The 576,716-nt window shown below is 41.1% G+C and overlaps 5 protein-coding genes across 10 annotated transcripts; 3 read left to right on the forward strand and 2 right to left on the reverse strand.

Moving 5' to 3' along the window:
- The first annotated feature begins 4,121 nt into the window (after positions 1-4,121).
- On the forward strand, positions 4,122-69,545 carry Rell1 (RELT like 1). The gene is made up of 7 exons (XM_048414936.3): positions 4,122-4,351; positions 36,772-36,996; positions 38,691-38,762; positions 45,044-45,101; positions 47,215-47,451; positions 49,515-49,653; positions 67,559-69,545. The coding sequence occupies exons 1-6, from the start codon at positions 4,264-4,266 to the stop codon at positions 49,648-49,650; spliced, it is 816 nt and encodes a 271-aa protein (XP_048270893.3). The 5' UTR covers positions 4,122-4,263; the 3' UTR covers positions 49,651-49,653; positions 67,559-69,545.
- A 12,716-nt stretch (positions 69,546-82,261) lies between these two features.
- On the reverse strand, positions 82,262-171,042 carry Pgcka1 (PDCD10 and GCKIII kinases associated 1). Of its 5 annotated transcripts, none has more exons than XM_085691872.2 (4): positions 171,020-171,042; positions 105,138-105,186; positions 85,281-85,334; positions 82,262-83,947 (listed from the first exon to the last, which is right to left on the reverse strand). In XM_085691872.2, exons 3-4 carry the CDS (start codon positions 85,310-85,312, stop codon positions 83,047-83,049), a joined length of 933 nt encoding a protein of 310 aa, XP_085547998.1. In that variant the 5' UTR covers positions 85,313-85,334; positions 105,138-105,186; positions 171,020-171,042; the 3' UTR covers positions 82,262-83,046. The 5 variants fall into 5 exon arrangements, with proteins under 5 accessions (XP_085547998.1, XP_048271026.2, XP_085547999.1 ...); XM_048415069.3 differs by lacking the exon at positions 171,020-171,042 and adding an exon at positions 170,532-170,677; XM_085691873.2 differs by lacking the exon at positions 171,020-171,042 and adding an exon at positions 106,681-106,704.
- Positions 171,043-172,706: 1,664 nt separating this feature from the next.
- Positions 172,707-328,375, reverse strand: Nwd2 (NACHT and WD repeat domain containing 2). Of its 2 annotated transcripts, XM_048415085.3 has the most exons (7): positions 327,425-328,375; positions 267,372-267,460; positions 240,878-240,994; positions 190,932-191,135; positions 188,751-188,895; positions 182,683-183,272; positions 172,707-178,896 (listed from the first exon to the last, which is right to left on the reverse strand). In XM_048415085.3, the coding sequence occupies exons 1-7, from the start codon at positions 327,573-327,575 to the stop codon at positions 174,961-174,963; spliced, it is 5,232 nt and encodes a 1,743-aa protein (XP_048271042.3). In that variant the 5' UTR covers positions 327,576-328,375; the 3' UTR covers positions 172,707-174,960. The 2 variants fall into 2 exon arrangements, with proteins under 2 accessions (XP_048271042.3, XP_085548002.2); XM_085691876.2 differs by lacking the exons at positions 267,372-267,460; positions 327,425-328,375 and having other exon boundaries at positions 240,892-240,988.
- LOC148121161 (mediator of RNA polymerase II transcription subunit 28) lies at positions 199,769-202,094 on the forward strand. The gene has a single exon (XM_087909028.1). It carries the CDS (start codon positions 199,790-199,792, stop codon positions 200,324-200,326), a length of 537 nt encoding a protein of 178 aa, XP_087765154.1. The 5' UTR covers positions 199,769-199,789; the 3' UTR covers positions 200,327-202,094.
- Positions 328,376-413,796: 85,421 nt separating the features above from the next.
- LOC146893847 (uncharacterized) lies at positions 413,797-446,340 on the forward strand. Its single transcript, XM_087909029.1, has 5 exons — positions 413,797-414,026; positions 415,323-415,724; positions 434,769-434,900; positions 439,574-439,650; positions 444,028-446,340. The coding sequence occupies exons 2-5, from the start codon at positions 415,648-415,650 to the stop codon at positions 444,075-444,077; spliced, it is 336 nt and encodes a 111-aa protein (XP_087765155.1). The 5' UTR covers positions 413,797-414,026; positions 415,323-415,647; the 3' UTR covers positions 444,078-446,340.
- Positions 446,341-576,716: the final 130,376 nt, after the last annotated feature.

Here is a 576,716-nt window from a genome sequence, read left to right on the forward strand (position 1 = left end):
AGGTGAAAGCATGTGGCTGGTTATCTTATATGAACAACAGCCTCCAGCATTTTAGAAAGTTATCGGTCCTTGGGCAAGTTGGGCTCATAGATTAGAGGCATGTTTGTTTTCTAACTCTCTTAGACACAGTAATTTTAACCTAAAACCTAACTCCAGCCCTCAAGCCAGCAGTGGGGATCTTCTGTAAGCAAGCACAACTGAATTTATGAAGATGGCAGCTGTTTGGTTTGGAGGATAGTGCTGTAGAACGCCTGGAAAAAAAGTTCAAAAAGCCCGTTTAGACATGCAGTGACAAATTCAGAGGAAACGCTTTCTATTGGAAAAGGAAGCGCTAAGAGACCAGTGTCCTGCATTTCAGAGGCAGAACTGTGTGTGTGCAGGTTGCAAGCCCAGGCATGGGTGAGTGGATTTGTATCCTGGTTAGGCCAGACGGCAGCTATGTTCCTTAGGTAGATGCCAAGCTACTTTTTAAATTTAAATTTAATTTTTTAAAAAAGAAAACAAAGTATCTTTTTTTCATTTTACATACCAATCCCAGTTCCCACTCCTTCCATTCCTCCCATTCCCTCTACCTTCCTCCCCATCCCACCCCTCATCCATGATGTCAAGCTTCTTTAATTCGAAATTTCTACAGCTTCGAAGTGAGGCTCTCTAATGCCACTTCTCCTAATCAATCATTGCTGCGAGGATTTGGTGAAGTGAATCTAGGAAAAGGTGCTCTCCGCACGTCCAGGAGATGAACAAATGAAGGCTATCGTGACATCTATTTCTACATTCTATTTTGTTGAAAAACAACTTGGTTACCTCGTTTTGCAATGCCAAACGATTTTATATAAGACTGATGGGACCTGCAAGTCCTCTCTCCTTTAAAATAAAACAGTAAGCTTTTAGAATTGCTTTTAAGAAAGTTTTTTCCTCCAGTAAAGGTTAGGTACTTGGGGGCTGGGGAAGATAAGGCTCAGCAGCCACGCCCATGCCCACTTGTTGCTCTTGCAGAGGAACGGGGTTGGATTTCCAGCACCCACCTCCAGCTCACAACCATTTTCAGAAGATCTGATTACTTCTTCTGACAGTCACGGTCACCGGCCACACATGTGATCATGTTTTAAGAAGGCTAGAGAAGTGGTTTGATGCTGTGCTCTTGGAATTCTTGGTGATGTTTGTATGAACAACCCTGCATGTATTTTTACTGACATATATCAATAATACAAAATAATGGCTTTTAAAATATGACATTTGTCCTTTGGTTACAGTCATCCCCCACCAGCCTGGTCCCTTTCTACTTTCATGTTCTATTTTTCTTTAAATATTGATTCCACATGAGAGAAAAATGCAATGTTTGGTTTTTCCCAATCTGTTATTTTGCTTTATAGGATGGTCTCCAGTTCCATCTACAGTTTCTGCAAACAACAAAAAACTTTTTCTTCATTATTTGGGAAATGCAATAGAAATGCACGTCTTTTCTCCCCAAGGGTTAAGGGTTAAGACAAATCTTCACTTAAAAAAATTGTAAAGAAGCTCCAGGGTCAGCAGTTCTTGAAACCAAAGCAAGCTCTCAGGGTTGTGCTTCCTGCTGGAAACTGCTTCCTGCTGGAAACTGCTTCCTGCTGGAAACTGCTTCCTGCTTATCGGCTTTGCCACTTCAAACTAGCCAATCACAGAATAACGTGAAGCTGCACTCTGACCATCCAGAGTGAGGCACAGGACCCCTTTTGTTTAGGAATAAAAAACGCTGCAGGACACCCACTGGGTGTGGCTACACACCTTTTTGTAGAGGCAAAACTTTTTGCCTTGCCAAAATACTTTGGATTACGTGCATTTTTTTCCTGGGATCCCAGACACATTTTTAACGGTTAGCCCTGTATTTTCAATGTGCATTGGGGTCCAGCAAATGACACAGCTAGCTTGGTGACGTTGACAATTTACAATTTTAATTTCCAAGCTGGGAATTGCCTCCTTAATAGCTAGATATCCATATGAATGTTTGTTCTCTTGCTTATTTTTTTTAGGGTTACTATTGCTGTGATGTAACACCATGGCCCAAATAACTTGGGGTGTATCTTAGTTAAGGTTTTATTTTAGCACAGCAATAAAATGACCACAGCAACTCTTGTAAAGGAAAACGTCTAATTGGGGCTGGCTTACAGTTCAGAGGTTTAGTCTATTATCATGATCATGGTGGGAAGCATGGTAGCAAGCAGGCAGACATGGAGCTAGGGAGGTAGCAGAGAGTTTTCCATCTGATGCTCAGGCAGCAGGAAGAGACAATGAGCCACTAGGCCTGGTTTTAGCTTCTGAAACCTCAAAGCCCACCCCACAGTGACACACTTCCTCCAACAAGGCCACACCTATTCCAATTAGGCCACACCTCCTAATAGTGTCAAGCTCTGGTGAACAAACATTCAAACAATGAGTCTTTGGGCGCCATTCCTATTTTAAGCGACCACAAGGAATAAAAGATTTGTTTGACCTACGCTTCCACACTGCTGTTCCTCACTGGAGGAAGTCAGACCAGGAACTCAAGGAGAGCAGAAACCTGGAGGCAGGAGCTGACGGAGAGGCCATGGAGGGGTGTTGCTTACTTACTGATTTGCTCCTCATGGCTCACTGAGCTTGCTTATAGAAGCCGTCAGCCCAGTGGTGGCCCCACCCATAATGGGCTAGATCGTCCCCCATCAATCAATAATTAAGAAAAATGCCCTACAACTGGATCTTATGGCCGCATTTTCTCAATGCGGTTCTAAGACGACTCCAGCTTGTGTCAAGTTGACATAAAACTAGTCAGCCCAGTGTCTTTCCTTTGCATTCATTTCCCTTTGATATACAAGTAGAAAAGGCTTTTTTTCTAAGTTGCTAGACTACAGGATGCGCCACAAACTGGGCACAGGAGCCATAGCACCTGCCTTTGCCTTCAAAGGGCAGGGCCTCACACCTTCAGGCTCAACTGCTGTCTCTAGCAATTCTCACACCAGTGCTATTTGTAACAACCAAGCAGAACCACAGGAAGGATGTTAGGAGAAAAAAACTCAGAGGCCATCAGTCAGCTTACAGAAGAGGCTGAAGATCCAGCCTACATTCAGGCCTTTGTTCTTGCTCAGAGCTTGCTCAACTCAACCGGTGAAGCCTAGCCTTAAGGACCTTGGTGTGAAGTCTCCAAGGGTTAGTTAAAATGAGAAGTAGCTATTCAGAAAAACGCCCATTCCCCTTTAAAAACTCCTCTGACCTCTTAAGCCTGCTGTCCTTGAACCAGGTGCTGAGATTACAGCAGTGAGCAAACACTGGAGTTAATGACAATAAGCACAGTGGCTTAAACGTCGTGGGCTCACTTCCTGGACTGTGAAATGGGGTTAATACTGGCCTTCCGAGCCGACGTGAGTCTATAAAGACCTAAGAAGCGCTGTTTCAGGAGAGTGTTTGCAAGATGCAATGTAGGCATAGGCTTAAAACACAACCCAATCCAACTCAAACAACCAACCAATCAAACAAAAGCCCTCTGAGGTTTTTCTGGAAATGTGTGGAGAAACCTTCCTCAACAGAAGTAGCTTAGACAGAAACAGCAAATGGGAACAATGAAAAGATTTTGTCTTTCTCCCTTAATTTCCAACCAGACGTGACTTTGAACGCAGCATTCCTTCAAAGACCACTAACCCAGATTAATTGGCTAGAGACGCTAATAGAGAAAAAAACATCGCTTCGTTCCACTGACGGCTCAGTCTGGGGTCCATCCTGGGCTTCTTGGCCCAACCTCGGTCTTCCTCTTCCCACGCCTGACTTGCCCCAAGATCGAGGAGAAGGATCAACTAGCCCCCGCCCGAGGCTCCCGCGCTGCCGTTGCCCCGCCACCTTGCTGGGCAGGGTTTTGAAAGGAAGCCCGCCCAAGCAGGGGAGGCGGAGCTGGACAGCGCAGGGCCGGACTTGGGGGCGGGGCCCGGCTTACCCGTGCGCCTGACGCAGCCTAAGAGTTCCGAAGGGGAAGGGAGAGTGGCAGGGAGAGGCGCGAGGGTGGGGCGGGGGCGGGGTCATGCATGTGGGGGCGGCGGGATCATGCATATGGGGGCGGGGCCAGGCCACTTGGGATTCGGGCGCGGCGGGTAGAGGCGGGGCTTCCGTGTGGTGGGCGGGGCCTCAGCGGCTCCAGGCCGGCGAGTAGGGGCTAAAGGAGGCCGAGCTCCGCGGCTCAATCTGCGGGGCGTCTCTGGAGATTCACCATCTTCTTGGACCTGGACGCGGCAGCCGGGGAGAGGAGGGTGCAGGGACGCGGCGATGGCTCCGTGGGGACTCCCGGGGTCCGCTGTGCTCTCTGCTGCGGTGTTCGTGGGAGGCGCCCTGAGTTCGCTGCTGGTGGCCTCGGGTGAGTGCGTGGTCCCGGCGGGGACGCCAGGTGCTGCTGAGTCGGGTCTGCACGCGGAAGGGAGCGAGGGGCATGGGGGTTCCGGGCTGATTGAGCCCGCAGCCCAGCCGCGCCTTGAGTTGCTCGCGTCCCGCTCGGCTACGGAATCCGGCTCTGAACATCTGGGTGTCCCGGGGTGGCCCGGGCAGGGTGCGGCGCGCGGCGCCGCTCGGATCCTTCCCCACCCTCCTGCCGGGCTCCCGCCTTCCTTCCCCCGCCTCTTCTGGACCGCGGGATCCCAACCCGGAGTCTTTAGAGTGTCTCCTTGCTGGGGCGTCATCTCCCCAGCTGCGTGCCCTGGGTGCCCGGCTGTGGACCCCTTCCTACCGTACTGATTCTCAAAGGCCTCGCCAGTTGAAGATCTTGATACTCGGAAATGGGTGCTGCCCTGCCGCTGCTTTCCTCGCTCTCCTATTTTCTTTTTCATTATAGTAAATCCTTGAAAGTTCGGGCTTTGCAGGTGGTTATGAATTCTTGCAGTAACTCAGTAATTTCGCGCTCCTTGCCATATATCCTGGACAAATTAGGTCGGGAAAGAGGACAGCCACTTCTGTAATGTACACTGCTTTTTCTTTGTATCAAATCCTGTCATCACAAAAGGAACCCTCTGTGGTCAGGGTGGAAGCCACCAGCTGAGACGCTGAGTGCAATCCTCAACTAGGAACCACCAGCGGGAGTTTCTAACTGAAATTTCCTAAGAGGTCTGCCCACCTTTTACTTAAGGAAGCGCTGCCACACACTCCTGTTTTTATAAGACACACACCAGGGATTCTCAAGCATTGTTTCCCCCTCTTAATTGCCACCTCATTGCAGTAGTTAAAAAAAAAATAGACTTCAGCCTTCCTGGCCATTTGGGGTTACCACAGGCTGATTCTTACGTCAGCAGGCTCTGCCAAGCTGTCTTCAGGGGTGGCTCCTCTTCAGGCCCAAATAATAAGCAGCTGGAAGGCTTCCAACAGCGTCTGTCGCTGTTATGAAGTACACGCGCTGCTCTTCTGTCCTGAACATTCCAGTCACTTGGAGCTTTGAAACCGGCGTTATCACTTGGCCTTCACTTTTTCATAGGAATCCTAGCATGTTAGGAAGCGACCAGGAGAGATAGATCATGGGTCTCTTGAGAATTGATTAGCAGGTTCACATTTCCTTCAGTGGTTCACCCAGGGGAAAGAGAAGCTGGTGATAGGTTTTATTGGATGGCAGATTTTCGTGCGCATCCCACGTCTTTGCTGAGACTTGTAAATACAAAATAGGTTCAAATTAGATTGGAGATTGCAGATAGTATCCGTCTGAATCACTTGTTGCAGAGTTTGGAAAATAAAAAAAGCTTAACCTGGGAGTCAGATGGTTAAAATTTAGTACAGGAGACACGCAGTCGGCCTTCATCAGGAGAAACCCATTCCTGGAGTAGGTTTATGTTTTGCTGGGTTTCTGAACAACATCCAGGTATCAGGCCTGCAATGTGACGGAAGAAAGCCTCACCTTTTTGGTGAAAGTCAATGCCTAAGAAGAATGAATGAAGTATCTGAGATGGCAAGGATTCAGGTTCAGATTTGCTAGCAGGCTTTGAGGCCTGTATCAAGAGATGAGCCCCGAACAGCTGGCATCTGATCTCTTTGGAATCAAAGCTGAGAAGTAGGAAGAAAGAGGTGGGAACTCATAGCCAGCCTGCTGTGTGCTTTGGTTGGGCACTTTGTGTGTATTTTAAAACTGAGATATATTTATTTTCAGTGGAGCAACTGAGGCCTGTCATCATGTAATTACTGTATCAGTAAGCATTACATATGTTTTGTGTGTGTGTGTGTGCTAATACAACCTGCTTGATTTTAAAGTCATTTTCTTTCTATTGCCCTCCTCCCAGCTTCCTAGAGAAAACAAGAGCATAAGTCACCCTCAGCAACATGACTTAGTCATTGTAAGATCGTTTTAAGATACCCAAACACTATGTCATGAGCATGTAGTTATGTGCAGCCGTGCAATGGAGAAAGGACAGATAGCTTCACAGTGGGTGGTGACAGTCTCTCTCACTTCCTTTTTTTGTCAACTGTCTAAAAAGTGGCATTAGAAACACTCTACCAGCTGCAGAGATGCTTTTCCACGTCTTGCCTTATTTATGTACCTAAGTTCTCTGGTTCCCAGCCTCCGGGCCTACTGATTTCTCAATTTTCCTATCAGACAGTGGGTGCAGCCCTTGAGTGGAGAGGTGCGTGAGACAGACCCAGGCCGGTGCTGTGAGAGGCGCACGCTCCCTGGGCTCCGTGGGCCTCCATCCAGCCTCAGATTCCTCATTTAGATGCTGAAGATATGTTTGATTAAATTCCGGGTTCTCCTTTGGCTGGGTAGCTGCCCAGCTGAAGAGCCACATGAGACACAGACATTGGGAGCAGTGTTTTGAAAAAAACAAAAACAAAACTGTTTGGAGCTGGCTTTTTCATGCTTACTCCGAATTTAAAGAGGCAATGAGAAATGTTACCAGTGACTGTCATTTCTTTTTCTTCTCTGTGTACTTCCTAGCCCTGCGGGAAAGAATGGGGTGGGCAAACCATGGGAGGACTTGGATTTGACTCAGTCCAGGTGATTCAGACGGAAAACTTTCATTTTTACTTTTTTAAAGCATAGTTTGGCTTTGATATTGAAGTCTTATTACATGTTGGGTCATTTTAATTACGTTACTTAAAATTGACACACATTAACAAATGATATTATTTAAAAAAATCTGGTGTAGGTTTGAAGGACAAAAATTGGGCATCGGGGCACTGTGGTTTCTGGGCTTTGGGTGTAGCTCCTGGGTAGAGTGTCTGCCTGTCATGGATAGGCGTCCCTGGGTTCAGTGCCTAGCTCTGCGAAAAGCCCCGCCCCCCCAAGAAAAAGAAACAAAAACAAAAGAATAATCCAAACTGTTATTAGTTAAAGCTATCATTCTTAGTGTTATCCAGTAATCTTTGTGGGTTTTTTTTCTCCGCCTCTTTGATGGCAGGTCGTGGGCTTTGTACTCAGGTCATTTAATCCTTATAATTCCAAGACTGATTCTGTTCCTGTGTTTATGGTGGAGAAACAGAGTGTCTGAAAGCTGGCAAAGTCACTCGGTTTATCCAGGCTTTGCCATTCTGTCAGATCCGTTCAGTACAAAGTGCATTCTAACCCCCCCCCCCGAAAATTCTTTTCATCCTAAAATGTTTAGGGAGAGTCACAAGAGTGTGACTCCCTCTGCAGTGTCCTAGGTAGTCTTCAAAAGTCCCTCCCACAGTTTGTGTGGGAAGAGGGAGAGAATTACCCTTGATCTCTGACCTAGAGGCCTTGCCTCAGTTAGCATTCCATTCTTGTCTTCAGACATCTTGACCTCGGACAGGATCTTAACTCGGTGCGGTGTGGCTTAGCCGCAGTCCCCTTTACCTTTGTTTCCTGCAGTCTTCTTGCTCACACACTGAAAGGTGTCTTGCAGGGTTCAGTCATGTTGCTTCCCGTGTTTTGTGTTTTACCTCACCGTGCCTCCTTTCAGGAGGTTGTTGTCAGTAGTAATTGTTTTAAAATGTGATTTAAAACTGCATTGTTTCAGCGAACACCTTTGTCCGCATGCTCGGTCTAATAGTTGATAACTCACGTTGGAAAATAGGTTGTTGGAAAAGCAGCTTGCAGGTCAGTGGTGTTCCCATTGTTCGGCCGCTGAGAACTGACTGCCCCTGCCCCGTTGGTCTGCAGGTTGGCCTGGTTTGCACTTTTATAGAAGCCGTCCGAAACACTCATCTCTCGCTCTTAGTACCTTTTCCCCTGAAAATAAAAACGTACTTGCTAATTTGTTAGGCAAGTGTTGGCATCTTATTTAATTTGTTTTAATATTGGGTTTTTATAAGATTGGCTATTTTTCTAATATCCTTTGTCAGGTTGGGCTTTTACCCCTCGTATCCGAGGCGTTTGCCCATTGCTGTAATCTTTTCTGGAGATTTTTCCAATGTAGAATGCTGTGGAAATGGAGAACTTTTGTTATACTCTGGCGGTGGCAACACACAGCCTGCCCCAGCGTGAGATGTCCAAGTGTGTGTTTGATCTCACATAGGTTGAATATCCGTATGCTTTGCTGCAGTAATCCAGCACACTTAATTTCTGAGTGAGACACAGTGTGCATTAAATGCTCACTGGCACCTTTCTGGAGTCACGCTGCCTAGAGGTTTTCAGTTAAAGGACTCACGGTCCTGCCTTTGCTTTTCCTGCTTCATCTGTTCGTGTTTTCTCACATCTATTGGGAACCAAGTTGAAGTATTCTGTGTATATATCTGAAACGTGCCCTGGAGAAATAGCAGGACTCTTCCAGAGAGTGGCAGAAGAGAAGGCTCAGTGGTTAAGAGTGGTGACTGTTCTTGCAGATGGCCTGGCCTTCATTCCCAGCACCTCGTAGCTCATAAACTCTAGGTCTAGGGATGTGATGCTCTGTTCTGTCCTCCACGGGCACCAGGCATGAACACAGCACATATGTACAAGTAAAATAAAATAAATACATACATATAAAATCAAAATCCATCTTAAAATCTTCCACAGTGATTTGAAAAAAAACCCGACAAATTGCTGGTAAAGAGTTTTAAAAACAGCCTAATAGCCATGAATAACCCCTCTGGTACACAGCGCTTCAGGAGAAGAAAGGCTGCCCTGCCACTCTGGAGTGGAATCTGATAAAGACCCCTGGAGGCGGCCGGGGTTTTGTCTGTTCGGTAGCTTTCTGGGTGAGTGCTCCCTGTAATGGAACCTTGATGGGTAAGTCGAGAGGCTAGGCTGGCTTTCCTTGCTGCGCTTCTCTGCCAGTTAGTGACACGGCTCTCTTTGTAAGGGAAAGAAATTGAATCCACCAGGGGATGTTTTGGATGGTGGTGCCTACCCCAGGCAATCTGAGTTCATGGGGCCAGTCATCTTATCTTGGGGCTCCTTTGGCCAGCCTGCTTGAACTCAGGAGACCCAGTTTCCATTCCCACTTGCAATACCCCAAGGCCTTCTTGTCTTTCCTCCTTTGGCACTGTCCTGGGATCCCAGAAAGAGACAATTCCCCAGCCTGGGTTCTCCTGTTTCCTGTGCCAGCCGCTAACCCTCCCGAGGAGCCTCCCCATAAACTTCCTCCCTCATTTGGTTTGCAAAACTCCTGGGTATAACAACATTCCAACCACTAATAAAAAGTGCATGTTGTACAGAGAAAACAAATCTTTAAGCCACTTTTCTTAGCTGTATTATGGAGGAAATGTGGCCAAGCTGCCTCATGTGATTATTGTAACGGTTATGTGAGATAAAGTACGTGAGCGTTTGGTGCAGTGTTTGCTGTGCAGGTATGCTTAAAGGGTTTGTCCTCTTAGCCTTTGTTCCTAGTCTGACACTAATATTTCACATCGAAAGGATGAAACAAAGTTCTCAGCCACTCCAAAGCTAGGCCTTTGACCCCAACACTAAGAGTCTGAGGCAAGGGATTACGGTTAGTTCAAGGTCAGCCTGAACTGCTTAGTGAGTTCCAAGTTAACCTGGGCTACAGTATGAAATTTGGCTTGAGCAAGACAACAACCAAAACAAATCCAACCAACACTAAGCACACCAGAAATGTCATTTGTGTTTCTTTGCCATTCCCAAGCATCCGTGTCCTGTACCGCAGGGCTTTGGGTTCTGGCGCCGATGATGGAAGGGCCAAGAGGGGGCTTTGGGGTAGCAGGATTGGGCAGCACTTCCACCCTAGGGCAGGAGGACTAGGAGACAATGCTGGACGGTGTGGGTTCTCTTGGGAGGTGGCGGCAAAGCCATTGGCAGTCACACCAATACAAGGAAGAAAAGAGGAGGCAAAGAAACCATTCATTACCTTTGTAAAGGTAGACCACGAAGATTTCTTTTGGAGGAACTTTGGGGGATTGATTTATTAATCCGGTCAGCCAATCTAGTTGTAGGCACAAAAATGTGTCTGTGTTTCCTTAGGACTTGCAGTAAAGACCATGTTATATGCTTTGGCTATTGAGAGTCTAATTGGCTGTTGGCTTCTCTTTACTCCCAGGGATGTTTGGATGAGATAGAGTTCACGGCAGGAGAGCAGAGTCTGTAGTATTAGGGTCTGGAATGTCCCTGGCCATGTCCTCAGAGTTGGTGTAGTGGAGAGAAAACTGAGCTGGCACCACCAAGATTTCAATGCACCTTTGCTCCCTCGGGGACCCTCCTGTCCTGTTGGAGTATCCTTGCACTGAAGTGGGCCCAGCAGTTGGCTCTGTTCCTGGCAGGCAGGTTTCCTTGGTCCACACCTGCACCTGGGGCTCACTTTCAAAGGTCTGCTTCCCCAGACCTCAGCAGAATGACTACCTATTACTGGGGTCACTGTTCATAGTCAAATGCATTTAGAGATACTCATCTTGTTTTTAATCCTTGTGCTGTGCATATGGGGAAACTGAGCCCGGACAGATTCTGTGTCCTGCAGGAGTCAGGGACAGCTCATCCCTAGCAGCCGCTAGGGTGACATCATGTGTAGATCTTGTTAACTGCTGAGGACCAGGTCCAAATCCAAACCTGGACTAAAATAGGCTTTTAAAATGTGAATGAAGAAAGAACGCTAGAACTGGAATCCAGGCCATTTCTTTAAAGAAAGAAAGGAACCTCATCTTCATTACCTCGTCTAACCCCAATTACCTCTCAAAGGCCCCACCTCGTTACACCACAAACATGAATTTCGGAATTAAGTCTCAACACAGTCGAACCATAGCAATAGGTTCTTCTGATTGATTTCATCTTTGGCCAGATATTAACAAAGCACCTTACTGCACACAAGGCACAGAGGGCAAAGTGATGTGAAGGGCCTATGGAATCCTTGCCCGTGGAGCTGTCAGGGAAGGTGAGCTATTAGCACCTCTGTCAGCAAAGAGAGGCCCTGAGCCAGGGCGCCTAACCTGGGGTTAGGGGTGGGGAGCGTGGAGAATTGAGAATCCAGGCCAGGTTGGGCAAGCTTTCCGGAGCAAACAAGGCTTGAATTTTCACTGCGCAGCTGTAGGCAGTAGCTGGGTGAAAGGAGCCAGTGGTTGCCGAAGAGGGGTGTGTGTGATGGTTTGGATATGGCTTGAGCCTGTTCCCTAAGGGTTTATGTGTTCACATTTATTTCACACTGTCAGGCTTTCGGAGGGTGGAAACTTACTGCATGCCGTGTTTAGAAGCGATTAGGTTTAGATACAGCCATTAGTGTGGCATCCTTGTGATTGAATCCTCAGAGTTTTATAGCTACAGAGAGGCCAGAGGATGTAGACATGGAGAGTCTCGGTGTGTTTCTTATTCATACACACGTGTGTACATGGCTCCTATGTCTCCGTGTGAGTCCCTGAACCACCCTGAGTATCTGCCAGGGAAAAGACCACCATCTGATGGGGTCTTGAGCCTCAAGAACTGTGAGCTAAGTCAACTTGTCCTTGAAAAAGTTAGCCAGCCCAGTTGTGTTGCTGGCAGCTGAAATGGGTTAATACAGGAGGGAAGAAAGCAACCTAGGCTGCAGCGGTGTTTCTCAAACCTGGGCCTCACTGGAGGCTGGTTGTGGCCCGTGTGGCCAGCTCCACCCCAGAATAGCAGAGACAGTACAGTAGGCTTGGGGTGAAGAGGGAGTTTGCTTTTCTGTCACAAGTCCTGGTGACATTGACTAAGTATCAGATGTGAGCAGGGGAGCGTGGGGGAGAGACGCTGGGCTTACCCCTCTTCATTCTCCCACCCGTTGTCTTGGGCTGCTCTGTCCTGTCTGGTATCCATGCTTCCAGGAACCCTTTCCTGTGACTTCTCTCAGACCAAATTCTTGTGATGACCCGAATGTAGGTCAGGTGTACACTAGCCCTTTCATGTTATTGGTCCCTGTTATATGCACTTGTTCCCACTGTATGTTTCCTCTTAACTAGAACTCTTTGTACTGGCCAAGTATGTGAGATGTGTTAAATGTTAGATTGCTTGTTCAGATTTAACTTCTGCAATCACTGTGAGGAGTAGGTCACCATAGTCTGTACTGTTCGTACTACTACGTGTATTACGGTACTGCGCCTGTAGTGTGCAGCCTGCACTACAGGACCATTCGCCAGCTGGGCAAGGGCCTGGAGATTTGAACACACAAAGACACACACACACACAGAGAGACACGGGTCATCCTTGAAACAAAAATGCTCCTTTATTGTGTTCTAGAGCCGCTTACATAGGGATCCTTAACTGGTCGTGATAGCCACGCCCCAGCCAAATCCACCAGAAACCACTCCCCTGCCATCAGGAACTCCTGAGGGTCTCCTGCTCAGAGCAGCTGCAAACACAGGAAAACAAGTTGTCTTGCTCAGAGCAGCTGCAGGCGGAACAAGTTGTTTACAGGAAATTCAGGGTCTGGGTCCACAGCCCCCAACAATAGTCTGTTTTGTGGCACGAAGGAAAGTGAGACGCAACCGGGAATAATCAGGTCAAGAAGCAAGATTTCTTCATCACAGAAGGGGGAAGCCGAAGAGGGTGAATGTCTCTGGTCCCGATGGTCCTTCTCTGATATGAAATGACACGCGCTCTCTGGTGAATGTCCCTGACCCCAGATGTTCCTTCTCTGATGTGAAATGACACGTACTCTCTGCTGTCAACAGTTGGAGGGAAGCTTTGTATTGTATTGGCCTTTTTTATTCGTGCTCCATCTACTGAAAGAGGAGACCAAGGCGTCTTACCAAGTGAACGTAGATTTCTGTTGTTAGTCAAAAATAGATAATTAACTTAGGAAGTCTTCAGATATTGCCTGCCCTCCCTCCCTCCCTCCCTCCCTCCCTCCCTCCCTCCCTCCCTCCCTCCCTCCCTCCCTCCCTCCCTCCTTCCCTCTCTTTCTCCCTCCCTCCCTCCCTCCCAAGACAAGGTCTCACTGTGTAGTTCATGCTGACCTTGAACTCACTCTGTAGTGTGCGGGGTGTGTGTTTGTGTGTGTGTGTGTGTGGGGTGTGTGTGTAAATGTGCGATCCTTTAAATGATGGCTCACACGTTAAGAGTATTTGCTGCTTTTGCAGAGGACCCAGGTTTGTTCCCAGCACCCACATTGTGACTCACAACTGTCTCTAACTCCAGTTTCAGGGAATCTCCTGGCTTCCACAGGGTTGGGCATGCAAATGATGTGTATCCAAAAGTGAAAAAAATAAATTGTATATTTGTGGTCCTCCTGCTTCAGGCTCATGAGTGCTGGAGTTACAGGCGTGTGCCACCGTCTGAAGGTGGTAATGCAATCAACACGTGATTAGATTTAGAAATGTTTTCCTGTCTGGGTGTGGTAGCGGTTACCTTTAATCTCAACACTCGGGAGACAAAGGCAGGTCATTCTGGGCTAGCCTGCTCTACATAGTGAGCTCTAGGCTAGCCAAGACTACAAAGCGAGACACCTGTTCTTCCTCTATAAGTTAGGTTTTCTAAAGTTTTGGCATGATAGAGATATGAGGAAAGAAATATTGCATTTAACTCACCAAAGGACACCAGGTAGATAACCCTTCCCGGCCGGCTGGTTAAGTTAGTGTGAGTGGTAGACGAAGAACCTGTGTGTCACATGCCACACGGGGCCAAGGAGGAAGAGCTGCTTTCAGTACTGGTGACTTGCCAAGACTCCTCCTCTTTGCATACACACAGGCATAACGTGGCTTTCTGAGATTCCTCCAAGGAGTGGAAGCTTGAAGCACTCCCTGGACTTTCTGTCTCACAGTGTTCCCTATTCTCATGGCCCTCCGGAGCTGGAAGTTCCCGACACGGTCATGCTGTATTAGCCACATTATAGGAAGCAGCAGCCGTGACTTCCTGGTGGTGGCAAGGTGGCAGGTGGCTAGCCTTGGTTTTATTTTGCACGTATGTAGTCTCTGCTAGCATGGCCTGCATGTTTCTCACTGCTTCCCTGGATCTTTCCACCTTCTCGCCTCTGCTAAAGGCAAAATACAAAACAGCCACCAGGCCAGAAGCCAAGGCCTTGGCCATGCTTAAGTTTGAGTGGTTGGGCTTTTCAGGGGTAACGTATTTCACACGTGTATTTGCCAAGTAGGAGTCTGATGGTAGTTGTTGCAGCTGGAGCTTGTGGATAACTTTGTACTCACAGCCCACAGTTAATTGAAACATGGGGCTTTCTTTATTGGAGAAATACTGCGGGGTACCTATTGTATATGTGGAACCAGTGAACAGTCATTTTAGTTTTTGTCCTGTGAAACTTGGAGAAGTGTCGGTAAGCCATGAATGGGAGTCCTTGTGATGTAATGGAAACAGGAGTTTGGTGTAATCAGGATCACAGGCTTCAGTATTGTCTGGGATTACAAGAGTAGACTTCCTGTTTGAAGTGAAGGACGAAAAGGACTCCATAGCCCAGAACTGGACATTTAAGTGACTCCACAAAGGGGACTGTAGTACACAGCACCCAGCAACCCCATGGAACAGCCTGGGCAGAGGCACGGGAGCTAGAAGCAGAAGTTATTAGAGCTCGTGTAGAACAGAGCTTCTCCACGGGGGAGGCAAACGTGAGGCCCCTGAGCGCTGTGCAAGCAGTGGACGTCCAGTCAGGCTGGGGAGTGGAGAATGGAGGACCAGAGGAGCGCTGGGCATGGGCGTATGATGGAAGAGCCCCAAGCATTGATATGAATGGGACTTGAGTTTGTAGCAGGTCCCGTATTGTCAGCGAGGTGGCTGGGCTCCTTTTCCTGTATCTTTGTTGGGTGGAGGTAGGGAGGAGAGCTCAAGGGAGCCCAAGTGCAAAATAATGCTTGTTTTGTTGTTTATACATCTTGGAGTCTTCTGCAGGATCGAGGGAATAATGCCCTCCTTTGTAAGGGACACAAATACAAGCTCTAGAATGCACTCGTAATGTGTGGCTAGGAAGAATCTTTCACCTTAAGGAATGAAGGGAACGAGAATCATGAAGTCAGTGCAGTGGGTGGAGTCCTGGTCATGGTACCCACTTGTCTCCAGTTGGCCACTCCTTGGAAACCATACGAATCCGCTCACATGCAGGATCATTAGATGTTGAACACTATTTTTGGAATACGTTAGACATTTGTATTTCCGAACCCTGCTGTTCTCCAAGTGCATGTTGTTGACTTCTCCTTCCGGGTTGGAGTGCTCTCTCCTTTAGGGCAGTGTCTGTACATAAAGCACAAGGCAGCACAGGGTGACTTAAAGCCCTAGCTTGGCCAGGGGCTCCATCTCTGTCACTTCCTGCAGTCCTGTGTCTCTGCTCTTTGGTGCCTTGTGATGTCTCTGGACGGACTGGGAGAAGGGCAGCCTCAGAGTGGGCTAACATCATCTGGTGTCTCTGTGCTGTGTCGGTCTTTACACAGACTGTGGACTCCATCTCTGGTATGGAGGGGAGAGGACTTGATGAGGGAGGGGCAACTGTTTGGTTGCAGAGTGACTGGAGAGTTGGTTTTCTCCATGCTGAGGCAGTGCTGAACCTGGAAATATTGTTGAGTAGGAATCTTGATGTTGGTCAGTGCAATTGGCCTGCGCCTCCCATCTCTGGTGCGGATGTCTTTTAGAACCCCCTGAATTTCCTAACCTATGAAAGGGAGTCTAGCTGTGTGAGCCTCTCTTGTTCATAAAAGAGCCCCTTTGGCCACACTTGAGATTTCGATAATGAAGTGACTGTGGGTGGGGCCTATATAGCATCAGTGTGGAGCTGGTGCAGAGAGGAACCAGTCATTTTGGGGAGGGGCCACAACTTTCTGTCCTTTCCTTGATCTCTGGGGTTCAGTGGACATCAGCTAATGATTGAGTCACTCTTCCTAAAAGCTCTGTGCCAGGGCAGTGAGGGGGCTTCTAGGGATGGTGTCAGGGCTGTGCTGGAAGGTGGTACCCTGGAGAGGGTGTGGACGCTGGCCTCTCTGCCTTATGCGGCCCTTCCGATTGGATATGGAGCCTTATATCTTCTTCATAGTAAATCTATGGTCACAGACACTGCTTTCTGAGTTCTCTAAGTTGCTCCAGTGAAACTGAGGGGACCTGTGGAAACCCCCAAATTTGTAACCAGACAGAAAAGCAGTTGGCCAAGAGACTTCTTGGAGTCTGGCCTCTGAAGTGGGGGCCATCCAGCGGGGATAGCTATTAACCAGTGGGTGGGCACTAACTCCAGGCTGTTAGTGGCAGAATTTAACTGAACCCTAGGACACCCAGTGGATGTTAGAAAACAGAATTAGTTAAATCTCACTGGGAAGCCATATGTCTGTCTCACCATTAAAACATGCCTGGAATCATCTCTGTAATTACACTTATATTCTACTTAGAGGAAGACTCAAAGGAATTTGCAAAATAACAGGAAAGCAAAAGTTACCAGGCCATTGCCATCCAGTTCGTACACTGGCATCACACTTTATTGTACACAAAAGTCCAAGGCACATGTTTGGTTTTCTTTGACGGCTGATTCCTGTGACGTGTATGGGAGGTCTTAGCACTGTCTCTGCTCCCAGCCTGTGGAAATATCTGTGATGTCACTGTAGAAGGGCAGTCGTTGGTGAGGGTTCTGTTCTATAGTCTGGGGTGCCTCTGCAGAATGAATACTACTGCTAGTATTGGACTATGTGAAAAAGCCAGGAGCCAACTATTTCCCCTATGGTTCCAGCAGTTTCGTGTTTGAAATTAAGACTCCCTGCTGATTTCATTATCTGTAGTGAAAAAATCCAACTCTTCTGATTATCACTTTTTTAGAAAATGTAAGGAAATAGAGAAAAAATGTTAATGTTCTACAAATCAAAAGTAAATATTGACTAAATTGAGAAAGTATTGTCTAACATTTTACTTTTTTCTATGCATAAATTACTGCCTTTATTTTTCTATTAAAATTTTTTGTTACATGTGTGTGTTCATGTGCATGCACTTGGGAGTTCACATGTCATAGCATAGATGTGGCGATCCGAGGACAGCTTCCCAGAGCCCGTTCTCCGCTTGTCTGCTTATGGCTCTACCTTAACTCTGTGTGTCATATTACCCGCAGCGGGAAGCGCTGTGGCTAATCTCGTTCTGTGGAATTGTACTGGACGCCAGAAGCACCTCAGACAGCAAAGCACCGGGGTCCAGTGCCTACTGCCTCACCTCGACTTCCTGCTAGATTTGCCCTCTCTGTGGTGTAGTGTTTATGTCTGTAAAATGGCGCTTAAAATAGTATCTGCCTCACTGGATTGTTGTCAAGGTTGGATATGTTAATAAATCTGTAACGTGCTTGGTATAGTGACGGTGCAAATACATATATATGTGAGTAGAGTGTTTTTTCCTATGTATACATTTTTATATTTAATTTTTAAAAATTGGCTTTGTAGCTCAGGCAGTCCTTGAACTCATAATCCTCCTGCCTCAGCGTCTGTGCTCTGATATTCAAGTCCTGTGCCAGGTTTTCAGAGCTCCCATTTGGGCATCATGCTAATAATGCCTTTTATACTTTTCCCCATCTGGGGTTTTCCTGATTGCCTGTTTCATCTTCCCAGCATTCTTTTCCCTAGTTGATCTTCTCCCCTCCTTGCCCCTCTTCCCTTGGCTCTTTCTCCAGAAGTGGTTGAGGGGATTTCACATCAGGTGACTTCAATGAGCTCAGACTTTTGAAGTTTCCTGGCTGCCCCTCTTTACTTCCCAGTTCCCAGGTACCCACGAGCCTGGCGTGTGGGAACTGCCTGACTGAACCTGTGACTAATCACAATGCCCTCTGTTTAGGACTTTTGTAGTGTTCTGTTTAATCATTTCCCCCTTCCTGTTCCTGGAAGGAAGAGAAGCTTGGCTGTGTGTGACTGATGTGAGAGAGCATGGGAGCCTGCCTGCTGTGGCTCTGCCCTGCGTGGGAGCCTGCTATAGCTCTGGCGTGGGAGCCTGCCTGCTGTGGCTCTGCCTTGTGTGGGAGTCTGCTATAGCTCTGGTGTGGTAGTCTGCTATAGCTCTGGCGTGGGAGCCTGCCTGCTGTGGCTCTGTCCTGCGTGGGAGCCTGCTATAGCTCTGGCGTGGGAGTCTGTCTGCTGTGGCTCTGTCCTGCGTGGGAGCCTGCTATAGCTCTGGCGTGGGAGCCTGCCTGCTGTGGCTCTGCCCTGTGTGGGAGTCTGTCTGCTGTACCTCTGCCTTGTATGGGAGCCTGCTTACTATGGCTCTGCCCTGTGTGGAAGCCTGCTGTGGCTCTGCCTTGCATGGAAGCCTGCCTGCTGTAGCTCTGCCCTGCGTGGGAGTCTGTCTGCTGTACCTCTGCCTTGTGTGGGAGCCTGCTTACTATGGCTCTGCCTTGTGTGGGAGCCTGCTGTGGCTCTGCCTTGCGTGGGAGTCTGCCAGCTGTGGCTGTGACTCTACCTTGCATGGGAACCCTCCTGCTGTGGCTCTGCCCTGCGTGGGAGTCTGTCTGCTGTACCTCTGCCTTGTGTGGGAGCCTGCTTACTATGACTCTGCCTTGCGTGGGAGCCTGCTGTGGCTCTGCCTTGCGTGGGAGTCTGCTGTGGCTCTCTGCCTTGCGTGGGAGTCTGCCAGCTGTGGCTGTGACTCTACCTTGCGTGGGAACCCTCCTGCTGTGGCTCTGTCTTGCGTGGGAGCTTGCCTGCTGATGCTGTGGCTCTGTGCACCGTGCTCCTGAGTGGCCACCATGGCTCATGGCTCTCTACTGCTTATTGTGAATCTGCTTAGCCTGCTATGTTGCACGGCAGCGCTCATGGCTGCTGTTCCCTCACATCAAGGACTTGTGTTTTCTGTACCTCACGTGGAACAATGCCCCCTCCAGTCAGGCTTCTGGGCTTCATTATCTTTCTGTGTCTGGCTTTGTATGTCTGTAACTGCTGCTAATAGCCACCAACAATGATGGGATAAAGCCAGATTAATCTTAGAGAATAAGCAGCAACATTTCAACTTTAGTCCACATTTTATGGCTGAGGAAACTGAGGCACAGAGACGTTTATCAGCTTGCCCTGGAGTCTCGTAGCAATTTGAATAATGCAAACAAAGAATTGATTTCTGCTTTGCCTTCTTACCCTGCTGAGGAGCAGCTTTGGCGCAGAATCTCTGTCTTGCCTGCAGCGATCCTGGGTTCAAGTCTCTACCCAACCTTTCTCCAGAGGAGCCATTGACTCCAATGCTTTATTCTTTATTGTGTCCCTTTCTAGATGGGTTTAATAATAGCAGCTATTGACTGGCCATCTATTGGCTAGTAAGGGGTAGAGTTCTAGGAAGCCCCTGGGTTCTTTGCCTGCTACAACAGAACAAAACACACACATACACATACTCACCAGGCAGATAAATAAAAGACCCCACACTAAATAATAACCTTGGCCCAGGAAGATAAAGTGCTCGCTGTGTGAGCATGAGGACCCAAGTTTGGATCCCTAGCACCCACCTGTATAAACAGCCTTGCACTGCATAACTGGAGTTCCATTTTGTGTGCATGGGTGTGTGTGTGTGCGCGCGTGCGTGAGTGTGCATGTCACAGAGAAGATGGAGACAGGAGAATCTGCTGGGTGTGCTGGCTAGTCATTCTAGCCAGTCAGTGAGCTTCCTTTCAGTGAGAGATCCTGTCTCAGAACACAGGGAGAGCGCAATTGGAGAAGACATGCGATACTTACTGATCTCTGGCTCCCATAGACACACGCATGCTCGTGCACATGTGCAACACATACATTCAATACTAACATCTGTCTCAGAGCTGTGGGCATTAAAGAAAACTAACGCAAGTAAAAACACTGAAGTTGTCACTGAAGTTGGGTTGCTTTTAGCAGTTGGTAGCAAAGTAGCTGAGCATCCCAGAAGCTCGGAACATGGCAACTGCAGCTCCTAGAACATCCTGGGGACGAGAATCTCCCTGTCCCACTGATGGAGCTGGGCCAGCAGCTTTGGGAAACCTTACTTCCCTGTGTGGTTAGTTCCTGCTCTTTTCTGTGCTTGCTGGAAAGATTTGGCTGACCTCTCAACCCTGGCAGGGATGTTGTACACAGAAGCCAGGTATCCAGCTCCCCAAGGACTGGTCCTCTGGGTCAGCTCCCCTCTTTCAGTCTCAGGGGAGTCACTGATTTGTTCAGGAATCCCTAATGCCCCCCTCCTGAGGAAATGGGCCGTCTGGACCTGTCTTCTGCTTCCTGTTTGATTGCTTTCTTCTGGCTTGTACTACTTGGCCTTCCTGCTGTAGTTTAAGTAATTTCTAGCCTAGTCTTGCCTGACTTCTTGAAAGGAACATGAGCTGTTGGTTAGGATGGTAGCCTTCTGAAATGTGGGCACTGGCCATTGGCGAGGTTACATAAGCTTGGATTTAGTGTCCCTGTAGGGACCTGGCGAGATGCAGAGAGCCGGAGTCCTGTGACCGTCAAGTTGAGCGCCAGTTCCCGAAGCTGGCTTAGAAATGTGCTACTATTTGTAGCCTTCTTTTGCATCCTTGCAGACTGGAACTCTCTGTTGGTGTGGATGAGGCCAGAGCATCCTTTGTTCTGCTGTCTTTCAGGAAAGGCTGCTGGACCGGTGTGCGCTGCTTCAGGTTTAACAGTTGTTCAGTTTTGAACACAACCTGCCTATTTATGTCTTTGGGAACCACTGGCATTTGACAACTGGAACCTAATTATACCAGACCCAAATAAGACGGAAACAAAAGTACCTGTCAAAGTAGAGTGTGTCGATGTGTACCGTGGCTGATCTGGGAGCCCTTTTCAAGGAACGGCTATGCTGTCACAGACTGCATGCGGCTGGGGTTCAGGGTGTCCTCATTGTATCCCAGAAGCCGTGACTGGCACCTGCCCTCCACCTGGCACTCAGAAGCGTGAGGCTTGAGATGAAGGGTTCTTTTGATTTCTGTGCCCCATTTGTGTTTGGTACCTTTGACCAGTGTCTCTGCGGGGCATCTCTGTGGGGTGTGCTGAGTGGGTGAGGAAGGGGACAAACTGTCTGACCTTTGCTGTTTCTGCTGCACTTGTCTTTCTGTCATTACCACTGTGATGCAGGGAAGGCTATGATTTACTTACCAAATGAGGGGACTGGCTGGCTCCTTTCCGCTGTCAAGTCTAGGTCCAGTTTCGAATGTGGAAGTGCACTGGACAGCACCATGTGAATTGGGTGGGATCATTCATATCTTACACAATGTGTTTCTAGCTATTGTGTGTGACTGTGTTTTACGGCTGTCTTTTCCACCCTTCCTGCTTGTCTTCCCTCCTAAAAGAGTTTTAAATGTCATGCCGTCTGTAGCAACCAGTGCATACAATCCAAGTGTAGTAGTTTGTGACTAATATGAACACACATGTAGGGACGGGACGTGTGTCAGTAGATGTGATAAGCTCCTCTGTGCTCTTTGCCTTTGTAAGGATGTGAAGAAGTGCATGAGATTTGTGCTTCTGAGTGACCTTTGGCTTTTCACAGTTAATGTTGGAGGTTTTGATGATGCTGAGTTGTTAAGGGTGTTTTCTGTTTTGGAATGGTGTCAGTATAGTCCCGTATCCTCATAGCTAACTTGTCATTAAGAGGATTTTTTACATGGAAGGAAGATGCATGTATGTGTGGATAATACATGTTAAGGTCATTTGGAGGGAGGCACCTCTCAGCCACCTGGAGAGGTACGGGGCAGCATGTGCTGTTTTAGGCTACAGGCCGTCTTTGGGTCAGCAGGTAAAGGTGTAGCCCACCTGTTTTTTTTTTTGAAGGTTTATTTTTATTTTATGTGTATAGTAGTGTTTTGCCAGCGTACTGTGTGTGTTTGGCGCTCACGAAGGGCAGAAGAGGGCACTGGATCTCCTGGAACTGAAGTTTCAGATGGTTGTGAGCTGCCGTGATGTTGTTGGGAACCAAACCTGGGTCTTCTGAAAGGGTAGCAAGTGTTCTTAGCCACGGAGCCACCTCCACACGCAAACCATGCAGTTTTTGAAAGGCACTGTGAGAAATAAACTCAGAGACCAGCTCTGCTGTGCAGGTATGTAATTCATTACTTGAAATGCTCAGGCATTTTGCAATAAAAGTCTCTCTCCACCTCTACTCTGGCCTCCCAGGCCTGTCCTGGAAGACAGGCGGTACTGCCAAGAACTAAAGACATACATACAAACATGCTCCTCTGCACAGCATTGAAAACAGCTAAAGGTGGATGCACAGGCAAGCAGACATGGGGACAGGAAGAAAGAAAGGTGCCATCCCCAGCCCTGATGTCATTCTGGCCACTTGGGGGTGCCTCTGGGTCTCCTCAGCCTTCTCTGCCTTAGAGGCATGGTAATGGCTTCCTGGCTTGAGTGCCAGAGCGGAAGTGTGGTAAGTTGGCCATGCCCCATTTCAGGTGATGCCCTGTGTGATCCGCTTCTGTTGTGTCCTGAATGCTGGCCATTGTTTGAGGCAGGCTTGAAGATTCCAGAGGAGTCCAGAACTTAAGCAAGTGACCTCTCCAGATCTTCTGGGATCCTGGAGTTGATCCTTTCCCAAGGAGTAGCAGGGGTAGGGTCAACCGCTATTGTCTGTTACTTTAAGGGACTTGTTTGGTCAGGTAGTTCTGTGGCATTAAGATATGACCTCCAGTGTTAGAGAATGCTGGGGACTTTCTTAGACTCTAAAATCACACCCCTAACCTTAGTTTAAATTGAAACCAGGGATGGCAAATATTTAGGTTACTTTTTCTTTTTTTTAAATTGACGTCACCTCAGTTTCGGTCCTTTGATCTGGGAGTGATCTGTGGTTGGAAGTGATTCTGCTTTGTTCTCAGCCTCCCTCCCGTAGGGAGTGTTTGTTCCTCCTTTGCCCATCAGTTCAGATTTTCTACGGAGGTCTCCTATAAGCTGTGCTTCCTTTCTGGGTCCTCGGTACTTCCCTTCCCAACCAGTGGTGCTGTGCTTCCAGGGGTGCAGGTGTGCATCAGTGGTCCAGACCCTGAAGCGCTGGTCCCCACGTGGTTCACTGCCTCCACCTGATTCCACAGCGGTCTTTGCTGCCAAGGCAGACGGATGCTCGCGAGTTACATCACCTCTCAGAGGTTTGGACACAGTAAGGGCAGGTAAGGGGCTGTATGCGGTGGGGTGGAGGATTCTGCATGTAGGTGGGTGCCACACTGTGCAGAGGGTGGGGCTCCAGCAGCTGCGCCTCTGCGCAGGAGCCGAGCTACAGTTTAAGTGCATTGATATCCAGACTCACGCTCTTCAGTGCTCACACGGACTCACTTGTTCTCGCCATCCGTTTTTCACTTCACCCATTTTTAAACATAACGAATTTGAGTGAAGGCTGCCTCTCAGTGCTCGCCCTGAGGCCATGACACAGTTGTACAGTCTCTGTGGCTTTAGCTGTCTCCAGAGACACACAGAAATTTGGGGGGATGGTTTTATTTTGTAGAATTTGCATTAAGTTCCTGTTATAGTATAGGTAATTGATTTTGATTGTACTTGAACTATAACCTCACCAAAGCCAGTGGAGTCTACTAGTTCGCGGCTTCTCCCACTATGGGTAGCGACCCCATGAGGAGTTCCACGTGAACGTGGGTCATGAAAACCACAGCAGCGGTAAAGCGCGGCTCTCCAGGTAGTACTGAGGAGTGCCACCTGGGACCCTGGCTCAGATGGAGACTGTTGTATGTTATGGAACTTTGTGCATATACGAGCGTTCCTGCTCGGCAGAAGCTCAGTTATGGGAGAGACGTCAGCCATCCTTCAGCATGTTAATATTAAATTAGTATATCTTTGGATTGCAGCATTAGAATTATTTGTTTTAAAAATTTCTGTTTGAGTTGCTGACTTGAGTTTCAGAAAAGAAAATCGAGTGAATTTTGCTTTGAAATTGGGACGGAATTTCCCACAACGTCTGAAATGACTTAATATACTTCAGTCATTTGATACTATGTATTCATGCAAATCGGAATTATCAGCAATAATGATTACAAAAACCAAAGTATGTAGTAAACTTTGAAAAGTGTTGAAGTTGGTCTTTGTCGTGTCAGATATTAAGACAAGATTGAATTCTTCTGTACAAACAAACACGAGCAGTCATGTCATTAGTATGCAGATTTGTTCCCCTTTCACTAAATGGAAGGGCGGTGTGTTTCCTTATGATTTACCCTATTATAAAGTGAGTGGCTCGTGTCCTCTTTTTATAGATCTACATACCTACGGTTGCAGGTAAAAAGGGTTTGCAGATGAGGAAAATTTAAGAGATCATGAGGTTCTGCCTGGTTAGTGTTGGACTTAGCTAATGAATTCTGGAACTAAGGAGACTTGTGAGGGACAGAATGGATTGTTACATTTGTGGTTCTGATTCAGGGTTTCAGAACTTGGGGTGTTGTGTGTTTGTTTGTTTTTGCCTTCTTTTTTCGAGACAGGGTCCTGGCTAGCCTGGCACTTGCTTGTAGAGCAGGCTGATCTCCAACTTCTAGTGATGCTTCAGCTTCCCACGTGCTGGGATTAAAGGTGGTGTACTCCCAAACCAGGCTGCTTGCCAGTGTTTTGTTTTAAACTATGAGAGTTCAAGCAAGTATCCTCCCTTATCTGAACCTCTATTTCTTCTCCTGTGAAGTAGCACTGTTGAGTCCGGGCATTGTGCAAAGATGGAGGACAGACCACCAAAGTCTATTAGACCAGAAGCAAGCTTTATTCCAGAAAAAGAAAGAAAAAAGAATCCGTGGGGCAGATAATGCATATCAGCTGTCTATAGCTGTGACCACAGCCAGAGATCGGGCTTCTGTAGCTGTGGCCATGGGGGCTGGTTTGGGCCTCCTCTTATAGTAAAATCAAGCACTAGGTGTGGGTTAAAGACCTTTTATAGCTTTGCGCTCAGGTTTAAAGTCACATTACATTTTTAGTTTTATAACTTTTGGTTATAGGACATTATGATGTTAGCTTAGGATGTTTGCGGAAGCCTGTGACTGCCACAGCCGCTTTCCACCGTCCCTGAAAGAATGCAAGGCAGGGAGTAGAGTCACATAGGGGACTGTTAAAAATTAAGGGACTATAAGCAGAGGTCCCATAGAGGCAACAGTTAGAAGCTGACCTTTGTCCCCAGTACCTGCCTAGCTGGGAAGCTGGGAGGCAGGAGACAGTTGTTACACGTTTACCTCTGTCCACATGGCTGCTGGGATGTCTGCTCTTAAGGCAGACAGTGTTTGTTAAATGTTAAAAGTGGCCCCCAGCTTTATTTATTTTTCCCCAAATGTGTTTGGGCTTACAACTTTATATTTCTATATTCCTAGACCGATCCTTCTTTTCTACATTTTATTTCTGGACTCTGGCACTTGCCTCAGATCTGACATTATGCTTGAAGGCCGTTGGAGATGCGCTTTAAACTCTGAATGGTGTGGCTCTCCCTATCCAAGGTCTAATCACGTCTGTTAATATTTGTGCAGCCAAGTGAATGGGGTAGAAATTGTCAGCTACACGTCAGGTCAGTACTGCCTTTCCCACGGGATGCTTTTGTAAGATTGCACTGTGCTATGAAGGGAGATGTAAAGAATTGGTGTTTGAGGGCCCTGGCTTGGCCTTGTGGACATGGAGGACAGGCTTGTGTCTCTGATAACAGGAACCCAGAGAATCATGGGTGGATGGGGGTGGAGAGTTGTCAAGTTGTGAGATTCTGAGACACAGAAAGAACACAGGCTCCTGTTGAGGATTTTCCAGATAAGCAAGCTGAGGCTGAGACAGAAGTATCTTGTTGATTGTCACAGAGGTGGCTGGTGTCAAAGGTGCATGAAGAAAATCCTCTTCAGTCCGTTTTCTATAAATAATTGTTCTTGGGCACTGTGTTTGGAGGGCTAGCTGACAGAATGTGTGTTGGGGAGGGGTCTTCTTCCCATCTCCTGTTGATGGCTATGCGGGACTGAACTTCAGAATGCATACCAGTGCAGGACAAGCCAGATGCTGTTGGAGGCCTTGGAGCGCAGGCTTCCTCCTTGCCTTGATTAGCCAGAGTTGGGCTGGAACTGGTTACAGGGGCCACTTGTCTGGCATCTCTGGTTTCTGCTATTTCTTCCCCATTATTTTTGAAGCCCTTTGGCTATGCTTGATCGCCTCTGGGAGGGCCACTTCTGTCCCATTCTGTCTCAACTTCCCCGGCCAGCTGGAAATACAAGTATACTTTGGAGACAGTAGATTTTATGGTGACGTAAGCCCTCGCCCTTTCTCACTTCCACATGTCCTCAGTCATTCTCCCTTCCCGTCTCCTTTTGTAATCTGCTCAGCAGGCTTTGGGCCAAACAGGGAGACACAGTGAGCCCTTAGAGGACCATGAATTAGCTAAAGCTGGCCAGGCCTAGGGGGAAAACCCAAACAGTATTGATATACGCTGGTCTTTGTTGGACAGTATTTGTTGTGGAAGGGATTACGTTCGAAGTCAGGGCAGAGAAGGCCTGTTTGGCTTGTTCCGGGCACTACAGGTTCTTAAGGTGAGGTGGTGGTCTATTCTTGGACATAGCAAGGCTGTGAGGTCCCCAGACTATGGGTTGGGTGGGATGGGCCATGATTGGAGTCAGGAGAATGGAGATTGGGGACAGAGTGGCAGTCCTTCATTTGAAAAACTGCTTTATCGTTGACAAAATGGGTTACGGTTCTCCAACACACCCTCTTTCTTGCTGTCCTAACTGGAACCCAAGCTTTGAGAACCTTTGAGCTGTGAATAGCATAATGTGATGAAGCAGGATAGCATTCAACATGTTAGCATAAAAATGGCTAAAACTGAAATATTATTGAGATTATTAAAACTTAAGGAAGTTGGCCTTTGCTGAGGCTTTCTGAGCCTTTTGTTGATGCAGACACTGAAGGATAACAAGAAGCCTGAAGGAACAGGTAGGATCTGACTGGTTCAATCCAGGCACTGCCACTTCCTCAATAGCTCTGTGCCTCGCTTTCCTGTGCCTCAGTTTCCCAATCTGGAACTTGAGGATCATAGCCTTCTGCATGATGTTAATAAGCTAGGCTTATTGCGCAGAGTCACTCAGTGCTTAGTATGATGCTGGCTCGGATTGTCCGGCATTGAAGTGGTAGCGATTGTCTGTAGGGAGAGTGGTAAGATGGTCAGCCCTTCTGCACCCTTCCCTGGAGCCGCCTCACCTCAGCTCTTCTGTCCCTTGCCTTAGCTCCACCGCCTTTCCATTTCCACTCCAATTGCTTGTCCTCCTCCTCCTGGACCTTGCAGCCTGTGCTGTATGCCTTTGGTGAGTCTGCGTACACACAAAGACAGACAGTGCTTGCCCAGCATGTGTGCCCTTATGCCTGCGCTCTGTCTGAGTTCCTCTGCTCCGCCCCTGCTCCGCCCCTGCTCCTTACATGCTGTTGCTTCTTATGTAATAGAAAATTTGAGGATGTTATCCACCTGTTGCCTTGGCTTCTTCCACCTACCTTAGGGTCCCTCAGGAAGAAATAGCTCTTCCTGTTTAAGTGTTTGATCATTTTCTCTGCCTGGCAATCATTCATCAAGTTCAACACTTCATATCCCTCCCACCCCCTTCCTTTAATATACTAAGAAATGCTGCTGTGTTTTGAGTAGGTCCCAGATGCTCCTGTGTTGGGAAGGTGGACCTCATGGTGTTAGAGTGGAGCCCTTGTGAGTAGGAGGAAGGCTAGCCTGAGCGATTTCCTGCTGCCACAAGATCCATTAATTATGGTAGAGCATCGGTTAATGTCATGAGGTGGGGCTGCCTCAATGCTCCCTTCCCCCTACCTCCCACCGGAGTCACAGGAGACTTGCACCACCAAGTGCCAGTTCTGGGATTTGCTGCCTCCAAGAACCTTGAGCCAAAGTAAATGTATTTTTCCTACAAATAACCAAATTTTAGGTTCTTTTGTGCTTCAGTGACACACGCAAAGGACCCTCACTTTGGTTTCTTCTACTGAAAACTGAAAATCTCCAGGGAAAAGTTTCCCACCTTTACCCACAGTGCGTGTGACTCCTCTCCCACTGCGCTTGCTCACGTTGTACTCCGGAAAGAGCAAACCATGCTCACTCTTCCATGTCCTCCCTCATCCTGGGCACTGTGGTCCCCGTCCACCACAAAGACCTCCTGGGCTTTGCTCTGTCTTCTTTTGGCTTATCTTTCCTCAGTCAATTTTAGTTTAGGTTTTGTTTCGTTTATTTACATGTTTATTTACTTTAGTTTTTCACAGAAGGGTTTTTCTGTGTATCTCGGGTTGTCCTAGAACTCACTCTGAGACCCATCTGTCTTTGCATCCTGAGTGCTGGGGTTAAAGGCATGCACCGCCATGCTTGACTTTGCTTTAAAAAGAATGTTTTACTTCAAGAAACTGCTAAGAAATAGGGAGTAAAATCCAGCAAAAGAGAATTTTTCACACCAATTCCAAATTAGAAATGAAAAGTTTCTCATGTGTTCAGGGAAATTTATGTGATCTGATTTGCCTGTGGTCCTCAAAGATCTCTTCCTAAACTTTTTTCCTTTTTTTAGGTGTCCTCCCTCCCTCCCTCCCTCCCTCCCTCCCTCCCTCCCTCCCTCCCTCCCTCCCTCCCTCCTCTCCTCCGTCCTCTGTAAGAATGCTTAACATGTGTTCTTCCTCTCAACAAATGAATTACACAGTGTAGTACTGTCAGACTTATTTATCTTGTATAATCGGCACTATACCCTCTGCACAACAACCATTCCTATCCCCTTCCCCAAGCCCTGTCTGCTTTCTCTTTCTAGGACTCTGACCACAGCAGTCCCTGCATAGCCACGGTTTTGCTCTTTGTGGTTTTAGTTGTGGTTTTAGTTACCCAGGATCAGCTGTGGTTCAAAAATATTAAATAGAAAATTACAGAAATGAAACTTTTGTACCCGTTTAGTTGTGCATGGAGGCTTAGTGCCATAAAACCCGGAGCCATCCTGCTCCTTTCTGCTCTTTCCAGCTTGGGACATGAATCATCCCTTTGTGCAGGGTTCCATGCTGCTGGCTGCCAACCTGTCAGCAGCCATCTCGGTCATCAGCCTGACTGGGTATAATGTCCCCAAAGTGCAAGGACACTGGCAATTTTGATATGTTAAGGAGAAGCCATAAAAGGGCTTCTTCTATGTGAAAGTATGGTAAGAGAAGATTGAGGGCGTGTCTTGGTCACAGGACGGGGGTCTTAGAGTGAATCCCCTCCCGATAAGTGGGGACTGCATATTTTAGACATTTCATATAAGTGATGCCATATAATATTTGTCCTTCTGCAGCTGACTTAGTGCAGCATCCCAAGGCCCGTCTATGTTATAAAGAAGGGTCATTTCCCTCTTACAGAGCCGAGTGGTAGTCCATTGTGTGTATATATATACACTGCAGCTTCTTTGTCCCCCTGTCCATCAAGAGGCATTTCTGTCACTTCCCTACCGGGACTTTTGTGAATATTGCTTCAGTGACCATGGAAAGCAGATGGTCCTCAAGGTGCTTAGTTAATTCTTTTGGATATAAACGAGTTGTAAGAGTTTTTGAGTCAAATGATGTAGTGAGGGGCTGCGGGCAGGCCTGCTTTTCGCCTCACCCGGCTCCCACACGGCTAGCTTAGTCCCAGAAATAACAACACACAAATTGTCTTCATTTAAACACTGCCTGGCCCATTATCTCGAGAGAGTTAGTTACTGGCTAACTCTCACATCTTGATTAACCCATTTCTAATAATCTGTGTAACACCACGAGGTGGTGGCTTACCAGGAAAGATTCAGCATGTCTGACCTGGTGGCTGGCTCCATGGCTTCTGCCTCATAGCCCTCTTCCCAGCATTCTTCTCTGTTTTTTCCGCCTACCTAATTTTCTGTCCTATCAAGGGGCCAAGGCAGTCTCTTTATTGACCAATGAAAATAACACAATAGACAGATAACCCTCCTCCATCAAAATGACAGTTTTATTTTTCGTTTTAATTTTTTTTTTTTGTAGGAACCTCTGTAGTGTTTATTTTTTTTTTTTTCTTTTCACTTTCCTTCTTTAGTTTCTCTTGCGGCACATGCCACTCACGGCAGCTAGAAAGTACTTCCACTGCATCCTAGCATGGGACCGTGGTTTCTTTTGCCCAGCTCTTTACGGAGCAGACTCAGTGTTGTCTCCTTCCCACAACTTCTAGGTCTGTGTTTTCCTTAGCCCATTTTGTGCCAGTATGACTGTACCACGGGTTAGGTAATTTGCAAACCATATGCGTTTATTTTGTTTACAGAAATTGACATCTGGTGAAAGCCTTCATGAAAGAGCATGCTTGGGACAGAGAAGGAGGTTGGAGGCCAAACTTAGCCTCTCATCAGGAACCCGTGATAACTGACCCACTCCTGGATAACTAACCTGCTCTTGGATAACTAACTCATGATACCTAACCCATTCCTGGATAACTAACCTGCTCTTGGATAACTAACTCATGATAACTAATTCACTCCTGGATAAGTAACCTCCATTGGGATAACTAACTCTCGTGATAACCAGCCCATTTCCAAGATAAGGGTATTCATATATCAGACTGGAACCCTTCTGGCCTAATCCTTTTCTAAAGCATCTACTTCTTCATATTGTTAGGTGGCAATTAGTATCAGGGTGACACTCAAGCCAATAGCACTATTCAGAATTCAACATATGAATTTGAGAAGTGCCATAACAAGACTTCATGTCTGACACTAAGCAGAATCACCTTTCTCCAATAATTCCCAGTCTCCGGTGCCATCTGTATCTTGTTCATGCCCTTCTGTCACCCTAGAGCCCAAGAACAGAAACTACATATAAGATTTGACATTAGAATCATCTGTCAGAGATTCATTATTACTGTTATTATTACTTTGACAATTACCACTTTGGAAGGACTTCCTGGAAGTGATGAGTGGTAGGTCCTGAAAGAGAAAAATTGAAATGGAAGGAAAGGGAAATGAAAAATGGGGGAAAAAAACCATTATAGAAGTTCCAAAAAACAAAAAAGGCAATTTATATTTTAGGAAATTGCAATAAAACATGGAGAATAAAATTTAATCTCTAGATTAAGTTTTCCACTAGAATAATTTAATCTCTGGTCTTTATATATTTTGATGCTTTAATATATATATATATTAATTTTACTAATTAGATTGTAGTGCAACTAAGACATCGACCCCAGCTTTGGGCATTCAGCATTGGACTGTTTGAGTTTTGCTGTGTCTTCTCAGAACTTTTATGAATGCTTTAGAATGTGTACACTGTTCCATCAGATATCTGATGTGTGACTGTGAGCTCTTCCTGTCAAACATGTAGGTGTTGCTGCTATTTGATCTAGAGCAATAAAACTCTGGCAATCAGTAAGTGATTTATTCATAATTCTGACATGATTCAGCTGAAAGCATTAGAAAGTTTTTAACAATAACATTTTAAACTTATGTTTTGAAAATTTCATATATTCATACAATGTGTTTCTGATCATACCCATCCACCACTACCTCTCCAGACAATGAATTTATTAGTTAATTGAAAGAAAGGTAACCCTATACCAATTAAATGGTGCTTTCAGCACCATACACTCTTACTCACTGTTAATTAATAGTTATTGTAGCACAAGTTATGCTTCACAGGTAGGTCACAGCAGTTTCTCTCCAACCAATACTTTTTTTGTTGTTAACACTTCCTTGTAAGTCTGAAATGTTGATGAGCAAACAGAACTTTCTGCGGTGATGGGAACGCTCATTATCTGAGCTGCACCGGAGACAGCAAACAGCCCCGTGACGGGTGCACACTTGAGGTGCAGCTAATACAATCAAGGAACCGGATGTTCATTGCCTTCAGTTCACTTTTAAGTAGCTTCACGTGGCTGGTGGCTACGTTTCCAGGTACTGCCAGCCAGTAATGGCCAGGACACTTCAACAGTGCTTACCTTCTGAGTTTTTTTACATGTTAATGTAGCTAATCCTCTCAGTGACTTCATGGGGTAGAGCTTCTGCTTGTTGTTGCTACATAACAAATTCCCTCCAAGCTTAGTGTCTTGGCACACACTAGTGTAAGGATCTCTAGTCTGGGCAGCGTTCATGTGGACAGCTCGTCTTTGCTCCGTGCAGCATCTCTGCAGCCCCTGGCTACAGGACCCACTTTCAAGCCAGCTTGTTTACTGGGGGCAAGTTGATGCCTGCTGCTGGTCTCTCCACGCAGACAGGTTGGACTCTGTACAGCGTGAGTGCCAAGAGCAGATGTCTAAAGATACAGGAAGCAGGAAGTCAGTTCCTTAAGTCTAGACACAGACAGGGTGCCAACTCCAACAAATTCTGAATCAAAGGTGAGAATTTTAAGGAGAGGAGATGGTGGCCGCACCTGTCAGCAAGGGTAGCATCTAAAGATGGGCTGTGTTTTAAGATCATGGAGGGCACAAGCAGCGCTTTGCTTGTTTTGAGACGGACTCTTGTCTGTCTCAGTTCTTCTCAGTGCTGACATTATAGGTGTGTGCTACCGTGCCCCGGCTTAGCTTCAGTCAGTAATTGCATTTTACAGATGAGGAAACCAAGTGTTGAAGGTTTACATTTTACTCATTGAAGATGAGATTTCTCTTAAGTGGCTGAACCGTTCCATCTCCCAGACAGCCTGGATTTTAACTTCAGTGTTTTATTGCATCTCTAGGATGGCATGGCTCTTCCCATCTGCAGCTTTCGTGAATGATTCTTGCTTGCGACTCACCCATCTCTGTACATACAATGAGAGTTTACAGGTGCCCAGTGCACAGTGAAGACACATTCTCAGCCACAGCTCAGGAGTCAGAGATGCTGTTTGACACCGGGTCTGAGCCCCACCGCTCTTTCCTGCTTCCCAACGCTAGTTGACCTTCACCTTCTGACTGAAACAGACAGTGACTGAGGAAGCTGTTTGGTCTTCAGATGTTCCTGTGTCCTGAAATGTGTGGTAGGGGAAGGAAGGAAGCAAGCAGCCAACCAGGCTTACTCAGAACTGTAAAGAAGTTAAATAAATGTTTCTGGTCTAGTACATATCTATGCATCATATATAGATACATACATACTTTCTGTATATAGATCCGCATTGCTTAGTGATAGGATACCTCATCAGACAGCAGTATACTTACATAACTTAAATGGTGCAGCCTTCTGTCACTTACATGATATAGTCTAGGCCCCAGGCTATAAACTTATACAACATATTACCCTAATGAATCCTTCAGACAGTAGTATTTGTGTATCTAACTGCAAAAAGATCAGCTTAACAGAAAAGGGAATTTTAAAATTGTATTATAATCTGTGAGGTCTTTGTTATATGTTTAGTGTATTGGTATGAAAAGTCAGGTGCAGTGTGTGTGTGTGTGTTCGAATGAGAAATAAGAAAAAATATGCTATTTCAAATTTTGGAGGTTGCCTGATAAAGTAATAAATGCAACCATTTATAGCCTGAAGAAACCAGCAATTTCCTTTACTGCTCAAAGATAATGGATATTTCCCTGTGAGAAAGAAGTAGCCCTTTGTTTCATGGACTCCGGTTTGCAAAATGATGCACTTTGAAACTGTTGACTGCAGTCATGACCTGTGCCCCTGGTCACACCAGGAGTGAGTACAGTAACACAACACTTGTTCTTCTCACGGGCATGTTCTTGAGAATGCTGCCTTTCTGATTTTGGAGTTTCTTTTGCAGGGTAGGTAATGCTTTCTCTGCAGGAAGCTTTATTTTTATCACATCAGAGTCTGAGCCGAGACTTCATTTCAGCCAAATGCTGCATTCTCCTTTACTTTGCACCCACCTGACCGCCTTCTTTCATTTGCTATTTGTTTTCCTGGGGCAGTGTTCAGCCAGAGGTAGCAGGGACAAAGCCCCATCTATACTGGCAACATCCTGATCCTGTTGGGGAATATTATTTTAAGGTCTGTGACTTTTTGTTTATGCTACATTTGTTTAACTCTGTGAAGCCGTGGTTCTTTGCCTGCTTAAAACACCTGATGGTCCTAATTAAGAGCTGAATGGCCAATAGTGAGCCAGTTGCAAGGACAGGTGGGGCAGGCAGGCAGATAGTATAAATTGGAGAAATTTGGAAGGAGACAGAAAGAGGAGCAAGAGAACAGGGAGAGGAGGATATTAGGGTCAGCCAGTTAGCCATGGAGTAAGAAGGAAAGTAAGATAGACAGAAATAAGAAAGAAAAAAGCCCAGAGGGAAAAGGTAGTTAGGGTAATTTAAGGTGAAGCTGGCTAGATACGAGCCAAGGCCAGGCATTCATAACTAAGAACAAGCCTCTGTATGTGATTTATTTGGAAGCTGGGTAGTAGGGTCCTCCAAAAGCCAAAAGAATAAAACATCACACAACAAATTCCCCTAATCTTTTAGGCACCCCAAATTGATTGATCTTGGCTTTTACACAGAAAAGAATTTCAGGACGAGCTGGAATGAAGCAGAGGCAGAGTTTATTAAAACTTTTAAGCAGGAGAGATACTCAGAAGAAAGTAACATACAGCAGAGTCCGGGTGTGGGCTTCTTTGTCTTTACAAGAGACACATAGGCCACCTGTGTGGGTTTTGAAACTATTTTCTTCAACGGGTTGCATAGGAGGTTCCTGGGGAGAAGTGGTATGGACAGGATTACAATTAACAAGGTAAGGTTACAATTAACACTGGATACGGGAGTTAGGAGGGCTCACTCTATAGAGTTCCCCTGAAAATAGGAGGGGACATGAGTACTAGGTTGTATATCTTCAGGCCCCCAAGTCTGGTTCTTTGTTATTTCAAAATAAAATTATTCATCCGTCTATCTACCCATCTGCTTATCTATTCTCCCCACCCTGCTCATTCATCCATCCACCCATCATATCTGTATTCTGTCAATCATATTTTAATAAAACGCTGATTGGCCAGGCAGGCAGTATAGGCAGGAAAGCCAGACAGGAAGTAGGGGTGGAGAAAAGAGACTGGGAGTATTCTGGGAAGCAGGAAGCTCCCTCCACACTCCTGCGCAGACCACCAAAGAGGCAGCATGTAACTTGTCCAGCTGAAAAAGGTACTAAGCCATTATGGCTAACATAGATAAGAATAATAGGTTAAGATAAGTCATAAGAACTAATAAGTAGCCTGACCTAATGGACCAATCAGTTTTATAACTTATAGAGTTCTCTGTGTGATTGATTTTCCTTGGGGCTTGCCGGTTGTGTGGTACTGGTCGGGACAGAAGCCCCAACAAGCTGGCCCCTCATACTACACCATCACTCATCAATCACCCATCCATCTGTCCACCCTCCCACCCACCCATCCCTCCATCGTCCATCCACCTACCCATCCATCATCAACTACCCACCCTTCCATCTATCCTCCCTCTCACTTGCCCATCCATCTACCCATTATCCATCCATCCGTTTATCCAACCTTCCATCCACCCATCCATCTGCCCACCTATTCACCAGCCCATCCACCCATCCACCCATCATCCACCCGTGTATCAGCAGCTTACACAGCAATTGTTAGCTGTGCTGCGGTTCTTTCTTCTCGTCTATGGAGAGACTTCAGTCAGCCTTTGGAGTGGAGAGGCTCCTTTCCTCTCCATGTTCTCATTGTTCCCTCATCCATCCCACAGGTTTTCTCTGCAGTCTGTTTTTTTTTTTTTCGCTTTCCTGGCCGCTTGCCATGATGGTGCCCAGGATTTCTCTGTCTTACTTTCCATAGGCCACATGGCTCTTAGACTGTCCGCCTTTTCAGGCTGCCTCTGGGATAAGTCAATTTGATAGATCTAAAAGTGAACATCATTTTTCCAAACCACACCTTCTCTACAGCTTCCTTTTCCTTGTGGACAGGTCCCTAGTATTGTCATTTCTCAGTGCACACGAAGTCCTTCCGTGTGCCCTGATCTGGATGCTACCCTGGTGCTGCCTTCCTAGCTCCCGGATGGGAATGGACTAGTGTCCTTATCTCTCTTGTCCCGGCTCTCAACTGCAGCTCTCCACACAGCAGACACACAGTACATGTTATTTAGATCAACGAATGAACACATGCACGAGCTTCTATTTTTATATTTGGCCAGAAATCTGAGGTCATCCCTGGTCCCCGCCCCCCATCTTTGTGCTCCTCAGTAAATCCATCTAGAACATAATGCAAACGAGGACAAGATGTCTGGCTGGCTGGCTTGGTGTGATGCACTTACATCCCTGGGATGTGCTTGACAGGAGGGTACACATTTGCCTCTGCAGAAATACTTGAGTGTGTTTGACCCACAATAATTGATTCCATCTTTGTAGAAAGATGTGCAGGTAGTGGTAGGGTGCTGCTTTCCTAAGAGGCAGAGAAATTTGGTTGTTAGATCCTTGTTCCTTGTCGGAGTGCTGCTGAAAGGTGGAGTTGGGCATTCGCCCCCTAACTACTAAGTGCTAAGCTGTACTACATGCTTAGTCTGTGGGGGCACTCTACTAGAATCCTGTGCCTCCTACACCCTCTGTCATAGAGACCTCATAGTTCAGGAGGTGGTTTTGGATTTGTTCCTCTCTAGCCTGTGATCTCATCCTTTGTCCCCTGCCTCAGGACACCCAGACCTGTGTATAGCTTGCAGCTTTTGGAGCACACAGCATTTAATGGACATGTCTCCCGAGGGTTGTCACAAGCTAACATCGCTGTGCATTTCCCTTTCTGTAGACAACACTGGCAGCCGGACGTTACACTCCCGAGCAGAGACGACACCATCACCTGCCAGCAATGCTGGGAACGGACACCCAGAGTACATCGCGTATGTGCTCGTCCCTGTTTTCTTCATCATGGGTCTCCTCGGTGTCCTCATCTGCCACTTGCTTAAGAAGAAAGGCTATCGGTGTACGACGGAGGCTGAGCAGGAAGTAGAAGAGGAAAAGGTGGAAAAGATAGGTAAATAACCTTTACTTTTTTTTTTCCTAAATGGGTCGATGAACAGGCACTAGATAAAAATTTCATATATAGTTCATTGTTTTAAATGAGGAAACTGTATTGTCTGTAGCAATTGGAGTTTGAACCCTTGCCTACATTTGCTGAATACTTGTTGAGTATTTACTTCAGCGCCTGGTAGCCTTGGGCCTCTTATTCTCACCAGGTATATTTCTTTCTAATTTTATTGACCTTGACTTTAATGAGGACAGTCTCCACCTTGAAGGGTTATTGTGAAATTTTGAGGCAAGGTGTTTTGGTGACTGGCACCTCTAGCCACTCATAAACCTTAATCCTTGCTGCTACTTACTGAGTAAGATTCTAATAAGAATGGTAGGAACATGAAACGAATCTACCAGGTCTGTGGTGTTTGTGTTACGGGAGGAGGGGTCCTAGCTAAAATCTGTATGAGTGGATGTAGGCCAGTAGGAGGTGCGGCCAGGACGTTTCCATGTGAGTGTCAGGGCGGCTCACCTTTCCCTCTGCGCATGCACTGATAGGTAGTGTTGGGGTAAGCCCCACAGAGGCTGTTTTCCTGGCTGATATTCCTTTCCAGGCACGCCGTGGGGAGGTTTGTTGATGGGCCTGAGGGTCTAGCGGATCACTCTCTAGTCCGCTCAGCCACTCTGTGGCATCTTTGTGGAGAGGTGATATTTGGAGCTGGTCACCTGTAGAGCATACCCGCAGGGCCCATGGGGGAAGGTTTCTCAGTCCTTGCCAGCCTGCCGGACTGTTGATTTTTCCGCCCTCGATGACCTTTGAGGCTGAGGCACACTGGTGACCATGATGAGTCACCAGCAGCAGCGAGTGAGCAAGCCAGCTGAGTGTTTGTCAACAGAGCAGAACCGGTGGAGGCTGGCTCAGCCAGCAGCTTCCACTTTGACTGTCCAAACATCAGTGGGCGTGGGAGAGAAGCTGCCCTTGGGGTGCAGAGGGCATTCCTGCAGGTCCAGGGGTGAGCCATTGCCCTGCTCCATGCGTCTTCCTTAGGAGGATGTGGCGTCTCAGTCCAGTCTCTTTCTTCTGTCATGCTAAATAAATTATACAGATCGATTTCCAAGTGATCTTTGTTCCTCCTCCTGCTGACTGTCACGTGTACTATTGGTACTGTACTGGGTTCTCAAAGTAAACTGAATTTGTAAACAAATAACTAGTACCCAAATTTAGGTATCTTGTTTAAGGGGAAAAATTGTGTTTTATAAACATGGGTTAATACTTACTAATTCAATTGAAAACAAGTCAGTAGACCAGCTTTAGATAGTAAGTCTGCAATTAGGTCAAAGTCAAGGAAACGGTATTTTTTTCGTGAGCCTTCTTCTTGTTTCCCCTGAGGGTTATTAGGTGAACATGAACAGTGGGGCCAGATATAAATGCATTATGGTATTATCATACAAGACGAGTGGATGTTTGAGTTTCAGGAGAGATTGATGGACAGCCCTGAGCCTTTTTCTTTTAATTTATAAATGTGCTTTTCCCAAGGAACTCAAACTGTGATATTGAGAAGGTGGGGGCTGAAGGACCAAAGCCAGAGTCTCAGCACTGGGTGAGGGTGCTTGGACTTTCTGAACGTTGTTCAGTGATGTCTTGGGCTCTAAGACGATGTCTACCTGACTTGGTGGTGACATTTGTAACATTGTCCTATTCTTTTTCTCTTTTAGAGTTGAATGACAGCATAAATGAAAACAGTGACACTGTTGGACAAATTGTCCACTACATCATGAAAAACGAAGGTAGGAATATGTTCATGTTTGGGGGTGTTTCACTCTTATTACAAATCTCCCCGCTGCTTTTATCTGAGCTCTGTAATACCTCAGCTTTTAGCACTGTACCGGGGCGTTTCCTTGGTGAGCCTTTGGTGGCCTCAGCATCACACAGAGCCAGCCCTCAGGTTCATAGCTTCTGGTCACACTGCCTCACCATGGCTCGGCTGTGTGACTACATGACTTTGTAAAGTCTCAGTGTCCTCCTATAGAGTGAGAATCACACTCGCTACGCAGTGCTGTGGAATAGCACACACGAAGTGCTCGATGTCATGAGGGTTTACATTTTACCTGCTTTCTGTTGGCCACACTTAAAAATCGTAATAAGTATAAAACATAAAATTTACTGTTTCAAGGAACTGGGGAGATGGTTCAGTGGGTAAATGCTTGTTTCACGAACATGAGGTGTGAACTTGATCCCCAGCACCCGCGTAAGAACTGGGGAGTGGCAGCAAGTTCCTGTAACTCCAGTGCTGGGCAAATGGATACAGCAGGGTTGAGTGTACTGACCAGCCTCTTTAGCCAGTTGGTGAGGCTCAGTGAGGGAACCAAGAAGAGGGGAGTGACTGAGGATGATGCCCACTTTGACTTCTGGCCCCCATGCATGCATGTGAGGACATACGCTCTCACACATCACACACACAAACACACATCTCACACACACACACACACACACACACACACACACACACACACTCTTTCACTAGTTCAACCATTTGGAAGCAGAGAATTCCATAGCATCCATGTCCATTCTAAGTGCTACACAAGCATCACCACTGTTCCAGAACTTCCTCAATATCCCACACTGAAATATGCACGCTTTCCTCCCCGTTCCTCCCTCCCCAGCTGCTTACAAACACTGCTGTACTTCCTTCCTCTATGGTTTGATTCTTCTAGGAAGGACTTCAGCATTAGAACTTAAGCATGTTTTGTTTTGTTTTGTTTTGTTTTTTTCCCATATTTTTTCTTGAGATAGGGTCTCCTGTCGTCCAGGCTGGCTCTGAACTCAGTGTCTAACTAAGGATGGCCCTGAATCCCAGGTCACCCTTCCCCTGCCTCCTAAGTGCTGGAATCATAGACCATGCTCAGACTTAGGAAATTTGTTTTAAGCCAACTTCTAAAGTGAAGAATTCAATTGTTATTAAATAAGTTAGGGTCATTGTTCTGAACCATGTTATCTTCAAGGTTATCTTAATAGGATAATGTTTTCTGTTGGTATAACAGTACCACAAGCTTGATAATTTCTAAAAAACAAGTTTATTTAGGTTACCATTCTAAAGGCTAGTGAATCTAAGCATGGGGCCAGCTTCTGCTTGGCATCTGGAGAGGACCTTCGTCACTGCATTCTGACCTGGGAACATGACAAGACATAGCAATCTTGTCAAAAAGAACTTGCTTTCATGACAAAACTACTCTCTCAGTAATCCAGGAATCCAAGAGCCCATGAGTGGCCGGTGTGTTCATTAGGGCAGAGCCTGCCTGGCCCAGTCACCTCGAGGCCACACCTCCAAATGCCATCAGTATGACTTTGGGGGATAATGTTCCCATCACATGAGTAAACTTTACGACACACCCAAACCAGAGGAGATTCTTTGCTCTTAGTAATTTTTAAGGTCTGTGGCACTCCTTGTCCCTTTGCTACGGTATGTGCTTCCGGCAGCAAGTACCACCTTTCTGCCGTCAGCCTTTTTCTGGGACCTCCCACCCCCCTTATATACTCTTCAGCAAGAGTGCCCACCTGGTCCAGCCTAAGGTTTTCACCTGTTTTCCAGCAGTGCTTTATGTCTTTGACTTAGATCTGGTAGTTTGCTGTGTGATCTCTTCTAACTCTGAATGCATCCGTGTAAAGTTGGCATGTACTCAGTTTACAGGTGAAGGAAGGGAGGCTCCGAGGTTCAATCTCACATGGCTAGTGCCTTCCGCCTGGTTCCAACTACAGTATCCCTTTCAACCGGACGATACTATTTCTCTCTTTCAATTTTGATAGTTTGCAAAAAAAAAAAAATAGCAGATAAACAAACTTAGAAATATTTTTAGAGTAAGATCAGAAAACAAGAATACTTGGATTTGGGTCTGTCTTTCCGAGGCTTCCCTTCAGGGCATAGGGTTTGGCAATGCTGAATTCAAGCACACTAGTTTATAACCTAGGATTTTTTCATATTGACTCTGAGGCTAAATTTCTCCACTGTGTGGAACAAGCACATTGTTATCCCAGCTTGTTTTCTGTTAGCACAACTTTACACTTTATTCCAACTTAGTTAGACTTCAGTGTTATTTTCCAAAACAGATACCCTCTATGTTTGTAAATTATAACTATACTTCAAACTTTCATAAGAAATTTAAAAGGAATAAAAGGAAGCACACTCTGTCCATTAACATTTTCCCACGTTGATTTGCTCCTATATCATACAGTTTCAGATATTTCCTGTGTTGACCTGGGAGCAGTTTTCTGCACTGCATTTTTAATTTGTCAGACGGGTAAATTTAATCTGTAGTCCAGAGAAGGGAATGAAATGAGATGGAAGGTGTATACACTTAGAGGCCAGAGTCCCAAGGTGGCATCCTTGCTTAGGGTTTAAGCATGTGCCTTTAGTTTAGAAGTCAGTTTTAGGTTAGGTCACTGCCCCTCGGGGGTCGGCTCCAGCGCTGGCCTGTCGCTGCCCCTGCCCCTCGGGGGTTGGCTCTAGCGCTGGCCTGCCCCTGCCCCTCGGGGGTCGGCTCCAGTGCTGACCTGTCGCTGCCCCTGCTCCTCAGGGGTTGTCTCTAGCGCTGACCTGTCGCTGCCCCTCGGGGGTCGGCTCCAGCGCTGACCTGTCGCTGCCCCTCGGGGGTCGGCTCCAGCGCTGGCCTGTCGCTGCCCCTCGGGGGTCGGCTCCAGCGCTGACCTGTCGCTGCCCCTACCCCTTGGGGGTCGTCTCTAGTGCTGACCTGTCGCTGCCCCTCGGGGGTCAGCTCCAGCACTGACCTGTTGACCAGGCACACTTGGGGGTCGGCTCCAGCGCTGGCCTGTCGCTGCCCCTCGGGGGTCGGCTCCAGCGCTGCCCTGTTGACCATTGACCAGGCACACTCGGGGGTCGGCTCCAGCGCTGACCTGTTGACCAGGCACACTCTCTGTTGTGCTGTCTCTGTCACACTGAGTATTTCTTAAAAACTGATTTTAAATTGTGTGTGTGTTTGAGTATATATGTGAGTTTGTCTGTGTGTGTGTTTGGTATTTGTATATCACTGTAGATTCCTGGAGAGACTAGAGGTGTTAGATCTCTGAGGAATTCTAGTAGGTGAGCTGATCACGGGTGCTGGAACTCTAAGCTGGAGTTCTCTCCTAGAGCAGTGTGTACTTACTCCCTGAGTCATCTCTCCAAACCACACGACGTAGGGTGTGTGGAGTCTTCCACACCAAGCAGTTCTTCACCTCTGAATGCCTGCTCCGTGTATGTTTAGTTCACATCTGACTCGGCCGGGGAGTGAGTGTGGTTTCCCACAGGTTAAGAGCCTAGTTCCACAAGGCTGCCCTGCTTTACATGTACTTTACATGCCAGTTCTGTCCCTCTAACTTACACGCTAAGAAACCTAAGAATTTCCACAGTCCCCAACCCAGGCTTGCTGATTTGCTAGTATGGCTCACAGAACTCAGGGGTATACGGTTAGCATTTAGCAGTTTGTTTGAAAGGATGTAACATGGGAGCAAACAATGGCAGAGAGGCATGGGGCCAGGTATTGGGAGCCAGGGGCTGGGGCTGAAAGTTACCTTCCTCTAATCATGGGCATTTCTGATTACCGGCCCCACCTTGACTCATCTCATCAGTGTAGACTCAGATATGATGGGGAGCGCATTATGAATAACAAAAGACGATCCTGTTTGACTCATGATGTTCACTCAGTAAATTCTCAGGGTGTTGAGCTCTCTGACACACCCACACACTGATCATTTTCTCCCCAGTGCCGAGTATTTGAGTAACCCTAGTGCTGCTATCTCTTAACTTATCCTGCCCTATAGAGCCCAGCTGAGCAGTGTTTGTGTGGTCATGTGGTTTTCGTGCATTGTATAGAAGTTTCGAAAGCATTAAGAACTAATAAATAATTTGGCATTTTACTTACTCATCATTTGTATGGAACTGTTTTCTCAGGTAAATTTAAACAACTCTCTTGAATGCTTACCATTATAAATTCTATTGCAGCCAGCACTGGCATCATTCCCTTTCTTGTTATTTTTTCTCCTCTGTCAAAGTGCTGGAGAGATGGCTCAGTGTTTAAGAGCACTGCCTGCTCTTCCAGAGGACCTAGGTTTAATTCCCAGCGTCCACATGACAGCTAATAATTGTCTGTATGTAATTCCAGTTCTAGGGACTCATGGCAAAACACCAATGCACACTTAAAAAAAAAAAGTTAACATTCTCTTCTGTCAAGTTTGGTAACCGATGACAGAGTGCAAACTGGCCATTTACCGTGTATTTTATATAAGCCACATACGAGACTACGTACCTCTGTTAGTTCGAAACATACAGAGCTGGTGCTTCTCAAAGGAAGAGGGGTTGCTGTAGCTTGCAGTTTGGAGGATGGAAGTCCAAGATCAGCAGCCTCATTGATCTGACTCTGAGGGTCCACTTGGCTGGGTCACGTCTTAGTGGATGACAGCATGTTGGAAGCATGGGTGAAAGGAAGAGAGCACACGTTAGCCAGGAAGCCAGAGAGAGTCTCCCTCCTTGTGCAGGTCAAGCACACGCTCTGCTGCTGAGCTACACCCCCAGCCCTCTCGTTTTTGTACCAACCCCTTCTTGAGGACTGAGGGAGAGCGCCTGACTTCTGAGGGTGGTGTCCCAGTAACCTACTCACCTTCACTCACTGTTCAAAGGTTGGACCACGTCCCCTAGTGCCACCCCCCACATGATCAGTTTGTGCCATCATGCACCAAACTGGAGGGAGAATAGCATCAAAGGGTATGTTGCCAAGGATAGCAATAATAGTACTTACAGAAGCCCTATTGGAGACCAAGCTCTCAACACAGGAATCTTTGGGAGATGCACCACATCCAAACCAAAGCAAACTCCAACCTATTACTTGAAAAAAAAAAATATTTCCCTGGATCCTCATTAACAGTCAGAAGGGAAGATGACATACGTCACAGGATTATGAAGTGTGTTTTGCATAGTCAGTGTGTCTTTTCCGTTGTATGGGTGGAGATATTATGGTCTAATTTTAGTGCTTTTTAAAAAAAAATAGCAAGCGCTTTTGGTTTTACATCAAAACTTGTGTTTCGCAGTGCTTTTACACAGCTTCACAGTTGTGAAGGGCAAAAGTACTTTTTTTAGGAAAGGGTGACATGTGTGAGGATTTCTATAAAACACGCTCCTCCCCCATGGGTTTCTAAAAGGGGCAGTGAGTTGGTTTTGCTTCCCAAGGTAGTGAAAGTCGGGGCTCATGGAGCAGCCCCAAATGAAATAAATCAGAACAAGACCTTCACTCTCTCTGATATGTAAGGCAACAGATATGCTATAGGTCATAAGTGGGTATGAATCTCTGGCCTTGTATTGTCATGAGAGGATGGGGAGGGAACAGAAACGGGGCAGGGCTCAACGGAAGTCAGACTGTGAAGCACACAGATCATGTGCATCCTCACCTCAACAGTCCCAACATCAGCTGGAACTAGAGTTAGTTGTCCTCTGGGAATGTGTAAAATGTTACATTGGCTCACATGGTAAATAGTAATTTCTTTTTATTCCTTCCTCTCTGGAGAATTTATTGCGGTAAGTTGTGAGAACAGTGCTTTAGAAATCCATGGAAAGGTTAGGAGTTGGTAACAGCTTTTGGCCCTGGCAGTTAAAGAGCTGAAAGACACTTGACACTCTCAGGGACTTTGGCTGACCACCGTGTAAGAAGTAGGAATGTAGGGCGTGGGTGTGGGTCAGGCCTAAGCGCTTCAGCTCAATTTGCCTTTGTTGACAACTCACGTACTTGGGATTTTAAAGAGTGAATATTGTAAGTCAAAATTAAGTCCTCCTATGTCACATGAATTTGAATTATTTGTCCTGACTTAGGGGCTTTTGTAGTCCAAGAGGAAAGCAAAGGCAGTTGGCCAAATGGAAAGTAAACCTTCCCCTTTCTTCATCAGGGACCCTGGAATGTCCTCGGGGCCCTGGGAACGCCTCTGTGAACTGGAGGAAGGCCTGAGGTGTTTTCACCGACAACTTTCCTAACATGGTGACTGTGGTTACTCACTCACCTCGGTTAATTGTCCTTCATTTTCTCCTCAGCGAATGCAGATATTTTGAAAGCCATGGTAGCTGACAACAGCGTGGGTGATATTGAAAGGTGAGTCTCTCTTCCTACAGATGGAGACAGTTTTCCCTTATCCAGATTGATGTCATTGACAGTCCGCTCAGCTCGAGCTGGCCTCTAGCCTTGAGTGCTATTGACATTGGAGGTCAAACAAGTCTTGGCTGAGAGTAATGGGTGGTACAAGGTGGAGTGTTAGACAGAATCCCCAGTCTCTGCTCACTTGGTGACTCAGCTCTACTTACCCTTCAAAGTGTGACGACCTAAATGTCTCCACACACTGTCAGTATTTCTTGGGAGGCCATGGCCCTGTGACTGGAGTTCGCAGGAGTAGGGTCAAGAACCACTGGGTGTTGAGGGCGAGAGCCAGGGATTAGAATAGAAAGGAGACAGGAAACGGGGACCAGAAGTTCTTTTGTAAGCTGATGGCTTATGCTAAGTAAGTGTATTAAGAAGCATGGCATCTTCTATGCAGTTTTCATGGGGAAGATGGGGTACAGTCAGTGGAAAGCTATCATACTCCGGGGTGAAGTCAGCAGAAAGCCAGTAAAGCAGTGTTGCACAGGGGAACACAGGCCATCCCAAGTGTTCCACAGACTGATAACCGTAGCCCCCTAGGTGGGAAGAGTTGAACTCTCAGGAGGAAGTTGAAGCTCCTCCAAGACATTGTCCCCAGACTTTTGCTGCCTCTAACAAGCACAGTCCTGTTTTTAGACGAGGAGCCATGTTCTTTCTCCATACATCAGGGCCTCAGAGAAAGCCTTGGATCAGCCTGGCTCCTGACAACCCTGGTTGAGAACTCCCGTGTTAAACAGTAGTTCTGGAGAGAGTGAAGTGAGTGGTTAAGAGCAGAAGCAGAGGTTCCGAGCTGGAGAGTGGGTGTGTCCTGCCTCCAGTGTGCAGTGACTGCCTATTGATAAGTAAGTTAACTAAGCCTACTGAGCTCCAGATTCAGTGTCTACAAACCAATTTCATGGATTATTATCAGGAACACAGAGCACTTCAGGTCACGCTACCATTGTTCTTCCAGGGAAGTCCTACTTTGTGTTTGTATTTGAACAACTTGAGGGGCATTGCTAAAGAGCACCTGGGGACTTCTCGTTGTCTGGACTGTTTTGGCTCCCCTCAGCTGGAGCAGGAGCTGGATGGTGGTGGTCCACTGGCTGCCTGCAGCCCAGAGGCTGGTTTATGCCAGCAGCTGTGTGGCTTTGGGGCTCTTGCTGCACACTGCAGGTTTTAGGTATTGGTCTCAGGTGTGGCAGGGGCTGATTCCTGGTCCGTTTGTCCCTGCCCGGTTTGGATCTCTCACTTTCTGGCAGAGGATTCGTATGTGTCTTCTCAATGTAACTGACATCTTGCATCTGCAGTTCTCCTTTGTCTGGCCAGATGCCTTCCAGGTTACTCAGGTGGTCACCATTGTCTGTGGCCGTGGACATGAGTGTGGGGGCTCTGCAATTTGACTTTGTAGGTCTGGATCTCTCTTAGGTGCTATTATACTAGGTAAGGTATTGGACTGCTTTGAGCTCCAATGTCCTCATCTTTATGATGAGAAAATTAATGCATACACTGTAAAGATCTATGCAAATTTATTAAATTAACACATAAGGCATTCTTACAAGACAATTGGCTGCTCTTCTTATTGTCAGTGACATCTGCATCTATCTTGAGCACCACTTTCTATGTCTTGACCTAAAAGTTTTTCCTTTGATGTAATAGACTGATTGAATGTTAGCTGACAGTCTTAAGCCCCCTGATAATTGTGCCTCTCCCCTTGGCACATTCATGGCATCTTGCTTGGCATTCCAGGAAGATGACTGCATGTGTGTAAGAAATCAGTGTGATTGCATGGGAAGGAGGATGCGGGTTTTGGAAAAGAATCTGATATTGTGAAGTCAAATTGTGTGTCGTCCTTGGAAACAGTGGCATATTCCCCAGCCTGTACGCTATCATCCGAAATGAGCGGTTGGTCACATGAGAGTTGAATGCTGCTGCCCAGGGCGAGTTCACAAAGTTCGTTAGTACAATTGAAGGGTTTGCTTACAATTGAAGGGATGCCTTCCTGCATCTCAGGGAGCAACTGCCTTCACTGGGATTTCTTCTAAGTAGCCATTTTTACCTTTTTCCTTCTCTTTTTCCTCCTCACCTTTAGCCCTGTGACCCCTAGCACTCCAGGGAGCCCACCTGTGAGTCCTGGACCCATGTCACCAGGGGGCACCCCAGGGAAGCATGTCTGTGGCCACCATCTGCACACCGTGGGAGGTGTCGTTGAGCGGGACGTGTGCCAGCGCTGTAGGCACAAGCGATGGCACTTCATAAGACCCACCACCAAGTCCAAAGAGGGCCGGCCACGGCGACAAGGGGAGGTCACTGTCCTCTCTGTCGGCAGGTAACGTAACCTGATGCTGCTTCTGTGGACCCTGGTTGCTATGGTTACAGGTTTATACTTAGCTCTTTATTTGAGGCTAAGTTCTCATGAACCTGACTTCTTAGATGTGCCCTGGTCTGAATCATGAATGTTCCTGACAGACTGGACAGTTATTGATAGCTCATATAGAACATGTGTTAATTAAAGTGAGTAATTAATTACTCTCTGTAATAGCTGGAGCCCAGACTCTCACCTGTGTCCAGAACGAGTGTCTCTGTTTCTCTTGTCAGTGTGTGGCTCTTTACACAGCTGTGCAGGGCTCCAGCCCCTTCCACTCCTGAGTCTGCAGGTTCGTAGAGAGAGTAGCAGCTGTGAAGGGGTTCTGAGTGAAACCAGCCTGAGGGTGGTAGATGCCGTTTGACTCACATGCCACTGCCTCCAGTTGGTCACTTGTCTGCACCAAAGTGCCAGGCAATCAGGAAATGTCATGCTGCCGTGCGTCAAGACTAGACAAAGACAGATTTGGTCCAGAACTTTCCAGTTTCTGCCACTAAAGAGCCACACCAGTAGCAGTGGCTGCTTTCTTTGAGGTCACCCCTGCTGTGTCTTGGGGGCCTCGGTTTTAGAGCATAATTTCCTTGTGATCCACATGTGCTGTGACAGTGCTGCTAGGTGATGGACGGCTTAGTGTGACTTGACATGAGCAGGCCTGTAGGGGACACTTGTGCAGTTTAAGAGCTTATACCTGGGAATGTGTCACATGAGAAAGGTCACCTGTGCAGGAGTCAGACAAGGTAAGTGCCGAGTTTAAATTAGGACAAATCTCTAGGAAGACATGCCTGGACTCATTGCATGTACCCTGATCCAGTCCTGGCATGCCCGTTTATAGACTGTTATATTACAGCATTCCTCAGTTTCCCCCTGCACAAAGTGGTATGGCAATCCCACCCTCACCTCTCAGGGCTTCTGTCAAAGCTAAAAATGGTGACTGAGGTAAAGATTTTAGAGTGGTTTGGGGCTCATAAACATCCAAGGAACATTGGCAGTTTTAGAAACTGTTATTGTCATTTTGATTGATTGAGTCTTGTCCTGTGTTAACAGTAACCACAAGGCTGAGAGCTGTTTGCCACTCAGAGCAGGGCAGTCCAGCTCATGACCAGACATCATAAAAGTTCATGCTAAGAGACAGAGCCATGGCATTTTTTTGAATGCAGTGAACGAGAACCTGAAGCTTTTTGGACAAAGCACTTTCTGTCTTCTCTTTGAAAATGTGCTGCAAATTCTCAGCTCAGGTCCACTATGCATTTTTTCCAGGGCTCAGAATTCATCCCCCTTTTAGCTGTTGGCTATGCTGGGTATTTAATCATTAAAGCTGGTTTTCAGCGTGTTTGCTTAAGACTCAGTTTGACAGGGCAGAGTCTCTACTTCCCAGACGCCTCCTCTTGGTGGCTGGTGATCTCATGTTACACAAAGAAGGAAATTTTTATTTTAGATCATTTTAAAGGTGATTAGGACCATAACTATATAAATGTTGTTATTGGAAACTGGGGATTTGACAGTACCATTCTAGAAAAACACATAGAGTAGATTGCCCCAACTTTTCTCCATGAAATTCTCTTCTTTAACTTCTTTGTCTTCTTCAATCTTGAGTGAAAGGTAACCCAAATTTGGCTTTGAAAAGCAGAAGCAACTTAGTGAAGCCACCGCTGGGCTCCTCTGCCTGGCAGGTGTGTGTCTGCTGGGAGTGGTTATGCAGTGACCATCTTGGTTATGTTCATCTGTGCTGTAAGCCGCTTTTCCTGTTCCCCAGGGTTCTGTGGTTAATACCCATGTCACTTTGGGAAACCACAGCTCGCAAGCTAAGTGTTTTCTAATGTGCTTCCCATGCTCCGTGAACTATCAGAGGTGGCTGCACAGGCGTCTGTGGGAGAGTGTGCCCCTCTTGGCCGGCAGGTGTTTTGTTGCTGTTCTCCCTTTAGGCTGTATATTTGGTGTCCTCCACGCAAGTGATTTTTTTTTTTAAGTTATAATCCTTGTTTAATGGAAAAGCAAAGCCCCACTGCATCTCCCCTTTCCCTCCCTAGGTTTAGAGTTACAAAAGTGGAACACAAGGCAAACCAGAAGGAGCGGAGAAGTTTGATGTCTGTCAGTGGGACTGAGAGTGTCAACGGGGATGTGCCTGTGACACCTGTGAAGAGGGACCGAAGCGGCACGGAGTAGAAGGTGAGCTGTGGGTTTGGGACATTGGGGCTGGAGTGTGGGGGAGTAGGGAGGGGGCATGGTGAGCCCTTCTGGGGTCTGTGGCCACAGAGGAATGACATTTGGGAGGGGAATTGTTACAAGGGGAGAGGCTCCTTGGTCATTCCTGGCTGCTCAGCTCTGAAATAATCACACAGAAACTATTAATTAAATCACCGTTTGGCCCACTAGCTCTAGCTTCTTCTTGGCTAACTTTTACATATTAATTTAACTCATTTCTATTAATCTGTTCATCACCACAAGGTTGTGGTCTACCAGCAAAGTTTCAGCATGTCTGTCTCCAGCAGCTCCATGGCTTTTCTCTCTCTGCCTTCCTTCTCCCAGCATTCAGTCCAGTTTTCCCTACCTACCTAAGTACTGCCCTATTAACAGGCCAAGGCAGTTTCTTTATTCATTAACCAATAAAAGCAACACATAGACAAAAGGACTTCCTACACCATTTCCCCTTTTCTGTTTAAACAAAAAGGCAGGCTTTAACTTTAACATAGTAAAATTACATATAACAAAACAGTTATCAAGCAAAAGTTACAGTTATAATATTCATATCACATTATCTTTTATCATAACCAAGGAAAACTATATTATTACTATCTATTCTTCAAGTCCATCAAAGACTCCAGAAGGCTATAATATTACCTAAGTAAACAGTAAGTGCATTGTGAGCAACTTCCAAAACTCTAGAATTGACAGAGATATCTCACTGCCTGGACAGTCACCCAGATTTTTTCTGTACCATTGGGGCATCCGTCTTCAGCCTACAGGCCCATAGTATCCAGCAGACTTTTCCATGAAGCAGGAAATTTCAAAGACAGATAATGCTTTATTGGCAGTTTGCCAATCACTTTCTTCTATATCCTGTAGAATGTCTCACAGACTCTTCATGAAGCAGAATCCCCGAAGGATCTTCTCACCTTTAGGCAAGCTCGGCAATCATTTCTCTGTGGTCCTGCATGTCCAGTTAAGCAGTCCAGGCAAGAGCAATTTCTTGCCCAAATGGCTAACCAACTCATAAGGAGTCTCTTCGAGGCCCATCTTCCTCTTGAAGTAGCTTGTGCTGCCAGGAGCAGATGTGTCTCATTGTCATGAAAACTTCTAAGTTATTAAAACATTTTAAATGCCATATTCTGAAGGTCTCTGAAAGATTTGAAGATTACCTATCTAAAATATATCTCTATACATCTAGAAAATCTAACGTGGCTACAAGCTTGACTATTATAGATGAGTATCTATTAACTTGTATTTTTTAATTATACATTACATATTTAAATGAGCTACACAAATACATTACCTTAATCAGGTCAGAAATACATATACATATAACAAAATTGACCTTAAATTTGTATCAATAAAGCAAGATACATACCAATGCAAGTTATTCATCTCTATAGTATATTTCCCTTTAAATGTAAAAGAATATGGATGTAGTTCTGTCCATACTGCTTCCTGGGTTTGGTGGCACTGTTAATCAGGTCTTTCATGGTGTATTCTGTGTGCTAGGCTCATCTCAGTCAGAAGTTGGGCAAAATAATTTTTTGAGGGTGTTCAAGGTGACCTTTCAGGGGGACTTGTTCCATCAAACCATACCAGTCTGGAAGCAATCCATAAGTTCTCATCCTCTGTGGAAACAAGAGAAGAACCTCTTTTCCAAAGCAACATATCCTTAGACCCAAATTTTGAAGTCATGATATCTTTATAATATACATGCTTGTTTAGCTTAGCAGCCCATACAATGAAATGTCTCTCTGTACTTAGCTCCTTCACTGTCAAAAAATTAAAAGAAAACACAGTAATATACATAATCCAGATTGTCTGTGAATTTTCCATTTTTATGTGGCTTATTTTTCTTTACTTCTTTTAATCTATGACTATCTTTATTCTTTCTTTAAAGACTTTCCCCCCCTCCTTTTTTTTTAAAAAAAGAAACATTAACTTTATTTTATGGCTCTCTATTCTCTCTTTCAAACCTATATACATTTATCCAACACTATGACTCATCTCAATTTGTCTTTATTGCATATCTGTAATTCTTTTGTAAAGCTTTTTAAAATACTAAGCACTTTTTAAAACTTAAGCTTCCGTTACTATTTTAAATATGGTACTTCCTGCTTGCCCTGCCCAATCAAGCATGGCAGAGCCGCTTGTGCCTCTGAGCCACGCACACTGCCCCATTCTCAGGCACACAGCCAGTCCATGTCACCATTAAGCAACCTGCAGAAGTCTGCTCTCACAAACCTCATCCAAATGCTCTGTAGCTACACTTCCTGCCTGAAAGAGTCAGAGTTCACACTGGCAGGGCCCAGAAAGCTGGCATTTTAAAATGGTGTAGCTTTTTTTTTTTCAACAGCTGAGTCAGGAAAACCTCTCTTAAAGGAGATTCGGCAGGCCACCAAACAACGAGAAGTCTGCATTTTTGTGTCTAGATTTAAGCTCTCTAATTTTTAAGTGGATTTTAGTTTGCCACATTGGTGCCAATTTGTTGGAAGAGAGGCCGCTTGTTCTTATATATATATAAGATATATTTATCTATATATAATAATAATTGTTCTTCTTATATATATAATAAGAGGGCTTCCCTGAAACTGGTGTGACTGTGGGTACCAAGTCCTCACAATTACTTGTCTCACCAGGGCCCCTTGTAAAGAAACTTGGAACATTGCAGGGTGGGGGAGACTGGTGAGCCAGGAATCACACAGCATGCTGCGAAGTGCATCACCTCAAGGCAAGAAGTCCATAATGTCACTGCAACATCTTTGCATTCAAACAGGCTAGAATCAAGAATTTTAGAAAGTACAACACATAAGCTTTTAAGGTTTGGGAGCTTATTAAACTTTCTGTATAAAAGGAAAAAATAAACAAAACCCAGGTTGGAATGGTAGTATAGGACCATTATAGCACTTGGGAGGCTGAGGCAGGAGGATTGTGACTTTGATATTGGCCAGTGAGACCCTATGTCAGAAAAACAAGCAAAAGATACAGGGCAAAGGTTGTGCATTCTTACCATGTGTAAGTAAACTGTTTTGAGAAAGATTGAGCAAGCATGCTAATGTTTTGAATTGGAAAACAGGTCTCCCTCAATTATTGTAACAAAGAGAATACCCAGTTGTAATATTACCCTGCAGTAATATCCGAGGTGTCATGTCCCCCTACCTGACAGCAATTCTCTTCACACCAGCTATCCTGAAGCACTCAGAACTCCGGGTGACCACTTCTCTTCTTTGTTTAGAAGTTTTAAGAGCTCTAAAATCAGCCATTTCCCTGTAATGACTTCCTGTTGGCTTAGCTTTCATCCAACTCCTTCCTTTCTGGCTGAGGAGCATTTGTTGTCTTTATGCTTATTATATGTAAAAGGGCAAGGCCTGAACTTGAGGATGGAAGGGTTGGTGCATGTAAAGGAAGTGAGGGCAGATGAGGTCAGGCACGTCCTCGACAGGACAGCGAGGTGGTGGAGCTGAACTGGAGTCCGGGATCTGGCTGCCAGATTCAGATCTCTCTTTGCTACTCTAACATAGGCTTGGGCCAGGCATGGCAGCCTTCTGTGTCTCATGGCACATGGAGAAGTCACTGCCTGCCTTGGGGTGACCCTGAGAGTTCTCTGAAGTAGCAGTGAAGCCCAGGGCCTGGCGTGCTGGGCATTCTAGACACTGCTTCTGGTGTCCTAGTTAATTCACATTTAGTGGGTAAATGGAGGGATGCAGGGCATTTTGGTTGAAGCTTCTCTAATAGTCTGCAGATTCAAAGGCTAAAGACATTCTGGAAGCCATCTGGAGGAGCTGTGCTCCCTAACTCTCTAGCACAGAGGTACTGGCTCCTCTTTAGCTCATGTCGGCTTGTGTTGGGAGAGATCTGGCTCCTCTGTAGTTCATGTAGGCTTGTGTTGGGAGAGATCTGGCTCCTCTGTAGTTCATGTAGGCTTGTGTTGGGAGAGATCTGGCTCCTCTGTAGTTCATGTAGGCTTGTGTTGGGAGAGATCTGGCTCCTCTTTAGCTCATGTCAGCTTGTGTTGGGAGAGATCTGGCCCTTTATTTGAGGAGCTAAACGGGGACTTTTTTGATGATCGGTTTTGGTTTTGGTTTGTTTTGTTGTTGTTTGTTTTTGAGGTACAGTCTCTTAACTATATTCATGCTGGCCTGGAATTTACCATATAGCCTGGGCTGGCCTTGAATTCACAACAGTCCCTTCTGAGCCTCCTACTGTAATTACTGGTGTGACCCACCTTACCTGGCTTAGGAATTTTCTTTAAAGAGGAAACGCAAGGCAAAAAGTTTGACTTCTCAGCTGAGAGGAAACTAGGGAAAGAGGGTAATGAAATGGCTCGCGGCAGGGGATGGAGTTGACGTGGTATTCTGGTTTTCTGGACATAGTGCTGATATCCAGCATGTCGTCATCATAAACATTTCCTAACGGGGTGCACATCATCACCCAGATGAAGAAACTGGTACACAGGTGCATAGATTAAGTATCAGTGGTCATGTCGCCAGAGAGAAGATCCAAGCTTCATACCCAGGTCTCTGACTGTAAGATAGAACGGTGGGCCAGATCAGTCAGCCTTAGGTGCTCCTGGGGAGGAAGCCTAGACCCTAGGCCCTGGCTGAGGGAATGTTACTATAGATCATTCTAGAACTTTGTCTGTTAGAGTAGCTTGTAGTCAGGCAGGCTACTGTCTTAGTTTGGGTTTCTATTGCTGTGAAGAGACACCATGACCATGGCAACTCTTAGAAAGAATACATTTAATTGAGGTGGCTCCCTTATAATTTTAGAGGTTCAGTCCTTTATCATCATGGTGGGACACACGGGAGCATGCAGACAGGCATGGTGCCGGAGCTGAGAGTGCAGACAACAGGAAGTCAACTGGCAGTCACACTGAGGGAAGCTTGAGCAAAAGAGACTGCAGAACCCTCCCCCACAGTGACACACTTCCTCCAGCAAGGCCACACCACCTAATAGTGCCACTCCCTTTGGGGGCCATTTTCTTTCAAAGAACCACAGCTACTTACGTGTAAATTAATTCAGAGTAAACATTTAGATTTTGTATCAGTCATATTTCAAATGATCAGTAGCCGTCAAGGCTGGAGTCTGCCCTGTTGGGCTTTGTAGACGTAGGACATGGCCATCATCCGGAGAGCGGTACTGAGCAGAGGTGGTGGGACCTCTGATGTTAGACTGGACTGCTGAGTGAGCTGGGTAAATCGGAGAAGCTGATTACAGTTCGCTGTCTGGGACGGGACAAGCCTGCTATTAAAGGCTAAGGTGATGAAAGCCCAGCGAGAATGTGGGGTCACACTGACAGCGTGTATGTGACTCCCCCCATCCCCTCACCCCCAGCAGCAGTTGATGGCCTTAGAAGCACAGCCCAGTGGAGGCAGGAACTAACTGCAATGCTGTCCTCTTGCAACACTCCGCCCTGGTCACAGCCACACCACGATTTAGAAAGGCTAAAGGAATTAAGATTGCTCAGCTGGGTTTCGTGGCCCCAGTTCTGTCTGTATCAGACTTCACAACATCATCTTATTACCTGAAGCCCTGACCACAGGTGACCAATCTACAGTTTGATGTTCTCTACAATGTACACGGACATCTGTCAGGATTACACAATTGGGTTCTACCAGAAGGCTCCATCATGAGTCCATTTGGAAATAAATAGTTCTTAACTGCTCATACCTCCTTTTTATATGAAATAAAGATATTAATGCATTGATTCAAAGCAAGTGCCAAGAGAGTGTCTGGGATGGAGCTGGCTCTCAGAGGAGGGTAGCTTCCACTGTCCAAATGTGGTGTACTGTCCAAGTCAGTGAAATTCACCTCGTGGTCTTAAGAAGGGAACATATTCTCTGACACTCCAATTCACTATAATTAATTTTGAAATTAAAAGAAAACATTTTTATTGTAGAAATTAAAAAATTCAAAAGCAGAGAGAACAATAGCTAAGTATTTACACTCTGCAGAATCAAATCTTTAGCACATGGTTAAAACAACTCATTTGGAATTGGTGGGGTTCAGGATGGACCCAGGTAGCCAGACTTCAGTTGTCACAGATGTTAACCTGGTCCAAGAAAAACGGGTAGGTTGTGTCCGTGCTCATTTATGCAGAATATGGACTAAGAAAAAGACATGAGCAATAGTCATTAGTATTTAAAATATTAGATATTCGTTAAAATTTTCCTATGTTTCTGAAGAAGGTATGCTTGAGACAGTTAATTGGTCTTGACTTTTCAACTAAGAAAACCTGAAAGTTTTCATTTTTGCTAAAATTTCTGGTTGTGGACTGAATGAGAAGATTTGCCATAAAATGTAGCAACAGCTGGATGTAATGATAAAGACATCTTTATTCCTAGCACTCGGGAGGCAGAGGCAGGCAGAACTAGAATACTCCATAGAACCAGAACAACACTACACAGACCCAGAACACTACACAGACCCAGAACACTACACAGACCCAGAACACCACACAGACCCAGAACACCACACAGACCCAGAACACCACACAGACCCAGAACACTACACAGACCCAGAACACTACACAGACCCAGAACACCACACAGACCCAGAACACCACACAGACCCAGAACACCACACAGACCCAGAACACTACACAGACCCAGAACACCACACAGACCCAGAACACCACACAGACCCAGAACACCACACAGACTCAGAACACCACACAGACCCAGAACACCACACAGACCCAGAACACCACACAGACCCAGAACACTACACAGACCCAGAACACTACACAGACCCAGAACACTACACAGACCCAGAACACTACACAGAACCTGAACACTCCATAAAACCAGAACACTACACAGAACCAGAACACTCCGTAGAACCAGAATGCTACACAGAACCAGAACGCTCCATAGAACCAGAACGCTACACAGAACCAGAACACTACATAGTATGCTCTAGTCCTGCCGGGACTAAGCAGTGAGATCCTCTCTTGGGGAAGAAAACATAGCTGGTAAAGCAGTAAAAGACTGACCTAGTTTTATATAGTTGAATTAGTCTTTGAAGTTGTGGTTTTTTCCTCCAAGGTGTTTTGGATTTTCCCAGCTGTTTTAGTGCAGTACCGTAATTTACCATACATTCACTTACAGGATTCTTCCTCCCTGCTCACTAACCGCCCCCCCCCCCACTTCATTCTTGTTTTTAACAGAATCTGTGCTTGGTGAAGTCAGTTTCCCATAGCCACAGATTCTGCATTGTTGGATCCAGTAGCCAACGCTGTCTGTCTCGAAGTCTTGTCTGTACTGCACATGTGTGCCTCTCTTTCCGTGATCCCTAAAGAACGCCGCACGATAGCCATTTACATAGCCTTTACTTGCATTTGGTATGGTAAGTAACCCAGAACTGGTCTAGAATCTACAGGAGGGCATGTGCGGCTGGCATGCAAATCCTATGCCTTCTTATCCAGGGGACTGGACACCCACAGCTCTTGGTGTCCATGGAGGTCCTTGAGCTGACCCTTCTAGCTACTGAGAGACCGTGGCGTGTTCTAGATAGAACACATCCTGTAGAGTAGGATTCCTTCTTCCTTCTCTCCTTCTCTCTTTTAAAAACAAAGTCTGTTTGTCCTCTCCTGCTTGTCCCCTCCCTGCCCCTGTGGCTTGAACTCGTTTTTGTAGCTCGTTCTGACTTACATTCTGCCTGGTTTATTTTGGCATTGCCGTCAAAATGTTTTTTTTTTTTTTTTCCACAGAAAATGTGTTTTGATTTTTCCCTTAGAAGAATAAGCTTTTGTTCTTGAAAGTTAAATAAATCGAATTGCTTTCAGTCTCCAGATGCCACAGCCTTGTCTTCATTGTCACTGGCTCTGGCTTTTTATAAAAATGGTGTTGCAGCTCACATTCTCTGGTGCATGTCTCTGAGGTGCGTTCTCTCTGATTGCACTTACTGAAAACACCGACGTGGAAAGTTGCACAACATTTCACACATTTTTAATTTTAACTGCTTTGCAACTTTCATCCTATTTTAAAATTGAACTGAGGTTGTTTTCTTTTATTTTGAATTTTTGCTGTTGAGTTGTTGGGATTTATAGATTCTGCATATTATCTACCTGTCATACACACACACATATATGCATACGTGTGTGTATATATATACATATATATATATGTATATACACATATCTATCTGTCTGTCTGTCTGTCTATCTATCTACTTAGATATAGAAAGCATTTTCCTCCCCTGTAAATTGCGTCTTCACTCTGCTGTTCTCTTGCTCTGTGGAAGCTTCAGTGTTATATAATATAACTTCGTTTGTCTGTTCTTGCTTCCTCGAGTATGATTCTTGAGGTCCCTACCTAGACCATGTTATGGTGGTTTGTTCCTCTGTTTTCCTCAGGTAGTTTTACAGTAGAATTTTAAAATTAAGGTAAGTAAATTGTGAGGCATTTCTATTTTTATTGAGCTTGTTCTCTGAGATCTTCACATGTATATGATGTATTTGACTACTCCCACCCCACCTCTGTCCCCCTCTCACCCCTGGAGAGACCTCCTTTTTATTATTGTTGTTATTGTTATTATTATTATTAGAAGTACTCTATTTTTAGTTATTTACTTTGATGATTCACAGCTGGATTTTAACCTGTATATATTTACTTTAAACTGTGTCACTTAACTGGTCTTGCTCTGCAGTCCTGGCTGCAGTCCCGGTGCTTACTATATAGCCCATGCTGTATATTGAAATCCCAGTGACCCCGTCCCCCACCCCCACCTCAGCCTCTGTGGAGCTGGGATTGCAGGTGTGCATCACCATACTCACACAACTGTGTCATTCTCATAACCCAGGCTAACTTCAAATGTGTAGCCCAGGCTAGCCTCAAACTTCTGTGTAGCTAAGGCTGGCCTTATTAATCTTAATCTTTTGCTTCTATGGCCAGGGTGCTGGGATTACAGGCGTCCCTAACCTTCTCAAGCCTCAGTGTTCTCCTCATGAAGGAAGGTGGTTTTTAGTCTTAACTGGCAGCATTATGTGTAGTTCTTAAATCAGTCCTTGGCATCGTTAGTATTACTAGTCAGCACTGTCAGAACCTGTCCTGGCGTTCCCAGTGGCCTTTGTCGTTTATTACCTGCTTCTTGAGTAAAAGATCCTCTTTTACTTCTTAAGAACAAAACAACTTTGGACTCAGGACACCCAGATGTAGACAAGTCCCTCAGGAATTTGAGCCAATTTTGTCTGTGCTGAGGAGGCCTTAGAAATCGCCACGCCTTGTAGGGAATCAAAACCAAGAAGGAGAGGATGGGAGGGCTTTGCTGACCCAGGCTCTTTTGACTGGGTGTGCACTGTTCTTTTGGGGAGAGTCTGCTTTCCCAAGCATCCAACCAATCACAGGTCAGCATTCCTGACCTTCAGCTGACCTATCTCAGTGAGGGAGGCCAGCTTTCTTCCCCTTCAGCTTGGCTGCCAAATGCCTGGTAGAATACTTGGGGGGCGGTCTTCAAAGCTTCTTGTCCCGCCTTACATTCTTGGCATTGTTTTTCCTACTGACATATTTACTTATTTTATTCATTCATTCATTCAGATTCCACAGAGAAAGATGGTGGGAAGTGCCAGCTGCAACCCGTAGCTTGTTGCTAGCTTCTAAAGTTTTTGTGGAAAAGGCGTTTGTTTGTTTGTTTATTTATTTATTAAATAAAGAAGTTTCAGGTAGAATAAAGACCTTTAGTTTAGTTGACTGGCCTTATGGGTCATTGGACACACATTATGAAAGGAAACTGCTTGGATAAGGCCACCTGGTTTGCTTTCCAGGATAAGGCTGTCTCTTGTGTGGTGCCTGGCGTGCTCTGTGGGGAGGTGCGACCATGGTTGTGCGTGAGGAGTTGGGAGGCAGAGTCTGTCCAGGCCCACTCTGTGGAGGATATACAGGGACTAGTCAGAAGGACAAACAGTCCAGGGAAGCCTGAGACAGCAGGGTGATCTGGGGGGTTGTGAGAAATACTGCCACCCCTGTTTTGCAGATTGGGAGCCAGGCTTAGGACTTACTTTTTCTATATCTTCGGGTGGGAAGAAATCTCCACTCTGGAGCTCATGTGCTCAGTGGCCGTGGAATGTGAGGGAATGCTGCTCTCCTTGCAAAGGAGAGGACAGAATTATGCCTATGACCTCACCGTAGTGAGCATTTCAGACTTCTGGCTTTGAATATGGGGCAGTGTCTTAGTTACTGTGATGAAACACAGTGATCAAGACAACTTACAGAAGAACAATTTTACAGGTCAGAGGGTTCGAGTCCATGACCATGGGCAGCAGGCGTGGCGCTAAAGAGCTTACAGCCCCCATCCACAAACATGAAGCAGAGAGGGGGAGGGAGGAAGGGAGGAAAAGAGAGAAGTGAGGCCATACATCTTAGTTTTTCCCATAGTTCTTTGTACCGGGAACCATGTATTCAAACATATGAGTCTGTGGGGGCTGTTCTCATCCAAATCATCTATGGTCCCCCATAGAGTCGTCTGATGTCATTAACTTTTAAATTAATGTTAATTTAATTTCTGCCTGGACAAAGTGGGTGTTGGTTTGTGTGATCACCTGACTCAGTCCTCGCCCCAGGACAAAGAGGTCACAGACCTTGAGATCTCAAAGGATCAGCATCGCTGACACAGTTCAACTCAGGCAGTTTTTTCTTTCAGAAGAGTCTGTTGAGCCCTTGCATGGTGCCAGGCTCTGTGCTGGGCTGGATCATAGGAGCAGCAGTGTGGAAGACTACACATGCCGTTCTGCTCCTGGAGTTCGGTTCTGGCTTTGTAGTCAATTTCACTCCCTTCATGTGTTAGTCCATTGGGTTCAGAGTTGAGAGACTGGACAACTGGTTCCCACTGTTTTATTTAAGGCATGATGATAGGAGGCCACATGTGGCTCTGATGACTCAGTCCCTTAGCTGTCTCTAATGCAGATTATAAGCATTTAAGATGCAGTCACTGTAATGGTTTTCTGTCTCTTTAAGAGACAAGTCACGCCCACTCCCTCCCCCATCCACTGAGGCAGGCTGATCTTCAACTTCCGGCTTGAACTCACTCTCTTTTCTGTCTTCCTCTTGGAGAGGCAGCTTTGCTTCTGCCTCTCTCCCCACTTCTCTACTTCCCCTCTTCTCTCTCTCTCTCTCTCTCTCTCTCTCTTTCTCTCTCTCTGTCCCTTCTCCCTTCCCCCTCCATAACCCCCTGAATAAATATTCAGCATCACTCTGCATGTCCTGTCTATCCATGTCTCTGTCTCCTGCTCACCCGCCATGTGTCTCCCTGCCTAGGTCCAGCCACCGCTCGGGGACGTGCAGCCGTCTCTGCCTGTGACTGGCTGCTCCCAGGGCCCGCTGTCTGCCGCCACATGGCCCGCTACCACCATTTGGGACCTACAGCATTTCTGCTGCCTACTGCTGCCGGGGATCTTGCAACATTTTTAAAAAATCATAAAAGTCACTTTTTGTTGTTTCTTCTTTTTATATTATATCCCAACTGCATTTTCCCATCCTCCTCTCCTCCTCCCCATCCTCCCCCCATCCACTCCTCCTCTGTTTCCCTTCAGAAAACGGCAGGCACACCAGGCATTTCAGCCACACATGGCACATCATGCTGCAGTAAGACTGGGCACATCCCCTCATATTAAGGCTGGACAAGGAAACCCAGTAGGAGGAAAAGGGTCCCCAAAACAGGTGAAAGAGTCAGAGACTGCCCCTGTTCCCACTGTTAGTAGCTCCACAAGAAGACCAAGTTACACAACCATAACATATATGCATAGGGCTGAAGTCGGTCCCATGCAAGCCTCCTGATTGTCGGGTCCATCTCTGTGAGCCCAGGTTAGTTGATTCTGTGAGTTTCCTTGTGGTGTCCTTTACTCCTCTGGTTCCTATAATCCTTTCTCCCCCCTTCCACAGAATTCTCCAAGCTCTGCATAACATTTGGTTGTGGGTCTCTGTATCCGCCTTCATCAGTTGCTGGATGAAGCCTCTCTGATGATGGCTATGCTAGGCTCTCTGGTCTACAGATTCAGTCATTTTCTAAGCAATAGAAATTGTAAATAGTAAGCATACCCATGGTAAAGTAGTCAAGCAGTAGACCAAGCTACAGGATTAGAAGGAAAACGTCTTAAAAACAAACAAAAGCCTTCCTTCCATCTTCATCAGTAGCCCTGAATCATCCTCGTCCTGGGACTGTAGTTCTGAGTGTCTGTGTGGCCCTTCAGCATGTGCATGCTTGGGCAGCGTGTCTGCGGATGGAGCTCCCTCCCTCCTTTTGCCCAGCTAAGAGCCCGTATGCTCCCTGGCAGTTGGCTTCTGTGGAAGCTGATGGCTCTGTGGTCCCAGGTGTTGAGCTTCCCCTCTGCCCCCAGGTGAGGAGCCAGTCTTTACCCTTCACTTCGACAGAGCCGTGACTGTGCTCATACTTCCTAGGTGCCTTTCACTGTTAGAGAGAGATAGATCTTTCCAGTAATTTCGGCCTTCATCTTCGAGTTTGGGCTTCTCCTTTTCAGCACTCTTCCTAAGCCTTTCTTCTACTGTTTGGTTCTGTTCACGGAAGATCCCAGACACATTGACTAGTGTTGTTTGGGTCAGAGGATCTGAGAGACCAGTGGTTTTTTGTTTTGTTGTCCACAAAGCAAGCCATCTCCTGGTTAGGCCTGTGTTAGGCCCTTCCCAGTAGCTGACCATGAATTACCACAGAGAGAGCTCATCTGTCCTTCCCTTTAGCCCTGACAGTCCCTTGGCAAGACGTAGAAAAGAGGGGCTATAATATCTGCTCTGTTCATCCTAAACTCTGGAGCATTGCAGGCTTAGGGACTCTAGGGGCCCTAAAGACAGACCTTGGGGAGCCTAAGGGTAGCTCAGTGGAGTCTGAGGTCAGAGGTGAGCTGTTCAGTCTTCATTCCTCCAGGTCCAGAGCCACGCTGGACATCAGTGGCATTTCATGTAGTATAAGTTCCTCCAGAGTTTCACGTTCCTCAAGGCTGGTAAATCTTAAGTGTCCAATTCTCATCACTTGAATTAACTCTATGCTGCTAAGTACAGGAGTTGATACTGGCGTATAACCCAGTTTAGAGCAGCCTGCTGACTTCCCAGAAGCCGAGGCTCTGTGAAGGCCTGGTTTCTCATGGACATTGTTCAGAAAAGAAGGCAATAGAATTTGCAGGAATATTCACTGATGTCCATGTCAGGTTTTGTTTGTTTGATTGTCTTACTTTCAATTTTGAATGGAAAAAAAAAAATCTATAAATGCTTTTTAGTTTTTCACCATGAACTGATCCAAATATGGAAACACTTGCTCATTATTGGTATTTAAAAGTTAAGGTTTTAACTATTTAAACCACTCATCAAAATATGAGTGTTGTGTGTTACTGAAGATACCGTGATCAGTAAACATGACAAATGCCCTATTTAGTCTGGGCATGACGATATATGACAGTACTTAGAAGGCAGAAGCAGATGAATCTCTGCGATTCTGAAGCCAACCTGGTTTACATAGTGAGTTCCAGGCCAGCCAGGGCCACACAGCGAGACCCTGTCTGAGAGAGGGGGAGAGAGAGAGACAGAGAGAGACAGAGACAGATAGAAACACACACACACACACACACACACACACACACACACACACACACAGAGACACACACACACAGAGCCCAACTTTATTGATAATGAAATTTAAAAGGCTTCAGTTTTGCCTTTCTGTTAACAGACGATGTGAACGTGAGCCTGCCCATGTAACTCACATAAGAGTCTTCTGAGGTCCAGGCGGACACTGAATGAATAATTCATCTGGATGAATTATTATAGAGAATGAGACATCCCAGTCAAGCTTATGGGTTTTGTTTGTTCCATTTTATGTTTTTTGTTTTTATTGAGACATTCTTATTCTATAGTCCAGACTGGCTTTGAATTTGTAGCAATCCTCCTGACTCTGAGTAGTCCCTAGTGTTGGGATTTTGTGTCGCTGTGTCTGGCTGTCAACCAGTTTACATGACCGCCGGTTCAGAGGTTGAAGGGAACTGGAGGTAATCACACAAGGCACTTCACTGATAGAGATCTTTGGCAGTGATCTAGAAATGGCAGGAATTTAAAGGCGGACTCTGACCAAACAATCTCAACTATAGATAGCGTGCAGGGGTGTGAAGACACGGTTGGAAGCTGTTTCCTCTTAGCTTCCTTTATGTCCAGCCATTAGAGAGAATTTAACCTTTCATCAATGGGGCTTAATTAGGTGAGCTATGCCTTCCCTTCAATACTGGCATTATGCTCTCATCTTGGTAGCTAAGATATCTATATAAGCTACAAGCTTCAGAGGAGTTGGTGACCTTTCCTTCACTTCCGGGGAGTCTTCAGAGTGGAGTCCTCCGTTCTTCCCACCAGCCTTGTTTTGTGAGGGAAGTGGTTATTCTTGGGATTGCTGACTTGTTTTCAATGCAGCAACGTCTTGCTTAATCTCTTCCAGGTTTGAGCATCCTTTTGTCTAAGTCTGTCATCACATTTCCCCCAAAGAGAGAGGCAGCTTCTAAACTACAGTGCACATGTGTCCTTCCTGTGTCCATTCCTGTTGGGCTCCTCCAGCCACATGAGGCTCCGTTAAACAATGTGGAAGGCACCCCTTAACCTTTTCTTTCATTTATAGTGGTAAAGACGTGCCAGTTTAGAGTGGGTTTGATTGTCAATAAGGATCCAGTCCCTCCAGATAAAATATGGAAAGAATTTGGTGTTGTTAAAACACACCGAATGCAATCTCCACTTTTTAGGTTCCTCATGTCCCCCACGGTTGGACATTTGCAAGCTATACCAGGCGTGTCCAGTCTTTTGTCATTGATGGTGTTGTTGACACAGTTTGTAAATGAAAATGGCACAACTGAGTTACCCAGAACAAGACAAAATGTTGATGTTTAAGGAGGTTTATGATTTGATATTGAACCATCCGTAGCTGTCCTTGGATGGAGCCACATGTGGCTTCGGGGCCAGAGACCAGACACATCTGTTGAGTGTGTGATGCTTTCCTTCCCTCTAAATTGTCATCCTGATGAGACAGGTACTTACCTGGAAACTCAAAGCGGCCGTTCAGTGAGCAAAGATCAGACTGCATGGCTTTTGTAGAGGTATCTTCCCTTTTCTGTGTAGTCTCTCTGTGATCCCTAAGCAGCAGCTTGGATTTCCCACATCCTTGTTCTGCACAGGGCAGTTTTAATCAACTGTGGAGGCAGCTGTTGAATGCTACCAAGACGGTTTAGAGCAGGGAACTGGACGGCAAAGGACATGATGCTGATCTGACTGCTGGGCGCCATGATAAACACTGAGTGTCAGGACCCTGCTGGAGATGCGAGTACTGTGCATCTTCAGCAGCTTGGACTAAGGATCTAGGTTTGAATCTAGGCTCTGGCTCTTAACTCTTGTTGGCCCACCCTTGGAGGTCAGAGGAATCTACTATACAGTTCCTTAAGTGACAAATTCTGGGTTGGAATGATTTTTCTTTTTCTTTTTTTTCCCCCTCTGAGACAAGATCTCTGTAGCCCAGGTTGACCTCGAATTTGGCAATCCTCCTGCCTCAGCTTTTTAACTGCTGTAATTATAAACATGAGTTACCCTCCTGCTCTGGTGAAATCTTGCACTCCAGGCCTGACCTTCTTGCCTTGAACTTTGTTATTTTTCTGGATATAAAAATGTCACTTAAAGAGGAGACACAATAGCAGCCAATATATAGTTTCTAAGTAATGTCCTAAAATTCTAACAGTTTATCCTTTTTTCCCATTTATTTGGGAACATCTTTACATTTTTCCACCACACATCCTTGCAGCTTTTTCTGTGCTAGAATGTTGTGTTTCCTGTCTCCCTTCTGAAAGCAACCCCAGCCTTGTCTTTGCTCATCCTCACGTACAAACCCACTCTTCAGCACCGTAAAGGACCACTTGTGTTTAGAATTGAAAACTTGACTTATGCCATTTTAGGGGATAGTATTTCCTTTCCATTTTAGCTAAGAAGATGATCCTTGATCCAGTTCATCTCTTTGGAAAATCAGTTTCCTCTCTCATCTCCATCATAAGTCACTATGAATAGTATGAATGGTCCAGAAAATATAAAATGATAATCTTGGAGCCTGGAGAGCTGGTTCAGTGGGGAAGAGCACTTGCTGCTCTTGGAGATGACCTGGTTCAGTTCTCATCATGGCTCACGTCCTTACTTAACTTCAGTTTCAGGGTATCTGATACTCTTCCGGCCTCCATGGGCACCAGCTATGCGCTCTGTATATAAACATGTATTCAGGCAAACACTCATGCATATAAAGTAAATATATCTTTAAAATAGTGGATAATCTTAGAGGATATATCTTAAATGTAGTGAAGAGGTGAGCAGGCCTGCTTTTCATCCCGCCCAGTTCCCACACGGGTAGCTTTACACCGGAAATAACAACACACAAATTGTATTCATTTAAACACTGCCTGGCCTGTTATATCTAGCCTCTTATTGGCTAACTCTTGATTCTAGCCCATGTCCATCTCAGAGAGGAGAGCCATGGTGTCTGCCTGACTCCGCTTCTTTCTCCCAGCATTCTGTTTTGTCTACTCCGCCTATCTAAGCTGCTGTCCTATCAAAAGCCAAGTCAGTTTCCTTATTAACCAATGAAAGTAACACATAGACAGATGACCCTCCTACATCACTTAAAGGGTAAATTTTTGTTCTCGTTCTCCTTTTTCTTTTTTCTTTCTCCCCCCTCCCTTTCTCTCTCTCTCTCCCCCTCTCCCTCTTCCTTTTTCCCTCCCTTCTTTCCCCTCCCATATGTTAGTGATTGAGGATTGAACCCAGGACCTTACCCATGCTAGGCAAATGCTTCCCCCGAGTCCTCTTTTTACCTTTCACTGGATCTCATTAAGCAACCTGACTTAGTCACTGTGTAGCCCACCCTGGCCCTGAGCTTGGGGATCCCCCTTACTCAGCCTCTAGCTAGGATTATAGGTCTGAGGCACAGACTTATAATAAATAGTATGTTTTCGTTGTTTGTTTTTAGAGACAGGGTTTTTCTCTAAAAAGGCTGTCCTGGAGTTCTCTCTGTAGACCAGGCTGGCCTGCCTCTGCCTCTCCAGTGCTGGGATTAAAGGTGTGTGCCACCAACACCGACAGCAATAGTATGTTCTTAAACTAAGACTTGGCAGCTAATTATTGTTAGTCTTTCATATTTCTGCAAGCTAGACCCTTCTCTTTTTTGCTCAGTGATTATAGAGAAACGTGTGCTAGATTAGAGAATGCTTTGCTCCTTAACCTTACATAGGTTTCTTGCACAGTATGCATGTTTCAGTATACAATGACATCTTTAGAATTTCAGTTCTGTGCTGGGCTATCTCAGTCTTCGGAATAAAAAGCTATAAATCTCTTAATTAGAGGAGATATTTGGAACATAGAAAGCGATTTGTAAGGTCATCTGAGGTCATCACTCTGCAGCTAATGATGTGACAGCACAGGGTTGAGAAAGATCCCTGTGAAGCAGGGATCACAGGGGGAGCTTGTGTGAAAACAGACAGCCTTGTTCCCTTGGTTCTCAGACTCCAGAGCAGTGGTCCTCAACCACCCTAATGCCTTGGCCCTTTACTACAGTTCGCCATGTTGTGGCGACCCCCCTACCATAAAATTATTTCGTTGCTACTTCATAACTGTAATTTTGCTACTGTTAGGAACTGTAATGTAGATGTCTGTGTTTTCCGATTGTCTTAGGTGACCTGTCCTTTGAATGGGCGGTAGTTAAATGTTCTTGGACGAAATTCTGGAAGGAAGGTGTAGTGGGGAAGGGAGAAGCGGGATGTGGTCTGCTGGGGTGAAGGGGACCACAGCTCTCCTGCCGTTTAAAATACTCGGGCCGATAGGCATGGGGTGTGTTTCCCTTTTGCTACAGCTGTTTGTGTTCTTTTCTCTTGCAGCACGGACTTCCTTGAAGAGCTCTAAGAGACTCCAGACTTGCAAGATATGAAGTTGACTAGCGGATATTTTTATATATTTTATATAGTTTCTATCATGAAGTCAATGGGCGTGTGGCTCAAACCCAAAAGGGAATATTTTTGTTATGCTGAACACAGAATTCAGTTTGCTTTGAAAGAAGTTTTGGGATTAAAAGTCTAATGGAAATTTAGTTCAATTTCCCAGAGGAAAAGAGCTCATTTTTTTTGTACTGTGGACCGTCCCTAGTCATCCACCGTGGTTCCCAGTTGCTCATTCCTGCTGCTCTGTACACAAGCGGCTCCTCCCTGGGAATCACAACCTTGTGAACAATGGAGCCGTTCACAGCCTGGGCTTATGCTGGAGTGTTCACATCTGTTACCCAAGCCGGACTCCATTTTGATACTGGTTGTAAGATCTTCATATACACGGGGCGGTTACAGAAGACTCCCTGGAAAACGTCCTTGGAAGCATCTGGTGAGTGCTCAGGACGGGCACTGCACACTCGTGATCCCTGGACCAAGACTTCAGCATCGTCTGCTGGGCTATCAGGATACTCCCGCCACTCTTCCTCACTTAGAAAGTACAGAGACTATTACTGTTTTTATTTAACTTAAACAATTCTCATTTAGCCTATTTGAGTAAAAGGGAAAATGGTTTAAAGTCACTCTAAAAAAAGTTTTGACCACCGGAAGCCAAACCAAAACACTCCTTATACAAACAAGCCCCTGCTGAGACCTCCAGGGTTTTACTCTGGGTCCCACAGTTCATCTTGTAACAGACACTCAGAGGAAGACTGCAAGTTCAAGGCCTGCATAGGTCATAGAGAGAGTTCAGGGGTAGCCTGGGTGACGGAGCCAGATGAAGAGGACTGGGGTCTAGCTGAGTGGTAGAGCACCTTCCCAGCATGCTCATCGGCTTTAGTGGCTCGCTGCCGTGTTGCTCTCTCTCTCTTAGCTTTGTTTTATAAAACACCTAAAAGTGCTAGTAATTGTGTAGGTGGGGGCTGGGGGCGAGGCAGCTTTATGCCCTGCTTCCATTGGTGGGAAGCATTGAGTACGTCATTTCAAAGAAAAAGGGCTTGTTTTTCTTTGGCACCACAAAAATAGAAAAGGAAAAAAAAAGATATACCACAGGGTATTTCTGTAGATAGACTTACTTGATTCTGTTTCTGGAAACTAACTTTTTTTCTAACATTTTATGGGAGTGGTAGATGCACTTTGATGCGATCTCACACTGGCATCTGTGTGTTGTGTCTACAAAGCAGAGAAGCCAGTGTGGATGCTGGATTCGCTGTGGTCCAGGAAGTGGAGTGTGTGTTAGTGAGAATAATGTTTGTGCAGCTACGCCAATATTTTTACTTAAACAAACAAACAAAAAACCCATACACTTTGCATTTAAAAAAAACCCCATAATGTCCTTTAAATGGTGATGGGCTAATATGTAAGATATTCTTCAGCTTTAATTATTTTTTTAATTTTATTCAACCTAGAGAGCACTTTCTATAGCAATAAAAACCAAAAAGAATGCTCAAAGATATTTAAAATTGTATTTATATACTGAGAGTACATTTTAAACATTTTTAAATATTTGAGCAGTTAGTTGGATGACTGGCTTCCAGAGATGCCAAAAATTCAGCATTCGATACGTTGAACACATAAGCTTTATACTGGTTTATACTGTTAGGTGAGAATCCTGAGTGTTCCCAGTGCAGCTGATGTGTATGCCCCACCCCCCTTCTCTTCCTTAGAAGGAGGGGGATCCGGGACGAGCTCACTGTCCACAACACTAATGATGGATAGCTCCTTGGTGTGACGAATGAGTCAGTTGCCACCTCAGTGTAAAAAAAAAAAATTGTAAAGAGAAATTTTCACTGTTTCCAGTGTCAAATGTATTTTTAACTGTCTGGTTTGTACTTTTTATGAATTTTGTACTACCAAAGCAGAGTTAAAAATAAAAGCCTTAAACCAGTGTGACTGAATGAGCTCCATCTTGAGTATTGGCTGTTGAGAGATCACTGGGCTGGTCCTCATTGGATTTCCCCTTACATAGAACTCCTTCCTCTCAACTGGTTTTCTTTCCTTTCTTAACTTGAGGGTGATTTTGGACAGGGGGAAGTAAATATAGTGCAGAATTTGTGTGCACCCCTCAGTCTGTTACCCTTAATGTTCATCAATATTTTGTATCTCCATAGGAGTGTGATCAGGACTAAGAAATCATCGTAGACTCAAGATTGCTAAATAAACCAGGTTTGGGGGCCCTCTCCACTTCGCCCTACTATTCCCCGTTGCGCTGAGTTACTGCTCACCTTAGACGGTTCTCTAGTTTCATGATCATGACACTTACCGTCAGCTGCTTAGCTCTGTCCAGTGTCCATCGACTTGGACATGGGTAGGCTGAGCTTTTGCGTCGGGAAGGATGCCTCCTGGGTGATGTTTTCCTCAGTGCTTCATGTCTGGGACCACGTATTTGACATGTCCCATTCCGTGATTTTGGTCATTTAGTTGACGTGTCCAGCAGGTTTTTTTTATGATAAAGTGTGTGATATTTTGATTGCATTCTGACACTCCCAAGACTGACAGTAAAGTTTGTTTTGACGAAGGGAGGAGCTAGCTACTAGCTGACCAGATTAACCATAGAGGTTTTGGAGGATTGAGAACAGATAGACGCAGGAAGTAGTAGGGCGGGGCTGAGAGAGTGGCTCTGCCCCTTTGAATGGAAGACCAGAAAGAGGTAGGAGGTCAGCGGCGCTTCGCCACGGCTTCTCTGATCATTCAGGTTCTCATCCCACTATCTGACTCTTTATTGATAAAGAATAATTAGATAAACACATCAGCAGAGTTACTGTTTTTTGTTTTTTTTGTTTTTTTTTTTAACCTCTGTAATGAAGAGAAGTGAATCTTGGAGATTAGACCAGTGACTTCCCTGTGCTTACAGTTTCCTCCGAGTTTTACCATGCATGGGAGTTGGTTTCCCCAGGACTCCGGTCAACAAGCTGCCAAGAGCTTGTGACTCAAGCAGCAGAAGGCTGTTTCAAGTCAGGAGGCTAGAGCCTAAAACCAAGCTTTGCCAGGGTTGTTGTGGTTCATGCCTCCTTCCTAACTGGAAGTGGTTGCTTGAAAGTTCTTAGCATTTCTTGGTTTGAGCCTGGGTCACTGAAGGGCAGTGTCTTGACATGTCTTTCTCTGTGTGTCTGTCTGGCCTCTCCCTCCTTATGAGGCCATCTGCCCTTGGGCTTAGGGCCCACTGCAGTCCTTATAAGAACTCTTCTTAACTTGATTACATTTGCAAAGATCCTGGTTCCAAGTAGGGTCACATGAGTTCTGCTCCAGAAATTGGGATTTCAGTGTCAACATGGGTTTTTTTGGGCACTGGGGTGGGGCAGGGGTACAGCTTCCTTCCATAGGGAATGGTGCCTGTAATGAAAGCTCTTAAGGTTGGTGTCTTTACCCCTTAAGACAGCTCCCTCTTTTTCCTTTCCCACCATGTCCACACACCTCTGTCCCTCATTTTCTGATTCTTTGTTACCTTCTGGCCCTGGAAGATGCTCCAGGCTCTTGTATTTTCATGTTTCCTTGCCCCAGTCTCAGGACCAACTGCATCTCCAGGGAACCTTAAATCATTTACTGGAGAATGATGTTTTATTTTAGAACGAAAATAAGGCCTCAGAATACACTCACTGATGTTGGGTATTCCAGCCTAGACTCTGGTAACACACGTCTGTGTACAAATCTCTGTGTGTCTGTGCGTTCAGGGCCCAAGTCCCTGTGAAACCCCTGACTCCAGGCTTGCTCTGCAGCGTTCATGCTAACCTGTTTTCAACTTTGTCGGACGCACAGCTCTTACTCTCAATACTGGGATGTACATGCTCAGTGCGGGCATACACATAGTTGGAAACTACCCCAGGAGAGCCACGCTAACTAACAGAATGCTCCCAGTACTAGGCTCGGCTCTTTCTCCTTCTGGACTTCGGGTGTCCACAAAGCTGGCTACGTGGATCAGCTCCCTCAGTGCCTGTCCCTGCGGTGTTGTAGGATTCATTTGGAACACAGAGAGGCACCTGTCACTCATGGTCCACCCTCCAGCTCTCCTTTCTATGCAGGCAAAAAGTTCCAAATGCCTATCCAGTAACCTTCCCTCTTTGTGGAGTGGAGTGATTTTGATTTCGAGTGTGTGAAGATATACTACTATCTTGTAGGCTGGAGAAATAGAAAGGCTGACAATTTCTGTCCATGAAAACCCAGAACCTGGACTGCACCAGAGAAGACACTGGAAAGTCCCTAGATTTCTCGTTTCATAGTCAAAGGGGGTTATCAGAGTGGCATATTTTGTGTTTAATCAGCCTTTTCGGGAATGCATGTGATATAGATTAGAGATGCCAAGACATTGTTTAGCGTTTACGTTTGTCAGTGTTGGGAATGTGCCAAATCCTGGCCAGCTTTGACGCCCTGGTCAGTGCTCTTCGCCTGGGCTCCTGGAACATCTGTGGTTTCAGAGACTGTTGTTTCTTCATGTTTGTGCCTTCCCTTCTCAAGCCTGTCTTTGAACCACGATTAATAAAAACTCAGGATCAGAAATTGGGATTCAACCTGAAGATCTGAAAAGCAAAACAGCCAGCCACTGACTCTTACCTTGACCTCAGTCTGAAATGGCGATTTTGCCTCCCAGAATCTCAGAATGAGACTGTGTGTGAGTGGTGTCTCCGTCTGTCTTATGTTCCTCTCTAGGGCTGGGATTAAAGGCATGCACCACCCAGATTTTATGGCAACTAGTGTGGGTACTGGGATTAAAGGTATGGTAAGTGTTACCATAACCTGGTCTGTAAGGCTGACCAGTGAGACTGTTTTAGTCTCAGATCTTCAGGCAGTCTTTATTTATTAAAATACAATTGAAATGTCACTACATGTCTTGCTGACCAGCATTGCTCTGTCTAAAAACTACAGTCCAAACTGGAAGTTTGCTTGCTTGGAAGTGGGATCCTTCACAACTTGAAGGTTTGTTGCAAAGTTTTGACTCCACCTTGCACAGGGCTGGCACTTTGCCTCCCTCTTCTGGTTGGATGTAGGAACTGCAGGGAGGATGATATGGCCATTTGTGGATGCATCTTTAAGGCACTGGTGTGCAGAGAGAGCCCCCACAATGTGTTTGCGGAACGAATAAACCTTTAAAAATCAAGGCTATCGCTAGCTATCTAATAAAAGACTACATTTGGGTTTTTTTTCCTGATCTATTTTTCTGATCCTGTGAGTCTTGTTTTCCCCATCAACATGCTTCCTTACACGGCACCCATGTTCCTGAAGGCGCCCTATTGGATGAAGGCAGGAGTGACTGGGTGAAGGAAACCCCAGGTCTTAAGCCTGTAATGGAGATGTTGTGACTATTGTAACTAACTGGGACTCAGAGTGGCAGCCTTGCATTTGCTGTAGAGTTGACCTTGGGCTCCAGGACTCATGATGCGCATTAGGAACCGGGCTCAGCATTTTCCTGAGCCACTTCTCATGGTGGATTTACTTATTTATTTACTTTTCCATGTGTATGTGTGGTGTGGATGCACGTGTGCATGCATGCGTGTATGTGTGTGTGTTATGCCTGTGTGTTGTGCATCCCCATGTGCATGTATGTACATGCATATGTTAATGTCGAGAGTCTTTAATTTGCTCTTCGCCTCACTGACTGAGGCAGGGTCTTTTGCTAAACCCAGAGATCACTGACTCAACTAGTCTAGCTAGCTAACTTGCTGCAGGGATCCCCTCATGGGTTTTTAAGGGGTAGGGAATGCATGCAGAATCACAGTCTCCCCATCGACGTCCAGAGGGCACTGCTCTTCTAGTGACTATTGGTGCATTTCGTGTGGCTATAAATAAATTCCATGGGGTTGAATACTTTCAAAGGAGAAAAGGCTTTACTTGGCCCCAAGTGTCGGGTGGTGATGGTGACAGGTACTCTGTATATCTTTGTCCTGGAATAACTCTGTAGACCAGGCTGTCCTTGCACTCACAGATATCCGTCCCTCTCTGCCTCCCCCCCCCCCCCAGTGCTGGGATTAAAGGTGTGTGCAACCACACCTTGAACTCACAGAGATCTGTCTGTCTCTGCCTCCCAGGCATTGGGATTAAAGGCGGCTGCCTTGAAGTCACAGAGGTCAATCTACCTCTGCCTCCCAAGTGTTGGTATTAAAGGTGTGTACCACCACACCCAACTACTCTTTTTCTTTCTTCTTTAAGAACTTTAACCTTTTTTTCTTTTAAGCCTGCATATATTTTTTAACACACTGTAAACCATTTAGTGGTTTTCTTTGTCTTTGAATCTCTCTTTACTGTATATCTCTCTTTTTCTGACCACATGAGTCTTTATGGAGAGGATTAAAGTCGTGGCTTTGACTGCTGGATCCAGTCCATTTCTTTGCTTTCTAAGATTTCAACCTCATGGCCAAGGTACTGGCCAGAGCCTTGTTCACTGCCACAACTCTATGGCATTTCAAGGTCCCTGCCAGCAAGCAAGCTTTACCAGTGTGCTTAACCACACGGACCACCTGCCTGAAAGAGTCAGAGTTTGCCCTGACAGGATGGCCCAGAAAGCTGGCATTTTACAACGGCACAGCTTTTTTCCTGCTATGGCTGAAAACCGAAAAGCATGCAGTTAGCTTTTTATCAATACAATTTAAGTGTTTCGTGGCAGGACCTCTTAAAGAGCTGCAGGGTTTTGCAGCTAAAGCTGAGTCAGGAATCCTCTCTTAGATGAAGAGAAGAAGGAAGCAGAGCAGACCCGGGAAATTGCTGCTACCAAGAAACCATGCACAATGCTGTCATTTTGTTCTAGAATTACTTCCCAAACTGTCTCAAGCTTTATGTGGATGCAGCCATCCATGTGGGCACCATTCTGTAACATGAGGGCCGGCTTGTTGGGGTTTCTGTCCCACTTAGTACCCCACAGCTGGCAAGCCCCAAAGAAAATCACACGGAGATCTCCATAAGTTATAAAACTGGTTGACCAATTAGCTCAGGCTACTTATTAGCTCTTGTAGTTTATATTAACCCATGTTCTTATCTATGCTAGCCACATGGCTCGATACGTTTCACAGCTGGGCAGATTACATCCTGCCTCTTTGGTGGTCTGTGAAGGAGTGTGGAGGGAGCTTCTTGCTTCCCAGAATACCCCTGTTCTCCTTGCTCCACCTCTACTTCCTGTCTGGTTTTCCTGCCTATACTTCCTGCCTGGCCAATCAGCATTTATTTAAAATATGATTGGCAGAATACAGACAATTCTCCCGTACCAATAATGTGCTCTTTGGGTAACATTTTTGAGCATTACCTGAGCTTGGATGTGTCATGTATAGGGCCAGATTGAGTTGGCACTCAACTCGCTTAATACCAAAACTATACAAAATTAAACTCTCAGCTTCTTTTTTGAGAGGAAATTCTGAGAGTGTGGCCAGTTGATGTTTCTTTCCCAATGACAATGCTTTGCCTTTGAAGAGGGACTGAGGACCTAAGGGGAAAGCTAGGTTAAGACAAGACTCCAGCCCTACTGGGTCTGACTGAGTCTTTAGGAGCAGATCACACACCTTATTTGAGTGAATCATTGTTTTTCCTTGAAGATGAATGGACTCATAAGTATGACAGAAGGGACCAGCTGTAATTTTATTTTATCATTAAAAAGATTGCCTGTTACATATGATTATCTTTTTTCCTTTCTTTCTTTCTTTATATCTTTCTTTCTTTCTTCCTTTCTTTCTTTCTTTTCTTTTCTTTTCTTTTCTTTTCTTTTCTTTTCTTTTTTTTTTGTTCTCCGAGACAGAGTTTCTCTGTAGCTTTGGAGCCTGTCCTTGAACTTGCTCTATAGACCAGGCTGGCCTTGAACTCCACCTGTCTCTGCCTCCCCAGTGCTGGGATTAAAGATGTGCACCACCACAGCCTGGCACATGTATTTTAACATTGGCAATATCAAACATAAACCACACTAAATAAGAACAAAACCAAACGTAACCTCTCAGAGTAACCATCCAGCCCTGTTGGCCCTCTCAAGGTTTCTATTGTGTAGCAAATGTGCATTCTATTGTATAAAATTTTATTTGGGCACAAGGAAGGATAAAATAAAAATCTATTTTAATAAGGTGCTCACTTCAACCTAAAAGTGTAAGTGGGCGTACCTGCATGTACCTCCACGTGTGCTTTAGCCAGCAAGGGATGAAACAGAGATTAAAGCCTGTCTCAGAATAGTGCCTCTCTGTATTGTATTTCTAATGCTAAGTGATAATTGGTGATGTGGGTGGGAAAGGGTTCATCACGTTAGAGAGTACTGTCATCAGAAGTGACTCAGAGAGCTTTGCTGTTTGGCAACTAAGATTTAGTTACTCAAAAGATGTTGAATGCGACTCACGAAAGTGATCCAGTGGCCTTAGCTGAGTGACCAAGTGATGTTTTCCCTGGATCTGGGCAGGTGGTAAGTGCTTCGTGTCTCAGTGTGGGCTTGTGGTGCAGAGGGAGGCCTGGCCATCACCTCTGCTTTACAGGTGATGAGACTGGGGGAGTGGATCTCAGCATGCACGGGCAGCATCTGCTCACAGATACTACTGATGAAGAGGATTCGAGTCAATAATCAACCAATAAGCATCCAATTCAGCGAGGTATTTTGAAACAGTGTTGGTGTAGTTGTTTCATCTTGCTATAAATTAATAAGCTTAGTTTATTTGTGACATAGTTTAAATGTGACACCCGTGTTTGCTAGATTGTCACCTGCCTTATGGCCGATGTCATGAAACTTTGAGTTCAAGTCTCATGGATTTGCAAATTTGTAATGTAAACCTTTTGTTGCTCTTCAGGCATCAACATTTTAGACAGGGAGAGCATCTCAGCCGCACCCAGAAACCACGGCTGGCTCTCTTGAACCTGGGAAACCCTCTCTACATATATGTCTGAGGGCCTCATCATCCTTTTCTAGAGCTTTAGGAATGTTTCAAAAGATGGGAAAGATGACGATAACCTGGAGACCAGGCTTGTTTTCCTGAGATTTTCTCTCCTCCCTCCTTTTCTTCCTTCCTTCCTTCCTTCCTTCCTTCCTTCCTTCCTTCCTTCCTTCCTTCCTTCCTTCCTTTCTTCCTTCCTCCTCCCTCCCTCCTCCTCCTTTCTTCCTTCCTCCTTTACTTCCTTCCTCCTCCCTCCCTCCTTCCTTCCATTTTCCTTCCTTCTTTCCTTCCTTCCTTCCTTCCTTCCTCCCTCCCTCCCTCCCTCCCTCCCTCCCTCCCTCCCTCCCTTCCTTCCTTCCTTCCTTCCTTCCTCTTCCCTCCCTCCCTCCCTCCCTCCTTCCTTCCTTTCTCTCTTCCTTTCTTTATCTCCCTTTCTTTTTTGTTTTCTCTCTCTTCTTTTCTTTTTTTCTCTCTCCCTTCCTTCCTTTCTTTTTCTCAGAAAGGATACCCTAAATGTTCAGGTTGGCCTCAAACCAATGATGTAGTTGAAGATGATCTTCAATTTTTTACATATTTACTTTACTATTTGTATATACGTGCGTCTGTATGTGGGGATGCGCTCGTGAGTGCAGTTTCCTGCTGAGGCATCAGATCCCTTGGACCTGCAGGTACCAAGAGTTGCGAGTTGCCTCGTGTTTATGCTGAGAACCAAACTTGGGTCCCATAGAAGATCTGATGTGTTTTTAACCACTGACCCACCTCTACAGACCTGACCTTGAACTTTTGACTTTTCCTGCCTCAGCCTCTTGAGGGCTGGATCACAAGTGTGCACTACAGGCTGGTTTTATTAGGTTCCAATTATATGGAATCCAGTTCTTTGTGCACACTTGGCAAGCGCTCTACCAACTAAACTACATTCCACCTGAACTACATTCCCTCATGTCCATCTGTCTGACCTTTTTTCCTGGCTTACTTCCTTCCATTTTGAGATACCATCTCCTTATATAACCCAAGTTGGATTTGAACTCACCATCCTCCAGCTTCATCCTCTTGATGATGATTTCGGATGTGTGCCATCATGCCCAGGTGGTAAGTTATTATTTATTTGTTTGTTTTTCAAGACAGTTTCTCTGTGTAGCCCTGGCTGTCCTGGAACTCGCTCTGTAGACCAGGCTAGCCTCGAACTCAGAGATCCGAATGTATCTGCATCCAGAGTACTGAGATTGAAGGCGTGCACCACCACTGTCTGGCAGCTATTATTTTATAATGAGATATTCATTGTGTTGTATTGCTTTCAAAGTGTCAAGATTCTCCTTTCTCTTTCCAGATTTTTTTTTATGTCTGTGTCTATATTGTGTACACGTGTGCCTGTGGAAGCCGGAAGTCAGAAAGCACAAAGTTGCAGGGTTCTAACTAAGTACTCTAATTAGGCTAGCCCACCCCTTCCCCATCCTAGTTTGGAATGTGCAGTTTTGATAAGGGAAATTCTTTGCCTGTTTTCTGGCCTTTAGGTCACATTTCAATCTAGTTTCCTATTAACTATTCCCAAATTCCTCAAAGTGCTCCCCAGCAGTCTCAGTAAGGGAACAGTGGCAGGCAGCTGGCGTTGGGTGTGTGTTTTCAAGTGTGCATGTGTTCAAGCTGAGGCTCAAACACATGGATATTTTATGTTCTGTCAGTATTGGCCTCGTTTTGTTTATTCACAGAGAGCTTTTATAAGTGTGGGTTCATTTGGTCTTCTAAACCAGTGGTTTCTGAGGTAGGTTTCACAGGTCCGGGTGGTATGAGAAAGAAATTTTCAACTCTGATATTTTAATTATTTCTTTTTTTTTACTATTGCTCTGTGAGGTGGAATTCATACCAGAAGAAGACAGGGCATTTATTTAGGGATGAGTGTACCGTATTTGTTATTGATGACCAGTGTGAGGCCAACACGGTGTCTGCCATCGGTGCCACTGCCTCAGTGTTGCTAGACAAGGCTAGGAACCTGCCCACGCCAACAGTGTGGACGCCAGGGACCCCCTCAAGCTCTAGCAAGTCTCTCCATTCTGAGGTCTAGAAATCTGCTTTCTTCTTCCTCTTTCTTTTCAAAGGCAGTGTGTGCTTCGCTTCCAGTGCACAGGGAAGCTGGACAGTCTGTTTTCAGGCTAGGAAACAGGAGTGTCTCCACATTAGAGACATGAAAAAGGAAGAAAGAGGAAGAAATTTAAACCACTGGTTCTTAGCAAGAGACGCAGGGGACTCCAGGGGCAGCGTGACTAAAGCCTGTGTGTGTGTGAGGTGCTGAGCAAGTGTCCTGGGGTTGGAACTTCTGGACACCTGGACACATGACTCTCGGCTGTAACTGTGTAAAAAGCCGAGGTACTTTCTCCGCCATTTGGAATCAAGAGAAAGAATGGTGGGGGGCTCTTCACAAGGACATGACCTGTGCTTTTCCTGCTTTGGGATTTTAGAGATTAAATTCAAGATGACTGAAAACTGAGGTCACCAACATCTTTGCCTAAACATTGGCTTTCTTAAGGTCTCTGACTGAGTTGGGGATTCCCACCGTCAGGTGAATAAGGACTCAATGTTCTAGTCTGTGTCTACCCCTCGCCAGCTCACTAGAAAGCCTGATTCGAACAGAGCAAACAGTGTAGGGTGAAATGCCTGCAGGAAACCTGATTCGTGTGAGCCTGAGTTCTGCCAGGTTGCAAACACATGTGCACGTCACCGGGACATGAGGCCACTGTCGTCATTCAGCAATCTTGACTGACCTCTTCTCAGGCCATGTGCAGGGTGTTTATTCATTCATTCAACAAAGAGGGAACTTAGTTACCACTTGTGCCATATGTGATTGTAGAGCGTCGACGACACCTGTTCGGTAGTTGGTCTTGTGGGAAGGACAGCAGGTAGTTCACTTCAAGAGGCAGGTGAGTCAACTTCAATCAACATCCTGACTGACAACCAATGCGAGGTTTTTTTTTCTTCAGAAGCAGGTGAGCTTCAGCAGTCTGCTCCCTAAGTCTTCTGGAACTTGACCCATGCGAGAGCCTAACACACTCAGTACATAAATCCACGGGTGACACACACCCAATTCCTTGCACTCAGGAGGTAAAGAATTAGCAGTTCAAAGCCAGCCTTGGCTACACAGTCAATTTAAGGGCAGCCTGGGCTGCATTGAAACTCTGTCTCAAAAAGCCAAAAGTAAAACTAAAGGCTTACTTTTCCATCTTCAGGGAAAGCACTTACCATAAATCAATGTCAGCTTTTGAGTATCTGTCACCATCTCTGTCACCAAACTCAGGTGGGTGAGTTTAATCTAGAGGAAAAGTAAAATGAAACCAGAGAGGGAGAATTCTCTTTTCCTTCATAAAGGTGTGTGTGATCTTTATAGACCTGGATGGAGGCGGGGGGGGGGGGGGACCTTGGACTTCCCCCGGGGCAGGGAACCCTGACTGCTCTTAGGACTAGAGAGGAGGGAGGGGGAGGTGGGGAGGGGGAGGGAAAACCGAGGTGGAAATTTTTAATTAATAAATAAATAAATAATAAAAAAAAGGTGTGTGTGAGATAAAGCCTGTCAGTATTTCAGCATGCACAGGAGCGAGCTCATGGAACTCCATCCCTGGCCAAGGAACTATTGGCAATTTATGGCACTGGGAGAGTCATATTTCTTTTGGGATGTGGCCACTTGGAAGTTGCCCATTCACCAATGGATGTCTCCACACCTATGGCTGTGTAGGCGGCATTAACTGAACTAATGGGCTGTTTAATTAAAAGAGAGAGAGAGAGAGAGAGAGAGAGAGAGAGAGAGAGAGAGAAAGGAAAAAGTAAAGGATGTGAAGGTGGGAGGGGGATGATGGTGGGGTCTGAGTGAGTGGGTTGGAGGCTTGGTTGGACTATGTTCAGTATTTACTGCAAGCAAACAAGCTGGTGTATGGTGCATGCCTTTAATCCCAGCACTCAGAAGTCAGAGGCAGGTGGATCTGTAAGTTCAAGGGTAAGTTCCCTGACAGCAAGGGCTACGTAGGGAGACCCTGTCTCAAAAAACAAAAACACCAACCAACCAAACAAACAAAAACCCCCAAAAAACAAAAAACCCAAAACAAGAAAAAAAATATATGCATGTATATCAAACATGTATGAATTGTCAAAAACTAAATAAACGTTACTCTTTAAAAAAAAGACTTGTTCAAATGAGAGTGCCTTTGGTGAGAAGAGACCTCAAGTCCAGGCTACCGTAGGGGCTGTCCTGTCTGCTATGGGGGCCAATGGTGACTAAGCAGGCAAGTCTAGAGATATTTGCTCATGTTCCTGCATCTGGTGCGTCCTTCTGCACAGAAAGTTAGACGTAGGCACTGCTGCTGAGTTCCCCGGGACTGAGAGCTCTCTCAGACTGCAAGGACATACTGACGAGAGAGACCCGAAGGGAGATGGGAGATGGCAGGTGACATCATTCACTGAGCATTGACAAGTAGCTGTGTGCCAGGCACGACACCTACATTCTCATTCTTTTGAGGACCTGCCTTGACAATTATAACAGTCTGCAACTTTGGCAACCAAGAAGCGACAATTTCGTTTCTAGGATAGTTCAGTTCTACCAGTGAAAAGTTAAATGTAAGTCTTAACTCAAAAAAGCAATCAGTGTGTAATAATAAATAAAATAATCTTGGGCTAGCAAGATGGCTTAGCCAGTAAAGGTGCCTGCTGCCACTCCTGATGATCTGAGCTCCATTCCTGGGCTCCGTACAGCTGAAGGAGAGAACTGAGATCCATGAGTTGTTCTCTGATCTCCATGTGCAACGCACACACACACACACAAACACACACACACACACGGATCGTAGAGACCCGTGATGTCTGGGCTTGACCTTGGTTGGTCCCTCGTCGTGGGTGTGCCTGTGCTTTCAAGATGCTCAGATCTTCCAAAGGGCACCGTCTTCACCTCACTCTTCTGATTAAGCGCCCCTGAGAACACACTCCACACACAAGATGCTGGTGGCTATAGGGCCAACCCACAGAAGAAGCCAGAATGGGGAGTTGTTCAGTCTTTGGGTTCTGAGTCCCAGCTGAGGTCCTTTGGTGAGTCCTGTATGTGGGGGTAAAGGTGACTAGGGCCAAGACTGCTTCATAAAAAAAGTTGGAACTCTTGGCTCTCTGTTAACCTTCTCAAGGCAACTTTTTGCAAAGAATGAAGGCCCAAGACTTGTAAGAGCTGACTGTGCTGGGGAACTTAGCGGACATGCCAAGTAGCTACTGCACAAGCTCAGTGCGGTGTTTCAGGGACAGACAGCCTTGTCTGCATCAGTTCCTTCTTGACCCTGTCCGAATTTCCTTTTTGTGTCCATTTTGGGGGTGTGACTGAAGCTGGCGTAGTGGTAACTGCCAAGACTTCCTTCTCCTGGACCAAAGGCTTAAGGATGTTCTGGGCCACAATCAATGTGAGAAGCATCCTCAGACCTCTTGCAAACCAAGCCTGTGGGGTTGGCAGTTCTGACATGGCAGAGACTGTAGGCTGCTCACCTCAAAATCAACGTCCATTCTCTCCCATCCTCAGGGATTATATCTCAGATTGATTATGTTTGCTATTCTCTTTTCTCTCCAGCTAGATGTGGCCAAGTGGTCAGATGCTAACCAACCTGGTGTGAGCAGAAAGCGGGACTATACCACCTTAACACAGAGGGTGCCACGTCTGGCCCTTCCCTTTTCATTCTAGCAAACGAATGGCTACCCTGGGTAAACTAGAGACACCAATGGTTGCTAACGGTGTTTGAGACGAGATAGAGAGGCATGGATGCGGTGATGCTTTTACCAGACATTTAATGACACAAACCCCTCCATAAATGACTTTGCTGTTCCAAAACACTCATGAACTTGAAACTAAAATATGACACTTGTTTTTAAGAAATATTTTGGCCATACCCAGCATCCTAAAGGAGATTAAAAAGTAATAGTGTAAAAATAGTTAAGGTGAAGGTGTTTTCATAGCACAGCTAAGGACTAACCATTTGTTCACTGGTCACATCTGGCTCACCCTGAAGGCTGCAGAGCTTAACCTGATGCCCAACAAGTGGTTAGTGAGTAGTTCCCTGGGTACCTGTTCCTGAAGTTAACCTCTGGTATACAGTAGGCACTTTAAGTGGATAGTTACCCTATCTAGGTCGGGTGATATATTTGGCTCTCGAAAAACAAGGTAAAGAAATACATTCAAATAGCACGGCCCATGTCTGTGTGCCCCTGGGATCGGGTGCGGGGATATATATCAGGGCGTTCTCATGCACATCTGGACAGATGTTCTAGGGGAGCTTCCAGGGCCAGCAAGCAAGCTGCCTAACTTCTGCATTTGTTGTGGACCTGTTCGTGACGGCCCACACTTACTCTGATTCTAGCATTCTGAGTCAGAGTCCAGCTGCACAGAGGGGTGCCGTAGACAGTCGGCAGCCTGACACAGGTACTGGCGACGGGGAGAGAGCAGATGTAAACAAGTGGCGCAGCTGGTAAGGCTGCCTGGGTATGCCCGCAGATTCTCTAGATCTGCTCAGTGTGACCGCAGTTCACTTTATTGGGGCCCTTCACCTAGCTCCTCCCCTAATCCGCATCTTCTCCCGCAGTCGCAGCTTCTAATGCTGCAAGGGCTTCAGCCACCTCAGCATCCTCATCTACCATAACCCCGTCCCTGTCCCCATTGTAGGTGTGGGAGATTTCCCGCTCACTTCTAGAATCCACCACTGACGGAGGGTGAGTGGGACTCTCCTCTTTAAAGTAGACATTCAGAACTTCTGTTGGCCCTGCCTCATTCAGTGAGTCCCAGCTTCTCTTCCGGGAGAAGGGCAGGCTCAAACCCTGCTCACTCACGCTGGGGTGAATTGCCGGCAGGGGCTCCACCTCAGAGTGGTTCTCAAAAAGATAATCCTTTTCTTCGGGGTCTTCACGGTCTACTGGGTCTACTGTGGGGCTCCAGAGCTGGGGGTAATCCGGGGCTGGTATGTGTAGGATGTGGTCTGCCACCGCCAAGACCTCAGCAGGGGCTCTGCAGTCTCCGTGTCCCACCGTCTGGGTCTCTTCCGAGGTGGGCACCGTGTGGCTTTGTTTCTTGCAGTCCTCTCCTTCGAGGAAGGGTTGAGCTGGGTGAGCACTGTCTATGGTGCCTGCCCAGGGGCTGCTGGGCCAGGAGCCACCGTCATCTTGATGGGTCCTGACCAAGTGCAGACTGGCAGTGGGGCTGATGCCATTGACAATACCACGCTTCTCTGCACAGTGTCTCTCTTCTGAGTCCTCCTGAGCGAGTGGTCCTTGGTGAGGTAGACCAGATATATTATCTCTGTTCTCTGTCTTGGTCAGGCTCCCAGCATGCAGCGCGTTCCTGGGCACCTCAAACTCACCGTTTTGGGTGCCTTTTAATCTGACAGTGTCCTCCTCCTCCAACTTGCAGCTGTTTACTTCATTGACAAAGCCAGGGGAGGGCACTTGAACCGGGTCAAAGAGATAGCTGGGGGTGAGAGGAACAGCCATCAGCTAAGTTGACATCAGGACGGAGGAGAATAAATATACTTGGCAAACAAATCTTTGGCTAATGAAAAGAGCTGAGGGGACCCAAAATTATAAATTATAAAGTAGTTCATGGAATTTAAAAATAAAAATGAATTTAAAAAATGTCCTCTAACAGGGAAATAAGGGGTTAAGTACCAAGTACCAACAGTATAGTTCTCCAATGGAATATTATGCAATCACGAAAATGATAAATATGAAGCTTGTGGTAAGGTTAAAAAAAAAAGCAGTCACTGGGGGTTTAGTTCCAGGACTCTCATAGATAACAATATCTGTAGATGCTCAAATTTTCTATATAGAATTATGGTACATCTTCACACACCTCATTCCACTTCAAGTCATTTCTAGATTCTCTGTGCTACCCAAGGCAAGATAAATGTCATACGGGTTGTCGTCAACCTGTACTGTTTAGGAACAGCAAGAAGAAAGTCCAAATGTTCAGCACAGACTTGGTTTCTTTTCTGAATATTTGAATCTTGGGTTGGGAGACCCTGGCTGTAGAGTCCATGGATGTAGAGAACCAATACTGGAGATAATAAATTTGTTTGAATGAAGCCCAACGTCACATGGCTCCAACAGAGGGAAGCTTATGTGTGTGTTTGGAATCAAATGAAGTCAGAGCTTCCCGCTGCCTTGCCTTTCCCACCCCATCCCGGGAAGTCATTTCATTATCAGTTAATTTGTTTTCCTTATGACTCACGTCACTCAAGGCTTTATGAAATGTCACAAGAAAGGTGACTGGACTCTTTATTGTTGGTGATGTCCTTCAGGAGTCCTTTATAACCTGAGCTTTTTTTTTTCTTTTTTCTTTTTGTATCGAAGGAGGGATGATATGTCTAACAGTTTTAAGCAATGAGAAACAAAATTTTAAAAAATCCTAAATAATGCTAAATGGAGCCAAGCCTTTGTGTGTTGGCAATGCAGGCCAAGCCTGAGCTTCCTAAGTGCGCTGATGGTGGCACACATGCACTGGTTACTTTTAGAGCTGCTGTCACATGCACTGTCTTTAGGGATTTATTTATTTCTGTACTCTTGCTATTGCTTCAGCATTTGCCATTGGGCAAAACAATGGGTTTCCATATGACAGTTTCATCCCTGTATATAATTGACTTTGGTTACCCCTCCCATCCTCTAGTGTGTCCTTCCCTCCCACACCGTCCCGTTCTCTCCCTAGAGTCCCTCTTCTACTTCCATGTCTTATTTTATAGGCACAGTCTTAACAAGACTCCACAGTGGCTACAGATCCCTCGCAATGCGATCTCTGCTCTCTTTACCTGTGGATCATCTTACAGCACCTGCACCCCATCTGGATTATTTTTTGTTAGCATCTGGAAAAGAAAGAGCAAGAAACAGAGAATGTCGTTAGTCATATTATTGAGAATCAAGTTTACTTTTCTATTTTAGACAATCAAAATTAAGAGCTGAGAGTCCTGGTCAAAGGATAGCACGTGAGTCAGGAAGACAGACCCTCCTCGCGTGTCTAAAGTCATGGATTCAGAGTTCTCGAACATTCTTTACAATTGCCTCACACAAACCCCTCTTCGGTCAGCTAAGTTTTATATCCCACCCCCATCTGCAGATGAGAAAAGCATGATGGAATAATGCCAGGGAGCAAAGGGACCCATGATGCTTAGCGGCCTGTGGTCTTCCCCAGGGACCCAGGAATCCTGGACACAGCATGGCTCAGCAGCAGTAGGTATAAACACCCCTAGAGAACCCCTTGTCACTTCCTCAGGTATTAAAATGGCAGTAGTTTGGATCCTGAATGTCCATCAAAGGCCCATGTGTTGGAGGGTTGGTCACCAGTCTGTGGTACTACTGTGAGGTGGTGGGCTTTCTTGAAGGTAGTATTTAGTGGACAGAAGTTAGATCATTAGGAGGCATACCTTTAAAGAGAATATTTGGACCCAGCCCTCTCTTTTATTTTCTTTTTCTTATTTCTCAACTGCCATGAGGTGATCAAGTATCTTCTGTCACATGGTCCTACCATGATGTACTATATTGACACAGCCTCAAATAACAGGGCCAAAGGACCATGGACTGAAACTTCCAAAACTGTGAACCAAAATGAACCATCTCTTCTGGGAACCAAAATAAGCCATAGACAGTGAGTATTAAAGATGGATGACCCCATGTTTCCTGATTCAGCCCGCTGGAGTGGTGCTGCCTGAGCAAGATGCCAGTGTTGGCCTAGCTGGAACCAGTGTGCTTCTGATTTGCCATTTCCACAGTCAGGACAATCCCTGTCATCATTCATGAGTTCCATTGGCTCACAGGTCAATAGTATGCCTCCTGGGGCTTTTTAGGGAAGGGAAGGTGGTGGAGTTCTTTCCCATCTGCCCACTGTGCCCTGCTCCTTCCCAGGCTGGATTCTCTCCATCACTTTCTTTTGAACAAAAATCTTTCTTTCATGTAAAGTTGGCCACCCTGGCCTGCTGGATTCCTCAGTGAATCCCAAATGTTGATATGGGAGGATCTCTTAGTGGCTTTCCTGTTTCTTATATGTATAGATTTTCAGAAGATAAATGAATTATTATTTGGGACCTTCAGCCTAGTGCCTTTGTCTGTGAAGTTCATTTGGAGGAGAGATGATTTGCCTCTGGTCTCCTTCCTCCCTTCCTCCTTTCAATCATAGACTCCTGGGATGATACTCTCTATAAGCTTCAGTCAATGGGGAAAATGTCTGCAGCCGCTAGGGACTACAGGTTGGTTGGTTGGTTGGTTGGTTATGGGGGTTCGATTTATCATGGTGATAAAATAAAATCTAACACCTATGTTGTAAGTAGAAAAATTGTTTCCTAAAAGATACACCCACTTGAATCCTTGGGATCTGTGACTGTTACCACGGCCAAAGCAAGCAATTAAACAAATATGGAAGTGATCAAATTAAGGACCTCAATATGGGGAGGTTCCAAAGTTCAGTTAAGTTTGTGCTCCGAAGACAAAGCCAGAAGAGAGGGAGAAAAGAAGCAAGGGGGTGGGGGTGGGGAAGTTGGGGGTAGGCACAGCGTTGGTCCCTCCCAGCTTCTTAGTTGGTCCCAGACAGAAAAGGGAAAGAGACAATGCGACTATAGTACAGAAGTGAGGTTGCCACATACCCCTGAGGAACAGGGACTACATTCAATCCTGGGAGCTTGGAAGAAATAGGACCCTGGTAATGCTTAGTGTCCTTTAGTGCAACCCACTGATGCCAATTCTAAAAGCTCTGACTACTTGTCTGAAAACCCTGTTTGTAGCAATTTTTCCAGCAGCACCGGAAGTGATTACATACCCCCACCCTTTTCCCAAGCACCAAATCTCTTAGTGAATTTGCAGGTCCACTCGGCCACCCAGCCATCTCTCAGCTTCCCTCCTGATTATCTTTATTTATCTTCCTAGCATGTGCTACAACTGGATACGTCGTAGATTCATTTCTGATCCATTTTCATGATGCAGTCAGCTCTCCAAGTCATATTTGCATTTTAAAAAGACACACACCTTATACTCACAAAACATGCAATCTAGTTGCCATAACACAGGCATTAGCAACACCAAGAAGTAACTGTTTCCTGAATAAAGACCAATGGTACAGGTCTGTCAATCATGACATCAAGTGAAAAACACATACAGACCAAAGTACAACAGCCCTGCAGAGAAAGAAGGGACGGGATGCTTAAACAGCAGCACATAAAGACATGTGTACATGTACACACGCACATGTGCACACACGCACATGTGCACACACACACACGTGCACACACACACACACACACAAACACACACAGTGGCTTTTAGGATTATGCTCCTAGCTCTACCTCCCTACTGCCTCACTTTCTGCTCATAACTCCTAGATCAGATGGAAATATAGGTTATAACTGACAGTACCTGCAATACCGTAATACCTAGGTCTTGTTTTTTAAATCCAGGTAAGAAGGTAACTAGTTAAGACAAAGTTGAAGAAAGGGAAAAGGGGGCTCAACAGTATTTGAGAGACTGCAGATAGTCCTATAACTGAGTATTAGCAATGAGTAGGCCAGTTTTTGGAGTTCTAGTTTAGCAGCCAGAAGAGAGGGAGAAAAGAAACAAGGGGGTGGAGGCTGGGGAGGGGGGCAGGTGCAGCGTTGGTCCCTCCCAGCTTCTTAGCAGCTGCTTGGATCCTGGGGACCTCTTACTTGGTGAAGCTTAAAGCCTTTCTGCACTTTCTGCTGGGCTAGAGTCACAGAGTAAATTGCTCAGAAATGCAGGAATGGCTGGGATTTAACGTTCCTCCTACAAAACCACCCGTTTCCCAAGGGGGAATGGACAGACAGAGGCAGGCAAGCTAGAGATTGAGCCCGAGGCCTTCGACTGCTTGTGTGTTCCCTGCGGTCTTCAGACTCCCCCATCTGTCCTAGCGAGAGACAGATCCACACTGCTCTCCTAAACCCTGCAATTACAGGCTATTTGAGAAGCATTTACCTCTTTCGTGTCCAAACCGCCTCCCTTAGGGCTCACCTCTTGGCTTTCCTTCAGGTCCCGTCTCATACGGGAGCCGTGTTTTTGAGTCAGGTACCAGCCTGAGCTGTGGGACACTCTTCCTGGTTCTGGTCCTGCCCTTTCTTTCCACTCTGTGATTTCCTTTCCTGGTGACATTCCTTCTCTCAAATGGCTCTAATGTTCAAGGTTCTATGACCCACAGGTGAAGAGGGTGGGACCAATGTACTCATCCCCCCCCCCCGCCCCACCCCGCACACACTCATATCTGCAATTATTCTTCCTTATATACATCAGATCAAGTTCAGTCCATTCCCAGTGCCTATATCCAAGATCCAAGATGTCATCCACAAATTGCCCGGAACAAGGAACTCTCTGAGCAAAAGGGAAACATCTCTTCTCCAGCATAATATATGAAATTAGAAAACTAGCAGCCCCTCAGGGAAGACTGAGTTCCGAAGGAGCAATCTACCTGCCTTCTTCCTGCTTGTCTTTTGGAAGCAGTTACCTAACTTACAGTGGAAGCCCTTGATGGCTAAGACGAATCCAAATTTGCTTTGTCTTTGGAGTGATATAAACAGCAACAGGGAAGCAAAGGGCTTAGCTTTTGCAGCCAGGGGTTGGTTTACACAGGGGAAAAGCAAATACCATTAGGATGGCTGAGTCTACCGAGAGCAGGCGCCACCTGCTCCCAGGCTCCCACATACTGCTTGACTCTGTCCATGTTTCGTGTTGAAGTTAAACAGCCCTGTGTTTGAAGATGGTCAGGGCTGCATTAGTTAGTGGCGAAATCTTCAGGCAGGAAAATCCTGTTTCACAATGGGGATGGGGGTAGGGGAAGCAGGATGCGGGAAGCCTTGGAGTTTTCTAATAGAGAAATTGACAGCATTCATAAAAGAGTGCCAAGGGGTCAGGGTTGGTGTAGAGAGTGATTGCTTAGGCAGGTTAGAGGGGTTCTGCTGGCCAAGTCTGGAGTCATCAGACCACCAAAACGATCAGGACTATCAGGAACTCTAGCTCACTGACGAAAACAGGAGCAACAAGACCTCAGTGAAATGAGTGCAGAAGGGACAGGGCCAGCTCTGTGGTGCAAGCAGGAAGGCAGCTAACAAACACACACGGAGTATGGGAAGTAGAAACATTACTGCTTGTTACCCCTCATAGCAATAATGGTTCCAAGTGAGAGTCACTGAGGGAGGCCCAGGGAACAAGATGGGTGAGAAGAATGAAAGGACCAGATGACGGGGAGCAGGGCTGAGAAGCGTTCTCTTCTGGCCATGCCCTAGCCACTGTCCTCATAAACTTACAGCAGTGGCTGCCTGCATTGGGCCTACAAAGACAGAGGCACCAAACAGTCATAGATGGGACCCTGTCCTCAGGCCGACCTTCCCCTCAGAGGAAGCCGCTCCTGCTTCGGCGCCCATAATCTAACTCAAATACTGCACACACACACACACACACACACACACACACACACACACACACACAACACTTCACCCTCACTAGTCAAATGTAGGAATGGCGGGTGAGGGAAGGGGGGAAATGGGTTTGGGTATCTTGTGGGTTGTTGTTTGGTTGTGATTTGAAACAGCCATGATTTGCTATGTAATCCAGTCTGGTCTGGACTCACTATTGTCCTTCCTCAGCCTCCTGAGGGCTGGGGTTTCAGGTGTGTACTACCTTGGGATGTCAGGTTGGATCAGCCATTTCAGCTGAGGGTCTTTTCATTCCCATGTTCAGATCATGCACATTCCCTAACCACTGGCCCCGAATCACAAGTCATGACCTGAGAGGAATGGCAAACAGTCACTTTTCTCCCCTGTGGTCTTCGACCAAGCACCAAGGACATGTTGCTTCATGGGCCTCCTGAAATGAGACTTTAAAGTGGATTGAGGCTTTAAGAGACTGCTGGTGTATTTGCAATAGAGCTGTAGTAAAATGAAACACATTTTAACTCTGTTTTGAAAACTTGCTACTATTTAGAAAACAGAATCCGTTTTCTAAATCTGATTTCCCAGAACCTGGCCAGAGGGCAAAGTAGCCAAATATTTACGGAGCTACTGCTGGGTACTGAGCGCCTGTCTCATGGAGGAAACCTCAGCAGGTGTAGACTGTTTACGGAGGGACACAAGAGAAGCCAGCCCAACCTGAGAGCGCGCTGACTCCACAGGTGAAGAGGGAATAGAAGATGAGCTTCGAACCACGGAATCTCACGTAGGTGACTTTTTCCTACCTAACGGCATCACGCTTCTGTTACATTTGAGATGTTAAAAGATGACAGGACAATTCCTATTATCCAGACCTTTAAATACTTCACTCACCTTCAATCGATGGCGTGCTTTAGATATAAGTAAGTATTGCCAAGAATTGGTGGAACATTTGTATAGAGAGTCATACTTATAGGTCTTCCCTGCCACCTTCAGAAGTTCCCTGGTCAAACAAGGCTTGGGGAGAGCAGAGATTAAAGTTGAACACGTTCACAGTTATATCAAGGGATGGTTTTCTTTAGTTAATCTAGTATTTCCCTAAAATACTAGCTCACACAACTTACTTTTGTAGTAAACTTATCAAACTGTTAGAACCCATGCTGTGGGATGCTCTGGAAAAAAATATGATGGAGAAGACAGCCCTTCTCATCGGGAGTCTGACACGTGAATGCTATACTGTGGGGTTTTAATACACTTAGCCAGGTGTAGCCCATGCCTGGGTGCCAGGAGTCTGCACCCTAGCCGCAACTCTATTTCCAGCGTCACAGACGCAGGGGGGCTGCTTCTCTTGAGTCCTTAATGTCTTTGTCTGCCATCAGGAGTCTCTTGAGTCTCTTCCAGATCGCACCATCCAGACACGACAGTGGCAAACAAGACCCGCCACACACCACCATCTAGCTACCTGGGATTTGCTTCGGCTTACACGCTTGTGGATGCTGGAGGAGTCCTGAAGGCCTTCATGCTACCCTGAACTGGGAAGCTTGCTCAGTGGTTGCAAAGGAGCCCATATGCTCGTGGAGAGGTCACTGAGGGCCACTGGTCACAAGTCATGATCCTGACCCAGGAGAGAAAGGTTTGGCTCCAGTGTCCTCTCCTCCAGCCCCACGTCTCCATCTCATTCCCTAGAGTTAGGTACCTTGGCTCAGGTCTCTTCTACCAGGGCCCTAGCCTAGGACTCTGAGAGAGAGACACAGGTACAGAAAGCAGAGTCACTGGAAGGAGTGAGGGTCTCAGATTAAGGGTGGGGGACATCTGATGAACCCTCTTCTTCATGTGGTGGGCCTTGGGGAAGGTGTTGAGTACTGGGGAGCTCATAGCAAGTCCAGGGCCTTATGAAAAACCCTGTGTTAGTTAGGGCTTCTACTGCTGAGAAGTGATACCACGACCATGGCAATTCTTATAAAGAAAAACATTTATTTGGGGATGGCTTACAGTTTCGGAGGGTCGGTCCATTATCATCATGGTGGGACATGGCAGTGCAGGCAGACACGGTGCTGGGGAAGGAGTTGAGAATTCTGCATCTGAATTGGCAGGCAGCAGAGAGAGAGCCACTGGGCCTGGCTGTCACACTATACCTGGTTTAAGTTTCTGAGACCTCAAAGCTCACCACTAATGACACACTTCCTCTGACAAAGCCACACCTACTCTAGCAAGGCCACGCGGCCAACCAGTGCCACTCCCTGTGAGTCTGTGGGGGCCATTTTATTCAAACCACCACACATCTGGAGTAAGAAACTGAGAAGCCAATGTCATCACCTCCTCAGGAGACACAGCTGGGTTTTCATGGGCACCTCTCAGTGAAAGGCTGCCTTGGGCCTGTTGGAACTGTGTCCTTCAGAAGACTGTCTCCACGGTGTTGCCCCAGCTGGCCTTGGCCGTGACGTTCCCGTGCGGAGGTGTCTACACCACCACTGTGATGCTTCCACTTTCAGAGCTCAAGAGGAACTGGCCAGGTCCTGATCCCCGACTTCAGTGCTGTGGACCCCAGCAAGGGTCCACAGCACCCTTGCTGTTTCTGTTGCATGTGGAGACACATTCTTTCCGTGTACTCAGATAACACCACTGTTTGTCTTGCTCTGGCCTTTACTGTAGAAGCCGTTTTGTCAGATCTTAAAGATGTTTCACTTGGCCTTCTGTTTCAAATCTGATGGCACCCTCCTTTCTGATTTAGTAATTAGCCCACTGTCCTTAAGACAGATGCTTGGCTGGGCCTGGGGAGAAGGTTCCTGGTTAAGAGCCCTTGCTGTTTATGCAGAGAGCCTAAACTCAGTACACAGCGGCCACACTGGGAGGCTGACATTTGCCTACTGTAGTTTCACTTTTCCACGCTCGGATGCCTGTGGGTTCTGTGGGCACATGACATATACTAACATAGACACATATACATAAATAAAAATAAAATGAGGGATGTTTGAGGAGCCACTGGCTGATAAGCATTGTGAAGCATCTTCATTTCTTCTGCGGTGCACACCAAACCTCTGGTATGCACCAGGCACTGTGCTAGGGTCTGGGGATACAATGGTATTGTGAGTGCTCCCCGGGAAAGCCTACAGTTTCTCAGGCTCTCCCCCTCCCCTCCCCTGTGTGTGTTGGGAGGGGGTAAAAAGCATGGAATGGTATCAAATTTCTATAAGCGCCGAGAAGATACAACCCATCACGCTGGTGGTTTAGTATACAGATAAGTGAACAGGTTTAGACCAGAGATGAGCGGCCATGATGCCTGTCTCACACAGGAGTCCTGCAACTTCCAGCAACACTCTTTACCTCTGAGTGTCACTTGTCTCATCAGCCACCCGGGAAGAGTAATGGTTCTCGCTTGTCAGGGTTGCTATGGACAACGAGATTACATCATGGTGTGCAGTAGTTCTTAACCTTCCTGAGGCCACAACCCTTTACTACAGTTTCTCATGTTGTGGTGACCCCCAACTGTAAGGTTATTTTCATTGCTACTTCATAACTACTACTATTCTGAATTGTATTGTAAATATATGTGTTTTCCAATGGTCCTAGGAGACCCCTGTGAAAGGGTCGTTTGATACCCCAAGGGGTCATGACCCATAGGTTGAGAACCACTGATGCAGAACATCTTCTATCATGCCTGAGAACCACCAGTACTTATGAATAAACACTCAGTGCATGGAGGGGTGGTTCCAGGTGGTGGAGAGAGCTTGCTGCTCTTCCAGAAAACCTAAATTCGGTTCCTACCACCCACATCAGGTAGCTCACAGCTACTTGTAGCTCTAGCTTAAGGGAATCTGGTGCCATTTTCTGGCCTCTGCAGGTATCTACACACACGAACACATAACCACATACATTTCCATACATGTAATTAAAAATAAGAGTAATAAACACGCACTTAACATGTGAGTGATCACTATGCATCCAGTACTGGCTTAGGGACTTCCTTTTTTAAATTCTTTCCCACTTTATAACAAACTTTTCAAGGGGGATATAAAGGTTGGTGAGATAGTGTAGTTGCTATTAATGAAGTAGTTATTGTTTTATACATGACCACTTCCTATTATCTATCTTGATACGTTCAGGCCTGCCTACACATTCTCCTTAGCTTGTGTTCAGTAGTTTTTGCAAAATGGAATCTGCTTTTCTCTTGACTTGGACTTTCCAGTCATCATTTCCTCTGCCTACCACCAGATGGCAGTACAGAGTAGTTATTAATATTTTCATTTCAAGGCAGGCACACACTTGGTATCAGAACACTCAGAAACACAAGAATCAGGTTACAAGCAGTACAGGTGCTTGTCATGGTAAAGTTTGCCAGGAAAGGACATGGTAAATATTCCAGGCACATTTGCCACGCTAGTTCTAGTGGCCATGGTATAATGGCCCCTGTGGCTCTGGCCAGGCAAAGCTTTATTCCTTAGTCTATCAAGACCACAGTAGGGGTGGAAAGGGCTTAAAATCCTATGTAGGCCCCCCTTCACAAGAAACTACTCAGGAAACCCTTAAGTGGGAGAGTGTGGGTTTTTCCCTTCCATCTACTTCTATGGCTGAGCGAAGAAGGAACTTGTTGGGTATGGAGACTTCTAGACCCTCTGGGATTCTGTGACTCTCCATCAGGGCTGTTCATAATCAGAGTCTCTCCTGAGGCTGTGTACGAGCTGGCCTGGGGTCCCACCTTCCAGCTGAGGGGTCATGGCTATGGACTGGGAGGTGAAGATCTACCCTAAAGTTAACAGGACCCAACTGGAAGGGTTTGGAGGAGAAGCCTCTTCAGTAGAATCTAGAACATTATGGGGGAAAGACACAATGAGGGAATAAAATGGAACAAAAGGCACCCAGAACCGCCCAGCTCTGAGAAAGACCAGCAACCTCTCAGGTGCCCTGTGGGGCTGAAGCCATTGAGAAGCTGTGTCTGTTCCCTGGATTGTAACCAACTCCTGAGAGTTGGTGCAGTCTGGAGTAGATGAAACACAATTTCTCATAAAGATATTCTCTCTCTCTCCCCCTCCTCTTCCATCCCTTCCTTCCCGGGTGCTGCTGTCTGGGGTCACAGGTTGGTGACCGTTGCTCCACGGCTTCAAAGATGGTGAGGCAGCTTTAGTAGCTTGTGTTGCTTTGTCTCTGATTGGAGCAGGCCACCTTTATTTCAGTGGGGGAGGTCAGTATCTTAACACGATAATCTGGTGGGTCCCTAGGAAACAATGAGGCTACTACATGGTGCTGAATCCTTTTAGGGATCAATGATATGACCCAAACCCAGTTAGCCAATATAATAACTTGGTCAGAAACCAATTCGTCATCACCACGCTCAATCCCAACACAAAGTCAGGCAATTATCTTAAGACTTTAAACTTTTTGTTCATTTTCAAAAATAAGTTTTATAAACACGCTATTTTAACTTTCCTTTGCTTTCTTTATTTTGACATAGTCTTACTATGTAGCCCAGGCTGATCTTGAACTTGCAATTCTCCTACCTCTGTCTTCTTCTTTTTTAAGAAGGATTTTATTTATTTATTTTATGGATATTAGGGCTCTACCTGCATGTGCACCTTTATGGCAGAAGAGGGCATCAGATCCCATTATAGATGGTTGTGAGCCACCATGTGGTTGCCGGGAATCAAACTCAGGACCTCTGGAAGAGCAGCCAGTGCTCTTAACCACTGAGCCATCTCTCCAGTCCTACCTTTGTCTTCTAAGAAGTGAGGTTACACGTATGTTTTACCATACCTGGCCATACTTTGTAAGCTTTTCTCGTTTTTTTGTTTTGTTTTGTTTTGTTTTGAGGGGACCCGGAGAGGACAGGGTCCCATGTATTTCAGACTGGCCTCAACTGAACTGAGGATGACTTTGAACTTCTGGTCCTTCTGCCTCCATTTCCTGAGTGCTGGGATTATAGGCATGGACTGCCATGCCTAGTTTCATGTGGTGGTAAGGACTAACTCAGAGCTTTGTGTCTCCTAGACGGCACTTCACCAACCGAGGAACAACCCCTGGACATTTTCTAATTCCTGTTTGGCCTATTATCCCCGACTGTAGCATGTAACAGGAACATATTAGGAAAAATCAAGTGCCTAAAATATGGAATTCATTTGAAGAACATACTCTATAGGATAGGATCGCTCTTGAATTCATTTCCTCCCTTTGCCCAGCTATTTTTCAGGGAACTCTACCCCTGCAGATCCTCTGCTGAACTGGACTGAAGGACAAAGAGGGGAGACATCAGGGATCCATCTCCCCTCTCTGCATCTCAGACAGGCTGCTCTCCATTCTGGGAACAACTCTATGTTCTCTGTAGCTTCTGGTGCCCAGCAGGGTCCCCTGGAGCCCCTCATATCTGCCTCCATCTCTCATTAGAGACTGAAGTCTTGGTATATGTGTTGTTGGCAAAGCATGATACCAGGCTGTAATTTATAAAGAAAAGCAATTATTTTTCAGAATTTAGAGGCTGCAAAGATCTAATGGCTACATCTGGTGAGGGCCTTCTTACTACATCAGCCAAGTTTTACCTGGTAAACATTAGGGAGAAAATAGGGGTGGGACACGGACGGGTGTGAATAAGAGAGGAGAGGACGCCCCTTCTCATCGGGAACCCACTCCCGTGATAGCCATAGTACTCCACTATTCCTGGCAGCGCCTCTCTAGAACCCACAACCCCTAGCGCTGTTGCACTGGGGTTAAAGGTCAACACAAATTGGAGAGGGGAGAAATAGTCAAATCACAGCAGGTGGAAAGATCGACCTGCTTTGACGATCTGCGTCACCTCATCATCTCATTTGCGTCTCAGTTTTTCTCATAGCTGCATAACCAAATGACCACATACCATGTAGGCTTTCCTTGGTTTGAAAGGAGGTGTTCCCGTTCCCTTCAGGGCCTTACCTATTACAGATCGCATCCTTGTCTAAGGAAGATGGGCTACATGAGCAAAGAATAGCCTTTTGACACTTGCTGGTCTTGGGTTTTGAAAGAACGGGAGTCATGTGATATGCAGGGCACACTTGCTGAGGGCCTTGTGTGGGGCAGGTCACAGGGGTGGAGCCAGGGGTGGAGCCAGGGGTGGTTATAGAGGGATTTACTGTTGTACTCATCTCTACTGAGTTCTCTTTCCTTTCCCAACCCAGGCTGCTTGTCCTGTAATGTCACTTCAGGACAGGTTCCCTCAATTCCTTCCAACCTCCTCCAATCTCCTTTAGTAGATACCCCAAACTTTCCCCCAGAGAAAGTGTAAGGGCCATAGGACCTTCATACCAAGCTTAGTGATCTTAGGGAATCCTCAATATCACCAACAGATGTGAGTGACATTAATGAAAAAGTTTAGGGGCCCCTTCCATCTGCCGGGGTGAGGAAGGCATTCTGCTGCTGGTCCAGGTGTTTGGCCCCATTATCAGTGAGAATGGTTTTCACTAGGCACAGGAAGGCCTCTGTGAGGTTCCAACTCAACTGCTTAAGATAAATACCTACAACTCTTAGTGGGTCATACCAATTTCCCACTGGCCTTGATGGAAGAGCTGTCCCTTGGTATCCATGGGGAATGGTTCTCAAATCCCTGCTTGCTCCAGCCCTTTCCATGAAATGGTGTAGTATTTACATATACCCACACACATCCTCCCGTATCCTTTATTCTTTAGGTGGTGGCCTTGCTTCCAGCATTTCCAGTCATCTCTTGATGATCTATAACATCTATCACAATATGAATGCTTTGTACAGTTATTACTCTGTATTGTTTAGGGAAGGATGAACACATTTCCTCACGTTCACTCCAGATGCAGCCATTAGAGGTGTGACTACACAGTCTGTATTAACAGCCACGTAACAGCTTACAGTCTGTGTCAACGGCCACGTAACAACTTACAGCCTGTGTCAACAGCCACATAATAGCTTTTCCTAAATGCTTTTCAGCAGCAGCAGGTGGCAGAATCCATAGCTGCAAACCCTACAGACCCAAAGAGTCAACTGCATCTGTTGGAAGTGATACAGAGGGCTCTGATAGACAGTGTAGCTAATCACCACATAGCCTCATATACCACCAGGAACTTTCTTCAGTGACATTAGATGCTTCCCCAAATTTCTGCTACTTGGATAGAACCTGTTGCTTAGAAGAACATCCAAACTAAGTGTGTTTAGAGGGAATCACGGTGGCATAGCGCTAACAGCACAGCTTAGGAGGACCCAGGCTATGACGTCTCAATGATATTACATCTTTGGGACCACAGACTGGTGCATCTTGAAGAGTTCTCAGAAAACACTTTTCTTGAGGTGATTTTTAAAATCTTAAAGAAGATCCCCCCAACATGTATAGTTCAAATAGGATTCTGTATTATATTATACTATATTATTTACTTTTAGAGGCATGGTTCATGTAGCCGAGACTGGTCTTGAACTCAGGACATTCTTGTTTTAGACTCCAAAGTGCTAGTTTATAGGCAAATGGCACATACTGGCTTTGGTCTCAGGCACAGAAGAAGCCCAGCACGACCAGTCTTTGCAGCATGTCTGCTTGGTTTGATTTATCTGGGATCCCCTTTTATTTTTTTTTATGACCAGTTTTCCTTCTAAGGCTGTTTCACCAGAAGGGCTGGTCAAAGTGCACATAAAATCATATAGGGAGTTACGGCAAAAACAAATAGATTTGATCATTGTCTCTGGTTCCTGGCACAGAGCTCCAAAAGCTCCTGGAACTTTCTGAGTCCAAGGGGCCTCTTGATAAAAGGAACCCTGCTGTCCACACTTGAATTTATGATACGGAGTTTACCCTACTGAGACTGGGTTCCCTGGATAGCCTCAGGGTGTTATCACCACAGCACCAAGTAGAGGTTTTGGTTAGTTCAGTATCATCCATTGATCTCTCTCTGTTTCTCTGTTCCTTCTCTCTCTTGCTCTTCTCTGTCTGTCTCTCTCTCTGTCTGACTCTCTGTCTGACTCTCTCTCTCTCTCTCTCTCTCTCTCTCTCTCTCTCGTGTGTGTGTGTGTGTGCATATGTTGGTGCTGATGGTAGATACTGAAAATAAGATAGAGACTGAACTCTACAAACCCCACAGGGAGTAGGTTTGCCGCAAAGTGTATAAATGCCCCTGTGTGCTGGGAGGATGGTGCTCCTCAACTCCATAGGGCAGATGTCTCTGCTCTTGTGACCATCTTAAACCTTGTCTTTGTTCTGCATCACCTGACTTCTCATCCAATTCTCTAAAATATTCTTTGTTACAAGCCAGTAAATATATCCTAATAATTACTCTCAGTTCTGTGAGCCATTCAAACAAACTTTTGAGTCCCTTGAAAACCCTGGTTTATGACTGCTTGGCCACATGTTCAGGGTCCAGGTCTGTAACCAGCATGTGAAGTGGCAGGGATGGGGGAACAGCCTTGTGGCCTTGGTCCTTAATTTCTGGCATCTGGTGCTATCTCAGGGCAGTTAGGACAAAAAGTTGGTTGGATTGTGTTACACCCGGCTGGCATGCAGAGGTGGAGAACTGCTTGATGTGCAAAACTTGCACAATTACTTCAGAAGTGAGCGCAGAGGAAGGAAAGCAGTGGCTGCTTCTTAGTGGGGCTTAGAAGAGGAGGAGGGGCTATAAGCTGGAGCCCAGAAGACGGCTGTCACAGTTGAGGAAGTGGGCTCTCGGTGGGTGGCTAGAAGCTGGGTGGCCTTCAGCTCACCACACTTCTTCCCTCCATCTCAGTTTTGCCAACATCAAGATGGGGGAGAGAGTAACATCCAGCCTTATAGGGACGTTCTGAAGATGGCACCATGCAAACACACGATAAGCCTGCTGTGGTGGTTTGCGGAGGGAAGGCCCCACAGGCTCATCTATTTAAATGCATGGTCATTAGGGAATGGTGCTACTTGCAAGGGATTAGGAGGTGTGGCCTTGCTGGAGGAAGTGTGTCCCTGGGGGTGGGTTTTGGGGTTTCAAAAACTCAAGCCAGAGTGTCTCACTCTTCCTGCTGCCTGCAGATCAAGATGTAAGCACTTTTGGCTCCTCCAGCACCGTGTCTCCCTGCATGCTACTATGCTTCCGGCTACATTGACTAAACCTCTGAAACTGTAGGCTAACTCAGGTTAAATGATTTCTTTTATAAAAGTTGCCATGGCCATGGTGTCTCTTTACAGCAATAGAACACTGATTAAGACACCTGGCAAAGTATGTTTGGCCGGTTAATTCTTGATGTACACTAGCTCTTGCCATGTTGGTGGTCATTGCGAGGACACCCTCAACTGCTGGGTGCTTAGTCATTTAAACACTGCATAGAAACAGGTGCTGCTTCCACCACATCCACCCCCAAACCACATGGACATAGGGGTGCGTCCCCAACACAGGGTCTGTCTCATTTTGGTAATCAGCTTTATCTGGGAGACAGATGGAGGAGTCCTGGAGCATTTGTAAAAAGCCAAGTCTTACAGATGATGAGGACATTTTAGATGAAGTTGCATGGAGAGAAGCCCAGGTAACAGTCATAAAGGCTACAAAGATGCAATGATATATAGCCACATGCTTGGGATGAATGAAGCGTGATTTTCAGAGTCCTTAACAACTAATGTGGACCACAGTGTGTCCCTGACTTGCTGAAGCTCTTATTCTGTGTGATTGCCTTTGGAGTTAAGATTTTCAGAGACTGGATGAGGTCATATAGGTCTGGGAAGACTGGGGGACATGCGGGTGTTAAGGGGAGGGAGAGAGACAGTGAGTCCCCACCCTCCATTAGCCACTGCGTGAGGTCAGGATGAGGCTGCCAGCCACAAGTTAAGAACAGAATAGGGTTAATACCTCTGCACCTCCATTGGGAGCTATGGAAGACCACATTTCTGTTGTTTGAGCTACCCACCCAATGGAATTTTGTTGTGTCAATTCAGTATCTAAGAGAATGTTTGAGATGAGACACCCCACCCACACTTAATTTTATAAATTTGTTTCATGGACTCAAGTAGAAAGCATAATAAAAGGCCAAGAAAAAATATTGTACTTCTAGGATGACCCTAGGTGTTCAATGTTTCTAAATTATAGTAAAATCACTTTTGAATGGAAAATAATGGACATGGTTCAGAGGCCCGAGCATCTTCTGGGTGGAAGACACTTTATCCATGACCAGGACATGGAGGGAGACCTCTGCCGCCTATGAAAGAGCTTACGACCTATCTATGTAATCGCTACTTCCTGAGCACCCAAGTCCTCAACTTGATACCAGGGACCTAAGGAGAGTTTATAGTCCAATAAGAGAGAAAAGTACAAAAATTGATACCAGCTAGGTATGGTGGTTCACGCCCACAATTCCAGGATGCTGGAGGCTGAGCTAGGAGGTTCAACCTATGAGTTTGAGGCTAACCTGAGCTTCATTTTAATTTCAAGGCTAACTTGCAGTAAGACTCTCTCTCTCTCTCTCTCTCTCTCTCTCTCTCTCTCTCTCTCTCTCTCACACACACACACATACACACACACACACCAAACAAAAACCCTGAACAACAACAACAAAAACCCTTAGATGACCACTAAAGTGTTATAAACACTAGACTTAAAGATGTCAGAGAATAGTCTGGTGTGGGAGAATTGTCTGTATTCTGTCAATCATGTATTTTAATAAAACGCTGATTGGCCAGGAAGTAGAGGTGGGGCAATGAGAGTAGGAGAAGGCTAGGGAGGAGGAAGCTCCCTCTGCCATTCCTGCCCAGATCACCGAAGATGCAACATGTGAGCTGACAGCTGAAAAAGGTACCAAGCCATATGGCTAACATAGATGAGAATAATGGGTTAATATAAGCTATAAGAGTTAACAAGAAACCTGAGCTAATGGGCCAATCAGTTTATAATCTTATGGAGTCCTGTGTATGATTTTGATTGGGACTTGCCGGTTGTGGGGTACTGGGCAAGGACAGATACCCCAACAAGCCGGCCCTCATGTTACAATAGTCTAAATAGGCAAAGGACTCCTTAGATTGCTCAGACTTGGTAGCAGGTGGTACTGGTGACTTTTCAGAGCGGGGAATGCAATAGAAAGGAAGCCGTATGTTCATCCTTCCTTCCATCCAATCCTCCTTCCTATTTCTCTCCCTCCCTCCCTCTCATCTTTTGAGACAAAGCCTTGTTAAATATCCCTGTTTAGACTCAAGTTCATGTCAAATTTCCTGCCTTAGCCTCTCAAGTGCTGGGATTAAAGACACGTGCTACCAGGCCTGGCTGTCTCTTAGGCCCATTCCTTCCAGCCATGGTTATTTCTTATGCCCTGTTCTAAGGCAATATCATGTTTCTGTCAATACCCAGATTGTAGTACTATTTCCTAGTCTGTCTCCACATCTGTTCATGTCCCCTTCCAACACATTAGCCACACAGAGTCATAAGATCTTTTTAGACCACAGACCTGAACAGTTACCATCACTGCTCCGCCTAAAACCTTCCCAGAGATGCCCAATGCCTCAGGATTTTTTTAAAAAAAGATTTATTTATTTATTTATTAGGCATACAGTGTTCTATATACAGAAGAGGGCACCAGATCTCATTACAGATGGCTGTGAGCTACTATGTGGTTGCTGGGAATTGAACTCAGGACCTCTGGAAGAGCAGCCGAGTGCTCTTAACTGCTGAGCCATCTCTGCAGCCTCCACCTCAGAATATTTAATATTATGCAATAGTGAAGATGACAGTAGAAATAGCAAGTTTACATAGCACTTCTTACACACCAGCTGCTAACTGACATTTTATAGCTATCGTTGATCCTCATTTCTCGTAGTCCACATTTTTGAATGCTGCTCCCTTGACAGAATTTATTAGTAACTCAAACACCAGTCCTCAGAGGCTGCTGTGTGGCAGCCACACATGGGCTCATGCAGAGCGGCAAAAAGGAGACTCATCTGGCCTCTGTGTCTCTAGTGGAACTCACACAGGGTAGTTTTCTGTCCCCTTGGTTGACTTATTTTTCTGCGTAAGCGCATTCTCTGCAGTCCATTTTTTTTTTAAGATTTATTTATTTATTATATACACAACATTCCTTCCATGTATGCTTGCAGGCCAGAAGAGGGCACCAGATCTCATTACAGATGGTTGTGAGCCACCATGTGGTTGCTGGGAATTGAACTCAGGACCTCTGGAAGAGCAGTCAGTGCTCTTAACCTCTGAGTCATCTCTCCAGCCCCCTCTGCAGTCCATTTTGTGTCCCATTTTTGTTTGTTTTGCTGTTCAAAGGCCCTAAGCACAGCATCAAGGTGCTGTCCTGTGGTGCTAAGTTAAAGAAGGCTGTGGTGTGCTTCACAGAAGAAACAGACACAACAGGTAAGTCTCATCCTGGAGTGAGCTACAGTGCTGCTAGTCTCAAATCAACTTAAAAGGTGAATTAGCAATGCTTTCAAATGAAAGAAAAACATTAAATAAGGCCCTGTGTACTGATGAGTCGCTGAAAATGGGATGGGATGGGACAGCGAGCTGCTAGTGGTGGTTTGGAATCCACCAAGGTCCTGCTTACATCAACTTACAGAGAAATCTCACAATTGTAGTGAGCTGTAAGCGCTGACTGTAATGACTCACTTCAAGCTAAGAGCCTTGTAGAGTAAAGGACACTCACAGACACTTATGATCCTTTAGGGCAACACTGCCTGTCTCTTTACCTGGCCACACAACTTCCTTCATGTCTTTCCTAATTTCGACATTGGCTGTTTGCTTTTTCATCTCACCCCCACCCCCCAGTTTATAAATCTATTACCACATTTGCATATGACCTTCCCAGTGCATTTTTTTTCAGCCTAAATTTAAATAGATTTATTTTATTGGTTATTAAATGAGAGTTCTGGGGCTGGAGAGCCTAATACAGCTAGAAATAAACAGAACCAATTATATGACACCCTTGAGCTTGAGAAATCTGCTGTACTAAGAGATGGTGGCCTTAGTATTTAGAACCCAAAGTTGATGGAAAGGTCCAGGATGTAGCCATGAAAGGAGATTGAGATGTAGAGGAAATGAGGTCCCTGGGCCCGCAGTATTGAGTGGTGCAGAGTGGTTACAGGGTCAGGTCCTCACACTGTCAGACTGGGGGGCAGTAAGAATAGACGGGCAGACGGCATGATGGTCTAGAACTTTCCAGAAGGAGCAAGGATAATGGCTACACTGTGGCTGAGATACATGGAGTAGGCTGTAACAGGCTGGGTGTCTAGAGCTGAAGTGGAGGAGATGGTCCCGCAAGTTAGCTGGTACAGGGAGGAGAGTCAGAAATAAATGGAAAGAAAATGCAATTGGTTGGGGATTATTTAAAAGGAGGAAGGATTTACTGTGATTTAGTTTTCAAGCCTCAGTCCAGGGTTTGCTGATCTACTGTTCTGGGCAGGAGGTCTGGCAGAAGATCATGGTTGTGGGAACATATGCCAAAAAGCAGCCAAGACACAGAGAGAGTCAGGAAGACGCCACTGCAAGATAGAGTCCCCAAGGACACGCCCCGAGTGAGCTACTTCCTCCTGCTAGGTGTTTCCTCCTAAAATGTCCAGCACCTCCCCAAATACCTCGACCCAGCTGGGTGGGTACCAAGCCTTCCACACGTAAGCCTTAGCATTTCATATTTAAACCATAACAGAGGGTGTAACCCAGGACCTGGTTCCTCACCTGACGGATACACGGGAGTCTCCTGAGGGCTGGGCATTGTGGGTAGCTTCTGATGCCCTAAATAGGATGCATTCCTAACAAATGGGGGCTGAGGCTACCGTCCTGTGAAGACACTTAGGGCCAGTGTGCTGGGGGGAGGGGAGTGAATGGCACTATAGATGTCCCAACCTCTTTGGGCAAGTGGGACTCTCTCACTGTGAAGATCTGGTTGGTTTGCTGTCTCATCACACACATTTTTATTTCTCTTCCCAACAATAAAAGTAGAAAATCATCACAAGGAGCTGCAGAGGAGCCGGCAAGATGGCTTAGCAGGGCAGTGCCATCGCCAAGACTGAGGTCCTGAGTTCAAGGCCCCGGTCAAGCCTCTTGTAGCAGAAGAGAGCCGATTCCTATGAGCTGTCTTTTGATTTCCACACAGGCACATGTGCACACACATACATATAAAATCAAATGAAAATTTAAAGATGTTCAAACAACAAAATAGCAACAAAAAGCTTTAAATCACATAATCGAACTGAAATCTGAATGAGCCAAAAAGAAACAGACTTGGGGACCCGCTCTGTCCACTGACTTCAATGTTACACGGAACAAAAGAGAATTAATGAAAAATATCCATTATTTTTCTGCCCCACAGCGAATGAAATGGAAAATGCCGGCTTACCTGCTGGGGAGCTTGTCCATTGGGCTTCTGCGGTGTTTAGCTTCTCTTCCTGCAATAACAACAAAGCAGAAAACTGAGGGATACTTGTTGCCTCATTTTCACAGCAGAAGGTGACAGAAGATGGCTTTTCCCCGTGGGGCGAAGGGCAGTGATGTTGCCCTGGGGTTTCTGTCCTGGAATGGCCCAGGCAGGCAAGAGGTCTGGGGTTTGTTAGGCCTGACTTGGCAGCCCAGCTCCGGGCACTTAGCAATCAATCAACAATTAACTAACATCTCAGTGTTCCCATTCATAAAATGAGATTGTAATGAGACTTAAATGGCGTAGCATGCAAGCTGTTCACCGCACACTGGGCATGTTGGACTTGTTCACGCTATGGACTACATCTGAACATCTGAAGGCTTGTGTTCCCTTCAGAATTCAGATGCTGAAACAATTCCCAGTATCAAAAAAGGTGGGGCCTTTGGGAAGTGAGGGGACCTGAGGGCAAGGTCCTGACAAAGAGGCCCTAGGGAGTCTTCACCAAGCAAGATCACCATAAAAAAAAAGCTATCTAAGAAATAGGAACTCAGTAGAAACCAGTCTACTAGAGTCTTGATCTTAGACTTCCCGGTCTCCAGAACTGTGAGAAAGATATTTCTGTTGTTTACAAACTGCCCAGTCCAGGGTGTTTTGTTATAGTAGCTTAGACATATTAACATACTTATGGGTAGTGCTCATAAACACCGCTTAGCAATACGCCTCTACTCTGATGGACATAGTGTCAACTAAGGAAGGAAGGAGGAAGGAAGGAGAGAGAAAGATGAGAGAGAGAGAGAGAGAAAGAGAGAGAGAAAGACACACACACAGAGATAGAGAGAAAAAAGAGACACACACACACAGAAACACACACACACAGAAACACACACACAGAGAAACACACATACACACAGAGAAAGAGATAGATAGAGAGAAAGATACAGAGAGAAAGAAAGAGAGAGAGAGAGAGAGAGAGAGAGAGAGATGAATTAAATTAAATGAATTTGCTTCTTGGGGATATTTCAAGCAATGCTTCAACTAGTAAAAGTATAAATATTCAATAAAATACATAATTTAGAAAATATCTTTACTTATAGTGAAAATGGTGTATAGAATTTAGAGGGCAAAGAAACGTTCAGATTTTCACTTCTCTATTTAGTAAAATACTTCACTATATTCAGATACAGTTTAGGACTTGCTTTTATTCTACTTTTAAGTAACCAACAAGATAATGAATTCTAACCTACCATCTAACACCAGATGATTACACACATTCAGTGATTCGATTTCATATTCTGTTAGCCATGTCTTTTTTGTCAGTATCTATTTTTGTTATATAGTAGTTTCCTAAAAATTAAAAACATTAATTGAATATCCCTCATCCGATTGTTCTTAACTTTTACTACACTTTTGCTTTTAATTATTTATCACGAGCATTCTGAGTACATTCTGTCCTCTTTGGAAAGGACAGCATGAGTAAGGTCAAGTGTATGCCTTCAGGGAGTAATCCATCGGCAGGAAAGCTTACCCACAACTTCAACGGTCTGCAGTGCATAAATAACACCGGCCATATCCCGGAGACTCAGCCCTGAGAGACTGTACCACTGGGCAGCTCTGAGATGCTGATGTTCTGAGTCAGGAAGACAGGCAACTGGTGATGGCCAGTTAGGACAGGAAGGCCTGTAGGCAGACCAGGCAGGACAAAGAGGAAGCAAGGGGTGCTGTTTACTTAGCTAAAAAGAATTCTGAATTCCTGCTTTGTGTCAAGGTACCAGGAAGCTGTGGTCAATGCTGTGTGGCTTGCGCTATAGAGTGACAACCTCCTGGGAGGGGGAATGAGTCTTCTGGATTCTTGATGGTTATTTATTTATTTTTTGATTTTTTAAAATTTCATTTTACATTCCATCCACAGTTCTCCACCCATCCTTTTCCTTTTCCCCTACCCCAGCCTCTCCCCCAGCCTTCCCCATCCACTCCTCCCAAGGGGAGTCCACAATGTCTGGCACATTAAGGTGGGGCAGGACCCAGCCTCTCCTCCCTGCATTAAGGCTGAGCATGGCTTCCCACCAAAGGGAATGGGCTCCAGCAAGCTAGCTCCTGCACCAGGGATAGATCCTGGTCCTACTGCCAGGGACCTCTCAGATAGTCCAAGCTTCATCACAGTCTCCCACATATGGAGGGCCCAGTTTGGTTCCATAGAGGCTCCACAGCTGTTGGTCTAGAGTTCTGGAGTTTAGCAGATTTCTCCATCATGATCTTGACCTCCCTTGCTCATATATTCCATCCTCCCTGAATTCCCGAAGCTCGGCCTGGTGCTTGGTTGTGGATCTCTGTATCTGGTTCTGACAGTTGTTGGATGAAGGCTCTGTGATGATAGTTGGGGTATTCACTAACATGATACAGGAGATGGTCATTTCGGGCTCTCTCTCCACTATTGCCAGGAGTCTTAGTTGGGGTCATCTTTGTGTATTCTTGGGAATTTCCTTAGCACCAGGTTTCGTTCCCTAACCTCATCCATCCTCTCCTCTCTCTCTATCAAGATCTCTCTTTCATTGCTCTCCCATTCCATCCTTCTCCCAAAGAGCCAATCAGTGAGGAGCCTGGAGGGGTCAAGGGTTTTCACTTGGCAGGTCTGCAGCACTCCATGGAGAAAGACTAGAAGAAGGAAGGCAGTTCTACGTGGATGGAATGAAAAGTTTGGGGCCAAAGACGCAGAAGGAGCAGTGGGGATGTTTGAGAAACGAGGCCCAGCAAGGGCTCAGTGCTGAGGCCCCAGTCTTATTTCCTGGTGTGGCATCTCAGAGGAACTGATGATGTCATGCTTCTGCTTTGAAAAAAGATATTGAGCTATCTGTTGGAGGCTACTCTTCAACGTCCACAGCTTTGCAGGGAGACATTACTGAGTCAAGCAGGTGCTAAGGACTAAAACCATGAAACATCAATAGGTCACTCTCCTCGACCCACCATTGGGCATGTCATATGGTGGGTAGACAGATATTACAACCAGAGAGAGAGCTTCATGGGAAACAGCTGGAAGCAGGCAATTAGAGTGACAGGTACATGTCCAGCTGAGCCAAGGATAGGCCCCTTGAGAGAGCAGCTTTTAAACTACAAGGGCTGGAGAGACGGCTCAGCAGTTGGAAAACTTGCTGCTCTTCCAGAAGACCAGAGCTGGATTCCCTGCACCCACATTGGTCAACTTACTATGGCCTAGACTCCGGCTCTAGGTGATCCGTCTGATGCCCTCTTTGGGCTTCCAGGATCCAATACATGGGTGGTATCTGTCTTGTCCAGCATAGTTTTCATCAAGTCCCTCCTGGGCAGGGGTCCTTGAGTGACTAGGTGCTGCCTGTCAAGTTGTTATAACCTCAGTTACGCCTCCAAGGCCTCTGCTATGCAACACTCATGGATTTCCCCAATAATCTCTGAAACTCTGCCTAATTCTATTTCGAAGGCTTTCAAGCCTTTTCACATATTTGTAGTGAGGGCTGCAGGCAGGCCTGCTTTTCGTCCCGCCCGGCTCCCGCACAGCTAGCTTAGTCCCAGAAATAACAACACACAAATTGTATTCATTTAAGCACTGCCTGGCCCATTATCTCTAGAGAGTTAGTTACTGACTAACACTCATATCTTGATATTAACTCATATCTAATAATCTGTGTAGCACCACGAGGTGGTGGCTTACCGGAAAAGATTCAGCATGTCTGACCTGGTGGCTGGCTCCATGGCGTCTGCCTCATAGCCCTCTTCCCAGCATTCTGTTCTGTTTACTCCGCCTACCTAATTTTCTGTCCTATCAAGGGGCCAAGGCAGTTTCTTTATTGACCAACGAAAATAACACAATAGACAGATAACCCTCTTCCATCACATATTATCTCCTTTGGGGCCTCCTTGCCCATCAAAACTGAAAAATTCCCTTTATGCTTCATGACATAAAGCTTACAATCAAAACATAAATCAGTAAGTGTGAGACCTGGGATGTAATACAGATGATTGGCAAAGTGCTGTTCACTTGTCGGAATGTTCCAGAGCTGTACAGTCCCGTAATGGTAAATGCTGGCCATGTGTAGCTCTTTTAATTTAAATTACTGAGAATTAGATACAGTCAGATGCTTGGTTCCCCAGAGCACTACCCAGCCACACTGCATGTGCTGCATGAGGGTAGATGCTAACATATCGGTCACTGGGGAAAAAGCACATTGAGCGTTCTACTGGCTAGAGCTCTTTAGTGATCTCTTCCCCAGCACATTCAAGGACATTAAACCCAAGAGGCAGCATGTCCCTTGTCTGTTGGTAAACAGTCTTGTATTGCCTGGTATTTCCCCAGTCACTGCCCACAGAATAGACTCTGTACTCTGCTGTTTAGTTCTTAGGTGGAGCCACGCCTGAGCTGAGAACTCAGTCCACTGCTGGACTCCCGGCGGACGTCAGGCAAATGTGGCTAGTGGCTCAGTTTGCACGTTTCATTCAGAAAGACGGGGTTAGCCCTACAGCCAGAAAGTTCTGAACTGGAATCTTAGCATCACCACTTATGAGCTGTGTTGCCTGGAGCAGATCTCTCGACCTCTCTATGCCTCTGCTCCTTCAGTTGAGGTCTGCATGTCATGGCAACACAACATTGGCAGGTGATAGGTACAGATATGGCAGCCGCCATTCCCGTTGCCGCTTCTTGCCCGCATGCAATGAGGAGGCTGGTCTCCAGGAGGCCCCCTTATGGAAGCGGGGTGGCACTTCTTACCTCTCTTGTTCATCACTACTGATTTTTTTGGCTTTTTCTTCAAGGGTTTGTCATTACCAGAGAGCTCAAGTACCTGTCACAGGAAGGGGAATTTCTGCTCCAAGAAGGGTGAAGGAGACGGGCAGTTGGTGGCCCACGCCTTTCGTTCCAGCACTCGGGAGGCAGAGGCAGGTGGATCTCTGTGAGCTTGAGGATAGCCAGGTCTATCTACAGATTGAGTTCCAGGACAGCCAGAGATGTTACATAGAGAAACCCTGTCTCTAAAAAACCACCTCCCCTAAAAAGTGTGTGTGTGTGTGTGTGTGTGTGTGTGTGAGAGAGAGAGAGAGAGAGGGGGGGGGCGGAAAGAAGAGTGAAGGAAGAGGTGCTAATATTTACTAGAGGACACATTTACATGTCCGGAATCATGACAGGCTCACGCATAGGTAGTTTACAGTCATTCCACAGACCCTCCCCGTGAGGCCTGGGGAGAGTGGAAGGCCGTGAGGACGGTATGTGGAGAAGGTTTGTGGGTGGTGTCAAGGAAGCGGGGTAGGATTCAAAGATAGAAGATGGGCTCAGGTTAGATCAGGACGGCCTTGAATGCCGGGCCTCGAGACTGGCAGTCTATAACTGGTGTCCCCACGCTGGCTTCCCTGGTGGGCATGACAGAGGGGAACTGAGCCAGCCGTGACTTAATTGTACATTGGTTTTGGCCTCAGTTTTTATCACAGCCTTTTTTTTCTATAACCTTCTGTTCTCTTCACAAGAGGGAAACCGATTTCTTTCCAAAAGGCATTACATTCTGAACCTGATAAGCCTGGGCTGGCACCCGGCGCTTTCCCTTGTAATTGGCAAACACATTCAGGTTGGGCCCTCTGATTTTCTTTGATGGCCTCCCACCCCCAACCCTAAGCGAGGCCAGAATCTGAACAGAAAGAAAAGATCTCACGCAGGGCTCCTTTCTCCCAACTAGCCTTGCAAGCTTTGCAACATCTTCTTTGGATACGGTTCAGCTGGGGGCCTTCCCTGTATTCCAAGAGGAATTCCTGGTCCTCACAGAGGGGTCTTTGTTGTCAGGGGTTATGAGAAGCTAACCACTTGCTTCGCACAAGGAAGTATCTTTTCCTTGTGTGAAGTCATGATCAAAGAGGCCCGTGAGTGAAAGCCGGGAACAAAGCAGTCATTTACATCTAGACTAGCTGCAGTGAAAAGGGCCTCCCTGCTCGAGCAGAGCCCCATCTGCACAGTGTGGAGTCTGACTTTTACTCAACTCCTGGTGGAGTTCATTTGCTAAGGTGTATTTATTTTTAACTTGTGTGCAGGAGTGTTTGCCTGTGTGCGTGTTTGCACGCCACGTGCGCACGATGCCTAAAGAAGCTAGAAGTCGAGCCAGCTATTCTGGAGCTGGTGGTGTGGATGCTTCTGAGCGGCCATGTGGGTGAGAACCAAATCTCCGTCCTCTACAAAAGCAGCAAGTACTCTTAACTGCTAAGCCGGCCCTGATGGATATTAAAATTTAGTACTTAGCATTTTGTACTTGGATTTTCTGTCTTGTTTTCCTGCGTCCATATGTGTGGTGTGAGTGTATGATGCGGGAGAATTGTCTGTATTCTGTCAATCATATTTTAATAAAACGCTGATTGGCCAGGCAGGCAGTATAGGCGGGAAAACCAGACAGGCAGTAGAGGTGATGCAATGAGAACAGGAGAATTCTGGGAAGCAGGGAGGTTCCCCTGCCATTCCTGCGCAGACCACCGAAGAGGCAACATGTAAGCTGTCACACTGAGAAAGGTACTGAGCCCATGTGGCTAACGTAGATAAGGATAGTGGGGTAATATATGTTATAAGAGTTAACAAGAAGCCTAACCTAATGGGCCAATCAGAGCCTAACCTAATGGGCCAATCAGTTTATAACCTTATGGAGTCCTGTGTGTGATTTCTCTTTGGGATTTGCCAGCTGTGGGGTACCAGGTGGGACGGAAACCCCAACAAGCAGGCCCTCATGTTACATATGGCGCCCAGACGTGGATAATTGAATCTACAGAAAGCTTGAGAAAGCTTGAAAAAGAATAGAGTACAGCATGTTTTCTTGGTAGCAGCAATTTCGCCGGTCTGTTCTGCCTGCTAGAGGAAAGCAAGCACTCTCATCTAAGAGAGGCTTCCTGACTCAGCTTTAGCTGCAAAACTTTGCAGCTCTTTTAAGAGGTCCTGCCGCGAAGCACTTAAACGGTGTTGGTGAAAAGCTGAACGCATGCTTTTCGGTTTTCAGCCGTAGCAGGAAAAAAGTTGCACTGTTTTAAAATGCCGGCTGTCCTGCCAGGGCAATCTCTGACTCTTTCAGGCAGGCAGTCCGACTGAGTGTGGTCTGTGAGCAGAATGCTGCAGCTTTCTTGTTAGCAAGGACCTTGAAACGCCATAGAGTTGTGGCAGTGAACACAGCTCTGGCTGGTACCTCTGCCACGAGGCTGGAAAGCTAAGGAATGGGTTAATTCCAGCCATAAAAGCCACAGTTTTAGTCCTCTCCTTAAGGACTCAAGTGGTCAGAAAAAGAGAGATATACAGTAAAGAGAGATTCAAAGACGAAGAAAACCTCTAAATGGTTTACAGTGTGTTAAAAATATATGCAGGCTGAAGGTTAAAGTTCTTAAAAATAAAAAAGAAAGGGAGAAATAGGGTGTGGTGGTACACACCTTTAATCCCAATGCCTGGGAGGCAGAGGCATATTGACCTCTGTGACTTCAAGGGGCAGAGGTAGATTGACCTCTGCGACCTCAAGGTGTGGTAGTACATGCCTTTAATCCCAATACCTGGGAGGCAGAGACAGATCTCTGTGAGTTCAAGGTGTGGTAGCACACACCTTTAATCCCAGTGCTGGGGAGGCTGAGACAGTGGGATCTCTGAGTTCAAGGACAGCCTGGTCTACAGTTATTCCAGGACAAAGATATACAGAGAACCAGTCTCAAAAAGTAAAAGTAAAAATAGAAGAAATAGAGGTTAAAATAAAGATGGAAAATATACAGAAAATCTTGATACTGTATGTTATTATGCTCTCTTTGAATTGTTTGAATGCTGAGGAAGGAGCAACAGTCGCCAAAAGACATTTGCTTATAAATGCTGCAGAATTAATCCAAGATAGGTATTTTGAAAATACCTTGGCTTCAAAATTGAAGTCAAAAGGTATGTTACTTTGGAGAAGAGATTTTGCTTTTGTTTCCACAGAAAATGAGAGACTCTGGATTTATTCAGAGTTAAGAAAAATCACCTTTGACCAAGGGAGGCCACCTGAAAAATCTCCGACAGGAATAGATGGCCCAGATGTCTGAGTTCTCCATCCAGAACAGATTCAAGACTGCTGCCTAAGATGATCAAGACTCACAGGATACTCCAGTCAGGACTTGATGATAATTCTAAATTTTCTTTAGGTCCCCATAAGATTATCAGCGTCCCCAACCAGCAGGAAGTAGCCTGAAATACTACGCCCACATTCCCAACAAATGGACTATGGGTATTTTCCTTTGTTTTAAAAAAAAAGATGGAAATGATGCGGGAGAATTGTCTGTAGTCTGTCAATCATATTTTAATAAAACGCTGATTGGCCAGGCAGGCGGTATAGGTGGGAAAACCAGACAGGCAGTAGAGGTGATGCAATGAGAACAGGAGAATTCTGGGAAGCAGGGAGGTTCCCCTGCCATTCCTGCACAGACCACCGAAGAGGCAACATGCAAGCTGTCACACTGAGAAAGGTACTGAGCCCATGTGGCTAACATAGATAAGGATAATGGGGTAATATATGTTATAAGAGTTAACAAGAAGCCTAACCTAATGGGCCAATCAATTTATAACCTTATGGAGTCCTGTGTGTGATTTCTCTTTGGGATTTGCCAGCTGTGGGGTCCCAGGTGGGACAGAAACCCCAACAAGTAGGCCCTCATGTTACAAGTGTATGTGTTTATGTATGCACGTGTGTGAATGTACGTGTGTGTACGCATGAATGTGGAAGCTAGAGGTTTATATCAGCGTTCTCTCCTACCACCCTCCACTTCTCCGTGTAGCAGAGCTTCCTGATTAGCTAGGCTGGCGAGCTCCAGAGCACCTGGGATTTTTGCCTCCTTATTTCTTTAGCTTCCTGTGGCACACACATATACATACACTCACATATACATACACACATATATACATACATACATATATTTTTAAGGACAAAATCCTCTGTTCACAAACATCTCAGATCTTGTTAAAAGTCTTAAAGAACTTGTTTGAGTTACATGGCAAAACCTGCTTTAAAAAACAAAAACAATATATGTATATATTTATAGATATAACCAATATACATGTAAAATAGACACATACACACACACATACACTCTATGTATAATAAACACAGAGAGTTTGGGGAAAAGCAGGAAAAGAAACGTTAGCCTTAGTCATAGCAAGCTAAACTTGTGTTTTGCGCTTGATTTTCTCTCTATGGTGTATCAGCTAATTTTTATGAAGCTATGACCGAAATCCCCAAGAGAACAAGTGTAGAGAAGAAGGCTGTATTTTGCCTAGTAATTTCAGGCGCTTCAGTTTCTGGGGGCTTGGTCAGAGCATCATGTTGGTAGATGCATATGGTAGAGGCTGATCAACTCATAATAGACAGAGAGTGAGAAAGGGAGCAAGAATAACCTTAAAAGACACCCCCCTGCCTCCTCTCTTCCCAGTGTGACCTACTTCTTTCAACTAGACCCTACCTCCTAAAGTTCCCAGAATCTCTCAAATATTGCCACCACCTTGGGACCAAACATTTAGCACATGAGCCTGTGAGGGAAAATTTCATGTTCAAATCATAACATATGATTTTTATGTCCAATTGAATGTCAATTTTATACAACATATAAGCAACTTAGTGTCCTACCCTCCTCATGCAACATGGCACATCTGTCTTCTTCCATGACAATCTATGATGGCTGTAATGAATATTATAAGCAGCTACAAACTATTCCAAGGGTGACCCCCAACCAGTTCACTAACCATTCTTCTCTAGAGCCTTGTCTTTTGGACACTTTCTATTGTCGGTAACATTCTTGCGCCTTTCAACTTCAAAGTCTTTAGGGCTATCAATATTATATGTATTTGATGTGTGCCGGTTCTCCACTCTGCCCCCGAAGACATGAAAGTCAAAGAACAATTTAGGAAGAAGAATCTTGGGAATGGGAGAGGGACAAGGAAGCGTAAGGCTGTGTCTATGCAAATATGATCAAAGTACATTATGTATATGTATGAAAATGTCATAATAAAACCCACTATACATAATTAGTATATGTTAACAAAACATAAAAAGTTTTCCATTTCCGTATGGATCAGCTATCCCATCTTAGATGCTCCCTTAGGGGAGTGCATAAACAAACAAAAGTCCCACATTGCACACCCTCGAGAAGCAAAATCTTAAGAGATCGAAACTTCGCTAAGGTTGCCCTTTTAGCATCATTTGTGATGAGTTAGGTAAAAATGGCTGTCCCAATAAAGACCCTGACATCATCTCAATATTTAAAACCTGAAAACAAAACCCTCCTGCCTGCCCACCAGTAGGAAAATGTGCACTGTAAGAACTCTGTCTGGCAAGCTAGCTACTTTCCGAAGGGAACAAGAGCTTCGCATGCAAGGTTTGTCTCCGTCAGAAGCCTGCTCATCCTTGAATCAAATACGACTTGCTCAGGTATTATTTTTATCCCATCCTCTTAAGAATTCAACTCCCAGGGAAGGAAAGCGGTTTCCCAGAAAATACTGCATGCATTCCTGGCTGGTTATCTCTCCACTCGTCTCTTCTCCTGCCCTCTCCTCTCTTTTCTTTCCTCCCCCTCCACTCCACTCCCCACTTTCATTTAATAACAAATGCTAGATTTTCATGCGTACAAACTGGGAAGGAGGGAAATTCTCAAAATTCTGCTGCTCAAAGAGCATTTGCCTATTTCTACGATTTCTACAGGAGAAGCAACCAACAGCCCCACCTTCTTCAGTGTGGAATGTGACACGGAAAAGGCTTGTGGGAACCGTTTAAAATGAATTAAAGTAGACAAATAACTCAGCCTATAAAAACAAGCCCTGCAACCCGCAGATCACAAGGGCACCTCCAGAAAGTGGCTCAGGGTGTAAGCAAACCAAACCTAAGAACCGATAAGATCGTCCTTTTAATTCACTCTAAGTAAACATAGGGACACTAACATGACTACATTTTAATCCTTACATTTTTCTTAGCAGAGCACACTGTTTTGTGACGTGTATCCATTTACTGTTCTTCATGGGCAAATCTTATTCTATAAGTCAGAGATGGCTGGAAATGGATTGTCTTTTCTTTGTGTTAGGGGTGCCTGTGCAGCATAGCAGAATACTTCGCTACAACCTGCTTTTGGGTTGTGTGTAGCTATCTTGATAGTATTTGCTCTGAATAGAGGAAACATATAGAAAATCCCATAACAGACACAGCCAACACATTTTTTCCATTTGTTTGTTTGTTTATTTGTTGTTGTTTTTAACCACGTTGCTATTTCCAAGTGATATTATTGGAAGGGTTTCCACTCTGTGGTTCAGGCATGAGTAAAGTTTGCAAAGCAATTCTATCTTACAGGCAGTGGTGTGCTGGCAAATGTTTAACAACTGGTTTGACAGAAAAACAAAGATATTGACTATAAATAAGAAGTACAAAGCCTATGGCACACAAATAGAAACACGTGTCTACAGAGTAAACTGGGACTGGGAGATGCACAGGGAGAGAGCACTTACGATGCAAATATGAAGACCTGAGTCTAGATCCCCAGCACACACATGTAAAGCCAGGCACGGCCATGACACACACCTAAAAACCTTGTCTCTTTCGTGAGAGGCAGTGGCTGCCCAACTGACCCCTGTGTGACCAGCATTGGAATCTGACATTTCACGTTACCCCTATATGTGTATGTGCATACACACACACACACACACACACACACACACACACACACACACACACACTGATTTAGTCTTTTTAGAATGATTGGAAGGGGTTTTGTCACAACGGATAGAACAGGTGTAGTTCTGACATGAATGCAGGTTGGTGTTTCCAGTTAATAGTTTAGAATAAAGAGAAAGAATGGCCATGTGTAAAAACTCACTCATTTGTTGATAACCTGAGCAAATTTCGCCAAGTCAGATCATTTTTAAAAAATTAGGAAAAAAGTTCCTCATGTAGGTGATTTTTGTTTGTGTGTGTGTGTGTGTTTTGGCGTTTTCCTCATGAGATGGCAATAGATTCAATAGATTCAATCTACTTTCAAGTTTAATTTAAAATAATGTTTTCTTCATTACATTCCTAATCATAGGCAACAAAATAAAACAAAAGTCAAGTCCTAATTCACAACATTTGCCAGTTTTCGTGGTGTAAATGTTCTTGGGGTGGCTGATTGGAAGCTTACGTTGAGGCCCCGAACATAAAGTTCAAAGGCAACATAGAGCACCCCACTCTAAAAGCCTGCCCCCAACAGGCTCAGCAGATACAAAACCCTTGGTAGAAATGTTAAAACATTTTAGAAATAACTAGGTTTGGGGATTTACTGACTTCATTTTTAATATAATTTATTTAATTCTACCTTTAAATACTTCAAATGTAAATGTTATTGGAATCTCAACAAGTTGTTGAAATTCCAGAGCCCAACAGCCAGCCAGTCCTGGCTAGTTGTGGCACAAGCTTGCCAGGTTTTGTGATTGAAGGGCAAAAGAACTTCCCAGGCAATTTTCCCTCAGCCACAACTAACCTCCCTGTTAATAGTCACCTTAAGGTCCGACGTCCCCTGCTGTGAGTTAATCAGTCTCAGGAGGGTAGGGTGTTCCCAGGGGAAAGCTAACAGCGAAAAGAACCTGGGGAAACCAACTCTAGGTCCTGCAGCCTTGAGAGCTCGACTGCCCTTTCTGGAGACGGGAGAATGGCGAGAATTAACTTCCTGGGCAACCATAGATGGGAGGAGACATATACAAAGATGCAGGGATAGTGACCCAGAGGTAGCCCGCCCTCAGTAACATGTGAAATGTGTTAGATTCCAATGCTGGTCACACAGAGGTCAGTTGGGCAGCCGCTGCCTCTCCCGAAAGAGACAAGGTTTTCAGGTGTGTGTCATTGATTGATGGCTCTGAGGAAAGCCTGGCACATGGAGTTTGCACACCTGGCTGACAGGGTCACTGATTTTATCTCGGTCTTTCCCCGAAAGTGAGCATACATGGGTGAGTTTCAGCACAGATCCGAAGAGTAACTTCCCAGGATCAGTATTTTATGTAGGGACCAAGCAGAGTCCATTAGAAACTGGAAGTTGAGAAGATTCAGTTGCAGGATTGGAGACACGGTTCAGAGGTCAACAGCGCACTCTAGAATATCCCCTTTGACCATACGGTGAACACACATAACACCCAGGCACACAGGAATAAACATAGTTTATGTTTTTTAATCTTAAAAACAAAAAAAGATTCGGTTGCTTTCTGTGTAGTCAGCACAGAGAACAGAATCCAAACTATATTCAACAACAACAACAAAAACTAACCCTGAAAAAACAAAACTAAAGAGTTTCTGAAACTTTCAAAAGATATCCTGTGCTACATAAATCATTAATGTGTATGGATTGCAGACTTTTTTTTGGATCTTTTCTTATTTCAATGTTTGTTTTTGTTGCCCAGGTTTAAGGAACAAAGGAAAACAATGTGGAACACAAACAAACAAGCTTACATTAATATGTGAAGTCAAGGCAATAGGCTTGCTGTGTCAAGGAAAATGTCTGGGGTAAACTTCCAACAGGCCTGCTGTAGGCAGCACATGCATTCTTTCTCCTTTAAATCAACTCAAGGTTAACCAGAGGTTACTGACTAAACCCCAATTGTGAAGATGCCAGCCTCTCTTACCACCTCATGCGCTTGAGGTGGTAAGATAGCCCACCTACGATCATCATTAACCAAACTAAAGCTCAAGGAAAGGAGAGTGTCTAAGACTTCATTTTATATACATTTATGGATTTTGTTCAGGGACGTCCAGGATTCACTGATAAGCCAGACAGTTTCAGCAAACAAGCACAAAAGGAATAAAAGAGCCACCAGGAATCTACCTATTTTTTCAAACAAAATAAATAAATAAGTCTATTTTATGTAGGGCATCAATTGTGTACAATCATATTGTTAGGAAGAAAATACAAAAGAAGAAACCATGTGACTTTCAAAGCTAGAAATATTTAAAACTTGTTAATGGGAAGAATTCACTGTATCTAGATCTAAAATGTTCCCACAACACATTATCAGAGACAATTCACTATGTGTTTGCAGACTTTAGCTCAAAAGCATTTAAGTGTGTAGGAACATGCAGTGCTGCTAAATTTAGCTCCAGTCAATTTAGAGATTTCACGTTCTAGCTGCTTTGATGTGGGATTCCCCTCTGTATACTGTGAATATGTTTTATTACCATTGGCTAATAAAGAAGCTGTTTTGGCCAGTGGATTAGTATAGTAAAACCAGGCTGGAAACACACACACACACACACACACACACACACACACACACACACACACCACACACACATACACACACACACACACACACATATATATATATATAGAGAGAGAGAGAGAGAGAGAGAGTAGAAATGAGTTAATTTAAGAAGTAAGAGCTAGCTAGGAATACACTAGAGTCATTGACCAAACATGTTATAATTAATATAGTGTCTGTGTGATTATTTGGGTCTGAGCAGTCGGGAAATGAGCAGTCTCCACCTACATAACGAACGGTGTGCCAATGAAGGGCAACTCATATACATAAAACCTGAGAGAGTTTGGGAAGAAATTCTAGACACAAAAGAATAGAGTCAAGCACAACTTCTTGGTAGCTGCATTTATTTTCAGAAAGACTGTTTGCTGGCAGTGAGCAGAGGCGTGTCTCCTCTAAGAGAAGGTTTCCCGATTCAGCATTAGCAATAAAAGCTGTGTGACTCCTTTAAAAACCAGCAACTTCCTGGTTCATGCTACCAACAGAGTAAAGCTGGACGGGAGGTCTTGCACCTAAATGGGGTCTATGAGCAGAATGTTACAAACTGCTTAATGGTGATATAGATGGGCTGTGTGCCTGGAGCTGGGGCAGAGAGCTTGACTTGCAGAGCTGGTTTTGGTGATGAACATACGTCTGCCATTTTGGACTGGGCAGAGCCAAAAGGCAAGGCAGTCTTGTCCTAGCCACACCCACTTAGCATTAAAAAAAAAAAAAGGTGCTCCTGGTCAGAAAATGATTATGGATAGGCAATAAAGACAGATTCAGACAAAAATAAACCTCTGAATGGGTCACAGTGTGTTTAAAAAGATATGTGTAGGATTAGGAGAGAGAGAAAATGACTACAAACAGTTAGGAAAAGAAATAGTTTTAAAAAATAAAACAAGTCTTTAAAGAGACAGTAAAAGTAATATAAAAGAGTACAGACAGTCATAGATTAAAGAAAAACAAGATATATAAAGATTCAAAATACACATAGAGTCTGGATTATGTATATTATTGTTTTACTTGAAGTTTTTGGCTGCAGAGAGACATTTGATTCTGGGGCTGCTAAGCTAAACCTATATATATATATATATATATATATATATATATATATATATATATATATATGTAACTTGACTTCAAAATTTGGGCCTAAGTATATGTTGTCTTGGAAAAGAGGTTCTGTTTTTGTTTCCACAGAAGATTAGAATCTATGGATTTCTTCTAGGCTAATGTGGTTTGATGGAATAAGACCCCACGAACCCTAAGAGTACTTCACCCAACAATCAGTAGGAAGTAGTCTCAAGAACTATGCCCAAATTCCAAAATATTATTTATAAATGTTTTTTTTCATTTAAAGGAGGTTGATTATAAATTGTTAATGGTCATAATCAAGACCTCTCTTAAGAATAAAAGCTATGATATGATATAGAGATGAATACCAATACAAATTCAAAGTCAATTTTGTCACACTGTATATATATACATATATATGCATATATGTATATGTGTATAGATATATATTTCTACTCCTGTTTAAGGTATTATGTTTATAAGCTTATTTTAAAATGTAATGTATAATTAAAAATTACAGATTTAATAGATAGTCATTTATAATAATCAAACCTGTAGTCATGTTAGTTAGATTTTCTAGATATACAGAGATATATTTCAGTTAGAGAATCTTCAAAACTTCCAAGACCTACAGAATATGGCATTTAGAATGTTTTAATAACTTAGACTTTTCTTGACAGTGAGACATGTCTGCTTCTGGCAGCACCAATTACTTCAGAGAGGTTGATGGGTATTGAAAAACTCGTTATGGAATTTGCCTTCCATGTGATAAGTCTAGCAGTTTGGGCAAGGAACTGCTCTTGCCTGGACTGCTTAATGGAATGCTGTCTGAACTGGATAAACAGGACCCACAGAAAAATAATTGTTGAACTTTCCAAAAGATGGGTTGGTCTTTCAGGTTTCCTGTTTCACAGAAGAAACTGCCAGACATTCTGCAGGACACAGAAGAAAGCAACTGATGAACTTTGCCATTATAAGGCAGAACAGATCTTCAAATTTCCTGCTTCATGGAAAAGTCTGCCAGATACTATGGGCCTATATGTTGAAGATGGATACCCCAACATTGCAGAAGAACTTTGGATGACTCTCCAGGCAACAAGATGTTTCTGTTAATTTTGGAGTTTTAGAAGTTGCTTGCAATGCACTTCTTGTTTACTTAGGTAATAGTATATTCTTCTGGGGTCTTTGAAGAGTTGAAGACTAATAGTTATAGTTATAGTTTTCCTTAGTTATGGTAAAAGATACATTAGATATAAAATTTTAGACTCACAAAGATAGGATAGATGATAGAATATTTTCCTTAATTTGACAAATGAAAATGGACTAAATATTGTAACTATAATTCTTGATTGATAACTGTTTTGTGCATGCAATTTTACTGTTAAAATTAAAACATTCCTTTTATTTAGACAGAATGGCTCCTAAGCAGCTTCCACCAGGTACACTCTCTGGAGTTCATTCATGGGCCTCCTTTGTTTACCCTATAATTTTGTGGCCGTTTGGTGTATGTACAAATATGGGGTTTTGTTTATTAAACCTCAGGGATTGCAAGAAATGTACACTTCCTTCATCAAGATGGTCACACTAGAAGTGGTTGATTAAGTGATAACTCAGATATCCATTGATTAAGTTATGAACTAATGAATGGCAGAAATGGCTTTCTATTTATGAGATTAAAGTCCTACTAATCAGAAAACTCAGTTTAGGAAATAGGTACTACTTGTGGGATTCAGGGATGCAAGCCGCTTTTTTGGCTTTGTAAGGAAATGGACCACAAATCTAGTAGAGCCACACCAGAACCCACAGGCGTGGCCTGGAAGCTTCATTCTGGGTCCTGTGACTGGCCAGTGGATGACAGGGTCTGGTATCACCAGATGCTGCCTGCAGAGGAGTATAACAGAATCCTCTGTCTGGAATATTGTCAGGCTGACTTAAATAAAGAGTCCATATCTATATCTGTGGATTCAACTAAGTGGGAACCACAGTGCCCTGCTCCAGCTGTGCCTGAACTAAACAGGGTAGATTTGTTTTTCTTGGCCCCCTCTAAATAACACATTTCTAACAATTACTCATATTGCACGAGCACTGTATCAGGAATTGCAAGGGAACTAGAGATGATGTCTTAGTATATGGGAAGGTGCTCATAGGTTACATGCAAGTGCCATTTTATATAAAGGACTTAAATACCATTTTTTTTATTTTTGGCATGCATAGGGCTTATAACACGAACCCTGTGCACATATTAAGGATGGCTGCATCAAAGATTTGAGACTTCCCGTTTACTCGACAAAGTCAAGTGTCAACAGCTACTTCGCTATTCGATCAAAGCCAAGATTGTTGTGAACATTACAACCGGTCTTCAGAGCATTGAAAAATCAAAGTAAGTTGCATAAACCACAGAGAGCTGCAGTCACGGGGAAGCAGAGGTCAGCGGGAGGCTGTTATACTTCAGCAGAGTCCCAACTGGGGTGTGGTGAAAGTCGATCTCAGAGCAGTTTTCCCTTATGCGTATTTTCAACCTGTGTTGTCAACAAGCAAACCTAAGCCCTTCACTCTGTTGTGTAAACTAGAAGTCTCAAATCTTTATTATTCTCAATTGTCTCCGAGTTCAAATCTAAGTGCAGGATTCACTTGGAAGTCATTTCAGATTAAAACAAACCTTCAACAAAATGGTGACTCTAAAACCTTTATTTCTTGTATAAAATGTATCATTATATTTTATGTCCATAATTTACTATTTGACACTTATTCATATCAAAATCAGGATGTTTTCAAGAACACAGAGGCATTGCATTCAACTGGAGATGTGTCAGGTTTAGAATTGGCATCAAATTCTGCTTTGCAACAAACTCTCAAGAGATCCCCCCCCCCGCCAGCCCAATGCAATTGGTTCAGAGGAGATTTAGATTACAGTGTTCTCAACCTTCCTAATGCTGTGACCCTTTGTGTTGTGGTGACCCCCAATCATAAGATTGTTTTCATTGCTACTTCATAACTACAATTTTCTACTGTTCTGAATCATAATACAAACATTTGATATGCAGGATGCTCTTAGGTGACCCCTGTGAAAAGGCCAGTTGGCCACACAGCTGCTAAGACCCACATGTTGAGAGTCAGCACTGGCTTAGAAGATGTTTTAGCACTAGGTGCTTGCTTAGCGCTCTGGTCACAAGGAACTAACTGTCCATAGTCAAAATACTTTCTCCATATGAACAAGCACAAAACAAATACAATTACAATGTGTTGTTTTTGCTATTTCTTAGTTATTTACACAGATATTAGTAACTTGAAACAAACCTTTTTTCTTTTCTCTCTCTCCCCTCTCTTTCTTTTTTTCTTTCTTTCTTTCTTTCTTTCTTTCTTTCTTTCTTTCTTTCTTTCTTTCTTTCTTTCTCATCTTTCTTTCTTTCTTTCTTTCTTTCTTTCTTTCTTTCTTTCTTTCTTTCTTTCTTTCTTTCTTTTTGTCTTTTGGCTTTCAAGACAGGGTTTCTCTTTGTAACTCTGGCTTTCCTGGAACTAACTCTTACCCAGGATGGCTTCAAACTCAGAGATCCCCCTGCTTCATCCTCCAAAGTGCTAGGATTAAAGGCATGTGCCCCCATGTCCAACAAAAAGACATTTGTTTTTGTCCTGTTAAAATGTTGGAGGAATCCTAGTCTATATTAAAGGTTTCATTTTGGTCTTAAGCACTGGTATAAGGTTTTGACACAGTTGAACATGAGCTCAGTGAAGATCACCAAATCTTGCTCAAAAGAACACTTAGCAGCAAACAAAAGCTCACAGTTCATTTTCAAGAGTGCTTTTGCTTGAACCTTTGTTACATTTCAGTAAGACTCATGGTTATTATTTTTAAAGATTTATTTATTTATTATGTATAGTGTTCTGTCTGTATGTATGTTAACATGCCAGAAGTGGGCACCCAGTTCTCATTACAGATGGCTATGAACCTCCATGTTGTTGCTGGGGATTGAACTCAGGTCCTCTGGAAGAGAAGCTGCTGCTCTTAATCCCTGAGCCATCTCTTCAGCCCAAGACGCAAGGTTATTATTAAAGTACTTTATAAATGCACAAAATACTTTTGACCATTCTTTCTGTTTTACAGAATAGTATTTTTCAAGCTGAGGCTGGTGAACCTGTGTGGATTTTACTCACAGTCTTAGTGACAACAATCAGCATTAAAAACATCAAGTAACTGAGGACCTATGGGACTCTCACTGCCTAGGCTGCATTATGCTCTGAGGATGGTCTTTGTCTTCTTCCACTGACCTAGGCGGAATGTTGGGGCTGTGTCCATGAGGGACTCTTCCTGACTGGGTGGCTCTGAAGCAGCAGAGACTTCTCCCTCACAGCTCTGGAGATTGGAAGAAGGAAGACAGGTGGAGTTAAGGGACATTTCCCAGATTTCAGATGGCTGTGTCCTCATACAGGTGCAGGGAGAAGAAAGGGAGAGAGCACAGAAAACAGGCAAACGCTCGCTCCGAAACCACTGTTAGTACGGGCACTAAGAGCATCTCAGAGGGTTCCACACCCATGACATAACCACCTCTCAGAGGCCCTGCTTCCTAGTACCTCATCACACAGAGTTATGAGCTCGGCCATTATGGAGGGGAGATCAAGTCCACAGCACTGGCAAAGGAGACAGGAAGTGCTTTCTGAAGTCAGGTGATAAAAACGCCTTGTGTTTCTACCTTCCTTCCTGGAAAGCATGTGACCCACAGCCCTAACTGACTCCACAGAAGGCTAGCATGAGCCCACCACCAGTGTGGCAGACCCACAGAAAGCCCTCTACTCCCTCGTAGGGCTCCCCAGTCCTACTGAGATTGTAGATTGATACTTGAGCAATTTTTTTTCCTAAAGCAAACAACTTTAAAAGTAGTTTGTTTTAGAGCAACTGAACTCAGCGCATTTGGTGTGCGTGTGGTTTGTATGCACAAGCCATAGCCTGCATGTGGAGGTCGGGGGACAGTTAGAGGGAGTCAGTTCTCTCTTGCCACCACGTGGGTTCCAGGTGCCGAAGTCAGGTCATCGGGGTGTGCCGGCAAAGGACCTTAATCCTCTGAGCTGTCTTGCCAGTCCATAGCACTTTCACCAAAAAAGAACGTTTCAGGTTTAGACACGGGTGTGTGCCTACGGTGTTGATGTGAATGTGTTTTCTAACTTGCGGGTGGGGGTCTCAGTGAGAGTCACAGGATTCGTGGGAAGACCACAGGTGAGATGATTGAAAAGCCATCTATGTCCAGTGGAAAGAGCAGTAAAATAAAATCTGATCCCTAAGTCATACAATTTTGCGGTTGTGTGTTTTCCCCCTAATGCTATCTGAAACTGAACTGCCACCGTGGTGACATTAGGGGCGGGACCTGGTTTGTGGGTGGGACAGGTGCTGTCATGAAAGTTCAGTCCTCGTCTTGTTCTGTCTTGCCCCTTCGCCTGTTTGCCACGGGATGTTTTACCCAGAAGGCTCTGCTAGATGCCCCTCTCTTGATCTCGAACTTCCCAGTTCTAAGAACAGTATCTTAGCAACTTTCTGCTCATGCTAAGCTACCCGATCCACAGAATCTGCTATAGCAGCGCACAACAGAGCAAGCCCGGAAACTGAAGCAGAGAGTGAGGCTGGTACAGCAAACATATGGAAATGAAAACACGAAAGAAGCTTTGGACCGGGTGATGAGTAAAGGCTGGAAGGAGGGAGAGGATCCGGCCTGGAAAAGCCTCACTTGCTGTAAACGGAGTGTGAGGGGTGATGCTGGCGAGGGCTTGGGAAAGAAGGGCAGGGAAGGCCTGGGAATATTTAAGGTGGCTCGAGAGACTGCGCTTAGAATGTTGGCAGAGATGTGAATGGAAAAGGCCACTCGGATGAGATCTCAGATGGAAATGAGGAAGGCCCTGGAAACTGGAGCATCCTTGTTAACCGGTGGCAAAGAATCCGGCGGGATTGTGTCAGGCCCCGGGGCTCTGCGGAAGCAGAACTCAGCGTGATGATGGCACAAGCCAGCAGGGTTCTTTTAACTGAACACAGTAAAATGTGAGAAGAGGCTGTTTTGAGATGGAATTTATCATTAGAAGGAAACCAGAACATTGAGATTTAAGGGGTTATTGGGCTGGCCCTGTGGAGAAAATGAAAATGCTTGTCCAGGAGAGGAAAACCGAGGACGTGGCCTTACCACCGTCTGAGAAGGAAATTACTGTTGGCAGAAAAAAAAAAAAAAGCCTGTTCCTCCAGAGTGGCATGAATGAGCCTGAAAGGACATCAGAGACATCTGTGCTACCCTCCCCATCACGGGCCTAGAGAAAGGAAACAGAAAGAGAAGCCTTGAGCGCCATGCACACAAGGCCTCACGTCTCCGCTCCCTGCCTTCAGATGCAGCTCTCTTCGGCGGCCCTAGCCGCGGCTCCAGCCAGCCCATCCAAAGCCTCACATCCTGCTCCGGGGGACTCAGGGCTGTGTATTCGGGTGGCTTCCACACGGTGCGCAGACTGCAGTGCTTTCAGGGCATGGTTTCCCTTGTTTTCTTTTCAAAGGGTGTACTGAACGGCCCGAGGACCCTGGCAGAAGTTTGCTGTGGCGATGGAGCTTCCCCCAGGGTTGGGGTGAGGTCTCCCGGGCACAAGGCTTTAGTTACCAGAACACCACAGCTATAGGTAGGAACCTCTAAGCCACAAATGTACCTGTCGGTAGAGCCCAGTAAAGCCATGGAGGTGGAGCTGCAGGGCTTGGGGAGGGGCAATCTCTGCTCTCTGGGTCTGGCAGGTGAGTCATGGAATTAAAGGATGTTCTCAAAACTTTAAATTCAGCATTGTTTCCTATTCCTCTCTCCTACTATCCGCTCCCCCCACTCCGGACTTGTTATTTCATTATCTGTCTAGACTTCTCTCTTCTGAAATGGCCAAGTCTGCCGCAACTGTGCCAAGTCTGCCGCAACTGCGCCATCTCTGTAGCTGGAAGGCACAGACCTGTTGATTACACAGACTCACAGCTTTCGGGATTTGCCTCAGGGTGAAGTACCAGGAGATTCACCCACATCTGGTTCAGAGGGGACTCGGAACTTTTGAGTTGAAGCTGGAATAGTTAAGACTGCCTGAGAAGGAATGAGGATATTTTACAGAAGAGAAGAATGCACACGACATAAAGGGTCAGAGGTAGAACCCCATTGCCTGGATTGGTGTCTCCTTTAATATCTATATTGAAACTTAACTGTTGTTCTTCTAATTCTGAGTTGCAACATTAGAGATGTGGTTGAGCGCTCTGTCCTGAGGAGATGGATTTCAGTGTTAAAGGGTGATCACTCTACACAGTTCCACATCTTCTTTGCCTTTCTGCCGTCTGCCAATAGATGGGAGGAAAGGTCCCTTCCCATAGGAGCCAGATACAGGCTTCTTCATATTAGACCTCCCACATTCCAAAACTGTAAGTCTGAATTAATTCTAAGTTACCCTCTCTTGGGTGTTCTCTTACAGCACAGAACAAACGGAAACAGAAACATTCCATCTAGTAGGATGTGTTGACTCCTGTCTGCTCTACCACCATTATTTGATCAGTACGTTCTCAGCTCTGAAGGACTGCGCTATGGTCTTCCATCTCTCTAACCTTCCTTGTCAGTACTTACAGGTCAGCACCACACGTCTGCAAGAATCTAGCTTTCTATTGTTTTCATGTTTTCTGGCCCTCCCACCATAATAAAACTGCATGAAATTAAGCTGTGCTCCTAGTATCTAAATCTAACAGTCTATTCTTAATTCATTCTGAATTATTATGCATTGAATATTTGTGACCCCGTCATGCATATACTGCAACACTAACCGCCCCACACGTGTGACCGTACTTAGAGATGTACCATCATTACTCAAGATAACTAAGGTTAAACGAGATTGTAAGGATGAGACCCTGATGTAATAGGATTAGTGTCTTATAAACCCAAAATTCCAGCACCAAGGAAAGGCCATATGAAGATATAGCAAAGATGGGCCATCTGGATGTTAGGCAGAAAAGACTTCCTCAGAGACCCAAACCTTCTAGAACTGTGATCTTGGGCTTCCCAGCTTCTGGAAAACAGTTTTCTGTCTTTTAAGTCACACAATTTGTGGTTTTCAATTACAGCAGACCAAGCAGACTCCTTGATGTATTCAGCAACTGAGAGCAGCAAAGCGAGGGTGGAATTGAAGTTTTGCTCAGTTTTGAAATCACGTGTTAGCATCAACAAGTAAACTGCAAGCCAAAGGAGTTTGATCTGGTAGGTCTCTGTGCAAACCAGGCAAAAGGTCCCCACTAAGTTCTCTGGGCTCATCAACATCTCTAAGACCATAGCAGAGCACCCCAATAGAGCATCCTGGGGGAGACTGCCCACACTGCTTCCCAGCATGTAGGCTTTCGCTTCCTCATCTAACTCTGCTTCCTCTTCTAAATAAAGCTTCGGCGTGCTGCCCTGCTGCGTGTGTCTATCAGTACTTTAGTGAGACCAAGGACCTGAAGAGAGAAGGTTAACTCCTACGAAAGGAGAGGACTTGAGTTTTAGTGTCTTATTGACAGGAAAACATGAGCGGCATTTAATGCTATGTTCTGATCAAACTATTATAACGACTGTGTCTGCCTAGCACTACATAGAATTCTCTTCCTCAGAATGTCACTTGCACCCTCCTGAGAAAAAAAGAAGAAAAAAGTGTTTGTGCAACAGATAGCAAATGTCGTAGTTACTTTACACCCCAAGTGAATTAGTATTTTCTGACAATAATTCTTGAAGTAACACTGAAGCCTGAAAGTTACCACTCACTGGAACAAATAGTTATGCATTCTTGGACCCCTGCACTGATGTATGCTCATAAATATCATCCTTATTTACTTATTTTTCTTATTTTCATGTGTGTTGGTAGAACACTAAGTAAATGTGGTGGATCGAACATGTTAATCGACGTTAACTTTCTCCTAAATCTTAGTTGTTAGTATATGAGATCTGTGTGTGTGTGTGTGTGTGTGTGTGTGTGTGTGTGAGAGAGAGAGAGAGAGAGAGAGCATTTATATGTATATATGGACATACTCTGTTGATCAATTTTTTTTCCCTTTTACAATAAATAGTTTAGGGGAACCATTTAAAAGAAGCAAAACCACCTTTTCACTCATGGTCTCAGAGATTTCCAGTCAGTGCTGCTTGGTTCCTCTGTTTTGCACTTGTAGAGAGGTAGATTTTGGAGGACCAAGCTGTTCCTGAGGTGGCAGATAAGAAGCAAAAGAACTAAGAAGGGGTAGGAACAGTCAGGTTTCTGGGATGTGACAGTGACTTACTTCCTTCAACTGTGGCCCCAATTTTCTGGTTTTCCACTGCTGCCTGATAACATCCTACAATTAATCTACCACAGTACCCGTTCATTCCTTAGGTCCTCTCAGGATGCAGACACAGCTCTATTATCTTATCCAGTCAAACTTGACCAGTCAAACTGGGGTCAAACCTCGGTGAGGGATTACTTCATATCTGAACAACAACTCTCTCTGTCTCTCTCTTTTTCAATAGAACTGGGGGAGGTGACAATCGTATATTTGGAACATGGAAGGTAGGGAAGTGGTCACTCACTCAGTGGGCCTTCAGCAACTGAACTGGATCTAGGAGGGGTGCCAAAGAGATGCTTACAGGGTCTGCAGTTAGGTCTTGCCTCAGGTGGGGGCGGGACCCAAATGGGCAGGGTTGAACTGTGTGTGTTTAAAAGGAGTAGACATGCTCACACTTCTGTTTCCCTCCTTGTACGCCACTGGTAACTACACTTCCTCCATCCCAACAGATGTCTGGAAGTTTATCTACAGTAAGAGCAAGTTCAGAAGGCCTCTGAAGTGGGGGCTTTATTGGCAGTATTAAAGGCTGGATATTGTCTTGTTACTATGACAAAATAACTAGAAGAACTTTTATTTATTGATTTTTTGGGGGGTGGGGTGGGGAGTGAAGATTGAACTTAGAGCTTTGTGCATGCCAGGTTATCAGTTACCCTTGGACTTTATCCCTAGATTCCCTTTTACTTAATTTTTTTTTAAAGATAGGTTGTCACGAAGTTGCCCAAGGTTGTCCTTGAACTCATTGTCTAAGCTAAAGAGAGTAATTGAGAGAGTGCATGGTTCTGCTGCCTCAGATTTGGTAGAGAAACAATCTAAGGCAGGAAAGGTTTGCTTTGGCTCTTGGTTTAAGTCCATAGTAGGCTCGCTCTACTGATTTGGGCTTAAGATGAGGCCGAATCTAACATCACCAGGAATGTGTGATGGAGGGAATGGTTGCTCCTCTCATAGCAGCCAGAAAGTCAAGACAGGTGGAGAGAAAAGGTCTGGGGACAAGATATACTCTGAAGGTATACCTTCCTGAACATCTTCTGATTGCCCCTCCTCCCCCGCCATAGCCCACTTAGAATCAAGTCCCTCAATGGATTCATCTACCCTGGAAGTCAGTACCTTCAGAAGCCCATCTCCTCACAACAGCACCACGGGCTGGAGAGCAAGGCTTTAATGGAAGAGTCTTCGGGATATTTTATATCTGACTAGCAGGAGGACTAAGCCAACAACACCACGCAGCACACTGCATCCAGTCAGGCCTGCATCTTCCAGGCAAAAGTGCGGAAGAGCTTTCTGAGGGGATCTGATTGAAGAGGAAGAGAGCTCTAGAAATGCCGACCAGTGCCTGACAGCCAGCTTAGCCATGTCATTAGAGACAGAGTCACTCACCGTGGATGAGCGCTCTGAGCAAACAACACTCTCTCGTAGTTGCTAACACAAGTTCAAATCTTGTACCCGCTACTTACAGCCACTCTTTAAGGTAAGTGGAAAGGCAGGATACAGTCATCTTCAGATGCCTAGACTCTTTTTTAGTTTTTTAATTAAAATGTTTTTAAAAGATTTATTTTTATTTTATGTGTATGGCTGTTTGGCTTATATGTATGTCTGTGTACCATACACATGCCCGACTCTTGCAAATGCTAGAAAATCCCCAGGAACTGGGGTTACACATGACTGTGAGACACTATGTGGGTGTGGGGAGTTGAGGCCAGGTCCTCTGAAAGAGCGACAAGTACTCTTAACCAATGAGTCATCTCTCCAGCTCCTAGGATCTTAATTTCTACCTCCATAAACTTTTTTTTAGCTAGTAGCAGATAAAGTCTTCCAAAAAAAAAAAAAATGGAAGGAAAATCCAAGCAAGAGGAAGTGAGGATGTGGAACTGTCCCTTGGAAAACTCCCGCCGAAGTGTAATTCCCATTGTGAAGGTAGTAAGTAGAATTGTCTAGAGGCTCTGTCCTTTTGAAGAAAAATAATGTTTAGGATATTCCCCCATCTCACAATATCACCTACACTCATATGCCAATAGTGTAAACTGAAACCAAATTGTACCTGCAAGGTGAGACCCACAGTAGATTTCACATGGCATGGACAGAGAACAGGACATCCTTACCTTCCCCAGGGGACAGTGAGTGTACAGTGCCCCCAGGTCAAACAACCAGCAGGCAGAAGTCCATACTGCACAGTAAAGTTTGGGGAAGGGAATAGGCATCAGGTGAGCTGGAGGCTTTCTTAAGAACTTTACAGCCTATGAGATGGATCAGCAGGGCAAGGTACTTGCCTCCAAGCCTGATATCCTGAGTTCAATCAGGTCTAATGCTTGGTGGGAAGAACTCTGATTCCCTTGAGTTGATTGGTACAGGTACATCACAGTACACTTGTGCACACACAAATCAACACATAAATGTCATTAATGTGTTAAAAGAAGCACTGCAGAATTCATTATATTCTAGTATGTAATTGGTTAGATTTAATAGAAATGATTTCAAGCGTAATAGTATTGAGATGGGTCAAAATCAATGCCTTGGGGACCAGGGAGATATCTCAATCGGTAAAATGCTTGCTTTACAAGCAAAAGAACTTGAGTTTGATCACTGGAACCCTTGTGAAAAAAGCCATGAGTGGTTTACACTTGCAATTCTAGCTCCAGGAGGCTGAGGAAGGTAGACCTCTGGTGCTCTTTGACCAGCCAGCCCAGCCTACTTGGTGACTCTCAGTCCAATGAGAGACCAACAGTAACAACAGTAACACTGAAAAGCACATGGTGCTTGGGGAATACATTAGAGGCTGTCCTCTGGCTTCCGCATATACACATAAACATACAAGTTCATGTGTACCATACACAGACACACACATATGAACACATACAAAAATAAGTCTCATTGAAGTATAATCTGTGATTTCAGCAAATAATTTTTGGGAAGTTCGTTGTCCCTTTTCATAAATTAATAGACATGAAATAGGTAGTTCCTCACGTCCCTTGACCTTCACCTGTCTGTTTCTGTGCCTTGTTTGTGTGCCTTTCCTTTTGAACATGGACACCCAGAAATCTGGTAATGGAGAGAATTCCTTACTTACTTTGATGGTTAGAACTGAGTTTCCACTAAAGACACAATCCAAATCTACCACCTCCTGATTTATAGCTGAACAATCTGAGCCGATGTTTCTGGCCGCCTCTGTCCACAGGAGAGGAGATGCAGGAGGAGACCAAAGTTCTTTGCTGCCTAGACTCTGGCCTGTGACGTAAGCAGTGTTGACCGGAAAGTTAATAATTACCCATCTCCTAAGTTAAAGTCTGATTGAGAACCCAGTAGGGAGATGAAGAAAATAATGTACCACAAATGCTGGTGGGGGTCTTCAGCTGTGATTCTTGGTAGCACAAACCAGAACCTCACAGTGCAGTTCTATCTAGGACACACCAAAGAGGAGCTCAAACTGTTCTTATTATCTCCAGTGCTGGAGTGGGCTAGGCAGGAGTGGGGCAGGAGCTCTGAATTAAAGGATGAAAGTGGGAACTTTTCCCAGATCAGACCAATATTTACAACTTTGTGATTTGGGTGGGTCAGTTAGCCAGTCTATTAATAGGGCTCCTTATCCAATAACTGACGATAATTCAGTCCGGATGTTTATGAGAATAATGTGTTAATGTCTGCAGAACACTGAAATGGGAGCTTTGCTATAAATTTCCTTAAAACAGAAGCAAAGCACCCAGCTTGATGCGCAGGGACCTTGAGTTGCCTCATGGCATGGCCATGCTGTCTTTTCTTTTGTAAATTACGTAACTCAGGGTTAAGACTCATAGGACAAGTACAAGTAGATAATTCCCATGGCAAATTTGGTTCTGCCCATCTCAAAAAGATAAAGGGACACATTGTGCTGAATATTATGATCCCATTGGTTGTGATTTCAAGCTGCATTTGTTTGTACTGATGCTTTGGATCTGTTCTAACACTTTTCCTTGCACGCCAGCTTTAATTGGCACTCTGGACTTAGTGGAAAAATCATGATGGTGCCAAGTCAAGGAGTCCAACTTGGAGACACGCTTTCATTCACAGGAGTTCAGCAATGTCTAGTACCCTGAGAAGGTGCCAACAAAAGTTCAAATGCAGATGCAAAAGAAATTAATGTGTCACTTCTACAAATTCTATACCCTTGTCTCACATGACCCAAGAATGCAGCTTGCCTCCCACATTCCTTTTTCATTTCTATTAAATGATTTATAAATCATAAATAAAACACCATATCACATGTGTAATTATTTTTCAAATGTAATCTACATTTGAAAAATAATAAAACAATAAGGACTATTATCTTGGGAATTCAGTATTCTGAAGGGGTCAGCTCCTTCCCCCTAAAAATGTCTCAAAATCTAGGACAGAGATATAACAATAACAGCAAACAAACATTTCTGATTTCCAACCAAAATAAGGTCATTATATATGTAGGAATCTAATGTAGAAGATAGATAACTTTTATTTCATTATGATGAGAACATATACATAAGATCTAACCTCTTAGCAAACTTTATGTGTTCAACACAGTATTGTCAGTATAGTCACAATGCATTTACTTATATTTAAAAAAAATTATTTCACTTTTATGTATATGCATGTTTGTATGTCCGTGTATATCAGGTGTGGGAAGTCCTTCTGTATATGTGCTGCTTTTATTGGTTAATGAATAAAAAAAAACCTCCTTGGGCTGTGATAGGGCAAAGTAGAGCAAGGTGGGGGAAAACTAAACTGAATGCTGGGAGAAAGAAGGCAGAGTAGAGAGACGCCATGCAGCCGCCAGAGGAGAAAGACACAAGCCATAAGCCAGAACCTGGCCAATAGGCCACGAGCCTCTTGGTAAAATGTAAAATAATGGAAATGGGTTAATTTAAGAAATAAGAGCTAGCTAGAAACACGCTTAAGCTATTGGCCAAACAATATTGTAAATAATATAGTTTCTGAGTGATTATTTTGGTTCTGGGCAATCGGAAACAAACAAGCCTCCTACAACATGTATCTTTGTACATTCATGAGTGCAGATACCCACAGAGGTCAGAAGAAGGTGTTAGACTCTCCTGGGAAGTTGTCAACTGCCAGACATGGGTGCTGGGAACTGAACTCAGGTCTGAAGAGGAGCATGTGTTCTCAATGGCTAAACCATCTCACCAGCTCTGCACATACTTACTTTCATAACTAAGAACTATTTGGTTCTTACCATTCTTCCTGGATCTGTGACTTTGTGGTTTCTGCTGTCTTGTGTAAGAGGAAACAAGTAACACTTGGTTTTCCTAAATTTACTTCACACATTGTCTGTGTCCATTCCCACCATCACAAGCCCCAGGACCCTCTTCTTTCCCAGGCTGCACTTGCCGTGTCTTCCTTATCTGTTCCTCCATTTGATGAGCACTCCTGCTGTGCCCTCATGTTGTTCCCTCACTCCTGAGACTGTGAATGCAGAGAACACAGGAGTGCAGGTGTGCCACCAGATCTAGACTCTAGTTCTTTTGGATATACCCTTCTAAGGACTTCTTGGGTCATGTAATGGTTCTGTGTCTACTTTTTGTGGCACCTCCATATTGTAGGCCATCAGTAACTACTCAAAAGCTCTGATTTCCATGTTAGTGACTTTGTGTAGCAGTGACCAAAATTCCTGATATGAAATACTGAAAAGAGAGTGTGCTAGTTACGTTCCTCCTCACTGTGATGTAATACTGAAGAGATGTTAGGGATGAGAGACTGATTTGGGTTCAGTTTGAATGGTATAGACCATCACAGTAAAGGAGGCATGACATTGGAAACTAACGTGGCAAAACTGTTTCCCAGCTCCTCATGACATGGTGCTGACCAAGGCACAGTGCTTGGGTGGAGGTGTGTCTGTTGTATAACTTTCAAACCCTGCTGCTGCAACCCCGTATTTGTGAGCTAGACTTCACATCCAAATGGTATAAAGTTTCCGAGATAGCAGCACCAGCTGGAAAGCAGATATTCAGACAGTTAGGCCTTTGGAGGACATTTTGCATTCAAATGCTAACAGAGAGCCAAGGTTTACCTTGGCTCCTGGTTTCAAAGGTGTCAGCTTACTGTGGCAGGAAGGATGTGACAAAGAAGAGCTGCTTGTATTGTGGCAGACAGGAAGCAGAGAAAGAATGAGGACAAGGATGATAGGGGAGTTCAGCCAATCACATTCTGTTCGTGGGGCGTGTCGCCCTTAGGCAAAAGTTTACCTCTAAGCCTGGCGAGTGTGCTCCCCCCCCTCTCGCCTGGCTCCTGCATCTGGACGGACAGTTGGGATTCTGGTGTAAGTCTGCCTTCTGTTTATTAAAGCTGTGTATTTTATATTAAGCTAGTCTGTTGGATCTTTTATTACTGATCACACTGCGCCCCTTCACAAGATATAGCCCCAAAAAACATACCCAGTGATTTAGTTCTTCCAAAAAATTTTAAAACCTCCCAAAATAACGCCAATAGCATTCAAGATTAGAACCTTTGGGAGATATTTCACATTCAAGCAATGACATTTCACATCCTCACCAACACTTATTATTGCTTGTATTTTTGAAAATCATCACCTGTAGTGGTTTGAAAGAAAAAGGCCCCAAAGGGAGTGGGCACTATTAAGAGGTGTAGCCTTGTTGGAGGAAGTGTGTCACTGTGGAGGTGGACTTTGAGGTCTTTTTCTCAAGCTTCACTCAGTGTAACAGTTAGTTGACTTCCTGTTGCCTGCATGATGTAGCACACTCAGCCCCAGTACCATGTCTCCCTGCATTTTGCCATGCTCCCCTTCATGATCATAATGGACTGAACCTTTGAAACTATAAGTAAGCCACCCTCAATTAAATGCTTTTTCTTGTAAGCATTGACATGGTCATGGTATCTTTTCACAGCAATTAAAAACCCAAACTAAGATACCATCTTAAAAGTAAGAGGTGATATCTTATTGAAAAATTTATTTATTGATTGGTTGGCTTTGACACAGGGTCATGCTATGCAATATTGGCTGGCCTGGCATTTGTATGTCATCTGGGCCAATCTCAAACTTGTGGTTATCCTCCTGCCTCAGCCTCCTGAGTGGTAGCATTACAGGCATGTGGTACTATGCTCACTTTATTCTGGCCTTGATTAGATTTTATCTGATTATTACTGGTGTTGAGAACCTTTCCATATACTTGTTTCTCTTTGAATATATTCTTTGGAAAAAATGTCTACCCAAATCCTTCACTCATTTAAAAATCAGCTTATTTGTTCTTTGTTGTTGAATGATCCCTGTGTATTTTGGATATTACCCTCTGATCACACAGATGTCAGATGTGGGATTCCCCTCTGTATGCTGTGAATATGTTTAGTTATCATTGGTAATAAAAAAAAGCTGCTTTGGTCTGTGACAGGGCAGAATAGAGCTAGAGGGGAAAACTGAATGCTGGGAGAAAGAAGGTGGAGTCAGAGAGATGCCATGTAGCTGCTGAAGGAGACAGATGCTGGAACCTTACCAGTAAACTAAGAGCCTTGTGGCAATACATAGGAAAATAGAAAAGGGTTAATTTAAGATGTAAGAGTTAGCTAGAAATTTGCATAAGCTATTGGCCAAAAAGTGTTGTAATTAATACAGTTTCTGTGTTATTATCCGGATCTGGGAGACTGGGAAACAAATGAGTGGCCTCTGTCTACAAATTGTCATGCAAATATGGGAGAGCTTAAAAAGGAAATCTAGACACATAAAAAAGCAGAGTTTAACACAGCTTCTTGGTTGCCACTTTTTTTTTTGTGGGGGATGGGCTCTGTTTGCTGGTGGAGAGTAGGGTCACTGTAGCTCCTTTAAGAGAGGTCTTCCTTGTTCAGCATTAGCAGCAAAAAAAAAAAACATACCATTTTAAAAAGATGACTTCCTGGTTCATACTAGTTGCATGAATAGTTCTGGCTCTTTCGGGAGGCCAAGTACTCAAATGGGGTCTGTGAGCAGCATGCTGCAAATTGCTTAATGGAGACATAAACCTGCTGTGTCCCTGGAGCTAGAGCGGGGAGAATGGCTCACAGAGTTGGCAGTAAACATACCTCTGCCATATTGGACTGGGTGGAGCAAGCAGGCAGGGCTGTGGAGTTGGTTCTAGATCCAACTACTTAGCATTTAAAAGAAAAAAAGCACTGCTGCTGGTCAAAAAACAATTACAGATATGCACACAATACAAACAAATTCAGATGGAAAAGACCTCTAAATGGGTCACAGTGTTGGATAAATGTACATAGGCTTGAGACAGAGAGGAAAAAGAATATAGACAGTTATAATATAGAAGAGTACAGACAGTCATAGATCAAAGGAGTAAAGATAATAAAATAAATATTAAACTTGTAGAAAAAGTAATAGAGTACAAAATAAGCCATGTAAGGACAGAATATACACACTGAGTCTGGGTTATGTATATTATTGTGTTTTCTCTGAAGTTTTGACTGTGCATGAGCTAAGTACAGAGAGATAGTTCATTGTACAACTGCTAAGCTAAACCAACATATATACTTTAAAAGAATCTTGACTTCAAAATTTGGGTCTAAGGATATGTTACTTTGGAAAAGAGATTCTGCTTTTGTTTTCACAGATGAGAACCTATGGATTCCTTCTAGAATAATGTGGTTTCATGGACCAAGACCTCCCGCCCCCTGCAAGGTCTCCATAAACCCTCCAAAATACTTTGCCTAACAAAGAGCAGAAAGTAGTTTGGAGAAAACTACACCCAAATTCCCAAAAAATGATTGTTTATAAATGTTTGTTTACATTTAAAGGAGGATATGATATAGAGATGAATACTTTGCATTGGTATGGATCTTGGTCTATTGATACAAATTTAAAGTCAGTTTTGTTATACGTATATTTCTGCTCTTGATTAAGGTACTATGTTTGTGCAGCTCATTTAAAAATGTAATGTATAATTAAAAAATACAGATTAGTAGTAGTCACGTTAGTTAGGTTTTCTAGATGAACAGAGATATATGTCAGATGGATAGGCATTTTTCTATCCTTTTAAAGACCTACAGAATATGGTATTTAAAAAGTTTTAAAAACTTAGAACTTTTCATGACAATGAGACTCATCTCCTCATCGCAGTACCAATCTACTTCAAGAGTATGATGGGCATTGAAGAGGTTCCTTATGGAGTTGGTAAGCCATTTGGGCAAGAAATTTCTCTTTTTTATGGTTTAATAAGATAGCATTTAATGAACATCTTTTTAAAAAATTAGAATGTCACTTTATTTCTAAATTATGTCCACTGGTAAGAAAACACATTTCTTATTTTTAACATATTATAATTTTAATTAAAAACCAAATTGGAGGACTTTTGAATATATACTATAAAAGGCATAATAATATTTTCTTTATTCATTAGAACTCTTTTTAAAATTGTTTTTATTGAACTACATATTTTTATTCACTCCATTTCCTTCCTCACCTCTCCCATTCTACCATCTCCCATGATCCTCATGTTCCCAATTTACTCAAGAGATCTCGTCTTTTTCTACTTCCCATGTAGATTAGATACACATATGTCTCTCTTAGGGTCCTCTTTGTTGTCTAGATTCTCTAGGATTTTGAATTGTAGACTGGTTTTTCTTTGTTTTATGTCTAAAAGCCACTTATGAGTGAGTACATATGATATTTGTCTTTCTGGGTCTGGGCTACCACACTCAACATGATGTTTTCTAGATCCATCCATTTGCCCATGAATTTCAAGATATCACTATATTTTTCTGCTGTGTAGTACTCCATTGTGTAAATGTATCACATTTTGTTTATCCATTCTTTGGTAAAAGAGCATTTAGGTTGTTTCCCAGTTCTGGCTATGACAAATAATGCTGCTATGAACATAGTTGAGCACATATCCTTATGGTATGATTGAGTATCTTTTGGGTATATACCCAAAAGTGGTCTTGAGGTGGGCTATTTCCTAATTTTCTGACAAATCACCATACTGAGATTCAAAGCAGCTGTACTAGTTTGTACTCCCACCAGCAATGTAGGAGTGTTCCCTTTACCTCACATGCTCTCCAGTATAAGTTGTCATCAGTGAAGAAACTGCTCTTGCTTAGACTGCTTGATGATATCTGGACATGTAGGACCCACAGAAAAATGACTGCTAAAGTTGCCTAAAGAAGGTGAGACAGTCCTTCAGGGTTCCTGCTTCATGAAAGAGTTTGCCAGACATTCTGCAGGACACAGAAGAAAGTGACTGACAAACTGCCAATATAGTTGGAACTATCTTTGAAATTTTCTGCTTCATGGAAAAGTCTGCTGGATACTATGGGCTAGTAGGCTGAAGATGGATGTCCCAATGTTACAGAAGAACTTTGGGTGACTGTCCAGATAGTTAGATGTCTCTGTTAATTCTAGAGTTTTGGAAGTTGCTTACAAAACAATTGCTGTTAATTTAGGTAACATATCTTTCTAGAGTTTTTGATGGAGTTGAAGAAAGATAGTTATAATAATAAATGATAGATTAGATATAAAACTTTAGACTCACAAAGATAGGATAGATGATAGACTATTTTCTGTAATTTGCCAAATGTAAATTGACTAAATATTTTAACTATAATTCTTGCTTGATAACTGTTCTGTGTATGTAATTTTACTATGTTAAAGTTAAAACCTTCCTTTTTATTTATACAGAAAAGGGGAGGTGATGTAGGATTCCCCTTTGTATGCTGTGAATATTTTTTTTTAACCATTGGTTAATAAAGAAGCCTCTTTGGCCTGTGGCAGGGCAGAATAGAGCTAGGCTGGAAAGCTAAACTGAATGCTGAGAGAAAGAAGGCAGAGTCAGAGAGAAGCCATGTAGCTGCTGAGGGAGACAGACAGAACCTTAGTGGTGGCAATACATAGAATAATATTAATGGGTTAATTTAAGATGTAAGAGTTAGTTAGAAATGTGCATAAGCTATTGGCCAAACAGTGTTGTAATTAATGCTGCTTCTGTGTTATTATTCAGGTGTGGGTGACTGAGAAACAAGCGAGTGGCCTCCATCTACATATGTTTGCAAGTGTATACTCCCATTCCATAGGTTCTCTTTGCACTCTGCTGTTTGCTTTACTGTGAAGAAACTTAAGACTGATGTAGCCCCACTGTCTTTGTTTTTGTTGTTTGTCTTCAGATTGTTTGGTTGTGTTGATGGACTGGTGATAGCTAGAAGAAAGGGAGGAGCTCAAGAAAAGTGAAAGAGATAAAATTATCACGAGGGCAAAGTCTGCTGTCAGGCAGAAGAGTACAGAGAAGGGCTGGTGGACCTTATACAGGACATGAGTGAGGAACAGCATCCAGTTCCATGTCCTCATCTACTTCTCCCAGCATGATAGGGTTCTCACCCCTACTCTGGCCCAGAACATTGCATGCAAAATAATAATTGTGGGGGTGAGGAGGAAGATACTTTGCTGTTTCTTCTGGCAAGTTCTGTGAAGACATACTGGTTTTTTGTTTTGTGGATGTCAAGAAACCCGAAGCAAGGCATTGCTCTGCATTTATAATTCCATCAAGCATGGTTTGATCATGGGTCGTCATTTGGCAACCCCAGCTCTGACAATGCTCATAGAACTAAGAGCACCAAGGATGGTTCTAGCACCCTTCTCTTCTGACAAAAGGAGGCCCTTCCTTTAGAGAGTCAGCTTTGTGGGTGTTTTCAGTGTTAGCAAACTTGCTATTTCAGTCCTCCTAAGGATGCTACAAACATTTTGTTCTCTGTATTTAATTTCATTAATTAAGTTTCATTTTGTTTGAAATAGTTGAAATACTTTTTTTCCTGTTAACTATACCTTGAAAGTGAAGGGCATATATTCTTTCTTTTGTGTGTGTTTATATGCATATGCCACAGGATGGGTATAGAGGTCAGAGAACAATCTCAGGTGTTGGTCATTGCCATTCACTTTGTCTAGAGCAGGGTCTCTTGTTTGCTGCTTCTTATACCAAACTAGCTGGCCCTAGAGCTTCTAGGGATTCTCTTGTCTCCACCCCCTTTGCCCATAGGAATGATGGGATTACAGACATGTGGGCTGTGGGGATTTGAGCTCAGATCTTCATGCTTGCATGGCAAGCACTTTACACACTGAATCTTCTCCTCATCTCCAAGGTCATATATTCTTGGAGTCAGAGTTTAAAAGGAAGAAATATTAGCTACATCTATGAATACTGTTACTAACAACAATAATAGTTGTCATTAATGTTGATATTTTCTCAGACATATAAGTTTTTATTTGGAATTATAACAGTGTCCAAAAAATTCATGTGCAGAATTTAGAGTCACTGTACTGAAATAGGAAAAAGCCATTATCTCCATTTTTTGTAACTGCTAACTAAATTTAGCATTTTCTTCCTGTTTGAAAGTCAGTATAAAAAGTACATCATCAACAAAAGTTCCTGTGACTTCTTGCAGTAGAAATAATATATTTCAAAAGACACTAGAGCTGTGTTGTAGCACATCTCAAATATTGTTTGTGATCATAAAGACTATTCTGAACGTGAATAGATTTCAAGTTGATTCTACAAGAAAATCTGAGCTGAACAGGGCAGAGGATGGAAGATACAGAGCAATGCTATGAGCCAGCAATTTGGCTTCTAGACATTTCCACAAGAAGGGATGAAGGCATATCCACATAAAGACTTGCACTGGGTTATTAGACGCAAACTGATTCATAATGGCCCCAAACTGGAAGTATACCAAATGTCCATCAACGGTATCAAACACTGCATCATAATACATTCACACCATGAAAGGAGATGGAAGGCTAAAACAACCATTACTGGTCCATGTAGCAACGTGATGAAAGTCTAAAGGACGCCGAGGGGGAAAAAACCTCATACAAGCAAGAACACATCCCATGATTCATTTCTATAAAGTTTCCAGTAGGATAAACTTAAAACATCAGAAAAGTGTCTGACTTCATGAGGCTGGAGACAAGAATAGTCTAGGAGGGGGCACAGGGGGCTTAGGGGGTCTCAAGTCGGGACCACATTCTCCATGTATCGGAGAGAAATAAGCCGTCCGCAGCTGCGTGCAATTGTCAGAGTTCACTAAATGTACTAAACATACATCTCGCTGTCTGTAGATTATGCCCCAGGAGAAGGGAAAGGGGTGGGAAGAGGAGAAGGGGAAAGAAGACAACAAGAAGAAGATAATCATAAAACACAAACTGAACTTGTAAATGCAATACATATTGAAGTGTTTAAGGGTGGAGTTAAACGAGCTGGCACGGTCCTCCCTAATGTGTATAGATTTTAAAAAGATGTAGAAATGGATGATTATGAGTAGGCTTGCTTCCAAGAAAACGTGTGAAGTGTTCATTAAGCAGTCTAGCTGGAGGGCCTGGAGAACAGCCCAATCAATAAAGCCCTTGCTTTGCAAGCATGAGGACCTGAGTTCAAACCCCGTAATCCACATAAAATAGTTTTGAATGTTGATGTAATCCCAGACCTGGAAGAAGTAAATCCTTGGGGTTTATCAGTCAGTCAGCCTAGTCTATGTGAAGGGTATCGGGTCTGTGAGAGACTGCCTCCAAAATAGACAGCTGCTGACTGAAGAAGGACACTTGTGATTGTCCTCTGACCTTCACATGAACAGGCACCCACATACACATTAACACACACACACACACACACACACACACACACACACACACACAGAGGCTCAAAGCTTAGCTGGCAGGTATGAGTCATATATAATTCTTTCAACTGTTCTATAGTTTGTAATGAGAAACAGTGTAGTAAGTTAGTCTCTCTTTTTTTCCCTTTTGAAGCATTTCAATAATCGATATACAAAGAAGGCTACTTCAAACCATTCACAGTATTACTCAAGGACCTTGCGCTGCTTTAGACACAGGTCTCAGTGTCATAGCTCAGTGGTGACTATCGTTCACCCCCACTGCAGACGACACCATTTCTCAGGCTCTGCCAGGTACCACGCTGGTGGCTTCGTGAAAGCTGTCACACAATGAAAACAAGGCCTCTGACTTTTCTTAACAAAATCTCAGACTGTGCTGCAGCTGCCGAGCTTGTGTTCCAGCCAAGAACCAGAACGAACTGGTGTCCAGGAGGAAGATCACGCTTCTGGGGATATTTTTAGGAGACTGAATCACTCACATATTCAATGAAGGAATGTGAGTCTCTGTTTGCGTGTCTGTGTGCAGACAAGTATCTATATGTATCTACACATGTATGTATGTGCATATTTGTGTTTTATGTGTGTATAAATGTATGTAAACATATATGTGGGTGTCTGTGTTAATATGTGTGTTTGTATGTGTATGTGAGCTTGTCTCTCTGTGTATATGTCTCTGTGATTACATGTGCGCATGTATATTTGTGCATGTCTGTCTATGTGCATGTATATATCTGTGTGTGTTTACACAAATGTGTGTGTCTGTGATTGTGTGTGTGTGTTTTAGGGAGAACAAAGTGAAGCTGGAGAAGGAAAATACATTTTAAAAAGAGGACATACACACTATATAAGTTACAAAAGGTCCAGTAGCTTCATACAAGTTCCACAGAGAAGCTTGCTCCTTTTCCCTTCTCAATCTCGTAAGATCGTGTTTGCTGCAATATGATACTGTCCCCTGGCACAGGGGTGTGACAAAGACTGCCCAAGTTTGGCACCTTCTGCTCTTTTGTGGCTTTCCTTTCTCAATAAACCTTTGACAAAGCGTAGGTGTCAGAGAGGCTGGGCTGTTCTTGTTGGCCTAGGTGTTCCTTCCTCAGTGGAATGATTAAACATCTCTGAATGTCACTAAATAAGGGGTTTCAGTGCAGCCCTCTGCACTCTGGTTCCCTGAAGGCTGCTTGGTGGCATGCCTGGGATTAGTTTGGCTTTGTGTGAAGCTGACGAGTAAACAATGTAATTAGGAAAGAGGTAGGGGAGGCCATGGCTGTGGATATCTCCAGCTAAAAGCAGGCCCTAGAAGTTCTGAATGTCAACTGAATACTGATACTGATAAATACTGACAAACAAAACAGGCGAAAGCAGCAGACATTCAACTCTTCTATAGTCTGTAATGAGAAACAGTGTATTGGGATAATCTAGCTCTTTTTTTCATATATATATAAAATCTATATACTAAAAAAGGCTACTTCAAAACCTGCAGAAAATTTCTTAAACTGGGGATCTCGGGAGTTCTGAGGGCAGTACCAGGAAGAATGACTGCTGTAAACACTCTCTTTCCTGTCCCTTAGTATCTGTGGGGATGGTCCCAGGCCATCTTGTGGCGCTTCAATCTACGGATGCTCCAAACCCTGATACAAAAAATATTTGCATAGAATACATGTACATCCTCCTATACAATTAAACACACACACACACACACACACACACACACACACACACACACACACGCACACACTGCTATGCTAGGACTCACACTCAGGACCATGAATTAGGTAAGCATTATATAGTTTCTTATACTACATTGCTTAGAATAATGACAAGAAAAAAAAGTGACACTCTGTTTTTGAATATTCTGAATCCTGTGTTGATTAACAATATGAATGTGTATAATCACAGTTGTGGAGAGTTGATGAAATCAGAGAAAAATGTTCTGAGCTCTTCCCAAATATTATCTTCTCCACTCTTAACCCTACCTTTGCTATAGCCAGGTGTGGGGTTGAGAAAAATGCTGTCGGTTCTTTTTATTCCTTATTTTTATTTTTATTTATTTTTTAAAAAGAAAACAAACTATCTTTTTTTCATTATACATACCAATCCAAGTTCCTACTCTCTCCCCTCCTCCCATTTCCTCCACATACCTTCCCACTCCACCCCATCCAATCCAGAGAAGGTAAGGCACATTGCTTTGGGGAAGGTCTAAGGCCCTCCCTACTATATATAGGATGAGCAAGGTATACATCCAAAGAGAATAGGTTCTTAAAAAGCCAGTACATGCAGTAGGGATAAATTCTGGTGCCACTGTCAGTGGCCCCCCAGTCTGTCCCAGCCATACAACTTCCATCCACATTCAGAGGACTAGTTTGGTTCTATGCTTGTTCCTTTCCAGTCTGTCTGGAGTTGGTGAGCTCCCATTTGCTCAGGTAAACTGTTTCAATGGGTGTACCCATTATGATCTTGACCCCTTTGCTCATATTCTCATTCCTCCCACTCTTCAACTGGACTTTGGGAGGTTCTTTTTATTCTTATCCTTGTAGGCAGTAGTCACTAAGGATAGAGACATTGTCCTTGTACAGGACATCAGACTTTGACTGAAGGATGAAGTGAGGACTGTCAGTAATAGTATCTATTGTAAGTGGACTTCTACCTCTGGGGTTCTTATAGGCTGAATTCTGTCCCCTCAAGACTCCTACAAGTCTAATCAAATCCCTTGGGACTATGGCTTATTCTCCCTGCTAGTGTAGTTCACTCTCCTGCTGAGCAGTTAGGAGGTGGAAACTTAATCCACTATGGTGTTTACACCTTTGGGAGGTGGCTAGGTCTAGATAATGTCACTGTGTGGAGTCCCACGATGAATACAATTGATATTGTAAGAAGAGGGAGAAAGATCAGAGACCCCAGATCAGTGGTTTGCAAGCTTCCTAATGCTGCAATCCATTAATACAATTCTTCACCTTGTGGTGACGCCTCTCTCCTGGCCAACATAAAATTATTTTCATTGCTACTTCATAACTATAATTTTGCTACTGTTCTGAACTGTAATGTAAATATCTGTGTTTTCCTGTGGGCATAGGCACCCCTGTGAAAGGATTGTTTGACCCCAAAAGGGGTCGTGATCCACAGGTTGAGAACCCCTGACCTGATGGACCCCCACCCCACCCCATGTATGCTTTCTGCCTCTCATTGTGTGCCATGTGATGTCTTGTATCTCTGCTTACAAAAAAAAAAATGCCAGATATAGACCCTCACCGTCAGCTGTGGGCCAAAATAAACTTTTTTGATAGCTTATTAAATGTGTGTCGCTGTGTTCTCAGCGGCAGAAAACTGGTCAATACACTTAGCATGTGACTACATTTTGAGACAGGGCCTTTATAGAGATGAGGATGGCAAAACTAGAAGGTTAGGGTATCTAATCTGTATGTCCTATGTAAGGAGAGCAAATAACACCCAGGGTCAGGGGCAGCCATGTGAAAAGCAGTGAGAGGGTGGCTGTCTGCAAGCCTAAGGAGGAGGCCTCAAGAGAAGCAGACCCACTGTCCCCTGTCTCGGACTTCTAGACTCTGACTCTGCAAGAGCAGAAGTTATCTTGCTTGAAATTGTGTCATTATCCTTTGGCAGCTTTTGGAGATGAACATGAGGTTTAAAGAATGTGAGCAATGTTGGCATTGCTCATAAAAAGCTTAGGCTGACCCTGACTTGCCTCAGGTGTGTCTCTGGGAAGTGAGTCTCTGTTATCACAAAAATAAAGGGGGGTAGTTATGGTTTCAAGTAAGCTTGAGCAATGCTGGATTAGAGAGTGAGTCTGAGCTCTGCTTTGAGATTTTCCAGTGTCCTTAACACGTGCATGCAGATCTCATAAGGAAGGTCCATCCGACCAGTTGCCATTTGCTGCACCCCCTCGGTCCTTATCATGCATCTGTAATCAACTGAAAACTTCTTTTCTAATATTTAAGAGAAAATTACCTTTATTTTATTTGTGTGTGTGGGCGGGGGGTGAGGAGGTCAGAGGACAACTTCTGAGAGGTGGCGCTCTCCTTCTACCCTGTGGGTCCAGAGTATTCAAGTGACCTCAAGTCATCAGTGCCTTTACCTGCTACGTCAGCTCTAGCCTTTCTAAATATGTTTTGGGTGTGCTCACTTCTATCCATCCCTCTTTGGAAAGCTGGAAGACACTAAGAATGATCGACATTTTTATTTTTGAGATCTGTCCTGAATGAGTTCACTGCTTTCTAACGAGCCACCATGACATCCTCAACACACGGCCCTTGCTTAGATCTCAGCACAGCCTTTCTGAAGGACCTGCTTTCCATCCACGCTGGGTGTTATTCAATCAATTACCCCCAGTACAGATGTAGTGATCTCTTTTCCAAGCACAAGTGTGGTTATGTCAGATTCCCTGCTTGAAGAAAATATCTCAGTAGCCTCCCATTGCCCCTGGTAGGAGAAGAGACAATCGCTACCCTTCTCTCCACTCCTACCTTGAACTGTCTTTCCACTGGGCTCCAGCTGCCTGCATCTTCTTTTAGAACCACACTGTTTCCGTCCTGCCTACCACGGGGCCTTTGAATCAAGCTGTACTTTCTTACTGGTTAACTCCCACTGGCTTCCTCAGGGATGTCTTACTTTATTTCCCTAGTAGGTCAAATTCTGACTCACACTGTATTGAAAAATGTACTTTTTTTTGCATTATTATTCGGTTAAACTGAGGCAAGCTTTCCAGTCAACCTAGACACAATCCCTCCAAGTTTGTAGGCCACCTTTTGAGAGACAATCTAGGCTATTAATCCATCACTTCGGGTTAGTGAAGACATACCTGCAGCACAGTGTAAATATTTTTTTTTCTAACAAAGTAAGAATGTGAACAGGATCAAACAGGAAAGGTTAGAAGTCTTTAGAGACAACTGTTTGTTATAGTTACCCTATGAAACAATCCACCTCCCAGAGTAAATACAGAAAGAATATGCTGTCAGGTCTAAGCTCTAGAAATATTCTTGGACATTTGACTCTTTTGAAAAAAGACAAATGGTTTTGAAAATTTTCACCCTCTAGAGGATTTGAAAGACAGTGAAAAGCTGTCCATCTTTAACGAGATGTTTGATGATCTCGTGCTCCGAGGTAGCGGCCACGGGGCCAGCTTCTCTGCTCTGCCTTTGCTGTGGATGGTACAGCTCCGACTGCACCATTTAGAAAGGCTGGGGATGAAATAATGAGGTCTCCGATGCCCAGATTTCAGGAAGGAAGTCCGGCCGTATGTGTTGGCAAACAACAAACCTAGATGCTTGTGGGGCTCAGCCTTAAGTCAGGTGCTGTGTGGGACAGAGGCATCTGGAGAATGTGCTTTGAGAGATCTGTAAGCACAGATGAAAGGTTATTCTTCCGAATGAAGGAATAACCAGTGATAACAATAAGTGATCCAGTTTGGACTGGGGAAGACAGAATGAGCTGAGGCGTGACATGATGAGATTGTGTCTTATTCTTTGCTATACACACGGGCTATACTACTGATAGATAACAGTGGATGTTCCCGATTAACTTCCTTGACAAAAGGACCACCTGGAGAAATGAACTGCAAGCAACAAATTAGAATCAGCCTTTCTCTTTTTAACAAACAGAAGTGGAAAGGGTTCTCATTCCTTATCTAAGTTACAGTTACAATTATTTGTCCCTTACCGGGACAGTCCAAAGCCAGGGAATGCGTCTGTTTTTTCCCAGGTCAGTCTTAGTTTGGCCAAGTAACAATCCATTTATTTTTGCTTAACAAAGGGAAGGCTCCTCTTCCCCGACTCAGCAGGACAGAAACTTTCGAAGTGTGAGTCCCAGTGAGCTAGTTTCAAACTAGAGAAATTGGAACTAGATAATAATAAGAAAAAGCCATGCCAGAGTAGGTGAGGGAGACCACTTAGGGGGGGTGTAAAGAAAATGTGTGTGTGTGTGTGTGTGTGTGTCTGTGTGTCTGTGTCTGTGTCTGTGTCTGCTTTTAAGGGAGAAATGGGTTGAAGATGGGGCACAGGACTTTAATCCCAGCACTTCGGAGGCAGAGGCCAGCCTAGTCTATATAGCAAATTCCAGGCAAACCTGGGCTAGACCCTGTCTCAAAAATAAAAACAACAATAACAATAACAAAAAACTTAAAAGAAAAAAATTTACTCGGGTTGGAGATGATCAAACCTACATAAAAAAAGGATTTGAATAAAGGTAAAGTCGTCAGGTAATAGGGTTCATTTCAGAGACAGTTCTGGAAGGAAGCAGTTCATATGTGTAGCTGGCACAAGAACATAGCTCCCTAAGCTCCCAGTTCCAGATGAGTCTTTCTACCTTGGAATGAGCCAGGGAGGGATATTCTTTCAGATCAGAGGATTATTTGTGCTTCAGATATTATTTTTCCTTGATGTGTACATATTAGTTTTGTGATGGGGAGAGAGCGCCCCCCCCCCCCAAAAAAATAAAACCCTAAAAATCAAAGTTGCTGTCTTTGTTTTCACGCTTGGTGAAACTGCTTCTGTAGGCCAGGGAGGTCCTTCCGTGAAAGCTTCTGAGAGGGCCCAGTCCGGGGGCTGGGGCCTGACTGGAGTGAGTATGTTTAAGCTGATGAGAAGTTACGGGCCTGACTGAAAGAGAATCAAGCATAGAATGTGACTGGAGTTACCCAAACACCTATTGCTTGGTGTTTAAAAGGTTACATTGGGATGTAGCTTGCATGCTGCTATGGTATTTGTATATTCACTTTTGTAACTATTGTATGTTCAGTTACACAGCCACCACCATAATCAACATCACAACCCAATATTTCCTTTCTTTCCCCTTCCTCCCTTCCATTTTTTCTTTCTTTCTTTGTCTTTTTTTCTTATTTTAAATATGAGGTTCAATGTAATTCAAAGTGGCTTTGAATTCCTTATGTAGTTGAGGAGGATCTTGAACTTCAGATCCTCCTGCCTCTACCTCTGAGGGCTGGCATCACAGGTGTGCCTCACTGTGCTCAGTGAATGTGCCGTGGGTTGAAGCCAGGGCCCCTAGGGCCTCTTGCATGCTGGACAAGCACTCAGCCAACTGCAAACCCAGCCCTCGAACATTTTCATTGCCTTCCAAAGAATTTCCATATCTACCAAATTCAACCATCAACTCCCAAACCCTCTACTTTCTACTCTTAGGTAATCCCTAGTCTAAAACGGAATCACACTATATGGCTTTTTGAGTCTGATTTCTTTCACTTAGCGTGATGTTTCCAAGGCTTGTCCGTGGTGTCACATTTACCAATATTTTGTCTCTTTCCATGACTTATAATCTACAATAGAGCTGTGTCTATTTTTGATTTATCTAGTTGTCAGTCAGTGAATAATGTGCTGTGAATATTTGCCTACAACGTCTGTATGTGTGTGTGTGTGTTTGTGTGTGTGTGTGTTTGTGTGTGTGTGTGTGTGTGTGTGTGTGTGTGTGTCTGTGGACATAGGTTCTTATTTTTCCTAGGTATGCATCTGGACATAGAATTACAAGATAATATAATAATTCTATATTTAAATGACTGTATGACTATTCCCCATAGTTAGTAAACCTTTCTGTACTCCCATCAGCTGAGCAGGAAGACTCCCATTCTCCCCCGTGTGTACCAACCCCCGTGATTGCCGTCACTTTGTTTAAAGCCATCCTAATTGGTAGCTCTCATGAGGTAGTCTATACCATTATTTTTAAAATTGGTTTTTAATTATAGAAGCCAGAGACATGTGCTGATTCCTGCTTTCTAGGTTAACAGCCACCCTTTCTACGTGTCGGCACAGCCCAATTCTTTTCTTTTCCAGCGTCCTCACCCTCCCTTGTTGAGAAAAGCTCTCACTGTATATCCCTGACTGACGGTGTCGACCAGGCTGGCCTTCAACTCACAGAGACCAACTTGTCTCTGCCTGCAGAGGGCTGGGATGAAGGACAGAGGCTGCCATGCTCAGGTTTCAGTACAATTCGTCTTCCCACTTCACAGACTAAGAGATGGACATTCAAAGGTTAGGAAGCTACAGAGCTGAGATTTGGGAAGGGCTGAGAGCCCTGTTTCAGTGACCTGTGCATACATATACACATAAGAGACAGTGAAAGGAACCAGTTAGGAGCTTCTCGTGTGTTTGTGTGTTCATGTGTGTGGGTGCACATATGCATGGAGACCAGAAGACAACCTCAGATAATACATCTCCAGAGCTGGATGTAAATCTTGTTTCTTGAGATAGGGGTCTCTCACTGACCTGGTGTTTACCAATTAGGCTTGGTTTGATGACTAGCAACCCTCAGGGATCAACCGGTTTTTGCCTGCCCACATTTTAAGGGTGCACCACCATGCCTGGCATTTTATGTGGGTTCTGAGATTGAATTCGGCTCTATTTGCTTGCAGAAAAAGCACTTCACCGACTGAGCTACTCCCACCCTACCCCCCACCAAATTGTAAATTTAACGTATCAGACAATGATGCCTAACATGCTGGTGGGATATGGCTTTTGTGTGATATCATCCGGCACATGTTATCTGTTGAGAGACGAAGAAACAGAAGCAATGTCTGTGACCATGGAGCAGCTGAAAGGGAGACAGGCGGTGAAGCAGGCCGCCTCTGCTTTGTTGGTTCCGGTAAATGGTTTCCATTCCCTGTCGGAAATGCAAACATTTACTGTCCTGGGTTTCTGGTGACAAGCTGAATGGGAGTATGCTAAATTTCTTTGCCATTTGGTCCCAGCACTTGCAAGAGCAAAGCGAGTTCCTCTTGAGAACACTCACTTTATTTGCTTTGGGGGTGATTTTCCATCTCATGCAAAACGGTGCCTTTCTTTTTGGCCCTGTAGTTAAGGAAAGACTATTTTGCAATAATAAAGCCATTTTGAATTTTGGCAACCATCATGGGCAATTCTGGAAATCCCGCATGCACTAGTTAAAGCGTAGTAAAAATCTCTACCCTCCCCTTAAAAAAGGGACCCCTTTTTAGAAACCTAATCACAGCAATGTATCTACTCTAAGGTCCTAGACCTTTTAGGTTCATTCCAATTTGCCACTTGGATGCAAGACCAAATTAAATAAAGGAGTGCCAATGACTGCCCTTTTAAGTAACTAATTCATGGGGGGAATGGTAGACTTTTATAGGTAATCTCCTGAATACAAAAATTCCTCCCACATAAAGACTCTAAGACATAAGTGAATTTTAAGGGGGGCATGATTAATTCAGAAAAGAGATGCACACATGATCATTATTCTAAAGTATTTATTTTGAGCAAAGGATTCTTGCTACTTCGATCTTTAGCTTGAACTTGGCAGCCTACATCGAAAGGGCCCTTGCTCCACTGCCTGGGGTGGGTGGAGATGTGGGTGCGTGGACCCCGATAAGATAGCAGCTCTAGTTTTACTACTTTTATGAATTTTGAGCTGAATTGGTTGTACTCAGCAGGGGAAAAAGGGACCATTGTTCCTATGAACTGTACAAAGGAGCCGGAAGGAGGAAATACTACAATGATTTCCCAACTCCTTCTTGAAAGACGCTCTTGTGGTCAGACTTCCTTGAAGTTCGCATGTCTGTGTCCAGTTTGACTGAGACATGGCCCTCGTGGGTTAGCAGTTTGTGGTGTGGTAGAGGAGGAGCCTTCCCTAGACATCAGGAAAGTCATGACTGACTCTGCCAACAACTGATGGTACTGGTTTCTAAACGGATTTATTTATTTTATGTGCATTGTTGTTTTGCTCGTATATATGACCGTGTGAGGGTGTTGGATTCCCTGGGACTGGAGTTACAGACAGTTGTGATCTGCCACATGTGTGGGTGCTGGGAATTGAACCCAGGTCCTCTGGAAGAGAAGCTGGTGCTCTTAACCCTTGAGTCATCTGTGCAGTCCCTAGTATTGATTTTTTAATGATGGAGCCTTGGATTTTTGCTTTGTGCAATGATGCGAAGTAAGGTCTTCTATATCAGGAAATGAAAAAAATCGACTAAATGTTTTATTTCTGAGTTTCTAAATATAGCTTGCTCTTCAGAGGGGCATCTGCAGTACCTCTGCCAGAAGATAGTCACCAGTCAGAGGAAACCTGACCTAACGGGACAGCAGCCCCACTCGAGGTGAGGTCAGGACACAGAACAGACCAAGGATGCTTGAGGCATCACATAGACCTTGACTTTGTCCCATCATGAGTTTGGTCTTGAACAACTAGCTTGGCCTCCCATGAAAGTAATGTGCAAATGCCTATTCCTGCCCAAGCATCTGGCACTTCATAGCTTTCATATATTACCTATTTCTGCTCTCTAGACAAAGACAACTTTAGCCACCTCCAACGTGGGAGTTCTACTTATTCCAAAACACACATTCATGTCCTCTCCTGCTTTATTTGAGTTTCATTTTCATCCCCTGAGTTTTTGAGTGCTGTCATTAGGTAATGAGAACTGAGGAGTGAAAGCTATGGAATCCTGCCCTTGACCTCTAGTCAAAACAAAACAAAACAAAAACATAAAAACAAACAAAGCTGGATGAGGTCATTCATAGAAACAGGAACAAGAAGGAGAACACAGCAGCCTCAATGGATTCAATTTCCGGTGAGTCCAGTTTGATAGGGTTTGGAGTCTGTAGGTTTATAGTCTTGAACAGGAAAATTACATCAACATTTTCATGTTGGGCTGAACCTCTGAAACTATAAGTGAGCTACCCAATTAAATGTTTTCTTTATAAGAAAATAATTAAAGTCTAAGTAAGTCATTTGATGATATTTTAAATTATAATTCACAAGACTAGACTAAATCATTAATTAATGCAATGTCTTAATCACGAATGTTTAAAATATTAAAAGAATTTCCCATGAACTTTTCTAAAATCATACTTTGTATTTCAGTCAGTTCACCAAATTTATACTTAATGGCAAAAATTATCTTGTAGGGAAAAATTTTTGCTTTTTCAAGAACATTGTTGGTACTTTCTTAAGTACATCATTTCAGAGTAATCAGGGAGTTGGGGTTCAGTATCCCTCACATGTACACGTACTTGGTCAAACAGGGGCTCTGGCGCCCACTCTTTGCATCTGTGTCTCCAAGGTGACCTTGTCCTCTTCAGTTCTTCAGGCTTCCACAAGCGACCCAACCAACTGACCCAAATTAATGACTCTATTCACTGTCAACATCACACTAGAGTCTTGTACGCCTTATCTTGTCCACAGTGATAGTTTATACTTGTGCCCAGAACCCATGCACTCGTCTCTATGATGAAAACCTCAGGGTGTAATTGGCTAGTGGGTGGTTGAGAAATAGAGTCTGGTCATGGAAGGGCCAAGGATGTGACCTAAAATAGCACACATAACAGGAGTCCAAGAAAAGAGAGCTGCCATTAAGATTTGTGATTGAGATCGAGAGGAGAAGTTTATGAGGTGTGGGCTGAAGTATGATCATTAGAAATGGCCAGTGGAGTTTCTAGGGCACAGTGTGGAGGGCTGAGTGAGTGGACATCCAGATATGAAGAGCGAATAAGGAGTGTGGAGCTGGGAAGAGCAGTTTCCCAACTTAGCCAAACTTGGGGCTCATACATAAGGAGTGTGGAGCTGGGAAGAGCAGTTTCCCAACTTAGCCAAACTTGGGGCTCATACATGACAGGCAAATGCTCTACCACTGAGTCACAGCTTCTGCCTCTGATTTTGATTTCTAATAAGGATACCAAATCTGTCTGGGCCCAAGTCAGACCAGATCTCACCATGGAGAGAGGAGCTTGGTAAATAACTCCACACCTGGCTGTGGAGCTACTGGCAACTGTTAGCTACTGGGAGAGGGAGAGGAAGGGGAGGGGGGAGAGGAAGAGAGAGAATAGGGAGAGGGGAGAGGAAAGGGGGAGAGGGAAAGGCAGTTTTCTCTAAGAATTTGCCCCCTGGTTAGTCTACCACACTCCAGTAAAGAGCTACACATCTAGGATATTGGGGTATCACAAATTGCTCTTGAAAGAAAAAAACAGGACATAAAGTTTGCGTGGGAACTGGGGAAGAATTGGGGGGGGGATATGATCAAAACATTGAAATTCTCAAAGAACTAATAAAACAAAAACATTAAAAAAAAATAAGAGAAACTAGTGAAGAGACAGCCAAAACATTCCAAGTCAGAGACCGTGGTCATTCTGTATCTTATTTTCATTTTTAAAAAGATGTGTGTTTATTGAGTGTCGATTCCTGCTTGTGTTCTGCTGTTAGTTGCTAGAGTTTAAAAACTCTGGAGAGAGCAGGTGATGCTTTAGCTCAGAGAACGGGGGATGAAAGAATCCACACATAGACGACTGACCTGGAATAAGGGAGGCCTCCCCCTGACAGAGTGAAGGGAAGGCGGGACCCTGGTACAGGAGTGGATGAGCTTGGCCCTGTGAAGCGTAGGAGTTTGTGGCTGCTCAGCCTAGAGGCTCAAATGTGGCTGCACTCAAGAGGACAGATGTGAGGGAGGATGCTAATGCCTCCTGAGAGAGTGCCCTCAGCCTGGGCAAGGGGCCAGTTCATAGAAATTCATCACTGACCAGAGAAGATACCCTGATTCTCAGGGAAAGAAATCAGGCCGAAGACTACAGTAAGGACCAGAACAGTCACTGGCATCTCTTACTAGAAACAGGGTTCTTGGTCTTGCCTGCTTTTTGAAATATAAATATTTATAATGAATTTTCTCCAACTCTTCCCTTGCTCACCATTTCCTCATTCTTCTGCATTGAGCACATTGAGCACCTGCTTCTCTTGAGAAGCCCCGCCCCCTTCCTTCCCGGCATCCAGTGACCCCTAAGGGCTCTAAGAATCGCTTTTATCTCTCACTCCTTGCAGCAGAATTTGCATTCCATTTTGAGGGTGACTCAAAGTTCTCTATCCCAGGGGACTGTATTAGCCCAATGAGGAATACAAAGGCTGTTTGCTTCTGTATCCGGGTCAGCAGAGCACAAGGCCTAGGTAGCTGCTGCTCAGGAAATGGGAAGTCTATGTTCCTGTACTGTTAACTCAAAATAACCAGGAGGCCAGCGGCTCCAGGCTGTGTTTACACTTTCAGTTCCTACAGAGCGACCTACGGCACAAGTACGGAAACAAAGGAAACAATTCTTCGGAGGATGTGTTTCCTAATAAATACTTGCATTTCATCCAGTCGGGGAAAGCCAACTAATAAATGCATGCCCTAGTAACAGCTGGCTGTCACCGATCACATTATCTCTGTTCTTGGTTTTTGATGTCAGCCAATGAATCCTCAGGGCCAGACTGGGGGATGCAGCTCAGTTGGCAGAGGGCTTGCTAGTCCTAGCTACATTGTGAGCTGGTGCAGCCTGACGTACATCAGATCCTGACTCAAAACCAAAACCAAACCACCGCCAAGACCAACACCTTCACTGTTCATCTTCTGGTTCGAGGTGTAGCTAAATTCATGACTTCTTGGCTACCAATAGATTTTGCTGAAATGATATCTTCTAAAATTTTACTTTTAAGAGTGTTGGGAACAAAGCATTCAAGAACTTTATATGCAAATTGGAATTCTGCATTTGAAATCCACTGTGGGGATCCAGGAGGGCTGAATATACAGAGAAAAAGAATTGTTTAATACTTATGTTGAGGAAATATGAATTTCTCACAGACTGGAATTTTAATTTCTTTAGGAAAAAGAAACACACTATGGCTCACCCACTCTGAACAATTTAGAGATATTGCCTAAATGTTAAAATGCCTGTTTAGACAATCAAGTGCAGATTTTCCAAACAACGTTATTGAAACGGAATACAGGGTTCATGCCGACTTTGATGACTGCTTTCTAAGGAAGGCGGCAGCAGCTTGAATTCTGTAGCTCCGGAATGACCACAGAACCCAGCATTGGGCTCCTACAGTCTCATGCTATGAAAGGTTCCCAGGTGCATCTTAGACCTGATCCTCAGGTACAGACTGTGCTGCCAATTTCGAAGCAAAACCTTCTTCATTTGCAAGCATTTAAAGCAAATGCACAGCACCAACGAATTAGCTGCCACCTTTTTCGAGAGAGTCATTTGTGAGCCCATGACGATTCGTATCACCCAGTAGGCAAATATTTTTCCATGTGCCACCCAATGCAAACAAATGAAAAGAGAAGCGTCAAGGACAATTATAAAGTCTCTTCAGACTTAAAGGTGCAGGGCACTCTTACTCCTTCCTCGCCCTCTGCACTTTTCTTTTTCCCTCTGATAATCTTTTTATTACTTTAGAATCAAAATTTCCACTTCCTCTCCTCCTTCCACTTCCTTCCTGCTCCCCCTCCCCCTTCAGTCCTAAGAGAGGGCAAGGTATCCTGCCCTGTGGGAAGTCCAAGTTCCTCCCCACTCCATCCAGGCTTAGGAAGGTGAGCATCCAAATAGACTAGGATCCCAAAAAGTCAGTACATGCGGTAGAGACAAATCCCCGTGCCATTATCATTTGCTTCTCAGTCTGGCCCAATTGTCAGTCACATTCAGAGGGCCCAGTTTGATCCCATGCTCGTTCACTCCCAGTCCAGCTGGATTTGGTGAGCTCCCGTGAGATCAGGCACACTGTCTCAGTGGGTGGAGCAACCCCTCGTGGTCCTGGCTTCCTTGCTTATCTTCTCCCTCCTTCTGCTCTTCAACTGGACCTTGGGAGATCAGTCCAGTGCTACGAAGTGGGTCTCTGTCTCTATCTCCATCTGTCGTTAGATGAAAGTGCTATAATACCCTCTGCACTTTTCATCAGAAAGATCTATCTCTTGATCTGTCCCAGCTGAGACAAGAGAGCAGCGCTTTCCTCTAAGTCATGAGGTCACTGTCTCCTCAGCCCCACCCATTTCTTTACTTGTAACCCTTTACACAACAACAAAGTGGACAGAAAACGCTTGCTTGTTTGTTGACTGTGGATATTAAGAAATGCAAGGAAGTCCACCTGGTCCATGTAAAGACATGTTCTCTTTCATGGATTTTCAATCTTTGTATGCTTCTTGTGTGCGTGGTGTATGTGCGTGTGTGTACATGTGTACTTGTGTGTGCACATGTGGAGGTCAGAGGTCAGTGCTGGGGGGGTCTCCTCTATCACTTTCCACCTTATCTGAGGTAGGCTCTTTCAGTAATCCTACAGCTTGATATTCCGGCTAGATTCGAGGACCAGTAAGGTCCTGGGGGCTTATTGCACACCCCAGCACCCCATCTATGCACACTGCAGTACCCATACCTGTGTCTGCACACCCTAGTATCCCCTGTGTCTTCAGTCTGGGGGTAACAGGTGTGTATTGCTGTACCAGCTTTCACAAGAGTGCTGGGGACCAAATCCCACATCCTCATGCTTGTGAAGCGAGCACTTCGCTCACTGAGTCATCCCTTCAGTCCTGGAGATGCCAATTTCTAATGGAATAGCCTTGTTAACAGGTAAACCATTGCAGTGATGGCTAGCCATAGGCAATTGATCTCCTAAAGTGGCACAGCCCTGCAAAGCACAGCACGGCACAGCGCAGCACAGCACAGCACAGCACAGCATAGCACAGCGGTGTCGGCGAAAGTCTTGTAGGAGTGAATGTGATCACTGCTCCTACGGTTAGTCAGGTGATGGGTCTAAGACGACATGGAACGGCGAGCTACAGCTACTGGCTTAAACTCATAGGGCATGCTGACTCAGAAAGTGCATCCTGTTTCCCATCTGACATGGTTTTCATTTTATGAGAAAATTCAGTAATCATATCAAGATTCGTCATAGTCTGACAGTCCACTGCTCTGTGTGGGCATAGCTAAAAAGAACAGTGGGAAACATCAGCTCTTCCAAGTGCTTTTACAGGTGCCCACACTGAGGATACGTGGCCTGGGTGGTATGTATGTATGTATGTATGTATGTATGTATCCATCTATCTATCATCTATCTGTCTGTCTGTCTTTCTACCTACCTACACACATATATGAATGTGTGTGTGTGTGTGTGTGTGTGTGTGTGTGTATGTTTATACCAACTCTCCCTCTGGGCCCAACAATCTTGTGTTCTTGGAATTGTGTTAACCAGAATTTTCTTACTCTAAGAGGTGCTGAGTTATGGTTCAACCCACTCCTCCCTGTTCTCTTTGTGAGGAAGGGCTGGACTCTCCTGTTCCCTTGACCATACTCAGCCTGAATGTGAGGTTATTCAAGAAACATTCGGTAACTTTACTGAGAACAAAGTGTTGCATTTGTGAAAAAAAAATCAGCTTTTTAAAAAGGCAAACCTGCAACTGACCGGGAAGAAAGTATGTCAACTTGGTGGTCTATCAACTATACACCTTGTTTTGTATTCCCCCAACTTTGTGGTGCATTATGTGGGTTTACATATTAAGTACCGAAAGCATTGCAGCCCACAGCTCACACAAGGTCAACAACAGCAGAAACAAAAAAGGGTCTGAAAGTGTTTATATTAAAATCCATACACGCATACAAACATGAGCGGGTAATTCAGTCTAAAGACTCCAGCAGATGGCAACATTTACAAAATGGAAATGTTTAGGATATGGAAAACATTCACTTGAAATAAATGAATACAACACTGGAAAGAAGCTCAGCACATTTGTAAAGCGGGGGCAGCGGGCACGGGAGTTTCCGAAAGACGGTGGCTCATTTAGGTGATGAGCGCCAGATGCCAGGTGGAACTCAACAGAGACAAAGTGCTCCGATTAGCTTCAGGGGAGGAGGAGAAAAGAGCTGGGCCCTGGAGGTGAGAGAGCAAACACAGTCCTTGCAGACCTGGCAAAGCCCCCCAACTCATCCTCCCTCAGCAAACTGTGCTGTCTAAAGAGGTGGCCAGAGCTGCGTTCGGGGAGGAGCTCTGTATCTGAGGATGGTGACCCAGCAGCATCCGCTTGCCTGAGCTCCTCGGTATGAGGGTTGGTGCTCTGACACAGCTGTGGACCACAGACAGAACAGCTGGGCTGTGCTTCTGTGAGTAAAACACCAAATCCTGAATCGCACAGTCAAAAAGGGCCCTGAAAGTCAGAGGAGATCAGCATTCAGCTGTAAGGAGACCCCTCCGACTACCAACAAATTGCAAGTGTGTCTTAAACAGCAATGTCATTTCCTTTAGGGAGAACAGAGAATTTTATATGCTGCAGGGGAGTATACCTACCTATGGATGGACACACCTTTTCCTCCAAAGTCCATTTCCCCTTTTCCCGGGGTAACTAACAAGGAGAGTGTCTCTAACTTTTTATTGTGTTCAACACACACACACACACACACACACACACACACACACACACACACACACGAGAGAGAGAGAGAGAGAGAGAGAGAGAGAGAGAGAGAGAGAGAGAATTTGACCTTTACTGGGAGCCATATGTAAAGCACAAAACAGGTGGAATCTTGGTTGTTCCTGAACTGTAGTCTTGCTTCTTGGCTGTGAAGCCTCTTTGGTTCCATGAGCATCTTACACCGTGTTAAGTAGTATACCCACTCTGAGCTGAGCTCATCCCTTTCTGGAGGAGAAAATAAGTTAATTTACTTGACAGTCGAATAAAAGCCAAGTTATTCCCAGACACTGGGGATTCTGAGAGGAGCCTGAGCTCACAGCAGAAAGAACTAGACTCCAGGTCAATGTACCTGGGTTTTGGTACTGAGTCTGGGCTTACATACAGTTAGCCAAACCATCAATTCTAGTGAGCCTGTTTCTTTGTCTTTGAGTTGGGGATATTGAACCAAAGGTACTCTAAAGCCCTGCTGGGACTGAACATTCTAGAATGAGATCTGGGTTCAGAAGAGAGCACAGTCGTTTGGGGAGAGAGTGAAGAAGTTTCCACGGCAGAAGTGGGAGAGTAGGTTTATTTTCTGATGAATCTATTTTCTGATTACCAAACGACAGGTAAGAACTGCAGAGTCCAGAGTGCAGAAATGGCTCGTGTAGACTTTGAACGCTCCTATGACCCCCATTCTTATCTGTTGGAATTTATTCTTCCTGATATTTTCTGTTAAGTGATCCCATAATCATTAATTTATTAAAAGAAAACTATTTATCTTCAGCAAAAGTTCTATAATTCAAGACTATATCCTGGACCTTCCACCATGCTATTGCATGGGTATCTGTTTTCAGTCAGTAAAGAGCATCACATGGCACCTAAATTTTTTTTTTTAATCTAACTGTTACTTACTGATGTGATTGCTTGTTTCTGAATTCAACAAAGCTCCCTGTATACGCAGGTCGTAGTGCTCAACTGTGACAGCTCCTCTTTCGCTTTTCAATCAACGACCGCACCCTGTAATCTCACCTGGCATCACAGGAGCCCACTAGAAAGCCAACAATGTCGTGTGTGTGTGTGTGTGTGTGTGTGTGTGTGTGTGTGTGCATGGAGGTCAGAGGACAACCCCAAGTGTCATTCCTCAGGTGCCATCGATCTAGTTTTTGAGACAAGGTCTCTCAGCGGTCTGGAAGTCACCAAGTATGCTATAGGCTGGCTGATCAGTGAGTCCCAGGGATCTGTCCGTCTCTACCTCCTCACCACTGGGATTGCAAATGCTCGGCACCACATCCTACCTTTTTGTTTTTTTAAGTGGGCTATGGGACTTGAACTCGTGTCCTTGTGATTGTTAAGCAGGCACCTGGGCCATCAATCACCTCAATCTCCTCAGTGTCGCACCAGATCTCTTCTCTCCCTAAGTGCTGCCTTCTTCTTCCTTACACTCCAGCCTTTTGCATATCTTACTGCACCCCAGTTTAAAATCTTCACGGTGTCTCACTGACTAATGCCTCACTGTCTCATTACCCAGAATGTGTTTCGTGAGAAGCAGGCACAGGCAGTCTGGGATCTTGGGGTGTGTTTGTAACCTACACTTTAGGATGGAGATTAAATTACACCCTCTGGAGATGGCTAGGAAGAATGGTATCAGAGGGCTGTGCCCCAGAGGTGGCTTGGACGGCTTGTTCGCCGCTTATCTCCAATCAGCACAAAGGACTTTATGAATTAGAAGTGGATGTGAGAAGTTGTTTTGCTTTGGTGAAATGAGCACGGCCCCCGGCTGGCAGCAGTGTGGGGCTGTTCCCACATCTTCTTTGTGCTGGCTTACCAGCTGTGTCTCTCAGTACTTATTTCTGAAGAAGGCCCTGGTGAGAGTGAGTCTCTAGTTCTAAGGACTCTTGCTGCTGCTTAAACTCTTGGATAAGCTCAACCCCCTCATCAAGAGGGGTCCCATTTGTCCCCAAATGAACCTTCCACATGCCCTGATAGTGGAGAAATCAAAAAGGCGGGAGGGAGTTCATGAGTGCTCAGAACACAATGCATGTCTGTATTCATTCCTACTCACATACTCTACGTTAGAATAAGGCTGAACAGAACCTAAGACCAAGTGCTGAGGCCAGAAGAAGAAGGTTTTCCCCACCACACAACCCCAAAGACCAGAACATCCACCACCACCAACCAAGAACTCTGGAAGCTTGGATGACTGCAGAGGTCAGTACCTGTTTTACAAGGCCAGGCTCCCAGGGTGCTGTCATGTTTCCTGGACATATCTGCCAGGAGCCTTCTGAAGGCATTCTTTGCGCTCCCACCTCTAGTGCTCGTCCCTAGTGAGAATCTGTTTATTCTTCTACTTTCTGCTCAACAGCCCTCTCCTCTGCTCCTGCCTCTCCTCAGAGACCTGACTCTGCTCCTCTCAGGCCCTGTGGCTTTCTTCCTCAGGTCATCATCCCAGCATGTGGTACCATAGGTGTGCAAGGTTATGGCCTGCTTCTGGAGACTGTCTGGGCCCATGGTAATCACCGTTATATTCCTAACCCTTGGCATAGGCTTGCTCAATGAAAACCAATCAACCAACCAACCAACCCACCCACCAACCAACCAACCAAACAAACAAAATATTTAGTTTTATTCAGTAATTCTAGCAAAATAACCAACAGTCAAGCAAAGAAGCAAAACCAAAAACGCAAACTGCTTTTTATAGTACTAGGTTTACCAACTTGGAATGCACCCTCCACAGCAAGAATACAATGATATTCTTCTTAAAAACCCATCCAAACTAAAATATGAAAAAATATATAAACACCAAAAGTGAGACCATGTCCATCTCTTTTAAGTGTTATAAATGCCCTTTGGTTGTGACAGCCCTTTATGGAAACGAGGATCAGAGGAGGTCACTTTCTTATCCTCCTGAGTTGCCCCACGTGACCATTTTCTTCAGTCTTCACACTTGGCGCAGATCACACAGCAGTGAAATCGGGCCGGCTTTCTCAAGAAACTTCTTCACTTCCTCACACTAGAACCTTGGCACCCACACGCAAACACGGCGTCATTACTAGAAGCATTTAAAAACTATCCCCGGACAGGTATTTGAGTAGGAAATTTCATGATAAGGAAATATACGTCGTTAGAAACACAGGGAAGTCCCTTGGGTTCGACCTTGAAAGTTCCTGCTCTTTCACGGTGTGGCTTTACCAAGAGGTGAAAGAGAGGTGAACTGAGACACATCCAGCTCGCCCGCTCTCCCGTTCTCCCCTTCCATCCTGGACTCAAAATGTGGTGATGGTCTAAAGGGCTCATAGGATTCCAGGAAACCGAGGCCCCTGAAGCTAAGGGTCAGATACATCAAGCATGGCCTTGTGCACACCTTGCTAGGAAGTAGTCACCGCCTTGGTGTTATATAGCTTGGGAGACAAGACCAGGACAATCGGGCGAGATTCCTGAAGCCCCATAACAAACAGCAGGCAGGAGTCTTCCTTCAGTGTGGTCTCTTCTGGGACAGCCAGTCACGGATCCTCTTCTGAGACTCAAGCAAGAACTGAGGTGGAAGAAATGCTTAGCAATAGGAGAAAGTGCAACCCAACTCCCCCCATTTTCTTTCCAAGGGCTCGCAGAAGGGAGGGGACAGGAGTGAGCAGAGGGAGGTAGAGGGGATCACACATTCATCATGCACAACACAGCGTCCTGTGTGGTGTGACTGAGATGGTTCCTGATTGGAGGGTGATGTGTGTTCTGCACAGACACATCAGTCCTTGGTGGTCCTGCGAAGTGGTAAACCCACCACCGGCTCACACTGTGGTTTAGGCATGGTATCCACCAATACCATGTCTTAATTTGGTAATGTCACCCTCCAAAGCTACTTGCCTTTTTTTTTCTTTTATCACATAAAACCAACTCCCCCCCGCCTTGCCTCCATTAAATCCTGGAATGATTACAACAACCATGTAGCTCGCTCCACCCCAGTGAACTGTGACTTTGCTGCCTTCCGGTTTGCAGGTGCACTGCCCCAGAGCCACCGCCTAGGCCTTGGCTTTGGCAGCAAGAGTCCCTGACCTTTCCCCTCTGGAGACAGCAAGCATCTCACAAGGCAAAACCTGCCCTCAGAGTGGGCCTGAGAATCAGGCCTCCACTGGTGGCCTGGAGTGGGTTGGCCTGGGCTGTGACAGATCCCTGAAGCTCTTATTCTCTCTACACTAAGAACACTTGGCTTCCTTCACCAAAACCAAATCTTAGTGCCGACCGTAAAACCTGCCCTGTCAAGTTTCAAGGAGAACAGAGATAAATTGTATTCCGTGAACCAAATCTTGGCTGTCTGGTCAATTATTTCTGTTTTATGATTCTCTTTAGAAGTGAGTAGAGCATTAGATGCGTCTTGTGACATGCCAGGTGGTTAGCAAACCAGGATTCAAACTGAGGTCACCTTAGTTTTAAAGGTGAATTCTCTCAGGTACCCCACCTTGCCCAATCAGAGGTGGAAAACAACCAGGAAGTCATTCTGGGAAGGGTCTGCTCTGATGCACCAGTCAGAACACGATGGTTTGGGGTTAGTGACCTGAATTCTAGCCCCAGGCTTGTGTTTGTCCTTGAATCTTTCCCTTACCTGTTTTGGGGGTTTTGCCTTCAGTTTCTAAAGTGAGAAGGGTTGGGGCCCTGAATACCCCTTCTAGTCTTGATTCTGTCACCTGTGGGTGTTCTTGAAGCCTTGGCATAGCCACTTAAGAAAGACTTCAGGATCAGGGGTCTGACCACACAGTTTGTCATGCTTTTAATTCCAGCGTTCAGGAGACAGAGGCAAGTGGACCTCTGTGAGTTCCAGGCCACCCTGATCTACACAGCAAGTTTCAGATCAGCCAGGGATATCCAGTGAGACCTTCTCTCAAGTACAAAAATAAATAAATACATAATAGAAAGAAACAAGACCTGAAAGCAAAGATGATGTGAGGAAATTTGAGGTAATAATAGAAGCGATTCTTTTCAACTTTGTACTTCTCCTGGCTCCCCATCCTCTTTCTCTCCTAAGCTTCCTTGCTAATGTGAGCGTCTGATTTCTCCCAAGTCCTCGTCTTAGCTGCCTTTGTAGTGTGTATGGACACACATATAAACCAAAGCATATATGTCTGCCATATGTATACAGTCCTATCTGATCTTTTCTTTAAACCCATAACCCTTCTTAAGGATTTTTAGCATGATACTGTGAGCGATGAGATACTGTGGGGCCTCCCACTGGGGCAGAAAACAGAGGTAGTGTTGCCTGGTGGTTTCCAGTTAGGCCTAGGACCCAAGGCCTCTTCACCACACAGCAGCTCTGTCCTTTGCCTGACCCTGATTGACGTGCCTGGCTCTTGGCTTCCTAACCTGTAAAGAAGGAATTCTACCTTAGCTGCAGGCATTGGAAGTTGGTGGGTTATGAATAGTGTGGGGTTGCTAAGGCAGGCTTTAAAAAGGGCCACAAGGGTCCACCTGTCCTTGAATCCAAGGATTTTTCTTTTAAATGTGGCTTTGTAGCTTCTCCCATTAAGAAGTGAGGTCTATTTCTCCATCCCCTGAATTAGAACTGGCCCCCTGACTTGTTAAAAGCACATGCATGGAAAAAAAGGAGTTGGTTCAACTGAGCCTAGGCCTCAAAGGGCCTTGCTTCCCTCTTCCTCCTAAAACCACGGAGAGACACAGGTGGGCAGTCTATGAACCACTGAGCTCAGCCTTAGGTGCTCCCCAGGTGATTCAGTGGACAGTCACCTCAAACCCAGAGGCAGTACTGTCTGGTGAGTACAGGACATGCAAGAGCTTGGACAAGACTCACCCCGCTGAAGTCAGCCCAAACTGCTGACCTCCAGGGTCATAAACTCAACAAGCAGTGGTTATTTTATGTTTGTTACCAATATGTGTTAATCATCCTGGGGCCATTTGTTACACAGCATCAGATAACAAATGCTGTAGATACAAGCAGTTTTTCAATAAACAGAGGCTAATTATACTTTAGGGCAAAGATGAATTGAACATGGGATTTTGGTACCCTAAAATTTATGCTGATTAGTCAGAAGCAAAAAAAACTAAGAACCAAGACTCAAATTCTGGACTTAGCGGGCAGTTGTCTGAATGTCTATAACATCGTTAGACAAACTCTTGTTCTCCTTTCGTTTTTCCTCAACTATAAATTATTTGGAACAAGTGACTCTTTGAGTTTCTTTTTTCAAAAACACTTATTTACTAAAAGGCAGTTCTGAAATCTGACAATAACAACAGCAACAATCTTATTATTTGATAGTTTAATCACAGACAAACTTCCCCAAATTCTTTGCTGGTTCACAGTGGGCTGTGACTAAAATATCTCACTGTTATCACAGTGGCCACACACTGAACCCCCGGGGTGGAGTCTCTCTCTGGACTGTGAACCCAAGTAGCTAAGCTCAGCCGAGATGGGCGAGGAGCCAGCCTCGTAGCACGCCAATGATTTACAGGTGGAAGGCAGCGTTTGTTCGTTCATTTCTGGGTTGCTGCGCATGTTTGGGAGAAGTGATAATTGCTGGCCATGTAGTCATTAAACAAAAAGGATACTGTTTCATAGCTCTAGCCAAAGTTTTGCCTTTACTGCACATGAATGGCCAGTTTAGGCACTCAGTGGTTAGATGGGGTAGGGGTGGCGTGGAGAACAAGTACAAGAAAAGAAATTTCAGAGTTCTTTTCCGTCGCTGTCTTCTCTGTGTCTAGTGAACAGCGGATGTCACGAAAAAAAAGCATACCAGTACATATTGTGTGCAGCTGGGCGTCAGCTACGAAGAGGACTCCCCTCTCCAGGACGGGATGCTTTTTCATAGACTATTAATACTCTTCCAAACACAGGCTGTTTTCTTCGTGACACAGAGCAGGCCATGTTCAGGCCAACTTGGGCATTAAACAAGTCAAAGTCAGGAGACGTTCATCCCAGCAGAAGTTTGAGGTACACGAGAGAGGGTCTGTGTGAGGCAACAGTTTATCTTCACTTCTGCCTTAACACTTCAAAGGCTACATAAGGAAGCAATAAGTTGCTAAAAATATGAACACCATAATCTCATTAACCCTCTTTCTGCGATGGGAAACAAGCTATGTGAAGTGCTGGGTACCTGTGCTTGACAGGAGGAGCACTGTATTGAAGCAGGGCCTATGTTTCCCAGCCTGGGGTGGGGGGACTCATTTGGAAATGGCGTGCAAGCTAGCATCGAAGACCAGAGTCATTGAAACTTTCTTATAGTTGAGATTGTAGACGCCTAAATTGTAGCTTCTCAATTGCGTCCCTTCTCTGCTCTTCTGTGAATTCGGGTAGCGGCTGCCACCGGCCACATTTGTAGATTCCCTCATTCCATCCTTCTCGCTGCAGCCAGAGTAAACTTTCAAGAACAGATACGTGCCCTGCTTCAAACTCTTCAAAGGTTTGTCCCGAGACGAGATTCTTGAGGCAGCATCTGTCTGCGTCCCTAGCACCCTGCCAACTGCCTGGAGTCAGTGGGGTCACACATGTGTCGTCTCCAAGGGCATGCCAGAGTTCATTGGATTTGAGAGCGACACCTGCATGCTGACTAATACTCATTGCTCATGGTAAAGTTTCAGAAACCATATTAACTAAGCTGTAACCATGTAACTAAGGGTCAACCATATCTGATCTTGGTTAGCATTCACTGCAACTCAGTAATGTCTAGGGCTTCCGACAACACTGAATCATAGGTTAAGCTATTTAATTATCTGCTTCAGAATGCATATTCGCAGCTCATAGCTTTAAGTATGTTTTAAGACAGGGTCATTTTGATGGTCTACAATCTTTCTGAAGATTCCAATCTCTGTGGGCCCATGACATTTATGGGGGCGTTGGGGGAAGCACGAGAAGACGAACGATTTGTTTTTCAGTTTGCTTTCTTTAATAGTATTAGGAAATAGCCAGAGCAAGAAAGGTTTTGGCTAGGGGCCAGCATGACTCTGAGGTCAAGAGCAGGCACTAAAAAGACCATGACTGGGCCCCTAGCCCCATCTGACCTGCAGACAGGGATTTCTTCATGCCTGTCCTCCCCCTAGAATAACCCAGTCAGCTCTTGACAGTTCTTCTTTTCTGAATTATCTAGGGAGACGATCTAACTAGACAACCACCCTAGAGATGAAATTAGAAACAAAATAGGGTCTTTAGGCATGAACCCGAAAAAGCCCAAAGATTGATGTTCCCTGGAAACGGTAGAATTTGGAACATGTGAGACACTGTTTAGGGAGAGGAAGCTAGCTCCGAGGTTAGCATAGACTTATTAGAAAACCGGGGTCATTTCTAAGAAACCCAGGCAATGGGCTCCTGGGGCACCTCTCCACCAGGCAGTTCTGAGTGGAAAGGGGTGGGCCCCTGCTTTGCGCCTGTGCTGAGGACTGGTTCCTGACTACAACTTAGGTTCTGAGAAGTGCTGGGTCAGAAGTGAGGAGCTCCTTCCATTTTTAGGAAATAGTACATGCTCAGGCGATAAGCAAGTTTTTGTTTCGTTTTAAATTCCAGGTGCGTAAAATCTCTTTGGAATGTAGTGAACAGGGGCTGCATTCAAATTTAGACATTATTAGATACCAAAACCTTTACTGATAATGAAGTTCTGGGGATGCAAAAAGTTTTATTTATAGAGTAAGTGAAGGAACAGGATCACAAGGTGGGCAGAATGGGTGAGCATCAGAAATGAACCACAAGGCACTGTCCTGGATCTGTCACCCATTTCTCCTCAGTGAGCCTCGGAGCTGGCTGTTTACTGAGTTTTCACACTCTGGAGAAACACAAACAACCCAGCCCTCTCCTAAAAGACCGGAGCCCCTTATTGTTGTTTATAGAGATTTTTGGATTTTTACCCAAGCGGCTTGCACGGTGTATCGGGGACACTAGTGCTTACATGTATCCTTCTTAAAATAGTATTAACTGGGAAGTTGTGTGGGAGGGAAAAACTTCATCAAATATAGAACGTACCACCTCTAAAAACAACTACTCTCCTTTTTTCATCTACTTTACAGGTTTTTCTTTTCTTCAGCAATTATTCGTTACAACCACCGAAAGCATCCATCCCCAAGGTACCACCACCACAACGTTCGCATTACACAGTGTCAGGGGGACACAAACACCCTTTCTTTAATCTAAAGTGTCTCCCCAAACACCTACTTCCTCTACATTCATCGCGCAAGTGTCTATACCCCGATGGAAAAGAAAACGTTCTGAGTCACTGGAGATGGGGTTATTTTGTTTTGCTTTTAAGGTTAATTACGGTCCTGGGAGGGATAAAAGCCCCGCTCATATCTGCCCGGTATCCCTGGGAAATCCTTCATTGACTATTTTTATGAAAATGGCACTTCATCAGGACTCTCCAGGCCACGGAGACCCAGGTGACCGACCCGGGAGACGCTTGCCTATTAAACATTTACAGCGTGCGACCATTTAACCGTTTGCATCTGGCGCCCACTCTCCTAGACCCAGGCTCTTGCGGAGCATCGCAGCGTCGCCGTCCCTCCAAGCACCCTCGCCATCTCCTGAGACCCAATCCTAGAACCCAAGGGCACTTCAAAGAAAGGGCGCGCGGGGAGGGGTGGGTGGGGGACAGTCAAATGTTCTTTCCCGATTTATTTCTTAGAAGTCCCACATGTTTATATTATATATGGTGAACCCCCAACACAGGCAGATGGGAAAATCTCTTGCAATCTGTCCAGTTTAAGTTCCCAGGCACGGCTAAGAGTTCATGAATTGGGAGTTTAAAAATAAATCATTTAACACAACCAGCACGGGTGCCTTTATTTTGGGGACTGAACCGTGTCGTCCGCCAGGTTGCCTCTCTTCCCTATCCTTGGTTGAATTCCGTGACTTTTCCCGAACTCATCAAACCCTGGCTTGCCTCGCCTCGTTTCTCTCCGCGTCCCTCCAGGAGAAGGGGAACCGAGAAGTAACAGCCACCGAGGAACGAAGCGGGGATTCCCGCCCAGGACCAAACCTCCTCCCGCGACGCAGAGCCCGGTGCTGACCCGGGTGCTGCTTACCTGCCGCGTGGCAGCGTCTTCAGAATCGGGGCGCCCATGGCTTTGCGGGCCTCCGGCGTCCGCGCTGGGACACGCGAGTGGGTCAGTGCCTCCCGGAGCCCTCCGCGCTGCTGCAGCCGGGCCGCGGTCATTGGGCCGGTGCGTCACGTGGGCGGGCAGCGGGCGAGCTCCCAGTCCCGGGTAACCCTTTACCTGTGCCCGGCCGGCAGCGCAGGCTGCAGGGACAAGGGGTCGACCTGTGATCCAGGCTTGAGTGAGGGGTCGACGAAGCAACCCGCATTAGCTGCCAGATCGAGTGCGCATTGCTTGTCGCCTGCCTAATGGCTAGACAAACAGCCCAGACGCCGCTGCGACGGTCGTTCCCAGGGGCTACCCGCTTGCCTGCGTCCTAAAGGCTATCCAGGGAGGAGTGGAGGAACCCCAATTCCAGATCCCTTCCCTTGGGATATCAGGTTGTGTGACGCTCCATCAAACGCGAGGAGCTTTACCTGTGATGGGTGGAGAATCGGTGGCTTAATCCTGAAATTCGGTTTAAGTTTTGGGTCTTCTTTCCACCTGGCCCAGAGGTTGTGGAGTTTGCCAGAAAAATGAGTTGAGCAACTGCGCCATCTAGCTTACTCGATAAAACAGAATGCTGGAGAAGGACCTGGGCAGACTCCCCAAAGACCCAAGACCCTTGGTTTCTCAGTGTTTGCATTCGAGATGCCCGCTGCATTCACAGGCAATTTCTACTCTCCGTGGGAGAACATTTAATGGTTTTTTTTCTTTCGGCCCATTTCCGTACTAAAATAGTTGTGCACTTTTAAATGGTAGATGGATGAGGAAATTTATAAATGTTATTTATTTGATTTAAAGAAAAATATTCTTGTGTCAGTAAGTGACTCTCAGGTTAAATTTCCAATCTTGTCAGAAATTTTGATGGGATACTGGTCCACTTATAAATGTATTAGACTATTCTAATAAAAACTTTGGAATTTGTCTTGAGTTTTTGAGTCAGTGGGGAAAAACTTTGAGATTCATCTCAACCAGAAAGAAATGAGGATAGGGAACTTGATAAAGTCTTTAGTTTTCTTTAAACGTTGGATTTTGAGGTTTTGAAAGTATTTATTGTTGAGAACTACATACAAGGCTTCATCTAATTATAGTATACAATGCAGAGGATTTCTGATACTGCCATGTTTAAATATATCCTTTTTTGTTGCTGTGTATAGGAATTCTCAGACCAGTCTCTCTCTCTCTCTCTCTCTCTCTCTCTCTCTCTCTCTCTCTCTCTGTGTGTGTGTGCGTGTGTGTGTAAAACGGTATCTCAGAAGGTTCTCTTAAGTCTTTGTAATTCACCTGGGAACTTATGAGGGGGTTCTAGTCCTTGACAACCATCTTTCCATGTTCCAGCCACAAGAAGTTGTGTGTCCTTTCACATGTACGCAAGAAACTTATTTTCTCCCTGTTTATATATATATATATATATATATATATTTATTACATATACAGTGTTCTGCTTGCATGTATACTTGCAGGCCAGAAGAGGGCGCCAGATCTCATTACAGATGGCTGTGAGCCACCATGTGGTTGCTGGGAATTGAACTCAGGACCTCTGGAACAACAGCCAGTGCTCTTAACCTCTGAGCCATCTCTCCAGCCCATCCCTGTTTTTTTTTTTTTTTTGTTGTTGTTGTTGTTGTTGAGTCTGAAATTCTACCAGGCAAGAGCTATTTTTATTTACCGTTCTTGATGAAATTTGTGATTAGGTAAATATTTGCTGATGGAATTCATCAACTATCTCCGTCTACTGGAGAAAAGGAAAAAAAAAACCCACAAAACAAACTGAGGCATTTCTGGTAACTTCCAGTGACCTTTAACAAACTAACTGAATCTCATACCGGCAAATTAGTAAATATCTTAGAAGTTACTGTCAAGTGACTACTGGGTATCGAGTTCTTTATTTTAATGTGCTTTGAAAAAGTTAACAAAGATGTGGGTGATCCACTGGAGTCACATCCACAGTCCTTTATGTGTAAACACATATATAATATAATATATATTATGTAATATATAATATATTACTACTCCTATAAATGTGAGGTGTAGATGACATGGCTTTGTGCCTGGAAACTCCCGGAAGAGTCCTAGTGTCTGGCCAACCTCGGAGGTGAAAAACTAAACAGCACTCAAACCTAAGTAGCTCATCTTTTATTCATACAAACGATACATACACAAGACTGTATATTGTTTGAACACTGAAATAATTTTCTAGTGTAACAACTCTGTAACAAAATTTGACTAAATGTAACATTTATGAAAATATAAATCTCTGATTGGGTAGTTCATCCCAACGATACAAAGTTTACATAAAAACATTCAATATGAGCTATCAGTTGCAAACATGTTAGGAAAAAAAAATCATTCAGGCCACTTGATATACTCTATTGACTTTTACACAGAACACTCACACACTACATTTAATCCATCTAGGCATTTAATTCTTAGAAATGTATGGCATGGAGGGTCAACCGATAATGGCAGGAATAAGAATGTGTTGACTGAGGAGCTAATAGTATGGACTCCAGATGATGGGTATATGGATCTTAGCCCTCCCTGGGCTTCCACCTACTGACTGGTAGCTACGCTAGGAGGAACACACTGAAGCAAGTGTTTTCCACATGGGTAGGCTGTTGATGTCCGAGTGACGCCTTCAAACGCTTGCATGTTAAATCCTTTCACCGGGGGAAAAGCAATTGACTTGGTTTCTCGATGGGTTTAGATACTTTTCGTTTTCCTGTTGTGTCGGCAATCGATAGGTCACAGCTGTGACATGCTTCTCCTATTACTCCCAGAATCGCCACCAGGCTTAAAGGCTGTAGCAGAACCCATTACCTCCTTTATGTTGCAGTCCACAGAAACAATTCACTGGTGAGGTGAAAGGTCAGGCTACAGGTGCACGATGAGTTCGCAGCAGAGCCGGGACGAAAATGAGCTGGTTCCTTGTTCGCTGTTCTGATTTAAGCAGCTTCCACTTTCAAAGAAAAACAAACCAGCCACTGCTGGTGACTCCCTTCAAAGTTCTTCTACAACATGCCATGTGGAGGACATGGAAGGAAGAACATCACTTTCACTTTCTGAGACACATTTTCCTTCAGATTGGTAAAGTTGTTTTTCTTTTCTTTTCTTTTCTTTTCTTTTTTAATATACCATTTCAGGGTTTCTGCTTTGAAATGGCAAGACTAGGAAAGTCCTCAGGTCTGGAAGTGGAGCGGATAAAGAAGCATACATACAGTGTGTAGAAGTAAGAAAGTAATTACAAACAGCGCTGATAAGAACCTTTGGACACCCTTACGATGTACAGACTGTTTTAGCACAGAGACAGGCATATTCAGTGTATCGCAGAGTACTTGGTCACGTCACACAGGAGAGGATGAATGAGAGTAAGGCAATGTCATCAGTGGTTCAGAAATGGCGTGTTTCAAAAGCTCGCTTTCTATGAAGAGATACTGCAGGGGTCTGGGAAGTAACTTGGGTTTCCCAACAGCCGACTGAAGAGCACAGACTCTTGCCAGTACAATGAAAGGAAGGAGCAGTGTTTCAGCCAAGTTTGTGATGCCCTTTCTGTAATTCTTTACGCTCAGCACAAAGACGCATCTCAAGAAAAGGTGTGAAAAGATTGCAGTTTCTTATCAAGTGGGTTCTCTTGCAATCCAAGACAGAAACAGTTTAAAAATGATATATTCCATTACACAGAAACCTGGGCATGCAGTCGTTGTGAGTGTGTTTTAGTAAAGACTGACTCCCCATGTTCAATAGCCCTATAATAGTGGTAGTTAGATATTGTCCCAGTCTGTTCGCCATCTCACATTTTTATGTGGCGTCTTGGGAAACTGGAACACATCTGGACGTCTTTCTTACACATGTTTGCACCGTTAGACCTCTTGTGTGCAGACTAGGGTTACACAGTTGTCAGGAGTGAGACACGTAAAGAGAGATTAAGGCCGCAGTTTGCTATGACACCACCATGCAGGGCCAGAGAGCTCCCTGCTCTCATGACTCCAACTGGCTTCGGTGGAACTGATTCCAGTCCAACAGCTCTACCTACAGATCTAGTTTCTCTCCTCTGCATCAGTGTAGTGAATTGTGCTAATTCTTGTTACACAGCAAATTTAAAAGACTTGATTCTCTCTCTTCTAGGCGAAATGGCCATTTACTATCCCATAGAGAAGTTCTCTATTTGCCTAATACATCTGGACTGAAAGATGGCACCCGAGTTGAGTCTCATTGTTCTGTTCTTCTCATGAGGGTATTGGTAATTGAGAGTTTCAGATCTTCCCTGCTTTTAAGAAATAAGCAGCTTATCATTTATGATGCAGAAGACGCACTTTGCTTTTTTTTTCTATTGTATGTGGATTATGTATTTCACTTGAACAGGATACGCATCACATCAGTTATCTGGCGTATAACTGTGGCCTCGGGATTCTAGGGCAGCACACACCCGGTCATAACACGAGTTGTGTTTCTTGGAGGGTGTTGCCTCGTTGGACTCTGAGGAGTCACTCACCGTGATAGGGCTGTCTCTTGCAAAGACCTCAGTGGACTCTCTCCAGAGGCAGTCCACAGACAGTTTGAAGGAGTAGCTGCTCGACTTTGGCCTGGATGTCTGTGTTGCATTGTTGAAAATCTGCCTGCTGTTGGAGGTGGCAATTTTGATTTTCAGCGCAGCATCTACGCGGTCCACAACTGTGTATATTCCTATACTCCCGTCGTCAAAGCCGACAATGATGTTCAGGTGTCTCTGGGAGAGTGCCAGGAAAGTTGGCGTTTTGTAAAGGGAGCAAGCACCGATGTTTTTGCCATCAGCCAGTCTCATTACGATTAAGCTAGATACTGCATCATTTTCCTCCTCCTCCTCTTCCCCGTTCCGGAAACAAATATATACCAGGTAGCGACCATCTCGAGAGAGTTTCTGCCTCCAGATGACCCCAGAGGCGTGAACCACCCTCAATTTTCCACTGTGTAAATCTAGCACATTGATATTCTCATCTCCCCGGGATATGATGCCTAGCTTCCCATTGGGAGAAATTTCAAAATCCTCCAGGTTTTTCAAGAAGTTGCTTGGAAGCTGCACACGCCGGCAGATCACTTCCTCGGTCAGACTCCAGATGTTTACCGTCTCAGCGGATGTGATAAACACGACAATGTCAGGGCAGTCGGGGATCAACTTAAAATTCACGATGGTGATCCCATCCTCGCAGCAAAATTTCTTGGTGATGCTCCCTGTCCAAAGACTGACTGCCAGCACTTTGCTTTTCGTCATTCCTACCACGAAGGTGTTTGCAGAGGTGATAAAGGCGTTTTGCAACGTGGTCAAGATGTTGCAGACCCTGTGGCCCGTGGCCAGTCTCCAAACCCTGGAGGCATTTTCCTCACACAGAGAGACCACAAACTGGTCATTATGCGTGATCAGAAGCTGAGATATCCTCTGCCCGTTGATTCGGAAGAGGTTTTCCCCGCTGCTGGTATGCCAGACGTATTGGCTGCTTTTGTCGTCCGATGTCACCATTATGTCTCCAGCGGATGTTAATACACAGTGTTCAACTATCCCTTCATGCTTAAATACTGCTTCAATGAACCCACTGCTGAAGTTCCACTTATGGACGCAGTCCGAGCCATCGAGAGAGTAGATGATTTCCCCTCTGGTTGGCAACACCAGACTCTGGATGGGCTTTCCAGTTTTATCTATGTTGGACATAGCTGTGATTATGTCTATATCCCAAATGGAAAGAACACCACTGGTTGACAAGGACAGCAGCATATTGTGGTGACTAGATTTTACCAACTTAACTATGGTACCTGAGATTTCCTGCAGGCTTGCCATGCACTGGCCTGTGTCCCGCCTCCAGAAGAACACTGCTGGCGTACTCTCCATGGTGGCAATGATGCAGTCTCCATTTTTGGAGAGCACGGCGGATATAAATCGCTCGTTGTGTCTGGCCCTGAACTTCTCAGCTACCTTCCACATGCCAGTGTCCAAGAGTTCAATGCTCAGAGCTTTGCAGATGAGAATTGCACTCTGGTCTTCCGAAAGTTCGATGCTCACCACCTCACTGTCTTCTTTTCGGCAGTCAAAGTCTTCCGTCAGCTGGGGGTTGGATATGTCCTCTGTATTCCAGACAGAGAGGCTTCCCTCACTGTCCACCATGACCATCTCTTGAGCTGTGTCCAAGATGAGGAGAAACTTTACAAAGCCACCTGAAAATTCTGACGTCACGGTGCATAACTTTTCTCCACTCCCTAAGTGGAAAATGGTGGTATTGTTGAGGTACTGGCCACAGAAAGCGTACACCCCATCCAGAGAGCACTGGACACAGGTCACTTCATACCAGCAGTGGAACTGGTAAAGGGGCCATCCGTAGAGCAGATCGATGACGGTGACATCTTTGCTGGCCTCCAGCCACGCGAGGGCATGCTTGACAGAGAGTGTGAATCCGTTGATGTAGGTGGAGCCACTCCCGTGCTTGGTCCCTTTGATTTCCACCTCAGACAGAAGACAGGAATTGACGTTGTCATAAATCAGCAAGGTGTTATTTGTCGTAGCAACTACGAGGTACTTCTCGTCACCGGTGAGCTTCATGCCCAAGATAACAGACTGGGCTGTGGTGATTTGCCTGAGTAGCTGGCGAGTTTCTACATCCCATGTGCTGATGGAGCCATTTTCTAACGCTGTGAGAACCGTGCTGGGGTTACAGGTGGGCAGAATCTCTGTGACGTGCAGGTGACTGGCTGCTAAGGGGAGACGCTCGGGGCTGTATGTCACGTCCATGGAGGAATGAAGAGGAACAATGGAGCAGTATTTGGGTCCATCTTTGTCACATTCTAAAAGAAGATGTCTAAGCTTGGGTAGGGAACTCACCACAGGCAGCAGCCTTTGCTGAAGCTCCGCCGAAAGGGAGCCTGGGAAGGTGATGACCTTATTTCTGATGCCGCGGAGCGTGCTGGCGAGGAACTTCAGCTCTTTCTCTTGCGAGTAGTTGTAGGCCAGCTCTATGTCCGCAAGCACTTTGTCAAACTGGCCAATCTTGATCATGGTGTAAAGCCAACTGAAGTTCATAATGATTCCATAAAGCAGGTCATCGGTTTTCCCACACCTTGTCAGATGATACAGGAGCTCAGACATTTTCCGGTGATTGACGAAAAAGATGTCAGGCTCTAGCGGGTTACACTGGAAAACCCAGGGCTGCTCCGGGGCCTGCCTGTCAAAGGATGCTTGCTCCATGAAGTGTTTTTCTTCCTCCAGCAGGCTTCTGTTCTCTAAGTCGAGGCAGCCGTTCACATAGGGGTCTTCCAGGCAGAACGCTTTCCTCCTGCCTCCCGACCACACGCCTAGGAAGTAATCAGCCAGGATCGTGTGCATCTCACGAAGGTTTCTGTCCTCCTGCAGATACAGCTTCTGAGCTATGAGCTGCAGGTGTCTGTTGGCCCAGACTAAGAGTGTGACATTCTTCACGTGCCTCTCTATCAAGTATCCATTGAGACCCCCCTTGAGCCTTGCGATGTACAGGTAAGGTACTCTCAGGGGATTGCTGGGTCTGGAGTTCTCATTGAGTTCATTCATAACGCTGTTGTCTAGAGCTAACACATCCTCCAGCTCCATTTCGCTCAAACCCATTTTGGCCATGGTGATGTAACCCAGAGCTCTGGAGACCAGCTTTTGACCACACTTCTTCTCCAAGGACCAGAATAACTGCTCTATACTTTCATGGACAGTCACACAGAGGGAGGATTCATCTACATCCTTGTGAGATCGCCAATGTCTCACCTCCCTGAAAGTCAGGTTCACGAACATAGGCAGAGTGCACTTGGAGAATGCGTTGTTGACATAAATCTGCTGGCCTGAGGTGACCTTCCTTTTGACCCTCAGCAGCTGGTGTTTGAGGACCTGGCTGCACATCTTTCTGTCCCGGGGAACCAGCTCAATGTAGTTGTCTTCTTCATGGATAAGGCACCTTAGTTTCTGCAGGATTCCATGTTTATTGGGCAGGGTGGAGAGGACGATCCGCACGAACCGGGGAAGGTGAGCAGGTAGCCACCAGAGCTTCCTCGCGTCGTCGCTCTCCGAGAGCTGCTCTAGGGCATCAAATATTATCACCAGAGGTCTCTGCAGTGAGGACTCATTCAACAGGTTGATAAATAAGTCACGGAGGTCATGGATCTTCTTAGGATAGTTTTGAACCAGACACCTGTAGTTGACTGCCAGCTGTTCACAAACACTTAGAAGGAGTGTCCTCAGATCAATACTCATGTCTGTTGTCCCGAGAAATCTCACGATGACAACCGGGTCAGCGTCTGGCCCTGTGTCTTCATGTAGCCAGCCATAAGCCTAAAACATATAAGCAAAGTTTAGAATAGGGCTGTGCCCTTACACCACAGTAATCAAAGTGGATCCCCCCTAGAGCTCAGACTAAAAGCAGCCCTGATCCAAGAAAGGCACACACCACCTGGGAAGGCCAAATGCTGCTACAAAGCTCATGTGCAGATCTGCAGGTGGGACTCACAGGCAGTAAAATCGTAATTCTTATCCGTAAGGAAATGTTTGTTCGAATTCTAATAGCTACAGAGTATTTAATAATCATGAATCTGGATACACCGTCTGATCATTTTTCCATCTAAATCCCTAACTTTGAATAGCTGTTAGCACACAGTATATACTTAGTGTTTGTTTTAATGGCTGACTTAAGTAATGATTTATAAATTACATTGAGTAAATGTTTTCATTAATTGAGAAAATATGATTCCATACGTGGATGACCAATTTCTAGTTAATTACAGTGTAATAAAATATTGACCATCAATATATTATGCTAAATAGAATCTTTTGTCACTGATGGGTGCTTATCATAAAAGTCTGTACAATTTGAGACTAGTGAGGTGGCTCACAGTTAAGAGTGCCTGCTCTTAATATCATATTAGCATCCATAGCAATGGGCTCACAACCACCTGTAACTTCAGCTCCAGGAGTCTGACACTCTTTTCTGGCCTATGAGGGTACTTGTGCTCAAGTTCACATGCCCCCACCCCCCCCAGACTCATACACAATACACATAATTAAAAATAAAAATAAATCTTTACAAACATCCACAGAATTCTGGTTCTATGAGGTTAGTTAATGACTGTGCTTTCTGGTGTTCCACTATGTAGACAGGTAGCCGTTGCTGCACTTGTTGTCTCTGAAGGGCATGAGGATGAACAGAGATAATTTATCGGTCTATAATTTTATAGACAGAGATTTAATAGGAGGGGAAACTGAAGCTAAGGCTAAATCACTGAGTTGCTTCACGTTGAATAGTCATTAGAAGCACAATCAAAGTAGAAGCCCCTTCGGCTTCCATCCTATAGGCTCTCCTATCTTCTCCTCTCTCCCTCCCCTCCTTCCTTCTAGAACTGGGGAGAAAAGTATATAGAGACCACAGACATTTAGTATTTTTTTTGTGGCTGGAAAGTCAAAGCTGAGAAGGAATCTGATCAAGTACAAACCATCCCTCCAGACAGCAGTTTTAGAGACATAAAGCTTTCCAGCCATTCTATTATCACGAAGACTTTTTAGGAAAAAAGGGACATTAGTCTATAAATTCTATGACTTATTATAGATGTATTTTTCCTATAAATGAGGAAACTTTAGATCTTTGAGATGGTTCAGATTAAGAAAAGAGCAAAATTTCAGATCCATGGATGCCTGTTTGGTAAGTGGCAGAGTATGAGGAGCGTTTGGCTACTTAGTTTTGTTGTTGGAAGCTGGTTTTAGTGAGGACAGAAATGGCACGCACCAACTGTCCACTGGTGGCCGATCAGAACCCCAACAGTGTCTGTTTGACCTGACATTGGTTGCTCACTTCCCGAGGCTGCTGTTCATGTGGAGACTGCCCTGTAATTATGGTCTGGGCTTGGAAGAAACAAGTATAAGATGCCGGTTGGAAACAGGGGCACAAGACAGTGACAGTTGTTGCTGACAGGCAGCTCGTCACTCCACCGAGAGAGACAGGTGGTGAGAAGGAAAGCAGAACCCTGCACTGTGAGTCTCCAGATACACACAACGGAACCAGGTCCCCGGAAGGCCGAGAGCCCAGCTGTCACTCATGGTCACTGCATGAGTAGAACACTGCAGAGCAGAGCTGCTTCCCTGCACGGGCACGCCAGCCTGTCTCATACAATCTGCGACCTCTCATGCCCATGTAGGCACAGCACATGAACCTTCAACTCAGCCAGTTCAAGCGTAGTTGTTCCTTCTCTTTGTCCTTACACAGGAAGAAAGCCCCCCGTCAGACGTCTTAGGTGCCTCTCACAGGGCCATCGGTGTGATTGTGAGAAATAAGCCTGAAGTTGGAAGATGACCCACACGAACTCGTCAAACCAGAGCTTGAAGTCTCTCAACTTAATTAGATAGGACATGGCACCTAAGGTCAGCTCTCGACCTCACCTGGCACTCAACTAAGAAATGGTTGCATCTTCTAGCAAAAGAATGAAGGCAACTGAACGTGCTCCCACTAAAGGATGGCCAGTTAGGGTAAGGATTATATACCCGATGCTCACCTGGAAACTTGATTTGGCACCAAATCTCCACAACAGGTGCGAAGCAGACAACCTGTGTTTGTATTCAGGATGATCAATTTGACATCGTGTGGCACCTGACAGACTACAGCGATATTCCAAGAGTTAGAGAAGGCTCTGCTTGGCAGTGTACGGAAGAATGATGTGACGGTTCCCAGTGTTCATGAGACTTCTAGGAGCTGTTCCTCTTTAATGCCAAGTGTAATGGAAATGAAAATGGAGATATTACATTTTAAGATGACGTCACAGATCCTCACGTAGGGAGAGAAAGGGGAATTTGGAAGTCTCTTTAGTGACAACACACATTTAGTCTACTAAAAGGGCTGGGGTGGAGGGCTCAAGAAAAAGTTGAGGATGAAGTTGTCATGGCTCTGATCTCTCATCCCATCACCCTCAGAGGTGAAGGTCAAAGATGCTCATTCTTCACCGCTATCCAGAGAAAGGGACTTCAGTAGAGGCTTCCAAGTACCCTATGAAGTCAGTGGACATGGTCATCTGGGGCCTGGTGACATCTGAGAGACATGAGGCTATGTGACAGGCTAGCTAACAACTCTGACAGAGAAGTGAAACAGAGCCATTATTCGGGGCTGGATCTGTGAGTCGAGAGTTCTGAGGGCCAAAGAGTACCAGGGTATTTCCCATGAGCCCAACGTGAAGCCCTGAGAAGTGGGAGGTGGTAAGACTGGATACTTTCCTCATTCCAGGCCTTGCCTGAGGGGTTTGCTGGGTCGCGGAGAGGGTCTTACCTAAAGACTCTGGAAGTTTGTTATCGGAAGTCTAGGAAGTGATAAAGCAATAAGCAAGAGAAGGATGCGCTGCCCTGCTCTTAGCTGCAGTGTGAGGTGATCAGTGGGTCCGGGGTTGGGGTGCAGGAGGAGAAGAAGCTTCAGAAAACGATGGGCAGGACGAGAACAGACGGCAGGCGGCTTTTCACGCTTATTCAGAGAAAACTTCAGCGCTCACTTACAGCAGCATGGGGGTCATGTAGGAACTCCCCAGGTTCTTACCTTCCTATATCCACTACACTACAGTTCAGTAGGGATTATATATGTGGTTGAAGCGAAGAAAGGAGGCAGAAAAAGTGCTAGGTCTACAAAGACACCTGTGTTCCCATGCCCACAGTGAGGGTCTTGACTGTGGCAGGCCTCAGATGAAGGAGAAAAATAAGGACCAAAGTGTTGATGAGACTGGATGTCCTTACTGTTGAACTAACACTGACTTAGTGTCTACAGAAATGAGAAGGCTAGTTTTTGCCTGACAGGGATGAGAAGTGTTTTGAAGAATTGGTTCCCCTTTTCATTCAAGTAAGGTAGAAGAGTTGGCATACTGAGTGACAAAAGAAAGTGGTTTTATAGTTATATCCCGTGCATCTTGTTCTCACAGCACAGCTTTTACCAGCAAAAAAAGAAACACAGACATACCCATCCCAAAGGCCTAGTTTTAATTCCGATAGCAAACACGGAAAAAATGAAAGTGGAATTTGATCGTTGTTATTTTCCTCCCAACGAATAATATCTCTACAAAAGTAGGGAGGAAAGAGTAGATTGTTTATTTATTTTACCTTTTTTGCTACTTCAGCTAGCAGGAGAGTCTTCCCCGTGCATGGTCCACCATACACAACCAGGGGGTTGATGGGCCCGGTCTTGCTCGGCAGGACGTATTTATGCAAGATGTTTAGCGATTCACATTTGTATTCATAGAAGGAGGCGTATGTTTTACATAGTGAAGAGTGCTGAAGAATTTCATCATACAGCGTATCAGTCTCTGTGTCGAAATTCTGCTGCACTGTGGCCTGAATTATGTCAATCATGTCCTCATAAAATTGCTTACCAAGCCCTTCTATGTAATGATTCTCTATCTCCTGGGAATAGCCCAGTTTCATGTCACAGTGAGTGACAGATGTGTATACTCTCAGGTTGGAGGACGCAACGATGGTAGGAATAAATTCATCCCGGAGTTTTATCAGCTTCTCCTGAGCTTCCGGGTCACGAATGATTCTGGGCTCCGTTCCAGTTATGTCCATGTATTTCCCCATCTCCGGGATTTTCACAAAGCGCTCGATGTTCGCGATCTTCCTGATGTAGCACACACACTTCTTCAGGAACGCTGGAGTTTGCTTGCCCAGGGCAAAGTCAAACTCATCCTCGATAGCTGGAAGAAGTTAAGATGAGGATTATTGCCTTGGACAAAGGAGCCGTGTGCGTGCCCTAATTCCTAACATGCAGCTGTTAGTCACTCTGGGGAGGTTATTTTGCTTATAGTTTGTAGAGATGCAGCCTGTGGAATGATTTCCAAGTTCACGTTAGTCTTTTCCTAAGCAGGTAAGACCCAGAAGAATCGATTTTTCCATTAAATATTTTATTTCCCTCCCAATCGGAAGAAGTTGAACACAGTTTAATAAAGCAAGCATGCTGGGTTCATAGTGATGACTTTACATTTTAAGTTTAATTTCCCTCTCCAACTTTAGCCCTTCTAAATATAGAAACAACAGGGTCCCTGTAGGGCCAGGAAACATGGAGATATTGAGTGAGCTATAACTAGACTCCTGGTTCCTTGTCAGGCCTTCCTTTACAGTATGGTACCATCATTTAGTTTGAGGTGTATTATACCCTAGGTAGATGTGCTGAAATCAAAACAAAAAAGTACATCTTAAAATAAAATATAGCCGTGTTCTGAATATTGATCAATGTTAATGACCCATGCTATAGCTCAGTTCTATGGTCTCAGAAAGGTATAGAAAGTGACCTCGTATAAGACATCATTTCTTCTCTGAGCTAAACCACATGTGGCCTATAGTACAAAGAGGTGCACAGAAATAAGTATGCTTCTTAAGTCCCATTTTCCCTCCCTCCCTCGCTCCCACCTTCAGTCCTCTCTCCCTCCCTTCCATACTTTCTTTCCTCCGGTCCTGGTTAAACTTTCATCAGCTAGAAACAAGCCACAGGTCATCTGGGAAGAGGGCACTTCAATGAAGAAAACGCCTCCTTCCCCTCAGCTGGCCTGTAGATAAGTCTGTTGTTATAAAATTTTAGTTGAAGATGGGTTACATTTGCTTATGCTGTGAAACATTTGTTTAGCGATGAAAAGATGTGTTGCATTCTTTTATGTTGCATTTGGTTAACTCCATGAAGTTGTGATTCTTTGTCTAAAAACACCTGATTGGTCTAATAAGGAGCTGAATGGCCCATAGCTAGGCAAGAGAAAGGATAGGTGGGGCTGGCAGGCAGGAAGAATCAATAGGAGAAGAAGTCTGCGAAGAAGAGATCAAGGAGTGAAAGCGGAAGGAGAGGAAAACTCCAGGATCCAAGCACCCAGCTACACAGAGTCGCAGAGTAAGAAGAAAAGAAAGGGGTATGGAAAGGTAAAAGCCCAGGCATAAAAGATAGATGGGTTACTTTAAGAGAAGCTGGCAAAAAACAAGTCAACCTAAGGCTGAGCACTTATAAGTAAGAATAAACCTCTGTGGATTTATTTGGGATCTGGGAGGCAGGCCACCCAAAAGAGTAAAGAGTAAACAAACAAAAACAAAACAAAACAAAAAATCCTCCAGTCTGTGAAGGCATATTCTATTTAACTCTTGATGTGTTAGGACACAGCCTACTGTGGATGGTGCAACTCTTGGGCCAGTAGTTCCTGGGTGGTATAAGAAAGCAGGCTGAGAAAGTCATAATGAGCAAGCGAGTAAGCACCCCTCCATGGCTTCTATATCAGTTCCTGCCTCCAGGCTCCTGCCTTGAGCTCCTCACCCAACTTCCCTCTGTGATGAACCAGGAAGTTTAAGATAAAATAAATCCGTTGCTCCCCAAGTTGCCTTTGGTCATGGTCTTTATCATAGCAATAGAAACCAAACAGAAACACCCCCTTTTCTACTTTCCATCCTCCCTCTGTCTCTCATTTGTTGTGGAATATTTATTTAAGATGTGTTACATTCATTTAAGCTGTGAAATATTTGTTTAATGATGCAAAGATGTATTTCATTCTTTTATATTGCATTTAACTCCATGAAGCTGTATTATTTTGCTTGCCTAAAGCACTTTATTAGTCTAATAAAGAACTGAATGACCAATAGCCAGACAGGGGAGGAATAGATGGGGCTGCCAGGCAGAGAGAATAGAGAAAGAAGAAGCAGGATTAAGGAACAAGAAAAGGAGGAGAGGAGGCCTCCAGGGGCCAGCAATCCAACTACACAACCAGCAATGGAGTAAAAAGTAAAGAAAGGTATATAGAATAAAGAAAGATAAAAGCCTAGAGGCAAAATGTAGATGAAATAATTTAATTTATAAAAACTGACTAGAAACAAGCCAAGCTAAGGCCAGACATTCATAAGAAAGAATAAGTCTATTTATTTGGCAGCTGGACTCCTAAAGATAAAGAACCAAAGAGTTAAAAAAACAAAACAAACAACCCCCCAAACTAATAAAAAATCAAAACCAACTACACTCCTTTTTTCCCTTCCTTCCTTCCTTCCTTCCTTCCTTCCTTCCTTCCTTCCTTCCTTCCTTCCTTCCTTCCTTCCTTCCTTCCAGAAATCCTTCCTCCTTCTTCATAAACTGACCTTTCTTGAGCAACTGCTATGTGCCATACATCCTGCTGGTTGTGTGCAGTATAGGTTGAGAGGAAGCAGGCGATACTAAGAAAAAGCCAGCAATGCCTGCAATGGTATAAATGAACCTGAACAAATGAACAGCGTGACACCAAGTGCATTCTCTTGATTTTGGAGGTAGCGTACACCTTCATGGTTTAGGGGGAGCTCGTGTTTATAATTCCTGCTGTAGTTTAGATCTGGAATACCCGCAGGTGCTGTGTGTTAAAGGGTTGTTCCCTGGAGTCTGTTATTGAGAGGTGACTGAACTTTGAAGAGGTAGGTGTGGTCCAAGGAAGTTCTCAGGTTGATGGGGTGTGTCTTTGAAGGGTTTTACTGTTTCTCATTTTCATCACTTGCCATGAGGTGAATGGTTTTGCCACAAGCTAGTGCTGTGTGGTGTGTGACCTTACCACAGGCCCCCAAACAACAGAGCATTTAATTGATTGATTGTGGCCTGAAGGCTCCAATAATTTTCTCACCTCAGCATTTGTGATAGAAACAGAAAGCTACACAGTAGAGTTCCTGATATTTATATACACATATTCCAAACTTTCATCTCTCCTCCCTGGACACTGTTTTCACTTTTTGTCTTCGCACTTGCTTAAGTGGACTTCACCAGAATGACTCATAGCTTCAAAAAGCTGTTTGCGTCTGTGTATTCAGTGGTTGAGGGCCAAGTGCCTTTTGAGTTTTAACAAATGGCTTTCGCTCTGTGACTATGAAAGCTTCCTGATACAGTTACCATGTTGGACCATGGTATTGGGAATCTGTGTTTCCAGGTCACAGCATTCAAAACTGTGATCCGAAAGTGCAATTACTATTGCTTTTCCACAACAGCGCCTTATCATGAATTGCAAAAGGAAGTCCTGTTCTGCATATCTGATGACCTTTACCCAACAGTGTTTGTTTTCTCGAAACCATGACTGCCTTATTCTTTCAGGTCTGGTCTTTCCTTCAGCATCTGACAATGAGGCTTCTTCTACCTGTCTGTGGAAGGCTACAAACTGCTCTGTAATGAGGAGATTGTGTGCGTGTGTTTGTGTGTTTGACTGTGTTCTCCCTAATAGATAACTAAATAAGAAAATGTCTTACTGCTGAATCTCAAGAAGGCATTTCCTCAGCTGAGGCTCCTTCCTCTGAGGACTCTAGCTTGTGTCGAGTGGACACACAAAACCACCCAGTACAAAGCCCCAGATACTGTCTGACAGCATCCTTAACCTGTAAATCAGTGGAAGCTAAGGGCCTGCTTGTGTGTATATTCCCAAAAAGATTCTCCTTGATAGTTGAAAAGATATTTGGTCAATGTGAGTGAGTGAGTGTATGTCTGCATGTGAGTGTGTGCTATTTTAAAAATAAAACTGAGTCCTGGCACATTTTCTCCATACCTTCCTCCCCCGCTTCCCATGTCACCTACTGTCTAGTGTAAAGTCCCTCAGATGGCCACATTCAGACCTCTTGTTGTCCTCCCCAAACCTGACTTTCTTGCTGTTCACGAGAGTTCCTAGAATAAAGCCTTGCCACTGTTAAACATTCTATGAAGCTGCTTGATGACTTAGAATGTTGTGATTCAGAGCCAAATTACCTTCGATCACCTTTAGCCTATTTTTCCCTATCTCTGCATTGACTGGACAGTTTTTCAAGTATCAAGGAGAATCTTTTTGGGTATATACACACAAACAGGCCCTTAGCTCCACTGATTTACTGGTTAAGGATGTTGTCAGTCAGCAAATGAGGCTTTGTACTGGATGGTTTGTGTGTCTACTTGACACAAGCTAGAGTCCTCAGAGGAAGGAGTCTCAGTTGAGGAAATGCCTTCTTGAGATCCAGCTGTAAGACATTTTTCTCATTTAGTGATGAATGGTGGGACCCAACCCATGGTGGGTGGTGCCATCCCTGGTCTGCTGGTCCTGAGGTTCTATAAGAAGGTGTACTGGGCAAGCCAGGGGAAGCAAGTCAGTAAGCGGTGCCCCTCAATTGCCTCTTCATCTTCTTTCTCTGGGATCCTAGCCTGCTTGAGTTCCTCTCCTGACTTCCTTCAGTGACAAACAGCCACGCTGAAAAATAAGCCTAACAAACCCTCCCTCAACTTGCCTTGGTCATGGTGTTTCATTGCAGCAATAGAAACCCTAACTAAGACATGCCTATAGCAGGGAATTTCCTGCTGGACTGGAATCTACCTGATGTTTCTACCAATGAATTTGAAAATGCCTTGATTTATTACCTCCTTTTGATCTGTAACTACAAAAGCTTCAGGAAATTGCTACCATGTTATGCAGGGTATGTGGAGTAACCTGAACATGTTCCAAGGCCATGGTCATTCATTTTTGATTCCAGAATAAACAAACCCCTTCTTCCATTGACTGAGAACTGGGCTTGTACACTGATGCCCAGTCCACCCCCTCCGAGGGATTCTAACCAGCTGCTCCCACCACCTGGGATGCTCCTCTTAGACATGATACTGCGAGCTCTGACTCCTTCCATCTTCTATCTCAGACATCAGCTTCTCAGCCCACCCTTTCCACTCCAGGGCCCCAGCATCCCTCCTCTGCTACTTCCTTTCATAACTATGTTTTACTCAAGTTACAGATTATTTAATGTCTATAAAGATCTTGTTCACTTATTACTTGACAATCATTTCTTCGCCTCACTGTGGTTTATTTTCAGGGGAACAGTGACTTTCCTCATCCAAGGCTGTCTCCCCATAACACGCCTCAGCGTTGATCAAGATAGGTCCCCACACACGTGCTGGGAGACTAAGAGGCACGGGAAGGCCCCCCTTCCCACACTGAGAAACAAAGACAGGGTCTTGACTGTTATACCCAGCCACCTCTGAACTTCTTTCAAAATCACATTTGCTAGAGAAGCCGACAAGCAAAGCAAAGGGTTTTCTGAGAGTTAACGCATCTTTCTGGGATGTGGAAACAGTTACCAAACTAACTTTGTTTGGTACCGGATGGGATTAAATTTAAAGGACCCCGAGAGGGAAGCTGCGGATGCTTCCATGTTTCCTGTTTTTGAATGTACTGAAGACGCGTGGAAATTACCTGAGAACAGGTACCTCTTAGCCTGGCTGTGCTTCATTTTACCCTGCTCATGCAGCAGCTTCACGGCAGCTTTAAAGATTGTTTTGATTTCGTCTGATATCTCTTGCCATGGCCTCTCGTTTTCAGGACCGGCGGAAGACTGCGTCTAGGAAACGTTAGAAGTGAGAGGTTAGTCGCGAAATCACACACACACACACACACAAAACCAGTGTTTTAAGGGCGAGACTGGATACGCCGGTGCCAGGAGAGCTGGTCTCTCAAGTCCTCGCTTCCTCCTCCTCTGGCCAATAATCCTGGAGTAAGAAATCCTTTTCCTGTTACATGGGAACTCGCCCTGGTTACATGAAGGCAGGACCCAGACAGTGTTTGTATGCTGGCCTTGCTATGGTTCCTATAGGTTATGTGCCCAGAGTTTGACCCTCATTGCTCCTGGTAATACTGGGAGGTGAGATGTGATAGAAGATGGTTAGGTCCCCGAAAATGCCGTTCTCGGAAGATGTTAGGATCATTCTTACTGGGCTCCAGGTAGCTCTGGAGAGACTGCGTTATTGTAAAAAGGGTCAGCCCAGCCTCCGAGTCTCTTTGGCTTCTTGTCTCACCACGTGGTTCCTTCTGCATGAGCTCACACTGTGATGATGTAGTCAGGAGGGCCCTCATCGGAGCTCAGGAGATGGAGGTGCCCGCCTTAGACTTTCAAAGCCCCAAACTACAAGTTAAAGGAAATTCCTTTTCTTAGAGAGCAGTCAGACTTTTATATTTTCATTATAGTAACAGTAAATGGGAATAAGACAGGTTTTATTGTTTTGCTGTAGCTTTCCTTCTTGTGTTTTGACTTTAAATGTCATAAGAATATAATCTTTATAATGTCCTCTGAAGAGAGAAGAAGAGTTAGGGGATTTGTTGGCCACCATATGTCTTTTATGTATTTTTTTCTACATTGGTTTTTTTTTTTTATAATCGGCTAAGAAAGTGGGAGGAGAGTTTAACAAGAAAAAATATTTATGCGGTCTCAGAGCATTTAAAAGTCTCATTCACACATTTATTTCTTCAACAATAATTATGAATGATTTATGCATAAATCGCTTTGGACATTATGAGATTGATTTACATTTCTCTGGAGGGTCAGAGAAATAAATGGAGACAAAGCAAACAATTAATAGTCACATAGCAGCAATTGTCCCCAGTCACCAAGTGAAACAGCTCCTTGGGGTTTCACCTTCCATGCTCTCCACATTTGCTCCTGTATTCAACCCTGGGACGTTCTGAGCTCACTCTACTAGCTCTATCTAGAACAGCATTGTTGCTATAGACGTAAGTAAAGGCAGTGTGTATATGAGGAAATCGGTAATGTCGACGTGATTTCCCCAGCACAAAGAAGAGATCAAAAGGACAAACACCAGAATGAAGATTCCTGGATGACCGCTCGCTCTTCTCCTCCTGAAGCTGTCTGGGTACCAGCTATATCACCGCTGCTTGCTTTGGAAGACAGATGGATATCAGTCTTTTTAAAATTCCTCTAAACGTTCAAAGGAACAAGCAGACTTACTGTGTCCTTCTTGGGCCTTTGCTTAGTTTTAAAGACATGTAATAGATACAGTTCAAAGCCAAGTTGGACAGGAGAAGATATTGAGGCATAAACCAATTTACTCTATGATTCTACACAAGTCACAAGAACATATACCATTAGAAATGGTATAGCAAGGACTACAGAGGGAGCCCTGGAGGAATGCTGCTCCCTGGCTTATGCTCAGCTAGCTTTCTTATAGAACCTAGGGTCACTGCCTAGGATGGTGCTGCCTGCAGCGCACCGAGACCCCAGGCATCAACTAGCAACAAAAACAATGCTCCACAGACACACACAGGTCAATTCAAGGGAACCACTTCTTTCTATTGAGACTCCTTCTCTCCAGGTGACGTTAGGTTGTGCCAAGTTGATGATAAGGACTAAGCAGAAGGAGTGGTAAAAAGAGAGTTTGTATTTGCTAAGATAATGGCAGAATCATTTTGAGAATTAATAGGATTAGTGAATTTGACAGATTATAGGCATATATGCCAATTAGAGTAAGTTAGGTCATGCTGCTCTCGTATCCCCCGAAGGAGTTTATAGCTGATAGACTTTCATTAGTATACTTTACGAAGATTTAGCCCAGAGAGAAGAAAAATCAGAGAAGGCGGACTTACTGAGTTCTTGTTGCTTCTCGTCACCTCTAGCCTGGGTCTGAGGTAATAGGCTGCGGGCACACAGTTCTCATCCCGACAGTACCAATCCTCCAGTAACTTTGTCTCTAGTTTGGCCTCAACGGCAGCATCCAAAATCATTTCGAACTCTGAAGCTTCAACTTCCCCCGGGATTCGAATGTTCCCGTATTTTTCACCTAAAAGTCCCTGTGAGCCAACAAGACAGTTCATTTTATACCCCCAGCATGAGGACACTTAGCAAATATCAATAAACAGAAAGACACCGCGTGAGGTCATTTTTCCCCTTATCATCACAGTGCATATTTGACTTCACAAGTACAATTAGACCCACTATAATTGTGATGTTATTCAATATAGAGGAAATAGTTTGCATAATCTGTTAGACGACAACTTCAGAAGTTTTCCTGCCGATTCTTCAGAGTTCATATAGCAAAACAAAAGCTGTTCTATGCTGATAGTTGTGACAAGGAAGCATGCTGAACCTTACAAAACTTTCAAACACCCGAAACTTCGAATACAGAGATTGCTCTGCCAAGGTTGATGGTGTGACTTTCAGCCCCAGAGCCACACAACCCGAGAGTCCAGAAGGCAGGGCCACTGGGCGTGGTGCTACTACCAGCACTGGTACAATTCAGATGTACACATAAAACGTCGCCCCCATCAGATTGGCAAAAAACTCCACAGAAAAATATGCAAAAAGCATCCTCTTAGTGCTACACAAAGGCAATAAGTAGGCATACAGTGCAAAGCGACAGGTAAAGTAACCCACGGTTTCCCTGAGTTCAAGGACTTGTCCATCAGACTTAGAGTGGTCAACTCAATGGCTCAGTTCCTAATGTTTGCCCTGAAGATCACCTAAGGGACACCCAGAATACTTGTTAAAATGGGGATTCCTAGTCCCTTCTCATGCTTAAAATTCCTGTAGGGGGTCATGGGGGAAATCCAGGAATTTGTATTTTGTTATTCTTTAAAAACAAAACTAGAGTTTATTAAGAAAGGAATAGTGTGGATTTAAGTGTAAGCCCAGGCATTAAGAGAAGGAAGCGGTGTGGTGCACACTGGAGCAGGATGGACTTCACAAGATAACTAGTCCAGAACAAGCATCTTCCTTTCTTTTTTATTATTAATTTCTTAAATTTATTTTTACATTCCAACCACAGTTTCCCCTCCTTCCTCTTCTCCTGTTCCCTTTAGCTCCTCCCTCCATCCCACCTATCCATACTCCTCTGTTTCTGTTCAGAAAGATGCAGGTCTCCCATAGTGTCAACAAAGAATCACGAGTCAAATTGAGGTAGGATTAAGGTCCTCCCCTTATAGTAAGGTTGAGTGAGGCAATCTAGCATGAGGAACAGGTTCCCAGAAGCCATCTCATAGGTTGGGGACAGGCCCTGATGCCACTGCTAGGAGTCTCACAAATAGACCAAGCGACACAACCGTCGCACGTATGGAGAGGGGCTAGCTGTCGGTGCAGAGTCTGTGAGCTCCTATGACCCAGGCCAGCTGTCTCTGTGGGTTCCCCTGTCATGACCTTGACCCCCTTGCTCACACAATCCGTCCTCTCTCTCTTCAAGAGGACTGCTGGAGCTCGGCCCAGGGCTTGGCTATGGATCTCTGCATCTGCTTCCTTCAGTTACTGGATGAAGGCTCTCTGATGACAATTAGGGCAGTCACCAATCTGACTACAGGGGATGACCAGTTCAGGCACCCTTTCCATTATTGCTAGGAGTCTTAGTTGGCTTCGGGGTTGGGGAAAAGCCTGGTGCCAGGGAAACTCCCAGGCATACAAAAGGATGACCCCAGGTAAAACTCCTACCAGGACTCGCATTTTCAGTGACGTTTTCAAGTGAGTCTCAGTTTCAAGAAGCCGAGCTTGTGGGCACTGTGGGTACCAATGATCTCATGAACGATGTTTGGCAGGTACCTAAGCAGAGGATCTGGGCACAGAATGGATCTTTATGAAAATCGAAACCTATTTAAAAATAATTGTTTCTTTGAGTGGAGCACCTGGCACCAAGCAATATAGTTATTTGATCAATATAGTAAGGCTAAATGCACCATAAAGATGACTAATGGAAAAATTTCCGTATTCAGTTCAAATAATAAGCATATATTGGGTGCCTACTACATAGTGGAAACATAGAACTTTATAGAAGCAATAGCGTGCTGGAGAGGTCTAAAACTGCTTATTGGATTGTTCTGCCCTCGTCCTTTTTATCTATTGATTATTCCTTAAGGTGGAATGCTCATAAATCATGCTATTTTTTTTTTCAAGAATCTAAGACAAGAGTCTCCCTAGTCTTGCTATTTGAGAGACAGTAAAAAAGAAATTTGTTGGTACATTTTTGAGGAAGACTTTTTGGGTTCCTTGGGCTTTGTGTTCCTTAGAGGTCTAGGGTAGCATACAGGTTGTAAAACACAGGTATTTATCAGGGATGGAGGGTGTGAATTTAGAGAGTGTCAACCTAGCATAGTTGCCCAGTCTAACATGATCGATGGAGCAGGGCAAGGAAACCACATCAAATCCACTAGCTTTGCAGGAAGACTCTGGCAAAACAGGGTCCCAGTGAGACAGTGTCTTGAAGCAGCCATGGAAAATACCCATGAGTGACTTTGAGGTGGCGGCAGACCCTGTGAATAGAAGGCAGCTTCTCTACCCACAGTCTCCTTCCGCCATGGAAGGAGAAAAAAGATTTTCTACATCCTTCTGGCTACAAACCCCAAGCTTGTTTGGTCTAGATAAACATTTGCCGAGGAACCAAGGGACTTCATGTCGTTTTACATTCTTATTAGCAACAAATGTACCTGGAGCCTGGAACGGAAGAAGTGCATGGGAAGAAAATAGATTTTAATTTTTCACTGCATTGTTTAAGCAGTCTATCCATTACACATAGGGAAAAATAAGAGTTTTCCTGCATGCAGAACACCAAAATCACCACTCTCTCCCCCACCCCATCAAATGTGGATTTAGGGATTTATTCCATTCTTAAACACCGAAGGTAACTTACGTAAGTTAGGGGGAAAGCAAGAATTTGGTTGCTCAGATATAAACTAGAGAGTTAAGTGCAAAAAAAAGTGCAAGGAAAATTGAGCACTTTCAGGCATAGTTTTGGCACAAGCAATTCTAGTGTCGGAAATGCCTCATGATGCTTTGGCATTTGTTGAAATGTACGGATCATTTGCATTACAATGGTTCTTTTAAAATATTTTATTTTTATTTTATTTATTTTATACCTGAGTGTTTTGCTTGCATGCATGCATGTGTACCACATGTGTGCCAGAAGAGGCTTTGGATTCCCTGTAGGTGGGCTTAGAGATAGTTGTGAGTCATCGTGTGAATGCTGAGAACTGAACTCCTGTCCTCTAAAAGAGCAGCAAGTGCTCTTAACTGCTGAGCTACCTCTCCAACCCCCTTAAATTGCTCATTTTATGCTATGTGAATCTCACGCAGGTAGAAACAGAGGAAGAAATGTTCCCCGAATACTGAGCTCTCCCTAACTGTGAACACAAAAAGGCTTGTCTTTTCTTCCTTTCCTTCTGTTCCTACCAGTGTGGACACATCCAAGTCACTGCTTTCAAAGGCTTCGAGATAACATTTTCTTTCCTCCCCATTGATTGATTTTTCTGTTCCGTTGGGCAAATATTGATCTCCCTTCCCCTTGGCTCTGTATGTATGGTTAACTCTGTCTGGGCTTGAGTACTTTTGGTTGGGCCTAGTGTAAGGGTATGCCCGCTTTACTCTAGCAGACAGTAGGGAGACTAGTGTAAGGGTATGCCGGCTTTACTCTAGCAGACAGTACGGAGACTAGTGTAAGGGTATGCCGGCTTTACTCTAGCAGACAGTATGGAGACTGAAGGCTCCTTTCCTTGAAGGGTTTGATGAACTGTGTATCTGGAAACAGACTCCTCATTATGGGCTTCTGGGTATCATTCTTCATAGGAAGGTAGCAGGTGTTCTCAGAGCTGCTGTTTGTGAGGAATGAAGAAGAGAGGTGTCTACCTTACCCCAATTCTTGCACTGGCAGAAACACAGACCCTACAAATGCCCTATTCCCCAACTCAGTCACCATTGGTGAGACAAACCCCCGCCTTCGTGTCGCTTTTTCTTATTGGGAGAAAAACTCCCACTTTAAGTACCATGTTCCCTTCCAGGAGGTCTCATTAGCACTTGAGGCTGTAACCTGGGGAGAGTTGTTGACAAGGATCTCTGGGTTCACAGAGCTCAAGTCTGCCCAGAAGTGGTTGCCTGCTCCAGACTGCTTCTCTAGGAAGACATGGTAGCACCCATACTCGCACAGGGGACTTTTAATTTAATAACCCCACTCTTCCTATTCATCCAGCATTAGACATGTTGGCCCTTCTTTGAGTGCCTTTGACTGGTTCCTTCCTTCCTTCTTTCTTTCTTTCTTTCTTTCTTTCTTTCTTTCTTTCTTTCTTTCTTTCTTTCTTTTTTTTTTTTTTTTGGTTTGGTTTTTTGAGACAGAGTTTCTTTGCAGCTTTGGAACCTAACCTAGAACTAGCTCTTGTAGACCAGGCTGACCCCAAACTCACAGAGATCTGCCTGCCTCTGCCTCCCAAGTGCTGGGATTAAAGGCATGTGCCACCACTGCCTGGGGACCAGTTTATTTTCTTGTGGTGACTCAGCCAGTGCCCTTCACAGGGTCATCTAGTGTGGCTTGTGCACTGCATAGTCTATAAGGTTTAGGGCCTTGAATTTGATATCCTTTCCATCCAATATATGGTTTAGTGCAGGGACAACGTGGTTATGGTGAATTCTTAGGTACACATAACTAATATTTATTGTTAGTGCTCTACTGTAGAGTGGGACCAAACAAATCTTACCAGCATCAGCCTCGTAACGTAATGTTCTGAGTGATGGGGAGAGTGAAAAGTACCTACATAACAATAAAATTTCTAATAAAAGATTAGGTGTGTCGGTTTCATTGAATCCCAGGCAGCCCGGATGTCTGGCTAAGCCTTACTTCTGGGTGCGTCTGGAAGGGTGTATCTGGCAAGACTCACATGGAATTGGTAGACCGATGAACACAGACTGTTTTCTCCTAACTTGGTGTGTATCACCTGGTACTTTGAGGAACTGCAGAGAACCAAATGGCAGAGGAAGAAGAATTTGCTCTCTTTGTCTGACTCCTGAGCTGAGACATTGCCTTTCTTTTGCCCTGGGACTAGGTCCCATACCGTTGGTTCTCCTGGATCTTGGGACTTCAGATTTGGGCAAGAACCACACCACCTACTTTCCTGAGCTTTGTGTCCACACACGGCAACTGTGAGACTTCAGCTCTCACAATCACAAGACAAGAGCCAACTCTTTATAATAAATCACACACCCACCCATACTCACATCCACCCACCCACCCACTCACCTAAACAGACAGACAGACAGGCAGACAGACAGACTCTCTTCATTCTGTTTTTCTGGAGAATTGTGACTAGTACAGAGGTTGTGGGAAAGTGGCAATGAATTGGGAGGTAAGGACAAGTGACTAAGATTAGTTACAAACTAACTCATGTCCCCCTTAAAGACAATCTAGATGTAACCTTGGTAAAAGGCCAAATCACCATCAGTTACTTTTCTATTGCTGTGCTAAAACACCGTAATTAAGATAACTTGTAAGAGAAAACATTTAATTCGGGGCTTACAGTTCAAGAGGGTTAAAGTCCATGACTATCACGGCAGGGAGCGTGGCAGCAGGCAGGCATAGCGCTGGAGCAGACGCTGAGAGTTTACGTCTTTAGACACAGTCACTAGGGAGAGAAAGCTAACTGGGAATGGTGTGAGCTTTTGAAACCTCACAGTCTACCACTAGTGACATGTGTCTTCCAACAAAGCCAACCCTCTTAGCCCTTCCTAAATTGTTTTCACCAGCTAGGGACCGAGGACTCAAATGTGAACCATTGAAGGTCACTCTCATTCAAATGCCCACAGGCACCAACTGATAGAAGGCAATATCTTGAAAGTTGTCCATCTCTCTACTATTAGAGTTATTTTCTTTTTTCAGATTTATTTTTAATTATGTGCATGCATGTTTGTCTTCATGGGTGTATGTACATGTGTGTGCAGGTGTCTGTTCTCCTGGAGCTGCCTGTCCTGGGTGCTGGGAACCAAAACCTGGGTTCTTTCCAAGGGCAGTGCAAGCTCTTAATAGTTGAACCGTCCCTCTAGTCCCCAGAGATATACTTTTCATATGCAGAAGTGTATATCATTTTCTTATTTGTATGTCGAATTGCCCAACAAAAGCCATCTTAGGAAGGCAGGGTTTATTTTGGCTCACATTTTGAGGGCAGTCCATCATAGTAGAAACTGTGTAGCAGTGAGAATGGCTCTGACTAGGGGGGCAGGAGCGTGGGGCATTTGATCACATAATGTTCAGACAGTAAGCAGAAAGAATTGACTTCGGGTCCTCAGCTCATTTTCTTCCTCTCCATTTGGTTTAGAAGCCCAGTCCGTGGGATGGTGCCACCCACATTCAGCTGGGTCTTGCTTGGCTCCTCAGGAAAGCCTCTTTGGAAACTCTCACAGACGAATTCAGAGGATTTACCTTTCTTCTTCTTCTTCTTCTTCTTCTTCTTCTTCTTCTTCTTCTTCTTCTTCTTCTTCTTCTTCTTCTTCTTCTTCTTCTTCCTCCTCTTCCTCCTCTTCCTCCTCTTCCTCCTCTTCCTCCTCTTCCTCCTCTTCCTCCTCCTTCCTCTTCTTCATCCTTCTCCTCCTTCTCCTTCTTTTAAAAGATTTATTTATGTATACAGATTGCATTTCTGCCTGCAGGCCGGAAGAGGACACCAGATCTCACTACAGATAGTTGTGAACCACCATGTGGTTGCTGGGAATTGAACTCAGGACCTCTGGAAGAGCAGCCAGTGCTCATAACCTCTGAGCCATCTCTCCAGCCCAGAGGATTTACTTCTAAATCCAGTCAAGACAGCAATGAAGATTAACTATGTCCAGAATGGATGGTACTAGGTATATTCAGTATATGAATTTATTTACTTTTCATTTCAAATATTTGGTTATTCAGATAAATGATAATTCATGATGGGTTTGATAGTTACAATGATTAGATATTTTCTGTCACTGTAGCAAAAAGTTCATCTTTTCTTCATTTACAGTTTATACACAGTGATCCTATGATTTCACATGTCACAACGTAATTTCCTGAAACAATATATAGAAACAAAGAAATTCCCTCACACACGCCATGGGTGATGCAGGCAGAAAGCACACAATGAAAAGGGAAGTGCCAGCATAAGAAGAGGCATGTTGGGTAATTGCAGCATGATGGCAGTGAAGGCAAAGACTAAAGGATTTGCTAACACACTTGGCAGAGCAGATAATTAAAGTGATGTTTCAGTAAAGGCTCTTTGACAGCTAAAAATTCTCAGCTATCTCAGAATCACATAATCGTCTTCTTTCTAGAAGGTGACATTCGTCATTTAATTATGATTATTAAGTTTGCATACTTCAACCCTCTGTGGAAAAACTTCTGTCAGTAATAATTCTGCTATAGCTTGTTTGTTGCAAAGTGCTTTTGCCTGGAACGTAGCTTCATTCCTTGGAAAGCGCTGTAGGAGCCCTTACTCTTAAGAAGACCGGGAGAAGGGTAGTGGCCACAGGGTGGAAGAGCTGGCTAATAGAACCATGGGGTGGAGCCATCCAGAGTTCACAGTGCCACACTACAGCTCACAACCGTCACCTTAGCCATGGGGAACTGCAGGATATGTAAGGATGACTGACATCCCAAAGCGAAGAGAAAGATAATCGAGGAAGTGGATATAAACAAGGAGGCAAGGCTTCTGCAAGGTTGTGGGGAGACATATCAGAACATATCATATCAAATTGAAGCAAGGTCTGTCGGTGTATTCAAGCGCACCCAGGAAGCAGTTAGGAATGTGCACATGTAGGTTAGATGCGGAGTCTGGCTAGACAAGTAGCCTGGAAGTCAGGAAACATTTATTCGACAAATATTTGCTGAAGGTGCAATTTACCTTGCAGGCGACTAATAGTTCTGGTTTTCTCAGGGCTCCTCTAATCTGAACATTGAAGTCACAGGACCCTCTTTAAATCCTGCCACACCAGGGCAGTTGACTATGCTAACGGGACCACGAATCCTTTCCTTTTTTCATATTACTATGTGTACAGATCAAGAGTTCAATATAACCACATGGATGCAGAGTCCAGAACTATCAATCCCTGTGGGAGCCATACAGAAAGAGAGGAACGGTCTCAGAGGTATGAGATAAGAAACTAATACTGAAAAAGTTGAGACAGAACTGTAATAAAGAAATAGATGGATAAATGGGTTTGTGCTGTAAATAGGTCACTCATGTAAGCAAAACAAAACTCCAGTGAGCAGGGAAAATAATAATGGTCACCGCTGTTCACAACCGCAATGCTGCAAAGGAGAACACTGTCAAGACAGGATCATTTTGGTGATCAAGTCAACCAAGGGACACGATGAGAATGCCTAGAGTTTCCAGGCAGCAGGAATGGGGACACCCGCTAATAAAAACGGGTGCAGCCACACGGAGGGTGTAGTTTGGCAGGTGCTATGCATTTCTGCTTTTGGAAATTCTTCTCACCGCTGGCATACAGATTGTGTACAAGAATATTAGACAGCTTTTAGCCTCTGTCTTGGCTTTACCCTATGGGAACTCTGATTTACTACTTGTGCTAGCAGTGAGAACGCTGGGAGAGGAATTGCTCACTGTAATTACAGCTCACGGAATTTGTGGGGCAGAACGTTGTAGCTTCCTAATTTCTGGGAAAGTAAACAAAAAATAAACAAAATAAAGAACAGCAAAGAGTGGCGCTTTCGCCTGCCATTGCAGACATGGCGGGGTCTTTGGGCGGGATGTTCTCCGGGCAGCCGCCTGGTCCCCCGCCGCCCCCGCCCGGGCTCCCGGGCCAGGCCTCGCTTCTGCAAGCCGCGCCCGGGGCTCCGAGACCGTCGAATAGCACTTTGGTGGACGAGTTGGAGTCGTCATTCGAGGCGTGCTTCGCTTCCCTTGTGAGTCAGGATTATGTCAACGGAACTGATCAGGAAGAAATTCGAACTGGTGTTGATCAGTGTATCCAGAAGTTTTTGGACATTGCAAGACAGACAGAATGTTTTTTCTTACAAAAAAGGTTGCAGTTGTCTGTCCAGAAACCAGATCAAGTTATCAAAGAGGATGTCTCAGAACTAAGGAGTGAACTGCAGCGGAAAGATGCGCTGGTCCAGAAGCACTTGACAAAGCTGAGGCACTGGCAGCAGGTGCTGGAGGATATCAATGTGCAGCACAAGAAGCCAGCTGAGATCCCTCAGGGCTCCTTGGCCTACCTGGAGCAGGCATCTGCCAATATTCCTGCCCCTCTGAAGCCGACCTAAGAGCACTGGGATGCAGCTGTGTAGTCTTGCCTGATGTCTTTCTGTGTAGACATGGCCTATTGGAAGAACTCCGTTGATAATGTGTGGGTGGTAGTTTATGTCCTGCCCATTTTTATGATTTCTTTATTGGGTAGGATTTAAACGTGAAGCCCAGGCTGACCTAGAACCTATGATTCCCTCGCCTCAGCTTTGCCAGTTCTCTAAATTCCTGGAGTTCTTTATAAAATGCCTGAAGCTTTGACAAACCAAGTAAAGGGGTTTTGTTTTTGTTTTTGTTTTTTTCAAATTATTTTTTTCTTCTTTTTTTCTAAGATTTTATTTATTTATTATGTATACAGTGTTCTATCTGCATGTTTGCCACCAGACCAGAAGAGTGCACAGATCTCATTATAGATGGTTGTCAGCCACATGTGGTTGCTGGGAATTGAACTCAGGTTCTCTGAAAGAGCAGGCAGTGCTCTTAACCTCTGAGCCATCTCTCCAGTCCCCTTTTCAAACTGTTTAGCAAAGTTTGGACTGTGAGAACGATCACACACATTCTTGCTTGACCTTTGCCATTTGTTTTGACAACATTTTGTATGTGCCTTCGTCTCTCTAATTTTGTTGTTGTTGTTTGTTTTTAGTTGTGAAGTTGGTAAAACCTGAAGGAAAAGATTTTTAATAGTTTGAGAAGCCAGGGGATATAGAGTTGGTGTCAGCCTTACTAGCCACCTGTGGTAGTAGAGGCAGAGCTATATAAGTCTGGTGTTTGAAAACTTTGAACTACCTCACAAGGAATCTGACTCAACCGTGCCATGCTTCCAGAGTGGCACTGGGTGCGCATATTTTGCAAGTGGCTCAGAAAAGGTTAAAATATGCTGCTGGTGTATTACAGGAGAGGATGCTTACCTTAATGCTGCATTGTTATCTGGGGTGAGCTGCGCTTTCTGGTCCTTTTTCACTGTCTTGAAGGCACGCACAGCAGGAGCATGTGCTGAGTGCTCTCAGGCTGTGAGTGATGGTCAGTTTAAGGGATGGGGGACAGGAAGAAGGCACAGGTGGGGTCGGAGGGTCAGAGGCTGGCTTGGATTGTCTCTTGTTATTTATTTTTTTCAGAGCAGAATACTTCTCTTTACCAAACACAGATACTCCATACCTCTTGAACAGTCAGTGCATCTCCAGCTTGGTTTTGGTCTCATCCATTTTGGTTTCTGGCGTCTTGAGTACCTGAGCACAAGCATTGATGTCCACTCCCTGCCTAGTCCGGGCACAGCCATCTGGTCTGTGAAGCTTCTGAATTCCCTTTACTGTATCCCAAGGCATAGCCTTTTTTTTTTCTGTCAATTTTCATAACTTCTCCATATGCATTATGACTTGTGGTTGTCTCTGTGTTACTTGCTCTGTAGTATGCCTGTGAGAATTAAGTACTTCCTTAATTATGCAAGATCTTCCTATTTCCATATGTGTGCTTGGTTGTGTGATGTCTACACAGGAACCAATGAGAGCCAGCCTGAGGCCATCACGTCCCCTTAATGAAATGTATAAGTTAAACAGTGTTGAAAAATGTAGGCTGGGCATGGTGGCATGTTTTATTCTCTCATTTGGAGGTAGAAGAAGGAGGGTCAGAGTTTAATGCCATCTTCAGCTACATAGCAAGTTTGAGACTGTTGTAGGCTCCATGAAATCCGTTTCCCAAAACCCTGAAACCACCCACTTTACAAAGCACTGACTGGCAGCTTTACATTTCATGGATTCTTGGCTAAGACCTAAATAAACTTCTTATATTTTGGTCGGTTTTTAATAATAAAGGTGGGGGGTGAAAGTACTAGAAACTGTTCTTGGTGCTTAGTAAAAGTTCTTCAAATTAGTATATAAAAAAAATAAAGAACAGCAAAAAACCCAATAATAATAATAAAAATAAAAAATCAAAGAACAAAACAAATGAGTGAACAGATTCATGGTGTCTCCATAGGCCAGTTTGATCATTCAACATCTTGTGTTTTCAGATGATTTTTAAAAACTAAAACAAGGATGCAAACAAAAATTATTCTTGGTGGTGGGGAACAGGGTATCTATGATGATTAATTTTTTAAAAGTTTTTTATTTCAGTTATTTCAGTTTCCACTTCTTCCCCCTCCTCCTGCTTCTTCCCCACCTTCCCCTCACCCAATCCCTCCATCCACTCCATGGGAAGTCAACAAAGTCTGCCAATCACGTTGAAGGAGGACAAAGGCCCTTCCTCCCTGTATGAAGCTAAGCAAGGTATCCCTCCATAGGAAATGAGGTCCCCCCCCCAAAAAAAAGCCAGTTCATGCACCGGGGATAAATCCTAGTCCCACTGCCAGTGGCCTCACTGACTTCCCACAGTGATGACTTCCCAGCTTGTGAGTGAAAGTAAGCCATCTCCTTCCTAAATTGCGTTCATTGGGCTGTGTGAGATATATGATAGTCTCAAGTACCCTAGGTTAGCCTTGAATTCACAATGTAGCTAAGGATGACCTTCACCACTTGAGTACTGGGGTTATAAGTATGGATCACTGTGCCCTATTTATGTGGTGCTAGGGATCAAATCCAGAGGCTCATAAAACACTTACTCAGTGTGTTTATTTATTTTGGGACAAAGTTTGACTATGTAACTTTGTCTGTTCTGAAGCTCACTATGTAGACCAGGCTGGACTTGAATTCATAGAGATCTGCCTGACTCTGCCTCCTGAGTGCTCAAATTAAAGGCACCCAGCAGGCAACAAGTTTTAAATTTAGGCCTTGTACTATATCCTGGTTTCTAATTCCAAACATATTAGCATAGACTTCTTGCCCGTGGAGCCTGGCTCCTCTAGCTGGCGAGGTTCCTGGCCCAGCTCATTTGCGAGGCACATATCTTCCCAACTCAGATTCCTGGCACCACATCTGGCCCACAGCAGGCTCTGGCTTCTCATCCTGCTGCCTTGAAGGGTCAGCTCTGTTCATCATTTGTAAGGATTGTTTCAATAGGTCTGTGTGTATAGCCCTGCAGGGACCCTTCTCACTGCCTTGAAAGTCGTACAGAAGGCTGGATTGACCAAGCATGACACTGGTTTACAGTTCTCAGAGCAATTTATTCTTTGCAGCTGGGTAGGTACTGGACAGGCCTGGAGGGAAAGGCTTTTCTGTACTTTTCCTGGCACAGGGAACATTGGCTTATTGAGTATTCACTGTCTTGACGATGAGAGCAGTGTCATGATTAGGTGTTCTTAGCTACATCTAGGGCTCACGAAGGCCTGCTGCAATTGACAAGTGTTCCCTTTAGTATATGCCTAATTTTAATCGAAACTTCACATTTATGAGTTATAGATGTTGAGTATCTTATGCCTATTTATAATCTAGCAAACCTTTTATGTGCTATTGCTGGTTCACCACATGAGGAGGATATAAGCTAAAGGTATACCATTAACTTATTTGACCCAATGTCCATGCTGTGATTTGCTGCTCACACCTCAGATTGAGATTTCTAAGGATCAGCAACATAGCTAAGAACCCACAGGGAGTAAGGCATGGAGCAGACTGTAGAACCAGAGCTCAGTCATTCTAAAGTCTGCGTTCTTCCATTCCAGATTTTCTCTGGGGAGACTTCTAGATAGCTGGTGCATCACTTCAGGCACTCTGGGACCTCTTAAAATAAGTTTCGATTAAAAAAAATCCAAACTGTTGTTTTTAAATGCTGATATTTGTTTACTGTCTCTTAAGTAGAAGACATCGGCTATAATTCATCTCTCACAAGCAAGGTGGTAGCAACAGCCGTAGGCAAGGCTCTCTGCAGTGTGACCTTAGGCAAGCTACTTAACCACTCTGTAATCCAGAGCCCTCATCTGCAATGTGTAGATTGCAGCAGAGCCAGACTGAGGGGCCTCATGTGGACCAGCAGCGCTAGTACAAACAAGAGGCTCAGAACGGAGACTGACACACAAATGCTGCGCAGGGCGTGGCTCGCTCTTTATTATTGATGAATTAGTCAATAATTTATTATTGGACAGTGTGCTGATCCAATTCTTTTGTACGCTGGTTTTGTTCTACAAATGTCAAGCTGTGAGCTGTCACCTTCCCCTCTTTCATTGTGTTCATGTCTACCAGTTTTCCATTGTAAGATCAAACAGGGGAAGGGAACCTCAAATACCAGCTTTGGAGAGTTGGAGGTTGAGCGTGAATGACACCTCTAAGGTGAGGTGCATGGCTTTAATATAGTTACCTCTAGAGTATAGAAGTCATTTACCTTTATTCTCTCTTTCTCTTTCCCCCTCTCTCTCTCCCTCCCTCTCCCCCTCTGTCTCTCTGTGGCTTTATTTTAATTTTTATATGAGTTCTGAAGATTCAAACTCAGGTCCTCATGCTTGTGAAAGCAAGCACTTAGTCACTGCCCATCTCCTTTGGCCCAAGGTATGTGTGTATGTGCGTGTGTGTTTGTGTGTGTTTGTGTGTGTGTGTGTGTGTGCGTATATATGCACATATGTATGTATATATGCACAGGTACATACTAACTAACCCCCCCCCACAGTTATTTGAAGAGCTAACTGAACCTGCTACAAGGTTGATCTTCACATGATAAAGTTATTCTGTATAAAATGAGGAAGTTGTCTGGGGGAGATGGCTGGCTAGTACAGGACTTGAGTTCAGTCCCTAGGACTTATGGGAAAACTGGGTATAGGCTAGGAATATGATTCAGTTACTAACATTCTGGTCTGTTTCCCCCACTGTTAGGACTATGTGACTTGACAAAAGACTTTGACAAGAATTTTTAACTTTAAGAAGTGCTTAATGCTACCATATTATTATACTCAGCAGAACCAAGTATCATCACTTAATCAAATCCCACTATCAGCTCATAGTTAGATTTAGATTTCATCAGATCTTTTGAAGTTGTTGCTTTGAGACCCAGAGCAAGCCGACATATCACATCTGGTTTGCATGCCTCTTGGGCTCACTGCCTGGTCCTCTGCCCTTCCTCTCATGCCACTGGCTGGTTGGAGAAGCAGATCATCGTCTAGTCCGGTTTCCACAGGGAGGGCAGCAGCACTTGTGTCTCTCAGGGATTTGGTGGGAATTCATGGCTTCTCCTCAAGTTCTGTGCCGTCCTCCTAAGGTAGAAACTCTAAGGCCAGAACCTTGGGGTTTCTGTTTAAAAATCTCCTGTAACCACTACGTTGAACATCATGGTCTGCCCAGGCTTCTCCATGTACATCTGGTTGATTCTATTTCCACGTATTTTCTTCGGTTAATGTTCAGAGACTGAGAGCCATGACTTTATTCAGGTTTGGGTGGGGTTTTCTCCTTCGCCTGGGCCTCACGAATGCTAGGCAAGACATTTAGTACTGAAATACACACACAACTCTCTTTTGACTTCTGTTTATTTTGAGATAGGATGTTACTAAGATATCTAGACTGGCCTTGCCTTTTGGGCTCACTGCCTGGTCCAGATAGGCCTTGAAATTGCAATCCTCTTGTTTTCAGGCCTGTACTACTGGACCTGGTTAGGTTAAGTTTTGTTGAGGCTGTATTCTCCCATTGTCTTAACTTGGAAGCACATACGTGCTCCTGACCCATGCTTAGTTCCATTGAGAATGATAGCGCTGGAGGTACCACCTACAGGCCTGTTTTCCCAATGGTCTTTCCATTACTAATGACATTATCTGAACCCACTGTTTTCTTTGGGCTGGGAGATAATTTTTACTAATATTCATTCAGCACTCATGAATCATTTTCAACTTTTTTTCCCTTATGACTGTTGTGACTTATTTGGGGATTAAGACAAGCACCATGGTGTATTTATTGTATAAGAGCATTATGAGCTCATATGAATTCTATTTAAAAATTTATAAAATTTAGAGTAGTTCTGCTAACCCTTAGGATGAACTAAATGGGTTGAAACCACTTGTTTAATTAGTGAAGAAATAACAATTGAACTTAGAATCCAGGTCTCGTTCTGAGTCAGTTACAGTCTACCCACGTCTTCTGTGCAATCAGTCCCTCATCACAACACAGGTCATTGTGTCTGTTTCTCAGTGCCTCACTCCATCTTTGAGTACAATGATGATACATTCCTACCAGCCTGATAATAATGTTAAGCTAGATGAAGGCTGTCAGAACACCAAGACCTTTAGTAGACCTCAGTCTATAGTCTATGAAGTAGAACAATGGCTCTCAAACCCTTTTGATCCAGATCTACAGAATGGAATGCACTTGGCACTGTGACCCTGCTTCTACTCAAGCATATAAACATGTACACATGAGAAAGGAGTGCATTGGTCTCTAGCCCAGACTTAAAGAATCAACATTTCTTGAGTGGAGGTCCAATAATGAGTTTCTTCAAGTGATTGACTGCATTCCCTGTTTTGTTCTGTTCTATCCCATGCCATCAAAGGTTTCAGTGTAAAGGGGGGGAAATCTCACAGGGCGCCACCCCTAGATGAAGAGTTACAAGCATCTAGCAACTGCTGAGAGAGACAGAGAAAGAATCAGTCTTCCCCAGGGATAGTCACCATAATTAGTGATTCAATATCAAGTGGCCAGTCCTAGAAACATAAACATATGGGTAACACTGAGCTGACTCAGCAAGTTGTATTTATTTATTTATTAATATGTATAAATAGCAACAAGGGTTAAAGAAGAGGAGGCCATGAATTTATGAAGGAGTGGTGAGGGGGGCGGGCAAGGGAAGGGTAAGATGGAGGAGAGGGATGGTGAATGATGTAATTACATTTTAATGGAGTAAAAAAGATTCTGGTGGCAATCCACTAGACTCAAATGATCTCTTGATCCACTATTAGATTGTAAAACGACCTGGCCTATGCTGGTTAAAAAGGATTTCATGTTCAAAAACATGTAACGTTTCAAAGGGAAAAAAAAAAATCTCTCTTACAGAGATCTACAGTTACTCCCCTAAGATTGCTTCTCTCTTACAATTCTGTTTGCTGCTGGCAAGTACCCCTCTGATCCCAGCCACAGAGCTAACTGCACCGGGAGGGAGTGATCAAAGTATAGGCTCATGGAAGCAGAGGACCATTGATTTGAGCTGGAACTTCACACTGTGTGAACAGGATGTCATACATTCATTCGCGAGTAATTATAGTTTCCTGTGGGGATGCAGGTTTGGGAGGGAAAGAAGAGAGGCACACAGCGAAGCAGCCACGAGAGATAAAGAACATTCTGGAGCCAGTGAGGCTTCACACAGTCTATGGGGAAATGAACTCAGTGGAAGAAAGGGTGGGGAAGAAAGTCAAGCTTGAAGGGTCCCGAAAAGTATTTAAATGGGTCCATTGCGGTGGGGGTGGGGATGGAGATAGACCTGTAAGGTGATGTCAGTAGCCTAGAAAATCTTCACAACTGAGAAACAGAAGGTGACTTAACATGCAGCAAGAAGCTTGGTAGGAGGACAGCGGGCTTTTTATTTTTCTCAGCAAATTATAGCACTACTCAAGGCCAAGGTGGTATCTTTGGTGAGTGTCTATGCTTTCCCCTAACACTAGGACTGGGCTAAGTGAAGGTGAAGGGATTTCCTCAGACGGCAATGAGTAGCAGACTAGGAGATGACAGCCCCTTCTTCCAGTCCTCAATGGAGAGGGAGAGCATCCCACATGCTAGTGTGGTCGACTATGGTTGCTCTTCACTAGCACTCATGCTGAATGAGGCTTCCCAATGAAAGGGCACCAAGAGGGGAGGAGCCTCTAAAAGGTTAAGAGTTAAGAGGGCAACCACTTCTGAAAGGTATAATGCCCATCTTTTGATGATTACATACAAGACAGCTAAAGAGACCTGTACAGGTCACTGACTCCTTCAGATTTCTGTCCTGGAAGGCTCATAGGACTGCACTTTTAAGCAAAACTATAGGAAACAGTTATAGGAAACAACAACAACAAAGTTAAAGCTATTGTTCTTTAGGGAAAGGCATACTTTTCGAGTTCCCATTTCAACAAATGTAAACTCGGAGGTTAGCTGTATATAATTCCCTCTGTGTTCATGACGCACTAATAGTCACAGAAAAGAACATTTTATGGGGGCTTCTTTAAAATGCCCCTTTGTCAAAAGCAAGCACACAGGGAAATTATTCGGAGTGTTTGAGATTTCTTAGTTAGCTTTCTAAACTTTGGCAAGCATCAGGAATGTTCACTGGAGAAAAATGGTCCTTCCAAGTGAATTGATGGTGATGGAGAATTCTTTTCCATTGGAGGGAGGAAATAAATGCTACCACTCCCAATTTCTTGACTATGGATGGACAATTCCTTCCCACTGTGGTCTGGTTAACAGTCAAAGGAAAATAGAAAAATCTGTGCTGAATGAACCTGATGCCCCAAAACACAACCCAGAAAGGCGATTTCTCTTCGTTTTCCCACTGGAAGGACTGTCAGGGAAACTGGACTGGTAGCTCTGGGCGTCTTCATTGCTTAAGATGTGCAGGGCAGATAGCAACATGTTTGGAGAAGAACGCCAGTAGTATTAGAACAGATGGGAAGCAAACCAATAAAAAGCTTCATGAGGAGTAATTTGTTCATATGTATCTATTTAGATTAAATTTCCACGGCTTCAAGTTTTGAGATGGTTGAGGGTATAGATTCTACCACGATGCTTAGTTTCAGTGACCAGCTACTTGCTGATTTAGAAGGGATGGAAAAGAGGTGTCCCCAAGCAAGAGGGAGGCAACCCTGGGGCAGGCAGGCTCACAGTAGCTCCTGTCTCAATATCTCTGGCAGAGCTGTTCCCAACCTTGACGTCCAGGCCCCAACCAGGGCATTGAATTCTATTGTTTGAGGGTAGATCCAGGGCCTCTTCACTTAGAAAGGAAAGTTGCGCTCCTAAGCGAGAGTGTGTAGTATAAACCATAGTGAAAGACTAAAGGAATTATATTTATTCTCAGTGAGTCTGGGTGACAGCAGAGGAAACCCAGAATTGAGCATGAGAGATCTAAGTTCCTGTGTGGAGGAGGACGTTTGAAGACTCAGGTTATCACTGGATGATGGGTATGTGGCTGTACATAATTCTCCAAGTTTCAGCCTGTGTTTTGCTGCCCTCAAGCAATCCTTTTGTTCATATAGCTCTGAGTTCAACTACTCCAGGCATGGACACACAGATATTTATGATGGGTGTTATCCACTGACAGCTGGAGTATGAAAAAGTTGCCACTCCAGATTGGATCAGAAATCACAAGAAGAGTTAGGACTGAAGGAGAGTCCTGAAATCAACAAGGAGATCCCTTTACAGTAAGGGACAAGTGGCATAGTTGGCCATTAAGTTTAGTGATGAAGTTTTCAGAAAGGAGATTTCAAAGAGAAATCTTTATAAGTTTTTTAAAGGTATATCTAATTTAAGAATTGTTAGTGAATAAAGGCCTTTAAAGAGGCAAAAACATTAATTGTTTAAAAATATTTTTATTTCTTACAACAATTGTAGTTACCTGTGTTGGGGCCATAGAAGAGTAGCACTATCCACATTAAATCAGGAATGAGGAGGCTCAAGGATCCTGTCTTTCATTGTATATCTTCTACTAAGCCCACCAAGCTCCAGCGAATATCATCAAATGCATGATCACACAGATTTCCCTAGTTAATCTCAGTGGGTCACAAACAAAAGGATTATACATGAACCATGAACAAGCGGGCAAGTGAATGAGAGTGACAGAGAGAGAGAGAGAGAGAGAGAGAGAGAGAGACAGAGAGAGAGAGGCGGGAGGAGACGGGTAGAGGAGTTGGAGAGTTGACGGGATGGTTGGGAGGTGAGGATGAAAGTGTTCAGTATGCATCACGTACATGTGAAAAATTGTTTAAAAACAACTTAATAAAATATATTTAAATTGAAATTTGGAATTGAAAAAAGAATGTGACATTAAGGAGAGCATGGTGAGCTGAGTCCAGGTCTTCTTCTGTGTTCCTGGAAAGCAGGATGGCCAGGGATGCGTAATCAGTTGGTGCCACAGCTCCCGTTGTCCGTGAATTAAAACTGTGACTGCCTCTGCTTGTGTGAGCACCCTTTATCTGAAGAGTTCGCGCGTGGGTTGGGTGGGAAACTCATAAGGACAAAACCTTCCCATCGACTTTCAAATGTGGACATCTACACTGTTTCTAAACCTACATTTGAAACACACATCATCTTTAAAAAAAATTCCTTTCACATGTCAGCCACCTTCTACTACAAAGTGCTAAGAGTCTTTTTATCCTGAGAGGAGAGGTGGTAGATTTACTAGCTTTTCTTTGCTCTTACAACCAGGATACCCTGAGGTAAACTTTTGGCTCTAGTCTGAGCACATCCCTTGAAAGCATTTCTGAGCCCTTTGCCTTCAGCGTCTTGTAGTTTACCCAGTATGCCTTTGTCTATTTTAGTGTCGGTTAATTATTCAAAAAAACCAACTCCCCAAACCAAAAAAACAACCCTCCCCCCAAACAAAAATAAACAACAAAACCCCCAAAACTAAAAAATCCAGGAGTCCAGGCAATGAAGATAAGGTAGATTCCTAGACAGGATGCTCTTTTGGGACGGTGATATGTCCTGGAAAAGAACACAGGCTTTGAAACTAAACTGCTGGAAACCAAAGCTTGTCCACAGTGGCCGGGTGGCCCTGGCTGAGTCCCAGCCTCTCTTGGTGCCAGGTCTCCCCAGCCTGAGTACTTCACTAGTCCTCCAGCGCTTATGAGGATTACTAAGTACTTGGAATGGAGTGGTCTGAACAATGCCTTGCTCACAGCAAAGTTTTAGTAAACGAATCATTTTAATTAGAAACAGCGGTGATGAAATTGCGCCATCCACTCAATTACAGAATTAGGTTTAGGACTACCTCCATCACAGGCTGTGCTTTTGGGCAATGGGAGGTCTATCTTCAATTTGGGATTAATTGGGAAGATATACTTCCACCAAACGGATGTTGGCGACGAGGCCCTTCTAGGATTGTAGTGTGGCCGATGTGCAGCACATAGTGGGAAAGGGAGCAACAGAAAGATACAGTGTGGCAGCAGGGAAGAGACTGTTCCCCTGGCAACTGGTTGCTAGGGACAAGCATTTGGCAAAACACATTGGAGAATCACAACTTCTTTAAAGAGCAGTTAATGAAAATACTCTGTACTTACAGTGAGCCTCTGTCGGTGTGAGAGCCTGCAAATGTTGGGGACTTGGTAATAGGGCTATGAAGCCCCTCTTTCTCTAGCTACTTTCCTCTTGTGCCCATACCACAGGTCTGGGTGACACCAGAGAAAACTGGGGCTGAGCATGATAGATTTAATTTCCAGTTTGGGGAGGGCTCCTTGGAGATTCCTTTCACAAGCAGATGGGCAGTGCATGTGCCTGTCTGTAAGTCTTCTCATTCCTCTGTGTTGTTTGTGGCAGTTCGGATCTATTCATCAAGTCCTGAGAAACATTCCGGGTTCTGATAAATAGAAAGTGCTCATGACGGATGGAGTCTGCTGACTGCCTGAGGTAGATCACAGTGCCCACACCGAGTCTTCAGGAGACCTCGTGTGAAATGCTAAATAGGGATGTGATCCTCAAGGTTCCCCCTGAGAAACAAATGGAGTGTATACATTTATGTATTTAAAAATCGTTTTTAAAAATTGGTTAACATGATTATGGGATTTGGGGGACAGTAATGTCAGAGAGTGAACGGCAAGGCTGGAGCTCCGTGAGATAAGAGCTGGCTTGCTCAGAAGGTATTTGAAGGCAGGTCCCTATATCCTTGGAGATCTCAGCCATTTTGTCTTCTAAGGCTTCCCCTGATGTACGAGTCTCACATAATGGAGCATTGACTTAAATGTTACCTGTCCTTAAACAATACCTTCATAATGATGGCTGGGCTACTGTATGAACAAATGTTTGGGTACTTTGCTCAGTACATAAGAAGGAGAAGGAGAAGGAGAAGGAGGAGGAGGAGGAGGAGGAGGAGGAGGAGGAGGAGAAGGAGAAGAAGAAGAAGAAGAAGAAGAAGAAGAAGAAGAAGAAGAAGAAGAAGAAGAAGAAGAAGAAGAAGAAGAAGAAGAAGAAGAAGAAGAATCAAAGTCTTGTGTGTGCTATAATCTGGCCAGGGTGATACTTAGAACTAAGCACCACAAGGTCTCTGTGATGTATCAGGATTTTTGCTGGGACCCAAAATAAGGGAAGTGGGATCTTGTGACATGATGCAGGGACTGCCCTGAATAAAAACTGCACACCCTACCCTTAACGTCATCTTCAACATCCCTTCTCATTCCAGGCAGTTTAACAGGAGGTGAGACCTTCAAAAGGGAAGGGAAGTATGGGTGGGTACCTGGAGAAAGTCCCTTTGCTCCTTCCTTTCTCAAATTGAATGCCGCTTCCCTCCTGCTCCCCTCCCCCATCCCCAACTCCACCACAGGACAGACTTCCTGTGGAGACTGAGGGGAGGTCAGCACCTGGTGAGCTAAAGAAATTCAGAGAATCCTCTCCAATGAAGTCAGGAGTGGTTGTGGGTGAGGTGGAGGTGGGGTGGGGTGGTAAAACAGGTGTAGCCCCAGGAACTCTAGAAGGCTTGCGACTCTAGAGACCCTGTGAAGCAGCCACGTGGTGGGGAGTTAATCTTAAGAGAAACACTGGAAAAAAAACCCAAGTACCAGCAGAAGCTTAGGACTAGCGATGGAGCCCAGGGTCCCGCTCATGCTGGGCAAGAGTTGCACCTTGAACTCCAGTTCTTGTCCTCCATTTCCAGTCCCCAGGATGGGACTTCCTCGGAGAAGGCTGCTTGCTGTTCTGGTGGAAGCTCCTCCCCAAGCCCTGGCATACACCCAAAGAGTCGGGAATGTTTGGGTGGATGCTCCACCCCCAAGCCCTCTCCCCCATCTCTCTCCAAACCCTGCTGCATCTCAGAAAGCCCACCAAAGGGTGACCTCCTCCCCCAGAGATGCTCAAGACCATTCCCACAGGGTATTTAAACTGCACCCCAGAAAACAGACCCGTGGTTTTCCCTTCTTCCTTTCCTGTCTCCTCTCTGGGGGGTGGGTGGAAAATCATGGTGAGCCTTTTATCCATTAAACCTAGACTTCTAAAAATTGGCTTGATCTGGTCTAATTTGGATTGTTTCTTCGGTGGAGAAACATATTGGGGTACAGAGACTTCTCACCTGCCAGAGTCAGAGTTTCTCTCAGTAAATGGAAATGAGGTGAACAGCAGGGTAGAAGAGAGGAAATGGGCCAGAAGCCCCAATTAGGAGTCCCAGCTAGAGAACATTGCTTGTGTTAGAATGGGGCGTTCCACAGAGGGCTCTTCACAGTAAGCCCCAGGGAAGGGCCGTTATTTGTTGGCAGACAACACAAGATGGCAGGCTGCTGGCTAAGGCTCCTCAATGTCTGCTCCATTCCCCCATTCCCCACTCCCTTTGATTGAACTTGAGGTTGCAGAAGCAGTGAGGACCAGCAGCTAGGAATCCTGCGAAGCAAGACCACAGAGGCTAGCATAAGAATTGACCAGTGTTGTGATTATACTTGTGCTGGCCTGCGGTGTCACCTGGGTATTCTGTCCCTTTCAGAGACAAGCCCCACCCACTCCCAATCTCACCCTTCTGGCTGAGGTAAGCTGGTCTCTCTCTCTCTCTCTCTCTCTCTCTCTCTCTCTCTCTCTCCCTTCCCCCCCTCTCTCCCTCTCCCTCTCTCCACTCCATAACCCCCTTACCCTTATACCTTTCCTAATACCCACTAAATATACTCTGTACCCAAGTTCTTACTCTGCATGGTGAGTCTGTCTGTCTCCCACCCACCGCGGACCTTCGTAGGATCAGCCTTGGGCCACCTGCTCCACGCTCCATGAACCATAACAACCAGGCCCATTCTGGGCAGATCTGAGAACCTAAACCCACGAGAGTGAGACTTTCAACTGGATGTGGGGATGATGTAGCCTGGACTTTCTGTTACTCAGGACCAGGTAATGGCAGGATTTTTCTGTGAGAGATGCTAGGGTGGGGAAGGAACCCAGCAAAGTGTGTTTACAGGTAATGATACAAATCCACCCCTATTCCTTATTTGTCCTCAGCTGAGCTACCTTCTTTAGTGTGCCAGTTAAACAAAGTTTAAAAGAGCACTCCCTTTGAGTCCCATGAATGCAGCCACCACCCTGAGGGTCTTGTGCAAACTCTATCGCTGTCCAGAAAGCCCAGGAGAAGCAGGAGGGGATCTGGGAAGAGTTAAGTAAAGGCTTCCATTCCTGTAGGAACAAAAGCCGCTTTGTGTAATGTTTTGGGGAAATGAGCATGTGAAGGCTGCTATAACACTCCTCGGTCTACATTTACTATTGTGATTGCTCCTGGCATTAGCTCTCAGGTAAGTGAAGGGGAAAATGAATTTGTGATGATTGCAGAACACTCGGTACCAGTGCTCTGACTGGTAGAGAGCCTTGCTATTAATTAAATGGGAGACTCTCCCTCTCTTCCACTCTCCTGGTTTGGGAATATCATCAGTAAGCAATCACATGTCCGTTTCTTCTGTAGGGATGCCTTATCAGCTTGGATGTATCAATACCTGCTTTTTTTGCATGTATGTCTAGCATCTGTACTGAGCCTGCCAGCCATTAAATAATGTAACTACTTCCCATGCAACGTTTCTCTCTCCCTATTGAGACTTCTCGTTTAATCAGATGAACGTAAGGCAGCGGAATAGACAAGAGAACTATTAAGAAGGGGACCTCAGAATGAAGGCAGACACTGACCCAGCAGCAGGAGAGTGCCTGCACTAGCCCAAGCAGTGTACTGAGAAAGGAGAGGCAGTGCTGGTAGATTAGAACTGCAAAGGCTTCCTCGGTAGCCTGCATGCGTTTCTCCCTCAATTTATTTTATTTTTCATCAGAGAGTATTTGAATGGAATAATATGCGAGTTTGAAGGACCATTCTTTCCATAGTTCTTTCCCAAAGTAATGGACTAATTTTCAAAACGTAGCAAGTGTTCTGTCGGCCTAAAGGAACAAAGGAATCACATTAGTTCAAAGCAGCCCTGGGCATGGATCTGACCTTTAACAGACAGAAGGCCTGACAGGGGAACCAGATGTTGGCGAAGAGGAAAACCCCAGAAGAAACAGAGACTCACACAGTCCTGGTCGTGTTGGGAGCTGTAAAGAGTAGAGACAGAGGGAAGGGAGGAAGTCAGCTCCCTCAGACTCAAGTCAGGGGAGTGTCAGCTGCTTCAGAATTTAGCCTTTCAGTGACTTTTGAGAGAGGCTAAAGTGCAGAGGCCTCTACTAAAAAGCCCAGAAACCCGTCACCTCTGTGGTGGTATTCACAGCCACTTCGCATTTTTATATATGCTGGCATTTTCTTCTCTGGGAATTTTCAAGTTATACCTCTCTATTGAAAGATTTTTCTCTACTGTTTAACAAAGTTCAGATATTCTTTTTCTTATGACAGTGTAAAGCCCAGGAAATAATGAAAGGCTTAGATTTAAAAATTAAAGACGGCTGGAATTCTTGGGGAATGATTCCAAAAGTTTACTCGGTGGCGGACAGTTTCTTTTGTAAAATTTCTGAGAGAGAAGTGTTCTGGCAAAAGGCCAGCCCAGTGACGGTTATTCATACTGTGAAAGACAGTTTTCTCTGAATTGCATCTAACTTGATTCTAACCAAGGTCAGAGTTTCTTTCCCCGGGATGTTTGCTGCCAGCCTGAAGTGGCCCCTTTGTTTTCTAAGAAACAAGGCCAACACTCTCAGGCAGGCCTTCTCCCTTCTCAGGGTTCTGTGGGTCACAGCTAACAGTTCCAGAAAGGGAAGCCAGGGCTTGCTCACCCTCAGCTGGCCAGTTAGGGGTTCCCCTGAGGACGGCTGGGTGTGCTTTTATGACAGAGTGATATTGGGGTCAGGATGGCTTGGCTGAGTTCACAGGTTCACAGCCAGCCCAGGGCAAAAAAGACGGGTGTGGTCCTTGGAGAATTCTGCAAGAGCGAGACCAGCTTGTGTAGTTGTAGGCGCAGTCGCTTACGCCTTTAATCCCAGCCCTTGGGAGCCAGAGGCAGGTGAATCTGTGTGAGTTCGAGGCCAGCCTGCTCTACACAGTGAGACTTTGTCTCAAAATCAAAAACAACTACAGCCACTACCAACAACCAAATGAAAAAAAAAAACAACAGAAAAAGAAGACTAGAAGTGTTGGACAGCTGGGCCTGGTGGGGATAGGAGGTCAAGACCACGGTGAATAAGCCAGTGGCTGCCGAGTATCCTCCTGATCCCAAAGTTCTCTGAGAGCAATCCCCGTGGAAGCTAAGCTCAGGCTATGCCGAGCTGACATCACAGCTCAGAGGAACACTGCTGCCGGCCCCACTCCCTTCCCAGTTCCTTCTCTAGGCTGAAAGAACTGGTCTGAACATCCAAGACAGTCCTAATGGCTTCCACACGTGATTCTCAATGGGGAAAGGGGAACCCTGTCTTCCAGAAGACATTCTTGGTTGTCACAACCCATGATGGTGGTGGAGAGGCTGGCATTGGTCCCTGGTGAGAACAAGAGACGCTGGCAATTTTTCTGCGAGGCACTCCACAAGGCGCATCCAGCCTGGGAGGTGACCAGAGTTGGGCTGGGGAACTGAACTCCATGGCTCTGCTTACGACTGCTAACCTGTGCTCTAGTTTTTAGCATCTCTGAGAATTTACCAGGCCTTTGTGATACACGCACAAGTATGAGAAGTATGAAGTTCTTTCCACCTCTACTAAAGAAACATTTTAATTTGAAGATAATGTGTCAAATAATTGTCTTTGCACCTCTGGAATGCAGGGAAGTGAATGAGGCTTTCATAGCTGTGGGAAGACCCTAGAGCAGAAAGAAAAGACACTTTACAGGGAGGAGGGAAGCCAGGGTGGTGAGATCTCCATCACTTAGCTGCCTCACTTCCCGAGGAGAAAAACAGTGTATGTTTACTGTTTTGGGGCTCTGCCAATCCATCAGTAAGAGCTTGTAGCAGGAACCACGCCCACGGCTCACTCATTTGTAGGCCTTTGGCAATGATTCCTTTCTCTGCCTTTCTTTCACCCAGTTAAATACTTCCCCAGAAATCTCATTTTCATTATGAAAGGTTTTCACTCTAATGCAAAGGAGAGGATTGTCAACTTTATTTTAAGTCTTTCTTAATAGCTAAACCTTTTCATTTCTGTTACTCAGAAGCCATCTTTCTGGCCCCAAATCCACACACTGCTCTGTACAAGCAGATTGTCCCAGCCATAGCTGGAGACCCCTTTGGGATGGACATTCTGCCATAGTTAGTTTTTTTAAGTATATTTTTTTTGCTTTTTTTTGAGATTATAATTACACTATTTCTCCTCGCTCCCTCCTCCCTGCAAACTTTCCCATATACCCCTTCTTGCTTTCTTCATATTCATGTTTAGTTTGTCAACTCGACAGACTCTAGAATGACATGGAAAAGGAGTCTCAGTGAAGAACAATCTAGATTAGGCTGGTCTACGGGCAAATCTGTAGGGAGTTGAGCTGTTCACTCATTGACATGGGAAGATCTACCCACTGCAGGCGGCACTATTCCCTAGGTTTGGCTCCTGAACTATCTAGAAGAAGGAGAAAATGCAAGCATTCATGTTTGCTGTGCTTTTGGCTGTCCATGTGACTAGTTCCTTCCGGTACCAACTGTCTGAACTTCTCTTCAGGGATGGACTGTCTGTAGCTTGGAATGCAAGTTCAGAATACACCCTCTCTCCAGGAGTTGCTTCTCCCACGGTTTTTCCCCATAGAGTAACAGAAGCAAAGCTGTAGTACAGCCCCGTGCATCTCATCTCCAGGGGGATGCCTGAAAGCCACAGGAGAGCCAACCTCTAATGTATGTGTGTGCTGGCCTATGATAAAGTTAATTTGTAAATCAGGCACAGCGAGGGAATGGCAAACAGACAAAAACAGTTATAACAATACACTGTAATCAGAGTACATGAATTCGGTCACTTTCTCCAAAGGGCCTGGATGGGTGCTAATATTTTCTACCCATGATTGACTGCAGGTGAGCAAATCCTCTGGCAAGCAAAGCAGTGGGTAAGGGGGGTTACTCTGTATTCTTGAGGCTCTGGAGTTCCCCCTCCCCTTCATTGTGCAACTCTTTGCATCTCCCTCCCCGGAAGCCAGCAGAGTTCCTCAGCATGGATACTATGTCACTCCATCATTCTGTGTTCAGGCTGTGGGATTTTGATGGGTAGTTACTTATAAATGCTTTCCTGGTTATTAGCAAGCAACAACTCACAGTCAGTTTGTAATTAAATAAGTAACAGTGGCTAAGATGCTCTCATTGTACTCGGAGACGGAATAGTAAACGCCTCCAAATTACACACTGGGAGAGTAAACAGAAAAGTCACGGACGCAGAATCTGGCACTAACTAACTGCAAAAGGAAAACAATCCTCTGATTGTCCCATACAATTCTTCTACCCAAACGGAAGAAAGAACAGTTCACCACTGGCTGGGAGATGAGGCAGTCACCGCGGTCAGTCACCTTCCCTCCCTCTCTTTAGAGGGGCCCTCCAACCAATGAGTGCAGAAGCCTAGATACGTCCTGGCAGGTTTGAGATGCTCATCAAAGCCATTCGTGAAGATTTTCTATGGACAAACAGTGAGATTTCTGGGGAGTGATTTAAACTGAGTTTTGTCATCACCTCCAAGGCCCTTTCTGGTTCTAAGTGTTGGTGGCTTTAGGACACAGAGACACAGATAATCATCCGAGTAGGCTCTAAAACAATGGCACCCAGGTACCACTTCTGGACCAACAAGTCAGAATCTCTGGAAGAGGGAAAAACAGCTCAGGAATTTCAGTGTTCTGCTCTGATGAAGCCCTGTACCCATGATAATTGACTACATATCAAGATTCTCTGAACAGCCCTGCTGAGAGTGTTTTAAAGATGACCCACTCTCAGAACAAACCTCAAACCACTTCCAATGCACATACACATGCATCTACTTTCATCTTTCAGCGAAATCATCTTATGCAATCTGTCTGTCTGTCTTTCCATTCCTCCTTCCTTCCATTTAAATTCATGATCCACGAAATTGAAAAGCATTTCTTAGCCACAGGTTATGTTCTGTACTTTGGCCACTAGATGGCACTCTCACATTTGAAAAATGAATGTGCAAGTTTAGGTTTTGAACTCAGTAAAAACTTAACATGCATTTGCCTAAGTGTTAATTTTACGTTCAGCCAAAGATCCATTTATGTTACAAGAAAAAGCTCATGGCCTTTGGCAAGGAGAGAATTTAAGGAAAAGTAGTGAGTTTCTGTCCAGGCTGGTTCTCCTCTGACTCCATCCACACGCATCCACACACAAACACACACACACACACACATAGACACACACACACACAGACACAGACTTGCACAGACACACTCACACACACAGACACACACAGAAACACAAACACACACACAGACATACATAGACGCACACAATCAGACATACACACACACACAGACACAGACCTACACACATACATACATACACACACACAGACACACAGACACAACACACACACACTCACAAGGCAGGCATTTCTTCCCCTTTCCAGGTGAGAAAACTGAGTCCCAGGACAGTTGTATAACGTGTAAAGCACCCAGAAGAGGGCAACCATTGTCACTGTGGAGGCAGCAGAGGATGGATCTCAAATCTAATGACCAAGTTCCTAAGAGATGGAGGCAGGCAGAACTTAAATCCCAATGCAATGGGCTCTTGTTTCTAGTCATGGGGTAAGAGTTAAGACTCATCATATTACTATGGGTAAATGTGTTCAAATGAATACACATTTTCTCTCTCTTTCCCATGAAGGTAAGACCCCAAATATAAGCTTTTAATGAAAATAAAAAGAAAATGAAAATTAGGTGAAGGAAGAGACAAAGAGGCTTGGGACCAAGGCTTTGATGAGAATGGTTCTTATTTCATTTGAAGTGGAAGAAGGTTCCCCCAGGGACTCAACGTGTAAAGGGCACAGAGCAACACAATCACTTCAGGTCCTCTGCTGGGCAAGTGTCTTTTGCACAGTGAGGCATGTCTTGATCATGTAGTACCATTTCCATACATATTTCATGAGCTGAGACCATTTTGTCGAACCTAAAGTATATTGTAGATGTTAAGATTTTATTCACAAAGAAGGTAAAGTCTCTGTTAAATAGGTGTTTTGTTTTGTTTTGGGGGGCAGGAGAGATGGATTGGTAGGTAAGAGCACTGACTGCTTTTCTAACAGACTCTGGTTAGGTTCCCAGCATCCACATGGTGGCTCACAACCCTCTGTAATTCCAGTTACCCTCTTCTGGTCTCCAAGGACAATGCATGCATATGGTCCACAAATGTGTGCAGGCAAACATACACATAAAATGAATAAGTGCATTTTTATTACAGTTTCTTGCTGTCTGTCTGTCTGTCCCCCCCCCCCGTGTGTGTGTGTGTGTGTGAGAGAGAGAGAGAGAGAGAGAGAGAGAGAGACAGAGACAGAGACAGAGACAGAGACCAGAGGATAAACTGCAGTCGTCAGTTCTCTCATTCAATCATGCAGTTCTTGGTGACTGAACTCAAGAGTAGACAATAACAAGTTTACCTGATGAGCCATCTTACCAATCCTCAATTTTTATGTGCACCCGGAGACTCTAGAGAGCCTATATTTAGGGAGACACCAGTCAGCACCCGAGATTAAACTCTAAGACTCTCCATTCAAAAGTAAGACAGAAAGGGAGGCCAAATTATTTTAATTTAAAAAACGCTGCAAAGAGAAGTCACACCATGCCACAGGGCTCAGCTGGGAGGTTTATTGGAAGAGGAGAGAAAAGAGGAAGACAAGGGGGCAGAAACTGGTTTCTGGAGACAAGAGTGGAGGAAGAGAAAGAGAGAGAGGGAGAGAGAGTAAGAAACAGGAGGTGGGCAAGGCTCACCTTTTCAAAGGGAACTTAGCAAACGTGCACAGGAGCTGCTCTTAGTGGTTGCAGCTGAGACGTATCCTCAGGCTAGTACGGATGCCTGAATACTAACACACAAGTTTTAGACACTACCTACTATTTCCATGTTCAATTATAGATCTAGGGAAATATCTGTAAGTTCATATGGTTTTATGTCTTGGTGGAATTCAGGTGTTTTAGTTTTTGTGTGTGTGTGAACCCCATTTTATTTCAATCTTCTCTTAGGATCACTTTTTCCTCCTCCTTTATAAACAACAGAGTTAAGCTGCGGGCATCCCTGGAAAGCTTTCTTCATTCAGAAAATGACGAAACTGAGTATGTTGAACGAGTGCTATGGATAAGCCTTAGCAAATCCCTACATAGACAACATCAAGAGAAGATAAAAGCCTCTTGAAAATCAGTGTGGCAGTCTCCGTGGAAAACGCCTGGATAGGAAAGGGGGAAACAAATGAAGATTTTCTCAGATTTTTAAATTTAATCCCCAAACCACTTGTTTCTTAATAGGACTCTGTTTTATAACCACACTGACTAGTGATACAACTGAGCGCTTAAATCCTGTGGTCAGGTACGTCTGTGTTAGTGAATGTACTGGGAGTTCCTGGCATGTGACACACACTTGATAGAGATTGCAGGTACGTGTGTGTGTGTGTGCGTGCACATAGTGTCCCTTCTTCCAAGTATGTAAAGAGCAACATAAAACACAGACTGTTTTTGCTCAATATATTTTTCACCTTGGTAGCCATTCTGATAGTTGTTGACATTTTTAAGAAAACCAGATATCCTCCCCACACTGGTCAGTTTCTCATAGAACATTGGATGTCATTGGCGACATGTCACAACTGTTTCCCTGTGCCCCACTTTTGTTTTTATGACAGACATGCTGCTTTGTATGGTTGTGCCCCTTTCCTCAGTGGTGGACTTTCCTTCCTGTTGTTTCCATGTCAAGGGAATTCTAATACTTTATCTTTTACTTTATTATTTTGAAATTTTATTTATCTTTATTTTATGTGTATGGTGCTTTACCTGCATGTATGTCTGTGCCACGTGTGTGCAGTGCCTGAAGAGGCCAGAGAGGTCATTTTATCTCATGGAACTGGAGTTACAGGTGCCTGTGAGTCCTCAAGTAGGTGCCGGGAACCGAACCCTGGTCCTCTTGAGGAGTAGCCAATGCTCTCAAATGCTGAACCATTTCTAGCCTTTTTTGACACTTTCCAAATAATCCTCTTCAAAGTGGTGGAATCAGTCTTTAGGGGCTTAACTATGAGCTTTTAACTGGGGTAGCTGAGCAACTCCAGTCTTTGACGAGTGTGAAGCCTGTGGATTCCTCTCTGACTGATGATGGTTTTGTCCATAGGGAAGCGGCCATGTCTCTACCATCAGGAGTGGGCAGGACTTCAGCTGTCTGTCTTAGAAGAGCATCACAATAGAATCCAAGGTGTGCAAAGTAAACTCCAGTGTACTTTTGGGGAAAGGCCTTCTAGATGGCAATGAACTGATGAAGTCTCACCATCGTTTCTCAGTTTAGCCTGTGGCAAAGCAGATTTTGCTGAGTCCCATGTGAACCGTCTTACTTTCGTTTACCAGGGCCAGGCCAGGAAGGGCAGCACTGATTGCGATTGCCTCAGAAACCATGATGGACTTTTAGGGCAGAAAGGGGAATTGATATGGTAACTTGTTGTAATCATATAATTTAGTGCAATCGGAAGGGTCGCCCCTGGAGAGATGACTTACTAGCTGCAGATGGTAATACAAGCAGATGCACAATGAACACAATACTGCGTCTTCTTAGGTTGAGGTAGGGTAAAAATTCACCAAAACATTGTAAATAGAAAGTCCCATCAGTACGAATCAGGGATTGAAGGAGAAACTGGAGGGTTTGAAGACTGTGATTTCATTTAGGAACCTCCTCAGGGGTAGGGGAAGATTGGAAACAAATCAACAAAGGCAACCCCGTTAAAGCCTGCAGGAAAAAAAGGTCTCCACGAGAGACAGGCTGACATCTTAAAAGACAAATCATGACAGGTAGGAAATCTTTGAAGGCCAGAAGAGACAGAAATGAAACTAAGGAGATGTGCCTACGTATATCTGTTCCTAAAAGGAATATTGGAAAAGTGAGAAAGGCCTTAAACTCTTGATTGATTGGAAAAGTTGACTGGGGCCAATGAAATCGAAGAACAAAAAGCAAGACCTCAGAATTACTCTTCCAGAGGATGCTAGAATCCAGAAAAGTTCTGAAAACATTTTTTAAAAAAATGTTTGCATTCCACAACACATTTCACAAAGGACTTAAGTCTCAAATTCTGTGTCTTCTCTGGCTTTCTTCTCTCTAGATTTCACCCATGGAATGCTCATGTTCCAGTAAGGGAATATTGTTGAACTGCATATAAAATTTGACAGATAACCATTTACATAGCCTTCTAAGTAAAGAGAGCAAATTTTTCATTTCTTACTGAAGGATTTGATTTAAATAAAATTGCTTATTAAATGTTAAAAAATGTTTGCAGGTCACAGTCATCCAGATTCTAATGCTTTGGGCTGCAATAGAAAGTACTGGAGTCATTCTGGTGGATGGATTTCACAGGGGATGAACATGGGCGATGGGATTTCATGGATGGATGGATGCATGGGGGAAAGCAACATGGAATATTTAACGAATTCAGATATAGATACACGTTGGGCAGTATGTGAGAACTTCTTATTTTCTGAGGATTTTGTTCAAAGAATTTATGAGGTTAAAACTCTAAGACAAGGTAGAGTTGAGATGTGGTCTGAGGACAGACAGGACAATGGTGAAACTGGTTCCAGATTCCTCACATCACAGTGGGAGAACGCCACACGAGTGGGATTCTCTAGCTTAGGGATACCACGACTTGTTCAAGATGTTGCTGGCATGCCAAGAACTTCCCTTTCTTACCAGGGGCATTTTCACATGAGATCTGAAGAGATATCTTAGAAACTAATTGTTTTGGTTATAAAGAGAAGAGGAAAACACTTTCCAAATTTAGTGAACGGAGTTCTCATGAGTGTTAGAAAGAGGAAGAAGTCAAGGGTTAGGTTAAACTGTGACGAGATTCACTCACATCTTCCTAGAAAGGGAAAGCTTCACAGAGAAGTGATCCCCAGCCCTCAACAGTCACCAGTTCAGGGAGGCAGTGTTTCCTATTTTGTTATATGATTACGCCACATTCATGACTTCACATCTGTCTATTTGAAAATAAAGTTAAGAAAATAGTTTCCTGAATCGCCATGGTACTCTGTTGGGTATAGAAGTTGAGTCATGGGTGTGAATTGGGGTGTTCCTGTCGGGAGGGACTGTACAGAGCAGGCCCTGTGTCCACTCTCCCTTTGTCCATTCATGTAGGTTGGACTCACCCATCTGACTGGTGAAATGGGAGAAAAAGGATGGACCACGCCCTCAGCCATCCTCTCCCCGGATCTGGCTGCCCCCATGCTGATCAGCTCACAGCCTGTACAGGACGTATTATAGGTTTCTAGCTGTGAGCAGCAGGAAGGGCTGAGGGGTTAGGATGGTTGTGGGGGACATTCTCCCTCTGTGACTTAGTACTTTAGACTGGGGTGGGTTCTAAGCCATTTTCCACAACAGCTTTATCATGGAAAAGGTGACATGTTCATCTCCACCTCCCCGATTCCTGCATCTGCCTCAGAACTGATTTTGAATTTTAAGCAGGGTGTGGAAGGGCCTGCTCTGAGCCCTTGGTTTCTGGGTTCCGTCAAGACCAGGGGGACTGTCGGTCTGAACTCATTTGTCAGATTTGATAAATAATGTTGAGAAAGCTCTGAATTCCATCTGCTGGGGCTCACTTTTCAGCTCCATCATGTGCTATCTGGGAACACTTGAGACATTACAAAAAGATACCTCTGAAAATTTCATTTATAAATTGGGGACAGGCTGGCAGAATGGCTCAGTGCATAAAGGCAGAGTACCAAGGCTGATGACCTGAGTTTACTCTCCAGGACCAACATGGTGGGAAGAGAGAACCAATTCCTGCAATTTGTCCTCGGACCTCCATATGTTCACTGTAGTATACGCACACACACAAATAAATAAAAGTAATACTTTTTAAAAAAAGGACCTGAATTTGAATGATCCTATAAGAGAAATCCGAAACAGGAAAACAGGGCAAGTTCTACAACACGAAAATGACCATGTTTTAGAGGTTCCTGAGATGGAGTGCCAGTCCACATAACTAAACATCCTCTGGAAGCCGAGGAACTTCAAATTCAGCTGACTTCAGTGGATGCATGCATCTCAGACAGTTCAGGCTTTATTCTCAAGGATAAAGCACAGAAATACAATCCCTTCTGAGAATGCACAAGCCCTCACAGGACCACGACAAGCACACACAGAGCTCTGGCCTTCGTCTGTATAGCCTCTCCATCAGCGACGAGAAAGCCGGGAGCTGTACCTGGAAAATATGAACACTTGAAGACTGGCACTTGCACATTTTGTGTATGTTCTTTTGAGTCATTCATTTAAATAAATGCACAAGTGCATCAGATGTGTGCAAGGGCATCAGAGTCCCTGGAAGTGGAGTTACACGTGGCTATTAGCTGCCTGCTATGTGCCAGGAACCAAACCTGGATCCTTTGTAAGACCAGTGAGTACTTTGAACTGATTGGCCTTCTCCCTAGTCCCTCTTCTCTTGTTTCATATTGACAATATGAAATAATAGAGCGCTATATAATTGACCTAAAGACTAAGAGCATACAGGGAAAAATATCTTTGCTAGCATTTTGGAAGTGAAAGGAAGCTAAATCTTCAGAGCTATGCTTTGATGACTTTCCATTTCTTTCCTTCACAAATATCAATTTATCAATATTTTCTTGAATTGACTTCTATAATTAACATTTTTTTTTCAGAAAAGTATTCTCATCCTTTGGCTTAGAAACCTGCTCAGCATGGGGTTTTGTATGTACTTTCTTATGATTTTCAAAGCTATCTTTACTACATGTTTCAAATTCTATATATTTGAGTTAGATAGATGATACATGACTATTAGTATATGCATTATTAATGTTATTTCTATTGTTTTGGCCAAGTAACCCCTTTACCTCCAATTTTGCTCATATGTTTTTCTCTATTTTGTTACATTCTTTAATGATGTTTTATTATTCTTAAACGTCTAGAATCTGTTCTAAAGGTATCTTAAAAATTACTTTTATAGTGTGTGTGTGTGTGTGTGTGTGTGTGTGTGTGTGTGTATGTATGTATGTGTGTGTGGTATGTGGTGTATACATGCCATGGATGTCGAGGTCAAAGAATATTTGTGGAAGTCAGTTTCCCTCTTCTACCATGAGCCCTGCCCTGGAACTGAACTCAGGTCATCATCTTGGTCACAAGTGGCACTACCCACCGAGCCATCTTGCTGGCCCCTCTTGGTATCTTTGTTTACTGCTTCTTACAACAGTGTTTTCCTCCACAGAATTAACTGCCAATACTAGCTTTGAATTTTCATTTTGTTTATATTGTTTCTTCTTTTCCATTTCTTTCTGCATATCATACGGTGTTTAGTCTCTGTACCACTGACTTTGACATGCGTGAGAAGCCATTCTATCTATGTGAGTTACTAGTACACACATCTGTGCTCAAAAAAAGAAATCAAGGTACATTGATTCATAGAACTTCATATGTTGAAATTAATGCATCTTAATCCATGGAAAACAAAAGTTGAGTGGAGACAAATTGAGAAGCAGCATTATAGCATGTGACTTGTAAACCCTAGCCATAGAGTTTACTACCTGCGTTCATGTCTTGAAATAATTCTTATTAGCTGTGCATATAGACAAGAGTCAGGAATCTTTTTCCCCACAGTTATAGCAGTGACTTGCTCATAAATTATTGGAATAAATGAATTTATCATAATATAAAGCATTCATAATACAGTCCAAATAAGTGTTCCATTCCCTTTTTATGTTTATAAAAATCCTCAAAACTTCAAACATAAGAATCAGGTCTTCTAACATGAAAAAGGAAATCAGAACCGCAAGGGGAGCGATCACCCACTGATACAAGGGGACTGATCTAATGAGAGTTCACCAAGGCCAGTTGACTGAGACTGAAGGAGCGCTTGATCCAACCAGATTCTCTGGAGGAGGCTGGATTCCCTGAATGTGGCTGACCCAAAGTCTTTCTAAAAAGCCATTGACAATGACTCTGGGACTTGTTTCCTCTGCATATTCTGGATTTTTGGCGATCCAGTCTGTTTGGATACTCACCTTCCTGGACCTGGAGGGAGCGGGAGGAACTTGAACTACCCACAGGGCAGGAAACCCGGACTGCTCTTAGGGATGGAGAGGGAAGAGGAGAGGGAGTGGGGGGAGTGGGAGGGTGTTGGGAGGAGGGGCGAAAATGGAAACTTTTATATTTTAATAAACTTAAAAAAAAAGAATCAGGTCTTCTTTTTAAATGAGGGAATCAGAGAAATTAAGGGTGCTTAGTTTTCATACAGTGTTGAGGTAGAGGTAATAGATGTATTAAGTAAAATGAGATATAAATGAAAAGCTATCTAAATGTACAATTATCCAGACAAAACTTATTTTAATTTAATCTAACAGTAGTTTTAAGATTCCATAGCTCCATATTTTAGTGTACGCTATTTAATAATGACATTCCTAATTGCCTTTTAAAAATGCATAGCATTTCAAGCAGCAGAAATGACCTGTTGATCCAAAATTTATGTGCATTCCTTTTTTGGTACTTTGTGAATATAATACCAGGATTTATAATCTAGTTAACTATAAAAGAAAATTATTAAAGTACAAAAACCTTCCTATTGTAAGAATTTATTTCTTTGCCCCAAGAAAACTTTTTAAAAAATATTTATTCGTTTATTATACATACAATATCTGCCTACATGTGTGCCTGCAGGCCAGAGAGGGCACCAGATCTCATTACATATGGTTGTGAGCCACCATATGGTTGCTGGGAATTGAACTCAAGACCTTTGGAAGAGCAGGCAATGCTCTTAACCACTGAGCCATCTCTCCAGCACCCCCAAGAAAACTTTTAATACATCCTTCTGCATGGCAGGGAAACTCAGAGAAACTTAATATATATTTTAAATTTTATCTACTGGAGCAAAGAAGCAGATAAAACTTAATTCTTTCCATTCTTTTGTGATATCAAAAATGGAATTGAATAAGATGTTTGGTGCCAGCAGAAATATGGGCCTGCTCGTGTCACCGTACTTCTGAATCATGAAGAAAAAGTGAAGAAAAGGAGACCCACCATTTCTTTAATTTCCTGAGAAACCTTAGCAGACTTAATTAGAATAAGGGCAGTGTTATATATTGTGTTCGATAACATTCATAGGAACAGCCTTCTGATTTTTGAACTTTATTAAATAAACAAGTTAGCAGTCTACTGGTCATATATTCAGAGACTAGAAAACAAATTGATAAAAAAGTAAAGCTTAACTGATTGATTGCATTATTGCATGTGTGTGTGATGTGTGTGTGTGTGTGTGTGTATGCATGCACGCAGTCACTGGCCTTCAGTAAATTTGGGCTTCTGGGTTATCCTACTGTGCTGTGTAATGTGTATAAGGACAGAGCTATGTGTTCCCAAGACCTTGAGTATGGCTTACACTGTATAGTGTCTGCCATTAAAGACAGATGGACTAAAATGGGATGTCCCCCGAATTTACACACCAGCAGGGCCATTCCAGACAATGTACTTATAACTAAGTAAAAACTAAAGTTAGCTTTAACATTTTAGAGTCAGGCTTTAGCCTCATTATGGAGGAGACAGGTATGATGACTAATATACACCCTTTGGAAGCTTCTCTCAGCTGCTATGTTTTGAAGAAAGCTGAGTCCAGTACATCACTGAGACTATCGTAGTCAATTAAGATACAATTGCTTCCCTGCTGTTGGTTAATCAGGGTCACCTCTGTCTTTATAACTGATTCAAGTTGGGAGCCAATTAATGACTATTTTACAGGAATATAATCCAGACTCTTCCAAATGCTTATTCAGCTGTCTCTTTTAAGTCTGATAAAAATCTATGAACCTTGTATAACTTTGAGGTCAGAAACTAAAACTATTCAAAAGTTCAAATTGCTTTGAACTGTTTGGTACCTATCTGTAGAGTGGCTGTGCAGGGGCCCAGGATAGCTCACTGCATCTAGAAAGAAGTGGGGAGTCACTTGCATTCTTACGGTTACATCGGTGCAGCCAGTGTGCTGACTAAAGAAGTAAGAGGAAGATCAGAAAGATGAAAGGGACTTTTCTGCATGTTGGCATTTCTACAGGCAGTTGTAATAAAGGGCTACCAAGTAAGAATGCCTCATAAGCCCCACCCTGCAAAAGGAGACTGCTCTTTCGTTCCTGGTGACTCAGACCCAAATAATCATACAGAAACTATATTAATTACAACACTGCTTGACCAATAGCTTAAGAATATGCACGAGTAACTCTTATTTCTTAAATTAATCCATTTTTATTAATTTGTGTATTGCTATGAGGCTGTGGTTTACGAGGTATGGCTTTCTGGTGTCTGTCTCCTTGGGCAGCTACATGGCGTCTCTCTGACTCTGCCTATTTTCCCTCCCTCCCTCTCTCTCTCTCTCTCTCTCTCTCTCTCTCTCTCTCTCTCTCTCTCTCTGTCTCTCTGTCTCTCTGTCTCTCTCTCTCTCTCTCTCTCTCTCTGTGTGTGTGTGTCTTCCAGCCTGGCTATATTCTGCCCTGCTATTGTATTATTCATAAACCAATACAAAGCAACATATGTAAAGAAGCACATCCCGCATCACCACTCCCTCATGCACATACTTTCTGGGGTGAGATCACTTGCCCTGACTTCCATCTCCACCTTTTTCCTCACACTGAACACATGATATAGATACACAAAACTATTTCTTTCTTAGAGTTTTAAAGAGGAACAGTGAAACCAATGCTGTACCCACTTCAGTAGGCAAACGTGTAATGTGGTTTAAGCTTTATTCTTAGTCTGGGGGGATAAAAGACATAACCCCTTCTGAAAGTTCAAAATCCTTTAAGGGATTGCGATAAAAACACACAGAGCTCTGATGTCATTGTCTACTTCACGGGGTTTAGAACCACCTTGGAGACATACTTTTGGGTACATTCTGAAAGATTTAGTTGAAGAAGGAAGATTTACCCTGAATAGATAGTCCACCAGTATCTTGGACTGCATTAAAATGGGAAAAAATACTAAAAAACAATGGAACAAGAAGAAAATGCCCCTCTCTCTGAAAGCATATCAGGATGAAGGAAGGAAGGAAGACTAGGGGTGCGTATTAGCGGTGTGTGGTCATCGCTCCTGTTCCCTCCGCAGGATGTGTTTGGGTGGAATAGATGTGGGGGCAGGTTTTGCTGAATGTGTCACTTGAAACAGGTGAAACAATTTATTCTATCCTTAAAAGCTGAGGAAAATGGTAGCTGTGGTCTGAAGTATGAGCGGTTTCCCTGTTAGCTCTACTGCTCGCTGGAAATGGGTGAGGATTTTACATAGTAAGATAGGATGAATCTGGACTGGTGAGAGAGTGTTCTTAACTCTTCACTCTTGCAAGGGGACCTATATTTGGAATCCACTGCTCACATGGTGGCTCACAACCATCATTAACTCTAGTGCCAGAGGATCCAAAGCCCTCTTCTGACTTTCACAGGCAACAAGCATGTACGTGGTGCACATATATACATGCAAGCAAAATTCTCATACACATAAAATAAATAAATTTAAAAGAATATGTTGGACAGGCACCCCTCAATCCCCTAAACTTTCTGACCATTCAAATAGCACCCCCCTACTGGCTTGATCCCACCCCAGCTTGTCCCCAAGCACCCCTTTCCATCTGCAGGATCCTAGGATCCCACAACTCAGCCTGCTTTGGGGCTGAGGGTCTAGGGACACAGTGGTGGGTGCTACTGCTGCAGGGGTTCCTCTGTTCCACATGACCCTGCACCTACAAAGTTTGCCCTTTTGTCTGTGAGGTTCTTGGCCAGCAAGAGGTCCTGCTCCTGTACCAGGAAATCCATCCAGATGGGTAAGTGTGTGTTTGCCTGGCCGGCTGTGTGGCCTGGGAATGGAGTACAGGTCCCCTCCAATTCCCTAAACTTTCTGGCCATTCAGTGGGGCTTCTGCCCGTTACTGGTTTTCTCTATTTACCCCATCCCATCTTGCCACCACACACTCCTGATCATCTGCGGGGTCCTTAGATTCACCACCACAACCTACTTCATGGTGGAGGGGATTTGAGAGCCATCTCTGATGCTGAGGGGACCTAAGAGAGGGCAGGTCAAGAAAAAACCCCCAAGTACACAGTTAGCCACAGCAAAGATTGGACTAAGTTGCCAAGACTCTCCTGACTGCATTTGAAGGTAGAGATGGGCAGGTGCCAATACATGAATTCCTCCAACAATCTGAAATGCAACATGATAACACCAGAATTCAGTGAACATGCAACAGGAAGACATGAACACCCTAATCCAGAAGAAGTAGAAGAAATCAACTTTAAACGTAACATTATGAAAGTGAGAGAGACCTTTAAACAGGATGTGAAAAACTCCCTTAAAGAAATGGATGAGAAGACTAAAAAAAAGATAGAAGAAATGAATAAATCCCTCAAAGATACCCAAGAAAACCAAGAAAAAGCAATCAAACAGGTAATGGAAACAGTTCAAGACTTGAAAACTGAAATGGAGGTAATGAAGAAAACACAAACCAAGGGATGGCTGGATATGGAAAATCTGGGTAAATGAACAGGAACTACAAAGACAAGTATACAATACAATAGAACACAAGAGATAGAAGAAAGAATCTCAGACGGTGAAGATACTATAGAGGAAATAAACTCATTGATCAAAGAAAACAACAAATCCAGTAAATTCTTATCACAAAACATCCAGAAAATCTGTGACACCATGAAAAGACCTAACCTAAGGATAATAGGGGTAGAAGAAGGAGAAGAATTACAGCTCAAAGGCCCAGAAAATATATTCAACAAAATTATAGAAGAAAACTTTTCCAACCTAAATAAAGATATTCCTGTGAAGTTACAAGAAGCATACAGAACACCGGATAGACTGAATCAAAAGAAAAAATTCCTTGCCATATAATAATCAAAGCACAAAACATACAAAATAAAGAAAGAATATTAAGAGCTGCAAAGGAAAAAGGTCAAGTAACATATAAAGGTAAACCTATCAGAATTACACCTGACTTCTCAATGGAAACCATGAAAGCCAGAAGGTCTTGGGTAGATGTGCTACAGACACTAAGAGACAATGGATGCAAGCCCAGACTACTATATCCAGCAAAGCTTGCATTCAGCGTCGATGGAGAAAACAAGATATTCCAGGACAAAACCAAATTTAAACGAAATATAGCCACAAACCCAGCCTTACAGAGAGTACTAGAAGGAAAAATACAACCCAAGGATGCCAACAAAACCCATAATAACACAGACATCTAACAACTCTACACCAGCACAACTCAGAGAAGGGAAACACACAAACACTATCACCAAAAAAAAATAACTGGAGTTAACAAACACTGGTCATTAATATGATTTAATATCAATGGACTCAATTCACTTATACAATGGCACAGGTTAAGAGAATGGATATGAAAACAGGATCCAACATTCTGTTGTTTACAAGAAACACACCTCAACCACAAAGTCAGACATTACCTCAGAGTAAAGGGTTGGGAAAAGGTTTGTCAATTAAATGGACCTAAGAAAAAAGTGGGTGTGGCTATACTAATATCTAACAAAATTGACTTCAAACTAAAATCAATCAGAAGAGATGGAGAAGAACACTTTATACTCATAACAGAAATAATTCATCAGGATGAAGTCTCAATCCTGAATATCTATGCCCCAAGTATAAAAGAATCCACATATGTAAAAAAAACATTATTAGAACTCAAAGCACACATCAAACCCTACATACTAATAGTAGGTGATTTCAACACTCCTCTCTCACCAATAGACAGGTCACCAGACAGAAATGTAACAGAGAAATAAGAGAACACATCAAAAAAATTGTCTGTTATGATCAAGTAGGCTTTATCCCAAAGATGGAGGGCTGGTTCAACATACAAAAATCTATCAATGTAATCCATCATATAAATAAACTAAAAGAAAAAACCATATGATCATTTTATTAGATTCTGAAAAAGCATTTGACAAGATTTAACACCCCTTTATGATAAAGGTTTTGGAGAGATTAGGAATACAAGGATCATACCTAAATATAATAAAAACAATATACAGCAAGCCAACAGCTAACATCAAATTAAATGGAGAGAAACTCAATGCCATCCCACTAAAATCATAAACAAGACAAAGCTGTCCACTCTCTCCATATCTCTTCAACATAGTGCTTGAAGTTTTAGCAATAGCAATAAGACAACATAAGGGGATCAAGGGGATTCGAATTGGAAAGGGAAAAGTCAAACTTTCGCTATTAGCAGATGATATGATAATGCACATAAGTGACCCCCATTACTCTGCCAAAGAACTCCTACAGCTGATAAATACCTTCAGTGATGTGGCAGAATACAAGATCAACTCCAAAAAATCAGTAGCCCTCCTATACACAAAGGATAAAGAAGCAGAGAGGGAAATCAGAGAAACTTCACCTTTCATGATAGCCACAAATAACAAAAGTATCTTGGGGTAACACTAACTTAGGAAGTGAAAGATCTATTTGACAAGAACTTTAAGGCTTTGAAGAAAGAAATTGAAAAGGATACCAGAAAATGGAAGGATCTCCCATGCTCTTGGATTGGTAGGATCAACATAGTAAAAATGCAATTCTACCAAAGGCAATCTATAAGTTCAATACAATCACCATCAAAATCCCAACAAAATTCTTCACAGACCTTGAGAGAACAATAATAAACTTTATATGGAAAAACAAAATCCCAGGATAGCTAAAACAATCCTATACAATAAAAGTACTTCCAGAGGCATTACCATCCCTGACTTCAAACTCTATTACAGAGCTACCGTAATGAAAACAGCTTGGTATTGGCATAAAAACAGAGATGTTGACCAATGGAATCAAATTGAAGACCCAGATATTAATCCACAAACCTATGAACACCTGACTTTTGACAAAGGAGCTCAAATTATACCATGGAAGAAAGATAGCTTCTTCAACAAATGGTGCTGGCATAACTGGATGTCAATCTGTAGAAGAATGAAAATAGATCCACATCTATCACCATGCACAAAACTCAAGTCCAAATGGATTAAAGACCTCAATATAAATTCGACCACACTGAATCTGACAGAAGAGAAAGTGGGAGGTAGACTGCAACACATGGGCACAGGAGACCACTTCCTATGTATAACACCAGTAGCACGACAATAAGAGTAATGAATAAATGGGACCTCCTGAAGCTGAGAAGCTTCTGTAAAGCAAAGGACACTGTCATTAAGACAAAAAGGCAACCTACTGAATGGGAGGCGATCTTCACCAACCCTGCATCAGACAAAGGTATGATCTCCAAAATATATAAAGAACTCAAGAAACTAGGCATTAAAATTCTAAATAACCCAATTAAAAAAATGGGGTACTGAACTGAACAGAGAATTCTCAACAGAAGTTCAAATGGCCAAAAGATACTTAAGATCATGTTCAACTTCCTTAGCGATCAGGGAAATGCAAATCAAAACAACTTTGAGATACCATCTTACACCTGTCAGAATAGCTAAACTCAAAAACACCAATGATAGCCTATGCTGGAGAGGATGTGGAGTGAGGGGAACACTCATCCATTGTTGGTGGGAATGCAAACTTGTGTGCAACCACTTTGGAAATCAGTGTGGCGGTTTCTCAGGAAATGGGAGTCAACCAACCTCAGGATCCCGCTATACCACTCTTGGGAATATACCCAAGAGATGCCCAAACATACTACAAAAGCATTTGTTCAACTATGTTCATAGCAGCATTATTTGTAATAGCCAGAACCTGGAAACAACCTAGATGTCCCTCAATGGAAGAATGGATAAAGAAAGTGTAGAACATATACACATTAGAGTACTGCTTAGGAGTAAAAAACAATGACATCTTGAATTTTGCATGCAAATGGATGGAAATAGAAAACGCTATCCTGAGTGAGATAACCCAGACCCTAAAAGGATGAATATCATATGTACTCACTGTAGGCCCATATTTCTATATGGTATGGCAGCCAGGCTCTGAAGCCATAGGCCCCACCTGAGGTGATCATGTAGCCCTGCAGACAGGCTGTCACTGCCCTAACAAAAGCCAGTATGTATTGCTCCTTTCTCCTTTGTTAAAAATGTAGATTGTCTGGGGAGAGGTGTTTGCCTAAACAGGTGACTAAGTTGCATGTGTTTCCCTAGCCCCACATTCCCTGAAAAGAGAATATTAATGAACTTGGTTTGAGGGGGGGTAAAAGATGTTTTGTATAATAATCGCAGGTAGGTCTTCAGGATGGAAGGAGCCTGAGATGCCCTTCTGTGATGATGGTGTAAACTGTGCCTGTTTTTTAATCGTGTCTCTGTACCGGTCCAGTTAGGGAAGATAGTTTTTTATATTGGGGCCCATGGTTCCTGACAATTCACTCATTAGTGGACTCTAGCCATAAACAAAGGACATTGAGCCTATAATTCACAAGCCTAGAGAAACCAAATAATAAGGTGAACCCAAAGAAAAACATACATAGATCCTCCTGGAAATTGGAAGCAGACAAGATCTCTGGGCAAAAGTTGGGAGTTGGAGGAAGGGTGGATATGGGAGCAGGGAAGAAGATATCTTCATTAAGGGAACCATTTTAGGGTTGGCAAGAGAGTTGACTCTAGAGGGAATCCCAGGTGTCCATGGGGATGTCCCCAGCTAGGTCCTTGGGCAGCAGAGGAGAGGGTGCCTTGTCCCATAGTCACACTGATGGATATCTCGAATACTACCATAGAAACTTCTTCCGGCGATGGATGGAGATAGAGACAGAGATCCACATTGGAGCACTTGACTGAGCTCCCAAGGTCCAGTTGATGAGCAAAAGGAGGGAGAAGATGAGCAAGGAAGTCAGGACTGCAAGTGGTTGGTCCACCCACTGAGACAGTGTGCCTGTTCTAATGGGAGCTCACCAAATCCAGCTGGACTGGGACTGAATGAACATGTGATCAAACTGGACTCTCTGAATGTGGCTGACAATGGAGGCTGACTGAGAAGCCAATGATAATGGTACTGGGGCTTGTTTTTACTGCATGTACTGGCTTTTTGGAACCCTAGTCTGTTTGGATGCACACCTTCCTAGGCCTGGATGGAATGGGGAGGGCCTTGGACTTTCCACAGGGCAGGGTACCCTGTCCTCTCTTAAGACTGGAGGGGGAGGGATAAGGTGAGTGGGGGAGGGGGAGGTAAGTGGAATCTCTCCTCCCTCTTTTCAATTGAACTCCAGGAGCTCAGCCCAGTGCTTGGCTGTGGGTCACTGCATCTGCTTCCATCAGTTACTGGATGGAGGCTCTCTGATGACAATTAAGATAGTCACTAATGTGACTGATTACAATTGACTGATTGTAATGTGATTACAAGGGAAGGCCAGTTCGGGCACACTCTCCACTACTGCTAGGAGTCTTAGCTGGGGTCATCGTTGTGGATTCCTGGGAATTTTCCGAGCATCAGATTTGCCTCTAACCCCATAATGGCTCCTTCTATTTAGATATCTCATTCATTGCTCTTCCTCTCTGGATGAGCCATATTTTATAATGATAATTAACATATCAAAAGTACAAATGAGTGAAAGCTGCTTAATATTTTCATGCATACGTGGTGAGATGATCATGTCTTTTATGATAGTATCCTGTTTTTCCCCTTCAAGGGTGGAAGTAAGCTCTACATTCAAATACTCTTCCTTTCCCCATTTTTCTTGTATTTTTAAAATTTGTTCACAAGAAAGAAAACAAGTGAGGTGGTTTTTTTTTTTTTTTTATCTTGCCTATTATAGTTAACATGACGTCCTGTGGATTTACTCATCTTGTTGCAATTGACAAGGTTCCTATTTTTTGACCGAATAATAGCCCATTCTATGTACGTGTGTATGATATATAGGTATGGGTGCACACAGAGTACAGTGCATGTATGGTGGCCAGAGAGCAGCTATGTGGAGTCACGCTTGTACTTTGCCGACAGAGTCATCTTACTGGTCTTTAATTAAGTGTGTCTTGTACGTGTGAAATCCACTTCTGATAGATGTTTATATAAGAATGGCCAGGTCCTATAAAAGTCCTCTCTGTAGTTCTTTAAGAATCCTCCACACTGCTGCCTGTAATTGCACTCCCTTGCCATGTTCCATGGTAGCTGGACCCGTTTCCTGTCCCACCAGCGGTGTTTAAGGTTCCTTCATCTCCATGCGGATGCCAGCATTCGTATTTTCGTTTACTTTTGATAATAGGCATTTTAACTAAGATAAGATGAAATTTCATTGTTGACTGAATTTCTACCCATTAGTGGCTCACAGTATTGAGCATTTTTATATATTTGTCACATGAAATTTTTCTTTTAAGAAGTATCTATTGAGATCATTCAACATTTTATTTGGATTATCTTGATTTTTAAAATCAAGTTCTGACTGATTTAATCTTGTTTTAGACTAAGAGCAGGGAAACATTTTTTTATTATTGTGTGCATAGTCTTTTTTCTCCTTTATTTTCTTTTGCTGTGCAGAAACCTTTAATTTGATGTAGTCTCATTGCTATTCTTGCTTTTAGTCTATATAGTTTTCCTTTCATTCATTTACTTTTATGGTTCAAGGATTAACCACGGACTTTATGAGCTATACAGTCAGTCTGGGAATAAAGCCTAAATACCATTTATCAGTAACATTTTAAAAAAGAAAAATGTTCAGTATGGCATAATTGTTCATCATACATGTAATCAGTTTGATAACAGACATTGTAAAGCTTTATACTTTACAAAGAATTCAGACTTTAAATATTAACAGGTCAAGCCTCATAATAAAACTTTGAAGTTGATTCTTTTATTACTTCCCCATCTTTATGGAGATAACCAAACATAGTGAGGCCTTTGCTCACCTGACTGAACCAGAGGGGAGCCTCAGCAGAAATGTAATGTTGGTGCTTTTGTGGCTGTTTACTCATTATGCAAATGCTGTCTCCTTCGGTGCTGATGTATGCTCTCTACAGTGTCTTCTGAATTAATCTCTAAGGGCAGCATCAGATCTGTGATCAATCCCCCAACTCTCGCCTCCTGTTCTCTTTGCAATAAAAATGTATAAAAACAACTACTTTCTCTTAGCAACATAACCTACATGTCAATGAGGCATACAATTTAGAGAGTCAGACTTACTTATTATTCTAGTCCACTAACCCCTGGGCTTCCTCATTCCCTGGCTATTTCAAATGAAACCTTTGCCTGGCCCTGGATTTTTCTGTATTTCACACAAGCTAGTGTCTGTGAAGATACAGACCCATCCTTTATTCAACAATGGTGACTTTTCTTGACAAAGTCTTCAGTACTCAGGGAACTGTCGTGCTGAGCTTTGTATCCCACAGGGATGCCAGGAGTTGTGGAGATATCTAAAGGAGGTATGAGACAAAAACACTGCAGCTCACGAGTGACACAAGCCTGCTGATATCACTGCAATTACCAGTTACAACAGGAAAAGCTCTGAGATGTGCTCTCCTACAAACACTGAGGCCAGCCTTGTATAATTTCGGATTGTTAGGGTAAATAATCCTCCACCTGTCTGCAGGGCTTTCTTGTGGCTGCTCTGAGTTTAAACATGTAACAGGAGGGATAAATGATTGGTTCAGACCCAGGAAAGTTGTTGATGATGTCCTGTCAGTCAACTTTATGCTCAGAATCTGCTATACTGCCAGTCTTTAAATTGTTCATTCTCCCACTAGCAATTTATTGAAATTAATAGCTACAAATAGTTTTGGTTTAGGCACAACATTCTAGTGTTACGAAATAACACTATTTCAAATATATCTGTGACTTTTGAATTTCCTAGGCTAGACTGAGACAGAGCTAATGAGAACATGGCCCCTGAGTTGTCAAGAGGTATACATAGTTGTAGGCTTCTCAAATCTAGCTTTCTGAGCATGAAGGAATTTGATCTAACCTATGTTCTGGGATTTGAATTTCTCTCACAACTCCCCTGCTTTAGTGGCTTGTATTATCTACTTTGTGGACAGTTGTTTTAGGTACTTTGCTTGTGGAAAATACTGTGACCAAGGACAACTTGGAGAAGAAAGGGTTTATTTTGCCTTATGGTTCCAGAGGGATGAGAATCTATCATGGTGGGGAGTCATGGCAGCAAATAGTAGTCATGGCTCTAGGAGAAGGAAGCTCCTGGCCTACATCTTAACCACACACTGAAGCAGAGAAAGTCAAGTGGAAGCAGGCTAAGGCTGTGAACTCTCAAAGTTTGTTCATAGTGCTGTACTTCCTCTGGCAAGCTGCACCTCCTAAGAGTTGTATAACATTCCTGAACAGCACTACCAGCTGGGGTCCAAGGGAGCCATTGAGGGTATTTCTCATTCAAACCACAGTGATGGTGTAGTTGGTGATTCATTTTTCTGAGGCTTAGATCTATGTTTTTATCCATTCATTCTGTCAACCTCTAAACCAGGTTTCTTTCTCCTTTGGATTACTGTGTCACTCCCCAAGGTTTGCATGTCCCTCTATGTCCCAGGCCAACCTTGGACACAGGAAGGTGGTTCTAAAGATGCCAGTAGGATTATTTCTTTACACCCTTCAACATGTTTCTTTGACTTTCTTTGTCACTCAGTAAAAGCAAATTATTTCTTTTAATAAAATTTTCTTTCCAGAGTTGGAAGTTCTCAATTATGTGTGACACTTTTTAAAATAAATTCAAAGGCCTGGCAGGTGTCCCTCATATGTACAGCATCCTCCTTTGTTCCCACTCTTCCAGTCACATGCCAAGGATAAGCCTGGACAACCACTCCTTAGAGAGTTCTGACCTAGAATATCGGCCAGGTTCTTTCTCACCCAAGCCACCCATACCATTTTCCTTTATTGGCCACCTATCATTAACATAGCAAATCTCCCCCCTTGCTGGCATTCCCTCTCGTCTTTTCTTCATTGTGCTGATCACCATCTGAGTTCTTAATTTATTGATTTACTTTGCTTGCCCCTTCCCACTTCTATCCACAGAAGAATGCAAGCTCCAAGAGAGTGAGGAAATCTATTGCTTTCACTCATTGCAAAGGTCGAATCAAGAGAAGATGGAGCTCCAAATGGCACTACTACATGCTTAACCCTGGCATGTGCCCAACACAAAGAGCAGCCAATAGCACATACAGACCTTGATGCAATTTATTATCCTTGGTAAAAACTTTTAATTGATAAAGTAGACTTTTTAATATTGGGGGAATAAAAAGATATGGTGATGTAGTAAATCAAACAGCTCGATGAGCAATGCTACTGCAGGACAGAAAGTCATCCTTATTGCTCACCGCAAGTTGGAAAATTGCTCAACTCTAAGTCATTCCACCCATTACCATTTCAAAATATTCATTATTAATTTGTAATATGTCTTGTGAGAGCTGATGAGATTTTTTTTCTCACACATGTGGGTAAGCAGGTAGTTAAAAATTCTTTAAAATAAATACTTAAGAAATCTTCCTCTTACTACTTAAAAATACCCCTAGCCCCCACACATCAGCACATAAGTCACACTCTTATGATTTAGTAGAAAACGTTAGTGTTTTTATACCCACAACAAAGCATGGACCTGCAGAAGTCTTCAAGCATTCCTCCAGCAGCTTCATGCGCATCTTCTGCAGCTCAGGGCTGTCCCATTCATCTTCATCAACTCCCCAGTACAGATCTATGACCTGCAGACAAATGGGTGAAGCAGGATTAATTCCCCTGCAGGGAAATTAAATTTACCTGTGGGCTTCGTTCTCGCTCACAATGTCAAGCTAATGTGACTTTCAACTTTCCTCTTCGCAGCGCGCTTTCCCTTAGAGGGGGGCACCAATTTTCAAGGTCTATCTAAAGAGATGCATTTTTATCCCATGATGGCTTAGGAACGAGCATTGTGATTTCTTATTTTCTTTCTGATCGAAGAATCACATGAGCCCAGAGAAAAGGAAACGGTAAGTGTAGGAGATTCTGGAGTGTCGGATTTAATTACATTGAACTAGCAAAACTGAATGTGTCTGGGATAAACTAACCATATTACTCATGACAAATCACACTGTGAAATGTTATCTACTGTATGTTCTAATATAAGAAAAGACACTGATCTGACATCAAACATTTACACTTCTTTAGAAAAGAGAAAGAAAGCAAAAAAAAAAAAACCCTCCCTTCTGCCAATATCACATTTTATTCCAGAGGATGCAATATTTTGGCTATGCCTGTTTTATCTATGAACAATTTGGCTTTCATCAATACATATTTGAAGAACATTATTGGAAAATAGAAAGGTGTGCCTTACTGAGAGATGAGAGGGCCCTCTATCTCCTGACTTCAAACACTCCCTGGGAAGATTCTCTAAGTCTGTAAAAACTTTCAGAAGGCAGTTCTATGAAAAAAAATTCATGCAGGGCCACATGGGTTTCATTCATTCCCTTTACTCAGCACTATCTGCATAATGTAACTGTTTCCGTCCGAGGCTTTGAAGGTTGCTGCTTTTCCTTCCCTAGTTTCCCACATCAGGAAGGAGAAGCTTCCTGCCTCTCTTGCAGTTTGGCTGGGCTTGGGTGAGAGGAGTTAGGGGAATGGGAGTCCTCTGTGATGCAGGCAGATTCTAGGGACTCTGTGTGCATCTTGGTTCTCATTTGTGGTTTCCACACAACTTGTTTTTCTACTAGAGATATGACTTCTTGAATTTGAGTTCTTAATAGACCCATAATAGTATCTTTAAAAAATATTCCCACAAAGACGTGGCGAGAGACTGCTCTGGAGAGAACGCTGGTTCGTTGGTGAAGAATACTTGCCATTACTGTTCAATCATGAGGACCATAGAGTTAGGATCCCAGCATCAGTGACTGGCGGGCCACAACTCCAGTTCCAAAGCTCACACAGACAGACAGACATTAAATCTTTTAAAAGAAATATTCCCACAGGTCATTCCAGGAATTCTAGCATATCTGAAACTCTCCACGCTGACTTGGGGGACTCTGCTACTTAAACTACATTGTAACTACATAAACTACACAGTGTTGGGAGGGATAGCTGGCAATGAGGTGATACCTCAACTGATCAATCGGGAAATTGATGTGGGATTCCCCTCTGTATGCTGTGAATACCATTGGTTAATAACGAAACTGTCTTGAGCCTGTGCAGGGAATAGAGGTAGGCATGGAAAACTAAACCGAATACTGGGAGAAAGAAGGAAGAGTTAGAGAGAAGCCATGGAGCCACTACCAGAGACAGACATGTTGAAAACTTGCTGGTAGGCCATGAGCCTCATAGTAAAGTATAAAATAATGGAGATGGGTTAATTCTAGATGTAAAGTTAGCTAGCAATATGCTTAAGTAATTGGCCGAACAGTGATTTAATTGATACAGTTTCTGTGTGGTTATTTCGGGAGTCTGGGCAGCTGGGAACAAATAAACAGCCTCCTTACATAGAGAATCGCTAGCTGTGGCTATTTAAAATTAAAGACAAGTAAGCAAAGATGTGAAATTCAGTTTCTCAAGGGCTCTCTGGCTCTTTGCAGTTGCTGACTTAGTCTGGGTAGTAGAGAAACAGAATACACCCCATTACCAAATTCCAGAGAACAGAGGTGTATGTCACTGAGTTTCAGGAGGGCACAGAATGCATCTTTCAAGAAAATAGGACAGACAGGACTGTAAAGTAAGTAACTGGTAAGTAATTTGACCACATTCCATTTGTGTGGTTTAGAAAATGTCTCTTTTTCAGATATTTTAATTTCATTGCCATCAAACTGTTACAATATAAAAACTGTTACAGATGATATATAAAAATATCAATGTTAAAACAGGACATTTTAAAAACTGGATTTTTTTCAGAATTTATATATTGTATCATTTTGTGTTTGGGTTTTCTGCTTGGATATATGCTTGTGTATGACCTACTTGTCTGGTGCCCACTGAGGTCAGAAGAGGGTGTTGAATTCCCTAGGATTAGAGTTAACAGATGCTGTGAGCTGCCAATGTGGGGGATGGAACTGAACTTTGGTCCATTGCAAGAACAATAAGTGTGCTTAGTTGTTGAGTCAACTCTTCAGGCTCTAAAACAGGGCATTTCCAGCCACCAGTCAGTAAAGCATCAGAACACTCAAATTCATTGCCGTGTGAATGGTACTCCTGATTGTGCCATGTACAACGTAACAATCACACACAGACCGTGTCTTCATCTTATACTGTAGAGCGACATTACAGTGGACGGAGAGCACATAGGGATGGACATGCCATGAAATAACTAGTAAGAAAATCTCAAAAATGGTGACATAAGAAAGGGCAGCATTTTTAAGTGGCGCACAGGTCAAGGAATCACAAAGGAAATATAAAAAATTCAAATGAAGATGAAGATAAAGCAGACTGAAGTTCTGGGAGGCAGTCAATGTAGCACCAGGAAAATTGTGGCTAAGAAGAACTATATTAAAATTTTCTCTTTGTATTTATTGAAAATAGATGCTTCTCTCATACAGTGCATCCTGACCACAGCTTTCCTTCCCTCCACTCTTCTCACACCCCCACCTCCCAAATAAAGTTTTCCTTTGAAGACGCTAGGAAAAGAAGAGCAAACGCTGTAACCAAACAAACAGTGAAAACAATCAGAAAGGGGGAAGTAATGGCTCATCATGGAAATTTATGGACCAGAAAAATGTAGGGAATCAACAAAATAAAGAATTATTGAAAAGGCTAACAGAATAAAATTTTAGTGAAAATTACAATGGTGCTGAAGGAGACTCCAAACCCTAATGCCAGGAGTGAAGCGTTATTATTATCTACCCTAAACGAATAGCCAGTACAAAGGAATATGCTAGAAACAACCAACAATAAGTTAGAATTGAGGTGAAATGAGAAAATTGCTAAGGAGATACAAATTAGTGGAGCTGACTCAGACAGATTACACAGTGCATACACATCTTTAAGAGGATATCAAATGTGACCCCAGCTAAGACTCCTAGCCGAGTGGATAGGTAGTCTGAACTGGTCATTTCCTGGAATTAGATAGGTGACTCCCCTAATTGTCATCAGAAAGCTTTTGTCCAGTAACTGATGGAAGCAGATGCAGAGATCCATAGCCAAGCAGCAGACCAAGCTCCAGGGATCCTGTTGAAGAGCAGAAGGAAGGTTTGTACATCCCAGGGGGTCAAGGCCATCACAAGGGAACCCACAGAGATGATTAACCTGGGCGCTTTGGAGTTCACAGACACTGCATTGACAGCTAGGGAGCCTGCATGGACTGACCTAGGACCTCTTCATATTTGTAACAATTGTATAGATTGATCTCCCTGTGGGATTTCTAGTAGTGGAAGCAGGGCCTGTCCCTGACACAGTGGCAGGCTTCTGGGAACCTATTCCTCCTACTGGGTTGCCTTACCAAGCCTTAACATGAGGGGGAGAGCTTAGCCCTACCTCAACTTGATATGCCATGCTTTGTTGATGCTCATGGGAGGCCTGCCCCTTTCTGGACAGAAACAGAGGAGTGGATTCTGGAATTCTGGGGGAGGGCAGAAAGAGGTGGGGGAGAGAATGGGAAGAGAGGCGGGAGGGGAAACTAGGGTCAGGATGTAAAATAAGTGAATAATTTAATTAAAAAAATAAAAATGAAGGGATTGAAGAGTAAATAATGTATTAAGTATTGCTGGAAGGCAATGCCTAGCTCCAGATGATATGCTGATAATGTCTCTTGAACATTTAAAGAAGAATTAATATCAATTCTTCAGAAGTTTTCCAAAGATTTGGAGGAGAGAGGGCTCTTTCTTTTCTTTTTCTTTTTTTAAAAACTTTTAAAAAAGTTTTATTTAAATAACGTTTTTTATTTATTTTACATACTGACTGACATTTCCCCTCCCTCCTCTCCTCTCAGTCACCTAGCTTCTCACCTGCTCTTCCCTTTCCACTCGTCTTCCATTTCCATTCATAAAGGGGCCGACCTCCCATGAGCTTGAGCAAAGCATAGGACATCACGCTGAGGCAGGACAGAGCTCCTTCCCTTGTGTTAAGGCTGGGCAAGGTAATCCAGCAGGGAGAACAGGCTCCCAAAAGCCAGCTAAGTACCAGGGGACAGGTCCTGATCTCACTGCTAGGAACCTTACAAAGAGACCAAGAGACACAACTGTCATACACATGCAGATGGCCTAGTTGAATCCCATTGCAGGTCCCTAACTGTTGGTCCAGCATCCATGAGCTCCAATGAACTCTGTGGGTTTCCCCATCATGATGCTCCTGGCTCATACAATCCCTCCTCCTTTTCTTCAGGAGAACTCCTGGAGCTCAGCCCAGGGCTTGGCTGTGGATCTCTGTTTTGGCTTCCATCATTTACTGGATAGAGTATCTCTGATGACAACCAGGGTAGTCACCGATCTGCCAGTTCAGCTACCCTCTCCACTATCGTTAGAAGTCTTAGCTGGGGTAACCCTTGTGAATTGCTGGGGTGTTCCCTGGTGCCAGGTTTCTTTCTAACCCTAAAATGCCTCCCCACCAAGAGGTCTCTTTTGTTACTCTTTCCTCTGTCCCATCTCCAACCCGACTCCTGTGCCCAGCCTGCCCAACCCATTCGCTCCCTCAAGTCCCCATTCCTCCATTCCCCCTCCCCACTCCCAGTTTACCCAGGAGATCTCTTCAATGTCCACTTCCCAGGGAAACCCATCCATTGAGAGGGTCCTTTCTAAGCACAGTGGACTCAGGTACAAAAACTAGACAGAAAATCCTAGGAAATTATAGATTTATATTATTTGGTTAAAGGCAAAAATCCTCAATAAAAATATTAGAAAGTTCAACTTTCAACATAGAAATCTGACTATACAGAACTACCAAGTAAGGTTTGTTTGGAATCCAAAGTTGGTAAAAATGTTAGACAAATTGGCGAGTACAATATATTAACAGAATAAAGAACATGATCGTCTCAATAAAATTGGCATGACCATCTTAATAGACAGAGAAAAACCACCTCAGCTTTTTTACTGCTTCGACTGAATCAGGAAAATCTATCTAGGAGCTGCAGAAAGCAGCCAGCAAACAGCAAGAAGTTGTGTTAAACTTTGGATTTTTTTTTTTTTTTTTTTTTTAGAATTCCTTTTGAAGACCTCTTAGGTTTTATGTGGAGTTAGCTGGCCATGTTGGGCCACCAACTGTTGCATGAAAAGCGAGCCCCTTGTTTGTTCCGGCTGCCCGGCTAGCTTATACCCAAAATAACAACACAGAAACTGTATTAATTAAAACACTGCTTGGCCCATTAGCTCTAACTTCTTATTGGTTAACTCTTACATATTAGTTTAACCCATCTTCATTAATCTGTGTTTCGCCATGTGGCAGTGGCTTACCAGCAAGATTCTAACTGGCATCTGTCTGAGGCGGAGGATCCATAGCTTCTCTCTGACTCTGCTTTTTTCCTCCTAGAATTTAGTTTTGTCATCTCTGCCTACCCAAGTTCTGCCCTATCAGGTCCAAAGCAGTTTCTTTATTCATTAACCAATGAAAGCAGCACATGAACAGAAGAACCTCTTACACCACCACCACATTCTGGGTGGAGATAGAGTAGTCCAGCAGCTATTGAAGTGGTCCAAGTTGATCTATGGCCCAGCAATACTCTTCAGAGAAACAAACCTAAGAATAATGACCACACGTGTTTACGTGAGAACTCATGCTTGGGTGCTCATGGGGCACTCACTATTTATAGCAGCCAGAACACTTAGATGACTGGCATGGCTCCACATGATCACTCGGCAGGAAGAGAAGGAATGAGAAATGGTTACAGGTTACAATGCGGGTGAACTTTGAAAACACTAACTGACAGAGGCCACTTACACGGGCTACAGATTACATGATCCCCCTAGATGAACAGTCAGCACATACAGATAGAACGTTAAAGAGTGGCTCCTTAGAGTCAGTGGGGAGGGGGAAGAGGTGGGCCTATATGACAAGCACAGGGTTTTGTTTGAACAAAAACACTCTAATACTGATTTATCTAATTGCCACATAACTGAATGTAGAAAAACATCCCATTGAGTCAAACAGATTAAGATTGTATCTTAATAAAGTGGTTTCAAAATGATTCTTTGTACACCTATTTATTTTGTAATTTTCTACTGTTCTTATGTTCCCTGTCCATCGTCTACATGGGTGCAAAAATAGATGTTTAAATCAAGTACCTAGAATATTAAGGAATCAATATTAGTATCTAAGTAGGTGTGAACCAAATGATCAGGATATAAATGTCCAATAGGGCTCTTCCATTCATTTGTCTCATGTGTTGTAGAAGGCAGAGCGTCACATGGCTTTCTGACCCCCTGTCTTTTGTCACAGTTTTTATCCACACAGCCTTCTCCCCAGTACCCTATCTTAGGCCTTCATGAGCTGCCTATCTTTTTACTTCAGTAGATTTGTTTAAATGTTCTCCTGACTCCAATGTTTCTCCATTAAACTGCTCTTTCCCGTATGTCTTTATGGGCACTCGATGATTAAAAAAAAAAAAGCTGAAATCAAGCCACTGCAAAGACAGCAGGGGCCAGGGGAATAAATTCACAAAACACAGAACTTATGCAATACAAAACTCCATTTTGGGCAAAGAGATCTGCCATCTATCTACATGATCAATAACTGGCAAAAACCACTTGGAACTAAAGTGCTCAACAAGACAAGATTTATTATACACTTAAAAAAATTAAGTTTAGCATTGAGCTTAATGTCCAGGCACGGCAGTCCCATCATGCACTTTGCTACTTGCTGCACTACTTACTACCTTGTCAATTGCACATTCTATGTGCCTTTATTTATTGAGTCACTTAAGTAGAAAACTTAGAGAAGTAGTTTGACTTTTATTTTATTTTGCTTAAAACTATCTCATTTCTTTTAATTCTTAGGGAGGTTGATTTATCCTGCTAATTATAATATGCTCAATTGGTCTAAAAACAAAATAATCTGCCAAGAAAGTACTAAAAAGTCCTCCCCAGCAATAAGATGAAATTCATTTAAAGAAACCCCAGCATTATAAAACTACCAAGCAACTTGTAAACAACAGTTAGTAACCTAATGCTTCAACTGCTGTCCACCTTGCAAAAGAGGACAATCAAATTTGAATTTATAGTGCCCTAACACTATCAGCTATTTGCAAAGAGACTTTGAGAAAATGTTTACCAAAATGTTTCCTTGACAAAATTCTCCACATTACAGAACATTATCTGGAAATAAAACATAAAAGTCAGAGATTACATGACTGGTATTATTTGTATATGCTATTGTTGTGTGTGTGTGTGTGTGTGTGTGTGTGTGTGTGTGTGGTGTGAGTTTGTACATGTGGGTGTTCACATCTGTTCATGACTGGAGGCCAGTGGAAGACTCCTCTTGGGTTATTCTCCCGAGACAAGGTAACTCATTGAACTTGGAGGTTAGGCTGGCTGGTGACTGGCAGCCAGAAGCCCTATGCTCGTAGCTACACTCAGCTTTTTATGTGGGTGCTGGGATCTGAACTCAGGTCCTTGTGCTTGCACTGGCCCACTGAGCCATGTCTCCTACCCCTATACTTATACTTGTTATTATTATTATTATTGTTGTTAAAGCAAATTCCATACTGAAATGAAAATTGTTGCTATTTACCATAGTGGGAGGCTCCACACTCATCCACTGGCTCTGTGTTGCTTTGGGCAGTTTTCCTCGGGAGTGATCTCATTTTACACTTAAAAATAATCTTACTACATTCTAGTTATTTTGGATTTAAAAAATTCATGTCTCTATCTTTCCTGGCATTTACACATATCAAACACAGTTTTCAGGGATCTCTTTTTAAGGACTCCAATAACTCAGGAAATAATTACAGAAATTGGCAAGTGGGAGCACATGGAATTTAAAAACTTTCTGCACTGCAGAGGAAACAAACCACAGAGTGAACAGGCAGTGAGAGGATGGGAGAGAATCTTTGCCAAGTGCACATCAGACAGGGGAGAATGCTTGGACCTGTAACACCTCACTCCACAGATCATCCTACCAACGACTGAGGAAACGAAGTGAGGAGCCAGGTCTTAATAGGCAAAACACAAATGCCCAATAAACTAATAAAAATGCTCAGCCCTTTTAGCCCTCAGGGGAATGTAAGTGAAAACTGCATTGAGATTCTATATCACTTCAGTGAGAATGGCCATCATCAAAGAAACTAATGACAAATGAACGTGAGCATGTAAAGAAAGAGAGACCTGTACGCACTGCCCTGTCTTTGAGAATTAGATCTTGTACAGCAACTCTGGAGATCAGTATGGAGTGTCCTCAAAACCAAAAACAAAAACCGGAACTAACTTGTGATCCAGCTATGCCAGTCATGGGAATACAGCTGAAAGAAGCTATGTAGGCACACCACAGCGATACTTACACATCCGTGTTTACAGCTGACTTATTCACTATAGCCAAAATATGGAAACAACCTGTACTGCCCTTCCTCAGAAGAACAAACGAATAAAATGCAGTATAATTACATAATAGAGCTTTATTCCTCTACAAAAAGTGAAGTTATATCACTTTTAGTAAAATGAAACTGGAGACCATGATGTTAAATGAAATAAACCAGACTCACAGCTGACTATTATGTGTTTTTTTCATATGAAGAATCTATTTTCTATCATCTATCTATCTGTCTGTCTGTCTGTCTGTCTGTCTGTCTGTCTGTCTATCTATCTATCTACCTATCAATCTATCTATAATCTTATGAACCCACAAGGTAGGCTGTGATTGGAGGGAAATAAAATGGAGTGAGCAAGAAAGAAAAATGGTATGAAGAAAAGATAGCATATTTTACCTCATATAGAATCTAGATTTAGTAATGTATATTGCTGTGTGTGTGCGTGCATCTGAGAGAGCTATGGGAACTGGAGTATTTGAAGAGAAGAAATAGGAGGAGGATGAGTGAGAGCCACAATAAGGTAAATATGAGCAAATATGCATGACAATGGCATGGTGAGACCCGTTATTTTGCATGCTAACTAAAAAGCTAGCATTTAAAAAGATCTCTCTTCACAAACAAAAAAGGAGAACCTATTCTTAAGCGTGTCGATATTTGGTACAACACAAGTGCTCAAAAGAAGACAAAGCAGGTGTGGGAAGTTTGAATGGCACCAATGAGAGCCACAATGCAGGAGGCAACACTGGAGCTGGCTTGGTGCTTCCGTCCCATTTCCAGCGTACTTATCTCACAGAGGAGAGTAAGTAGAGGAGAGCTTTGGAACTCAGACTAGGCTTACTGGACACTCTTAGCGGTGGCAAGCTATGGGTCATGCACAGTAACTCTGTGAAGAATGGCTGGTAGCTGCAGCGCTCACCAGACAATGTGAGGTTCTTAGCAGCAATGACTTCTGTTTTGCTGTGGTGATTGAGAACACTTACTTTTTATCACCTGTAGTTATGTTCTTGGTCACGATGTAAGCGACTAAGGGTTGTGTATTATAATGATAAAAATGGTTGATTATAGAAGAGCAGGTCCCAACTTAAGCCTATTACCACCATTGGCTGTGTCTGCGGTTGCCGGGAAGGAAGAGTTCCCCAACGTGAGGGTAGAGGCTGCTTCAGCCAAAGTTGCTTGTCAAAACTGACCACTTACGTCCTGAGGGGTGGATCCTCTGGACAGCTTTAATAAGTGTGTGTTAAGAAGAACTCAGCCTAAACTCACATAAACCCATGACTGCGAGAGCTCTATGCTCCAAGTAGCAGAGCCAGGGCTAGAGAAGGAACAAACAGGAGCTGTTTGTTAAGCATGTGTGCCGTGTCTAAGCCAGGCTGGTTGCAAGCAGGAATTAGGCTCTTGCAGTGGCAGGATATTGGATCACAGCGCCATACCCGAAAGAAAAACCCCAAATTTGGTGGTGTTCCTGCCCATCACTGGGATTTTGACAGACTCTGTCTGATTCTACAAATGCCTGTACGACCACGGAAGCTCCTGTAGTTATTTCTCTGCTTACACCATCACTCTCTCTCGCCCACTGACTGCTCTATAGGCAGGTGATTGTTCAAACATCAAAACCACACTGTTCACCTGTTGATTGGCCATGTGTCTTGTCGGTGTCACAGAACACCCAGCAGAAACAACTGAAACGAGAGCAAATTATTTCTTTGGCTCACAGACTAGGGGACAAAGTCCTTCAAAGTGGGGAAGGCAAGGTGCCTGGATTGGGTCAGTTCATGGCTGCAGGATCTTGCAGTGGCTTCTTAAATGGCAGTGAGCGAGAGGTGGTGGTGGTGGGGACTGAGAGTAACAAGCTGCGGCTCTCAAGGTCTGGCTCTAGTGGCAAATATTCACTACTTAGGCTCCACTTCCTAAAGGTTCCACATCCCCCTCACACAGTCCCACTGAGCAACGGCCAAGTTTTCAAACACTTAAACCAGGACACCGCATTTAAATCCAAACTGTAACTTCCAGACACAGCACAGAGCCCCTTCCTGCTTTAGAGGTGAAAAGTTGAAGGATAGATTCATTAAGACACTTGTCAAGCCACAGAGGTAGCGAGGGTTGCAGATGGGATTTGAGCCGGGGCCCTCAACACATTTGACAAGCTGCTCTGTATATACTTATACAGGGCTCTATGCAAATTCTTCTGAGTGTTGGGTACGAGAGGTGGTTGGGCACAATGAGAGAGAACATGGTCACTTGTGTGAAGTTGCCCGACTGGTTAAAATCTTGACTCTGCTTCTTATTTATAGCAGATCACCAGCAGTTATTAATGTCCACATTTCTATATTTCTTCACACAAATATGAGAAACATAGAATTTATGTCTTAGGCTCATAGCAAGGATTAAGCAAATTAATATACAACTAATATGCAGGATGGGTTCACGATAAGTAGTAAACTCTATGTAATTCTCCATATTTGCCTAGGAAAATGTGTTTCTTCTTTCTGTAATACTTTTCTATTTTCCTCTTTTTTTCCCATCTTTTAGGAATTGGCTTAGACAGGCCTTTCTGATAATTCCAGACAGTAAGCGCTGGCCTCTTTCCCCCTGATGCATGCCCAGAGCACCTGTGTCTCCTTGATGGTGCCAACTCATGACGTCATGCCCTGTGAGATTCAGTGACATTGGGTCAGACACTGTTCAACACTGGTATTGCTATACTCATAACTCTTCCTGAGGCAGTGTGGGCTCTCTGAATGTCTTAGTTACTTGTGGCTGTGACAGAACTGACTGAAGCAATTTAAGGAAGGAAGGATTTATTTTTGCTTGCAATTCAGGGGAAAAAATCTATGACAGCAGGAGCTTCAGGCAGCTGCTCATATGATATCCATGGTTAGCAAGTAGAGATGAATGCGGATCTTTTCATGTTAATTAGCCCAATTTATAAATGATCCCTCACAAACATGCCCAAGGGTTTGTCTTCTATGGGATTTAGATTCTTTCACATTGACAATACCAATCATCACAGCAAGTATCCAAAGTTATGAGGATAGGAATCTGAGGACCCCAAACAAGCCTGATTCATGAGATCAAGAATAGACACCTGTGAGGAGGTGATATACATACATACACACACATGTGTGTATGCACATGTGTGTGTGTGCGTGTGTGTATATGTGTGTGTGTTTGACCTTGAAGGACAGTTACATAGCCTCTTCTCCAAGGAGAGCTGGAGGTTGGAGGGCCTTTTTAATACTATCACAGTAATGCAAAGACAAAATTGTTTGTGCAGTATCCTGCTTGAGTACAGATACTAGGATCATGACATAAACTTTGAGGGGTCCAAAGAGTGTAAGGGTCAGGGGGAAGCAATGCTTTACTCTGTAGATAAGCACAGTGGAGTTAGCTACTTCTTTGTGGTCTCTGCCTAGTTATTGACAAAGTGAACCTTTCATACAAGCTATCCTTTTACTTTTTTAACATTTGTTAAAATGTCCTCTTATAAACATAGGAAAAGTCATAATGAAAAACATTACTATTACATGTTTAGGATTTACAGAAGGATTTGTGATGAGTTCATTCAACTGAGACCCTTAAATGTCATCTGAAAATTGGGAACTATGTCTCATTTTGCTTACTAAAGGACAAATTTTCTTGGGCGATTCCATCACTGGGGATGAATGAGTCAGTCACAGTTTAACAGAAATTAATGTTTAACGAAGAAAAACCACTCTTCTGAATCTCCCACAATGCCACCACTCCATGTTTAGGAGAAATACCAAGATCGCCTCTGAGCACAAACACAAATGAGCAACAGTAATATTGTATAAGAAGTCAGGCTGGACCATTCAGAGGAGCCAGTGCATGCTGCAGAAATTGTGATTAAATCTAGACAAGGAAGGTCATGTACACACTCTCCTTCTCCCCTTGCCTGTTGTCATCCTTATTTATTTTCTCTTTAATAAGCTGGCTCTCTCACAGTGATGGGAGATGGATGATGGAACACATTTATACTCCCAGAGAATATCAACTCGGTAAGGCCTGGCTAGGCTGTGATGGACAGCACTAAGATGCGAAGTGACTAAACAAATTAGACCTCTGCCCTGAGTGAAGTGATGCGATTCAATGAAGCGCTGTGCATTTCCCGCTGGACAGAAGCATCCATTAGATAAATAGGAAATAGAGAAAGGTGATTAGTTGACAAGGTGCAGTGGAGACCAAGGGCACCATAACAGATTGTGCTGATTATAAAGCCTACAAGGAATGTTGGTAGCTCAGGGGACAACACACATCTTGAGATTCCCGAGCAGGCAGCTGGTGGTGGGATGTGTGTGTGGGGGAACATTAACAGAAATGATGTATGCATGAAGAAATAACACGGGAATCTATGCTCTTACAACCAAATAAAAATATGATAATAAAAGGGGTTACTAGAAAATATGTAAAATAAAAGAACAAGTGGGAAGGAAATATTGGGAGCCAATGTTTTAAATGGAGATGAGAGCAGGAGGCGAGAAAAAGGAGAAGGTAGGGGTAGAGTCACAAACATTAAGGATGTACGATGAAGCCTCGTGAAACCCCATGAGTTCCTAAGCTATGAAGGCATTTTAAAAGGAGGAGTTTGCGCAGAGATGTAACACATATGTAAACAATGTTCTCTCAGAAGACATGGGTTATTGCATGAAGATGTCGTTCCAAATAAGACAGGCTTTTGCTCTTGCTCAGAACTTTTCACCATAACTAAAAGCAAGACTTTATTGCTAAAAACACCACACATTCTGGCTGTAGGACACAGAGAAAAAAATCTTGTATGGACCAGAAAATTCTTGGCCATCAGTCAGTTTTCTATGCTTTGGTGCCTAGTTCCATACACATGAACATATGGGAAACATTGGCTGCATTTAGTGAGTTGTTTTAAAAGATATAAGGTTGTGGGGGATATTTGAGATGTGTTAGGGGGTAAAGTAGGGCTGGAGAGGGTGGGAGATGAATATGAACAGGATACATTGAATAAATGTTATATATGGAATGTTTTACAGTTAAAAAGCATGTATAGACGAGACTGCCTTGATGGAGCATGAATGCTTTGGTGAGCGAATGTGGAAGCAAAGGAAGAAAAGCAGTTAGCATCCATAAGGTCCTGCAGATCTCAGACTCACAAAATTTAATGTCGCCTGCAACTTTGATGTCCATAGACAGTGCTGCTTAATTATTTTGCTTAAAACAAGTTTGGGCTTCCTGCCCAAATCTCCATCCCCTCCTTTAGCAGGATAAATAGGGCTTTTAGTTCTATCTTGTTAAACCTTAGTTAAGAATGACATATTAATGGAGCCTTTGTGGCAAGTCTTGACTTCCCAATTGCTCACTAAGGTGACATCCAGGGGACCTCACATCCTGAAGCGGAAAATAGAAATTCTTGGATACAGCTGCAGTGGATTCAGTCAGTCAGGGCTGTGCTTGGGGCAGGAGAAGATTAGATTGTGAACTGGCCATTTCCTGTCAGCCTGACAGGGGCAGGGGTTCTTCAACTAACCAATCCCCACTTCTCTGTCCTGGACGAAGGGCCTCCAAACCTTTGGATCATGCTCATTCACCCTATTCATCTTATTCACCCCAGGTCATTTTATTCCATATGATTCTTAGTACCAGAGAGCATCTGGGGAGTGCTTGACTATGTGGTTTCCTGATATTTTGGCTAAGACATTGGTGTGCCAATTGTAGGGGCTAAGTGTTGTGATCTTCTAGTGTCTTCTGTGGAGAATACAGCAAGTGTCCCTGGGAGTTAGTGACCCTACATGTTCACCTGTCTAACGCACCTCCCTTCTTAAGGAAATGGAGCAAATCTGCTGAACTCTGCCCCTCATCTCCTTCTCTTCCTTTAGCAGCCATGTTGGGTAGGTTGTAGCTGTGCCTTCTTAAAACAAAATAACACTAATGAAAACCTCTACCATTTCCTTCATAAATAAGAACTCCAGAGGCAGCATGTCACAGGTCTGGCCAACTTGCTGAAGAAGTGGTTAGAAGAATGGAAATAAATGCCTAAGGTTGAGTGTTAGAAACTTACTCCCACCATGACTGCTTTGGGGAGGGGAAATTTGAGAGGTGTATAGGTCATGAGGGCTTCATTGCTTTGGGTAGATTAAAGGGCACTGTCAGATGGAAGGTTCCCTCTCTTTTTTTCCGCTGCCCACCATGCAGGGCACAGCGTTCCTCCTCTCCAGAGGGTGCAGGCGTAGAAGTGTCATGCTGGAGACAGAAGGTGAACCCTTACCAGGAACCAAACCTGCCGCCATCTTGATTGTGGCTTTTCCAGACCATATAACTGCAAAGGAATATTTCTATGTTTCATAAATTAGTCTCAGGTATTCTCTTACACCAGGACAGACCACTATAATTTTTGTTTTGCTGCATCATCCTTTCTTGTATGCGATGTAATAAATACTTTATGAATATTCCCCCATTGACATTCCTTCCACACCAGATACAACACAGCCTTAGAGCAGTTGTTCTGAACCTGCAGGTTGCCACCCCTTTGGGGTTGTCGAATGACCCTCTATCACATACTTTCATTATGATGCATGAGAACAGTTAAAATACGGTTATGGAGCATCAGTGAAAATAATTTTATGATTGGGAGTCACTGCAACACGTGGAACTTATTAGTGGATCACAACTTTAGGAAGGCTGAGAAACAGTGCCTTAGAGAGACAAATACCTTAAGTTAGCTAGATTGAAGATCTTTTATGATACTCAGAGAGCCAAGAGAAGAATGTACGCCCCTCCTCTATATTTGGTTCCCGGGGAGGAGGAAGAAGGAAGGGTGGGTGGGAAAGACAAGAAAGGTAGCATTGCTTGAGTGTCATCATGGGTCAGGCACTCTGCGTTCTTGCATTTAATTCCCACAAAGATGCTGCAAGGTAGGTACTGACCTATTCATTTTACGCAGGTCTTAGCCACAGGTCATATGTCAAGCCGTGTGCCCGGAGTACAGGACTTGGAATCTGCAAGCTTGGCATTTAAGCCTTTGTATATATAACAGAAAACCCATGCTGTTGCTTCTGTAATTTGAAAATGATGCAATAGGCTACGCCGTACAGTAGCATCAACGCAGGCAGCTCCGGTGTCACAGAGGCCAGCAGCAGAGAAATGTGCTGTCAGTTAAAAGATGCCATACCGTTTGTTTGCATCTTGAATCCTAATTTTAAATGGAACACATGTGCAAAGCCCTGCATCTGAGAATCAATGAAATCTGGCAAAGCTTGTTTCAAGGAAGATTGTGTGAGCAGCTGTGTACAAGAACATCAAGATGACAGAGGCAGAGAGAGAGAGATCAGAAAAAAAGCTGTTAGGCTTCGATGCCCAAGCAAGGCAGGGACTTCTGAAATGGAAAGAAGACAAGCTTCTGGGAGCAGCACAGCAAATGAGCCAACGGGAGTGCTGGCAGTTTGGAGCTAGGCTTAGAAGGGTGAAGAGTGGACTGTGAGCGAGGAGTTTATGTCTTGGAGACTGGGAACTAGTAGCAGTAGGAAAAGTAGATAAAGAAAAAGAATGGGTTCTGCTCTGAAGAAATAATATTCAAAACAAAATTGTCTTCATGCAACTATGGAAGGCAGGTCTGCAGAGGCTGAAAAGGGGGCAGTTCCATACTGACAGAAGGGAAAGGAGATAAGGTTTGAACTACTGCTTGATTCTGAAGGCCACCAAGGGGGCAGATCCAGACCTGTGATTCCAGGGTACCAGGATGGAACCTTCACCAGGGATGAACATCCACTATATTGGTGTCTTGGCGTGTCAGCACAATGCCATCCCAAGGCAAAAAGCAGGTATGGGGCAAGATCTTCCTGTTAGCAGGAGTTGGCTCCACTCATTATTTCCCAGCATTCCTGGGAAACCAGCTGGTCCCAGAAAGTGAAGGGGAAGGGATGGGAGCCAGCACACGGGAATTCTTTTGGGAGAGCAAATCAGTGTGCTTAATGGCAAAGGCATGGGGGAAAATTACTTTGGTGGCAATATTTAGCAAAAGTGCATAAGATAGCCGATGACATTCATAATGCGAGGAATATTAAGATTCAGAAGTAAGGGGAGCTAGTGTGACCATCAGATGCCTCTTTTGATTTGAGATAGTTTCAAGCATTGAGTCTGCAGGCCTCTGACTTGTTAAGGTTTAGTCTTTTTGCATCACCTTCCACAGCAACTGAGTTAAGACGGAACAGTGCCTCTGAAAGTTGAAGTAACTACACCAACCACTTCAGATGACACAGTTCATCAATGTGACAATCAAACAGAATTAGGACATTTTATATTTTGGTTGGCGAATGATTGTTTGCTTTATGATTTTCTGGATATTTAAATGTATAAATGAACTTCATTTCCTCTATTTCTCATCTACCTAATTGCTATTTTTGTTGCTGTCACCTGGAGCCTGTCACTGTGTAGCCTGGCTTCTTCCTGTCATGGTATCCCACCAGGAGCTCATTACCATCCAGAACTGCAATGCCCAGCCTGGGAGTTCTCTTGTCCATACACAACTGGCCAGTATCTGAAAGGAGGTCAGTCCAAACTGGGGTGTGTTTTCTATGTGAACTATATACTAGGATTCAACACTTGGGAAGACAGAAACACATAAAATATCTCATGAACTCTTTTTACACTGATGACATTTCTTGGATATATATGAATTTCAAGTATATTAAATATGTTATCAGGGATATTAGGAAACCTGCAGTAGTAAGCATGATTTACATGGGTGACTCTTGTGAGCCAGATATGCTAAGAGATGTTGATAATATGAAGCTATCGTAACACAGTTGCTGGCTTCTGGGAGCTCCCATTTAGGAAGGAGGGGTTGACAAGAGTGATTAAAGTTTAGGCACTATACACCCTTAAAGAAGAGCTTCCCCTAGTTCTTAAAGAGTGGATCTTGGATTGGGGAGTGCCTAAAAGCACTTGCTATGGGAGCAGAGGACCTGAATTCTAGTACCCAGCACCCACAGAAAGCAGAGCATATGTGCCTGTACCTTCATCATTGTAAGGCAGAGACAGATGGATCCTGGGAGCTTGCTGGCCAGTCAGGATAGCTGAGATGGTGAGCTTTGGGTTCAGTGAGTGTCTTAGTTAGGGTTTCTATTGTTGGGCTAAAACGTCATGGCCAAAATAATGTGGGGAGGAAAGGTTTATTTTATTTCTAGATAAAATCTATCACTGAGAGAATTAGGGCAGAAATATGTACAGGGCAGGAAGTTGGAGGCAGGAACTGAAGCAGAGTGCTACTTGTTGGCTTTTTCCTCATGGCTTGCTCAGTCTACATTCTTACACAGCCCAGGCCTGCTGATGAAGGCATGGTACCACCCACAGTGCCCCGGCCCTTCCAAACACATCATCAATCAACACAATGCCCCACAGGCTAGCCTATGGATCAGTCTGGTGGGGGCATCTTTTCAATTGAGATTCTCTTTTCTCAAACTCTAGCTTTCTTCAAGGTAACAAAAAGCTAACCAGAGCAGTGTGAAAATATGAATCTCTGTCTGAAAAAATCACATGGAGGGAAATAGAAGATAAAGTGTCCTTCTCTGACCTCTGCATTGCACCTGCCCCAACATGTATGCATTGCACACACATGCACATGTGAATACACACACACACACACACACACACACACACACACACACACACACACACAGAGAGATACAGAATCAATTCACATTTTCTACTCCTTTTTCTAAGGGTTGATGTTCATTTTCCTGAGCTGCAGTCAAGAGGAATTGCAGGTGTGGAGGTTCAGGGAAGAGTCTGGGGAGGTGAATGTAGTTTAGAAAGTCCTGGACAGGCTGCCAGTGGGGAAAGCTGGCTGACAAGACCCCAGAGTGGGAAGGATGAAAAGGCAAACCTTGAACATTGTGCTAGGAAGTGTAGCATGTATCTTGCAGGTAAAGAGTCAGATATGTATTTCAGAATTACCACTGTGGTGGCTGTGCGGAATGTGAATCAAGAGGGTAAGGTGGGCAGATAGACGGAAGAGATGGAGGCAAATATGGCAGCTGCGGAAATTTCAAGAATATAATAATGCAGACTTGACCAAAGAGCCATGATTGGAGAAATATTCAAGGAGGTGGAGCTATCAAGTCTTTGGAATTTACTGGATGGTAGACATGCTGACAACAGTGGCTTGTGAACTTTAGCTACAGAAATGAAGAAAGATAAATACTGATGTTCACTAATAAATGGCTTTCAGAAGACATTCTTCAGGAATGATCCTAAGCTAAATGACTGAACTCACATGGCACTTGTCTTTAAAGTGGAGGAGCTCTTGGAGCTCAGGAGGCTCAGGAGAGCCTCCTTCAGAGATCCTGCCATAACTGGTTCATTTCTGGCTCAGGGAACTGTGAGGTGTGGGCCTCTTTAGATGAGTTCAGAGAGTGGTGGAGAGTAGTGTTTTGCAGTCTCAAAAGATTGCTTCCCTACAGTTACCCTGATACCAAAACCACACAAAGACACAACCATGAAAGAGAATTACAGACCAATCTCACTCATGAACATTGACGCCAAAATACTCAATAAAATACTGGCAAACCGAATCCAAGAATACATTAGAAAAATTATCCATTATGATCAAGTGGGCTTCATCCCAGAGATGCAGGGCTGGTTCAACATACGCAAATCTATCAATGTAATCCATCATATAAATAAATTGAGAGAAAAAACCCATATGATCATTTCATTGGATGCTGAAAAAGCATTTGACAAAATTCAACACCCCTTTATGATAAAGGTGCTGGAGAGATTGGATATACGAGGAACATACCTAAATATAATAAAAGCAATATATAGTAAGCCAACAGCTAACATCAAATTGAACGGAGAGAAACTCAAAGCCCTTCCACTAAAATCAGGAGCACGACAAGGCTGTCCACTCCCTCCATACCTCTTCAATATAGTGCTTGAAGTACTAACAATAGCAATAAGACAACATAAGGGGATCAAGGGGATTCAAATTGGAAAGGATAAAGTTAAACTTTCGTTATTTGCGGACGATATGATAGTGTACATAAGCGACCCCAAAAACTCTACCAAAGAACTCCTACAGCTGATAAACACCTTTAGTAATGTGGCAGGATACAAGATCAACTCCAAAAAATTGATTGCCCTCCTATACACAAAGGATAAAGAAGCAGAGAGGGAAATCAGAGAAACATCACCTTTCATGATAGCCACAAATAGCATAAAATATCTTGGGGTAACTCTAACCAAGGAAGTGAAAGACCTATTTGACAAGAACTTTATGTCCTTGAAGAAAGAAATTGAGGAGGATACCAGAAAATGGAAAGATCTACCCTGTTCTTGGATTGGGAGAATCAACATAGTAAAAATGGCAATTCTACCAAAAGCAATCTATAGATTCAACGCAATTCCCATCAAAATCCCATCAAACTTCTTCATAGACCTTGAGAGAACAATAATCAAGTTTATATGGAAAAACAAAAAACCCAGGATAGCCAAAACAATCTTATACAATAAAGGAACTTCTGGAGGCATTACCATCCCTGACTTCAAACTCTATTACAGAGCAACAGTATTGAAAACAGCTTGGTATTGGCATAACAACAGAGAAGTCGACCTATGGAATCGAATAGAAGACCCGGGTATTAACCCACAAACATATGAACACCTGATATTTGACAAGGGAGCTAAAGGCATACAATGGAAGAAGGAAAGCATCTTTAACAAATGGTGCTGGCATAACTGGATGTCAACCTGTAGAAGAATGAAAATAGATCCATATCTATCACCATGCACAAAACTCAAGTCCAAATGGATTAAAGACATCAGCATTAATCCGTCCACTTTGAAACTGATAGAAGAGAAAGTGGGAAGTAGTCTACAAGATATAGGCACAGGAGACCAGTTCCTAAGCAGAACCCCAGGAGCGCAGACAGTAAGAGAAGCAATGAATAAATGGGACCTCCTGAAACTGAGAAGCTTCTGTAAAGCAAAGGACACTGTCAGTAAGACCAAAAGGCTACCTTCCGACTGGGAGAAGATCTTCACCAACCCCTCATCAGACAAAGGTCTGATCTCCAAAATATACAAGGAACTCAAGAAACTAGACACTAAAACTCTAACTAACCCAATTAAAAAATGGGGTACTGAACTGAACAGAGAATTCACAACAGATGACCTCCGAATGGCCAAAAGGCACTTAAGGTCATGCTCAACCTCCTTAGCAATCAGGGAAATGCAAATCAAAACCACTTTGAGATACCATCTTACACCTGTCAGAATAGCTAAAGTCAAAAACACCAATGATAGCCTATGTTGGAGAGGATGTGGGGTGAGGGGAACACTCATCCATTGTTGGTGGGAATGCAAACTCGTGCAGCCACTGTGGAAATCAGTGTGGCGGTTTCTCAGGAAACTGGGAGTCAACCTCCCTCAGGACCCAGCAATTCCACTCTTGGCAATATACGCTAGAGATTCCCTAACAAACTACAAAAGCATTTGTTCAACTATGTTCATAGCAGCACTATTTGTAATAGCTAGAACCTGGAAACAGCCTAGGTGCCCCTCAATAGAAGAATGGTTAAAAAAGGTGTGGAACATATACACATTAGAGTTTTACTCAGCGGTAAAAAACAATGACATCTTGAATTTTGCATGCAAATGGATGGACATAGAAAACGCTTTACTGAGTGAGGTAAGCCAGACCCAAAAAGAGGAACACGGTATGTATTCACTCATAAGTGGATTCTAACCATAATTAAAGGTTTTTGAGCCTATTATTCGTGATCCTAGAGAAGCTAAATAAGAAGATAAACCTGATGAAGATTATTTAGCTACCCGCCAGGAGGTAGGAAATAGACAAGAGTCCCAGGTAACCTCGGGTGCCTGGGGGGTGGGTGGGAGGGTTGTTGGAAGGGGAGAGGGTTAGAGAGAAGGGAGTAGGGGAGGAATGGGGAAAGCTCGGTGGCCTGGGAGGGGGAGAGTGAGGAAGGATGAATATGGGATCAGGGAAGAATATATTTTAAATAAGGGAGTCATTTTAGGGTTTACAGGAGACTTGATTATATATGGGATCCCAGGTCCAAGGAGAGATCCCCAGATTATTCTCTGAACAGAGGAGAGGGTGCCTGAATCGGCCGTGGCCCATAACCATACTGATGTATATTTTGCTTATCACCATAGATCCTTCATCTGGCAAAGGACGGCAATACAGACGGAGACCCACATTGGAGCACCGGACTGAGCCCCCCAAGGTCCAAATGAGGAGCAGAAGAAGGAAGAACATGAAAAAGAAAATCAGGACTGCGAGGGATGCTATCACCCACTGATACAAGGGAATGGATCTAATGAGAGTTTACCAAGGCCAGTTGGACTGGGACTGAACGAGGACGTGATCTAACCAGATTCTCGGAATTTGGCCGGATTCTCTGAATGTGGCTGGCCCGAAGTCTTTCTGAAAAGCCATTGACTATGATACTGGGACTTGTTTCCTCTGCATATACTGGATTTTGGGGATCCAGTCTGTTTGGATACTCACCTGCCTGGACCTGGAGGGAGGGGGGAGGAACTTGAACTTCCCACAGGGCAGGAAACCCTGACTGCCCTAAGGGCCGAAGAGGGAGGAGGAGAGGGAGTGGGGGGAGTGGGAGGGTGGTGGGAGGAGGGGCGGAAATGGAAGCTTTTATAATTTAATATAAAAAATAAAAAATAAAACAAAACAAAACAAAAAAAAGATTGCTTCCCTTGAAAACAGTGCTCATTGAGGAGAGATTCCCTCCGCATGTTCTTCAGAAACTCTCAGCACAGGGGAGTTTAATGCATCATTTGCAGAGGTTATGTGCAGATGGAGTTAGACAAACACAAGGAGGATGACCAGGTAGCTCTGTGTCATGCACTTCTGATAACACCGTTCATGTCCAGCAGCCACAGGCTCTGCCAACTTCAAAAGAACAAGCAAGGGCTAATCCCTTCCTCGAAGACATCTGCTCTATTCAGGGTAAGGAGAGAAGAGACCAGCGAGAATGCTGTTCACTCCTGAATCCTACCAGGGTTGGAACAATGGGAATGGTGAGGAGATGTGACAGCGGGCCCAGGCGGCATCCACCTGAAGAAGCACGAGTCCCCAACTCTTACCCCAATATGGCTGCATTTGTCTCAGTTCATTTCTCTCTGGTTTCATCCACCCTGTTTTCAGGAACTTAGGCCACTCCCCAAATGCTGACAAGTCAAATGAGTCGGTTGTTTCAGTGCACACATGTGCCTTTCCATTAGACATTTTAGTTTGGGTAAAAAAAAAAAATAAAGGGACTAATACCCTGCCACATAGGCCAACAGATACAAGGCATGGAGAGAAAGAGAAAATTCTCATCATCTTTCTCTGTCTTGTTCAAAATACAGTCCCAGAGTCTACCAATCTAGCATAATAAAGATTTTCCTCAGTTGCTTACTATGGTGAGCTACATGCCTAAGCGTGGGGAAGCTTGGTAGTCTTCTAGCCATGGAGGGAATTTATCTAAGTAGCTGCTGTGTGGTTCTCTCTACAGCTCCCGTGGGTCCTGTGATTTTTATTTGTGCCACCGTCTTCCTTCTTCCACATATCCCTTCACCATTCTATTCACCTCCGAGCAAAGTTCTTTAAAGTAACTCACAGTCGTCTTTGTTTTTGTATTTTACATTTTGTGTATGTGCTTGTATATGTGGATATGGGCACACAACATGCTGAGCTTGTGTGTGGCAGTCAGAGGGTTATTTGTGGGAGTCAATCCTTTTCCTCCACCATGTGGTTTCTGGGGATCAAACTCAGGTTGTCAGCCTTGATGGTAAGTGCCTTTACCTGCTGAGCCATCTCCTGAATCTTTCCTTTTTTGCTCAGTAAAATTCCAAGTCCTTGATCGTGTCCTATAGGGTCTATGATATGACTTTGATGTCTTCTAGAATTACTCTTCTTGCTTACTCTATGCATACTGACTCTCTTTACTGTTCATAGAATATTCTAAACACGCCCTTTCTCTTTTCAGGCCTCTTCTTGTTCCCCATGTCTGGACTCCTCCTCCAGACATCTGCATGATTTGCTCTGTCACTATCTGCAGATATTTGCTTAAATATCATCTTGTCACCAAGTCCCTTCTGGCCACCTGGCCTTCTCTAATTCCCCCAAGACAGCTTTATCTTTTTCATACGGCTTTAATTCAGTAAGATGCATTTATCACCCCTGGCATTTGCTTATCACCTCCCTCCCTCAACAACATAGGTCCTTCTATGCTCTGCATCTGTATTACTGTCACTTAGAATATCAACCACTGCATGGGCAGTTTTGAATGAATTCAATGCATGATTATCATGCATGTGCTTATAGAAGACTGCAGGGAGGATATGTGGCAGGGTCGGCGTGAACTGAGACATTTTTCATAAGGTGGTAAATTTTACACTGCCTCTTCTTCCATTCATATTTATACCAGAAGTTCCTCTTGAGTCTTCTTGACGACAGGCACCATCCTAGGATAGAAGGATGTAATTGTCATGAAGATAGTCAAGGGCTCTTATTGTGGAACTTAGAATCTATTTGGAAAGAGGTAAGAAAGCCAACCTATAAAACCAAGAAAAACATCTGATAGTGGCATACACTATACAGAGACCTAAATTAATGTGACTTTAAAGGAATATGTAGGGTTGACTTTAGGTCCTTCTAAAAAGTGGAGGGAAGAGGGATGGTAAGAAAGTATTCTTGTGAAGAGTAAGGGAGGCACATACAGCTTTGCAGTCAGATAGCAGGGAAGAAAGATCTGAGGTTAGACTGGAGAAGTCCTAGGAATGAGCAAGATTCAGCAGGCAAAGATGGGGAGAACCAGCCAAGAAGAAGGGGGAGGTGGAAGAGAAGCACAACCAGTGGAAAGAGCATCCTAAGCAAAGGGCAGGAGGAGCAGAACAGGCTTTCATGGCTGGGGGACTTGGAGCTTTGTTTCTCTCGGGTCCAATGCATAACTGAAGATAAGCCAGTCTCTCATGAATTCCCTGCGACCACATCTTATTGCAGTTGAGGAAAGACAACTGTTCCCTAGAAAACATATCTCCCTGGAGAAGATGTATAATTAACTGCCCACAGAGAACTGAAGTACAAGGCCCATTCTTGGAAGATTCAGATAACATGCATTTGGGCTTCTGATAGGCTTGCAGTTGGGAAGCGAACGCTACTTGGTGCATTTCACTTTTAATCTCACAGATACCCCACTCCCTTGCCTGGTTTAGATGCTGTACTCTGGCATGTGCAGGTGAAGGCACTCTGGGGTTCATGCCTTCTCTGTGCTCACTGCTGTATGCACCCAGCACCTCACTGAGGGCTCCTTTCACCGTCTTCCTCTGGCTACTTCAGTCTTCACCAATGGCTAGCTCTAATTTACAAAGCAGACTTTTATTCCTTTTATTTTTCTTTCTCTGCCGATCCCAGTGGGTGGCTTGTTTTTGGGGAGGCTGTCCTGCACTCAACTTCCTCCTCGCTCAGCTGACAGAAATGATGTACCACAGACTCAAAGACACAGCTAACGTGTTCAGATACTTTTCTCTCCCTAAGGTAATTGAGTCCCCCAAAGAATGTCTAAGTCCTTGGGAATCCTGACAGGTTGCGGAGTTTGTAACAATTGGGGAAGCTGTTATCAGTACAGCCAGAATCCCCAGAGAAGGCACTGCTGAAGCCATGTCAGAGGATTTAATTTAGGCTCCCATTTATCACGTAAATGGTGACTTATGAGCAACTGTTCAGTGTGTGCTTCATAATGGCTCACTGCTGACTGACAGCGTTCACCAAGATTGAAGCCATTTAGAGGTGATTACTTCCGAAACCACATTTGAAATCGTCATGAGGTGTACTGAGATAAACTATTTATCCAGGAGGCGACAAATGGAGGGTGAAATTTTCTTCCTCTAGCAATGCTTAGATAACACATGATGTACTTCTCTACCTCGAAGCCCTGTTACATATTCATCACCTGACACAGAAACACGAAGTTGAGAGCACCTGACAGCTAAGATTTCCATGGTAAATGAGGCTGAAAACTTCTGAATAAACAATATTATTTGCTTTAGAAGCCACCGACTTTAGGTTTTGGGTGTCCAAGATACATCCAATATTTTTCCATCACGTGGCAAAAGTAATAAAATTGCTGAGGGTGGTGAACTTTAGTAACGATGTGTGTAGTTACTGTCTTTGAAGGAGCAGCACACACAGAGGGGGTGGGGTTAGGAAAAGGCACAGCACTGGTGTACGGAGGGAGGAAGACATCTCCACACAAGCACACACTGAAAGGTAGGGTGATGGAGGCTGCCTGCCTGCCGAAAGGAAGTACCGTGAAAGTTGATCTTGATCTGAGATGCAATGCATCCCTGTGGGTGATAGCTTAAGGCTAAAGCCTCAGCAACTTTCATCTTTTTGGTAGGAATACAGACTAGGAAAAGGTAAAAAAAAGAAAAAAAACCCTTGTTGTGAAGAAAAATATGAGAAATACCAGGCAGAGTCCATGAAATAGAAACATAAATATGAAACTGCCAAAACTAACCAAGTCATTTCCATTTTCATGCTTTTCTTTCCTCATATTTAAAGAAATAAAAATAATATGCAGCTTAAAATTCACCTTTGCTGCACCCACATTGTGATAAGAAGCAAACACTGCCTATTTGGATGAAGATGGGAAAGAGGTGACTATTACCTGGAATTCCAATCCATAATTTTCTCTGCAAAATTCTCGCAGTTTGGGATACACAGTTTCTCTTAGTGCCTGCCGTTCTGCTCCTGTGTCTGTAACAGAAACGAACACGTGTCAAGTGAGTATACCAACATATATATTCCTTGGGAAATGAAGGACTAAATAAAAATATAAATGCAATCAAGATGGGGGCCCCAGTTGTCAGCTGATGTGATCTCTGTCTGCTGGGCTATTTTTACAGAGATCCATCTACTAGGCCTGTGAAAATCAGTCTAAGGGATGGACAAAGCATCAACTGCCAGCTCTGTGCAGCCAGCAAGGCTGAGACCCTAGAGCTGATTGTTCATGCCCAGGTAGGCGTTTAAACTGTACTTTTCAACATCCGTGCCGCACTGTCTTTGGAGGAAGGAGAAGGAAGCACTGTTTGATTATCAGATATCCGGGCTTAATACATCACAAGTATTTAAAAATACACAGGTTGATTGGTCTAGTTATAAATATAGAACTATCTGGACTATACTATTATTTCCTATAGTGTTTAGAAATAATTCAGTTTTTTTTATAAAGTTAAGCACAGCATTCATGCAATCAGCACAATGTTTAGGAATAATACACGATTGAAACCACTATTAGCAACTATCAGATTCCACTGTGTGAGTAAGTAGGCCAGCTGATCCACAGGATGACAGCTCCTACCCAGAACTTAGGGATGTCCCGCCGTATCACAGACAGGGATTGTTTTACAAATGCTGTATGACATAGGAGCTCTGAAATAAAATATTCTTATTCCCAGTTGTTAGAAAATCCAGAAAACAATAGAGAATCTGAAACCAGAAGAGTTGCTCAATAAGTATTATGTGTTTAATTTTAAACATTTTGGAGAGAGAGAGATTCCAAAGCTTTCTGTTTCGCATTCTGCGTTAGTGGTGACATCCTTGAGATTCTTGCTGCCAAGAATCTGTTGCTTGCTTGACTAACTGACTTCAGTAAACAGTCTTCAAGAATTAGGTTAATGTGGTATCTTATGAACAGCATATTTACTAAATGTACCTCAATCCCAGCTTCAATATGAATTACCCGCACATCTCATTTATAACAAAGATAATAAATTAAAAGAATATCCTTGTTATTCCCCAGCACATCTGCCCATGAAAACTCAGCCATATGCTGCGCTGACCTACCCTATTTTCCTACTGTTCTCCAGCCTATTTTGAGAAGCAAATAACCAATCACGGCTCTAGAATGCAGCTGTAGCCCTGCAGCATTGCAGAACCAGTGTTTACAGGAAGGCCAGAAGCAGAGGAATATAAGGTTTTCAGATAATTTGTAACCTGAGCAAACAGGGTCTTTTCCCATCTTAAAGCCAATGTGGTCCAGAGCCCAAAGGGAAAGAAATTCAGGAGGACCACACCGAGCAAACCCTGCGCTGCCACAACATTGCTGGAGGCAGCATATTAAGCTTTTGTATGATTTATGTAATCTTGGGATTGGATACCCACCGTCCCTTGACCTATTTTAAGAGCTGAAAACATTAACTGTGTAATAACGCTGATAATGGTCAATATCTCTTGAAAGTCTTCACATATTTTTAAAATCAAATCACTGAAAGGTCATTTAAAAAATGAATACTAGCTGGATGTGGTGGCCCTGCGTCTTTAACCCCTGCACTTGAGAGGTAGAGGCACTTGAGATCTCGTGAACTCAAGAGAGTATGATGTTTTCTATACAGGAAGTTCCAGGATAGCTAGGGCTACAAAGAAAGGTCTTGTCCCCAAAATACAAAAGTACTAATAAATACTACACTGCGTGGAAGTCTAGAGCTATGTTAAATAAGGATTATTGCCATGAAATTTTAAAAATTGATGTTTGATATATGACATAATTATGGTATGATATGAGGAACATAAAAACTGTCACTGTAGTTTTTATTACTTGGTGGTAAGAGTTTGATGTACAACAGCAAGGAAGAAAAGAGGAATATAACACCTATTCAGTATGATTTATTGAGTCTTTATGATGGTCTGTTAGTGTGCCAATTGATACTGTATGCATTTTCTTAAGCAATTTATAACAATAATTCCGTGGAAGGATTACATTAAGTGTGTGTTTTCCTGCTTTTAATTAGAAAAAAACCCAAATCATAGAAGTGTTAAGAAAGTGCCCTAAGTTAGGTAGTCAACCTTAGACCCAATTCAGGCAGCCTCACCAAGAATTACTTTGTGTTAACAAAAGAAATAGATACCTGTGAAAATAATCAACCGTTGAATATAGTCCATGCAATAAATTATGCTATGGTTAAAGGATGTGTTAAATAAAAAAATGTTAAGGTTAGAGACCTTGCTTACCATGAATAAGCTGGTTTTATCCTCAGTCCTTCCAAGAAAAAGAGTAAAAAAATATCAAGTCTATAGTATGACTTTCTCCTTTGGAGTTAGCAGGCCTAAAATTCAACCAGAAGGGTGTTAGTTACCCTGCAACTATCATGGCATTAGGCACAAGTGGGCTCAACTTGCTTGGCAGGTTGGTGTTATAACCCATAGGGTTTTGGTAGTGTGGTTGACCCCTTGATGACTTTTCTCTCCTAACAGTGTGCATATCTCTTTTCAGTATGGTTAAAGCTAGCTAGCAGGGAGGGACCTTTGAGTTCACTTACAGCTTGATTTCTCTGGCCTCTGTAGTGTCATTCACAATAAGGACTTACCATCTAGTTCTAGTGGGAAATCAATAGCTGTGATAACAGCCTATACTGTTTTTGGGGGAGTCTGAAGTATCACTGACCAATAACTCACTGGAAGGATCCCCACACCTGGCACTGTTTAATAGCTATAGCTTCTGGGACCAGCATCATCTATCCATGATTTTCAGGGTATCTTAAACATATATGTATGCATGTGTATAAAAACATATTATATATATTATATTTAGATTTTTTGTTTATTTGTGCATGCATATGCATGTCTGTGTGTGTGTGTGTGTGGTGTGCTGCATGCATGTATATCTATACATCATGTGTATCCTCAGTGACTACAGAAGTCAGAAGAAGACACTTGTTCTCCTGACACTGGAGGTATAAACAGTTGTGAACGATCATGTGGATGCTAAGAGCAAAAACTAGGTCCTCTGCAAAAGCAACAAATCATCTGAGGGGTGGGGCCCTCTCTCTCGCCCTGAAGTTATATTTTAAAATCAGCGTTTGAAATAGTGCAATTCCATTTGGCTGTTTCATGCGCCCTTAGTGTTGGCTACCTATACTTCCCATACAGCGTCTCCCATGTTTGTGCTCTACTATCCTCGCTCCCTTAAGACCTCCCTCTTCATTTATAGATTCCTGGTTGCTATAGGCACTCTAAGTTAAACACAGAAATCAAAAGTTTGAAGCCAAGATATGTATATGAGAACTTGAAGCTTCTGTTTTTCTAGGCCTGACTAAAAGAAAAAAATTCATTCATGGTACCTACCATAAGTCTGGTCAAAAGCCTGTGGCTAGGAAGGTCCTAGGGAAGAGTTTCTCACTGTTATCTTTCTATATGAACACGGCATCACACTGCCTTCTAAATATTTCTGTTTATCCCCACGGTTTAGGCTGCTCTCAGCCTCAGAGACACTTCTTCTTGAAGGAGAAATTAGTTAATGCAGAGATTTCTAACTGGTGAAACTGCTGAGAATAAGTGATTGTTGAGTTCTCAGCCCTTAGCAGGACATCTGTATCATTCTCTCTAAGACCAGGGAAATATCAGAAGGGGCAGAGAGAGCAGAAGACCCATCAGATAACAAGCAGATCATGAAATTCTCTTTTCTCAGTAAGACATGACTGTGGCACTCACAACCTCACAGTGCCAGTATCTGCCTTCACAAGACAGCCCATTTGGATGTGGAGAGATGTCTCAGTGGTTAAGAACACTTGTTTTTCCTGTAGAACTCCTGTGTTTGGTTCCAAGGACCCACATGGTGGCTCACAGCCATCCATAACTACATTTCCAGGGGATTCAATAACTTCTGACCTGTGTGGGCACCTTGCATATGTGTGGTACACTTATGTAATTACAGGCAACACACTCAGATAGAGAAAAAAGATTGAGTCCTTCAATATTCCATCATGGATTAGGGAAGGTCCCCTAAGATCTTATCCCTGAAGAACTTTAGGCAGTTAATGGTTGGGTGGGGCATGCGTGTGATATTCCTCAGTGCTAACCATTGATTAGTTTTCCTTGATCAAAGAAATAACCTCCCACCCATGCTCAGGAAGACGATTCTAATCAAACACAGTGGGTCATAAACAAATGAAAAAGAAGGAAGGAAACATGAGAAAAAGAAGAGGTTTGTGGGGGAAGAAGGGGAAAATGAGAAAGACCACGATCAAAGTCCATATATATGTAGTAAAATTAATTAAGAATAAAAAGTTTGTTTCCCTCTAGGATGCTCCCTTTAACAGCCAGATCCTTAGCAAGCTTTCCTGTTCTGCTCTTAAAGCTTCAATGAATCTAGTTTCCTTAACCCTGGTTACAAGTCAACAACTTCTCATTTGGACTTTGTCCATTTTCCATACTGGAATCCTCCAGTACATTCACTATAGAGTCTCCAGACTGGTCTTTTCAAATGTAGCTCAGATCACATGTCTTGGATGAAAGTCCCACTCCTGAGATTGAATACTCTCTCTTGCCCTAAGCTTATCTCCCAACACTTTTGATCATGTCGCCCCAGCACTGGACTTTCCTGCCCTTGAGTTAGATTTCTATACTGGGTCTTGATCATGCTATGTCCTGGTATACCTGGTACTGTCATCAGCTCATGACCTCTTGTGTCATTTGAGTGCCAGCTTCAAGGCTACCTCCTCAGGGAGGCATCCTTGGAGCACTGACTACAGAAGCCAATGCGTGCTCAGCAGACTTTCTTTTGTTTCTCCCCCAACTACTCCACGGTGATTATCATTATAAATCCATACATGAACCAGTACAAAATTAAGCCAATGGACACCGTGACTCTGCAATTATCCTTAGAAAGGCTTCCTTTCTGCATTACAATTCTTCTCTGGACAGATGTAAAGGCTGGAAAATGAGGAATTTTATAAAATATATGGTCAGAGTAAAAATATTTGATGTTGTCGGGTAAATGAATAAATTGAAATACTGATTTCCTTTCTGATTTGTGAGTTTCTGGTGGGATATGAATGTAATTCTATTAAGTTGTTTTAAATCCTTCTAAATATGTGAAGGAAGTGTGTGAAGGTATCTAATAGGCATTTCACATCCTTCTATCACAAAAATGACTCATATTTTCCTACATTTATATTAATATATGGTGACTGAATCTGGAAATGGAAAAGTAATTAAGATAGGATGGATTAATTATGAGGGTTGACAGATAAGCTCACTTAATTAAATAAAAAAAACCCCTGATTCACACCAACAGCAAATCTGGAGGGTTAGTAATTAAAAATATTTGAATGTCACAGGCAGGAAAAATGAACTCACAGAATCTTGTGGATCAAAATGGACCTCAAAGTTTTGATCAGAGGTAAGGTGCTTTAAGATTTATTTTTCGTATATCATCACTGGTTCCCTAGGTCACTGCTCAGCTTATCACTTCTCTGAAGAGCTGCATTTATACTGTGGCTCCAATAACTATTAGGACTTGAGAAGTCTATATAGATCCTGGGTGACTTCAGAGCTAACAGAGGCCATGTGCACTGTTTGCATTGCCCACAGGAAGTACATTAGTTGGGGAGAATTATTAAACAAATTCATGATCTTTGGAACATGTTGATTTTACCCCAACAAGAGGTGAGATCAATCCCAAGGCTTATTGAGTGCGGAAACGACCATGCTGAATGGGAGCCTCACATAGCTCCTGCCTCACCGAAACTTGAGTCTGAGGACATCAGATCAAGTCATTTTTCTAACCCCGATAGAGGTCAGACTATTTGTTCAGGACCCACCACTTATACTGGACTAGGAGTGACTTGGCTCCAATGTTTCTGGCTGGTGAGGATTCCACTACTGAGTTACCAATGCTTTCCTATTTCCAAGCTTTCTGTACATAGGCTGTTACCTAGATTCTCTCTTGTATCCTAGCTTCTTAGCTGGTGATTATTCACATAAGTTTGCATGAGCTTCCTCAAGTACTGTTTCTTCTGGATGGCTTCTGACAAATCCCCTATCACCCCAGCAATCATTGAGACCTCCTGGTGTCACTGCTAATGCGTCTTGTCGGTTTTGTACCATAGATGCCATCTGAATTTGATTCGATCCACACCCGCCCTATTTAAACCTGAAGAATCCCAAGTCTCCTATGAGTCTAAGCTGTTACCTGCTTTCTCTTTGCACCACTTTCTGACGCAGTCTATGACAACCAGAGACAAAGCTCAAGGGAAAGCAAAAGCAGAAGCTACTTTGATCATCAAAGACCTCAGCGAACACCGGTGGTCCAGAGGCTGAAGAGCGGAAAGCTTAGCAATGGGAAATGCATCTTCTGCCTGAGCTCCATCATCTGCTGCCGTTTACCATGTGTCTTCTAGATAAGTGTTCATGCCTCTTGACCCTGGGCTCTGTCCTCACACAAGGGAAACTGCTTAGGAGCTGGCTTCTATCACAACCTCTTCTGAGGCTGGCCTTTCTGAGTACCAGTTAAAGACAACATACTTTGTTACTTCTTACGCTAGTCAGACAAACATTCTTCAGGGTGCCCACAGCACTCTGCTTACCCCTGTATGACATCACATATTGATCTCTTGTAATTTACTATAATTAATATTTTTTTTTAGCTAATTCTTCCATTAAACTTTGAATTCAAAGGCAGGGAATTTCTCATTCATGTTCACATTATGGAAATTAGGGCCGATTTCAAGGCATAATCAATATTTTATAAATGACTGCACAAATAGATGCTATTATAATAAGAATGTTAAAAATTAGTTTTTTCTTGGAAATGTTAGCATAGATCAAAATCCTATGTTATTTGTAAGTAATAGTTTACATTGATAGTATTATTAATCATTTGCAAGTCCAGTTGGACAAGGAAGGAACCAGCATAGGTCAAAAGTAGTCCCTCTGAATGTGGGTACCAGTTTCATGTCTGGGGCAGACTGAGGGGCCACTGGCAGTAGCACCAGGATTTATCCCTACTGCTTGTACTGGATTTTAGGGAACTTATTCTCTTTGGATGGATACTTTGCTCAGCTTAGATATAGTAGGGAGGGCAATGGACCTTCCCCAAAGCAATGTGCTTTACCCTCTCTGAGGAATGAACGGGGTGGGTAGGGTGGGGTAATAGGTGGAGAGAATGGGAGGAGGGGAGGGAGAGGGAATTGGGATTAGTATGTAAAATGAAAAAAAGAGAATTTGTTTTCTTTTTAAAACTAAAAATAAAATAAAATAAAATAAAAAATAGGCTTTGATAAATACTACTAGAGCAAAAAGAACTTGTGACATAACAATCATCATATATCCACATTCACAGAGAAAATTCTAAAATACATAAACTATAAAAGCTAGGCTGGCAAGACAGCTCAGCCAAGATTGCTGGCCTGAACTAGGACCAACATGTAGGAAGGAAAGAACTGATTCCCCAGAGTTGATCTCTTATTGCTACACACATGTGTTGCAGGAAAAGACGCACATGTTCATTAACATTAATTTTAAAACATTTAAAGATATAAAGCAAAAGTTAAGGAATTAAAAGAAGGAAGAAGTGTTCTAATAAGAGTCTGGTAGATGACAACCTAACCACAATGGCTGACTCTTAATTGGTGAAAAAAGAAATAACCCTGAATTCCAAATCAACACGACCAGAGAAGAATTAATGTCACTCTTCTCAGAAATGTGACCTAACATTTGTAGATGCTTATGAAGCAACTGGCACTCATATAACCCAGAAGATACTCAAGGACAGCACATTCCTGTCTGGCACGCACAGATCAGTTCCCATGGTGGCCATATGCTACATCACAAACAAGTCTCATAAATTTAACAGTATTGAAAGCATGGAAAGTACATCCTCTGAGCACAATTAATTTATAAATCGTCAGTTCAAACTCTGGGAAGTTGGAAATTAAACAAAAATACTTCTATATGCCAATAAACTTCTAAATACTTGATGTTATTATCCACACATCAAAGAAGGACTCCTGAGATAAGGTCAGTGTTTTGAACTCATAATGAAATAGAAGTACACATCAAAGACTATGAAAGGCAGAGATATAATGGCTAAAAAAATAAAAATTAGAACTTTAAAATACACTGGAAATGTAAAATCCAGAACTAGGAGTGTAGGTGTACATCTTAAGAAGTACAGAAAGAAGATAAAATGAGTTCAAAGCTGAAAACATGGTAGATCAGACATAGGAGAAAGAGAAGGTGTAACACGGCTCGGAGGAAGATGTCTTAGTTAGGTTTACTATTGCTGTGAAGAAACACCATGACCAATTCAAGCTGGAGAGCAAGGGGTTTATTTGACTTATACTTTCACATTACAGTTCATAATCAAAGGACCGCAGGACAGGAACTCGAACAGGGAAGGAACCTGGAGGCAGGAGCTGATGTAGAGGTCATAGAGGGGTGCTACTTACTGTCTTGCTCCCTGTGATTTGCCAGCCTTCCTTCTTATGGAACCAAGAACCACCAGGGTGGAACTACGCATGATATGCTGGGCCCTCATTTATGTATCACTAATTCAGAAAATGACCTCTAGGCATCACAGTGCCTAAAGTCCAATTGTATAGAGGCATTTTCTCAATTGAGGTTCCTTCCTCTCTGATGATTTTTAACTTGTATCAAGTTGGCATAAAACCAACCAGCACAGAAGATGACTTTACAGTTAATTGCAAAGTTCCTGTCACTGTTTTTTTGTGAGTCAATGAGTTTCATTAGTATTGCTTACAAGAATATGAAGGATTAATCATAGGCACACTTGATAATTTATCAATGGCTACACCACCAAAGAAAATGTCTTCTCCTCAACTCCACCACCCAGCAACCATTAGCCTATAAATCCTCAGGAAGGGAAAGAACCTATGAATGATGTTGCTGATGAGTCCATTTTTACACAGGTCATATACAGGTAATCACAGTTCCTGAGAGTTCAAGAGTGCTAGATTCACCCCATGACCAGAAGACAGTGTTCTACAACATTTCACCCTTTCCTTTGGCTCTTAAATTATTTCTGCTTCCTCTCCAGTGATATTCCCTGAGCCTTGGATGGAATAATTCCAATGTCTCGGATTACTTTCTAAGACTTTGTAAGTCTATGCAGATATCCAGATCCTGTATGCTTTTCGATTACCATAATCATAATATCATCATAATGCATTCCGTATGTAACTTCTAGGCAAAGGGTGGCTTCCCCACCACAGTCCTTGTCATCATCATGAGACTGGCTGACACTTTCCTTGTAACCATTTTTCTTGTGATTGATTTTTGGGGAGTTTGGGACTATATAACTATTCTGTTGTCTATCAGTCATTCCTTGATGATCCTCATCTGATCAAAATATTAAAGTGGACAAATAATTTTCATTTCTACAATTTCTTTTATATTAACCAAACTTTAAAGTATAATGAGACACCCTCTACCATCAACTGACCTTCTTTCAGCTTATCTATCCATGCTCGTACTTGTATATATTCATATCCATGTACCCACTTCAGTAGGGATTTGAAATCAGTTACAAGAGAAAAGAAACCACAGTAACTAACCAATAAGATGACAAATATCAATTCCTGACTACTATCCAGTGGACTTGATTCTCAAAGCCATCTGATGCTGCTCTCCTATTGTGTATTAGCAATTTCGTGCAACAGCAATGCTGAGTAAGAACATTCCAAGACAGTGGAGTGAAAAAAAAACATACAACAAGCTATTCCCATAACCACATCTGGACACAGTGAAATAAGAACACCATATGAAGCACAAACACTGGGTAATACCCCTCTCTCCTGGCTGACACAGCGCCTGCCACTTAGTTCCTCTCCATTCTTCTCATCTAGTCAATAAGAACTGAAACAAGGAACCATGAAATTGTTTATTTTCTGTCCATACCGTATTTAGAGTAAACCATATTGCCTTGAGCCTTCCTCAAATAGCCGAGCACAAGCCCAGTGCCAGCACACACACCCTAATACCTCACACTGAGATGCATCTTGGTTCCATGTGATGCCTCCTTTGCTTCTTTTCAGCGAGCCCAGGACCCCAACTTTGTTTCACTACAGAAGCCTGCTGAAGGGTGTGGTTTATGCTATTGGACATGACCTTGTAGTGGCAAAACCTGGTGGATGGGTTCCTAACTGATCGGGGCATAACCTGCCTCTATCCTGGCATGGACTCGTAAGCACATAGGTAGAGCCAAGGTCCAGTGTCAGATGGTTCACAATGAGACTGCCCCAACTGAAATGGGAGGAAAATGAGCCAGAGTGAGAGTTTTGCAGATGGTCATATTTGTTTGTGAGCTGTCGCTGCTGCCCAAAGAGACACTCAGGTGTGGAGTATAAGGAGCTTTACTGAAATCAAGCATTTAAAGAATATTTGGCTACATGATCATTCTAATTTTTTTTGCTTGGTTTTTAGTGTCTCTTTTTTTACATGTATGTCTTAACAAATCATTGTGGTCTATTTAATCACTTCAGAAGTAGTTTTCACATTGTTCTTAAAAAGTTAAGACTAGATATGGCTAGCAGTTAAGGGTACTGGCTACTCTTCCAGAGGACCTGGGATCTATTCCCATCACCCACACGACAGCTCATAACTGTTGGTATTGCCAGTTCCAAGAGAGTCAATGACTTTTCCTCACTCTGCATTACAGAAAGTGTCCTCTTCCTAAGGTGGGTGGGTAAGTTTCAGGCAACCTGCAATTTGTGCAACAGTTTTGACCCATCTTCTATCTACCCAAAACTAATTGATTTTGTTGGATTTAGAACTGGAAAGAAGGCTCAGTAAAAGCTCAACAACAGGGCAGAGTGATCTGAGGCTCAATTTTAATTAACATGGCAAGTATCTTGAGCTTAATATTTGCTATTATTAATCAATAATGAATGGTTTACATTGGCTGGAATGAATAATATTAGCTGGGTGACTTTTCCACACAATAAGAAAGCACTTTAAAACCTCGACGTTGTTAATGAAGACATTGTTAACTCATTTTCTATGTAAATTCATTTTGCTACACACTATCAACACCATTGTCCAATTAAATAATTCACCCACCACCAGTTACAAAAGACTCTGAACGTGTAGATTACTTAGATATGCATTTTAAAGAAATTCACATAAAATATTGCACCAGCTAGTGGAAAGGGAATTAATTCATTTTGGCAATATGAATTCTGACATAGTAAATGTCCATATGTCATAGCTAATGCTTTTTAACAAATTAGCAAATGAGATTATATGAAACTTGGCATTCTTGTTCTTAAAAAAAATTGTTCTGAAGAAGATACAAATAGGCATTAAACTAGTTTCTATAACAACTGCTTTGGGGAACAACCATGGCTTTAATTTGTTAGATAAGATTATTAACAATTTGTTTCAGATACTTGCCACATTTAAGATACTGACCCAGCACAGGTGGGGCATGAGAAATTTGCCTCACCTTTCACAGTTAGACTGAGAAGCATCTAACGCACAGACAGTGACACAGTGTGTGTAATGCAAGAAACCACACTCCGTCAAAGTTGTTGGTTTTAACGGAGAGAGACAGATTCAAATGGGCTCAGTGAACTGGTCTCTGCTAGCTTGGCCCAATGCTTTGCTGTAGATCCCTGTATTCGCTTCCATCAGTTGCTGGATGAAGGATCCATGATGGCAATTAAGGTAATCAATAATCTGACTATAGGGGAAGGCCACTTTAGGCATCTTCTCTGCTGTTGGTTCGAGTCTTAGCTGGATATTCTATCTGAAGGGATACTTTGCTCAGCCTAGATATAGAGGGATCTTGCCTGAAGTCTTGCCTGAAGTAAAGTGTCAGAATTTGTTGACTCTCAATGGGAAACCTTACCTTTTCTGAGGGGTGGGGTGGGAGGGAGGGTGGAATGGGAGAAGGGGAGGGAGTGGGAACAGGGGTAGCTATGTAAAATGAGAAAAGACTGTATTAATGAAATCCTGTCTCGAAAAACATAAAAAAGAAAAAAAATGAACTCAATGGAAAAACTATATGGATCCTCAATAAATATTGAACTATAGGGGTTGGGGAGATGATCAGTGAGCAAGGGCACTTGTAAAAGCATAAGGATATGAGTTCAAATCTAGGGCCCCTGTATAAAAACGTCAAGCATGGCTACTTGGTGTTTGTGAGCCCAGTGTGGGAGTAGCAAAGACACAGGTGGATCCCTAGAGCTCACTGGCCGGTCAGTCAAGTGGAAACTGTGAGCTTCAGGTTCAGTGAAGGGCCGTGTCTTAAGGGAACAAGGTGGACGGCGAAAAACAAAGTACTCAGTGTCCTGCTCTGGCCTCTGCATGGGCACGTACAAAACTTAGAGCTACACACTTACATACAAGCATCTTACACAACCACTACACACCAAAAAAAAAATGCTCTTGTTGAAAAAAAAAAGCAATTTAGTGGAAACAATAAAATATTAGTCCCTGTGCCAACCCATTAACTACTGACTTGCTGCTGACTAAGTGATGATATTTTCAAATACCAGATCTCATATGTCCAGTAGGTATAGATATGAATGAAATTTGGAAATTTTTGTATGGTTGCTTTGATGGGAGCCTGGAGAAGAGCATGAATTGGGTAAAATTCTTCGTCCATTTGTGCTGTTATAACAAGATACCTTAGATGTGTTGAAATTTAGGGACAACAAAAATGAAAGTGATTATAGAAAGCTATTTAGTTTAAGAATACTGTGTGTTTGTTATGCATGTGCATACAGTCTTATACGTGTGCAGATACAGGTATGTCACAGCACCCATATGGAGGTCAGAGGACAACCTCAGCTGTCAATCCTTGTCTCCCATCTCGTTTGGGACAGGATCTCCTTGTTTACTTTATAAGCCAGGATAAGCAGCCTGTGTCCATCCAGTGCCTTCCTGTCTCTGCCTTCCACCTCCCCAGGAGCACTGAGGTTAGGGAAGCTACCACATCCAGCTTCCGTGTAGATTCTGGGAATCAGACTCGGGTCCCCATGCTTGTCTGGCAAGTGTTTTACCCATTGGACTATCTTCCAAGTTTTAGAAAGTTATTTCTCATAGTCTGAAGACCATGAGACCTGTTCTTTGTTTCACACTTAAGCTATCTTTACATGATCACATAGAAAAAGAGGTCAGAGGTGCCAAGCACTTTCTTGAAACTTTTATAAAGTCACTAATGGCTTTATGATTTATTCACTTCCTAAAGGCCCTCCCTTTTAATACTGTCATAGCAGTGATTAAGTCTCAATATGTGGATTTGGAAGCATTTAACGACCACACCAGATTCACTGGTTTTAATTCCCTGCATGGAATTTGAGAACTTCTGGGGACCTGTATGGCAGTCCATCTACTGAAATAAGACATTCGCAGGTGCGATTATGGGGAGCTTCATTAAAATTCAAAATGACCCAATACTATTTAATGATCATTAAGTCTGGCTTCAGCACCATTAAAAAAAAAAACCTGAATGCTATGTGATGATTCAGACAATTAGTCAATCAATTTTTTTTTCTCTTAGAGAAATGCCTGGGTCTGAGGAATCTGCTCTCTTTCTGTCTTCTGTCTTTTTCATGTCTTCACAAAATGCCATAAACTGCAGTAGAATGCAAGAAGTGCCCTACCCCAAACGTACATGATAATGGTGTTTTAACTTGTTTAAAATAGATTTTTAAAATTTGCATGGGAGGTATTATATATAGTTACAGTGCCTTAATTTTAGTGTTTAGGGTAAGTTTAAACACCTTATTGATATCTATGGATGTTTTTAACCCAGAAAGAGTTAATCACCTGATATGTATCATATATCGTGTAAGAACACCGGTTCAGTTTTGCACAAAAGAAAACAGCAAAAGCAAACAAAATTTTTGGTAAATCTTTCCACTCTAATGCATTTATAAATAATACATTATTAATATCAGTGTGAACTTCTAAATTCTGCTCGCAGATAAAGGTTGCAAAGGTTTTCTTTTAAGCCATCAAAAGATACTTTCACCTCACCTTCCCCAAAGTATCAATATTGAATGATATAAAAATACTTTTAGCATTTTCTTTCCAATAAAATATTCAGCACTCAATGCTTTCATGGAGCATTTTCTCTTAAAAATCCATTATGCTAAAAGTAAATATCTACATGGAGACCACTAGACTGATGTAATTAAAATGTATGTTTACAAAAAGGTAATGGAGATTACGTCAGCAATGGTGAACAGTGGCTGCTTCACTGTGGACTTTTCCTCACATAAACATACCCAGAATTAAAAAAAAAATGTTACATTTACATTTTTGATTTTTTTCCTTAATTCCAACAGTAGTTCTTGAGCCTCTTATTTTTTGTTTGGGATAATTAATCATTTTATTACAAATTATTTTAAAAGTGTAAGTATAGTAAGAAGATATAAGGTAAGAGTGAATTTGACCACATTTACTTTGCATTTTTTAGTGTGTGTGTGTGTGTGTGTGTGTGTATGTGTGTATGTATCTGTGTGTCTCTCTTTCTCTTTGTGTGTATGAGTGCATTTGTATGTGTATTTGTGTTTGCATTGGTGCAGGTGTGTGCACCTATGGAGGCTAGAGGCTCCATCTGCTGTCTTGATTGCTCTCCACTTTATTCTTTGAGACAGTGTCTCTTCTGGAACCTCGAGCTCACTGTTTCTTTGGCTAGGCTTGTTGAATTGGGCTTGGGAACCTTGTCTCTCGTACCTTCATCTCCATCAGCACTGGGGTTACAGAGTCTTACCAACATACCTGACTTTTACATGGGTGTTGGACATCTGAATTCAAGTCTTCTCACTTGCGCTTCAAGTGCTTTCCCCCCTGAACCACTCACTACCTCCCCACATTTATTTGAGTCACTGAACTCCTCTGAGATGGCCTGCTCATGAATATGCTGGTCCCCACTTTATGTTTTGGGTTGATTTCAGGACTTGGTCCCAGTTTCCCCATGCTATCTTTTATGCTTCGTATGGGGATTCCAGTGCAGCCAAAGGTACTGTTGGATGAATTTCCATGACATCAGAGTCATGCATGCCACATCTTTGCCTCTAAGACTTTTTAACTCTAGAATTACATCTTGTTGCAATAGTAGCAAATCAACATTAGGTCACATTCAGATGTTATTCCCAAGTTAGTGATTCCTATAAGACATGAAAATGATGATACTCAACTACTGACTCTCCAGACAGAAATGTAGAACTTTTTTGATGAGTCAACATCTTCTGCACATTCGTCTCTCTCCTCTTTCTATGCATTTTGTTCCCAGTGGTCCAATATGCTATCATTTGTATCAGTATATTTTAATCAAATACAATAGTGTGTTTTATCATGACATTTTCATACATGTGTATAAGGCACTTGGGCCATGTTTATGATCTCTATTACCCATATTCACCTATCTGTTGCCTTGGTCCCTTCCTATTCATTAAAGCTATAGCTCCTTCTTATTTCATTGTCTTCCTACAAAAGAGTTAAAGCATGTGTTACTTGTCTAAGTCTGGCTTACTTCTTTTTAATATGGTTGTCTACATTTCCATTAATTTTATTCCTCATGAGTTCATTCTTCTTTATGACTGAATAATACTCTTCCTCCACTCCCTTGTGTGTGTAAAATTTCATTTCCTTCTTCCAGCCATCCGCTGACAGACACCCAGGCTAATTCCATATCTTGGCTATTATAACTGGCATTTCAATAAACATGGACATCCAGTTATGCCTGTGGCCTACATTTTCTTTGCCCACATAAACTCAGTTACCCGACTTGCTGTTATGTGCTGCTCAGAGCACACAGAATTTCCAACTATTTCCATAATTTATGGGCTGCAATTCTTGAGAAAAGAAATCATGCCCATCTTGCTCGGAGCAATGATCCTATCCAACATCTATGGCATAAGTTTAGCCACAATCCAACTCAACGTATATTATTTTATTAGCAGCTGTTATCTTGTGTGCTTTTCTCTTTGACTGGCAGTTGTACAAGTTTTAATTGTCTTGTTATGCAATACAGTAAACACTTAATAGATACTGGATGAATTTATTTCTGAAATGTTGCCTATATCAAGCTTCCCAAGAACATGTATGCACGAAGACACTTGAGGGAATCCTTTGCCTTTTGCCCGTCTTCACCTGTGAGAAAGGTTTTAGGATGTAAGTGGGTTGTGAGAAATAAAGGCAAATACGTTGTTGTAATAGCTCCACAAACAGTCTCAGAAAGTTAACAGTGATGTGAAAATAGAAAATGAGCACATATTCACATATAAGTGTGGGTGCACGAACATGCGTGTGTGTGTGCGCGTGCATGCACCTATAGTTTAAATAGAGTTACCACACACAGAGTAATAATGTTTCCTGAAAGGGCCATATACTATATGTCTCAAATTCCAGTGCTAGGCATGGGAAACCTACTTTTGAGTTGTTTTTCAGGATGGTCTACAGCACTTCCAAAAGGTATAAGCTATTCCCATTGCCTTCCCAGAAAATGAAGGTAAGACCCTATTGTTGAAGACACCACACACCTCTAACATAGGACTTGAAGGAACTGAGATGTAACTGATCTGGAAGTCTCCTACTTGAGAACTAGCTTTCATAGTATCTTAAGGTGCAGTACAAGCTACCATGGATAGACAAGCAATCAACAATCCTACCTAGTTATAAAGCCTGTGAACCATAATGACCAGTGTTGTTTGAAGAGAATGACCCCCCATAGACTCATGTGTCAGATGCTTAGCCCATTGGGAGTGGCACTATTGGGAGGTATGGCCTTGTTGGAATAGGTGTGGCTTGTTGGAGGAAGTATGTCACTGTGGGGGTAGGCTTTGAGGTTTCATGTATTCAAGCTATACCCAGTGTGAGACACAGTCTCATTCTGCTGCCTGTGGATCAAGATGGAGAACTTTCAGCTCCTTCTTCAGCACCATGTCTGCCTGCATGCTATTAATCTTCCTGGAATGATGACAATGGACTAAATCTCTGAAATTGTAAACCAGTCCCAGTTAAATGTTTTTCTTTATAGGAGTTGCTGTGATCATGGTGTCTCTTCACAGCAACAGAAACCTAAGATAGAAGCTGTTACCAGGGACTGGGGTATTGCTGTGATCAGCCTGACCATGTTTTTATTTGGAGGAATGTGGACTTTGGAACTTTGGACTAGAAAAGCAATTGAACATTTAAATGGGGCCACACTTGTTGGAGCACTGACAATAGTGGTTATAAGGGTGTTTTGATTGGTGGGAGCCTGACTCAAGAGGTTTCAAAGGAGAAGAATTTAATATGTAATTTAGAGATCATTCTTGTGATATTTTGTTGAAACTTATGCCTCCTCTTTGCCATCATCTGAAGAGTCTGCCTGAGGCTAAACTGAAGAGATTTGGATTCATTGCATTGGCAAAGGAAACCTCAAAACAGCCTAGTATTGACTCTGTCATGTGGATACTAGTGTTAACTCTTACGAAGACTTATAATGAAAAGGAGCAAGCTGAGCAAGTAAAAATGCAAAATGTACAAATAGAGGAGAAAAGGGGTACCACGAAGTGGAATGTAGCTAAGTTTTATGTTCAAGAAGATAAACACCTCAATGAGAAGCCAGATACTAAGCAGAATAAGGGGAGTTGAGACATCAGGACAAGACCCAACCCAGGGAATTAAAGAAAAGCTCAGATCTGGGGGTGGTGGTACACACCTTTAATCTTAGCACTTAGAAGGCAGAGGCTGGGAAATCTCTAAATTCAAGGCCAACCTGGTGTGCAGAGCAAGATCCAGGACAGTCAAATTTAGGCGGTGAAGGGAATCATTGAAATCAGGAAGATGATAAAGATGTAATTGAACAAGGGGGTCATGTTTCAGCTCCAGCAAGCAGCAGAATTTGGCAACTTCAGTCACATGGTTCTGGCTTTTAAGTCAAGGATAGAAGATAGGGTTTATGGGATCTCCATCTGTGACTAAGGAGAGCTATTGAGGCTAGATGTGTGACAGGGGTGTCCCTGCACATTGAGGCCCAGAGAGTTCATTGTGAGAAGCTATAAAGGTGAATCCTGGATTGCCTTGGAGACCCCAAGATGTTGGAAATGCCAGAGTCATGGGATCCCTGTCAAATAATGTTGCTAATGGGGAGAGGAATTAGCACAAGATATAAAAAAAAAGTGTATTGAAGTCCACAAAGCTGAAAGGAGTTGGGTATCTGGAGCATTTTGTATTGTACATGGAGATGCAGAGTTTAGAGTTTGCCCAACTGGTTTTAGGCCTTGCTTTGGTGCACTATTTCCCTACTGTACTCCCTTTCTTCCATTTTGGAACAGTAGTATATATCCTGTGAGATTATATGTTGGAAGTATGAGATTTGCTTTTGGCTTTTTATTTTATAGAGGCTTACAATTAAGAGATTCCATGAACTCAGAAGAGACTTTGAACTCGTAAAAAAGTTTGAGACTGTTATAGACCCTGGGTACTTTTGAAGTAAGATTAAATGCATTTTGAATTATGTTATGGTAACAAGTCTATGGAGTCTAAGGAGTTGAATGTGGTGGTTTGAATAGGTATGGCCCTCACAGACTGATGTATTTGAATACTTGACCCATAGAGAGTGGCACTATGAGGAGGTATGGCCTTGTTGGAACAGGTGTGGCTTTGTTATAGCAAGTGTGTTCCTGTGGGGGTGGGCTTTGAGGTCTCAAATCTTCAAACTATGCTCAGTGTGGGATGCAGTTTCCTGCTGCCTGCAGATCAAGATGTAGAACTTTCAATCCTTATCCAGTACCATGTTTGCCTGCATACTGCTATGCTTCTTATTATGATGATTGATGTGGGATGTTTTTCTGTATGTGTTGCTTCATTGGTTGATGAATAAAGCTTCTACGGCTTATGGCAGGGCATAATAAAGCCTGGTGGGAAATCTGAACAGAGATATATAGAGAGAATAGGCAGAGTCAAGGGAGATACCACGTAGCTGCCATAGGAGAAGGACATGTGGGAACCTTAGGTTAATTTAAGAGGAAAGAACAAGTTAGGGTTATGTTTATTCGCCAAACAGTCTTGAAATTAATATAGCTTCTGTCTGATTATTCGGGTCTCAGTGCCCAGGAAACGAACGTGCAATCTCTGTTTATAGATGATAATGGACTAAACCTCTGAAACTGTAAACCAGCCCCAGTTAAATGTTCCCTTTATAAGAGTTGCTTTGGTCATGGTAGCTCTTCCCAGCAATAGAACCCTTAGTAAGACAACTAGCATGACAAGCTATTCCTAATGATGCAGTAGTGACACTTTTACCTTGGGGTAACTGACAGCTGCCTCACTGCACTTAAGAGCTACTTGGAAGAAGGGAATTCATGCTTGGCACTGTAGACTTAACTAATAAATCAAGGCTGGAGAAGTCATAGACACTTGAAGAGACTCCTACCATTTTCCTAAACCAATATGGTTCCTAATTATATTTTTAAATGCTTATTATTATGCTCACAGATAAGTGTAGTTCTTACTCTTCATCCAAAAAAAACTTCTTTTTTTCAACAGAAATAGGCTATTACAGATATTCATAATTAGCAAAAATACAGAGAATAAGTGATCATGGAGTGCCCAGCACCAATTGATATATTTGCAATGCAACTCTTACGCCTAAGACTCAAGGAATGTTGGGGAAGAAACAGTGGAAAGATTGTAGCCGAGGATCGGGATATCTGCCTGATGCTATAGAGTCTTTTAGACATGATAGAGAAGGTATACTCATGACATTTCAACAATATGGCTGGTAACAACACAGTCACAATGACAGTGCTAGTTGATACCCCAAAATGGATGGCAGAAACTTCACAAGGTCCCACACTTTTAGATTGAAGAGCTAGAGGCAATCAATGGCTGTCTAAGAGAGAGAGAATCAGTCTTCTCCTCCAGTGACAAGCCCTCCAATAGGTTATTATGTCCCAAGTGGTCATTACTAGATGTATTGACTTGTGAACAAGGCTCAGTAGATTCAGTCAATCACACACACACACACACACACACACACACACACACACACACACACACACAGAGAGAGAGAGAGAGAGAGAGAGAGAGAGAGAGACAGACAGACAGACAGACAGACAGACAGACACGGAATTTATATGTATGTAGCAATAATAATTAAAGAATAAGAGAGTATAAGTTGGAGAGGTAGTGGGGCTACATGAGAGGAGTTGGAAGGGTAAGAGGAAGAATCACAAATGTAATCAATATAGTACTTATGTATGAAATAATGAAAGATTTTTTGAATTAAAAAAAGAAAAGTGTTGATTTGCTCAGTCTTTAAGGATCTAAAGATCCTCTTGGTGTGTATCAATACAATCAACAATTCCATGGAAAAGTACTAGTTGGAAGCTCGTGTATTGCAACTAGTCAATACTGGGAAAAACCAGAGCAGTGATGGTCCTCAGAGAAATGACAGGGCTCATAGGCAGCAGAACAGAAGGAATTTGGGGGCAATTAGAATGTTCTAACCTTAGCTTTGGGCTATTCTGTTTTGGGTTATGCTGATGTAAGCAACTGGCAAAATGTTTTATATTTAGGAGTTGCATATTTCATTGTATGCAAATTTGACCTCACAAACAAAAGAAACCATGAGAGCACACAGAATTCTGATAGTAAGCATAGGGAAATGCGAAATGTGGAGGATAGTAATAATTGAAATGTGCTGTGAAATGCATTGAACAAAACAAATTGGACAGAGAGACAGACCTATGATAAAACAAATATGCAAAATGTTAGTTATTGAATTAGTGTAGCAGGTTATGTAAGTGTTTGTTGTAAAATTCTTCGAAAATTCATGGATTTTGGAAAATCTTCAAAATAAATGTTGTAAAAAAATCATTGCTTGGCCTCATTTAGATGGAAGTACATTTGCACCTAAAAGCTGAGAGCTGAGTTCTCTTCAAGCTATGGAATTTCAGTCACGAATGAAGGGTTAGGATGAAATGATTCTAAAAATGTCAGAACAAGGAAAGTTCTATTATCTCTTACTGTTGGATTAATTCATTAATTCAGAGAATGTCTGTAGAATACTAGAATGCATAGAAATTAACTTCAATATATTAGCCAAGAGTCATGTGCGGTGTCTCAGCACTATAGCCTGAGAACTCAGGAGGTTGAGGCAAAAGACCATGAGTTCAAGGTGAGTTCAAGACTACATTTACACTTATGCAGAAAACTGAATCTCAGAAAACAATAATGGGCTGTGGTTAAGAACGTGTATTGCTCTTATGGAGGACTCAAGTTCAGTTTCCAAACTCACATTGGGCAACTCACATTCACATGTTACTCCAGGGTTAGCTGATGCCCTATGCACATACCCTCACCCATGTGTGAACAAACACATAGACATGCATACAAACACACACACACACACACACACACACAAACAAATATGCAGAGTAGATAAAATAAATCTTAAAAAATAACAGAAACAAAAGAACATAGCCAAAAGTCTAATGTTTTAGGAGTGTAGCTTGTCATGGTGATTTCAGGGAAAAGGAAGTCATGGGAGGGCTTAGCAGGGGAAGTGGGAGGATTAGTAGTGGACAAGTTGTAATTCTGTATTTGTTTCCAAACAAGACTTTTCTTATAAGGATATAATATGGATATAATAATATCAAGGGAATAATGGATGCTGTAATCATCTTTTAACAGACTGTGGCACTGGGCACTGGGATGAAGGACAATGTACTTAGAGCGTAGCATCTCTAGCTGAGACGGCTTACACTTTGTGATTGCATATTAACGTGTTCTCCAGAACAGAATCAGCACCTTTGGTTTTCTTATCTCATGTTTCAGTTTGCCCCGGCAGAACCCATCAACTGCAAGGAGTAGAAGACTTCCGTGCTGCCGCTGAGCGCCCTGGATACGGCGCCTGCACCCTCTACGAGAGCTGCTGTGACGGCTGGGTTCTGTATAAACAATGACTTTCTCTCTCTCTCTCTCTCTCTTTCTCTCTCTCTCTCTCTCTCTAAAAAATAAATCTAAAGTATTTACAATAAAGCAGTTATCAAATTTGGGGAGTGATTATTTTCTGTGTGGCTTAAAAGCTGTTGCAAATTAAAAATTCTCACAGCTAAAGAAAAAGAGCCAAAAAAAAAATGAATTTGAGAGTGCCAATGGTATCAATTCCAACAGACAATATGGAGTTTTCTAGAATGCACCCACGAGCGGGCAATGAAAGGGAAAGGGAGTTGTTAAAATAAAAATATACTTGATAAACTGACTTATTCCTTTATGTGAATCAATGTCCTGAGACAATTAATTGTTTGATAATAATGTTCCTTGGTACCACAGGTGCTGGGCAGCACACTAACATTTTCGTTTAATTAGCTTATTAAATATAAAATTGCTTACTTTTGAAAAAAACGGTGCCTCTGGGCAAGCAGGTTGATCATGTGCATTTCAAAGGAGCTGCTGCTGCTGGCTTGTGGAAAGTGCAGAAGTTATGTGGAAATCCCCAACCCACAGCATTCCGAACCATCCGAACACCTGGGTAGTAAATGCTGGATACTGCCACCCAGGCATGAAAGTTAAAATACCGAGTGGAAAACATCCATGGAATTAACAAATAATGAAAATTAATAAAAGCCATTTACAGATTATAAATTTTATTCTCTTTTCCTTAAAGCTCAGCAATTTGATTTTTCAAATGATTATTTAGGGAAACTGGTCTATTCCCACATGTAACTTGGTTCAGGTTATTTTGTTGAAAATCCACCAACTATCAACTGTATTGTATCAGTTGTATTGTTCAGGAAGTGAAATGGAGGCAAACAGGTAACATGGGGTTACATCATGTTCCCCCACTTGTGCATGTGACCCCTATGAGAGAAGACAGCAGAGAGGCCAGAATGCAACCATTAAACCTCAGTGGAAAGAATGGTCTGCTGATGAAATTTCTGCACGCACTGTCCTGAAATATTAATACGTAAATTAGACTGACAATTAGATCCACTATAAATAACAAGTTTAATTTGATAGCTTGGCTACTGTAATAAATTTAACAACTGTTTCTCTCTCTCTCTCTCTTGCTATATTCATTTTCACCTTGGGGTTAAGTGATACTGGCTAAAGTGCTCATGGAACAAGAGGCATTCACAGAAGGCCAAAGTGTGAAATTAATTTTTCTTGTTCTGGCTTTATTCCTGTTGACATAAAGGCTCTACATAAAACATTTCACACTAAAACACTGCCTCTCTTTTTCATATTGATTTTTTCCTCGTAAGGTCACTAAGTTAAGCTTTGTGAGAATACTGATCATATTCAGCATTTGAGTGTAAAGATTCATAGTTAATGTTTCAAACCTCCTCTGGTGCAATCTCCGTATTTCACATTCATCGACTCACTACGTCTTCCCATGATGGTGTGAAAGCCAACCAATACACTACATTTTATATATGAGGAATCTTAGTAAGGAGCTTGTCCAAGTTTGCAAATGTTGCTGCCACCCAATCTTTAGTTTAATCTAGTAGGAGTACTCCAAAGTCCAAGTTCTTTCCACCTCTTCGAACAGCGATCTCGATCCTTTACCCTTTTATTGCTTCATGCAATTGTTCTTGCTCCGGCATACTCCAGGGAAAATGGGACCTCTGTCTGACAAGTCTCTAAAACCTGTGTCATTTTTAGGACTGCACGGCCCCATTCACAGTAATGTTGTTAATGTAAGGCAGTAATTGTTCTTCTCCAAGTCAACTCAGGCTCCGAGGAAATCCTGGCTGAGCAAGCACAAGGGTAATTTGGATAGTATTTCAGTTCTATGCTATCTTGGGAATCTCACCACCACTACCATTATCATTAACAAGCCTGATAAGTAAAGATGAATGTCTACAGCTTTTCCTAAACAGCATGAAATATCACATGAAAATGCTTCATTTACCCAGTCACATAGGAGAATTAAATTCTTTTTATAGATGGCAATAAAGTTTTACTTGAAAATAACCATTATGCAACTTAGGCCATGCTTTGCATTGTTAATATCTTCCCCCCACACCCCCCAGACAGGGTTTCTCTGTAGCTTTGGAGCCTGTCCTGACTCTTCTTTTTGGCTAGCTCATACATATTAATTTACCCCATCTCCATTAATCTGTGCATCACCATGAGGCTGTGGCTTACCAGGTAAAGTTCCAGCATCTGTCTCCGGCAGGGCTACTTTGCTTCTCTAGACTCTGCCCATATTTCTCTCAGCATTCACTTTAGTTTTCCCCACCAAGCTCTACTTTATCCAATCAGGTCAATCCAGTTTCTTTATTAACCAATGGTATTGACAGCATACAGAGGAGAATCTCACATCAATAAATCTTGTTATGTCACACAATAAACATAAAGTATTAGTAAAAAAAAACACATGTCCAATCAAGAAGTCAAACTATTATAACCTTCTGTATAAAAAGTTTCAGCATAACTATGTGAAGATGAAGTATGTAGAACTATAATCAGAACCCCAAGTGCAGTAAAAATACATGGTTAACCCAAGATCATGGAGAATACACTATCCAACCCAAATGATCAAAAAAAATTATACGGTTTCTTGAGGAAAATTAAGCAAATATTAGGAACTAGCATCTTTTATGTGGCTAGCAAGCATTTAATAGGGTAAAATAAGAGTATAATTTGTGGAACTATTTCTAATGGTATTTTATATGATTCTTGGGTAAATAGAAAAACAATTTTTCAGGGTTGTGGTATAACATTTTTTACCTTATAGATTCTTTTATATATTGTAAATATATTTTGTGTATTACCATAAGGCCTTAGAGATTACTTAGCTTCACAGTACATAAGAAATTTCTTGTGGGTCCTTGGAACCTGGTGTGGCTGTTTAATAGGTGGTGTGTTATGCTATGCACTATTACTATACCATTTCTTTCTATTCGTCGTATCTCCTCACCCCTTTCATAGGCCATCGAAAATCATCCCCTTCTGTGGCCTACATTTCCTGCTGGAACTCTGAAGGACTTCTGATCAAGGGAGAGTCAAGCCAAGCATTGCATTTCCTCAGTCACCTCCCTTCCTGTTTTGTTCACTTGGGCCCAGAATCTTCTCTCCTAAGTTCGTATAAATCCATCTATGAATTCTGAAATGATAAAGACCTGTTTAAATTTACTCTTTTCATCCAACAATTCTTGTTATGTTGTGTGTGTGTGTGTGTGTGTGTGTGTGTGTGTGTGTGTGTGTGTGTAGGTGCATAGGTGCTATGGAACTCAGTGGGGGTCAGCAGACAACCTTGGGTGTCCATCTTCACCTTCCATCTTGTTTAATGTAGAGTCTCTTGTTCAGTGTTACATAAGCCAAACTAGCTGACCTGTAAGTTCATGTCTCTGCTTCTCAGCTCACTTTGGAAGCACTTGGATTGCAGGCACACACATCTACAATTGACCTATGTGGGTTATGCAGATATGAACTCTGATCTTGTATTTTTCATGGTAAGCCTGAACTCCTGCGCCATATTTCTTTAAAGAGAAAACCTCTGACTTAATAAGCATAATTTACTACTTCTTGTTGTTTTGTTGTGTTGGAGACAGGGTCTCACTACGAACAGTTCTGACTGGCTTGACACTTCCTGTGCAGCCCTGAGTAGTTTTGATCTCACAGAGATCTTCCAGCCTTGACTTCCGAGTTTTAGAATTATAGACCCAAGCATTAAAGGTCTTGTTTGTTTGCCTTTTTTATTTTCAGATTTGCTTGTGTGAGTTTGGAGGCATTGTTTCAACCAATTATAGTATATTTTAAAGCTAGTAACAGGTATAAGCTTATCTACAAAGAAACTAGCACATTTTTCAGAAGAAATTTTGTTTTGTAACCACTCAATATTTTCTGTGTATAAATAAACAAGATTAGGCTTACATACATATAACTGACAAAGAATATGAGGAATATGTTATTTCCAGGATAATATCAATATAATAGAAGTATTTTTACTGCTGAGCACTGAGCATTGCACGTTTCTTGCAATGCAGTCCAGATATTGTCCTACAAACCTCACTTACAATGGAATTCCGATTTTTGGAGATACTACTTGTAGCAACAAATAGCCAGTTGCGATGGCTTTGCTTTTCTCTTCAGATTTAGCTGTAACATTACAAAACTTTGTCTTACTTGTTTATTTAGTTGTTCCTTTGTTGTTGTTCATAAATTAACCTTTCTAATTGGTGAGGCGGTATTTTAAAATCAAAGCATTGTTCCACATCTATTTACTTTGTCTTCCAAAAGCCCTAATGCTGAAAAGAGAAGGGAGCACAATGGGAATATGGGACCAGGAAACTGTAAAGCAAACTAATGATAAATCTCCTAGTCACAAACAGACCTAAAATCCAGACATCATTGCTTCCTGCGTTTAAGGACTGGCTGGTTGCCAACTGCATATTTAAGTTATACTTATTTTCTCCTCTCTTTGCACTGTGTCATATTATTGTGGTCATTATTCTTTTATATTGTCCAGAAGAGTTGGATGCTGTGGGTATGGGTATGGGTGCCTTTACTAAGCAAGACCTTAAAGAATCCAGGTTCAAGTAAAATATCTTGAGCTTTAAGTGAATTTAATTTAATTAGTTTAAACATACTTGTCATATGTTTGCAAGCACTAGGAGATGACAGAGAACATACTGGGAGGGTGACTAAATAATCTCTCAGCACCAAGCGATGAAGACAGTTCTGATGACTCTTAGGAAATAAAAGTTAATATTTAAATGAGAAAACATCTACATCTATCTCTCTTTGTTTGATGAATGAAGCAATGGTATCATAATCACACTCAGGGAGACCAGTTTTATGGGATTAGTTTAGATAATTTACTAAGCAATTAAATAAACTGAAAGCCAAAACTGATGTTCTTCAAGAAAACATCAAATTATAACATTGCTGCAATATGTTATCTGGAATACACACTTTTTGAAAAAAATTTTGAGAGGTGTGAGGAAATATATTTCAGGGAGAAAATTGTCAGACAGAACCATTTCTTGTATCTCCAGTGTCATAGCAACGACTTCAAAAGAAGCTAGCATGCATGAAGGTGAAAAAGTAAAGGAAAGATGTTTAAAGAATTAATAAAGTATGAAAAATGTGAGTTAAAAATACAAGATATAGAGACAAAATTATCTAAAATCTCTATAGTTGACAATTGTAATAATAGATAAAACTTACTAGAAAGTCTAATAGTAAATTTAAGATATAAGAAGAATCCATGAAAGTTGTATCAATGGATATTATCCAAACTGAAGAGTTGAGAATAAAAGCAGATGAAATAGAGCCTAAGAAATGTATTACTTGAAGTATAGCAACAAACGTGAGAGTCACAGGAGATGGGAAAGGAAGACAAAAGAAAAAATTCTATTTCCAATAAATAAGACAACACTTTCCAAAGCTGTTGAAACACAGTTTATTGATTCAAGATTTGATAAGATGCAAGAAACAGACTAAACATTTGACAAATCATAGCAAAAGTATGAAAATGGAAAAGGAAGCACTGAACACAGGAAGGAAAGCAGCTAATCCCCTGCGCCAGATCAGTAGCATTGCTGATTTCTCTTAGATGTTGAAGGAGGCAGCTCGTTCATTCCTGCTGTCCAGAACTGAAATAACAACACAGAAACTGTATTGATTAAATCACTGCTTGGCTCATTAGCTCTAGCTTCTTATTGACTAACTCTTACATATTAATTTAACCTATTTCTATTAATCTGTGTATTGCCACATGGCTGTGGCTTACCAGCTATAGTTCTGTCTCGCTCCGGCAGAGCTACCTGGCTTCCCTCTGACCCTGCCTTGGTGCTCGTTAAATATTGAAAAATATGCTTTGCTTGACATATTAAAAGCAATTAAATCAATTCCTTACACAGAGCAAGAAGCCCAGAACTCAGGAGCTGGGGGTACAAATCAGGAGTTGCACAAGTTGCCGTGTGCAGGGAACATGGCAGTGGGGGTAGGGGTTGTGCGTGCTCTTGGGAAATTTTCAAGTTGCTGCAGGCAGTTAACTCGGCTGTGGTGGGGGTTTTTACAAAAACTGCTTAGTAGGTAAAAGCAAGTCAAGTGGATGGGGGTGGGAGACTTTCTGGGTTGTGAACTGCTTAGTCCTTTAAGCCATTTCAGCCTGTAGGTGTGGAGTTTGATCCACGTGAGGTGCTAGATGAAGAAGGGTGCTTAAAAGAAATCCCACACTGGTTAAGAATTGAGTATAATAGAGGGTTATTTATTTAGGGGTAAACTCACAGATCACAATCCTCTGCTGGAATGGGGAACAGCAACCGAATCCCACAGCTGGAAAAGAGGCCGGGCACGTGCTTTCCATAGGCATATATAGTATGAGATGCCACACCCAAGTGGGCAGGTAACTTAAGGGCTACTGGTGGTAGGAATTCCTACAGCACTTAGACACAATGAGGCCAGAGGCAGTGAAAATACTATCAACAAAATGACAAAAGCCATTTAATAAACTCCTGTAAATCAAGAATTCTATACTCATTAAAAACACATTCATAAAAAAGTTCCAGGACAGCTAGGGTTGTTATACAGAGAAACCCTGTCTCAAAAGCCAAACCAAAACAACAACAACAAAATACAAAAAAAAAGTCTTTAAAGTCAATATGAACTAAATCAAAAGCAGTAATCAAGGCAGTGTGGTGTGAGTCAGGACAAAGTTATCAAAGACACAGGATGAAATTAAAGGCAGAAAAACACATTCACAGTGAAGCGACCTCCAGCAAAGATATTGAAACAGTTTTAGGGGAAGGAGAGTGGCAAAGAGACAGATGGTAAGCATGGAGAAAGTGAATCTAAATCTTTACCTCTGACCTTAGTCAACTCAACCTGAATCACAGACCTAAAATGAAGTCAAGAGACTGCAGAAGAGAACAATCACTCTTTCAAAATGGAAAAAAAAATCCCAAACTTGTCTAGACAGAAAATGTCCTGGAAATTAAAGCTATACTTCCAAATTAAACACTTCTTTTCTTCAAGAGATATCACTTAGAAAATGAAAAGGGCTTGAAAATATTTACATGCGTATGTACCACAGGACCTACACCTTCAACATATTCTCAAAACTCACCAAATGACAGAATTATGGTTTCTGTTGTTTTATAAAAGATTGTTAGTTGTGAGACTATTGACTAATATTGTATTCTTTAATAACACAGAAAATTTAACCTTGAGTAACATAGATAGCAGATCTAATTAAAAATGATTTAAATACTTGACTACAACCTCACAAAAATCTAGATGATTGGCTGGTAAGCACCCGAGACAAAATATATAGTTCATACCTTTGATACAGATGTGAGTTAAGGCTCACTGGAAGACAGGTTGTTACCTTATAGTGCAAAACTTGTGAATTCCTTATGTATCTTTATGGGAGTGTAATATGAGTTTTGAAAAATGACAGGTTCAAGCTTATACACTTTCCGAGGCAACAGTTCCACTCCTAGCCATTTATTTAATCAACAACCAACAAAAACTTGACACTTATGTAAAGGTTTATAAAACCCAAACTGGAAATGACCTGAAAGTCAATTAACAGGGTTATGTGTAAACAGTTTTCAGTGTGTTCATCATAATGCACAGTGATACAGAAATTGCACCACTGATACAAACTGCAAGGCAAGATAAACACTGAAAGCTTTATGACAAGAGTATTGGCTGCATCATACTGTTTGAGTGAAATGTAAAACCATACCTAGTCAGAGGGCATAGAAATGAGATGAGTGCAGCTTATAGAAGATGACCAGGCAAGTGTAGGCCTCCCGGGTAGTCAGTGGTGATAGAAGTGATCTACCACTTCCGCGGAGTTTGATTACTCAAGTGAGTATATTCTCAAAACGAACAAATCACATATTTATATATTTTATTATTTCATCAAAAGATTGTTAGGTATAAGATTATGGACTAACATTCTACTATATGCTAATATAGACATCAATCTTCCATCATTTCTTAAATAAATCACAGCTAACCATGGAGAGCAGTATAGGCAGAGACAAACACGGATATCCTGAATGAAACCAGTTGTGACTGGTGTCATTTTTAATAAGTTTGATTTTTATTTAGGAAACTTCCTTGTGATTGTAGTGCAATGATGACCTCTTTGCTGTAGACAAACGTATATGATATCACGTTTAACCTTGTATGATATTGATTTCTTAAATACATCTACATAATAGTAATGAAAACAAGACTTGTGATAACAAAGCAATTCATTTGTTATCCAGATTTTAAGCTGGCGGAAATATCTCTTACATACTTAAGTTGATTGCACTGTACTGTGACCAGTTACTGGAAACATAGCCTGATGATTTAGTTTATTTGTCAAATGAACTTTAGCAATATTTAAGTAACTTTGGATGCCATTAGGCTATGCTAGGTGTTTAAGAAAATCTTGGCTCAGATACTTACCTGTCATGTCTGATTCATTGCTTCTGCCTTGTGACTCTTTCTGGCCTCCTATCTTACCCACTTTCTTATCCCACTATGTACAGGGGTGCCAATAAGTCTCTTAATGCATCCATTTCTTCATGGAAATTATTTGCTTTCTTTGCCCTGTAAATACTGTGAAACAGCTTTTGAAGGTTCTCAGTAATTACAGAGCACATCTCTCAATGCCAATAAGTGATCTTACTGCACAAAGGTGCCATATTTCAATCTGTATGTGTAATTGTCTCATCAACATTCAAGCTCCTCTGCCAACAGCACTGCATATTTATGGGGTGCTGCTGGCAGGGCTCTATCCATGGTGCTGATCATCTGTAGATGAACGCGGTAGAGTCCTGGCTCTTTATTAGTTACTGCATTTGGAAACAAGGCAAAGACTCTAGCTACAGAGCGAAAAACAGAGTGAAAGATTGATATTTAAGAATCATTGCTTAAGCAGTGATTTTCTTAGCTAAATCAGGACAGCTTCTGGCAGGAAGTAGATCTTAGAAATGCAAAAAATCCACAGGTTTTGATGAGTAGTAAGTAAAGAGAACAATTTAGGAGAGGGAATGGAACTATAAAAGTTAAATTTGGTGAATATTTGGCAGGTGCAAAAAACCCTCCTCTATCTAGCATGATAATGCCAAATTATGATAGGTTTGGTACATCTCCCTCTTGAGTTCAGACTTTATCCCACCGGTGAAGGGGGCCTGAGATACTCTGGGTTGAGAAGGAATATATGAAATGTTTCTCAAATACAAATCAATCTTCCCTCTTAAGAAGATGCTGATAGGCAGTCGGATAGGTGACAGGGTCTAGGAAGGAGATCGGTGGGAAAGGAATGGGTGAGGTTTGAAGAATGAGGACCGGAAGCAGCAACAGGAGTTCCTTAACACCAGAACTGTACGGCCTTCACAATTCTAGTCACACCCAGTTGAAATGCTTTGCTTCTGTATTTGTCTCCCTAATTGGACATGAGGTCCCTGGAGACAGAACCTCCTTCACATTGCTATGATTGTATCAGTTACTGTTTTTAATTATGTTGTCACAGTATGAGTATCAGCTCCTGGCCTTGACAAGCACTCACACTTACATTTGTTTTAAGTCCAAGAAACATTTTAGGACTCCTGTCATAGGACTTTCATTATTTCAAGCTTTCAACCTACAATTTCATTGACATATAGAATGTAGTACGATACATCCTTAAGTTCTTAACTAAGGACTACTGTCTTGTAATATAGATGTTATTTTTTCCTGGAAAAGGGGCAGTTCAGATAATGTGTGTACACCTCCAGGGTCTGCACCAGAGGTGGAAGCTGCCTCTTGAGTTCTGACAGACAGGCTCTCACACATTTTTAAAATCTGCTGCCTCTGGTGGACCTGGTATGGCTAGAGTGGTACTCTTTTTGCTAGTTCTACCTCAGTTTTCTGTTCTCTCATCTCTTTGCCTTGCCTTCTTTAAATCAGTATTTTATTCAATATGAGTCATAACCCTTAATTTGCATAAACAATCACAGTAAACCCCCAATAAGTATTTAAGTGAATGAATGACTGAATGAATCATTGAAAAAATATGGAAATTTGCTCTTCTGCTATGACAATTTTTAATTAATGTGAACATGAAATATTTATGACTTCTAGTAATAGAGTCATAGAAGAAATCCCAGAACGGAGGCTGCTTCTACCAAGACTACAGTTTTTTGTTTCTTCTGTTTCCTTTATTGCCTCATGGGTTTTATAATACACTATTACCTCTGCTGTCTTTCTTTTCTGCCTAAGTTTTACTTATCTTTCAAGTGCCAGCTTAAGCTATAACATTTTCCCAACTCATTAAACTTCATAATGCACCTAATTCCTCTGAATTTTTAACACTTATTTTAATTAACTTTGAGTTGCCTTGAGATATCTCTTGTGCTAAAATATTCTTTTCAACTCACTTTAACACATTTACTGTATTTTTGCTATCGATATGGCACAGTACAAGGTTCTGGGTGGGAACAGTGGGGTGAAAATAGATATAAGCAGATACTTTAGGGACTCAGTCCATCAGTTGCCTGAAACAAAGCAAAAATATGATCAATGCCATCAAAGAAAAAGGAAAGATGAAATAAATATGATACAACAAACAGCAGTAAAAATTAAGACAAATATGCAAATATAAATACTTTGGTCTGAAAAGTCATACCAATCCATAGCTTCATAGGTACAAAGAAGATTTACTTGTTTGTTTGTTTGTTTTTGTCATACAGTGCTTCATTACAATGTCATCCATACACTTCCTATCTTTATCTTCCATACATCATCTGTCTGTGATGACTGATCTACTGATCTAAGGGTTTAACATGTTAGCCCAGTTGGCTAAAGTTCTTTTGCTAAAACTTTAATTGAAATAGGTTTTCATCATTTCATCACTCCCTTTCAGTTGCCCTCCCTCAGACTCCTCCTATTACCACTACTTTAAATTGATATTGATTTTTATTGGTTGTATTTGTTTTACACACAGAGAGACATGCACATGTGCAAATTTATAAAAATAGAACATGCTAAATATGTTTCTGTTGTTTATTGGTGTAGAAGGGTCTTCTTTCTATGTGTTGCTTTCACTGGTCAAACAAAGAAACAGCCTAGGTCTTTTGATAGGGAAGCAGCTTAGATAGGCAGAGGAGACAGAACAGAATGCTGGGAGAAAGGAGGCAGAGACAGAGAGCTGCCCGCAATGAAGCTGCCAGGTCAGACATGATGAATCTTTCCCGGTAAGCCACGAGCTCGTGGTGACATACAAATTATTAGAAATGGGTTAAATCAAGATGTGAGAGTTGGCCAATTAGAGGCTAGAACTAATGGGCCAGACAGTGTTTAAATGGATACAATTGTGTGTTCTTATTTTGAGGTATAAGCTAGCCAGGCGACTGGGAGCCGGGCAGTGGGTGGGAAGTGGCCCATCGCTCCTCCTTTTTACTACAGTTTATGTGTATATGGTTTTATTTTATTCTGTGTTCAAGGCTGACAATTCTGCATTGGACAAACAATAATGGTATCGTGCTGGTATAGGCTAATTTTCCTTCTCCCCACTGTCAATAGTTGCCTGTAGCATTTTTTGTCTATGTATGGAACCCCAAAACTTCCCATTCCATGTTAACATGTCCATGAATATTGCTATTGTTCTGGCCTTGTTTATGTAGTCATTTCTAAGAGGGATCATTTAAGAAGTCTTCCTTGTATTTTGGTTCTTATAACCTGCCTGTTCCCTCTTCTATGATGTTCCCTGAGCTAGAGATACAAGAGCTATGATACAAAAACGTACAATAGGTAGCACTCACATGTTGGTGGTAACCAACATTTGTCTAATTGTGTTAAGGGCAACTCAATAGAAGAGAAATCATGCCTTGTACTAGAAACCCAGGCCTCTTTCAGGAGTCAGTGAGGTCATGGATTTTAGGAAATAATTTACTATTCCCAATTTGTTAGACCAGCACAATTCCTCACTACATTGTAAATCTCAACTTTATACCCTTAGTTAAGTGTAGCTACCACCCCTCATCAAAGATATTTCTCTTTTAAGAAAATAGAGGCCATCATATAAAACCACAGTTAGATACAATACAATACAAAGGATTGATGGGAGACCAGTCCAATGGATACATCTTGTCCAAAGATTTTTCTTCTGCATTTTCTTCAAGGTCTGGCTGAGGGACAACACTTTTTATTTCATTAAAAGTTGTAAAACTGTAATCTTGGAATGATCTCTGGCTACATTTACCTCTGCTAAATAGCCTGTCTGAGAGCACCTAGTAGGTGTCTGAGAGCACCTAGTAGGTGTTCTCAAAGAAATAAAAAACAATAGTGAGCCCTTCAAGTTCCTGACTTTAGGTCCCTCTGAGATTATGTCTACCTTGTTTTGTTCTTTATCATTGGATCTCTTGAGGTAATAGTGTCTTTGAATCTTTGTTTAACTGTGTGGTGTATGATTGAAGCTTTCATCATCTGCAACCAACCATGTGTGTCTAACATGAAGCCTGAAGGCCACATAAGTCACAGGTTATTTATGAATGTTATCCAATATATTTGTAGTTGGCAATGTTATTGCAATGTCAAAGTTGGACACTGTCCTTGTTTTAGATATCACCTTGAGGCAATCTAGAGTCTTCTGTCTCAATTGAGGGATTGCTCAAATTAGATTGGTCTGTGGCTATGTTTGTGAGGAATTTTCTTGATTGATGATTAATGTGAAACAGCCCATCCCTCTTTGTGTGAAACCATCACTGGACAGTTTGATTATAATGTTTAAGAAAGGTAACTGAACAAGCCAGGGAGAGCCAGAAATGGTGTTTCTCTGTAGTTCATGCTCCAACTCTGGCTTGAGTTCCTGCTCTGTGTTCTGTCAGTGACCAACTGATACCTAGAAGTGTAAGCCAAATAGACCGTTTGCTCTTTAGTTGCTTTTGGTCAGAGTAGGTTATTATTTTTTGAAATCACAGAAACAGGAAAGCTAACTGATACAAATATTCATGAGATTCACTGAATGGAAAACACATACTTTGAGACTTATCTGAAAAGATAGGTAGTAATCTGAAACGTGAAGATTTATGAACACAGGAGGCAAAGTGAGACACTGTTGTGAGAAAGGGCGGACTCAGAAGTCTGGTAGGGAAAGAAGGTGAAGCAAGAGTCTGGTCCTTGCAAAATCTTGAATTCAAGTGAAAAAAGTTCTTTTCTTTTTCTTAAAGGCTTCAATGTGTGGTAACCTTAATTACCATACTTTGGTCTGAACCTCATTTCCGAAATTCCCAAATATTAGCTGACATGGAAGATTTGATTAAGTTAGTGATCCATATATGGAAAAAAAAACTATTCTGCTTCATCTTGGAGATGTAAAATGATCAGAGTGAAAGCAGGAGGCAAATCATGAGAGCAGAGCCAGGGATGAATGACAGCAAGAGCAGAGGTCATAGAGATATGTGGTGGAAGATATGCTATTGGCTTTGACTGTAGAGAAAGCAGATATGAGCTAAGCAATTCAGACAGAGTCCAGAAGACAGAAAAGGCAGCATCACAGATCTGTTTGTATCTTTGAGTCACCAAACCTGTGAGTGAGGTAACTTACTTTTCTTTTTTTAAAAAATGGCCATGTTCTTCTTTGTATTTTGTTTTTTTCTTTTTCATTGTTTTTATTGAGATATATATTTTTCTGTACTCCTCTCCCTTCTCCCCTTCCCTTTCTACCCCCACCTAGGTGAATCATATAAACTGGTAAGTTTCAGTGGGCTTGTGCTACATAATCTCTAATATAATATAATCTCATAATATAAAGACACATGAAACCATGAAAAACAAGATTTTTGCAGAAAATTCATAGAGTCTGGATTATGTATATTATTGTTTTCTTTGAATTTTTTGACTGTGAAGGAGCTAAGTATAGAGACACATTTTATTGTATGGGCTGCTAAGCTAAACCAGCATGTATATTATAAAAATATCTTAACTTCAGAATTTCAGTATAAGGATATGGTGTTTTACAATGAGGTTCTTCTTTTATTTTCACAGAACTGTAACTATAAATTCTTCAACTCCATCAAAGACTCCAGAAGGATATAATATTACCTATGTAAGCTGGAAGTACATTATAAACAACTTTCAAAACTCTAGAATTGACAGAGACATCTCACTGTATGGACAGTCACCCAAAGTTCTTCTGTACTGTTGGGGCATCCATCTTTGGCCTTCAGTCCCATAGTATCCAGCAAAAGAGGTTCTTCTTTTGTTTTCACAGAAGATAAGAACCTGTGGATTGCTTCTAGACAATGGTTTGATAGAACACACCCTCCTGTGAACACCCTCAAAAACTTATGTCACCCAACTGCTCTCCGAGATGAATCTAGCACACAGGATATACCACAAAAGACCTGATTAACAGCGCCCCCACAAAGCAGGAAGTAGTTTGGAGAGAAAAAAACTATGCCTGTATTCCCAAATATTATTTATAAATATTCTTTTACATTTAAAGGGGGACATGCCATACAGATTTGCATTGGTATGGATTTTGGCATTTAATGTCAATTTTGTTATATGTATATGTATTTCTGATATTGATTAAAGTATTGTGATTGTGTAGCTCATTTAAAAATGTAATGTATAATTAAATATAGGTTAATAGATAATCATCTATAATATTCAAGTTTGTTGTCATATTAGTTAGATTTTCTAGATGTATAGAGGTATATTTCAGTTAGATAGGTATTCTTCAAATTTTTCAGAGACCTTCAGAATATGGCATTTAAAATGTTGAAGAACTTAAAACTTTTCATGACATTGAGACAGTATGCTCCTGGCAGCACCAATTACTTCAACAGTATTAAAAAATACTATGTCAATCTTGCAAAATAGTACTTGTGTTACTAAATATTCAGGTAAAATACAATCTTTTCAAAACATATTCTTCTGCTAGGTTCCGTCTGAATCTGTATTGTCCACACTGGTTTAATTTCTCAGTGTTGTTTTGATTTGCATGTCTCTGATGGCTAAGGGATGTTGAGCATTTACTTAAGTGTCATGCCATTTTAGATTCCTCTTTTGAGAGTTCTCTGGTTAAGTCTATACCCTATTTTTTATTGGATTATTTGTTCTTTTGATGACCAATTTCTTGAGTTCTTTGTGTATTTTGGAGATCAGACCTCTGTCCAATGTGGGGTTGGTAAAGATCATTTCCCATTCTTTAGGCTGCCATTTTGTCTTGTTGACCATGTTCTTTGCTTTACAGATGCTTCTCAGTTTCAGGAGGTCCCATTTATTAATTATTTCTCTCAGTGTCTGTGCTATTGGAGTTATATTTAGGAAGTTGTCTTCTGTGCCAATGCATTCAAGTGTACTTCACAGACTTCAAAAGAACAGTACTCAACTTTATATGAAAAAACAAACCTAGAATAGCCAAAACAATCCTGTACAATAAAGGAACTTCTAGAGGCATCACAATGCCTGACATAAAGCTCCACTGTAGAGCCACAGTACTTAAAACAGCCTGGTATTGGCATAAAACCAGACAGTAGGACCATTGGAATCAAATCAAAGACCCGGCTTTTAATTCACACACTTACAAACACCTGTAACAAAAAAAAATATAAAGTGGAAAAAAGAAAGCCTATTCAATAAATGGTGCTGGCATAACTTGATATCAACATGTAGAAGAAGGAAAACAGATAAATATCTATCATCATGCACAAAACTCAAGTACAAATGGATCAAAGACCTCAATATAAAACCAACCACACTGAACCTCATAGAAGTGAAAGTAGAAACTACTTTTCTTTATATATCAATGAAGCTCAATTATTTACCACACTAACTGTAAATGTACTAATGCACAGTTGTTTCAGTCTATGACAGAATGCATATATGATGCTGGCTCCATAAGACTGCATGGCTTAATGACACTTAACAATTTTGGTTTCTATATATTACTCCCTAATTTTCAGACAATGACAAAATTTGTCTCATTAATATTGTCAGAAGTTATCATTTTTTTGAGTAACATGGATGTACTACAATACATACAGATCTTCATGTCTCTTTATTAAAATAACTATGCATTATTATCACAAGGTATTATTTTCTTTCCTCTACAATTGTATGGATTATCATAGTTTTTTCAATCAAATCACAGAACTGATTGGATTTGGGCTTGGTATAATACTTTCTTATCATCTACTCCTAATATTGTTAAAATTTATGACAGTTTATACATTTAATGGCTGGGACACCTGCTTTAACTAAACACTCTCCAGAATAGCTGGATAACATAATTATTATACAGTTCTAAAGTGTGTCAAAGGTAAAATCTCATTATATATTTATCTACTTATGGTTGTTATTTTGAATAGAAAATGTTTTCTTGTTGTTAAAATACAAAAAATACAATTTACTCATAAATATGATAGTCTTTCACATAGCTTAAGTGGAAAATACTTACATATGTATGAAATATAAACAAATAGGTGAAGAATTCCAGCTGCACTTCTGTTTCTGACTTTATTTTATAAGACAGAAGCTCACTTTTAACATTTCAGTTTTGATATTTTGAAAATATCCAGTGGCATGTCGAGAGCAATAGTTTTTATTTGATTTCATGAAGCAGGGAATTTCACAGTGTTCTATACCCTCGGCAGCTTTCAAATACAGATTGAGATATCTGTTTGACATATGGACACATCCAGATATAAATACATTCAATTTCCTCAGGCAAAAATCTGCAGAATACCAAGCTTGCTGGCTATGCAATAAAATGACCTATTTAGGGAAAAAGGTCAACTTGTTATAAAAATCCAAATCATAAACAGAACAACTTCAGGAGGAAGAGATACAAAACGTCTTTCCACCAAGGGGATGGCAGGACAGGAATGACACATCCATTGACCATGAGGCAAGCTCTTCTACAAAGCTTGGCACAACAGAGGCTTATTCTCATTATTTAACCTTCAAAAATCCACCCAAATACTTGACATCTTCCTATTACATAGGTAGGATCTGACTTTAAAACATCACCCATCTAGGTACTAGGTTAAACTGACATTTAACTGTTCAATTGGGAGTGGTCAGATGATTGAAAGACCCTATACATTCAGTCTTCATTGGTTAGAGTGGGTTTCTGGCCTAATTCAGACTAAATGGATTAGCTATTTACTGCCAGTGACTGGAGTCTGCATCTGAGTAACCATCACATATATCCTAGTCCTTTTAAAAATTGCTGTCTTAAACCAGAGATTCTCAGGAAGTATTTATTGTACTGTTTGCAGGGTTTGCAGGCACTTCATCAGCCTTACAAGGCATTCTGTCAATGTTCAGGAAAGCAGGCGATAGCCAGTTGCTTCCAGTGGTTCTCTGAAGCTCTGGTTTAGCATCATTTAGTCATTTTTCCTTCCTTCTATAATTCAGGGACGATTCCAGTCTATGGTTCTCTAGTCTGTAACTCAGTTTCTGATTTTAAAGATTATAAAGCACAGGTCATTTTCTCTCCTTTCTTCTTCCTACCCCCTATCATTCTGTTCCTTCTCCCCGCCTCGGTGATACTACTTCCACAAAAACAGCTGACAATAACTAGCTGTGTGTTGAAAGAGTGTTTAATTTCCACATCTCACTCATCATCATAGAAAACAGATTATGATGAACCACCCAACAGGATTGTGGGGAACCAAACTAGGGTCCTCTTCAAGAGCATTATGAGCTCTAACCACTGAGCAATCACTCCAGCCCAGTTCTTGAGGGAAACTTCCCCATTGCTTTCTTGACAAAGAAAACCACGTCATTTATCCAGTTTTGTTGGCGATCATAGTGTATACAGGCAAACCCTCACCATCTGTTTTTGCTTATCATAAATCAAACCAAATAGAATTCACAATGATGTGTCACTGTACATCTGTTAGGGTGACTTCATTATCAGAGAAAGTAAGTATTGAAGAGAGTGGAGAGGTAATCCCTTTTTGGTATTGGTGGAAATGAGAATTGCTTCAGCCATTGTGGAACCTTGTGGTAGAATCACTTTAAAAATTGAATTGAATTAAGCTGGGGGTGCTGGCACATGCCTTTAATCCCAGAATTTGGGAGGCAGAGACAGGTGGATCTCTGTGAGTTCAAGGCCAGCCTGGTCTATGGAGCTAGTTCCAGGAGAACCAAGGTTACCGAAAGAAACCCTGTCTTGAAAAATAAAACAAAAATTATTTGAGTTGAATTAATGAGTGAATATACTTCCGACAGAAAAATTAACATTCTTATTCCTCGTGAATAAAGTTGGCTGTTGGGTCTGCTTAATATTTATGGCGAGATAGCATCCTGGCCTCAAATGATCTGCTCTCCACTAGTCCAGTGATCTCATTTCCTATCTCAGCTGATACCTGGCAGACACATACAGATAGAGCTTCCTGGAGGTTTGTAGATAGCATCTGTTCTGGCTGGTGGGTTCTGCCCTTAGAGGATATTAAAGTTTTTGAAAATCACCCACATCTCCATTTACCATCTATTCTTATTTGATCTCGCTGTTCCACAGACATCCGGGGTTGCACTCTGAAACATGTTTCTTGAACTTGATTTTGCTTCCACTAGTCCCTTTTGTAGAAATGTTTGTCTTTCGCCTTTCTACCTGACTCTCTTTATCACTGTTAACCTCTCTGTTCAAATTTCATCTCATCAATCTTTCCCTGACTTCCTAGTAAGTGTGGAGAGCATGCCCACTACGATTTGTGCTTACCTGATTCCATTTCTTTTTACTGTACTTACCATTGCTTCCAAAAACTTTGCAAGTACTGAACAATTAACTGCATTTGTATATGAACATTGTGAACTGTACACTCACCAGACAGTGAACACAGGCAGGGTAGGAGTTAGAAATATGTCTGTTTAATAATATGCCCATTTACACACTTACATTCTATACCACTAGGTGTTCCAATAGTGTCACATAAAAATTGATAGACAGAAAATGTGCATTTTAATGGTAGAGTATGGTAATTCTACCCATATTGGAATCAAGGTCCTGATGTTAATACTGAAGTCATTTCTGTCTCCTCAAACATTTGTCCTTCCATGGTGCTATGCACCTTTGAACTCTTCTAGTTAATTTTAAAGACACAAAGAACTGTCATGAACTGTAGTCCCCAGCTGTGTGGAATAGTAATCTGCATGCAGAAAGCCTTCAATAAATGCTTGGTGAATGACCCTTTTGATTGTTTCATTTAAACGTGGGTTTGACTGTGGAAAACACGCTGACTTCAGTAGTTTGTAATACGGTGATATTTCAAAGGCACTTTAGACATATTTGTAGTAAATATGGCCTCTTAAGATGTCATCTTTGACAGATAGTTGACAATAAACATTCTGTTGCATTGCAAACAAACAGAATAGAAATGTTCCTTAGAGGTATCATTGTGCTGTATGCCTTTCCCTTCCCAAGGGAGCAGAGCACAAATCTACCACTAGCTAATGCCTGACTATTTCAAGCCTGTGAGTTGGTTGAGGCTTGACATCTTTTTCTTCTAGCTGGACTTTCAGCATATTCTAGGAAAGGGACCTACAACAGCATTGCCTCTGTTAATGATTAAGCATCTAGTTCATATGTATGGACAGGTTAGTGTGCTAACCCTATGTTAGAAGTTTCATGTCATTTAAACTTCATAGGAAGCGGCCTATGATGTTTTCAGTTGTAAGTATAAAGATGTTGGGAACTCGAGGATATAAAAGAATTTCTTCAAGTCCCTGTATCAGAAATGGCCTTGGTGAGCTCTCATTTGATCAGTCCCCTTGTATCCGAGGGTGAACGCATCCCACACAGTTCTGATTTTCTTTTTCATGATCTCTCTCCTTCTGCTCCTCATTTGGACCTTGGGGGCTCAGTCCAGTACTCCAATGTGGGTCTCCGTCTCTATTTCCATCTATCATCAGATGAAGGTTCCCTCTAGTCCTGCCTTTCTTGCTCACATTCTCTCTCCTTCTGCTTCTCATTTGGACCTAGGGAGTTAAGTCCAGTGTTCCAATGTGTGTCTCTATCTCTATCTCCATCCATCGCCATATGAAGGATCTATGGTGATATACAAAATATTCCTCAGTATGGTTATGGACCAGGGCCAGTTAAGGTACACTCTTCTCTGCTGCCCAGGGAACAATCTGGGGATCTCTCCTTGGGCCTGGAAACCCCTCCAGGATCAAGACTCTTGCAAACCCTAAAATGGCTCCCTTAGTTGAGATATATACTTCCCTAGTCCCATATCCATCCTTCCTCCCCCCTCCCATTCCCCCAAGCCATCCCCAATCCTCCCCCTCTCCCTTCTCTCTAACCATCTCCTCTTACTTCCACCCCCACCCCACCCTCCTTGCACCCAAGTTTGCCTGGCAATCTTGTCTACTTCCAATATCCAAGAGGATAACTATAAGATTTTCTTCATGTTCACCTTCTTATTTAGCTTCTCTAGGATCACGAATTATAGGCTCAAAGACCTTTAACTAAGGCTAGAATCCACTTATGAGTGAGTACATACCATTTTCCTCTTTTTGGGTCTGGGTTACCTCACTCAGTAAAGTGTTTTCTATTTCCATCCATTTGCATGCAAAATTCAAGATGTCATTGTTTTTTACCGCTGAGTAAAACTCTAATGTGTATATGTTCCACACCTTTTTTAACCATTCTTCTATTGAGGGACACCTAGGTTGTTTCCAGGTTACAAATCAAAATCTCCAGCCCTTTTATCACTCCAAGTCTGACCCATAGCTTCTAAATTCTCTACCCTTTGTGTCTTGAGTATTGTATGTTCTCTTATAATGGGTTACAACTCACGTTCCCTTCTATCCAAGGGTTTCTATTGAGCTGCCTTACTCCATGTCCAAAGAAAGTCTCAGTAGTTGGGATAATGACAGAATTGCCTGTGCTTATTTTTTTCTGCTTTAATTTTACATTTCTTATGAGAACATGCAGAAAGACTTTTCCCCTACAATTATTCCTACAAACTCAATCTTAATTTTCATTGCTTAGCATTCTCTATGGTAGCACCACATCCATAGCCAAGTGGAAAATCTGAGATAGGAGGGGCAAGCGACAATTCTATTATTTTCAGACAATGCATTATAGAGTTAGGTAGATTGCACACTTTCTCTCCACAAGAAAAAATGCAATCAGTGTTGTCACAGAAGCAGGGTCATGTAACATTGTGGTTGGAAGATGCCCCAGACACCCCACTTTTCAATCACCCCATTCTGAAGATGCAGAAAAGAGTTGCAGAGAGAATGCCCATGGTTCGGAGCTAATGTTCCAGCCAGAAGTATAAGTCATTTGTTTACTGCCACTTCCATGTCTCGATTCAAATGTGATAAAACCTGTACAGGTGCTTTGAGAAAAGAAGGAGAAAGCTCTTTAGAGAAAAAAAAATGCCATCACTTCTCCAATGTCTTCCCAATTGAACATGATTTAAATGCAACAGAGAATGAAGTGTCTCATAATAACACTGTTACAGAGAGCAGCAAAGTCCTCAGCTGGTCCCTGAAGCCATCAGGCTCTTTGCTGGGAGTTATTGATCTTTTATTGTTTGATAAAAATTTATGGGATTTAATATTCATAGTGACTGCATAATTTTGTAAGCACTTCATTTCTCAGTTCCCGTTTCCTTGAGTGGTACCTAGACATGTTCTTTTGGCTTTCCACGGTCCCCTTCCTCTTGTGAAGATGCCAGAGCACTCGAAGGCTCCATCTATGGATCACACTTAGCTGAGAGTCATGGCCTCTGTGTGTTAGTGACTCTCAGGCTGAATATCTATGGCTGTCTTTTAGGGACCCAGTCAATCAGTTATTTTTTCTGTCTTTGTGAAAAGAAAACCTGAGAACAAATCAATGGATTTGGACCAATGGATGTGGTCTTGCGGTGAGGCAGAACCCGCCTAGTGGAAAGAATGTGTGACAGACAGAAGTGGCCTATTTTATTACATCTAGGATACAAAGAATAAGAAGGAGGTTAGAGCAAGAGACCCTTTGTGGTCGTTTGAATTGGGAATGTCCAATTTTGCACATACGTTTGTATACTTGGTCTCCAGTTGGAAGAGCTCTTTGGAAAGAATTAGGAGGTGTTGTCTTATTGGAGGAGGTGAATCACTGGGGGTGAGATTTGAGGTTTCAGAAGATGCTCACTGTTGTATGATATTTTTTGTTTGTGTTTTGACAAACAAAGCTTGCCTGGAGATCAGAGGGCAGAGATAGCCAGTAGCTAATCATAGAGGCCAGGCAGTGGTGGCACACATATTAATCCCAGCACTTGGGAGAAGGAAGCAGGAAGATCAGGAGTCACACCAGGTCACACCAGGCTACCCAAGATTGAACCAGTATAAAAGAGAAACAGAGCCCAGTGGTTGTGGCTCACACTGATCCCGATACTGGGATCTCATGCCTTTTATCCCAGCACATGGGAGGCTCAAGCCTTTAATCCCAGCAGTAAGGAGGTAGAGACAGGAATATAAGACAGGTGGAGACAGGATCTGAGGTCCATTCAGTCTGGGAATTTGTAGAGATAGGAGCTCCAATCTGGTCTGAGATTTAGTACAGGTAAGAAGTTTCTGGTGGCTGGCTTCCCTGCTTTTCTGACCTTTTCAGCTTCCACCCTAATATCTGACTCTGGGTTTTTCTTGTTAAGACTATTTAGAATCGAGCTTCAGCTCCTCATTCCCAGGGCTCTGTCTTTGGCTCCTACCTGTGGATCAGGATGTGGACTCTCCATTGTTCCTGCCACCATGCCTTCCTTCAGCCATTCTGGACTCTAGTCCACTGGAACCGTAAGTTCAATTAGTCACTTTCTTCTTTATGTTTCCTTGGTCATGGTGTTTTGTCATAGTAATAGAAAAGTAAGTTAGACACCCTTCAAAAACACCTTCTTAAAGGTAAAGCGGAGGTACCTAAAATTTCCAGAACCTTCTAAAACAGCACCAGCATTTAAGGACCAGGCGTTTCAAAAAGACATCTATGGGAACATTTCAAACCACACCAAGGTCTATCAGGCTGGGACAAAGAGACAGGGGAGCCTCTCGGCGTGAAGGTTGGGAGATGGCATTCTAGCTAGAGTTGGTCTTGACGCACTAGGGTCTGCAGGGATGCCTTGGAATAAGACCACAAGGATGCACTTTCATCCCATTCCTTCTTCTTACAGTCCTCAAAATCAAATAAGCCTTCCCTAGATTCTATTTCACCACATATAGATATTAGTTTGTTAGTCACACTGTAATCTCACGGGTTAGAATTATTTTAGGAGTTTGTTTAAATATTATGCTTTTGGAACAGTGTTACGCAAAAGTCCTGCTATGCTTTTTGTTTTGAGTTTATAGCTCAAACTCTATCAGATAGATAGGATAAACGTTATGGTTAGTGGTAATTGTCAACTTGAAAGGATCTAGACTACCCAGGGCACAACTGTGAAAGATTATCTAGGTTAGGTTGGCCTTTGTGTCTGTGGGGTTTTATCTTGATTAATTAACTGGGGGGGGGAGAGATATACCTACAGTGTGCGGTACCATTCCCAGGGTTTGAATTTAGGAATGTATGAAAAGGAAATGAAAAGTGGAATCTCTAAAAGCATGATTTGTTTGAAAATGCCGCGATGATATCTAATATCTTGAAAGGAATTTATTTATTTTTTTAAATAGGGGAAAGAGAGCTGAGCACACATGCTCATTGCTTTCTTCTTCTTGGCCATGGATGCTATGGGACTGAATGTTCCAAGCTCTCACAGCCTTAACTTCCTCCCTACGGTTGACTGCACCTTGGACTGGGAATCAGAATAAGCCTTTTCTTTAGTAAGCTGCTCTTGTCGGGGCACTTGAACAGAGCAGCAGAAAGAAACTAAGACATATTTGGTTTGGGTTTTACTGTCGAGGAATATTCTAGGACCTGCTTCTGGTCACATAGCTGATAAACACTGACTCTAGACTCCTGGGGCTGAGAGTCAGGATACTCTGCTATCAGATGAAATTCATGCCCTGACATCCTTCACATGCAGGCAGCAGCAGAGAGGAAATGCTCCATTCTGAGGTTTTCACTGAGTCACCTGTGACTGCATCATTGCAGTTGGCCCCAAAGCAGGGGTCTGTTTCATCTCACTCACATAGCCAGAAAAAGACAAGTTCTCAATTGAGACAGACTCATTAATTTTCCAGAAGGAAATAGGTGAAGGAAAAACAAATGAATTAAATAACAAGATTAGACAAATAACAAATTAATGAGTTTCAAATATCTTTTAAACACTCGGTAGAAATGAACACATCTGGCTAAGTTCTGCGTTTTCTCTTTCTCAGGCAACACACACATGCACAGGAGAGTGAGCTCACAGCTGCTGATGCGGCTTGCCCACCGCCTCAATGTGACAAGCAGCTGGATGACTCTGATTTCCAGTGCTTGAAAGCAGACCAAGCTCCAAAGATGAAAACAGAAGTGCCCATGCTTCTGAATTCCTGAATGCCTGCATCTTTATTCCATTCACACTGCTTTGCCAGGCAGAGCCAGTGACCAGGAGCCGGAGCAGATCCTTGTCACATTCTGCCTGTGTACCATCACCCTATTCGCTGCCCATGGGCCCCAAGCATGTGCATCTGTAACAAAAGTTATGCTTTTTTTCTCACAGCCACATGGGCGGGCTTACAACAACCATCAGAGGCATAGGAGAAGAACAATCAACTTACATTAAGAACTAACTGGGCTATTTTTGAAATAGTAGCTCCTTGGAATTAACATAGCCTTTCAGTATTGCATGAGACTGGCATAAAATCTTCTTAGAGAATGACGGCTGCCCCTTTTACCTTTTGATTAGGCATAGTCTTTCTCATATAAAACGTAGCTTTAGAACATCGGTGGTAATCAAACTGTGCAGTAAGGTTTAAAAGATTAACAGAAACCAGAAAAGTCTTTATGTAGACTTAAAGCCACATTAAAGGGACCATTTTTATGTGTGAAAGAAATCATAACTTTTAGAATAAGAGATTAGCACATTTTCCTTTAAAAAGTGGAAGTGCTAACTTTTTATTCTCTTTGAATGTAATTCTATTGATCTCAGCCTGCTGCCTATCATTTCAAAGACTCCTTCTCTTTAAAATTTTTTTGTGAGCCCATTTTTTTTTTGAAAAGGAGTTGGTAGTTTCTGCTCTACTAGAGAAGTAACTTTTTAACTTAATACCGCCCAGCTTGGGCTGAAGTCATATATTTCAAACCAATATTTTAAAAACATGAGGTCTTTAAGTGTTCTAAAAGCATTCATGATTATATAGGCAAGGCAACTTGGGACTAATAGCCTATTTTATGCTGCAATTTAAAAGGAGTTGGGGGTAAAAGTATTTATTCAAGTAAATCTCATTCCCTTGTACTCCATTTAGCTCTCTTCTAGGGCTTTTAACGAACTCTGCTATATAATTTCCGAAGCCTCATTATATTTTCAGAACTAGTTTAGATGCTCGGTACAACATTCATTTCTCTTCCACAACAGTCTTTTAGAGTAATTACTATTGTCCCCAATTTTATGAAGAGAAGTGGAACTGGAAGAGACCAAACACTAAACTCAAGTTTGTAACAATCTTGAGTTTTAAACCAGGACCTTGCTTCCAATTTCCAGTTCCTTATATTAGCCAGCCCATGCCTCTGCTCATTTTTCTTACTCTCATATATTTGTTGCTATGTAGCAGCCTAAAATCAGGGGCCTAAAACAACTACCACGATTCTTTTCTTGAGTCTGCAGTTTTCAGAGGGTTGAGATGGAAGGCCAGTCCTTATTCATATGTCGTCAGTCATCAAGCCTTGGGATCTAGAGCTACTACCAATGTAGCTTATGGTATTGTGAAGAAGGTGGTGTTGGCTGACAGTGACTTTCTATTGAGGCCCTTGGACTAGGTGTCAGCATTCCCAGAATAATTGTGGAAATGGCCAATGTCTAAAAGCCTAGCCCCAGACATTGGTTCTATCCTTCTTTTGTGTTCTATCTGATAGAACTGTCAACAGAATCTAGATTCAAAAGGAGAAGTCAGCCTTCACCTCTTAATTGTAGCATGGAGGGGCCTGCTTGTTGGGGTTTTCTGTCCTGCCTGGTTCCCACAACTGTTTAGCCCTAAAGAAAATCACACAGAGTCTATATTAGGTTATAAACTGATTGGCCCATTAGCTCAGTCTTCTTATTAGCTCTTGTAGCTTATATTAACCCATTGTTCTTATCTATGCTAGCCACATGGCTCAGTACCTTTCTCAGCTGGCCGGTCACATGTTGCTTCTTTGGTGGTCTGGGTTGGACTGGGGGAATCAACTTCCTTCTTCCCAGAATTCTCCTGTTCTCATTGCATCACTTCTACTTCCTGTCTGGTTTTCCCACCTATACTTCCTGCCTGGCCTATTAGTGTTTATTTAAAACACGATGGACAGAATACAGACAATTCTCCCGCACCATTAATGTGCCCTGTTTGCAAAACTCTTGCCAATTTGTAAAATTTCTTGTTCAACCATTTTCCTTAAGCTATAAAGTCACCTAATTTAAGAATGCTCTTTCTGCCATGACCTTAAACACGATCCCTGCGAATGGCAGCTTTGATGGCTATTCTTGGTTGTCAATTTGACACACTGGGAAAAAAGATCATTAATTGAAGAATCATCTCATCATTTGGCCTATGGGTATTTCTTTGGTGGCCTTTTCTTGACTATGGATTGATGCAGATGGGTCCAGCCCAATGGGACCAGTGCCATTATTAGGCATATGGGCTTGGGCAGAATAAGACCAATGCGGGAAACAACTCTCCATCAAAGCTCTTCTACAGGTTCCTAAAGATGTCTCTTGATGATGGCGTATAGCCTATAAACCTAAATAAACCCTTTCTTACCCAAGTTTCTTTTTCTGTCATGGTGTTTAACATAACTGAAAAAAAAAACCCAAGCTACAACAGAAAGTGGAGTGGGTTGTTACTGTCACGAACCTGGCTACAGTTTGGGGGGAGAGAGTAGAAGCATTTAGAACATTAGGATGGAAAAGCCATGTTCAGAGCTTAGTGGACTATTCTGTGGGAGATTTGTAAATAACAATGTTGAGAGAAATGAAGACAGTGGAGGCCTGGTTTGCGAAGTTTCATGGGGGAAGAAAAGACCCTATGAGGGCTATCTGTGGGATTATTTGGATTAAGACCCTGTGGAAGTGAAACCTGTCTGACTGAGGAATAAAGTTATACTTGTTAAGAGATCAGCCTCATGGAGGTGAACTCTTTCTGGGAAGTGTTCCCATAAGGTTAGCACACAGACTTCCAGATGTTGGACATTAATAGACACTCTTGGACTTTAGTTTCTCTTCGATCTCACTGCAATTACTCCCCGATTTTTTCCTCTTACTTTTGATATTACAGGTGACCGCAGGTAAGAAGCTTGAGGTTTTAGACCCCTTTGACTTAGAAAATATTGAACTTTTTAAAGACTGTGGGACTTTCAAGGTGAACATGAGACATTGAAAGAAAGGGATGGTTGTGGTTTAACAGCAATGTGTTTGTGCATTAAGGTGACATGGGGTTTACCTCTGATAGCTAATTTTGGTTGTTAACACATCTGGGAAGGCAGAACCTAAACTGAAGAAGTGTCTCCATGAAACCAGTCTGTAGGCATGTTTGTGTGACATGTTCTTAAAAGATAGACCAGGAGTCACAGGAATCAGCTGCTGTGGGCAATGCAATAGCTAGTCAGGCGGGTCTAAGCCATAAAAGAAAGGTAGCTGAACATGAGTGAGAAAACAAGACAAGACAAAAACCAACATTTCTCAGTGGTTCCTCTTCCAACTTCCTGCTCAAGTTCCTGGTATGACTTCTTTTGCTAATGGACTATGTAACCTGTAAGCAGAAATAAATGCTTTGTTCCTCAAGTTGCTTTGGGTCATGATGCTTCTCATGTCAGCAGAAAAGAAAACTAGAAAATATTTTCATGGGGGAAATAGGACTGGATCATTTTTCCTTTTCTTACATAATTCCAGTATTATTGAAATTCCTTTTGTATAAGCAATTTCCCATAGGTTCATGTGCTGGAAGCTTTGGGTGCCAGTGTGCTGGGTGGTGTTGAGAGACTGCAGTACCCTGAGGAGGTGGGAACTAACAGCAGGCAGCTGTATTATTAGGTCACTAGGGCACCACCCTCAAAAGAAATTAATGCAGTTATCACTGGGTTGCAAGAGGACAGGTCATTGTAAAATGAACAAGCCTGGCTCATGAATTACTCTGGTTTCTTATTTTGCTGTGTGATTTTTCTCTCTTGCATAAGCTTCTGCTGTGAATAAATTGGCCATGTGTGATGGAGACAGAAGACCCTTATAAGAGCCAAACCAGTGTGGGTGCCTTGTTTCCTGGTTTCCAGAGCTATTAGCTTCAAAAACATACTGTGGTGTACTTAGTAGAAAACTCTGTAAAACAATAGATTATTCAGGTTTATTAGTAGGGCATGTAGCTTTAAAAATTAACTCCATTTCTTAAAAAATGTTCTTTCTGGTGTTAGAAGATTTTTCTTACAAAAGAATTAGTACATCATTTGAAGCTTTATCTTCTTACTACACAGTGACCTCAATACCTTCTGGATCTGGTTGTAGTCAGCATTTTCTAGAGTGCCATCCAGTGAGTATGAGCTTTTGCTGGAGCCACCCTGCTTAGCAACAGCCTGGCATGCAGGTTCTACTTGACGCAAGTACATTTTCAGTAGATTTAACAGTTTCAACACATCTTTCTCCCTTTGTGAAGCTGTGATTCTATCAGTTCTGTCATTCGAGCAAGAATTTCTTACCAGTTATTTTCACCAGTATAATTTCCCCCTCTGCATGCTTGCTTTCTCTGCTTTGCAAAGGATGTAGAGTTCAAACTTTATCTTTGCTGCTCTTATTGCCTCCTTCCTCCCCTACACAGTGTTGACATTAAAAATATACTGTACAGTATAGTGAATGATAGATGGCAGTCTTCATTCCATGGCAGGCATTACTAAACAGCCATTGCTTTCTTTTTCATTCAGCTTTAATATGGCCCCACATTCTTCTCTGATGATTCAGAAATGAGGCTTACCTCACTTCTGGGGTATATATAACTCCTATTCTTCAGAGATGGCTGTTAATTAGACCTTTCTCTTCTACCATATTAATTACTTATTTTTACTGAATAACTCCTCCTCAGGAGCAACTCCTGCATCCATCCTGACATACCTGGAAGCAAACCTCCTATGCATACTGGAGACTGGAGCATACTGGCCCAAATCACAAAGTTATCCAGGAAGCTCTTAGCAATTTCTTTCCCAGCTCTCTGTGACTCACAGGTCCCATTGCTAAGGGGCAGTTATGACTTTGCATGTGGGTGCCGATCCTGGCCACTCTCCCTTGTTCCTGCAATATGGGATCCTTTTGCTCTTGCTCCTTTCTACCTCTCCTCACCTTATCATGGGAGTCAAGAAAAATATTTCCCAACACCCGTATGCTTCATATATGCCCAAAGTCCATTTTATCCAATAACATTTAAATAATTCTCACTCCCCTGCAATTCTTATAGCTAGTTTCTAGGACTTTTGATATATTATAACTTACAGTCTTTGAGTCCTGACTATCTTAGCAAAGTCTGTGATTATGCTTCTTACACTTAAGAAAATTAAACAAATTTTGCTGTATTCTTTTATCACCTGTTATCTTTAGATTCTATTGGACTTTATGGAACCAACTTTGTCTTAAAAACAAAACAAAAAACAAACAAACAAACAAGAAAAAAATCCTTTCTTGATCTGGATTTGTTCTCATGACCTGTAGCCAGACCACTTTTAACCAGACTGCTGGTTAGAGTAGAATTTTGAGATTCAGCTCAACTGAGTCTTTCCTTTTGGCTAGATGTGAGTGACTCGTGCTTGATGAAGATGTGAGATGCAACCACTTGATTCCAGTAATTTCTGTCAGCCTCTTAAGTATTAAGTATACCTCTTAAGTATGTCAGGCATACTTAATGTGAGTATGCCTTTTACAAATGCAAGGTTTGTGTTTTTGGACAGTTGTACTTGCCCCGTGTCTTAGACATATGGGTCTACAAAATGTGTCTCTTCCCTATTTTGTGACAGTCCATATCAACTAATTAGGAGACTGCAGGGACACAATGGGAATCCCGAAAACACTGTAGCTGATACTTAGAATGACAGTAGAAAAAAATGGGTTTGGAGGCAGAAATCTCTCTGAACGATACTGCTGTATTGACAGCATTGTGAAGGCTACTCTTTCTGCCTTACAGTTTCATTCTGCAATCCCTATAGAAGTGAGACACATGCCCCCCTCCCGCTTTGTTCTGAATAGAATGCCTTGTCCCAGTCTTTGAAATAGCTTTGATTTATAATGAGGTTTTAAGGAAGTATTTAATTAGCAGTGGGTATTGTTATCATTCTGAGCTGTAGTTTCTGATCTTTTTATTAAGTTTCTATCACAACTTTTGCCCAATTTTGCATGAGCCAACACATTTTAATTTGAGGAATCACTCTTTGTCTTCAACAGAAATTGCGAGGAAAGACAAAGCAATACAAGGTGTCTCCCTGTCAGTAACACCCTGATTTCTCCCAGATGCATTTTACAATGTAGTGATTCCAGGACGTTTGAGCAAATCTACCTGCTTTCTATCTGCTTAAGACTCATGACAGCACAGAGAAAAACCTAAAAGAAATGGTTAGTGGAAAGCAACCTGATGCTGGATTGCTTATTATTCTTGGTCTACGCTTGACACCAGATAGTCTTTGATGTCAAATGCCTGCGCAGCTGCTCTTCTGGGATGCTTTGGGTTTGAGTTCATGGAACGTTTAGACACAGACATGATTACTTGCGAACATTTTCTTGTTGAGTCTGTGAAATATACATTGTCCCACGAGTTATCGCTAAGAATTTCTCAACAAAATGCATTTTCCAGCATTTCAACAAATAATAATGTCCTTAGCCTGAATTTTAAAGATGAATCCTTAGGCTTATTTTATTAAATTAAATAAATTTATATTATGCTGTAGAATTTCTCACACTTGACATTTAAAAAATGTGTGTGAGTTTTTTTTTTTAAAAAAATTTCTTTTTCAGATATTTAAAGAGATGGAATGTCTATTCCTAAGACTATGCCAAGATTCCATCTTGTAGACATATCTGATATTTGTTTGCAGTTCTTGATGATTAGCTTACATTCTCGATGACTTATAATCTTTTTTATATTAGTTTTCCACTGCTGGAGTTTGAATTCAAGGCTTTGTGTTGCAAGGCAAGCAATGAGCCACTGAGCTATACCCCAGCCTTCTGTTACCCATCTTACCAGGGTTTAATTTGTACCATTTAAAGCTGTAGCTCTAATGTTACTAATAACGTGTCTTGGGTAATGGTATATGAAAGTTCAAAAGGAAAGAAATGAACCTTCTGCGTGGTGGAGGCTATTCTCTGCCCTGACCGGAAGGTCTCTGAATCTCCTTAACTCTCTGTATCACCTCCTTTCCCTTCTCCACAACTGCAAGCCCTGGGAAGACTAAAACAGGTGGTTTAGTACACCAGCACTCTTGCCCCTGGAAAGCTGCCCTGTGCCCCAAGAGCAGACATTACTTTCTTCTTCAAACTAATGTTTTATGGGGAAGACCACATGGTCACATCCATGGAACAGTGAGCCTTGTCTGAGTTCCAAATCACAGAAGCATGAAAAATGGTAAATCATTATTTTATGCTTTTATGACTTGGAGTGGGTTGATTAATAGCGACAGGTAACTGAAACAGAGACTCCAAACTTGCAGGCATCTTTTAAAGCAGAAAATGAGAGGGGCAATACCATGGCATGAAAAGAATGTTGAAAGACTGGTAGGTAGCTGAAATCGCGAAGTTAGAATGGATTTTGAGCTAGTGTAACTCTATGGTCCAAGTCATTAAGTGTTTTCACAAGGTATCAGTTCTGTTCCTATTCAAAGTGATGCAAGCTCTTTGCCGAATAACAAAGACTGCTTCTTTGTGTTCCCTGTGGAGATCTCATCATCACTTTGCCTCATATCTGATTATCATGTAGAACAGCTTTCATACTCTGGTTCTATTCATCTCCTGGGGAGACCTCCCAGCTCCTCACTCTGACCCCCCCCACAAAAACAAAACAAAAGAAAAACTGGCTTATGTAACTCACTTTGGAGCTTCTCAATGCTCCTTTGCTTGTGTCTTGCTTTGACACTTATCACATACATTATGGTATTTAGGTAAACGCCACAGAAGCAGAAGCTGGCTGTGTATGGTGGCTGCTGTGTTTTTAAACACCAGAATAGCATCCACATAGATTAGAATGTTCAGGAACATTCCTTGGTTGAAGGAATGCATGTGTCTCTTTTCTCCTGGGTTCCACATATTGTTTTTTTTTAGGTGCTGAGGATCTATTACTCCTTCTTTTCATCCTCTCTATTGCAGAGTATGGACTGGAAGCATGGGAATTCTCAGACTTGCCTGTTGCTAGGGCCCATAAGCAATTCCAGCCCCTCAAAGTCAGGCAAGTGAATAACACTCTTTAAGATAACCAGTGCAGAAATGTAAGTGGAAATGCACAGTGAAAAATCCCGAATTTCCATCCATATGTCTCTTCACACGCAGAGAACAATGTGCTGATATTGCAGCCCTGGACCAGTGTGCTTTCACTTCCTGGAGATTCATGATATATGAAGGGAAGGCAATGAAGAAGTTCTTCTGCTATAGTTTATGACATTTGACATGTGTTTTTTTAGTAGACTTGCCACTTTGCAGAGGCTGCTGGCAACTTGGTATGCATGGGCACTTCTGCAGCTTTCTGTCCTCCGGGTGGTAGCTTTTTGCAGTGGCACCTAAATGCCTAATGAATGCCTAAAATGTCTAAATGCCATTTTGTTCTGTAAGCTTTGCAAAAATTTTAGGACACCCAATTCTATGAAAGATATACAGTAGAAAGGTTTCTTTTTCTAGGTTGAGTTCTACCTAGTGGCTGATAGAGACCACATTCCTGCCAGAGATACACCTACAGAGTGCCTGAATGTCACTGGAAAATAACACAATGAAAACATAGTGAATGTGTGTTATTTTTTTCCTGTGTGCCCAGTGTTTGTGTAAGCGCTTTGTGTGTATTCGTTTATTTACCCTGCTCTCTAACCCCTCACAGCTACTGCTGTTATCTTACCTCATGAGACAGGAAACAGAGAACAAAAAAGTTAAAGAACTTGCTCAGAAATAATTCATTACAAAAAAAAAAAAAAAAAAAAAAAAAAAGAAATAATTCATTACATAGAAGATTAAGAATTCAAACCCAGAAAGCATGGTTCATAAGCCTAAGTCTATTGGTCACTAATACTCCCCTTTTCCCCAACAAAGTCTCCTTAAGGATCAAGGAGACACAATCAGTAGACTTTTGGTGTTTGTGTATTATGAATGCCCTGTGTATGTTATATACATTCTTAGGGTATATCAAGATGTCTGTATCTGTATAGATGCACAAGTGTCCATTTGTGTTCTGCTACAGTTTTCTTATTGACAATACATAAAGACAGTAAAAAAAAAGGGGGGAGGGAGCCATGAGAGCTTAGGATGACAGAAATGTAAGAATAAGAGTAATGAAGAATTCTCGCAGATCTCATTTGAATCCTGATGCAGATCTTTCTTTCTTTCTTTCTTTGGGGCAGAACTGCAAACTAAAGAAGGTAACCAGTGGTTGTGGACTTTGAGCCTGTGTAGACACGAGGCGAGAAGTCATCTTTTCTGTGCCTCCATCAAAATGGAGAATAAGATTTCCAACTGAGAGTCTTAAGGTCTGAAGAAGAGTCTGGGAAGCTAAAAAAAATCATACTGACTGAAGAAAAATCAATGGGAATGATCTGAATATTTGGTCATCAAAGCTAGGCATGAGTATATAACACTCAAAGATGGCCACTTTGACAATCTAAGTGGAAGTGGACAGGAATGAATGTTGGCTATTTCTTCTTTATTCCAGGTTTCTTTCCAGACTAGTATAGCAGCCCTGGATATATAATAAGTGATTCTGCCCCACTGGAAAGCTGCATTTGGAAGGAAAATGTAAACACGGGAGCCCAGACACTTCTTTTAATATTTCCAGGACAGCTGTAACCCCTGTTCTCACTCATGTTTTAGATTTGAAATATGTCAACTGTTCCTGGCAAGAGGCACAATTATTTGCTCCTTGTCTAGGAGTTGAGAGCTCCATGTAGTTGTGGATTTGATTTTGAGAAACTCAATTTTCGTAGTTTAAACTGTATTCTCCAATAAAGTCTGTATCTCTTAGCTGCAGTATCAAAATTCACAAACCCTAGTGAATAGTAGAGTGCCCCCAGTTTGAGTGATTGCATAATCCAAAATAACCCCTGTCAGTACTGGGACTTTATTTGACATGAAGCTACTTATTGTCTTTGTCTACTTAGAGCAGTGGTTCTCAACCTCACTAATGCTGAGACCTTTAGTACAGTTCCTCATGCTGTGGTGACCCCCAATCATAAAATTATCTCATTACTCCTCAATAACTAATTTTGGTACTGTTTTGAAAAATAACATAAATACTCGATATTCAGGATATCTGACATGTGACCCCAGAGGGGTTGTGATTCACAGGTTGAGAAATACTGACTTAGAGCTTTGAGCCAGTAGCCACGTGTGTATGTAAAGTCATATGCATGTTTATATCATTACATTTATTAAAATGAATAAAATTCAGAATTTTACTCACACTATTTAGACTCAACCATCGTCCATGACTAATGCTGTCAGAGCAAACAGACATTTCTGGCATTTAGGACAGCTCTGCACAACATTAAGTGAAAGCATGTATACTTATAGACACATATATGGCATGGCTGTTAGTTCAGAGCCCACATAGTTAATTGGAAATTCTCATTTCCTCCCCCAAAGACAGGAGAAATTACCAACTCACATTTAATCCTGGAGATCATAGGTGAAAGGACTATGAGCTAGCATCATTCTTTGTCAAAAACAAAGGCAACATCTTTTCTTTTGTCTGAATGAAGATGTTACTTACTTTACTCTGATCTAGTTCAGAATGGATGCATGGGATTTGAAAGTCCTTCCAGCACAATAACTGGGAGACCTGTGCAGGACCCTTTCCTTTCCTTTCCTTTCCTTTCCTTTCCTTTCCTTTCCTTTCCTTTCCTTTCCTTTCCTTTCCTTTCCTTTCCTTTCCTTTCCTTCCTTCCTTCCTTCCTTCCTTCCCTCCCTTCCTCTCCCCTTCCCTCCCCATTTCTCCTCTCCTCCCCTTTCCTTTTCATTGTTGTACATGTTTTGAAAGCATTTATTTCCAAAGCAGTATAAAAAAATTGTCTTAGCAAAGAGAGAGAGTAGTTATATGACTAGAAAACTTCCAAGGACTAAGAAAGATGACATCATTGCATGGGAGTGAGACTAGACAAAGTTCAACCATTCATGTAAGTCTGGAATAATGTGATTGCCTCCCTGACAAGTGTACAAAATCATCCATGTAGTGACAACAAGTCAGACATGGATAGACTTTTGAAGAAGTTCAGTATGCTGTAAGATTCTCTTGTATGTCCTATAACTGCCTCCCAGTGGGACCAAGTGGGTTGGGGCAATTGTGTTCCCTTTTAGTTGTTGGAGCCAGAAGAGTCTGGACAGCACTTTCCCACCATATTTGGTCATATAAACATGAGACATTTCCAGTGATCTGTGTGTTGCCTAGATTGTCGAAGAACAGCAAAATAAGTATTGTGAGTTTCTTATGGGATCTCTCTGTTTCACTCTGCTGTATTAATCCAAAAAAGTAACTTCACTGCATAAAGCCTGAGTTGTCTCACCTGTAGAATAGAAAGAATCCCTTGCTTACCACTCTCAGAAGCATTTGAGGATAAAATCAAAATTGCATGAAAACTAATTACCCATTCTGAAGACACGTGTTACCATTAGTGTGGTTGGGAAAATTCCATTCCACTCAAGTTTTGTAAAGCAATATCTATTGAAAACAATCACCTCAGCAAGAGTCTTGTTGGGTTTCGCAAAACAAGACAAAACAAAAGCAACTACTATGGCTTCAAAACAAAACAGCTTTTATTCAGATGCAAATTGGACTTCTGTTTGTAAAGGAAACATGAGTGTCCTTTGTCTTAATTTGACAGTGGAAAGGCTCTTCATCTTCAGGATTGTCCAAGAATCTAATATTGGATGGTACCAAAACGCAAGCATTTGCTTTCTAAATTGAATCCATAAAGATGCCATGGCAAAGTGCTGCCTTGGATGGAGCATTTCCCGGAGTTGTAAGGCTTCAAGCTGAGAGCATTAAAAATGCCCATCTCTGTCTATTTTCAATATGCCCTTGGCTCTTCAGTCTGGATGAAATTCAAAGGCTTGCTTGACGAGTAATCTTCACATTTCTGGTCCTTTAAGATCAGCCTGGAAGCCAGCCAGCAAAATCAGAGACCAAGAGACATAGCTGAGGCCTTCCTTGTGTTTGTTTTCCTGGGCTTTTGTGTGTGTTAAAGTTTTTAGAGCAACTAAGTGGAGGGTTTGGAAAATAATGTGCGTTCACCACACATTTAACAAAATGTCACAGGTATAACAAAAATGAGATTAATCTTGTTTTAACTTCCACAGTAAACTGACTACATCAATTCATTATCATGCAATCACAGAAAACACATAGTTAGAGCAAGAAACAAATTAACCACTGGTAACATTAACAGAACACTCATGGTATTTGAGAAGCAGTTTGCTTTAAGGACAAGGCAGTGTGCTACACAGCAGGGCAAACAATTCACCTGGCATTTAGGAAAGTCTTGAGTAATTGAAAATTACAAGACTAAACATTATCTAATATAATTCTTCCAGACGTTATTGCTGGGACTTGCAGATTGCCTGAACCCTAACTTTAAGGAGGCTCCCCATTTTATGGCTATTTAATTCAAATTTCATGTCAAAGTCCTGGATGGCATACTTGGTACGGGATGAATTTTGATGTCACCAGATCTCTCGAAGACACCCTTTATTAAGTTCTGTGAACGAGAGCTGTAAATTCAGGGAAGGACAGTGAGCCCCCCTCCCTGCAAGCACAGAACCCTCCCATGAGGCGCCCCTCCCTACGAGCACAGAAAGCTCCTATTAATTATGGCATGTTATTTCTTCGATTCTTTCCTCATTCCATTGTGACCACAAAACCTTTACCAGAAATTTCTAGTAGTGCAGCCCTCCCGTTTAGAAGCGATTGTTTCCAGAAAGTTACTTTTTCTGTCTTCTCAGAATGCATTTTACAAGCAGCCAGAGCTTTGAATGTTCAACGAGGCAAATTCTTCAGTCTTACATAAACTTATAAAACTCTTCTTAGGATCACTCCCTTTCCCCCCTCTAAAGTCTTACCTAGTTTGTTAAATGAGTACCCCCCCTTTCCCACCACCCACTGGGAACCAAAGTTAACCTTAAGAACTGAAAACCGCTTCTGTCATGGTGACTACAAAAGCCCCAAACCAACAAGTTTCCGTGGAGCACCTAGCAGGTGCTTGACTGGAGCCGGAACTCCACCCAGGAGACCAAGATTCCGCACAGATGAGCTCATATGAGCGTTCCAGGACCAATTCTGCCCTGGGGTGAGCACCTCTCTGACCTGAGACCGTCTGTACTCGCCCCCCACTCCCGACCTTTACTTGCAAGACCTGTGTTCTAAGAAATATGCCTGCCTGGGTGAGAACATACGGCAGCAGGTAGCTCCCATTCAGCTACCGTTTGTAATTATCAGAAGAAACCGATAGAAGAAAGGGCTTACGGTGGAAAAGGCAGAATGAATCCTCTGGAAACTGGCTACTAACTGCCTCAGCTATGTTTTGGATTGATTCTGGGAAGACAAGTGTGTCCTAGAAGTCATCAGGGAAGCGGATGAGTTAAAGAAAAATAAGTGATTGGAATGAAATTCCCACGCGCTCCGGGCTGCGGCGGGAGGCAGGGAGCGCAGGGGAAGCAGAGTGCACCCGGATGGGAGGCCCCACGCACTTTCGGCCACGCACCGATCGAAGGATCAACAGACGGACAAACAGGGACTTACCTTCAGGGTTGGCGCTGATGAAGACTCTGACGCTGCGGCCGGCGGGTACGAGGTGAGAAGGCAGGGCGGTAAGGTTCCCGGAGAACGCCGCCCGCCGGAGCGCGGAGTCCCGGGGACAGGGCAGCTTGGTGCCGGCGCCGGCTGGCCACATCGCCCTGGGGGAGGATTAGCTGCCACCACCACCTCTGTTCTTCGGGTCCCTGACCCTCCGCGGCCCCGCGAGGGCGACGTCGGCCGGCACCGCAGTTCAGAGCCGCTCGGAGCCCCGGGCACAGCCCGCAAGCTCCGTGGCGCTCAGCAGTTGCCCGCGGGCGGTGGCCATACGGACCCTTGGGTCCCGGGGTTGCCGTCGCTTTCCGCACCTCTGAGAACTGCCTTGGCTCTGGCCCAGGGTTCGGCGCCGCAGCGCGGGAGGTCAGCGTAGAGGATGCTACGCGGGCGGCGCCGGGTTGCGAAGGGAAGAGCCCATTCGGCTCTTGGAGCTCGTAGCCATGTCCCCGCCTGTGCCCTCCGCGGGGACCCTGAGGGCGACCTGAGCAGGTCAAAGTTTAGGAGAAGGCGGCAGGAGTATGTCTGAACTCGCCTCTCTCGCAGCGCAGAATTAATGCGGCTCGCTGGGCGGTGTCGATGAGCCGGCTGGGGGACAGCTCGGGGATCTCCGGGCTTCCTCCGAGGACACGCTGCAGAACTCCTGGCTGCTCGCTCAGTGAAAGACAGGAGATCGATCTGCCCGAGATTCCTGCTATCCCCCCCTCCAACTCTCCTAAAGGTCAAACCAGCCCTGAGCGTTTGTGGGAATCCAGTCGCGCGGGCGTCTGCACGCCTTTGCCAAGTCCCCAAAGTTCAGCGCGCCTCGACACCCCATGAAGGTCTGGAGCATCAGAGCTTCGGGTATTGAGGAAGGCGGGTCACGGTCGTCCTTCCTCTCGTGGCGTGGGAGGCCGTGTCTCGCCTCTGCGCTCTCTCCCCACGCTCGTGCGAATCAGGGGGTTTTTATAGCTAAGCCACGATGCTCACGTGGTCCTCCCCGCATAGTCGGGGACCCTTGCTGGAAGCGAATCTCTGCGGGCAGTTCTCTCTAGTTTTCTAAAGGACCCCGGGAGCCTTCCGACTCCCACTGAGATGCCTTCCCTGGCTGTTCGCCCTCCTGCGAACTCAGGAGCTGGCTTTCAGGATGTGTGGGGCCCTGTAAAGTGTGATCTTTGGCTCCACTGGAGGCTAAGACTCCAGAAAGGGAGATCACCCGCCAAGACCCAGGTCTGCAAAGTTCAGGGGACCACAGTTTGGTGGCTGGGAGTCAAAGTTGGCCAGAAGTTGTGGGTTGTTTGCACTTAAGTTGCTTAACCAAGTCAGTGCAGGATGCTGGGTCGGCTTCATGTGAGGCTCCAGACTGGGCATCCAGGGACAAGGATAGAAGATGAACTTCCCATGGTCTGGAGTGGTATGCGATGCGGATAAGTCCAACTGTAAAATTGCTGTCATGCTATGCAACCGTGCAAACCCCAGAGAGGAAATAAGTGTTGTAGGGTAGGTGGTGATGCCGGAGAGAAGGGAGTATTTGGAGCCTGGGTTGGAATTTGGGTTTCAGATGATACATTCTGAGTTTGGGGCAGGAGTATCAGTCTGTGAGAGGAACCCCCACATCCCAGAGACTGGGGAGAGGATGGGTGGCTACTGAGCTTAGCTGGCCATGGTGGCTCAGGTTTGTAATCACCAGATCTTAAAAACTGAGGCAGTGGGATTGTTGTTACTGCCAGGACAGGCAAGTCTGGGGTACAGTGTGAACTTCTGTCTCAAGCAAACAAAAGGAAGAGTATCTTAAGCTCATCTTCCCACCTGAAGACTCCTATCTTAGCCATTCTGTAGCATCCCCAGTGCCTGCACTTCCTCTGGGTCCTGCTGGTGGCAGTGATGTCCTGTGTACTGCTGCTCATAGCTTTAGAGCACCCCACGCCCAACACACATTCTGGGGATAACCTCTTTGGAGAAAATGGGTCTCTAGGTTTTTAAGGCTCCAACTATTCCAGAGACCCAGGAGCAGACAGCACTGGCTACTGTGTGATAATTTCACGGTACCCACAAAGAAGCCCTGAAATAAAACCCAAGCCATCTCTTTGATTAATTCATTGTAGCGAATGATCTTTCCAGAATCACGGTTTCCAAGTGGGAAGATACTCAATCGGGAGCCGCATCCATCCAGGGATTCTCACCCTCCGTGTCCCTTGGTTATGTACTGAGAATTCTGGACAGGTAATGAACACACAGTGTTGGCCTCTGCTTCAGCCCTTGTTTAGACATAGCTATTGTAGGAAAGCAGCCAGAACTACAGTATGCTTCATCTTTCAGCTGTTATAAAACACGGATAAGAAGCCTACAGATTTTCACCTGCACAGCTCCCCCTCCCCATGTTTATGTCCCTGTTCTTAGAATCAAGATTACTGTTTGTATCTTCTGACCTTTGCTTCAGATCTTGCTCCGGTGCTGAATTTTCTTTGAATGACTTTGGGATTTTTGGCAGCCTTTGTAACCTAATTAACTTCTAGACAGGCTGAAGTTTAGCATCTGCCTGTGTCACTGCAGACCAAGTCTGCCCAGGAGAGCTTTGTCGCTGTTTGCAGTGCAGTCTCTACATCACCGCCTTTGCTGGAGTTAGAGCAGAGCATCCTTTGGGTAGTGAGGAGGGGTTTGCTTGAACATCACATAGAATCACCTATCCTGGCCCCACCCACCTCTTTCCTACACACAGAAACACCTATCCTGGCCCCACTCCACCTTTTTCCTACAGTCTCCTAATCTTTCTCTTCTTAACACTCTGAAAACAAAGACAAATGTCTCAGCATGCAGGTGATGGTCCAAAGGAGAGGCCAACCATTATGGTAAGATTTCAGTGTTAACTCCTATAATTTTCCAGCTTAAGGAATTTGATTAGTGATTGATCATTAGATAGATAAATTCGAGATTTTGGAGGATACTTAATTTTTAGCTTTGTTTAATATGTTTTAACACTTTGTCTTCTTCAATAAATATTAGAAGTGCTATTTCATTTTTGCACATGAGAGAACAAGGCTGAAAACCAGAAATTACTAATACAAGGTCACAAAATTAATCTATACTAGAGCCAGAATCCCAGTATTAATGCTCTTTTCAAAGATTTTTGCAATATGGTGAGTTCATTTTCTAATTACCCAAGTCTAGCCCTGGCTGCGATTTCTAACAATCTGGAATTGGCCACCCAGACCTCCTGGACAGGTGTGGAAGACTTACTGGCCTGTCTGCTTTCAAGATGATCACACAGGTCTACACCCTTCTGGCTTACTTCCTTTTTATTTTCTTTTAATTATCATCACATAGTGAAATAAATACCATCCCAGAAGTAGGCAGGAGAATTTAATGCCTTCAGAAATGAGAAGAAAAAGAGTCAAGGAACACGGGTCTGCAGCTATGCTGATGAGGCAGTTCCTTTTCTGCTCTTCACCCACCCCAGCCTTTATAATGCTGACCTGTGGGGAAGTCAGATCACTGCTAAGCCCCCTTCATTCACTGGTCTGGGAAGAGTCATTTCTGCATAGGCTCCATCCTCCTTGATACAGAAGTTAATGACCCTGGAATACATTGTCATTCCACTAAGCTAATATCTAGTGCTATACTGAGTGCTGCCTGAATGATACACTGTTTTTAGCTTTACTTAGCCTTTCATTTAATTATATTGCCTTAAGGGTCTTCACCTAGCATGTCCTATCTCCAGTCTAGCACCCTGTCTTAGACATTATTGTCTCTTGTACATTATCTTTAAATTGCTATTTATTTACTTATATTTTTATATCTTTAAAAATAAAATATAACTATGTTGTTTTCCCCTTCCTTTTCCCCCCTTTATTCTCTCTCAAGTGCCCTGCTCCTAGTCCTTCTGTGCCTGTTTTCTCAATTTGATAGACTCTTTCTTATTATTGTTGTTACGTATGTATGTATGTATAAGTACAAGTATTCATACATATAAGTATACCTGAATATAGCACACTGAGTCCATTTTTCTTGTCTGTGTATGTGTGTGCATATGCTTTCAGGGCTAATCACTTTGTATTGGCCTCATCACTGGGATAGACTAATTCTTTCTCTTTCTATATTCACTAGTTGCCTGTAATTCTTTGTCTAGGTGGGGCCCCATGAAATTTCTCCTTTTCTGGTCCTGTTCGCATGTCTATTGATATTGCCATTTGTTCTGGTCTTGTTTATGCATCCTTTTCTAGAAGACTTTCTGCTATTCTGGCCCTAAGAACCTTTCTACTCCTCTTCCATGATATTCCCTGAGCTGTAGTGCAAGCTATTGTATGCTTGCACACGCAATGCTCCGTATTGCATACTCACGTCTGATGCAAATGTATACACTGGGGCTGTGCTCTTCACAATGCTATCTCTGCATAGCATCTAGTTGTGGATTTTTGTTATGTTATAACAAAAACATAACAAAAAGACAGGCTTCTTTGATCACGGGTGGTAGCTACAATTATCCTTGGGTGTAAGGATCAGACTCAGAATGTGTTCAAAAATTATGCTGGTCTATCAAAATGGTGGTAGTAGATTTCTCTTCTAAGATTTGTGGCCTCACTACCCCTGGGAAGGTGGCTAGGTTTCTAGTACTGGGCATGATTTCCCTCCTGTTGAGTTAAGTCAAATTCTATAGCTTCTGAGACCAGATGAGATCGGGCCTGTTCAGGGTGGTATAGCCGTACACTCTACAGCTGTTTCTTATTGCCAATATGTAAGGGACACTTATTGCAATTTAGGGTTATATTGTCATGGTGGTCTTTGTTGGAGTTCATAGGTATTGCAGTTGGGTAGGATTAGTGATTGCTTCCTTCCCTTATCATCTTGAATAGTATTTTCTGGTACCTTGGAACTAGGCAGGGAGGAAGATTTCAGGCTAGATCCAGCTTAAATAATATGAATCTTAGACCTTTAGCATGTGGGGGTCTTCAGAAATGGGAGTTTATCTTCAGTCTCTGAGAGGCAATCAAAGGCAACAATAATAGTCTATATTGGTCTGGGAGACGATTGAATGATCCTGACCAAAGAAAGGAAGTTTCTTGTGCCTGTTACTGGGTTTTTGTAAGTACATGGTTATTATGGGGAGCATTGCCAGCATCTTCCTTGATGATACATATATACATGCATGATAAACACACACATATACATACTGTATGTTTTATGTATAATTTTACATAAATACAAAATAATATTCCCTTGAGGCTTTATCGAACAACTCACATCCCTCTTTCTTCTTCTTCATTGGCCTCCCTCCCTTTCTCCAGCTGGAGCTCCCTCTCCATTTTACATTCTCTGTCAAAGGCATCACGCTAATCCCCTCTCATAATGACCCCCAGTGGTTTCCTTCTACTTTTCTGGTTTCTGAAGTCACTCCATTTTGTATATTCACATCAGAAGATTTAGAGCAAGGGATCACAGATGAGCGAGTACATGTGACATTTGTCTTTCAAGGTCTGGATTACTTCACTCAATATAATCTTATCTAGATGCGTTCAAACATTTACCTAAAAATCCCACGATTTCGTGTTCCTTTCCAGCTGAAGAGTATTGCCCTGTGAAATGTGCCGCCTTTTCATCATCCATTCACTTACTGAAGAAAAGTTAGGTTGTTTCCATTTTCTGCCTATTGTAACCAGAACAGCAATGAACATGGCTGAACAAGTATCTGTGGCATAGGATGCCAAGACTTTTGCACATATATGTACTTTGTATTCTGTTTAAAGCCTCATGTGTCTTCCTGTGATCAGCGGCACTTTGCTTATTCTAGTCCACAAAACATAGACACACCTCACCTACTTCCTTTATGTGATAGCTGATGACTGTCACCCAGATTTAGGCTGTGCCACAGGCCTATTTTTTTGCATGTGTGATAGGGACTACCATGGGAAATCCCAGTGTCAGATCTGACACGACTGGCTCTGACCCAGCGTGTGTGTGAGACTCCAAATACACTTATATCTATGTACATCAAATATTCTGATCAGAAAAGTGGTTTGTCGTTCTGTGTTTGTGCTGTTGGTGGGTGGGGACAGTTTTTTTTCCCCCTTCTTTTTTGAGACAGGGTTTCTTTGTGTAACAGCCTGGCTGACCTAAACTGGCTCTGTAGACCAAGCTGACCTCTAACTTAAAGAGATCTGCCCTGCATCCCATGTGTTGGGATTAAAGGTGTGCATCACCACTGCCTGGGTGGGTGGGGCTAGTTTTAAAGCTCCTTGTATTATAAAGAAAGCCAAACAAACATATATTTCCACTCTCTCTCAGGAAATCAAGCCAATGGAGCCAGACATGCACCGTTTGTGTTTCCCAAACTTGAGGCAAGATCTCAGATACAATATTACATTCATGCTCCCAGTGGCTTTCTGATTTGGTGATAAATATTTGATTCTTCTTGGCTAATGTGAGAAATGAATAATACATGGTCACTCAAGCCAAGACTATGCTTCCCAAAGTTCCAGCACAGGATATGAGCTAGATCATCAAGAACCCACTTACTTGTTTACAAAATGGAAATTTTCAGTAGAAGTGAGAATTTGTCAGCATAACAATTTGTCAACATAGATGGTTGATTCAGAGGTGTCTGCAGCAAGATAGAAAATGCAGCGGCTGAGTTCTAAATAAAGTTACACCTTTCAGGAAGCGCTATTTGATGTTTTCATGACTCAGAAATTCTAACTTTATACCCACCCCTTCCAAATCTGTTTCATGTACTTTTTGATCAGTCTTCTTACAATCTTCTAAACACATCGCAAAGAGAGCACTATGCACGCCACCAAAGTAGAAGAAAGTAAGTTTTGAGACAAAAATAATTCATTAGTTCATATTTCTAAATTAAAAGTTTTATTTTCGCTTTACAGCTGCCAGAATTTCTCCTCTCGACAATCTCAAATATGCACCTTAGAAACCTTCTTCCATCACCTGACACCTATTTGGAGAATTCTGTTTTCTTATGAAGTATGGTCGTACATGCTAATTTACTTTATTTCTGACCCCATGAGGTAAGTTCTGTATTAGCTATTCCACTCCTCACTTTCACTGGAAAAGCGGCTCAAGAAACATTAGCAGGGTCACCAAATTTAATAGATTCCTGAACACCAAGTCACACATCAATGATAATATATTACTTGACCACCAACTGATAAGATCCATTTGACTACATTGAGAAACATCATTTGTGGCTGTATAAAATTCATGCTCATGGTCCTGCAAACTAAGCCACATGGAGCGCGAAACACTCTCCATAGGTAGCAGTGGTCACTACATCATCTGTTTATGTTACCCACTGTTCTCAAGGGATCAGAAGTCAATTTCCACATCCTTGGATTCTGTTAAGAGCTTGGTTTGGTAGATGGGTGCTTTAGCTTTCCTTCAGTATGACAGACATCTGAGGTGAAGGGAAAAGGTTATTTTGACTCACAGTTTAGAAGTTTAAGTCATCAATAGGTTAGCCATGTTGGTTTTGGGTCTCTGAGGGCCAGCACATTGTGGTGGAGGAAGGGAATGCAGTGCGAGGCAAAGGTGTTCACTTAATGACCCTGTGTGAAAGAGAGAAGAGACTGTCTGCCTGCAAGAGTATGATCCCAATACACTAAAACCTCCCTGGGTTCCAACTCTCAAGATTTTTTACTATATCAAAGGAAATGGGCACTGAGCCTTTGCCCCGTAGGTGTTTGGGAGACCCTTCAAACCCAAGGAGGAGCAGTGGGTACAAGTGGTTGTCTAAGCACAGATAGCTAGGAAGTACAAGCTCTCTGAGCCAGATTTATCTCACCTTCTAGTGCATGGTATCTTTTCATTATGCAATGCCGAGTCCACAGAAAATGCAAGAAATTCTTCCCTTTAAGTTGTTTTATTCTGACATAGCTCATATGTTTTCAATATATTACTTGGGTCACTTGTACATTTTTCTCATTGCTTAAATGCGTGTATGTACGCAACTAGAATCCTGTTCATCTTGACTATGTGTTGAATTCATTTTTATCTACAAAAATACTGTGATGTTGCAAATGCTTTTCCTGGATATTTACTGTATAAAAGATGAATGTAGTTTGTTTCTTCTCTTCCCTCTCCTCCTATACCAAAGCTCCTAGCATACGGCCATCTCTCCAATGATGTAAAAGTCACAGCACTTTAAAGTATGGAATGCATAGTTAATCTCAGTGGCAGGACCTTTACGGAAAGCAGGAACTCCATCAATGTCCACTTCTGGGCTGCCAGGATGTGAGCAGCCTGCTCCAATCTGTGCTTCAGGTCATGGTGTTTCCATGAAGCACTGCTTCACCGCAAAGCTAGAGGTCTGAAAACTGTGGACTGAAACGCTTGGGAACTGACATGGATCATTTTTTTCTTTTAACAAGATCATATCAGTGATATTCTGCAAATTTCTTTTATAACAATTCTGTGGGTTCTATTTTCTGGAAAAAAAATCCCATAGGTTTACCATCTTCTTTTTCTCTCCTACTTTTATTCTGCATTATGTTCACTATTTAATAACAATGACTTCTCAGCATAACAAGCCCATCATAGGCCTTGAGCCTGAATTAGCAACAGAGTGGCAACATGTGTGTTCCTGGATCTGCTTTCACAAATGTAAATTATCCCCTGGCCTAAATTTAGAAAACCCAAGTGCAGACATTGTTAGGTCATTTACACTTTGAAGAAGGGACTAGGCAGCCAGTTACAGTTCCTTTAGAGTGTTGAGAAACACAAATGAAATGATTCAAAATCAGGTTTTAAATGTTCAACTCCTGCCACTTTTTACTAAACATAGGAAAAAATCATCCTACTATCCCCTGGAACAAACTTAAAATTTAGATTTGTTTTTCCCTTCCCAAATAAATACAGTACAACTTTTTATTAGAAAAATATATTATAAGAATTATGTTATGAGCCGGGTGGTGGTGGCGCATGCCTTTAATTCCAGCACTTGGGAAGCAGAGGCAGGTGGATCTATATGAGTTTCAGGCCAGCCTGGTCTACAGAGCAAATGCCAGGACAGGTTCCAATGCTACACAGAAAAATCTTGTCTCGAAAAACTAAAAAAAGAAAAGAATTATTTTATTAAATTTTATTGTAAAATGTAGTTTGTTTCTTCTCTTCCCTCACCTCCTCTGCCATAGCTCCTAGCATACTGCCATCTCTCCAAGGATATAAAAGTCACAGTATTTTAAAGTATGGAACACATAGTTAATGCCATAGTTAAGCAGGAACTCCACCAACATCCACTTCTGGGCTGACAGGATATGTGTTTACTTATGTATTTATTAATAAAATATCAGGTGCATTTATTTATTTATTAATTCATTTATTTATTTATGAGGCTGTTGTGTATCCATGTCCAGCATGCAGAAGGTAACTTGATGCATAGGTTCTTCTCTTCTATTGAGTGGAACCCAAAGATTGAATTTAAGTCATCAGACTTGAGATCAAGTACCTTTTCACACGGAGTCCCTTTTGCTAAGCCATGCCTACTTTACTAAAGGCACTAAGTATTGACTTGCTTCTGCAGAAGCCAAAAAATTTAATTCTTAATTTTAATATCTTAAAATTTAATAGATAACTAAAACCAATAAGGAGTTTACGGGCATATAAACTCAAGAGAAGAATTGGAGTTGAGTGTATATAAAATAGAATTGAGTATTTAGAAAAGTAGAGACAGGAGCTGGGAAGTCCTCCAGGAAAGAGATATTCTTGTTTTCCTACTTCTCACCTCTGGGTCTGTCCCAGCGTTTTGGGAGTCTATCTTTCTCAAGTCTCTGGTATTTGATACTCATGGTGGAATAGACACAACCAACGGTTCAGAACCCAGGAAAAGACTGACCAGTTCTGGGCACAGTAAGGTCATTGAATATATACATTTCATGTTAGTATTGTACAGATGTTTGTTTTTGTATCCTTCTAAACTTGTAAAAAGTTTCCTTATGGTACACAAACGCTTGTATCAAGTTTGCAATAGCTTGTTTTAGGAAGCAGGGCAAAATTAGCCAATTCTCTCCTTTTTATCTAAATACACTTGTCATGAACTTTCTACCACCAAGACCACCAAAATGCTTGTTCCTCTGAGCTGACTGTGTCTTTGAAATACTTCTGCAAATCTTTTATTATCTTGCATGTTAGGATTTGGGTCTGAAATCTCCCTCTATATACTTGTATTTTGAGCGCTTAGTCCATAGTTTGTGATCAAGTTTTAAAGGCTATTAAATGTTGGGGCTTAGTGAGGATCATTTGGATGTCTACAAAATCTTTAAAATTAGGACTTAATTGGTAGAAAGCTCTCTGGGGGCAGGCCTTTTTTGAAGGTGGTACTCAGTCTGTGTTATGGCCTTCTGTCTGTGTTCTGTCAACAGCTATTATCACAGGGGACAAGACTTCAACTCACCCCTGCCTCCGTGAACTGTACTGTGCATTCTCTGTCATGGTGGATCAAAATTAGGGAAGCTCTAAGTCAAAGCAAGCCCTCCCTGCTTCAGGTTTTAGTTGTGTATTCTGTTAGAGGCACACGAAAAGTAACCAATACAGAGTGCTTACTTTAAAACAAAGCAAATGCCTTTTTAGGTTTTGAAATGCTGAGGTAGTGTGGTTGTTTGAATGAGAAAAAATGCTCTCCATAGGCTCTGTATTTGAACACTCAGTCCCCAGGTAGTGGTGCTGCGTGGGGAGGTCTAGGAGGCGGGGTCTTGCTGGAGGAGATATGGCAGTGAGTGTGGGGATGAAGAGTTTGTAGTCTCACCCCATTTCCAGCTCTCTCTCATTCTGTTTAGGGGTGGTTGTTGAGGATGTAATCTCTCAGCTTCCTGTTCCCACCATGATGCTTGCCACTTAATGCCATGCCTCGTTGTAGTATTGGACCCCAATCCCTCTGGAACCCATAGTGAAATGTGCATTTTTCCATGAATTGCTTTTGGTCACGGTGTTCTACCAGCAACAGCCAAGTGACAGCGACAGGCAATACCAGTGAATAGGAAGGGCTCAGTTAGAACAGAGTTTTTCATTTTCTCTGAATAATTGTGTTAACAAGGATGAGATAATGAACATAATTCAATGTATGAGTCTGTCTAAATAAAGTGTGATTTAGAGAGGAAAATCAGCAACTATGGACCTGCTCTACTTAGAGCTTTAGGCAAATTTCGATCAATTTACTTACACTGATAAACAATTTAATGGAAATTGTTGGCTTATAACAAGATTATTGGGGATCTGAAGATCCTAACTTAGAAAAAGGGAGGGGACCAGAGTGGTCAGTTGGCTGAATCCTGCCAAGATAGTTTTATGGGAACAGAGCTTTGGGCAGCCTTTCTGTACCTGCTGTGAACACCGTAATGTGCTCTGTGACCCCCCAGCTCTGCCTTCTGTCTGCTAACATGGGCACCATTGCCGAGGGGCACATGCTAAGGCTCTTGTTAAGAACTATGCTGCTGGAAATGAGAAACAGTTGTTCACAACAAGTGCTCAAGTAATATGACAGCAGAAACACACACACACACACACACACACACACACACACATGCACACACATGCGCGCACACACCCTATGTATCACTCAGTGATTTGTGACTGCAATGGTAGTAGACTGCTGGTAGGAGCCAAAGACAACGGTGTTTGCTTTGTAGACCTTTTAACCAGGATGTGAAATGGGTAAGCATGAAATAATTGAGAGCAGCACAGACACGGTGGGAGAAGCAAATTGAGTCTCCTGCAGTTGTGGCAAAGGGAAAAACGATGGAAGAATATTGAAGGCAATCTTAAAAATGAAAGCAGAAGAACCATGCTGCCCAAGATCAAAATGAGGCTACGAGTAAGGCTCACAGTTAGCTTTGTGCTCAGCAGCGAGTAAATACTTTCTGGCTTGCAGCCCAGGCTGTGGAAGCCTGGTTTGCCTGAGTGTAGGTATTGTTGAGGCTCCAAATATGGGCAGTGGAGGGGGCTGGGGACAGGCAGCAGCACTCGTTTCTAAGTTCTGGCACTTACTCTTTCTTTTCTAGTCACTTTCAAGACCCTCTTAATTGATCTACCTACATTTTCAACTCCCCAGTATATCCCGTAAAAATGTTTGCTCCTAACTTTTATTTTCTCTTTTCCCTTTTATTGAAAATATCTCATATAATATATCCTGATTACTGTTCCCTTCCCTCTACTCTTCCCACCTCCTCCCCACCTCTCCTCCCAACCCAATCCACACCCTTTTTGTCTTTCATTAGAAAGGCAAGACTTCGAAGAGATAATAACAAAACAAAATATAATTAAATAGAATGAAAATCATCACATTGAAGTTGGACAAGGCAAATGAACAGAAGGAAAGAGCCAGGGAAGGCATAACTATCAGAGATCCACTAGTTCACACAGTCAGGAATCCCATAGAAATACTATAGTGAAAACAATAATATATTCCCAGAGATCTTGGTATAGACCTGTGTAGTCCCTGTGCTTGCTGCTTCAGTCTCTGTGAGCTCATGCAAGCTTTGCTTGAGGGCCTTGATCTCCTGGTGTCCTCCATCCTCTATGTGTCCTAACTCTTTCCACCTCCTCTTCTGTAGGGCTTTTGACTTCTGAGGGGAGGAATTTTATGAAGATGTATCATTTAGAGATGTGTGTTCCAAGTTTTCTCTTTGCATATTGTCTGGCTGTGGGTCTCTGTATTTGTTCCCATCTCCTGCAGGAGGAAGCTTCTCTGATGATGGCTGAATGAAGTACTAATCTATGAGTATAGCAGAATATCATTAGCAGTCACTTTTTTTTAAGACAGGGTTTCTCTGTGTGGCTTTGGCTATCCTGGCACTCTCTTTGCAGTCTAGATTGGTCTTGATCTCACAGAGATCCACCTGCCTCTGCCTCCCAAGTACTGGAATTAAAAATGTGCCACACTACTGCCTGGCTACTTTTTTTGTTTTTAAAGACAAGTTGTATTTGGTTTTGTTCTAGGTCTCTGGGCTACCTAGTCTCTTGTTCCTGGTCAATCAGGCAGTGTCAGATATGGGTTCTATCTCTTGGAGTGGGCTTCAAGTCCAATCAGGCATTGGTTGGTTACTCCTATAAGCTTTGCACCACTATTGCCCTAGCATATTTTGCAGGCAGGACAGCATTGTATATTAAAACTTTTGTGGCTAGGTTGGTGTTCATGTTTTTCTTTAGGCAGCCTGCAGAGTACCTTCCCATACCAAAGACACTAGAACTTAGGGGTGAAATTTCTATGTAGACACCAGCTCGACCTCTCAATGTTCAATGAGCTATGTAGGTGTTATCTTCAGCAATTTTTGCCTTGATGCCACTTGAGGAGAACAACCTATTGCCTTGGCAACAGCCTGAGTTGTTTGAGGGGATTTCCATGGGACCTCTTTGGCCAACAGCTCAATTGAATACAACCCAGTTTCAGTGCTGGAAGCTTTGTTTGGTGACAAGAGATGGAAAGTTGAGACTCCATTTTCTATTCTGTTCCTTCGTGTGTGTGTGTGTGTGTGTGTGTGTGTGTGTGTGTTCCCATGGTAGGCAAGTGCTTTACCATTCAGACACACCCTTATCTCTTCTTCCACTCCTTTTTACTCTAATGAAATTTGGACATGAAATTCAATATTGTACTTTCTCATACTAAGTGGCTTCAACTTCCACCTTTTCATACTTGCTTGGTATATACTACTCTCCCAAAATCTATGTTAATTTTGTCAATAACAAAAATAGGATCCACCTTTATTAATCTTCTTAATATTTGAATGATTGATATACAGACAAGGTTATAACAATTTCAGTCTCAGGAGTTCATCCTTTGGGAATTACCTCTATGAAGTTCCACATAGAGCAACTGGAGTGGGAGCAGGGGAAGAAAGAAAAGGCTTTAGATTGCAAAAGCAGTAGATTGGAAAATCTGTCTTTATTTGCTAACAACATGATCGTTCATGTAGAAAATCCTAAAAATTACTAGAAGTAATAAAAGACCTTGGCAGAGCCATAGAATGCAAGTTCCAGAGATGCAGTTTTGTATTCAATTGTACATCAATTGTAGTTCTATATTTGAACAGCAAACAATACATAAAAGAGAAGCTAAATAAGAAGGTGAACCCAAAGAAATACATATAGTTATCCTCCTGGATATTGGAAGCAGACAAGATCGCCAGGCAAAAGTTGGGAGCAGGGGCGTTGGGGTGGTTTGAGGGGAAGGAGAAATGGGGAGAGAGAAGGGAGAAGGGGGGCTTGGGGAAAGCTTGGGGAAATGGGATAATTGAGATGGAGGAAGGGTGGATATGGGAGCAGGGAAGAAGATATCTTAACTAAGGGCGCCATTTTATGGTTGGCTAGAGTCTTGGCTCTAGAGGGGTTCCCAGGTGTCCAAGGGGATTTCCCCCACTAGGTCTGTGGACAGCAGAGGAGAGGGTGCCTGAACTGGCCTTCTCCCATAGACACACTGGTGAATATCTTGCATATCACCAGAGAACCTTCATCTGGTGAGGGATGGAGATAGAGACAGAGACCCACACTGGAGCAATGGACTGTGCTCCCAAAGCCCAGATGAAGAGAGAAGGAGAGAGAATATAAGAAAGGAAGACAGGACTGCTAGGGGTGCATCCACCCACAGAGACTGTGGAACTGATCTAGTGGGAGCTCACCAAGGCCAGCTGGACTGGGTCTGAATGAGCATGTGATCAAACAGGACTCTCTGAATGTGGCTGATAATGAGGGCTGACTGAGAAGCCAATGATAATGACACTGGATTTTGAATCTACTGCATGTACTGGCTTTTTAGGAGCCTAGTCTGTTTAGAAGCACACCTTCCTAGGAGGGAGGTGGGGGGCCTTGGACTTTCCACAAGGCAGGGCACCCTGACTTCTCTTAGGACTGAAGAGTGAAGGAGAGGGGTAGTGTGGGAAGTGGGAGGGAAATGGGAGGATCGGATGAGGTAGAAATTTTAAATAAATAATTTTTTTTTAAAAAAAGAAAATGAAATGACACAGGAAAAAAAGAAATTAAGATGGAAATTTCTTTCACAGTAGTATTAGAAATACAAGATTTAGGAATAAACAAGGGTAGGAAGGCAGAGTGATTGTAAACCTCAAAGTAAAAGATGGTTGGAAAAAATTAAAATTCTAAATAAAGGGAAAGACGTCTGTAGCATAAGGTGACTTGGTTTTGCTCCTTCGTTTCTCTGATCTCTCAGCATTTCCCCCTGTATCTGACCCCAGGCTTTTAATATTAAGACCTATTAGAATTCATGCTACTTATGCCTTATCCCAGAGGATCAGAAGCCTTGGTGTGTTGCTTGGTAATAATGCGCCTCAAACCTAGCAGCAGGGTTCGGGTCATCCTCACAGAAATGCCACACTGATATTAAAAAAAAAAAACATTAGCGTAAATTTCATTTGGAAATGCAAAGGCACAGAATGTTCAGACAAAATGTAAGAAGACTGACAACACGGAGACTGGTACCCTCAGATTTAAAACTTCTTACAAAGCTACAGAAATTAATACACGGTGGCATGAGTGTGCGGATGGGCACATGAAGAATAGAACAGGGAGGACGGAAGTAAAAACCCAGAAATAAAGGTGCATGTTTATGATACATTGATTTTGTATAGAGGCACCAACATAATTCATAGGAAGAAAGATGAGTATTCTCAGCAAATGGTTCTGAAGCAACCAGAAGCGATGGGTTTGGGGCCGTCCTCACACCACACACCAGAACGTTTTGAGAAGTGAGAGATTCAAGTGTAAGTAAATTATGGGAATGCTTAGAGAAAGTCATAGAGGTCGATATTTTTGGACATGGATTAGACTACATTTTCTTTCTTTTTTTTTTTTTGACAACATTTTCTTAACTTCAGCACAAGTACAACTATGAAACAAACTGGGGGGGGGGGGAGGAGGTGGGGAAATGGCCAGTGGTGAAAGGGCTTGCCATGCACATGTGAGAAGCAGAGTTCAGATCCCCAGAACCAACAAAAATGCTGGGTGGGTGTCACTGTCTGTTTGTGATTCCAATTTCCAGAAGGCAGAGAGACAGGGGAGCCCCAGAACAGGCTGACTAGCTGGGTCAGCTGTATAGGAGAGCTCTGGGTTCAACTGAGAGACTGTACTTCAGTGAATTAAGTGGTGGGAACGAAGGGTCCCAACATCAAAACTGGGCTACCGCACTCACAGGTATATGTGCATATGTTCGCAGGCACCCACAGATGTGCAAACATACATACAGCCAGGCATACTACATACACAAATACATAGGAAAAAAATTAGATAGTAGTTTTCTAATATTTTCATATATTAGTAAAGTGAAAAGATAGAATATGGAATGGCCAAAATGAACTCTTTTAATTCAATAATAAAACAAATAAGCCAACTATAAATGATCAAAGAAATTTAGTAGACATTTCTCTAAAATATTTACATGTGACAAAAAAACCACATGAAAGACTGTCTCATTATCCATTAGGGAAATGCAAGTGAAAACCACAGTGAGATACTATTTTATATGCATTTGTAAGACTACAAAAAAAAAGGCCATACAATAAAAATTCTTAAATGTTAGTGGGAATGTGAAAAAAGCTAGAATCTCCTAACACTGCTACATTCACACACTGGGCAGGCAAGATGATGTAGTCACTTTGGAAAAGTTTTCCAGCTCCTCAAATTGTTAAATCAGTTACCAAAACACCCAGCAATTTTATTCCTAGAGCCATTTCGAGGAAAATAAAAATTTCTCCTCCCACAGTAACATCACACAAATATTTGTATCAGGAATATTCATAAGCATCCCAGGAAGTGTTCATAAAATGATGAGTAGATAAACCATATGCACATATACAATATCCACATCATGATGTAATACTCAAACAAGAATGAATACAGCCAGGGATGCTGAGGCAAGAATAACCTTACAGACATCATGTTTAGTGACAGAAGCCAGCTGCAATTGACCACATATTGAGTGAGCTCTGTGTGAGATAATTGGCCTCAAGAAATTAATAAAGACAGAAAGAATATCAGTGATTGCTGGAGGTTGGGAGCATGAGAGTGGGGTGCGTAGTGACAGCTGATGACTCCAGATTTCTTTTTGATGAAATCTACTAAATGATGCTGTTCTGGAGATATTTGGAAATTAGGTTGCAGTGGTTGTTACACAACTTTGTTAAATGCTGGATCCATCAAACTGTGCCGTTCAAGTGGGAATTTTTATTTGTGCATTCTTTAGTGAGAATTGATTTCAGTAGTGATTTTAAAATCCCAGTGGAATCAAGTGTCTGTCAAGTCAGTCTATTTTTCATGCTTCTTAGTGAAGGTTTATAGAGGGTCCCTGCTTATGGTGGATCCTCAGTGACCCCCAGTTGGAAGCAGATCTATGTCAGCCACATACTTTACAATCACTAAGCTATGATAAAGAGAATATTGGGAATTGCCTATTGATCCTTAAAAATCCCCCCAATAAGAGCAGTACACTCCACTTGAATTCATATTTATTGGCCAAAAGAAGTCATGATCACACTCAGTTTTCAAGCAAGTGTTGAATATTTGTGGACGTATAATAAATACCACACTTTTTTGTGAGATTGTAATTTAGCTACAGTATTGCTCCTTTGCCTTTATTCCCACCCATACCTTCCATATATTCACTCCTGATCTCCTTCAAATTCATGGCTTCTTTTTTCATTAATTTATTATATGCATATGTATTTTTGTATCTACATGTATATTCCTAAATATATCCTGTTAAGTCCTTATAATGCTGTTTCTATGGATGTTTTCAGGGCTGATCATTTGGTACCGGACAACTAGTTGTTCTCTTCCACCATTTCTCCCAGTTTTGTTCAGTTACCTGTAGTGTTTTGTGTAGGACTGAGGCCCCTTCTGCTTTTCTCCATCTGAAATACCATTCTTTTTGCCTTCTTTTCTAGGTTTTACTGAGTAGAAATTCCATATTGCCTTCTTGATTAAAAAAAAACCTTACAAGTTTAATTCATTCATTCTTTTTTCTTTTTAAAGAAATTCTTTATGAGTGGAGCATTTATATCATTTCCCTATCTCCTCTTTATCTAGGTCTTCCCATGACACCCTCTAAAATTAATGACCTTTTCAACTATTATTATTTCATATGTACACATATCAGTATATACATACATACATACACACACACACACACACACACACACACACACACACACACACACACATATATATATATATATATATATATATATATATATACCCATACATACATATAGCCTATCGAGTCGACTCAGTGCTGTTTATATGTGTATGTGCTCAGCAAGCACCACTTAAGATTATCTATACCCCATCAGTGTGCTCATTCTCTGGGAAGACTGATTCTCCTCCTCTCAGCTCTCACTGATTACCTGCAGTGTTTCATCGAGGGATGGGGTCTTGTGAGAGTTCTCTCATCCATGTTGGCATGTTAAATGGTGTTGTCATGCTGCAGGTCTTGTTCAGGCAGTCATATGACTGTGAGATTTTATGGGTGCAGTACGCTGTTACATACAAAAGACACCATCTCACTGGAGACACTTGTGCTCTGGATCGCACAACCTTTCCACTGCTCTTCCACGGTGTTCCACCAGCTTTAGCCTTAGGTATAGGGGTTGTGTTGTAGGCGTATAAGTTGAGTCTAGGAATGCCATGGTCAGGTGCTCTCTGCATTATGGCCAGTTGTGGCTTTTTGTAATGGCCTCTTTCTGCTGCAAAAGGAAGCTTCATTGATGTGAGATCAGAGCTACACTTATTTTTGAGTATAAAGGTCAGTATTTAGAATGCAGTTAGGAATTGTGCTGGTTTAGAAAAGCAGCAATAGTAGGTTACCCTCTAGGGTATGCGACCTTATCAGTCGTGGGGAGTTGACTAGGTGTACGGCTCCAAGCATAAATACATAAATACCCTTCTATTGGATGAGCCTTGAGTCCAGTTAGAGGGCTTTAGGTTTTTATTCTTATTCATTTCAAATAAATAGAAGAATCTATGCAAGATTTAGAAGGGAAAAAGATAAATACATTGGTCTAGATGAATATTTTCCCCAAGGTAAATGTCTTAAGATTGTGAGTCAGTTGAGCAAGTGAACAACAGCGAAAAGGAAATCATATCATGTAGAGCCTGGTGTGGAATACAGGGTAAGCATTGCGGGGGCTCAGAAAGAGATCAAGGTGAACTCAACTGTCAATAGCAAGGTAGCAGGCATCCCCAGCCCCTGTGTTTCATATCAGCACAGATGGATCCCGGAGAACTGCAGCAGTGACCCAGATGGATGGTGTTATCTGTGTCACAGTTTGTTTTCTTTTGAGATACGGCTTGAGCAGAGCCTTGCAAGCTTAATGAGGGCAGAAAAGAATAGGACCTGGAATCATCTAAACTTCTCGAGTCTCCCTTTGCAAATACAGAATGTAAAACGTAACTGTGCGACATGTTAGAAACCTAGGATGAAAGATCTTATTCGCTTTGTATTCAGAATCTGTTAGGCAGCAAAGGGCTCTCCATGATGTGGAGTTGGTGAACATAAGGCTCTAAGAGCCAGTTTGGAGATGAATCCTGCTCTCTGATGAATTCAGAGTTTGACTGATGTGCTTTAATGGAGACCCCCTTCTCTCCAACAGTGCATTAGATGGAAGGGTTATACACACAGTTATGTTATGAAGAGGTTGTTCCGTTAAAAGGAGATCTAAGAATGCTTTCAAAGCACAGCTAATTCCTTCATTCTATGTGGACTTTAAAGCATGAGTTTCTTACTGTGCGAGCTGGCAGAAATCAAAACCTCAATTTTCATCATATTCTTTGACCTATGTCATTACCAATTTCAGTTCTTCAGAAAAGTACTTTCCCTCAATAAACCTTTTAATGTGTCCATTTCCAGTAGTGGTTGTGAGGCTGATCAGATTGACTGCACAGTCACATCCTCACCATTGCTTCACAGACAATGGTGAACACAAGCCAGTCTGCCAATCAACATGAAATAATGAAAAGACAGTCATTAAAAATTTCAGTAAAACCATTCATTTATTTCTTTCACGAGAAGAGAACAATAAGAATTTAAAGTTAAGCATCAACAAAGAGAAAAAGTAGACACATACCCTTAAGGTAAGAAAATCTCATTTTGGAAAACAAACCCCAAGATACGGAAATATAGCTCCCTTTTCAAAGATGCTCTCAAGGTTGCAGACGAAATAGGAGCATAAGAACAGTGTAAAAACAAGAACAGTCAAAAGATCAGAAATTAAAATTTACACCATAGTTATGGTTTTGGAATATATACTATGACTACTAATAGTGAAAAGGAAAATATTTCTTTCATGAACATTTAACTTCTTATTAAAATTGTTCAGTAGTTGCCCCTGAAAGGACACTTAAGGATGCTTCTAGACACAAAATATCCACCTACTTGCAAACAGTACCCAGAACATGTTCCGAATGGCACACATACACCTGTGGTGGCAGCAAGATTGCCATATGTGGAACAGAGAACTTTTAGTGCTTCTCTTAAGGGGACCACACCTACTGCTAATTCTGGAGGAAAAAAAAAACAAAAACCTCACAGCCCGGAGTTGGAAGGACAATAATGACGAAAACTCCAGAAATTTCCAAAAAGAACTTCTGATGTATACTTGCACATGCTTAAAGAATTCTAGTATATGAAAACGACTCCCTAACTGCTAAAAACGTAGAACAAAACAATCATGTGGGCAAGCACACTGAGTATCATGACATTTAACATAAATAAACTAGTATGAGCAATTTTTTGTATTTAGTTAAGTAGAGTTCACAGCAATGTCTAAAGTCTCTAGTATGTAGATAGAAAGGCTTTCAATTATTCCTGTGTTTCTAGTGTTATTCTTTGTTCTCCAAAGAGATAAAACACACTAGACAACTGGTACGATGTACATAAATTTATTCATAAATTATAAGACATTTGCTTATAAATTATAAGACATTTGCTTATAAATTATAAGACATTTTGCTATGTCTTAATAGTAAATGACTCAGTAGATCAAGATTGCACGTGGTACTTTTCTTTCGTCTCTTGCTCTGGCACCTCATGACTCCTTTAATACTTTCACAGGACTGACTGTTTTGCATTTCAGACTATCTGTCTACTGATCAGTTCAAAGATAGACTTGTCAAATCTTTGCTCTGGGATACTGAGTAGCTAGGACCATAATAGGTAGACCGGGAGTCCTCATTGGTCACATTTCTTCTGAGTGGACGTGAGAAGCACAGGAAGCTGGTCGACCCAGAAGATGCAAGCAGGGTTAGGAAGTAGACAAAGAACTAATGGCAAAAAAGGAGTAAGAGTTTGAGAATAATCTAGATTCAGTTTACACAAAGGCAAGGAAGAGGGGGCAGTTAGACCCAGATATCACTTTGACCCCAGTGCTACAGGTTCCTCTTGAGATCTGCTGCCATTGACTCCACAACAAAACATTTCTATCTAATGAACTCTCTTCTACTTGCCTAAGAAGCTCAAAGCATATCTATTATTTGCAATTATATTAAAGCAATAATCTGGTTATTTCTGGTTATTATCTTTCATTTGATCAGGTGACGGGGTGGTGGTTTGTCCCTCTTTTGCTGCTCATCTTAAGAACAATAATTGACTCTTCTACCTACATAAAAAAGAATTTTTTTTTCTGTCCCATGGTGGAGAGATTATGTAACACCACTCCAGGGTTGTTTGGGTCAGAGATGGGGGAGAGGAAAGTCTTATCCCAAAGGCAGGACAGAAGGATAATTTGGAGAAGCAAGAGTACAGGCCATCAGTTACAAAGAACTAAGCAGATTATGACTGACATAACCTGCCATTTCATCACTTCTGGGACCTGGAGAGTACTTTGATAAGATGGTAGGACACCTTTAACTCTTAATGGAATGAGGAAAAATAGAGATTGCTCTTGTCTCTATCAAAATGGAAATAAACAAGGTCAGCGGGGGTAATTTCCCTTCCTGAGCAGTAGAGAACCTGTGGTGACAGATACTATAAGGGCGAAGGTTTCAATGTAATCCAGACCACGGCTCACAGAACCACGCATGTGTCTTTATTAGCAAAGTGAAATGAAAGAGCGACCATCTGGGTAGTTCAGATAATTAAAAGTAAAGTAGACTGAAGATTGTTACCTCGCCTATAAACACATTCAGGTCAAGGACTCTGTTGAGGGATTCTTAGTGGGTGCTCGCTTTCTGTGTGAGGGCATCCTCACTTTAATTGACTGGAGTCTGTGTAGTTAAAAGTCAAGAGGCAGCTCAATTGTAATAGGACTTCTCTGTTGAAGGGGGGCTGCCATCTGCTTTCGGAGAGTCAGCTGGGGTGACCTGCTCGTGGGACAAAGTTGACTAGCTGGTTTGTTTCTACCCCATAACTACCTTAGCTGTGTCTTCCTTCACTTAACCTCTAGCCCGCCGGTTGTGTCTGGTCTTTCTTATGCCCATCCTCCTGCTCAGTTTCTCCTGAGCATCACAGCCCTGGAGACTTTGCTCATGTGCTCAACTTGCAGGCTAGCCGTACTCTGCCTACACTAGCCATGCAGGCTGCCATCTGTTTCAGGGAAGTGGGAAGTCCCATCTGCTCAAGCACATGACAAGGAATTCAGATTTCAAGGAAGTGGGGCAAGGGGAAGCCTGAAATTAGGCAGAAGATAGGGAGAAGTGAGCCAGGAGCTCAGGAGTTTGGCATACAGCTTAAAGAGCCGATTAATGGTCTGGGAGCAATTGTAAATTCTGCATGGGTGGAGGGATCAGCATGCACCCCACATATTTTAGTGGAGCAGACAGAAAGGAATAACTATAACTTGGTGAATAGACAATGAAAGTAGTTTAGGCATTGATAAGTACTTTTTTTTAAAATGAGGGTCTTATCAAAAGTTTTCTAGTAGTGTGCAATGTGGGTAGGGTGATCAGGAAAAGTATGGGAAAGTAACCACTGTGCAGAAACTAGAGTGTTGACAAGGGCTCAGGATTGTTGCAGTTGGAGGAAGGAGCCTCCAAACAGTAAATGCAGGAGTCCTGAGCCAGGACATTCTTGACTGGGCTAATGTGCCAGAAGAACTGAAGAACAATCAATGAGGGTGAAGCCAAGCTTAAAGATGGCCGTGAAGGGCATCTAGGCAGGGAGTGAATCCTGCAAGCCGATGCTGGCTGTGGCAGCCTGTTTGGGGAGTCGCTGGAGGGATTGAAAGCTGAAATTGCCTCATCAAATTTATGTTATAAAAAGCAGAGGCTGGCCGATCTTTGAAGTGAGTTATTGGCAAGCAGGAAGTGAATCAGGGACTCCGGGCAGATTGATGATTTGAACTGGAGAAACTGAGCAATTTTCTCCAGGACACTCCTCTTCTAAATCAAGAATGAAGGCAAGAGGGTCACTCACACATTTCCTTGACCCCTTCTCTTTTCTCAACTAGGACATCGGCTGGCCTTGCAACTCAGTCAGCACCCTAGCCCTGCCAAGGACCCACTAGGTGCACAGCTGCTATTTTTTCTTGTAGTCTGGCACAGCCAGGGAGTTCCCTACTCTAAGTTTGTGAACATTCCAATGGAAGTTATTAATAATTCTTTTTCCTAGTCTTTCTTTCAATTATGGCATAAATATGCACTGTAACTGCTGTCAGTCACACAGTCACATATAAGTTGTAGACTTGGAAAGCAGTAATAGAACACAGCAGATGTCAAGAAGAACCTATTGCGATGAAGGCAGCCCCAGAGATGTGTGCACTCCAGAGCCAGCATATGTGGCTTCAAAAGTACATCCAGGGTTCAGAGGTATCACTGTCAGATACAGCGCAGGGTCTCTGGTGGGATCTGCTTCTGGGTAATTAGCCATTATATAGCCTATAATCTAGTGTTTCATTATCCTGCAGATGTCAAAAGATGAGTAATGGTTATTAACTTTCCGTTACCAAAAGACTACTTCTTTTTGCTAAGTACTCCCTTTCTCAATTAAAAGCAATTGTAGGGTGGATAATATAGGGGGAAGAGAGAGAATTCATCAAGGTTAAGAGTTGTGGATCCAAAATATTCTTAGCTCGGGCTTGTCTGCAGACACCAAATTATAAAACAGAACTTGAGACCTGAATCACTTGCATAACGTAATTCTTGTAGAAGACTCGAGTGAAATTTGTGAGTGAGTTTGAACAGGTTTCTGGTCCAGTGGAGAGGTCAGAACTAAAACCAGGAACCATAGTTTGGACTCATTTTGGAAATGGTTATATTCACTAAGTTCCTGGCTCTTCAATTGTATTACCAGAGAATGTGTATTTTCTGACTCATTGGCAGTATTTGTAGGCACTTTTCCCACTACAATTGGAAATCACACACAGAGAAAAAAACCCCCTGTCAATTAACTCTTGCTTGGATGTTTAGGAAGCAATGAAGGCTTAAAGTTACTATTAGATTCCAATTTCTACTCTTCAGAATAGCTACATGCTGTAAATTGTAATAAAATGCTACGGTAGAAACTTGAAGCAGCCCCCCCAACATGAATGAAGGATATGCTTTTCAATATTAATTTTAATTATTCATTGTTTTAAAATAGATGTCTCTCAAGACCAAATTGAAAATGTCTAATAAATCTGAATTTTAAGTGCAGATAATGTCTCTTTAATGGGTTTCTTTCTCTTTGGAGATTAGAATGCAGAGTCCCTGAGGCCACAGAAGAAAAGAATATGTACTCTTCTGATTAGCACTGACCTATGTCTTCTGCTCAGGGCTGTGCCTAAGAAACGATGTGCCCTAGAGCGAAAATGCTGTCTGCATGAAATCTTTCAGCAATCCCTTGCTTAACAACAAGCATTTATTTTACATGTAGGCTTGTGAGTAGAGGATGAGTACAATCCACGCTTCATCAGTTTATGCTCCTGTCAGAGATTTCCCCACCTTCATTGTTGGTAATACTTCACTGTTGGTAACATTATGGGCATTGACTTTAGTGACCCAAGTCTCCCTAGGAACAAATCTCCAACACAAATACCCTAGGCAAAAAGGAGAGTGTCTAACTCGACTTCGGTTGATTCTAACAAGTCCTTGAGATAAAGCTGTAAAGGGACAAGACAGTTTTGGGGATAATGGTTTTGAAGCTTCCATTACAAGAATTTTTTGGTTGGTCCAGGTGCTTCTAGGCCTGTTATGAGGCAGGAGTGTGTAGATATGTAGATGAGGAAGTTGTTCCCCTCACTGAGTATCCAGAAGGCCAGAGAGAAATATTGGGCCAGGATCCTAAAATCATCTTCAAGGATATTCCCCTAATGACTTGATTTCCCTTTAAGAGCTCTAGTTTCTAAAATATCCTCAACCCTCAATGGCACCACTGATTGGTGACTAAACCTTTTACATGTGACCCTTGGGAACATTTAAGATCCACACTGTAGCAGAAAGGAAGAAAGGAGATGCTTTCTCTGTGTACAGACTCTTCAATGTTCAGTGTTGGGTAGGGCTGCAAAGCACGTGCTGTCTCCATTTATGAGACACTGCCAAGTGAATTCATTGATCACCAATTATACAGCCATGGGATAGTAGTCAAAGGGCCTTGGAGGCTTGTTTCACAGATCAGCGAGCCCTGGAGAATGGTTTCAGAGGATGGAGAAGACCACTCTTTGGTGGACAAAGCAATAGAGCTAGAAGATTGTAGTGGAGCTTTAGATGAGTGGGTTAGTACAGAGGCTTGAATAAGGAACGAATTAGAGAAGTGCTTGTTCATGTGCTTTCCCTGGGGATTTATGTAGGAATTTGAACTTTCTTATGAGAGTAAGAAGACATCAGTGAAAAATAGACATTTCCCCAAATTCGTCGAGAGTAGTATTCCAGGTGTACTTGTTTTTATCCTCATCTTTCTCACCTGTCCCCTTTCAAACACTCCCTACCTTGAGGACTCACAGTCTACCTCTCCTGGTGTTTGACCTTGCATCTGTTGCTCTCTTATAGTGACATTCCATTTGTATTTTAATAAATAAAACTGCTTGAAGACCTGAGAGTAAAACAGTCCCACTGGTCAGCCTTACAGATCAGGTTATGGTAACACATACCTTTAATCCCAGTAACCACAATGACACACACCTTTAATCCCATACTTGTTGCCATTGAAATCAGGTGGTGCATGCCTTTACTCACAGGGGTGTATGCCTTTAATCCCAGTCCTAGAGAGGACTGTAAAACGGGAGGAAATAGCTCCCAACACACAGTCTCATTCTGAGAATCCAGGAGGTAGGATCGCCATTTTAGACTGAGGTCGAGGCAAGTGCCAGTGGCTGGCTGTTCTGCTTTTCAGATTTTCAGGTTGAACCCCAATGTCTCTCTCTCTGAGTCTTTATCAATCATGCTTCATTCTCTCAGGGCTATGTCCTGCCATTTGCTTTTGTTGTTGTGCTCCTATTCCAACATATTTCTGTGGAAAGACTGTAAACTCCTTGAGGATGATTCCAGGAGAAGCTCTTCCGGGAAAGTCTACACAATAAATATATTCTGATGTGTTTGACAAATGACTGAACTCACTGCTGGTGACAGCCCAGAGCTAGATACTTTGAGTTCAGGCAGATAGGACAGCAGGAAGTAGAACACAATTTCTCACTCTGCTCTTATAGTCAATCAGATAAGACACCCAGAGATAAGAATAGCCAATGTGGCTTGGTGTATTGATGGACTGGTAAAACCTAGAGGGCTATAAATTTTACTTGAAGTTTAGATAGGGTGTGATGGCAGATAAACTTTCTAAACACATTTTACACTTGGGTCCATTTTCTTCTTAATCTCCACTTCCATTCTGCAAGCAGATTCTCTTTCCATGAGGATCAGGGGAGATGTGAATTGAGTTACATGCTGAGGTGATTTAGTTTACTAACATTTTGGTTCTGATGTCAAATTTGTCAATTTGCTCATTACTTTGGCCAAAATTTCCTGTAAAAGGCTACATTAAAAGAAAACATTTGAATAAGCAGATTCTAGAGTTACACCTTAGACTGATGTTTATTGACTTTGGCTTGTCACGTGGAACAAGGTTGGAAATGAATTAAAATCTAATAATGTCAAAAAGAATTGGATTTGTAAAGAACTTTCCAGTTTACTAAGATCTTTCAAATTTTGTGTTCTGTAATAATGCTGATTATGTCTATTTCATAGTCAAACAAATAGCCTCAGAAAACTGACTTATCTGTGTATCTGTGAAGCTTAGCTCTAACTGTCAGTTTTACACAACCTAGAACACTTGAGAGGGAAGTTTTAAAGAAACGCTATCTACAGTAGGTTGGCCTGTGGTTATGTCTTTGGGGGTTGCCTTGGTTATCTTAATAGATGTAGAAAGACCCACCATCAATGTTGGCAGCCCTTCGACAGTGGCCCAGATGAAAGGATATGGAAGAGAGAAATCTTCATTATTTTGCTCAATAGCCTTCACTCCTGCTGCTTTTTCTGACATTAGAACAGACTTCTTTGTGTTTTTAATGCAGAATACAGACTAGTGGCTCTTGGGAAATTCAGCAGGCCATCAGAGACAGAATTAAACTTCCAAGACATCTAAACTCATGGACTGAGCAGCTACTGAATTCTTGGACATTTTGATGTCAGATGGCCTTTGTTGAACTATTTGGACACTATCATATAAACCAATTTAAAAAATCCTCTTCAGTGTATATTCATTCTGTCAGTTCTGCTCCTCTAGAGGACTCAGACTAATACAGTGGCCTACAGCGTTTTTATTTTGTGCGGAGTCATGTCTTAGACCTAAACCTGTGGATCTATTAGGTAATTATTCATTTAGGCAATCTAAAAAGGAAATTAAGACTTTGAAGATTTACTTTGAAATTGTGTATATATGTGTGTTTGATGTGAGTATGTGCATTTGTGAGTACAGATACCTATGGAATTTCAAAAGACGACACCGAGTCTAGTGTTCCTGGCTGTGAGTTGCCCTACAGCTTGGTTTAGAACTTTTATCCTCTGCAAAACAGCATGTTCTCTTAACTGCTGAACCATTTCATTAGCCTCATTGAAATAATTAGCTATTGGATTTCTTAAATTGAGCACTGGATGCAGGAAAACAAAAAATAGAATTTGAGAGCAAGGATGGTTGAAAGTAGGAAGACAGGAGGAAGCCATTGTTTAACATAACTAGTACCAAGCATAACTCATACCAGGTATTTGTCTGACGTTTCCATCATAACTTTCTTGTGTGATACCTCATCCAGGGATCCCATCTTTGCAGTCATTTTCACTTTACACACCCAAAATAACTGAAACACTAATGCCTTTCAACCATAGATAAATATGTTGGAAATCACAAGAGATGACTGTTTCTATTATTTTGCAGGGATAAGAGAGAGTCATTGGTAAAATGAAAAGTGGGTTGGAATGCTCCTAGAATTAACTACCCACTATGCTTAGAGCTCCAGAAGGATTCTCCAAGACCTCCAGAGAGACACTGGCAGGACATGAAATAGTGCTTCAAATGATGTGTTCAATGTTCAACCTCCATTTGTATGTAGGCAAACACTATCATATTTAGATGCAACAAAACTTCACAGCTCATTTGGTCCATGTGCGAGAAGAGAAATGAAGGTAAATTTGACACCCAGTAATGGAAATGCTGCTTCTTCCTGGAAGTTAGATGTCCTAAAGCCATTATTTGAAACAGTTCCATGATCTCAATGGACATATAGACTTCTCTAAGTTTCTTCCCGTGCATGACACTCTTTCATTAAATCTTAGGATGGCAAAGCAGATATTAAAAGTGCAGGCAGTTGAACCTTCCTCACTTCCTTCTGCAGTTCAAGGGGTGCACAGAAAGGCAGGATACAAACATGGGAGGACTGACATCAAGGTTTCAGGGGGAGACCCAGCTCATCATATTACAGCATGGATCGGAAAGGACCTCTGGCCTCTTGGATAATATTTTCTGAGTACAAAATTTGTTTAGATACTGAAGAAAGGAAACTGGATAGTCTTGAATGATACTTCATGACATTGTCACCATTTGAATTTTGTGCTCAATGTCATTCTTAGAGAAATCTGTAAGCAGTGAAACTCATCATGGCAGCATTTGCAAGCGTATGTTAGGAAATATTTTTTCTGTCTGTATGCTGACATGTATATACATGAAAAAGACTAACAGTTGCCTGTTACTCAAACATCAGTCTTCACATAAAACAATCTCCGTTTATTGCTTATAAAATTTAGTACTTCATGACTCTGGATAGTTAGCAAAACTGAGAATTTGTTTAGTTATTTTTAAAGCATACTTTTAAATTTAGCATTTATTTACATCTTCAGCAGTTTATGCCTATGAGGTATATATAGTAGCACATCACCAATCTTATATTCTGTTTCTCAAAATTGCAGAAGGATTTGCTTCAAGCTAACACTCTCATAACAGAGTTTCTCCTCTTTATCAGAGAGGGGAGGGCATTCTATTCTTGGTAGTGAGTTTCCCTCCCCCATAGCCCCCAGAGAACAATGACAGGAAAATGATTAATGAGTGAGCTCTGCATTACTGTCAGCTGGAATCCAGTCTGTACATCAGAAAAGCCTAAATAATTGAAGGGAAGAAGTAATGGTGGGACCAATAGTTATGACGGGTCAGAGGAGCTTTATTCCTGGGCATTCAGCCCAGTTTATGGATCACTCACCTATTCCAGACTAAGATTGGCTTTGCTAATTAGTAACTTGCCCCTTGTAGTTCAGAATCACAGCAGAGATTAGAAAGAGAGGCTGGGAAGAATCATGTGTGCTCCTCATTATTGGAACATTTCAATGATAACACTAACGACAGAGGTTTACTAATAGATGATAAATGGCTACATCCCAATTGGGCAGCCCATGATTTATCATTGGTTTTAGAGAGGAGAGTTGTTTGATTAGAAATCAAAACTACTGAGTGCTTCTGTACTTTGGGTTTGATTGGGATTAATTTCTTTGCTATCTTCTCTTTCTCTTCATAACAGATAAGAAGGTACTGTGAAGTTAGCTGAATTAGAGTAGTGGTGAAGGACTATACAAAAAAAATCTCTGACTAAATAAAGTACCTTGTAGAGCCTGTGTATACGGTTAAATGATTGAATAGATTGAACCTTAAAGGAACAGGAGTCAAATTGATCTATGCAAAGCCAGTGTGAGAAGAATTGGCTGCACTGTAATGAATGAATGTCATTTGGGAGGCGGGCATTGAATAGCTTGAGATGGAAGACCTGCTTTAGGAAGGCTTGTATGTAGCTCTGATTTCAAGGTTTGGGTCTTGTTAGCGCTTTAAATATGTGGATAATGATACTGTCTGCTATGTGTAAAAAGGCTTATACCCTTAAATGTATACATGAACACATATATCTCCACTTATAAATATCAAGGACATTCATAGCACTGTGGAGATGAATATAAAATTGTTGCTGGGCCAAAGCAAGGTACAACTAAATGATGTTATTCACAGAAGATCAAATGCAACAGAAGGCAAAGCATGTGACTGGTTGAACCTCAGGGGTACCTGACATCACAAAAGTAGAACTAGGGAAGATTTTCCTAGAAACAATCATTTAAGTAGCTGTCCTCCAGTGGCAAAACTTAAGCATACAATTTTAGAAAAGTTTTGTTCTATAAGCTAAAATACTTCATGCTGTGCTTATCAATTTTCAAAGAAAGTTATTATCCTATTTATAATAGATAATTAAAAACAGAAATGTTGCAAAAATCTATGAATTCCATGATACTTCATAAAAATGAAATTCTAGCATAAAGTTGAATTACATTAAAATAAAAACTGGAATGTAATAAGTCTAATAAGGAATTGATTCTAAAAAGCCTTCTTAAGGTCGAGAAAAATGAGTCTGGTTATTTAATTATTAAGCCCAGAACAGCTGGCCATGGTGGCAAGGGTACAGGAGAGCTGGTCCCACACCTCACCTGGGCAGTGCCGGAGAGCTGGTCCTGTTGGCTTGGGCACAGGAGAACTGGTCCCGCCTCTCTCGTTGGCAGGACAGAAGAACCAGCCCCAGTAGATGGGCATGGGAGAGCTGGTGGGCTGACTAACTCAGCTACCACATAGGTCTAAATGCAGGGCTTTGAACTGCCCCACCTCAACATCTGCCCCACCCATGAACTACATCAGTGCAAGAAAGAGCCAGTCCTGCAGAACCAAAGTGGCAGGATCTCCATGACACATAATATCAGAAAGAGGTCTCTATGAGGGTACAGTATTGATGGTGTAGCTGAAACCAGAGGCCTTGAATCAGACTCAATGACAAACATTTGCAAATGAAACTGTTTGGACAAAAGGACAACACACTATGACACTGAATCTTTCACAGTGAGATTTCTTAAAAATTTTTTATTTTCTTTTTTCTTTTGCTGGGAAGTAACAAGGGTGGAGGGTGGATATGGAAGGACTGGAAAATGACTGGGATTGGGGTGGATGATGTGAAACTCCCAACGAATCAATTAAAAAATTTATGGGATAAATGAGTGAGTGAATGAACACATAAATAAATAAGTAAAAACCAGAACCCATACGATCATCAGTGTATTTGAGAAAGAAATACACTTTAAGTTTATTGCTTTATATTTTATATCTTATGCAATAATACTTTAAAAAGTCAAGCAAGCCAATATGCACACCTAAAATCTTCTATAGCGCTGTATGCAGTGAGTGGTTTGGGGAAGAGATTTGATGTTATTTTTATACCAGCATGTGAAGCAGGTGTGCTGAGAGTCATTTTCTACTGCGTGAAAGAGCAAAGATCATCTCTATGACAACTACCAGAAGCAGAGTCCAGACACATCCACCCTCCGCATCCTCAATTGCAGGTTTACCAGTTGTCTGGAGCTGATGAGACAAAACACATTCCTCTGCAACAAGTTATATGAAATAGTTGACTTACAGAGAGGTAGAGTGAACAAAAGCAACCTAAAGTCTTGATGGGCTACCCCTTCAGTGCTTAAGAACGTTGCCTGAGGTGGTTGGAGTATTGACTCTCTGGGTCCCCAATTTTATCATGGCTGAAAGGACCCACAATTCAGACTCCAGGGTTATATAGCAAGGGACAGGATTACACAGTAAAACATTGAAAGACGTCCTGCTTCCAAGAAAAACAGGCTCTCCTGCATAGCTCTCCTCTCACTGAAGTAACTGAAGATACTATCTATATTCCTTAGGACAGACAGGAGGTTTCAAGATAGTGCACTTCCAGCACATTCTATTGCTATTCTGAGAACTACAAGAGAGACTAAGAAAAAGTGAGAAACTGGGGCAGTAGAGGCTATCTGGGGACCAGGAAATGATTTGTAAAGTCCCAATTTAGCTTAACAGATGTTACTTATAAATTTGACCCATACTCTGATTTTGTATACTATCAATATAGTTCAGATAAAAACAGTTCAGGTGTTCTTCCCTCATTCACATGTTATTAACCTAATCATATAATCATACATGGTTTGTCACTAGCATCAAACCAGTCAGTTTATCCCTAGAGAGAGGGAAACTCTAGGTCTCCCCACTCAAACTCCGGTTGAGAAGTATCTTCTATTGCAGGGTTTTATGCATACATTTTCCTCTCCTCCCTCAGGAAATGTCAATAAACCTATGTATCATTTCTTTTTTGTTATTCTTATATAATTTTCTTCTTCATTTTTCTCCTTCCAAACCATTTCATATATTCTCCTTACTCTCTTTTAAACTTATGGCCTTTTTATTATTAATTGTTGTTATGTGTATGTACATTTACATGCATATGTATTTCTAAATATTTAAATAAAACCTACGCTACTTGTATGTATATTTACACATACAATTTTAAGTCATAAAAATCTTCTTTGTTTCAAGAAAATGTCTTTAATATAGGGACCAGTGATTAATATTCCAAGTGTATTTGTTATCGAATGGTGCATTTATTCAATCCCAATGGGACAAAGTTCAATGTTTTTCTCATCTGAATTTCCTTATCTTTCTGTAAGATAAACTTTCCATTTTAGTCAGACTTGTTCTAGTAGTTTACTTCATCACTTCTGAGTTTTGCACAACATCACTTTCGTAGGTTTCTCCTCTTTAGCCCATCTGGGATGAACATACATTCCTCTGTATCAAGCAATTTCCAATGGAACAGGTTCTGGAGGAAATAGATCTATGTCCAAATCCATGCCCAGCACTTTTTGCCAGAGTTTGGAAAAAAAATATCTTTATATATGAGACTCTTCAGTTTTTGTAAGAACAAGAACATTGTAATCTACAAAAAATTTTTTGGACATTTGTATTTTCTCCAACCTACCAGTTATCTTCCATGTAAGCTAAGAGACAGGCACGAGAATGCTCATGTCTTTGGTGCCTTCACGAGGCTTTTGATAGTTATGATGGACAAACGTTTGGCTTTTTTTAATACCATCCTTTCCTCCAACTTTAAGTATCTGAGACACCACTAGTGAACCCCAGAAGACTTACAGACTAAGTCCAGGCTGAATTTCCCATTTCTTTCCTCAACAGCCTAGGCCAACAGGCAACCACAGTCAATCAACTCAAGTCATGAAATGGAACATTTTTGCTTTACTAGCCTCAGGATAGTTAGGCACTGGGACAGAGTACATGTAACAGTTTTTAAAAATGGTTTTGAATATAGATTATGATAAGCAAATTTTCAAAGGCCAATTTCACCCTCGTTAAAAAATATTGCATCACAAAAGACAGGCTAATCTCACTAATATTTGCTAGATGTATTTTACTTTAGCCTTTAGAACAAAGTTATGCAATTATTTTGGGATGACAAATTATGCTCCCTATCTCCTGACGTTTTTAACTTCTTGTCAAAATGCTCAGATTTATTTTGCTTTTATAATTCATATTGATCCATTATAAAATGCAGCTAATTTCCAACTGTCATTCAATTTATTTTTATGACATTTTCTTTTTAGATTTTTGACACCACCTTTCTGTAAATTGCTTTTTCCTATTTTTTCATGTAGCAATCCATAGAAACGTCTAATAGGATAAAAGAGTAGGTTGCATCAGCATTCCACAGTTATACCCATGCTTTCCAAAACGAGAGTGGAAATTGCCGTGTCTATTATGTGCTTCTCCCCAAACTTGATATATTACCCTGAGCCACAGCATATATTGCAATTCTTTCCAGCAAATAAGTTTAGAAGGAAAAGCACTAAGTTACCAAGGGATAATTTTAAATCACAAGAGCAGAGGAAGAAGAAAGGAACGTAGCTGAACACATAGAATGAAAATTTTCAGTGTTTCCTGTGGCTGATGATCTAATTTCTTATTTTTGTTTTTATGTTTGGGTTGAAGAGTCCCTGGCTAATAAGAAATTATTATAGACCTCGTGTAGGTGTCTGAGCGTCAATTTAGTTAAAAGATGGTTTCCTGAAAAAAGTGAAGATTTACACATCTTCAGATTAACTTTCTCACCGAGACCAAGTTCTGCAACTGATTTTTCTCTTAACTAAAAGAATCGAGTTTAAGGTTGGGGAAACGCACTGGGTTTCATTGACGCATATATTTCACACTCAAAATAATTTACAGACTGTTTGGATTTCTGGGGAAGACCTAGATTCAACTCTCACATTAGCTGGTTGGATGCCAATTAGAGGGACCTTCTCTTTGACATGCCTGTCCTTGTTTTTAGAAGCCTGCTTTTGACTCCCCAAACCTGCTTCTTTGTAAATTGGGAAGAGAATTTGACAATGAGGCTCACAAACCTTGAGAGAAATTCTTTAGTAGAGCTAGACGCTACGGGAAAGACAGCCTAACTACACGCAGACAACTGGGCACTAATGGTCTTGTCTTCACAGGACTCAAGAGCTCTAGCGGTTAAAATGTCCAACCCACTTCAAGAAAGAGCAGTATTTGAAATGTTTGCAAAGGCGACATAAATCTATCATTCTCTGACAGCCAGGCATGCACCTCTGGTCATGATTCATGTTTGTCCTCTCCTGCAGGTACAAAAGTAATCAATCAGAAGAAGTAACAGTAACCCAGTTTTACAAATGTTGAAATCAAAGTGAAAAGAACCTTTTGAAATTATCCCAAATGCAATAGGACACTGTAGACTCACAATCCAAGGTTCCTGACTGAGAGCCTCATGGCCTACTATCTAGTCTGGGATTCCTTCAGTCACACCACTTTGAATCTCTTCTTCTTCTTCTGCCTCCATCTCCCCTTTTTATGGCTCAGGTTTACATCATGACCTTGGAATGAGAACTCTTTGATCTTCTAGCACTTTGACTAAAGCCATAGTTTTGTTGCTCCAAGGCTGGAGTCTGCCTGAATATAAGAGGATTAATAATCCTATATACTTATATGGTTATTGTTGGAAACTAAATAGGCTATTTTAGGCGGAAACCTCATACAAAGTGAGACCAGAAACCAATGGTGAATATTGTCATCTATCTGCATAGCTTTCCCTGTGAAAAAACTTCTGGCCTTTCCCTTTTCTGAAAAATTTTACACCTATCAACTCTATCACTTGTTTCATCTTCAGTTTTGGCTGAGTTCCTGTGGTGGTTTGAATGGAAAATGTCCTCTATAGGCTTGGGTATTTGAATACTTGGTACCCAGCTTATAGGATTATTTGGGGGAGGTTATGGAACTCTTTGGAGGTATAGCCTTCCTATGAACCTAACCTTTAAATTTGTAGACATGTCAGTCAAAAACATTGGGAAACCCATCCTCAGAGTTCATTTGTCCCTTCAGAATTTTCCAAAGCTTTAATTGTCATCACTTGTCCGTGGTCACATAAAATGCTATCCAATTGATCGCTCTATTGTTTAGCTGATAGCTCTCCTCAGAGAAGTCTGTGGCTCTAGGATGCTGTGACTGCTGTCCGTGTTTAGGAACAGATTGTCTAGGTTTGAGCTTCAGGTTGTATAATATACTGTAGTCAAGTATAAATCTCAATCTTTGTCAAATACCCACAATTAAGCAAATAATGAAATAACTTTCTTCTTGAAATATGTGTATCAAGAACTCTTTCGGTCATTAAAAATCAATATAAGTAGGTGCATCTTGGAAACAATAAATGCATAAATCTATGAATGGCACCGTAACACATAGCTGATATATTTGAGTGTTCTACCTCCTTAATGGAACCAAAAATCCATCTAATGTGGGCTTATAGCTGTTGACTTTCGGGGAGGCCCTGACATCACTGTGCAAGAATAAGAACATGGAGAACTAAAATTTGATTTCATATCTTAGATCTTCTATTTTTCTCACTGCGGACAAGGGTAAATTTTACAGATTCCTTCCTCTCTCCCAATCTCAGTTTCTCTTTCTGATGATAGATATCAAAGCACCAAATAGAAAGTTCCTTAAAAGGAGTCACTTGGTAAATGCTAAATTTCTTTCATTTCTTACTTTATGTTTTTTTTGTTTTTTTTGTTTTTTGGTCTGGGGTAATCTTTTGTTTTTAGAATTACTTTACCTGGATACCTGGATAAATTATACCGTATATTTCCTCTATCTAAATGACAGTCATCTCTCTGCAAATGTTGTATTCCCAACATGCTATTGTTATGTTGAAGACCTATTTAAAGAATGTAGTAGATTTCATCCTTTATTTTTTAATAATTTAGGATTATTTATCTCCCTGTCTCTTGTGATTGGTAATGTGGTCCTTAGGTGACTGTATCTAAACCTGAGGTCCTGTTTGTAGGTGTTACATGTGAAAGTCCTTGTGTTTGTTGCAAATGACTGAGTCATTGGCTAGTTCCTTCCTTGATTATGCTTAATTACCATGTATAATGAGGCATCTGTTCAGATTAGGAACCTGGATCTGATAGTGTCCAGACAGTTGACCAGCTCTCGACGTCTAGACAAGGTCTGTTAGGGGGCACTGACAGATGGTGAGCCCAAAGTTCCCTGACATTAAATTCATCATGTTAGTTTTATATGAAACAATTCAGGATCCACTTGGCTTCAGTGCTGAGCATGTTTCTACTGGGACCTCTCATGCTGTCCTTATCTCTTTAGAACATCTCACACCTGATTTAATGATTTCAAATTATTTTATATTTAAAAGTTTTATGTCAGTTTAGTGATGACTGACTAGTCCTCTGCTCCCTAACTTTTCCTCCAACCAATTCAAACATTTATGACATTCAAGGAATATTTTTGGAAGTGTTTACAGAGCTGATAGAACACAGGCTAATTTCTACCTCTCAAAATACCATTGTGCCTGCTGTGATGAGAGGCAGGGCTGGGGAGGAAGGAGATATCTGTTCAGGATAGCTCAAAATTAAAGACTTGCATTTGTCAATTTGAGTTGGTTTCTCAAAAACTCTAGTAAATATATTCATTTTTTTTCTCTAGCTCGTTTTTCTCTAATATGATACTAACATGAAATTCACAAGAATATAGTTCTTACAAACGCCAAGGTGTGTGTGTCTTGTGTGTGTGTGCGTGCATGTGTGCTCACATGTGCTCGAAAGTGCCTCCCATGTGCAAGACCTTTGATAAATAACTGCTGAAGAAATAGAGCCTAAAATTAAAGGAGAGATGAGACTTGCTTTAATAGGCTGTTAATTCAGTTCTCATTTTTTCTTGTCCCACCGCACTTGCTCCCATCCAGAGAAAATAGATTTTTATAGACTTGTTAAAAAAAAAAAAGAGATGTCTGAAGAACAGAGTGACAGAGACCTGGAGGCCTAGGGACATGTCTTCCTGCTCTTAGATTTGCGGATAGTTCTCCTGCATATTCTAAGTCTCATGCAGGCTTACAGTCAGGGCTGCTCTTCATGCAATGCTGAGAGGAAATCTGAATAGTTGCTTTATTTTGAGTGTCTTATCTCCACAGGATGCAGTCTGATTTATGAATTGACTTTGAATCTACTTTATGGTATTCTTTGTGACCTGTCTGCTGTTAAGATAGCTTAAATTTATGAACACAGGTAGTGTTAACAATCATTGATAGCGATCATTGGTCCTTCCTTCCTTCCTTCCTTCCTTCCTTCCTTCCTTCCTTCCTTTCTTCTTATTAGTAGTGTTTAGTTCTTCTATTTTAGGTCTCTGAGCTGTTTGACTTCTGGATCCTCATCATCAAGGTAGGGTTAGGCATAGGCTTCTTCCCATGACTTGGGCCTCAAATTAGACACCAACCCAGTCTCAAAGACTTTAAAAGCTCTTGTAGCTGTATAAAGCTAAATATTTTCCCCAATTTACTATTGTTTAGAATACAAAAAAAGAGAGAGCATGTTTATGTTTCCAGTGGTTTTATGGTTTACCTTCTCCAATGCATATATTGAAGAGAGAGTAGAGTGCCTTTATTGTGTTGCACGGATTAAAGAAGTTGCCAATAGTGAAACAATTCTTTCCTAAAACTCTCTCTGCTATATAAGGTAGCTTCAGTAAGACACATCCTTGAAACAGGTTCCTCATCTACAGAAATAAAGCAATGGTATTTCCACTTTGCAAAACCAGTTGAATGGAGTATGTATTGTATGAATGAGAATCCATGTGAATGCATCAGTGACTCATTATATACCCTTTTGTTCTTGGAAGAGCGTTGCAGGCTGTAGTGAGTGCTCATCAGTTGGAGGCAGAAGATGTGGGCTCAGGTTTGGCATTGTTACTCATTCTGTGGGCAGTGTTTGGCTTTTGCCCAAGCTTCTATTACTCAGAGACCTCATTTTTCCATTGGGAATTGAAAGTTCCCTCCTTCTGGACATGTGCTTGATGAATTAATCTAAGCTTAGAATTAAAGACACTTCTGAGGGGTTGCTTGGAATACTAAATGAGTTAGTATAGACAAAGCCAATATAGGTTATAAGTGTGGCATTTAACAAATGCTGTGTTGTTAATGTTACACAGCTTATAGTTTCTTTGTTTATAGATAACTAAAATACATTATATTTTTAAAGTTTTTATTTTTTCTATTTTAATAACAATCTTATTTTGCATATCAGTCCCTGTTCTCTCTCCCTCCCCTCTTTCTGTTTTTTCTTTTCTCCCCACCCCACCCCTCATCCACTCTTTAGAGAGAGTGAGGGATCCCATTGTGAGTGGGAAAACTCTGTCATATTACTTTGAGGCAGGACCAAGGTCCCTGTGTCTAGGCTGAGAAAGGGTATCCCTCCATAAGGAATGGACTCCAAAAAGCCAGTTCATGCAATAGGTCCACTGGTAGTGGCCCCACAGATTGGGGGCCACAAATTCATACAACTGTCACCCACATTCAGAGGGACTAGTTTGATCCTATGCAGGTTTCTCAGCTGTCAGTCCAGAGTCAGTGAGCTCTCACTAGCTCCGGTCAGCTGTTTCAGTGAGTTCCCCATCATGGTGTTGGTTGTCCCTTTGCTCATAATACCACTCTACCATCCCTACTACTGGACTCCAAGAGCTTGGTCCAGTGCTTAACTGTGAATCTCTCTGCTTCCATCAGTTATTGGATGTAGGTTCTATGATGACTATTAACGTATTTATCAGTCTGGTTACAGGGGAAGGGCAGTTAAGGCACCTTTTCTATTATTGCTTAGATTCTTAGCTGGGGTTTTCCTTGTGGAGTCCTGGGGGTAGTTAAGAATGTGGGGAGGTTGCTCCTGGGTCTCTGGGGCTTTGTTGAGTTGGGGTGGGGCACGGGAAGTGCCTCTGGGTACTAGGGTCTAGAAAGTAAGGCCCTCCAACTGGGGACCCATCACCCACTTCACCAGGTGTGGGTGGAGCCCCTAAAATATATTACAATTAAAATAAATGAGATAAATAATATGTTGCTATTTTGTCTTGGACTCCATACTCTCTTGTCTTATTTATGAGCTAATTCATTTAACTAGCCCATCAGTTTTTATGATGCATCTACTCTGTGTGCTGCTTTATTTACAATAACTTTTCAAGGCTGAAATAACATGGTAGGTTCTCATGACACAGATGAGATGTTTATCTCATTACAGATTTGTGCTCACCTGAAGGATCAAGGCCTTCACATTAAATCTTTAAGCAGAGATTGTTAATTTATTTTCCAGCTTCCCAGACTCAAATAATTACACAGAAACCTTATCAATTACAACACTGCTTGACCAATAGCTTAAGCATATTTTTTGCTAACTCTTACATACATCTTAAATTAACCCATAATTCTTGTCTGTGTTAGCCACATGGTTTGGTACTTTTTACCAGTGAGGCATTCTCATCTTGCTTTCTATGCATCTGGGTGATGACTGCAGACTGAGTCTTTCCTCTTCCCAGAATTCTCCTATTCTTGTCACCCTGACTCTGTTTCCTGCCTGGCTAACTGGCCAATCAGTGTTTTATTATACCAATATAAGTGGCAAAGTTTTACAGAGACCATTGCCCCATAGTACAAATCTGTAGTAGGAAAATCATCACTCTTTATCATTTAAGATTTAATTGTCATAACTGGACAATTTGATGTCTTATTTTCTGTAGACGCCCCTCCCACAGTGTTCTAGAAGTTGGTACCAGAAAATAAGCAGGGTGGTCTCATCTATGAGTTCAGTTGCATTATGAACTTTGAAAACCGGGTCATGCAACAAATGTCAAGTGTCAACATTATCAATTATGTCACATACTCTCACAGAAGCCTTCGTTACTTCTATAGAAAAGCCTTCTGCTTCACTTTCTTTTGTGGGTTAGAATATAAGAGCCAAAAAGTTGGTTTTCCAAATCCTGACTGCATGTTTGAGAGGAAGGACTTTTGAAGGTATCTTACGAGCAAAGGCTGTTTTCTTTCTCCCTAGACGTTTTCTATAACTTATTGTGAAGTGAAATACAGGCTTTAGGCATCAATAATTCTTCACCATATGATTGAAATAGTTTCTAAGATGTGTAAGATGGCCATCGTGGTGCACAGAGATCAAGAACTCTTCCTGTTTTGTGATTCTGTAAAAGATATTGGGGGGTTATGTCTTCGACTTGAAAAAATCTCTTCTTCAACTCTTTCTGATGAAGCTTTGGCTTAGTAATTAAACACTCGGCTCCAACGCCACGATATTCAATCTTTCCGTGTCTTCCCTACATGGAAGGGAAGCCTATGTGGAGTCTTTCCCTGCAGATTCACCACTGGACTTTGTAAGCACCCTGACACTTTGTTTCCAGACTATGAGTTCCTGGAAGATATTTTGCACATCACTTTGCAGACGCCTGTGTATCATGCACAGTGAACTGCCATTCCAGAATCAGTTATCTCAGCAATTGTGTGGAGTAAATGAATATATTATAACCCTTCAATGATCGTTTCAGATTATCAAGCTAACATAGAAATTTCCACAAGAAGCTCTGGAAAGTATAAGTTACAGGTTGTTACAAGTCCAGTTAGTGGCTTGGTGGTTAGGCAAAGTTCTTTTGTTAATCTTTTTGGCTAAGTCTTTGATTTATGATACTACCCTTGAGTCCAGAGCAGTGAACATATATTCAGTCATGTAAAAGTACACACATTTTTTTGCTATGAAGTAGTATTTTTATTGTATAATTGACTTTTATTTGTAGTATATTTGAAGTTTGTTGTAAGCTATTAGCTTCTTGTGAGTAATCTACATTAAATTTTACTTGAAAAGATTTGATTTTCTTTATAATTATTTAGTTGAAGAAGCTGCGTTTTGTCTACCCCTAAATCTCCTTTTTCTGTCATCTGCTGGAGTGCATAGGAAACTGAAATGTCTACAGATTTCCCTAATGAGATAATGGCAAAATTCTTCAAGGAGGGTCTCATTGCTTGGATTAATGCCCCTATGAGAAGAAATCCAAAAGGGATAATTGCACTTGACCATGTGAGGGTATGATGACAAGATAGCCATCTGCAGAACACGTAGGCCTTCACCAGACACCAGACCTGTTAGTTAGCACCACCAGCTTGAATTTCTCCACCTATGCAACTGTGAGAAAAAAGTTTTTGTTGTCTAAGTAACCCATCTATTATGTTTGTCCCATTGTTATAAAACTAAGGAACTTTGCCTTTCTTCTTTTCCCACACAAATGCAGCACCTGTAGAAATTGTCAGCAACGCTAGGAGAATCAATACTACAACTAGAGGTGGCAGAATAAAAAAATAGAAAGAGACTAGATCTTGGAATAAATTACTGAGTCTTCCTACCAGTCCAATTGCCTTCCTTGAGCCTTTTTAGCATGTAAGCCAAGCAGGGCTCTTGTTTTAATCAATGCAGTGAAGTTTGCTGTGTCTCCTAGGTCAAACATAATTCCAAGTGATACATTATGTAGCAAGAGGACTGGCTGGCTTATGCTGTAATAAATGAATAGCCTAGAAATCTCAGTGATAACATATAAAATGAATTTGTTTCTTTCCTATAACTCTCCTGATGGGGTTTCAGATCATTTCTAGGGAGCTGACATCCATGTCTTAATTAGCTTAGCATTACAGCTTCTGGCCTCTTATGACAATTCTGTATTAACATATTCTTCCATGATCACCAAAGAAGGAGAAGGAAGTGAGGTCAGAGAGTAGGGCAAGTGGAATTCAGTTCTGGCACATTTTATATCTTCATATATTTCACTGAACAAACCAAATTGTCATGTCCAACTAACCTCAAGAGATACAGGAGAACAATCACTACATATTTGACAAGAGAGGCCTTCAAGCATTGATTATCAGTGCTAAATGTCTGTCTCAAACATCAGGGATTATCACTGTCTGGTGCGGGAGAATTGTCTTTATTCTGCCAATCATGTTTTAAATAAACGCTGATTGGCCAGGCAGGAGGTGTAGGCGGGGAAACCAGACAGGAAGTGGAAATGATGCAAGGAGAGCAGGACAATTCTGGGGAGGAGGAAGTTGATTCTTCCCACTCCTGCCCAGACCACCGAAGCAGCAGGATGTAAGCTGCCCCACTGAAAAAGGTACTGAGCCACATGGCTAAAATAAATCAGAAAAATGGGTTAATCAAGATATGAGAGTTAGCTAATAAGAGGCTAGACCTAATGGGCCAATCAGCTTTATAACTTATAGAGATCTCAGTGTGATTTTTCTTTGGGACTAAACAGCGGGGGGAGGGGCAAGGCAGAAAAGAAACCACCAAACAAGCAGCCCCCCCCCCCGTGTTACAACTGTCCATTAAAGACTAAAAGGGCAATGTTCCCAATGAAATAACCAGATAAAATAAAAAAGAGAAGTAGATAAAATGTGTACAAATCCCAGCATCTTACACAGTGGCTAACAGTGCTTCCTCCTCCATTTGTCCTATGGAGATTGGTACAGAGAAGAGCTTTGCTAATGGACATTATTAGCCAGTGTGACAGATGCAGGGGAGACAAGACACGGTGGAACCTGGAACAGTGTTCATTCACTCTCTGGTTGTTTTCTGTGAGAGCTGATTTTCCTTCCCCACACTTAGAACCTACTGGGACTCTAAAGGTGAAATCAGAAGTACTGCTGCTGCTCTGTAATTGTTCAGGACTCTTTCCAGCTGCCCTCTCAGCAGGTCCTTCTGTAAAACCTGTTTTCTGATGATTGCAACTCCAGCAAAGTATTTTTATAAAGTCTCTGGGAGTTTGATAAATAGAATTAAGTTTAACTTTTCACGAGACTTTCACATGGACTTGATGTTGAATCCTCTACATGCTAGTGGGTCAATACTGCTGACTGTGGAACATTAGCCAATGAAATATGGTTTTCAATCTATAGTACTCTGTGTAGTGATCATGTATGTTTAGGGAATGTGGTGAGGAAGTGAGAATTAGTGAGGGGGAAGAAAGAACCCCATATTTGGGTTAACTCTACTGCTGGGAGCCATGTTTATTCCACATTTATTCCACAATGGTCTCTGATGCCATATACTTCTGGTCTACTTTTCCAGTGTAATGGACTAATGACTTTTTTTCTTTAAATTCATATCACCATCCATGCAATGCACTGTGATGACAGAATGTATCCCAGAAGATTTCTGGGAAGGTGGACAATGGTGAGGAACTTGAGATTTACCAGGGTTTGTGGGGTTCTTCTTTCTTAGCAGGAACAATAGTTGTGGATAAAGTAGTCTACATTCCCCAAAACTAGACAAATTCTTTTCTGAAAATCTATATTCTAAACTAAATGCTCCTTCATGAAAGTATTTGACTTAAAAGAAGTCAAATATTTATCTTCTTTGGACTCCTGATGTGATAAAGGACAGTGTTGGAATTTATTGCCCTCTTTTTGGAGTAAGAGTTTCTCTGGGTTAGGATGCAGGGAAAATGCTTTGATTTGTTTTGGGATTTCTTTTTTTCTTGCTGCTGGATGTTCAGAGATATCAGAAAACAACTGTGAGTTCAGGTAAGATAAAGGTCCTAGGTTGGTATAAGAAAGAAAGAAAAACAAACTAAAAATAAACAACTGTCAATTAAGCAGGATGGATACCTGATGGATGGCTTTTTAGAAGCTTCTAGATGTGGTTGGATAAGCTGGTAACAGGCAAACAGAGCATCCCATGTTGGGTCAGGTACATTGAGTTCAAGCAATAACTTTTAAAAAGGCAAGAGTAAGGAGCAAGATGGGTTAGAGGACAATGGTGTATGATGACAATAATAGATCCTAAGAAATGCTGGGCTCAGATAATACACAAGTGATCATAACAATGGCTAGCATTTATTTAGCAATTAGAGTAAACTGGGGCTTGCTATGCTTTAAATATTCTGTGAGGGAATATTCCAAAGTGTCTTGTGCTAAATTTAATCAGCACTGCAAGCTATTAAGAAGATGAAAGCTTCATTTGGCTTTTGTGGTTAAAGCTGCAGCTTTTTACAGGAGATAAGAGAGGCTAAGGTGGGGTAATTGAGGGAATCCTTGGATTGCATACTGATGGCTTTATAGTAAGAGAGAAGCATCTGGGGTGATGGCTCAGTGGATAAGGGCACTTTCTGTGGGAGCTTATTGACTTGAGCTTGATCCCCATCACCATGTGAAAAGCAGGGCATGGCTATGTGTGCCTGTAATCCTAAAATTTGTGTGTGTGTGTGTGTGTGTGTGTGTGTGTGTGTGTATGTGTACAGAGATGGGCAGATCCTAGAGTTCACTAGCCAGCCAGCCTAGACCAAATACCAAGCTATGTGTTCACTGGGACTCTTTCTCAAGGCAATAAGGGAAGAGTAACAGAGGAAAACATCTGCCACCATGCCATCCCACTCTGGCTTCTGCATATGTCCTCAGGGCGAGCCCACCTTCATATCCCATCTCTTACACACAATGAACAAAAGAAAGCATAGGGAAAAACCAGAAGATACATTTAGACACACTTCCATTTTTTTTTCTGTATGTGACTCTCTATAAGGGCATCACCAAACACTTCCCCACAACCTCAAACTAGAACCATGAGAGAAAATAAACCTCTTTTCTTAGTGTCTTACTTAGCCTGTGATATTGTGCTCTGAGCAGTGGTAAACATCCCAACCCAGGAGTCATATTGAGTGTTTCCTCAGAATAACCCTATGTGACAGTTCCTGTCAATAAATGATCAAGTCACAGTGTGAACTCAGCTCATCATGATTACAAATTCCGTTTCTCTACCTACTTTCATTGAACTTTTTTCTTGCTATCATGTCTCCATGTAAACAAGTTTGCATGAGGGTTTTGACTTTTAGAAATATAAGGCATTACCAAAGGTGTGAGGTTAGAGCAACTGAGGAGGACAGCGGTGTGGAAATGTAACTATTTCATGTAAGACCAAGTCGTCCTTAGCCAACTCTTGTTCTGCCCATCAACATGGAGACGTTGGTTTCTTGGCTCAGATGTCTTTGTTTCCACTTTGACCATAGTGGTTGGCCATGGATTTTAGCACCCAATACAACATTTCTCTGAGATGCCATTTTCTAAATTACTTAATAATATGTTTTAAAAGTGATGGAGGTAGGATTTGAAAATATTGGAGAAATACAATGTCAACATTGACTCAGTCCTTTCATTTTAAAATATGTAGTGCTGCGGAAAAATAGGTGTAAAACTCATAAGCTGGATTCACTCTCCTCAATATCAAGAGTGAACACAAAAATTCTAATAAAAAGTAATTTTGGAGCAACCCAAATCTTTTATATACCCTCACAATGCCTAAGCATCACAACTCATCGACTCCCCACTGAATCTCATACATTTCCAGTTCCCTGAATCAACCATTGCATTTGAGATCACAGTTTATCCTATATATCACAGTACACAGTCTCTCCACGGCTTCTGACCTAAGTCTCAATGTACTTATCTTTGTAGCCCTTTATTTATTTATTTACAATTTAAAGCTACTTTTCTGATATTAAAGAATGCAAAGAGATAAATAGAGGCAAAATTGAGTCTTCTATGGAGACTGCATAATGAAAAAGTCTGGGAAAATGTGTTACATAGATAAACTTTGTCCCATTACTTTCATATGTACTGACCACTGGTACTGTCTGTTGGGGTGGAGCAGAGTGATAGGGGTGGGCAGAGCAGCTGCCTCCACATATGGTAGAGGAAACATTGCAGGTGCACAGGAGAGCAGGCTGCCATTTTGACTTGCAAGCCTACACTTTTGGATTATCCAGAGAGTCATGAAAAGCTATTAGTTTAAATTTAATTTCGCACCAGAGAATAATCTTAACGTGAGCAGGCTGGCCCAATCGGCCTTCAATCATGCTCAAATGTTTACTGAGGGGCACATGTAGCCTCTAGAAGTAATTCATACTCAGTAGTCCAGAAAGGAGAGCTCCCAGCAGCATAAACAAAAGTTTCTTTCACTCACACAAAAATGAGTGATTGCTTCAAGCCATACACTTAGGATTCATAATCATATCTTATTACACTTTCCTAACCTTAGCATTATTGAAGTCTTCTTCAGTGCAGAAGGAGAATGTTTTTTAGCTTGAAGCCAGATGGTTTTTTTTTGAAAGCTTGATAGAGTTTACTATTATGCCCCAGAGAGAAGTGTTTGATGGTATAATTGATGTTTTGCAAATTGAATGCACCTTTTGACTGTAAAGTTTTCCTATTAAGGCTTAGCATGTCATTTTTTAAAAATGTAGTCAAGCAGCAGAAGGTATGAGTCACCTAAAAAACTGAAGGTGTAACTTTCAGAGAACTCTACTGCCATTCACACTTAGACCATGCACAACATCTAGAAATGGGATAAGGTAACTGTATTTTTAGAAGAGGAGTTCATTGTCAGGGAATAAGTTTTATATATTGGAGTGGAAAATAATAAAAAAAAAGTGGACTTCATTTGCTCACCAAGACATGGATGTAAAAACTGACCCACAGCACAGTGACCCCATGCAACAGCAAGGGTTGTATGTTGTCTGAGACACTGTAATCATATAGATGCTTGGGTTTTAAAACTGCTGCAATAGTAATTGTAATAAAGGAGACCATACATGACCATAATACAAGAGTCATCAGAAGACACACTGTGACCTGTAATTCAACAGTTCCTCCATAATTCCATTTACCTCTGTGCACAGCATACAGACAAAAAGGAGAAATTTATGTTTTATGTTTGAAGCATCAATTTATATTTCGTATTTATTACCAATTTCTTCTCATTAGTAAAAATATACCGCATGCTTTGTTGACTCTCATGGGAGGCCCTACCATTTCTGAGGAGTGGATGGGGATGGGGTAGGGGGAGGTAGAGGAGCAGGAGGAGATTTTTGTTGGGGGCATATTGCTGACAAGTAAAGATAAAATTCCAGAGCTTCATGTGGGTGTGCATGGGACTGAGTTGCTATATTCTGGGTGACAAAGCAAGCAAAAGATAAATGAATCACTTCCAGAGAATGCGCTGTAGACAAAGACGCTTACACCTACTTCTTGCCTTTCTCCTGCACACTGAGAACCATTTGACTGCTGTAGTGCAGTCCTCTTAAACAAGTATGAAAGGCCACCCTACATTTTCCAATTAGGAACTGTGCCTAGATCACTTGAGTGCCTCCATTCTCAGCGCTCCTTCTGTCAGGTGTAGCCCCTAAAGAGCTAAAACATAACAAGTGATTGTGTCCAAGGTCCTGGCCTCTCTTAAAGTTGTGTCTTTTGTTGGTAGTCAAGATTACTGACAAATGATTTTTAAAACCATTTTTGTTTTCAACTCTGGGAAGACATGTATAGACCACAGATACTTCTGGTGACAGAAACAGCTTAAAGAAAGGATAGCGAACAACTCTGGGATGTGTTTGAACCATAATATGTTTGAGACCTGGTACCTGATCAAATGTGAAATAAATAGTTACAAAAAAGAAAGAATGAGAGAAATAAAGAAATAAAGAAAGCAAAATAAAGAAAGAGAGGGAAAAAGGAAAAAAGAAAGAAAGAAAGGTTGAAAAAACTGGATTTTAGTCTGTGGAAGTGGACGTTTGGGAAGGTAGGCTTGCAAAACATAAATTCAAGGTCCATAGACTCCGGAAAACTACATACTAGGGAGAAAACTAGTATGATTTTAGACACAATGAAGTTTTTGTGTGAAAAATCCATATGATCCAATTCAGAACAGGTTGTATGAGATGCTGTGACAATAAGTGATGACCAGGAGGAGGCTGTTAAAAGTATTTGCTCATTCCCACTGTATGTTATTCTCACTAAGCCCAAGTTAAGGTGTTCCATATAATTTTTCTCCAAGTATTTTTTTTTATTTCTGCACATGGAGATAGGACAACACTGCAAGCAGGGTATGGTGACTGGCCTTTTTATTTGACATTAGAATGCCTTCATTTTGATTTACAGACAGAACTACAGCTTTCCAATTGCATTGACTTTTCTAAAATATACCGTCTTCTTTTACAAATCACATCCACTTTTTTTTTTTGGTCTTAGTACTCAGTTTGGCTCTGTACTTCATCTTCTATCCCTCAATAACTGTCTTATTTGCCATCTGTATTACACAGCATGCGGTAGCTTCTACATGTGTTCTACTAGCTCATTGGGACTTGATATGACTTGTGTGATATTTAGGTAAGATGTCCTATTCCATCTTTCAATTTCTTGTACGTATATCCTATCCTTCTTTTATGTAATTAAGTCAATCTCTATTTAATTCTTACTTTGATGGCAAATCTAGACACTATTACCATGATTTGACTTTTATTAATAACACCAACAACCATCCCAGGGGACAACTGCCTGAGCCTTCTCTGAAAGAGTCCCATGATGTCTATCACGAAATCCCGCATATCCAGCTCCCACAGCCAGATGCCACCTGTCGGAGGCTGCTCCATCTAACTTGGGAGAGACATCTGGATGGTGGCACGAGGTTGAGGAAATGGCAGATGACTCAGTCAGTAGATCACTGCACAGACAGGATGGATCCGGAGGGTCTGTTAGTGAATACCAAAGCAGCCCCGAGTTTTGAAGGCCCCCTCTGATTTTGCTTTCCTTGCTCACGATCTCCCTCCCTCTGTTTCTCATTTGGACCTAGGGAGTTAAGTCCAGTGTTCCAATATGTGTCTCTGTCTCTATCTCCATCCATCTCCATATGAAGGTTCTCTCTGGGTAGAACTCCTCAGCAGTGCAACAGGACTAGCTGGTCTTCCCAGGACCCAGGAGACAAAAGGGCGGCAGCAGTGGAGGCAGGGAGGGGTCCCGTGGAACACCGAAGATCCTGCCGCAGAAGCTGAGGGGGAAGGGGCTGTGCTCTCAAATGACTTTTTAAAGTCAAAACTGACTCCAAATGAAAACTGAGTCACACGTGGGCTCCCACAAACAACACCACAAATTGGTATGAGTTTTAGATTGCTAACACCTTTTACCTAGAAACAAAGATAAACAGAGGAAACGGAATTCAGAAAAATCACCATGAAAAGTTGGAGTAACTTTTTAAAATAGCAGGTGTCAAATCATTTCTAAAAACTTTTCAATGAATTTTGTTTCTTTTGTTATGCTGTATTTTAATAAACGGAAGAGCAGATGTTAAATCTTCGGAGAGGATGGCACTGCATGGGTGTTGAGGGTGTTGAGTTCTTAAACAGAAAGCTGTACAGTGTGCAAAGTATTCCCATGTTCACCTGGGCTCGTCTTTGTATCTCCTGTCCAGACGGCTCAGAGTCTTCATCATAAACCATCAGCAGCACAGCTCCCACCTTAGCATGTGTTTTCCAGCTGTGAATTGTTGGAGTGGAGGGCAATGATGTGAAACGGAGAAAATATTAGGACGCAGGAAGAATATATTTCCGTTTTGAATGAATGATACCTTAACAAAATAAAACAGTATCTAGGGCTAATGAGATGACTCAATCAGTAGATCACTGCACATGAATGAAGACTTGAGTTTGGATCACCATACCCACATAAAAGCTAGGCGTGACTGTGTTTGCTTGTAATCTTACCCCTGGAGGAGTAGAGACAGGAAAGGAACATCCTTAAGGTATGTTGACCCTCCAGTCTAGCTTAATCTGTAAGCTCCATGTTCAGTGAGAGATCCTGTTTCAAAAAATAAGATGCAGAGTGATTGAGCAAGACATCTGTGCTGGTCAGTTTTCACGGTAGGGTTGAAACAACCGAGAATCAACCAAGAAAAGAGTCTTAATAAGGAATTATCTCTCATGGGCGTATCTGTTGGTAATTGTTTTGATTCTTAATTGATATAGGAAGACCGAGTCCATTGTGGGTGGTGCTATTCCCTACTCAGGAACTTCTGAGCAGTTTGAGAGGGAGGGAGCTGGGTGAGAACAAGCAATGCATATATCCTCATATATTCTGTTACTGCTCTTGACAGTAGCTGCGATGTGATCAGCTGCTTCAGCTCCTGCCTTGACTTCCCTCAAATGATGGACTGTACTTGGAAATGTTAACAGAATAGAGTTTTGTCAAGATATTTTACCACAGCAACATAAATAAAACTAGAGAAAGAACCAAGTTCACATGCAAACATAGACACATGCATGTCCACACATGTACATGCACTTAGAAAGCATGTAGACACATACAGTCAAAATCTAATCAATGCAACCATTTGTCCATGATTAGGTTGATTTCTTCTCATAATCATTCCGTTAGTTCCCTGACTACAGGTCAGTCTGCAAACCTGAATGAAAATATGGTCTTGAAACAAAAGTTATAAAACACCAAATATGAATTCTACCTCAAATTAAGTAAAGCTTTATGGCAAATTGATATGTCACCTGAAGGTGAATTAAAATGGGATAAAACATTTAACTTACGCCTTGGAGCAGTAAAGTATGCTATTTCATTCTTGATAATTTTGAAATATTGGTTAAATGAGGTTTGGCAAGAGCTTATGATAAAAATAGCTAAGAAGGTAAAGGGTACATACCTTTCAAATGACTGGAGGGTGAACAAGCACTATTCAAAAATTAACATGAAATCACAGAAAATTATTTCATTTATGGTAATAAAGGTGAAAAATTAAGATATTTATAAATATCTGAGACATCCTCCTGCAATAGACCAAAGAGAGGTACGTAAAAATGATTATGACCTATTTCTTTCTTATTTTTTTACTGAAAAAATTTTCATGTAATATATTTTAATCATGCTTTTCCTTTTTCTCAACCCCTCCCTGATCCTCCCCCTCTCCCCACGTACCGAACTCCATTGCCCCTTCTCTCTCTTAAACAAACACATAAATGAACAAAAAAAAAAAACAACAAAAAACACTCAGGAAACTCATCCACAAAAACACAACTCCAAAATAGGAAGAGCTATTACATTTGTAAAACATAAATAGATCAACATGTTTTATTATTTATGTAATGTTATCTGACACTTCAGATTTCATAAACACCTAAGTTAGAGACAAATTATAAGTTATTTGAATGTCAATGCTGTTGATGCTGACATTTGAAATTCTAGCTAATCAATAGCTAAAATATGAAGGACTCTTTAAATGGGTTCAACAATATATTACCAAACTAATAAATGAATTGCTATAAGAAAACATCAATTTAATTATAATAAGAAGCATGTAATCGAGCTACTTTCCCATTTGTCAGCTTCTCAGAAGTTTGAAGCTGGTTTTAGTCAATGTTGTAGAGGAAAAACATGTTGCTGCTGGAGTCAAAGGCAGCCATGTGTTATGAAAGCAGTTTGTGTATACATATAAAGAAGATTAAAATTTTCCATGCCCTTTTCCAGCCATTTCAGTTGTAGAATTCTGTCACAAAGAAAAAAGGTAGAGATGGAAAGAATAACTCACAAGGATATTCACTTCAGTATTATTACTCAAAACCACAAGTGGCTACAAATTTACAAATTAGGAGAATACTGTGTACTGCAATTAAGTTAGTGAAGCATCAGTCCCAAGTTATATTTCCATGAAATGAAAAGCTCGTAGACAAGTTTACTGAGGACTTTCTTCCAGCATCTATGGATATATGCTGTGCTTTCCTTTTCCATTTAGTACTTTCTTTTATATATATATTATTATTAAAAATTTCCACCTCCTCCCTTCCTCCCACTTCCCTCCCCTTTCCCCACTCCCACTCCCCCTCCTTCTTGAGGCCAAAGAGCAGTCAGGGTTCCCTACCCTATGGGAAGTCCAAGGTCCTTCCCATTCCCCCCAGGTCCAGGAAGGTGGGCATCCAAACAGACAAGGCTCCCTCAAAGCCCGTCCATGCAGTAGTATCAAAGCCCAACGCCATTGTCCTTATTGCCTCTGCGACTGCCTCCGTCTCCCAGACTTCTGTCTTCTTCAGTCTCCGCAGTGCTTGGATCAAATGCGTGCACCAACACACCCAGCTTGGAGATAAGCATTTATTTACCTTTTAATAAATATTATGGAATTTTAATGTTTCTTGTTTTTTGTTTTGTTTTTGTTTGTTTCCTTTTGTTTTCAAAAGAAGACAGAAATCTGCTGAGTATGGTAGCCCTTGACTTTAATCCCCGCTGAGTTAAGTCTGGGGGGGCAGAAGCAAGTCAGTGACTGCACACTACTTTCACTTTTTCCAAAAGTTTAGTGTGTCTAATGGGCTTTTGCTTTAGTGAAGGGTGTTGTTTCCATTTACTGAAGTGCTAACCCTTCTTGCTGGCTTCTCCTTGTTGAAGACACTGACTTTAGCTTTGCTCACTTCTCTTCTGTGGTACTCTCAGAAAGAGAAGAAACTGAGGAAGTGGCACCAATGAGGATGGTTAGCATCAATCCAGTCCAATTCTTTCAATTCTTGCAGCATTTGTAGAAAGTAGTTTTGAGATGTTATGCTAAGTCACCAGGTTATTGAATATGGATCCTGTTCATTATAATCATAGGATCTTATAAGTTTATAAAAAATATAGACTGTTAAGAGTATGCCTGCTGTTGATCTTTTGGAGGGGAGAATTAGGCAGGCTCATCAAATTTTTTTAAAAAATTATGTTTATGTACATTTTGCCTGAATGTATGTACATGCACTAAATGAGAGTCTGTTGTACATGGAGGTCTGAAGTCAATGTTGGATCCTCTGGAACTGGAGTTAAAGGTGACTGTGAGTCCCCATGTGGGTACTGGGAATCTAACCCAGATCTTCTGGAAGAACAGCATGTACTCTTAACTGATGAGCCATCTCTCCAGCCTCTGTCAATGATCTTTAGCAGTTTTGTATTTACATGTTTTCATAGAGTCTATATAAAAATTAAGTAAAATGTTTTTGGAAAATATGGATTTGTTATTTACTAGTTAAGGAATATTATGATAGGAACAGATGATAGAGGGAGGTAATATTCGCTACTGACTCAGCCTATGAAGTTCCTCATATGAAGATAGCCTTCTGAGGCCTGCTCTCTGGTTTGCAAAGACATTTAAAGAAATTATTGTGTGTAAGAGTGTGTGAATTTATCTGCCCAAGGTACTAGGACCAATTCTTTTCCAACAAACTGCTGAGTAGTGAAAACTGTTTGGGTAGAGAGACAAAGCAAGCATTGCCTGAGGAGCTATATTCTTTCATCTGTCTATTGCTCCTTTTGTAACCAGACATATGATTAGGTGTGTTTCTGTGGTACATAAACGTTATATAACTGGGACAGTCAGTGGTCAGAAACAAAGTGTAGTGGGAAAATATACTATTCTTAGCAATTAGGAAATCATATTTTTGGTAACAAAGCAGGAATATGAGTGGTCTCTTATACAGCAGCCATCAAGCAAAAGTCAACTGTAGAAGCTACCAGGGTAATAGAAATGCTTGAAACCATTTATCATTTGAATTGTGGGAGTGTAATTTAGAGGAAGAAGGGGACAAAATCTTCGCCTACACAGTTTTACAGAGGACAGTGGAAAGCTAAAGATAGCAAAGACCTTTCACTAAAACCCACTCATTTGAGGCAATTAGTTTTTCATTCCCTTTGAATTTCCAGGTAGCTACTTTCCCCCCACCTTGTGCAACACATGTTTACAGGTTCTAATTTTGCATGATGTTTATCATGATGAGAGCAGGACAGGAATTTTGTGATTGGATGTGCAGCCTCTCCCTAGACAATGTAGCGAACTAGATTAAGGAACTGGCAGATTATGTATGTCCAGTGTCCTCGGTTTCTGGAGTTTTAAAGTCTACTGACTGAGGTGCTGGCATACAGCAGTCAATACACCAGATAAACCATGTCTTCACTTTTTAAAGTCATTTGCCTGAAATAGGTATTTCCATACACAAGCATGTTATTTCTCTTCTGTCAATTACGATATGTCTAAGCATAAATAAGACATGCATGACATAAATTAGTTCTAAGAACTGCTATAAAGTTTTATTTAATGTTGAAGAAAGGCACGGTAGTGGCAGATTGAAAAAAATGTTATTTTGTAAGCATTATGATAGCAGATGTTTATACATTCTCAAGCCAGTCTAGGAAGCAGATAATTTTGAGATAAATGAGAAAACTATGGCTTAAAAGTGACATAACCCTTAGTGATGTCCATAATAAAGCAATCCTAATGGTCTATAATAACATACAGGAACTTGCTGATAGGGCTGTAAAATGGTACAGTTGCTTCGGAAAACAGCTTGACAGTTCTTCAGAGTGTTACACATAAAGCTACTGTAAGACTCAGTACTTCCAATCCTACATATATGACCACATACACTTAAAGCATGTGTTCAAAGTCTTGTACATGAATTTTCAAAACATTGTTATTAATTTCTCAAATACAAAAATCATAAAAATCATTTATATACAGAAGTAAATTAACAAAATATAATATCTTTAAACAACGGGATATTAGTTACAAAAAGGCTGGAAATATTGACACATGCAGTTCCAGTTTGCTTTTTGTTGCTGTGATAAAACACCGACCAAAACAACTTGGGGAGGAAGGAGATTATTCAACTCACAGTCCCATGTCATGGACCATCAGGGCAGTAAATGAAGGCAGGAACACGGAGATAGAAAATGAAGCAGAGACCATAGATGAATTCTGCCTACACACTTGCTTCATTTGGCTTCCTTATTTATTTATACAGCCTAGGTCTGCCTACCCAGGGATGACACTGCCCATAGTGGACTGGGAGGCCCTACATGAATCAGCAAACAAGAAAATTTCCCCACAGGCTATTTTGATAGAGACAAGTCTTCAGATGAAGGTCCTTCTTCCAAGTTTATCAGGTTGGCAACCAATTAGTTATAATGAACCTGAGAAGCCTTTTGCTAAATGAAAATTTAACCCAAGAAACATTTTGCTAAATGAAAGAAGCCATGTATAAAATGCCACATACTGGATGATATCATTTATATGGAGTGACTCAAATTGGAAAATCCATACAAAAAAGTATATGATTAGTGCTTGCCAGGGTCTGGGAGAGTGGTTGATGTTGGGATAGGATTATTATTATTTTTTGAACAAAATATTCAGGAATAGAAATGATGGTTAAACAGTATCATAGATATGTAAAAAACCTTTTACACATTATTATAATTTGAATTTATATTTTAAAGAGGTAAATTTTATGGCATGTTAACTACATCTCAATAAACTCATTATTTTTCAATAATCTCTGTCTTTTGGGTCATCTTCATTCCCACATTGGCACCAGTACTCCAGGTCTTGAGTTACCATAGAGAGTTTCTCAGTTTCAGCTCCAGACAATCAGACTCACATTCCAGCTCACTTCTTACTCACCTCATGTTCTTTCTGAGGTTCTTTCACCTGTCCACATCGGGATTCTTATTTGTGAAATTGCTATGCTAGTAATCAAGTCTCTGTCTTAAAAGGTATTAGGGGAAGTTACAACAGGACTCAATAAAAATTAACGGAGCTTATATTATCCATGTATGGAGCTGTAAAGATCAAATAAGTTTGAATGTGGATCATTTCTTTGTATGACTTTATTAAGTGCCAGCCATTAAGAACTAGGAAGAATATGAACATTAGGGGCTGCTTATATCATTGGACTAGCTATATATTACAGAATAAAGGTGAATATTAAATTTTTATGCAGTATTGTGGTTCAATAAGCATTTTTTAAGGTTGCAATGTTCAATAGGGTGATAAATGTTTCAATTATATGAGTTTAAATAGGTATTTAGGAGTGTGTACTCCAGAAAAGAATCTATGGGGCATTTATAGACAGGACTGAATCACCAGCAAAGTTTTGACAAAGCAATTCAGTGAATGAGTTCTCACAACCAAAAAAAATCTAGAAAATTACCACATGAAAAAAAAACATTAGAATTATATCTTTTGGAGAAGTATGGTTATAAAGCTTTTTTTGTTTGGCATTTACTTGCCATCAAATCTTAGTGAGAGATTTAATCTGGATGGAGGACTAGGGCTTACTACCTGGTGAGTTTCACAGTGAGGAGTCTGGCTGGGGAATGACAATGTATTGGAGATCCTTCTTTCAATCAGCTGCTAATCTTGTCAGTTTGGGAAGTTATTGCCAGTCAGAAACCCTCTAATCTCTTGGAGTGCACAAATCTGCTTTTCAGATGCCAAGAGCTGAGGGCACAGCAGTGGCCAGGATCAATTTGGAGGGCCACTTCTACCATGGGCACTCAATAGCTCCAAGTCCCTGGAAGGATCATGTTCAGCAATGGCTACCTTATGTTAATGAAGTAGGGGTTCTTAGAATTGAGTTTGTCTCAGATTTCTCTGGAGGGATTGTTAGACCACAATGGTCAAGGATTCCTCAGGGTTCTTGACTTACAGGTCTTGAAGAAGACTTGGAATGCTGCATTTCAGTGCTCCTGTTGTTGTTCCAACTATGATAGATACTTTGAGGACCATTTGGCCAGACATGAAGTCGTATCATCACAAAGTCTTGTATTCTCTATATTCAAAGGCAGATCTACTCTGCAATTAGCACTGTCTTTGTCACAGGGTTTGCAAAGTTGGTGACAGTATGAGAAACCCTTGATGAAGCTGGTTTAGCGCACATCATTGCTTACTTAAGACAGTAGTAGTATGCTGACACAGAGTGCTTGCTTTGGGATACATTATGATTCTTTTTTCTCCCTGGACTAAGTTTTCTTTTCTTCTTTAAACAAGGTAAATTAAGTAAATATGAGAAATGTCTATTTCAATAGTATCTGAAAATTTATTCTATTAAAATCTGACTGACTTCCACGTTTAAAGGACATTTGGCCCCGTGCTGGTTAGGTTTTTGCCAACTTGACACTTAGAAGCCAGAATCATCTGGGAAGAGAAAACCTCAGTTGAGAAAATGCCCCCATCACACGGATGTGTAGGCAACACTGTTGGGGCTCTTTCTTGATTACTAATTGGTGTGGGAAAGCCCAGTCGACTGGTGGTACTGCCCCTGGAAAAGTTGTGTTGGGTAGTATAAGAATTCTAAATAAGTAAGCCATGGAGAATAGTCTGTAAGCAGCATCTTTCCATAGTCTGCTTTAGTTTCCTCCTCCAGGTTCCCGCCCTGATTGGCTTCCCTAATGATGGACTGTGATTTGGACAAATAAGCCAAATAAACCCTTCCCTCCACAGGTTGATTAGACCAGGCATTTATCACATAAATGGAAAGAAAATCTATTCCAACAGTTGTATTTTAAGAGCAATAAACCAGATATAATGTCTTATCATTTTATAAATAAAAATTTTAGTATATATTAAAGTTTAAATTTCATATTTCAGACACTGAATGAATTCCAAGATAATTAAATATGACAGAATCTTCTTTGAATAAGACTGAAAGGGATGGATTTTCTATCTAGTATATATTTATAATTGACTCCTTTCCCAACTTGATACTCCATCCTCATAAGTCAGCTTGTCTTGGTGCTGGCTATCAAAGATCAACTGTGAATTTAGATGTTTAGCAAGATGTCAGATGTTGCTTAGACGTTTCCAAGGAAACAGCTTTGCTTATCAGTTCTTGTCTCCAAGGAAGGACCAACTTTAAATACACTGTCGTCTAGATATAGAAGCAATCAGTGGGTGTTTGTACCTCCGAAGAGCACACAAACCCAGTTTAAAGTATATGAAAGTACTAAAATAAAACCATCTCCTAATCTTCACTTGAATTTTGATTTCTGTACTTTTATTTTAATATTTTTTTGAAACAGAGTTTCTTGATCATCCTGAATTTAAACTCTTATTTAGTAGTCCTTATGTAGACCAAGGTGATCTATAACCTTCTGTCTTCTGACACCACCTTTATTAGATCTGGGATTGAGGGTGAGTGGCACTAAGGCAGTCTTAAATAGTACTGGGGATGAATACGAGGGTCTTGTGCATGTTAGGCAAGCACCCTACCAACTGACTTTTCTTTTTTTAACATTAAGAAAGGACTTGTACATAAAATTCCAAGTTTTGAACAATGTGTTTGAGATTCAATATTCTAATTTTTCTTACACACTTCACAGCACAGGCACATCCACCATCATTGCTCCCATTTGGTAGCATTGCTTCTTTGCATCTCTGTGCATACATATGTGTGTAGGTATGAATTTCATCTTTTCTCATGTATTGCCTTCGAAGTTGATGCCCTTTACCTTAAAATTTATCACTTTTACCCTCCAGATCTGTTTAGTTAGCACCTACTCTGAACTTATTTAGTAAGTGCATAGCTAACCTCCTGATTGTGACATCTAGACACATAGGTCTCACCCATAATATCCTGGAATCACCATGAAAGTCCCCAACAAGTCTTTACGTTTTAACTTCTAGGTCTCTTCCACGTTTGTTGCTTGTCGTCTGTGGAACTGCTCCTTTGGTACACAGTCACTCTCAGATCTTGAACTGCTCTACCAGCCTTTACCAGTTCTTTTGATATTCACACCATTCCATTCACACCATTCTAGTGTATGAGCTAAAATCAAAATGATTAAAGGTGAGAAAGTCTACTTCAAACCATTTAAGGCTGCTTGTTCTTAGAATTAGACACAAATCACTAGTAAGTGGCAGAGTTGAACAAGGCTTGTGTTTGCAAAGTTCCCATTTTGATTAAAGACTTGGATCCTAGGGTGATTTTGTTGGGAAGTGGTAGAGAGGTGAAGTTTAAGGAGAGGGGCTCTGCTGTCAATACCCTTGAAGAGGATGATGGGACTTCAGTATGACTTTCTAAATTTCCACTCAGAGACACAAGCACAAATGTACAAATTCCTTCAATATGAACTGATTATAGCCATGGCATTTATTACCAGAACTGAGCCAATAAAGATACTGTGCCCTTGAATCTCTAAGACTGAGAGCTAAATAAACATTTTTATCTTTGTAAACTTGGCAGCTGTGTTGGTTACATTTTTTAAATTATTTTTTATTGAGCTCTACATTTTTCTCTGTTCCCCTCCTTTTCTCTCCCCTCTCCTTCAAAACTCTCCAAAGATCACCATGTTGGCTACATATTACCTTAATATGAGACAAGTTAGAATCATTTGGGAAGAAGGCACCTCAGCTGAGAAAATGCTTCCATCAGACTTGTTTATAGGCAACTCTGTGGGCTATAATTTTCTTGATTAATGATTGATATGGGAGGGCCCAGCCTATTGGGAGCAGTACTATAACTATACTCTTGGTCCTGAGTAGTATAGGAAAGTAGAAGCAAGCTAGTAGGCAGCATTCTTCCATGGTCTTTGTTTCAGTTCCTGCCTCTAGGTTCCTGTCTTGTACTTTTACCCAGAACCTGTGAATTGTATGTTGAAATAAATCTTTTCCTCCTAAAGTTCATTTTTGATGGTGGTGTGTTTACCATAGTAATAGAAACCGTAAGTGAGACAGCTATCTCATGCATTTTGCTATGGTGATTCAAAATTTACTTGTAAATAGGATTCTGAAACCTTAGTATCATTGTCTCTGCCTTAAGGTTTCTAATGCTGTTACAAAATAGGATGAGCAAAGCAACTTGGGAAGGAAAGGGTTTATTTGGTTATACTTCTATGTCACTGTTCATCATTGAAAGACCCTAGGTCAGGGACTCAAACAGGGCAGGAACCCGGATACAGAAGCTGATGAGGAGGCCATGGAGGACTTTCTTCTTACTGGCTTGCTTCCCATGGCTTGCCTAGCCTGCTTTCTGATAGAATCCAGGGCCATTTGCCCAGGGGTAGCCCCACCCAAAATGGGCTGGGCCCTCTCCTATAAATCATTGGTTAAAAACATGCCCTATAGCCCTGTCTATAGTCTGATAATACAGAGGCATTCTCTCAGTTGAGGCTCCCTCCTCTTCAATGACTGACTCTAATTTGAGCCAAGTTAACATAAAACTAGCCAGTACATCTTCCTTTGTATGCTAGCAGCTCAGGCCCTTTATTTCTTTCAATCTGAGCTATGTTCTTTCTTCTATTTCTTTGAAATAATAATAATAATAATAATAATAATAATAGGAGCTTCACAACTTATGCACAGCTTACACACTGCTTCTTTCACTTGGTTTTATCTTCCCTTTCCACGCAAGAATATACACAAATCTTTCAGGTATCCGTTTAAATCCTTACAGAAGTGCTCTCCCTTGTACTCCAAAATACAGGAGGAGTATACTTGTATTCTAAATATACCTTCTCTTTATCCTTAAAATCACTTATTATGATTTCAATGAAACAGTTAGATTGGCTTGATAGTTTTTGTATAAATGCTTTTATAGCCGCATCATGCTCCAAAGGTAGAAACCATATCTTTTCATTCACTGTTGTCAGTTTGTCATTTATAAAGAGAGGCCGTAGATGTCACCAAGTAACATTTACTGAATGGACAGCATAGCAGTGGAAAACATGACCATGACTTCTAAGATGCCCTTTCAAGAGTATGTAGGAGTCAGTCACGTGACTGGAAATGTTGGGAGTAAGGGGCAGGCGATAGAAGGGAATTCAGGTAGGAGGTGGAAACGACACGAGGTTAGCTAGATATTCAGGCATAAGCAATTAGCCAGAAGGCACAGTCAGAGATATGGACTATAACTGAAAGTTGTATATAAGAAGCACTTTAGTTTCTTGATAACATTTGGGGTTATTTATTTTATTGTATGTGTATTCATATGTCTGTGTGCATGTGGAGATCAGAGGTTATTCTCAGCTGTCATTCTTGTTCCTTAGGAGATGTCATTCTTGTTTTTTGAGACAGAATCTCTCACTGGGACCCGGAGCTTGCTAATTTAACTATGCTGGTTGGCCCTTGAGCTCCAGGGATCTGACTGTCTCTGCCTTCCTCTATGGGGATGAAGGCTGTATATTACTGTGCCTGTTTTTATACATGGCTACTGAGGAATTAAACTCAGTTCCTTGTGTTTGTGTTCTAAGCACTTTACTGAACAAACTACAGCTTAACTCCAGAGTTGGACTTCAAATAGTTAAAATCAGATTTTTGGCTTTTGTATAAATTATTTAGTAGAATATAGAGGATGAACTGGAGAATGGGAATTTGGGGAGCAGGTAGATCAGGAACACTTTAAGACTATGGTCCATTATGAGACAGCATGCCACATGAAATAAGATGGTTATGTAAGCGTTAAGGAGTGAGTAAGTTCTGACGATGTTAATTGTGAAGTTTATCTGTACTTGGAGAGTAGAGAGGAACGGGCTCTTGAGTAGTCTTTGGTATACATTTTGGGCAACTGGATGGATAGTGATGCAAATAATTAAGCGAGTACATACTGTATAAGGGGCAGGGGAGGTGACAAAACGATTGTTTCATATTGCTGTCTTGGAGGCAGATAAGAGGACCAAGATCTGCCTCATGAAGATGAACAGGAGGAAGAGATTACCCAGAAAGCAACGCAGAATATCACAGAAGCCTGAGTACCAAGTCTTAGCAACATGAAACGTATACATTTACATAAAACTCATATGGTATGTTTATGTACATGAGAAGATAAAAATGATCTTACACGTATCAAAGAGCCCTCTCTCCCTTAGGAGTAGGAAGAGAGTGGAGGAGAGAACTTTAGCAAATTGCAGGAAGCAGATAAGCAAGGTGGGTCAGAAGATGGTTACTAAAAGGTGCCAACCTGAGACGTGTGTGAGAATCAGAAGGAATGTTCCTTAAAGTCAGAGGAGGAAGAGTAGGAAGGAGACAGTGGTTGGGAATGTTAGAAAAGACAGTTGTGTTGGGTAGAAGCATGATCGCCTCCAGTCAATGGTCTTGTTTTTCAGAAACCAGTGTTATGTATGAGTGAGGAAAGGATGCTTGAAGACAGTATAGATTCAAGTGAAGATGATTGTCACGTTAAAAAATGTTTGCGCAAGTCTTTTTCCCTCCACAACAACTTTAGGATGTTCTCTTCCTTTTCTGCCTCCCTTTCCTTCTTTTTGTCTTCTCTTCATCCTCATTTTCCTCTCTTCTATCCTTCCCCCTTTCCTTTTTCTTTAGTTGTGCCATGTCTCTTGATATGACATGGAGAATGTCACATCTAGTCATCAAATACATGATCAAACCCACAGACTTGTGCGAATATCCAGCAAATGTTCTACTGAACCACAACTTTCTTGCCAAATAACGTTTTGTTGCTGATAGTAAAAGGATATTGAAAAAGTTCATCCAGAAATATTGGTGATTTTATTGTAAATTCAGAAAAATAAAAGATGTGGAATATTCTGAAAATGGAGCCCAACAGTCCCCATTATAATTGTTGGAGAATCAGTACCTTAATGTTTTTGTTCTTTTTCAGTCTGGCAAAATCAGCACAGGAAATAACAACTCTTCCTTGGGACTGTTGAAGAAATTCATGTATATACATCAACATTATTTCCACCTCAGATATGCTTTTGTTGTGGGGGAAATTCTTAGGGAGACTTAGAAAACTATTCTGGTTTAGAAAAATAATATAGTGTCCTAAAATCTGAAAGGGAAGTTATTCTATCTTGTAGATTTGAATAGCTTGGGGTTTATATGCCATTGAGACTCTTTATCACGTCTAGTTATCAAATACATGTGACACACTTGTTTAATCAGGTGGGGCTATATCAGAGCTTCTGCCAGGACAGTTTCCTAATTATGATAGGTTGTTGTTCTCTTTGAAGCTGTCTGGAAAATTTGGGGATCATAGAGTAAGATTTGCTGCTTGTGCCTGAGATTTTTGCAAAATGAGTTATTTTGTCCGCCCTGTGAATTATATGCAAATATTATCTACATTGAATCTACCTGTGAAAAGATCAAGATATGTTTATAATTAAAACATTTAAGATGTATGATGGGGGTTGGAGAAATGACTCAGCAGTTACTGCTGCTTCTTTCTTTGACCTGTGTTTGGTTCCAGGCACTCATACCAGGGAGCTCACAACTGCCTTTAACTGCAGTTCCAGAAGGTCTGACACCCTCTTTTGTTTTTGCAGGCACTTACACATACAGGTAAACTAAAAATAAGTAAACCTTTTAAAAAGAGAAAACAGTGCAGAAGAATATAGTCTCATCACCTATCTAGTTCAAAATGTGAAATTGCTAATGTAGTATGTGTAAGCTTAAAGAGTGTTTCTTTTGAGATAAAATGCCCCAAAGTGTTACCCAGAAACTATCAGTGAATGTAGTAAAGGGACTTTATTAAGTATTCAAAATTAGACTTTAATAACTGAGCTCCAAATAGAAACTAGTAGATAAAAAACTAAGAGAATGTATTACCTTCCCACATCCACTTTTATATATTTTTTGGTTTGGGCAGAGACAATTTCTCATAATGCCTGATATTGCCGGTGAAAGAAGCTGTCTTTAACACTGAATTTCTAGTGGAGCTGTTTCACCTGTGTGCTAGATTTGGACACCATAGAGATTATCAGGAAAATGTGTCCAGACAGGTGTATGTAATCTTCAGATTAAATCTTCTAGGTGATGGGATGCTTCCTGCAGAAGCAATTGTGCACATCACTGATGTTGTGAATGCGCTCACCTTGCAGAGTATAATAAATGAAGCTTCGTCCATGGTTTAGTCAGAGATTGTTAATTTTTCAGGAATTTCTATCCCTTTATTAAATATATCTTCTCTCACAATTGGCCAGGGTGGGACTATTTATATCACAGAAATTGGAAAATGCTACTGGACTGAATTGTTATTACTGGAAAGCCAGTTTAAAATCATTTATCAGCAAATGACTGCCTGAATGCAATCCAATTTATTATATTACTTTCTAAAAGATATGAAGGGTGGAAAGAAGCTAATAGAATTCCTCAAGGTGAGAAAGATAGAGTGAATACCAAAGACCTAAATAATAATGACTTCCAGGAATTTGAAATTAGAAATTTTGTTATTGATAATGTGACAGGCTTCCTTCAGCCAATGAACTGAGCAAAGCAGCCAACTGGAACTTGGGCCACCTTGCTGTATACCATGTGGGTCATTATTTAATTGAGAGAGAAAAGTCTTGCTCTTTATATTAGTTTCTTTTCTCATGGCTGTGATCAAATACCCAGCATAAAGCAATTTAAGGAAGGAAGGGAGGGTTTAGCTTGACTCATAGTTTAAGGGAATCATCATGGTGGAAGACACGGCAACTGCTTGTATAAAATAACAGGGAGCTGAATACCAGGGCTCATATTCTTTCCATGTTTTTCTATTTTTATTCAATCCTGGGTCCCTAACCCATGAGGTCTCTTGCTCGCATTCAGAGTGTCTCCTTTTCCTCAGTTAAATTTCTCCAGAAATATTCTCATAGACATGTCTGCAAATGTGTCTCCATCATTTGACAATTAAGACTGATCATCACATTCTTTTACTTAACTGAAAATTTTGTGTGGCTTGGGCAGTTTTGGGGGGGGGGTGTCACTGGTCATGAAATCAGTATTTATCCCTAGTGCATGACCTGGGTTTTTGGAGTCCATTCCCAATGGAGGGATACCTTGCTCAGCCTAGATACAAGGAGAAGGGCCTTGTTCCTGCCTCAAGTGATGTGCTAGACTTTGTCTTCCCATGGGAGGCGTCACGCTCTCTAAGAAAAGGGTGGAGGGTAGGGTTGGGTGAATGTAGAGAGGTAGGAGGAGGGGAAGGGGAGGAAACTGGGATTTGTATGTAAAATAAAAAAATAATGGTTTAAAATATTATTAATAAAAAAGAATCAGTCAGCTCTCCTTTAAATCTTTAGGGTACATACTCACTCAATAATCGCTTTTTATATCAAGATATTGAGGACAGAAATGGGTATAAGGAATGTAATGTTGGAAATCCTTCTGTGTATGTGTTGATTTTATTGGTTAATGAATAAAGAAATTGCTTTGGTCTGTGGTATGGCAGAGCAGAACTAGGTGGGAAAACCTAAGCTGAATGCTGGGAGAAAGAAGACGGATTCAGTGAGAAGTCATGTAGCCACCACAGGAGACAGATGCCTCTGCTGGAACCGACCAAAACTTTGCTGGTAGGACACGATCTTGTGGTGATGCACAGATTAATGGAGATGGGTTAGTTTAGAATATAAGAGCTAGCTAGAAATACAGTATAGCAAATAATAGTTTCTGTGTGGTTATTTCGGGTCAGAGCAACAGGGAACAATCCTGTAAACAGGAATTAATCATCATCTTTGATTATCAACCAATCCTAGCAAGAAAGGCAAGTCAGCCAGCGATAATTGGGATGCTTTGTTCCTGTTCCCTGACATTAACAAGGTCTGTATTCAGCTCTGTGCCTTTCTAAAACTTTAGATAATCTTCTTGGTTTTTACCAGTTCATAGCTATTTAACAAAGACCTCTGAGTCTAACTTTGTTATTTTCAAAGTTTTGTTTCAGCTCCGATGTTCTCTGAAACCTATGAACACATGTCCCAACATTAAGGTTAAAAGAATTTAAATGAGCTGGTGTGCTGGGCTACTGGGACTTAATTGTTTTTTTTTTTTTGTTGTTGTTGTTTTCTTTCTTTTTCTTTTCTTTCCTTTTTTTTTTTGTGACAGGGTTTCTCTGTGTTGCTTTGGAGCCTGTCCTGGAACTAGCTCTTGTAGACCAAGATGACCTCGAACTCACAGAGATCCATCTGTTTCTGCCTTCCAAGTGCTGGGATTGAAGGTGTTCACTACCACTGCCCAGGAAATGTTTTTTCTTAATCAATAACTTGAGCTACAATCTATATAGCTCCTTAGGTGAAATGCACAGGCCCTGGCTGTGAAACACATCCTTGTATTTTTTTTAGACATCAAAACTTCATACAGGCTATTATTATTATTATTAGCATCATCATCATCATCATCAATGTAGACAGTACAGCTTAGGGAGGGGTCGTTTTCTTGACAATCCACAGATAAAAATGTGCAGTAGAGCAGATTCTTCCAAGAGGTAAACACACTATATTACAGGTGCTGGAGGTCTCCCCCATCCACTCACACCATGCTAGATAACAGAAGAATATTGTAGTAACGATCATGTAAAGGGACAGCAGAAGCAAAAGACATTCTGGGGTTTGTAGTCCTGGGTCTTGTCTAAATGAGATTTGCTCATCAGAGAGTTGCCTCCTGGTGGGCCGGACACCAAGAACTTCAATTGCCTCCTGCTGCTCCTCTGCCAAGGCCATTAATATTAGCCATCACACTTCTAGATGAGCTGTCTTTCATCTTCCCTTCTCCCTTCCTCCCCCCTCCTTTTTCTTTGCTTCTTTCTTCTTCTTTTTTGTCTGTATGATGTATGTGTACATGCTGTATGCATTTATACAGATATGTTTGCCCCATAGTAATGCTGGGGCCAGACATCAAAGCTAGGTGTCTACCCCAGTTACTTCTTCAGTTTATGGTTTGATACAGTGTCTCCTCCAGGGTCATGGTTTTGGTAGTCTAGCTGGCCAGCTAGCCCGTTAGTCTATTTGTCTCCAACCTCAATGCTACAGTTAGAGATAGGTGCCACTACACTTAGCTGAACCCAGTCCTCATGCTTGTGGACGCTATTTTCCAGTCGAGCCAGCTCATCAGTCCTAATTCTTTTTTTCCTTTCAAGGCTCAAAATTATTTGGGGTTGTGATTTTAAAAATGCCTGAACTAATGGGGTCAGAGACCAGTTCCATTTGCCTCTCAGTTGTTTATAAAGACTAAGTGAGTTGTTCTACTTACAGAAGTTTAAAAATCATGTGAGCACAACTAAATTTATGGTTCAGTGTTATGGGCTCAGGACTGGTAGGGAGCATTGAATGCAGTCCAGAGTCTTATGTTGGTAAATGTGGCTTTTAAAACACATATATTTCTATGACTGTAGAAATTTGAAAGCATAAGTGCTAGTGGTTTAATTGACTAGCAGAATTAGCTAGAAATTTCTTCCCTATAGGAGAAAAATATTCTCATATTTATGTTTCAATCATTCACATTAATTTCTGTATTATTTATACTTCAAAAATATTTATTGAGCTTTTACTTATAACAGCCTTCATTTAGTTTCTAGAAATGAGAAATATATAGGGTAGAGATATTTCCTATCTACAATGTGTATTCAAGTTTACAGAAAGTGAAGATAAAATTGAATTTTAAAAATATTTAGTGCTTTATTGGAAAAATAGAATATCTCAGGATTATCTTCACTCATTCTCCCAAATATGACTTCTTTAAAAAGGTGTCATTATTTGTAGAAAATGAGATAATCACTATTTGAGTACGTAGTGGCACAATACAAAATAATTACATATATTAGACTAACTGTAGTAGCTGCGTAGGCACTATAATTAATTTTGCTTAAGTGTAAACCAGAAAGCATCTATTCAAAGACTTGACTAACTCTTCCTCATGAGTCAGGGAGAGTGGAAAATCACAGCAATTACCTGAAAAATAGACCATGAAGAAAGTATAGTTAAAGCCATTAGAATACTTGAATAATTGTATATTGTTTATCGCGTAGTTCAGCAATGTGTCCTAGTAGAAATGAACATTCGTGGCACAGAAGGAGATTAGAAGTAGACCCAATTGAAATACTATAATAAGGACAGGGGAGATGGCTCAATGGTTAAAGCACAAGCACAGGAAGCAGAGTGTGGGTCACCAGAACCCATGCTCACATTGGGTGTGGCCTTACAACCATAATTTCAGTGGTTGGAAGATAAAGCCAGAAGGTCTCTGGCATAAGCTGATTAGATTGATGAGTTTATGTTACAGAGATCCTGACTCAATGAGCAAAATTGGGAATAATGGAGAACAATATCTGCAACTTCAGACCTCCACATACACACAAATGTATGTATACCTACACATATACCTACACCCCCATACACGCAAACACACAGAGACACATGTGTGATACACGTTGATACACATGAGAAAAACTACATTTAATAAAAACCCTGTAGTCTAAGTCATATTTTTGTTTTGTGATGGTTTAACATCTTGTGGTCTCACTGATCTTGGAGAGATATCATCCATCTCAGGACAAGCTATTTCCTAATGAGCATCTTGCCTGAGTTAATCCATCCAGTTTATCCAGAGCCCAATTTGTGAACTGCCTTCTCTAACTGCCTTTCATAAGTCATGAGATAATGTTCTTCTGCCCCAAACGGTCCCAGGGCTAGGCACCATTGATTTACAGCAGAGCCTACAAAAATTATGTGAGTAAAGCTAAACCTAAATGACTGTTTTATAATTCTTATCTAAGACAAAACCAGAATATCCATACCTAGTCTTTCTCTTTGCTACTTTGCTGCCTTCTTTCCAGGCCTGGTGCTTCCTCATGTGCCCTTGCGTGATATGGTTATTAGTCTGTGTGGCTTATCAGTCAAAGTCATTCAGAGAAACAGAGTATACAGGAATCTATCTATCTATCTATCTATCTATCTATCTATCTATCTATCTATCTATCTATCTATCTATCTATCCATCTATCCATCTATCCATCTATCCATCTATCTGAGACGTTTCCATACTGTTTCATGCAATCATTAAAACTAAATATCCAAATCTATTGTCTGCAAACTAGAGAATCAGAAAAGCCTGTGGTGTAGTTTAAATGTGGAGATCAAAAGTGACAATGGAATAGACTATATCATGGCTCGAGAGCCTCAGACTGGGGGCAGGAGATGATGATATCCCAACTTGAGCAAATAGACAGATATTATGCAATTCAAGATGTTCCCTCGTTTAGTGATTTCTGCAGGTGTTCACTAGCTTAAATGAAGTCTCCAATGGAAAGAGCTATTCACCCTATAGTAAATGCTAATATTTGTCGTCACACACTCATCAAAAACTGTGTTCATCAGTATTTTGTGCATTCTGCAGCCTAGTCATGTCAATATATAAAAGTAACTGCTGTACATGATGCGCCAACTCTACTCTTAGATCTGTAGCAGATTCTCTATGTATTGCAGTTGTCTTCTCATTTGTTGGTCTCACCATCTCGAATAAAAACAAATTTCCAGGTACTTTTCAAAGCAAATTGTATTAGTAGGTAGTCTCAGAAGGAGGTGGCACATCTGATGGGTTAACAGCACCTTTGCTAACGTGAAGTAAACAACTGAACAGAAAGAGATTGATCCGAAGACTGACAGAGGAGGCAGGTGATAGAAGAGAGGCAGAAGCAGAGTGACAATAATCACCCAAACGAACATAGACTCTATCTACAGTCATATCAGATAGGAACAGAAACTTTCAGCCCATGTATCAAGTCCCAAGCAAAGACATTTTCAAAATCTGCTCTTCTTAAAGCCAAGTGAATTAACTGATAATAGAGATCCATCTAGAAAACTTGATAAGAAGGCAGTTTTTTTTTTCTTTTATCAGTGTTCAGCTGAAGTTCTTGGGAGTGTGCTTGCTGGGACAGCCATGCTGTCTCTGCTCTTACAAGCACTTGTTGAAGGACACGCCTAGCACTGTTTTAACAGCATTACCGGCGAGAAATATTTTATCATGAACGATGATGCAAAATTGGTACAATAGCTTCCTTTTCTCTTCTCTGAGAGAGGAGGAAAATGAAACAAAGAGAGGTAAACTTGCCTAGTGTTTACAGATGCAAATCTATTGTAGGAATTCAGTGGGATGTAAGCACATTGATTGCAGTTCTTCCCAGGGCGTAGACCCTACTGCAGTTTTCCAGCATGCAAGATGCCCAAAGTCTAAATGCCAGTATCCTTTATGAAAATCTCCTCAGCTGTTTTGTAGGACATGGAACATTCTTCTGTCATAATCTATATTGGTTAGTGATAACTTGATCTTGGTTTGTATTATACAACCAAAGTTCTGGGAAGACACCATATATGGGGGTTCCTCAGTGGCGTTATTAAGAATATTATTATTTTTAACTCTTCAATGCACTATGATGAGGTGAGGGACATTGTTTGCACGTGGGTGTGCTTCTTAACTTGTGAAGACGTGAGAAAGGACAACGAGATAAAGTTCCAGGGCTATCTCCTAGAGAGACACACCAAGAACTGTGATCATTCCGTGGTTCTGCCTTTTACCTCATTTATTTATTTCACAGACCAGCCAGCACAGACTTCTGGGAAATCAAGTTTTTTTTTTTTTTAAACTGAACTCATTGTTTTTGTTATTAAAATCAAGAAAGACAAAGGGTATTGAAATTAGGTAGGCACTTAGCAGTGTTTGTTTGCAAATTTCTCTTGGCAACAGTGTATACCAATTATCTATACACATGCATCTCTCATGGCAGAATACAAATGTGTCATGCCTCTCCCCATGCTGCAAGCAGAGCACTACCTGGAACACTGTAGAAACAATAGCAGTGTATGGAATGAATGACAGTGGTTCAGGACTTCTGGCCGGCTTTCCCCACTCAGATTTCACTATGGATCTCTTTATATAGTATTGAATGTCCTTTCAGTGATAAAAAAAAAAGATTCACAGTACCTGAGCAAATAATTTCCTTCATCACTGCATTTGAAATCCCCGAGGAACAACTCGAACGCTGCTCCTTAATGAGTGCCCTCCACATCACTCCTTTAGAAAGGATCACCAATGAGACAAATAGTGGGCTGGCTGGAAGAACTGGAGATGGGAGCCAGAAGCCCAGAAGAGCACCAGGCAGCTATTGTGCTCGAAGCTCTGTGATAAAATGTATTCTCCAGTACAACATGCTTCACGGTTAGAGCTAAGCTCGAGGCCACTTCATGCTTCCTCAGGGATAACATCTGTTCAGATTTCATCTGAAAGGACAATAGGTCTACTATTCTTAATCTTTTGGGCTAAAATATTCATTTATCAATATATTGGAAAAAGAATAACTTGAGGAGAAAAATGTACGGATTGAAAAAGATGTATGCAGAAGTCTAGTTTTTGGCCAAGAATTTCTGGAGTGGTAATATGACTGTACAGGTATGAGTCCTAGTAGATTATTTCTAAGTGTGTCTGGTATTCTTTGAAAAGAAAACTGGCTTGTATTGACACTGAATTAGAAAAGTCATTCGTGCTTTACTGACTGCTAGCTTCATCATCTTCTACAGGGTCAAAGGTAACTTCTCACTGGAAAGCCTCTGTCTTTATAAGGCTATACATAAGCCCTAGGCAAATGTTCTTTACATCATGTTTTTCATAAGAAAAATGAGTCAGTTTCCATGGCCATCTCATGAATTTTATAATGCTCATAAAAATTGTGTAGGGAGACATTTAACATTAGGTAATGGGAAATTGATCAGAAACACTTAACTTTCACTTAATTTTAATAATTAAGAAATTCTTTGCCAATAGATTGCCTCTTAAAATTGATGGGATTACAGTTCCTCCTGGAGTCCAAAAACCTGACAGACAAAATGTTCTCCCTTGCAGAGAGGCATTCGGGATGGAAATACAGTGTTGTTATTGAACCATTGAGGCCTAATCCCCCACTAGTTAGTGTATACATCCACGTCTGTTGTCTGTTGAGTTTCCTGTGACTTCCTCAACCTGCCCTCTGCTCTGCCTTGGGGATTGATACGTTTCTGTGAACAAAATCAATCGTATCCTTTGATAGTCACTGTGCTAATGGGAGTGGCAGGTGGGTGACATTTTCTGGTGCAGAGAAAGGGGCTGGAGTGTTTGTCCTCGGTCAGTCTCTCAGTAGCTGCGAGGTAGTAATTTTTTCTTTTCTGCAGCCATATTCCCCCCCCCCCCATATTTCTGCTACTGCCTATCTTTTGTTTTCTCTTTAGGTTGCAGAGGGAGAGCTGTCAATCATGACGTCATGCAAATTCATGGTTGTGTGACTGACTGTTGTCACGTTTGTTCACCACCACTCAAAGCCTGAGAGACATTCTCACACTGTTCCTTCAGTGACCCTTTTGAAGAGGTCAGTAAATTCTTAGTATGATTATAACTGATAAGTAATTCATCATGTGTTATTAGATTCATGGTTCCAGAAGGCTCTTTGGTTTTCTTCCTTGGCTTTTTTTTTTTTTTTTTGATTCTATCTTCTCACAGATGATGAGACGGGAAATTCTAAATTCTTAGTATCTTATCTGGTACCCTGACTGCCCCTGTTCTGGGATTAACCTGTCAACCAACTATCTTTTCTCTCTCCTTTTCTGATCTTTTCTGGCCTTCTTCTTCTTCTTTCTGTCTCCCTCTGCCCCCTCCATTGCCAATTTATGGGGGATAGATTTATTTTGGTTAATGGTTTGAGAGTCCATCATGGTGGGGAAGGCAGCATACCTTTGTGTCTACAACCTGGAAGTAAAGAGAGACAAATACTTTTGTTCAACTCAATTTCTCTTTTTTCCTCTTTATTCACTCTGGGACCATGGCTTGTGGGATGGCTCTTCTCTCTCCTGCTAATCCCTCTTTGGAAGTACCCTGGAGGCACACCCAAAGCTATGCCTCCTGGGTGATTCCAAATACTGTTATTGACAATTAACCTTAACAACACAATTGTGTTGCTGTTGAAATGGGGAACTAACTAAGGAAAATTATACTTCCCACAAACACAAAATCTTGTCTCTACCCCAAAATCGTATCACAGAACACTCAAACTGATGTTAGATTCCACTGTGAATGAATTCCTAAGCTACATTAAGCAAATGTTCTTTTTATTGATTTTTAAAAAGCAACCTGTAGGCGGATTGATTGACCTGATGGTTCTTTAGCTTCTCAAGGAGAGGAGGAAATGATGGTAAAACTAGAAAATAAAGTTACTGTTCTTACATCCATGCTAATCAGAGATTGGTAAAATAACTAGATATGAAGAAAGGGTTTCTTGAGACATACACCGAATTTCACACATTATCAGAAGGGCCAAAGTGGTCATGGTCTGCCCTCAGTTATAAGTGTCTGCACTGAATTTCGACTAATGTTTTTGGCTACAGCTGAGGGTAGGTAAAAGTGGTTGGTATAAGAAACAAAAAATTTCTAGCTTTCTCTGTTAAGAGTTGCAGAATCTTCAAATGGGTGTTAATTTATGTACTTTGTTATTAAAAAAACCTAGATGGCAAGGTGGGTTTTTGCACAGTTGTTGCAGTTCTAAATTTCTAAATGAAACTATATCGGTACTAGATGAGGAATGTCAACTTCTGTGACCATTTGGTAGGAAATCACGATAGATTAGAGAAATCTGCTTAAAATATGCATATGGTTGGAAAATACTGAGTGATGCTATTTATTATGATATGTAGTTACAGATATTCTCCATTCTGCTGGTCCCTCTTAACTGGTTACTCTCCACCCATCTGGTTCGACTCATTAGTTCCTGAATCCACTTATGAAATTCCATTCTGAGGCTTAATGTTAATTACATACTCTTTGGCCTATTAGCTCAAGCTTCTTATTAACTAACTCTTACATCTCAAATTAACCCATTTCTATTATTTTATATTTTACCATGGGGCTTGTGGTTTGGTACCTCTTTCTTCTTGGGTGGCTACTTGGCACCTGCCTGACTCTGCAGTCTTTCCTCTATCTCTGCTTCGATTTTCTGCCTCGCTATATTCTGCCCTGCCATGGGCCAAGGCAGTTTCTTTATTAACCAATGGTAATAAAATATATAGAGGGGAATCCCACATCAGTGATATTTTAGCTTTGGTTTATCTTGTATACCTGCATCTGTGTTTGTACCAGGTAAGGGTGCAAAGCATATGTCTTATAACTGGTTGACATTAACAGATAAGAATTAAAGCTAAAGGTTCTTATCTATCATATAGGAGTAACTTTTGTGACAGTTTAGTAAGCTACCAAGTGTCAAGTACACAGCACACAAGAGACATTTTCCAAACATCGCAGCGAATGTCACATTAAGGGTCCTTGGAAAGCCGGTTCTGAGATGAACATTTGCATGGAGGAGGTGTTTGGAGGGATGCTCTCAGGAACACACTCCATAAGAAAATGAGGCAGTCATAGCCAGGCCAAGGAAAGGACCAAATACTCACTTGCTACAGAAACCCAGAGAGAGTTCTGGCAGTGAGATGATCATTCATATTGAAATGAAGCCAAGAGCTGTCTTGCTCATGCAGCAAATAGGGACAATCTTGTTTGAGGTGATTCCTCTGTTGAGCAAATCCCCAAGAGTCACCTCTGGGTAGCACAGCACAGCATCCACCCTGGCAGCACTTTTGTCTACTTGCTGCACCGAGAAAGTTTATGTCCTCTTGGATCAGGGCCAACAGGATTCCAGGATGTCTCTTTTGCTTGGGAAACTTCCGAGAAGTCTAGTGTGATGAACTACAGTTTTTGCCACTGCAGCTGGGTCTCAGGGTCAGGATCCTCATCCTTGTATGCTTCTTTTGCCACACATTCTGAGTTCACACACATTTCTGCTGTTATATGATTTCCATGCCGACTTCAGTCTACAGATACATTTTATTATGTCCATGCCCACCTGAAGGCAGTGTGTGTTCTGTTCTGTGTTCTATGGTGTTCTTCTTGCTAATCACACCAAATCCTGATAACATAGTGACTTCTTTCCTTGCCTTCAGCTTTCCAAGCATGAAATCCTTGAAGAACAAGACAGAAAACATAGCTCAAAGCTTCACCGGAATTCCATTATTTCTTCAACTAGAAGAATTTACTCTAGGCACTGGGACTTTGGCCTATAGAGCTTAACCAAGAGGGAATAGGAAATGCTTAATTTCTGGGAACCAGATCCACTCTACATATGGAAGCTAATTGTGATGTTGGACTGGATCACACATTTTCTGGAAGGCTTCGTGGAACCATTCTTTGGCTTCCTGTTCCATACATTTCAATAAAGGTGACTCAATAACTACTTAAAAAAAAGAAAACAGCAGTCAGTGTAGTTTGTAAAAAGTGCTCTGGAAAGTGGCCATCCATACTTGAAAGGAATCATCCCAAGAGAGTTCCAGAGATCTTCATGTGTCTCTGCCACTGATCATCAGGGCAGATGCTCTTAGTTGGTATGGCCCGGGTCAATATCAGTGTGTTTTGTTATGCACGTTCCACAATAAAGTGATTCTCTGCTCTAGAAAGACAGCACCTGTTTTCATGTTGACGGATCAAATGCTTTGTAAGCACATGGATCATAATGACGCTTGTCATGGCCCTGTGAAATAATAATGGGTGACACTCAGGAAAGTCCCAGGAATCCACAAGGACGACCCCAGCTAAGAATCTAAGAATCTAAGCAATAGTGGAGAGGGTGTCTTAACTGCCCTTCCTCTGTAAGCAGATTGATGACTATCTTAATTGTTATCATTGAACCTTCATCCAGTAACTGATGGATGCAGAGGCAGACATCCACAGCTAAGCACTGGACTGAGCTCCTGGGGTCCAGTTGTGGAGAAGGAGGAGCTATAATATGAGCAAAGAAGTTAAGACCATGATGGGGATATTCACAGAAACAGCCAACCCGAGCTAGTGGAGCTCACTACTCTGGACTGAGAGCAGGGGAACTAGCATAGGCCCTCTGAATGTGGGTGAGAGTTGTGTGACTTGGGTAATCTCTAGGACCATTGGTCACGGGATCAGTATTTATCTGTATTGCATGAACTGACTTTTTATAGCTCATTCTCTATGGAAGGATACCTTGCTCAGCCTAAATTCAGGGAGGAGCACCTTTATCCTGCCTCTAATGATGTGACAGACTTTGTTGACTCTCCATGGGAGGCCTTGCCCTCTCTGAAGAATGGGTGGGGGTGAGGTGGTGGGAAGATGAGGGGAGCAGAAAGAGAGGAAGGAGAGGGAACAGGGATTGGTATGTAAAATAAAAAGATTGTTTTTTAAAATTAAAATAAAAAGAAAGAAATCAGAATCTAGGAGCCAAAACTATTCTTTATAATATTGTTTGAGATCCTGGTTCTTTATTTTCTGAAATAAAAGATCCTCCAAAGTTTCAACTAACTTGTCTTTCTTTTGTTCATCTATAAAAGAATCCTATAGACTGAACAACCAACAAAGAACAGACATTTGTTTTTCCTTTCTGAGGGCTGGAATTCAAGATGAAGGCTCCAGCAATAGATGTCTGGAGATGATCTTCACGTTTTGTCCTGATATGACAGAGGGCAAGTGGGCAGGCTGATCCAGGCTGTCAGGCTGCCTTCATTAGGCTTCAGTTTGACTAATGAGGGAAAATGCTTCATGACATCACCTCCTGAAGGTTCTGTCTCACCATCATTACAGTGGTAACACCTAAACTGAAGATACATTCAAACCACAACAGTGAGCTAATGCTTTATTACTAATGCTGCATTTATAAAATAATTCTGTTGAAATGTCCACTGACTCCATGACTGAGTATATGTTCTCAAATTTATAAAGTTAGTGTCCCAAATCAGGATTTCTGTCTTGAGATTCATTTTTATACCTGGCTCTGAACACCTCTGATTTGATTGATTTTATAATGATTTTATGGCTTAAATCTTTGAAATTTCTAAGTTTTTCCCCCTGGATCTTATGATGCTTCCCAATAGGCAAAACAAATGTCATGGTTTATGAGAGGAAAACTACAGACATGTGGAGAGAGCCCTTTTATCAAGCCCTTATTGTTGGCTGCACATGGCTGAAAGTGCTCTTATAATTACCAAAGTTCATTCTCATCGCAGCTCTGAGGCACTGGCATGAGTTTTCTCATTTTGACAGAATAAGTTTGTCCTGAAAGCAGCTTTCAAATTACATGAACTATAATAGACGTGTGTGAAAATTATTTTTAATGTCTGTCAAATAGTGAAATGACATTCAACAAATGGAGGTAAAATATTTTCATCAAATTATTATTCTGCTAATATATCATAGGCCAAAACACCATAGACTGAGTGGCATCTAAACAACAGAAACTTATTTTCCAGGATTATGTAGGCTGAATAGTCAAAGATCTAGAGGAATTTGGTGTCTTGTAAGAGCCTGGTACTGCTTTAAAGGTGACCACTTTGGGGGCAACATCCAGTAACGGAAGGAGGATGAACCCTCGGAGTCTTGTATAGAAGGACGCTAATTTCATTTATGGGAGATTTTTCTTTAGTCTTTGTCAATGGGCAAAAGAATTTGTATTTTTACACAAGAATTTGGGGAGTCAAAAATATTCAGAATTTAGCATCAAAGGATACTGCAGTTCAAGAGACCAGTAATGACATATATCCGGTGACCCAGCTTCAACTTTTGATGTTGGTACTGTGTTGCAGTTGGCTTCTATGTTGGACCCAGTTTTATGGAAAAGAAAATAGAGGTCCAGAAAGATGATTCTGTGAGTCCCTATTTGATAAAGAGGACAACTGCAGCTTTCACATTCATGGATTGACATCAGGGACTGAATATATGTTTCTTTCATTAAATATATCATTTGCTTTACTATTAGGGATGCATAATCAGGAACAAAAGTTACTTTATCAAACAGTTGAATAAGAAGAATTAAGTAGTGTGGATCATAATGCAGGGTTGTTAAATAGTCTGTTGCTTTATGTGGATGTTATCTTTAAGGAATTCCTCAGCTTCATAGAGAGCCTCTATGGAGATGGAAGGGAACAGTCTAATCATACTGATGATGGAGACAGAGCAAACTTTGGATCTTCCATCTCTAAGAACATCTGTATGGGAAGGGGACATCTAAACTGTGGCTTCTTTGTATTTTTTTAACAGATTGCCATCCTTTAGAGGGCACAAAGCAGGCCAGTGGCAGGGTTCTATTTTCAGAAGCAACTGAAGCATAAATCAGAAACTGTGGGTATCATCTACAACGTGGACTAGAAACATCCCTGTAGCTGTTGACAAGGACATCATCATTGACTGGACAAGAGAGAATGAGCTCTCATCAGGTCCTGAACTTCTGACTAGAAGTTAAATCTCTCAGAGCAAAAACTTGACTCAGGCACCAAGTCATTGATTTTGAGACGGCATATTCTTCCTTTGCTTTTTATCTGGAGCAGGTATTGTGACCACAACCTTTCTAATGGACCCAAGCAACATATCACCTGCCACAACACTGACCATAGGTAGTTATTTGTTTCAGGAAACTCACAGTTCCTTCAGGTGGAATATTGCAATAATTCACACTGGAATTAGCAATGAGATACTTAGGTTGCTGTTTGGCCAGAAGTGCACTGTCAAGGAAGGTTTTGACAACTGTAATTTTGTGTTCTTAGAGTTCTCTACTAGCACAGGTATAGTGGAAATAGCACAGATTTAGATCTGTCGAAGCAAGAATTCTCTTTATTGACTATATCACACTCTTGCATCCTACTGTCCACATTTTTTGTTTCATTGCATTTTTATTGATTTTTTATTGACTTTTTTTGAGCTGTCCACATTCTTGCAAACATATTTATGCATTTGGCCCTATCATTTAATGTTTTCTAATATGTTTGTAAATTATAAATGGACTATGAGATTATTGTAAAAAACGAAGGAAAAGTTGCATAAAGATGACATGGATTAGTCAGTGTTTTGTAGAGGAATAAAATCATTAGAGTGAATATATAGACTAAGGACCTAGCAGATGAGCTTGCATGGTGTGGTCTAGGTAGTCCAACAATGACTGTCTCACTCTAGAGAGGCTGAGAACCTGATAGTTGCCCCGTCCACAAGATTAGGTGCCTCAGTAGTCCTGATCTGTTACCTAAGGCCTGGAGAACAATGGGAGATTCATCGGTTTTCAGGCCATATCAAAGCTCAAAGAGTCTGAATTCTGATTCAGCAGAGAATCAGCAATGGCAGCACCAGGCTAGATGGGCTTGTCAGTGAAAATAAAGTAAGAGTGGGAAAAAAAATCAACCTAAATATTTCCCCGTGCCTTGTCTTTTCAACTAGACTGCGACGGCAGGTACCCATATTTAGGATGGGTCTTCTCACATCAGTTAAAGCAACCAGGATAACCTGACCCACCTGGCATGACCATTGGGGGGCAACTTGGGGCAGACAGTCCCTCATCAGGCATCTCTTCCCAGGTGCTTCAGGCTACATTAAAATGTCAGTTAAAGTTAACATTTACACCCAGTGAGCTGCTTTCTACTGTACTTAACCCTATACCTCTCAGTTAACCAGCAGGGATTTGTCATGTATCTTTAGATACAAACACACAAACATACAGAAATAAACACATAGATGCACACATCCAGAAATCCCTAGAAGCCTATAGATGGTTTCTTTCATGTATTTGTAACTAAAAAGAATAATGTTTTGCAATATGACTTCTCCTTTTTCCTTTTTACACAGAAGACTATCTGCTCCAGTTTATATATTTAAACCCATTTAAAAATTGCAATTCCAAAAATCATAGTTATATATATATATATATATATATATATATATATATATATATATACATATATAGTGTAAAAAGGATTATCTCATGCTTGCTTTAAATTATTCTTGACTTTAATCTCTGAAGCAATCACCTTAATCATTATAATACAGTAGTTAGTGTATCGCAGACACATCCTCCCAGACTTTCCAGCCTGATTTCTTTATCTTTGTCTCTAGTCTGCTGGCGGTGCAGGGTCCTTTTGTTGGGAGTCTCTGTCCTTGGATGCATGTGAACCCTGTCATCAGCAAGTCACAGCTGAACCCCCTGTTAGGTATTTTCTTCAAAGCACTTCTTTCAAGTCCTCCATAATAGTCATAGACAATTTCATCTCACATTTAATTCCCCACATACCGGTTTCTAATTGTATGTGCAAGGTTATTTTTAAAAATTTTTCTAAGCCCTTGATTGAAACTATATAAAGATCTTTCTAGGGACCATGTAAGCTCAGGGCAAAATGAAAGGAGCCTTTCATTCTGAGTTCTGCATTCATATCTGGTCTAGGTCAAGAATGAGTGGCAGCGAGAACTTTAGCACCCCTGGGAGAGGGACTAATTCCATTTCTGGACCAAGTCAATTTAATCTCATCTTTTGAGACCTTCAGGAGGTAGTCTCTGAGAGACCTCAGACTCTGTTTAGGAGGCACCATGGCCTTGTGCACTGAGACTGTGGTTAGGAGTCAGAGCCATCTAGGGTTTTCTCTGGGCACTGCCTCAGACTGTGCCACCTGAGAGAGGATTCTTCTCCTCTATTTGACTTATCCTTCATCTAAAAATTGGAATAATAGTGCAGGTCCTGCAGGGATTGCTGTGGAGATTAAATGAGGCAGAAAATGTATGAAATATCCTAGCGAAGAATGTACACAGAAGCACACATTCCTGTGTGTGTGTATACACACACACACACACACACACACTCACAGAGGGAAAGAGAGAGAGAGAGAGGGAGAGAGAGAGAGAGAAAGAGAGAGAGAGTGTACCTATACTTTTCATCACATTCCAAGCACTGAAATATTTTGCATGTAACAAGTTGTTTAATATCCACTTATGTGCATATTAAAAAATATTAGCACCCTGTTTTAGTAAGAAAGTCACCCTCAGTGCTCCAGAGGCAGTAGGTGGTGGACAGAGTACTCAGTTCACAATGCGCAGTTCCAGAGCCCACGGTCTTAACTATTCCTACATTGCCTCATAGAGTTCTAATTACCTGGTTTCAATATTTTTGACATATGTGAATGTAAATAGCAAGTCATTACTTCTGTAAACAGATTTGCTATCACCACTTTTGAGGGGGATGCTAAATAAACTTTACTTATTTTTGTGTTTTTGATGGAAATAAAGTTGTGCCATGATATTTAGAGTAACTTCTGTAAGGGTGTTTGGAGGAGGTATGAATGTCTCCACAGTCTTTCATAAATTCAGTGTGATTGGATATGTTGGTCAATAAACAAAGGAAGCTTTTCAACTTAATACCCATCTTAATGTCAACATCTTAAATAAAAGCAGTTTCTTTTTTATTTTTTCCCCTCCCCTCTCTTCCTCTCCCCTCTCTTCTTCCCTCTCCCATGGTCCCTATGCTTCCAATTTACTCAGGAGATCTTGTTTTCTTTTTCTACTTACCATGTAGATTAGATCCATGTATGTCTCTCTTAGTGTCCTTACTGTTGTCTAGGTTCTCTGGGATAGTGAATTATAGAATGGTTTTCTTTGCTTTATGTTTAAAAGTCACTTAAGAATGAGTACATATAATCTTTGTCTTTCTGGGTCTGGGTTATCTCACTCAGTATGATGTTTTCTAGATACATCCATTTGCCCACAAATTTAAAAATGTCATTATTATTTTCTGTTGTACAGTACTCCATTGTGTAAATATACCACATTTTTCTTATCCATTCTTCAGTCAAGGGGCATTTAGGTTTTGATTATGACAAATAATGCTCCTATGAACATAGTTGAGCACATGTTCTTGCGGTATGATGAGCATCCTTTGGGCATATACCCAAAAGTGATATTACTGGGTCTTGAAGTAGGTTCTTCCTAATTTTCTTAATCGCCATGCTGACATCCAAAGCAACTGTACCAGTTTGCACTGCCACCAACAGTGGAGGAGTGTTACCTTTAGCCTACTTCCTCTCCAGCATAAGTTGTCATCAATGTTTTTGATCTTGACCATTCTTACAGGTGTAAGATGGAGTCTTGGAGTTGTTTGGATTTGCATTTCTCTGATGGCTAAGGATGTTGAGCATTTCCTTAAGTGTCTTTCACCCATTTTAGATTCCTGTTGTGAGTTCTTTATTTAGGTCTGTATCCCATTTTTTACTGCAACCCTCATCAAAATCACAACACAATTCTTCACAGAAAGAACAATACTTTGGAACTTCATATGGAAAAGAGAAAAAAAAACCTGCATAGCCAAAAACAAAAAATAAATCCTATAGAATAAAGGAACTTCTGGGGGCATCACAATTCCAGACTTTAAACTCTACTCTAGAGCTACAGTACAGAAAACAACCTGATATTGGCATAAGAGCAGACAGGAGGACCAATGGAATTGAATCAAAGGCCCAGATGTCAATCCACACACCAAGAACACCTGATTTTTGACAAAGAAGCAAAAAATACAAAATGGAACAAAGAAAGAATATTCAACAAGTGGTGCTAGCATAACTGAATATCAATATGTAGAAGAATGAAAATAGATCCATATGTATCACCATGCATAAAACTCAAGTCCACATGGATCAAAGACTTCAACATAAAACCAACAAAAGCAGCTTCTTAACAGTTTCTCTCAGTTGATTTACGAAGTCACACAGATACATAATCATTTTAAGTTTTTCAACCCCAAACATAAGTTGTTCTAATGGATAGTTCTAAGTTGAAGATAGCCAACTGGATTTTATCTTTTCTTTTATGAGAGAAAAAGAGAGAAAGGCAGAGAGAGAGAGAGAGAGAGAGAGAGAGAGAGAGAGAGAGAGAGAGAGAGAGACAGAAAAAGGGAGAGAATATATATATATATATATATATATATATATCTATATATATCTATCTGTGTGTGTGTAATGTCAGTGTTTGTGTGTTCCTTTGCATGTGCATGCGTTTGTGTGTGCAGATGTCCAAGAACATGGTGGTCCGAGGATGATAACAGAAGTCATTGCTGATCACCTTTCTACCTTATTCTTTGAGGGAAGAGATAACCTTGCTACATAGCTTGCTCCGGATTGCTGGCAGGTTGCTAAAACCACTGGGAACTTACACAGGTTCGGGGGATTCAAGTGCTGCTTCCTTAGCATGCTGGGTAAGTACTTTAACTGTTGAGCAATCTCTTCACACAAGTTTGTTCATAAAAAGTGGTCTCTCCCCCTCCATTCTCTCTCTCTTCTCTTCTCTCTCATTCTTCTCTTCCCCTCCCTCCTTCTGTGCCTCCTTTCCTCCCTTCCCTCCCTCCCAAGGACCTCTCATATACTAGGTAGTTATTCTACCACTGAACTACATCGGAGCTACATCTCCAATCTCAGTTTGTTTAGTTTTTTTAATGCAAACCTTGAGCCTTTGATACACTGATGAGCTATGTGCTTATGAGCCTCTTGACAGGGCTGTACTTCCTCAATTCGTGTTTCAAGGAACCTGTGAAATTTGTAACGGGCTAAACTGAACTGTTTCCCAAGATTCCTTCTTTGTATTTCTTTAGGGAAGGCTATGATTTTTATTAGTTAGTGTAGGTCACAGCAAGCATTATTGTGGAGGATTTGGAAGGTGGAGATGAAGCTACAACATCTTGTTACTTTCAGACACTGGTTTTTATCTCTGATTCCCCTCCTTGGTGCTGGCCAGTCCCTGGGCATCTTTCCGGGGTGCTCGTTTAACTTCTACACATTTGGAACCAGCTTCTTATATAGACTGCCATACTCAGCGCTGTCAGAGGTCAAAAGAATCGGCAGAGATTGCAGCTTTACTCAAGTGTCCGTGCCTTTACTTTACCCTTTCCTTCCTGGTTGCTGATCTTCCAACAGGCAACTCTGAGGCAGCAACTTTACAGAACTGGGCTAAATTGATACAACAATGACATGTTAAATATTTATAATGTATAATAGATGGTACACCTGTAATATTATTTGTTATATATATAATATACATACATATATATCTATATATCTAGGTCATATAATCTGTTACCTGCTGATGCTGTGTCTCTGTGACACAGCTCTTGAGCCTTGGCATAGCGAATGTCCTCAGGAGCTGTATTCTGAAGACCATTAGTTAGGAAATACTAAGGTAGTTTGGGTTTTCTAGTACTTCAGGAAAAAACTGTTCAGAGGTAAATTATCATATTATAGCATCTACTTGGCCATATCACAATAGCTTGTTGTAGGTTAGGTTCTGCTACACGGTGGATCTTGACTTCCTTTAGGGCCTATGTACTAAAGGCTCTGTTGGGAAGAGGAGGCTTTCATAGCTGTAGTTTAATGAGAATTCCTTAGGTAATTAGGGAGGAGCACCCAGTGATCTTAACTGCTCCAAATCCCGGTGGACAGTTTTGAGTGAGGCTGTGCCACCCACCCTCTGAGCACCCGTGCCATTTCCCTTATTCACTATCTGAGACTACAAAGACCAAGATGCCCAAGGTGAGCAGGAACCAGGAGAGTATTTCTGGGTCATGGTTTGGTTTCCTTGAGCGGATTTTCTTTGTGCAAGAGGCTGTCTCTGGGTAGTTAGACCTTTCTAGATGGGAGAGAGAATGACGACTTAGAACTGTATTCAGTTCACGGTCCGCTTCTCAGTCACTGTCGTAGTCAGGTTAGGGCTACTCCCTATACCTCTCTCACTTGGATGGGTTCTCCCTCCTCCTTTCTTCCCTAAGATCATGGACTAAATTCATATGTTGAATCTTTAACCCCAAGCTGTCTGCATTTGGAGGCAGTCCTGTAATTATGACTAAATTATGTCATAAGGGAGGGTCCTAATTTGACAACGGTGGTGTTCTTAACAGAGAAAGAGACAATATAGCTTTCTCTGCTGCCATGCAACAAGATGGCTGCTGGCTGAACGAAGCGCCTCAGGAGAAGCTGACTCAGTCAGTAACTTGATCTTGGGCTTTGGGTCTCTTGAACAATGAGAAAGTAAAATCTTGTGGTTTAATCCACTAAGTCTGTGGTATTTTGTTATGACAGCTCAAGCTGACTAAGGTACTTAGCCAGGGTCACTTGTCTAGTACCTGCTATTCTAAAAGCTCACTCTTCTTTAAATCTTGAAATCTTCCTGACTCAAGCAGAAATTTATTTTGGTTGTTTCCATTTCTGTCATGGGTTACAAGCTAGAGATAGAGGTAGGGTAGGTGAATTGTGATAGGGGTAGGAAAGAACACGCAGGAAAGGAACACTGCTGAAGTTTAAAGACATTGTTCTATTACCAGGGTCTCTTCTTCCTTCCTTCGCTCCCTTCCCTCCTACAATGATAACTCACATATGTACCACATTGTATGAGCATTAGCCAACTAGACCACAAAGAGATTACATGCTTTCATTTTGTTGGAGCTAAAAGTCTATGAAGCATAACTGATGTATGAAATTGCCAACACAGCCATTATTTCCCAGAAGGGCCCAGTCTACCCACTTGGACTCAGTGATAAAGGGGAGCCGTGTCTTCTAAATAGAAGAGACCTCATGAACTCAAAAACATGGAGCAACTTGCTTCTTGACAAAGGCATATTTAGGGAACTGTGTGTAGGTGGGAAAAGGTTGCATGTTGAGACTGGAAAAGTGGGGAAGATCGTTAGAGAGAAGCGAATGGTGTATCAAGGAATTCAGAACTTATTACCATTACTACACACTATACTTTAAAAAGTATACTTAAAAGTATACTTTGAAAAGTTCCAAAGTTCTTGTATAGGGAAATGATTGCATCCCTCCTGGTCCCCTCCCTAAAGCCCCTGCCTGCTCTATGTACTCCTGATGGACTATGATTCCAAAGGTAGAGACCATGCCGACTGAGTCATTGCTTTTATTGGACCAGGGCCAGAGCTTGTGGCAGTCAAGTGCTCCCTGGTTTGCTATGAGTGTAGTGTCTGAGAGTAGGGCAGACACAGGGCCAGAACACTTGAATCATGATTCAGGCAGAGCTAGCAAAGATGACAGGAAATCTGTCACAGAAATCTGCCAGATTGCTGTTATTACCAACATCCTTTTTACACTTGCTCTAAATCCTTTGCTAGGCGATTAGGCCCAGAGTCCCTGTCTTTTGTGAAACGGAGAGTGACTGAGTGTTTCCTACCCTGGCAGCTGTGACAGCCAGGTTCAGCATTGCGCTGCCCTCAGATGCCTCTAGAAGGAACAATTCTGATGTTTAAAATGGCCTTGTTCAAAAATCTCCTCCAACTCTTTCCTCTTCCTTGTGGCTGGATTTTCTATTGTGTCACCTCTGTCACCTCCCCGGGCTACCAGCGTCTTACTTGGTGAAGAAGCAACTTGAGCTGGATGGTCCCTAAGGGAATGGGTTTTGACCAAATAACTTCTTGGGTGAACAGCTGATAAAACAGTTTGTCAGAACTGTTTAGAATCTAGTCTCTGGGGAATATTTTTCTTCCAGCAAGTAAATTATTCTAAGATATCACATCACTGATGTGAGAGGAATTTATAATAAATTGAAATATTTTAATACTGATGTTAGAACAACTGCTGTCTGAGGTTGTGCTTAAAGGAAGTGATCTGACTTTAAAACAAGAGAAAAAAAACAACAGATGCATGTACCAAGGATGTTGCAAAATTCATTTCTCATTCTTAAAACATCCCAAAGGAGCCGATACATGTTTTCTGTCACAGAAACAAACTGTTAGATGCCACAGAGCTTGAACAACTTGCCCAAAGTCACACATCTAGCGGCAGACAAAGTCAGGACACACTGACTCTGGGTAAGTACAAAGCCAAGTGTCTTTGCTTTTTTTCCTGTTGCTGTGCTAAAACACCTGGGCAAAAGCAGCTTAAAGGAGAAAGTGTTTGGTTTAATCCAGTGGTTTTCAACCTTCCTAGTGCTTTAATATAGTTCCTTGTGATGTAGTGCCTTCCCCACCCATAACATTATTTTCATTGCTTCTTCATAACTGTAATTTTGCTACAGTTATGAATCATCACAGAAATATCTTATAAGCAGGGTATCTGACAGTGACCCCCCGTGAAAAAAATCTTTTGACCCTCAAGGAGGTCATGACCTCCAGGTTGAGAATTGTTGATTTAATCTCACAGTTCAAGTGAGAGTTCACCATGCTAAAGAAATAATGGTGACAGGGGCTTGAAGCAACTGTCCATAGATGTCTGGAGTCAGAGGTAGAGAAAGAGAGGTGAATGCAAAGCAGAGATCAGCTAGCTTTCTTCATTTTATAGTCTAGCATTCCCTGCCCAGGCAGTGATTACACTAACAGTTAAGATACTTTGTTCCACATTTATTCATGCAATCCAGATAACCCTCCACAGGCATGCTCAGGGTTCATTTCCCAAGTGATTCTAGATCTGTCAAGCTGGCACTTAACACTAGCCTTCAGAGGTTCTCTGTCTAGCATCCAGAAACAAAGTGAACAATGGGAGTTTCTGGGTTCTTTGCAAAATTCCTTGTCACTATTCGTTGAGCGTCTCTAAAGCATAAAGCATTAATCTGGATAATTTGTTATAAATTTTAATCCACATTTTGTTAAGACCTCACTGTGTATTAAGAATTATTACCATTACACAAATGACTAAACTGAGACTCAGAAAATTTTAAATGATTCATCTAATTTTTTTTTCAGCTAGTGCATGGCAGAATTGGAGTCTTGTTCTGTGGATATTACTTCTTTCATTTCATCATAATGCTGTCAGTCACGTCAGCTCAAAAAGTCTTTCCTTGGTATAGGATGCTTCAGGGTGCCAGCAATGGGAGGTGACAATGGGAGCTCCAACATTAATGAGACCAGCTCTGGGGCACACAGCAGTTAGATTTCAACTCTGACAGTTCAACAGTTTCGAAGCTCTGAGCAATCTAATTCAGAGGGAACAAAAGCTCATGTTCTTTCTTTAGATCATATTTTTCATAGAGGACTGGGACAGTTACTTTAACCAATTAATGCCTTTGGGGAGTGGAGTCATTTGCACACTTCAACATCCATGAGTTATGGGGGACACATAACTAAAATGTAATTCCTGAAACTCATTGCTATTATCTCTGACTCAACAAGGATACATTTGCATGCTTCATACTTGTTCCGGAGGCTTCTGGTGAAGATTATGCTGGCAAAGAGCATGCTGGTGGAGACCATCTTGGAGGTGTTGACCATCATGGTGAAGACCACACTGTTGGAGACCATGCTGTAAAGAGATGCTATCGTGGTGGAAAACATCTTGGTGGAGACTGCCATCCTGGTGGAGACCATATGTCTATGTACTTCTTCTTGATTCCATTCATAGTTGTTTAGATTCTCGTCTGGATTCCTGGTGCCATCATCATCAACCACATGATGCTGAAGAGTTAGCCTTTTGCTAACCTGTTTTGCTCTCTATAAAATGCGGATGCTGATGACACCTACTCCTCAGGCCTGCAAAGGTTACATAGGAAGCTCACAACACCTGCACAGACAGAGGTATGTGTAGCAAATTCTCTCTCTCTCTCTCTCTCTCTCTCTCTCTCTCTCTCTCTCTGTGTGTGTGTGTGTGTGTGAGATCTCTCTCTCTCTCTCTCTCTCTCTCTCTCTCTCCCTCTCTCTCTCTCTCTCTCTCTCTTTCTCTCTCTCTCTCTCTCTCTCTCTCTCTCTCTCTCTCTCTCTCTGTGTGTGTGTGTGTGTGTGTGAGATTAGCTTGTTTTAGAAAGGTCAATAATGCAATATATTCCTGAGAACTTTTCCTGTATGCTCTCTACTTCTTTCTCCCTTAAGTATCTTTATTTAGTGTCATTGCTGTGGCAATGATGCTTGTGGAATTCAGAGGAAAAATTTGTGGGGTTAGCTCTCTTCTAGCAAGCACGTTGACTTTTTAGTGAGTCCATCTTGCAAGCCCCTTCTTTATGCTTATCTAATTCATGCCAACAAACCTTTTGGAAAGGAACTCCAGAATTACGTAATGGGACTCTGAGTGTTTGGGTGGTCTTTTTTCTTTGCATCTTGCAAGAGTTGCTTGGTGAGATGCTGTCCCCTGAGGTCCTAAAATTCATAAATGGGAAAGTTCAAAAAAATCTTGTACCACCTGTTCTATCATCCCACACTTCCAGCTTTGAGGTTTCAGGATGAACCATCCCCCACTCCCACAGGAGGTATAAAATCAGGAGGATGCACATATCCAGTTAGCCCCTCAGTTGGCCAGATCCTGATACCTCGAATCTGCAGAAGATCTCCAGTGAATGTGACTTTTCTATTGCAGAAAGTTCATTTGTATTTTATAAGAATGGTCTATTGTCTCTTAGAGATCTGAGGAAACTATTTCATTTACTGGAAGTGTTTTTATTGACTAGGGTTGGATGAGTTTTAGGTGAGGGAGAAAACCAAAAGTACCATTTCTGGCTTAGATGATCCTTACAGTCTACTTGGCAAAAGCTGGACTCGATAAGGTTTGATTTTTCCAAACATTTTTACAGCATATTTGTTTGATACTTGACCTAAAGAAATTCTTCTTTGATGAAGAGTTCAAATACTATGTTATGTTAATTAGAAAAACAAGAAGACTTTAAGATCCAAAGACTTGTAACTTTTATCTGAACATGAGGATGAATCTCTCTCTCATCTCTGTGGATTGTGCTCTACTAATAAAAGTGGTAAGGAAAAGAGAAAAACAAACCTGGTTTTCTTCTGTGTTTGTCTCCTCTTTTAGCCTGCAGTGCTGCGACTCAAAGACTGCCTGCCTTACTCATTTTCTGCCATCAGTGCCCTACCCCAGGCACAAAGTTGGGACTCATTAAATATTTGGTCAGTGAATGAGGAGGTTGTCTCATAGCACCTGCTCGAGAGCCTCCAATGATGGAAAGCTTATTACCCCCCGAGGCTACAGATCCATTTTTGGAAGGTTCTGCCTGTCTGTGAGCTTCTTGATTAATGAGATAAAATCAATGGTCCTCTAACTTTCCAGGAGAGAGAACTGCTACAGTCTTAGAGGTGGAGATAACATTTCTGGTCCTGCCACCATAGAAGCGTTGAAAAGACTCTGCAACTACAGGCTCAAGTGCAAAGTAAAAACGGCTTTGTAAGGAAAGACTGGTGTATGGAGTTGGAAATGAGGAAGGATTTCACAAGAAAGGACATGGTATGAAGTGTAAATGCAAATTCTGTAAGAGTTTAAATATCTATCTCAAAGACTTGAGATAGAAAATATGATTAGATTTTCATTTTTGTTGTGCAGGCAAAAGAGGCAGAAAGCATGCCCATGCAGAATGAGCTCACTGAAAGGGATCAAGTCACTTTGGAGTAGAGATCTCATAGGTGATCATCATCTACTCTACTTAGTTAGGTATTGTGACTTTAGAGTCTTCCACTTTTCTTTTTGTCCCCATTTAAGGAAGGACAATGAACTAACCCAGTGGACTTACAGAAGATGCTGAAATGAGCAGCTGTGGCCCGACACAATCCTCTTAGTGATGATTTCTCTATTACTTCATGGACTGAGTTCGCTCCACTTTTATAATACAGGAAGCAGAGCTGGGCATATATCTCAGTGACAGAGCACTTGCCAGCCACCCTCAGGGCCCTGTGTTTGATATCAAACAATAAAAAGAAAAAAAAAAGAAAGTTAAGTGATTGAAAGTTCTACCATCTACCCTTCTCAGTGTTGAGACATTGAAGTCCAGAGTTTTGCTGGGCTTGGATAGTCATCTACAAAGGTCATGGCAGCCACAGCTCTATCTTCTACCTGACACCCACAGAAAACAAAGGTAGGTGTCTGGAAGACACCTGGATCAATGTTCAGGTTGTATATTAGGAGTCAGGAGGTCACACCTTTTACTGAATAAAATCTGTTCTCTGAAACAAAAGTCTTGAGTTCTAATGTTTAGAATTCACCCTGAGCTGTTGTAGCTTGTTTTGTTCCTGGCTGCTCAGCCCCAAAATAACCACACAGAAACTGTATTAATTAAATCACTGCTTGGCCCATTAGCTCTAGCTTCTTATTGGCTAATTCTTACATATTAATTTAACCCATTTCTATTAATCTGTGTATCGTCATGTAACTGTGGCTTACTTGGTAAAGTTCTGTCTGGCTTCAGTAGGGCTACATGGCTTCTCCTCTGACTCTGCCTTCCTTCTCCCAGTATTCAGTGTAGTTTTGCCCACTTAGCTCTGTTCAACCCTATCAGGCCAAGCCAGTTTTTTATTAACCAATGGTATTCATGACATACAGTGGGAAATCCTACTTCACCTCCTCTTTTCTGTTTAAATAAAAGGGAAGGCTTTAACTTTAACATAGTAAAATTACATATAACAAAATGGGTATCAAGCAAGAATTATAATTACAATTTTTATATCTACTTTATCTTTTATCATAACCAAGGAAAACTATAACTATCAATTCTTCAACTCCATCAAAGACTGCAGAAGGATATAATATTACCTAAATAAACAGGAAGTACCTTGTAAGCAACTTCCAAAACTCTTGAATTGACAGAGGCATCTCACTGCCTGGACAGTCACCAAAATTCTTATGTATTGTTGGGGCATCCAATGTTCAGCCCAGAGGCACATAGTTTCCATCAGACTTTCCCATGAAGTAGGATTTTTAAAGACAGTTCTGCCTGTATTGGCAGTTTTCAATCACTTTATTCTGTGTCCTGTAGAATGTCTGCAGACTCTTTCATGAAACAGGAACCTCAAAGAAGAGTCTCCCCTTTAGGCAAGTTTAACAGTCATCTTTGCGTGGGTCCCATATGTATAGCTCACACAGAATACCTTTAAGAAGTCCAGGCAAGAGCAGTTTCTTGCCCAAATAGCTAATCAATGGCATAAGGAGCCACTTTGGTGCCCATCTTCCTCCAGAAGTAGCTTGGTGCTTCCAAAAAAAGATGTGTCTCATTGTCTTGAAAAGTCCTAAATTATTAAAACATTTTTTTTGTTGTTTTTTTTGAAAAAGTAATTTTATTAAATTATAAAAGTTTCCATTTCTGCCCCTCCTCCCAACACCCTCCCACTCCCCCCACTCCCTCTCCTCCTCCCTCTTCGTCCCTAAGGGCAGTCAGGGTTTCCTGCCCTGTGGGAAGTTCAAGTTCCTCCACCCTCCCACCAGGTCCAGGAAGGTGAGTAACCAAACAGACTGGATCCCCAAAATCCAGTATATGCAGAGGAAACAAGTCCCAGTGTCATTGTCAATGGCTTTTCAGAAAGACTCCGGGCCAGCCACATTCAGAGAATCTGGTCACATTCAGAGAATCTGGTTGGATCACGTCCTCGTTCAGTCCCAGTCCAACTGGCCTTGGTGAATGCTCATTAGATCAGTCCCCTTGTATCAGTGGATGATTGCATCCCTCGCAGTCCTGATTTACTTTTTCATTTTCTTCCTCCTTCTGCTCCTCATTTGGACCTTGGGGGGTTCAGTCCGGTGCTCCAATGTGGGTCTCTGTCTCTATCTCCATCCATCGCCAGATGAAGGATCTATGGTGATAAGCAAAATATTCATCAGTATGGTTATGGGCCAAGGCCAGTTCAGGCACCCTCTCCTCTGTCCAGAGAACAATCTGGGGATCTCTCCTTGGACCTGGGATCCCATATATAATCAAGTCTCCTGTAAACCCTAAAATGACTCCCTTAGTTGAAATACATTCTTCCCTGATCCCATATTCATCCTTCCTCTCTCCCCCCCATCCCGGTCCACCGAGCTTTCCCCATTCCTCTCTTACTCCCTTCTCTGTAATCCTCTCCCCTTCCAACAGCCCTTCCACCCCCCTATGCACCCGAGGTTACCTGGGACTCTTGTCTATTTCCTACCTCCTGGCGGATAGCTAAATAATCTTCATCAGGTTCATCTTTTTATTTAGCTTCTCTAGGATCACGAATAATAGGCTCAAAGACCTTTAATTATGGTTAGAATCCACTTATGAGTGAATACATACTGTGTTCCTCTTTTTGGGTCTGACTTACCTCACTCAGTAAAGCGTTTTCTATTTCCATCCATTTGCATGCAAAATTCAAGATGTCGTTGTTTTTTACCGCTGAGTAAAACTCTAATGTGTATATGTTCCACACCTTTTTTAACCATTCTTCTATTGAGGGGAACCTAGGTTGTTTCCAGGTTCTGGCTATTACAAATAGTGCTGCTATGAACATAGTTGAACAAATGCTTTTGTAGTACTGTTGCTCTGTAATAGAGTTTGAAGTCAGGGATGGTAATGACTCCAGAAGTTGCTTTATTGTACACGATTGTTTTGGCTATCTTGGGTTTTTGTTTTTCCATATAAACTTGATTATTGTTCCCTCAAGGTCTGTGAAGAAGTTTGATGGGATTTTGATGGGGATTGCATTGAATCTATAGATTGCTTTTGGTAGAATTGCCATTTTTACTATGTTGATTCTCCCAATCCAAGAACAGGGGACGTCTTTCCATTTTCTGTTATCCTCCTCAATTTTTTTCTTCAAGGACTTAAAGTTCTTGTCAAATAGGTCTTTCACTTCCTTGGTTAGAGTTACCCCAAGATATTTTATGCTATTTGTGGCTATCATGAAAGGTGATGTTTCTCTGATTTCCCTCTCTGCTTCTTTGTCCTTTGTGTATAGGAGGGCAACCGATTTTTTGGAGTTGATCTTGTATTCTGCCACATTACTAAAGGTGTTTACCAACTGTAGGAGTTCTTTGGTAGAGTTTTTGGGGTCGTTTATGTACACTATCATATCGTCAGCAAATAACGAAAGTTTAACTTCATCCTTTCCAATTCTAATCCCCTTGATCCCCTTATGTTGTCTTATTGCTTTGCTAGAACTTCAAGCACTATATTGAAGAGGTATGGAGAGAGTGGACAGCCTTGTCGTGTTCCTGATTTTAGTGGAATAGCTTTGAGTTTCTCTCCATTCAATTTGATGTTAGCTGTCGGCTTGCTGTATATTGCTTTTATTATATTTAGGTATGATCCTTGTATCCCCAGTCTCTCCAACAACTTTATCATAAATGGGTGTTCAATTTTGTCAAACGCTTTTTCAGCATCCAATGAAATGATCATATGGTTTTTTTCTTTCAGTTTATTTATATGATGGATTACATTGATAGATTTGCGTATGTTGAACCATCCCTGCATCTCTGGGATGAAGCCTACTTGATCATAATGGATAATTTTTCTAATGTGTTCTTGGATTCGGTTTGCCAGTATTTTATTGAGAATTTTCGCATCGATGTTCATGAGTGAGATTGGCCTGTAATTCTCTTTCTTGGTTGTGTCTTTGTGTGGTTTTGGTATTAGGGTGACTGTAGCTTCATAAAAGGAGTTTGGCAGTGACTTTTCTTTTTCTATATTGTGGAATACATTAAGGAGTATAGGTATTAGCTCTTCCTGGAAGTTCTGGTAGAATTCTGCATTGAAACCATCTGGTCCTGGGCTTTTTTTGGTAGGGAGATTTTTGATAACAGCTTCTAGTTCTTCACGACTAACAGGTCTATTTAGATTGTTCACCTGGTCTTGGTTCAACTTTGGTATATGGTACTTATCTAAAAAAATGTCCATTTCTTTTACATTTTCCAACTTTGTGGCATATAAACTTTTGTAGTAAGATCTAATGATTCTCTGAATTTCCTCTGTGTCTGTGGTTATGTCTCCCTTTTCATTTCTGATCCTATTAATTTGCAAGTTCTCTCTCTGCCGTTTGATTAGTTTGGATAGGGGTTTGTCAATCTTGTTAATTTTCTCCAAGAACCAGCTTTTTGCTTCATTGATTCTTTGAATTGTTTTCTGTGTTTCTATTTTGTTGATTTCAGCCCTCAGTTTGATTATTTCCAGTCTTCTAGACCTCTTGGGTGTATCAGCTTCTTTTTTTTCTAGAGCTTTCAAGTGTGCTGTTAAGTGTCCAATGTGTGCTTTCTCCGTTTTCTTTAATTGGGCACTTAGTGCTATGAACTTTCCTCTTAGCACTGCTTTCATAGTGTCCCATAGGTTTCAGTATGTTGTGTCTTTATTTTCATTAAATTCAAGGAAGACTTTAATTTCTTTCTTTATTTCTTTCTTGACCCAGGGGTGATTCAGTAGTTGACTGTTCAGCTTCCATGAATTTGTTGGCTTCCTGGGGTAGCACTGTTGTTGAATTCTAACTTTAATCCATGGTGGTCTGACAAGACACAGGTGGTTACTAATAATTTTTTGGATCTGTGTAAGTTTGCTTTGTTACCCAGTATGTGGTCAATTTTTGAGAAGGTTCCATGAGCTGCAGAGAAGAAGGTATATTCTTTCCTATTTGGGTGGAATGTTCTATAGATATCTGTTAAGTCCATTTGATTCAATACCTCCAATAATTCTCTTATTTCTCTGCTAGGTTTCTGTCTGAATGACCTGTCCATTGGTGAGAGAGGAGTGTTGAAGTCTCCTACTATTAGTGTCTGTGGATTGATGACTGCCTTGAGTTCTTGAAGTGTTTCTTTTACATAAGTAGGAGGCTTTATATTAGGGGCATAGATATTCAGGATTGAGACTTCCTCCTGATGAATTGTTCCTGTTATGAGTATAAAATGTCCATCTCCATCTCTTCTGATTGATTTTAGTTTGAAGTCAATTTTGTTGGAAATTAGAATGGCTACACCTGCTTGTTTCTTAGGACCGTTTGCTTGAAAAATCTTTTCCCAACCCTTTACTCTGAGTAGATGTCTGTCTTTGTGGTTGAGGTGTGTTTCTTATAAACAGCAGAATGTTGGATCCTGTTTTCGTATCCAATCTCTTAGTCTGTGCCTTTTTATAGGTGAATTGAGTCCATTAATATTAAGTGATATTAATGAGCAGTGGTTGTTGACTCCGGTTATTATTACTTTTTGTTTGTTTGTTTAATAGAGTTTGTATGTGTCCCTTCTTTGAGTTAAGCTCGTGAAGGGTCGCTAGATGTCTGAGTTATTGCAGGTAGTGTTGGCAATGTTGGATTCCTTGGGTTGTGATTTTCCTTCTATTACTTTCTGTAATGCTGGGTTTGTGGCTACGAATTGTTTAAATTTGTTCTTATCCTGGAATATTTTGTTTTCTCCATTGATAGTGAATGATAGCTTGGCTAGGTCTAGTAGTCTGGGTTTGCATCCATGGTCTCTTAGTTTCTGCAGTACCTCTATCCAGGACCTTCTGGCTTTCATGGTTTCCATAGAGCAGTCTGGTGTAAGTCTGATAGGTTTACCTTTATAAGTTACTTGACCTTTTTCCTTTGCAGCTCTTAATATTCTTTAATCTGTATGTTTTGTGTTTTGATTATTATATGGTGAGGGGATTTTTTTTTTGATCAAGTCTATTCGGTGTTCTGTATACTTCTTGAACCTTCATAGGAATATCATTCTTTAGGTTGGGAAAGTTTTCTTCTATAATTTTGTTGAATATATTTTCTGGGCCTTTGATCTGCAGTTCTTCTCCTACTTCAATCCCTATTTTTCTTAGATTTGGTTTTTTTATTGTGTCCCAGATTTCTTGAATGTTTTGTGATGAGAATTTGTTGGATTTGCTGTTTTCTTTGATCTGAGCATTTATTTTCTCTATGGTATCTTCAGACTCTGAGATTCGTTCTTCCATCTCTTGTATCCTATTGGTTATGCTTGATTCTGTAGTCTCTGTTCGTTTACCTAGATTTTCCATATCCAGCTGGCCCTCGTTTTGTGTTTTCTTCATTGCCTCCATTTCAGTTTTCAATTCTTGAACTGTTTCCATTACCTGTTTGATTGTTTTTTCTTGGTTTCCCAGTGTATCATTCACGGATTTACTCATTTCTTCAAACTTTTTGTTATACTTCTCATCCATTTCTTTACTCATTTCTTCAATCCTTTTGCTGTACTTCTCATCCAGTTCTTTAAGGGAATTATTCATATCCCGTTTAAGGGACTCTATTGCTTTCATCAAGGCATTTTTTCCAATTCTTCTGAATTAAGAGGTTCAAGTCCTTCTATTGTAGGGTCTTTGGGATCTGGAGATTTCATGTTGTTTTTTAGATTGTTGGAGGAGTTCTTGCCTTGGCGTCTGCCCATCTCTTCCTTCAGCTGCTCTATATTGGATCTTCTGGTACCAGGTCAGGTTCCCTTGTTGGGCAGGGACTTCACTGACAGAAGGTCTACCTTTCCTCAGGCAGTCTATTGAAACACAGACACTCCCTCCTGTCTGGTTGCACTCACAGCCCTGGCCCAGCGTGCAAGGGAGCTGCTCTGGGGAGATCTTGTGGCCCCAGGGGGAAGGGGGGAAGAGAGGAAGGTGTACCTGGATGAAGGCTGGGATGGGATTCGGGAGAGCTCCGCAGGGTGTAGCCACCACTGCAGGGCGACCAGAAGGTTGAGGGGGGCGGGGAAAGTCTGAATTCCTCCTAGCCGAAGTCCTCGGGCCAGGAGAAAACTCACCCCTCCTCCAATCTATTAAAACATTTTAAATGCCATATTCTGAAGGTCTTTGCAAGATTTGAAGATTATCTATCTAACAAAAATATATCTCTATATATCTAGAAAACCTAACTAACATGACTATGAGCTTCACTATTATAGATGACTCCCTATTAACCTATATTTCTTAATTATACATTAAATTTTTAAATGAGCTACACACACAATACCTTAATCAAGACCAGAAATATATATACACAGTTTAACAAAATTGACCTTAATTTTGTATCAGTAAAGCAAGATCCGTACCAATGGAAAGTATCCATCCCTATAGGACATCCCTCTTTAAATGTAAGGAAACATTTACAAACAATATTTGAGAATTTGGGCGCAGTTCAAACTGCTTCCTACTTTTTGTTGGGCAAAGTAATTTTTTGGGGGTGTTCATGGGCAACCTTTCAGGGGTTCTTGGTCCGTCAAATCTCATTAGTCTGGAAGGATTACACAGGTTCTCATCCTCTGTGGAAACAAAAGAAGAACCTCTTTTCAAAGCAACATATCCTTAGACCCATATTTTGAAGTCAAGAAATCTTTAAAATATCTATGCTGGTTTAGCTTAGCAACCCATACAATAAAATGTCTCTCTGTACTTAGCTTATTCACAGTAAAAAAATTCAAATCTAGCACAATAATATTCATAATCCAGACTCTCTTTGTATATTCCATCTTTATGTGATTTTTCTTACTCTATTACTTTTTAATATTTATTTTATTATCTTTATTCTTTTAATCTACAACTATCTGTATTGTTTCTTTAAAGACTTTGTTTTTTATAAACCATTAACCTTTTATTCTAACTATACTCTTTCTCTTTTTCTTTTTGTCCCAAACCTATGTACATTTTTAAAAATACACATCGTGTCTCATTTAGAGGTCCTTTATGTCTGAATCTGTCCTGTTGTGTATCTGTAATCCTTTTCTGTCCCACAGAGCTTCCCTTTGTTTAGAATGTTGGTTACAAGTTGTTATGGATAATAGTCAGGAGAAAAGCTAACTAAAGGAGATTGGATTCAGAGTTCTTTTTTTTTTTTTTGTAAAAGGGGGGAAGTGCTTTGGGACAATGGTCTGTACCCTGTCAATTGTATTATAATAAAACACTGATTGGCCAGTAGCCAGGCAGGAAGTATAGGCAGAATTACCAGGCAGGAAGTGGAGGTGAGGTGAGGAGAACAGGAGAATTCTGGGAAGAAGAAAGCTGAGTCTGCAGTTGAAACATAGCCACAGATGAAATAAGATGTGTCTGCCTCGCCAAAAAAGGTACTAAGCCATGAGGCTAACACAGACAAGAATTTGGGCTAATATAAGTTATAAGAGTTAATAAGAAGCCTGAGCGACTAGGCCAGCCCATTTATAATTAATGTAGACTTCTGTGTATTTCTTTGGGACTGAATGACTGTGGGACCAGCGGGATAAAAACCTCGGTCAACACTGAGCATCCTGTCTTATCTGGTCTTTTATGTTGTAAGTTCTTTTGATGTTCTTGCTTGTACCTCATTTAGTAGCAGCCTGCCAGTCAGTATACTCCCCAAATTAGCCCATTACTACCACTATCTCTAACTCATCTTATTTCTATGGGATCTGACATATTTCTTGTCTTAGTGCAGTCATCCAGGGTCTTCCAGGTGATGAGACTAATTTCTGATAAATTCATTCACAAAAGACTGAGACTTCTGCACTGAGCTCTGACAGTCCTGTGGAAAACAGGGAGGAGAGATTATACCAACAAAGTGGGGGTCAGGGGAGGGCAGATCATGATGGGGGGACCACAGAGACAGCTGACCTGAGCTTTCAGGACCTCATGGATGCTGGAACAACAGTCAGGAAGCCTGCTGGGACCAGCCTAGGCCTTTTGCATGTGTGTGACAATCATGTGCATTGTCTCGTAGTAAGACTTCTAATAGTGAGAGCAGTATGTCTCCCTGTAGCGTAGCTGGCTTTTGATAACCTGTTCTCCATTGTAGATTACCTGACCCTGCACCCGACATAAGGGGAGGAGCTCAGTTCTGCCTCAACTTGAAGTGCCATGCTTTGTGCAAACCATTGGAGGTCTGTCCCTTTCGGAATGGAGATGGAGAAAAAGTGCCTGACGAGGCGATAGATGAGAAAGGGGAGGGGAGGAGAGGAGGGAGGGGAAACTGGCTGGTATGGAAAAAATTATTTAAATAAATAAAATAATAAAGCATATCTAGGGAAGTAGAATAAGAACAAAGACTGTGAAATGAGGTATTAAATGTCTAGCAAAACATCATGAGACACTATAAGAACGACAAGAGAACTTGGATTTTTAGAGGCTGCATGCTAATCCCCAGTGTAGGAGGGTGAGAATTCAGGCAGAGCATATGAAAGGATAAAAATGTGAATGGTCTTCATTAAAACTAGAATAAATATCCAATGAGTCATGGGTATAATGTGCATATGTAATTTAAATTTTTTCTGGTGGTTACTATAAAATGTAATGAAGAGATAAAAATCAGGCCTAATACATTAACTCAGTATATTCAAATATCTTTTAAACAAATGACCTGTGGGAAATTATCAATAATGTATTTACATTCCATTTTGCTTTTTTAAATTATGAAACATGTTGTATACATTTTACCCACAATACAAATCTGTAATTTGATCTAGCCATGTCTCACACGTAGTACTTCATATTGGTATGTGAACATTCTACAGGTCCACAAAATTATTCTCAGACAAATAAAGTGTGCATCCACTTCACCGCCCCGTGTGTGTATATGTGTGTGTGTATGTGTGTTCATGTGTGTGTGTGTAATATCTAATTGAGTCTAGAAGGCAATAATAATATATATTATTCAAATATATATTACTAAATACTTAAATATGTTTAATTTGTGACTAAACTTTACAATGTGTCTTTAGATAAGTCACATAAATTCTCTGAACTAATTAAGAAAAATGCTGTAATTATTTTCGAGGATTGCTATTGGGAGATAAATGCTAAACTACACAGCAGAGTGCTGAAGATCTGGAAGTTGAATTTCTAGGTTCTTTTTGAAAAGCCCTAGGCGGATTTCCAAAGGACCCGCACTAATTTGCCCTGCTATCAGTGCAGCAGGCAGCAATTCTTTCCCCCACACCCACACCAGCCTTTGCTATTTGTCATCCTGATGATGATCAAACTTTAGTGAGATGGACTCTCAAAGCAGTGTTAAGCTACATCTCCATGATGGCTAGAGATGTTGACTATTTTTTAAAACAATCTCTTGGCATTTATTTTTGTAATTAAGGTATACAAATTATTATATTTAATAGGGCTGTTTATCTTCTTGGGGTTCAGTTTATTTCAGTTATTTGAATATTCAGACACTAATCCTTTGTAGGATTCATTGCTGGTAAAGATATTCTCCTATTTAGTTAACTGCCTCCTCAATTGATAGTTTCTTTTACTGTATTAGAACTTTCAGGAAAACCCAGTTGTCAGTTGAAGATTTTATTTCTTTTGCTACCAGAGTATTGTTTAGCAAGTTTGCACCTATGCCTATAAATTGAAGTGCACTCTCTGATTGTGTGTCTAGAAGTTTTAGGGTATTAGCTCCTATGTTGAGATCTTTGACCCATTTTCGGGTTAGTTTTATACAAGGTTAACAGTAAGGATCTAGTTTCAATTCTTCCATGTTGAAATCCAGGTTTCCAGCAAGCATTGTTGAAGATGCTGTCTTTTTTCTAATGTCTATTTTTGGCATCTTTGTCAAAGATCAAGGTAGCTCTAGTTGTACGGAACTATATCTGGGCCCATTGATCTATGAGTCTATTTCTGTGTCAATACCAAGCTATTTTTTTTCCTTACAATGACTCTGTAGCATAACCTTAAACAGTTACAACAATTTCTCTTGTAGTATATTTTTTGCTTAAATCTTAGGTTGTCCTTACTCTTTTGTGCCTATCAGCAGCTGTAGTTACCTTCAGAAAACCTGCATAGGATCAAGCCAGTTAAAAATTCTAGAACGAGAAGAGGCTTTCAATGATCCATCTCTAGTTGAGGAGCTACTGTTAGTTGATGGTTTCCATGGGAGTCACTTTTCTTTGGTGGGGATGAGCAATTGCAAGCTTGTCCATGCCCCAGTGAATTATTCGACACCTGTCCACATATGGGACTAAATGGATTCTGTGAGCTATAAAAAATGGTATGGAGGTTTGTTGCAGAAGGGGTGGGTGAGCTTGGGAGAGGGAGGAAGAGGTGGATATGACGAGGGTGTGTTATATACATATATGAATTTTTCAAAGATTGTAAAAAGAGCTCAAGTAAACATATACACTATGATTCATTCTCTTTCTTTTGGAAAAACCCTTTGCACTCCTGTTCTCCACACCATTCATTCACACCCCCTCGCTATATTCAGTCATTTCTCCTATAGACATTTTTGTTTTTTTGTTTTTTTCTTGAAGTCTTCCTCAGAAAACATGGCAAAACCATGAGATTTGACTTCCAGAGGTAGCTTAGCTTAGGTCCATAAATATTAAGTGGTTTTTGTTGAGATGAAGAATTTTCAGTCTTTCCAAACTATGCATACAATGTGAATTATAATAATAAAGGGTTCAGATCTTCTGAAGAAGTTAAAGAAGAATAATCAATGCATTTGGCATGGTGACTTGCACACATTAGCATTCACTAGACTTACCTAAACTCCAAATAGGCTTAATAAGCAGTGGATCACATTTGTGTGACGTCAGTAGGCACTTTTACCCCCGATTATAGATTGCTTCACACTCTTATTTATTATTCCACGTATGTTAGTTCCTATCTCCCAGTCTATTGTAAAATCATAGAGTAAGGGGACTGTATTTCATACAACGTCTTTAGCTTTCAAATCTCAAAGCACAGAAATGAGGCCCTGCTGCATCCTTGATGTGTATTTGCAAGCTAACCAAATATTTCTTCTCTTTTATCTTCTCTTTTTTTTATTTTATTAAATTATAAAAAGTTTCCATTTACGCCCCTCCTCCCAACGCCCTCCCACTCCCCCCCTCCCTCTCCTCCTCCCTCTTTGTCCCCTAGGGAGGCCTTGAGCTTTTGTTTTAATATAAATAACCAATAAGCAGTGTTTATTGACCATATTTCCCTAATTTTTTCCCTCTGCTAAAACGTGCTGTTTTTTACTGACAAAATGTAGTACAATTGCTAGAAACAAGTGGTACTAATAAATTCAAGAATGATTTGCTTAAGAGTGTATGCAAATTTCCTGCATCCCCTTGTAAGGATCCCCACACTCCATCCTTCCCCATTAATCTGGGTATAGTTGCCCTAGTACTTTGATTACTGTACCTTTCTATTAGGTCTGAGACTGCATATTATGAGTCCTCCAGATTTTTTTCTTGTTTTTCAAAGTTTTTGTTCCTAGTACCATAAATTTTCATATGAGTTCAGAACTAGTTAATGAATCACATGCCTCTTGGTTGAATAAACAGATCAGTTGAATGTGATATGTTTCATAGTTTGCTTGAAAAATATGTCTAATTTATCATACACAGATACATATAAATGTGTGTTTATGTTTTGTGTGTGTGTGTTTTGTTACATACACATGTGTGCACTAGATATCCCTATGGGCATGTAAAGAGGTCAGATGCTGTTGTGATATGACTTCCTCAATTATATCTTCATCTCTTCTTCCCTCCCTCCCTCCTTCTCTCTTCCACTTTCTTCCTCTCTCTCTCTCTCTCTCTCTCTCTCTCTCTCTCTCTCTCTCTCTCTCTCTCTCTCTCTCAGACAGAGATAGTTACTGAACCTAGAGTTTGCTGTTTTGACTCGACAGGTTGTCCAGGAAGTTCTCTGGATTGATTCATCACTGTTTGTTAATGCTGTATGGGTAGCATTAACCGTGCACTTTCAACCTTGATTTTCTTTTCACAAGGGCTCTATGAATCCATCTGGAGTCTTATATGTACAAATCATTCTGTCTCTCCTGACAGTGTTAGATCTTAACACCTCTATTGCCAGATTTACCTCCAATCATTTTACATTTTCAGTACTGTTATAAGTTGTTGGGAACCCTTCCCCAACCTCCTCAGTTATGGATGATCCTAGGTAGTGCCGCAGAAATCAGGACACAGGGGATGCAGAGTAGGAGATACAACTGCATACTTTATTGCAAAGCCAGTAAGTACTCTTTTTATAATACTCAAATCATGATTCAAACTAGGTTCCCATAATATATGAAAATAGTTGCAAAGGCTAGTCACTTGGTTGCGACTAATTTCGAGAGCTTCGTGCCATAGCTAATCTAAACAAAAAGCTTGATGTTATAGGAAGAACTCTTGTTATAATATAATATGTAAAAACACCTCATCAGAAGACAAACCACAGCCTAATCAGAGCTTTTGAACTACAGTGCACTTCTGTGTTCTCAAGGACTGACCATTGGCAAGGCACTCTACTGATGGGAGAGGTTTGCCTCCTCCCAACTTGGTTTGCCAAGTCTATCAGCAAGAATGCTACCTCAAGTCTCCCTTGCACAGAGTTTCTATGCAATTCAAAACTGGCCCTCTACAATAAGTCACCCTATTTTTAATCATTTTCAGCTGATTTTTCATTATTGGCATTCAAGAGAAAGTTGGCGCATATTTATTCTGAATTTTTCCACCCTGCTAAAATTATTTGTTTCATCTGATGGTTTTTTTCCAAAGGTTCAATTGCATTTACACATAGGTAATCTTTTTGACTTGGCTGGCTTTTTTAAGTATAATAATAACAATGATAATATTGATGATGATGATAATAATAATAAGATATATTATCCTTCCTTCATTTTTTTAACTCTGATTAGTTTTTTTGCAAACTTGCATGTGTATGTATGCATGTGTGTGAGCTACTTTGAGACTTGTGATTCTGAAGGGCACAACAATGAAAGGTTGTAATAGAATGCACGTTTTAAATTGTATTTTTCCTTCTTCCTTTCCTTCCTTTCTCCCTCCCTCCCTCCCTTCCTCCCTTCCTTCCTTCTTTCCTTCCTTTCTCCCTCCCTCTTTCCCTCCTTCCCTCCCCCCCCTCTTTCTTTTGAGAGAGAATCTTGTTTCATAGCCCTCACTGGTTTGGAACTTACCACGTACCTCAGGTTTACATTATTTGCAGAGAACCTTCTGCTATGCCTTCTCACTTCTGGGATTATATGCATGTCCATAACTGGGGGAGCACTTCTTTTTTTTTATTGGAAAAATTGGGGTGTGCTTGAATATTTATTAGAATGATCTAATAGATTGTCATTGAACTTTGATTGGAATGAATGGACTCTCAAAGAATAATGAGAATAATGAGACTGCTTTTTGCCTAATGGGCCATATAACTAAATATTATTAATACAACAGTTCTGGACATTCCTAGGCAATCCGTCAGTGTGGTGCATAGTGGTGATCATTTATAGTCCTAGTACTCAGGAGACTGATGCAGGAGGATTGAAAGTTTGAGATTATTTTTGGCTTAAATACTGTCTCAAAAACAACAAAAAATCAGCAATATGTAATATGACAGCACAGAAGGGAATGAATGTGAATGTGATTGCATTTCAATAACACTTTACGTACATTGAATCTTATACATCTTAGATGTGTCATAAAACAGAATTGTTGTTAGTTCATGAACTTGTCAAAACAGATGGCAGTAGGTCCGTGGGTCATAGATTGCCAACTCCTGCCCCAGAGCATGTGTGGAGAGACGAATTCCTATATGCTACAGGAAAAAAGTTGCATATAGGAACCAAAGACTGAAAGATAAAGACAACAAATTCTTTGATGTTGAGTTGGGAGCTAAGGGACTTTTAAGTCAGTGGCTTCTATTTAATAATGAAATAAAATTTGAATACTGGCAATTTTTATTGATGGTTTATTGATGGTTGGCATGATTGTTTACATGGAATGACTCATTTACTACTTATAGAACTTTTACGAGATGCGCGTTAGTGTTGTGTCTGTTTTACTCCTAAGGCACTAAGGCACAGTAGCGCCAAGAAATGCATGCCAACTCTTTACTGTTAGAATCTACAGTCTTGCTCCGTGAAGGCCATCCACTCAGGAGAATGGAGACCAGGAAGGAACAGACATCTAGAGGTGTCAAGGGCAGGGTGATTGAACAATGCATCGAGATCTTAAGGGGTGTCAAGACCTCAGTTGAGACTGGGAATTATAAATTGAGGGCACCATCAATCATCCTGCTGATGTGATTTACTCTGGAGGAGCGCAGCTGCATGAGCGCAGGCACTGAGAAGGAAGACTGTCGGGCTTTTCTAAGGTGAAGCTGTATTGGGGATGGCGCGAGGTTAAATACACCATGGAGACCGAGGGTGGGCTGCACCCCTCTACAGGAAGAGACTTTCGGCACCATTCCCTGGTTATTAAAATTCTTTCGGCTATAGTTGTAATTTTTCTGTCATGGTCTCCTGTGGCTTAACTATTTACTGCATTATCAATCTGAGGGCATATTATTATTCTCAGACCTTTCTTATATCAACTTATAATAAAAAGATTAATTCAGCAATATAAACAGAACCAAATACTACTTTTTAATCTGAAAAGTCACCTAAGAAAAATCAAGTTGAGAGTCAAATTACAAATTTATGTACATCACAGTGATGCACCCCAACAATTTAAAATTGGTATATATGGAAAATGCTACATAAAATTTATAAAAGGTTGACCATTCACCAACTGATAATGTACTGTGAAAACTTGCTTTTTTGTTTATTCTGGAGTCAAGTGCAGATGTGACTAGACAACAGTGAGATGGATCATTAGAAATGAACTTTGAACAGTCTGACGAAATGACCTTGAATTCAGCTAGCTGTGAGAAATCAATCTTTGGTCTCATTTCAAATCTACCTCCTTTGCATCCATATTTTAATAAAACCCCAATACAAATGTATATTTCCATGAGTATGACCAACTGATAAACATCTATTCATATTATATTAAATTGATAAACTACAGGGGAGTATCCTTTAGTTAAAATGCTTGCTAGAAAAAGTATCAGGTTTTTGTAGTAGTATATTCACACACACACACACACACACACACACACACACACTATTATAGCTAAGGAATGTGAACTGACTCTAAATAAGAATCAATGTCATGTTTCATTAAGGCCTTTGCACACAGCCTGGGTAACTTAATGCACTATACCCTCCAATCATCTCACAAAGTGATGAAATAGATTCAGTTCATTCTATATGATATGAATCATAAAGCTACAGCCCTCTTTTTAAAATGCATTATTTAACCGCTCCTACTTTAAAAAACTTTAAAGTTCTTAAACACATTATAAAAAGCTTTCATTCTTTCTTACCTGTTTCACTTGGTAATATATTAGATTTCCTCAGGTTATTAATAACTGAAATTATTTATCTTGAGGACTTAGGCAGCTCTTATTTTTCTTAGTATATTTTCAACTGATTCTGTTTCTTTGACTACTCAGTTTCCTATTATCCTTTAGGTCTAGGCTGACACATTATTACTCTAAGAGATCTTCCATAGTCAGTAACCATTTGCCCTTATGACCTGTTCCATTCAAATTATACCCTTCCATAGTACAAAGGAAGGGTATAATTTCTACAATGTATTTTTGGTATAATAATCAGTTGTGCAGCGATTTTCTATTTTGCCAACACAAAAGATGTTTGAAAATGTTTGTATTCTGTTCTATGCTTAATACTTACCCTCCATAGTACTAGGCATACAGCACAAACTAGGCAAATAATGGTCCTAGGAGTACTTTGGCATATCTGTTACAGTGGAATCATATGCACTATCAGGGTAGAAAATGCAGAGAATACTCCTTTACTCTTAGGAGCAGGAACCAGAAAGTTTATATTCTGTTTATATTCTTTTCTGGTGTCAAATAGTTTCTTTTCTCTGTCTTTCTTGTTCAGTTGCTTTTATTAATGCATTCTGCAGTTTGCCCTCCCTTCTTGCTCATGTTTAATTATCCCTGACAGCACATGTCCTCCGTCCTAGCTCGTCTATTACCAAGGAGTAGTTCTGTTAGGCCATATTTTTTCCTACAGGGATCAAGGAACATCACTGAGCAACTCGGATCTCTTTGTTCTGAAATTAGTGGAGGACTGAATTAGTGAAGTGGGTGCCCTTCTTTATAATGCTATGCCTTTGTTTTACAGAGAAAATAGGAGTCATGACACTCAGAAGAAATGCCAGAACATTTCTGCATTTAAAACTATCCACTTGAGGGTCATTTGCATTAGAAACATTCTTGGAAAACCACCAGGACAGCCTAGAGCATCACAAATGAGGTGAGAGAAATAATTCAGATATTAAAAAGTGGGAGACCCAAGTGTTATTTCTTAAGAATTTTCCTTTGATGAGCCCACTTCTTGCTTGTTTCCTTAGAGACAAAGAGAAGGACTTTCATAATCTCTGAATGTTGACAGAGAAAATTAAAGTCACCAAACGTGGACTGGTTAGTTTTCTTGATGAATGGTCAGCACAGGAAATAATCATCAGTGAAAACAACACCATGATTTCCTTGACAGCTCTCCATTGAGAAATGTTTGTTTATTTATTTATTTGATAACATTTTTTTTAAATTCATGGGAAAATATCTCTGCCACCCACAGGAAATCACTGACACATTGAGGAATGTGTGTGGTGAAACAAATTTATATAGGTCAAGACACATTTAAAAAGAACAAAATGAACAAATAATGTGAGAATACATGAGTTTTGGAGCACAGTTAGCCAAATGTTCCTCAATCTCAAGAATTAGACACTTTGAACTCTTCAGCAATAACTGAAATTGGACCTCTTTTCTGTGGACATAAATGCTTGTGTGACACATCAGGTAGCAATGGCTGCCACTTGGACCAATGCTGACTTAATTTTGGAGAACTAGGCTGTGGGAAGCCCATCATTTTTCTAAGGAAGAGATTTTATAATCATCTTTAGTCTTTCAGATTTTAATTCTTATCTCTATGACCACCTGCTCTAGAGCATGTTTAATAAAATAAGAGATGATGGCTGTCATATCTTAAGTGAGCTAAATTTTGTCAATGTTGAAAATTGCCGTGAATTAATCTCTAATTATAAAGCTGGGAAACGGAACACCTCAGCACATGTGCACTGAAGGAGAAGCTCCAGTTTTCACTGCTAGACTTGCCTGAAAAATTATTTATATCTGCCAATAGGGGGTAAAGATCCTTCATCACTTAAAAACAACAACAACATACTAAATATTTAGAATCTACCCTGAGGTTTAGTCTAAAGATCTACTTTTTTAAGTTAATGATTAAAACATTTACACCTTGTTAACTGTTTCTGATTTTTGTAATATTAGTGTAGAAAATAGTATGCTATACATTTTTATGATTTATTTCTTGATATCTTTGAGTCTCACTAGATAAACTTCGTGTGCCTGGTACTCACTATAAAGTTCATAAGAACCTTTAATTTGCAGTATTTCCCCTATCTTAGACTCCCTAGTGCTGGGATTGTAGGTGACTACAACCAGACTGGTTGATTTTGCAGAACTGCAGTGAATACCATGTAAATATCACACATGTTATGTGTAACACTTTTTTTCCAACTAGGAAATAATAATCCAAATGTGATTGTGTCAAATAAGACAGTTCTAGCCAATTCTAAGGGTTATGTTCAATATGTAACACTGCAATAGTTACAGGATAGAGAAAAGATCATAAAGCTATTCTATCAGGTAGAATGCATATCCAGGATTTCTTAGATTTTTCACACATTAGGCAGTCGATTATTCAATAAGGGCTATCAGCCTGTCTCAGAGAATGGGAATTGGGTAACTGATCAACCTCAAGTGCTAGGTTCCTCACTACTCCCACTCTGGTGCCGAGAGCCTGCAGGCTTCCTGGAATGAAGCTAGAGTTTTACGTCAACCAAAGTTGGTGGAGGAGGAGTCTATGTGCTCCCACATCAGGAAAGATGCATGTACTTTTTCAGCAAGAAGAAGATCTAGATGTTCTCTCCTCTGACATCTTTATATTGGGACACTTGTTGATTGGTGCCACACAGTCTAGGGGAGGGTCACCTCCTCTTCATTTAATCTCTGAAGACTCCCTCATAGACAGAATTGTGAGGATCAGAGCAGTAACAAATAAATACCTGACATCATCATCATCATATTATTATTATTATGGAATATAATTAAGACTTTGTAGAAATGATCCATCAGAAATTCAAACACTTGCCATTTTACCTTGAGACAAGAAACATACCCATTGATCATTTCTGTGTATCCTAGATGTGCAAAATTATCCTCGCTATAATGTAAAAAGAAATGTTGGAGGATAAAAGAAATAAAACTTTATGACTGACATTTGATAAATTTTGTGAATTTTGGATTAAATGATATTGCTTTCCAATATATTCCAATATCCTCGGACTAAAGTACCACTTATATCCAACAACTTCTGAATTATCATATCTCCTTGATATTAAAATGGTGTTTATTGTTCTGCAACAGCAGTCACTGCAAGGGATGAGCAGAAAAGTCAGGCACCATCTTCTAATGTCGACTGCCCTTAAGATGCTGCTTTGACTGACAGCCACATTGCACTGTATATTTTCATGAAGTCACTTGCTCAGACTTGTGTCACATCATTCACTCACCATTTCAACTTGTCTTTTCAGTATGAACTTTGGGTCACCCAAGTGTGAACAACATTTAATTATAGACTCGTTTCTTTATTGAAAATGACAGGATCTTATACATGTGTTTGTCAAGCAGACTGTTAGATGAAGATGAAGATTGAAAACTGATCTGAAATCTGTACCAGTTCCCTGACCATGGTAGCACATCCTTTCTACTAAGAACAATAGACACTGAGAAAAACCCAATACATAGGTTCCGTGGAATCTTCCATGTTAGTCAATAACTTACTAAATATCTGCCATGTAATAGGATTATTGTATAACACAATTCATTTTTTTCATATATAAAATAGTAAAAGACCAGGGAGTCATTTAAAAAAATAATCACATACTTTAATATTTTTTCAAATGGTTATCTTTTTCTAAGATTTTAATTTTATGTTTTATTGTGTATGTGTGTGTCTGTACCGTGGAAGTCAGAAGAAGGCGGCTGTATGAGTCCCCAGACCTAGAGTTACAGGCAGTTGCAAGCTCCCTGATGAGAGTGTGGGGAACTGAGCTTAGGTCATCAAGAGCTGAACTCACTCTAAACCACTGGGTCACTTCTCCACCTCCCACAACCACATACATTTAATGAAGACTAGGACTGAAAGCTAAATCACCCAGCTCCAAGTCCATTGGCCTTGCATCTATCTACACTAAGATGGGAGTGTTGCTTTTTTTTTTTGGAGTTTTAGATTTTGTTTTTTTTTTCTTTTTTTTTAATTAAATTATAAAAGTTTCCATTTCAGCCCCTCCTCCTAACACCCTCCCACTCCCCCCACTCCCTCTCCTCCTCCCTCTCCATCCCCTAGAGCAGTCAGGGTTTCCTGCCCTGTGGGAAGTTCAAGTTCCTCCCCCCTCCCTCCAGGTCCAGGGAAGGTGAGAGTCCAAACAGACTGGATCGCCAAAATCCAGTATATGCAGAGGAAGCAAGTCCCAGTGTCATTGTCAATGGCTTTTCAGAAAGGCTCCGGGCCAGCCACATTCAGAGAATCTGGTTGGATCACGTCCTCGTTCAGTCCCAGTCCAACAGGCCTTGGTGAACTCTCATTATATCAGTCCCCTTGTATCAGTGGGTGCTCGCATCCATCACAGTCCTGATTACTTTTTTTATTTTCTTCATTCTTGTGCTCCTCATTTGGACCGTGGAGTGCTCAGTCCGGTGCTCCAATATGGGTCTCCGTCTGTATCGCCATCCAACATCGGATGAAGGTTTCCTCTGCCCTTGCCTTCTTTGCTCATGTTCTCTTTCCTTCTGCCTCTCATTTGGACCTAAGGAGCTAGGTCCAGTGTTTTAACGTGGGTCTCTGCCTCCATCTCCATCCATCGCCAGATGAGGGTTCTATGGTGATATGCAAAATATTCATCAGTATGGTTGTGGGCCAAGGCCGGTTCAGGCACCCTCTCCTCTGTCCAGAGAACCATCTGGGGGATCTCTCCTTGGACCTGGGATCCCCTTTATAATCAAGTCTCTTGTAAACCCTAAAATGATTCCCTTAGTTGAGGTATATACTTGCCTGATCCCATATCCATCCTTCCTCCCTCCCCCCATCCCAGTCCCCCATCTTTCCCCATTCCTCCCCTACTCCCTTCTCTCTAACCCTTTCCCCTTCCAACAACCCTCCCACCCCCCCCCCCCATGCACCCGAGGTTACCTGGGACTCTTGTCTATTTCCTACCTCCTCGCGGATAGCTAAATAATCTTCATCAGGTTCATCTTCTTATTTAGCTTCTCTAGGATCACGAATAACAGGCTCAAAGACCTTTAATTATGGTTAGAATCCACTAATGAGTGAATACATACCGTGTTCCTCTTTTTGGGTCTGGCTTACTTCACTCAGTAAAGCGTTTTCTATTTCCATCCATTTGCATGCAAAATTCAAGATGTCATTGTTTTTTACCGCTGAGTAAAACTCTAATGTGTATATGTTCCACACCTTTTTTAACCATTCTTCTATTGAGGGGCACCTAGGCTGTTTCCAAGTTCTGGCTATTACAAATAGTGCTGCTATGAACATAGTAGAACAAATGCTTTTGTAGTATGTTAGGGAATCTCTAGGGTATATTCCCAAGAGTGGAATTGGATTGGGAGAATCAACATAGTAAAAATGGCAATTCTACCAAAAGCAATCTATAGATTCAATGCAATTCCCATCAAAATCCCATCAAACTTCTTCACAGACCTTGAGAGAACAATAATCAAGTTTATATGGCAAAACAAAAAACCCAGGATAGCCAAAACAATCTTATACAATAAAGGAACTTCTGGAGGCATTACCATCCCTGACTTCAAACTCTATTACAGGGCAGCAGTATTGAAAACAGCTTGGTATTGGCATAACAACAGAGAAGTTGACCTATGGAATCGAATAGAAGACCCAGGTATTAACCCACAAACTTATGAACACCTGATTTTTGACAAGGGAGCTAAAGCTATACAATGGAAGAAGGATAGCATCTTTAACAAATGGTGCTGGCATAACTGGATGTCAACCTGTAGAAGAATGAAAATAGATCCATATCTATCACCATGCACAAAACTCAGGTCCAAAGGGAGTGTTGCTTTTTTGTCTCATGTTTCTTAAGACTGATCTGCAGACCAGGATTATCACAGCACTAAGATCCTGCTAGAAGTAGTGCATGTCAAGTCCCAATCCAGATCTACCGATTTACAATCTATATTTTGATATGTTGTCCATATGTTTGGCAAGTTTGAGAGGTACAGATATATATTGAAATATAAAATATACAGATATATATTAAAATAAAAAATGTAATTTGGACATTGGAATAAAAGGCTATTAACTACATATAATCATGAAATAAAACTTTAGTGGAAAGTTCATTCATGTTAATTATTGGTATAAATAGTGTGATATTTGGCTTTTCTATGCTTCAAATTTTTACATCAAAATAATAAGTGATTTATATTAATATTTCTCAGTGAATCAGTTACTTATCATGCATAGATGATTTTTATCATTTTGATAGGCTGTTATTAGATAATATGCATTGTGCATCTAATGTTAGGTCTTAGCATAATTTCAGCACTGTGTAGGCACTGTAGATGACGCTGTCAAATGTTCAGGTAAAGAAACTAATCAAAAATTAACCATTCTTTCCTGGTGTATCCCTTGGGCCTTTCCATTTGTGTGTAAGGAAAAGTAAACTATTAAGCTCTGGAACATCTGGATTCTGGGTTTCAATCAGATTGCCTAAATATGGTGAGAATGGAGGCTGCCCAGCTCCAGAAGTTTCCTAACTAGCTTAATGTCCTTGGTGGAAAAGAGGACATTATTCTTATTCTTCCTTCAAAGACCTGTCAGAACCCTGCTCCTGTTAGGTCACTGGTAGAGTTGACTGAATGGGATTATGTGGCTGAAAGAGAGAAATATTGTAAAATACTCTGGTTTTGTTCTGTGCTCCACTCACGACGCTATGGGAACTAGCTAAAAATTTAAAAACATACACAGACACAGACAGACAGATGGGGCCACAGGGACATCCTTGAGACAAGAATTCCAAGAATGCCCACTTTATTGTGTTCAGGAGCAGCTTATATAAGGCTCTGGCCTGATGTAGGAATTCTTATGGGCAGTAGCCTTTAAGTTACCCACCCACTTGGTTGTGGCCTCTTATACTATATATGCTGATGTAACACACACATCCGGACTCTTTTCTGGCTTCAAGATTTGGTTGTTGTTCCCTGTTTCAGCAGAGGATTATGATGTGTGAGTTTACCCCTAAATATATCACCCTCCACTATACTCTGAGATAGTGTGAAACTTCTTTTAAGCATTCTTCTTCATCTGGTGCCCACATGGATCTGGACTTCACACCTACTTGGTGGACTGGCTTAAAGGCCTAACTGGTCCACAGCCCAGAATGTCTCCCAACCTTGTCTGCTTGGCTTACTTTTACCTAAGGTTTTTTTTTCTTTTCTTTTTCTTTTTTTTTAAACCCCTACCACAGCAGAGTAATCTGGTAAGTGGAGAATGGTGACAGATCTAAGAGCTGTCAAGAAGGTAATTCAACCTATGGGCCCTCTATTATCTGACATTCCTGTACCTTCTCTATTACCAAAAGGATAGCTTCTTATAGTTATTGATTTAAAAGATTGTTTTTTACTATACTTTTACATAAAAAGGACAGAGAAAAATTTGCCTTCACAGTGTCTACTTATAATAATTCTCAGCCTACTAGGAGATAAAAAATGGATGGCCTTCCACAGAGAATGCTCAATAGTCTCACCCTTTGCCAATACTTTGTAAGTCAGCCATTGGAAATAATATGTAAAAAATTTTCTAAATCTGTAATTTACCATTACATGGATGACATTTTGCTGATTCAAACATAGATACTTTATAAAGAATGTTTGAAGAAGTAAAGAAAGTTTTGCCAAAATGGGGATTACAAATTGCTCCTGAAAAAAAAATACAGAGAGGAGATTCCATCAGTTACTTCGGTTATAAAATAGGTTTGCTGAAAATTAGGATACAAAAAGCACAAATTTGGAGAGACCAGTTGACAACTCTTAATGACTTTCAAAGATTGTTAGGAGACATTTCCAGTCTATGACTGACTGTTGGGATACACCTGATCTAATAATTCATTTAAACCAAACGTTAGATGGTGATAAAGACTTGAATAGTCCCAGGGAATTAGCAGCTGAATCAGAAAAGGACTTGTCAATTGTTGAGAAGAAATTACAGAAAGCATATGTGGGTAGGGTTAATCCAAATCTTAGTTGTGTTCTCATCATATTGCCTCACAAAATTTCTCTTACAGGAATTTTAATGCAGAAGGATGATTTTTATCTTACAATGGATCTTTTTACAGCATAAACCAAGTAAAAAATTAAAAATTTATGTGGAAAAGATCTCTGAATTAATTATAAAAGGTAAATTGAGACTTCATCAATTAGTAGGTATAGAACCAGCAGAGATTATAGTGCCTTTCACTACTGATGACAAAAACAAAGTTATGGTAAGACAATGAACCATGACAAAAAGCTTGTGCTAATTTTTTTTGAAAATTACTGACAGTTATCCCAAAAGCTATAGACTTAACCCTATAAAGAGAACTTCTTGGATTCTTCCCTGAATTGTATGCGATGTTCCAATAACTGGAGCCTGTACATTTTATACTGATGCAAATAAATCAGGGGAGGTAGGTTACAAATCAGAAAATTTAAGTAAGGTGGAACAAAGTCCTTATAATCCTGTCCAAAAGGCAGAATTATATTCTATTCTCATGGTGCTAAGGGACTTTTAAAAACATCTTATTATAGTTACTGATTCACAATAAGCAGAAAGAGTTGTCTTGCATTTTGAAACTGTTGAATTTATACCAGATGATACAGAATTGACTTCATTATTTATTCAGGTTCACGATATAATCAGGAATTGGCTTTGTCCTATATACATAACACACATCTAATCTCAAACAGGTCTCCCAGGTCCTTTAGCACAAAGTAATGCAGAAATTGATCCATTACTGATTGTAAGTGTGTTTAAGGTTTAAAAATTCCACAAGAAATATCACGTTAAAAACAAAGGTTTAAGGAAAGAGTTTTCTATTACATGACAACAAGCTAAGGAGACTATAAAGAGATGTCCCACTTGCTCTTTCTATAACCAAACATCGCTACCTGCAGGGACTAACCCAAAGCATACTAAAAGGAATGAAATCTGGCAGGCGGATTTGTTCCACTTTACAGAATTTGGAAAATTAAAACATGTACACTACACCATTGAGGTTTTCAGTAGGGAACTGCTTTAAGTTCAGAAAAGGCTGATTCAGTAATCACACATTTATTAGAAGTTATGGCCATCAAGAGTACACCTGCACAAATAAAAACAGATAATGGTCCAGCATATGTTTCTCAGAAAATAAAACAGTTTTTGCTTATTATAATATAAAACATATTACAGGTATACCACATAATCCTATGGGTCAGGCAGTTGCAGAAAGATAAATTCAAACTATAAAGGATATGTGAAACAAATGAAAAAGAATGGGAAAATATCCTCAGAAATAGAATACATAATGCTTTATTAAACTTGAATTTTCTTAATGCTAATGAGAAAGGGACAACAGCAGAAGAGAGACATTGGATAATAGAAAAGTCTTCTGAATTAAGTAGGCCAGTGTATTTCAAGGATGTATTGACCTTACAATAGACGCCAGGAGATGTGCTACTTTGGGGAAGGGGTTTTGCTCTTGTTTTCACAGTAGAAGAAAAACTATGAATATCATCAAAATTAATAAAGATTTCGTGAGGGGTGCGATCACCCACTGATACAAGGGGACTGATCTAATGAGAGTTCACCAAGGCCTGTTGGACTGGGACTGAACGAGCACGTGATCCAACCAGATTCTCTGAATGTGGCTGGCCCGGAGTCTTTTTGAAAAGCCATTGACAATGACACTGGGACTTGTTTCCTCTGCATATACTGGATTTTTTGGGGTCTAGTCTGTTTGGATACTCACCTTCCTGAATCTGGAGGGAGTGGGGAGGAACTTGAACTACCCACAGGGCAGGAAACCCTGACTGCTCCTAGGGATGGAGAGGGAGGAGGAAAGGGAGTGGGGGGAGGGGGGCGGAAATGGAAACTTTTATAATTTAATAAACTTTGAAAAAAAAGAGAGAAATCTCTTGAAAAAGAGAAATGACAACTCATCCGCAATAATGAAAACCATAAAGGTGGTAAGGAAGCCATATATGATTGGGGAAGGGTTCTGTTCTTGTCTTTACAGGAAAAAACATATCTTCAAAAATTCAAGAGACCCTGATGTTTGAATGCTGACAGAAGAAAAAATATCCAAAAAGGATCATCAAGAAAAAGGAATATGACTTGTAAGGACAGGTGATAAAATCATCTCTATCTATCTACCTATTTATATCTATCTATCTATCTATAGAGAGTGCTGGCTTTGGAGTTGTACAATGGCTCCTTGCTTCTCTAAATCCAAGCATGTTGTTAAAAGAAAAATTTAGAGTTTCTGTCTCATGTCAAGAGCCATCTGATATGGGACAGAAAGAAGAAAGAATCTAGAAAAAAATTTACTTTTCTTCATAACCTATTTTTGTCTCTGTCATACTTTTCATTGAATATATATGTCTGCATATGTCTACTTAAATATTGTTTAAGTTTTCTACAATGAACAATGAATTTCCCTACAGTAATCTTTGAAGTTTCCAGGAAGAAGATGGGGGTCACAACAATGACTCCACCTGGTTGATATGATGTCATGATGCTGAGAGTGTTACTATAAGACCTGTTTTGGGTACCTGCTGCTTAAGATGGTTTCAACTTGTTTAGCTGAAATGGTGCAACGTTCTGGCCAAAATTCCAAATAGAAACCTCAGAAAAACCCTACTGAATACTCAGAGACTATTTGCAATTTTACCAGACAGTAATCTTGGAACTTAACCATCATTTTAGTTTCACAGGATCCAATAGAAAGAACATCACTCTCATGATAGCTGGAAGTAATTCTAGAAGACAACATCTTCTCTCCCAATAAAGTTTGTCTTCAGGGTTAGGGACATCATTTAGGGGTTGATTATAATTGGTATGGGGTTCGGGTTTAGGGGAAAATTATGTAGAATCAGGGATCTCTTTGGAAAAATAAGAGGGAATTGGATAGAATAATAGAGTAGTGTGAGCTTACTCACACTAATAATAATAGTAATATAGTGAATACTTTTGAGCTATTATTTATAGGTAATTTACATTGGTATAGATTCTTGTATATTGACACAAGCTTAAATTATAGTGAATATGTTCCTATTTTCATTACAATATTTGTATACCTAGGCAAAGTTATTTTGTCATAGCGTGTGCATGCATGCTTCTACCTCTGCTTAAGATATTTTGTATATTGATAGAATTTTGTGATATATTTATCAGATTACAATGTACATTTGTGATCAAGATACTTATACATTGCTTACATTTTGAGATCATTGTCCACATTTGTTGCACAGTTGTTTAAATATTGTTTAATATTTTAATATGAAGTCTTAGTCTTTAAGTCATATAGGTATTACGATTCATAGGTCAATATCATCCATGTTTGTCATACTTATAGTTAGACTAATCAGGTTCTTTAGATACATAGGGATTGTATTCTGCCTAGATAGGTAATCTTCAACCGCTCCAAAGAGCTGTAGAATATGGCATTTAAATAACTTAGGGTTCTGTTGAAGTGAGACACAACAATTGCTTCTTGCAACACCGATCTACTCCTGAGAGAAGGTTGAGCACTGAAGATGTTCCACTTGGAGCTTGTTTTCTTCTTGGCATGACTAGCCTTTGGGCAAGGAACTGCCCTTGCCTCAACCACTGAGAAGGTACATGATATCTGGAAAAGGATATACAGGACACGGGGAAAAAAACTTTCAAATCTTGCCAATACAGGGTGAGACGGTTTTGAAAAATTACCTGCTTCTGAAAATGGTCGATCAGTTACTCTAGGCCTTAGCCAAAGTTGATTGCTCCAATATTGCAAATGAGACTTTGGGTGATCACCCAGGAAGTCAGTTGTCTCTGTTATTTGTAGCACATTTTGGAAGTTGTTGGTTGCTTTTCCTGCTTACTCAAGTAATATTATTTCCCTTCTCAGGTCTTCAATTGGGTTGAAGTCTAGATAGTTTTAGTTACTTTCCTCTCATAAGATGGACAAATTATTTAAATACAAAACTTAAACTCATTAGGATAGGATAATTATTGAAACATTTATCACATTTTTCTTGCTTGATATTGTTTATGCTGGTTGTAATTCTAATTTTTATACCTGATATTTGTTCTTATTGTATATAACTTTTTATTTGGCTTAGAACTTTCTTATTTAAATAAAGGGGGGAAGTGTTGTAGGAATTCCTACTGCTACTAGCCTTTAAGTTACCAACCCACTTGGGAGTGGCCTCGTACACTATATATACCCATGTAAAGCTTGTGTCCAGCCTCCTTTCCAGCTGCAGAATTCGGTTGCTGTTCCCTGTTCCAGCATAGGATTATGATCTGTGAATTTACCGCTAAATAAATAACCCTCTATTATACTCAATTCTGAGCTAGTGTGGGATTCTTTTAAGCATCCTTCTTCATTGGCCATGCCCCAGCTCTCAGGATCTTTCAACTGCAGCCTCACCAGCCTTCCATCAGGGTCTTGTGCTCGGAGCAGCTGCAGGCTGCTCAGAACAGAAGAAAACAAGTTGTTTACAGGGTCTGGTGGTCCATAGTCCCCAGCAAAAAATAAAGAATAGATTTTGTTCCCTGTGAAAAACAAGGAAGCAGTTGCAGCAGTTGCTTTTCAAAAAAAAAAAAGGACTTCTACTTTTTGTTTTGTTTTGTTAAAAACAAGGTCCAAGAGAGAATGTTGGAAAGAAGAGGAAAGGTTTCAGAGGAAGGGGATCATGAGAGGATAATGGGAGAGGGTTGGGTTAAATACTCTCAATTCATTATACACATGTGTGAAGCTGTCAAAGAATAATACAAAATGTTTGAATTAACCAGGTTTCCAATATGGAGTCCCAATTTAACAGTGATATAGATGGTCCTGGTTAAATTAAATGGGCCACAAAGTAAACTAAAAGTTAGGGTCTGGAAAACGGACTGGTCAGAAGAAGAGAGCTTCATAGGAACAAAAAGATATGAAAGAGTTGTGGCTAGGGCAATCAGAGTGAACGGATGCATGTATGACATTGTCAAAACACTAACTTAACTGAAGAAAAAGAATCAGCCACGCAAGGCAAATTCCATTCGCATGCTCACACTTACAGCTGCAACAGAAAATATACTGTTTCCTTCTGTGATTTTTGAACACGCCCCACTGTCTGACAATAATAAATAGTAGAAAGTGAAAGAAGTGTCTTGATTTCATTTTCAATTACACGTTACTGAATCACTGAGGCAGTGGCTTTTATTTGTTTGGGTAACTGGGAGCACCCACACCGACAGCTCTGGAAGAATGTGTGAAATACTCTGCATTGAGCCCTCGACTGTCCTGAAAGGGAGTGGGTGGGGATACAAAGGTAGAGCACAGGGTTCAAGTGATATACATCTCTGTTTAGGCATTTATGGCTGCAAACTCTTCTCTAAATGAATTTCAAGTGGATATTTATATGCTCCTTTGGTTCCTTTGTTGGACACTTGAACTCTAGCTGTTGGAAGGAGTTGCTGCTTGTTGGTTCCCGGCTGCCTAACTAGCTTAGACCCGAAATAATGGCACAGAAACCATTCTATTTAAATCATTGCTTGGCCCATTAGCTCTAGATTTTGATTGGCTAACTCTTACATATTAATTTAACCCATCCCTATTAATCTGTGTATGGCAACGTGCTTGTGGCTTACTGGCTAAAGTTCCCAGCATCTGTCTCTGGCGGTTGCATTGCTTCTTCCTTACTCCACCCTTCATTCTCCTAGGATTCAGCTTAGCTTTCCCTGCCTACCTATGTCCTGCCTTGATATAGGTCCAAAGCAGTTTCTTTATTCATAAATGGTAATCATAGTTCACAGAGGAGACTCCTACATCACCTAGCTGTTTTGGTAGATTTGAAACTTTAAGAGAAGGTGACTAACTGGAAGAGGGTGGATATAGGAGGATTCTCAAAGCTTCCACTAATCTAGTCAACCATTAAACTCTAGCTTCAGTAACCAGTGTTGTCTTAAAACATAACATGGAGAGTGACTGAAGCATATACCCTGCATTGACCTCTGGCATCTGGATACAAACACACCTAAACCCACACATCTATGTATGTATACACATGTGCACTCAAGGTATCTCCTCTAGCATTTTCTCCTGTTGCAGTTATGTTTTGTTGAAGGAAACAGGTCCAAGCAACCATGGACCATACCCTCTGATACTGTGAACCAAAATAAATCTCTCTTTGCTAAACACACACACACACACACACACACACACACACACACACACACACAATCATGACTAAAAGCTGTAAAGATTGTTGGCTTTAATAGTGTTTGTTTTTACAGAAAGTAAATGTGTATCATACTACATTTTCAGGTACCACCACCAACCATGGAAAGTCCATCTGTTCAGATTACGTGTTCTTGTTAGCAGAGCAGGCAGCAGGTGGAACTCTGCTCACGATAAACTAGACCTGAGGTATTTGCACTGCACAGGGTTACAAGAAGTTCTTTATGGATGCAAAAAAAAACAATTGTTGGCCTTATTTCCTTTATGTACACGAAGTATGTGATAATCAATATTAATGAATAAAATAAGAATTATCAATGTTGAAATTACAATTTATTAAAGCCTTTTAATCCACATTTATGGAAATAAGTAAGAGAAAAATTACCAATCACTGCTGTCTTACCCAAGCAATCTATCATTGCACACACCTGTGGGCTAGATCGTCATAAACCTTCAAATCCTCGAGAAAAGATAACCAGTTTCCTCAACCTTTAACTAAATATGAATTAATACATTCGTTACCTTTTCTTTATTAGTCCTTAATTTTTAAAAACTTTTTTTAACTTTTGCATTTTGCCTGTTGCAGATGCTTTATGTTTTTAGTTATTTATTGCATGATAACCTCATAATTTTTTTGTTTTTATTGAGCTATATATTTTCTCTGCTCCTCTCTCTTTCTCCCCCCTCTCCTTCTACCCTTGTCCATGATCCCCACATTCCCAATTTACTCAGGAGATCTTGTCTTTTCCTACTTCCCATGTAGATTTTACTTATTTTTCTAATCTCTAATTTAACTCATAAGCAATGACCATCTCCAAATCCAATATTAATTTCTTGCTGGGGGCTGGAGAGATGGCTCAGAGGTTAAGAGCATTGCCTGCTCTTCCAAAGGTCCTGAGTTCAATTCCCAGCAACCACATGGTGGCTCACAACCATCTGTAATGGGGTTTGGTGCCCTCTTCTGGCCTACAGGCATACACACAGACAGAATATTGTATACATAATAAGTCAATAAATATTTAAAAAAATAATTTCTTGCTGACTAATGTAATTAATGTTAGCTGCAATTGTTTGATAACTGTTATGTCTGAAGTAGTCGAATGCGGCTTACCCTTGTCTTTTTGCCTCCCCCCTTTTGTTATCTGCCTCCCTGTAATCTTTACTTTTTAACAAAGCCCTTTAAAAGATCCTAATCTCATAGAAATTTCTCTGAAGTCTTTTCAATGAAGGTTTCCTTTTTCCCCTGAACACCGAATCCCTTTCTTGTGTAGTGCAAATCTTTCTTCATTCCCTGACAGTTGCTTCAAAAGGTGTTTCATTTTTCCCCCTTTTTTAGAAACTAGTAAACCTCATCACACTCAAATGCCATCTTGTTCAGAGCTTTTAATACTTTGTACAAGGCCTGTTACTAAGGTGCCAGGGCACGCCTCACTGCATGTAAAGATAGTCACAGTTTGAGTGGGCTGTGGAAGCCAATCACCTTGGGCAGTACAGACACAGTGTGAAAGGAAGAATACGAAAATATGTGCCCCCTTCCTGTTCCTAGACTGTAGCTGCTTTCAACTTTACATCTTTTCAAAATCAAAGTCTACTCCTAAAATAAACTCCTGAGGATATAGGACCCTTCTTCCAAATTGTCTAGTAAATATAGAGAGGTAATTGAATTGGTGCCCCTCCAATTAGGTCTCTATGATTTAGCTTTTATCATTAGCAACAGAAAAACTATAAAAAAAGAAAGTAAAACCCAAAAGTCTGTCCTTAATCTTCCACTGCTAAATTTAGAAAGCTTTGTGTGGCATGGACATGAAGTATGCCTGTGTATTCACGGGGTATTTTCAGAATAAAGACCAGCCATCTGGCCATCTGTATCGCTCCGTTTTCACGCTATTCCTTGTCCTATGTTTGGTGGCTCATTCCTTTAGCTTTAAAGCAATAAGCAAAGTTTAAGCAGACATTTACATGTTAGCAATTTTATTTGCTATGAGAAGCTATGTATGTACCATACTTGTGAAAGAGTTGGTATACTAACCTGTATTTTAATGGGGATGGAAACAAAAAGGGCTGCTAGAATTCTCAACAAACCGTTGGCATAGTTGTTGCCAGCAAAGGGGGAACGACAAGAGGAAGATGAAGACATGGGCACAGAATTTCATGAGCGCGTTTTACTTTTCCCATTGTGTTAAAACATTTTTTTTCTTTTTTTTTTTTTTTGCTATTTTCTCATACGATATCTTTTGACCACATTTTTTTCCTCCTCTAACTACTTCCATATCCTCTCCACCTCCCTATCCACCTGACTTTTGTTCTTCCTCTCTTTTAACCCCCAAAACAAGAAACAATAATCAAACAAGGAAAAAAAAAGAACTCCAAAAGAACAAGAAGAACAAAAAATACTAAAACAAAGAAAAAGTGCTTGAGTGCACACACGAAACAGAAGCAAGCACTCTGGTTTGTGCCGGCTAACTAAGTACTCCTAGGCTTAGGGTGTGGCGGATATACCTGGTGACACTCCATTGGAGAAAACTGATTTTCCCTTTTCCAGCAGCTATCAATTTCAAACAGCTTCTTAGTTGAAGGGGGCACTTTGGGTCTTCTCCTCCTTCTCAGGAATGGAAATTTGTCTGGTTTGAAACTGTAGGGTTTTTGCCTGGTGTCATAAACTTTGTGTGTCCATATTCCCAGCATCCTTGAGTCACCCACTCCCTCTGGCTCTTAATTTTTTTCTGCTTTCTTTTCTGCATTGATGTCTGGTCCTTGAGTGATGGGGTTTGATAAAGACATCCTTTAACTAACTTTGTTACAGAATTGTAGGCTATTTGAAGGTGTTACTTGTTATCAAATAGAATTTTTGGAACCCAGGTGAAATTCCAGCTGTTTATTATATATGTGAAGCCATAAATTTCTGTCAGAGAGGAGCAAGCCACACCTTACACAGAGAAACCGAAAAATAGAAAACAGCCAAATTTTTGCTTCAAAAAAACATTTCAGAAAGAGAGAAATCAGAATTGGAACAGATAGGATAAGAATGATTTTAAATTCATTCAGCTAAGTGTGAACTACCTTTGCAAAGCATCATTAATTTAGGAAACGAGAGAAACAGATCCACAGCTCAGAGGAATAGAAAGGAAGGCTTTTATTGTAGGAAGGGAGACTATTATCATGCTGGGTTCTCAGAGTTGTGACAGAATAGTGGAAGAATTTAGATACTTGATATAACTCCACAAAGAAAGTTCGAGGTGCTAGGGGGATGATTTTAAAGACATGTCTATTTAAAAAGATGCAGTGGCTGCTAATTCTACCTAGAGCTGAAATCTTTATTTATTGGAAATAAACTTGCCCAAGTCAACTGTGGCCTTTCTCCAAAGAAAAGAATTACCAAAGATTTCGTACAGAAGAAAGAAGAACCGAAATCATTCTTTTTTTACTGAAGAATTTTAATTGTGTCCACCTCAGCAAGGCCGTAGTAGTAATTAGATTCACCAAAGAATCCTTGTAACCTAGTTAAAGTCTCAGCTCCTCCTAGCATGTGACGTTGAAATCTCACAGGGAGAGCTGTGCTACTTTTTAATAAAAACTATCTGGACAGCAGTGAAGTGGAGCATTAACCTGCTTTGGAGAAAAATAAAACTGCTGACACCGGCATGTCTATGGAAAATTAAGTGACTAGAAGGAAAATAGAAGTGATAATTCTAAATTTGGGGAGTGAAGGCAGATATATTAAAGAGCCAAGTAGTTCTCTCTTTCCTCTGTGTGTGTGTTGCATATGTTTATGTGTGTTATGTGTATGTGTTGTGTGTATATATGTGTTGTGTGTGTGTTTTATATGGTACCTATTATCAGTAAAGTACTACATGTTAGATATGAGGGAAAAATAAATACTGAAAAGCTGGGAAGTTAGTGATATTATTTTGCCTTAAAAATATTGAGGGTCATACAGGCAAACCTTTTATATTACTTATATATCTGAAATGTTTTTATATGGTTCTGTAAAATTTTACATGGCAACTTAATACATTTTGGAATTAAGTGGAAAATTTGGAATAAAGTGGAAAAGTAAACTCATTAACCCCATCACTTAGAAATGGCCACCGGTAGTATTTTGGCTTACCGTCTTAGAGATCCCCCATCACGTACAGCTTTTCTTCCTGAAAATAGCTTGCCTATTATCTCTCTTGAATAGAGTCCTAGGAGTGGAAATTTCAGATGAGATGCTATACACTTTTTTTCAGAGTCTGAAAACATATTAATGTGATTGATTTTGAAAGCGGTCACATCAGCCCAACACTCTTGGCTGCATTCAATGCATATCTCTAAAAAGCCTTCATTAGCTTAAAAAAAATCTCATCATCTTAATTTTTGTTTCTTCCGTACTTTCAGCAATGAATGTTTATTGGAAAACCATGAATAGGGTACTTACTATCTTGGCTCTATTTAGACTTGAGTGTGAATGTGACTCTTTCGCATCAAGGAGCTCAAAGGAGAGGATGCATTCCCATAGGAGCAAGCCTCAGGTGTACTATGATGGTGGTCAGTAATGTACCTAAAAGATAGAAGAAAAGAAGAGTGGAACAAAGTTAAACAGGAAGTTGTAAATATTTTTTAATTTGAATACAGTTTGGTGGTGGTTTGAATTAGACTGGCCCTATAATCACATGTTTCAACACACTTCCCCAGTTAGTAGAATTATTTGGAAAGAATTAGGCCAGTGTGACCTGGTCAGAAAAGGTGTGTCAGTGGAGGTTTCAGAAAACTTTTCAGAATAATCTTGGGCTTATTATAAGAATTATTATTTAATAATATTATAATATTATATTATTATAATAATATAATATAATATATTGTATATAATATAATATATTATTATTATAATAAGCTTGGATCAACTGTTTCTGTGCGTTTCCCCATCATGGTCTTGACCCCTTCACTCATATTTTCACTCCTCCCTCTTTTTGACTGGACTCTGGGGATTCACCCCAGTGCTTAGCTGTGGTTCTGTGCATTTGTTTTTATCAGTTACTGGATGAAGGTTTTGTGATGACAATAAAGTTGGTCATCAAGCCAGATTGTGATGGTGCAATGCCTTTAATTCCAGCACTCAGGAGATGGAGGCAGGAGGATCTCTGTGAATTTAAGGCCAGCCTAGTTCGAGGACAGGCTCCAAAGCTACAAATAAATCCTGTCTTGACCCCCAGGCCCCCTACAAAAGTTAGTCATCAATTTGACTACAGGGAAAGGCCAGTTTAGGCTCTTTCCCTCTATTGCTTAGAGTCTTAGTTGGGGTCATTCTTGTGGATTTTGGGGAATTTCCCTAGTGCCAGGTTTCTTCCTAATCCTATAATGGTTCCCTCTGTGAAGATATCTATTTTATTGCTCTCCCCATGATGGGGAAATTCACAGATGCAGCTGACCCGAGCTAGTGGGAGTTCATTGACTCCAGATTGACAGCTTGGGAACCTGCATAGAACCAAACTAGGCCTTCTGACTGTATGTGACAGTTGTGTGTCTTGCACAGTTTGTGGGGCCACTGGCAGTGGAATCAGTATTTATCCCTAGTGCTTGAACTGCCATCTTGGAGTCATTGCCTATGGAGGGACACTTTGCTCAGCTTAGATGGGGGGGGGCTTGGTCCTGCCTCAATGTAATGTGACAGACTTTGTTGACTCCCTGTGGTAGGCTTTACCCTTTCTGAGGAACAGATTGGGTGGGGTGAGGGGAAGATGGGGAGCAGGAGGAATAGAGATGGAAAACTTGGATTGGTTTGTAAAATAAAAAGGATTTTTTAAAAAATAAAATAAAAAAAATAATTTTGAATTTCAAAAGACATTAAAAAATAAGTGCAAGCTTTTCCTTTCTGCCTCCTGCTTGTGAGAGGTGAGTTATCAACTGTTCCTGTCACCATATCTTTGCTCCGCTGTCATGGATTCTAATCCCCTGAAACTGGAAGGCCAAGTAATTGTCTTCTTTTATGGGTTGCCTTGATCATAGTGTTATTTCTAGTAATCACAAAAAGAGAAAGCAAACTAGTACAAACTCCAAAAAAGAGTTCTTTTCATTTATTGTGTCTTTAAGAAGCCATGCTATACTGTGTGCATGGCACGGTGAGTGAGTAGCACAGACTGCACTAGAATGCCTGACTGCCTCACTTCGGAGATCTAGCCTCTTGCTGTCATCTAATATAACTTTGCTCTGCAAAAGGGTTACTTTCTCCTAAAGGATCCTCAATTGTACCACGAGGACAAGTGCTCAACTATGTTCATGGCAGCACTGTTTGTCATGACCAGAACCTGGAAACAACCTAAATGCCTCTCAACTGAAGAATGGCTAAGGAAAATGTAGTACATTTATGCAATGGAGTACTACACAGCAGAAAAAAATGACATCTTGAGATTTGCAGGCAAATGGATGGATCTAGAAAGCATCATATTGAGTGAAGTAACTCAGACCTAGGAAGAAAAACATCATATGTACTCACTCATAAGTGGCTTTTAGACAAAAAGCAAAGAAAACTCGCCTAGACAATAATAAGGACCCTAAGAAAGAAAAATGTGGATCTAATCTACATGGGAAGTAGAAAAATATCTCCTGTGGTATAGGAGGTCCGGCCGGGATGCTTCCCACCACTCCTCCTACTACACTCCTGAGTAAATTGGGAGTGTGCGGATCATGGGAGAGGGTTGAAGGGGAAGGTAGAAGAAGGGAGAGGAGCAGAGATGGAGGAAGGGTAGATATGGGAGCAGGGAAGAAGATATCTTAATTAAGAGAGCCATTTTAGGGTTGGCAAGAGACTTGACTCTAGAGGGGTTCCCAGGTGTCCATGGAGATATCCCCAGCTAGTTCCTTGGGCAGCTGAGGAGAGGGAGACTGAAGTGTCCCTATCCTATAGCCACACTGATGAATATTTTACATATCACCACAGAACCTTCATCTGGCGATAGATGGAGATAGAGACAGAGACCCACATTGGAGCACTGGACTTAACTCCCAAGGCCCAAATGAGGAGCAGAAGGAGGGAGAACATGAGCAAGGAAGTCAGGACCGTGAGGGGTAGGCCCACCCACTGAGACAGTGGGGCTGATCTAAAGGGAGCTCACCAAGGCCAGCTGGACTGGGACTGAAAAAGCATGGGATCAAACCGGACTCTCTGAACGTGGTGGACAATGAGGGCTGACTGAGAAGCCAAGGACAATGGCACTGGGTTTTGATTCTACTGCATGTACTGGCTTTGTGGGAGCCTAGTCTGTTTGGTTGCTCACCTTCCTAGACCTGGATGGAGGGGGGGAGGACCTTGGACTTCCCACAGGGCAGGGAACCCTGACTGCTCTTTGGACTAGAGAGGGAGGGGGAGGGAGTAGGGGGAGGGAGAGGGAAATGGCAGGTAAGGAGGAGGTGGAAATTTTTTAATAATAAAAAAAAATAAAAATTAAAAAAAGAAAAAAATTTAAAAAGGTTATTTTCCCCCTTTGATGGTTTCATTGAGAATCTTGGATTTTTTCTCAGTTTGTAGTTCAATTCGATTGTCTAGTCCTGTTTCTGCTCAGATGGAGCAAGGCACCTCTTTTGTTCAAAGTTCCATCTGGAAGGTACAAGGAGACCATCATGATGTGGAATTCCCCTCTGTATGCTGTGACTATGTTTTATTACCATTGGTTAATAAAGAGGCTGTTTCCATCAATGTTTTAGCAGAGTAAAGCCAGAACACACACACACACACACACACACACACACACACACACACACAGAGAGAGAGAGAGAGAGAGAGAGAGAGAAGGCAGAGTCAAAGAGACACCTTGTAGCTGCTGAAGAAGAAAGATGCCCAGAACTTTTACCAGTAGGCCACCACATTGCAGTGATAAATAGATTAATAGAAATGGGTTAGTTCAAGACGTAAGAGCTAAGCTAGAAATGCACCAGAGCCATTGGTCAAGCAGTGCTTTCATTAATATAGTTTTTGTGTGATTATTTGGATCTGGGCAGCCGGGAAATGAAAGAGCAGCCTTCATTTACACCATCAGGCACACCCTGCCCTTGTTTCAGATGAGATACCAAAGCATGGAGAAGAAGGCATCAGTTATTTGTGGTGGACCCTGCATTAGAGCTCCTGTTCCCTGATTCTTGATGCTTTAACCCCTTCTCTGGTTAGCCTTTGGTTTTAGCAACATTAGAGCATTCGATTTCATATTCCGTTTTCATAAGAAAATGGGAGTCAGTGTTCATTTTTACTCGTTTCTGTTCTCAGTTGAAGAAACCATGCAGAGATATTTAGATAGTCTGCTCTTCTTCCAATAAGGGAGGCAAATGGAAAAACTGAACATTTGAGTGCCTACTCACTATCTGCCAGACACTTGGATACTTCACACCCTGCAATTCTCACAACAACTCTTTGATGTAGCTATTATAATCTCCAAGGCACAGATGGGAGCATGGGGAGAGTTGCACAGGGAATTTAAAAAACTTGCTTAAACTGAATTTCCTAGATTCTAAATGGAAGAATGAAGACTGAAGCCAAAGTGTCTGACACCAAGGTCCATGCCCTGCCCACTGCACCTCACAGATTCCAATTCCCCATGAAGAGGTGATATGACTGCCATCTGGTTAGAAGTACTTCTGCTTCGTTTTTTGTTATGGTAGAACCCAAGTGTTTGCCTTCACCTTCTTCAGTTCCTAAGATAGGGAACTGACTTCAGCTGAACTTTATAAACTCTTGCCTGGAACTCAGCAAGAAATAGGAGAAAATCGGAGAAAGGTGTGCTTAAGCATAAATTCAACCCAATTCAACCAACATTTTATTTATTTATTTGTTTGTTTGTTTTTCGAGACAGGGTTTCTCTGCATGGCTTTGGAGCCTGTCCTGATACTCGCTCTATAGACCAGGCTGGTCTTGAACTTACAGAGATTCACCTACCTCTGCCTCCCAAGTGCTGGGATCAAAGGCATGCGCCACCACTGCCTGGCTTAAACCAACATTTTAAATACTTAGGAACTGGTATCATTTTGAGTGATATCAGTAAATTCATTGTTCTTTAGTTTTTCTCTCTGGAAAATTAAGTTCCTAATAGTGTACCCCAATGGAAATATTGTGAGTAAAATGAAATTATATATATATATATATATATATATATATATATATATATATCACCAAGTACAATAGCTAAAATATTCAGTAGATAATGGCAATTATGCAATTGTCCATGTTTTGTATGGAAATTTCCTTACCATTCCATTTGCTGTGTCTAGCTGATGTCCATGCATTTTAAACTTCCAGTTTCTATGTTATTACCCTAGGGATACCTTCCCTGACCACCTTAAGCTCTAGTCACTGTTTCCTCAATATGGTTCTTAAACCTTCTCTTCACCCTTCCAGAACATGTACATGATATCAAGATTAAGTCTTTTATTGTCATCATTAACCCAGAAGCTCTTGAGAGGTAAGGACGGTCTATGTCTCAGTTGTCATTTTGCTTCCTACACTTCACAGCATAGGTTGGTGGTAACTGAGTATTCACCAGCTGGCATTTGTTACAGAGAGGATCAATAGCATGAAGAACAATGAAGAAAGTTTTGTCTCAAAACAAACAATCAAACATACAGTCCAACACACAAGCAAATAACAGAGCATGAGACAGGAACTATTCAGCTTTGGGGGACAGGAAGTAGACAGAGAGACAGAAAGGCATCCAGAACAAGATTTAGGCCTTAAGTACAGATGCCTAATAACATTCTTTCCTCCGGCTCTGTCCCCTAAATTTTCCAGAACCTCCTTAAATAGCACCACCAGCTGGGGTCCAGATCGCCAAACTCAAGTCTCAGACGTAGACTTCCCGTCTACACTAGCACAGGCGCCTTCCTAAACACACAGCTGTTTGGCTGGTCCAAGCTTCCAAACTGTGACTCAGAAATGTTTGCTCTTGTGGAATTCATTGATGATAATGGTGTCAATGAAAGAGTCAGTCATGAGCCATTCAGCAAGTGTAAAAAGATGAAAATAAATGACTACAGAGGTTTAAACTGTGATGCAACCATGAATAAAGAAAGAAAAAAAAAACCACAAGAAACAGGGAGCAAGCAGAAGAAAGAGACCATGAACGCTCACCAGGAAGGTAGCCAACAGGGAGTTCAAGTTGCTGTTGCTTCAAATGTGCGACATTTATAATTTTTACTTTAAGAATGAAAAGTTGTGAGGTTTTTAAGAGGTACGTGGGGTTATGTGTGATCTGATTTGTGAAGAATGGATGTAGCTTCTGAGAGAGTGTGTTTGTTGTCCAGAGAATGGATTCACACAGGTGGGCCTAGTCTTATCCCTCTGTATCTCAATTTGTTATATATTCTACATATCTTCATACCCCTCTCAGAATGGGACACTTGCTAGCACCTAAGCTGATGCTGGGGCCTTGCTCTCAGTTGCCTTTTCTTTATAAATTATCCTCACCTATTTTTTTGTAGCCACAGAAAACTAATTTGACACACACAGCCAACACACAAGTACTTTTGTGGTTACACATGACCATTTTGTGGTCCTATATATTTATGATGTGAGTGATGAAGATTTCAAGTTATGCTGTGCCTGTTCCTCCAGGCAAGCTCTGACATGTCCATACCCTGACTTATTTCAGTGCTCATGTTGTTAAAAATTTCTGTTTTCTAGTCTCTTCTCCATCATATTTTCCATGTTCCCCCCCATTTAATTTGTGATTTGGGTGGTAAAAATGGCCTCCAGGGATAGACTGTTGTGTATTGTCTCTAAGTAGAAGGAGATTGTAATGTATGCCACAGGAAATGCTCTTATACGAGATTGTTAAACAAGCTTTATCCAGGTATGACACGAGTGCTGCTGTTCATAATTTCAATGTTGATTAGTCAACAACATCTATTAATGTAGATGACTTTAGACAGAAACACACAAGAAGACTGTATGTTAATCAGGGAAAGAGAATGTCATGATCAGAATCTCATGGGGACTTAGTTCTTATTTCCCCTAGAGGTAACAATGTTCTCTAAGTCAGTGTTCTTTGTGAGTGAAGACTCTAACAACCATGAATAACAGGCATAGATGACACAGATCACTGCACTTTCAGAACACACAGTGAGTACTTCAAGCATGCTCACTTGGCTGTCTTATAATTTCTGCACTGAAGGCGCCTGCACACACGTTATAAATTGCCAAGCTTAGAGACAGAGGAAACAAAATCTCCTTTGCATTCCACATTCAACCCTTCCCTACATTCCGTTAGATCTTATATATGTCCTGTGGGATTTAATGATTGCTGGATATCTGCTGGCAAGTTCTGTCTGGAATGAGAACCCAGGCTCCAAGGAGCACCTGAGAGCTGCACCTTGGAGCAACGTGGAAAGAGGAGCTTTTTGAGGCTCACCCATGGAGCTGAGGAAAGCCGTCAACATCACTGGGGTTCTCCTGGGGCACATTTTGTCTTCTACAACTTTTCAGACTGGTTAAATCAAAGAGTTTTCAAATGATTATCTTCAAACTGCAGGTCTGAGAAAGGGAGTCCTGTTATTAAGTAAACAGTCCATTCCCCTGCCTCAGCCATTCCTGATGTGCTTGTCCACGTGCCCTGGAATGTTTGACTTCCTTTATGCTGAACCCCAAAGGGTATTTGTACTTGCATGATTCTGGAGTCTTATTTCTGTCACATTCCAAAGGTTGCATACACCTGAATGATTCTGTCAATGTTTTCTTTCTGTCCTATTACCAAGGTTGTATGCATGGTACTCCTGGGCATGTGATTCTAGTATTTTGACCCAAACATCCTCAATCGAAACTATTTGTTTTGGATGACAACTGTGGAGGGCTCAGAGCACCCCCATAATAACTCAGCAGGTCCATAGACATATCACACTGCCAATGTATACACCAGAATGGATATTCACTGCTTAAAGCATGGTTGTTGTTTATTTGATTTTGTGTACACTTGAAGATATCACTGTTATCAAATAAACATTTCATAGCAAAAATATCTATCTACCTTTTATTAAAGTGATGATAGATTTCACTTCATGCTCCTGTGATGAGCAAGAGTTTTATTACTGAACTCCATCCCCAGCTCACTAGCCTGTTTTATTTTTTCCTCACTTATATTAGCCTTGTCCTCCTTTACCCCAAAATGTTAATAAATGTCTACATTCTCCTGCATCTTAAGTGCTAAGGTATGAAAATGAGGGTATGGTATGAAAAGTAAGGAACACCTTGTTGCTATGTGTCCTCCCATGCTGGTGTCCCTTGACATGCTCTCAGCATCCTGTCTTATCACCTAGTGGCCATGTCGATGACTTCAGTGGTCCTGCCACCACAACCCTGCTTTCAACTTCTGGGTGTGTTTTACCTCTCTACTCTGATCACCCTTGGCACCCTAAAGAAAAGCTTGACTTCTCTCTGTGTTTTTCTGTCCAGCGATTCCACGGGGGTCTGTATATCTGCAGATTCCCAGTATAGAGTCATTTTTTTTTCTTGGCGGCTTCTTAATCATAAAACGGCCTTTCTTCACCCACAGGCAGACTCATAATCTCTGCTCACAATTTGCTAATGCTATGGAAGGCTTGCTAAACATCCAACACTTCTGGTAAATACAACATAGGACTGTCACAGGTATTCTCTTTATGTTCTTTTGAACAGATTCCTGAATTACTTGTGGATCTTAGGCCAGCGGTAAGATGCAGGGTTGTTGCTCGGAAACACTGAGGAAAGTTCCCTTTCTTATCCCTTGACAACTCCTGCTGCCCTGCTAGTTTATGAAGTTGTTATTCATGGGAGAAGGTTATCTTGACCTTCATCAGTTTTCCCAAATAGGATTCTCTCTCTCTCTCTCTCTCTTTCTCCTCTCCCCCCCCCCAACTTTGTGGCATAAAACTTGTCTTGAAGCCTTCAGGGCCTTACTTTGATTTTTAAAATGTCTTTTCTTTCAAAGTAGTATCTCAGCTTTAAATTTCGACAGACTTTAGATATCTAAATGTCACAGAGGTGACACCCCATGCCCTGTGTATTTAATAGCCTAACCTGAGGCAGTGTATTCATCCAGTTTGGATGGGAAAGGTCTGAACCCCAAAGGAGAGACTTAGGATATAGAACACAGTCATTGGTATTTTCACTATTATTCAAATTCCAAAATTCAGGTGCCTTGTTCTTGTAAGGATTTGTTGTCGAGTTTTAGAACATCATACTTCCTATTTGGTTTCCCCTTTTGCATTTGTCAACACAGGAGCCAATAAGTATGTGATGATGATTATTTCTTTCATTCAGGGAAAGAATGGCTTGTAGATTTCACGTGTATGTGTGTGTACAAACAAAATATATATATATATATATAGTTCATATATATATATATATATATATATATATATATATATATATATATATATATATATATATAGTTCATGTTTATGTGCAGCTGAGTGCATGTGTGTGTACGTACATGGAGAAGGGTTGATGTTGGTGTCTTCTTCCATTGTTCTCCATCTCATTGTTTGCAATTGGGTCTCCCATCGAAGCTGGAGCACACTGGTTGGCTAGACTGGCTGGCCTGGAGCATGAAGGATGTCCCTGTCTTATCTCCCAGTCCTGTAGTTACAGACCAGTGCATGCTTCCATACCTGGCTTTCTGTGAGTACTGAGGGTCTGAACTTAGATGTTCGAGCTTGCGCCACAATCATTTACTCACTGAGCCCAGCCCAGATAATGGGTAACCTTTTTATGTGAAAGGATGAATTATAGAATTCTAAATATGCAAATGCCCACGGAACTCAACCTACCCTCTGAGACATTCACCATTACACAACCCCATGTAAGGCACAGAAAGTAGATTTAAGGAGAGAAAACACCTGCTTCGTTCTGTCCCTCACAGCTTGTCCTCAAATCTGGAGGGAACATTGAATTCTAGCAAAATTTCCTGTCTCTGTGACACGAAAGTCATCACTTTATTATAATTGTGAGGAGGCTTGGTGAAAAATGACAGCCTGCTTCCTCACCCTGACTCAAGATTTAGACTACAATGGGCTAATTAATTATTTCTAATGTAATTTTCATTCTCTTTTACATCTGATTGATTGGTGAATTAACCAACTGCATCTTTGCTACTGCAAGCAGAAACAAAATCAAATCATTTCCCCCATGGGAACTGATACCTGGTGCTGTCATCCACACTCCATCCCTAAGACTCAGAAGAAGAGTTTTTAGAATCCCACTCAGCCTGCTCCTTGTGTGATGCAGGTCTGTGCATCGACCTATTTTATCCACATATCCCCTTCACTAGTCAAGATTTGATATTTGAATATAAAATACTCTTGCAATGCTCCATTGCTTCTTGGTCCTTTTGTTACATGCTATAACTAAACCACACCACACCACACACAGATTGATTTTTTTCTTTTCATTTGCTTGCAAAGAAAGGCTCCTGAAAGCCTATGTAATAACCAGACAGAGAAGAGATGAGCAACTAGAGCCCAAATATTAAGCAAGTGGGCAATGACCTCACAGATAAAGAATATAGTTTGCATTTCAAAGCCTCAGTCAGTGCCATGCCATGCCAGACAGTGGTGATGAGAATACCTCTCAATGAGTTTATTGGTACTGAAAAAGAAAGTGCTTGGCCAGCATCAAGTTAACCAGGTACAGATTCATATGACTCAGGTCAGAGATGTGAAATCAAGGAAGTAAGATAGGAGTAGATTCAGATGTGAAATCAAGGTAATAAGGTAGAAGTATATTCACAATTAAGTAGATGACTTACTGAACAGACCAGTCCTGAGCTCCTTCCTGTATTAAAGAATGCAGATGGGAAACTAGCTCAGGGATTTTGACGTATTGATGAACTCTTGGAGTTCAGAGCTTGCTATATATTTTTGGTAGCGTGAAGGATGCTCAAACTGCTTATACTTTGTTTTATCTGTTTTATTTTAATGCGCTTGCTGGTTATTATTTAAATTATTTTAAAAATTTATTACTGAATTATACATACCACACAAGAGTTCTGGTAAGAGTATGCTTCAGAGAACCATTTTGTCCTTGGATGATAAACTTCTGGAACCAGAACAGAAAACAGTCTATCTAGATGTTTCCAAGTAAAATGTCTCCAGTATGAGAACAGCAGTCAAGTGAGAAACTGTTACAAGGAAACTAGGAGGTGTGGTCCTTGGCAGACTGGACGGTTTGTGCCAGCTGTGTGTCTCTCCAAAAAGGGCATGCTAGAAACTTCTTTCCAGGCACAAATGTTGGGAAGTGTGGTCAAATGAGCTATGACTGAGCCATGAGGGTGTGTGAACGGCAATAACAGGACAGTTAGTAATCACTTACATTTGTTTCTTTGTTTCTCCTACCTCCATCCTCCTCTCCCTCTTTTCCCCACATTTCTCATCCTTCCTCCTCCTCAGCTGGCCTCCCTCTTTTCTCCATTTCTCTCTTTCCCTATTCCTCCAATCTCTTTGCTTTCTTGCCATGACATGATATAGCAAGAAAGCTCTATCCTCAGTTTTTAACTTCAGCAAACATGAAGCAATATAATTAAGTTCATTGTAAGTTACACAGTATGTTTTCTGGTATAGTACCACAGAAAGGATCAAGCTAGAAGACTATTACCAGTAATGAGGTGTTATTATAACAAATAGATTAAAGTGTGCTAGAGTTTGGAGAGACAGGCTAAAAACAAGCAAACAAACAAAATCCTGGAATTCTATGATTGGAACATTAAGATTCTTTCCAGTAGGGAATCTGAGAAAGAGAAAAATATGTTGAAAGCATGGAACTTTCTGTTTGATAAGGAAGTAGTCATGTGAACAGTAAAAGCCACTTATATTAGGACACAGATGAAAATCACAAACATCTTATTGGAAACTGAAGTAAAGGCAGTTCTTACTACAAACTGGTGATTAGTGTATCTGAGTTGTGTCCATGTCCTGGAGTGCTTCAGGGAACAAACAAGTATAAAATATTTCTAAGAAAGGCGTTGAAGGTAATTCATGGCTCTTTTCAGACACATGCAAGAAAATAAGAGAAGACAGAATTGTTGAACAAAATAAATGTATAATTAGAAAAGAAACAGAATCTAGCATATGAAGGATTCCTAGCCTAACAAATAAAAAATAAAAACTTGTGGAAAGGACTGTCCAAGTGACTTTCTGTTGTCTACTCTTTCTTTGTTCCATATCTGCAATTATATACAAATTTTACTCCCAATATCTCTCCCCTCGCTTTTTACTTTTATTATCTGTTTGAGCATTCATTTTTCACCTCTACATCTGTGGTGTGATATTCATGTGCAGAGTCTATCATGTTCCCCTCTGTACCACTGATCACATGTCTGGGGCATCATCTGTTGGGGTTCAGCCTTGATGGGGTTTGTATGCTCCAGGGTAGCGGCGTGTGGAATAGAAATGCCAGGCATACAGAAGAGAGGTACAAAATAAATACAATGAGACACAGAGTAGAACTTGGAAGGCAATCCAGGAAATGGTGAATTCAGCTGTATTTATTTTCCATGTGCCAATACACCCCAATCCAAAAAGGGGAAGGACAAGGCAAAAGACTGCTTTAATATGATGCAAAGAATAAACAGAGTGATTACCTCTTCAATACATGAAGCATCAAGCAACTATACCCTGAGTTAAGTATTATGTTGCTTAGGCAGAAAATGCAGTGACCACACCTTAGGCCAAACATCCTGTTGGCAGCTACTTCCTGGATCAAACCTCCTTTCTTATCCTTGAAGAAGCAAGAAAAGGCCTGAATTCTCTGACCTTTAGTCAAGGTGGAATGGACCCACTTCTGTGGGCTCCCACAGAGCCTTGTGGAAAGAAAAAACTCTGCCTTTAGAGGTGCTAATAATTGGTCTTGTTGATGTTCATGTGGTTCTGGTTGTGCAGGCATGCAGAAAATAGACTGCCATGCCATACATAGTTCCTGCCACTTAAAATTCAAAGAATGTATTGAATGGCCTATAGACCAGGCAGAAACCTGCAATAATGGTAGATTCATGTAGACTTCCAATGAGTACCTAATGGAGTCACAGGGATGTGGTTGACCCTATATTCCAGAACTCTAGAGTCAACAGCTTATGGACTCAACATAGAAAAGGTTCAGGCCCATAGCTTGAGTCTGTGAAAACTGCACTAGGTGCTGATCTCAGTAAAACAGTATGGTTGGAACTGTTGGAATCCTTGAGGTCTCAACCAGTGGATCACTGTTGGTCAAAGGTACAATCCAAAAGATTATTTTCTGGCTTTCTAACTTTACTTCCCTGTAGGCTTATGTGGATCCAGTTGCAATTCTTTTTTTGGCCTGCTTTTCTTTTTGGAGAGGGAATTTGTGTACATGGAGAATGCACTTTAGTTTCCCAGCTGCCCAGACCCCGAATAATCACACAGAAACTATATCAATTACAACACTGTTTGGCCAATAGCTTAGGTGTATTTCTAGCTAGGTCTTACATCTGAAATTAAGCTATTTCTACTAATGTGTGTCTCACCACAAAGCTGTGACCTACTGGTAAGTTTCTGGTGTCTTTCTCCTTTAGCAGTGACATGGCATCTCTCTGCCTTTTGTCTCCTTACATTCAGTTTAGTTTTCCCTGCCTAGCTCTTTTCTGCCCTACCAAAGACCAAAACAACTTCTTTATTAACCAATGGTGGTAAAACATATTCACAGCATTCAGAGGGGAATCCCACATCTAATGTGTACTGTAGGCCTGTCTTATAATTGTATATCATAAATAGATGCTTTGCTTAGTTGCACAGGCCAACATTTAGAAAAGAAATATCATTGAGCTAGTACTGGAATGAACTAAAATCAGAGATACTGGGATGAGATGAAGGACTTGTGTGTATGAGCAGAGCAAGACTTTGGGAGTCTAACTAGACTTACATGGTTTAAATATGTCTCCCCATTTCCCAAAGCAGGTTGCTGTATAGCATCCTTAATACTTATCAGGTTATGACAGGAAAGCAAATGGATTAATGTAGGGATGAGAATGAGTTAACAGAAGGAAGAATTCTTTATAAAACTATGCCTTGCATCAAACTGGAAACATAGTCAACTACTCAGAACTAACGATATCATGGTTCTTTAACAAGATTCATTTTACTGAGATCCATAACTTCCGCTTTACTAAACCAGCACAATTCCTACCAACATAAATGTTTGCCCTTTTACCAATAGATAAATGTAGTCCTCACCCTTCATCAAGGAAACTTCTCTTTGGGTCCGTAAGGTGTACTCAAAAGTAGGAGAAATGTCTTCTCTAAATAGGAGTGAAGACTCTATGTAGACACCAGTTGGACTTCTCCATGTTCAATGAGTTGTGGAGGTATTGTCAGCACTGGCAGGTCATGAATTTGAAAGAGAATAAGTAGGGATATATGGGAAGGCTTGGAGGGAGAAAAGGGAAGAAGGAAATGATCGAGTTATGTTATAATCTCAAAACTAAAGAAATAAAAAAGACAAGATTGATCCCTTTGTATGTTCTCTCCCCTTTTTCTTTTCCTCCCATTTCTTCTCCTTCTCTTTCTTTGTCCCTTTATCCTAGTATAAAGTAAAAATAAAGCCTTGCACTGGGTGCAGAATACTTCATCTTAATGCTTCTTTTCTTGTAGAACCATGAACTACGTTCTGTTGATTTATTATAAATTATCCAGTTTGTGGTATCCTTTTACAGTCAAGCAAAACATATTACACTGTATTTAAGAATAATTCACATTTAAAAGAAGTACAATACAACTTAATTGCAACCTTATTTTACCTTTTAAAATGAATATGAGGCACCTGAGATAGAGTATCCTTTTAACGTTATCATTTGATAGTACAATGGTCTAGACAATTTATTTGTCAGTCGCAACTCATTTATGAACTTCAGGCCTCAGACCCCGATGCTCTGGGTTCAAATTCTGCCTGTACCACTCATGAGTTGCCTTTGCTGAATCATAATTGTAGTAGCAGTTTTTATCTTCAGGTGGTTTGAGGATTAAATGTTTCAATAGTACTTCAGATAAGGTACATTCTTAGGAAGGACAACACATGTCTTCATTATCCCTTGATTCCTGCTTGCCATCTCAGATACTGATTCCTCTACATTGGACAAGGGGACCAGCATCACTAGGATAATAGGCAACAGACAGGAAGAATAGCTCCCTAAGATTTGGTGGATTAGAGCTGCTGTGTCAGTTGCAGGTACTGAGCTCCAAATACAATAGCAGGAGATACATTGACATTCATCTTGGTTAAGTACTATTGATTTGACAGCTTCATACCTTTGTATAGTGAATTTTTCTCATTTGCAACCTCCTGCTCCTTCTCTGTCACACTGAAAGCTTTCTTTCCAAGTCCACTTCCTACCTTCAGGTTTTCGTTTAGTGTGTGACCTACTGATTTTATTTAGTTTTTGCCTTGAGCATGGGTGAGAAGTTATTTACTAGAGCAATGGCAGCTTATCAGTGGATACGCCCTTAAAGAAAATTACACCTCTTTAACAGGTATCAGTTGCCAATCATCCCTCAGGGATTGGACATCATGGTGGCATTTTGATTTTTTAGGCACTCACAGCAGTATTAACTGACCTGCAACCTGTGTGGCCCACACTTGGCTATGCATGGCCTAGGATAGCTATGAACGATGCCTAACACAAATTTGTAAATATATTTAAAACACAATGAGAAAATTTACAGTAGTTTTTGCTATTCCATTCTGTGGTTCTTGGCAACATTGTGTGCTTGTATCTAAAGGCTGGAAACACATGCAAAATCTACTATATTATTTTCAAATTTGAGTGCAGTTGCTTTTTACAGCATATAGATTTTGACTTACCAAGCTTTGTTATTTATCACATAAATGACATGTTTAATTATTATAACAATTTATTTTAATGATATCCTCAGAAGATTTCCTATTAATGTTTATCCAAAACAATATACTTTAGTCTTATTAGACCTTAATATACTTCCTCACTGACATTTACATATAAAATAATTTTGTTTGCATACAATTCCATACAAAAGTTTCTATCATATTTATGTCTGAGTAAAGTCCTGTGATAGACACAAATGCAAATTAGTAGAACTTCAAGATCAATTGTGGACATTTTCCTAAAAGCATCAATATCAACCAAAGGAAAGTGTGATTCAGACGTTGCTGGGCCCATGAAAGATAGTATTACTAGATATAAAACAGTTTTTAACCTTTTATTAATTGATGAGCAGGATTTCATATGCTGTTATATTTTATTGAATACTCACATACCTATTTTGCCTTAATTTCATTTGGGTAAAATTATAAATCCCTTGAGGATTATTTTAAACAACTTTTATTCACTTGTCATCATAAATGCAACTCTATGATCTACCTAGACTTGGGGGTAAAAGAAGAAAATATGGAACCTCAAAGCCTTCAGCGGGAGCAAAGATTCCTGGATATAGTAAGCATATAGAATGGAGGATGCTCTTTTTAGCTATGGAAGGAGTGATCTGTCTGTTAAGATACAAGTCAAAAACATCAGAGTTGTCCAAGTCAACAATGGTGAACTTCATGATGGTTTTGTCATTCCTGGACCCAAAGTGTGCCATGGTTTTCATGACACTATGAAAACCTTCCCCTTTTGAGAGACCACATGTTTGCCACCTGACCACTCAGGCTTGGTGATACAGATGAAAATTTGAGAATCTTTTATCCTTGGATCAGCATTTGCCATGAACAAGATAGCAGGTTCCATATGCTCCTGGATGAAGTTTCCATCCTCAGATGTCTCCCTGTAAAAGGACTTACCATCAGTGCTACTATGGCAGGTAAAGTCACCACCTGTTACCCAAGTTCTTGAATAATTATGTGAAGGAGGGAGCCTTATAACCAAGTTCCTTTTCTTTAGAACTCAGGAAGCAGTCTTGAAGGAGATACAGTTCACAGGTTTGCCTTCCACAACGATGATAAAGAACATAGTGGGGTCAACTATGGTCTTCAGCAAGTAGCCAGAGGAGACAGGCATTTGCAAAGCCAACTAAAAACTTCTTTTTCTATTTTGCAATTATTTCCTTCATTTTGAGTATAATGTAGTTGAATCATTTCCCCTTCCCTTTCTCCCCTCGAAACCCTCCCATATAATCTTTCTTGGTCTCTTACGAATTGGTGGACTTTTTAATTTTTTTCCATTGGTTATTGTTATATGCAGTCCCCCCCCTCACTGCCCCACATTCCTAATATATAAACAAAACCTTCTTGGTTTGTAAGTGTTATTTATGTATATGTTTCAAGGGCTGACCATTTGGTATGGGATAATCAGTTAGTGTGCTCCTTTTTAGGGAAGACTTTCTTCTACTTTCCTTATTTCTTAGTTGTCTGTAGTGTTTTGTGCAGGGTTGAGACTTTCTATGGAAGAAAGGTAGAGGATTTCTTAGCTGAACTGTACCATTAAATTTCCCCTTTTAAAGTAAACATAAGCCCCTGGGAAGAATAGTGTTTTATGTAAAATATCCAGTTTTAAGGTCTAGATGTTGACTTTCATGGAAAGACATTACTACAGGGACTTCTTATTTAAAAATTTCTGCTTGCTAGTCCTTTTCTTGGTTTCTTTTGTCCTCTCATTAGATCTCTTGGTTGATAAATATTTTATCTTCTTTTCCTTTATCTTAAAAACTTCAGCTTCCTTTTACATTTGGTGAAGAATATCACAGAAATCCACAGCTAGTCAAATGCAGATAACAGCTGACTGTGGGGTGTCCAGCCCCAATCATTAACTCTCCCACATCCCTCCAGCAAAGGCTCAGGGAACATTCTGGAAGATGAAGCAGAAAGACTGTAAGAGTCAAAGGACCAGGATATCTGATGCAAGATAGTGTTTTGTATTGCTGAGATGGAGCTGTATTCCCAAATGCTAACAGCTTGGCCATCTATGTAAGACAAGAACCGTGATGACACTAATTGATATGCTCATATGGAAGGGGGAAATCTCACAGGATCCCACCCCTCATGGAGAACTGCAGGCAAGTGATGGGCGATGAGAGAGGAAGAACCATTCTGCTTCGGGGATGAGGTTCCTGATAACATCCAATTTCAAGCAGTCAGCCCTAAGCATAACCACTTACACTAAATGGACTCACCAGATTTATCTATACACACATATATTTATATGCAACAATAATAAAAAAGAGGTCATGAATTTGAAAGGGAGTTGGGGGGCTGGCACAAGGTTTGAGGAGTGGAAATAATTATAATACAGCACAACTTCTGAAATTCATTTACAATGTGAAAAATGCAAAGTAATCATTATTTTCAGTGTTCTCTGGCATTCACTTTTTGCTGCTCAATAACCATATTTATTATATTGTTTTCTAGAGTTTAACTTTTTTATGGTTCAACACTACAATTTAAGACTTTTAAGATTAAATTTGGGCCTATATTCTCAACTTCACATGTCATCTGATATAATATTCTTTCTTTTTCTTCTTGGCAGACTTTTAATCACATGTATTAAATATGCTCAGCAGATAAATATTTTGTTTGTCTGCATGCATCCTTATTTTCCTATTTTATGTTGGATGCAATTTTAAAATTTGTGAGTCATTTTTTCTTTTCAATATATTGAAAAAAATTTTCTTTTGTACCTCCTGGCATCCATTGCTGCTGTTAGGTTGGTTGTGACTTTGGTTTTATTTTCTTTGTTATTACTCTTTCTTATTCCTCTAGTGACTTCTAAGATACACACACACACACACACACACACACACACACACACACACACACACATTTTCCTTCATGTTTTGCTTGAGTAACATAGAGCTTGGATTGGATTTTTTTCTATTTTTCTTTTTCATGTTGTCAGCTTCTACTGTACCTTTGACTTGAGTATGTCTGTTTTTTGGTAATTGTTAGAAGTTTTTAATTTGTATACTTTTAAATTTTTTGTCATGGTATATATAATCTTGACACCAGAAGCTGAGGCAGCAGGATTGCTATGTAGTGATTTTAAAGTGAGCATGGGTTACAGTGAAACTGTTACTAGATTTAATATAGAACCTTTCTTTCTTTCTTTCTTTCTTTCTTTCTTTCTTTCTTTCTTTCTTTCTTTCTTTCTTTCTTCTTTCTTTCACTCTCTCTCCCTCCCTTCCTTCTTTCTTTCTTTACTTTTTCACTCTATTTATCTTCTTCCTCTTCCTCTCTACTTCCTTCTTCTTTTCTTCCTCCTGTTCTTTCTTTTATTGTTTTGTTCTCAACCCATTATGATTCTTTCCCTTTCTTACTGTTAACTTATTTACCTTGGTTTTGATGGAGTATCAGTAAGATTCTTAGTGACAACTCATTTTCACTGATTTCCTTTTGTGTCTGGTTTATATTTTATCTTAGTAAACAAATATTTAAGTGTTTTAGTTCAAGGTTTTCTATTTTTAAATTTTCTAATTCTTAAGCATACTTATTTTTATTTTATCTCCCAAATAATTAGCTTTTGCTCAAATTTAGTAATTCTTTTTTCATTTATATAATAAATGATCTTTGAAATTAATGTATTTTATTTTTAATTACTGTATGATATGAAGGTTTATATCAAAGAACATAAATGTATGAGGCTTATGTTTAGCTGTAATAGTGATGGTTGTTGATATTTTCACTATGCTTTCTGCTCTTTATTTTGGATATCCCTCTGGTTGAATATATGATAAAAAAACTCGTAACAGAAATTCTGGTTTCCTTTTCCTTCCCTCCCATAGACTCCCCTCCCCTCCTATCATCTCCCCTTCTTCCCTTCTCTTCTCTTCCCCTCCCCTTTCCCTCCTCTCCCTTTCATTCTCTTCTCCTCCCCCTCCCTTTTCTCTCCCTCTCTTTCTCGCCCTTCCCCTTTCCTTTCCTCTCCTCCACTCCCCTCCTCTCCCCTCCCATTCCTTCCCCCCCCCTCTCTGCTAACTTTCTTTTTTGACAGGGTCTTCCTATATTTTGAACTTTCAATTCTCATGCTTCAGCCTTCTTAGTAATAAAATTATAGATGCATGATACACAGAACCCCAGCAGGAGGGAAGACAAAGGCACTAGGGGAAAATGTCTTATCAATGCCATCTAATCACTAAAACAAAGTTAGCACAACTCTGGAATTCATAAATAATTCTTAAAAAGAAAATATTTGTATTGATCCTTGGCATTTTTTTTTCCAGAAAGAATATTGCATATATACCCATATAACAATGGCATTGAACAAGCACATATTTCATCAACTAACATACTCAGATTTTTGTAATTATTTCTTTGATTTTATTCAGATTATTTTTTTGACAAAAAATGAGATTTGTTTTAAGATGAGCTTCATTGGGCACTGAGAAAATATATATTCCATAGTTGTTGTGAGATATTTTATAGATGTCTTTTTATCCATTTGTTGTATTGTATTGTTGTATTTTGGAACTTTTTTGATTGTTAATTAGGATGTTTCATCTAACAACCAAAATTTCTTGCCCAAGATTTGAGAAATTTTCTGCTACTATTTAATATTTTTTCTTATCTTATGAATTCTTATTTTGGTATCCTGATCATGTCTAGACTTAAGATCTAGAAGCTGAATTCATGCTCATTTATATTTTCTTTATTGATGTCTGAATGCAATGTTTCTTCTACATTTTCATTAATTTTTCATTGTTTGAGACTATAATTATATAATTTACCTTTTCGTTTTCCTTCCAAGCCCTCCTCTGTTTCCCTTTTTGCTCTGTTTTGAATTCATTGCCTCTCTTTACATTAATTGTTGCTACATGCATATAGATATGTATATATATATATGTATATATATTGCTATGCATACATATTTTGAAATAAGACCTGATCAGAGTGTAGGATGATGTGTGTATGTAAGACCTCAGATTTGCAGAAAGGTAGAAAACCAGAAACAAAAAATTTAATGTGTCAAACACTTTTGGCTCCATGTTGTTCAGACCCAGGACATGGCGTCAACTCTCTGGTCCCCAGAACTCTATCTCTGCTTTCTAGTTTCCTTAAATTCCCAGCAGACTCCAACCTCCTTAGCATTTTAAAAAAGATTCTGACATATGCCAGCAAAAACTTTCAAATATGTCAACTTCTGTTCATCCCCATTTAGCCAGATTTTCCCCCAACTTCATTTGCAGGAAGCCCCAGAAGTGCAGCTGTTAGCATAGAGACCGGCAAGATCAATTCCTCAAGGCAGCTGTTTGGTTTCATATGCTTTAATTAACAGAGTGGTTTGAGGGAACTGTTTTTCATTTTTCCCTACAAAGATATTTTCAAAATAGTTTTAAGAATAATATGCTTGTTTTCTAAAATTACTGACTGCATGTGGAAAGCATACTTTAACTTCTAAATATATTATCTCTCCAAAAAGGTCAATTCCTAATGAACAAACTTCTCTGAAGGATGCTCAATATCTATATTAATTTTCTATGGTAATATATTAAAATGGAAGCAGTCACAACATACACAATAGTCAAATAATTATAAACGAAATTCTGTGTATTATAAATCTTATCTCCATTAAAAAGCATACTTCAGAAAAATCATAAGAGCCAGAGGACCAGGCCATGTGCTGCAAAATAATCTCTTCTGAAAAAGGGGTGGTGGTGGTGGTGGACTGGGGGGAGTGGGGCATGACTATGATCACTCTATATTGTATGAAATTCTCAAAGAACTAATAAAAAAGTGTCATTTCAAAAGATCTCCCTGCACATTTATTTCTTCTTTTGAAAGCTTCATAGTTCATGGACCCTCCTGAAGATGATTTCAAATAATGGTTACATATTAAGAATCTACCATGTTTTTGTAATTCAGTGTTTGCAGGTCTCACCTTGTTCTAGTTGTCCCGTTGGCAGTGATAAAATACTAACCAAAATCAAAATGGGTGGGAAAAAATTTTTCTGCCTTACACATCCCGTTGGCAGTCCTTCATCAGGAGGAAGTTAGGGCAGGAGATGAAGACTGGCACATGGGGGCAATAACTAAAGCAGAACCCCAGAAGAACGCTGCTTCCTGGCTTGCTTTCCTAACTCTCCTAAATCCATGTTGAAGTTGGTGGGCTGTGCTGCTGCTGAGGGCCACATTGATGTGAGTGACCTACATGCCACCTGAAGCCATATTGATGTCCTTGGCTTGTGCTGCCGCAGAGGACTATGATAGTGTCAGTGGCTCAGGCACCCGCAGAGGGTCATGGTGTTGTCCATGTTGCCACCAGAGAATATGCTAAGGTCTGTGGCATGTGCTAACACCAGAGATCATGTGATGGTCTGTGGTCTGTGATGTCTCAGAAACTATGTGCAAGCCCATAATCTAAGAGCAAGTCAGCTCACGCTGCTTGTAAGGGGCAAGGGAGCTACTTACTCAATGGAACTAATGACTGAAGGCACACCTGAGAAAGAGGAACACAAAGGCTTCTGGGACAACTCCTATCCCCTAAAAGTAACAGCCTATATAGAAAGTCATCAAAGAGAACTCTTAAACTTGTGATGAGGATGACAAAGTGTAGATCTCCAGAACTGATTGCTTCTGGTGTGGGTGCAGGACTCAGTTCTCTTTAAGGGGCTGACCACAAGGAATTTGACCATGCTCCAGTGAACGCATGGGTAACACAAATTAGATCTTTTCTTCTTCTTCTTTTTCTTTCTTTCTTTCTTCTTCTTCTTCTTCTTCTTCTTCTTCTTCTTCTTCTTCTTCTTCTTCTTCTTCTTCTTCTTCTTCTTCTTCCTCTTCCTCTTCCTCTTCCTCTTCCTCTTCCTCTTCCTCTTCCTCTTCCTCTTCTTCTTCTTCTTCTTCTTCTTCTTCTTCTTCTTCTTCTTCTTCTTCTTCTTCTTCTCCTCCTCCTCCTCCTCCTCCTCCTCTTCTTCTTCTTCTTTTTCTTCTTCTTCTTCTTCTTCTTCTTCTTCTTCTTCTTCTTCTTCTTCTTCTTCTTCTTCTTCTTCTTCTTCCTCCTCCTCCTCCTCCTCCTCCTCCTCCTCCTCTTCTTCTTCTTTTTCTTCTTCTTCTTCTTCTTCTTCTTCTTCTTCTTCTTCTTCTTCTTCTTCTTCTTCTTCTTCTTCTTCTTCTTCTTCTTCTTCTTCTTCTTCTTCTTCTTTTTCTTCTTCTTCTTCAAGATGGGCAGACCTGGAAAGAGTAGGAAGTAATGATGCTCAAGGTTCATGTTGTAAAATTTGCAAATAATCACTAAAAATATTCTGAAAAATATATTAGTTTTATTGTAAGAGGGTTTTGTTTGTTCACTACATGTTTGCTCGCAGAGGCCAGATGTCAAGGATGGAGTTACAGATAATTGTGAGCTGCATTGTGGATGCTGGGAATTGAACAAAGAACCTCTGCAAGAGCAGACAAGTGTTCTTAAGCACTGAGCCATCTCTCCATCCCATCAGCTAGCTTTCTTATATAACTCAGTCCAGGGATATACTACTCACAGTAGGCTGAGCCTTCTTTCATTAATCGACAATCAAGAAAACTCCTCACTAGACATGCCCACAGGCCAGTGTGATGGAGGAAATATACCAGTTGAACTGTCCTCTTCCCCAATGTTTCTAGTTCTGTACAAAACTGACAGAAGCTATGACACACATGCCTCACTGCAAGATGCTAGAACAGGGGCTTTGATTTCTATTTTAGCTCCGTTTATCCTTCCTTGGTTCCCATATTGGATATGTCCAGAGTTAGGATTTTATTTTTTAATGATAGCCAGTTCAGAGACGAGAAATAGTCATCTTCATGCCCGGTTGGCTCTTGTGCTTAATTCTTTCAAGTCTTTCAATCTCATTTCTTCTATTCTGTTGTCCTTTGTTCTCGTTGTTCTCACATGGTTCTCAATTTTCATTTTTTGCATGGCTCAACATTTATATTTCTCGCTCCTAACGTTTTTTTAAACATTTTATTTGCTTTCTTGATTAACCCCACAAACATGATTACACCCAGCTGTGTCATGACGGCACTGAAGGTTAAAAATCAGAACAGGAATATAGAATGTTTGAGTCTGGGATCAATCCTGCTGTTTCCATAGGCTGCCAAGCTGATCATTTCACTCCCTCACTCTTTAATTTTTATCCAAATGCCTCTTACTAGGAAAGGCTTTTTTTAAAAAAAAAATCCTTATTTTGTTCAGATAAAATGAACACATAACAAATGTTTGTTTTTTTCAGGATAAAGTTCATCCATTTGCCATGTTCAGATATCTTTCAATCATCAAGGGTCAATGTGGAATTCTAGAATACATTGTATTGTCCTCAAAGAACACTATATTATGAACTAGACATTCTTTATTCTCTATTCCCCGAATCAGATTAATCATTCTCTGTAATTTTGCTTTTTCTGGATCACTCATTAAAAGCAGAATTATACAATGTGTGGCCTTTTATGTCTGGCTTCTTAATCTGGCATGCTGTTTTCAAAACATTCATGTTGCAGCATGTAGCAAGACTTCATTCTTTTTTTCCTTTTACTATCTGGCAATGGTTCTTTATGGTTGCACTACATTTTGTGAATCTATTCATCAGCTGGTGAACATTTCTATTTATAATAAAGATATAAGAATTCTGGAACTATAGGAAAGAAAGGCATACCATGCTTACAGAAACCGTATTACCACATTTTTGTGACAAAATGCCCAAACCTGGTAACTTTAAAGAAATTTATTTATCTTATGAGTCACTGTCTGATGGATCCAAACACTTTGATCCTGGAATATTGACCAAGTCTGCCTATCTTCATCACAGTATGTAGAGAAATAGATAAAAATAGCCACATATAGATGGGAAAAAGCATATGGGATGGTCTTTTATAACAAGAACCAATTACTTTGCAAGACCATTATTCACCATTTTGAGAATACCACTCTACCCCCGGAAGAATGAAAAGAGTAAATCAAGGATCTGGGGCTCTGTGCTTGAACTTGATTTCCCTTTTCTAATCTTTTGAGCTTGACATTCTCTGCTGTGAGCTTGAAATTCATCATGCTAAGTGGAATCACAGTACACACTCAGAACCCTCTCTCTGTTTGTACACACTAACACTAGCACCCTTCTATCAGCATTATCTTCAATAATAAAATGATCCTAGGAGAAATTACAGTGTTTGTGTTAACAAGGTGTCTTCCTGATCCTGCGTCTATGTGTCACATTCTTCTGGAGGAACTGATGGATCAGAACAGAAGTTGTTCCTAACTCCCATCATGATTCAGGGAAATTGAAGACTTGCTTTACTTAGAGCTGGTACCCCATGAATCTCACTCCAGACTTTATTCTTCCTCTCCCCAACCCAGGCATTTTCTTGTGTTAACTCGTCACATTAGGACTTCTGAGTAGGTGTGTCTATACGCACCTGCATCTTCCCCCCATTCAACACATGAATCACCAGTGTGTTTTTCCATATGTCAGAACAGGCTGTTCTCCCCATTTACCATTTGTCTTCATGTACTCACCTGCTGGGATTCTGGTCTAAACTGAAGGGAGCTGAGGATCTTGGCTTTTGACAGAAGCCAGAAACATGCATCAAACAATTATAGGAAAGTGTTCTGAAGATCCGTGTCTTCAGTGGGGTACTTAATGGCCATATTCACTTTTCACAGAGATCTCACAGAGTGTCTAGGTAGCAGAAGCTTTAGGCAACAAAAGGAGGAAGAAGGGAGGAGAAGGAGAGAGGAGGGTATTGGTTAGTTATTAATATATACATATACAATAAACTCTGAAAAATAATATTTATATTACAATTCATCTCCCAAAATGATAAACTTTCATGGTTTCATTGTGAACTGATTAGAAACTCATAGATCAAGTCCTTGTTGGTCATTGTATTGACTGAGAATACTTTAAGGGAGGGGCCAAGAACTAAGATATAAATACTGACGATTGATTTATTCTCATTTCCATTGGGGCCTTCATATTTTAGGCTAAGCTTAACTCCAACTAGGTAGGCAGTCCTGGGCTCTGCTTTGGGTTTAGACTGAAAGTGAAACTTGAATCCCCCAACAGCCCCTTCTGCGAGTTACCCTGGAAACAATTTGAGAGTTGAGAGTGGGAAGCAGAAAGGAGAAGGGAGAGAAAGGAGAAGTGGGTGGAGGAGAATCAGAGGCCTGGAAGAACTGTAAGGTGAACGAGGAGGAGAAATGGAGACTCAGTCACTGACTGTTGGAGGGAAAGGCCAGGTCAATTCCTACTCTCTTGTTGTAGCACTAGGGCGAGTCTGCATGCTAATAGGCTCAGTCAGGCATCTGCTAGTGCCTTTGTAGCATTCTGGCTCAGTCTTTGCCCCAGGCATGCAAATTTGCAGATTTCCCATGACACACTTTTTTATGTACTTGCATAAGTAGCTTTCTAAATTTGTCTGAAATATAATGTTTGTAAGGTATTTTGGGAGACTTATGAAGTCTTGGGCAGCAAGCTAAGCTTGGTTATTAATTTATTCACTCTTTTTCTACCTCAAATTTAGTATCTGAGGAAATTGTAAAGCTGCCCATAATGTGAGAAATTAAAACTGATAAAAACAAAATAACTGCAACAAAGAGACTATCTATTTTCTGGCGTTAAGATGGATGAGATGGCTGTTTTTAAGTTAATTAAAAATGCTTGTAACCCCAGCAAGTGCTTGTGCGCACTAAAATGAATGTGAGGGCTGAATCCCAAAGTCCTGTCCGCTTGTCTAGGAAACGAAGCCCTGCTCCTCTTGCAGGTGGAGTCGATGTCTTTATCCTGAGTGGGTTAACACTGTCACAGATTGTGCTGTAGATCTTTTATTCTCCTGTCACTGCTTTCTGCTATCAAAGGACCTGATCACACAGTTTACAGAACTGAATTAGCTGCAATTTAGGAATTCATCAGGGCTTTATTCTGAGGTCCTTAACATGGTGAAATATAGCAGCTTGTGTGCTCACTGGGGTACATGTATTTTTTTTTAAGCTAGAAAAGAACTAGATAAGAAGGTGGCAGCTACAGTGTCTTCTGAAGGGACAGAGGTGAAGGTCTGTCCTGTGACTCTCTCAGAGGACTGTAACATGAGGGCTGGACTTATTGGGGTTTATATCCTGCCCAATTCCCACAGCCAGTGAAAAAAATCAAGAAAAATCACACAGAGAGTCTACATTAGATATAAACTGATTGGCCCATTAGCTCAGGCTTTGTATTAGCTCTTATAACTTATATTAACCCATTATTCTAGTATATGTTAGCCACATGACTCAGTACCTTTTTCAGTGGGGCAGGTCACATCCTGCTTCTTCGGTGATCTGGGCAGGACTGGGGAGGAATGAGCTTCCTCCTTCCCAGCATTCTCCTGTTCTCATGGCCGCACCTCTACTTTCTGTCTGGTTGACTCGCTTATACTTTGTGCCTGGTCAATCAGCATTTATTTAAAACATGATTGACAGAATACAGACAATTCTCCCACACCAGAGGAGGATGAGTGTCTAAGATCAAAGGTGAAACTTCAACAGAAATACCCCACACCTAGACTGTACTGACAATGAATCTTGTTCAGCTAGTTGATGAATCTCTTCTGGCTCTTGAAGAGTAATTTGTTTCCTTTTTTTATTAGTATGTTTCTTGAAAAAAAAAAGCAGGTGTTCAGCATTTTTATTTTAACCAGATAAATCTCATAGCAATATTGGATATTAATGCAAAATTTGGGGATTGAATTCTACCTTTATTAATCAGTCTTCCCATTTTGTAGTCTTTCACAAGTGTCTCAATTATTTTTCTACAGCTCCAATGAGACATCATGATGAAAGTAATTTATAGAAGAGTTTATTGGGACTTCCAGTTTCAGAAGGTGAGTTCATGGTCATCATACTGGGGAACCTGGCAGCAGGAAGGTAAGCATGGTACTGGAACAGTAGCTGAGAGCTTAGATCTCATTTACAAACATGAAGCAAAAAGAAAAAGCTAATGGGAAATAGCTTGGGGTTTTGAAACCTCAAAGCCCATCTTCCAAGAAGCCCATATTTCCTAATTCTTATCAAACAGTTCCATCAAATGGAGGGAAAGCTTCAAATATATGAACATATAAGGGCCATTCTCGTTCAAGCTAACACAAGAAATTATTCTAACTCAAAAAAAAATGCCAGCCTCTTTTTTTGCAACATAGAAATATGATAGTCCTGAACTCAACTCTGAGAAGAACTCAGGTTGGAATTTACAATCTGGTGTCTGTTAGATTGTTCACTAGGTGTATTCTATGTACTTTGGTTTCACTAATAGTAGAAGAAAAAGCAAACAAACAAACAAATCAAAAACAAGGAACGCCAAATAAGGAAGAAGGAGTGATAGATGAGTTCTGTGTGGAAGATGAAACCACTTATCAATTATTACCTGCCTTGGGTCTTATTTGATATCAGAGCCTATGAACAAAAAGAATAAAGCCAGAAGGTGAGAATAGGTAGTAGTTGATGGATTAAGTCTTTGAATTCCCTTCCTTCTGCATACACCATCCACTTCCCTTGGGTTACTTGGTTTAAAGAGTAACAGGAGACAGCATTCTTGGGTGTTTCTATGGGCACATTGGCCAAGTCAGCCTTTTGGTTCCCTTCATTTGGAAGAAATTCTAGAGAAGCATTTTCTGGACAAGGCTCTCTGACTCATCATATCTTTTACTTGAATATTTGCTTTAAAAAGCCAATAATTATAAGCCATTTCTCTACTCCTCTGAAATAAAGACTGTTTAAAAGTCTCTGACCAGACTTACAATCCCAGAGATGTCTTTCTCAAGGATCTGAGAATCTCTTTCTCCTGGTTGCAAACACCTTGCAGCAGAAGAGATTTTACAAAGTCTAAGAGAAAGTTAATTCTTAATGTGTTCTCTGATTAAATGGGGAGGGGAGGCAGAAGGCAAAGAACACTTTTCAATTTTGATCTCTCTCTTATCTCATGGTGTCTGAGCCTCATAGACCTCTGTCAAGCCTTCCTAGATGTCCTCTTTAAATCATTCACAGCAAATCTCTTTCTGCTATGTATGACACACTCTGCTGTGCACAGGTTTATGCTAGAAAATTCCTTTACTTGTAAGAATTCATTCTAACAATTGACAGGAAGCACGGTTCAGGATGCCACCTTTCATCTGTAGATCTTACCAGCATGACATACTACAAACAACTAGAAGGGCGTGGGAGTCGAGACAGAAGGGACACTGCTATACTTCATTTTGTCTGCTGCTTCTGTGTTTCCATCACTCACTGCTTAGACTCTCCTTGATCCTGTCTCACTAGAGGTGAGTTCAGGCTCATTTATGATCTCTTTTCCCTACTGCCTGCAATAATCTGAAAACAGTCTTCAAACAACAATATTTTTAAAAGTTTTTCTTAATGTAACTTGATATTAGTGTTCGTTGGTGAGGAAATAAGGCATGCCCTGTATCCAAGATCAGAGGAAGGGGCATTTGAATGTCTACTGCTAATGACTCTTCAACTCTGTTAAAAGGCTTCCAAGGACATTCAGGATAAAAACTAAGAGTGTAGTGCATATAAATGCCAGCTTATGAAGGAGATTATATAATTAGCATGGCAATTATCATTATTATTTCCCCATAAATGTTCTAGTTTTTATTTAGAGCAAGGCAGTTCTAGGCATCAAAGATGCAGCAATGAGCAACAATAATAAAATAAAGCCCTCTTCTTCTGATGCTTGCACTTTAGTGGATACGTCTCTCTCTCTCTCTCTCTCTCTCTCTCTCTCTCTCTCTCTTTCTTTATCTCTCTCTCTCTCTCTCTCTCTCTCTCTCTCTCTGTGTGTGTGTGTGTGTGTGTGTGTGTATGTGTGTCTGTATGTGTGTGTATATTGGAGGGAGCACATGAACAAACAGTAAAATTGCAGAGTGTAGACAGAGATGCGAGTGACAAATCTTTACAGAGTGCAAGAGCATTATACTACAATATTTGTCCTTTTATCTTTACAGATTAAGAAGTCTGAATCTAATCCCCTTTGTTTAGCATTCTTCCTGGCCATTATCCACAACAATTTGTAACCCACATTCTAAACAAAGACAAATATCCATAATCCATTTGTTTGGGAATATGGGTGCAGTTTTTTAGGCAACTTTCTGTGGATTGGGGAACACTGGTAATTTTATGGAGACCCAAAGAAAATTTAGGATTATAGTCAGTCCTGACGGGAGTATTCTGTGAGGCTAAATCATCTCAGCCAGCAGTCTTGAGGTTGTTTTAGGTGTAAAACTCAGAAGAAACCTCAACAAATGTACTCTGAAACTTTGGATCATCTGGGTTATCTGTTCTCATTGGAGATTTTTTCAGGTGGTCTTCCTTGATCAAACCTTATTTTTGCTAATTAATGTGGCATCTAAATGGAGTCATAAAATAAAAGCATTTTGGGGGGCTCTGTTGCCACAGGAGTCCCTATTTTACCTGGCTCATGGCATCATATAGTATGACATCAAGGTTGGTCATTCACAGAAAAGATTAAAAATAACCTTTAAGTCCATTAAGTCATTGCTGTGTGACAATGTAGCCTGCCTTTACAGTGTTCTCTCTGCCCTGAGTATCAGTTTAACTCCTTAACAGCATACCCTTTACTCATGTTTGCAGCCAAAAGCAGATTAGTCACTAAGACTCAGAACCTCTGAGTTCTGAGATAGTTGGGTTGGTTCCCAAACACTTCCAGTTAGTAAATATTCTGAATCTCCCTCCTGCTTTAGTATCTTATTTTATTACATTATTTTAAAGAGATAAGTCTCATGCATTTCAGGGTGACCTTGAACTTCCTATGTAGCTGAGGATGACCTTGAACTTCTGCTGCTTTTGCTTCTACCTTCTAAATTCTGGGATTATAGGAACATGTCACCACTTCTAGTTAAAAAAAAACCCATATTGATGAAGCTAATTATTAGAGCCTAACACATGAATGAAAAAACTACAATTTCATTTTTGTCATATGACCACATAGTTTTTTTCACAACATGAATAAGCAGCTATTGGAACACCTCCCCTCTATAGTTGCATCTGCCATTTTGTTTTTATTTCTGACTGCCTTATTGTGACTCTTACTGTGTGGTTCCTTTGCACATCTAATGGCCGGGACTTACTGATCTCTCTGCTGTAGATGCTGGTTGATGGCTCTGCATGAAGACACACAGCAGAAGGAACATACCAACTAAGGGACAGACCTTAACTCTATTCCTTTCCCTGTGGAGGTAACATGAAAAACTAATGAATTTGTTCAGAGGCCTTTAACACATTCATCTGATGTCATTTAACTTTCAAGACTGATTTTAATCTTTAAATTTGAAATATGTCCCAGTTTGCGGGGAGACTACTTATGATAAAAGCTTCCCAGGGTTACTCAGCTTTTACCTAATCCCAAACACACTATAAGACAGGTTCTGACACTGCAGGTTTTCCTAAATAAGAAATTTATTAATGGCCCTATGGTGTGGGAGGGCCTTCTGTCTATGTTTTGCTTTTATTGGTTAATAAATAAAAAGAACCTGCCTTGGCCTGTTGATAGGGCAGAACTAGATAGGTGGGGAAAACTGACTGAATAATGGGAGGAAGAAGGGCAGAGTCAGAGAGACGCCATGGAGCCACCAGCATCAGACATTCTGAATCTTTGCCTGTAAGCCACTGCCACATGGTGATATACAGATTAATAGTAATAGGTTAAATTAATATAAGAATTAGCCAATAGGAAGCTAGAGTTAATAGACCAAGCAGTGATTTAATTAATACAGTTTCTCTGTGTGTGTTTCGGGTTTAAGCTAGCCAGGCGGTCAGGAACCAACTAGCAGGCCTCCATGCAACAGATTGGTGTCCAACGTGGGGAAAGAATCCATGACCCTGAGATTAAGAATTTCATGCTCTACCAACTGAGCTAGATAGCTGTAGTTACTTTCCTCTCATGATTTGGCTAAGTTATTTATTATACAAGATTTAAACTAGTTAGAATAAGATACTTATTGAATATATTTGTTCTTATTGTATATAATTTTGTATTAGGCTTAGAACTCTTTTATTTAAAAAGGGGAGGGATGCTGTAGGAAATCCTACAGGCTGTAGTTACACACCAACTGGGGCATGGCCTCTTATACTATTTATGCCGATGTGGAGCATTCATCCAGCTTTGGTTTCTGTTTTCCATTCCAAAAGAGGATTCTGATTTGTGAATCTACCCCAAATAAATAACCATCTATTTCTCAATTCTGAGCTAGTGTAGGATTTCAGTCCTATGAGTGTAAAATTAGGGATGTGAAGATGATGTGGTATTTCCAAAATTACTCCATGAAGCGACCATAATGACAGTGGGAATTTTACTTTCCCATTTAGCAGTTCACACATATCCAGTGTTACAATACTTAGGCAAAAACTGAGTGGCATCAGCAAACACAAAGTTTTGTCTATGGAAAGCACTCATTCAGGTTGCACATACTAGGAAAACTTTGGCACTCTCTTTACTTCCTGAGAGGAAACATTATTTTGCATATTCCCTTACAGTAATTACTCTTTTATCAGTTACTGAGGTATACTCTTGAAATAAAAATTATTTATATTCCCAAAAGCCTATATTGTAGAAATAGCACCATAGCCAAGTTACAGATGATGCTGGTCACCTCCCATCTTACCATTGTCCTCCTCTGTGGTATGAATGGCTTAGGATTTTCTTCTCAGCTATTTCCCAGCAAGAAAAGCCAACACAGAGAAAAAATGATTTCATGAATTTACCAGCATGAACAATAAAAAATGGTCAGACTTAGAAAAACAGAATAGAATGGTGGTCCCTAAGAGTTATAAAGATGGGAAAATGGAGAAGTACTGATCAAAGGACATATTAGTCGTACATTCTTTGTTGTTGTTGACTTATAATTATATGTGATATTCTTTCTGGCATATGATCTTAGTCATATCAGGCTGTTTCAAGGAAAATGCCATGCCCTGAGCAACTTAAACAAGAATCCACATTTCACAGTTTGGGAGATGGGAGTGCTGACATCTTTGAGCCTTGAGGACCCCTTACTACCTTGTAGATGGATATCTTCTTGTTGTGTTTTCACATAGAGAATAAGTGTGTGTGTGTGTGTGTGTGTGTGTGTGTGTGTGTGTAAAGAAAGAGAGACAAGGAGATATGCAGAGAGACAGATAGATAAACAGAGGCAGAGAGAGACACACAGAGAGATCCACACAGAGGGAGACAGAGAAACAGACAAAAGACAAAGAGACAAATAGAGACAGAGTGAAAGAGATACACACACAGAGGCACACACACAGAAGGATATACACAGAGAGAAACAGAGACAGAGGCAGACAGGAAGAGAGATACAAAGAGATATACAGAGAGACACAGAGAGAGAGAGAGAGTGAGACAGACAAAGAAAGAGGGACAGGAAGTCAGGGGAAGAGATGGGTAGAGAGAGAGACCAGAAAGACAGAGATAGAGGCACACATAAAGAGAGGGACAGAGAGACAGAGACAGAGGACAGAGAAACACAGAGAGAGGTCAGAGAGGCAGAAGGTAGAGATAGAGAGAGACTGGCAGAGAGATTTCCTTTTTTCTGTTCTTGCAAGGACAGTCAGCACACCAGTGCTTTGATACAGCTCTGTTGTCATAATCAACATCTAAGTATCTACCTATATAAAAACTGTTACATCAGGAATTACATGAACTAACAAATGAATTTTCGAGAAAGATAGAGAGACACAATCATTCTGCCGGTAGCACACGTTTCATATGGCTCAGTGACATTTAGAACCATGTTGAATTTACATCTGTGCTCTCTCAGTAGGTTCCAGACAGTGAACACATTGCTAGATTTTTCTCACAGCAGAACCTCCTTTGTAAGTATCTAAGCAATGCAAGCCCATCGGATCTCAACTTTTTAGCTTAGAAAATTTTGAAGTGGCCTTGCTTTATTGAAGCAATAAAATAAAAACAGGCTTACCTCAAGATTACCACCTCAAATATAATTCATGTCTTTCTGAGGTGTCCTGGCATTTCTCACAAGAACTACACAAAAGCAAAGGTTTCTATTTCTGACCTGCTTCTATCTTTGTTGACTGAATAAGGAATCCTGCCCCCCAGACTTAGATTTTAGTGTTTGAGCCTCATCTTGTGACATTGTGCTGGGAGGTTGTGGAGCCTTTAAGTGGTGGGTGGGATTTTTCTGGAAGAGATGGGCCTTGTGGGTGGACCTTGAGGTTTGTTAGCCTGGCTGCATCCTGTCTATTTTCCTGAACTGCCTTGATCTGATCAAGCTCTTGGCTCTGCCCTTGTGAGCTAGTCCTAAGCCTTTCCTTCCATGCTGGAGCCCATCCACTCACGCTTGAGCCCCAATAAACCTCATGTCAGGCAGGTATCTCAGCACGGCACTGAGAAGTAATTAATAGACTGTCTTTTGACCTTGCTTTAATCTGAGTAGTAATGAATCTAAAAGTCCTTCCTGCATTGTTTGCGCTTTCCCCAGTGAGGTTCAGATTGCCTGCACGAGAGGAAACCACCCCATGGCTGGAAGAGTGTGTGCATTTGGCTCAGACAGTAGGCAACCACATCCAGCTCCAGCATCTGTGCTTCAGTTTCTCACTCTACACCTTGGAAAGCAATACTTAGCATCCGATGACAAGGTGACACCCGCCATCGCCTCATCTCAGAGCCACACCATTGAGTTTTGAAAATACTGGTTTTAGTTTTTTGCTGCTGTAATTGTTTTTTTTTTTTTAATTTCCACAGGAAGCCATGGATAGGAATTGAAAGGTTGTCTCTAAACTTGAAAATCTTCATTTTATTGTTAATGTTATTCCCTTGGTCCAAACGTTTTGGAATTCTGGAATTGTCTTAGAGTGTACAGATCTCGTTGATTCCTTTGCTAGCATCTCTTCACAGAATAACTGTCAAATGAGAAAAAGAAACCTCAAGTGCTTTCCTAGGGGCATCTAAACACTCGATTAACCATCTTCCCTGATAATATTTCAGTAAACTGCAGATAACATAAAACCATATGATTCTGTAACATAAATTTTATGGTTTTATGTTATCACCAGACCTGTACAATATAACCACACACATGTATACATGTGTACACACACGCACACACAGGAACAAGCAAGTATGTACACATTCATGCATACACGTGCATACATGTAAAAAAACACACACACACATCCATTCCTAGAAACACACAAACAGAAATTTTAAAATTTCCGTATTTCTGTGTCTTGCTTATATCTAGTGGTGAAACAGCCTCAGGATAACGGGTTAGGAGCTGTTTTTACAAATTCTATCCTTCGCTTTCAGCAGCAGCTAGAATTCCACATTAATCCATTTCCATCACTCTGCTGAAGCAAGCAGCTGATAGGATTTAAAGAGGAAGGGATTTATTTTGGCACTTTGTTACTGAGGACTTCAGCTCTTCTTGGTGGGGAAGTGGGAGAAGATCACAGCTGTGTGGAGGAAGGCAGCTGTTCACAACAGGAGGACCAGAGATCAGAGAACAGCACAGAAACCAAGGGTCAGTGGAACCTTCAAAGCCCAATTCCATAAGCCAGGTCCTACCTCCTTAGGGTTTCATAGCCTTCCCAGAATGTGCCACCAGCTGAGGAACAGGCTTCTCAGATTCAAACCATCCGACTCTTTCTAAAACTCTTACAAACCTTTCACTGCTTCTGGATGACGTGAAAGAAATTCTGTCCTCCGTCTGTGTGTTTATAGAAGTCTCCCACAAAAGCTTTGCCCTTATTCTTTCCCTGGGGATCTCACGATCACTGGAAGACTGTCTTAGTCATTAAAACTACCATTTCCCACTCCCTGACCCCCACGGGCTTGTAGCCATTTTGTAATGTGGGATGCATTTAGTTCAACTTTGAAGTTTTCATAGTCTATAACAGTATCAGCACTATTTAAAAGTCCAAAGTCTCTTTGGAGACTCAGGAAACTTCTTAACTATAATCATCTGTAAAATCAAAACAAAAGAGCAGATCATATACTTTACAACATATAATGGCACAGGATACACTCAAACACACACACACACACACACACACACACACACACACACACACACACACACACACTCCTGTTCTACCAGGGAGGAAAGGGGCCATAAAGAGGAAATACTGGACCAAAATAAGACTGGCAGGTATCCCATGGCACTGGGATCTCAAGAATCTTGTGGTCTCCAAGGCAATCCAAGCTTCACTTCAATGCAGCTTCCTGCATCCCTGTTATGCAACCGGCCTCAGTGGCTTTCCTTAGCTGCAGGGCGATCCCATAATACCTTTCTTCTATCCTTGATTCTAAAGTGAGAACTACATGGCTGAAGCAGCCCAGTTCTGCTGCTGCTAGGGCTGAACCGTGACCCCTCATTCAAATGCTTTTCACAAGCTTTTCTTTTCAATACTTTTTTTTACTGTCCAAGCTTGGCTGTTCTGGAACTCGCTGCATAGACCAGGCTGACCTTGAACACAGAGAAAAATCAATCTCTGCCTTCTGAGTGCTGGGTTTGAGGTGTAAACCACCACACTTTTTCTCTAATTCCTTTCTACAAGTTGGAAGCTTAGCTGGGTGAGGTCTTGTTCTATGGTTACCAATCCTTTTATTCCTTTTAGCATGGGGCTTTCTTTAACCTGTTTATACTTCTGGGTGGTCCTTGTCTCTCCCAAACGTACATTTTGCATTTTCTCTTTCTTGGTTTTCTTTTTTCATTATAGATCTGTGTAAGACAAGGCACTAATAGTCTTGGAGCATAGTCAACTAGCTAGGTTGTTTTGAAATGCCTTCTCTTAAGGCTGCTAAACCATAAATCTTTAATTTAGCCGCAGTCATGTTCTTCACCAAAATATCACAAACACGGTCTCTAGGCCACATGTATTCTTCTTCTTTGAAACGTTTTGAGACAGGCTCCCAGAGTTCAAATCTCCCCCAGCACCACTGTTTTCCCTGCTCCTACTTGGAAGGCCCATTAAATTCTGCTTTAGGTATTCAGTTGCTTTTCCATTCCAAAGTTCATATTCTTACCCCGCCCCCCCCAAAAAAAACCCACAGCAATAGCCCAGTCCTTTGTACCAATTCTGTCTTAGGGTTTCTATTGCTGTAAGAGGATACCCTGATCATGCAACTTTTGTAAGGGAAAGCATTTCATCAGTGCTGGCTATGGATCAAAGGTTTAGCCCATTGTCATCATGGCAGGAAGCATGGCAGCATGTGGACAGACAGTACTGGGAAAGGAGCCTAGAGTTCTACACCTGGATTGGTAGGCAGCAGGAAGGTAGTGAGGTACTGGGTCTGACTTAAGCACCTGAGACAGCAAAGCCTGCCCCCAAAGTGACACACTTCCTTCAATAAAGCGACACCTATTCCAACAAGGCCCCACCTCCTAAAAGTTGCCTCCTCTGTGGATTTATGGGGGCCATTTTTGCTCAAACCACCACAAAGATTGGTAAGTAACCAATTTTTCCTTAACTATACCTCTCTCTCTCACCCAAATGAAAATTACTTTGCTAGAGTTTGTATCATGTTTTACTGAATAGTTCCTCACCTGGTCACCAATACAGTTAGTTTGAAACATTAGACCATATTTGGCATTTCAGCTTTTGAAGGGGGTGAATCTAATTTTCTCCCAGGGAATAGGGACGGTAACCTCATGGAGTCAAGGTCCTGGCATCCACTCCCATCTGCATCTCTGCTACTTTGCAAAAGTCAATCTTTGACAGCAGGGCTTGCAGCTGTAGAAAGTGCAGAATGCAGCAGGTGGGATTTTAAAGCTCTTGCCTTACTGGATAATAACTCCTCATTCCACGATGTAAATGCACATTGATTGCTCATGAATAATCACTTTAGGTTTTAAAAATGTTACATTTGATAGAAAATTATCAAATGAGAACTGCTATATTGCTGTATCACAATATAGATTTCTTCTTTTTTTAATGTTTGGCTTTTGTGTAAAGGATTTATCATTCAGGCGAATCAGAGCAATTTTTTAAATTGCTATTTTTCCAGAACAGTTTGGAAAAGCATTTTCTTTTTTGTGTGTGCATGTGCCAGCGTGATTGTGTGTGTGTGTGTGTATGTGTGTGTGTATGCATGCACACTTGCATGCTGTGTTATATATGTGAGCTTATGTCATGCGTGTATGTGTGTGTGACTGTGCAAGTGTATGTGTGTGTGCACACGTAGAGGTCAGAGGTCGGTGCTGGGCTTCTTTCTCTCACTGAATCTGGGGTTGGAATCCTTTTGCCTCTCCTTCTCCAGTGGTAGGATTAGAGATGTACACCGTAACGACTGAAGTTTTATGTGGGTGCTGGGAACTCAAACCTAAGTTTTTATACTTGTTTAGCAAAAACCCTCAGTTATTTCTCTTTGTTTGTTTGAGTTTTGTTCTGTTTGCTTGTTTTTTTTAGGCAAGATCTTGTTGTATAGACCAGGTTGCCTCAAACTGGGACAATCCTTCTGCCTCAGTCTCTTGTATGACTGATAAAATGCTAATTTGGAAAGGTACCATTCAAACATTTAAATTATAAATTAATTGCCTGTGTCTTAGGCCCACAGACTTTGAAATAAGACTGATAAAATAAGTATGCACCTGCTCCATTATTTTTAAAAAGTATTACAATATTACTTTGATATTTTGCCAACATTTGCCATTGTGTCCTTAAAAAGAAAATTATTTCATTTGATGCTGACAATCATATCACATTTTCCTTATTCCAGTTAGAATATATTTAATTTGAGAGTTAAAATAACTAAGCAAAGAAATGTAAAATTATGTTGATTTTAATAACATCATTTTTAACCATATTTGGATGTTTTACTTTTATATAAGTTCAAGTCTAAATCAAGGGTGCTGTCTGTTGTCTTCATTATAATTAAATAGAATTTTGTGTTTTAGTGAATGAGAAAGGTAGGCTACCAAAATTTGTTCAGTTTTGCAGAAATTAACATCTCAATATGCCTTGTTCTGCAATGAAATATTTTTGAAAAAGTAAAGAGTCGTTCACAGAATGTAACATGTGGCGGAGTCGACAGGGTCAGAGATCCTCTGGGGAAACAGACACCTTTACACACAGCAGCTCTGGTGTGTGGCTGGAAACAACGCCTGACTAAATTAAAGATCTTTAATATTCTAGAGAGACTTCCTTTCTTGCTGTTCTTTTCACGTTCAAATTGCTATTACGACCTTGAAATTGACAGTACCCCGCTTTTCCAATTTAATAACGCAGATTGTTTCTTAAGGAAATGAAATGTGTACATATTCGTATGTATGAACGTTTTTGTTTCATAAAATATTAACTTTAAGAGGCTTTGTTTCAAAAGCGTGCCTTCTTTCTTCAGTGCACGTGGCAGAGTTGCTCCGCAGAGCAAGCTAGTCTGGGCCGAAAGAAAAAGCTGCTACTCCATTAGCTCCATGCTACCTTTTTATCTGATGGGCCTCTGGCCTGGAACACTGCTGAGTTGATGAGCTGGATCCAGGCTAGTTGCTCCAGAGACCATGCGCTGTGTTACTAGGATACTACTGAACCACTGGCCTCAACCTACCAGATGATTGGTAGCATGCACATGCTTAGTCCCTCAGTGAGACAAAGACGTCTTCTTCAAAGATATGTCTCTGGGGCACTAGTAGCAGTGCAGAACCATCATTTTCAAGTATTACTTTAAGACTGAGTTGGGATCCAGCCCCTGGAGTCTGAAGCCCTTCTCCTTTTCTCACTAGGAGTGTGCCCTTGAACTGGTTAGTCACCTTCTTTCAGAATAAATATCTTCATTTACAAAATGAGGACAGCAATGTACTCATCCTCTGTTGAAACCTTCTGAAAGGAGGTAGAGTGACGCACCAGAACCCCTTAGAGATATTCTTAGAACAGTGTGTGAAGTAAAAGTGCCAGCACAAATGTCATACCTGGAGTAAAGATTTCACAAGGCTCGTTGGCTGATTAGACTTTCGAGAGAGTGTAACATTGATCCAGAGTTAAAGTATTTCAGGCATTCTTTCGTCACCCTTATAGCTGTTTATCATTCGCCTCTGAAAAATCCATGACTGTCACATGAAGTGTTTGGATGTGTTAACTTAGTAGACTACTAACTACCTCTTAAAAATCCCTGAGTTGAGCATGTTATCAGATAGTATCTGAAGCCTATGGCAGAGGTTTCTCTGCTCTCCTGTAACTGTATGTCTGATGGTTCTACCAATGGATTCGAAGAGCCATTGTTTGTTACAACTTTCTTTGTTCTGTAACTACAAACCTCATGTCTGGAACATGATATTTGGGGCAACCTGAATCCACGTTCCTAGATTATAGTCTCTTATGTTAGATAGAATAAGCTATCTCTTGCTAGTTTTGTGATGAGAGCTATGATTTATTTTGGCAGAAGTTAAATCTTCAACTTGCTTGAAATTTATTTTTATTATGATCCTTTTAGCCTTTGAATAAAACTTAAATTTTCCATCAGTGTAAGAATTAAAGCCCTGGGATTTATATAATTGACACTAATGAGTCAGGTTTTCTTATCTTTATAATTGTAGTTAAAATCATCAGATAATTAATCTCTGCAGCTAGTTTTTTAAGAGCTAAGAAGAGGGAGCATATATTGTTAAAACTCCCTAGGAATAAAATTTTCCCAAGCACCCTGGGGCTAGATTCTACAGAGTGTGGCAAGAAAATCATTTTGTGATTTTTGAAGATCTTTTCTTAATCAAGGGCTTACTCATAAAGGTCTGATGGAGCCAAACCTACTTTAATAGCACTTGATGCAAATGCTAATAACTCAACTCCTCTAGTTTTCAGAACACAGCAGTAGCTAGGACTGCATTTAAAATCTCAGCAGGCCTTGCTCTTAGAGTCCCATAAAACCTTGGGGCTGTAGAGGAAGACCAGTGCTCAATAACACTGCAGGGATTCTCCTGTTTGGAAATGGTCTAGGAAACACCCACACAACACACACATACACACACACACAACACACCCACCCACTCACCCACGACTGCTTTAAGCACAAACACACACACACACACACACAATCATACACACATATATATAAACTTAAAACAATCATAAGAAATCTTGTCAAATAATTGCAGACTGAGTCTTCTGAAATGTGTTCTATTAGCACTGAGATGTTAATAAATCTGATGCCCAAGTCATCTTACTAGGTAACATGTTCAATAGCACTAAGATATTCATGTTTAAGTCTTACTTCCTGATATCATAATGCAGGAATATTTTCATGACATCTCTGGAACTTGATGTTCATTAAGCTCTCCAGGTGATGTTTGGCTTTTGAGAAGGATTGAAAAGTATGGCCTGAAGAAACAGAAAAATAAGTACAAAGTATAAACAAATTTCCTCCAGAACTTCTCAATAATGGACATGAAGAGCAAAGTCTAGCTTCTGCATGTGTGTTATGAGTGTTGATTGAGAACCTGCTATGATGCAAATTAGTATGAATGTCCCTCAAAAAGCTGAAAATTGATTTGCTACATTTGTCCAAAGGACTTTACCACTCATTACAGACATATAAGTTCGCTAATGTTCAATATATTACAGATATATATATATATATATCAATAGAATACAGTTCTATTTATATTAGCCAGAAATTAGAAATAGCCTAAATGTCAATCAACTAATGAATAGATAATGAAAATATGGCACATTTACACAATAGACTATAATTCAGGTGTTCAGAAAAATGAAATTTGCAGGTGAATAAGTTCAGCTAGAAATAATGATGCTGAGTGAGGTAACCTGACCCAAAAGGCAAATAAAAGACAAATATTGCATGTTTTCTCAGTGAATCATTTGAATTTAGCAATAATGTGACTCTTAATGACCTTAGATGGGTGGATAACTCAGCGCTCATCAGAAAAGCTTCTTCTTGCAGTGTAGTATAATCAACACAGAGACCCATAATTGGACAGTGTAAGGAGTGAGAGACTTTAGAGAACTCAGTGTGAAATGAGATTTTTTAAAAAATCAGATCTTTCCCATCAACTCTCAGAGATCTATGTGAAAAAAGAGGTGAAATGATTGTAAAAGCAAAAGATGGCAAATGAATCAAAGAAAACAGACACCACAGGGCTGATACACACATAAGCTCACAGAGATTGAAAATCTGCAGAAGACCTTCACAGGTTGAGGACAGACAAAATTCCAGCACTAAGAAGGGGAAGTGGACACAGAATTCCACCCTAATCTAGCATCTATTAGCAACTGATGTGTGCTGGATGAGGGAAAACCAGTTTTCTTCAACAGAATGTCACATAGTTTATCAACCACTCTCTAGAATAGATCCCATTCCCAGGAGTAGTTGGTCAACACAAATAAAACCCAGCCCCCCCCTCTCTGGAGTATGTGTTTGTATGTGTGTGTGTGTATGGTGTGTGTGTTGTGTGTGTGTGCATGTGTGCGTGTGTGTGTGTGTGTGTATGTATGATTTTATTTTAGTCAAAGGTTTTGTTTTCATTTTTTTCCTCTTTTAGAGATTTTTAATCTTTTTTTAGAAAGAACATGAAGTAGGAGATATTAGGGATAAGCAAACAATGTGATCAAATACATTTTTGAAAATTTTTAAATGAATAAATAAAAAGAACCTCTTATGAGTCAGAGATACCACAGAGAGTTCAGGAATCAGTCTTGAGAACTAGGGTGCCCTGGCCAATACCTTAGTGGAAATTACTGCTGTCCAAGATGACTTTGGCATTGCCCTCAGCTTGACTGAAATTTACATAAATTTCTTTCTTTCTAAAGGCATTTGGCTTATCGCTTTAAGGAGAATCTACTTCAAAAAACTTGTAAAGTATTGTCCTATCCTATGGAAGTATCAGTTTTCTACAATGCAGGTTACTTCTCATGGACTGATGAGCCTTCTTTTGAAAAATAAGAAAGAAATTTCTAGGCTCTGAGGGAAGCAATATCCTCACTTAATCAAGTGCTAGCTGGAAGTATGTGTCCTATAAGCACTGACAACCTTTCTGAAATTCTTTAATCCTGTTCCATGATCTTATCCTGACATTTCAACCCCTTGCCTGTCTAAAATGACAGTCACTGTACCGATTACTTCAGTTTTGAATAGTTTCTTTGTTTTTTTTTTTTTTTGCTTATTCCACTTTACTGGTACAATGTTTGCTTTGACTTTGTGCAGTCAGGTTTTTGCCTTTATTGTTTATAGCAGTCATCTGGGTTTATTATTCCCTAGAAGAACCAATCCAATAGATGAGCCTATGAACAAGGAATCTACATTTGTAAGCTAACTTGAAGATAAATGCAGAACAAATAGGGACTAGATACTGAATATTGGATCCAATGATTTTAACACATAATGTATTAATGGTGTAACATCCATAACAAGTCAAAGGAACCAAGGAGCCAGATTCAAGGGCTCACAGCCGAATGTTAGACATTCAAGTACAAGTACAGTAATAATGTTGGAAACTTTGAACAAAATTGAAATCCATACCTATGTGCTGATTGTGAACAGATACGTAGAGAACTGGGGAGCTGGAGAGCTTTAGCTGCAGCAGGAGGTTGAGCGCTGATGGATGCACATGCAGGTCATGCTCAAGTTTGCCAAGCATTGTTTTCTAAAAAGCACAGTAAAGATCAATTCCTGCAAGAATCACTAAATGAATGACAAACAACAAGGGGATTTTTGCTGTCGAGTAGGTTATGCTATGGTTTCGGGGAGCCTCCTTTTAGACTGCTCATCAGTTACAAGGGGAAAAAGTACTATGTAGTTGAGTAACTGATCTCCACCTTGGTGAGGTGAGAAAATTAATAACAGTGAAAAAGAAGGAGGTTGAAATTTCCTTCATATGCAAAGAACACAATGATCTATTTAACACTTGTGCTGAGTCTGCTAATAAGAATGCAGGCTGAGCATATTAGCTGGAAGCTAATTATGTAGAAATATTGGGGAAACTGAAGTGTTGATCATTATCGTAGTGAGTCATGGTTAGTCTAGAGACTCATAACGATTCCAAGAGCAGAAAACGCAAATGTGAGTGTTCAACCATAGATGGGACATCTACAGAGAGAATTAGAATGGAAGGGTTGCAGGATTGTTGGGGTGTGGGGTTCAGAAAAATAGTAAAGAGGATGAAGGTGGGACTAAAACAATAAAACAGAAAACATAGGATAGTATCGGGAGGGAGTTTCAGTGAATACTGAAATTGCTCATGTTTAATTTCCAATTGCCCGCTGAAATCACTTGCATTTAATTTCCAATTGCATAAAATACCCCTGACCCTAAAAGGTAGGTAAGATAAAAAAAAACTGCCTTAACATGATACAGGAAATGAACAGACCAGTTGAAGGTGGCAGGCTACATTCATAGTTAAACTTTCTATTGCTAGAACAAAACAAGTCACACTCACACCCTAGACCAAAGCATTTTGTAGGCAAACTACTTCCTGGGCGAAATCTACTGTTATCTACTTAAGGGAATAGGAACTTCGTTGGATCCTTAGATTTTGTTTGGAGTAGAAGCATATTTACTTCTTTATTCTTGAAATATAAGATCTGGATATTATTGCCAACCTTGAGAACAGAATTCTCTGACCTAAATCTAAGTGGGACCTTTGTTTGAGGTAGAAACGACCTCGAGTATGTTCCAACTCTCTCACCTTTGGTAGAAATAGTCTCACAATTTTGGGCCTCCACATAGGATGCGGAGGAGAGCTGTGAAATGCCGGCATCTGGACATGGCATAATGTTCTACACATGGACGCAGGGCAGATGTGTTTACCTGCAAAAGACCCAAAGTCAATCCAGTTAAAAATTCCATCACAGAGTGGGGAGGGGCTCTGGAGACTTCACCCCTAGTTGAGGAGCTAATGAAAATTGACAGCTGCCAGGGAGATATGGGCAGGTCACTTTTCTTTTGGGGTGTGAACACTAATAGATCATTCATGCCCCACTGGATGACTTCACATCCTTGCTCAAACTCGACCAAATGGATTATTTGTAAAGAAAAAGAGGGCATGATACAGATTAGGAGATGTGCTGTGGGGGTCCTGGATGGAGTTGGAAGGATGAAAATGGGGTGGCCATGATGATCAAGTTTCATTGTATACATGTATACAATGTATACATGTATATCTTCTACATTCTGGAAGATTTAAAAAATACACAAAGATTAAGAAAGGAGAGAAGGATGTAGTTTTCAAAAATGTAACATGAGTTTTTAAAACAATAAGAAGAATTCCATATTAAAGGAAACCCAAGAATCTTGAAAATTAAATGCATCTCACTGTTTGTGAAAAAGGGAGTAAAAGATTACTACACTATTGTGGGTCATTAAAAGTTAGAGGCTATGTAGTAGTTGAATAAGAGAATATCTTACTCCTTAGAAAATACAGAAGCCTTGACAGATGGGCTCATGCTCACTGCTGGGGTTGCTCAGAAAAAGTGTAGTTACCACATCACAGAGTTATTACAAGAGAGCCATTGGCAGTGGGGGAACCAGGGCCCAACAAATGCAAGCATTTTCACAAAGTTCTTGCAATGTCTCCATGTGTTTAAAGTTATGTCTAAATGTAAAGGTAAAAGTCTGCCACTTTTCAAAAGTGTATGGTCACAGAGATGAGAAAGACAAAGTCTTCTGAACTTCATATCACTGTAATTAATTATGATACCATTAGTTTCTACAGAAGATTGGTTTAAAATTTAATTTGTCAATGGCACATTTTCTGATTTTTGGTGCTGTTTCCAAATTTACCTACCCATTAATATCTCTAGGATAGGACCACTGAATGAGGAAAAACACCTCTTATTTTTAATTACAAAGTATATATGCTTTTGATAACCAAGTAAATTTTTCTCTAACTGGAAAAAAAATCCATGTTTAAAAATAGCTTAAATTTACTTTGCGTTCTTGTAAGCCTTAAAATATTGCTTCCTTTTCATCCATGGATCATGAAAGCAGCTGTCTTTTATCTTCATTCTCTAACCTTTCTGGTTGTGAGCCTAGCCTTTAATGGCTGAGCCATCTCTCCAGCCCAATTTTATTTTCTAATGTGCGGTATGTTAGCCTCCTTTACCTGGCTAAAAGACAAATGTGTTTTAGAGCCTTTGCCATTTCACCCATGCTCTGCTGAAAGGATGAAGAATCAGGCAGCAGCCATTGACACATGCTGAAGAGTTAATCCATCCTGTTATTTGGTCAAAAGTGGATCCATAGCAATAATATTTCATGGTTCTTTCTAAGATGACAGCCCCTTTCATTATGAGTAGCCCATTAATCCCACAGGACTTTTTCAGCTGACTAGCTAGTTCAGCAGACTCTTATCTCCTAGAAGTCTGTCATTTATCTTAAGAAGCAATGAGAAGTGAAAGTACAGGAGTGCATTGGAAAATTAACTGTTTGTGAAAGAATACACAGAAAAAAGTATTTACTATATTGGTATGTATGCGCCAACCTGTCTCCTTCTCTATGTATCTATGGATCTATCTTGTGGTGCTGGGGACAGTTTTGCACCTGTTTGGCTAGCACTTTCCTATGGCTTTTAGTCCTGGGTTAGCTATTATTAGCATTATTTTTGGTCGTACCCAGGGCCTTATGTATGCTGGACAAGTGCTATAAAGCTTCATAGTGTTGTATGACAGGCAGTAACAAAGCATTAGGCACTAAGGCAAAAGTGAGTATCAGTTGAAATGATTGCTTGTTACTGGGTATGGTATGTGAAAGTTTTATATTATATAATGCAGTAGAATTTCTTTGTTTCCAACAAAAACCATTCACATTTTTTCACAAGCATATCTTAAGTATTTATATTTAATTATTACAGAAATTTTTCTGCTATGTTTCCAAATAAAACATTCTTGTATTCTCTTGGAATACAAAAGAACTGTTAAAATTTACAGATTAATTTAGTGATAAAATAAGAATATCCAATATCCTTCAGTGGATTGGATCTTCTTAATCTATCATGAATAAGTAACTCTTTATCTCTTGTTTCTTCTCGCTATGTATCCACACACACACACACACACACACATACACACACACTCATATATACATTTTGTTTGCTATCCCTTTAGTATGTGTATATATGTGTGTGTACATCCAACACATCTTAGAAATTTTTCTTTCCTTTCCTTTCTTCACAAGGTACTAATTTAGTCATTCACTGTGTTTTGCTTATCTTAAGTCTAATCTGTCTCACTCATGTTTCTCATTCTATATGTTAGGATCAAATATTATAAAATAATAGACCGAATTATTATTCAGTGAAAACTCTCACTATGCTCTGTCAGTGCTATGAGCAGTAACTCATCAATTTAAGAATCTTAGAAAATCAGCTAAAGGGTGGATTATAGAATCTTTGAACCAGACTTTTAAGAAGACTTAAAATCGTTAGATTCTGTGTTATTTTTCCAACCTAACATAAAGTGACCTTATTACTTTTCAGTTTATTCATTTAATATTGTTTTAACTAGGGTTAAACCACCTTTACTGGCAGTAAATACTCAATAACAGTGGCTCAAGGAAAATCCCTATTTCTGTGCCATAATTATAAATGAAGTTTAGCAGATAGAGGGATTCTATTACATCAGAAACAAGCAAAAATATTCAAATGGAAGGAGTGAACTAGAATTAGCCATAAGATCACAACTAACTTAGAAAGACTGGAAAACTTGATTCCCCTACCCCCACTGGCGGTGAGGCCAATGAAAAGAATTAACATACATGGGAAGGGAAGGAATCTGATGGAAAGCGTTAATATAGTGTGCTGACTAGTTTTAGGTCAGATTGACACAAGCTAGAGTCATCTGAAAAGAGGAAGCCTCAATTAAGAAAATGCTACATGAGATCTCACTGTAAGGCTTTTTCTTAATTAGTGTTTATGGGCAAGGACCCATTCCATCGTGGGGAGTGCCACCCTGTACGAGCGGTCCTGCGTTCTATAAGAGAGCAGGATGAGCAAGACACGATGAGAAACCAGAGAGGAGAACTTCTCCATGGCCTGTGCATCCGCTTCTAGCTCCAGGTTTCTGAATCACCCCTGTTTGAGTTCCTGTCATGAGTTCCTTTGATGATGAAGAGTACTGTAGAAGCATAAGCCAAATAAACTCTTTTTCCCCATGTTTCTTTGGCTGTGGAGTTTCAACACAGCATTAGTAACCTAAGTAGGACACATATGTTAAGGAGAAAGAGCAAACTCTGCCACAGATGTTTAGATAAAACAAAGCTTGTAGTATAGTATAGTGATGTGAGTGATCTACGAACAGGGTATCAGCTGGGAGGCCTCCCTGTCTCTCCCCAACCTGAAACTCAATGTAAGTCCAAATACACATTACCACAATTCCCCCTAAAATATGTACAATTATGATCAATTTACCTTATGATGAAACAGTTTCCTCAAAGGCTTTAGATTCAAACCAACCAATAATTATCTTGTGCAACATAGTTAGTGAATGCAGTTCATTACCATAATAGCCTTGCCATCAAATCATTAAACCAAATATAAACCTCTGAAAACAATTAAAAGTGCACCCAGTGTTCCCAACACAGGTGTTTGCTTTCCAGCTGTGAATGGAAAAGAGCTATTCTCTTCTTTGTGCTTGGACTGCTTTCCCCCTGCATTCTCAGGCAAATGGCAACAGCTTCCAACACGGCTAGAGTAATCTGTTGAGATCCAGAGGTATCCACATTTGTTTGTCTGTCACTGAACCTAGGAGTACCTCTGATTTTCCTTTGGTAACAAATGGCCTCTGTAAGCCTTTAAATAAACTTCACACTCAAATATCCCTTCCCTTATGATTTCCTGCAAATATCATCTATAGCATTTTCCAGCTTCCTATTGGTGATATTTACTTCTTCTGTTTTGATGGGAAAAGACAACATGGGTGTGCAGGGAGTGTTTAGTGCCATGCTGAACTCACTGTTTCTAAAATCTCTGATGTGTAAGTTTAGAAATGGGAATTCAATGAAAATGACTACTATGATATGTAATATCATATATTACAGTATGATATGTAAAAATTTATTTGATACTCCTTAGCAGAATTTCATTGTTCCCCTAAATATCCTATTCCACTTCTTTGCAAGCATATCAAAGGTATTTAAGTTTAATTATTATAGAGGTTTTTCTGGTGTATTTTCCAATACATAAATTTGAAAATCCATAGCCAACTTTATTCCTTCATTTACATTTTTGTGTGACAAGGTCTTGTTATATAGTCCATGCTAGTCAGGTACTCCCTACATGGCCAGACTGGCCTTGAAATCATGGCAACCCTCTTGCCTCAGCCTCCTAAATTCCAGTAGGGTGGTATTTTGAGACAATGTGGTCAAGATGTTCTAGTGCCTCACTACAATGGAAGGAGACATGGGATATCTTTGTTTTCCTCTCTCATAAAGGAGAGGTCATATGGAAATATAACCAGAGAAAGGACCTTCACTAAAAAATCATAGTGGCATCCTTGCCTCAGATTTCCAAACTCTAAAACGTGAGAAATAAACATATCATTTAAGCAATCCTATATATGAAAATGATATTATAGCAGCTGAAACTAAGACAGATGTGATACACATATTATACAAGATTTTAATAGATCAGTGATCAGATAACAAGTTCAGTTCCAGTCTACAGTCTTTAAAATGACTAGCTAAGTTTACCTAGAGGCAGTCAGGATGCTCTGAAAGTGAAGTCAGACTTTGATGGCTCCTTGTGTTTTAGGCCTGATAAGTGTATATATTCTGGATTTGAATGACGACTCCAGAATCACACTCACAGTAGGGTACCCACTGCCAATCTACGTGAAGAGAAAGGCGCATCATCTTCCTGGTGACACTCGAATGAGGGGCAAAGATTTGCTGAGATTGCACAGCTCTGCACAAAGTGATAAATTCTACTTATCAATCTGAAGGAATTTGGTGTTTGAATCTATCAGGCCTACAGTACACACTTCATCCCTAGTCTGAAGGGAAATAGCCTGAACAGGGTGAGACATGCTTCCTAGAGGAATTCCAGTGTCCTGGTGGGATGAAAATTTTCTTCTGTGGTATATCGACTGTGTGGAAGGCGTCTGAGAAAGAGCGGGTGCAGGATCGCTTTCAGATTCCCACTGTTATTTCAAAGCAGAAGATAAATGTCCCATGTGAAGACCTGTTCTTTGCACGGGAAAGAAAAAGAATATCCTTCCCCAAGTCGAGCCCAGCAGAATGTTGTGCAGGCCTTCTTAGAACTGGTTCTCATCGTCTAAGCTTCTCTGCATATTTAGTCACGCGTGCCCAGTCCCTCGCCTGCCTGGTTCTGCATAAGCAGCTGACTCTAAATGCTTCTGCTTTTTTTGGAGGGGTGTGGTCTTCAATCTTTTATGAGTGCTCCTGCATCAGTGAAAAGATTGAATCCTGATTTTTTTCTCTTAACCTGTGTCATATCTGTTTTGTTCTTAGCCCCTGAGAAGATGGAAGTAGAATTTCTTCACCCCTAAAGTTCAATTTTCCGAGGAAAAAAAAAAGAAAAAAAGAAATGGATGTTTGGTAATCAATGAAAATTTATTTTCCATTTGTGTGTGTGTTGGTGTCTCTGCTCTGTTCTTACTATATCTGGAAATTTGTTTCCCACATCTCTCTCTAAGCAATACCTCACACATCCTCTTACAACAAAGTCAAATATAATCTAAAAGTCAGGGATTGCTAATATGTCACAAATTTGAGGACTACCCACTTTTGTCCAGATAATCATTCCTTTATTCTAATTTTCAAATTTTACCCAGCGTGAGTGATGTTTCAACATAGGGTTTTGCTTTAATCTCCATTCTAATATGTATCTTCACAGGACCAGAGAATCCTGACCGTTGATAACCACTCACTGTACTCAGAGCAGTGCCTACTGCTTCATAGGTATGTTCAGTCACTTTGTGCTGAATGACTCTGCTGCTGCTTTAGGGCAGAGCTCTGTGTCCATTAGCATTTGTATACAGTACCTTTCCAATCCCCAGCACAGGCACACAAGGATGATGCATGTACTGCTGGCTAAACTCACCCAACTTTTGCATAATTGTCCTGCTCCTTCCTTCTACTCTTGGGACTCTGAGTCTTCAAGAATTGCATCCCCAGTGTATATCCAGGCATCTGTTTTATTTTCAAAATCAATTTTCTTAATTGGCATCGTTAGTCTGGCCATCAGCATCTGGGAACACTGACATTTCCCAATTACACTTTGTTAATTTATTTATGTTCAGTTGGTATTTAGTGAGTCAGTCATTGAAATTTTTCAGGAGCTTATAGTACAAACCAGAAAGAAATCTTTCTCGCTATAACCTCGCTGTCTAAAGTATTCTAAATTTTACTTGTGTCAATAAAAAGTGATCACCACAATGATGCAATTCTTACCTTAGTTTTGGAGGCAATTATTTTGCCACCATCTATCTTGTCATACATTTGGTCAAAAACTTATGGAGCCTAAGGAAGCATACATGCACGCCTGTGTAGATTCTGTAATGAATTAGATCCCTGGTATAAAGTAAACCATTTTAATCACCTGAGTCTATAGCTACTTGCACTTTGATCACAGTCCACTCTGAGTCTTTCTCACAGTTAAGTTTTTGTTTTCTTTCATCTCTTGTTCCTCTCCTTCCACCATTGAACATCAGTGCTCTTTAGACTCAACTCACCTCTATTCCCACTCCTTCTCACCGTGTCCAGACATTCCATCTCCACACTTGGCCCAGAGGTGCTCAGAGTGTGTTCTTCGGAGTCCTTCTTATTGTGACTGCTATTTCTAAATCCCGACTCATTTCTTTTTTCTTTCGTTTTTTTCTATATTTTTCTTTTTTTCATAACATTATTGCTGATTATTTGGGAATTTCATACCATGCCCAACTATCACACCCACTTCCAGTCTTCTCAGGTCTGAGCCCCCATGACTTCCCATCCAAAATAGGAGCCAACTAACAAACAAACAAAAAGCAATCCATGTCCAATTGTTTAATGAAGCATGCATAGTCAAACTTCCACTGGCTAGTACCTTCAAGAAAATTGAGTCTTTTTCACCAATTTATTTAATATTTATTCATCATACCGGCATTGAAAACTGCAGGAGGTCACATAATATGTTTTTTTGCCTAAACAATTTTACATACAAATATTCACAGCAATGAATCATTGATCTGACTAAACCCCAACTCTTATTCCTTAATCTCAAAGTCTGTTGAGGTTGTAGCACTTGGGATCCTTGGGTCTTTGTCATATTTTAGCACTGAGGTCTCAACTTCTGTGCATTTTCTCATTTATAAAAGTTTATGTCATTTATAATTCATGTCCAAATTTTTGACTTTTATCCTCTAGAGTGAGTTTTCCACTTGTATTAACATATTATGTAATATGTTTGCCTTTACTGTAACTTTCATTAAAAACATAGACGGTCCCTGGCATGAGAAGACCAGGGATACCATGATATATACAACAGTAAGATGTTCCGCATTAAACTGCTTATGTTTTAGTAGAGAACAGAGATAGTTAGAAAATTGTTAGATAAATGTGTCTATGCATGAAATATTGTTATCACAATAAACATATGACATATTTGACAATGTAGAAACTGCTATTATATAAAATTGACCGATAGAAGAAGTCAGTGAAGGCTTTCCTAAGGAAATGATCTTACAACTAAAATGTGAAGGGTTAATTGAATCTAACAAAAAGGCAAGGAGAAGGAAGAATGCCCAGGTAGAGGGAAGTTTGAGGAACCATTATGTATGTGCATATGTGTAGGTGATTGTGTGTATATATGTATAAGTAATATGTTTATTAGTGAAGAAGGTACATAATAAATATTCATGACTAAAAGAATACCATACCACTGTTATTCATTTGTTGCCTTTGCCTCCTGTAATGGCTTCTTTATACACAGCTATGAGGTGGTTTACAAAAATTTATTTATGAGTTCCGACCTTATTCATATCCATATTTTATTGGTAGAAATTATTTCACAATGATTTCTGGGACACACTTCCAGAATCCTCAGTATTTTATTAATGGATTTATATAAAATTATATGCTCCCAAGCTGACATAGACTAAAGAGTTAAGGCAGTGACCTCATTATCTCTCACTAAAATAAATCCTAAAGTGGAGAAGTGTCTTTCCCAATGGGAGATGTAGGTACTGTAGCAGGGACTAAGGGCAATTGCTGAGTGGCCGCTAATAAATGGCCTGCATAGCCTGCTTTCATGGTATTCCTCAAGTGCTGAGGGACAGTTCTGAGAGAATATGAGAATATATGAGAGCTGATTAAGTAGATGATATAAAGATCCCTAAGCAAGGTAGTCAAGAAATTCTAACTCTGAGTGCACACAGAGCACTGAAGACTATTAGATACGATATCAAACTGTCAGCATGGAAAGTTATCCTGCGTAGGAAGAAATCCACATGCACATGACTACAAGGATGTAAAAAAGCCCAACAGGAAGAAATTTCAAGGAAACCCACTTTGACTCATTATAAGAAGAATTTTCTCATTTTCTAGGCTTTTAGCAGTGGAATAGGCTATTAAGGGAGATGTGGAATCTGTAACTCTGGCACCATTTATGCATCTTTGTCAGCTAATTACACAGAAGAAGTAGAACTATACTCTCCACATAGAGACTGCAGATCCTCCCTCCCATCTTTCCGCATGCAGCCCCTGTGAAAAGCAATTTTAATAAGTGTTTTGATTTGTTGTTTAACCACAGACATCTCCATCTTTCTATCTTGACCTCTTTTTTCTCTACAGGTCTTATTTTGTTTTTAAATTTTTAGAATTTTATTTATAGCTTCATTCCTTTTTCTTATTTTATCTTTGAGAACATTCCTACATTAAATATTTTACATACATGAAAAGAACATTTAGAGAAAGATACACTGACATAAGACCCACTATTTAATTACAAATGGTGAATTTTTGTTAGCTTAAGAAGGTGTATTGATCATTTTAATAGAAGGCCTACTCATAGCCATGGTTTTATGATATTACATAATTTATTTTACTTATAATATCATTAACTTAGCTAGGATACTGTCCTTTGAGGATGCTTTATTAGAGCAAAAGCTTTTAAAAGTGTTTCTGTACATTAAAAAAAGGGCAATTTTAGAAGGAACCAAAAACACACTGCCTTGGGTCTTATATTGATTTTATGTCTGAGTCATTTATTTTCTTATCCCTAACAATTGATCAGCGCACAAAAATTTGTTGAACTTCTGCCATGGGCAAAACACTTTAGAAGATTCCATCATTAAAAAGAATACTCAGGGAATTTATGTTGCATCTGTTGAGAAAAGACAGAAAAGATTTTTTTTTAAAAAAATGCATTTTTAACCTAAGATAAAAAAATGACTTTTGGCTAATTTTAATTATATAGAAACAACTTACTTGCTTTCACAGGCTAAAATATTCATATTTAATTTAGAATCTGTTGCCTATGTCCTTATTTGTCCTTACTAAAATTGTTGAATACCATTATCTAATGCAAGGGATCTAGGTGGAAACTATTTAGCAAAAACATATTTTGGAACCATTGTTGGAACAATACTTGATGCTAATTCCATGGTCAGTAAGTACAGTGGGGTTGTGCCCATCAATACCTTTAACATGCTTATCCAGTGCACACCTGTCAATCACACATTGTAAAGTGTGTCAATCACACACTGAGACTGTAATAATAGTATTTTACATGGGTTCATTAGATCTTCTGAATTTACAACAAACTACAAAATTCAGAACAGTCATACACAAGACAGTATCATTATTACGCATACATACATCAAACAACCCTTTTGTACAGAGTTGAGAAGGCATCAATCAGAGGAGAGTGCCTTGGAAAACTAAGGTTAGCTTAGGATCACTTTGAAGCTTGCTTTTAAAGAAACTGAGGACATAATTTAGGTGTGAACGTGGGGGACTTTAATTATTATAAGGTCTTTTGGGTTAAGGCTGTATACTATAAGCCAAAGCCCATGGGATTCTATACCAATAGTGACATAGAACTGGTCATATGTAGAAAATTCATACTACAAATCATGCTTTTTTTCTTGAAAACTTAAGCTTCTTTATTGATACTTTTGCACCCCAGTTCCCCCAGATCCTCTCATCCCTGCAATGTCACCCACCACAAAAAATAAATAAAAATAGAAACCTAAAAACCAGGAAAGCAAGAAAGTAATGATTTTTAACACAAAAGTTTAAATGTTGGCTTATTAGAAAAATCACTAACTAAAACTCAGCTGGTAATTGGTCCTGTTACTGTCCATTCATACAATGTAACAATATGCATCTATATCTGGAGTCTTCTAGGCATTTATACTTTCCCCAGATTGTTGAAGTAAGATTGACAGATAAAACCTGTACATATGTAAAATATAGATATAGTGATATTATGTACACATATGTGGTGAGCTGATTATATAACTCATTATCATATTCCTCATCACACAAGGTAATTCTTTCTCTGTGTATGGCAAGAACACTCAAGAGCTCCAACCTTATCAACGTAACTGTAAAATGTGTGATTGTCGATCATTCAGTGGACAGTTAGATGTATGAATCAAGCCTGCAGATGCGTGCTTGGGAAGGATATATAGCTCAGTGCATGCTGAACTATGAGAAAAATCTGTGTGGTACTGGCACACAGAAAATCTGTGTGGTACTATAGATGGCACTGGCTGATGTAGACTTACTTAGCTAGGTTTGTGAATTATTAAGTCCTAAGTCTCATTTTCTTTTTAAGAAATTATTTAATTAATTTATTTATGTGTATGTGTGTGTGTGTGTGTGTGTGTGTGTGTGTGTGTACTTTATGGCAAGTTTACCATTTATTATTTATGAGATTAAAAAATAATACTGAGCCCAAATCTCAATAATTAGGCTGATAAAATGAATCCAGGAATTTCAGAGTGTTTTGCTGTGCCTAAAATTTTGAAAAAGATAACAAAACATTTGTTGCATGGAGAGCGGGGGCCCTTTGTTCTGTCCTAGCCACCCGGCTAGCTTACACCCGAAATAACCGCACAGAACTTGTATTAAATAAATCACTGCCTGGCCCATTATCTCTAACCTCTAACTGGCTAACTCTCACATCTTGTTTTAACCCACTTCTGTTAATCTGTATCACACCACGAGGTCCTGGCTTACTGGGAAAGATTCAGCATGTCTGGCCTGGCAGCTCCATGGTGGCTCTCTGACTCTGCTTTCTTCCTCCCAGAATATAGTTCTATCTTCTCTACCTACCTAAGTTACCTGATCTCTGCCCAATCAGGCCAAGCAGTTTCTTTATTGATTAACCAAAGAAAGCAGCACATAAACAGAAGGATCTTCTACATCAAATGTTAAAAGAATAATTTAAATAAATTAAAAGCAACCCATGAGAAAAAAATCAGTGTGCAAAAATTTATATTTTTCTTGCTTTAATTTTTTAAACATATAAAATATAAATTTTTCATTAAAATACCTCCAAAAATTATTTAAATGATCCCACAACTTTATTGGGTGTTTTAAAACTCCAATATTACTCGCCTTCTTTCTCATTTTTATCAAAACCATGATAAGAGTTTATATTGATAGATTAACGTAGAGACAAACATGATGAAAGGAAGAGTGAGCATAGAAAGTATCCCCATAATACATCTTAAAATAAACTGCATGAAAAATTTGAAATATTTCTAGAAAAATTCGCAAGTTTCTTGAGTACATGATTTGTTTACCCAAAAGCTAAATTAAGTATGGGAAGTTGAAAATCAGTCAAATTTCTGGAAAAGAAATAGGATGCAGGGAAAATGAACATGTATTAATCCTTTCTTGCTAATATGGCAAGTGGAGTGATAGAAGTTATGAGTCACTGAGGGATGCAGATTCAGCGTGGTAGATAACTCAGTGCTCTTAATTGTCTCTCTCCTTCAGAGACCACTGTAAGTGCCTGAGTTAACTTATTGCGCCAAGGTCAACTGATAATGGCCTCATGAAATGAAATTAGGCCAGATTGGAGGAGCCACAGTACAACTGAGCTGTGGCAATTTTATTGAGAGCAATAGCAATCAGACTTTTCAATACTTTTATCAAAAACAGAATATAATGGCAATTTCCAGGATCAATACAGATGTAGCTTCCCGGATACAGTGAATTTTACAAGCCACACAGGGTACACAAGATTAATGCCTAAGATCAGTTGTCCTGTCAAATTTACATGCTTCTTTGACTACTAAAGTTGCATACAGAGAAACCCAAAGCAGCAGGGATGATTCACTGCCTGAGGAAGTGGATCAGTCTCTCAGGAGCTTGAAGGCACATTGTGCCCTTGGAGCCATGGACTGTAATCTGAAAAACCCATGACACATACCTTTCAAGGCAGCTAAGCCAAGATGATTTCATGATTCCCTTCAGACCACCATTTATTTCCACTTATAAAATCCCCAATTTTCAGTAACTCATGAGTAGCAAGAACTTCTCAGCCAGTGAAGAAATTGGAGCATGCGGATAGAAGGTATGCTGTATAATTTCAAATTATGTCTTCTCATGACGCAGTTTACATACAACTTTGGCTCTTTATTCTTTAATAATTCTTCCATTTTCCTTCCTGGAATATATACAGGGTGTTAGGTCTTTTTGTGGATAATTGACCAGCAGACTGGAAGGAATTGAAATCCTCAAGAACTTCATGGTACAGAGGCAATGTTGAAGTTACAATATTTGTATTTCCAGATATTTATATGTGAGTGAAATTAGTTTCATTACATTTAAATTTTTATCACATTGTTTCTGTTATTTTGTATCAAAAGTCATCCTAATTGATCCATATATTTTGGAACTTTTAGTAGTGGGAACACAGGGAACACATGGCTGTTAGTGGTAAAGCAATGAGACAGGATGTATGATGCCCTAGTATAGTGCTAAGAATGCATTGGATTCTCAGCAAGTACCAATGCTTTCTACTATTTTAACATAGGCATTTGTTCTAATTCAGCCTCATTCCATGATCACATTAACTCTTTAACCTTTATCAAGATTCTTGATAGTTCTTAAGTTCTGCTGTGCACCTGTCACCCTTTCCTTCTACTCACGTGGTTGGTGGTGGTGATTCAGTTTTCAAGACACAGAAGATATTATTTTCTCCTTAATAGGCTGGACATAATAACTTTCTACTGTGAGATAGAATATAGAGAAATTGTTGTCACTTTCAAGATTAAGGGATGTAACTTCTATTCTGTGACTCTCTCTCTGTCTCTCTCTCTCTCTGCATGTGTGTGCATGCACAAGGGGTCTTATTTCTTTGTTCCTTTTAAAAGATCCAAGACACCTGTTTGGGGGCAAGACTATGAGGGCACAAGGAAATAATATATCTACCAACAGTCACATGAATGAGCTTAGAGGGAAAGAGTTTTGTCCCAAAAGAGATATGGATGGTTAAGGCATGCTGGCCTAGCAGCTCAGGTCAGATTCTGTGGTAATCTGAGTTTTACACATATTATAAGTTTTCCCCAGATTTTTGAACCTCAAAAACAGTTTAAGAGATATTAATTCTTTCCTACATGAGCTCCCTGATAGGTTATTTGATTGCAAGTATTCAACAGGTATAAATACTTGTACACATGAGCAACATAAATGGACTTAACTAGATGAATTTATATATGCATATCTATCTGTGTATGTAATAATAATAATAATTAAAGAAGCAGTCATGTATTTGAGAAGTGGAAGGGGTTTGGGAAGAGTTGGAGGGAGGAGAAGTTGGTGAAAATTATGTAAACCTAGTACTTGAATGAAATTCTCATAATACAAGTAATGAAAAAGAGAAGGGATTATGTAAACTTTGCTTAAATTGCTAAATTGATGACATTTGCTGGTGGAAGTGAATCAGAAATTGAGGGGGAAAAAATCTCAGCAGAGCAAGTGGGTAGCAGAAAGCAAGTAATGCAAACATGGAGCTGGAATGACCACAAAATTTATTGCTGCTTTCCTAGTTCAAATGTAGAGTAGGTTGTAGAAATATGGGTCTTCAGTGCAGTTGTTAGATCATGAGATCATGTGGATGACAGTATTAACACAGGGAAGAACCACAAACAGGTTCTCAAAGAAAGAAGAGAAGACGAACATAAATTTCCACGAAGGTAGCAGCTTGGTGTGTCTAAGAATTTCATGGTCTGAATGTAAGGCAAACTGAATAAGTCTTAATGTTGAGCAAATACTGAAGTGCAGTTATGGAGAGGGCATTAGATCAGAATGTTTAATAACTGCATATTGGTTCCTCTGGGTTCTGGTGGTGCTACACATAAGGCAAAGGGCACATATTATAGTGGACTCCCTGCAGAGTATTTATGAAGTCATTATATTGTAACAACCATTTATTAGTTTTCAGCACTTTGACATATAGACAACATATGTCTATTTAATTTTGAATTTATCACAGAATTTGAAGGTAGTGAACCTTACAGAGCACAGGTAGAGACATTCCTTACGGAAGGTAAGGAGTGTAATGTGCCCCTACAGGTGGGGATTCGACAGGCAAGAGCTCAGTCATTAGTTGCCGAGATGAAGTAGAACTGAAGGATATTACTAAATATAGGAAAGTTACTGTCTCAATCTGTTTAGTCTGCTGTAATACAATATCAGAAACTGAATAGTTTCAGAAGAGAAATTTATTTCTAGCAGCTCCAGTAGCATCATTGCTGCCACCTTCCCCAATGGGAAAGAAAAAAAAGTAAGAGGAACTGAGTTGGTGTAAGTAAACTCAACCTTCACCTCTTCAATAGCATGCTGGTAAATGTCAGTTAAGGTTACTAAAGCCAGGAAAAGCAGGCTTTCCACTTAGCAGCAAAAGAAGTGACCTCATAGGGATGTAAATTTTAACGAATTTGTTCTGCTTTGTGGAAGAGTAGTAATAGAGAAAGAGGAAAGCTATTGCTTTTCTGTTGCAGCTCCCTGCTCTTGGTTGTTTCTCTCCAAGACTGTATTGCTCTAACTCTTAAAATAGAAAAGCAGTGTTGGATTCTTGCAACCAAATTCGACTAGCACTCTACATAATGGTTATTCTTTAGAAGAGACGATTGGATTTTATTTGGTCAATGCTTACCTGCACTCTCTTGTTTCCAAGCTGAAATGCAAGTATGCAATACTTTTAGAGCAATAAATTTGTAAAGACAAAAAACTACTAAATCTGTTGCAATCTGTGTGACATGTTTCATGTAAGAAGATTTTGTAGATGACATTCACCTTGACAATTCCACGTCACTAGTGAGGGGATAGGTGACATACCCAGGAGACACACTGTGAGAGCAGGCAGCTGTCAAGTCAGTCAAGTTGATTGTTTTGTTTGTATGTTTGTGTGTGTGTGCATGTGCGTGTGCGTGTGCGTGTGCGTGAGTGAGTGAGTGAGAGAGAGAGAGAGAGAGAGAGAGAGAGAGAATGAGAGTGTCAGGGGGTTTTACAACGTGCATGTATTGTTCTATATCATTTCTTGTGTATGTGACATGGTCTCTCTCACTGATCATGAAGATTGCCACTTCACCTAGGTTGACTGGCTAAGAAGGTCCTGAGATCTGTTTATCACTGTCTCCCAACTCTGATGATAGAAGCTCATGTGGCCATACGCAGTTTTCACATGGGTGCTGGAAATTTGAAGTCAGATCTTCCTATGCTTACAGCATATTCTTTTATCTACTGAGTCACCTCCCTAATTTTTCAAAGTGGGTCATAAACACATCAATTCACAGGCCATATTCTACCAAGAAAACTTTGAGTTATTTAGTGGAACAGATACTTACAGAGAATAGTTCAAACATCTCATTATTAATTGCTTTACTAAGTCTTAAGTGGACTGGAGACGCTGTTCTGCAGTTAAGAGCACTGACTGCTTTTCCAGTGGACCCAGGTTGAATTCCAAGCACCCCCATGGCAGCCCATAACTGCCTGTAATTCCAGTTCAGGGTATCTGATGTCTTCCTCTGACCTTTACAAGTACCAGACATGCATGTGCTATATAGACATACATGCAGACAACACATACACACACACACACACACCAGATATAAATCTAAAAATAATTTAACTTGCTTTATTAAGTCATAACTTTCTCATCCCAAAGTTTATCTGTTTCCTTTAAGTAAGTGTATATGGTGATTGCCTGGGAGTAGAGGGGGGTAGGTATTCTAAGGATTAATTACCTGATCCATGCTCTTAGTTTTTGCCATCTACCTGAAGAAACTGGAAGAGGTTTGGTATGAGACCAGCTGTGAAAAGTTTGCAGACGCATGTATGATTTCAATTAGAAGACGATGTAAAACTTACGCTGTCAATGCAACTAGAGCAGAATTTCAAATTGAACATTGCAGATCCCATTAAATATTTGAATGTGTTACTAGGTTACAATTCTAATTTCATCTGTCTCTTTAACGAAAATCAAATAATCTTAGTGCTTAAATAAGGGACCAATTTCACTTGTAAAATTACCCATAGGAAAGCATCAGTAATGAGCACAAATGCCATTTCCATGAGATAACAATTATATCAGAATTTCCTTTCTGTTTTCCCACAGACAGAAAAATTCACAAATGAGAATAATGTATTACATATTTTATGCACAGAAAGATGCTATTGGCATCTCTTGATTCTCGAACAGGAGGAATTAAATTCCTCAGATGATTTTGACGTGATCCTTCTTGAGAACTAAAACAAAGGCACACAAGTGAAAGAGAGCATGGAGGCTTACTGTCTCCATGCCAATGCTAACTCCACAAAGACACTGCAAGTACAGATTCTCTACTGAGTTTGAAACCGTAGGGTGTATGTAGGTGGCGACTGCTTGCTTGTTTCCCAGCTGCCCAGCCCGAATAAAGACACAGAAACTACATTAATTGCAACACTGTTTGATCTATGAGCTCAGGGTTCTTACTAACTAACTCTTAACATCTTAAATTAACCTATTTCTATTAATCTGTGCATTGCCACGAGGCTGTGGCCTACCAGTAAGGTTCTGGAGGTGGCATCTTTCTCCTTTGGCAGCTACATGGCAGCTCGTTGACTCCACCTACTTTCTATATCTCTGTTCAGATTTCCCACTTGGCTTTGCTCTGCTAAGCCATTGGACAAAACATCTTTACTCATTGACCAATGGTAATGAAACATTCATAGCATGCAAAAAAGAATCTCACATCAGTAGAGCTGGTGAAGATCCCCTTTGTCACATGATCCCCAGTAAGATCTAAGTTTGGGAAAACAACACTGGTCCACATTTTCAAAATAAATTACGCTTTGAGGAAAATATTTTATAATTTTGATTTGGACTCATTGACAACTTACGCTGAGTGAGTAATTGCAGCAAAGATAATTAATTTTAGATGTTTCCTAGCATTTGAATGATACCAAGGACTCACTTCCATGACAAGTGTCACATAACCACATGTGTACTTTACATATCAAAGGAGGAAATCTAAGATTAGATGACGACACATTCAGTATGAAGGAATAGATATCAATCTCAACATTGGCTCTGAGCAGCATGGCGTGCTTTGGTTCATGTGAACCATCCCATTTAACTGTCACAGTAACAGTTAAACAATAGGTTTTATTTCCATTTTGAATTAATGGAAGAAAATAAAGCTGTAGCTGGTGAGTGAGCATTCCCATATTCACATAACAAACATATGACAGACCTAGTCTGTAAACAGATCTTTAAGCCTTGGAGCTCAAATTCCCAATCTGTTGGTCACACTTCTTAGGAAATTCATTACCGAAACATCTAGAATTCTATTCTGTGGCCAATGGCATATGTTCTTTCTGTGTAATGGTTTTGCATGTCTGCAGAAGTTGTTAACAGCAGTGTGACAAACTTAAACATATCTCGTGGCATTTGAAGAGTAGTATCCTTTAAACATACTTCAGTTGTGAACAACTAGAAAAACAAAGTGAGTTTGAAAAGGCCTATTTCCCAAACCAAGGGTCTTCCTTCAGGTTTTTTATTATAAATGCTTTGGCAAAGCAAAAAAAGAGCATATTCAGTATCAGTGGGATACAACCATGTCTATTGAGGTGGACACACAATTTATTGCAGTTTTCCTAGTTCAAACGTGGATTAAGTCACAGAAACATGGATCTTCAGTGCAGTCGTTAGATCATGTGGACAAAGATAAGCATCACTTAAGGGCCTCCCTCACCATCTAGCAGAGCACCAGTCCTTATCCAGATGAGTTGATCTCCAGGTTCTCTCTCCCTCTGATATTAAGAACCAGTCAATGATTTTCTTGTCAATGATCTGTGGATTAGAAGAGATCATTTCTGCCAAGCGATTATCCTTCAAGAACTATTAGCAAAATTTCCAGTTATTTGCTTTCATACAGTACTTTTAATTCTGATTATCATTCAGTTGAGTAAGTATTCATATAACCTTTCTCATATGAAGAATTTGTAGTTCAAGATTGCTTGGAGTTAGACAGTTCAGTGCAAAGAACTGGACCCACAACCATCTATGTTCTTTAAAGGAACAGCAGCTCAATTTTCTGGTTAAACTCACATGTGTGCTGCCCTCTGCTCTGCTTTGCTTGGCTCTTCTTCCTAGCTTCTTTCCAGACAAAAGCACTAGGAAGCTACTAAGAAACCTACACTACCATTTAACACCCACAGGTCCTTGACCTCCATCTTTGTCCCATTGTCATTATCATTGCTTCATGGTTTAAACATTTGAGAAGAAACTTCTCACTTATTTTAGAAATTGTTCAGCCTTTAATCCCAGAACTTGGTAGGCAAGACAGGCAGATCTCTGTGAGTTGGAAGCCAGCCTGGTCTACAAGAGCTAGTTCCAGGACAGCTAGGACTGTCGCACAGAGAAACCCTGTCTCAAAAAAAAAAAGAAAGAAAGAAAGAAGAAAGAGAGAGAGAGAGAGAGAGAGAGAGAGAGAGAGAGAGAGAGAGAAAAGAAAAAAGAAATTGTCCTAGCTTCAGCTCTGATGCTTTAATAAAATGTCCCAAAGCAACTTAGGTGATAGAGAGTGGGTGTTCAGCTTACAATTCCAGGCTACTATCCATTACTGTGGGGAAATTAAGGCAGTGGGAGCTTGAGACAGCTGGACATATTGCTTCCACAGTTAAAGGGCAGAAAGATGCTGGGCAGTGGTGGCACAAGTCTTTAATCCTAGCATTGGGGAGGCAGAGGCAGGTGGATCTTTGTGAGTTCTATGCCAGCCTCTTCTACAGAGTGAGTTCCTGGACATCCAGAATTACACAGAGGACCCATGTCTCAAAACACAAAATCAAAAACAGAACAGAAAATAAACAAAGCAGAAAAATAAATGCTGGCACTCATAAGCTTACTTGCTTACCCTCTGCCAAATCTCTCTGTTGTAATAGTGTTAAGAATCCCTGCCTAGGGAATGATGGTTCCCATGGTGGGATGGGTTTCCTATTAACTTAAACAAGAGAATTCTCCATTAACATACTTACAGCTCAACCCTATGTAGAGAGTCCCTCATTGCATTATCTTCCCAGGCAAGTCTAGACTGTGTCAAGCTGATGTTAAAGCTTAACCTTCACAGAACTTTGTGTTACTTACTACATCTAGTATTTCTTTGATTTTCTCACAGTGCTGAGAGTTTGATTAAAATTGATTGATTTACCCCTTCAGCTAACCAATGAATATCCCCACTTGTCTGTTGTGTCAAGGGTTTATTTGTATGTAGGGAAAATAAGTTCTGTGCTCTTATCTTACCTTAGATTGGAGATATCAGCACGTAAACATAATTCATACTTCAAAGGAAATAAAAGATAGTTAATTCTAGAGTCAAATATGAATGATCATGGCCTGGGATTGCATCAGATTCCATGTTCCAATGTGGAAGCAGTTTCATGCAGTTTTTAGAGCAACACAACAAATCCCCACATCAGGATGTTTGTTAAATTTGTCCTTGGAAATATTAAGTAGGTTGTTACAATAACATGAAAAAAAACTCAATTGTAGACTTTCCAGTGATATGTGATGACACTCTCAGCCCTTTGGTGGCAAAGTAGGGCTTTATTAATATATTCCAAGAGTCTTTTATTAGTTATGACATTAGAACCTGACTTTGTCTGAACTTCAGCTCCAACATGGGATGGGTGAGCAGCAAGGGATGGCAGTTTGGTAGGATAAGACAGTCCAGTATAAATTGTAATTAGGCTCTTGGTCTGCAACATTGTAGTATTCCATTGTCTCTACATCATTAAGTTCTCATTAGTCAATCAACTTCTTTTCAAAGTCAGTCAACCTTTCCCTCACTCAGAGGGAAGATTGGCAAACACACACACATGCACACGTGCGCACGCACACACACACACACACACACTCTTCTACACACGTACACAGTAAGCACATGAAAAAATTGTAAAAGCTGAGCTGATAATTAAGATGCTAAATTTTACAATGACTAGAGGCTGAAATAATTTGTATGGTTTATGAAGTGGTGGCAAGGAAGTTGGCACTGGATTTGTATGAAGAAATCTTTGAAATATTAATATTAATGTTCATGTCTTCAAATGAAAAATTAAAACGGGATGAGAGGCTTCTGAGGCCCACCCATAGCTGAAGAGCTATTGGCAGTTGATAACTGCTTAGAGAGGGAGAATTACTTTCTTTATGAGTGTGGCCACTGGCAGATTCCCCATGACCCATGCATGACCCCATGCCCAGGAACATATAGGTAATACTATTTGGATGCAGGAGTATAAGATACTAAATACAAAGTTATAAAAGGAGTAACCAGTATCGGGAGAGAGATGTGATGGAGACTCTGGGCAGGATTGGTGGCGGTGAAATAAGAGTGGTTATGATCAAGATTCATTATGTACGTGTATGGAATTTTCAATGAAAACAAAAAACAGACTATAAAAAGAAAAATATTGATAAATTAAAGAAATATGCACAGTGGTAAAGTAATGGATTAAACTTGGAAGAACTAACAATATGACTCAACATATAAGCAATATGAAATCTTTCTTGTAGTTGGTGATAAGGGAAAAACCTGGGGAAAATTTCAAGCTCTAACTACTTATCCTGACACCAGTCTGGTGTTTATATGAAAGTAAAGGTGAAAAGTTATGTCTTATGTGACTTTTTAGTTTAAAGTATTGTCAGAATTATTCACAGTTGAGGACTATATTTGACTTCGAGCAAATATAAATAATAGATTAAATACTAGGTCTGTCTTGCCCAAGGAAAGTTTGAGGAGTAAGCATCAATGACGGGAGTAGGAGCTTTGCAATGTGCTCAAGGATTTGCCCTCTTTCTAACATCTTGACTTAGCATTCTAACTTTGCACCTTTCTTCTGCACAGTGGCAATATGGCTGCCCTATCACCAGGTATTGTATCAGCACACCAAGCATGAAGAATACAATGCAACAGGCTTCTCTCTTAATTTTTTTAAAATCCATGTGTATGTGTCTGTGTGGGTGTTTGCCATGTGTGTGGGTGTCTCTGAAAGCCAGAGAAGCCCCTGAAGCAGAAGTTACAGGTTGTTATGAACCTTCTAATATGGGTGCTAAAAACTGAACTGAGGTCTTCTGGGAGACCATTAAACACTTTTAATTACTGAGCCACCTCTCCAGCCCAGATTTCTTTCTTTATTTGAAAAGAATGCCAATATCATAGATTTAGATTGGCAGCTCATTAGTTAAGGAGGTAAATTTCAACAGGATACCTTACTGTCTCAATCAAAATGCTTTATCATTAAGTAAGAAAAGATACTGGATTGGTTCTAACAGTGAATGACACAATGATCCTCAAACCTTATTACAATACAGATAACAACTATGGCTTGGGAAATGTGTTAGATTCACCTTAACATGACTGTTGCCATTTTGAAGTCACCATGATTATCCAGAATAACGCCAACTGCATTTCTCATGGAGTTCCTTACAAAACTAAATACACTTAGAAGAATGATATGTGGAGACTCACAGCAAGACTCTGGTTCCAGGGGTGTGGTTGACTCTTTACTACTATCTTAAGATAATCTGGGTGCATTCTAAGATGAAACCACTTTTGTTCTAAGCCATAAGTATGGCCCCAATTTTCTCCCAAATGGAGAGGTTTGATTTCCCAGTGTTGGGGAAAAAAGAATGGTGATGGTGTCCTACAAAGGAACACTCGAACCAAACAAAAGTAGCTCAGCAAGACAGTTATTTTGCCATAAAAGATGATCTAGAACCCATACTGTCACAGGGACAGGAAGTTCACGTGGCTTTTATTCTAACATAGGTGGTGACTGTGTCCTTTCTCTACTGTCTAAGGTCCATCCTCATAGTCATTCATAATTGGCTTGTTAAAAAAATCAGTGCATGTTCCTTCCCAATTCAGCTGGAGTTCCTGAGCTCCCATTAGCTCAGGTTCATAAAGGATGAACCCTTTATGGTCTTGCCCTCCTTGCTCATCATCTCATTCCTTCTACTCTTCAACTGGGCCTTGGGAGCTCAGTCCAGTGCTCTGATATGAGACTCTGCCTCTGTTTCCATCTCTTGTTGGACAAAGATTCTATGATGATATTTAAGATAATCATCAGCCTGAATGGCCACTAGTGGTGGCACTGGGATTTGTCTCTACTGCATGTACTGGCTTTTTGGGATACTGATCTCTTTGGATGTATACTTTGCTCAGCCTAGATGCAGTAGGGAGGGCCTTGGATCTTCCACAAAGCAAAGTACCTTACCCTCTCTTAGGATTAGAGGGGAGTGGAGTGGGAGGGTGTGTGGAGGGTATTGGAAGAGGGGAGGGAGTAGGAATTTGGATTGGTATTTTTAAAATAAATCTAATAATTAAAAAAAGAAAATAATTAAAGACAAAAAAATCAGTGCTAAAAAAGTTATGAGGACCTCTCCTTGGGCCTGGGAACCCCTCCAGAATCAAGTCTCATGCAAACCCTAGAATGGCTCCCTTAGTTGAGATATATACCTCCCTGCTCCCATAACCATCCTTCCTCCCTTTCCCCATCCCATTCCCCCAAGCCATCCTCAATCCTCCCCCACTCCCTTCTCTCCAGCCCTCTCCCCTTACTTCCACCTCTCCACCCCCCATGCACCCAAGTTTGCTTGGCAATCTTGTCTACTTCCAATATCCAGGAGGATAACTATATGATTTTCTTCAGGTTCACCTTCTTATTTAGCTTCTCTAGGATCACGAATTATAGGCTCAAAGACCTTTAATTAAGGCTAGAATCCACTTATGAGTGAGTACATACCATATTCCTCTTTTTGGGTCTGGGGTACCTCACTCAGTAAAGCGTTTTCTGTTTCCATCCATTTGCATGCAAAATTCAAGAAGTCATTGTTTTTTTACCGCTGAGTAAAACTCTAATGTGTATATGTTCCACACTTTCTTTAACCATTCTTCTATTGAGGGGCACTTAGGTTTTTTTCCAGGTTCTGGCTATTACAAATAGTGCAGCTATGAACGTAGTTGAATAAATGCTTCCCTGGGCAGCAGAGGAGAGGGTGCCTGAACTGGCCTTGGTCCATAACCATACTGATGAATATGTTGCATATCACCATAGAACCTTTATCTGGTGATGGATGGAGATAGAGACAGAGACACACATTGGAACACTGGACAATACTCCCTAGGTCCAAATGAAAAGCAGATGGAGGGAGAACGTGAGAAAGGAAGGTAGGATCAGAGAGAACCCTCATCCGACGATGGATGGAGATAGAGACAGAGACCCACACTGGATCACTGGACTGAGCTCCTCAAGGTCCAAATGAGGAGCAGAAGGAGGGAGAACATGAAAAAGGAAGTCAGGACCGCGAGGGGTGCATTTACCCATTGATACATGGGGACTGATCTAATGAGAGCTCACCAAGGCCAGCTGGACTGGGACTGAACGAGCATGTGATCAAACCAGATTCTCTGAATGTGGCTGACATGGGGGCTGACTGAGAAGCCATTGACAATGGCACTGGGTCTTGTTTTGTCTGCATGTACTGGCTTTTTGGGATCCTAGTCTGGTTGGATGCTCACCTTCCTGTGTGAGACGCATCCCTTGTCCAGCAAGCAGAAGCGACCACGAAATCGAGATTTCTTCCCATATCACGCCTTTATTGGAGCCACTTGGTTGAAAAAGGGGGAATGGGAAAGAGAGAGGGAAGGAGCAGGAGAAGGGGGACGAAAAGGGAGAGAGTAAGGGAGAGAGGGTGGGAGAGCAGGAAGAGAGAGAGAGAGAGAGAGAGAGAGAGAGAGAGAGAGAGAGAGAAAGCGCAGGGACGAGGGGGGGCAAAGGCAGCCGCTTTTCTAGGGTGGAGAGGCTTGAATGCTGATTGGATGATACCATTCTGCTAAGGCCCCCCCCCCCCAGGCCTCAGGACAGGTCAGGGAACCAAGGCTCTGAAATGCAAAACACAGGCCCCAAGCACTCTGGCCTGCGCAGCAGCATCAAAGGATCTGTATGCCTCCAGGCTGTAGGACCACTGGCACTATCTCGCCAAGGTGATGTCCTGGCAGCTCCTTACAGTCCTGGACCTGGAGGGAGGGGGGAGGAACTTGAACTTCCCATAGAGCAGGAAACCCTGACTGCTCTTAGGACTGGAGAGGGAGGAGGAGAGAGAGTGGGGGGAATAGGAGGGTATCGGAAGGAGGGGAGAAAGTGGAAATTTTTATAAATAAATAAATAAATAAATAAATCAAAAGAAATTATGAAAGGGTGGGATTCAGTAGGCCCTTTATGTAAACCAAAGCTTTGCCAGGTGGTGGAAGTAGTTAAAACATTTCTATAAAGGCTCTACAAGGTGGGGCGGTAAAGCCATTTGCATAAAAACCTTACAAGGAAGAAGATATATAAATTTTGTATTTCTTTTCCTAAACATGCGTTTTACAATGTTTGACACAAAAGACTAATATTTAATGTTTCTTACACTAGTACCATAACTCTATCAACATACTCCCCTATGTCTCCACTCCAGTAAATTGCATTCTGTGTAATCTTTGATGTTTCTATTTCTTATTTTCCGGGTTGTTCTGGCATCACTGAACTTGGCTTTTCTGGACTTTTTTTCTCAGAATATATTTTATGTACAGCACCCTCTACTTACTGTATGACATTAGGCAAAGGGGATATAAAATTGATATGAAATTATAGAATGCCCTATTTACATATTTTTATTAGGTTTACTACATCTGTCCTGTCTGACTCTGCTGTCATGTGTTACTAGCAACTATTAGTTCTTGTGTAGCAACTCCACATAGAACTTAAACCTGTTGAAGTGTTCAGCTCAGTGTGAGGGACAGATAAATGCCCAACGAGAGATGAATATTAAACACTAATTCTTCACTGGCTTTCTAGGCTTTTGAAATGCAGATGTCATTTTCAAAATGTGCTGTCTTTATAGTTAGTCCTTGAAACAGTTGCTCATTGGTAAATGACATCAAAATTATCTTCCTTCCTTGCTGTTGAGGTGGATGACTCCCAATACCTCTTTCTTTTTTTTGTCTCCCTAATGCAGTTGAGTCCCAAAACAAAGCTATTTTCTGAATCAGAATGCCTGTCTTGGATTAAAATGTACTTTACTTTTCATGTCGAGTAGTGGTTCTCAACCTTCTTAATGCTATGACCCTTTAATACAGTTGCTCAGGTTATAACCATTAATAATAATAAAATATTTTCAATGTTACTTTCTAATTGTAATTTTGCTACTGTCATAAATTGTAATGCACATATCTCTGTTTTCTAATGGTCAGAGCTCTTTTGAACCTCAAAAGGGTCACAACTCAAACACTGAGAATTGCTGGTGTAAAGTGTATGTCTACATGCACTGTTACACTTCTGCACCACCCCTGAGAGGATGCAATTCATTTGCTCTGTGGGAGTTAAAGAATCCTTGGGGAAATACATAAGTAATAGAGGTTTTGGTTGGCCAGTGATTTGTTTCATGATAAAATTCATGATCACAATGGTCTGTAAGTTAAAATATGGTGTTACCACAAGGGTAACATTTGAAAGCTTTTGTAATTCAAGACTTAAATCACTTTCTTAGAGAATACTTACATCATTCCCTTAAAGTATTTTTCATAGAAATTTAACATTTTCTTCTCACAGTTACAAATCTTATAAAGAATGATTGATCAAATACATTCACATTCTCTGGATTAATGGAAAGAAAAGCCCAGTTATTGATTAGTCTTTCTGTAGTCATTGTTTCAATTCTAATAGAGGAGACAGTTCATTTTTTTGAAATGGACATACAAAAGCACAATCTATTGGCATTGAAATAGTTTCTTACAGACAGTGGGAATACAATTACAGTTGTATGACTGCGTATCATAGCACACAAAGAAAGGAAGAACTCAGTAGGACCTAAGCGAAATAATACTTTCAAACAGAAGAGACTAGACAAAAGGTTTTAATGACTATACTGCTGGACACAGAATTTAAGGAGATGCTACTTACTAAGCGGCTTAACTGTATTGTTTCTGATGTGTGTCATTTTGCATTCAGTTTGACTTGACTATTATCATTTTGACTTATATCTAACAATAGTATAAAAGGAAACTCTCTCTCTCTCTCTCTCTCTCTCTCTCTCTCTCTCTCTCTCTCTCTCTCTCTCTCTTCCCCACCTCCCCCTGACCTGGAGGTTAAATCTTGATAGTAGAAATAGAGATAAGAATTTAATTACATATGGTAAATACTAAACTTTGGTGAAACTTCCCCTCAAATAGCCATCATTACAGTTGAACCATTTTATTTATTTGCTGAAGTTATCAAAGTATTCTGAAACTGGTAGGCTTCTATAGCTGCCTGTGATGGCTTAAGTAAGAATGGTCCTCATAAGGCTGATATATTTAACTGCCAAAGACTGTTATTATTTAAAAGGATTAGAAGAACTGAGCAGTATGGCCTTATTGGGGGTAGAGTTTGAGGTTTCAAAAGGCCATGCCAAGTCCAGAATCTGTCTGCCTATGGATCATGATATAGTTCTCAACCTCTGTTCTTACTTGCATGCTGCCATGCTCTCCATCATGATGATAATGGACTAAACCTCTAAAATGGTAAGCAATGCCCCCACTTAAATGCTTTCTCTTATAACAGTTTCCTTGGCCATGGTGTCTCCTCACAGTGCTAGAAGAGGTTAAGATACTGGCCTTGTCTGGAAGAGGGTCCCATGAGCTCAGAATCCTGACTATATCTCTTGAGTCTTTGAGTTTTCTCTTGGGATTTTTTATTGTTCCATAGTATCTTTGGCAATTATTTTATGCTAAGAAATGCTGATGTTTTAATACTAACATCAGAGACTTTCTTACTAAAAATATAAGGTTTTGTATTCCTATTTTACTATAGGTCAGTAGGTGTGACCTAAATAATTCCCAAAATAACACCCAGAAATTAAAAACATGGAGTTTATGTTATCCATACTTTTTAGGAATAAAACACGCTGAACATATAGATCATAATCTTCCTGCCTGATACTTCTAACTCAGAATAGCCACTTGACTGGCCTTTTATATATCCATGACTTTATTTTAGAATGCTATTCATTTTATGACTAGATAAAGTTTTCCTTTCCTCTGTTCCCATAACTTTTCTTCATGCTGCTGTTTAATACATGCTTTTAAATAACATTTCTTGATTTAGGTGGTCTGCATTCTCATTGCACTAGGTTCCTATGAACAGAATTGCAGTCCACACCTTATTAATTCAGGGTCTGGATGTTAGAGGTATTTCATAACATTGTGCTGAATCTTTATTGGTCTCTTTTTACTTTTACATTATGGAAATAAATCACATTTCAATGAGATTAAACTATAAAAAAGATTGAGGCTGGGTTTTAAATAATACTATTTCTATTATAACAGAAAAATTAATTAAATACAATCCATAGCCTGAAAATGCTTAAAGACAGAGTATATTTTAAAATGCAGCATTAATATACAGTTATTTTAGTTAATAGTCCAAATAACCTCAGAGATATGTGTATGGGAGGTATTTTATCTAAAATAGTAACTTTATTACATATCTACTTGGTGTTTGTATTGGAAATATCTCAAAGAAGAACAAACAAAAGGATATAGCAAGAAACTCTGGAAGAAACTTCTAATATGTCTCTATAGGTCCTTGTGAGCTGCACATAGAGATGATGATATGAACTTGACATTGTAACCAACTCATAGGTTTTAGAAGACAATGGTGCATCAACAATGAATGGCTATGTATAGACACAGCAGACCAGGATGTATGCAGCTCAGCTCTCTCTCCAAGAAAGCAGTTATTGCTGAGCTACCAGGAATGACTGCATTCAGCCTCAAACAAAAAACCAGCTTCTTTTGTTTGTTCCTGTCTCGGTTTGAAACGAGACTATCCTGTCTTCTTAGTAGTTCTGAGCTAGTGACTGAAAGGATTATTACTTAGCCTCGTTTCTGTCACTAATACCCAAAGGGATGAACTTTATTAAACGAGTCTCATTTGGCTATTTACCTTACAGATTTGGGGACTGAAAATCCAAGATCAGTTTGCTTCATCGATTTGTTCTGTGATGAGGGCTTTCCTAGTTTTATCATGCCACAGTACATGACCTCATAGAGGTGTCAAGAGTAGGTTTTTTTTGTAAATGTATAAGAGCAAGTAATGAGAACAGAGCCCATGAATCTGAAAGAGAGCAAGGAAGTGTGTATGATTGGGTTTGGAGAGAGGAAATTGAAGGAAGTAATCCCATAATTATATTAATCTCAAAAGGTTCTCAAAACAAACTATTAAAATGTGTGTGTGTGTGTGTGTGTGTGTGTGTGAGAGAGAGAGAGAGAGAGAGAGAGAGAGAGAGAGAGAGAGAGAGAGAGATTGAATATGGAGCTTAGAGACTATGCTTATAAACTTACTCTTATAACAATCTACTATCATGAGAATGATCTAGGATTAACAAGAACATTACCAATAAATGGCATAATTATCTTCCACTACCTCCCCCCAAATATTAGTTTAGAAGTTAGGTGAAAGGCTTACGGCACATGAACTTTTGAGGAAACATTCAAGCTGAACCATAGAATTGTAGATGTAATAGGTACACTCATTCCTACCCATCCTTGTTGCAATGAGTTATCTCTGTTCTGGGACTTCTCACTGGCATGAAAGAGACATTTTATATTCTGGGTACTGGGTTGATTTCCTATTATATCAGCTTTATTTCTCTCACAAGTTATTCCCTTATCAACTTTATGCTTTTCTGTATATGACTTGGCACCTGCTTACTGGCAAAATATTCTGAAAAAAATAAGAGGACACTAGTGGACTATGACAAAAAAAACGTCAAAATTGGAGGTTCCTAGTTACTGCTTAGTGTGGGTGGTGTGGCCTTTGTCTGGCTCAGACCACTGGCTTCAGTTAACACAACTGCAAATCCATCCCTGATCCAGTGCTCTCTGTTGAATAGGCTGAGATGTCTGTTCCACCTGCATCCCTGGGGTAGTTTCCTTCCAGCTTCGGTTTCTGAGAGCAGTCCACAGTGACCTCCTGGGTGCCATCCTGGGGTCTCAGAGCCTGCTTCCAGGGAGAGTTTCACTTTTCAGACTAGTCCTTTCAAATGTTAACGAGACACTCAGGCACGTGGATTTATAGTAAGCCTTTGATAAACAGATACATCCCAATGTCTGTACTGACTTAGTATTCCTTTTTAATTTTCTTTTGGGTATATTTTATTTTCATCTCTAAAACTAGTTTATAGGACAACAGATTTCATCATGGGATTTTTAAGTATGCACATGCACGCACACACAGACAGACAGACAGATACACACACACACACACACACACACAATTTTAGTTGATTCTCTGTTATCTTCCTGTCTTCCTTTTCCCCACCAAACCCTTTTGTTCCCAGTAGTTCCCTCTCTACTTTACTCTGTTGTCTTCCTTTTCTTTTGCTGTAAAACTTAAAAAAAACCATTCTCATTGCCTCTTTCTACCTTTTATTTTTCTGGCCTTTTCCAATATTTATCTCCACAGGGATGTGTTTACTTCACAGAGACTAAGGACTCACATATGAGGGAGAACTCAGTATTTGACTTTCTGGGACTAAGTTATTATAGTTAATATAATGTTTCTCAGTTCCATACATTTCTTTAAAATTTCATATTTTATTTTAAACTGAAATGCATGCATCTTCTCCCTTCCCTTCTGTGCCATCCTTCATAGAGATCCTTTGGTAAGCAACTGACAAGCTTAGTCTCATAGAATCTGCATACCACATACCACTACTTCTTTTTCAGGATTTGACTTTGTAGTTTTCTCTGTTTGAATACTTCTCCAATCCCTCACACAGGATGTCACAACAAACTGCTATAGCCTAGGTAACTTACAACTAACAAAAATAGTATTTTCCATAGTTCTGATGGAATTCCAAGATCAAAATGTTTGCAAATTTGACATCTTATAAGAATTCGATTCCTCACCAAGGGACATCCCTCTGTGTTTGCAGAAGACAGGATGAAGGACATCTAATAAAAAGAGCACTGATCCCTTTCTTTCAGGCTCTGCCTTCATGACCTAGTTACCCCCAAGGGCTCCACCTATTCACACTACCTCCGTTGCATCTGAACTTCAACAATATATATCAAGGGAGTCCAGTCATTCAAACATAGTGATCTACCTTCCAGTCTGCCTGGAGACTTCACCCTTCCCTGAATTCTCAGTGTGATCATTTTCATTTGAAACTTTTTAATTGTGTCTTGAAAATGATCCGATCATATCTCTTCTGCTGCATTATATCCGGTATATGCGTCTGGATTTATAATTATCTTACAGAAATATGGAAGCAAGTACACAATAAGCTCTTGGAAGAATAATATAGCAATTTAAGAAGGCATCTTTAATTTGAGAGGATTCCTGAGTGCGTATGCTCAGAAGGCAGTTGGAGATGAGACTTTCAATACACAGACTTGAGTGTCATTATTTCTTAGCACCTCAAGAAAATTTTAGAAAGCATAATTGGAGCTTACTCCATTGTGAAATACATGCTGTAAAACAACAACATATACATAGATTGCGCAAAGTTAAATGATTTGGAACAACTGTAAGTGGGAAATTTCTAGCTATGCTCTGAAAGTCCAGTAACCAGTTTCCTAGAAGTAAAAGTAATGACAAATTTGACCAGGCCGCCTCCAATGAGGTTTCAGTTTATTTTCTTATTTATTTATTTATTTACTTATTTATTTATTTATTTATTCTAAAAATGTGTAGCTCAGGTTGGCCTTGAACTCACGATCCTCCTGCTTCTCCCTCCTTCAGCAAATCCTACCAGCGTGTGCCATCACAACTGGTGAGGTTTCAATTTAAAAGTAATTTGATTTTGTTTATTTTAATTAATGCATATGGCTTAATCTAAAACATAAATTGGGCTGTGATACTGAGTGTAGCTTGAGCATAGGAGACCTCCAAGCCCACAACCACAGTGACACATGTCCTCCAACAAGACCACACCTATCCAACAAGCACATATCTCCTAGTAGTGCCACTTCCTTGATGGCCATTTTCTTTCAGACTACCACATTTCACTCCCTGGTCCCCAAAAGTCTGTAGCCATGTAATGCAAAAATGCATTCAGTCCAACTTCAAAAGTCTCCATAGTTTATCACAGTCTCAAACTTTTATTTAGAGTTTATTTTTTAGAACATTTTTCTCCACTCATTCTTTTAAACCACAACAGTCTATTAGCTGTATACTTTATTTATTTATTTATTTATTTATTTATTTATTTATTTATTTATTTTGGTTTTTCGAGACAGGGTTTCTCTGTAGCCTGTCCTGGAACTAGCTCTTGTAAACCAGGCTGGCCGCAAACTCACAGAGATCTGCCTTCCTCTACCTCCCAAGTGCTGGGATTAAAGGCGTGTACCACCACCGACCAGTTTAGCTGTATACTTTAAATGGGATTCAGAGCTATCCTTCAACACCTGAGTACAACATACACAGAACAAACCCAGTCTTCCTTTAGCCATATCTCCACACCCTTTCTAACCTAACAGTAACCTTCATTCTGCATTAAGGTCTACTGCCTTTAGCTTCCTTATGAGAAAGAGAGCAAGGAATACTTCCTTTTCTGGGTCTACCTCAGTTCAGATTACTTTCAGCAATCCAAACAAATTTCCATGTTTCTTTGATGTGATCTTAAGAAAATCCAACTCTGTCAATTACATTGGGATGGTAATAGTTAAAATGAAAGAGTGATGATTACGGACCAGCCAAGAAAATAAGATAAAAGAAGCATATGCTTGCCACTTTTATCCACACACATGCATGCATGCACACTGTATATGAATATAAACGTATGTAATTTCATTCCATCTTACCAGGCACATGGGGTGATTCTAATAGTTTACTGAAGGACTAAACCTGAGAGAAACAAGTATGGCCAATTTTATTTTTCTCTCTATATTTTAAATTTTATTTTCTGTCTTTGTGTAGTCTATAAAAGTGTAATACGTAGAAAATTAGTTGCACATATTTAAAATGCAAATCTTTGTAAGTTTTGACATACATGACTTTTTTAAACAGGGGAAACACGAGTATAATAAAAGAAATGTACATATCAATTACTTCCAAGAGTATCTTTGTGGTGCTTTGTGGCTCTCTTTCCCCATCCTGTGCTTGGTCAGTCAACTATCATGCAGCCATCAGACACTGTCATATTATTAGATAGATGTGGAATATTATAAAAAGATAATATTGGAGTGTTCTTTTTAACCTGGCTAAGTTCATTATATATAACTTGATATGCATTCATGCAGTATAGTACAACAGTACATTATTCCTCCACATTTGTGAATGACAGTCACCTGTTCAGGGATATTTGGCTTCGCTTTAGGTGTTAGTTATTACAAATAAAACTTCTATGTGATGTCTCACATAGATATGTACTTGCATATGGTTTTTATTTTGCACAAATACTTAGCAGTATGATGAATGGGTCATATATATACTGTGATTTACTTTCTAAGAAGTGAGCAAGCTTTTCTCCAAAGCTGTTGTCCCGCATTTCATCTCTAACAACAGTATGTGAGCATTCCAGTTGCTGCAAGTACTTCCATAGATTTTGAACAATCATTACTTTTGTGTCTTCTAACGGAAATGTGATGGTATTTAATTGTTGCTTTAATTTGCATTTCTTCGAGGACTGGTCATATTGACAGCTTTTCTTAAGCTTATTTCCTAACTATGTACTTGCTCAAGTTCTTATTTATTTAGAAGTTTCTAATGAATAAAAATTGTTATATAAAATAATGAATTTCATTATGAAGCTTTTATACATGTGTAAAACACAGATGCTTATGATTTCAATCATGATTCCATTATCCCCTCTTGACCCACCTCCTCTTTTCAGCTAAGTCCCTTTCTACTCTTCTACTTTCACGACTTTTTGCTTATTTTTTATGGTGCAATGATTTCATTAAGTTTGTTTCCAGGAGCTTGGCTAATGGGTTATTCTAGGAGTACAGACAAATTGACTGGGCTACAACAGTATAAAGCATCTCTCTGTCCCACAGCAGTGGTTACTTGCTAAGGATATCCAGGCATTCTCCAACAACTACCCCTTCACCCAGCTCTTACTTATTTCTGAGTCTTATAGGGAACCAGAATATTTAATTTTACTTGTGATAACACTATTTTATTACTTAACATTATTTTTCTATTTGATATTTGATGCTACTGCCTTTACTGGTTTAAAGCTGATCTGAAAATTGTTTTCCACAATTAAGCAGGAATTTTTAATTAAGCAGGAAACATTCAGATTGGAAAATGTTTTGATAATGGTAAGATCAAATGAGGCTGGACTAAAAAACATTTTCTTAGCTGCAAACCTTTAGGCACTTATTGTTTATTTGAAAGTAAATAAATATATAAACATTATATTTAATATTGATAAGGGTAGTTAAGAAGAAGGATCCAAGGGTGAAAATACTAAGTGTGACTTTACAAAAGACTATCTCACTGAAACCAGAAGCCTATTAAGCTTTAAAACTTGACCAAAGAAATCCTTGAAAAGATGAGGCCACTGTGGTTTGTTGAGTTCCTTTAAGGAGATTGAAGCATCTGGGATCTGGAATCGGGTAGTACATTAAAAGACCACCATCAAAGGTTGGAAATGGCACCATTAAAAAATTATAAGCAGAAGCTTATAAATTTTTATCACCTACTGCTTTTAATTAACCTTTAGAAGCTATTCATGTATGAATGCACAGGTCCTGACTTCTGAATAGTGGGGATTTCATACAGCTGTGCTGCTTAATGAGGATTAGTGGCTTCCTCTCTTCCACAGTGTGCCTATGACATTTCATTTCAAAAACACCATTTCTATTCAAGGAACCACTAACTGAGTATAAAGATGGGCACTAGAAACAAAGAAGGTCTTTTTACTTATATTTTTTAAATTTACTTTTATTTGTTTATTTATTTATAGAAGGAAAAAAAGAAAACATATGTACAATGTTGCGAGTGTCAAGGTCAGAGGGGCAACCTTTGGAGGTCAGTTCTTTCTAAAAGAAAGTCCTTAGATTATCGATATTTTTCTCCTTACCCCCAGACATTTAATAAAATTACTAATTTTTAATGTGATTATGATAATTACTTCAGCAATCAGAAAGCACTCTAGCAAAATCTGTTTGAAGCCTTTTGCAAGCACATAAAATACATCTTCCACAGTCAGTATCGGAGCTTGCCTCCAAAGAAAGAAAATAGTATTTTAAAGTATATTAAAGAGAGAGTATTTTGGTTTTCTACTACTTCATATACATATAGTTTCTCAGGGCAGGAGTGTAGGCACTTCTTGGGCAATCTTCTGCTTTGGGACAGACAGGATGTCACAGAACTGCCAGATGTCATGAACTCTCATTTAGAGAACTAACTAGGAAAAATCTGCTTTGGCCTTACTTGTAATGTTGACAGTATTTGTTTCCATGTACTTATGGGCCTGAATTCTTAGTTCTAGGGGTTGTGTGTGAATGTGTCTAGAGAAACTGCTTTACCAAGATGGAGCTGATAAAATTTACCATAATGGAAAAGGCAGCATCTATTGTATTTACCATATTCTACTGGCTGGAAACAATGGGCTGATCTTAACAGCAACCTCAAAAAGGAGAGACAAAAAATGGTATGAGTACTAGGAAGCAAGGGCCATGAGATTGCACCGAGAAGAACCTGGCACATATAGCATCCACATTAACAGATAATTCATATTATTAGATTGATTAGTGTGCTAAATAAATATGGGTTTAGATTCAGGTAGAACCATCAAGTAAATCTAGTTTCCATAGAAACTGGATGTTTGGGCTTGGATAAAATATTTAACTGTCTCTTTTTACTGTTTTCTTCATCCATTAGGAGGGTAGAGAAATGAAAAACAAAATCAAATGTGATAATGAATGTGACATACTTATCACAGTGGGTGGCATGAAATGAGTACATTTAATGACAGTAGCTAATCATAACAATAATGGTAATTATAGTAGTATTGGTGGTGGAAATGACAATATCTCCTCCCAACACTTACCAGTTGAGAATAGATGTCTTTCTCCATTTCTCTTACCATAGGTGGAGATTTTTTCAATACATATTTGATATGCGTTCCTAAAGAAACCAGTTATCATATGTTTGCCTGGAAAATATTTTTTCAAAAGGGAAAGAAAGTAGGGGTGTGTGCTGAGAGTGCAGCTGTTCACAGAGGCAGCAGATCATACTGAAGCTGGAGCAACAGGTGGCTATGAATTTCCTGGTGTGGATGTTTGATATTTAACTCAAGTCCTTTATAGGGCAGCATATGCTTCTAACCATATCCCCAGTACAAGCATGCATTATAAATATTATATATATGCATATATATATATATGTTACTAAATATGTTGAAGTAGATGAAGTGCATTATGCAATTTCATGTCCATCAGTTAAGTTACCATGTGTACACCCAAAATGGACTTGGAATAGCATGCATTAGTGTCATCAGCAGCTGTGGTACCTGATAGGCATGGTGCTATATAACCCAGAATTTCCCAAAGGAGGATGAGCACCAGTGTTAGTTTTGTAGACTTTGGAAGTTTCACTCACCAAATGTTATACACAATATCTTACAAATCGTGTAGGATTCATGAAAATGACTCTGAAAAAACTCACAATTTTTAAGGACTCATTTTAACATCGTTTAGACTCTTATCAGTTCCCTCTCTACCAACATCACGCCCAATAACTATTCAAAAATTCACAAAAAGAAGGATTTATAGAAGTTATTGTTCCCAATGTTTTGTTCTTTGAAATAATAGACACCATACCCAGACTGTCAACTGTCCCATCTTGGCATTCTTCAAAGCAAGTTAGCTGGCTTTTGCACTCAGTAATTTCACTAGTTTTCCCTCTTTTGTCTCTACTCAGCGCACAGATTGAAGTCAATGACTTGAACGTCATTCTCAGTCACTTTTGGAAGTGAGTACTAGGAAGTAATGGCACACTCTAAGCCAGCTGGGATCTCTTGGCTTAACCAAGAATAGCAAGGAAACACATTTCTATTATTTGATTTATCACATGTTGAATGTTATTAGTTTTTGTAATGGCAGCTTTCTGAAAACTTAACTTTTTTAATACCTAATGTAAACTGGAGTTGAATTCTCATACGTTGCATATAGTGTATTTAATGTGACTCTAGAGTCATGGTACTCCATTTATCAAGGACAAGAATCTGTTTCCTTTTGCATGAGTACTACCTCATGCAGTGTATCCATCCTTTCTCTAAAAGCCATCCAAGAGAGGCACCAGAATTGGCACTCAGACATAGCTTGTGTCCCAGTGGATAGTCAGGGCTGAATGTCTTTAGTGTGATAAAATAATGGGATATCTGGTGTTTCTAATGAACCGAAGTCATTGATTCAGAGCCATTTAATTAAGAGAGATGACTATTGGAATGAAGTGTTATGTGGCTAATATGGACATGGGAGGCTGGTATAAAAAATTATTGCCATATTTTGCCTATAAATTTTCTCTGAAGATGGTTACCAAAGATGCACTGCATATAAACTTTGATGCATGATGATATGGGGAGATGAACATATGTTGTGACTGACCCTTTTGAGTAGTCACTTCTCAACATGCAATCTAAGGAATTTGCCCAAAGTTAATTTTACTATTTTGTAGATGCTACATTGACCATGTTATGTGGCAGCTCATTTGATTGCCTTCTTAGTTGAAACATAAAAATATTTTAACTGGAGCCTTGTTTTAATCAAGGAAGCTAGGCACTATGTCCAAAGGTTATGAAATGAATAGAATCCCTGAAAAGACTTCTTAAAGAGAATAAGTAAATTATCATTTAATTGGGTGATTTAGAATCTGAGTTAGAGCTCATTAAATTAGCATTCATGAGCATGGGTGGTTTTACATAATTGTTCTATAGTTGTGATTTTTGCTATTGAAAATGAAGGAAAAGTGAAAGGTTTTATTATTGCCACCTTCAAAGAAAAGTACCTTTTTATATCCTGCTTTTCCATTATGCTCCAAAACATATCCAAAACTATGCTATTTTTTTCATTTGCCTTAAGTATTCCTGGGAATTACTATTTTTAGAAAAAATTAAAACTCATTCCACTTCTTTTAATGTTATAACTATATCGGTCTTTAAAGCTGCTGATAATGAAACTGTCTAAAACAGGACAGATGTCAATTTGTTTATCTCATCTGCCTTCTGTGCACAAAGCAATCAGCATTAACTTTTTTAAGAAAAATATTCATATGTTGCATAAGATTGCCAGAAATCCCTCACATAGTTCTCATCTATCCCAATTCTATGGGAATTATGGACATTAACTTATCCAGGGAAATAAAATTTGAGAAAGATCAGTGTTTTGTTGGCGATCATGAGGTCAGGTAATGATGGAGTCTGGTCTAGAACTGGACACAGACTGGGTATCAGTTTATGTCCTTGAGCATTGTTGGCCAAGCCCATCTGCATTCATGAACCTTTGTATTTCTTGTTGACACTCCGAGTTAGAAAAGATAATCCACATTTTATAGATACTCCTTTTCACTCCTTCTTCCCACCTAAAATTTTTGGCATACTTTTCAAAGTATGTGAAGTAAAAGTATAATTAATCTTTCAATTATGTAGGACTTGTGAATTTCACCCAGAGACCGTTGAGGTTCATTTAGACCAGGGGGAGTTGTATGGGCTAACCTATGCTTGTGGTTGATATTTAAATGTAGGGGCAATCCTGTTTGATTTAACTATCAACCTACAGCATCTGATATGAGCTCCAGGTAGAGGGTAAGAATAGAATTGAAATAAAAGATGTTCTGAGTTGGTGTGTGGTAGATGATTGACTTATCCATGGAAAATCCTACACATTTTGTGTCAGAAGTATGTTGAGTGCTGTGTGAGAATAGGTATAATGTATCTACTTGTTTCTTTATATTAAATTTGTTTCTTTATGTTAAAGACTAGAATATGTATTTACGAAGCAGAATACATTTTCTAATGTAACACATTTTCCTCTTTTTATGGCTAGAAACTTTTTGACTCCACTTAAGGCATTTTTGATACCTTAAGATCACAAATATTTATTTTTTATACCTTCTAGAACTTTCATATTTCATAGCTGTTTGTCATTTAGCATGCAATAGGGATGATGATACCTTGAGAGGCCTTTTGTTCATTTCTGAAGAGAGAGGGCAATACATTGTATGAAAAAGAACACATTTTAGTATAGTATCTTATTAACTGTTTGAGATTTTCATGCAGTACTTTTTATCATATTCACTCCTGCTGATTTCCAGGTACCAATACCTCCCCACTGGCCTAAGTGCATTTTTTAAAAAAAGACAACCAAAAAGAAAAAAAGGAAGAAGAAAACAGACCTTTGAATTCAATGTATGCTGCCCACGAACTCTTGAGCGTGGAGCCATTAACTGAACCATGATAAACCTACTAGGGGCCACAACCTGGTTGAAAACGTACTGCCCATTTACCAGTAGCTATCAGTTGCAATAACTTGTCAGTTAGGGGTGGGATTTTGTACACATCTTTTTCTTCCCATCTTGGACTGTTGTCTGGCTTGAGCTTAGATGGGTCTTATGTATGTTGCCTCATTATGATGAGTTCATAGGTGCAATTTCCAAGTTGTTTTAAAAAACATGGTTGTGTTTTAGTCAGTCACCACTTGTGGCTTGTAACATCTTTTTTCCTCCTTATTCTATGACAATCTTTGAGCCCCATGGGGGTGAGTTATAATATAGATGTTTCATTTAGAGCCGAGAATTCCTCACTTTTTTATTCTCTGAACTTCGGTCAGTTTTGGGTCTCTGATAATTCTCAGAGAATTAAAAGGAACTTTTAAAAAGAAGCTTCTCTGCTGAGGGTTAAGATATGTACTAATCTATGAGCCATAAGGTGGGGGTATGAGGATGGAGGTGGAGGAACCTTCCAAGGCAGGGGAGATAAAACACAGTAGTATAATGGGTTAAAGGAGTAAGAGGGGTCTGGAATTGTTAAATGAAGTAGGGAATGGGAGGGCAGGATAGAGAAGGGAGTATCAGAGAGATTACTAAGAATAAATACTTAGCCTTTAAAAACTGGTAAGAAAGCAAAAATCTATTCATTTGTCATGGATCTTTACTACAAGCAATATATTTTTATGGTGTATCATTCTGTAATCCACTTTCTTCTGGTTTAGGCTATCTCATAACCCATGTAATTTCTGCTGTTTAGTTTCTCCAGTATAGGAATTACAGGCTTGATCCATTATACCTTGATCAAAGACATAATTATTTTTTTATAGTACTCATACTGTATATTGGATCTCTAGAATTGTCAAGGACTCTGCTTTAATGGAAATATATATCCCATTGCATCTGCTATAAGAATTGACTTGCTTGTTTTTGTCTGTAATTCACACTTTCTATCTATAATATTTTATATATTCTCCTCTTTTTATTTTGTTTTGTTTTTGATTCAAATGTGTTAACTATACCAGCATCATTACTTATTTTCCTATTATTTTAGTGATTATTAAACATTATAGATTCCCTTTTCTGAGCTTCCACTCTAGTCACAATGAAAGATTGGAGTCATGGGGAAATGATTTAGATAAAATTTAATATTATTATTTTTATTTCAACAATGGAAGAGGACTTCCAAAGATGTTTGAAATCCTCATAAAGACCTCTGAGACTTAGTAATTACTAAGGGTGTTTTCCGTTAGTTGACATTTCAGACATGTAATCATATTGTCAACAGTCACACAGGTTGCTTTGTAATGGGAAAACAAAAACCATTTGTTCTGTGAAGCATTCAATGACATTCAAAAATCTTTGAAGACAGTTTGACCACTTATGTAACTTGATACTTGAGTATGTGTAGATGAACAATCTCTCAACTCTCAAATTACTTGTGTACATAGAAATAGACATTATAAGAGGGAAGAAAGAAAAGAGTCCTACTTTATTGGTGAAGCCACATGCAATTCCTGTTTCATGACTCTTCACTGTTTCTGCAGTGCACATACACTTACTAATAAATAGGGAAAGAATAGACGACTCTCTGGAATATAATAGATATTTAGAGCATGGACAGAGACTCCCATTAAGTGTACTAAATTTTATTGTCAGCTAGCTGCTCATGTTTCCTTCCCAACCCTGTTTTTAATATTCCTGGCTATCAATTCACATATAACCTCTATGTTGCCATCTCTTGTTGTCTCTAACTAGATTCATTTTATATTAACTGTTGAGTTTTCACAGCAGGACATGACATTTATTGGTTCCGGAATGCTGAGTAAATTGGAGTGCAACTTCAATATGTATAAAGCTGCCCACATATCTGAATAGCTAAGACGTTATGAAGGTCAGTTATAATGAAAGTCAAAATTGGTAAATAGTAACAGAATATTCCCCAGAAGCAAAATTTAAAAAGATAGGCATTTAATGACTTTAAATATCAGTTAAAACAGCAGGGAAAATATGAAGTATAGAGATTATCAAGGAAGAGGTAGAATTAGAACCAATATGTTGGTTTTGATTTATTTAGTGAGAATACACAAATCCACTGGGAATAATAGAACTTTACAGTCCAACCAACAAAAGATGATGGGAGAAGAAATAGATTGTATTGTCAGGGACAGTTATAACACTTTGTTTATAGTACTTTATAGCCATGGAAAAGGATGAAAGTTGTGCAAATTCATCTGTAAGATCTGTACTTAGCTTGCATATTAGAAAATCCGTAGGAGCTCTACCCAAATCAAGATAGAGTGAAAGATAAATACTACCTAATAAGTGGCTTCATTTATTACCCCATAGTAAACATGTGAAAGAAATCTTGTCTTCAAATAAGATAAATAAATAATTGGGCTGGGATGTGGTTTAGGGCTTGTGACTTCACTAGAATGCAAGAAACTCTAGGTTCAATACAAAGTCAAGAAGAAAAAAAGATTAAATAAACAAATAAAGTCAATAATGCTTAATTATAATTTAAAAACATTTGTATGATTAAATAATAATTGCACATGAAATATCAATAAGCTCATAACTATGCTGTACTAAAATAAATGATATAAAATAATAACTAAAGTTTACTACTAGTGAGACAAGCAATATTTTTGATATTATATATCAAAATAATATATTTTGATATTATCTGAAAAGTATGTTTTTCCTGAGCTTTAGTACTTTGTGAAAGCACAAATGAAGCAGTATCCGTTCCTTGGCACCTAGGTTAAAAATGTATTGTCCTATCTTCCCTAAAGCTTTTCAGAATTGCAGCAAATGAAATGTCTGGTTACCTGGTAAACTCTGCTCTGTAATAAATGCGACCACAAGTTCATTTAATTCTGGCTGTGAAGGAGTTCCCTAGAGGCCAAGTGAACACGCTGAGTTAAACTAAAAGGATTTCAGCATCACTATCTAGCTACACATTTTTTTTTATTCAATAGTTCCATTAGGATCACAAAAATGGTCTAATGTAGATAAAATATCTAGCATTACATGACAATGCAGTGAACTGGAATTTTTTATAAAAGGTTGAATGAAATTTTAAATAAAACATTGAAGTATGCAATCTGCTTGTATTTGTTATAAGTGAAAGTATTTCGATGTAAGTAGAACTTAGTGAGTATGAATGTTAATTCATCTTTATTTTCAGAGCTGTATAAAATGAAAAATCTCTTTTGCAACCATGTTTTTTAAATGCACTCTCTTGGAACAGTGTTTTCTGGACTAAGCGTGGCAGTAAAAAGGAACCCAACAGCAGGAATAACAGCATGTGTGAGACCTGTGTAAAGTCAAGCTAGATAAAAACCCCAGGGGTGCTCAAGAAGGGAGAAGGGCAGAGAAGAAGAGAAAAGAAAGAGTATCATGATTGAGGGAGCCAGTAAATGAGTAGCGAAAAATATTCTGGGATTTTTGTCTGGCTTGAGTTACCTCTCCTAGAATCTGTAACTGTACTCAGCTTTACATCTGCATTCACACCTGTCTGCTCCCATCCCCACCTGTGGCTGTGGCTATCTACAATAAAATGAAATCCAATTTAAAATTCAAACTTTCATGAAACACACCTTTTTCTACTCCATGTGAAAACTGCTACAGTGAATCCTGTTGAGGGAAAAAATCTTTTTCATGGATTATTATAAGTGATTTGGTAGAGTAAAAGAGTGTCAGAGACATTTTATGTTGTTTTCAAGCACTTGTAAGTTAGAAATGTTTGCTACTACTGAGACGTAATCTCGGGTAGCGGTCTTCATTTTCAGCCTTACAATAAATTAAGATTAGGACAGGTAAGAAGTGTTAGGCAGAGTTGGTATATGCTCTTGAGTGTAAGCAGACACTGCTCATTCATTTCCCAGCCACCTAGATCAGAATAATCACACTGAAACTATATTAATTGCAATACTGTTTGGCCAATGACTCAGGCATATTTCTAGCTAACTCTTACATCTTAAATTAACCCATTTCTATCAATCTGCATATCACCACAATGCTGTGGCCTTTTGGTAAGGTTCCCAAGGTTACAATGTGCCATCCTCATTTGGCAGCTACATGACATCTCTCCACCTCTGCCTACTTTCTCTATATGTCTCTGCTCTGATTTCCCTCCTGGCTTTACTCTGCTAATCCATTGGCCGGAACAGCTTTATTCAACCACCAATAAAAGCAACACATATACAGAAGAACATACCACATCAGTTGAGACAGAAGCTGGAGATTGCCTAAGCACTCCCAAAGCAGCAGGAGGCATATTCTAGAAGACAAGGCACTTAATGACATTCGTCTCTATTGACAGGTGGTTGAAAACTATTTGTAAATAATCTTGTCATAAAAGATGACACATTTGTGATTTTATAAAATGTTCCATACTGAGACTGAATCATCATAATATCTAATTGCTAATAAGATGTATGATATAAGTCTTTACTCTTAGTCTCTAGTGTTATATAACCTTGAAGAATGAAAAGGATCAAATGCTGAGAAAACCTCACCTTTACAATTGGCTTTCATACTCACATGTATGTTGAAGTAGATCATAGAAGTAAGCACAGATAGAGTTGATATGATGTTTGCGTGGGTATAAACACGAGGTCACTATTACCCTACACCATTCTACGTTTAAATGTAGATTTCTCCAATTCTACAACCAAGACTTCTCCACAAGACTTGAGCACAGCACATTAATAGCTGGCTACTTTTGGTCACTTTCCTGCCTTAACAGATGTGGTAGTAAATCTTAAAATTTGAAGTTGGAATTCTATGGCTCACTGTGGTGAAAGTTGTCAGTGTTGCTTATTCCCAGAGAAAAGTGACCAATGACTACTTTACACAAAACAATATATCAGGTATTTGTTATAAATAAAGACCCAGTTCCCATCTTTAATGTTTTCTTGGTAGGTGAAGAATTAAAATAATATAGGATTTCAAGTAACATAGAAAAATAGTAATTGTGGTTCTAGCATCAGCTTTCACAGACATGTTGAGTGTGACCACGTGGTCACATTCTTGTGAATTATGATCATTCTTTCTTGCTGGAGTTGGGTGTGTTGGTCCCGTCCTTGTTTTGGGGGACCCAGAGTTGCTCTTCCTCTGCTCAAGGGAGAATGGGATGGTAACCGAAGTTGGTGGGATAAGTCTTTCTCTGAATTTGTTTCACAAGCTCTTAAATTGGACCTTAAAGTGAGATCTGAAGTCCAGTGTTCTCTCTTGGCCCACTTGGTCTGAAAGTGAGTTGTGATGTCTGAATCCCTTCTACCCTGACTGTGCACATGGACTGATCCATGGCAGAGAAGTTGAAGGACCCCATGAAGAGGAAGGGAAATGTAAACCTATACATTATGGTTATCGTTTGTTTGTATAGGATGTGGGGGTGGCATGTGCAATGGTCCACATGGAGGTTAGAGGACAATTTTGTATAGTCTTGTCTCTCCTTCCACCTTTATGTGGGTCCCAGGGATCAAATTCAGGTCTCCAGGCGTGTGCAACAAACATCCTGACCTGTTGAATCATCTCATGCGCCCCCAAAGAATGGGGCTACTTTTGTTAGTGTTTCCTCTCTAATTGTGTGATGCCATAAGCCAGAGAAGACTTTCGCATAGTGAGCTCCACAGAGCTCTATGAGATGTTGCCACCAGGGGACCCTTACTCTCTCTTTCTTCTCTAGACTGGAGAGTGGCTTGTGATAGTTTATCTCAAATTATCGTCATTCCTCGGCCATAGTGTGACCTTCTATAAAGCAGAGAATATGATAGCGAGGAAACATGTCAATTGCCCTTCCTCCCCACTATCAGTGCATACCCTCAACTGTCTCTCTGCTTTTTCAGTAGTTAGAATAAGGTATGAGTTAAAAGATACTGTTGAGGTGCATATTAATAGTATTGCCTACTCTTCGGTTGCATTGGTAAAATGCCTGGTAGAAAAAATGTATCAGATTATTGTTAATAACTCTGTTACTTATCTACAAATAAGGGGATAAATATATTCTAATACTGATATCCTGAAGACCTCCAATCTTGGCAGAAATGTGTTTAACTATCCTGTATCCAAAACCTCTACTTGGTTGAAAGAATCATTTCTGATTTTCAGACCCTTTTAAAAAAATAAGTTTTGTAGTGAAAGATTTATTCTGTAGTCCTGATCCATGTTTTGATACACTTCCAAGTAATAAAACATTCTTAGATTAGTTTATGTAAGGATTCAGTTTCTCACATGTTCTGAGAAATTATCACAGTATAATCTATTTTTTCACACAAGGATGGTTGACAATTATAGATAGCAAACAAAGCTTTGTTCAGTTTAAAATATAAGTGTTAACTACAATATTTCTTTTTTGGCTTCCTTTATCATCCTTCTCCCAGTCTGTCACTAGACTAACCTAAATTTTTGAAATATCTATGCTCGGGGGGTGTGCATTTGTGTATGCATGTTCACATGTGTGTATATATGTACACACATATTTATGAACACGGGTATAGAGGCTGAACGTTCATACTAGTATCTTCCTTGCTTGTGGTTTTCTTTTTTCTTGAGCCACAGTCACTCCATAAATCTAGACAAGCTAACCAAGTTCCTGCAGAGATTCCATCTCTGCAACCTGTTTGCTGGTTCTAGGATCACAGTGAACGACTTTCATGTAGGTTCTGGGGATCTGAACTTTGGTGCTCATTGTATAGCACACATTTTATCCATTGAGCCATATGCACAGTCCTAAAATATTTAAAAAGATCTTTAACATTTTTATTTTCAGCAACAAGTAACAATAGTATGTCTATGGGTTAGAATGATGGATATATTAACTGTTGTGAAATCTTTAAATAAGCAGTTCTTAACCTCTGGGTCACGACCCCTTTGGGGTCACATATCAGACAGCATGTATATCAGATATTTACATTGTTATTCATAACAGTAACAAAGTTACAGCTATGAAATAGTAATGAAGTAATTTTGTGATTCGGTTCACCAAAACACAAGAAATTGTATCAAAGGGCTACAGCATTAGGAAAGTTGAGAACCACTTCTTTAACTAATCAATTTAACTAATATAAGTTACATATCAGAATCCACATTAATTTACAGGCATAGTTCCTATGTAGCTGAATATTTGGATCCTTTGAACAACATCAGTTCATTTTCCAGTAACGTCCTTCAGAACCTCTGATACCTATATTCTTCTCTTGTTTTGCAAATGCAGTTAACGGGACTTTTGACGTCCCATATAAGTGAGATCATTCAGTGTTTGTCTTTCTGCACCTGGAATGATTGTAAGATATAAAACCCTAAGTCTGAAGATCAAACTTCAAAACTTAAAGCACTATCTACTAACCCCATACCACTTTGTCTCTCTTAGAAGGTAAAACAATCCTGAGTAGAATTATTTTAATTCAGAGACTCCATCTTGTTCAGTTTTCACTAAGAATGATTGAATGTGGGTGGCAGGGAACGTTTATAATAATGGAAGGATGTGGTATTGTGGAGCTTCCTACAGAATTATTAGGGGTGTTTTCTTTGAAAAGAGAGATTTAAGCTGAGACCTGGGTTTTGTAGACTTCAACTGAGGAAAGAATCAGTGGATTAGTGCTCTTGGCAGTGGTGATGGTGAATTTCAAGGCATTCTGACAGCCGATCCCTTGATGCTCCCCCAAAACTAAGCAAGAGTGCATTACAGAAATAAAAATGCCAAGATCAGGGTTCTGTGGGAAATTGTGACATGAAACGAAAACTGGTCATAGATATTCAGGATAGACTATGTCATCTAGATAAAAGATGTTTTTGTCTAATCTCTTCCACAGGCCACATACATTTGTTGTTCATGTATCTGATGCAAATATTATTTTCTATGATATCTATAATTTATATTTCCCAATGATTTGAAAACGTTTCTCTGTAAAAAAACATTACTAAGTATTAATAATAGAATTCTTGCTTGTAGTTGTCCAAACTTGTAAGCAATCATGGTATCTTTCAGCAAGAGGATCCATAAGCTGTGATTTATCGTGTGTCTATACATGAGATAGTACAACATAATATTAAAGAGCAAAACCAGAAATGAGCAACTAAGCCTTAAAGACAGGGCAGGAACTTAAAGCCACATTACCAAAAAAGGAGTCAGAACTGAAAGACTACACACTGCATGATGCCTCCAAACATAAGAGAGTTTGGGAAAGATGAAGCTCTGGGGCAGTACAAGATCTTTGGTACTTTGGAGAAGATAACAAGCAGGGTTTTTATAGAAAAAATACTCTGCAGAATGATAAAGTGATAGACATCATTATACATTCCAAGATACACAGAATGTGTGATACTGAGTTACTCTTAATGAACACTATGAACTGGAGGTGATAATGGATTTCAATGAATCCACCAGCATGATGTGTGGTGTTGATAGCTGAGAGGACTCCATGTATTGGAGAAAATAAAGCTGTATAGGATTTTGAGGTATTTGAAACTTTTCTCCTCAGTTTTTCTGTGGAATTACAAGTGTTCTAAAGTGTTAAAACGATGTCTTTCTAAGTGTAGTGGTTCATGCCTTTAATCTCAACACTCGGGAGTTTAAGGGAGGAGAGAGTACTCTTGTTAGATACTAACTTGGGCTGCATAGTGACACCCTCTGCTAAAGTCCCCTGACACAAATGCTTCACTGTTTTCATAATTATAACTTAGGTCATGGGCTATAAGTGTTATAGATAAGTGATTCCTGTAGATATAGGTCTTACCAAACAGTGAGTTATGTACATTGTAATAGATGTAGAAGTTGAGATATGACTTTCTTTAGATACTTTGCGAGTTTTAGATATTCATCTAACCTTCCTAAAATGAATAGTTAATTAAATACGGCCATTACCTTTGCGATTTCTAAACCTCTTAATCCAAAGATTAAAAAGTGAACGATCTTTCAAGAAGGGAGGGAGGGGAAGAGAGGGAGCAGAAATGGGAGAGAGAGAGAGAGAGAGAGAGAGAGAGAGAGAGAGAGAGAGAGAGCTGCAGTGTGAAGCGAATTCTGTTTTGTACTGTGCCAACACAAATTGGAGTATCCAGAAACGCAATAAAAAAAAAAAAAACTCAACCTTTATTAGGAGTGGAAATTTCAAGTGGTTGATTTTTCCAGTAGAAGTGATGGAAAGATTGATGGTTGAGCTGCGTGATACATGGAAGGAAGTTCCTGAACTGGTAAATAATGGTAAGGGTAGAACTTGTGCTTGGTAGGAACTTTGGCTAGTAGAACTAGCTTATGCGTAGCTTTCTGGGGAGACATTGCTTGTAGAAAACTGTGTGTTTGGCCTTGTGCCTCGACACCCTGCACAGCTTTCCCTCGGCAGTTCACTCACTAGACATGTCTTCTAAAGAGAAAGGAGTTTGTAGATATGCAACTGTAACCTCTCTGGAGAATATGCCCCGATTCGTGGAATTTTGTAGTTCGTATGGTGTAAATGCATCCATCATGAGAATTTTCCCTACTCTGAAGTCGTTAGTCAGATGAAACTGGCACTTGATTCCTGCAGCTGGTGTTGTTGGTCTAAGCATGCTCCTGCATGAAAAGATCCTTTTCACAACCTCAGAAACAGGATGGGAATTATTTATTTTATTTTGAAGAAACTACTGCTTTTTTGTACAAGTTATTAGTTTTCTTTCATAGACTAAAAGTTTTTTCAGTGTCTTTTTATGTGTCTTCCCATGAAATTTCTGTTTTGCTCCTCCTGGAATATGTCTAGTGTGTCTGCTTCTACCCACTAGGAACCTCCATTATTTTACGTCTTCTGCTAAAGCTAATATGTAATTTATCTGTCAGGTGGATAATTGGAACTAATTTAATTATGAGTGTTCTGAACATGAAACAGTGGGTAGAGGCCAGACCACTAATGACTTAGAAGAAAGGGCTAGGTTTCCTGCTGCAATGCAGTGTCTACATGATCTAAGAATATCTCACTAATGTATTGAGTAGAGTGCTGGGGGAGGCTTCTAACATGAAACATGAACAGCAGCAGGGTAATTAAAGTCAATACTAAATATTGTCATGATAACTTTGTATGTTATAAAGCACAGAAAACACTGTTTTCAAATGACTGAATGCTGAAGTTTACATCTCCTACAGACATGGCAGGTTTTGACACATTATTGATATATGGAGTTAGCCTGTGGAAAGGACTGAATTCATACCTCTTTTAAAAGATTTGCCTGCATAATCTGTAGAAAATGTTCCTTTAAGAAATAGCATCACTCAGCTGCAACAAATGAAAAAAAGGGGAATTCTGGGACACAACACAGATAATTAACATCTCTTCTATTTTTTCTACACTTTCCATTCAGTTTTGCATTTCATAGATGCATATCTTGATTTATTAAGATTCTAAACCTGGAAATCATTGCCATCTTTGAAATCAACTGAACATTCATATTTCTCACAAATGCCTCCTCATTTATTTTGTTGCTTGAAACAGAGTTAAGTTTGTTCCCAAATCTTTAACTTATCTGTCAAATGCTCAGAGCTATTTGGTTATAAACAGATATATATCTATTAGGAAAAATACAGGATTATCTAAAATATGTATGGGGGAGAGAAGAGGGAGGGAGAGAGAGTTAAACAGAGGGAGGGAGAAAGAAGGGCTGAAGGCAGAGAGGGAGATAGAGATCAAAGAGAAAGAGAGAGAGAGAGAGAGAGAGAGAGAGAGAGAGAGAGAGAAAGAGAGAGAGAGAGAAAGAGAAAGAGAAAGAGAAAGAGAAAGAGAAAGAGAAAGAGAAAATCTGTATAAGAAATCCAAGTCCTCTTAGAGGAAAACATGTTTAGTGTTATAGAGAAATGTATAAATGGCAAAATAAAATACCTTCTTATATTAAAAGTGTGCTTTATTAATTCTTTATTAATTTCATATGGTAATGCTACTTAAATGCTCTCAGTGGACTATTATCTTTTTCCTATTATATTTTTCTCTTCATAGAATACTAGAAAGACTATAAAACCATTTTTTAAGCATCTTTGTAACATGGAAATTTAACACAATGACACCATTTCCCCTCTAGTCACTTTTAAGAGTGTGGATATTTCTGAGTGACAAATTAAGGGCTTATAAAAGAAATCTTAATGAAGTATATATTAAGGAGAGTATGAAATTTCTTGTGCATAAGATTGTCTATTTTGGTAATTATCACATAAGTGACGAATGTGACTAGTTGGAAGAAAAATAAGAGATAAGGGCTCTATATAAATAAAACATTTCTCTCCTTCATAATTTCTCACTCCACACTAATCATCATGACAAATGGATTTACTATTTGGTTCAAATGAACACATTTCCAGTATGTTTTTTTTTTTTAACTTATCTAGCCAACTCTCAGGAACACACAAGATTCAACACTAATGAATATTTATGTCCCACATGATCTCATGGGGTGAGTTTGTCATTAATGGGAACATGGAACTTTCTCCAGCTTCCAGGATAAATGTCAATAAAACTAAAAGCCTGGGGAAATGGGAAGGCGCACGAACTGCTTTCCTGAGGGACTATGGTTGATGTTTCAGGAGAACTGCGGCCCTTCAGGGAACTGCAGAAAACAGCTGCAGAATTCAACGACCTACCCCTCTAAGGTGGACACATCACTATTTCATGGAAACTTAGGATTAAATCTGTTATGACTAAGGAAACCAGGACAGCAGACAGGGAATCATGCATCTCTGGCCTGCAGGAGAAAATGGTAATGGGAACAGAAAGTCTGAGGGCAAAGGAGACTGCTCTGAGTGACTCTTGGGTTCTATCAATTGCTGCTATGCACCTGAACGCTTAATACTTCTTTAGGGAAGGTTAGCGCTATCGCTCTCTCTGCTTCATTTGAGGCTGATTTTCTGTAAAGCACACTTCATATAGACTCTATACCTCTCTCTATATATATAGAGAGAATAATGTATGTCTTTCAGTTTCTCAAGATCTCATTCAAGTAATATTGTCAACTGTGATTTGGCCTTCTTGATTCTCTCTTTCTCTTTATTCATTAAGTTAATGCCACATTTGGGCATGGAATCTTCAGGACTTGTTGGTTACTTCATAATGAGGAAATTGGGCTGTAGAATCAGGAATACTTTAGTTAGTCCTGCATCGAGTGAACACGGTATTAGAAAAAAAAACACAAAGTAAAATGTTTATTTTGGTTCATAGTTTCAGAAAATTTTAATTTCTCATAGCAGAGAAAACAGGCAGTTCATTTCGGGGTAGCTGAACTCTATGATAGAGGTTGTACACATAACAGAAGATCAAGAAACAGAGGAACAGGCCGGAGCTGGACTCTGACCACAATCTTCAAAGGCTTGCTCACATTAACAACTTCTATCAACTAAGTTGTGCTTTGTAAAAGTTCCACAGCTTCTCAAAGCTGAGTCTCCAGAGGAGTGGAGCGTGTTTAACATGCAAGCTTAAGGAGGAAATGCCAGATTCACATCACAACAGGGAGGGAAGAAACACGGACACGGTCACTGGGACTTTCAGTGGACCACCTGGACCACTGCACCCACTTCTCTTTTCCATTGGTTGAACTCCTTGACATGTCTAAGTTGTGTCTGAGGACAGAAAGGCAAGTCCACGGGTGTTCAGAAACCTGTGGGCAGGCAGGCAGAGAACTGATACTGGAGCTGAAAGAATCTCAGACAGGCAGGGGCCATACAGTTTGAGCTGTGTTAAGCTGTGTAAGCATGAGGAGGGGCAGCCTCATTATCTTCTGCATGGGTTGAGGTCTGTCCATCACTGAGAATCAGCGTTATCCCTTCAATGCACAATTTTTTTCCTTTAGGAGCTCTGTGACACTTTTCTTCTCAATTTTTCTCTAGTAACATAGGGATAAACAATCATATGTGAACAAAGCTGCAAGGCAAAATTCAGCATGCAGTTAAATTTGGGTTCACACAAGAAGCATATAATCTTTAATACAGGAATGCATGATGCAGCATTCGAGGCATACTGAAAATGTGTGCTGCTTTGATCTAATTCAGGTTTACGTGCTCTCTTCATTCTCAATATGAAAATTCTGACTACGCAGTCACACTTTAAATAATGATGATTTATTTAAAAAACTTACCAGCATGAACATGACACTATCTTAAAATCCATATTGTACATGGAAATACTGCCTTTAAAAAGACTCCTGTGACATAGGAGACTTTATACTTCAATATTCTTGTATGTAAAATGCACGTAAAGGATAAATTTTGGAAGTTTACCGATGGAAATTTTATGAGAAAGTGACCCCACTATGTCAAATAAAAAATACATTAAATGTTTCTTTTCAATTTTTAATTTAAATGGATGATCTCTGACTGCCCTTACAAGTATATACATGCTCATTTTTCTTTGAATCATGGGAAAGCATTGAAGAACAAATGATGTCCTTTTCTTGAGATATATACATTTATGATTATTCTCCTACAAATTAATTCAATATTCAATTTTTTGTAGCTATATCATTCATATTAATTAAAACAAATGTCACTTGTACTGGTTATTATCATTGTTTAGGATCAGTAATTCACAATTCTATCACTGATTTTGGTTTAAGATTGAAAAGAATATAAATTCTTGGATTTCTACACAAATAGCTCACATTATCTGTGTTCATAACTCTATGCTGTTTGTTTTCTTAAAGAAATGCTCCTAAATAATAACACAATTAGCACTGTGATTGAATCTAAACACTGGACTTCCTCTGGAACCAGTGTTAACTTTGTCACTAGTCTAGTTTATATGCATAACTCATGCCCAGCCATTGTGCTGGAGACACCACATATCTCTGAAATGCTGGTCACCAACTTGAGCTGCAGACCATGCTGAGTGAAAGTGTCGATCAGTCACAGACACCACCACCTGGATCAGAGACGGGCATGAAATCCATCATGCCTAATTCTGCTGTCACTGTGAAGTAGGCCAGCATTAAAGAAGGAAATAGAAATGAACTTGGATTCTGCTTTAAGCTCTCGTGCACAAAGAACTTACAGCACTTCTTAAATTGAAAAGAACTTTACCAAATGTTTCTCACACACCTTAAGGGACTGAGGTCACAGGACAAAGAACCACATTTAAATCTGGAAAGAGAAGTCCATTCAGGGCCTAATGACCAACATCAACCTCCCCAGAACAAGTTTCTCAATCAATCAAATGTCACTCTCTACTAAGATGTGAATTTGGCCATTTGCCTTCTTCTCTCACTTGCTGCCATTTGCATCTGTCCTTTTCGGGGTCAATTTTTTCTGTGCTGATTTCAGGTAAGACAATGGAATTGCCAGATAAATCTGCAGGAGCGGTTCAGATATATGGTTTATGAAGGGAAGGGACTAATGTTGAAGTGTTTTTTAAGACTAAGGGCAGAAGAAATGCCTTTTTAAAATCAAATGTTTTCAGTTTTGTCGTAAAGCAGGTTATGAAATGCTAGAATTATTTTCAGGGTAAAGCAGGGTCAGTTAGAGCATTTGGATTCTCTGATGAGAAATATCTTGTTGGTGGGATGAGCAGTGAATAGAGAACAACAGAAAACTCCTGTTGGTCCTTCTAAATCTGGAACAAAGAGTCGGAGCAGAAAGGGCAGAACACTGAAAGCATCTAGAATACAGTCTATGATCCAGAGATCACATGTCCCTGGATCTGTCAAAATGTCTCAACAAGAGGAGAGGAAATTAAAGGAAAAGCATCAGGGAAATTGATATGCCTTAAGTTTTAGTCATTCTTGTAGCTGGCTTTTAACTATTGCTATAATAAAACATTTACATGGTGATATGCCATCCCTTCGAAATAGTGTAGAGTCTAGTTTTGCAGGGATTTATTTGAAAACAATTGCAGTTTATGGCAAAATGTGGGCTTTCTTTGTTTAGTAATAATAGGCATTTAATGAGATATTGTTTTGTGCCAAAAACTGAAATTATACTTTCATGGACAAGTAAGATACTGGTCTATCCTCAGAGTTCATATCTTTGGGGAAGAAGACAGTTCACAGACTTGGGATTGTAGAGATGATGAATAAAATGTGAGGGAGACATAGGTGAGGTGAAAGGGAATACATTAGGAATTCCCTTAGCTGAACTACAGAGTCCAGGCTGAAGGAACCTACCCAGCACCCAGATGAAGGGAGGAACAACAGCCTGAGGGAGGGCATTTCAGGGTGTAACCGCTAATGGTCCTCTCTAAACCTACACTTCTAAGCACGTCAGTATAATTAATTCATTTCACTACTCCACCAAGTCCAATTTGTTAATAGGGAAAGTGGAGAAAAGTTGAAAACAATCAATTGACATCTAGAGATCTAAAAATCTACATTAGCAAATGACTTAATAGGTGTGTGTATTTCATTTAGCTAACTTCTTTGGAGAAAAAGCTACACTATACCAGTACAATTCTAAACTAAATGAACACTATTTCTTAATAGATCGACACTTTTAATATTTAAAGGCATTTCTTACAATGTATTTTTTAAAACGCTTATTTTGATTTCGTTTCTAAAAACTATTATAATTCAAGGCGTTTATGGCTTCTTGGATAGCCCAGGGCAAGTGCAGGCCAATTTGTTCAAACTGACCTTGCTTTGGTGTGTTCTGTCAATTCTTGGGCATTGCCTGTCTCGATTTTTGTTTGGTTAGCAGCCCCCAGTAGGTTTCCAGCAACCGTTTTTATGTTTATTGTGTATTGTGAGAAACCACCAATTTATTTAGTGTTTTTGTTTTTTCTCCTTTTATTGAAAATAGATTTTTTTCTTACATAATATACCTTGATTATGCTTTCCCCTCCATCAGATCCTCCCAGTTCCTCCCAACAACCCCTCTCTGTCTCTCATTAGAAAATAAAAACTGCTTCTATAGGATTATAATGAAATACAAATAAAAAGATAATGAGATAAAATATAAGATAAAACAAAACCTAACACATTGGAATTGGAGAAAAAAAGAAGGAAAAGAGTCCAAGAAAACTCCTTAGAAACAGGGACCCACCTGTTCCCACACTGAAGCATCTCATTCAGTCCCTAAACTACGGGTCTCAAAAGACCTGTGGGGTAAAAAGAGAGAAGAATAACATAAAATAAATAAAATAAAATAAAAATAAAGACAAAGGATCCTTCAAAGATGCTTTGAGTTCATTTGCTGTTGGCCTGCCCTACTGAGTATGCAACCTAGGCTTCAGAGCAGTTTTTTTTCCCCCTGTGAGAATACTTTGGAGGAAAGTAATTTTAAATATGCAAGTGAATATTAATTAGAGATTTCTTTTGTGTTTGGGACGTGTGTCTACTTCTCCTTTCAGCTGTAAGACCCCGTCTGATGCAGACCCATGCAGATGCTTACAGGGTGCCGTAGTCCCTCTGAGTTCATATGGACATTGATCATGCTGGTTTAGATGGCCTTATGTTCTTGGTGTACTCCATCCTTGCTGGTCTTAGACTCTTCCTGTTTCCTCTTCCATAGGGTTCCCTTAGCTATGAGGGGAGATATTTGATGGGGACATTCTGTTTGGTGATGAGTGTTTCAAGGTCTCTCACTCTGCATGATGTCTGACTATGAGTCTCTGTTATTTGTTCAAATCTGCTGAAGAAGGAAGCTTCTCTAATAATGCTCTATGAGTAAAGCAGAATGTCATAAGGAATTATTTTTATTGCTTTTTCTTTTTAGAATAGTAGCATTTGTTTGTGTCTAGGTTGTTGGGATATCTACCCTCAAGTCTTGGTCACCAAAGAAGTGTCAGATATGGGTTCTATCTTGTGGAGTGGGCCTTAAATCAGAAAGTGGGTGGTTACTTCCACAAGATCTGTGCCACCATTGTACTAGCATATCTTACGAGCAGGACACCATTGTAGATCAAAGAATTTGTGGGTGGGTTAGTGTTTTTTTCTTCTTTGTTAGTGTACCTTCCTGTACCAAAGACACTCACACATAGGAATGAAGGCACTAAGGAGAAACTAGCATGATTGACTTCTACTGCATTGTGTAGATGTTGACTTCAACAACAGGGCCTTGTCATCAGTTTGTAGAGAGCAGCTTATAGTCCTGACAACAGCCTCAGCTGGTTGGTGATTCCTATAGGATCCCTTTGGTCAACAACTTCATTATATGCCACCCAATCTCAATACTGAAAACTCCGTTTAGTAACAGGAGATGGAGAATTGGGACTGTCTCCCCCATAATTTCATTATTTGGTGATTTCATTTAGATTTCCTTCATAGATGTATACATTTTAGAAATCTTCTACTACATTGGGTTTCCATACTACCCCTCAAATGGTTCCTAATTTTAACTGTCTCTACTCGTTTTCCTTACTTGTTCTCTTCTCCTTTTCTTTCTCCATTTGATCCTCTCATTCTTATCTTTTGCCCCATACACCCTTAACATTTTTATTTACCTTTCCAAGAAAGATCTGTTTGTCTCCCAAAGTCCCTTACTTTATACCTAGCCTCTATGCTTCTATGGATTCTAGCTTGGTTTTTATTTATTTAAAAACTATTAGCCACATGTAAGTGAACACATACAACATTTTTCTTTCTGGGTCTGGGATACCTCACTGAGAATTTTTTTTTTAGTTCTATGCACCCACCTGCCAATTTCATGATTTAATTTTTAGTGGCATGGTAATACTCCATTGTGCAAATGTACCAAGTTTTCTTTATCAGTTCTTTTAGTAAAGTTTATCTTAGTTGTTTCTTTTAATTTATGATTCTTATGAATAGAGTATCAATGAGTATAGTTGATCAAATGTCTCTGTGGTGGAATGGAGTGTTCTTTGGTATATGTCCAAAAGTGGTATGGTTGGATCTTGAACTTGATCAATTCTCAGCTTCCTGAGGAACTTCTGCCATAATTTTCATAGTGGATGTATATACATTAGCAATCCCATCAGCAATGGAGCAGTATTCCTCTTACCATCATAAATAGTTACTTGCTTTATTGTCAGTCACTTGTTTTATTCTGCAAGGTGTACAATGAAATCTCAAACTAATTTTGATTTGCATTTCCCTGATGACTAATGATATCAAACATTTCTTTAATTATTTGTCAGTCATTTGAGTTTCCTCTTTTGAGAATTTCTGTTTAGATCTATATTCCCTTTTTAAGATGGGTTATTTTTCTTGCTATCTAGTTTTTGAGCTATTTACATATTTTGGATATTAGTATACTTTTTGTTGTACGATTGGAAAATCTTTTCCCATTCTAAAGGCTGTAACTTTGTCCTAATAATGGTATCCTTTGCTGTGTAGAAGCAATTCAATTTCATGAGGCCCTATTTAGTAATTGTTGATCTTAGTGCCTGCACTATCAGAGTTCTTTTCAGAAAGTTTTCTCTGTGCCAATGAGTTCAAGGCTATTCCCCACTTTTTTTTCTATCCTGTTCATTGTGTTGAAATATAAGCAAGGTGAATACTATGGATCTATTTGGAATCTTATACATGAAGATGTTCAATTTGACCAACACCATTTATTGAAGATACTGTCTTTTTCAGTATTTTCTTCTGACTTCTTTATCAAAATTCACATATGCATAGGTTTTGAATTACGTCTGGGTCTTTAATTTGATTCCACTGATACTTGATTGTTTTTGTGCCAATATCATACTGTTTTGATTACTATAGGTCTAATAGAATTTGAAATCAGGAATGATGGCACCTCTTGCAGGTTTTTTTATTATACAGGACTATTATTGCTATCCTGTATGTTTTCTGTTTCCACATGAATATAAAGATGAGCTTTTCAAGATGTCTTCAGAATTGTAATAGAAGTTTTATGAAGATTGCATTGAATCTGTTGATTGCTTTTGGTATGATGGCCAATTTTTCATATATGTCTTACCAATCCATGAACATGAGAGAAATTTCCGTCTTCTGATATTGTCTTCAGTTCTGTCTTCAGTGTCTTAAAGATTTTATCATACAAGTCTTTCATTTGCTCAGTTAAAATTACCCCAAGATGAATTTCATTATTTGAAGCTATTGCAAAAGATGTTGTCTCCAAGATCTTTTCCTCAGTTCATTTATCATTTATTGCATGGAGGGCCAGGCCGCTTTTTTGTGCATGCTGCCTGACTAGCCCAGCCCCCAAATAACCACCCAGACCTGTATTAATTAAATCACTACTTGGCCTATTAGCTCTAGTTTCTTATTGGCTAATTCTTACATCTTACTTTAACCCATTTCTATTAATCACCTCGTGGCAGTGGCTTACCAGGTAAAATTCCCAAAATCTGTCTATGGCAGATTCATGGCATCTCTCTGCTCTGCCCTTCTTTCTCCCAGCAGTCAATTCTGTCTTCCCTGCCTACCTAAGTTCTGACCTATCAACAGGCTCAAAGCAGTTTCTTTGCTAACCAATTAAAGCAACACAAAGACAGAAGAACCTCCTACACCTATCATTTATGGTTTTGAGGGTTATCCATTCTTATTCCATCCCATGCTAAGATCTTACTGAAGCTGGCAGGGCTCGTATGGATAAGCATTGAGAATTTAACTCAGGTTTTTCAAGTGAGTGCTTGTGTCTTGAACCATTTGCTATCGCTTTTATGAGTGGTACCTTATAAACCAATTGTTTAAGCCACTGGACCTAACCTTCTTTCGTACTTCTATATTACTTGCCAATTTCTTCCTGAATCCAAAACACTATCTCATCATAAATTCTTCCTCTAAGTCTCTCTCAAGACAAGGCTGTGACTTTATAACTATGATTGCCATCAAAAGCAAATATACACTCTCTTTTGTGTCAAGTGCTTAGTAGAAAGTGCTATTTTCATATATACTCAAAGTTTCCAGAAGGATCACTTTTAGGAAGGAACCTGTGGTTGCCTTAAAAAGAGTTTCAGCAATTTTTCTGGCTCAATTTCTCTTTTCTTTTGAGGCACCATTTTTGATAGATAACCAATTTATGCAAAATTGTATAATGCATATATAATTAAATAGGACAATATTTAATATATATTGTTATTTGCCTTTTAAAAAACAATGAAAATCCAAGGTTCACTTTTTCTTCTCTACATAGAAAATATAAGTGTGGTTTAGCAAAGATTATGTTTCTGGTATAGACTTCCAGGAGTAAGAGAGGGAAAAGACTAATCAATGATTTCCTTTTCTCTGGTCAACAGTGGGAGTAAAATTACCTCAAGAGTATGGGAAGATACAATTGTAGATTATGCATTCCCAAATCTCCCCCACTTTTAAGATGGTTTCCATCCTAAAAGATGGAATGGTACAGATGTCTTTAGAACTGAACAGAAGTAGCATGGTGGTCAGAAATATCTTTTACAGATGGGACATAAAACCTTGGGTATAATTTTGGCTGAGGCCTCTCTGACTCTACATGCTTCTTATTATCCATGGGCAGGGATTCAACTAGGTTGTAGCATCAGTTCCACTTTTTGGATGCATTTCTCTGATCACCTGAGCCAGCAGAGTAATTTGCTTTCTTTCAGTTGCAGCATAAGCGAGGATATGGCAATGCTAGTCAAATATACAGTGACACAAAAAGTGAGCAGGACTGGGATGGATAATATGGCTTGGCTGAGGATACAGTGCAGCTGTCAATCATTCTTTTTTGTACTCTAAAAAATGCTGTAATGAAATTTCCATTTTCTACACTTGTGGCTTCTAATTAGCTTTGAAATGATTTTGTGGTTTGGTTTAAAGTCTGACTTCTCTCTTCAGTGATTCCTTTGGGACTGGTTGTTCATTAAAAAAAAGGAAAAAAGAACATTTTGCATTTTTATAGTTCTGTGCACTGGACCATAGAGGAGCAGCAGATGTTGCTTGCTCTTTCCCTCCCACTCATCCAAATGTGAATAATCTTGGTACTCCTGGCAAGCGTGCACCAAATATAGCATCTTTTAGTGCTACAAAGACTCTATCCTACCAAATGTTCATGAAGAACCAATGCAAAGAGTATACTAATGTTGAAATGAATACCATATACTCAATGGAATCTTCTACTTGGAGTCATGCAATACTCAAACTGTCAATAAGCCTTGTGTAGTTGGCCAAATTTTGTATTCTTTTTAGACTTCAATTTTCTCATATGTAAATGGGAGATAATACTATACATAATACTGTACTTGTCACATGTAGCACTGTCTGTTGAATTTAAATTTTATTAGAATCATTTGAAATGCTGCTACTGAGAAATAAGGGCTTTTATCAACATTTTCTTTTATTTGAATTTCTACAGGTACCAACTTTTATCTATTCACTAAAGCTCAAGTTTCTTTATCTTCTTTGAGTAATCCTTGATATAGACTGTTTCTTATATATTTATCCATCCTAAATATAGTTGAAATAGTTGATTTTAGCTTTTTGATACTTAAAGATTTTCCAGATAATCTACTAAAGTGCTGTAGCTAATGCAAAGATAAATTAAATAAGGAGTCTTGGATCTCAAACTGTAATGATGCTGACAATGATGTCATGATATTTCCTTGAATGCTTCATTTTATTCAGTATCCATTTAAGGAAGTAGGAGGCTCAGGAGTCACTAGAAACTTAGTAGGAAGAGAAGATGACTTCAGAGAGAACCATGTCAGGCCTACTAAGACTAAATGTGTAGCCTTAACCAATGAACATCATCGTTACTTGATTCTATGTCTTGTTACTGGTGAAGTATTTCATTTATATTATTTCAGTGATTTCTGTATGTATTTTCTACTATACCTATTATAACACCCTATTTTATTTTTCCTTCTTAGATTCATGTGTAATCAATTTAACTTTAGTAAACTTTATATTTATGAGAATAATTTTAAAATTTTAATTCTTAAAATTCCACCTTGAAATGTTTCTCTTATCATAATTGACAGGCACAGGGTATTTTGTCTGTGTGTGTGTGAAAACATTAAATATTTGGTATCTTTCTCAATCAGTAACTACCTTATGATTTAGTCAGCATGCTGCGGGAACTACTTCAGCCAAGAGCCTTTAAGATACCACTTTGGGTGTGGTCTCATGTACTAGAAATGCAGACAAAAGTGTGCATGAGCTTCTTGGCTATTAGATTCCGTTCCAGTTCTAAACACATACAGAGGATTGCAAATTGCTATTCTTTCTTGAGTTCATCTCCAAATAAACAAACCGTTGTTATGCTCCAGTCTAGGCTATTGTGGAACTCTTTTGTATGTCAACACATTGACATGCACAAGGTCTGAGTCCATACTATTGCTAGGCCTTGCCCAGATGTTCACGGTCTCTTCCCACCCTATGCATCTGAACTACCCCTCAGCAGCTAAGCCACCACTCTGGAAAGCTGTGCAAGATTAGGCTTGACTGGTCCACCATGGTGATTTGACAATTTCCTGCCAGCCTGTGCTCACGTAATATGATCCTGTCTACTAAGTGGCTGAGTTACTGCTGCCTGTGGCTTTCTCCTGTAAGTCCTCCACAAATTCTGTGGCTTCTACCAGGCCTGCTCTGATCAGGCCAATCTCTAACTCTGGGAATAGGGACTCTAACCCCACACTGGGAACACAGGCTTGCTTTCCCAGTTTGGATCCATGAATGCCTGGCTCATGCTCTGGTCAGTAACCCTATGGCTTGCAACTGCCTGAAAAAATCTAGGTTTCTTGATATTCACCTCAAACCTTCTCCATATGCAGGTGTGCTACCCTTATATAATTAACTAAATTTATTTGTAATTCTAAGTCTCAGGTACTCATCCAGGACCTACCTTACGGCTATAACTGTGACACCTACTGGCAAATCAAGATTATTGCACCTACAACAATTTCCTGAAAATTATAATGGAGGTAAGTTAATTTGATTAATAAATAAATAAATAAATCTCAAAATTGTAAACCAAACCCAAGAAAATGACAGACAGTATTACCATCCAGGAATTTAACAACTCTTTTTGTTTCTACTATGGATGGAATTCTGTAAGCGCTATACAGCCGACATTGTACATATGTTTTTGTGGCCATAGTAGCTATTAACTTTGTTCTTCATATTATATTTTCAACAAGATGGTTTGATAACAGAGTCAAGAAAGAGAAGATTTTGAGAATGATACACTCTTTAGCTGAAAGGATTCATTCTATTGAAAGTGATAACCTTAATTTGACAGACAAAATTCTTTCCATGTCAATGGATTCTGAAACCGTACAAAAGGGTTCTGAAAGGTTATATGAAAGAAATCATGTTGTAGGAATTGACAGTAAAAAATTTATTAAAAAGTTATGATAAGCTAGAAGATTGAACATCCCTCCAGGAAGGCAATCTCCTTATCATCCAAATAATCTCTAAGGATGAGAAGATATTATTAATGGAAAAATTAAAACCTTGGAATTATATGTGCAGATTGATAACTAGGAATTAATTGATTAGATGAAATAATTAGAAATACACACATGTCAAGAAAGTCAGGCTTTATGAAAGTCAGTGATTAAAAGATTTAAATTTACTGAGGAACTTGTTAGAGTTAATAAGCGAGGAGAGAAGGTGCAGACAAAGGATTAAGCATGTCCAGTACCTCTCGGAGTCAGGGATGACTTACAAAGAGTTTTAACAACTTATCCTGTTACTACCTCTAAAAAGCTAGCAAATACTCAATACCCAAATAGATACACAGAATATAAATGGAAACCTATAGGTATGAAAGATCTAAAAGAAATTAAACAAGCAGTAGTCTCTTATGGATTGCATTCACCATCTGTTAGGGAGATGGCAAAGACATGGACTTCAAGCAATAGGGTAATCTACATGATTGGCTTTAGTGTCAGTGGTGTTAGAAGATAGGCCACAGTTACAGTGGAAGTGCTATTTGAGAGAGGAGGCTAAAGTCATAGAACATTAATGTAGGACCAAAGGGATTTGAGACTTCCCAAGATCAATTTCTTGATGAAGGCTGTTATGCTGATCCACAGGGTCAAGTTATTTAACATACCTTGTCCCTATGCCAGACAACAGCCTTAAATTCTTGGGACAGGATTTATAAACCAGGAAGAATCTAATTATGTACTAAGGTCATACAAGGCCCAAGTAAATTCTTTAGTTACTTCTTACAAAGATTAACTAAAGCTGTACTAATAGGGTAATAGATTCAGAAGCAAGATGAATACTTATTGAGTCCTAGCTTTTGAAAATGCAACTTAGAATGCAAAAAGATACTTGAGTCTTTAAATGTCAAATGAGCATTAATGGATGAATGGATCCTGCACACAGTCAATGTTGAGTTATTTTACTATAATATTGAGACGGGTAGGAGAAGCAATTTCCAGAGGTATGAAAAGACATCAAAATACCAAATGTTTTCATTGCTGTAGAATAGGACATCTGAGAAAGAATTGTTAACAAGTCATTTCTAGAAATAATTTTTCCTTTGGGAATAACAAAAGTGGAAGGTCTCAATGTTCTGAATTTTGTAGAAGATGCAGTAAAGGTTGATATTGAACCAATGAATGTAGATCAATGAGAGACAAACAATATATCCCATTACCATTGAGAAGCTCCTTGGTGGACCTCTCACAAGCTTCGAGTACATGCCTTCCTTGGAAAATTAGAAAATTCAGTGCCTTGATGCAAAAAAACCCATACTGCTCTTAATGATAGGAGAAATATGGAGATTGAACTAAAAATTCCAATAGAAAACAGGACATATGTATTTTGTCAGATTTCCATAAATGATCAAAGACCAGAGCTGAGAGCATGAATAGAGAATGTTATAATTAAAGGATTACTAAACATGGTTGCAGATGGGACTAATATAACTCCAGAATCTTGGCCTCCAAATTAGCCTCTTCAGGAAGCAGATGTTAAATTCCTAGGAACTGGAGCTCTATCTCAAGTAAAATAAAGCATGAGATGGGTTGAATACATAGAGCCAGAAGGACAGAGAGGAAGTCTGAGGCCAAATGTGGTGAGTAAATAGTGAATCTATGGGGTCATGATATGTTGTAGTAATGGAATATCCAGATTAGCATTCCTACAGTCTCAGAAATGAAACATAAAACAACTCATGTTTCTGGGAAGGATATAATAAGGTACTATAAAAAACAGTCACCGGCCATTCTGGCTGTATAAAATCACAAAACAACTAGCAAACTTTCAGAGGTACCAATGACCCTACTTTTCAAATGGTTAACTAAGAAACATAGAAAGTGCTAAACAATGGTCTTTAACAAAAGAAAAATGCAGGTCTTATAACAGAGCAGGAGAAACTAGATGGTCACCATATTGAAAAAATCAACCAGATCTTGGACTTCTCCTGCATTTGTTGTTAAAAATAAATCTGGAAAATGGAGATTAGTAACATATCTAAGAGCTGTCAACAAGGTAATTTAACCTATGGGCCCTCTACAATCTGGAATTCCTTTGCTTTCATTATAACCTAAAGGATGGCCTCTTATTTTATTGATTTAAGCAATTGTTTCTTCAATGTATCTTTGCAAGAAAAAGACAGAGAAAAATTTGCCTTCACAGTTCCTACATATAATAATCCTCAGCCTATTAAAAGATATCAATAGAGGGTCCTCCCACAGGGAATGTTAAATAGCCTCTCCCTGTGCCAATATTTTGCAAGCTGGCCATTGGAAATAATATGTAAGCAATACATATAACATATAAATTTATAGATCTATAAACTATAGATTTCCTAAATTCATCCATTCATTACATGGATGGCATTTTGTTGTCTGATTCAAATGTAGCTACTTTAGAAACAATGTTTGAAGAAGTAAAAATAATTTACCTACTTGAGATTACAAATTTCTTCTGAAAAAATACAAAGAGGAGATTCTACCTATTATCTAAGTTATAAAATAGGTTTATAGAAAATTAGACCACAAAAAACACAAACAAGGAGAGATCAATTGTAGACTCTTAACGACTTTTAAAAACTGCTAGGAGACATTTCCAATCTATGGCTCATTTCTGGGATAAAACCTTAACAAATAATGTATTTAAACAAAACCTTAGATAGTGATACAGACTTAAATAGTTTTAGGGAATCAACAGCTGAAAGTGAGAAATAATTGAATTTGATTGAAGAGAAATTACAGAAGTCACATGTGGATTGTGTGGATCTGAATTTTAACTGCATTCTGATCATATTGCCTTCCAAACATTCCCCTACAGGAATTTTAATGCATAGGGTAGATATTACCATAGAATGGATCTTTTTTCCCACATAAACTGAGTAAAAATTTAAAATATTATATGGAAAATGTCTCTGAATTAATTATAGAAGGAAAATTGAGACTTTATCAATTACCAGGTATAGACCCAGCAGAAATTATAGTACCTTTTACTAATGATGAAATTTAAAAAGTACGAAGAAGACAATAAGCCCTGGCAAAGAGCTAGTACTAAGTTTTTGGGAGAGATTAATAACAATAATCTCAAAACAATAGAATTAACCTTATAAGAAAGCTAATTGGATCCTTTCTTGCATTGTACATAGCACACCAATAACTGGAGCCCCTATATTCTATACTGAGGCTAATAAACAAGGAAAGGCAGGATACAAAACAGAAGATTTTAGTAAATTGGAACAAAGCCTTTATGATTTTGTCTAAAAGTCAGATTTTATGAACTTTTCAAGGCACTAAGTTATTTTAAAGAACCTTTCAATATAGTCACTGATTTGCAATATGAAGAAAGAATTGTTTTGCATTTTGAAACTAATGAATCTATACCAGATGATACAGAATTGACTTCATTATTTATTCTGGTTCAAGATGTAATCAGGAATAGGCTTTAACCATATAAATAACACATACCTGATCCCATATGGGTCTACCAGTTCCTCTAGTACACGGTAATGCAGAAATTGATTGGAAATGTGCTGAAGGCCTCAGAATTTTATAAAAATGTCATGTCAATAGCAAAGGTTTAAAAATGACTTTCTATTATGTGACAACAAGCTAAAGAGATTATAAGGAGATGTCCTACTTGTTCTTTATATAACGAGACACCACTCACTGCAGGTAGTAACCCAAGTGGTACTCAAATGAATCAAATCTGGAAGGTGGATATGTTCCACTTTGTAGAATTTGGAATATTAAAATATGTACACTATACTATTGATAGCTATTCAGATTTTCAATGGGTAACTGCTTAGAGTTTTCAAAAGATTGATTTGGTAATTACAGATTTACTAGAAGTTATGGCCATTGTGAGTATACCTGCACAAATAAAGACAGACAATGGTACAGCATATGTCTCTAAGGAAATGAAATAGTCTTTTGCTTATTATAATATAAAGCATATTACATGTATACCACATAATCCTATAGGTCAGGGAGTTACAGAGAGATCAAATTGAACCATAAAGAATATTTTAAACAAGCAGAAAGGGATAAAAAAGAACCCCAGAAATAGATTGCATAATGCTTTATTAACCTTGAATTTTCTTAATATTAATGAGAAAGAAACAGTGGCAGCAGAGAGACATTGAATTAAAAAAACAGCTTCTGCATTAAATCAGCTAGTGTATTTCAAGGATGTGTTGACCTCAGAATGGAAACCAGGAGATATGCTACAATGGGAAAGGGATTTTGTTCTTGTTTCCAAAAGAGAAGAAAATCTATAGACACTATCAAAATTAATAAAGATTCAGTTTGATCAGGAGAAACCTCTGGTAAAGAGAAAGGGCAGCTTATCCACAGAGGTAACAACCCTACAGGTTGGGACATGGTTCTATTCTCGTCTTTGCAGGAAAATACTCATCTTCAAAAAGTCAAGAGACATTGAACATAAAGATGCTTAAAGAAGAAATGATAGCTATCCAGGAAGAATCACCAAGCAAAGAGAATTCTGACTTATGGTATTAATATCCTCTGTAGGGTAAGATCTTATTGACATACATACAATAGTAGTCTTTATTTATTAAAAATCAAAGCTGTTTTTGAAGTAGCACAATGGCTATCATTCTCTAAATCCAACCATATTGTTAATAGAAAAAGTTAGCATTTCTGTCTCATATCAGGATCCACCTGGTGTGGGACAGAAAGAAGATAAAATTTAGGAACTACTGTTACCAAAACTCTGCTTTCAAAATTATCTTACTTCTTCACAGACCTATTTTTGTCTCTATGATATATTTCATTAAATATTTGTCTATATGAATAATGTTTAAATTTTCCACAATGAACAATAAATTTTTCTGCAGTAATTTTTGAAGTTTTCAGAAAGAAGATGGGGCTCCAGGACAATTATTTTACCTGGCTGATATGACTTCATTATGCTAATAGCACCACTTTAAGATTTATTTTGGGTGACAAATGGCTCAAGATGATTCTAACTTGGCTATATAAAATGGTATACCTTCTTACAATTATCTGGCCAGAACTTCAAATAAGAACTTCTGAAAAAACCCTATATACTACTGAGATACTACCTGCAATTATACCAGACAGTAATCTTGAAACTTAACCATCATTTTAGTTTCACAGGATCCCATAGAAATAACATATCCCCATGACAGCTGGAAGAAATGCTAGAAAACAATATCCCGTCTCCCAAAAATGTTTGTCCTCTGGGCAAGCGGCATTATCAGAGGTTGGTTATAACTGGTATAGGGTTGGAGTAGAAATGAAATAGGTTCAGAGATCTCTCTTGAAAAAAACAAGAGGGAACGAATGGAATGGGATAGTTGGTAGATTAGTGTGAACTTACTCATACTACTACTAATAATGAGTAATAGTGAGATTACTTGTGAACTACTACTTATATATAATTTATATTGGTATAGATCCTTACATATTAATATAAATTCAAATTTTATTTGTTATATTGAATATGCCCCATTTCTGTTTAAAATATTTGTATACCTATGCAAAGTTATTTTATCAAATTGTATGCATGCATGTTTCTACCTCTGCTTAAAATATTTTGTATATTGATGCAATTTTATAATATGTTTAATCATATTGCACTATGCATTTCTACCTCTGATCAAGATACTTATATTTTGTTTACATTTGAAATCATTGTCCTTATTTGCTGCTCATTTATTTAAAAATTGTTTAATATTTTAATACGAAGCCTTAATCTTTAAGCTATATGGATATTAAGAATTACAGGTCAATAGTCATCAAATTTTTGTCATAATAAGAGTAATCAGGTTCTTTAGATGCATAGAGATTGCATTTCACATACATATGTAATTTTCAAACACTTCAAAGAACTGTAGAATACAGCATTTAAATAACTTATGATTCGGTTGTTGTGAGACACGACTGCTACTGGTAGGACTGAACTAGTCCCAAGAGAATGTTAGGCACCTAAGGCACTCCACTTGTTTTCCTCTTGACAAAACTGGCCTTTGGGAAATGAATTGCCCCTGCCTCAACTACTGACAATATGCACAGTGTTCAGAGTGGACAAACAGGATATAAGCAAAAAGACTCTCAAACCTTGCCAGGACAGGATACACAATTTTTTCAAACCTTCCTGCCTCTGAAAATGATTTGTCAGATACTCCAGGTATTAGCCAAAGTTTGTTGTCCCAACATGGCAAATGAGACTTTGGGTGACTGCCCAGGTATGCAGTTGTCTCTGCCATTTCTTGTACCTTTTGGCAGTTGCTTGATTGTTCTTCCTGTTCACTCAAGTGATATAATTTCTCTTCTCAGGAAATAATATTTTGATGGGTTTGAAGACTAGATAGTCACAGTTACTTTCCTCTCATGACTTAGCCAGGTCATTTTTAACATAAGACTTAGAATCCTTAGGATAAGATAACTATTGAAACATTTAACATTTGTTTCTTGCTTGATGTTGTTCATGTTGGTTATAGTTGTATTTTTAAGTATGGTTTTCTTCCTCTTTCCCCTGGACAATACTTGATATTTATTTCTATTTTATATAGTCTTGTATTAGGCTAAGAACTCTCTTATTTAGACAAGAGGGGGAGGTGCTGTCGGACCTCCTACAGCCAATATTCTTTAAGATACCAGCCTACTTTGGGCATAGCTTCATGTAGTATAAATCCAGACAAAAAGCATGTGCTGGTCTCTTGTCTGCTGGATTCAGTTCCAGTTCCCAGTGCATATAGACAAGTGTTGATCTCTACCCTTTCTGTGAGTTTATCCCCAAATAAATAAACCTTTGTCATATTCCATTCTGGGCTATTGTGGAACTCTTTTGTATGTCAGCATCAGTGTCTTTTTCATGACTTTAGCCTGAATGATTCTGCTAGACTTGTTGGTGGACAAGCCCCTGGGATCCTTCTGTACCTGCACTCCCAGCCATGAGATTACATAAAAGCATCGCTATACTACTCTGCCATGTTTTTTTTCTTTTTTCTTTTTAAATTGACTTTTATTGAGCTCTACATTTTTCTATGTTCTTTTCCCTGCCTCTTCCTCTCAGCCCTCCCACAAGGTCTCCATGTTCCCAATTATGTGTTTCTTGAGGAACCTAAACAAGGCCCCCATGTTTGTGTGACAATCACTTTACTGACTGTGCTATGCTTTCAAGACCCAAAACATTTCCATACTTTCCATAGGAAAAAAAGGAAACTGTTTTGCAGCTTTGAAAAAGTACTTTGTATGTCTCATTTGAAGGCTCATCCTGAACAGTTTCTTTCGTTTTCAAGTCCCTTGGCATTGTCTCTGCCATATCATGTTTTCATTCTAGGCTCCCCACTTCTCTCATAAACTTGGTTGTTCTTGTTTTCTCGGAAACAGCTTCTGTCAGGACATTTAGAAATATCTCATCTGTCACATTGAGCATGGCAAATAATTTATCTGAATTTCTAGCCCTCTTTTAATTTTTGTTCTATTACCTTTAATATTACAAATTCCTATATTTGTACCTTTGTGGTGCAGTTTAAACTATATAATCCTTAGTTTGTTTACACATCATTTCCACTGGTTTATCATTTTTCTTCTTTGATATATTTATCTCTTTCATTTACTTCCGACTTTTATATGCAATCTTCTATACTTATCTATGTATGTTTAAGCATATATAATGCTAAGTATGTGTGATTGTGTGTGTGTGTGTGTGTGTGTGTGCATGTGCGTGTGCTTATGCAGATATCACAACGCACCTGCAGAGGTCAAAGGACAGATTCAGATGTCAATCTTGTCTTCCACATTTTCAAAACAGGATATCCTGTTTACCCTTTATAAGTCAAGCCAATTGGTTGGTGAGCATCTAGGGATTTGCCTGTCTCTGCCTCTTATTTTGCTGAGGGTACATTGAAGTTATCCATGTGTGTCACCACATTTGGCTTTACATGGACAGTGGAATCTAAAATGAGTTCATTATATTTACACAGCATGCATTTTATCCACTGAACCATTTTCCAAGTCCTGTAATGGTATTTTAAACAGCTGTGTGTTAAGATATTGTACATAAGTGGGTCATGGTATTATTGTTCTAATTTCTTTTATATATTTGTTAAGATTTATTTATTTTATGTCTTTATCTGTTTATGCTTGCATGAGTTTGTATGTACTGCACACTGCACATACACAGGTATATGCAGGGGCCATAAGAGGGCATTGAATGTCTTGGGACTGGAGTTACAGGGAGTTGTGAGCTGCCCTGCTTAAATTCTGGGAATCAAGCTCAGTCCTCTGGAAAAGCAGTAAGCCCTTAACTACTGAGTATACGCTCCAGCATTCTTTTAAAATGTGGGTCATTGATATGTATACACATGTGGCTTGTGTGTACATACATGTGCTAGTATGTATTCACATTCACATGTTTGGAGGCCAAAGAGGAGCATTGGGTGTTCTCTCTCACTTCCCACCTCATTCCTTTGATGTAACGTCTTTTGCTAAGCCTGATGCTGGTGATTTTCTGTTAGAGTGGCAATCAATAAGCCCCAAGTACCTTTCTGTCTCCAACCTCCTAGGTGTTAGGATTACAAACATACATGGGACCACCTTTGGCTTTAATATGGATGTTGGAATTCAAATTCTTGACCCTGTGTTTGTAAAGCAAGCAATTTAACACTGAGCTATCGCCTCAGTTGCCATTCTTATAGTCTTCAAAAGTCAAATAACTTGATGTGATCTGACTTCAAATCATTGCTACTTAAGAATACACATTTCTGACACTCTTGTTTTCAACCTTCATTACCTTAATTTGAACATGCTTAGACATCTATAAATAAAGTGAATTCTTTGGCCGCAACTTCTATGAACACTTATTTGTAAGCTGTGTCTGAATTAAATATTCTGTTTTTCACCTTCATATATAGAATGCTTTACATAATTGAACTAAATTAATTTTTGTTCCTTTTTTTGTATGTCTGTATTATGTATGTTGATATATAAATGGTATGTACATGTTTGAGGGTACATGTCTGTGGTTGAATGTGAATGTGTTTGTAGGCTAGATGTCAGATATGTATCAAATGTTGTCCTCATTGATTTTGATAGGCATCAGAGATAGGGAGGTCTCATGTTCAGTAAAATGAAATGAGGAAATTTGCAAGGAAAAGTATGAATCTGAAAATCATCATGATAAGTAAGAAACCCAGATTCAGACCAATGACATTTGTTCTCCAATGTTCTATGAGTTCTGGGATTATAAAGTGTGATACTGTTTCTGACTTTGTTGTCATCATTTAATGTGCTATAGATCAAACTCAGGTCTTCATGCTTATCCAACAGGCATTTTGCACTACAGGATTTTTAAAAATGAATTGCTTTTTCAACCCAGCCTTTCTTCTTTTCTTATTAATTTAGCATATAAGTAGCAGATTTCATCATGAAGTTTTAATACATTGTTTAGGTTGATCCCCTTCCCTAGACTTCTTCCTGAGTTTTCCCTTTGCAACCTTCAATCGTCAGTGTCCCCTTCCATGTTTATATCACATGTGTTTTATTGTCCCCACCCAATTTTTCTATACAGTTTATTTTTCTTCTCTTATGATTCTCTTTCTTGTTTCATGATCTCCACCGTAGTCACTCTCACACATGGTAGAAACTCGGATACACATTTGAAAGACAACAAATGACATTGGTCTGAGTTTGGGTTCCTTTTTATAGTGAGTTTCTGATTCATGTATTTCCTGCAAACTTCATTTCACTAACAGATGGATAAAATTCCATTTTATGCATTTATTCTTATGCTATCCTTTAAAACCATGTACTTCTCTTCCATTAAAATCTATGATTAACTGTGAATTAATTTTATGGAATGTGAATTTAGTTTCATTTTATCCTCCCCCTTCCTCTCATCTTTTCTTCCTTCTGTGTATGGATATACATTTGTTCAAGTACTATTTGCTGAAAACATCTTTTTTCCCCCTCCACATTAAATTGCTTTAGCTTCTTTGACAAAGGTCACTTGACTATATTTTTGTAACTCTATTTCTGACTGTCTTTTCTGCTCCATTGATCTGTTTGTTTAGAGTTTTGGTAATTTCATAACATAGTGATAAAGCAAATCATGGAAGCCTATCCTCCCAGCCCTCTGCCATGACCCCTGTTCAGTGTTGTGTTGGTGACTCAGAGCCTCTTACCAATTCACATCTATTCAATGATAAATTTGCCAATATCTGCAGATAGTTTTCTGGGATTTTAATTAGGATTGGATTACATCCATGGTTGAAGTAGAGAACTGATACCTTTACAAATATTTATTTTTGTTTATTTAATTACATCCTGACCACAGCTTCCTATCCCTCCACTCTCCCCAGTTCCCCACTGACACCTCCCCTCTCCCCCAGAAACATTCCTGCTGCATTTCTCTTTGGAAAAGAGTAGGCTTCCCAGAGGTATCAAATAAACATGGTATAAGAAGTTACAATATGACTAGGTGCAAATCCTCATATCAAAGCTAAATGAGAATTATTATCTTAACAATGTTGAGATTTGCTATCCAGGAACAAATATAATTTATATTTATTTCTACAGATTTAATTTTTTCATTAGGGTTTTCTATACATATTTAAATAAATTTATGGTTTGTTTTTGTTTTAATGTTATGTCACTGTTATTTAATGCGAATTAAATTCCAGTTAGTCATTGCTGGTACACAGAAACAAATTGCTTTTGAAATACTAACTTTGTGTCCTCCAGCTATTTACAATTCTTATGAGAATGGGAGTTTATTTGTTGCTATTGAATATTTGAGAATTTTTTTTTTTTTTTTTACTAAGACAGGGTTTCTCTCTGTAGCTCTGGCTGTCCTGGAACTTGCTCTGTAGACCATGTTGGCCTCAGACTAAATGAGTCTACTTCTGCCTTCTGAGTGCTGGTGGTATTAAAGGCATGTACCAACATACCAAGCTGGGAGTTTTATACATAATTAAGTACGTATTTGTATATTCATCTATAACATTCATTCATCTATAACAAATACAATTTTACTTCTTTCTCATCGAGTGCTATGTATGTGTGTGTTTTCATGTTTTATTGTGTTATCTAGAACTTCTAATATGCTGTTGAGTACAACTTGAAAGGGGCACATTCCTTCTTTGTTTCCCTTCAAATTCAGACAAAATCTAGTTTCTCATGAAGTGTGATGGATGTTTCTTGAAGGGATTTTATAGATCATTATTGTGAAGCTCATGGACTTTGATTCTATTCTAGGTTTTCTGATAGATTTTCTTTTTTTATTATGAATAGTATGATCTATGTTTCAATAATTGTCTTATGTATATTTTAGCTTGATTTGTCAATGCAATGGGTTTTATTAATTGGACTTCAAATGCTTGACCTGACTAAATACTTAGAATAAATGTTACTTTGTTATGGAACATATTTTATATGTTTACAGTTAGATTTAACTGTATCTTATTTGGAAATTTTCTAAATACATCAGTGAAAAATGTTGACCTTCTTTTTTCAGTCCTCAATTGTTTTCTTATAATCTTATGATAATTCTGGTCTTATAGAGTGAATTAAAAAGCATTTTATCTTTCTCTGTATGATGAAAAAGATTGTAAAAGCTTTGATAGAAATACATAGTTTCTTCATGTAGTCATGACAATTTTATAAATTTTTGAAGATTTTTAATTATTTAATTGCTTTAATAAAGATTTATTACAATTTTATTTTCTGTGTATTGGAATTTGTTGGAGTCATTCCACCTTGTTAATCACCAGTTTATAGACTTAAATATTTATTTATTATTCTGTTAGTGTGTATAAGATAAAAAGGCAGCAGGTCTCCTTAATTTCAGCAGTAGATTATTTATTTTGGCTGTAGGTTTATTATTGATTTTTTCTACAATAACTTATCTTTAGGTTCATTGATTTTCCCTATTGTTTATATTTTCAATTTCATTGCTTTTTGCATAATTTACATTATTTATTTTTATTTGTTTGCTTTTAATTTATATTTCTCTGTTTTCCTGAGGCAAAAGCTTGAATTGCTGACTTTAGATCATTTTTACTTCCTAAAACCTGTTAACTGAATAACTCCCTTAAGGAACTGGTCGAGAAGTATAACAAAAAGTTTGAAGAAATGAGTATAGAAATGGATGAGAAATATAACAAAAAGTTTGAAGAAATAAGTAAATCCGTGAGTGATACCCTGAGAAACCAAGAAAAAACAATCAAACAAGTAAAGGAAACAGTCCAAGAATTGAAAACTGAAATGGAGGCAATGAAGAAAACACAAAACGAGAACCGGCTGGATATGGAAAACCTAGGTAAACGAGCGGAGACTACAGAATCAAGCATAACCAATAGAATACAAGAGATAGAAGAACGAATCTCAGATTCTGAAGATACCATAGAGAAAATAAATGCTCTGGTCAGAGAAAACGGCAAATCCAACAAATTCTCTTCACAAAACATTCAGGAAATCTGGGACACAATAAAAAAACCAAATCTAAGAATAATAGGGATTGAAGAAGGAGAAGAACTGCAGATCAAAGGCCCAGAAAATATATTCAACAAAATTATAGAAGAAAACTTTCCCAACCTAAAGAACGATATTCCTATGAAGGTTCAAGAAGCATACAGAACACCGAATAGATTGGATCAGAAAAAAACATCCCCGCGTCATATAATAATCAAAACACAAAACATAAATATTAAAGAAAAAATTTTAAGAGCTGCAAAGGAAAAAGGTCAAGTAACTTATAAAGGTAAACCTATCAGGCTTACACCGGACTTCTCTATGGAAACCATGAAAGCCAGAAGATCCTGGATAGAGGTACTGCAGAAACTAAGAGACCATGGATGCAAACCCAGACTACTATACCCAGCCAAGCTATTGTTCACTATCAACGGAGAAAACAAAATATTCCAGGATAAAAACAAATTTAAACAATACGTAGCTACTAATCCAGCCTTACAGAGAATATTAGAAGGAAAATCACTACCGAAGGAATCCAACATTCCCAACACGAGCTACAATAACTCGAACATCTAGCGACCATTCACAAGCACAAATCAAAGAAGAAAAACACATACACTCTACTACTTAAAAAAAAAAAATGACCGGAGTCAACAACCACTGGTCATTAATATCACTTAATATCAATGGACTCAATTCACCTATAAAGAGGCACAGACTTAGAGATTGGATACGAAAACAGGATCCAACATTCTGCTGTTTACAAGAAACACACCTCAACCACAAAGACAGACACTTACTCAGAGTAAAGGGTTGGGAAAAGGTTTTCCAAGCAAATGGACCTAAGAAACAAGCGGGCGTGGCCATTCTAATATCTAACAAAATCGACTTCAAACTAAAATCAATCAGAAGAAATGGAGATGGACATTTCATACTCATAACCGGAACAATTCATCAGGAGGAAGTCTCAATCCTGAATATCTATGCTCCTAATATAAAGGCACCCACATATGTAAAAGAAACTCTTCTAGAACTCAAGGCGGTCATCAAACCACACACACTAATAGTAGGAGACTTCAACACTCCTCTCTCACCAATGGACAGGTCAATCAGACAGAAACCAAACAGAGAATTGAGAGACCTATTGGAGGTATTGAATCAAATGGACTTAACAGACATCTATAGAACACTCCACCCAAATAAAAAAGAATATACCTTTTTCTCTGCAGCTCATGGAACCTTCTCGAAAATTGACCACATACTCGGTAACAAAGCAAACTTCCACAGATACAAAAAAATATTAGTAACTACCTGTGTCTTGTCAGATCACCATGGACTAAAATTAGAATTCAACAACAATGCTCCCCCCAGGAAGCCAACAAACTCATGGAAACTGAACAGTCAACTACTAAATCACCCCTGGGTCAAGGAAGAAATAAAGAAAGAAATTAATCTCTTCCTTGAATTTAATGAAAACAAAGACACAACATACTCAAACCTATGGGACACTATGAAAGCAGTGCTAAGAGGAAAGTTCATAGCACTAAGTGCCCAATTAAAGAAAGCGGAGAAAGCACACATTGGAGACTTAACAGCACACTTGAAAGATCTAGAAAAAAAAGAAGCTGATTCACCCAGGAGGTCTAGAAGACTGGAAATAATCAAACTGAGGGCTGAAATCAACAAAATAGAAACAGAGAAAACAATCCAAAGAATCAATGAATCAAAAAGCTGGTTCTTGGAGAAAATCAACAAGATTGACAAACCCCTATCCAAGTTAATCAAACGGCAGAGAGAGAACATGCAAATTAATAAGATCAGAAATGAAAAGGGGGACATAACCACAGACACAGAGGAAATTCAGAGAATCATTAGATCTTACTATGAAAGTTTATATGCCACAAAGTTGGAAAATGTAAAAGAAATGGACATTTTTTTAGATAAATACCATATACCAAAGTTGAACCAAGAACAGGTGAACAATCTAAATAGACCTGTTAGTCGCGAAGAGTTAGAAGCTGTTATCAAAAATTTCCCTACCAAAAAAAGCCCAGGACCAGATGGTTTCAATGCAGAATTCTACCAGAACATCCAGGAAGAGCTAATACCTATACTCCTTAACGTATTCCACAATATAGAAACAGAAGAGTCACTGCCTAACTCCTTTTATGAAGCTACAGTTACCCTAATACCAAAACCACACAAAGACACAACCAAGAAAGAGAATTACAGGCCAATCTCACTCATGAACATCGACACGAAAATTCTCAATAAAATACTGGCAAACCGAATCCAAGAGCACATTAGAAAAATTATCCATTATGATCAAGTCGGCTTCATTCCAGAGATGCAGGGCTGGTTCAACATACGCAAATCTATCAGTGTAATCCATCATATAAATAAACTGAAAGAAGAAAACCATATGATCATCTCACTAGATGCTGAAAAAGCATTTGACAAAATTCAACACCCATTTATGATAAAGGTGTTGGAGAGACTGGGGATACAAGGATCATACCTAAATATAATAAAAGCAATATACACCAAGCCGACAGCTAACATCAAACTGAATGGAGAGAATCTCAAAGCCTTTCCACTAAAATCAGGAACACGACAAGGCTGTCCACTCTCTCCATACCTCTTCAATATAGTGCTTGAAGTTCTAGCAATAGCAATAAGACAACATAAGGAGATCACGGGGATTCGAATTGGAAAGGATGAAGTTAAACTTTCGTTATTTGCTGACGATATGATAGTGTACATAAGCGACCCCAAAAACTCTACCAAAGAACTCCTACAGCTGATAAACACCTTTAGTAACGTGGCAGGATACAAGATCAACTCCAAAAAATCAGTGGCCCTCCTATACACAAAGGATAAAGAAGCAAAGAGGGAAATCAGAGAAGCATCACCTTTCATGATAGCCACAAATAGCATAAAATATCTTGGGGTTACTCTAACCAAGGAAGTGAAAGACCTATTTGACAAAAACTTTAAGTCGTTGAAGAAAGAAATTGAGGAGGATACCAGAAAATGGAAAGACCTCCCCTGCTCTTGGATTGGGAGAATCAACATAGTAAAAATGACAATTATACCAAAAGCAATCTATAGATTCAATGCAATCCCCATCAAAATCCCATCAAACTTCTTCACAGACCTTGAGAGAACAATAATCAAGTTTATATGGCAAAACAAAAAACCCAGGATAGCCAAAACAATCTTATACAATAAAAGAACTTCTGGAGGCATTACCATCCCTGACTTCAAACTCTATTATAGAGCTACAGTATTGAAAACAGCTTGGTATTGGCATAAGAACAGAGAAGTCGACATATGGAATCGAATAGAAGACCCAGATATTAACCCACAAACTTATGAACACCTAATTTTCGACAAGGGAGCTAAAGGTATACAATGGAAGAAGGAAAGCATCTTCAACAAATGGTGCTGGCATAACTGGATGTCAACCTGTAAAAAAATGAAAGTAGATCCATATCTATCACCATGCACAAAAATCAAGTCCAAATGGATTAAAGACATTAACATTAATCCGTCCACTTTGAACCTGATAGAAGAGAAAGTGGGAAGTAGTCTACAAGATTTAGGCACAGGAGGCCTCTTCCTAAGTAGGACCCCAGCAGCACAGACAATAAGAGAAACAATGAATAAATGGGATCTACTGAAACTGGGAAGCTTCTGTAAAGCAAAGGACACTGTCAGTAGGACAAAAAGGCTGCCTTCTGACTGGGAGAAGATCTTCACCAACCCCTCATCAGACAAAGGTCTGATCTCCAAAATATACAAAGAACTCAAGAAACTAGGCACTAAAACTCTAATTAACCCAATTAAAAAATGGGGTACTGAACTTAACAGAGAATTCACAACAGATGAACTTCGAATGGCCAGAAGACACTTAAGGTCATGCTCAACCTCCTTAGCGATCAGGGAAATGCAAATCAAAACCACTTTGAGATACCATCTTACACCTGTCAGAATAGCTAAAGTCAAAAACACCAACGATAGCCTATGCTGGAGAGGATGTGGGGTGAGGGGAACACTCATCCATTGTTGGTGGGAATGCAAACTCGTGCAGCCACTGTGGAAATCAGTGTGGCGGTTTCTCAGGAAACTGGGAGTCAACCTCCCTCAGGACCCAGCAATACCACTCTTGTGAATATACCCTAAAGATTCCCTAACATACTACAAAAGCATTTGTTCAACTATGTTCATAGCTGCACTATTTGTAATAGCCAGAACATGGAAACAACCTAGGTGCCCCTCAATAGAAGAATGGTTAAAAAAGGTGTGGAACATATATACATTAGAGTTTTACTCAGCGGTTAAAAACAATGACATCTTGAATTTTGCATGCAAATGGATGGAAATAGAAAACGCTTTACTGAGTGAGGTAAGCCAGACCCAAAAAGAGGAACACTGTATGTATTCACTCATAAGTGGATTCTAACCATAATTAAAGGTCATTGAGCCTATTATTCGTGATCCTAGAGAAGCTAAATAAGAAGATGAACCTGATGAAGATTATTTAGCTATCCACCAGGAGGTAGGAAATAGACAAGAGTCCCAGGTAACCTCGGGTGCATGGGGGGGGGGGGTGGGAGGGTCGATGGAGGGGGAGAGGGCTAGAGAGAAGGGAGTAGGGGAGGAACGGGGAAAGCTTGGTGACCGGGGATGGGGGGAAGGGAGGTAGGATGAATATGGGATCAGGGAACAATATATTTCAACTAAGGGAGCCATTTTAGGGTTTACAGGAGACTTGATTATATATGGGATCCCAGGTCCAAGGAGAAATCCCCCAGATTGCTCTCTGGACAGAGGAGAGGGTGCCTGAATCGGCCGTGGCCCATGACCATACTGATGTATATTTTGCTTATCACCATAGATCCTTTGTCTAGAGAAGGACGGCTATGCAGTCGGAGGCCCACATTGGAGCAACGGATTGAGCCCCCCGAGGTCCGGAGGGGGAGCGGAAGGAGGAGGAACATGAAAGACGAAATCAGTACTGCGAGGGAT

Source organism: Myodes glareolus, chromosome 8 (assembly GCF_982192425.1).
Source record: "Myodes glareolus chromosome 8, mMyoGla1.1, whole genome shotgun sequence".
NCBI classification, from domain to species: domain Eukaryota; kingdom Metazoa; phylum Chordata; class Mammalia; order Rodentia; family Cricetidae; genus Myodes; species Myodes glareolus.

What these genes read in the sequence shown, in the direction of transcription:
- Rell1 (XM_048414936.3), top strand. Translation starts at nt 4,264, where the DNA reads ATGGCTCCGTGGGGACTCCCGGGGTCCGCTGTGCTCTCTGCTGCGGTG. An exon ending in GGAAAAGGTGGAAAAGATAG is followed by an intron (nt 36,997 to 38,690) that starts GTAAATAACCTT and finishes TTTCTCTTTTAG; the next exon opens with AGTTGAATGACAGCATAAAT. An exon ending in AGCGTGGGTGATATTGAAAG is followed by an intron (nt 45,102 to 47,214) that starts GTGAGTCTCTCT and finishes CCTCACCTTTAG; the next exon opens with CCCTGTGACCCCTAGCACTC.
- Pgcka1 (XM_085691872.2), bottom strand. Translation starts at nt 85,312, where the DNA reads ATGGGGTGCAGGTGCTGTAAGATGATCCACAG. An exon ending in TGCTGTAAGATGATCCACAG is followed by an intron (nt 83,948 to 85,280) that starts GTAAAGAGAGCA and finishes TCTCACCCCCAG; the next exon opens with CTATCTCTTTGACCCGGTTC.
- LOC148121161 (XM_087909028.1), top strand. Translation starts at nt 199,790, where the DNA reads ATGGCGGGGTCTTTGGGCGGGATGTTCTCCGGGCAGCCGCCTGGTCCC.
- Nwd2 (XM_048415085.3), bottom strand. Translation starts at nt 327,575, where the DNA reads ATGTGGCCAGCCGGCGCCGGCACCAAGCTGCCCTGTCCCCGGGACTCC. An exon ending in CATCAGCGCCAACCCTGAAG is followed by an intron (nt 267,461 to 327,424) that starts GTAAGTCCCTGT and finishes TTTCTGTTACAG; the next exon opens with ACACAGGAGCAGAACGGCAG. An exon ending in CGAGAAGCAACAAGAACTCA is followed by an intron (nt 188,896 to 190,931) that starts GTAAGTCCGCCT and finishes AACGTTTCCTAG; the next exon opens with ACGCAGTCTTCCGCCGGTCC.
- LOC146893847 (XM_087909029.1), top strand. Translation starts at nt 415,648, where the DNA reads ATGCGGATGCTGATGACACCTACTCCTCAGGCCTGCAAAGGTTACATA. An exon ending in CAACACCTGCACAGACAGAG is followed by an intron (nt 415,725 to 434,768) that starts GTATGTGTAGCA and finishes TTTGTTTTACAG; the next exon opens with AGAAAATAGGAGTCATGACA. An exon ending in CCTAGAGCATCACAAATGAG is followed by an intron (nt 434,901 to 439,573) that starts GTGAGAGAAATA and finishes ACTCTATTACAG; the next exon opens with GGCAGCAGTATTGAAAACAG.